The sequence below is a fragment of the Mustela putorius genome, unplaced genomic scaffold (genome assembly GCF_011764305.1).
Source record: "Mustela putorius furo isolate JIRA1106 unplaced genomic scaffold, ASM1176430v1.1 tig00003853_pilon_pilon_pilon, whole genome shotgun sequence".
In the NCBI taxonomy this organism is placed as follows: Eukaryota; Metazoa; Chordata; class Mammalia; order Carnivora; family Mustelidae; genus Mustela; species Mustela putorius.
The window spans coordinates 32,458,459-33,032,042 of NW_025422005.1; the positions used below are offsets into that span (position 1 = coordinate 32,458,459).

Consider the following 573,584-nt stretch of genomic DNA (forward strand, 5'->3'; position numbering starts at 1 on the left):
CGCATTGGGCTCTCTGCTCAGCAGGGAGCCTGCTTTCCTCTATCTCTCTCTCTCTCTCTGCCTGCCTCTCTTGTCTACTTGTGATTTCTCTCTGTCAAATAAATAAATAAAATCTTAAAAAAAAAAAAGTATCGTTGACATACAATGTTTTATTAGTTTCAGGTGTACAATATACTGATTCCACAATTCAATGTTACTCAATGCTCACCACAGTAAATACAGTTACCAGTAATAACATTACTACAATATTACTACCTATATTTCCTATGCTATACTTTTCATTTCTATGACTTATTTATTTTGTAACTGGAATTCTATACCTCTTAATCCCTTTCACTTACTTCACTGATCAACTGATTTTTTTTTTTTTTTAAAGGTTTTATTTATTTATTTGACAGAGAGAAATCACAAGTAGATGGAGAGGCAGGCAGAGAGAGAGAGAGAGAGAAGCAGGCTCCCTGCCGAGCAGAGAGCCCGATGCGGGACTCGATCCCAGGACCCTGAGATCATGACCTGAGCCGAAGGCAGCGGCTTAACCCACTGAGCCACCCAGGCGCCCTGATCAACTGATTTTTGATCAAGGTGCCACATTAGGAAAGACCATCCAAAAAATGATGCTAAAACAATTGGTTATCTATATCAGAAAAACATAAACAGTATCCCTTATCTCACATCATATACAAAAACCTGCAAAGTGAATTACAGAAAGTAAAAGCTAAAACTAGAAGACATCTAGAAGAAGTAAGAGAAAATCTTTGTAACATTTGGTTAAGCAAATATTTCCCAGATAGGACATGAAAAAAAAATTGCAATTCATAAAAGAAAACAATTGGCAAGCTGGACTTTAACAAAATTAAAAACTTCTGCCCTTCAAAGACACCACTAGGAGAATAAAAGGACAAGCGACGGACTGGAAGAAAAGTGGATGCAAAGAGGGTATCTTAAGAAGGACTTGTATCTCAAGTCCTTTGTATTCCCAAAACTTAATTAATAAAAAACCCCCAATTTTTTTAAATGGGCAAAAGATCTGAACAGATACCTCAATAAGAAAATATATGATGCTAAAGAAGCACATGAAAAGATGCTCAAGATCATTAGTGATTTTAAAAAATCACAAATTAAAATTATACGGACGTATCACTACATACCTACCAGAACTAACTGTACCCAGCATTGCCAAAAATATGGAGCAACCAGAACTCTCACATACTGCTAATGGGAACGTAAAATGGTACACCACTTTCAAAAACATTTTGACACTTTTTTTAAAAGTTAAACATAAACCTACCATACGATCCAATCATTTCATTCCCGACTATTGACCCAAAATAAATCATATGTCCACACAAAGACATACATACAAATGTTCATTGCATTTTTACTCGTAAGAGCTAAAACCAAACCAATCCAAAAATGCACCAGCAGGTAAATATTGTTGCACATATATCGAATGGAACAAAAAAGTATTAACTATTGATGCATCAGTGACTCTCAAGGTAATTATGCTAAATGAAAGAAACTGGACAAAGAATACATACTGTACAGTTCCAGTTCTATACAGCTTGAGAAAATGCAAACATACATTCAGAGGCAGAAAAGCAGATCAGTTGATTCCTTGCAGAAAGTAACAAGAGGGAAGAATCACACAGCAACACCAGGAAACTTTTGAGAATGATGGATATATTGTGGTAGTAATTTCATTGAGGTGGGGGGAACTCACCACATCAAACCATGTCAATTACATCTCAATAAAGTTTTTTTTAAGCTGTTTTAAATATGGGGGGGTAATTTGGAGTAGTTAGGGTTTCTCAGCTAAGACATAAAAAGAAAAAAGAAATTGGAACCAAAAATTTCTAAACTTTTTTGCTCTAACAAAAAAACTGGGGGCACCTGGGTAGCTCAGTCATTAAGTGTCTGCCTTTGGCTCCAGTCAGACCCCCAATTCGGATACAGCCCCCGCATCTGGCTCCCTCTCCACTCCCCCTGCTTGTGTTCCCTCTTTCACTGTGTATCTCGCTGTCATATAAATAAATAAAATCTTAAAAAAAAAAGATTTTATTTATTTGACAGAGAGAAAGAGATCACAAGTAGGCAGAGAGGTAGTCAATAAGCACATGAAAAGAAGTACATCACTAGTCAACAGGGAAAGACAAATTAAAATCACAGTGATACCCATTAAAACGTTCAAATCAATCTGAAAACCAGCAATATCTTCCTTTATGAATTTAAACTCCATAGATTTGTCTTGATATTAATAACAAAAATAACTACATTTGTGCTATAAGGAAAAGCATGAATGATTATCCCCATTTTATACGGCTTCCAATCCAGTGTTCCTCTGATTGCATTGCATGGGCTTCTTGGGATTTTATTTTTTAAATCATCTATAGGCCTACTTGTAATAAAGAAGCATTATCTTTTTCTCAGGCTCTACTAATTTGAAGTCTCATTGTCCCATAACCTCCAATTCTACTTTTATACATAGCTAATATATCACCTTCTAAGTTCCAAATATACGTAGGGAGATGGTAGAAAAGAGTGTTAACTGCAAAGAAAGCTGTTCCTATCCTTAAAAATCTCCATTCAGCACAACCTTCAACAGGGACCTGTCCATAAGCATCTACCCTGTAGGCTCTCAAGTAAGCATCAGTAGTATGGGGCAAAATAATCTTTCTGTTGTCCTTTTCTTTTGTTGTTTCTATGAGAATCTTGAATGCTAGTAAGGACATAATGGGTATGTATTATGTATCTGTCAAACTAAAAATGACTGAAACAAGAGTCCAATTCCAAATCCACAATTCCAAAAGGAAGGTGAGAATCAAGTCTCCTATGCACTACCCATATGACTACAAGGAAAGGGTCTGAATCCTAAAAAAAATAAATCCTCTCTTCAAATCCTAATTCTTCTCACCAACACTGGGTACATGCTGCTTTTTATCAGAACTTCTGAATAGTTCACCATGCCCTTTCTCAGAGTTGTCTCCATTCCCAGGGCCTTGAAAGTTTTATCTCTACCAGCAATACAAGTACTACAACAAATTAAAGGATGAGAACCAGTGCTGACACCTGACCTAAGTTGTTCACATTGATTTTCTTCATTAGGAATTCAGAATTAGGACTGACATGGTTTGGGCTGGTCTCCTGAATGAAGAAGCTACGAACCCGAGAGGTACAGGATGGCCATGTGTCAGAAAGGTAAGAAAGGTGGTTTGTAGAAATGAAGAAATAAATTATAATCAGAGAAAATCAAGAGGAGTATACTGTCTAGGTTCCTAAGAACCTATGTTCTATCCCCTCAAGAGATCCAGCCATCTCTCAGTTCTGTGAAATACCCCAGTATTCTCCACAAATAAATTCCTTTTCTGTTTTGATACATCCAGTGCTGGTTTCCTTTACTTGCAGCCAAGTAAAGCTTGACTAAAATAAGTTTACTAAATCAAATCGTAACACTTTTTTATTTTTCAGTATTATTTTATACCTTATACACTGCTGACAGGCACAGATTTTATATTTAACTCCTCTTTTACTTTGCCAATACACCCGGTGATGCTTTCTATTCCCTATTACCTCATATTATTTCCCCCACATAAATGAATTCATGGCAACTCAAATTTCTCTACCATCTCCCCATAAAAAAAGCTGCTTCCTTGCATAGTTAAGATTTTTTCCAATTTTAGAGAACATATTTCAGAAGTAATCACTAGTTTTCTATCCCCTTTTTCCTGTTTCCAGCATTATTTCCCTTTTCTAATTATTTTCTATAGTATCCTCAATTAAGTGGAATATTTTTGACATCCCTCATTTTAAGAAAACACCTCAGGTTATGATGACTACTGACAGTCAAGAAAAACTTCGTGATTAAGAGCATGGGCACTGGAGCAAGGCCTACATATAAACTCCAGCTCTGTCCCTTTATTCACTGTATGTCCTTCAGCTAAGCTTAACTTTTGTACCTATTTCCTCATTTAAGAAATGAAGATAACAATAGTACCAAAGTTATGGAGCTACTGAAGGGATTTAATTAATATACTTTAAAATGTTTAAATAATGCCTGGTCTAGTAGTGAGAACACCATAAATGGTAGATATCAAAGTCAGTATTCAGTCACAAAAGTGATTTTTAATAACATGTCCTTAAGTCAGTGACTAGTCAACATTACTCTTCAATACCTAATATTCTGAAATGGAAGTGCTAGGGCATTTGGTCATCCAAAATCAAAAATTAAATTACATTTAGGGTGCTCTAAGCCAGCACTGCCCAGTACTTTCTGCAACAATGGAAATGTATTCGTGTTATACAGTATGATTGCCATTAGCCATGTGTGGCTACTGAGCACTTAAATTGTGGCTAGTGTGACTAAGAAACTGATCTTTTGTTTTTATTTTTAATTAAGTTACATGAGGCTAATGGCAAATGTATCAGACAATAAAGTTTTACAAGATAAGTCAGAAAAGTTCAAAATATGTTCAGAAAAGTTTCTATAATTGTCAAAATTAAGAGGGTCTCTCATTACTCTTTATTTAATCAGAATATGCCACACCTAGAAATGCAAATTAATAGATTCTATCAATTCCCTCCAAAAGCTTGATAAACATGGTAACAATGATGAACTATGCCATGACAATGCAAAAGCTATTTTGCCACTGTGTGGGAGAAACCTAATAGCATAAAACTATGAATATAATAAACATGTAATATTCAACATCAGCAACATCCTTGGCCTGAAGGCCAGCTGCAAACCTGAACACTACTGGTAGATAATCCAGAATCTAAGAATTCAGAGGAAAGGGAAATAGAAGTGAGAAAACAAATCCCCATGCTCTTGAGCTGAGAGCAAAGGACAAAAATCTGTCCTCTTTTATTTCCTTTTGCTTTCTACCATTGAAAAAGAGAAAAGAGGAAAAAAAATATGTCAGGTGACTTGTGTAAATATTTAATCCCATGAATCCTAACAGACCAATGAGGTAAGCATTAACAATCCTATTGCTGCAAAATTGGAAAAAGTGAGTAACTTTCTAAGATCATATGGGTATGATCTTAGAGATTTAAACCTGTATCTACCTAATTTTAAGATTACATACCAGAGCTGCCTTTACAATACCAAGGCTGTTACTCAAAACAAGGCAGCAAGAGGTCTTAAAATAAATCCACCCTTCTCTGGTCATTCTAAATAGTGGGGTCATCAATATCAAGAAAGGAGAAATGAGGAAACAGATGGACAGGAATTTCATCTGGGACACTAACACATGAGCTTCTCTGGTGCTAAAACATCCCTATGTGTTTCCTAGTATACCCTAAACAGACAGACTAGATCAATAATAAAAGGTATCTTTAAGGGAGAAGCATAACAGGGTCACCAATGTGGCTCGTTCAGTTAAAACGCCAACTTGATTTTGGCTCGGTTATGGTATCAGGGTAGTGGGACAGAGCCCCATGTTGGGCTCAGTGCTCAGTGGCGAATCTGCTTGAGGTTTCCCTCTCCCTCTACCCCTCCCCCAGGTCACAGGCATGGTGGGGGAGGGGGGAGTGGTGTAGGCACACTCTAAAATAAATAAATTTACTAATTTTTAAAGGGAGAAGCATAACAAAAAGGAAAAAGCAAGTGCAAAATGGGGTAAAAATAGAAAAACAACAACAAAAGGAAGAAATATCAGGTAGAAGGTAGTATGTGTCACCAGAAACTACCTATAGTGCTACTGATAACCTCCAGTATCCCAGGATTTATATACATGTGAACTGTAAAATCAATCCTCTTAAAAATATCAGGCAATGTAGAAATGCAGAAAAGGCCTCATCTGAACAAATCTAAAGAAACATCAGATTTTACTTTGCTTTAATTAAACCAAATCGTAACAACAGTCTATTGCTACAACATGTGAAAAAAGTAGGTTATATACACATGTATGTTTACTTGTCAGTAGAGAACAAATGTTCAAAGAAAGTTTCTACTTTTTTTGGTAAGCTTTTGCTCTTTCTGAATCTGTACATGGAAATAAACAAAATAGAGGTAGGTCTCGGGATTAAAATCCATCTTACACAATCTCAGGAACCAAGCAGATTCTGCTAAATTTTTAAGATTTTCTTGTATGCTAGAAACCGTATCACTCATTTACCTGAATTCTCATTATTATTCAAACAGAGGAACTGAAAAAAATTAAAGGATTCACTATTCACTATCTAGATTCTCACCATCCAAACTCAGGATATGAATGCAATAGATTCAGATTGCAAGGAATATCCATGAATCTTGTAACAATTTTTAATATAAATTCACATGATTTACCAAATTGGGATTGTTTTTTCTTATAACAACATGTTAGTATTCTACTAAAACCACATAAACACTGGATGCAAAACAGATCTTAAAAAACATCTTTTTATACCCTACTTAGTAGGTTGTTGGAACAAGTTACTAAGTCATTCATTGCCTCTCAACTCCAAACCCCCACTCCTACTTTCCCAATCTGCCTTAATGATGCTTAAAACTGGGACTCTGCAAACCACATCTGTGCTTTGCCAGGTGGTTTCCTCTAAGACTCTGCCAAGAGGAAACATTTAAAGATGGACTGAAATCCTGAAGAAGGAAAAAGATACTGGTGCCTTCCTGTCTAGTCTTTGGGTGTCATAAGAGCATTACCCCAGCAAAAATTTCTCTCTCTGTCCCCACAACAGGAGATCCTCCTATAGTAGTAAGTGAATCCAGTTTATAGTTTTTTAGACTTGTAGAACTATCTTCATCTACCCCAGGGAAAGACACAAAGACCAGTCAATACCCATTCCTCATGGGTATGAGACTCATGGGTATGAGTCTCAAACCCATGGGACCCCTCTTTTGAGTTCAGACACCAGCACTAGCCATGTAGTGCCTTCTCCTCAAAGTCTGAGTTTTGGTTCTATATGACCCTTCCTCCTAAGTCTCTAGGTTTTCCCTTTGGTCTCTAAGCCCTTGGGGCTGGTTGATGCTTCTTGAAGTGTCTCCCTCCATGATATTTAAGTTTTATTTTTCTCCCTTCTGCTACCTCCTTAACGACTTAGTACGTAATTAATGATTCTGTTAAAATATCTCTGTTCAAACAAGTGGTGTGATTTCTGTCCCCTGACAGGGTCCTGATTAAAAAATTAAAAGTCTCATTATATAGAATATAGTATTGTTACAGTAAGTTCTGTTAAAATTCAATGCCACATATACCAACAAGCACAGGAAAAAAAAGTGTCAATTAAAAGTAACTTGTTTAAAAGAGTATATCTATCACTACAAAATCTTTTGCAATCCTTCTTTTAAAAAATATGGAGTGCCTTTTTCTAACTCACACATAATATCTACTGGCATAGAATTACATGATATAAAGACATTTATACTAACAAGCAAAGAAAAACAAAATTTCAATTAAAAGCAACTTGTTTAGGGGCACCTGGGTGGCTCAGTGGGTTAAGCCGCTGCCATCGGCTCAGGTCATGATCTCAGGGTCCTGGGATCGAGTCCCGCATCGGGCTCTCTGCTCAGCGGGGAGCCTGCTTCCCCCCCCCTCTGCCTGCCTCTCTGCCTACTTGTGATCTCTCTCTGTCAAATTAAAAAAATAAATAAATAAAAGCAACTTGTTTAAAGAGTATATCTTACTATCACTACAAAATCTTTTACAATCTTTTTTTTTTCTTAAGATTTTTTATTTATTTATTTGACAGAGATCACAAGTAGGCAGAGAGGCAGGCAGAGAGAGAGAGAGGAGGAAGCAGGCCCCCCGCCAAGCAGAGAACCCGACGCGGGGCTCGATCCCAGGACCCTGGGATCATGACCTGAGCTGAAGGCAGAGGCTTTAACACACTGAGCCACCCAGGCACCCCTGCAATCATTCTTTTAAAGAAAATATGGGGTGACTTTTTCTTAAGATTTTATTTATTTATTTGACAGAGAAAGATCACAAGTAGGCAGAGGGGTGGGGGAGCAGGCTCCCCACTGAGCAGACAGCCTGATGTGGGGCTCAATCCCAGGACCCTAAGACCATGACCTGAGCCAAAGGCAGAGGCTTAACCCACTGAGGCACCCAGGCACCCCTGGGGTGCCTTTTTCTAATTCTACATAGTATCTACTGGTATAGAATTACATGATATAAAGACATTAACGACAGCTCTCTGTCTTACTAATACATAAAATACAACAAGTGCAATTTTAAAAATAATTCTAACATATTCAGATTAAATATCTAGTATCATCTACAAAAAAACAATACTTGTTTATTAGCCTAAATATTTAAGGGTGGAAGGGGACTTAATCCGATTTACTAACTCTCTTTCCTACCCAAAAAATTTTTAAATGTCACATACTTCCATTTTACCCCCCACCTTCATTTACTCAAAAATGTTCACTCCCTCTTACCTATGCCTACAAATCCCTACCTGCCTACCCATTTCTCATTCCCAGCCACAAATTCAGTTCCCCACCAGTTCATATACTTCATATTTTCAATCTAGCCATTTTGCGGACATACAGATATTGTAACACAAGATATAAAGGCAGTACATACAACAGAGGTATGGCAAACAAGCATTTGTCAGTGGGCTTAAGAGTTCTAGCTCTATTCCTATTTGGACAGTGTTGTTGGGGAGGCCATTTCTGGTTTGGGGAAGACTATGGGAAAGTAGACTAAAATTTATTGTGGTTTCAAGTAATCCAGGTTTCTCCCCCACCACCACCATCAAAAAAATAGCCATTCTTTTCTCCTCTTCCTTATATCAAACTCAATGCTTGCTTCTAGTTAACAAAAAAAAAAAAAAAAAAAAGGCAGTGACAAACAATGGTTTTCTACCCACACATTTAAGAACAGTAACTCTATGCTTTATAAAGATGGACCATACAGAATATTACAGAACTAAAAGATGTATGTAAGAATACTAAATAACCTAACTCAGACACCACAGAGTACTAGTTAAATGCTAACTGTATAGCTTTATGCACAAAAAATTTTGATTCTAGAATAATATGCACAAGAATTATAAGTTACAAATTATCAAAGAAGTTATGGTTATCTCTTTTCTTTCATCATCCCTTCCAATTCTGTAACTTCTACCAAGCACAAAAGCTAGATATACATTATTCCTAACCCCATGTCACGTATAAGCTTAAATCTAAACATACTCAAAGAAGTTTAAAATCTCAATGACTTTAGTATAGCATTATTTCAGCATATCCCACAACTAAAAAATCTTTAAGGAAGTCTAATCAGTAGATGAAAGTCTGCAAAATGTCCCAATGTAACCATATCCAAAGATTTAAATATTTAAAAAAAAAAAAAAGGGTGGGGTAAAATGACTCTTCCCATCATACTGAGCAGTAATCACTATTAAGTCAATTAGCTCCACAGCAGGTTTAGAATTAAAAAAATAATGGTAGTCATTTTTTTTTTTTAAATAGGTTCTTTTCAGGGGCACCTGGGTGGCTCAGTGGGTTAAGCTGCTGCCTTCGGCTCGGGTCATGATCTCGGGGTCCTGGGATCGAGTCCCGCATCGGGCTCTCTGCTCAGTGGGGAGCCTGCTTCCCTCTGTCTCTCTCTGCCTGCCTCTCCATCTACTTGTGATTTCTCTCTGTCAAATAAATAAATAAATAAAATCTTAAAAAAAATAAAAAATAAAAAAATAAATAGGTTCTTTTCAGAGCTATATAGCTGTCCCTTGTTTGGAGTTAGGGACAGAGGATACATGGAGTCTAGCAAAGTAGAAAAGCCATCTCTCCATCTATTTCCCTAATAAGCTGGAGACACATTCTCAGGGAAAGAAGTGCCATAATGACACAAAGTAAAAGCTTTTCTACTGAGGACAAAAGATAACCAGCCTCTGCCTGCTAAAAGTATTTAAAAATGCATATTCATTTTTCTTCTCTGGCATTCTAGACAACCAGAATTGCTTTCAAGCATTACGATTCCTTGACTTCACATTCATGGCTCTAACAACTTTCTATCCCTCCTCGATCTTCTGCCCTCTAAAACTGGGTAATCCCAACTCTCTCTTCATCACTTACTCTGTTCTAGCCATATTGACTTTCTCATTGTTCCTCCAATACATAAGGCAAGTCTCCTGCCTTATCGTTTCCTGGATTCCTTCTGCCTGGAATGTTCATAGTCCACAAACCCAAAATGGAAGAGTCCATTACTCTTTCAGGTTTTCAAATGTCACCATTTCAGTAAAGATTTCCTTGGCTAAAATAACATAAACCCCTGTGTTTCCCATTCCTCTTCTCTATTTTATTCTTCACCTTAGCCTCATCACTGTCACTAACATACTTCTTGTGCTCCCTTTGGCACCATATAGACTAACAGATATTTCTTGTTTAATTGTCCCTTCACCAGAATGCAGCTCCATGATTATAGGATTTTTATCTGTTATGTTCACTGCTACAGTCCTGGCATTTAGAATAGTGCCTAACAACACATTAGGTGCTCAACATGCACCTAGCTGCAGCAGTTACATGTAATCAGTAGATACTGCCATCAACACTTCATGTTCTAGTCTGAAAGATTTCAATTAACAGATTAAATTTAAGTTATTTTCTCAAACCATGCCCTGGAAACTGCAACAATCCCTCACGGGCAATTGTGAGGATAGAACATGAAAGCCTAATAAGCAAGCAGAAAAGTCCTGTGTTTATCTGTTTTAGTCACAGGATTTCATGTAAGATTTAATTTGTAGAGAAGATTTAGCAACTTCAAAAAAATCTAAGACTACTGGGCTGTATACAATTTAGTTCCTACTTTTTAAGCTTTACTTATTTACTGTAAATGAGGATAATCTAGGTATCATGTTTATATCATCATTTAGAAAGAGATAAAAACTAGCACCAAGTCTTATTTAATCTGCTACAAAAGCAGTAAAATTTACTGTGTATTTTCTAATTAAAACAAGTAGAGAGCAGAAAATTTTTAGAAAGAAATGAAGTACAAAAATTTTATTATTCCATATACAAGAACTAAGTGGAAATTAAAATCCAAATCCCATTACCACAAATTTCTCTCTGCAGGCAAAAATATCTCCCAATCCATCAAATCGCACCACCCAACAAAACAAACAGTATTTTATTATGAACCTCACCTTGAATAACTTTTAAAACGTTACACGTCCCAATAAAGAAAAAATAGCACTCACCTTAACGAAGTTACAGATGGACAAGCCTGTCCATACAAACCCATCTGGCCACAAAGAAAATCTGAAAAGTAAAGAAGAGTTAGTTATCAGAAGCTCGAAAGTAAGCTAAACTATAAATAAGATTCATTTCTAATTAAAACACTCTGAAAAGAAATAGAAGGCTAAAAGATTCACCATAATCTGAATCAAAAATGATATCAAACAGTAAGAGGAATTATACTGAAGACAGACATAACAGGAGGCATAGGAGAAATAGGTAACACTATAACTGTAATACCCAAAAGTGCTGAAAACTCATAAAATTTAACAAATTGTTATGCTTGTTATACAGAGAGTGTGTCCCAACTATTTAGCAGAATCCTACTGATCCGGGAGAAGTGCCTAAAGGAGACAAAAGAGTTAGTATGCAGGTTCCCATTCCCACATAATTGTCCCCTACCTCACCTACTCTTCAATCAAAACAGTGCTACCTTTATTGATTTTATATACCAGAATTCACTAAGACTTCATGTGAAGAACAGTTCCATTGTTTAAAAGAAAGTTAAAAATAGCATTCAAACAGAAGGAATTTTGAATAAAAAGCTATAGCTTCAAATTCAACTATGACACTACGAGACCTTGAAGAATTTATGTAACCTCACTGAACCTCAAATTCTTCATCTGTAACTTGGCAATAAATACTGCCTATATAATTTTATTTACTCATTAGGGACAAATTGCAGGTTTGTTACTAGAATTAAATAAATCAATGAACAAGTGTAAAATGGTCTATTAAGCACTAATACCTGGCACAAGGATGATCCACAACTGTCTACACGTAACATGAATGAGAGAAGTTGGAATGGGCATAAGCACATATATATGCATATACTGTGCAAATGATGGAGACTGTACAACTAAAAAAAACATGTTCATACTGAAGGGGATGGATCGGCTACTAGTCCTGTTCCAGCTAACTGCTGCTAAGCAGGATTACAAACCCAATATTCTAAGAATCAATTTTTCAGAAGAAGCAAGATACACAAAATTTTATTTGAAATCTCCTGATTTTTCTTTTCTAAATACTATGTGGACCAAACAAAACATCAGATTCTGTCCTAAGTTTATAAACTTTAATCTAGAAGCTGAATGAATTCTCCTGCACGCACATGAGAGAGACAAGGCACTTCTACTTCTGCTAGAATGACAGAATAGATAGCTTAATCAACATGTCACTGTAAATTACAAACACTGGATAAAATCTTAGTCTTTATAAATTAATCAATAACCCTGAAGAAAAATAACATCTGATCAAGGCCAAAAACTAAATGTAACAGAGAAACTAATAAATAAGTATGCAGGGTACTGAAACCAGCTTTCATTCACCTTCAAGGCATTTTGCCAAACCCTATGAATTTCAGCTTGGGCTCAAAAGACCAATGGGGCTCAAGGTTCAAAAGGCAAAGTCCAGGTGTTACCCAAGAGATAGCAAGGAAAAATGTTTCTTAACCTTGGCCACTGAGTGCCAACAAGGGGATGGGACAATGATTGCAGTAAAACAGTATCCCCCCAATATTCATAACCATAAGCTGACTCTCACCTAGATTACGGTTTTAAAAGATTCATACTTAGAATTCTGTTTACGGTAGTCCTAGAATGGTAGTATTCCCCACCCATCCTTGAGAAAGCAAATCAAGTCCTCTGGGGAATCTGCCTTTGATCTAGGCCTAGAATTATTCTCACTATCTGGTACCAAAATAAGTAACTTCATGGGTGCCTGGGTGACTCAGTCAGTTGCCTTCAGCTCAGGTCAAAATCCCAGGGTCCTGGGACTGAGCCCCATAGTGGGCTCCCTGCTTGTGGGGAGCCTGCTTACTCCTCTCCTTCCTGCTTATGCTCTCTCACGTGAGTGCTTTCTAATAAAAATCTTAAAAAATAAACTTTAAAAATAAAAATAAGTAAATTAATTAACAATCAAAAATCACAAAACCCAGAAGGAAACAAGGCACTCAGAGAAAGATACAGCTGAAACATCAGTTTGCAGAATCAAAACCTCAAAAAGATTTCCAGATATGGTGATTACTTAATTACTAGACACTTTACTGCTTTACTTTATGGGTGATTTAACTACTCCTATTTCAATTACCTGTATGAATCTCAAATTTGTGTCTCTAACAGGAATCAATCTCCAAACATAAATATCTAACATTCCATCTTGGAAAACCCAAATCTATCATTCCAAAACAAAATTCATCATCTTCTTTAATGTATTTACTATCATAAAATGACACAGTCCTCTTATCTAAGAATGGTCTTCTAGCCTAACTCCTTCCTTTGCCCTTGTTAAAATAGAACACTTCTTTCCAATCCTTGATTTCTATGAGGAATGACTTCTCTAAACACTCCTAGGCTCTTAGGCCACTCCTCATCAAAGAGGTAAGTAACTTGGTTACTGGGTAGAGCTAACTCAGGACCTACATCAGGAGTCTACAGGCACTGATCTGGATGCACCTGCTCTGCTGACCCTGACAATCTACATATCAGGAGGGCTGGCCCACGGTCTAGAGTGGAACGGTGGGGATAAGAGAATGTGGAGAGTGAGTTAGCCCATTTGACTTTTAAATCTAAATCACAATCTATATTCTACAATATCAGCTTCAGCAAAAACAAAGAGAACTCCTCCAAAAGCTACCATATTATCCAGCAACTCAATCCTACACACACATGTGTCTGTGTATACATGTGTGTGTATGTGCATACCCAGGAGAATTTAAAACCTATGGTCACAAAAACTTGCACATAAATGTTCATAGCAGTAGGATTTATAAATGGCCAAAAAGTTGAATAAAATCGAATGTTAAACTTATGAATGGAGGGCCTTCTGGGTGGCTCAGTGGGTTAAAGCCTCTCTGCCTTCAGCTCAGGTCATGACCCTGGGGTCCTGAGATGAAGCCCTGAATCGGGCTCTCTGCTCAGTGAGGAGCCTGCTTCCCCCTCCCCCTCTGCCTGCTTCTCTGCCTACTTGTAATCTCTGTCAAATAAATAAATAAAATCTTAAAAAAAAAAACCTTATGAATGAATACACAAAATGTGGCATATATACACACTATCCATAATATACAATATTATTATTCAGCCATAAAAAGGAATGAAGTCCTGTTACATGCTACACCATAGCTGAACCTTGAAAGCCTCATGCTAAGTGAAAGATGTCAGACACAGACAGATATTTGGAAAATTGATTAGTAGTAACCAAAAGATGGGGGGACAGGGAGTGATTTCTATGAGTTTTTTTCTGGAATGATTAAAGTGTTCTGGCACTAGATAGCAGTGACAGTTGTACAAAAACACTAAGGGGCACCTGGGTGGCTCAGTGAACTGAGCATCTGACTCTTGGTTTCAGCTCAGTCATGATCTCCGTGTTGTGGGATCAAGCCCTACATTTGGCTCCACACTCAGCAGAGTGTGCTTGTCCCTCTCCCTCTGCTCTTCCCCCAACTTGTGCTCACTCTGTCTCACAAATAAACAAATAGTTTTTCTTTAAAGATTTTATTCACTTATCTCTTAGAGAAAATCAGTGAACAAGCACAAGCAGGGGGAATGGCAGACAGAGGGAGAAGCAGTCTCCCCGCCAAGCAAGGAACCTTATATGGGACTTGATCCCAGGACCCCAGGATTATGACCTGAGCCAAAGGCCCAACCAACTGAGCCACCCAGGCATCCCTAAATAAAAATCTTAAAAAAAACCTTCAGTATAAAACCAAATTACATGCCTTAAAATGATAAACTTTACAGTATGTGGATCTGTATCTCAATTAAAAAATAATTTTAAAAGTAGTAATATTTTTTCATCTGTTGGTTCTTGTTAAATTCTTCAGTTCAGAACTTAGGTAACGGAAAAGGATCTTATATTTTGAGTCCCCCAGACATCAAAACCCTTAGGACCCCCAACTATTTACCATTTACTACCAACTCTAGCTCCCAGTTATCTTTCTAATCTGCTTTAGCCTCAATGCCTTAGTTTCAGGTTTCTCCATTTTTAATCTTGACTACTGCTCCTAAATGGTGAACCCCAGGCTGGTTAACTGAAAGAACAAACATCTGCCAATCTTCTCCCTACACAACAAATACATGACCAGCAACATGGAAATCTCACAAAAGAAGGCTAAAGTTCACAGTTCAGTCGGGAAAGTCTCAGTGTCCTCTGAATTACAAACTCACACTTCTGAAGCCAACTATAGTTGAATAATTATATTAACTCATTCAATTATATCCATAATTTATACAGTTTGAGTTGGTGCAAAAAGCACCTTGTAGAATTTTCTCCAAATCCTTTAAAATCCAACATATAAGAAAGTTTGTGTAAAATGGCACAACCAGAATATGGGTACTAAAAACCAGTTACTCAATGATGAATATGCTCCAGTAGAAGCAACTGTCTTATACACCATCACCAACATAAGAATATGGAATTCCTTTTAGTAATACAAGCAGTCTTCAAGGGTATATTAAACTGAGTTACAGGGGCACCCGGCCGGCTTAGTCAGGTAAGTATGCGACTCTTGATCTCAGGGTTGTGAGTTCTAAGCCCCATGGGAGGCTCGAAAATTTTTAAAAAAATAAAAGTTATAAACTTATAAACTATTTACATTTAGGAAGCAAATGTTTAACAAACTAAAAGTATAATAATGTATTATTTGGGAGCAGGAGGTGAAATGGGACAAAGTATTTTGAAAAAGCTCCCAAGTAAGATTTTTTTTTTTTTTAAGATTTTACTTATTTATTTGACAGAGATCACAAGTAGGCAGAGAGGCAGGCAGAGAAGAAGGGAAGCAGCTCTCTGTTGAGCAGAGAGCCCAATGCAGGTCTTGATCCCAGGACCCTGGGATCATGACCTGAGCCAAAGGCAGAGGCTTTAACCCATTGAGCCACTCAGGCGCCCAGCTCCCAAGTAATTCTTATTTAATTCTTATTCTCCTCTCTCCAACCAACACAGGAATATGCTGCTTTATAGTTTACAAAGAACTTAGCAACATTCATGACCTTGAGTCAAGACCTAGACTGGAATCCCAATTATGAAATTAGGTATACTGTTAAACTTCTCTAAGGCTTAATTCCCTTCTTTCCACAAAAGAGAAGATCCATGCCTCAGTTTCAGGGACCACAGTTTGAATGAAAACATCTGCATAATATTAGAAAAAGAACTACAAGCTGGTTGAAAATAAAGGCTACAGGACTAGAGGACTAGAGTCAGAAACTATTCCTTTTTTTTTTTTTTTCTTTTTAAACTTCTGAACTTAGACCTGTCTTTCAAAAGACTTGAGAGTATAAAATTCACTCGTATCCATGAAGGAACAACCCCTTTGACTCATCTTACTTAACTGAGCACTATGACTTGTTACACCATTAGTCACAGGTAATTATTAAAGCAGTCAAAGAAATAACCTGTCTTAATCAGCCAGAACAGAAGAAATCTACCATAGGAAGGAGTAAGGGGAAAAGAATCCTGCTGAGTGAGCAGCAATCACCTACTCATCTTACCTCAACTAGCTATACCTAAAGGCAGTGGCACAGCTTGAGCTAAAAGGTGAGATCCGAGAGTCCTATGCTCTCAGAAAGCAATTAAAATCATGTGAGAATGATCAGTTCACCAAGGGAGAATTAATGGAAGATGAGAGGCCAAACTTAAACTTTGGAGGGCTCTAGTAGATAATTAAGAGAAGAGGAACTAGTTTAAAATAAAAAATAACTTAAGAAAATTGTACTGGAGATGGCTACAAATGATTTAATGCACAGAAAGGCAAAATGTCGATTAAAATAGAAACACAGTGAAAAAAGAATACTGTCTTTTATTAGAAGATCATTGACAGTACAGAGGGTGTGTTTTGTGTTCTAGTGAAAGCAAAAAAACAGACTGCAAAGGAATAAGAACCAGGGTAGGGAAATAGAGATTTAGCTACAAATTGTATAAAATGAAAATAAATAGGGCTTGACCAACTGAGCCACCCCAGTGCCCCATGAAAGGCATTTTTCATTATAGGTATTTTTCATTATAAATGTGGTGTCAGGCTGTATAGTGGTCAAGATCATTGTTTCCTGGCCTTTTCCCAGGACACTTCATGATCACTTGTACCACTCTAGAACTTCTGGGCCTTCTAGGGATCTCTAGTTCTCAGGATAGAACCCAAACATACACCAGGTGAAAGAAACATAGGCACCAGAGAGAAAAGTCTGTCTTCACGTTGGTGCTCGTGCAATTTTTAATAAATTATAGATGTTTTCTGTTAAAAAAAAAAAAAAGAAAGAAAGAAAGAAAGGGAAAAAAAGAAAAGAAAAAAAAGAAAAGAAATAGGAAATGCAATAAGGTCAAGCAGAGAGGAACATATTAAGAAATCAAAGAAGGTGAAGAATATGTTGGAATGTTCATCACACTGTATCCCATTACTCTGATTTCTTCTTCACAACTCTTGTCACCAACAATATGACTTCTGTTTTACTGTCTGGTTCTCCTCCACTGGAATACAGATAAATGTCTGTTTCATTCAGTTACACCCCCAAAATCTGACATACGGTTAGCTGTCATGTTTGTCAATATATGAGTAAACCAGGTTCCTTAAGAGCTGAAAAAGAGTACACTTTTTTTTTTTTTTTGGTCAGAAGAGTGAGCACAGGCAGACAGAGTGGCAGGCAGAGGCAGAAGGAGAAGCAGGCTTCCTGCTCAGCAAGGAGCCCGATGTGGGACCCGATCCCCGGATGCCGGAATCATGACCTGAGCCGAAGGCAGCTGCTTAACCAACTGAGCCACCCAGGCATCCCAAGAGTACACTTTAAATAAGAGCAAGATTTGATGGAAAACTCACCAAACCTCTTTTTTTTTTTTTTTTTAGATTATTGATTTATTTGACAGAGATCACAAGTAGGCAGAGAAACAGGCAAAGAGAGAGGAGGAAGCAGGGTCCCTGCCGAGCAGAGAGCATGATGCAGGGCTCGATCCCAGGACCCTGGGATCATGACCTGAGCCAAAGGCAGAGGCTTTAACCCACTGAGCCACCCAGGTGCCCCCTCACCAAACCTTTTAAATACAGTCTTTGCACCCATCAAATACTTCTCCCTACCTCAAGGCAAATAATTTAGGACCAATCTGTAGTTAGAAGAGCAAGTTAAGTATCCAGACTATATGAAGAATTCTTAAAACTCAATAATAAAAAGATAACCCAATTTAAAAGTGGGGAAAGATCTGGAGATACAGCTCATGGGTACAGCATTTGACTGCAAAAACTGGGCAAAGATAAAAGTTACTAAGATCTACGTATGTCCAATAAGCACATGAAAAGATTAGTCATCAGGGAAATGCAAATCAAAACCACAATGAGATACTACTTCATACCCACTAGGATAACTATAATTAAAAAAACAGACAATAACAACTCCTGCAAAGGTATGGAGAAACTGAAACTTATATATTGCTAGTGGAAATGTAACAGTGTAACCACTTCAGAAAGTTAAGCAGTTTACTAAAAAGTTAAACAGAGTTACCATATGACACAGCCATTCTACTCCAAGAGTCTATATAGAAGAAATGAAAACATTCATCCACACAAAAATCTATAAACAAATGTTCACAGCAACATTAAATAACGGAAAAAACGTAAGGAGCACCTGGGTGGCTCAGTGGGTTAAGCCTCTGCCTTCAGCTCAGGTCATGATCTCAGGGGTCCTGGGATCCAGCCACCGCATGGGGCTCTCTCTGCTCAGCAGGGAGCCTGCCCCTTCCTACCGCCCCTGACAGCCTCCCTGCCTACTTGTGATCTCTGTCAAATAAATAAATAAAATCTTAAAAAAAGAAAAAAGTGAAAACGATCCAAATGCCACTAGCTGATGAATAGATAAATAAGTTGTACTATATCCATACAGTGGAATAGTTAATAAAAAAGGGATAATATATGCTACAACATGACCCCTGAAAACATGCTAAGTGAAAGAACCCAGTCACAAGACTACACAATTCCATTTATATCAAATGTCCAAAACAGGCAAATTAAATTAGTAGTCAGACCACAGATTAATAGTTACATTAAATTAGATTAGTTTCTTAGAGTCTGAGGAGTGGGGAAGTAAAGGGGACTGACTGGGTATGGATGGGGTTTCTTTCAGAGAGAGAAAAATGTTCTAAAATTAGACTGCAGTAATGGTTACACAACCCTCTGAATACATTAAAAAACATTAAATTTCACACTTAAAATAGGTGAACTGTACAGCATATGAATTCTATCTCAATAAAGCTTTAAGAAAAAAAAAAGAGCAAGTTTAGAGCTCCATCACACAAATGTTCTTGTTAAGTTCCTGCTTCTTCCCTCAGTAGTGCCACAGGAGCCAGCCCCACCCCCAAACTGGACCAGGAAAGGGAGAGTAAAAGTAATGACTTCACCAGAAAGCAATGTTACTACAGCAGTATCTTCAAATCTATAACCCCCTGAACCATTAGTGGTTCAATAAAGTTTCTTTTCTGTTGAGTTCCACTATTTCCACCACCTATTAATTAAACATATTTAATAACGCTTGTGGGTCATTAAAAAAATTCTATATAAAATTCTACAGAAAAACATTCTACCAGTATCTACAAATCAACTACTTAGGTTATACCTCTCTCCTCCTAAAACAAAACCAAACCCAGGTTATTCTCTAATAACGGAAGATGAAAAATGCATGCCAAGCAATCAGCTTTAGCTTTTTAAGACTGTTTTAACACTGAAGAGTCTAAACTAACTGCCTCCTTCCCCTTCATAGTTTAGGTCGGGTGTCAATCGAACAGGTGGTAAATGTGGAGGGAGAGGAGCTTCTTGGCCAAACATCAGAGAACTATAGATTCTTCCAAACCCCAAACCTTACTTCCTGCAATTTATATAAACAGATCACAGGCCACCCTCTTCAAACCAAATCATAACCTAAGCAAGTAACACAAGATTCTACTTCTAGGTCTGTCATTAACTCACTGGATAATCCTGAAGCTTCAGTCTCCCTACTTTGCTCAATAACTTAACCACAATTTCTGGTACCAAAATCATATGATGTGGTCTAATAAAGAACTTTTTCCCAATTTATAGCTTAGTTTTTATGGAAAATCTGACAAAAATATGTGAAACTAAATCATATTATATGCTTGTCACTTCTACTGAATTTACATGAAATAAGAAAAATTCAAAAGACTGTTCACTACAAAAATGCTGAACTCTTCTATTTTAAACTTTTAAAGGTATTCACTAAACAGAGAGAATAAGCCTTCAGAGGGCTGAAGGGTTTTGAGGCTTTAAATTTAAACTCAGTTATATTTAGAAAGCCAAGATGCCACCTCTCTGGATCCTGTATCTTTATCTTGGTCATTTGATTCATGTGCTTTGCCTGGTGTAATTCAAAGCAAGAGATCCTACAATATCCCTGAAAAGTAAACTGAACACATCAGAATGTACTGATTACCAGAGGAATGTCATGCTGTATTGCAAAAGACGGGAGGCTACAGTATCCCACTGCTAGAGCTGCCCTGTTCCCAAAAATCCTGACTCAAGAGTCTAGGGTGAAACCTACCGAATCTGCTAAATAAAGTATCTCAGGTGACTCTGATACACAATTCAGGAACTACTGGTTTAGGACAAGGATAGCAGAAAGGTTTCATATCATTTACCAACTATGCTCAATAGGTAATAGCTACCTGAAGGGCTACACTGAGGAGATCACGTCTAAAAACAACCAGTAATTAGTAGTTTGCCATGGACAAAGTGATGGGGAAGTGGCCACATGCAAACCACGTTATCTGTCATCTGTGATTCAGACCACTAAATGGGCTTTTTTTTTAAGGAGGCTTCTGAGGTAAGAGGAAAAAAGACTTAGATCTGGATTATTTACTTTTAACTGGCAAAAGCTTTGGCTGATTCTGAGAAGGTTGAAGGCAGCAAGAATAGGCCCACTGACATACGTGCCAATACTCTCCATAAGTACTTATTAAACTTCTTTCTCTCTCAAATAAATAAAATCTTTAAAAAGAAAGACAGACAGACAGAAAGAAACAAAACAAAAGAGCACCTGGGTGGCCCAGTTGGTTAGGCATTCTCCTTCAGCTCAGATAATGATCCCAGGGTTCTGGGATAAGTCCCGGGCTCAAGTCGGCTTTTCCCTCTCCCTCTGCCCTCCCCCATGCTCACGCTCTCTCCCTCTCTCTCTCACTCTCTCTATTCGATAAAAAAAAATCTTTAAAAACAAACAGGGTGCCTGGGTGTTAAGCAACTGCCTTCAGCTCAGGTCATGATTCTGGAGTCCTGGACAGAGTCCCACACATCCAGTTCCCAGCTTCGAGGGGAGTCTGCTTCTCCCTCTGACCTTCTCCCCTCTCATGCTCTCCCTCCCTCCCTTTCTCTTCCTCTCTCTCTCAAATAAATAAATAAAATCTTAAAAACAAACAAAAACCTTCCCAGTATTACACAGAAAAAGACTTCTCTCAAAATGTCAATAAATTGTTTGAAAAATGAAAATTCTGCACAATTGTATAAATTTGGTTTTTAAAAAAAGGGGGGGGGGTGGTGCCTGGGTGGCTCAGTTGTTAAGTGTCTGCCATCTGCTCAGGTCACAGTCCCAGGGTCCTGGAATCGAGCCCCATATCAAGCCCTCTTCTCAGCAAGAAGCCTGCTTCTCCTTCTCCCTCTTCCCCTGCTGTGTTCTCTCCCCCTCTCTCTCTCTCTTTCAAAAAAAATAAATAAATCTTTAAAAGAAAAAAAAGGTTGTGCCTTGAGTTCCACATTAGGTAAAGGTGGGAGGTAGTGGGAAGACTGAGTACCAAGCAAAAACAGTATAATTTAGGTTGATTCAAGAGGGAATCAACTGGGGGTCTCATCAATACATGACTACAATAATGGGTTAAGATTCCCCTGGCAGCATTTTCGGGGGGGGGGGGGCACAATGGGGGAACAATCAAGGCATGACATGGGAAAGCAAAAAAATCTGCTTTGTATTATTTTGTATGCGTCTGTCTCTTAACATTGGACTACTGGCTCTTAGTGGGCCAGGTATGTCAAACTAACAGGGGGGGGGTGGCTCAGTACATTAAGCATCTGCCTTCTACTCAGGTCATGATCCCAGGGTCCTGGGATCAAGTGCTGCATCAGGCTCCCTGCTCAGCAAGGAGTCTGCTGTCCCTCAGCCTCTTCTCCTCCTCCCTGGCTCATTCTCTCTTTCTCTCTCCCTCTCTCTCAAATAAGTAAAAAAATTTTTAAAAAATTTTTTTTAATTTTAAAAATTAAATACTTAAAGAGGGTTGAGGCATATGTGGCAAACAGCTTAATAATGGTCAAATCTGTGATGGGTATATGGGGATTCATTATATGTTATCTGCTTTTACAAATAGCAGTGCACTTGCAGACTTTCCTGTTACTTGGTCAAGTCCAGCACCGTACAATTAATTCTTTTTCTTTTCTTTCTCTGATTTCAGGAAGCTTAAGAATGACTAGTATTTCTGAAGAAAACAGCCTAGACTCAATCAGATGAAAACCAGCATTCATTTGTTAGCTCTACTAATAAGAAATCTCTCTGAATCTATTCAAAGAACTTCTTGTAAATTAATATGAGAACTAAATATGAGCCAAGAGAGTGACTCAGCTGCTAAAAAGAAACAAAATACAATCTTAAACTTCACTAGAAGCATAGTACCCAGATCAAGGAGGGTAACAGCCCCATGCACTCTTTACTAGTTAGTTCACAACTGGAGTATTGAGCTCTGTTTCCAGCATCACATTTTAAAAACACTTACAAGCTAGAATGCTTGCAGGGAGAGATATCAGACTAGTGACAAGTTTAGAAGCCAAATGTCAAGTGCAGAATGTCTGAAAAAAGTAGGTGTGTTTAGTGTGGAGAAGAAAACATTTCCCAGCCTTCCCTGTCACCTCAACCATAGAGACCCCTGGTGTAGTACTTTCCAGAGGATTTCAAGAGTCATTAACAGGCATTCCATTGTCAGATAAATCTGAGATAAACACTTTTCTAACAGACTTATCAAAGGGTTCAATATCCTCAAGTGCTTTACCATTATTCAGGAAAGATATTCAGTATTTCCCAAAAGGAACCATTTATTCATTCATTCAACAAAAATTCACCAAGCCCCAATTATTGGCCAAACATTCCTCCACAAGCTGGGGATACAATGAATATTTTAATATTCTGGAGGGTACTTTGTGAAACAGAGTATCCTCTGTTTCTTGCTACCCCTCTAACTTGCACTGTGCTCCATATGTCTGGGTTTATTATGCTGCAGGCCTAGAAGGTCCACCACTAATCTTAATTCAAACATTATCTCCACAAAGCTTTCCTGATCATAAGCAAAACTTCCTTTTCAACAAGCTGGTGGCTCTTTCTCTGTATCAGCTCTCTGTGAACAGACTACTCCTCTTAATTACCTTCACATCTCTCATGATGCCCAGAACAGTGTCTTGCACACACAGGTGTTCTAGAAGTATTTGCTGAATGAATAATCACTGAAATATTTGAAGGATTATCTTGATAAAGAACACAAACTGGGTCTCTACTGTTCCAAAGAGGATGAAGAAAGAGATGAACTTAAAGGAAATTTTACCTCAATTAGAGCTAATGACAGTCTATCTTATAGGTATCTGTGACTACGGGCGTTCTAAGAGTAGCCAAGTAAGTACGCATCAAGTGCTTTAGTGGGAAATCTCGCTGGCCTGAATGATTAACTCTTAAATTTAGGAACTACTGTACTTCTCACCATATCAGACAAAAGGAAACTTTCAAAACAATGTATTTGTAACAATATTAAAATTCTAGGAGAACCTGGGTGGCTCAGTCAGTAAAGCATCCAACTCTTGGTTTTGGTTCAGGCCATGATTTCACAGTGGTCATTGGACTGAGCCCCAAGTCGGCTCCCCACTCAGTGTGGAGTCTGCTTTAGAATCTTTCTCCCTTCCCTTCTACCCTTCCTGAGCACATGCTCGAGCTCTCCAAAAATCTTTCCAAAAAAGTTCTTAAAATTAAACATGAGGGGTGCCTGGGTGGCTCAGTGGGTTAAAGCCTCTGCCTTCGGCTCAGGTCATAATCCCGGGGTCCTGGGACTGAGCCCCGCATCAAGCTCTCTGCTCAACAGGGAGCCTGCTTCCTCCTCTCTCTCTCTCTGCCTGCCTCTCTGCCTACTTGTGATCTGTCTGTCAGATAAATAAATAAAATCTTTAAAAAATATATTAAACATGAAATATCCTTTCATTTACAACTACAGTAAATATATAATATGCCCGTTAATGTCTTTTAAGTGTTAAATATAGAGGATAAATAAAAAGAAGATGCAATCTCTATCCTGAAAGAGTAAATATAAGGTTGCTCCCAAAGAAAATCTGAATGCTAGGTCATTTACCTCAATAAGAAATGTTCCTTAGATAAAGAAATTCTTTAGATAAATGATTTTGAATATTTTGCAGGCAGAGAATTAACTATGAAGCCATTAGCTTCTCTTAAAGCCATCTACTGACACCACTAAATACATTAAGTTCTTCAAAAAACAAAGCTAGCCACTCTGCCTTTTTAGTTAACCAGAAAACAGAAGAAATTCCAGAATACCTCCACATGCCACAGATTACCTCTGCAGTGTCTCTCCCAAACTAAAAGCTGTAGTCCTCGCTGGCAAGGACCCTTTCACTTGTGTCCCTGGCTTTTAGTACAGTGCCCAGGACACAGCAAATGGTGAATAAATGAGCAAACAAGTGAGAGACATTAATGAGTCCAACGTCCCTGGATGAAAACTACCTTAAAAAACCACGAATAGGGGCACCTGGGTGACTCAGTGGGTTAAAGCCTCTGCCTTCGGCTCAGGTCATGATCCCAGGTCCTGGGATGGAGCCCCACATCAGGCTCTCTGTTCAGCAGGGAACCTGTTTCCCCCTCTCTCTCTGCCTGCCTCTCTGCCTACTAAATAAATAAAATCTTAAAAAAAAAAAAAAAACCACAAATGGTTTTTATTATTTGAAACCTGCCAATGATATGGCAGCATAAAAGTAGATCTTAAGTCTAGTTTTCTTTATAAACTGGTATGCTATTTTTAGGTCACTTATTGATAAATAATTACTAAAGTAAACCTAAGGTCTTGGTTGCTTCTAGGGAACTAAAATTAATTCCTTAATCAGGAGAGCTAAATGACCAAATTCTAATGCAAAGAAAAATCCAAAACACTTATTACACACACAATTTGACCAATAGATTATAATGAAACAATTATCAAACGTATTTGTTACTGTAACTGCCCAGAAAGCAAAATACTTTGATAGCACCAAGGATTTTTTTTTTTTTAAGATTTTATTTACTTATTTATCAGAGAGAGTGAGAGAGTGAGTGAGCACAAGCAGGGAGAAGCAGAGAGGGGGAGAAGCAGGCTCCATGCTGAGCAAGGAGCCCGACGCAGGACTCAATCCCAGAACCCTGAGATCATGACCTAAGCCCAAGGCCCACGCTTAAGCAACTGAGCCATCCAAGCGTCCCAATACCAAGTGTTTAAACTGCTCTTCCAAAGTGTTATGATTCACATTTTTCTAAATTCTCATTCTAAATTTTCATACATGTTTAATTTTCCTGATTATAAAAATGGTATAAGCTCACTGTAGAGAACTCAGAAAACATAAAATGGGTTCAAAGGAGAAAATAAAGACTACCTACTATGATGCTTTCTTTCACAGTTTTTTTTTCTATGCAGTTGTAACTTCTTTATATACATACTATCATTCTTCCTACCCACTGGGCAAGAAACAACAGACTCACACTATGACAGTAACCCTAGCTCCCTCAGTAGATTCGTGTTCCAGGTACATTTTCTTAAGAGTCTACATGTTATAGATGTGTACTTCCATAACATAAGACCGAATCTGCAATTTTCTAATTCTTAAAAGTATCCCTTCTGAGTCTGTCTCCTCCATGCCTCCAGAATTCTACAAAGGCAAAGAAAGCAGACTCAAGTAAAAATACATCCAATGACTGGAAATGAACCCAAATTTAACAAGGCAAGAAGTTGTTCTCAATAGTTTTATGTCCCTTAGTCTGATAGTATCACAAGTTCTGCTCCAAGCAGCCAAGGTCCTTTGGGGTCCATAGCCTTTAATTTCTACCTCAAAAATCCAAAGCATATTCTTCATAAAACCTTAGTCAGTTTCCTATAAAGAGTACAAGACCAGAAACAGAATGCACGATCTTGGTTCCTGTTTTGGTGCTATTGAACAACTTGAGTAATACTAAGTCTTAGCTTGTATCTCATTTTCTCCATTTGTCGGTAGGCATACTACTTGCCGCACCGTGTCTATTACTGGGCTGTTGGGAGGGTCCAACACTGAACAGATCAGAGAAAATGCTTTTCAAAAAGTATTACTCAAATATAAAATGGTTATTTTCCCAAAACACACGTCCTCTATAATAAACAATATAAAACACGACTTCCCCACATAAACAAAATCCCTTTTCCAATGGTGATTACCATGTATACGCTTAGCGCGACAATACCATCAAGACCTCCTTACATAGGGTAGACAGGGAGAGCATGTTATAGATTAGCAGACCCAACCACACTAGCAGAAACTTATGCTATATATTATTCATCTCCTACAATGACAGTTAACCTGCTCCTGACTACAGCATATTTGACTGTTGTGTCTATTTCCCAAAGTTCTACGGCCAAGCCACAGAAATTTTAGTCATTTTTAAACAAATTTAATAAGCACCCATGTACGCACCAACCAAAATCTAGGATCTTAACAGTAACTTATTTTTACCATATTGCACTCCCCTCAGTCCAATCTCTCTGTAAGCAGTATGAAATTATTAGTGAGTTCTTACAGTCTGCCCACCCCCCCCATCCATTTCCCTCACAAATCTGTGTCAACATTCAATAAGGACAGATCTCTACTTTAAGAAAAATTCCAAACCTGGAGTGCCTGGGTGACTCAGTCATTAGGCGTCTGCCCTGAGATCAGGTCATGACCTCAGGGTCCTGGAATCAAGCCCCCCTGCTCAGCTGGCCTGCTTTTCCCTCTCTCGCTCTTGCTTTGTGTCAAACAAAAAATATTTAAAAAAAAAAAATTCCAAGCCCAACTTCTGAGATCTCTAATAAGGTAACATCAGCACTGTATGATTCAGATCAATCTTATTTCCTTGATATCACTATACCACTGGGCAGGACGCTGTCCAGTAGGTAAATTCCTTTACAGCTTTTAGCTCTGTAATCCAGAAGAGTTTAGCTAAAAGTTTACTGGGTAGTCTCCTTCAAATATAGGATCATCCTGAAAAAATGGACCAACTGTTCTGTGACCCTCTCCCATGTGTGACCCAACTCTTCATGATCCTCTCTACATGTGAATGAAAAAACAGCCAAAGCTATGCTGCAGTTTGATGTTTCTGCCCCTCCCCCCAAAACCCACACGCTGAAATCCTAAACCCCAAATGATGGTATTAGGAAGTAGGTCTTTGGGAGATGCTTAGATCATGATGGTAGAGCCTTCATGAATGGGATTAGTCTCCCATAAAAGAGGCTCCAGAAGGCTCCCTTGCACCTTCCACATGCTAAGGTGCCAGCTGTAAGGCCTTCACCAAAAGGCAACAATGCTGGTGCCTTGTTCCTAGACTTTCCAGCCTCCACAATTGTGAGCAATAAATTTTTGTTACTTCTAAGCTACCCATCTGTGGTATTTTGTTATAGCAGCCCAAATGAACTAAGAGAGCCAACATGCAAAGTTATAGAGACTCTCTCTGAAAACTCCCACGCAAGGATTTTCCCCACCCCTAAACTATTAGCATTCAATTCAGAAGAGAGACCTCTAAGATTATGTTCTGAGAACAGTTCCTCTTATTGCATTCCATAAGCATGAGTCCATTACAGACTACTTCACCCACTGATGATGGGAAATAAGTCTGACAGGGCAGTGCCAATGTAGGTCTGATTATACCAAAACAAAATCACTTCAGATTTATGCTAAAATCTTAAAGCAACCAGAGTGGTTTAGTAACTATCAGAATCTATGCTTATTAAATGTGTCAAAGTAAGAGTTCTTATTGAATATGGTCCTAATTAAGTCATATTCTTATTTATCCTATATTTTATCTTGTTACAGGACAAAAGTTTGACACCATATGTAAGTGCCACTTCTTTCCGTTTCAGAATAAAATCCTCAATTCTATAAGAAAGTAGTAACCATTTTGAAAGACATCACATTCTCAAGTTATCAGTTGGTATGTTAAGCAGAATAGAAACTGAAGGTACCTAACTACAAAAGGCTACTTAAAATAAATAGAATACCATTGTTATAAATATAAATACAACATCTGGTTCCATATAACAAAGCTATTTCCATATCCCAACAGATGGTCCACAGTAATAATGCTTTGCTGATCTGGTTATAACAAATTCTATTAAATCCAAAATCCTGTATAGCAGATGCCTTTTCCAATTTCAGTATAAGTCAATCTCTTTAACCAAAACACTGTGCTTTGGTTCTTGTTATTTGTGCACTAAAATCCAATTATGCCAATTAAGATGATCAAATCTTTTGACAGTTATAAAATGCCACTGTGGTGTTTTCGGAGTTTTCAAGTGAAGGAGGACAGTATCTCTACCTAGGACTGAAACACTAACTGTCCATAATGGAAAACAAAAATTCAGTTATAAGAAGGCTGAGGAGAGGTAAAAGTGAGCTTTGGCTATCTCAAGCCAAGGTTCCTGAACAGTGGCAATGTGGAAAGCTAAGTGCATAACAAAGCCAACAGTGAAAAGCACTGAAAACAATGCAATTTCTGAGTTGAAAGGCTATTAGGAAGGACAAACAAAAAGTTTACCTGAAAACAAACAAGACGTATCTCTTACAATGCTGATACCCAGTTCAGTTTTAAAATATGTGGACACAATGTCAACTTTAATTTTGCTATTTGCTTCCCAACACACTCAAAATCCAATCTTCATATCTTTGTCATGCCCTTACTTGAAATATTACCCTCTATTAACTCATAGCCCAGTAAGCAGTACAATGTAGTGATTAACAGCCACTGAGTTCTGAAAATAGACTACAGGCATTCAAATCCTGCCTCTTTCCATCCCTAGCTATAGAACCTCAGACAAGCTACTTAATCTCTCTGTGCCTGTTTCCTCTCCGTGTCTGTAAAATTGATAATAATAAAATCTACCTGTTCGAGTTGTTATGAGGAATATATGAATAATGAATGTTAAATACTCAGAATACTTTTGGACCCATATTAAGGCTTCAGAAAATGCCACTATCATCACTACATAAATACTCATTGATGTTCTGAAGAAAAGGCAGGAATATGAAATCACTTATCTAAATCACAGAGCACAGAAGTAACAGAATCTGGTTAAAAATACACAAACACACACACACACAAAAATACACAAACACACACACATTCATTTTAAGTCCCGAAGATTAGACATTAAAAATTACTGATTCACTAAGTAAGGAGACTTCCCAGCCCCTCCAATTACCCAGAAATTCACATAGGAATCCTTTAACTTAGAACACTAGCAGGAAGTAGTAGAAATAGCAATGAACATGGACAAAGGAGATCCAATAGCTCCATTACTGATTTAGATGTACAATCTTGGGCAAGTCACCTAACCTAAACTTCAAGTTGCTCATTTTAAAAAATGCTTTGCCCACATCACAGGACTGTTATGATACAAAATGAGATGATGTATGAGAAAATTTATGTAAACCATAAATACTACATGAATGTTCAAGGGCCACGTCTTACACATTTTTAATTCCCAAAGCCTAGCAGAATGCATAGCAGAGGTTACAATCTAAAAGAAAAGCCATAGGAGGAGTGAAATTCACAGGGTGAGGACTAAGATGAAGTAAGGGAAAGGCTTTTTACAAGAATAAGAAACCCAAATATCCAACTAATGAATGGGTAAATAAAAGGTAGTATGCTTCAGCAATAAAAAAGGATGAGATACTGATACAAAGCTCAAGATGGATAATTCTTGAAACACTATGCTAAGACACAAAAGACCATATTGTATATGATTCCATTTATATGAAATATCCAGAACAGGGTATATTTTGGGGGGGATGATGAAATGACTAAATGTGATTGTGGTGATGGATGTACAACTTAATTTACTAAAAACTGTTGAACCATATACTTCAAATGAATGAACTATACAGTATGTAAATTATACCTCAAAAAAACTTTGAAAAAAGAGTAAGAGAAAAAGTTTGTGAGAACCATTAAAGTATAAAATTACTGGCTTTAGAATATATTTGTTTCTTTCTTACAGAAAAAAAAGTGAGTTTCCTGATATTTGAGTAGTTCTGACACGTAGACAAAAAAGACTGGTGGAAGAATTAGGAGAAAATACTTAAAATTACCACACCAGGGTTACCTGGGTGGTGCATTCGCTTAAGAGTCTGATTCTTGGTTTCAGCTCAAGTCGTGATCTCAGGTTGGGAGATGGAGGCTTGCATCAGTCTCCCCGCCTAGCAGAGTCTCCTTGAGACTTTCTCTCCCTCTCCATAACCCCTAAAATAAATAAATAAATCATAAAAAAAATTTTTTTTTAACCATCCCAAACCATAATGTCTCTACAGATCTTTCCATGGAGAATAAATGTGATATCTATTCTTATCCTTCCTTTCAAAATTCTAGGTTAAAAATCACTTCCCAATCCTAAATAGTCTTTCCATCATGATGATTATTTCTGAACTCCCAGACTACCTCAGATACTATCAACCCCAGTGCCTCTCCTATCCTTGGCTTCTATAATAGCACTGATACACTTCCTGGTTCTTCTCAGAATGTTTACCTGTTATTCTATAATGTCACCCCAAATTCCAAACCTCAAAGCTCTTTCACCATCATACTACTAACTTCCTATCACTCATCTACTCACCTGTTTTTTACTACCATCTACACAGCCCTGATCAGTGAAAAATCTACATTTTTATCTCTATTAATCCTATAACAATGTACTGATACTTCAATCGTACTCTAGTCAATTTTTCATTGTCTTCACTGAGGCTGGCAAACAGCAGTGTGGCTCAACCAAAATAATTCCTATGCTAGTTCTATGTGGCTTTGCAATGTGGGGTACATTTTTTTCTTCTGAATAGATCTGTTTTTCTAATTGTTTTGCTTACACTAGTCTTCATTTCCAGTCAAGCCAGCAAGGAGAAAAGCCGTCAGAACTGGCAGAAAACTAGCCTACTATAGAAAAACTGATTGAACCCTATCTAATGTTGCCCATAACCAATCTTAGCTCATTTCCCTTCACAGTGATACTTTCCTAATTTCCTCTTATCAGTCATCCTCCCAGGACTCTAGGCTTTTATCTTTTAATGCTTTTTTGTTTTCTTCCCTTTGTCCACAATCATCACTAAGCTCAAATTAATCTTTACTCACACATACATCTTCTTACATATCCTATGCTTCTTCCTCAGGTCAGTTCAATTTAAAGATTAATGCAAAAAGCTCAAAGATGAGACTGCCTGGGTTCAAATCCTCACTCTGCAGCTTACTCTCTGTGGGATTTGGGGCAAGTTACTTAACCTCTCTGTAACTCAGTTTCTTTATGGGAATAGTAAGAACTTGGTGGAGATTTTGAGATAAATACATGTAAAGAGCTTACAACAATGCCTGGCATGCAGGAGACACTCAATAAATATTAGCTATTATTTTATTCCCACAGTCATTACCTTATGCCGGACTTTGATCTTACTCATAAAATTCTCCAAGACCATTCTAGTCGGTCTCTTCACTCCAGAACACTCAGATAATACAAAAACCTTTGTCAGGGACTATATGCATTCTCTTACTCCCAGTCTTTAAAACCCAAAATGGTACCCCATCAAACTAAATAAACCCTACATCCTAGATAGGTCCTCCACCAACACCTACTCACCAATCCTGAATTCATTTATTACTATTCACCAATCTAGATTCTCTGTGCAGGTCAACCTACTTCCTGCATCTTTTTTTTTTAAAGGATTTAATTTACTTGTCAGAGAGAAAGAGAGTACAAGCAGGGGGAACAGCAGGCAGCAAGAGAAGCAGGCTCCCTGCTAAGTAAGGAGCCCCCTGCAGGACTAAATCCCAGGACCCTGGGATCATGACCTGAGCTGAACGCAGACGCTTTACCACCTGAGCCAAGGTATCCCTTGCTATATCTTTTTATACGCTGTCACTTCTTTACCTCTGTAAATACTCCCTCACTCTCCTGGAATACATCTCAGCTCCTCTAAAAATGCCTATCTTTTGCAAATCTCGCTTACACCTTTCAGGTTGGCTGCATTGTCATCCCAACCAGGAGTATGATGTTGCTTGGTAATTTATGAATATGGATGTTATGTGTTGTTTCCCGGAAGAAGTTGAAGCATTTGTAGAGACCACATATTTTATTCCTTGTGTCTCTTCATACAGACTACTTCACACACAGCACAGTATTTTGCAAAAAGTATACAAATGCTGACTGACTTACTGAAAAAATATGTTTCAGAATACATCAGAAAAACAGTCTCTATTTTCCACTGCACCACCCATACTCAGCATGATGAAAACAGATAGAATCTGTACTTCAGTATCTTTATTTTGCATGGGAGAATATATGAACAACCACACCACACAAAAAGTATAAATATATATACACTCAAAGGGAACATACAATGCAAAAGACAAATCATTAAAAAGTGAGCATGCTAGCCAACTTGGAATCTAAAAAGTGACTTCAAAATAGTGAGATTTTATTTCACGCAAACTAATGAACCAAAATAAACATGTCCTGACCCCAGCCAACAAGTACCTCATAAAAGTATGAAAAGTTCCCAGTATCACAAAAACCAGTAACAAGATTCACCTCAACTCCAAGAGACACAAAAGGAAAACAAAAATTCTCAAGTTTACAATTTAAAAACAAACAAACAAAAAAACCTTAAAAAATTCAATCACATCCATATATATGCCACCCAAACAGAAAAATGAAGGGAGTTACTGTTTTCCTTTAAATATTTGTTATGCTCTAGGAGGTATAAGGCTTCTCTCCCTTGCTACTGCAGCCTGCTCCCTGTTAAAGGAGCAAGCAGTCTGTGCTCACACAAGAGCAAAACACAGGAAGCTGGAAACCTTAACCTGGAACAGACATTAAGGAAAGAAACTACCCAAAGCACGTTTCAAAACCAGCTTCGAAAAACGGAGTAGCGCAAAGATACTCAACAGAAAAAGAGGAAAAGTGAAATAAAAGAGCTCCCACAAAATAAGTGACTCAGTGAAACTCTCTAGTACCGCGTTCCAAGTAAAGAGCCATGCATGCAATACTTCCATAACATGCACTCCTTTCACTGGGAGGCAAAATAGAAGAAAAAAAAAAAAAATACAGGTCAGGAAAAGACAAAAAAAGATGCCCACCAGACGCTAACTCCCGGGCCGGCCCAACTCATTTCATTCAGGAATCCCACTAGAAGCAACAGAGACGTGAACCGCACAACACAGAAAAGAAAAACCTCTGCCAGCCAAACACACGAAAAGTAGAACGGAGAAGTGGAACTACACACCTCAGTGCATCGGCAGCTAGAGCACACTCTTTTGGATCAAACAACAGAGAAAAGAACGAGAAGAGCTAAAGGCAGAGGAGGAACGATGTCTATGACACTAAGCCCTGCCATGTCCCCTGCTGGTCTCAATTTCAGAGAGTACAACTCCTGCTTCTCCCCAGCTAACCAACAGTCGGCCTCAGCAAAGCAAACTGCCCCTAACACCTTCCACGCCACGGGAGGAAATCACAGAGGAAAAACCACCGCGTAAACCTCCCTCCTCACCAGCTGCAAAAAATGGAGGGGGGAGGGGGGGAGACACCCTACCACGTGGGCAGGATGCAACACACACAGGACAGCAACACGTCCGCATGGAACGGCTGCCTCTGCCCCAATGCCGGCAGAGGACACAGCGTCAGGGTGGGTGGGAACGGAGGCCCCTCGCGCGGGCCTCATCCCGAAGGGCTCCCCCGAGGCCGGAGGTACTGCCCGCCTCGCCGGCCGAAAAACACCCCAAGCTTGAAGGGAAGAAGCTGCATCGTGCCGAGGTAGGGGGCCAGCCCAGGCCAACGGGCAGGTCACGGAGAGGAGGAGCCCGCCGCTGTCCTCGGACTCGGCGCCCCCGGGAACCCCGTCTGACTCCCCCGGGGCCTGCCTGGGGGAGGGGCGGGAGGCGCGGAGCCGCCGCTTCCCGGCTGAGGGGCAGCAGCAGCTGAGGAAGAAACGCCGCGGGGGAGGGAGGGACCCAGCCCTCGCCGCCCGCCAGGCCCCAGCCGGGACGCGGGCCCCCTGCCCCGCCCGCCGCCCACCCCGCACCGCGGCCACGGCCGAGAAAGGAGAGGGCGTCTCGCGGAGGGCAGCCCCTGCCTCTGTCCCGGGAGATGCCCCAGCCCCGCCTCCTCGCCCGCCCGCCGCCTCGACCCCGCCGCCCCGGCGGCGGACACTCACCTCAGGCTGCGCAGGCCGGGACGGCCCGGCCGAGCCCCCGGCCGCTGCGTGCGTCTCCGCCTCCCGGGAAAGGTCCCAACGGCGCCTGGTGCGAGCGGCCGAGGCCCCGAGCAGCGCCGAAAGCGGCGGCGGCAGCGGGAGCAGCCAACATCCGGGGCCGCGCACCCGGAACTACTTCCCGACCCGCTCCCCTCCCGCCCCCGCCGTCGCCCCCGCCTCCCGCGACGTCGCTGCGCCACCAGCACGGCGTCCCCTCCCCTTCGCGGACAAGTCACAAGTCCGCGGCAACGCGCGCGAGATCCCTCCGCTGGGACAAGTAGTGCCCTGGGACGCCGGGGTAGCTCCCTCAGCGCAACCCGTATTTTGGAGTTACGAGCGATTTGGGGTCCCTGCGCCTCTGAGTGGCGGCTAGGAAGTGGGGACGGCGGGGACAACCCCGTAGTTGACAGCAGGGACCTTTGGCCTTGGACCCTGCCCACGGATTCATCAGGCCCCATGCCCGGGAGGAATGGCGCTTCGTGACCTTCCCCCACCCCCCCGCCCCCTTGGTAGCGGCAGGCACCCCTGCCTCTCCGGGGAAACCAGACTCTTTTTCCAACTTTGCACAGAGCGGGTTCTACAGGCCCCAAATAAGGGCACCTTGGCCCTTCAGGACCTTCCTTTTAGAACTTTACAAGTCCCGGATTCTAGGCCCATCTGCCGAGGCTTGACCCTGTCCTATCCTTAGTTTCCTTCTTAAAACAGAGTAGCTGGGACTCTAAAGGCCCTTCTGATTCTAAAATAGTTGCCCAGGGGGCACCTGGGTGGCTCAGTGGGTTAAATCTCCTGCCTTCGACTCAGGTCATGGGATCAAGCCTGCCGGGCTCTCTGATAAGCAGGAAACCTGCTTCCCTTCCTCTCTCTCTGCCTGCCTCTCTGCCTACTTGTGATCTCTATCAAATAAATAAATAAAATATTTAAAATAGTTGTTCAGGTTATGGTCCTTCCTATCAACAGGTGGAACCTTTTGAAGAGTAGTTCGGAAGATCTGTGAACTTTGGAATTTCCTTCTACGTCAATCTTCACTGATTCTCTAAACTATTAGCACTGCTAATCTGCCCTGTAATTTCATACTTAATTACATTCAGACCTCTAATTTGCTATTGCTTCATTGGGTTAGTCGCATATATATAAGCAAGAACCAACCATACTTTTGAACTCAAAGTAGGTGTTCAATATTTGGATACTCAGATATTTGTTGGATGAATACTAGGTTGATTGGATGAAGAGAAAAGAAGAGGCCTGAACCAGTTGGCCCTGGGAACCTTTTTTGACATAGTCTGGTAAAGATCAGATAAAGATATCAGGTAGTTAAAGAACTGAGTACCCAGTTCCCAGTACAGATTGAACACCTGCCATTTGCTAAGCATTTATTCCTTTTCTGTTTTAAGACTCTAGCAAGAGGGGCACCTAGGTGGCTCAGTGTTTGGTTAAAGCCTCTGCCTTCAGCTCAGGTCATGATCCCGGGGTCCTGATCCCGCATTGGGCTCTCTGCTCAGCGGGGACCCTGCTTCCTTCTCTCTCTCTCTCTCTGCCTGCCTCTCTGCCTACTTGTGATCTCTGTCAAATAAATAAATAAAATCTTTTAAAAACGAAAAAAAAAAAAGACTCTAGCAAGATTCTAGGGGCCCCTGGGTGGCTCAGTGGGTTAAAGCCTCTGCCTTTGGCTCAGGTCATGACCGCGGGTCCTGGGATCAAGTTCTACATCAGGCTCCGTGCTCAGCAGAGTCTGCTTCTCTTTTTCCCTCTGCCTCTCCTCTACTCAGGCACACGCATGCTCTGTCTCTCAAATAAATAAATAAAAATCTTAGAAAAAGCAAGATTCTGAAAATAAAAAGATTAATTTGTCCAACAAATATTTGCCAGTCACTACTAAGGTTGTTAGACACTACTTTAGTGCTTGGGATATATCAGCAAACAGTAGAAAGAAAGGAGAAAACATATCCTTTCCTTTTGGAGTTTTCATCTATTATGAGGGAAAAGGCGATTAACATAGCAAAATTATTGGGGCGCCTGGGTGGCTCAGTGGGTTAAAGCCTCTGCCTTCAGCTCAGGTCATGATCCCAGGGTCCTGGGATAGAGCCCCGCATCGGGATCTCTGCTCAGCGGGGAGCCTGCTTCCTCCTCTCTCTCTGCCTGCCTCTCAGCCTACTTATAATCTCTGCCTGTCAAATAAATGAATAAAATCTTCTAAAAAAAATAACAAAATTATTTAGTGTGTTAAAAGGTATTTGGTGTTATGAGGGAAAATAGAGTAGGGTAAGGCATATGAAGAAAACTGGAAGAGGGTGGAACTTGAGTTTTTTTTTTTTTAACAACAGTTGTTTATTTACCAATAATGGGTTTATTTGTTCAACAAATATCAGCCAAACCATGCATTAGGTGCTGGGGCTTCCATGGAGAACAAGCCAAAGTTCTGAGCTGGTGGACTCCCCAGCTAGCAGAGACCACTTGCCAGGTGCATTCCCGTGTCCCATGCAATGCTTTCACAAGTGTGTGAGAAAGGACTCCTGTCCTCATCTTTGCAGCTAAGGAAACAGTCTCGGGAGAGAACAAACAGCCAGGATTCAAACCTGAGGTCTTCAGAGTCCAACCCCCTTTCTGGCTTCACCTCAGCTGAGATGTTGTATTTTTCTGTTGCGTTATACCTCACCTCTTTCATCATGGAAACTCGTGCATTAATCTAAGTGAATGGCCTTAAGCTGGTATTGGGGCAAAAGGGAGGGAGAAAAGGAAAATATTTAGAGGAGAGGGAGGACTTATCAAAACATCTAGACAGGTGGAACAAAGTAATAGGGGTGGCAAAGAGGATTTAGGGGAAGAAAAATGAAGGTAGACTCAGAATCTTCCAGTTCTGGTTTCAGGGGCTGAGATTTTAAAGTCATCGGAGAGCCCAATCCCTCATGTGACTTTAATGAGAAACTCAAAAGACTGTGAGGGAGGGAGCGGTGCCTTTGTCTGGGAGTGTCCCAGGCAGAAGGGAGAGCTAGTAGAAAGCCCTGGAGGCAAAAGCATTCCTGGAAGTGTTAGACACGGCGAAGAATCCAGGACACATAGAGCAGGGTGAGCAACTGAAACCAGAATGGGCTGATAAGGTCAGAATGGGGTCTTGAAGGCCATTGTAAGCATCTTGACTAAAATAAAACCACCACAGGGCTCTGAACAGAGGAGTGATAGGCAGTTCTTGCATTCAAAAGACCACTCTAGCTACAGTGCTAAGAGTAGAGTGCAGAGACAGCATTGCAAGTCAGAGGCTCCACTGTCCTGGTTCAAGACAAGAACTTGGACCAGGCTGATAGAGTGAGTAGGAAAAATAGGACACAGTCTCTATATTTTAACAATTCACAGTACAATGGGAAACAAATAGATTAGACAATCACAATACACTGATAACAGAAAGAGTATTCTGAAGAAGCAGCTACCATTGCTAGCTTTTCTGAGAGAGGGTAGAAGATGGGTCTTCTACCAATTGCCAAGAGAATTGGAAGTCTCTAGTTCTTTTTTGGGCCATTGGGTGAATCCTTGGTAATACGGCTAAAATTTGTCTTCTTCCCACCCCTTCAGATCTCAAAATCCATCATCATCTGAGTGGGGCTAGAGACAGAAGGGTTGTAAAGAGCAGTCTGGGTCACGCACTTCAGAATATGGGGAAAACTGAGATTATCGCCATTTGTCAGAGGAAGAACCTATGGCCCATAGTCACCAAGTTTTAACCTGAGGCCAGGATCGAGGTCATCAAAGTCCCAGAAAAGAAGACTCTCTGAGTCACTTGATGGGGTCAGCCAGATGATGGGGTAAAGGAATAGAAAGACTTGTACCTGGATAGCTGCCAGAAAGGGGTTGGGGGCTTGGGGATCAGCAGCCCTTGAGAAGGAAAGAAACACAAGTCCCAGAATGTCAAAGATGGAAGAGCTCCCCCCACACCCTGACCCTTCCAGGAAAAGTTGTAATGACCATAGCAGCAGGGTGCTATGGTGGGCTTCTGGGACCTGGTAGGACTGGGGAGGAAAAGCTTAAAGCTCAGACTGGGAAGGCAGACCTGGGTTCAAGCTCGTCTTCCATGGTTTACTTCTGTGTGCCTGTATCAAGCAGTTTAGTTTCACTTAGTCTCTATTTCTTGTCTGTTAAATGGAAACAAGAATCATAGCTAAAAAAAAAAAACAAAACATGCACATGCTGCCATAAATAAAGACCCCCAGGGGTGCCTGGGTGGCGCAGCGGGTTGAGTATCTGACTTGATTTCCTCTCTGATTTCCTCTCTTCTGATTTCCATCTTCCATCTTCCTTTGATCTTAAGGTCATGAGATCAAGCCCGGCATCCAGCTCTGTGCTGAGCGTGGAGTCTGCTTGGGTTTCTCTCTCTCTCTCCCTCTGCCCCTTCTTCCCACCTTCTCAAATAAATAAATCTTTTAAAAATATAGTATTTATGGGCACCTGGGTGGCTCAGTGGGTTGGGCCGCTGCCTTCGGCTTGGGTCGTGATCTCAGGGTCCTGGGATCGAGTCCCGCATCGGGCTCTCTGCTCAGCGGGGAGCCTGCTTCCTCCTCTCTCTCTCTGCCTGCCTCTCTGCCTACTTGTGATCTCTCTCTGTCAAATAAATAAATAAAATCTTTAAAATATATATATGTATTTTTTAAATAATAATTAATTAATTAATAGAAATAAAGGCCCCGAAAGGCATTATTATGGATGAGGTCAGCACAGAAGAGAGGAGTTCACACAGATCACACAGGTGGGGTGGGGACAAGAAGCAGGAGGGCCCTCAAAGAGGAGATCAACTCAGGGGACAGAGCCTTAAGAGAAACAGATTGCTCAGAGCAGTGACATAGAGGTTTTATTGTTTTGTGTTGTTTGTAATCTTTTCCCAGCCTCACGTGGATTATAAATTTCTTGAAAGAAATACAGCCCTGAGCTGGGCTTCCAACTGCCCTACAAAAACCTTGATTCACCTGCCCAGGCTGTTCAACAGCAGAATGTTCAAAGATTCCTGTGACCCCCAGCCACTTAGACAAATGAGGCTTTACCTGATTCTTTTCTCTCTCTTCCTGTATTGTCAGAGGAAAGCAGAAAACGAGGAATAAATTTAAAATGAGCCAAGACCTACAAGAGGAAGATAGAAAAACATGAGAGAGTCCCTCCTATTATTTCCAGCCCTGGAGGATTCTTCTCAATTCCCTGGATATCTTTAGATAATACTTTATATTTCATGTATTGAATGAACAACAACAGCAAAGCCTATTTACAAAGGCCACTGTGAAGCTCTCAGCACCACACACGCTATTTTTTTTTTAAAGGTTTTATTTATTTGACAGACAGAGATCACAAGTAGGCAGAGAGGCAGGCAGAGAGAGGAGGAAACAGGCTCAATGCTGAGAGCCCGATGTGCTCGACCCCAGGACCGTGGGATCATGACCCGAGCTGAAGGCAGAGGCTTTAATCCACCAAGCCACCCAGGCGCCCCCACACACGCTATTTTTAAAGACAGCACCTGGGAGTTGGGTGTTGGTCACTGTGCATACTTAACTAGCATTCACAAATCATTTACTGAGACCCTACTCTATACCTTGCTTTGGACTGAATACTAGAGAGTCAAAAAGGAATAAATAAATTCTCTATTTTCAATGTGCTCCTAGGCTTCTGGAGAAGCAGACATGTAAACAATTTCAATACAATTGGGTCGAGATGTGTACTTGTGCCATGGAAACAGCGAAGAAGCAAGGCTTAACTTAGATTAGATGGGGATGTGGGCACCCCCCCCCCAAAAAAAAACCACTAAGACTAAGTCTGAATTAATGAGTAGGAGCTTGCCGTGTACAGACAGAAGCAAGGCTGGAGTGGAGGAAGAAAATCTGGGGTAGCAGAGGACAGTTTGCATAAAGTCAGAGGTCGGGTGAATACGAGAAAATTTGAGGCCATGGAAATGACAGTCGTGTGGGTGGTCATTAAACATGAGTGAGTGATAGCAATAACTAACTCATAAAACTGTACCATACCACTGTATGTAAACCATCTATCATTTGAATTCCTGTCCTCTAGGAGCTTGGTATTAACTTCAGATTATTCTATCAGTACAGCAGAAGAAAGGAGTAGCTTAGAATCTTTCTCCCCAGCAGAAGGCAGTAGTCAAAACTTATTCCAAGTTCTAACCATGCATCTGCTCAAGTACACTCATACCATCTATCTTCCCCGCACTGTAACCCATGTCCTGAGCTGGTGCCGTATTCCATCTTCCTTTGTAACCACCTTCTCAAACCTTCATTTGCCTCCACTCAGGATCAACCAAGCTAATTAAGAGCCAGAATGAAAGACAGAACGGCATCGAGACAGCTGAACAAATATTAACATATACATAGATTAAATAAAGTATTTACATTATGTGTAAGGAATGGTGTAGAAAAAATTTGGGTGGTGCTAGGAAGAGTGAGTCAGGAGATAGATGTTCAAATGGAGTGGGATTAGAGAAATCTCCTCTCTTCCAGTTAGCTAGCAGTATCTTTTGGAATGATTGAATGAAAAAACCTGGTTAGCAGGAAAAGAAAGCCAAGGTTTGCAGCTCAAAAGAGCCTGAAACTCTGGGTACAAACATGGTAGTTGAGAAACAATTGTTTGAGATGGGATTGGGAGGGAGGCAAACCATAAGAGACTCTTAATCTCACAAAACAAATTGAGGGTTGCGGGGGTAGGGAGAGGGTGGTTGGATTATGGACATTGGGGAGGGTATGTGCTACGGTGAGTGCTGTGAAGTGTGTAAGCCTGATGATTCACAGACCTGTACCCCTAGGGCTAATAATACGTTATATATTAATTAAAAAAAAAAAGAAACAATTGTTTCAAGTTGACCTATTTCATGTGTAATGAGCTGAATAAGAACAATCAAGAAACCCTAGCATGGTGGGAGAGTGGCTAATAATTATTGAGTGTTCCTTGTGTTATTAGGAATATGATGACCCCTGTCATACTTTTTAGTTTAATCCGTAGAGCAAAACGATGAGGTGGTCATCCCCATTTTATTTATTTGTTTTTCTAAAGATTTTATTTTTTTTTGAGTAATGTCTATACCCAGTGTAGGGCTGGAACTCACAAACTCAAGATCAAGAGTCACATGCTCTACCTACTAAGCCAGCCAGATACCAGGTCATGCCCCTTTTAAAGAAGAAGAAATAGAGGCTCCGTAGTGAGAGTGGTAGTCAGGATTTGAACCCAGAACTTCTTGGCTCTAGGCTTATCTTCAAAGACCATCTAAACCATCAGTTCACATAGATATGAGAATTGTAAACTCCTGGGTGCTAGCCACTGCAAGAGTATATTACATCTAAGTATAACCTCAAGAAAGCTTTCAAACCTTGTTAGAGGGGCACCTGGGTGGCTCAGTCAGTTAAACGTCTGCCCTCAGCTCAGGTCATGATTCTGGGGTCCTGGGGTTGAGCAAGCCCCACATCAGTCTCCCTGCTTAGTGGGGTGTCTGCTTCTCCCTCTCCCCCACTCCCTGCTCATGCAGGCTCTCTCTCTCTCAAATACATAAGTAAAATCTTTAAAATTAAAAAATTAAAAATCTTGTTAGAAACAGTTGAGGTTGGGAAGTACACAGAAAGTCCCAAAGAATTCTCTTCATTTTTTTCTATAGACACACAGTGCAAATAGTTTTTGCTGCCTGAGGGGGCAAGGTAGCTGAAAATCTGTTTTGCAACCAAAAAAAAAAAAAAAGAGAGAGAGAGAGAGAGAGAGAGAGAGAGAAATCAAGAGAACAGTTGTAGACCATTTTATTGTTCCCAAACAATTTACTGTGTCTCTCACAGATAGATTCTGGATGGACCGTACTTCCCTCACTCCTTGGGCAGCAGGCTTGATTACGAGACTTGCATTAGCCCATGAAATGTGTGAGTGGATGTACGAGCCACCATCAGATGGAAGATTTAAGAGTCAGCGTGCTTCGCTATGATTTCCTTCCCTGCTGCCCCGATGACCAGCAGCATTCAGGATAAAGGCTAATGGAGAGGTCTAATCCCAGAGTGAAGACAACATGCAGCAAAGCTACAGCTAACCTGGAAAAGACACAAAGCGTAAGGGAGAAAAACAACTTTTGCTCATTGAGTCATTGAAATTTGGGAGTCACTACCATTGTATAACAGAGCCTATCCTGACTCATGTAGACTCCTGCTGAATTTTTTCCCTTTGGTGATCCAAATTTCTGCTGTCATCCCTGGGTATAAAAGACAGTTTGGGAAGGATGAGAAAATACAGCAAAGGGGGCACCTGGGTGTCTCATTTGGTTAAGGGCCTGCCTTCGGCTCTGTCATGATCCCAGGGTCCCGGAATTGGGCTCCGTGTCAGGCTCTCTGGTCAGTGGGGAGACTGCTTCTTTCTCTCCCTTTGCCTCCTGCACTGCCTCCTGTGTTTTCTCTCGGTCTCTCTGTCAAATAAATAAAGAAAAAAAGAAAAGAAAACATAGGAAGTTGAATGATTGATGTAATGTGGTGAAAGGGTTTAAAACAAAAGATTTTTGGAGTGCCTGGGTGGCTCAGTTGGTTAAGTGTCTGACTCTTAGGTGTCTTGGCTCGGGTTATGATCTCGCAGTGGTGTGATCGAGCCCCGCATCAGGCTCTCCACTCAGGGCAGAGTCTCTGTCAGATTCTCTCTCCTTCTCCCCTTTGCCTCCCCAAAATAAATAAATAAAATCTTTAAAATAGAAGAGGGTTTTTTTTTTTTATATTTTTATTTTTTTAGGTAACCTCTACACCCAACATAGGGCTCGAACTCACAAACCCAAGAAAATCAAGAATAGCATACTCCACTGGCTGAGCCAGCCAGGTACCCCATAAAAGAGAAGATTTGAAACTCAGTCTTTTTTTTTTTTAAAGACTTTATTTATTTGACAGACAGAGATCACAAGTAGCAGAGAGGCAGGCAGAGAGAGAGAGAGCAAGGAAGCAGGCTCTCCACCGAGCAGAGAGCGAGACGTAGGACTTGATCCCAAGACCCTGAGATCGTGACCCAAGCTGAAGGCAGAGGCCCAACCCACTGAGCCACCCAGGCGCCCCTTGAAACTCAGTCTTCATCTATGGGCTTAGACAAGACTTAATAAGGATAAGGGGCGCCTGGGTGGCTCAGTGGGTTAAAGCCTCTGCCTTCGGCTCAGGTCATGATCCCAGGGTCCTGGGATCGAGCCCCACATCGGGCTCTCTGCTCAGCGGGGAGCCTGCTTCCTCCTCTCTCTCTCTGCCTGCCTCTCTGCCTACTTGTGATCTCTGTCAAATAAATAAATAAAATCTTAAAAAAAAAAAAAAGACTTTATAAGGATAAGATAGGTTCCAGTGACTATGTCATGTCCCACAGGAAGTTGCAAAGATTAGGATATGGTCTCTGTGCTTGAGATAAGGGCCATCCTCACATTCATTTTTTAATTTATTTTTATTTTTACTTTTTAAAGATTTTATTTTATTTATTTATTTGACAGAGAGAGAGAGAGAGATCACAAGCAGGTGGAGAGGCAGGCAAAGAGGGAGGAGGAAGCAGGATCCCCGCTAAACAGAGAGCCCAGGACCCCGGGATCATGACCTGAGCCGAAGGCAGAGGCTTTAACCCACTGAGTCACCCAGGTGCCCCAATAAATAAAATCCTTTAAAAAAATTCCACATAACAGTGAGATCATATGGTATTTGCCTTTCTCTGATTGACTTATTTCACTTAGCATAATGCCCTCTAGTTCCATCCATGTTGTTGCAAAATGGCAAGAGTTCATTCCTTTTTGATGGCTGAGTAGTATTTCATTATATATATATATAATGAGAATCTAAAAATGAATGGGAATTTTAAAATGAATGAGAATAGCCAAACTATGGAAACAGTCCATATATATATATATATATATATATATATATATATATACACACACCATATCTTCTTTGGACATCTGGACTGGCTATTCTAACCTAGCACTCTAGCAGGTGTGTGACACCAACAAAGCACTCAATATATATATATATATATATATATATATATATAGTTTAATTTTCTATTTTTTTATTAACATATAATGTATTATTAGCCCCAGGGGTACAGGTCTGTGAATCGCCAAGCTTACATACTTCACAGCACTCACCATAGCACATACCTTCCCAATGTCCATAACCCAACCACCCTCTCCCTACACACTCAATATATTTTTATAAAATTTTGTTGAACTAATGCTATGGAATGATCTTGAATTATAATTCGTGTGTCTTAACTTTCCACAAAGGCTCTTCCTATGTTTTGTATTGCCCACTTGGGTTAAGGGATCTTGGAGGAGAAGGCTATGGTAATATATTTTTTTCCAATTTTACTGAGAAATAATTTACATACACCACTGTATAAATTTAAGGTGTATTGCATGATGGCTTGATTTATATATATTGTAAAATTATTACCACAATAAGTTCAGCTAACATTCATCTTCTCATACACATACAATAAAAGGAAAAGAAAAAAGAAAAAATTTCCTTGTGATGAGAACTGTCAGGATTTATTCTTTTAACATCTTTCCTATATATCATACAGCAGTGTTAACTGTACTCATGTTGTATATTATTTATCTTATAATTAGAAGTTTGTACCTTTGGGCCACCTTCCTCCAATTCCCCCTCCCTCCACCCTCTGCCTCTGTTAGCAACAAGTCTGATCTTTCCCTATGAGTTTTGTTTCATTTTTAGATTCCTCATATAAGTGAGATCATACAGTTTTGCCTTTCTCAGTCTGACTTATTTTACTTACCATAATGCCTTCAAGTTCCAGTCATGTTTTTCCAAATGGTAGGATTTCCTTGTGTGTGTGTGTTTTTTAATGGCTGAATAATTTTCCATTGTATGTATAGGCAGTCTTCTTTTTTGTTTTCTTTTCCTTACGTAAGCTCTACTCTCAACATGGGGCTTGAACTCTTGACCCTGAGGGCAAGAGTCACATGCTCTATGGACTGAGCCAGCCAAGCACCCCCTATACCACAACTTCTCTATCCATACATCCATCAGTGGACAGTTAGGTTGTTTCCATGTCTTGGCTATTGTAAATAATGCGGCTATGAACATGGGATTGCAGGTATCTTTTGAATTAGTGTTTTTGTTTTCTTTGGATATATTCCCAGAAGTGTAATTGCTGGATCATATGGTAGTTCTATTTTTAGTTTTTTGAGGATTCTCCATACGGTTTTCCACTGTGGCTGTGCCAATTTCCAATCCCACCAATGGTGTGGAAGGGTTCCCTTTTCTTCATATCCATGCCAGCATTTGTCTCTTGCCTTTTTGATGATGGCCATTCTGACCGGTATGAAGAGATATGTCATTGTGTTTCTAATTTGCATTTCCCAGATGACTAGTGATGTGAAGCATCTTTTCATATACATATTGGCCTTTCATGTCTTCTTTGGAGAAATGGCTACTCAGGTCCTCTGCCGATTTTTTCACTTGGATTGTGGCTTTTGCTACTGACTTGTATGAGTTTTTTGTATATTTTAGATATTATCCCCTTATCAGATAGATGGTTTGCAAATATTATTATTAGCAAATTTTTATATAATACCCCACAATTTATATGCATTTCATTTATTTGAAATGCCACAGAAATAAAAAATGTCTAGAACATTAACATCTGTGGGGCTGGAGCATAGTAGGCACTCAGTAAAGGCATGCAAACCTCCCTGAGTAAATTACAGAGAATAGAAAACCTTGAAGAGCCCAGGGGACTTGGCAATGAGAAATGTAGCTTGAAGTGCACTGTGGATCAATTCTTTAATGGGACCAGACTAAGAGACTATCCAGATGAAGATCAAACTCAGGCAAACAAAGGTGCAGGGCCCTGAGGCATTTTCAAAGAGAACAGAGCAGTAACTGAAAAACTTTTCTTAGAACATCTAGAAGCAAGCATTGAAGAAAGTCCTGAAAGTGAATTAGGACTGCCCAGATCCAAATAGGATATACATCTAATTCTGAAGTATGAAGTATAACAGTGTATGAACATAATTAGAATATTCAAAGGGCTAATGCAAAGCAGAGAAATGAAGAGTTATCCAGGGAACCTACTTGGATTAACCAGAGCAGATTAATCAAATTGAATAACATGCAAAGAGATTCTTTCTTTCTCTCTCTTTCTTTCGTCTTCTCTTTCTTCCTCTCTTCCTTCCTTTCCTCCTTCCTTCCTTTTAGAGAGAGAGAGAAAGCAGGGAGGAGAGGCAGAGGGAGAGGGAGAGAGGGAATCCTAAGCAGGCTCCACACGGGGCTTGATCTCACAACCCTGAGATCATGACCTGAACTGAAATCCAGAGTTGAACACTTAGCCCACTGAGCCACCCAGCTGCCCCAAGATTCTTTATTTTATTTTATTTTTTAAAAAATTTTATTTATTTATTTGACAGAGAGAGGGGTCAGAAGTAGGCAGAGCAGTAGGCAGAGAGAGAGAGGGAAGCAGGCTCTCCGCGGAGCAGAGAGCCCGACGTGGGGCTCCATCCCAGGACCCCGAGATCACGAACTGAGCCGAAGGCAGAGGCTCAACCCACTGAACCACCCAGACGCCCCTCTTTATTTTTCTTTTAACCAGGAGACTACATTGAGGTTTCTTTTGGTAAAAAAATAAAAAATAAAAAAATAACAGAAATCCTTGCAACTGAAATATTTAAATAATGTCTGGGATTTGCTTTTAAATACTCCAGGAAAAAAAAAATGTGTAGGAGATCTATGAAACGAGACTGGCAAAATGTTCATGTCTATAGATGTTCAGAGGAGGGAACAATGGCTCCCTGTCAAGCACAGGGAGTGGAAAAAGGAAGTAATAGTTTACCTTACTAAATCACTATAATGATGCTAAGTTGGAGATCATTGTCCCCACTTTACAGGCAAAGAAAATTGAGGTCACATTCCTCGTGAATGACAATGTAAGAACTTGAGCCTCAGTCTTATGACTTAGAAATATTTCCTTTTGCTAATATTCCACAGTGATTGTCTAAATATGTTTTTGCAGATTCTGACATTTTACTGGAAATGGACAGGAGTTGTTTTTTCTGTATAATGGAAACTTATTTATAATTCTCATATCTTTCACTTTTCATTATAAGTTCTCATCTCCACTTTTTCTTTTTTTTTTTTTAAAGATTTTATTTATTTGTTTGACAGACAGAGATCACAAGTAGGCAGAGAGGCAGGCAGAGAGAGAGGGGGAAGCAGGCTCCCTGCTGAGCAGAGAGCCTGATGCGGGACTCGATTCCAGGATCCTGAGATCACAACCTGAGCCAAAGGCAGAGGCTTTAACCCACTGAGCCACCCAGGCGCCCCTCCACTTTTTTTTTTTCATAAGTAATCTCTATACCCAACATGGGGCTCAAACTAGTGACCTCAAAATCAAAAGTCAGATGCTTTACTGAGCCAGCTGGGCAACCCCCTTATCTCCATGTTTGAGCAGCAATTTTGAATACAACCTGACTCATGAAGTTGCTTGAATCTCATTAAATCTGAATTCATGATCTATCTCTGGTTGACTCCCACTATTCAGCACAGAATGAATATGGAATTTTTTTTAAAAAAAGATTTTATTTACTTGAAGGAAAGAGAGAGAACATGAGTGGTGGGGGGGTTGGGAGGTGCACAGAGGGAGAGAGAGAAGCAGACTCCTGATGTGGTGTGGGGCTCGATCCCAGGACTCCGGGATTAAGACCTGAGAGGAAGGCAGACACTTAACTGATGGAGACACCCAGGTGCCCTGGAATGTTTGTGGGTTTTTTTTGGGGGGGGGGGCAGTGCAGTTTGCAATTCTCAAAGCAAGAGATGCCACAATGCCCATAAGCACATGCATATACACACATAAACACAAAGTTTATGTTTACATACTGAAGTACAGTTTTTACTTTTCAACAACTTAGCAGTTTGTCTGTGGCCTGCTGTGCCCACTTCCTCTACCCAATTGCTTTTTCTGACATGTTAAGTAGAGCCAAGCATAACTCTTCTAGCGGGGTTTGTTCCTGGCTACCCTGAAATACATTCGTCATCCTCCTGCCTGTACATTGCATCTGGATCTGAGCTGTTTCTAAAATGAAATTTACTAGAAAGGCTGCTGTGTTGCCTCTCCACTGGTTCAGTAAACATTTATTAAATGCTGACTCTAGATTGGGTCCTGTGCTCAGGGTTCAGAGTACAAAGATAAAAACAATAGCTAGGGGGCAGTACAACATAATGGTGATTAAGTGACTAGTGGTAGTGATAAGTAAGCAGTAGTGATAAGAGAGTAGGGGCTCCCTTGCCTGGGGTGAAATGCCAGCCCTGCCACTCAGTAAGTAGCTCAGTGACTGTGGTTGGGCAAATTGCTTAAAGGTTCTGTGCCTCAATTCCCTCATCTGTAAATGGGTATAATAATAGTACCGACTGCATAGCTTTGTTGTGAGTTTACCTGAAACAATGCCCTTGTAGAGAGTTTGATGTGGTGCTTAGATCTTAAGAAGTGTTGTAAATGTGAGCTCTTCCTATTCCCCTGTGGGGTTCGTAGAGGAAGGAGAGTGGAAGAAGAAAGTTGATCGGACTGGGGGTGGATTTTTAATTTTAAGTTCTTATTTAAATTCCAATTAGTTAACAAACACTGTAATATTATTTCAGGTGTCCCGTAGAATGAGTTACCACTTCCATACATCACCCAGTGCTCATCTCAAGTGCACTCCTTAATCCCCATAGCTATTTTCCCGCTTCCCCCTGCCCACCTCCCTTCTGGTAAACAGTTTGTTCACCACAGTCAAGAGTCTGTTTCTTGGTTTGCCTCTTTCACTTTTGCTTCCCCTTTGCTTGTTTGTTTCTTAAATTCTACATATGAGTGACGTGGTACTGTGTGTGTCTTTCTCTGACCGACTCATTTCACTTAGCATAATACTCTCCAGCTCCATCCACATTGTTGCAAATGACAAGATATCATTCTTTTTTTTTAAATTAATTTATTTATTTGACAGAGAGAGAGAGAGACAGCGAGAGAGGGAACACAAGCAAGGGGAGTGGGAGATGGAGAAGCAGGCTTCCCGCTGAGCAGGGAGCCTGATACAGGGCTCGATCCCAGGACCCTGGGATTGTGACCTGAGCCGAAGGCAGAGGCTTTAACCCACTGAGCCACCCAGGTGCCCTGATTTTATTCTTTTTGATGGCTGAGTAATAGTCCATTGTATCTATATACCACATCTTCTTTATCCATTTGCCAATCAATGAATATTTGGGTTGTCTCCAGAATTTTGGCTGTTGTAAATAATACTGCTATAAACATCAGGGTGCATATATCCCTTTGATTTAATATTTTTGTATTCTTTGGGTAAATACTCTGTAATGCAATGGCTGGCTCATAGGGTAGCTCTATTTTTAACCTTTTGAGGAAACCCCATACTGTTTTCCAGAGTGGCTGCACCAGTTTACATTCCCATCAGCTGTACAAGAGGGTTCCCCTTTCTCCACATTCTTACCAACACCCGTTGTTTCTTGTGTTGTTAATTTTAGCCATCCTGACAGGTGTGAAGTGATATCTCATTGTAATTTTTATTTTCATTTGCCTGATGAGTGATGTTGAGCATTTTTTCACGAGTCTATAGACTATCTATATGTTGTCTTTGGAAAAATATCTATTCATGTCTTCTGCCCATTTTTTAATTGGATTATTCATTTGGGGGGTTTTGAATTTTATAAGTTCTTTATATATTTTGGATACTAACCCTTGATCAGGTTCATCATTTGCAAATATCTTCTCCCATTCTGTAGGTTGCCTTTTAGTTTTTTGACTGTTTCCTTCACTGTGCAGAAACTTTTTATTTTGATGAAGTCCCAATAGTTTATTTTTTATTTTGTTTCCCATGCCTCAGGAGACATATCTAGCAGGGTGCCTGGTCAGCTCAGTTGGTGGAGTGTGCAACTCTTGATCTCAGGGTTGTGAGTTCAAGCCCCACTTTGGGTGTAGAGATTACTTAAAAATAAAATCTTAAAAAAAAAAAAAGGAGACCTATGTAGAAGGAAGTTGCTACAGCTGATATTAAAGAACTTACTGCCTGTGTTCTCTTCTAGGATTTTTATGGCTTCAGGCCTCACATTTAGGTCTTTAATCCATTTTGAATTTATTTTGGGGTATAGTGTAAGAAACTGATTAAAATGTCTATACTACCCAAAGCAATCTATACATTTAATGCACACCCTATCAAAATACCAAAAGCATTTTTTTACAGAGCTAGAACAAACAATCCTAAAACTTGTGTGGAAGCACAGAAGACCCCAAATAGCCAAACCTTCTAAGCCAAACCTTGGAAAAGAAAAATCTGGAAGCATCACAATTCCGGACTTCAAGTTATATTACAAAGCTGTAATGATCAAAATAGTCTGGAATCAGCACAAAAATAGACAGATCAATGGAACAGAATAGAGAACTCAGAAATGAACCCACAATTATATGGTCAATGAATCTCCGACAAAGCAGGAAAGACTATCCAATGAGAAAAAGAGTAGCTTTTCAACAAATAATGCTGGGAAACTGGACAGCAACATGGTGGTGGATGTTTTAAGAAAAGTATGTAGACACAGAAACATATGAGATCAGCCTTGAAGGAGTAGTTCAAGTTTGTTGGGGCAAGGGAGGCCAGAGGGTGATTTTAAGTGTAAAGGCCAGGCTGTACATATTTGAAGGACCTTCCATCTCGTGAGCTCCATAGGAGTTAGGGGTATGGGTGCTCGATCAGATGAAACCTCTTTGGCTACCGTATCATAGGTCAACTCGTTCCTCTGCCTATTCCTCTTGACTTCACCTCCCCCAAAACTTCTTGCCCACAAACTCCCTATTAGAGTCTGTTTATTCAAAGAATTTAACCCACAACATCATGAATGATACTAATTGTGATTTGAAATAGAAAAAGTATTATCTGTGTGCACAGTGTAGAAACCTCACTATGAAGAGCTGGCTAGGGGAGGTACACGTTAATGTATTAGTTAAACCAACATGATGCAGCGGTCCAACACTAGTAAGGAATATTCCACACTTCTTTACATCGAAGCATCTTTGCTGTGCATACAGTCTTGTATAAATGGATTTGCTGGGTTTTTTTTTTTTTAAGTTTTATTTATTTATTTATTTAGAGAGAGAAGGAGAGAGAGCAAAAGCAGGAGCACACTGAGCACAGAGCCCAACACAGGACTCAGTTTCACCACCCCGAGGCCACAACCTGAGCCAAAACCAAGAGGCAGATGCCCAACCAACTATACCACCCACACGCCCTTGGACTTAACTGTTTTAAATACAATTCCTTAATCTCTTCCAACTATTTTCTGCGGAAAATTTCAAACATATGCAAACGGACAAATAATACACTGATCCCTCCCCATCATCAAGTTTTTTTTTTTTTAAGATTTTATTTATTTACAGACAGAGATCGCAAATAGGCAGAGAGGCAGGCAGAGAGAAAGAGAGGGGGAAGTAGGCTCCCTGCTGGGCAGAGAGCCCTATAGGCTCAATCCCGGGACCCTGAGATCATGACCTGAGCCGAAGGCAGAGGCTTTAACCCACTGAGCCACCCAGGCACCCCCATCATCCAGCTTCGACAGTAATCAAGTTGTAGCCAAACTTGTTTCCTCTGGATAGATCCCTACCCTCACCCTCACTTTGCCCCTTCTGTGTTATTTTAAAGCAAATTCCAGATACCATCCTTCATCAATACACATGTATTTTAAAACTGAATCTCCAAAAGATAAGAACTGTTATTTTAACACATCATACCATTTTCTTACCTAAAAATCAATGGGAATTTCTGAAGTCAGAAAATAAACATATGAAGACATATATTAAGACGGATCTTTGGGGGGCGCCTGCGTGGCTCAGTGGGTTAAGCCACTGCCTTCGACTCAGGTCATGATCTCAGGATCCTGGGATTGAGTCCCGCATCGGGCTCTCTGCTCAGCAGGGAGCCTGCTTCCCTCTCTCTCTCTCTGCCTGCCTCTCCATCTACTTGTGATTTCTCTCTGTCAGATAAATAAATACAATCTTAAAAAAAAAAAAAAAAAGACGGATCTTTGGGATGTCTGGATGCCTCAGTTGGTTAAGTGTCTGCCTTCAGCTTAGATCATGATCCTAAGGTCCTGGGATAGAGCCCCGCATCAGACTTCTTGCTCAGTGGGGAGCCTGCTTTTCCCTCTGCCTGCTGCTCCCCCTGCTTGTGCACACTCTCTGACAAATAAATAAATAAAATCTTAAAAAACAAAGAGAGATCTTTGATCCATCCTGTCCATGTTTAGCTTTCCAATCCCCCTATGAATTTCTTAAAATTATGTTTGTTTGAATCAAGGCTCAAGTAATATCCACATGAAAATTGGACGATCTGTCCCTTAAATCTTTTTAAATTTATAAGTTACTTCTGCTCTCTTTTTTTTCTTGCAATGTGTTTGTTGAAGAAACTACCCTATTTTTCCTATAGTGTCTCTCACCATCTGGATCTTGTTGATTGCCTCCCTGTGGTAGTTTTTTAAGCATGTGCTCTGCCCTCTGTGTTTCCTATAAATCAGGACTTGGGTCTAGAGGCTGAATCAGATATTCATGTGTGACTTTTTTTTTTTTTCCAGAACTACTTCATTGGTAGTAGATTCTCCTACCAAGGAGGCATAAAATAACTGGTTCTCTCTCCTCTCCTTTTTCTAATGAAAACTTAAAAGTGTTTTCTCCCAAGAAATTAAAATCAACGTAACTTGGACTTCAACGTAAGAACTGCGAAGGAGCTTTCCCTTTTCCACCGCCATCTTGGTGTGTGTGGCTGACTGTTCCTTGCCATGTCTTCTCACAAGACTTTCTGAATCAAGTGATTCCTGGCCAAGAAACAAAAGCAGAATCGTCCCATTCATTCCCCGGAGGATTCAGATGAAAAGTGGTAATGCAATCAGGTACAACCCCAGGAGGAGACGCTGGAGAAGAGCCAAGCTGGGTCTCTAAGGCATCAGACGTCATGAGATGACACACCTAACTGGCACGTGTATTTAAGCTGCATGAAGATCTTGTATTCCTATGCTATCACTCTGTAAACATCCCTCCAATAGACATGCTTTGTTTTGTGTTGTTTTTTTTTTTTCTTAAGATTTTTAAAATTTATTTGATGGAGAGAGAGAGATCACAAGTAGGCAGAGGCAGGCAGAGAGAGAAGGGGAAGCAGGCTCCCCACTGAGCAGAGAGCCCGATGTGCGGCTCGATCCTAGGACCCTGAGCTCATGACCCAAGCTGAAGGCAGAGGCTAAACCCACTGAGCCACCCAGGCGCCCCCAATAGACATGTTTTTACCAGGGAAATGATTTTTCTGTTGCGATGCCTCTATACCAGTAGGTTGGTTCAGTAACAAATGTGAGACCTTTAGGCTGGGGGGAAAAACCAAAAAGCTAAAAGAATCGCAGCTGAGGTGTAGTTGGGCCATCACAGGGCAACCGATCTTTAAGGACCCAGAAGACTAAATCTGGTCCTACTGTTATCCTATTGTCTTGTCATCATCATCTCATCATTTATCAGGTATTACTAAGTGCTAAACACAGCATCCAAGACTGGGCTGGGTGTCATGTTATAATAATTAGAACTCTTTATTGAGTCGCTACTGCAGGCCAGCTACTTAGGTTATCTGTAATCATCACAACCACCCTGCAATGCAAGTGTTATTATCCCCATTTGAGAGAAGATAACTAAATTTCAAGAAGATAAAATGACTTTCCTAAGGCTGCACAATTGGCAAATGACAGAAGCAAAGGTGGTATGCAGGTCTGTCTGGCCCAAAGTTCTCCTTTTTTCCACTAACCCCCTCCAGTCCTCGGAAAACACACTGAATTATAAGAATGATCCCTGCCTTCAACAGGATTATATCTATGTAGAAGAAAAAGAGAAATTGCTAAAACGATTAAAGACTATCAGATAAGAAAACACTATATAGAACATGAACAATGAAAATGTGTGCAGTTTGCAAGCAGTGATTGCTATAAATGAACAGGAAGGAGGAGGGGGGCCATCAATGTTGATTGAAGTTCCTAGGGGAGGTTTCATCAAGCAATGCAGGAATTATTGCAAATACAAAAGCTTTACCAATGAGCAAAGGGTCCTTTGCACAAGCATCTTCTCCCTTGGGATCCATGTCACACTGACACAAAGATTTTGTCACCATGGCAACTGGTCATTGGACCAATGAAATAATCAGTTGTCATGGTAACATGATCTCCATCTTACTCCCACCAGGCACCTGTTCCAAATCATCACATCCTCCAACAACCTCATGCCACCTCAGTGCTCCTTTCTTTTTTCCCTAGTCACCTTGTTACCCCAGCCACCTATGTTTGAGCCCCTAAATTTATGGCTAGATATATTCATGAGACCATTAGAGCAAGAGCAGAGGAAAATGCCTTGTAATATGGAGCTTCACTACAGACAGGGGAACCCTCTAAAATGAAAGAGTTGAATGAGCCAGAACAGTGAAGAAAAAGAGCGTGTGACGCTTGCCACCCTTCACCCCCCAACATTTCCCTAAGTAAAATTCCTTCGGATTTTGAAACGTTGCACTTCCTGATTCTCCTCCTACTTCTGTCTATTCATTCACTGGGTCTTTTCCTTCTCCAATCTCCTAAATGCAGATCTCTCTCAAGGCTCCATCCTTTGGGTCTGTTCTTTCTCTAAAGAGCACTGCACTGCCCAATGGAGTAGCCACCAACCATGTGATGGTTATAGAGCCCTTGAAATTAATTATAGATATACTGAAGTGAAATGTGCTCAAAGTATAAACTGCATACCAGATTTTATTGACTTCATACCAAAAAAAGAATATAGAATATCTCATTAATAATTTTTATAGTAACTATATGTTGAAATAATCATTTGGATATGTTGAGTACGACTAAATATGCTATCAAAATTTAATTTTATCTGTTCCTTTTTAATGTATTTAACATGGCTACTGAAAAATTTAAATTGCAAATGTGGCTCACATTCATGGTTTGTGTTATCTTTCTGTTGCGCAACACTGCTCTAAATTTTCTCTTTCCAGCCATCTCACCATCTCACCCATGCTTTAGGTATCAGGTGTCTCCTCCATGAGATGATTCTAGGATCCGAAATCCCAACCTCTTTTCTGAGATCCAAACCCACATTTCCAATGGCCGGAAATTCTGCTGGCCCTTTCACAAATAACCACCAGCTCCTTAGCTCTGCAAGAACAAAGCCAGAATATTTCCTTCAAAACCTGTTCTTTCTCCTAATTAAATTTATTAAAATTTGTGTTGTTTTCTCTCTTTTTTTTTAATATTTTATTTATTTGACAGCTAGAGAGAGAGCACAAGTAAGCAGAGTGGCAGGGAGAGGGGCAGAGAGAGAAGCAGGCTCTCTGCTGAGAGCCTGACGCGGGGCTCGATCCTAGGACCCCGGAATCATGACCTGAGCCGAAGGCAGCCTCTTAACCAACTGAGCCACCCGGGCGCCCCTCTTTTTTTTTTTTTTTTTTTAAGATTTTATTTATTTGTCAGGGATAGAGGGAGAGAGAGCGATAGAGCACAGGCAGACAGAGAGGCAGGCAGAGGCAGAGGGAGAAGCAGGCTCCCTGCCGAGCAAGGAGCCCGATGTGGGATTTGATCCCAGGATGCTGGGATCATGACCTGAGCCTAAGGCAGCCGCTTAACCAACTGAGCCACCCAGGCGTCCCAAATTTGTGTTGTTTTCTTATTGCTGCTGTAACAAATTACCACAAACTTGGTGGCTTAAAATAACACTGATTTACCATCTTGAAGTTCTGTAGGTCTGAAGTCTGAAATGGGACCCACTGGGCTAAAATCAAGTTGTCTGCAGGCTGGATTTTCTTCTGGAGGCTCGAGGAGAGAATCCATTTCCTTACCTTTTCCAGCCTCTGGAGGCTTGCATCCTTCTTGGGCTCATCTTCAAAGCCAACAATGACAGGTCGAGTCTTTCTCAGGCTGTATCCCTTCGGCACTAACTCTCCCACTTCTTCTTTGACTTCGGAGCTCTCTAGTGATTACCCTGGGCCCATCAGGATTATCCAAGATAATCTCCCCATTTAGAGGTGAGGTGATTAGCAAATCTGTTTCCATATTCAATCTTAGTGCGTAACAGGACATATTCACCAGTTCCAGGGATTAAGGTGTGGACTTTTTTCATCTGAAAGGTCTGGGCAGAGAGGAACAATGTGTGTTCAAGGCTAACAAGAAAAGAAATGGTAATCAGGGCAGATAGCTCTCACAGCTTTCAAGGCGACAGACTTTCAAGGGGGCAGACATCAATGGTCATCGATGGTATGGAGACATCAGTGGTATGGACATCAGTGGTCTAACACCTTTCTTAGTTTACTGCAGAGTCTATCTCCTCTAAGGTGCCTTTCCCGATCACTCCTTTTTCCCAGTTCCATCACTCCTCCATGACAGTTTTTGTACATCCTAAACATCTGTCTTACTCTTTCTGTATCATGATTATGTATGTAGGCACTTGGTCTTAATCCCTCTACTACGTTGAAAATATTTTGTGAACAGGAACTATTGGGGTTTTTGTTTTGTTTTTAAGTAAACTCTACATCCAACATGGGGCTTAAACTCACAACCCCAAGATCAAGAACCACACAGTCTACTGACTGAGGAGCCAGGCATCCCAGGAACCCTTCATCTTTGTGTTTCACCTGATGCCTCACGTGGGACTTAGTGTAGTTTCCCAAGGACGATTTCTTGAATTTAGTGGAAACAACTCATGTTGATTTGTAAAGCATGTGCTTTGTCACCAGAACCACTGATGTCCTTAAACTGTGAAACCTTTTTATTTCACTTTTTTTATTTTAAAGGATTTTATTTATTCATTTGAGAGAGAGAGCGCGTGCAAGCAGCGGGAGCGGTAGGCAGAGAGAGAGAGGGAGAAGCAGCCTCCCTGCTGAGCAAGGAGCCTGGTGTCAGGGAGGATCCCAGGACTCTGGGATCATAACCTGAGCCGAAGGCAGACACTTAACTGAGTCACCCAGGCACCCAGTGAACACTTTCTAAATTGACTTCCATTTAAACGATCCTCTCCATTCTGTTTCAAAAGAACTATCTGGGGTCCTTGGTAGCTCAGATGATTAAGCATCTGCCTTTGGCTCAGATCATAATCTCCAGGTCCTGGGATCAAGGTCTATAATGGGCTCCTGGGTCAGCTCAGCGAGGATGATTCTACTTCTCCCTCTCCCCTGTCTCTCCCTCTGCTCATGCTTGCTCTCTCTTTGTCTCCCCATATCTCTCTGTCTCAAACGAATAAATATTAAAACAAAACAAAACAAAACAAACAAAAAAACGAACCATCAGTGCAAGGCACCTGGCTGGCTCAGTTGGTAGAGTACGTGACTCTTGGACTCAGAGTTATAAATTTGAGCCCCATGTTGAGTATAGAGATTACTTATAATCTTTAGGGGACCTGGTTTAAAGCCTCTGCCTTCGGCTCAGATCATGATCTCAGGGTCCTGGGATCGAGCCCCACATCGGGCTCTCTGCTCAGCAGGGAGCCTGCTTCCTCCTCTCTCTCTGCCTGCCTCTCTGCCTACTTGTGATCTCTGTAAAGTAAATAAATAAAATCTTAAAAATAAAACAATCTTTAGGGTGCCTGGGCGGTTCAGTCGTTAAGCGGCTGCCTTGGAATCAGGTCATGATCCCAGGGTCCTGGGATAGAGGCCCACATTGGGCTCCCTGCTCAGAAGGAAGCCTACTTCTCCCTCTTCTGCTCCCCCTGCCTGTGTTCCCTCTCTCTGTGTGTCTCTCTCTGTCAAATACATAAATAAAATTTTTAAAAAATAAAATCTTAAAAAAAAAAAGAACCTTTGCTTACAAGTGTAATCCTTGTAGGTAATGGGCTGCTGTGCACATGAATTTTATGCTTATCTAGGGTCAGCTGTATTTGATTTCATAACCTGTTGATGCCAGATGTACTTAAATTATAAAATATAATTTAACTTAAAGTTATGTATAGCAATGTAATATGGATGTCAAAAGAAAGAGAATTGTTTCTATGAAGATTGAGTTGGTTATCCCAAAAACGGGAGGAAGTACAGCACCCTAAAATCTACTGATACAATGTGAACAAATTAAAGGAGAAAAGCTGACCATTCCAATTAAAAAAAAAAAATCCACAAAATTTAACACTCATTAATGATTTCTAAAAATCTTTAAAGCAGAGACTAGAAAGCCATGGTCCTTATTTACAAATAATGTGATTGATTACATACAAAATCCCAAGATAATCCACAATATAGAATCTATTAAAATAAGGGAGTTTAGCAAATGTGCTGTATTCAGGATCAATAGGGAGGAATTAGTAGTCTTTCGACATCAGTAAATAATCAGAACTTGTAGTAAGAACAAAGATCTTATCTGCAATAAGGACAAAAATAAGATTACCAGTAATTAATCTGACAAAACATATCATTGTGGAGAAAGTTACAAAATTGAAGAACACGTGTACATACACACAGAGAGAGGCATGTCATAAACATGTAAATTCAGATTTAATATAAAACAAGTAAATTCTTCCCAAATTAGTTCATACATCCAATATAATTTTAAATAAAATCCAAATATGACTATTTATGAAACTAAGCAGACTGGTCTTAAAATTCATATAGGAGAGAAAAAGGATAAGACAGTTTTGAAGATGACAGTTTTGAAGACCGTTGCACCAGGTATCAACTTATTTTCATGTTATAGTTAACTGGCTTAAGGATAGACACATTGGTGAATAGAAAAGAGACTCTGGAAAGAGGTCTAGGAATATATGCAGACTTGATATATTCAACAGTGGCATTACAATGGTGGGGGATGGGTGGGTGGAGAATGAGCTATTCAATTATGAGAAAATTGGCTGTAAAGAATTCAGATAATATACCTGGATCCACTTGTTCCTGGAAGCCCCAGAAGCTATTGACATTTCTTCATCTAATACTTCTAGTTGTCTCACTCTCACCATAGAATGACAACTGGTTTTGGTGTGGACTCTTGTTCCCAACACCACAGAAGACACATTGGTTCTGGTACCCAGGTCCCATCTTACCAGACTTACGGCAGATAGGTCTCTTCCATCACTGCCAGGCTCAGATAAAAGCGTCAAGCTCCATACAACAGCGCTGGACACTGGTTTACCCACTGGCTACACAGAGAAAATGTGTAACTCAACTCAGAAGTGAGTTAAATTCCAGTGGAGTAAGCTTCAACCATGAACGGGGAGGAGAAAAGAACAACCAGGCGATAAATTGTTTGCCCTTCTTCCTCTCTCCGATGGACTATTCTAAGGTGCACACACAGAACATGTCAGGAAGATGTCCTAGGGGACCAAGGCTGGATTTCCTGCAGATGCTATGGCCAGCGTGGCAACATATAAACTGATAGTTGGTTTTCTTTCTTCTACTTCCCATTTCCCTTCTTAACTCTTACTGCCATGGGATTGCTCCTGTCAATACTTTAGCAAGAGGGGGTGCCTGAGTTCTATTTTTCAGAGAACCTGGCATAAGACGGTTATATATACAAAAAAAAAAAAAAAGAAAGCTAACTCCCTAGCCACCCCACACCATACAGAATACCATATCAAAGTTGAATAAAGACCTAACATTAGAAATAAAATGCTTTAAAACATTTTGAAAAGAATGTTGAGAGAAACTTTTTCTCAGAAAAAGCAAGTATTTCTTAAAATCTGAGAGGATAAACCATGACAGAAAACACTGATGAATGTGATTACCTACAATTTAGAAACATTTATTCAACAAAAGATGACATGAACAGGGGCACCTGGCTGGCTCAGTGGGGAGGACTATGTGATTCTTGATCTCGGGGTTGTGAGTTCGAGCCCCATTTTGGATGCAGAGATTTATTTAAAAATCTTAAAAAAAAAAAAAAGAAAAAAAGATGACATGGACCAAGATAAATTACAACCTGCAGTCTGAGAAAGGTATTTGCAATTCGTTTAATCGACTAGGCTACATATCTGGAATTTAGCAAAAATTTTTATAAGTCGAAACTAAAAGAGGAGTGCCTGGGTGGCTCAGGTCACTGAGCCCAGCATTGAGCTCCCTACTCAGCGGGGAGTCTGCTTCTCTCTCTCCCACTCCCCCTGCTCATGCTCCCTCTCTCTCTCTCTCTCTCAAAAAATAAATAAATAAAATCTTAAAAAAAAAAAGAACAAAAAATAACAGAGAAATGAGCAAAGGACAGAAACAAGCAATTCCTAGACTTCTGGATGGCCAATAAATATATGAAAAGATAATGAACCTCATTACTGATTGGCCAAATTAAAATCACCTGCAATATCATTCCACACCTATCTATCTGGGAGAAAACTTGGAAGAATGATAGGATGAGTGTTGGGTATGGAGCAATGAAGTCTCACACACTGCTAGAGAGAGCATCAATGGCTACAACCATGTTAGAAAATAATTTGAGGGGCCCCTGGGTGGCTCAGTCCGTAAGCATCTGCCTTCGGCTCAGATCATGATCCCAGGGGCCTGGGATCGAGCCCCACATTGGGCTCCCTGTTCAGGGGCAAGCCTGGCTCTCCCTCTCCCATTCCCCCTGCTTCTGTTCCCTCTCTTGCTGTGTCTCTCTCCATCAAAAAATAAAAAAAATCTTTTTTAAAAAAGAAAAAAGTAAAGAATTTGAGGATATACTTCTAAAGATATGCATGCCCTTTGACTCCCAGATTCCATTTGCATTATATTTTCTAGGCTACAGAAACTCCCACATATATCTACCAGGAGATTTATGAAGGAATGACTGCTACAGTGTTGTTTGTAATGGGAAAAAAAGGGACATAACTCAAATGTTCAACAAGAGAAAAAAACAAGTTTGCTATATTGACAAAATCTTATAAATTGAATGCAGATGTACTCACTACAGCTCTGTATAGCAACAAGGATTAATCGCAAACAAATGATAATGAAAGAAAAAAATCAAGTTGCGGAATCGTGTGTGCTAGGTGACACCATTTACATACAGATTCCAAATACGTCAAACAAAGCCATGTACTTATTGGCACACATATGTAATACGTACAAGAACCCGTATGGAGTGGTGCCTGGGTGGCACAGTCGGTTGAGTGTCCAATTCTTAATTTCAGCTCAGGTGCTGATTTCAGGGTTGTGTCAGGCCTGAATCTGGGTCCACGCTCCGCGGGAAGTCTGCTATGGATTCTCTCTCTCCCTGTCCTTCCACCCCTCCCCCTCTCAAGTAAGTGAACAAACAAACCAACAAAACACATATGAGTAAGGTAAATGCTGAATTCAGGACAGTTGTCCTGGATGGGGAGGGCAGAATAGAAATGAAATCAGTGTGTAGGGCCTGCTGGAGGTTTCAACTCTATCTGTAATGTTTATTCCTTTTTGAAAACTCTGAAGCAACTTTAGCAAAACAGTAGCATTCATACAGCTGAATGTGGGCACAGGTGTTCCTTCTGTTTTTCTCCTTGCATGTTTGCAACATTTCATTGGAGTTTTTTTTTTTTTCCCCCTAAACTAAGTGGAATGCTTTGAAAAGATCCAGTGAAAGCTGAGTCACGGAAAAACAGAAAAACAACAACAAAACTACCATTGAGACAAGCGTGGGCCAAACAATTGTAAAAAGTTGGGTAAATAATTCACAGCACAGTAATTTCAAGTCCTGCACACAGATTTCCTTATTACGTGTGTTGAAGTTCTTGCCCCACTATAAAGAAACCCAAAGTGGGGGAACCTGGCTGGCTTAGTTGGTGTAACATGCAACTCTGGACCTCCGGGTCCTGAGTTCAAGCCCCACCTTGGGCATGGTGCCTATTTAAAAAAAAAAAAAAAAAAAAAAAAGGAAAGAAAGAAACAGAAAAAAAAAAAGAAACCCAGAATGGAAATCATCAAAATGCATGTTGTGGGTGTAGGTTGCTCAAGAAAGATAATGCAGATCTCCAAACAGAGGATTCATTCTCAACCTTGCCTTACGTCAAACATTCATGAGTGAATATATCTAAATATGTTTGAAGTGAAAATGAAATATTTAAAGTAAGTATGGGTCCCATTTTGTGCTTTCTTTCTTTAACAGAATTATTCAATTTCTGGTACTGATCTGTTGGATAAGAAGACTTCCTCAGTAATCATTCCGGGTCTATTAACACATATTAAAGGCCTCCATGCTATGCATGGAATGAGGTACAGGTGACTCCCTGAAGGACTGAGTGAACTGAGGACCTGAGGGTACAAGCATCCTGGGCAGAAGATGAAATGTGAGCAAATTCAGCAAAACATGGCCAGGAAATAGAGCATGGATTTCTTCTCCTGGAAAGTGTTAGAGCAGGAAAGAAGTTGAAATAGGTTATGGTGAGACTAAAGAAAGAGGTACTTGAGTTTGTCTTAATTTCAAATTTAGCATACTGCAGTTTCAAAATTGAATGCATTTTATTCATCGCATATTAAGTTGTCAGCTCAGAGAGTGGTCATCTATAGTTTCTAAGCACTTCCGGAAAAGCCTATGCTGATGTCATTTCTAAAAACAACACAGTGGAGTTGGTGGGAATGCAATCTGATGCAACCACTCTGGAAAACAGCATGGAGGTTCCTCAAAATGTTGAAAATAGTACTACCCTATGACCCAGCAATTGCACTACTGGGTATTTACCCTAAAGATACAAACGTAGTGATCGGGTGCACGTGCACCCGAATGTTTACAGCAGCAACGTCTACAATAGACAAACTATGGAAAGAAACTAGATGTCCATTAATAGATGACTGGATAAAGAAGATGTGGTATATGTACACACACACACACACACACACACACACAGGAATACTATGCAGCCATCAAAACTGAAATATTGCCATTTGTGATGAAGTGGATGGAAATAGAGGGTATCATGCTTAGCGAAATAAGTCAATCAGAGAAGGACAACAATCATATGATCTCCCTGATAGGAGGAAGTGGAGATGCAACATGGGGGGGGGGTTATGGCTGCTAGTACCCATATGTACTGCTAATTGTTAGTATAGGGGGTAGGAGAAGAATAATGAAGAATAAATAAATAAATAATGAAGAAGAATAAATGAAACAAGATGGGATTGGGAGGGAGACAAACCACAAGTGACTCTTAATCACACAAAACAAACTGAGGGTTGCTGGGGGGAGGAGGGTTGGGAGAGGGGGGTGGGGTTGTGGACATTGGGGAGGGTATGTGCTATGGTGAGTGCTGTGAAGTGTGTAAACCTGGTGATTCACAGACCTGTACGCCTGGGGATAAAAATACATTATATGTTTATTAAAAATAAATAAATAAATAAACAAAAAATTTATAAAAATAACTCAGTGGAGAGGCACCTGGGTGGCTCAGTCGTTAAGCGTCTGCCTTAGGCTCAGGTCATCCCAGGGTCCTGGTTTTGAGCCCCACAATGGGTTCCCTGCTCAGCGGGAAGCCTGCTTCTCCCTCTCCCTCTCTCCCTGCTTGTGTCTCTCTTACAGTGTCTGTCTCTGTCAAATAAATACAATTTTATTTTATTTTATTATTTTATTTTTAAAGATTTTATTCATTTATTTGACAGAGAGAGATCACAAGCAGGCAGAGAGAGAGGAGGAAGCAGGCTCCCTGCTGAGCAGAGAGCCCGATGCGGGCCTCGATCCCAGGACCCTGAGATCATGACCTGAGCCGAAGGCAGCGGCTTAACCCACTGAGCCACCCAGGCGCCCAATAAATACAATTTTAAAAATAAATAAATAAAAAATAAAAATAACATAGTGGGATAGGAGTTATCTCTTTCAGCTTCTATAATAATTAATAAATTGCCATATTTATTTTTTAATAAATTTTGACACCAAAAAATGCACCTTTACTTTTTTTTTTTTAATTAATACACTCTTACAGGGTGCCTAGGTAGCTCAGTCAGTTACGTATCTGCTTTCAGCCCAGGTCATGATTCTGGGGTCCTGGAAGCAAGCTCCGTGTGGGGTTCCCTGCTCTCTCTTGCTGTTTCCCTCTCGCTCAAATAAAAAAAGATAAAATCTTAAAAAAAAAATAAAAGTAGTGCACCTTTAAACAAAATAAAGACATTACAAATTAGGCCATGGTTTCTTTTACCACCATCCCAATGCTAGTTCCCTCTGTTCCCTCTCCCCACATACATTTTTTAATTTTTTTAAAGATTATTTATTTGAGAGAGAGAGTGGGGGTGGGGACAGAGGCAGAGAGAACCTCAAGTCGACTCCCCCATCGAGTGTGGAATGTGATGCAGGGCCCCACCTCACAACCCCGAGATCATGGCCTGAGCTGAAAATCAAGAGCCAGTTACCTAACAGACTGAGCCACCCACATATAACCGAAGTAATACGGGTGCCCCTCTCCTTCCTCACACATAATGAAAGTTAAGACCTATGACTATGGCGCGAGATTGTCCACGTTCAAATCTTTTGTTTGGTTGGTTTGGGTTTGGGTATGGGTTTTGATTTTTTTTCTCTTAAAAAAAAAAAAAGAACCACTTTATTGATGTATGATTAACATGTAAAAAGAGATATATATTTAATATATACGATTCAATGAGTTTGGAATTAAATATATGCCTGTGAAATCATTGCCACCGTCAAACTCATAGATGTTTCCATCCTCCCCCAAAGTTTTCTCTTCCTTCCTCTTTATTATTATTTTTGTTTGGTGTTAAGAACATTTGACATAGCATCTACCCTCTTACCAAAAACATTCTTTTTAAAAGATTTTATTTATTTATTTGACACAGAGAGAGAGAGAGAGAGAGACGGCAAGAGAGAGAATACAAGCAGGGGGAGTGGGAGAGGGAGAAGCAGGCTCCCTACCCAGCAGGGAGCCCGATGCAGGGCTCGAACCCAGGACCCTGGGATCATGACCTGATCCAAAGGTAGATGCTTAATGACTGAGCCACCCAGGTGCCCCCTCTTAGCAAAATTTAAGTGCAAAATACAATATGGTGGGGCACCTGGGTGGCTCAGGAGGTTAAGCAACCAATTCTTGGTGTGGTTCTCTGAGGTTCCCAGGACCCCATGATCTCTGGGTCCCCAGGACTGAGTCCCATGTAGGGCTCCACACTCAGGAAGTCTGCTTCTCTCCTTCTCCCTCTCCCTCTGCCCCTCTGCTCTCTCTCTCAAATCAATCAATCAGTCTTTAAAAAATAAAATAAAGGGGCACCTGGGTGGCTCAGTAGGTTAAAGCCTCTGCTTTCAGCTCAGGCCCTAATCTCAGGGTCCTGGGATCAAGCCCTGCATCGGGCTCTCTGCTCCGCAGGAGGCCTGCTTCCTCCTCTCACTCTGCCTGCCTCTCTGCCTACTTGTGATCTCTGTCTGTCAAATAAATTTTTAAAAAAACCTTTTAAAAAAAATATTGCTAGCTATCGGCACTATGCTGTAGAACAGATTTTCAGAACTTACATATCTTGCATAACTGAAACTTTGTGTTCTGTGACCATCACCTTCCAGTTTCCCTCTCCCCCCAGCCCTGCTAATCACCGGACTACTCTCTTCTTCTATAAGTTTGACTACTTTAGATTCTACATATGAGACATTATTTACAAATTCAAATCTTGATTCTGCAACTTACTCATGACTTGAAAAGTCATTTAACCTCTCTCAGCTTCAGTTCACCATCATGAAGAAGACAGTGGTACATATCTTAGAGGGTCATTGTAAGGATTAGATGAGGAAAATCTTTCAAAGGGCTCAGAGCAGTTTTTTGTTGTTGTTTTGTAGAAAGCACTCAATAATATGCAATTATTGGTTATTATTTTCAGTTTGATAGGATCTCAGCCCTTACTCTTATGTTTTAAATATACACGTTGCAGATAACATTGTTTTGTGTGAGGTTGTTTTTACCAAATGATATTATACCAACCCTATTAGTCAGCAACTTTGTTTTGTCACCAAGAATAAATCCTTGAAGTCATTCTCTGCACATAAAAATCAACCTTTTCTTTTAAATTATGCATAGGCAGTCTACTTCCGATAAAACTTAAGACCTTTAAATTTTTTCCCAATTTGTCCTATGATGAGCAATGCTGCAATGAACATTTTTATATGAGCAGCTTGTCCACTTGTTTTTTTTTTTTTTAAGATTTTATTTATTTGAGGGAGAGAAAGATTGCACAAGCAGAAGAGGAGCAGAAGGAAAGGGAGAAGCAGGCTTCCTGCTAAGCAAGGAGTCCCATGTAGGACTTGATTCTATAGACCCTGAGATCATGACCCAAGCCAAAAGCAGAGGATTAACCAACTGAGCCACCCAGATGCCCCTGTTTTGTTTTGTTTTGTTTTGAAGATTTTATTCGTGGCATCTGGGTGGCTCAGTCCTTAAGCATGTGCCTTTAGCTCCGGTCATGATCCCAGGGTCCTGGGATTAAGCCCGGAGTCAGGTTCCTTGCTCAGCCAGAAGCCTGCTTCTCCCTCTCCCACTCCCTCTCCTTGTGTTCCCGCTCTCGCTCTCTCTCTCTGTGTCAAATAAATAACATTTTTAAAAACAAATAAATAAAGTTGTTATTCATTTATTTGAGAAACAGAGAAAGTACAAACCAGAGAGGGGCAGTGGGAGAGACCGGAATGGGGAAGGAGAGAGGGACAAGCAGACTGCGTGATGACCGATGACTGGGGAGCCACAACTGGGGCTCCATTCCAGGACACTGAGATCATGACCTGAGCCAAAGGCAGATGCTTAACCAACTGAGCCACCCAGGTGCCCCCAGTTTGTGCACTTGTAAGTGCTTCACTATGGTAGATGCTGAGAGGGGAAGCTCCCAGGTCATAGTATACACACATTTAAATTTTCAGGGAGGGCTGCCACTTGGCCTCCTAAGTCAGTGGCTGTGCCAATTTACATTCCTATCAGCGGTCTCTATGAGGATTAGGCATTTCTACTTTGTGAATGCTTTTCACATCCTTTCTAATACTTAATATTAACTATCTTAAATTCTGATCTAGTAGGTGAATTTTTTTTTTTTTAAGGATAGGGCCCTAGTGGCAATCTAATTTTAATATCTTATATTTCTTTTTTTTTAAGGTTTTTTATTTATTTCTTTATTTGACAGATGGAGATCACAAGTGGGCAGAGAGGCAGGCGGTGGGGGTTGGGGGGGAAGCAGGCTCCCTGATGAGCAGGGAGCGCAATGTGGGGCTCTATCCCAGGACCCTGGGACAATGACCTGAGCCAAAGGCAGAGTCTTTAACCCACTGAGCCACCCAAGTGCCCCTAATAGGTGAAATTTTAAAAAAAAGATTTTGCTTTTAAATAATCTCTACACCCAACATGGGGCTCAAATTCACAACCCTGAGCTCATGCTCTTTTAATGGAGCCAGCTGGGTGCCCTTGAAATTTATTTTAAATTAAATTTCCCTGAGTCCTGGGAGAATTGGTCAAATGTGTTTTAATATATATATTGGCCATTTGTGTTTTTCCATTTGTAAATTGTTGGTATCCTATTTTCTTGTTTGTTTATTAAGTATAGGAGTTCCTTATACACAATGAGTCTTAATTTCCTAATAAATATACTACAAATATTTTTTCTCAGTGTGCTGCTTTTAGCTTTACTTACGGTATCTATTGTTTTACAGAAGTTTTTAATAGTGATATAGTCAATGTATCACTTCTCCTTGAAGGTTTTTTTTCTTTTCTATTTGAATCTCCCTCACCAAGATTTTCCTTACTCCTAAGGCCAAGACCATTTTTCTATATTTCTAATAATTTCATAGCTTTTTTTATATTTAGGTTTTTAATTAATCAAAAATGTATATTTTTTGTATGCCAGTCTGGCTCAGTCGGTAGGCATGCAACTCTTGATCTCAGGTTTGTGAGTTCAAGCCCCATGTTGGGTATAGAGATTACTTAAAAATAAAATCTTAAAAATTTTTTTGATATTTAAAATAATTTAAATCTAATCTAATTTTAATTTTAATCTAATTTAAAATTAAAAATAAATTTAATTAAAAATAAATAAAATGTACAAGTCAATGGTTTTTAATGTGTTCACAGAGTAGTACAATCATCATACAATTTGGGGAAATTGTCATCATGCCCAGAAGAAACCTCATCCCCTTTTCACTGCAATCCTTCTCCCAGTCCTAGACAACTATTAATCTACCTTCCGTCTCTATAGATTTGCCTATGCTGGACAGTTCATATAACTGGGATCATACATGTGTCCAACATACTTTGTGTCCAACTGCTTTTACTTAGCAGCATGTTTCAAGAGTCATCCAAGTTGTAGAATGTATCAGTATTTCATTCCTTTTTATAACCCCCAAATGCCACATTTTATTTATCTATGCATCAGTTGATGGGCATTTGGGTTTTTTCCATTTTGGGGTTCTTATGAATACTGCCGCAATGAGCATCGCGGTCCCAGACAATCACTAATCTGCTACCCATCACTGCAGGTTAGTATTCCCTTTTCTACACTATCATATCAATAAAATCATATAGTATGTATTCTTTTGTCTCTGGCTTTTCTTGCTGAGCATAATGTTTGTAAGATTCATCTGTGTTATCGTACATATCACGAGTGCATACCTTTTTATGGCTGATAAGCATTCCATTGTGCGGATACACCACCAAATTTTTAAATGTTGATGGGATCCCAATTTACCAATTTTTTAAAATTCTATGCATTTTGGATCTTACTCACAATGTGCCTTTAAAATTGATTCATTGGGGAAGCTTTCCGCGCTGGTCCTGATGAATCTCGGGCATTCGCATGACTCTTAGATAATAAGAAGATCCCATGGTCACAATAAATGACAGTGTTACTTCAGGCATGGGAATGCCCAATTCCAGATAATAATCAAAATGCTAAACTTTATTAAAGGCAAAACTCCTCTCCTCTAACTTGGACTTTCTGCATGAACACTTACGACAGGACCTGAGGGAGGAAAGGAGGGGCACGGTTCTGCTCTCTTTTCCGGTCTAGGTTATCGCCTCCTTTTCCAGGTGGCTCTCTCAGGTTTGGAACAGTCAAGTAAGAACTTTCTCTCAGGTTTGGGAAAGAAACACTTTCATTAAATAGTTTCAAGTTCTTCGGGTCTGGCAAGTAGTCAAACCGGCCCTTTCCTTCTCGGCTATATTTCCAGGTTGTGCAGAGGTCCCCAATAGATACCTTCTGTTGTGCTTGCCACAGTGCAGGCAATACCATTTTTTTCCATTGGCTTCTCCCACCTCAGCTCTTGTGGTGGCACTCTTCATCATGGCTCTGTCTTTTTTTTTTTTTTTTTTTTAAGGATTTTATTTATTTATTTGACAGACAGAGATCACAAGTAGGCAGAGAGGCAGGCAGCGAGAGAGAGGAGGAAGCAGGCTCCCTGCTGAGCAGACGGGGGCTCGATCCCAAGACCCTGAGATCGTGACCCGAGTTGAAGGCAGAGGCTTTAACCCACTGAGCCACCCAGGCGCCCCATCATGGCTTTTTCTGTTGGTGTCCCATGACTCTTCAAAGCCATTCTCTTGGACAAGATTTAACAGGGGTTAAGCCAGCTCTCCTTCCAAAGAAATCTTCCACCCTGACTAACTCTTGGAACGCAGACCTCTTGACATAATCATTTCCTCTCCTCCCGGCTGGTCTGAACAGCCAGCCAGCCCATCTCCGCTCTTCCCATGTTGCAGACACGAGGCAGAAGACACTGACCTACTACCTGGAGGAGTTACAGATCAAGGTCTCCAGGTAGTCCCATTGAAATGGTTCCCTCCTGACTTGAGAAGGGGAAAGGATCTCCTAGCCCTCCCTGCTCCCTGAGAGAGGGAAGGAGAGATACAGCCTAGCTCTCTTCAGGAAAGTCCTCTTCACAAAGTTTTACAGCAACCTTTATACCCTGAGGGTGAGGGAGCTGAAAATGTGCAACTCATTTTTGACCATTTACTTTGAGACTCCTACAAGATGGCCTGCTGACAACTTTGTTATGTAACATCTACTGCCTTAGGGTTTCTGGCTGAAACTTCCAATTTAAAATCCTATTAACACTTGCATTTGTGAGCTAAATGCTACTTGGATGTGATGTATTATTCTTTTTACTGTCCTAATGGATTAAATTTGTCAGTGTTTTATTTAAGATTATGGAATCTCTGTTCATAAATGAAATTGACTATACTTGTGCTTTTTTGGTACCGACCTTGCAAGTATCATGCGGCAGGATAGAAATTTGCATACTGTGACTCAGATGTGAAAAAGAATACAATGTTCATTATTTTCTACAACTAATTCTGTCTTAAACTCAAGCCTCTACTTCTGCTAATAGCATGGGGGAAAAAACCTTTTTAATTATGTTTATGTCTCTATGAGTTCAAATTGAATTTAGTCAATTCAGATTATACTCCCTGCTGGCTGTTCTTCCCCCCTCATGACAGCAGGGGAGGAACCCCACACTATCCTGTGACCTTCCCTGATCCCACTATTCGCCCGCTGAGGAAAAGCTGGTCCTACCTTATCTTTTGCAGAACTGTTCTGATGTCTACTACTGAGATCCAGCATCTCTGTGTTCTGGACTTCTCTGTGCCAGGACTTTCCCCAGGCAGGGAAATAATCTAAATTATTAAGAAGGGAAAAATGCATCAGGAGGTATTTTCTAAACATTCTAACTAGCATCCTTGCATTTAAATCCAAGATATTTATGGTTCTTATGCTTTTGTTGCTAAATCAAGAATCCAGTCACACAGAATAGTTCCCAATTAGACTGGTGGGGAAGCAAGCTGCCGATTTCCTCCAAGTGCTATCCGCAGCTCCTCAGAATCTTCTCATGAAACCTATGCTAATAGCCCTTACTTCTAAAAGCCCTGCCAGGTGCCTTCCTTATATTATTTTTTAAAAAAAGATTTTATTTATTTATTTGGCAGAGAGAGAGAGAGAGAGCACAATTAGGCAGAGCAGCAGGCAGAGGGAGAGAGAAAAGCAGGCTCCGCACTGAGCAGGACGCTCTGTGTGGGGCTCGATCCCAGAACCCTGGGATCATGACCTAAGCGGAAGGCAGCCGCTTAACCGACTGAGCCACGCAGGTGCCCCTTTATATTATTTTTAATTCTTGTTATATAACCCAGTGGAATACATAATGTCATTGGCATTTTTTTTTATTTTTTTTAAAGATTTTATTTATTTATTTGACAGACAGAGATCACAAGTAGGCAGAGAGGCAGGCAGAGAGAGAGAGGAGGAAGCAGGCTCCCCACTGAGCAGAGAGCCCGATGCGGGGCTCGATCCCAGGACCCCGGGATCATGACCTGAGCCAAAGGCAGAGGCTTTAACCCACTGAGCCACCCAGGTGCCCCTGTCATTGGCATTTTATAGAAAAATAAATTGAGGCGTAGAAAGATGGCCTGTATTCCTTAAGACACAGGCTAACTTGCTGTAACAAAGAGACAACAAAATACACAAGCTACAGGCTTATTTCTCTCACACAGAACACAACAGAGACAGGCAGAAAGTCCAGGGGGCTGGGCGTCTCTGCTTCCCTCAGTTATCCAGGGACCCCAGACCTTCTGTCTTGTTCCCTCACCATTGAATCACCCAGGGTTCTGTCCTCACCTATTTGGTAAAAGCTGGCTCGCCACTACACACGCACGCCCCAGCCTGTGGGAAGGAGGAAGAGAGGATGATGGACAGGCAGTTCCTTTAAGGAGAGTCCACACAAAGCCTTCAGTGCGTGTCCTGCTGTCCAGAAAGAGCATAGTCCCACGGCCACAACTGACTGCTGGGGGGGCTGAAAAATATAACCTCTACTCAGTGGCCACATGCCAAGGGGAAACTAGTGGCAGAGAGGTAGGGTGGGGAATCCATCACTAGAAGAAGTTCGGAATCATGGACACTGGGAATGGTTTAGGGCTCTCTACACAGGATCTAAATGATTGTTTCCTTCCAAATTCCGAGCAGCGTGTGCAGAGCGGAAACTACATTTCGCACTTACCCTGCAGATAGGAGCCACCAATGAGATGCACACAGAAGTCACTGTGGGGGGCTTCCAGGAAAGCGTTTGTTGTCCTTCTGCCTTTTGTCCTTCCTGCTGGTTGGAAAGCAGATCCGGTGACTGGAGCTTCGAAAGCCATATTAGACCATGAGTGACCTAGAACGTGCTGAAATTGATGGCGGCATGCCAAAAGGAAGAACCTAGAAATGTAATGATCAGGGAGCCACCATCCCCATCCTGAACCACCTAACTCTGCACTTCCTTATTTTGAGGGAAAAACCAGCCTCTTTCACATTTCAGCGGCTTTATGACCTACAAGCAACCAAATATAATTCTTAACTAACTCAAATGTTTCAGTTAAGGAATGTATTCACAGTCATGCAGCTAGGAAGATGTTGACACTCAGATTTACTGAGCTCTAAAGCCCATTTATTGCCCGTCCTAGATTAAATTAGTCTTTTACAAGACAAAATGGTATGCTTTTGTTAAGATTCTGCAATGCAATGAAGAAATAGTGGTAGGGCCCATCATAATTTAGTGAAAGATATTTATCCTTTACATCTAGAGTCCTTGATGTGATGAGGCATTTGGTTAGCAAAATGATCCTCTGTTCGATGTATGAAACACACAGTTACAGAAGAGCTCCATGAGCTGTCGAACCAGGCATGATCTGTTATTCTTATCTCTGACTTTTTCTATTAATTTTAATTGGCTTCCTGTTCATTCCTTTTGTTGTGAGCTAGCATGTGCTGACAGGCAAGTAGTAGGAGGCACCAGTGTTAAGAAAGATGAATGGGGAACATTTTTGAAATATATAATAATCTATTCATCACTGTAACTTTTGTTCCTATTTGGAAAAAATCCAAATTATTTAACTTTAAGTCTAATACAGTGGGCACACCTTATGGGACACAGAGTTGGAGAGTCTCTGATTGACATAATTGACTGATGGGCCTTATACTGTCAGGATGGAAAAGCACAGAAAAGGAACAAGTTATGAGAGCCATTATGGCCCTGTGAACCTAGATAAAGGCTAGGAAATCAACTACATGGACTATTTAACCCACATGTTCCAAACTGCTCCTAGGAATAATAGCACTAAAATTAGTGAGGAAAATTGTGCTCATTTTTATGGGCAAAATACCAGAAAGTTGACATAAGTTGCTTAAAAGGGTTTATTAGAGAATTTTCTTATTATCTCCTTTTGAGAAAGGGAGAAATGATTGTCTGAGGCTGTCAAAATGTTTAGATTCAGAATGTCCTGTGTAGTATAAAGAAAATAGGTAAGACTGTGATTTGTCAGCAGATGTCACTTTTTCATCGTAGGGGTTTGTGGTAGATGGAATAACGGATGACCGTCCAAAGATGTTCACGTTCTAACCCCTGGAACCTGCGAGTACGTCACCTCACATGGCAGAAGGGGTTTTGTAAGTGTGATTAAATGAAAGGTTTTAAAATAAGCATAGTTTAGTGGGGGCAGGAAAGGAAGAAATGAGACAAGATGGGATTGGGAGGGAGAGAAACCGTAAGAGACTCTTTATTTATTTATTTATTTTTAAGATTTTGTCTATTTATTTGACAGACAGAGATCACAAGTAGGCAGAGAGGCAGGCAGAGAAAGAGGAAGGAAAGCAGGCTCCCTGCTGAGCAGAGAGCCCGACGCAGGGCTCAATCCCAGGACTCTGGGATCACAACCAGAGCAAAAGGCAGAGGCCCAACCCACTGAGCCACCCAGGTGCCCCCGTAAGAGACTCTTAATCTCACACAACAAACTGAGGGTTGTGATGGGGGGGCTTGGGTGATGGACATTGGGGAAGGTATGTGCTATGGTGAGTGCTGTGAAATGTGTAAACCCTGGCGATCCACAGACCTGTACCCCTGGGGCTAATAACGCATTATATGTTAATAAAAAATAAAAATTTTAAAAAATAAAAAAATATTTACTATAAGAATAGTTTAAGGGTTGTAGTGGTTGTTATTATGCCACTGTGGAGGCCATAAGGCAAGGAATGTGGATTGCCCCTAGGAGCTAAAACAGGCCAGGGACTGATTCTCCCTTGAGTTTTCAGAAAAAGTGAAGCCCTGTCAGCACTTGATTTTGGCACCACATGGCCCATTTTTAGACTTAAGACCTCTAGGACTGTAAGATAATGAATTTGCGGTGTGCCTGGCTGGCTCAGTTGGCAAGGCATGTGACTCTTGACCTCAGGGTTGTGAGTTCGAACCCCACACTGGGTGTAGAGATTACTTAAAAAAAAAAAAAAAAATAATAATAATAATAATAATAATAACTTGTGTTATTTCAAGCCACAGAGTTCATGTTAAGTTTATGGTCATTTGTTACAGCAGCAACAGAAAATACTACATGTTACAGCTATATCTGGAAACTAATATAGGTGCCAAACTTTTCTTGGGGTTAAGCATGGTAAAATAGTTGAATCAAGAAGTGGAGTCCATTCATTCTAGTCCCAGCCTCTCTCAGCACTTTCTTTTTATTGTTTTTTAAGATTTTATTTATTTATTTGATACGGATAGAGAGAGTACAAGCAGGGGGAGCAGAAGGCAGAGGGAGAAGGAGAAGCAGACTCCCTGCTGAGTGGGGAGCCTGATGTGGGACTCGATTCCAGGACCCTGAGATCATGACCTGACCCGAAGGCAGCTGCCCAACCAACTGAGCTACCCGGGTGCCCTTTTTTTGTTGTTGGTCTTTTATTTGTTTGTTTGTTTGTTTTAAAGTATAAGTAAAAAGGACTACAAACTTTATTGATAAAGTCAGTAAAGGTAACATATAGTATGTACAGATGGCACACGGTGTCAATTTCATTTGCAGTTATTCCAGTACTCCAAGGCATGTTTACAAGTTACACCTTTGCCACAGCCTTGGCTAAATCTTGAACTAGTGCAGAATTTAGCTGCGGTAGAGTGCCAGTCTTTGTGTGCTTACATGTGGCATACTTGTTCTTGATGGTCATATGCTTTCTAAGCCCACCATTCACCATGACTATCTTCTTAGCCAGGTGTTGTATAACACTTAGAAGGGACTCTTCAGGGTATAATAGATAATGCTGTAGAGTTGGTGTACATTCACTGTTATTGAGAATTTTCAGTGCTAAGCGAAAAGCTCCTGCTGCCATCTGAGAAAGAGGAAACTGCCCCATATCATGGCCCAACACAGTTAGCTCCATCAGGAATTTGGCCAAAGGATGTTGCTCAAAATCAACCTCTCCAAGCTTAGATGCAAGGGTAGGGGGTGGCCCAGACCAAAATTTAAAGATCTTAGAGTTTTCATTTCCATCTGTCTGATTTGGTACTTAGTGTTAAGTGTTGTCAGTCACCAAGGCAAAGTCACCAGTTTGGGGAGGGTACATTTCTTCATACTTGCATGCAATAAACATGGCAGTGACACCAGCCAGCTGCAGCATTTTCTTGGGCACAAGATTATTCTGCATGAACCGATCAATAATGGAAACAGTCATGTACATGGTCTCCTGAAGGAACTTGAATTTCATCTGAACCTGTACTACCCAGTCAATAAGGAAAGCTCTCGTGTTTTCAGTGACTTTGCGACCCGGTAGATATTGTGGTCTGATGGCTTGCTCTTCCTCAGGTTGTCTCAGATGAGCATAAATATCTTTCACATACTCACTACAAAGGTTTGGATCAGCTCCATCTTCGGCACTCACATCATTCACAGCAAGAACTACATCAGAGAACACCTGACACAGGTATTCTTTTTTTTTTTTTTAAGATTTTATTTATTTATTTGACAAAGAGAGAGATCACAAGTAGGCAGAGAGGCAGACAGAGACTTTAACCCACTGAGCCACCAGGTGCCACCAGGTGCCCTGGTATTCTTCTGCAGGGGCACATCCAGATGTTTCCATTGGGCTTGGAGAGGGAGTAGCAATCAAAATAAGTGCAGGCAAAGGTTTTTCTTCTTTAACGGGCTCAGGTTCTGGCATAGGCTCGGGTGCCTTCTCCAGAGATTTAGGTATTTTTTTTAGCAATAACTTTTCCAGGAACCAAAGTTTTTGCTTCCTTTTTCAGAGGCAATTTGGCCTGTGGTTGTTCGCGGACTTTGTTACCAATGTCTCCGAGGGCTGTTTTGGCCTCAGCCCGGGCTTGGAGGCTGCAGTCATGGCCAGAGGCATGCACTTTGGCCCTGCTGTGCTGATCTTCGCCGTATTTTCAACATTAACTTTTGTGTTCCTGGTGACCCGGAGCACCATGGCTGCTTCTTCACCAGGCAGCAGCTCAGTGGGGAGAAGCATGTTATACCCGAGTTTTCACATCCGAGAGACCACCAAGGAGTCAAAACCGATGCAATCAAATGAGACTTTAGTCGACAAACTTAAGCTTGGGCCCAAGTGTACCCGACACAGCAAAGTAGGGACTTGGACCCCGAGCTTAGTTAAGGCAGGGGTATTTATGGGTTCCTGTTACTAAAGCAGGGTGGGGCTACCTGTTACTAAAGCAGGGTGGGAGTCCTTAGAACTAAAGTAAAGTAGGGGAAAGTTCAGCCCTTGGGCACAGGGGTCTGAGATGGTTGCCAGAAGCTAAGATGGCTGTACTTATTATGCTAAGGCTAAACCTGAGGTGGGATGGCCTTAGTTTTTCTCAGCCTCCACATTTCCCCCTCTCAGAGGAACCTAAGGAAGGACCCAATCATGGGTCCAGGCTGGTCTCAGCAACAAGGTCCAGTGGTTGGTATTGCTGTCTGAATACCATGAGCTGAACTGTACTGACTCCGTCTTTGACAAAAGTAAGCAACATTAGTGGGGCAAGTGAGAACGGCGCAGTCTTAGCTTTAGGGGATTATCCTTGTCTGGCTGACTTTTCCATTCTGGGACGAAGTCCTTGAGAACGACGTGTGGGTTAGCTGGCCAGATGTGGGTGTAGTGGACCCAGGGAGTAATCCCGTTGACCTTGAGAGCGGTGGGAATGGTCAGGATTATGATGCAGGGTACCTTCCAGCGTGGTTGAAGTGTCTGGTGTTGGTATCTCCGGACATACACCCAGTCATCTGGCTGATATCAATGGGGGTCCGGGGGTGGCCCAGTCTTGTAGAGGGCCCTCAGCTTAGGCCACACCTGTTCATGGGTTCCTTGTAACGTTTGGAGGGAGAAAAGGAGTTGGTGATCATCAAACTCAGCAAGCACCACAGATTTTAAATTGGGGATAATAGGTGGCGGAATACCGAACATGATCTCATAAGGGGTAAGTCCCATCTTATATGGGGAGATTCGCACCCTATATAGGGCAATCCCCGCCAGTCTCCAAGGCTAATTTAGTCAAGGTCTCTTTTAATGTTCTGTTCATCCTCTCTACCTGTCCTGAGCTTTGGGGCCTATATGCGCAATGTAATTTCCAATCTGTCCCAAGTACTAGTGCCACTCCCTGTGTTACCTTAGAGATGAATCCTGGTCCATTGTCTGATTCGATCTTAACAGGAAACCATACCTCAGTAAGATGTCTTCTGGCAGTTTCTTGGTCACGGTCTATGCAGTTTCATGGTTGGTGGGAAATGCCTCCGTCCATCCTGAAAAAGTATCTACAAATACCAGTAAATACCTGTATCCGTATTTTCCAGGTTTTATCTCGGTGAAGTCTACTTCCCAGTAGGCTCCTGGGCAGTTCCCCCGGAGCCGGGTGCCTGGGTTAGATCCATGGGCAGAGGCATTAGTTAACTGGCATGCATGACAGCTTGCCACAATCTGTTTGATCTTTGATCGGGAATCTTTGATAGTGATCTTTGCATGTCGCACCAAGTCTTCCATTTTTTTTTTGTTCCCATGTGTGTACTCCTGTGCATTTTGGATAGGAGTCACCGTCCCAGTTCCTCTGGTAGGATTATGCTGCTATCTGCAGCTCTCCACCAGACATGTAGGCATTGTGTCCTGGGCAGACACCTAATCCATTGTAAGTCTGCATCAGCGTACTTGGGGCTGTCTGGCAAGCTCCGTGCTCCTGGATCAGGCAGTGTGGTCACTAAGACATGGTCCACTGAAAGAGCTGCCTCTTTTGCCTTTAAGTCAGCCAGCCTGTTTCCCTTGGCCACTGGCGTGTCTGCTTTTTGATGTCCTAGACAATGGATAATGGCCAGTGCCTTAGGCAGCCAGAGGGCCCTTAGGGGCTTGAGGATTTCTGCCTTGTTTTTAATAGTCTTTCTTTCCGCTGTTAAGAGCCCTCTTTCTCTATAAATGGCTCCGTGGATGTGGGCTGTGGCAAAGGCATACCTGCTATCAGTATAGATGTTTATCTTTATCTGCTTGCCTGCTCCCATTGTTAGCGTCTTGATTAGCGCAATCAGTTCTGCACATTGGGCAGAAGTCCCAGCCGCCAACGGTTCCGCCCAGACAGTCTGTCTTTGTGGTCACCTGTGCCCCCGCATACCTGATTCCTTCTAGGACAAAGCTGCTGCCATCTGTATACCAGGTGTCATCTGCATTCAGCAGTGGTTGGTCCTGGAGATCGGCTCTGACTCCATGCACCTGAGCCAGGGTTTCTTGGCAGTCATCTGGCGGGGGTGAGGGGGTGTCCCTGTCAGGATTAGGAAGCGGTGTCCCTGGGTTTAGGGCTGTTGGCGCCTGGAACAAAATTCTGGTAGGGTTCAAAAGCAAGCTCTGGTAATGGGTCAAGCGGGCATTGCTGATCCATTGGTCCAGGGGTTGTTTGAGTACCCCTTCAATGGCAGGTGGGGTAGTGACGTAGAGTTCCTGCCCCATAGTCAGCTTATCTGCATCTTTAATCATGGAGGCCACTGCAGCAGTAATTTTTAAACATGGAGGCCATCCAGCGGCCATGGCACCTAATTTCTTTGACAGTTATGCCACCGGTCTCTTCCAGGGGCCCATGTATTGAATCAGGACTCCCTTTGCCACCCCTTCCTTTTCATCCACGTAAAGATGGAAGGGCTTAGTCAGATCAGGCAGCCCGAGTGCCGGGGCCGAAAGCAAGGCTTGTTTAAGGTCATTGAAGGCTTTGTCCATGGCCTCAGTCCACACAAAGTCCTATTTTTGTTTCATGGCCTCACAGAGGGGCTTAGCTATGTCAGTGAAAACTGGGATCCACAATCCCTAGAACCCAGCCAACCCTAGGAATTCACGTACCTGGTGGACGTTTCGAGGCTGTGGGATTCTCATGACGGTCTCCTTCCGTGCATCCGTTAACCATCTTTGTCCATCTTTTAATTTATACCCCAGGTAACTCACCTCCATTCTGCAGATCTGGGCCTTCTTAGCAGAAGCCCGGTATCCCAGAGTTGCTATCATTTGGAGCAAGTCCTTGGTGCGTTGTAGACATGTTTCCTGGTCCTCTGCTGCCAACAGGATATCATCTACATATTGTAATAGAGTCGAATTAGGGTGTTTGGCACGGAATTCACCTAAGTCTTCATGCAGTGCCTTGTCGAAGATGGTGGGCTAATTCTTGAATCCTTGCAGTAGTCGAGTCCAGGTGAGTTGGCCACTGATGCCCTTCTCTGGGTCACCCATTCAAAAGCGAAGAGGTCTTGGCTCTTTGGGGCCAAGGGCAAGCTGAAAAAAGGCATCCTTTAGGTCTAGCCCTGTATACCAAGTCTTGTCTGGAGGCAAGATGGAGAGGAGGGTGTAGGGGTTTGGGACCGTAGGGTGCATGTCCATCACCCATTGGTTAACTTCCCTCAAGTCCTGGACCAGTCTATAATCATTAGAGTGTGGCTTTCATACCGGCAGCAGGGGAGTGTTCCATGCCAACTGACAAGGCCACAGTTTGTCTGAGTCTAGCAGTCGCCGGATGTGTGGGGTGATCCCTGTCTATGCTATGAAGGCATGGGGTATTGGCAGACTCTGACTGGTTCTGCTCCTGGCTTCAGTTTAATGTATATCGCTGGCTGATGTTGGGCCAATCCCATTCCCCCGGTTTTTGCCCACGCTTGGGGAAACTCCTGCAATCAGGGGTCGATGTTGGTCATTGGTTCCAGGGGCGTTTGGTGAAGATGATATTCGTCCTCCAGGTTCAAGACAAGCACCTGGACCGGGTGTCCCTCTTTATCCAGAAACTTTGACCTTCAGGGTGGAACTAATTTGGGCTCCCATCTTGGTGAATAGGTCCTGGCCTAACAGGGGGTAGGGGCACTCACGAATGACCATAAAGGAGTGTGTTACCCGGCCCACACAGAGATCCACTGTTCTTCGGGTAGTCCATGAATATTGTTTAGTGCCTGTGGCCCCCTGTACTGATGAGGTCTTATTTGCTAACTTCCCTTGAGGTTGTAGCAAGACAGAGTGCTGTGCCCGTGTCTACTAGGAATTTAATTGGTTGCCCCTCCACTTTAAGTGTTACCCTGGGCTCGGGGAGGGGTGCCAAATCCCGACTCCCCTAGTCATCTAACTCTTCGACCTCCAAGATAGTAGTGGAGGCCTTTGGTCTTTTGTTGGGGGATTCCTTTAACCAGGGGCAGACCCTTGCCCAGAGGCCTTCTTTCCTGCAATAAGCACACTGGTTTCTATTCAGTTTGGGGTGTTCTCGGTGGGGGCTGTCCCCCTTTCCTTCTCCTGAAGCCAGCTTCTTGAGACGTCTCTGTTTTTCATGTGGGTCATCCATGGTCATGGCCAGCCAGTAGGATCTTAGTCAGGTTCCGAGTCTGATGGTCACTTATCCTAGCATGTTGCTCCTCCGGTGTCTCTCTGTTATTGTAGACTCTGTGCCATCAATATCAGATCCTGTAGGCTCTTCTCTCCTAGTCTTTCTACCCTCTGTAATTTCCTTTTAATGTCCGGAGCAGCTTGGTTAACAAAAGCCCTAACTATGGCAGCTTTCGTCTCTGGGGCCTTTGGATTCATAGGGGTGTACTGTCTGAACGCCTCTATGATCCTTTATAGGAATGCCGCTGGGCTCTCATCTTTACCCTGTTTTACATCATATACCTTGGCCAGATTGGTAGGCTTACATGCTGCAACCTTGAGACCCGCCATTAGAGTCTGACGGTAGACTTGGAGCCTCTCCTTACCTTCTGCCCAGTTGTAGTCCCAAGTGGGGCGAGACAAGGGGAAAGCTGCATTTATGAGTTCAGAGTTCTGCGTTGGCTGTCTGTCGTCACCCAGGACGGACTTCCGGGCTTCCATCTGGATTTGCTCTTTCCTCAGTGGTAAAGAGAACCTGCAAGAGCTGCTGACCGTCATCCCAGGTGGGCTGATGGGTGAAAAGAACAGTATCCAAAAGACCAATCAGATCTTTTGGGTTATCGGAGAACTTTGCATGTTGAGTTCTCCAATTGTATAAATCACTAGTAGAGAATGGCCCATATAACATTGGTTGTCCCCCTGTTTCATTAGGGGGTCCCATGGCGCAGAGGGGAAGGACAGTGGAATCGGCCGGTCCCAGGTTTGAGGCTGGGGCCGCTCGATGGGTTCATCCACGTGTCCCTGCTGCCAGCCCATGCATGGGGGCCCCTCCATCTGGGGGGGTGGTGGCACTCCCTTGACAGCCCCTGATGCCTCTGCTGGAGGGGCAGATGGGGGGGTGGTGGCGGGGAGACCTGGTAGGGCGGTGGAAAAATCGGGTCCTCCATGGGAGTGTCCTGGAAGATCGGGTAAAGCGGAGTCTTTGGTTCAGACTCCGCTTTCTTATTGGACTTAGGAGTTGGTTTCTGCAGTGCCAGATCTCGGGTGTAGGTCCTGCTTCGGGAGGGAGAAAAGGTTTAAGCCAGGAGGGAGGATTCTCTATCATGTCTCGCCAGACCAGTATATAAGGTATTTGGTCAGGGTGGCCGTGTGGTTTTTCTCTGAAGGTGACGGCCTTAACCTGTAGGATAATAGGCAGTTGAAAGGTTCCCTCCTGGGGCCATTTTACATTAAAAGCTAGCCACTCAGACATGCAGAAAGTCCGAAACTTTCCCTTTCGTCCGTCTGTGCTCAGATTATCCGAGAAGTGGTTAATCATCAGGGACAGAGGGGTAGTCTGTGTCTGTCCCATCATGCCTTCAGTCCACAACAAGGCACACACACTTACAACAATTAACAAGAACACACTCACACAGACAAACGATCCGGCGCGGTCGCAAAGACAAAACTGAAAGGAAGTTAAGGGAGAATCCAACCGCAATGGCAGCCGGCTCTCCTCACAGATGAGGATCTTGTCCTCCAGGCGGGGGTAAGGGACGCCTCTTCCAAAACTTCCCATAAACTTAACAACTGGCACAACAGACAAAATTCCCATACATTTAACAAACAGCGCAACTGACAACAAAAACAAGATGCCTGACCGCCTAGGGGGACTCAAACCCCCTGGCTGCCTTGGGGGACCACGAACCCCCTGGTGACTGCCTAGGGGGACTCTAACCCCCTGAAACGGTGGGGGACTCGAACCCCCTGCGGGGACAAGGGACATCTCCCAAGACCCCTAGTCGAAGGCCCGCCACGCATCCCCTTGAGCCAATGTCAACCCAGATACAAGTTGGAATTCCCATGGGTAAAAATGCAGATTGGAGCTCCCAAAGTATGCGTGCAAATAGATAAAAACGAGTCCACTCACCAGCTGGTGCAAGACTCTCCGGGTTGGGGTCCTGGGAGTCTCCCAGGTCTCGGTGGAACCTCCGAATGTTATACCCGAGTTTTCGCGTCTGAGAGACCACCAAAGAGCCAACACTGATGCAAACACATGAGGGTTTATTCGACAAGCTTAAGCTTGGGCCCAAGTATACCCAACACAGCGGAGTAGGGACTTGGACCCCGAGCTTAGTTAAGGCAGGGGTATTTATGGGTTCCTGTTACTAAAGCAGGGTGGGGGTCTCTAGAACTAAAGCAGGGTAGAGGTCCTTAGAACTAAAGTAAAGTAGGGGAAAGTTCAGCCCTTGGGCACAGGGTTCTGAGATGGCTGCCAGAGCTAAGAAGGCTATACTTATGCTAAGGCTAAACCTGAGGTGGGATGGCCTTAATTTTTCTCGGCCTCCACAAAGCAGAGCACGGGAGTCACCAACGAGCTGGGGACCTCAACCCAGCGCAGCTTGAAGGCTTCCTCAGCACGCCCTGTTGTTTGTTTTTAATTAAAGATCTTATCTATTTATTGGAGAGAGAGAGAGAGCACAGAGGGAGAAACAGACACCCTGATGAGCAGAGAACCTGATTTAGGGCTCCATCCCAGGACCCTGAGATCGCGACCTGAGCCAAAGGCACTTAACCACCTGAGCCACCCAGGTGCGCCATCCGTCACCAGTTTCAAATGAGTTCATCTTAGATACAAACATGCAAATCAGGAATGAACTCTAGCTCCTTGGATGAACCGGTTGATTCTACCTAGCACTGGAATAGGAAATATTCAAGATGAGCCTAAAGCATCTTTAAAAAAAAAAAAAAGATTTATTTATTTTAGAGAGAGGGAGGGAGGAAGAATGCATGCACACAAGCTCTTGAGTAGGGGGAAGGGCAGAGGGAGAGACTCTTCAGGCAGACTCCTGGAAGAGCGCAGAGCCCACACTGAGCTCAGTCTCACAACCCATGAGATCATGACCTCAGCCCAAACCAAGAGTCAGATGCTTAACCAACCGAGCCACCAGGCACCCTGAGCCTGAAGCATCTTGGTGCCAGAAAGTAATGAAGTGCTAACAGACAAAACAAAACAAAAAAACAGTAAGACCATGATGGAGACCCATCAAAGAGACACAGGAACCACCTGAAAGAGCTTCTAAAGGCCAAAGATAGAACAATTTAAGCAACAAAATAAACAAATTAGTGTTGGGTTATAACCCAATGCACAGAATAAATATCCATGAGAATCCAATGTGATTCTCTCCTAAATTCTGAGCATGTGACCAGAAAAAAAAAAAAAAACTGCATTTCCATTTCTTTTTCAGATAGGAATAGCAGTGGAATATAAGAAGTCCCTAAGTGATACCAATGATTATTGAATAAACAGGTTGGGGCACCTGGGTGGCTCAGTGGGTCAAGCCTCTGCCTTCGGCTCAGGTCGATCCCAGGGTCCTGGGATCGAGCCCCGCATCGGGCTCTTTGCTCTGCGGAGAGCCTGCTTCCTCCTCTCTCTCTGCCTGCCTCTCTGCCTACTTGTGATCTGTCAAATAAATAAATAAATAAAATATTTTTTTAAAAAAAGAATTATTTGAATAAACAGGTTAAAGGGGGAGAAGGGACAAATGTCCTGGGCAAAAAAAAAAATCCAGATAATTTATGTAGATGTTCTGTCCTTCAGGAGGTAGAACTAAACTCCCCCTTGAGTGTGCTGCACAGAGTAACAGCCTTCCAAAAAGTACAGTATGGAAAGGGAGGGTAAAGAGTAATTTTACAGTAGAAAACCTGACAAACACTATCTCAGGTGACCAAGGTCAACATCAGTAGTTACAAGTCATATTGATAGTATATTCCCTGGATTTAATGTGATGAAAAATGGCATCTGTTAAAAAGAACGCCACAGGGGCACCTGGGTGGCTCAGTTGGTTAAACGTTGGCCTTCCACTCAGGTCATGATCCCAGGATCTTGGGATCAAGTTCACATCAGGCTCCTTGCTCGGTGGGGATCCTGCTTCTCCCTCTCCTGCTCCCCCTGCTTGTGTTCCCTCTCTAGCTCTCTCTTTCTCTTGAATAAGTAAAATCTTAAAAAAAAAAAAAAAAAAAGGAAAAAAGAAAAAGAAAACCACATACCCCAAATGGTGTTACTTAGGCCAACTCACCAAACCCAGGCTTAATACCTAACCTAACTGCACTTTCAACCACCCCCCAGAAATGTAGTCTTAATAGGCAGTCAAGAATCTTCTGGGGCGCCTGGCTGACTCAGACAGTAGAGCATGAGACTCTTTGATCTTGAGATTGTGAGTGCAGGCCCCACGTTGGGCACAGAGCTTGCTTAAAATTTTTTTCTGATAAGCACCCTGAGATAATCTGTCATAACTCCTGGGCCTCTCCATCCTCCTCCCCCCGAAAGAAAGCTGGAGGTAACATGCAAGATAAGACTACCTACACTACCCTGAAGGAAAGTGACCTAACCCAAAACACTCTTTTCTTTTTTTGCTAATAACTTCCTTGTCCCCACTCTCCTTCCTATAAAAATCTTCTCCAACTCCCTCACTCCTTCCAGCTCCTACTTGCTAGGTGGGATGCTGCCCAACTCCTGAATCAGTTAATAAAGTGAATTAGATCATCAGATTTACCCAGTTGAAGTGTGTGTGTGTGTGTGTGTGTGTGTGTGTGTGTGTGTGTTTTCAACAAACCTTACCTCTGTGATCTTCCTCCCAAAAGGCAATAATCTGGCTGGCTCAGTTAGTAGAGCACGTCACTCTTGATCTTGTGGTTGTAAATTTGAGCCCCATGTTGGGTCCAGAGCTTACTTAAGAATAAAATCTTAAAAAACAAACACCCCCCCCCAAAAAAAACCTGATCAATTGTCCTGAAAACAGTGATGGTCACCAAAACAAGGTAAGTCTGAAAAAGTGTCTCTTTTTTTTTAAAGAGATTGAGCTTGAGGGGTGGGGCGGGGCATTGGGAGAGGGAGAGAGAGATTCTTAAGCAGACTCCATGCCCAGCACGGAGCCCGTCGTGGGACTCAGTCTCACAACCCTGAGATCATGACCTGAGCTGAAATCCAGAGTCACATCGACTGAGCCACCCAGGCATCCTTCTCCTATTCTTATAGACAACTGTGGGGCCTTTGGGACCCAAGCTGTGCTATAGGATCTGTGCAAAGTACAGATCATATCTTATGAACAGGAACAGGACCACAGATCAAGCAAGGCTGGGAGGTAACAAGTAACCTTTGGGCCACATTTGGGTACGTCTAGAATGGCTACAACAACACAATTCTTTATGCTGGTATTAACTACTGGCCTGTTATGTTGTGTACAACCTCAGCCTCCATAGATACATGGAGAACTTGACTGTGTGAGTATGTCTTTTTGGACAGATTTCTCTAGGGAGATAAGAGATAAAAGGCAAAAAAAAAGCAAATCACAGATAATATTTAGATGTATCTTAATCTCACACCTAGACAGAAAGGAACCTTTAGTGAACCTGGGACTAAGTATTTTCCCACTACCATCTGTCAGGCCGCTGTGCTCAGCCATCACACTCCTCCCAGGAAAACAAGGGCAGACTTTGTGGCTGTCTCTCTGGTCTTCAGCAACTTGGGCTTGTTTCCTCCTTGTAGTTGGCCCAGTTCAGTTCATTTACTCTTGGCTTCTGGTGTTTATCTATGAGTTTCTTGAATACCTAGTGACACTTCCAATGATACTATGGAATTATAATATTTTATTTTATTTTTTAAAGATGTTAAGTCAGGGGAGCCTTGGTGGCTCAGATGGTTAAGCATCTGCCTTAGTTCGGGTCATGATCTCCAAGTTCTGGGATCGAGCCCCATACTGGGCTCCCTGCTCAGCAGGAGTCTGCTTCTTCTTTTCCCTCTACCTCTGCTCATGTGCTCTCTCTCTCTCTGTATCTGTTTCCAATGAATAAATAAAATGTAAAAAAAAAAAAAAAGATGTTACATCATCTCTACACCCACTGCAGGGCTTAAACTCACAACATTGAGATCAAGAGCCCCGTACTCCAACGACTGAGCCAGCCAGGCATTCCTAAATATGCTATTATATAGTATTTTAGAGCTGGCCTTAGAGGTTATTAACTAATTAATTACAAAATTTAAAATTAGTTATTTATTTAAAAGAGAGAGCGAGCACAGGAGAGAACACAAGTAGGGGGAGTGGCAGGCAAAGGGAGAAGCAGGCTCTCTGCTGAGCAGGGAACCCAATGCAGGGCTCCATCCCAGGACCCTGGGATCATGACCTGAGCCCAAGGCAGGTGCTTAACCGACTGAGTCACCCAGGTTCCCCATTAATTAATTTTTCTAAAGATTTAGTTATTTATCTTAGAGGAGGATGGGCAGAGGGAGAGAGAGACTATCCTGCAGACTCCCCGCAGAGCCCAGAACCCAACATGGGGCTCCACCTTCATCCTGAGATCACAACCTGAGCCAAATGAAAAGTGGGACTCAGCCGACAGAGCCACCCAGGTGCCCCAGAGGTTATCTAATTTAAATTAAGGGGTCTCGGGGCGCCTGGGTGGCTCAGTGGGTTAAGCCGCTGCCTTCGGCTCAGGTCATGATCTCAGGGTCCTGGGATCGAGTCCCGCATCGGGCTTTCTGCTCAGCAGGGAGCCTGCTTCCCTCTCTCTCTCTGCCTGCCTCTCTGTCTACTGTGATCTCTGTCAAATAAACAAATACAATCTTTAAAAAAAAAAATTAAGGGGTCTTTAATTTAAATTTCTTCATCTTGCACATAAGGCTAGTGAGGGTGCAGTGACTTTTCTGACATCCCATTGCTGGGTACTCAGCAGTACTAGTGAGGTAGGACAAGAACTTGGGTCTCCTAATTTAGTGGGTTTTTTTCCCCTCCTCCTGGTGCTGCCTCCCATATATCCCACCCTTATCTGCTGTGTCTAGTACTCTCTCTTCTACTGAACATGACTAAATCATCTGATGCATTAGCTGGCATCAAGATTTAAAAAATAATACAACCTAAAGGCTGCCACAAGACACGACAAAATAAATACCGCACAGTGCGCTGCCCGCTTCCCAGGCAAGAAGGGACAGAGGCCATGACTCTTCGTTTTCCCAAGTAATGGGTCTGACTCTGGCCACTTTTGCTTTTCCCTGCGGGTTCAGTTCAGGAGGTATAGGACTGTTCTCTGCGGGCAGATCAGTTGGAAAAGGAATTATTCACAGCTGTGCCTCCCGCGCTGCCTGACTGCGAAGGAACCTTCCCGGAAAAGAACTCGAGCCATAGCCACATTTTCTATGTCTGAGGGGCTCGGGGAAAGCAGGCGGGACTCCAGATTCCTAGGAGAGCTTTCTTCACGACAGGAAGGATGTGGGGTCAATAGCCACCTGCAGCATCAGGGCTCCAAGTCTGGTTAGTATGGTAGTTCGGAGACCAACCGGCAGCTATTCCCAACACTTGTCCAATGCAACCAGTCGACATCAGTGTCTTCCATATATTCTGGGGAGCCGGAGAGGGGCATGTTTAAGCTGCATGTCATGTGGAAAGGCCTGCCTCGGTACGTGGGAGAGCCGACTCAATGTGAATGTGTGACTAGATGTGAACATGACTTACTCTGGCGTGGTGGTGGTGGGTATCACCATGAGATGGTTCTCACGGTATTTTCCTTAGGCTTTTCTTTTATTTTCTTTTCTTTGTTTTTTAAGATTTAATTTATTTATTTGACAGAGAGAAAGTGCACAAGCAAGAGGAACAGCAGAGGGAGAGGGAGAAGCAGACTCCCTACTGAGCAAGGAACTTCTTGTGGGGCTCAATCCCAGGACTCTGGGATCATGACCTGAGCCAAAGGCAGATGCTTAATCGACTGAACCACCCAGGCGCCCCTAGATTTTCTTTTCTTTCTTTCTTTTTTTTTTTTTAAAGATTTTATTTATTTATTTATTTATTTATTTGACAGACAGAGATTACAAGTAGGCAGAAAGGCAGGCAGAGAGAGGGGAGGAAGCAGGCTCTCCGTGGAGCAGACAGCCCGATGCGGGGCTCGATCCCAGAACCCTGGGATCATGACCTGAGCTGAAGGCAGAGGCTTTAACCCACTGAGCCACCGAGGCACCCCATAGATTTTATTTTCTATCTGGATAAGAAGTGTGCCTTTCTCAGAAAACATGGAACCCAAAATGCTTTATAATTTCCGCAGCTGATGTCTGTGTGCTTTTGACAACTCTTGTCACGTTCAGTTTTTCATGATTTTTCGCTCTGGCATGTTGGAAGGGTATATGAAGATGTTATGGCTGAATGACAGGGTGGGGTGGGCCTGTGATCCCTGCGGATCCTGTGACCCTCCCACCCCCATTATGTTTAAGAGAGTGGCGTCTCTCTGTTATGCTGACAAATGAGAGAGGGAGCTGTTCCTCTGCCTTTCAGAGGAAACCTTTGGAGCTGTGCTTGTGCTGGCCTAGGGGCAGTCACAGCTCCTGGGGGCAGGGCTCCACACCCTTGCAGAAATAGAAGAAGCACTTCCTCCTGGGGAACATAGGTGGGTGGGTGGGTAGCTCAGCCGGGGAGAACTACATTTTGTGCTAGACTTTGGTACCCATGTGTGCCCTCACCCGGTGCCCTTGTGCACTGAACAACTTAGACAATGGCGCATAACGGCACAGCCCCTTGCACTGGCCCCTGTCAAATCATCTGGGAAACTCATGGGCACATCTCCAAACAGAGTAGTGCGAGGAGGTCCCGGAAAGAAACACAACACAGGCATTGGTCTGAGCAGCAGAGTGTGGCCAACCACGATCCAGCTAAGTGGTATCAGCATAAGGGATAAGCAGTCTGGGGAACCATGGAGTAGGGATCCACACAGCAGGCAAGCAGCGATCAGTGTGGAACATTATGAGTAGAAACGTCGGAAGTATGAAGTGAAGCCTGGATTGTTTGGTGGGAACCCTTGAAATATTTACAGCGGATCCTCAAGTGTTCAGAAGAAGAGTGTGGTGGTATTTCTTGTTTTGTCTACCCTGTGTGAGTCTGGTGAGGCAGCCAAGGACCGCAACCCCACTTCATAGCCAGAGGACCTAGCCAACCAAGGAACCCCATGGCCTTAGCCACGATTAGCCCAGGGGTCAATCAAGTTCTTCTAGAGGATTGTTTTTTAATTAATTTATTAATTTTTAAAAAGATTTTATTCATTTATTTGACAGAGAGAAAGACAGTAAGAAAGGGAATACAAGCAGGGGAAGTGGGAGAGGGAGAAGCAGGCTTCCTGCCAAGCAGGGAACCGAAGGCAGACCCTTAAGACTGAGCTACCCAGGCGCCCTGAGGATTGCTTTTTTATTGAGAGTAGAAGAAAAGTCATCTGGCTTTCCAGATAAAGGGCATTAAGAATGTGAATGGGGGCCATCTTCTCTGCAGTGTAGAGGAATCTCTTGTAGAGATTGGGGGGTCAATGTAAGAAAGAAGCAGGGCGAGAGTGAGAAAAAGGAAGGGAAAGGGATTGCAAGAGTGAGAAAGACCAACCCAGAAAATGTCTTTTTTTTAATCCCCTAGATCTAGGCATGACTGAAATCCACTTCTAGACTTCCAAAGGTTGTAAGCTGCCAGCACATTCCCTTTTTGCTTATGTTAGTTTAAATAGAATTTCTGTCATTTATAAATGAATGACTTCTAACAAATATAGGCAGGGACATTTGGAAGGATTCTGAGCACCAGACCTATGCAGTTGAGACCTATCTCTAACTCTAAAGTGACCTTTTAGGGTTGGGAACCTTTAGTTCATTACAAATCAAACTGCCAATGCATCTTCATCTCGAGAACACTAGGGTTACCTGCCTCTCTGTTCCCTGGACATTACCAAGATCTATGGATGATTCGACCAAATTCCTGACTTTTCATGGTTCAATCCCCTTGCTTCTGACCCATTGTTTTGGTATACAAAAGTGATGGTATACCAAAAAGCTTTGGTATACAAAAAACCCATCCATCTGAACTGGAAATTCTTCCTCACTGAACAGTCACTAAAGTTCTACCAAAAGAGGGACATATTAATTATTAGGATTTTACTGGTAAATTCTTTTGTAAAATAAAACATGTTTGCAAAATGGGTAACCTGCTCAATATACTGGTTTTGCATACTCAGGCATGACAGAACTTTACCAGGATGACCAGTAATGAGGGGAAAGTGGCCAGAGCCCACTAAGAGCAGAACTGGGGAAAACTGATGTAACTGAAGGGTCATTTGTAAATTTCCTGAGATAAAAAATATGCCAGGACTGGTTCCAGCTGGTCATGGTATCAAAGAGGTACATAGCAGGTGAAGCCTAGCAACTGAAGGGTCCAAGATCAATGGCAGGAAATGGCAGTTATACCCTGGTTCTAGGTTGTCAGTCAGCCCTAGAAAGTAACAAGAACAGATCCTGGGCTCCCCAGAAGGAGTGCAGAGAGCTAAAAGAGGATTAGGGTCTTAGGCCAGCAGGGGTTTCAGGCTAGTACTTTGTCCAAATGGGAAGAAGAAATGTCCACTTATCCAGCCTGGCCATTACAGATGAGAACTATAACTCAGTGGGCATGCCTGTGGGGGTCAGGCGATGGTGCAACTTACTTCATCCACTGGCAGGCAAAAGGAATTTAGCTCAGTTTAGGTAGTAACGGTACAAATACGACTGAGACACAGCCTAATTGCTCTCAAATTGCTTATAATCTAGATGGAGAAAGAGCATAAAGAGATGATCTCAATTGTATGCAGATGCTGGAGGACTTTGATGATTGCCAAAGGAGAGAAATGCATCATGTGTTATGGGAGCTCAAAGAAGGGTCACTGACCCTAAACAAAGGTTTAGGAAGACTTCCTGGAGAAGATGTTAGTTGAGCTGATTCTAGCCAGCATGGGAAAGTGAGAACAATTTACCACGATCAGTCATGGAGGTGGGACATGGAGAAGCATATTCAGGGCATTTCAAGAAACTGGGTATTACTTGAGTGGCAAGAGTCTCCTGCGCCATGCTAAGATGTTTTTCCCACAAGAGGGTAGGGAGGTATAGTGGGAGCTATTAACCATGTTCATGTCTATTTCCCCTCTTCCTTCTAGTAATAGAAACCCTTCTCTCCCCACACTGAGTTTTAGCTGAAACATACATCCCCAGTTAGGAAGTACTGTGTCCAGCCTCCCTGGCACCAAGTTCTTGGGATGGAAGTTTGTGTGAATGGAATTTAGGAGTATAACATTCATGTTATAGCATTCAAGGGAAGCAACTCTTTCTCTACTTTCTTTTCCCTCTGTGTCTCCTTCCAGAGGTCTAGAACACAGATGTGGCCAAGAGAGCCAGCCTCAGACATGCCAACAATGACCACGCCCTGGGGTAGGTGGCACACTAAAGATGAAAGGAACCGAGATCCTGGGATGAACCCGTAAAGCAGAGCACCCTCCTCGTCCCAGACATCCCCTTTACTGGACTACTGAAGGAGAGAGAAATACATTTCTTATTGAGTCACCATCTTTGGGGTCTCTTACTACGGCATAGTGTGTACCCTAATGTAAGAGGGAAGGAAACATGGTGTTAGGTTTTCTAATAGAATTTCTGATTCAGTCAGTAACAGCTAAGGAGCTAGGAAAGGCTGAGAAAACCACCGTCTGTCTTTAATGATGAGAGCTGAACAAGGCTGGGGCTGGCGGACAGTGGGATAAGCAATCGTGCAGCCTTGTCGCAAGAGAGAGAGAGGGAAAGCCCCTTGAGAACTATGAACTTCTACCTGGCTCTGAGAGCCGAGTTCGTCCAGGACAGCCAGCAACCGGCAGTCAGCAAACTCCTGAACGTCTTCTTGGTACTCTGCCTTGCAAAGCTGTGTCCGCTGTCATCTTCAAAAGCTGACACCAACAATCTTCGCCGGAAGACTTCATGGACAAACCCCACTTAGTCATTTTGTGTTAATGATGTTTGCAGAAGAAAAATATTATTTATAATTGCCTTCTATTTCCTGAAGAGGATGTGTCCTCTAATTGGAAGAATTTCTGTTTTGCTAAACACGGGTGATTTGTCAGGCACAGGTTTGGAAAGTAGAAACTAGGATAAAAGGCATTTCTCTGTGTAATAAAGGGTTGAGGAATTTGCAGAGGGCTGGGGGGTGGCCGTGGTGAAGAGCAGCAAGGCTGGAGGCTGATGAGGGGGTTTTGGGGGGGGATGGGAAGAGACCCCTGTGGCAGAAGCAGAGAGAAAGATGTATGTCCTAGGGGGTCTTCAGTCCCTGCAGCCTACATGATGTAAATCATGTCTCCCCTTCAGCAAATTCTGTCTTGTTGGTATGAGAGGGCATAAAGGGGTGGGTCTGAGTGAGAGGATGAGGGAAACGCTGACGTCTGGATTACACACAGCAAAGAGAAGAAACTAGAAGACAAAAAGTGAGAGTCAAAGCTGGTGATTAACGGTTCTAGAATTTCAGATAACTTCTGTTAGTCATTAATTCTGTGATTTGCAATTATGTGCCCTGGACTGTCTTAATCTGTGTTACCATTCACCAGTAATGACCGAGTGCTCATTACTGTAACACTTACTCATTGCTAGCACATATTAATTGATTACGAAAATTCAGAAACGAAGAGCTTTCCTCTAGCTGAGGGCAGGGTGAATTGAAGAAAGGCAACATGACAGGAGTTGCATTTGAGCTGAGCCTTGAAGAATGATAAGAATTGGTCATGCAGAGGCTTTTCAGAGGAAGGGAACAGCATGGATAATCTGACCAAAGGCAAAATCACACATTTTTTTTTCAATACATATTTAGCAATGTCCACCGTGTGCCAGGCACTATGCAAGGTCCCAGGGATGTGAAGATGAATTTGGCTACATAGTCTTTTGTTATTATATCCTGCTATTTTTCTGTTCATTCTGTTACCGGTTTTCCACATCTATCATCTCTCTTTGGCCACATTTCTGCCAGGCCAGTTCTTTCAGTGTGTGATGCTTCTTTTGCTCCGTGGTGCATTTTAACCTTCCATTTCTCTAATTTACTGAGGTCAATAGCATTTTGATCTTCTATATACTTGGCACATTCATCTGCTCGGGATCATATGTAATATTTATGAAGACTATCACTTTCTTTCCATTGTCCAGACCCACATCTCAATACCCTTTTGTGCCAATATGTACTGAAGGTTAGAAGTAAGATGAGAAATATAGCCCCAGAATCCCGGGTTATAGACCTAGTACACTTGACCCTTGAACAAAAGACTTGAACGGTATGCATCTATTTATACATGGATTTGTTTCAATAAATATAATATAGTACTATAAATGTATTTTCCTGCCCTTTAATTTTTTTTTTAAAGATTTTATTTATTTATTTGACAGAGAGAAATTACAAGTACACTGAGAGGCAGGCAGAGAGAGAGAGAGAAGGAAGCAGGCTCCCTGCTGAGCAGAGAGCCCAACGCGGGACTCGATCCCAGGACCCTGAGATCACGACCTGAGCCGAAGGCAGCGGCCCAACCCACTGAGCCACCCAGGCGCCCCTGCCCTTTAATTTTTTTAAGTTGCCTTGGACACAGGGTTTGTACTCACGACCCTGAAATCAAGAGTCAGATGCTCAACTGACTGAACCACCCAGGCATCCCTCCTTTTGATTTTCTTTTTTTTTATTTTATTTTTTCCTTTTGATTTTCTTAATAACACTTTCTTTTCTCTGGCTTACTTTATTGTAAGAATATTGCAGAAAATACATAAAATATGCAAAATATCTGTTGTTTACATTATCAGTAAGACTTCTGGCCAATAGAAGGCTATTAGTAACGTTTTTAGGGAGTCAAAAATTATACATGGACTTGTATTTGTGCAAGGGGTTGGCATCTCTAACTCTCATGTTACTCAAAGGCCAATTGTAAGGACACCTGGTTAAGCGACTGCCTTCGGCTCAGGTTATTATCCCAGGGTAGTGGGATCAAGTCCCACACTGGGCTCCTTGCTCAATGAGGAGCCTGCTTCTCCTCTGCCTGCTGCTCCCCCTGCTTGTGTTCTCTCTCTCTCTCTCTGACAAATAAACAAATAAAATCGCAAAACACACACACACAGAGACACACACACACATAGGCCAACTGTACATCTGTAATTGACCACAGTTTTGTCAACTGAAATCGCAATGATGTCTCTTAATGACAGTCACCACTATTTTCAACAGATACCTGAGTACCTACTAGAGGTAGAAACAATGATACATGGCATCATGATGCATTGGCCCCAGTTCTTAAGAAGAGCCTTATAGTCTGGATGAGAAAGCAAATAGATGATGCCTAGTGCACTTTTCCATTCCTCTTCCTAACAAAGTAAGAGAGAACAGAATTGAGAATGTGGAACATAAGAGGGAATTCCCTTCTCTTCTGCCATGTCTTTTTTTTTTTTTTAATTTTAAAAAAGATTTAATTTATTTATTTGATACAGAGAGAGAGAGATCACAAGTAGGCAGAGTGGCAGAGAGAGGGAGAGGGGGAAACAGGCTCCTTGCTGAGCAGAGAGCCCGATGTGGGGCTCAATCCCAGGAGCCTGAGACCATGACCTGAGCAGAAGGCAGAGACCTAACCCACTGAACCACCCAGGTGCCCCATGCCCTGTCTTCTTAATGGTTTCCCTTAGAAGGAAGAACTTGTTAATCGGATTGGTCAGAGCCCAGGATATCAATGAATGCACGTTTTACGTGGCTGGGGTCACTTTGGGTTGAGAGGTCACATGGCCATGTGTTGCCTTGCTCCCCATTTCCTGCTGAATAGGCCCAGCTCAGTCTCCAGCACATACTCAGAAGAGTAAATGTGGTCTGCTTCGCAGATCTGATCATCTCCTCCCCTCTTTCTGCAGGCACGCCCATGCATCCTGGCCCCAAAATGTAGAAGGTGGAAGGGGAACAGGGAATTAGGAAGCAGCCCGAAACCTACGCCATGTCATTCAACCTCGTCTTCTGGCAGAGTTCTATTCTAGAGGTTACTGGGTGCTAGCTCAGGTATGAATAAAATGATCCTTTGGTTTCAATTCCAATTTCTTTCTCATGTATAGTCCCCTTGGAAACCCTAAGGAGAGGAGACAAGATAAGCAGAGCAGGGTTTGACGATTCCTGGTCCTTGAGTATGGCAGACTCTATTTTTGGTTATGGTGGTTCACAAATGTTTGCGGTCCTTCTCTGTGGATGTCAGAGTTGGCCCGGTGAACCTGTTCTGACCAAGAAAATGTATCAGTTCCAGGGTTGCTGTCCTGGATGAACTCGGCTCTCAGAGCCAGGTAGAAGTTCATAGTTCTCAAGGGGCTTTTCCTCTCTCTCTTGCGACAAGGTATGAAGAGCCAGTGTGTCATTCACATGATCACTTTTCTTTCACGAGACCAACATTGTCCTGGATATGGGTCACTTGATAAGCCTGGGTCACAGCACGAAGACAAACTAGAATGTAGTCAAGCTGACTGGCCATAAACATGTAGGGTATTTCAAGAAAAAACAAAACAAAACACGTTCTTGTTATTAGTCACTTTAAGATCATTAGTTACCACAGCCTAACTTACTTGGCATGTTTACCCTATTACCATCTGTATTAAGCACTGTGGTTTGTTCTTCTAACATCTTTTCTCCCTTCATTTCTCCTAGGAAAACTCTCATTTTGCCCAGGTTGTTCACCTAACTCTACATGTGCTTGGGGGAAGGGATTCTAATTCCAAGCCACAGGGGCAAATCATAACTAATTTAAGCCTTTCACGATAGTTTCTTCTTTCTTGATGGCGACTGTGTTTAGACATGGGCATAAGAGACTGTGGGAAGTTGGCTTGAGGTCTTCCGAGACAGGTTTTCCATGGCAATAAAAAGGGGCACATGGGAAGAAACAGTCTCTCTACTTCTGCCAGACATTATGTGGATGGATGTGTTAGGTGGAATTGTGGCAACCATTCTGTAACTATGAGGGACACTAACCTAAGAATATCAGCGTGGAAAGATATAAAGAATCTGGGTCCCCTGATAGTGTTATTTAGCTGTTAAATGAACTAATCCTAAAGCTGACCTTCCTCTAAATTTCTTGCTATGTGAGATCATATATTTTCCTTATTAAGACAATAGAATCTGGAATGGAGGGGAAACTAATGAGTTTAGTATTAGGGACGTTGAGGTGATGGCAGGATAGCATCCTTTCACATTGCTGAAGCTCAAGAGATGTCAAAATTAAACTTGAATTTGGGAGTCATCTATGGGGAAATATTATATAACAACACATCTGGGAAGATAATCCTATACCTGAAACAGTATCTCCGTGCTTGAGGAATTTTGGTAGTATAACAAAACATTATACTTGGACAAGTGTAGCCATCTCCTAATTGGATATGCGCTGTCCCAGGTCCTCACCTGTCACCCATCCTGGGAAAGGAAGACCATAGGGGTGGTAGGAACCTGCTAGCAAGGGAGAGCAAATACACTGAGGAAGTAATGACACCACCTGGGTCCTCAGACCCTGCTCTCCTCAAGCCTGGATATGGACATGCATCTGCCTATGACTTACACGTTCTAATTTTGCATAGATGACTATGAACACGGATTATAAGAAACTTCTAAATTTACTTTTTTTTTTAAAGATTTTATTTATTTATTTGACAGAGAGAGATCACAAGTAGGCACAGAGGCAGGCAGAGAGAGAGAGAGGAGGAAGCAGGCTCCCTGCTGAGCAGAGAGCCTGATGCGGGACTCGATCCCAGGACCCTGAGATCATGACCTGAGCCGAAGGTAGCGGCTCAACCCACTGAGCCACCCAGGCGCCCTACTTTTTTTTTTTTTTTTAAGATTTTATTTATCTGAGAGAGAGTGAGAGAGACCATGAGAGGGGAGAATGTCAGAGGGAGAAGCGGACTTCCTAAGCAGCTGGGATCCCGATGCGGGAGATCCTGGTACTCTGGGATCATGACCTGAGCTGAAGGTAGTTACCAGCCTTGGACCAGCCAAGCCACCCAGGCACCCTAAATTTATTGACTCTTATCTAGCTTTTAGTATACAATTGTTCCAGCAAACTATGGTTCATCCTCTCATAGACATCCTACGTGTAATACTGGGAAAGCCCCATAGGGAGCCCCAGGGTCAACAAAATGAACACCATGAAGTACCAAGGAAATAGTCAATGTAGCAGATGGAGTCTCTAGTGCCCAAGGTGATCCGTGGTTAGGAGATAGTTTTGGGGGCGCCTGGGAGGCTCAGTCAATTGAGTGCAGGGATCTTGATTTTGGTTCAGGTCACAATCTTTGGCTGGTGTTCCCTGCCCCCACCATGAGCTCCACACTCAGGTGGAGTCTGCTTGAGATTCTTTCCCTCTCCCTCTGCCCCTCCCTTCACTCATGCACTGGCGCGCGCTCTCTCTCTAAGATAAATAAATAAAATCTTAAAAAAAAAAAAAAGATTAAAAAAAATCTGATACAGAGAAAGAGACAGCACAGCAGGGGGAGCTGCAGGGGAAGAGGGAGAAGCAAACACCCCGCTGAGCAGGGAGACTGATGTGGGGCTGGTTCCCAGGACCCCAAGATCATGATCTGAGCTGAAAGCAGATAGTTAACTGACCCAGGCACTCAGACACCCTTAAATTAAATAAATAAAATCTTAAAAAAAAAAAAAGAAGATAGATTTGGAAGATACTAATCTATAGGGCACTAGTTTATTGATACTTTAAGAAAATATATGGGGATACTTAAAGAATTAATTTTTGAAATGCCGTTTAGATATAACTTTTCCAAAGGCATATCCAGTGGGTAAACGCACATATCTGCCTAATACTTACAGTGAAACCTATACTTTACCTGAGACATCTTCAAAATGGGTTTTTAAGTTGTCACTGCTGGGCCTGCATTGAAATTACTCTTGCTTCCCTAAGCCCCCCCCCCCCCAAATACATTTTCATGAGCTGGAAGAGCAAATGCAATCTTAAAGATGGCTAACTTCAGTCTTGCAGTTATTTAGAAAGGATCTGGCTTCAAACATTGTTTGCAGGCAGAATTTCTAATTGGCTAGGACCAAGGACGGTATTTAAAGATGACTCAGTGGTACGGCCCGGGGCGGGGGATGATGGGGAAAGACCAGGCAGTGGTCTCTCTAAAAGAAGTCTTAGACCCGTTTTCATCATATTGAGGTTCTGAGGCCCAGAGCCGCCGCAAACTAGGAGGTGCTGTCCAGTGTAAGAATATCTGAGACCCCGAGAAATGCACCTTCAAATGATCCGATTGGAGGCGGCTAAAACCCAACTCCCCTCAACCCCCACCCCCAGCTCCAGGCCAGGATTTCCGCCAAGAATTCCAAAGCCACGGTCCAACTGGGGGCCTAGCCGGGTGACCTTCGCCAGGCTCCAGAATTCCCCTTGGGACGTCCCCGAGGCCCTATTCCGGACTCTGCCGGGGCTCACCGGTGCCCTCGGCCCCGGATGCTCGGGACCGCCTTCGGGACGCATCCCGCAGCGCATCTTTAGTCCGGGAGTCAGGACATCCTTTCCGCCCCGCGGGACACCGCCCCGGCCCCTCCCGCTCCCGCCGCCCCACCCAGGCCGGCAGCGCCACGCCCACCGGGGGGGTCCCGGGCGGGGCCGGGGATGCCCTCCCGCGGCTGCACCACCCCCAGCCGGCGGCCCGAGGGCTTCCCGAGGCCCGGAGCCCCGCCCGCCACCCCTCCCCCGGCCGCCGCAGGCCCCGGGCCCCGCCGCCCCTCCCCGGGCGCCGCCCGCCGAGGCCGCCTCTGCAGCTGGCCGCGCGGCCGGCCCGCGCCCGCCGCCGCGCGCTGATTGGCTGACGGGTGCCGGCGGCGGCGCTGAGTGGCCGGGCAGATTCGCTGGGTCAGGGCTGCAGAGGCGCCTGGCGCACCGGCCGGAGCGGAGCCGCGGCGCGCGCTCGCCCCGGACGCCGGCCGGCCGGCCGCCAGCCAGCCTGAGCGAGCGGCCCGGGACGTCGAGGGGGCCCGCGCGGCGCGCCAGGCGCCGCCGCCCTGGCCGCCATGTGCTCCCAGCTCTGGTTCCTGACGGACCGGCGCATCCGCGAGGACTACCCGCAGGTGCAGATCCTGCGCGCCCTCCGGCAGCGCTGCTCCGAGCAGGACGTGCGCTTCCGGGCGGTGCTCATGGACCAGATCGCCGTCACCGTCGTCGGCGGCCACCTCGGTGAGCGAGGCGGGCCCCGGGAGGGCGGGGAGGCGCGTCGGGGTCCCCGGGAGTCGGCCGGTGGGCGCGCGCACCCGGGCTTCCTCCAGCCAAGTCTCCTTCGGGTCCCCCAGACTAGCAGCCCTCCCCCGCGAGCCCTCCTTGGGTTAGAGAAAGCCCCTAACCTTGAGGGCTGCCTTTGACCACCACCGTCCGCCCTGAGGCCAAGATTTGAGAACGGGATTCCGCGTACTTAGGGGACTTTGTTTTGGGAGGAACTCGAATTCGCCTGAAGCTGCATGGAGGTCCGAGGAAATCAAGCTGCAAACCCCGTATTTGCAAATTCTGCTCGCATTCGTGCCCTGTCAGGATAGCTTTTTAGAAACCCTCACCACATTTACGAATTGCCATTACAGTGAATGTTTTAAAAAGTTTTTCAGGAGTGTGTAAGCATGAGTAATGCACTATAGAATTATCATTCCCAAACTAGGAGCCTACATAGGGGGAGAAATTTACGACTGGAGTCCCTTCTTGAGTGTGTAAGTGGGAGAGTAGACCGTTGATGGGTTTTTAAAAACTTATCCTCCTTCCTAAAAGTGTTGAATTCTGATTCCAGAAAAGCCAAGATTTCAGGCCCAGACCATTCTGGCCTCATATTTCTCCACTGCTGTGTCCAAGAGACATTTTTGGGTAAGACGTGGTTATCATCTCTGACCCTGACCTCAAAAGGTTAACTATGTGTTTTAGATATTCTTAATTATTTTTTAATACAAGCAGTCTCCTCCTGGAACCTTTGGTTTAGGAACCCCCACTAACCTGCAGTTTGAGTGGCTTCAGCCTCTACTCTGGAAGTAACCCAGCTACTTCACTGGCGATCAGATGTGGGACTGGGGGCGGGGGGAATTTGGGCCCAGTTCAGAGTGCGTTTTTAACCATACCTGGTTAAATAAGATTATAATTTGTTACTCTTCTTTAGCAGAGGAAAGGGATTCCTTTCCCTTTCTGAACAGGTGACTTAAAGAAGTTTCGAATATGTCCTGTGTATAAGGTATCTGTTCTAGGTGTTTTATCCATAAATTTATCTAAACCCTTCATAAGTAATATCAGACTGGATAGCCCCCCTGATAAATATACTACAAGCTTTAGGTGTCATACGTTTAGTCTAAAACTGTGTGTCATCTATAAGGGGTACTGTCTGTTGAGTCTTGATTTGCTAAAACTCTTACAGTTAGTTAATGTAGAACTGGATTCCAGAACAAGCAGTTTGCAAATCTGGTTTCTTAGCACAGCTTTGCTGCTAACAAGTATCTTGGCTTTGCCTTGAGGAGGTCACTTAATGTCTTTGAATCTCAGGTTTCTTGTTTATATAAAACTAAGGGTTGAGGTGGTTCTAGCTCTAAAATCGTTCAGTGGAATTATGTTATCTTTTACTGATCTAGATCTAGGATATACATCTTTCTACCCCCAGCGTTAGTTTGTTTCCTCTTCATTTTATTGATTTATTTTGCAGCGTGTAAAGATGCCTTTTTTGAGGTACAGCAGTTGAAGTTCCACATCATATTTCTGTTGTAGACCCATCTGGCATTCTGTGAAGGAGTAGGGAAATTCTCTCTGTTTTGTGTCTAAAACCCCATTTGAGGAGCGCCTGGTTGGCTCAGTTGGTAGAACATGTAGCTCTTGATCTTGGGGGGTTGTGAGTTTGAGTACTATGTTGGGCATGGAGGTTACTTTTTAAAAAATTTTAAAAAACAAACCATTTTAAAGAATTGGTCCTAGAGAAAGAAAATTGTTTTCTTTTTCAGCAGGAAAACCCTTTAAACCTTTTACTTAGTGCCTTAAATTTTACAGGAATTCATGTGTGAATGTATCTCCGTCTCTTTGCAAACCAGAAGTTACTTCTTTCTAAACTACGAGAAAATAGTCGCTGGAGTAACTGCAGGCAGGCATTTTTTGAAGGAGTTTTAATCTTTTGTTAATTCAGAGATACCCAGACACAATTCATGACACGTAAAACAAATCTATCAGATCACTCTTTCTGCCATCCAAAGCAGTGATGAGATTTATTTGTCATGGGGGTGGGTTAATTGAAGCCCAAGGGGTAAGCTCTGTGTAAAGAGCGAGCTCCTTTGCTTGTTGCTGTAATCATGAAGCCCAAGGGGTAAGCTCTGTGCAAAGAGTGAGCTCCTTGCTCAGTGCTGTAATCATGACTCGAACAGGGTCTTTCAGTAATAGGCACTCAGTGAATATTTTTTTGAGTGAATAAAGGTATGCGCTCTATTTCCCAGTATCTTCTATCGTCAGACTACAGAAAAGCCTTGGCAATTTGCTGAGCCAAGTATTCCTCTGGAGTAAACTCTAGAACTTACTGGCTTTGAAATGCAGAAATAGTTACTGATATTAATGACATTTCCCATTTGCAAATTATTGAGGGTGAGAGCTGGGATCATCCATCCTGACCCTTTCGTTTTACTAATGAAGGACCCAACGCTCAAAGATACTCAGTGCCATCCAGCTGGTTAGCAGCTAACTACAGTTCAAGACCCAATCTAATTCCCGTCTCTGGATACAGATTAAGCATGTGCAAGGGCATTTGCAGCCCATGGTACCTTTTTCCGTGCATGTGGAATTGAACTGAGTTACCTGAGGCTAGACAGTGACTTTGCAAAGTGATTTTAAAATTTAGGAAATTAGGGGCGCCTGGGTGGCTCAGTGGGTTAAGCCTCTGCCTTCAGCTCAGGTAATGATCCCAGGGTCCTGGGATGGAGGTTCACATTGGGCTCTCTGCTCAGCAGGGAGCCTGCTTCCCCCGCTCTCTCTCTGTCTGCCTCTCTGCCTACTTGTGATCTCTGTCAAGTAAATAAATAAAATCTTTAAAAAAAAAAATTTAGGAAGTTAAGGCACCCCCTTTACCAAGTCTCCTTCTCGAGATTAGTGCAAGGGGGTCCATGCAGGAGTCCCTTTGGGACAGTCGTAGCAGGATATCAGCCAATTACTTAAATTCTTTCCTAAGCTTCCCTCTGTGGAGGCTAGTAGGACCCCAAATCAGAAACGAAAATTTCAGGTTCTGTCTGGAAATAGGACTCATACAAGAGATGGAAAGTTTGGGATTTAAAGATTGCAGTTATTTAAACAAGGTAATACGAGTAAGCTGAAGATGTTGTGCACATGCAAGGTTTGTGGTGAGTGATGTTGCTGCCCCAGTGTAGGTTTGCATGGGATGAGTGGGAATGGCCGCTGGGAAGAGTTAATGACCTTCGGGCGGCTGAAGCAGTCCTGCAGGGAACGCTTTCCCTTCACCCTTCTGCAGGACGTGGCATAATGAGAGCCATGCCCATCTCCATTCCTTCTTGGAAACCGCAAGTGGTTCATTCGTTCAACGGATATCTCTTAATTACTCTCTACCGTGGGCTAGTGTGGTGGTGCGCATGTCACCCAAATACATAGTCAGAGTCAAAGCAAAATACGCATGGTGTTTATCATGGACCAGGCAGAGGTCGGGGTTCTTTCTACAGATTAACTCTGTAAACATCAGTAAGGTATCTGGCACGTAGTACTGGCCGGAAGGACCAGGACTCAGGAATCGCAGGCTCAGCAAACTTGGTTTCCTCCCTTCCACTCCACCCCGTCCGTGCACTGCCTGCCCTGACTTCACCCGAATCCCCGCGGTGCCCATCCCCGCGGTGCCCATCGGTCCGCTCCCTCTCCCTCACCTGGCACGCTTGCATTCATTCCTCCTTCCGCTCAGCTCACATCTCTCATCTCTCTGAGGTCTTTCTTGAGCTCCCTCCCCTCCCCTCAGGCAATCCCTTTCCCATCTGCTGCCAAGTAACGTTGTTGAAAATAGCATCCATCATATTTTATTGTAATTTATCTATTTACGAAGTTTATAGTCTCTCTCTTTCGCCCTCTCTCCCTCCCTCCCTCAACGCCTGGGAATCCCCCAGATGTGTGCTCCATAACTGGTACCCAGTAGGCCTCCGGTTAATGTTTGGATGGTTGAGTGAAGGGCCTGAGAGGCTAATTTGAAGCATAGGGGACTTTTGCCGTAATTAGGTTCTGTTTGGGAAATCATGTTTGGATGTGTGAATGTTGTTGTGCCGTTCTCTGAGGGCACAGTCACCCGTGCAAATTAAGTTCTTTGACCACCCACGGGCCTTTACAACGACAATTTCTGGTCTCAGGAAACAAGTATAGTCACAAACTCAGGGACAGGCATCAAGACCGGAAAAATGCGTCTGACCTGGAAATGAGGGTGTGTAACAGTTTGTCTCTGAGGAGCAGAATGATTCAGCATTCCTTGCCTTCCTTTCCGAGCTGAAACCTTGGTGGCCATATGGCGATTTCTAGGTCAGGTTCTTTTTTAAGTAAATTTTTATTTACTTATTTAAGATTTATTTATTTATTTTGGGGGGGTGGGCACCTGCGAGTAGGGGGAGGGGCAGAGGGAGAGAGTCCTTTCAAGCAGATACCCTGCTGAGCACGGAGCCCTTCATTGGTGGTTCAGACCCTGGGTGATCATGACCCTAGCTGAAACCAAGAGTCAGACACCCAACCGACTGAACCACCCAGGTGCCCCTAGGTCAGGTTCTTTAAATTAAGGTGTCTGGGATACTTTTCCTTGGTTCCTTGTAGTAATCAGGTGAGTAAGATTGAAATATTTGGGTGGGGGGAATCCTAACTGAATTGGAGGAAAAGGTCATATTGCAGACTTCCAGAAGACAACAGAGGCCTCATGGAGAAGGGAAGGACTCCCGTTGCTATGTAAGCAGGCACTAGCAGACAAGGATACCATGCTAACCTAGGGCACAGAGGTTGATCTTTGACCTCTCTGCCAAAGGCCTGTGCCTGACACCCTGTAATCTGAATAAACCACCATACAGGACTAGTGGATGAGTCAGAGAGCGGATGCAGGCCCCTACCTTGTACTGTTTCTAAGCGGATATGAGTACTGAACGGATAGTCTTTACCCCGAGCGTCCTCGTTTATATCCATGGGCCAATCTCAAGGACTGAATGAAGGTGGATCGGATGTGTAGTTTATGATTCTTTTTTTTTTTTAACTTTTTTTTAAAGATTTTATTTATTTACTTGACAGAGAGAGATCACAAGTAGGCAGAGAGGCAGGCAAAGAGAGGGGAGGGGGAGAAGCAGGCTCCCCGCTGAGCAGAGAGCCCGATTCGGGGCTCGATCCCAGGACCCTGAGATCATGAACTGAGCTGAAGGCAGAGGCTTTAACCCACTGAGCCGCCCAGGCGCCCCTCGTTTATGATTCTTACAGTAGTTTTTAGGGATACCTCATAAACTGTGTCGGAAAGAGTTCTAGAGCCAGTAGACTGGGATCCTGAGTAGATCTCAAAGCCTTACTTACAGATCTGGACCACCTCTTGCCACTACCATCGCACTTCCACCAGATTGGTTAGGCTTGCCTGGTGGGAGAGGTGGAGCCATCATCAGAGATGTCCGTGTCCTGCCCATCCATCTACACCTCCTGCCCATCCATCTACACCTCGTCCTTGGCCCTCCCCTTAGCAGGGAGTCCAGTGACATTCCAGTAGGGCACTGCTAGCTCACCGCACTCCACCCCCTTCTCCAGGGGCTAAGTGTGCCACCTTGCCCACTTCGCTGAGAAACTTCACCTTATTACTTTAACACAAACCTACAGCGTGGTCTGAAGTTTTCCATCTATTTCTATTTGATCCTTCATTATCAAAAAGTAACTCAAGAACCTCCCCACACACACCAAGAGAAAGTGATAAATTTAAGTTACTTTGCATTGAGGAACTAACAAGAATAATGGTTCTTTATTTCTGCAACTCTGTTATTAATGCTCCAATATCTTTTACGTGCCTTGATCTTCACAACCATCCTACTTGTTCCACAGCTGTTGCCTGCCCATCTCTGCCAGGCCCTGTGCTAGGTACTGGAGGTAGAATGAAGAGGACGAACACAACCTCCATCCTCATGGTTAAGATTTCCTTTCCGTCATTCATTTGGTCAGCAAATACCTGCTGATTACCTGCTGTGTGTAATGTATCATTCTAGGTACTAGAAACTGACACCCAGAGAGACCGGGTGCCTCTCCAGGAAATTACAGTCTAGATGGGAGAGAGAGGATATAAACAAGATAAGTCAAATATATAGTATGTTGGTGAAAAGGGCTAAGGAGGAAAAAGCAGGGAAGGGGAATGGAAGGATAGGATGTTTCTGGAGGTAGAGGAGGGGATGCAGTTTTGGATGGGGGGCTGGGGTGATCCTTAGCTAGGAGCTAATGTTCAAGTAAAGACCTGAAGGAGGTGAGGAAGCAAGCCATTTAGGTGCCTGGGATTAGGGGCGCCCGGGTGGCTCAGTAAGTTGTGTCTGCCTTCAGCTCAGGTCAGGATCGTGGGGTCCTGGCATTGGGCCCCACTTCAGGCTCCCTGCTCAGGGGAGAGCCTGCTTCTCCCTCTGCCTCTGTCCCTGCCCCCACTTCTGCTCGCTTCCTCTTCTCTCTGTCTGAAATAAATAAAATCTTTTAAAAAATTGATATCTGGGATTAGAGTAGTCTAGGGAAGAGGGAGCGACAAACCAGCCTGTGGCCAGAGCGGAGTGAACCACCAAGGGCAAGTATTAGGAGAGAAGGTCAGAAAAGTGGAGGATAGGGCGCCTGGGTGGCTCAGTGGGTTAAGCCACTGCCTTCGGCTCAGGTCATGATCTCAGGGTCCTGGGATCGAGTCCCACATCGGGCTCTCTGCTCAGCAGGGAGCCTGCTTCCTCCTCTCTCTCTCTGCCTGCCTCTCTGCCTACTTGTGATCTCTCTCTGTCAAATAAATAAATAAAATCTTTTAAAAAAAAAAAAAAAAGAAAAGTGGAGGATAGGGGGAAAAGTGCCAATGTATAGGGCCTTGTGGGTCATGGAACGATTTTTATTTTTTATTTGTTTAAGTAGGCCCCATGCCTAGTGTGGACCCCAACATGGGGCTTGAACTTACAACCCCAAGATCAATACCTGAGCTGAGGTCAAGAGTTGGACACTTCGCCGACTGAGCCACCAGGTGCCCTGGTCATGGAAGGACTTTGTATTTTACTCTGGATGTGCTGGGAATCTGTTGAAGGGTTTTGAGCAGAGGGGGGACATCATCTCCCTTATGGTCACAGGATCATTTTGATCACAGTGTTGAGAATGGACAGATGGTAGTGAGGGCAGAGGCAGGGAGATCACTGAGGTCATTGCTACAATTCAGGTCTGGAGAGATGATAATTGTTGGATTAGAATGATTTCAGGGGAGGAGGTGCATAGTGGCTGGATTTTGGATAGACTTAGAAGACGAAGTTGTCAGGACTTGCCTGACATCAGATGTTGGATGTTCAGGAGGACTCCAGTGTGTCTGTCCTGAGCAGCTAGAAGAATAATGTGCCATTTACGCATATGGAAAGGGTATAGGAGTAGGTTTAGATAGGTGGTGAGGATCAGGATTGAGTCCGAGATGCCCGTGAGACATCCAAGTGGGAAATGTCATGTAGGCAGTTTCATCTTGCTGGGGATATAGAGCAAGCCCTGGCCTGAAGATATCCAAAGTAAAAGCATCTGCAGACACCTGGCAAGGGAATGCCTCCAGATAGAAGAGAGAAGAGGTCCAGGGACTGAGCAGCCGGCAAAGAATCCTCAGTATATGGGATGAAGAAATCCAGGAGTGAGTGGCATCTTGGAAGCCAAGTGGAGAAAGTAGTCAAAGAGGGAAGACGTGATCAGACGGTGTCAGGTTTTGCTGGTTGATCAAGTCAGATGAGGGGTGAGAATGGACCACTGGATTTAGCAATGTGGCCTTAGCGTCGGGTGTCCCTGAGAAGTCTCATGACGTAATGGAAACCAGGGAATACACACGGTTTTAAAGAGTCTTGTAAAGGGAAGGCGAGAAATGCATTGATAGCCAGCTGGAAGCTGAATTGTGTTTCTCCCCCCAATTTTCTCTCTCACTCTGCCTTCTGAGGTTACAGCAAGAAGGCAGCTGTCTGCAAGCCAGGAGCAGGGCCCTCACCAGAACCCAGTCATGCCAGCATCCTATCAGACTTCCAGTCCCTAGAACCAGGAGAAATAAATGTCTCTCTCTCTCTTTTTTTTTTTTTTTTAAGATTTTATTTATTTATTTGACAGAGAGAGACCACAAGTAGGCAAAGAGGCAGGCAGAGAGAGAGAGAGAGAGATGAGGAAGCAGGCTCCCTGCTGAGCAGAGAGCCTGATGCGGGACTCGATCCCAGGACCCTGAGATCATGACCCGAAGGCAGTGGCTTAACCCACTGAGCCACCCAGGCACCCGAAATAAATGTCTCTTGCTCAAGCCACCCAGTCTGTGGTATTTTGTTACAGCAGCCTGAGATGACTCAAACCTTGCTCAGACGGGAGATGGGTTTGGGAAGTTTTTCTTGAAAACGAGAGAAATAACAGCATGTTGTATGTTGCGTGAGTGATCCAATGGTGACAAATTGATGATGCAGGGGAAAGAGGTGAATCGTCCAAGCACTGTTTGAAGTGAGTGAGAGGGGTTGGGATCTATTGCATATTTTCAAGGAATTAACCTGAGCTAGGAGCAAGGGCACTTCAGCTGTTCTAAGAGAGAAGGTAACCTATAAGGCCCAGGTGCGGGCAGGTAGGCAGATGTGCTTGTGGGAGCTTGTAGAGAAGTTCCTTTCTGATTGCTTCAGTTTCTCTCCTCGCAGTAGGAAGAGGGAGAAGGAGAGGGAGGGAGGAAGTAGCAGGATGAAAAGTGAAATCGTTGTCTTGGGTCAGGGAGAACGAATGGACTGGGGAAATAGGGTGCTTGCCAGGGGGCAGGAAGGATGCCCTTGAGACCAGTCAGCAGGTCTGTGTGTTGTTTTCTCCGTATTCCATTGCGCAGGAGGGCACACGAGGTAGGCTGAGTTGGATCGGTCTAACCAGGGACATGGTTTAGCCAAGCAAGGAACAGGTACAGGATCTGAGGACATACCGTCGGTTTGCAAATACATGCTATGGTGTCCAAATGGGGACTTGAAATAGGTTAAGAGGGGAAGTGAGGGACAGTGCAAAGGCGGGGACCCATGCACAGTAGTTCCTGGAATCAAAGATAGTAAGCCAGAAAGGGAGGAGACAGTGACTAGAATTATGATGAGTGCATGAAGTCTGGAATCACCCAGAGTCGTGGCTGAGGCTGGGTGGTGGATAGCATCCTTGGAGGAAATGAGGTCAGGAAAGGGACCTGGGCATTGGAAGAATTTTGCCCAGAGATATCTCTCTCTATATATACACACACACACACACACACACATATATTTATGATTTTATTTATTTATTTGACAGAGAGAGAGAGACGGCGAGAGAGGGAGCAGAAGCAGGGGGAGTGGGAGAGGGAGAAGCAGGTTTCCTGCTGAGCCCAGAGCCTTATGGGGGGCTCGATCCCAGGACCCTGGGATCATGACCTGAGCCGAAGGCAGAGGCTTAACGACTGAGCCACCCAGACGCCCCTGCCCAGGAATGTTGAAATCACCACCAGCTGTGACAGCATGGGGGGCCCCTGAGTCAGGAGCTAAAGCTCCAGGGATGGAGGTGGGTGGCTGGGGTTCCTGATGACTTGCACAAGGAGAGTGATGACAGCCCGGCCCAGAGTTTTAGGGGAGGGAGAGGAGGATAGCCTGGAAGCCATGGTGAAGAGCAAGGAGCATCTCTCCCACTGGCAGGCTCAGGAATCCCAGCGGCCAGGGAGAGAGAACAACCACAACTGGGAAGGGACACTGGGGAAGCATCGTTACTGGGGAGAGCCGGGGGTCAGCTGCACTCAGGAGAAGAAGGCAAAGGGAACACTCACCAGAAAGGTCAAGGATAGGGGATTTGCTGCCCCTTGCATCCCAGAGGGGAGTGCAAAGGGGAGAAGGAGTGGAAGAAGGGAGCAGAAAAGACAATGTCAGAGCCAGGTGGGGTTTAACATCTAGCGAAATGAGGCTGCCTTGGAGACTGGAGTCTTGGGTGATCGATACACGAAAGGGATAAGGGGTTTGCTGAGCTTTGTCTTCATGGTTGCAAGGAAGCTGGTGTTGGTAGGATGGGGGGGTGGGATGGGGATTGGGCAACAGTTGCCAAGTTCTGGGACTCTTCCATTTGACAGAAGAGGAAACTGATCCCCAGAGAGGCGTGTGTCTTGCCAAGTTGTTAAATGACAATAAGGAATTAAGTCAAGTCTCTGACTTGGAGGCCAGTGCTTTGTCCATTTCCCCATAATTGGCTTTCAGCTCAAGTCAGCCCAACCTCTTGCAGTGCCTTTATAAATACATGCGCCCTGAGATATCCCTCAGCTCAGGGCTTTGAAGATGCCAGGCCTTGACTGTGGATTTCTTTCCGAAAGGTAGATGTTATGCATTTATTTGTTTTACATATTTCTTCTGAGCCCAGAGGAACCATGAGTCAATATCTCCTTTCTGAAACTTTCCGTGGTTCTCTCTCAGAGATTATCCTGAACTGCTCCCTCCTTCTCTGCCATCCCCGTACCCTGATTCAGACGCCTGTCAGACCACTTCTCATAATGTGTTAGAATCAGTCGCCCCCTCTCCCCACCCCCTGCCCAAACCAGACTGCTAACTGCCGAACACCCAGATGCTCTGCACAGGTCAACAGCATTCATCACAGTTGTGTGTGGTCTTTCTTCTTCAATTCCAGGGATCACCCCTCCAGCCCCATGCCCAGCCTTCAAGATGGCGCCTGTTCCTCAGCTGTCGTGGCCCTTCCATGTCACTGTTGCCCTTACCATTTGGCCTCCAGCCCCATGCCCAGCCTTCAAGATGGTGCCTGTTCCTCAGCTGTCGTGGCCCTTCCATGTCACTGTTGCCCTTACCATTTGGTGGCCCTGGGGCCCACATATGCATGGCAAGCGGGAGGGGCCAGGAAATTACTACCACGCCGCTGGAGCAGCTTTCAACCAAAGACAGTGGTGTATAAAAATTACCGGTGGCCGGCTTCCTCTCCCCTTGGGTGGGATGGCTGAGACGTGTGCCCTAAACCATTGCTTGTTGTCGTGAGTAAGCCCCAGTTGCCAAGGGGGTCCCTCACTGGACAACACCTCCTGTCTTGGCCACATCGTCTCTTCCACCCCCCACCTGGGTTTGCTGAAATTACCACTCTAATAATAAACTTCCTGCACTTGTCTCGGGGAGTGCTTCTGGCGTACCCCCTGAACTGACCCTGGACTTGGCCCGGAGTAGGAGCTAGATAAATATTTGCTGAGCAGATGTGTTGAGCGATGGACAGAATGCATCTTTAGGTTGTGTCTGTATGTCCATAAGGAGACAAGTTCCTCGTAGGCACAGATCACCTCGTTCATCCTGGTATCCCTGCTTAATAGTGTGTCTGACTCAGCCCAACAGTTCAATAAAGTTTGAAGTGAATTAAATGACCTGAAAACAGCAGTTGGTGGGGAACAAAAGGGGCCACATAGTGACTGTGGGTTTTAATGAGGTGGAGATAAGATTTCTTTGGGCAGTGAAACAAAGAGCTTTAAAAGGAAGGAGGAGTGGTGATAGCATGTACTCCCTAAAAATAAAAATAACTTCCTTAGGAGAAAGTGGGGGTAGGGTGGAAGGCAACCAGGGGAAACCTGGAGCATCCCTGAGACGCGAGCCGGATCGTGTTTCAAATGGCACATCTTCACAGTGTGACGAGGTAATGCTGAGCTGTCCTTGCCTTATCCACTTACTCTGTTTATACTCTCGCCTCCTTTCTGACAACTTGTAGAGAGTGTCCCTGCCAGCCACTGTCGCACGGTCCTGTGAGAATAGAGGGGTTCTAAATGCTGCCAGGAGTGTGGTTCTTGCTGGCCATCTTGCCATCATGTCCTGTGCTTTTCTTACTTCTGTCTTTCTTTTTTTAAAAAATATTTTATTTATTTATTTGACAGGCAGAGATCACAGGTGGGCAGAGGGGCAAGTAGAGGCAGAGGGGGAAGCAGGCTCCCTGCTGAGCAGAGAGCCCAATGCGGGGCTCGATCCCAGAACCCCGAGATCATGACCTGACCTGAAGGTAGAGGCTTAGTCCACTGAGCCACCCATGCGCCCCTGATTTTCTTATTTCTTCTGCTTGCTCTGTACGTGAAGGTTTTTTCCTAGTGCACTAGAAACTGGTTTGCTTTTGAAGCTTTCTCTTGTGAAGCAGGGGTTGTGTGTGCGTGTGCGTGCATGTGTGCGTGCATGTGTGTGTGTGTGTGTAGGCACAGGGGCCAGGAGGACAGTGACCCCTCATGCCTCAGTTCCTCGTTAGCATGGAGACTTGCAGAGTCAGATCTGTTGCAGGGATCCATATGACAAGAAATCTTTCATTTATTTATTTACCTAATTAAAAAAAAAAAAGATTGAGTGGAGAGAGCAGAGCAGGGAGGACAGAGGACAAGGAAGAGAGAAACTCTAAGCAGACTCGGAGCAGAGTGCAGAGCCTGATGCAGGGCTCAGTCTCCCAACCCTGAGATCACAACCTAAGCCAAAACCAAGAGTTGGGGGCTTCACCAACTGCGTCTCCACAGTGTCCTTAATTTTTTTTTTTAAGTAATCTCTATACCCAATGTGGGGCTTAAACCCACAACTCTGAGATCAAGAGCCACATGCTCTACTGACTGAACCAGTCAGGTGCCCTGAGAAATTTTTCATTTAAACGAGGTAAGAGGTGTGAAAGGTCTCAGTAGAGTACCGAAAACACAACAGGTGCTCCATAAAAATTCTCAACCAGTTTCCGATCTGAGTGTCTGCCCTGTGGACTGTCCGTATATTTTCTGTTTCCTTCTATGGGTATGAAGGATTGAGGATGGTCCTTAAGTTTTAGAGCTCTACTTTCTAAGAGTGATTTGCTTCTTTCTAAAGCTATTTCTTGGTATTACAGAGTACATTTCTTTGCTGTTGTATGTACAATGTGAAAGTCTAGTTTTGTAGAATTAATTTAATTTGATACATGAGGTAGAAAAGAACAGGCCCAGTTCTTTGAGAAAAGTCCCATTTTTCCAGGGCGCTTGGGTGGCTCATTCATTAAGTGTCTGCCTTTGGCCCAGGTCATAGTCCCAGGGTCCTGGGTTCGCGCACTGTGTTGGACTCCCTGCTCAGCAGGAAGCCTGCTTCTCCCTCTCCCATTTCCCCTGCTTGGGTTTCTTCTCTCTCTGTCTCCCTCTGTCAAATAAATAAATAAATAATCTTAAAAAAAAAAAAAAGTCCCATTTTTTTATCTTGTTTTTAATGTAGTACAATATTTCCAAATATAAATAACAGTTCAAAAGAACATGAGAATATAATGAACCATGAAAGTAGATTATTCTTTTTAGAAGTAATACGGAAAAAATATTGTTGTGGCTTCAAATGGTTGATTTCGACTGGATTGGCCATTGGTCCCTGTACTAATTAGTTTATGGTCTGATATTTTTCATTGTCTTACCGACCTGTTTTGGGACAGAGTGATATAGTTAAAAAAAAAAAAAAGTGGTTTGAGGCAAAATAGTATATTTCAAGCCCAGCCTAGGAGTCTGGGAGACCCCAAATAATATTCCAGAAACAGCTCTGCTCCCTTCCTCTTGCCCTGTTCCCCATGACAAGGTGATGCCCACTGGGCACTAGTCACATGAGATCCCTTGTTCTCTGAGGCCATGAGCCTCTCATTGCTGAGCGCTTTCCCTACAAGCAGCCGCAGCCAAGCAGAGCCCTGCCCGCCCGCATGGCCTGCATCAGCTCTTCACTCCCTTGGCTTAAGGCCTGTAGACGGCAGTGAAAATGTTAAGGACTCCGGGAAAGGTGACATATTTAAGCCACATCCTGTATTAAGTTTGTCAGGTCCTTTCCTGAGAGCAGATAGGGATGGGACAAGGGGGAGCCATTACTAAGTGGCTCAAGGTCTCAGAACTTGGCAGCAGGTTTGCCAAGAGCCACCCTCACACCCAAGTTGTCCTTGGCCGTGGCTGTGTGGATCCGCAGTTCGTGTGGGTGCCACGCAAGAGTGGCTACCTCTTGTCCCCTACTTCTCGAAGTGGTGATGTCCCTAGGAGTAGGTGGCAAAGAGAACAGGGATGAACGGGGCAAGCAAAGATACCCACGGCAGGGATGCCGGCACCGTGAACACGGGCAGAGGAGGACTGTGCAGATCTGTTCCTGGGCCTGGCCCGGCCCTCAGCTCAGAGCTGGAAGCCGGCATGGTCAGAGCCCACACCTGTCTGGTTGGTGTAGAGCCTCGTCGGCCCATCTTTAACCCATTCCATTCTTCATTTATTGAAGGCTTCAGTTGGAATGAGCCAGGCCCAAAGATTTACCTTTGGAGGAGAGAGATGAAGTTCTGGTAAGATTTCCTAGGTGTCTGTGAACCTGCTTGGGGCTGAGCTGTCTCCGTCCACCTGTGGCTGGTATTTCCTGAAGCGACTGAATTCTTCTCTTCCCATTTAGAAGTTTAACTGTTCGTCTGTGGCCTCATGTTGGGACTTGAAAGCCACACGTTTCTGCTGCTTCTCATTTCTCTAGGTCACTTTTCTGTTGCAAAGCCATCTTTCTCATCAGGTGGTGCAAGCCTCCCCAAGCTGTTCCCCACCCCCACCCCTCTCCTGTGCTCGGTGGAGTGTGTGTGCCGTGGCGACGCCAGCCCCCGACGTGTGGACGGCTCTGGAGAGTTTCCAGAGCAGATTTGCACATATCCCTGCATCCCTTGATGTCGTCCTGGGCTGTTGCTTCTGCCCTGAGTGTTTACTCACCGTTCTCACCCACTGGAATACTTTTCTTTCATTCTCTGCCTATCAGTTTTGAGGATGCTAATACAGGGTTTGCTTTTTTTTTCCTTTTATATTCTTTTCCCCGTGTGCTGTCAGTGGCAAAGGAACAAAGCCCGTACACGTGATGCTGTTTTCCGATGGCAAAGTGAAGATGACCTCAATGCTCTCCATAAGTCATCCCTGAGAGTTACGTTCCAGTCCCTTGGGCTCACACTGTCCGCAGAAGTTCTGGAAACAGCGTATCTTAATGATAACACCTGCCCCCTTGGGTTGAATTGACCGGAACATCTAGAATGGGAGGAAAGTGTGCAAGTTACATCTGTAGAGTAGTTTTGTGATTTTGGTTTCTTTCTTTGCTTCCTTTTGTTTTGTTTTGCTTCCTGTTTTTGTATGGACATGATTCATCCCCCCAACCCGTGGAGAAATAGTAACTTTTCCTCTGTATCTTTGTGTTCTCAGAATTTGGTTGCATAGCCCATTGCTTATGGAATAGAAGACACTGAGCTTAAAGCCTATCTATAAGATGGTTCTGACACTGTTTAAAAGGTTTTCTTTAGAGCCTTTTAAAGACTTCTTTAAGGTTCCCTGAGTCCAGCCAAATCATCCCCTGAACTCACTTCTCATTGCCCTTCCCATCCCATTTCTGGTCTCCGTGGTTCCAGATCTGTCTCCCTGTGGCTTCTGGACAGTTCAGCAAACATCAGGTACCCGTCGTGCCCACGGCACTGTTCTGGGGGCTGGAGACGCAGAAGCGAACTGACAGAGAAAACCATACTCATGGATAGCTGTGTCTCTTGGGGTCAGAGAAGACAAGCCAAGTAAGTCTTCTGCATGGAAGCCCTACAGACACTTGAAGACTGAACTCCCTGTCCTCCAGGTCTTCACTTAAAGCTCGTGCTCCCAGTTTACCAGTGAAATACAGCTCAGGTCCTTTCGCCACAGGGACCAGTTATCTTTGGATGCATTCTACTTTTGATTGATAGCGAATTGATTTTTAATAGATTGGATTTTTTTTTTTTTTGGAAGATTTTTGTTGTGGTTATAAAGGCAATATGCATTCGGAGATGTTTTGGAAACTACAGATAAGTATAAAACAGGAAATCACCTGTCATTCCCATTACCCTTTGTTAAAATACTGGTCTATTTCCTTTTAGTCTTTTCTAACTTGTATTTGTCATTTTGTGTCCTTTTTTTTTTTTTCTACTTATCATTGGCATTTTTGCACTCATTATATTCATAGAAATCATTCAAGTGGTTACATAATTTTTCAGACCAATTTTTATCTTTTTTTTTTTTTTTTAAAGTAGAACCTCTGTGCCCAGCGTGGGGCCGGTACTCAGGACCCCGAGATCAAGAGTCTCCTGCTCTACTGACTGAGCCAGCCAGGCGCCCCTCCAGACAGACTTTTAAAGGTTAAGTCCTAAAAGACTAGTAAGGAGCCCATAAGTGAACTACTCTGCTTCCTTTTCCTGACATCTCCAGCCTCCTGACCCACTACCCTCTGAGTAATACTTGGGCTCCGTGGAAGAAAGGTGCAGGACTCTATTACCTATTTCCTGTGGCTTCTTCTGACTTGGATTATTGTCAATACGCTGCTTTTCCTTCTTCCCCCTGTTCATTCTTTTGTGTTTCTTCATGATCGTGCTCTGCCCGTCTGTGGGGAGTGTGGCATTGACCGTGGCTTTCTCGTTACAGCAGGATTTCCAGGGCCACCTTCAAGGCTGTCTTCTGCTAGGTTCAGTCTTGAGGAGTCGGCTGGAAGCAGTTCTCCTGGCGGGACTGGCCGGCGGCCAGCACGGAGCTCACTCTTGTCCTTCGATTGCAGGCCTGCAGCTGAACCAGAAGGCGCTCACCACTTTCCCCGATGTGGTGCTCGTGCGGGTGCCCACCCCCTCGGTGCAGTCGGACAGTGACATCACAGTCCTGCGCCACCTGGAGAAGCTGGGCTGCCGCCTGGTCAACCGCCCGCAGAGCATTTTGAACTGCGTCAACAAGTTCTGGACGTTCCAGGAGCTGGCTGGCCACGGGGTTCCCATGCCAGACACCTTCTCGTACGGTGCGTGTCCTTGGGATTGGAGCGGACCTTCCCAAACCATCCTGCCTCTCTGTCTTTTCTCTCCCCGAAAGCCCTCTAGGGTCTTGTTGATTTACAGCGGGTCGGAATTCAGCCTCTCAAGTCCTTAACATGGTTGCTCCCTTTGTCTTTTAACTCACCGAGGCTGTGCGTGTGTGGGGTACGCACCATGTGCCCGGTGCCATGCAAGGTGCTGGGCTAGGGTGGTAAGTGACAGTGTCCTGCCCTGGAGGCGCTCCCCACTCATCAGAGCCTGGGGTTGGTGGTGGTCAGTGAACAAATAGGCAGTGTCAGGACAGTAAGTGCCATGATGCGTTAGTGCAAGGTGGTACGGGATATATGGACCGTGTATATCATATATACCATATATATCGCTTCTCAGCCTTTTGTGTGGGATATATGCAGCTTCGGAGACATTGAGGGAGGCTTATTCAGAGAGAATAGCAAAGCTCAGCTGAAGTTATCCCGGGGAAGCAGCGGGGGTAGGGGGGTAACCCAAGCAGAGAGCGGAATGTAGATCAACCTAGAGTCAAGTAAGAACGTGACTGATGGGTAGTATTTTGAGTAGTTTGTAGATAGATGGGAGATGGAGCCGAGATGTAAGAGGAGCTTATATGGTGTATGAAGTAGATAGGGCAAATCCAGAGACTTCCAGGGTGGTGGCCTGATCAGAGTGCAGGATATCGCTTTGGCTGCCCAACAAGGAAGGAATCAGACAGGGCGGAGTGGAGACAAGGTATGTGGCGGCAGGCTTTTTAAGCTGTCCAAGTGAGCCATGATAGTCGTAACTGGCAGGGGGTTCATAGTCAGGATGAAGATAAGAGATCCAGGAATTACAAAGGAGATCGCAGTAACAGGACGTGAAGACTGGCCAGATCTGAGGGTGTAGAAGGAATCCAGAGTGACTCCAGTTTCTGGTTTGGGCAGCCAGAGGGGACAGCAGTCAGTCACTGAGACCAGAGACACAGAAGAGGAGAAGCAAGTTCGTGGGCAGGGTGTGAGGGGTTATCCGGCAGAGATGATTTCAGTTTGGGGCACGTTCTTTTTGAGGCATCTATAGGATAAGCAAGGAAGACTGTTCCTTAGGCAGCGGATGAGTGGATCTGGAGCTGCTGAGAGAGGGGTGGCCTAGGGAAATGGTTTTGGAAACGTTCATGATGTTAAGTGAAGTCGTCGAGAATAGATGCGATTGCTCAGGAGAATATACAGAATGAAGAGAGGGCTTAACTGGACACCTTTTCATGGCGAGTTTTATGTACATTTTACCACAGTAAAAACGAAAACTCAGTAAGAGGGTTCAAGAGGGAACCCTGGAGAGACTGGGTCAGGGAAGAGGGAGGTATGCAGGAGACCAAGCAGGGGCAGCTGGAGAGGTGAAGAGGGAAAGGAGAGATGACAGATGCCAATGGAAAGAACATTCCGGGGAGGATCGTATAATTCAAAGTGTTGTCTGGTTCTGAAAGGACAAGGAACATAAGCGCTGGGATGTGTGTTGGACTTAGCCACAGGGACTCGGCGAATACAGCTGCAGTTTAGTGATGGGGAGACGGCCCAGACTGTCAAGGGTGAGGGAATGAAAGAGAAGTGAGAAAATGCAAACCTGTTTGAGTAACTTGATGGTAGGGATACAAGCTTGTGATTAAGGGGTGAAGCAGGGGCAAGGAATAGGGATTTTGTTTGTTGAAGATGGGAGAGAACGGGGCATGTTTAAAATGGCGATGGGTGGGGCACCTGGGTGGCTGAGTCGTTCGGTATCTGCCTTCGGCTCGGGTCATGATCTTGCAGTCCTGGGATCGAGCCCCGCATCAGGCTCCCTACTCAACGGGGAGCCTGCTTCTCCCTCTCCCATTCCCCCTGCTTGTGTTCCCTTTCTTGCTGTGTCTCTCTTTGTCAAATAAATAAATAAAATCTTTAAAATAGATAGGTAGATAGATAGATAATCGCTTCTCAGCCTTTTGGCTAAGATCAAGTGTAGATAGATAGGCAATTAAAATGGTGATGGAGGGGCGCTGGATGGCACAGTCGGTTAAGCATCCGACTTTTGGTTTCAGCTCAGGTCATGATCTCAGGGTCATGAGATCAAGCCCCATGTCAGGCTCCATGCTCAGTGCGTAGTTTGGTTGAGCCTCTCTCCCTCTGCCCCTCCTGCTCATGCTCTCTCTCACAAATACATCTTTAAAAATAAATAAAATGGTGATGAAACTGGGAACTGGGAGGTTGAAGACCCATCAGAGAGAGCACACTTAACGATACAAGATCCCCAGGAAGGTGAGAGGAAAAGGGGTTTAGAGCACAGGTGCAGGGACAACCTTGGATAAGAAAGAAGACCCCTCCTTCACTGTTTTATAGGGAAGGGAAAAAGGATAGCTGGAGATCAGGAAGCTGGGAGTGCCCTTTTCCTTTTTAAAGATTTATTTATGGGGTACCTGGGCGGCTCAGGTGGTTAAGCGTCTGTCTTCAGGTCATGATCCCAGGGTCCTGGGATTGAGCCCTGCTTCGGGCTCTCTGCTCGGCGGGAGGCCTGCTTCCTCTCTCATGCCCCCTGCTTGTGTTCCTTCTCTCGATGCCTCACTCTGTCAGATAAATAAATAAAATCTTCAAAATATATGTAACGATTTATTTATTTATTTAAGAGAGAGTAGGGGGAGGGGCAGAGGGAGAGCATCTCCAGCAGCCTCCCTGCTGAGTGTGAGTGCAAGATCTCAGGGCCCATGAGATTCGGGCCTGAGACACTTAGCTGACTGAGCCACCCGGGCGCCCTAGGAGCTCCCTTCTGATCATGTGTACTCTTTGTGCAGATGCCCCTGATGATGGACACAGCCTCATTGTGGTTGTCCGTCATTAACACTGCTGAACCGCAGCCATTTTACTGGGGAAAATTCCTGCCCTGCCTGTAGGGCTGGTAGGAGGCTTACATGAGCTAGAGCGGGTGAGGCCTTTGCCACAGTCACGTACTTGATCAGTGTTGTTTTCTTTATCTCTCTACTCCCACGGATGTTACAGGTGCAAAGTCCATGTCTATCGGATGGCACGGGTCTGAGTTGCTTTAATCAGAGGTACCTGAGGCCCTCAAAGAGTTCGCACAGAGGGGCCGCGCGGGGCGGACATCAGCCTGACCTTCCCTGACTTTCCCCTTCTCTTGGCAGGTGGGCACGAAGACTTTTCAAAGATGATCGATGAAGCTGAGCCCCTGGGCTACCCGGTCGTGGTGAAGAGCACTCGAGGACACCGGGGTCAGTGCCGCGCCTCCCGGCCTCCCTTGGGGCCACTCTGCTGCTGGCTCATCAGGCGCGGCCCAGCGCTGCTTAGAGAAGTGGAGCGCCCCCTCACGGGGCTCGCAGTGTCATCTGTCTCCCGTCCCCTCCTCGCTGCCCCCACGGTCCTTGCTACCTCAGACCCTTCTTGTTCACTCCTTGGACTCCTGACTTGACTCTGAGTGGTCTCCCTAGTCCCGGTGTCAGTGTGTCCTCTTTTCTTAGGGAGTCATTTCTCTGAGACATCTGTTTGCCTCACTCCCTCACTAAAAAGCCCTTCTAAGAGCCTTTTTGCCTCTTGGACAAGGTCTGTGTTCGTTGCCATCGCCCTGAGGCCCGGTAGCTTCATCCTTCCTGTGCAGCCTGCATCAGCCTTTGCCACGTGCCCTCTCCGTCGTCTACTGTCGACTACTTCGCTAGCTAGACCACGTATTGTCTTTAAACCTCTGCCCTCTTCCCTCTGCTGGCAGTGGCGTCTTCCTCTGGCCTCTAGTGAACCTCTGCTCTCACATAAGGGCCTGCTGGCCTCCCCCTCCACTGTTGTTTCTTTCCCCTCCACGTGCCTGGTCCTCTTCTCTCCCCACCAGCTCGGCCTTTGTGTTTCTGTGGTGCTCAGTCCACGGCTCTAGCACGGCACTGCCCGTTACGACAGTTCCAAGTGCATACGCGTCTCCCCCTGGCTGGCAGGGTGCTGCTCAGGGGCGGGAATCCGGTCCGGGGCCTCTTGGTCCCCGGGACCTGCTACAGAACTCGGTGCAGAGCAGGGACTGGTGACGGAGAGGAGCTCGCATGCAGCAGGAAGCTCTCCCGCAGCCTGGGAGCAGGTCCCCCCCGACCGCCTGATGCGACTTCCACGCTCAGGGCATCTGCAGTGAGGGGAGGCCCCCAAAACAGACACGTGATGAGCAGTTCCTGTGCCGTAGGGGATGGGGCAGTGAGATGAACTAGACTCAGTCCCTGCTCTCAGGGAGCTGCAGTGTGCAGGGAGTAGAGACAGTCACATCACAGGGTGATCACCTCCCTGGCAGGCTGGTCCAGCACCTGCTTGCGCTGGACAGAGGCCACGTGGCGGAGAAGGCCTCCCTGGAGGAGGAGGAGACTGAAGTTGGAGAGTGGAATTCAGACTGGAGGAAGTGAGTAAGCGAGTGTATGGAGGCAGGTGTGAGCAAAGTCACCCGTGGGAGCCAAAGGGTCCCGTTGAGGAGAAAGGAATGAGTTTCAGGGGCAAGGGGGGCCCTTAATGCTATTCAGTAGATATGCTATAGTGCTCAAGTTCAATGTCTAGTTTTTTTTTATTGTGCTAAAGTATACATAATTGAGAATTCAACTAATGTTTATTGAGTGCCCACAGAGTGCCAGGCCCTGTTGTAGACCCTGGGGATACAGATAGGAACAAAACAAAAACTGTCCTCAAGGAGCTCCCATTGTAGAAGGGTAAAACAGACAATAAATGGAAATTAAATAAAATACATGGTATTTTCAAATATTAAATATTGAGGTGTGGGGTGCCTGTGTGGCTCAGTCAGTTAAGCATCTGACTCTTGATTTCGGCTCAGGTCATGATCTCAGGGTCATGACATTGAGTCCTGCGTCAGGCTCTGTGCTGAGTGTGGAGCCTGCTTAAGATTCTCTCTTTCCTTCTCTCCCTCTGCCCCTCTCACTCCCACTTGATTGCTCGCTCTCTCTCAAAATATAAAAATAAAAAAAATTTAAAAATTGAGATGTAATTCACATAACAAACAGTTCACCATTTTTAAGTGTACAATTTAGTGGATTTTAGTATATTCACTATTGTGTCCAATCATAGCCATTATCTAATTTCAGAATATTTTCATCCCCCCGAAAAACCCCTGAACCTAATAGGGGCCAGTCGCACTTGCCTCCCCTGGACCCTGGCAACCACTCATCTACTTTGTGTTTCTATGGATTTGCCTATTTTGAACATTTCTTATCAGAGAATCATCCAGTATGTGACCTTTTGTGTCTGGCTCCTTCTGCTTAGCATGATGTTTTCATGGGTCATTCATGTCGTGGTGTAGATCAGTCCTGCATTCCTTCTTATCCCTCCCTAATAACCTGTTGTATGGCTTGCCCACATTTGTTTATCTGCTCGTGAGCTGGTGGACATCTGAGTTTTTTCCATTGTGGCTTTATCAATAATGCTGCTGTAAACATATATTTTCCTTTCTCTTGGGTTATCTATCTAAGCCTGGAATTGTGGGATCCGACGGTAACCTTATGATTAGCCTCAGAGGAACTGCTGCACTGTTTTCTACAATGGTTATGTCATTTTAGGGCCCACCAGCAGTATATGAGGGTTCTGATTTCTCATCATTCTTAGTAATCCTTGTTTTATTCATTTACTCCTTTATTTATGATTGGGGTTTTTTTGGAGTACTAAATAAAACTTTTTTTTTAAAGATTTTATTTATTTATTTGAGACACACAGAGCACAAATAAGGAGGCGGAGCAGAGGGAGAGGGAGAAGCAGGCTCCCTGCTGAGCAAGGAGCCCGGTGTGGGGCTCACTCCCAGGACCCTGAGGTCATGACCTGAGCTAAAGGCAGCCACTTAAGTGACTGAGCCACCCAGGATGCCCCTAAATAAAATTTTTTGACTGTATATATTTGAACATTTATAGCCTGAAAAGTGGGCAGGCCTACCTCTTAGAATATACATATATAAATGTCCTCTTTGCCTTGACAAATTAAGCAAATAGTCACCATACTTCTACCATAAAAGCAAGCCACAAGCCAAAATACATGTTTCCCGAGCATTAGTAACGTAGGGGCCCACTTCATTTATTGATTTTTAAATGAATTTTTAAAATCTTTTTTGAGATCTGATTGATTACAGTATAATGACTGAATGTATACATTGCAGAATGGTCAGCACAGTAAGTCTAGGTAACATCCATCACGTACAGAATCTTTTTCTTATGATAAGAATTTTTAGCAACTTGCGCATTTGTGTTTTGTTTTAATTCTCACCATCCCAGTGAGTGGAAGGAGGCATCTGACTGTGGTTTTGCTTTCTATTTCCCTAATGAGTAGTGATGTCAAGCATCTTTTCATGTGGTTATTAGGCATTTGTAGATCTTTGGACAACTGTGTATTCAGATCCTTTGCCCACTTTTCAGTTGGGTTATTGGCGTTCTGATTGCTGAGGTTTATTTGTTTTTCTGTTTAAAGATTTATTTATTTATTGGGGGGGAGGGGCAGAGGGGAGAGAGAGAGTGGATTCCACGCTGAGTGCAGAGCCCAGCTCAGGGCTCAGTTTTATAACTCTGAGATCAGAGTCTGAGCCAAAGCCTGGAAGAGCTGGATGGTCAACCAACTGCACCACCCAGGGGCCCCTTTTTTATTGCTGAGTTTTGTTTTTTTTTTTAAGATTTTATTTATTTATTTGACAGAGAAAGAAATCACAAGTAGGCAGAGCAGCAGCAGAGAGAGAGGTGGAAGCAGGCTCCCTGCTCAGCAGAGAGCCCAATGCGGGCCTTGATCCCAGGACCCTAGGATCATGACCTGAACCGAAGGCAGAGGCTTAACCCACTGAGCCACCCAGGCACCCCTATTGCTGAGTTTTTTAAGAGTTCATAACATAACGGACATAATTTGAACCGGTTTCTTCCCCACCATGTGTTGTCTTTTTACTTTCTTGATAGTGTCCTTGGATGTGGAGAAGGTTTTGATTTCAATGGAGTTCAGTTCATCTGGATTTTTTCTTTGGTGGCTTGTGCATTTAGTTGTCATTTTGTAGCTACCTAATCCAAGGTCACACAGATTGATACTTAGGTTTCCCTGTGAGCGTTTTATAGTTTTAGCTCCTACTTCGGGTCTTTGATCCCTTTGAAGCTAATTTTGGTATATGGTGTGAGGCGCAGGGGTCCAGCTTCCTTCGTTTACATGTGGATATCCAGTTTTCCCGGTATTATTTGTTAAAGACAATTCTTTCCTTGATGGGATGCTTTTATAACTCTTGACAAAAAGCCCCTGACCTCTGTGTGAGGCTCTCCTCTGGGCTCTCAGTTCTATTCCGTTGATCCATGTGTCTGCCCTCCTATGCCAGGCCACACTATCTTCATGACTGTAACTTTGCAGTATGTTTTGCAGTTGGGAAGTTGGACTCCAGCTTTGTCCTTTTACTCTTTTTTTTCAAGATTGTGTTGGATATTTGGGATCCTTGCCTTTCTGTGTGAATTTGGCAGTATAATGTAAAATCTGCTTGTCAACTTCTGCAAAAAAGGAAGTCAGACTTTTGGTGGGGACTGTGTCAGATCTGTAGATAGTCAGTGTTGCTGTCTTAACAATATTAAGTCCTCTGGTCCCTGAACAAGGGGCTTCTTTCCATTTATTTAGTTCTTTAATTCTCTCAGAAATGTTTTTTGTTTTTTTCTTTTTTTTAAGAAGCATCTTTTTTTTTTTTTAAAGATTTTATTTATTTATTTATTTGACACAGAGAGAGAGAGATCACAAGTAGGCAGAGAAGCAGGCAGAGAGAGAGGGGGAAGCAGGCTCCCCGCTGAGCAGAGAGCCCCATGCAGGACTCCATCCCAGGACCCCGAGATCATGACCTGAGCCAAAGGCAGAGGCTTAACCCACTGAGCCACCCAGGTGCCCCATCTCAGAAATGTTTTATAGTTTTCAGTGATAAGTCTTGTTCTTCTTCGGTTAAAATTTATTCCTAATGTTTTTGTTCCTTTTTGATACGCTGGTAAATGGGATTGTGTTCTTAATTTCGTTTTCAGGTTGTTCATCACTAGTGTAACATGTCGTATCTTAGGGGAAATGGGCGGGGAGTAGACAAACGGTAGCAGTAGTTAGACCCTAGTATATGGAAATAAATCTAAAGAAAGCAGTGGAATGGTACAGCTCTGCCCCTGAGAAAGTTACTAATCTTGTAGACTTTTATTTCCCTCTACTGTAAAACAAAAATAACTATCCTGTCCTAATGGCTTCTTAGGGCTAGTATGAGGTGTAAATGAAATAATGAAAAAACAGGGCGCCTGGGTGGCTAATGTGTTTGGCTCAGGGTGGATGATTAATCTTGGTCCTCTTTCCTACCCTCTCCTCCCTTTTCCTCTGTGCCTGAAAACTATAGCTCCTTTATTAATTTTTTTGAAGATTTTATTTATTTATTTGACACAGAGAGAGAGCGAGCACAAGCAGGGGGAGCAGCAGGCTCCCAGCCTGCGGGAGAGAGGGAAGAAGGCTCCCAGCTGAGCAAGGAGCCTGATGCAGGACTCGATCCCAGGACCCTGGGATTATGACTTAAGCTGAAGGCAGCTGCCTAACCAACTGAGCCACCCAGGCATCCCACTAAAGCTCCTTTAGTAACTGTAGACTAAACCTGCCACCTGTCAGGAACCAAGGAACCAAGTCCCTGTATCAAGCCCCCATCTCTGTGAAAATCCTACCTAATGTCCAGGGAACCCTCAGGGCCCATACTTGAATCCCAGCCATGTGTGGTCAGATGCCAGATCTCCTGGTGCCAAGTGTGCAGTGATGGAGACATGTGTTGGAGGTTACTTCTCAGTCTTCTGTACCACTAGGGGCTGATACCCATCACTCTTGTTATTCAGACTTCAGAAGGGTCCTACTCCTTTTAGTGTAGTGACACAAATCTTAGGAAAACCTTCTCTTTGTTCCATTACAGGAAGGCAGAGACTGGGTGTGCTCATGTCGGATTTGCAGAGCAAACCTCTGAGGAAGTCCTGCTCTGATATGTCAGTTAATATGCAAATGGGAAAGCAGATGTTAAGTAATGACAAAAGCACTGGTGATTCGAGCAGAAAAGAAAGGATTTGGAGTCAAGCAGGAATTCTTTCTCCAGATAGCAATAGAAGTATAGATCATTCCATTTAGAATTCAACAGGTATAGCCAGATAGTTTTCTTATGCTTTAGAGGAGGAGGGGGTCCGTCGGGGCTCCCTCTTTGAACTCCCATAGTGTTGGCATAGATCTCTGTTAATGCTCTATCATGCTGTATTAGAGTTCCCTTTTGTGGATCTCTGTCTGCCTAGCCTTAGAATTCCTCTAAGTGTGTTTAGTTAATTATGTTCTGTAAACATGGATTGACACCTGCTTTGTACTTCGAGCCCAGTGTGAGGTTTGGCGGATTAACAAAGTGGGTTAGAGACGGACTCTGCCTCATCAGCATCCTGGAGTGATAGGAGATGCTTTTGGAACTGAGCTGACTAGATCCTCAGGATTTTATTTTATTTTATTTTATTTGGCCTCGCCTCTGTGTTTCTGGAATAACCTCATTATTCCATCCTGGAAAAAAAGGGTTGTGGTGAGGGGAGAGAGGGACGTGAGTAAAACCAAGAGAACACAAGGTTCGGCGGCCATTTGGTAAGAACCAAGAGTCTGGTCAGAGAAACAGAAGAGGCCGAGGGAAGGCAGGTTCAGAAAGAACCGACAGCTGTGTGGGACAGGGAGACGGGAGGGCAAGGACTCCCCTCGAAGCCTTCTCTGACTACTCCTCTTGCTCTTTATATTTCTTCTTAAAGGAAAAGCTGTTTTTCTTGCCAGAGATAAACATCACCTCTCGGACATCTGCCATCTGATCCGCCATGACGTGCCCTACCTGTTCCAGAAGTATGTGAAGGAGTCACACGGCAAAGACATCCGGGTGGTGGTGGTAGGGGGCCGGGTGATAGGCTCCATGCTTCGCTGCTCCACTGATGGACGGATGCAGAGCAACTGCTCCCTCGGTAAGGGACAAAAGTTCTCGGTCCATTTCCTCACTACGGATTTTTCCTTAGGGTATTTGTACCGGTTCAGTACATGTGGATCGAGCCCTTCTATCTTGTCAAACCCTCTGCGAGGCTCTGGGATCACAGATAAGGATTAGAAACAAGCCCTGTCCTGTCACAGCAAGCAGCCCGGGAAGGGGACAGATGGGTGTAGGTGCTGTGACAGAGGTCAGGCCTAGGTATCAGAGCACTGAGATGGAACCCTCTCTGGTAGGGGTTGGAACTCAGCAGTTGGGTTTCACCCAGGGAGTGACATGAGGATCCATGTTCGAGAAAAACCGACAGGCAGGTAGAGGAGGGACTGAAGGCAGAGACAAGGCGGAGGAGTTTGGAAGATTTTTACAGTTGCTCGGGCAGGAGGTAATGACCGTCTGCGCTGAGGCAGTGGCAGAAGGCAGCGCGCATTCTGCTTTTACATTGTCATCGAGGATTGGCTTTTCCTTATATGTTTGATACAGTGAGAAAGCTACAGTTTATGTTTGGATCAAAAGCATAACCCCATCTCATGAACCTGTTGTTTATCTTGTTTTCTGTCGCGGTGAATGGAGACATTGCAGGAGGGATGTAAATTCTTGTCCCCATCACAGAAAGCTTCCGTCATCCTCACTGAATGAATGTGTCGTGGGTAATACGATAATACGATAAAACACATGCCCAGGGTTAGATCCTAACTGGCCCTGTGGGTGTACCAAGGTAGTGAGTAACAGAGGCTGAGACGCAGTTCGGTCCTTCCTTCACGAATACTGGTCGAGAGCAGTCGCCACCAGTAGACTCCATGAGAGTGCACTTAACAGAGAGAGTCCCTGCCCTGGGACAGCTGTGGCTCCACAGAGGACAAGACCTGAAAGCAGGTCATTGCAAGACACGGTGATGTAGTGTCGTGATGGGGGCAGATGCCATGCTCAGGCTGGCACAGTGCTGAGTACCCAACATCTCCTTTTCGTGTGTGGTACCACCCCATGGAACCTGGTGTTTTATGTTGTCTTTTTTAGTCACCATATAATATGCATTCTTTACAAGGTAGGAACCAGATGGTTTTGCCATTTATCCTTGTTGCTTTTCCTGGTGAGCTAGTCTGAAACTCTTTTATAGCCTTTTCCTTATGCATTTGAACAGGTGGGGAAGGGACCTGTTAAGGTGAAGGCATTAGTTGTTGGACCTTAGACTGTAGGTCTTAAGTCCTTCCAAGGAGACTATTGAACCTGAGGTTAGCTCTGTTGTAGGTGAGGGCAGCCAGACTCTGTCTTTGGCACAGGATTTTGTCTCACAAGCCTTTCCATCCCCTTCTTCCTAAAACATAATGTTAATTTTTTTTCAGATTTTTTTTTTTAGAGGTGCGGGGGAGGGGCTGAGGGAGAGAGAGAGAGAATCCCAGGCAGATTCCATGCTGAGTGTGGAGCCCGACATGGGGCTTAGTCCCATGACCCAGAGATCCTGACCTGAGCTGAATTCAAGAGTCGGATGCTTTACTGACTGAGCCACCCAGGCGCCCCAACATAATGTTAATTTTGCTTTTTCTGTACAAAAGGAATCCACTTTCACATAGAAAATTTGGAGAACATGGCAAAGTCCAGTGAAAAAAATACTTATTAATCCCACCCTTTAAAGACAGGCGTTGTTAACTTTTGTGTATTGTTCTTTCCGGCAAGATCTTTTGCACAGTTGTGGTCATGCTGCGAGTCTTAAATCCTTCCAAGTATTTTTCCATGGGATCACCAGTGCTCTACGAGCATTATTATTCATGATTTTAAAATATGCTGCTTTCCTCTGTTGCAAGAGATTTGTGGTTTTTCATTTACTTACCAACAAATGTTTAGTGAGCGCCTATTATGTCTCAGGATTTTGATTTTCCAGTATTTTAAAAACCCTGCCATCAACATCTTGGTGCATAAAGCTTTTTTCCATTACATAAGATTATTTCCTTAGTGGTAGGTCAGAGGAAATAAACATTTTAAAAACTCTTAGATAAGAAATGGCCCTATTGTTTTCCCAAAGGGCGTCCTGATTTCCAAGCAGATCTTCCGTGAGTAATAAGAATGGCTGTCTCCCTGCCCCCTCTCCGTATGGCCCCATCTCTTCTTTGAAGGGCCATCGTGTCCCTGGTGTTTGACGTCACCACTATGTCGCTGTGCTTTCCCCACAGGCGGTGTGGGTGTCATGTGCCCGCTGACAGAGCAAGGCAAGCAGCTGGCTATTCAGGTGTCCAACATCCTGGGCATGGACTTCTGTGGCATCGATCTCCTCATCATGGACGACGGCTCCTTTGTGGTGTGTGAGGCGAACGCCAACGTCGGCTTCCTAGCCTTCGACCAGGCCTGCAATTTAGATGTGGGTGGCATCATCGCAGACTACACCATGTCCTTGCTGCCCAATAGGCAGACTGGCAAGATGGCCGTCCTCCCGGGACTGTCCAGTCCCAGGGAGAAGAAAGAGCCAGATGGCTGCGCTTCAGCTCAGGGAGTTGCAGAGAGCGTCTACGCCATCAACAATGGGTCTACCTCTAGTGAGAGTGAGCCTGAACTGGGAGAGATCCGGGATTCCTCAGTGAGCACAACCGGGGCCCCGCCCCCCATGCTGCCCGAAGCTGGCTACAACATTAACAACAGGATTGCTTCCGAATTAAAACTTAAGTGAATTCCTGCTTTTTGGCAGCATTTAAACCAAATCCTACTGCTTCCCTATAGTTTTGAGTGAATAAAATCTGGACTAATGTGATTTCATTTGCACAGAAACTAGAAAATCCCATCTGGGCACTCAGCATTCTTTCTAACGATGATTTAAGCAAACGGCTTAGCTTTGTGGTTTTTACAGAGACTAATACAAAAACACTCACCAAGAGCAACATCCCGAGCGGTCGGCTGGAGACCGGGGTCTGCCGCGAGCACTCGGATGCTACGGCTGCCTCTGAAGGCGCTGACTGTGCTGCTGCCTCTGGCTGTTACCAGCAGAGCCCAGGAACTCAGAACGGGTCCCGGAAGCGCTGCACTCAGGAGCCACCACCCGGTGGAGGGGGGCTGCGGAAGAGACGCAACGCGACTGCACTAACGAGCTCTTCACCAAGTGTGTGTGTGTGATGCTTGAAGGATACGCAGTTCAGTCTCTGCTCCCCGTCAAATCACCATCTTGGCCATATTTCTCTGACACTCAGGATATGGTGTTTTAGGGAGCTTCCTCATTAGCATTTTCGATGAAGCACTTTGTAGAAAGTTTGAGAGCGAGCGTTATCTGACATCACCGGTTGGCAGATCTCCTGCTGTGGAACTGGGGCTTTCTACAAATTGCTTTGCCACGCTGAACTTACAGACCCTGCTTCAACTAATGCCAGCCCCAGCAGCCTCTTGCACCTTTGCTGCCTTTGGCCTCAGCTGGAAATGCACTTCAATGAGCTAGTGGCCACACACTTTATTTCTTACGCGTGCACTAGAATCGAATGCCATGAACTTTCTTGTCAGTGGACTCTGTTCATTTGTCATCCAGAAGCCGGTGGGTTTTTAATCACAGAAAGCTACTGGAAGATAATCATTTCCCCTTCTCTCCTAAACTTTGTGTACTGCTTAGCTCTAGAAGGTTTCCTTGAATGCACTGGTGTAGTGGGCCTGTTGGGTGGATAGAGCCATTGGAAATACATTCTAATCGCCTTGACATTCTAGTCCCGGCCAAGTTCCCGAGACCTGTCTTTCCCCACTTTTTCCAAACCGGGGAGACTCGGGAATTACTTACTGCACCTTCAGCAGGCGGGCGGATGGATAATGTAGGCGGGACACCAAGTGCTTTTCATTTTAACTGTTTAAGCAGTAGATAATGATCCTTCCCTTGGGTGACATCGTGGAGATGGGGTTTTCCATTTCTGCCTATGTGAAGTATGAGAATGAGCAAGACTCCCTTTTCAACCAAATACACTAAAATGTAAGCACTCAAGAGTTACCATAATCCTTGTCATTTCCTTAGGAGACTATACTCTTGAGCTGTGATGTTGCATGTGCCCAGGACTGATAGAAGTCCTCTTTGGAATTATCTCTGAGGTCTTGCAAGGCAAGAGGCCTCACAGCCTTATAATCAGACTTCAGTTCTCACACCACCCCTCCCCAGAGGTGGTCCCAAACTCTGTCATCCTTTTTATTTTTCAGACTTACCTTCTAATGCTCTTTGGCTATTAAAAAAAAAAAAAATCTTCCCTCAAAAAATAAGTCTATCCATAAAGGATAACAATGAGAAAGCGTACAAGTGGACAGTTTCCAAAGAAGGCTCTAGACATAGTCACGGACTAAACATCGTCCATCTTCCCCAGGTGACTAGTTTGAAGGCAGCAACACCCATTCGGGTGTATAAATTCCTGTATTTACTCTGCTGTAAGTATAAAATGTGTATAAAGTCAAAACTATTAACATTTTTTTTCACAACACATTTAAATAGAAATTGGCTTTTTAAATACTGTGGCTAAAAGCACATCTCACCAAGTAACACTTAGACAATTGAACAATGTTCAGCTCCATGTCCTGGAGATACCATCCTACACAATTGTAGTTCAGACGCTCCAACATAGGGTGCATGCCACTCAGTTGTAACTCTAGTAACGTGTCTTGTACAGTTGACAAATAATAATACTTCACTTTTATGCAGGTTAAGACATTTACCTTACCTCTACCACTCAGGGTGGGTTTAGAAGGATAGTTCTAGGTCTGTTCTTGTTGGAATTGTCCGAACACTTTCTGTGTAAACATCTGAACCAAGTGATGACCTTCTGGAAGCTGCATTCACTCATTCCCACTGTTCAGTGTAAGCCCAGTCTCCCCACTTGATCTAAAAGAACGCTAGAAGGCCCTGTCCCGAGTGGAGCACCGAGAGGGTGCTTCCGGATTGTCAAAGGGGGCCCATCTTCCAACTGCTAGTGACATCTATATAGTCATTGCCACCATTGCTTGAAATCTAGCCCAGCCCGGAAGCAGAGAGAGCTAGATCACACCTGGATCACAGCTCCCGCTTCCCCACACACCCGTGTCCCCCTGGATTTCCCAGACGGGCCATGGGCCCTATGAGCCTTGGTCATGGGTCTAGGCCACACTCATTCCAGCTGTCTGCAAGTCCTGCTGCTGGAAGGAACATGGGACACAGAGCCAGTTCCTGGTTCTGGCTCTCCCCTTAAAGAGCTGACAACCTTGCACAATCCAGGAGGCTCTGCCTCCCATTTTTCCCCTTCTAATAGGGCAGATGGCTGTTTACCTCTTAAGGGTGCTTTGAGCTTGAAGTGAGTTGATCGATGAGACTGTGCACCATGTGGGAGGTAGTAGAAGAATACCTCCCACATCTGGTTTTGTAAGTTTCTCATCATCCCTCTTCTGAGGGAGTCAAGGGCCATGAGTTCTTGAGTTCTTGGCATCAGCACAGTAAACAGTGGTAGGGGGGCCTGAAAAAAGGATGCAGCTTCTCAGAGAGCTTTACCACCTGGAAGGAGTAAGGCTCTCAGTGTATCCACATAGCCTTCTGGATGTATCTGAACCTGAACCTGAAACTCCTGACTCTCTTATACCAAGTAACAGTCTTCCTTAATGTAATATAAATTGCAGTGTCTGTATACGGTCTTCCCATTATCTGATAGTAGCATCTTGAAACTGGTCAAAACTTGAATGCCAATAGCTCCATCACTCAGAATATATATGATTCTGCACTTGGGAAAAACGTCTTCATGCTATCTGTCTGATTGCTGCGGGGTACGGTTTTTCGAGAATGTGGGTCTGGGGCTGTAGGTCTTTAAAACCTGATAAAACAGTGAAAGTGGATTATAAGCTCTTAACCACCACCATGGCAGACTCTTTGCTCCCAGCTAACAGGAGTCGGTGACAACTGCAGATGGGGCGAGGAGGAAAGGGAAGGAGACAGGTCTTGGGGTAGTTTTGTGACATTTCAGGGGAAGAAATAAGAAATTGGAATCGTTTGAAATTCCGGGGAGAAGGAAGAAAAAATGGCTCTTCTGGGGGTTTAAACGAAAGAATGATGCACACGTCTTCATTAGAGGAAGGGTTCCTTGAAACTATAAAGAAAATGAACGACACGGATTCTCATTAGCTTTGGGGAAGTGGGAGAGACATGCCTTGGCTCATCCTTAAGTCCTGACGAATGCTGGCCCTGATGCAAGTCCAGGGAGATGGAGGTGACTTGCTGGGGGCTCCAGGGTCCCCCAGGTAACAGCTGGTCCTTCTGCAGAAAACCGTGGGCAGGCAGGCCTGGAGCCGCAGTGCCCTCAGGTGGGTCTGAGGAACCACGGCCGAGTGAACCCGAAGCCGGCAGAACAGGACACCTCAGCTGAATGCTTCCCTTTGCCCACGCAACTGAGGCTTCTCTTTGCTGTCAGTCTCTGCAGATGTCTGGGGATGGGCCCTGACAACAGTCATCTTTGTCACCGTCCCTGAAACTCGTGTCCTTCCGTCTGCTGCTACAGGCTAATAGCAAGCCTCGTGCTGTTTATGACTTTCTCTGCGACTTGAGATCAAATCATGACTTTAAAATGCTTTTACCTGGAAGGCAGCCTCCCTACCCGCCCCCCCAAACTCAGGAATATGTTGTTGGAATCGTTCCTGAAAACCATATTATGCTTCCACTCCAAGTCTCAGGCCAGACCCTGCAGCCCTTCCTTCCAAAACACACAGCTGAGTGCAACTTTGGTCCTTCAAGCTTTTCAGCTTCCTTCTGGTGTGGTTCCCGTGCTGACATGTGGCACTCTCCTGAGCCCTGTGCTGGTGTCCCCATCCTGTCTGGTAGTCTCACTGCACCATTTGGTGTTCGCTGTGGCTCCGAGGCAACACTGAGAACGTCACCCAACAAGTCAGAATTTTTTTTTTTTTAAGATTTTATTTATTTGGGATAGATGGAGAGAGCGTGTGGGCAGCGGGGTGGGGCAGAGGGAGAGAGAGAAGCAGACTCCCCACTGAGCAGGGACCCTGGGATCATGACCTGAGCCCAAGGCAGACGCTTAACCGACTGAACCACCCAGGTGCCCCATCAAGCCAGATTCGAGGACACAGGAGTAACAGCACTCTGGACACCAGTTCAGTCCCCATTTTATAGATGGAGGATCTGAATCCTAGAGGCCACGGTCACTTAACTAGTCAGCAGTAGCGCTGGGATGCAGGCAGTCCCGTTTCCCATTCTGGTTTAGCAAACTGCCCGAGGTGGCTGTGTTCTTCCGTGGTGCTTAGCACTTGCCGTCATTCAGGACTCCCCCTCGGCCCTTTCTCCTGCCGAGCCTCTCTGGATCCACATGGTGGTGATGGGCCGGCTCTGTAGGCTTCATCTCTTGGATGGCTTTCAGTGAGAGCCCTGGAGGCGTATATGAGATTCCAGGGTGCAAGCTGGCAGATGGCCGGGCCTTCAGACCCGCCAAGACCGTTTAGCCCCAGCTCACTGGATCCGTGCTCAGTGAGGGGGGATGGCCCCCGCCGAGCTGGCTGAAGGCTCCTGTGGCTGGCGTTTCCTCACTGCGGAATGTCTTGGATGTGTGGAGGCCTCTGTGGCCTTCCGCGGAGGTCAAGGGCTTGAAGGCCCCAAACTTCTCCCACTGGGCACTCCAGCAGGGGGTCCTGATTGAGGCCCATGTTCCAGCGGCCGTGAGCCACAAAGTCCAAAGCGTCTTCCCACTTAGTTCCACAGCACGTTCACCTGCGGCCAGCCACTAGGCCAGATTCTTCCCTCCTGTAGCCCATACGTCAGCCGGGGCCCACGGAGCCCCTGAGATCCTGGTACGTCTGATAACTGGGCCTTTGGATGTCTGTGATCTCCAAGGCGCTGACACTTGGGGAGCCACAGCGGACGCCAGACTTCTGCTACCTCAGTTTAAGCCATGACGGGGTGTCCTCCCCGCAGTCCATCAATGACACGAAGCTCAGTTCTCTCCCATTTCCACACACCGTGAAATTCAAATGCGCCCGTGTGTGGGCACGTGTGTTGCAGTGATGTGGAAGGAGAGAGAAATTACGGAAATGCAGACACGGAACCCCCTTTGTAAAGTGTTCTTTGGATACACCACCAAGGAGCCCATCACCTCACACCCCACCTGTCTCCCTGCTTGGGACAAACCAAATCCACTGGTGTTCTCCTTTGTAGCAGCATGGCCAGTCCTTTCCTAGCTTGAGTCCTGCCAATGCTCTTACCTTCGAGATTTCCTCTTCCCCAATGGGTGGCTTATTAAAAGCATTTTCCTAAACAAAGAGGGCTCCCTTAAGAGGCACTCCAGCATCATCTCTCAGGGTGATACATTTTTGACTAGCACTACGTTACCCAGGCACAGCAGCAACTAGAGTCCCTGCTGCCAGGGTCTTCATGCTCCTTGGCAAACAACACGGGCTAACGTCAATTAATGCCAGTTTGAGTTAGACAGCCCTGGTGCCAATCCTGACTCCATAACCTATAGCTCGTGTGATCTCGGGAGAGGCCCTTGATCTTGCCAAACCTTCCTTTCTCTAGCTATAAATGTGATAACACACATTCGTGAATATGAAGCATTGAGCCACATGCCTAGCTTTTTCCGTAGCTTCTTTCCCGCTGTCAGCAATCACAAGCAGCTCCCGCCCGTGACCATGGCTCCGTGCCAAGGGAGGAGAGCCAGCAGACAGCAGCTTTATGGCTGGTGGGGGAGGAGGGCTGGCTGCTGCTGCTTCTCGCCGTGGTCCCGGCTTCACCATTGGAAGTTTACGTCTGCCCTTGAGATCCGAGGATGCTATAGTGTGAGATCTAGATGGTGCATTTGGCTTAATGTTGTATTTGAAGGAAAGGCTGCCTCGGACAACTGGGAGGCTGGGAAGCTGGCAAACAGCCTGACCTTGGGTGATTTAGCACCTGGTTTCTTGGGCTTTTCCCATACGAGGTTTGCTGGCTTTGATTGGATGGAAGGAGGAGGTGCCAGGGACTTGCATGAAATCTGTCAAACAGAGGCCAGGGCTGTGCAGGGAGCTCCGATGGCCCAACAGCACCATCTGGACTTGGCAGGGCTGAAAGCCCTGAGATCAGGTGGAAGTCGCCAATATTCCCGCTGTCCTGCGGCTGTCCTGCAGGAGGCTGTCCTGCAGGAGGCTCCCGGAATCTCCTGTCTGGAAAGAATGCTCATCTCCTGTAAGGGGAGCTGGGGAAGCAACAGAGATGTCTGTGAAGACAGGATTCGGCAGGTGGCTGGTGTGCTATAGTCTCCCCTGGAAGGGGAGCCCCTGTGCCAGCGGGGTACTGGAGCCCACTCGCACTGGCCCAGGAGAGGGGATAGTGAGTTTAGTGAGCTGGCTCTTAAACACAGCCATCATTAAAAAAAAAAAAAGAAGAAGAAGAAGAAGAAGAAAAGAAAGAAAAAGAAATGATATCAACCTACAATGAAAGCATATTACAAAAAATAAAATACATTAAAAACAGAGGCATTAAATACTCAATGCTCATCACTTCCCAATTATTTTACTCCATTTTTCTATTATCCCTGCTGTCGAGGTTATGCTGTCGTATCCTCGAGGCAGAAACGACCTGCAATGAAGGGATGAAGGGCGTGCTGCTGCGCGTCTCTGCCAAGGCCACCATTCGGTGACATCACATTGGAGGCTTGACATCAGCCCTGGTGGGATATCTACCCCCCAGACATGGACAGATGCCCCATATCAAGTTTCTGCCACCAGCGGGCTGGTTGTGAAACATTTACCAGCACCCAGCTGCTTCCTGGTGGCTGAGAGAGACATGGAACCACACGAGTATTGAAACACCTCATTCTGGGGAGGTTGGCCTGGGTGATGGATTTCTTGAAGCAGGTGTCCTGGTAGAATGTGCAAAACTGACCCAAGAAAAAGGCTTGAAAACGCTACTTCTCTGCCTGTTTCGTCTTGCCTCTGTTTTCCATGTGTGTTTCATTTGCGCCTACACTTCTGGAGTGATTTGCAAGTTCTGTCTCACTATGGACTCAGTTTCCCTCCAGGAAAGTGACTTGTCATTTTCCCTGCGTAACCGGCCAAGTGGAAATGGGTTACAAGGAATATATCTTTTTTTTTTTAAATATTTATTTTTTAAAAGAGAGGAAACACAAGCTGGGGGAGTGGGAGAGGGAGAGGGAGAAGCAGGCTTCCCACAGAGCAGGGAGCCTGATGTGGGGCTCGATTCCAGGACTCTGGGATCATGACCTAAGCTGAAGGCAGACACTTAACGACAGAGCCACCCAGGCAATCCAATAAGGAAAGAAGGAATATATCTTAAATAGGCACTGAGAGAGATCATTTCCAAGTGGTTTCTACAGCAGCAACAGTGTTAACTTTTCCAAGAGAGAAGAAATCATTTATAAATGATTGTTTTGCTGTCTTTGCTTTTTATTAAAATGATTACTGTGGAACAAGATGCTTTGTTTGCCTTTGTTCCCCAAACTCTGTGCCTCTTGGTTATTCTTTTGAAGCAAGAGCCACATGCTGAAGCGACATTTTATTATTTTCATATCATAAAGTGAGGGAAAAGCTTCACAGAAACTCCGTCCTATTCACTCGCACACCAGCTGCACTCTGAAAAACCATAATTTTCCTTTCAAACGCAGAACGGCGTCTGAATTGTAATATTGCCAGCGCTCAACTGTCAAGATGACGGAGGAAAATACGAATGCAGATGGTATGAGCTTGTCCCCGGCCTGCTCCATGCTCTTGCCCGGGCTGACATTTGAATTGAGATTCGAAAAGCAAGTGAGAGCTGGAAGCCATTAGCAATGGCCATGTGGCGCCTTACGGGCCCCAGGGGACAGAAGGAATCTGTGGACCCACCTGAAGAAGGCTCCCGGGTCAGGCTGAGTCACCCCCTGGGACCTGTGTTTGCATGACACTTTGCACGTCTTCCTGGGAACAGTGACAAGACCTTTTAGCAACACACTCTGGTCAGCACCAGGCCTGAGGCCCTTGAACAAAGGCTGTTCCCCAATTTGTGAGGGTCGGGGAATCTAGCCTGAGGGAAGAGATTGGCAGGAATAATGCTTGATGGCTGTAGCGATGATTTGGGGGACACTACAGTCATACCACTCATATGCTCTTTAACCTAAACCCTGGGGAATGTGCCCTATATATCTCCTTTTATTCTTTTTATTTTATTTTATTTTATTATTTTTTAAAGATTTTAATTTATCTCACAGAGAGAGAGAGAGAGAGAGAGAGAGCACAAGCAGGGGGGAGTGGCAGAAGGAGAAGGAGAAGCAGGCTCCCCGCTGAGCAGGGAGCCCCTTGTGGGAATCGATCCCAGGACCCTGGGATCATGACCTGGGCTAAGAGTAGATGCTTAACCGACTGAGCCACCCAGGCGCCCCTATTTTCATTTTAAATGAAAATCAAAGGACACAAAAGTAGAGGAAATAGTTTAGTAAAACACCCAGATTTTAAATTACCAAGATTTTCTATTTTTATTACATCTATTCATTTATTTTCTTTAGGCATTTAAAAAATCCCACACACCACATCTCTTTCTCCTCTGCAGTCTCCAAGAGCATGCTTCTCCTCCTCCCCCTCCTCCTCCTCCCCCTCCTCCTCCTCCCCCTCCTCCTCCTCCTTCTTCTTCTTCTTTTTTTGAGTAGGTTCCACACCTAACATGGAGCCCAATGCAGGGCTCGAACTCACAACCCTGAGCTCAAGATCTGAGCTGAGATCAAGGGTCCCCAGCCTGTCTCTCTTTTTAAAAAGAGGACATTTCCATATGCCTTTACCACATCTAAAAAAAGCTAACACTAATCCCTTGATACCATCTACTTGCCATCGATGTCAAATTCCCCTGGTCGTTTCACAAAGAACCCCCATTCGGCTGCCTGTAGACCATGGTATTGGATGCAGCAGGAGAAACAGGGAAAGGGTGGTGACTGAATAGCCAAACTATGGAAATAAACTAGATGTCCATCAACAGATAATGGATAAAGAAGATGTGGTATATATATATACAATGGAATACTATGCAGCCATTATAAGAAATGAAATCTTGCCATTTGCGACAACATGGATGGAACTAGAGCGTATCATGCTTAGCGAAATAAGTCAATCAGAGAAAGACAACTATCATATGATCTCCCTGATATGATGAAGGGGAGATGCAACATAGGGGGCTTGGGGGATAGGAAAAGAATAAATGAAACAAGATGGGATCAGGAGGGAGACAAACCATAAGAGACTCTTAATGTCACAAAACAAACTGAGGGGGCCAGGGGGAGGGGGGTAGGGAGACGGTGGTGGGGTTATGGACATTGGGGAGGGTATGTGCTAGGGTTAGTGCTGAGAAGAGTGTAAACCTGGCGATTCACAGACCTGTACCCCTGGGGCTAATAATATATTATATGTTAATAAAAAATAAAAAATTTTTTAAAAAGAAAAGAAAAGAAAGAGTGGTGACTGGTTTCTGGCCCTCCTGACTTTGGCTCCGACAGAAACCATGCACACAGTGGAGAAATCACTGGAGCTGGCTCCAGACACCTTCACAAGCCGTTGGATCTTGGGGTTTCCTCTCCTCAAGGACAAGCCCAGGAAGCCCTTCCCCTATTGCTCAGGGTCCTGGGGTCTTCCCCTGAGACTCACCCGGCCCTCGAGCCACTGGAGGCGCCTGGCCATCTTGGGATGGCCCGCTCCACAGCTTCTCCTATGCTGTGTCCTTTCCTCGCAGGGGTTTCCTAAATCAGGGAAGAGCCATCTCCCAAGGGTTCCCTCTTCTACCAGCCTCGGGGAATCCAGCTCTTCAGATCTGCCAAAGAGCCTGGGCCTCTTTGTGTGTTAGAGAATTTTGGCTGCATTCCTCCTGGGATACATGACGGAACATCTGAGCATCAGCACGTCCCGTCTGCTCTGAGGGCACACCCCTGACCAGAGACACGGGCGGCTGATGCCCCCTCCTGCTCGGGGATTTTCTTTGGCTACAAAGAACGTGAAGACAGTTGGTGAAATCTGGAATAAGCTGTGTGTTTTACTATCTGATGGTGTCATATCCAGGTTAATTTCCTGATTTTGATGATTGTATTGATGAGCATGTCCTTGTTTTTAGAAAATGAACATTCAGGTTTGGTGTATCAGGTAAAGGGGTAACAGGGATCAGGTCTGCAACTTACTTTCCAATGGTTTGGAAAACAGTGAATATAGAGAGAGGGAAAATGATAAAGCAAATGAGATAAAATGTTAACATTTGGGGAATCCGGGTAAAAGGTATGAGGGGATTTTTTTTGCATGCACAGTCTGGAGAAATCTGAAATTATGTCAGCCTCCTCTGCTGGGTTTGTTCCATTAATCCTTCGGTTTGGGGGCATTTCCTTGTCTCTCTTCTCTTCCGTAGGTGATTTCTACTTCCCTGGTATTCACTGCCATCTGCGTCATACTCTCAAATTTCTCTCTTGAACCTCAGTTTCTTAATGTTGCACTGCACACCCTTTTCATCTCTCCTGCAATGTCTCACCAGTTCCTCAAACTCGCCTTGCCCCAGTCTGAATGCGCGCTCTTCTCCCTTCACAGACCTTCTCGGATTCCAGGGCTCCTTGCCTGAGGGCGCGATGCCAACGGCTTGCTCAAACCAGTACAAAGTAAACCAAGACTCCGGTATTCACTTTGGGCTGCTATCTTCCGCATTCCCCCATGTACACTTTCGTTTCTTGTAGGGAAACCTGACTCTTGAACTGGGAATAGCCTTTTGTCATTGCCTCGTTCATTAAGATGTTCTAGGGGATCTACAATCCTTACAAAGGTGTGCAAGCAAAGCACAACAATTTTATGATCTATAATCCCAGGTTCATAACCTGGTTTCAGTAGTAACCCTGTCCATATGCTTTTTTTTTTTTAAGGTTTTATTTATTTATTTATTTGACACAAAGAGAAAGATCACAAGTAGGCAGAGAAGCAGGCAGAGAGGAGGGTGAAGCAGGCTCCCTGCTGAGCAGAGAGCCAGACGTGGGGCTTGATCCCAGGACCCTGAGATCATGACCTGAGCCGAAGGCAGAGGTTTAACCCAATGAGTCACCCAGGTACCCATGTCCATATGCTTTTAAAGACTGCTAGTATTTATTTAAACATTTGTTACTTACCGAAACTGTATGTTTGTGTGGGCATATATTAAAATCTATTAAAATATTTATCTCCATCATATTGCCATCAATATTGATGAAAACCAGAAAAGACATAAGTTTTCTATTGGACAAACTGATGACATGGTCTGTCATTCAAGTAATCATTCAAAGTATTTACTTTGTTAAACGTTTATTTTTCATGATCTGTTATTCTTCTTTTTTTTTTTTTTTTATTTTATTTATTTGTCAGAGAGAGAGAGAGAGCAAGAGCAGAGGCAGAGGCAGAGGGAGAAACACTCCCTGCTGAGCAGGGAGCCTAATGCAGGACTCCATCCCAGTAGCCTGGATCATGACCTGAGCCTAAGGCAGCCACTTAACTGAGCCACCCAGGCGCCCCTAGTGCACCATTTTAATTTATTTGTCACTTTGTAACTATTTTGCAGAGTAATTTTCTTGGTGATTGCTTTAGGAACTACAATGGACATTTAAACCACAATCTACCTCACATTAATGCTAACTTAATTCCAGCAGAATGGGAAAACTTTGGTCTAATATACCTGTATCTCCCACACCCTTCTGTGGCAAAGACCTGGATGGCTTCTGGTAAAAATAAACTGTTTGTGGTTTAATTCCAAGTACCATATTAATGAGCTGAGAGCACATTACTCGAAGTCATACAAAGTCATAGGAAGCCAAGTACAAAGGTCATGATAAAGATCACTTTTACTGATTTCTATGCCTAAAGTACTACATTTCCTCACATATTCTGTGTAAGAATAAAAACATGGCTATGTGGGCAGGCCCAGGGGAAAAGGGCAGGGAGGTGGGTGTGAGCAAGTCGTGATACCTCAAAGCAGTTGTGCAAACTGGTATATTTTAGATGTTCAGTAGCCCCTTGAACAGCCCCCTGGTGCTGAGATCATGGGTCACTAAGTAATGGGATGAGCTTCCTCAGCTGAGATAAGACTTAGTAACTCTTCAATGGCGTCCTGTTCGTGGACACTGAGATTCTGTTCTTTGGCCAGACTGAAGGCTCTTGTGGCATATTCTCGTGCCTGGAATAGAATCATGGTTACAAAAAGAAATTGTCAGAGGAAAGCTTTACATGGGGAAGCCCCATCTCTGCTCAACCCAGAAACACAGGAAAGGACCCCCTCCACTTCTCACACCAGCCACTGAGCTCTTGTTGGAAATTTGGGACCACCTCCCAGGTCCTTACAGCTAGCCACATATGTGCCGGCTGGGGCATGGGGGACCAGAAAAACCCACCTGGCTTGACAAACTAAGTAAAAATTAGTACACCTTCTTAGCAAAGTGAGACCTCTGTAGGGTCTTCATTGGGACCCTCTGAAGCAACTCTGGGAGACCATGTGATAAGGGCCATCCTGGGGGCATGTGGTCCAGAGTTTTCACTGGGACGGAGGTCTCACAGGATATCCTGGGACAGCCTCTGGGCTGGCTCTTCTTTCCTCCTTCCTTCACCCTCTCTTCCTTCCTTCCTTCCTTCCAATAAATATTTGTTTATTTGTTTTATTTAAAGATTTTATTCACTTATTTGACAGAAAGAGAGAGCACACAAGCAGGGGAGCAGCACTCCCCACAAGGAGCAGGGAGCCCGATGCAGGACTCGATCTCAGGATCCCAGGGTCATGACTCGAGCTGGAGTCAGACGCTTAACTGACTGGGCCACCCAGGCACCTCCCAATAAATATTTATTACATGGCTACTATGTTCCGGGTACTGTGATCACAGGTCGAAATTCCCGCCCTCGTGGAACTTCCGACACAGTGTGGGAAGAAGCAATAAACAATACAAGCAAGTAAAACACCATCGTATCTTCAATTGGGATACATGTTAAATACAAAAATAAAGTAGAAAAGGGGCTGGGGGGACGCCTGGGTGGCTCAGTTGGTTGGACGACTGCTTTCGGCTCAGGTCATGATCCCGGAGTCCTGGGATCGAGTCCCGCATCGGGCTCCCAGCTCCATGGGGAGTCTGCTTCTCCCTCTGACCTTCTCGCTCATGCTCTCTCTCTCACTGTCTCTCTCTCAAATGAATAAATAAAATCTTTTAAAAAAATAAAAAAAAAAAAGAAAAGGGGCTGGGAAGCACCAGTGGCGTTAGTGGGGTTTTGTAGCTTTCAATGCGGGCCCAGGGAAAGCTTTGAGGAAAAGACAGCTGAGTAAAGACCTAAAGGAAGTGAGGTGTCAACCTTGATGTGTCCCTATTCTCTAAGGACCTCTTGTAGATTGAACATCTTTCACCCATGCCTTGGGGTGGGGACTTCCTTGAGTTCATGTGGAAAAGTGAACCCTGAACTGGAGGAAACAGGTTTTGTCCAGTATAAGCTTTGAAAGTCAATGGAAATGTTTCCCTGTTCCCTAAGCACTCTTACCCCATCCCAGATGGTACCCTGGTCTTCGCTATAACACTCAGTTATAACCCGCAGGCTGTGAACTCCTCTAGGTCTTGGCATACAGTAGGTGCTTAGTAAAGTTTGCTGAAGACAGGGAGAGAGGAGGGGGAGGGGGGAAGGGAATCCTAGATTTTCCATGACACTCACACAGAAAGGCCTCCTCCAGCCAGGCCTCCCTCTCTGTCTCTCTCTTTGCCTGCTTTTCTTTTTCTTTGAAGCGCTATTCACTATCTGAAATTATATTATGCATTGTCCCTTGTTTCTTGTGACTTCCCCTCCTCCAAAAAAAACTGGGCAAACAATTCTGTGTGCCTCAGTTTCCTTATCTGTAAAGTGGGAATAATACAATACCTACTTCAGGAAGTTGGCCTGACAATTACATAAGATAGTGCATGGGAAGTACTTAGGCTAGTGATGGGCATGTCCCTAGGAAAGAAGACAATGCAGTTTCCATGATGCAGGTGGGATTCAACAAATGAGAAACATCTCGAGTATCCAGGCTGCTTTAAAATGACAGCTTACTCAGAGGGCAAAAGCCCATGCAACTGGGCAAAACAGAGCCAAATTCAACTAGAGGAATTTCTACCTCCATTTTCGACAGGATGCTTTTCTGGGAACACTTGCCTTTGAAGAATTCATCATCAGGTAGTAAAGCATGAACAGGGTTTTCAGAACAAAGACCGTTTTTTGGGGGGCTGTGTCAGATGTAGATTCTCGAATGTTCCAGATTGAAGTCAGGATCTGAATGGCTTCTGCTTCCTGGGCTTCATCTGCAATGGAAAAGAAGGAAGTTGGAATGAAGAAGCAGGCCTTGGGGGGCTGTGGAGTCTCCCCTGAAGGGTGAGCATGGAACTGACAAAGCACGGCAGGTTCCTCACCACGTGTGAGTAGGAAGCCCGGCAGTTCCAGCAGCTCTACAAAATCTGCTCACCCCCATAGGTCTCAGGGTAGCTACGGTTTGTCTCTTTTAGAGTCCCAAACTCTTGATTTCTTAGGCCCCCAATGCAGGAAGCTGTCACAGCGGGATTCTTTGGGTCTCACTCAGCCTCAGCTGGAGAGCAAGAGCCCCCAGGACTGGGGCAGCCAATGACTTAATCCTCTCCCAAACCCAAGGGTGCTTGAGCATCTGGGCCTTTCTGCTTCACCCCCCCCCCAAAGTGAGTCCACTTATTCTTCCTCTGAGCATCTTTAGGTCCTACTCTCATGATCCTTTATTGACTTATGAGTTATTTGGGGCAGGTGCTTATAAGCACTCTTTAGATACTATGCTTAGAGAAGAAGACAGAAAGGACATATACCATAATGCTAAGGTTGGCTGGCTGCCTTTGGATGTCTATGATTTCCAAGTTTTCTGCTTTAACACATACAACTTTAAAACATTTATTTATTTATTTGAGAGAGTGAGCATAAGCAATGGCAGGAGAAGCAGGCTGCCCATGAAGCAGGGAGCCCAAGGCAGGGCTTGATCCCAGGACCCTGGGGTCATGACCTGAGCCGAAGGCAGATGCTTAACCGACTGAGCCACCCAGGTGCCTCTAACATAAGCCACTTTTATAATGAGAGAAAACTCAACAAATTTGTTCATTTTTTAAAATCTTAGCTCAAAACCTCTGCTGCAAGAAGTCTTCCCTCTTCAACACCATCCAACTGTACTCATCTCTTCCTTCTGAGACTCAGCTTATAATATAATGTGTATTTGGTAGGAATTTCCTTTTATTTCACCTAGGTTCCATCCCATCAACCATACTGCATGTGTCTTTTGAGCAGATACTAGGTCCTCTGTCCCTTTTTACTAGCTCAGAGGGAATGATGCTGTGCGGCACCCACCCTTTGCTGAGCCTGGGGACAGAGACAGGGATGACACCCAGCTCCGCCACTGAGAAGCTCACTGTCCAGTAAAGGAAGAGGAGAAGGCACCGGAACGAATGAGTAGTGTGACTTCTCCAGAGAGTTTACGCTGGCTTATGTGCCTTGGAGGGATAACACATCAGAAGTAGAGGTGTGGCAGAAATCACGGGGTCTCTGGTGGGTCTTTCTCTCTCCACATCTGTCCCTGATGATCCCCCCCCCCCCCCCCCCCGAAAGGCTGTGTGTGGTGCCAGGGATCTGAATTTTTCCCAACACTGGTGGAATCTCTTTGACTCCTCCCGTCTCCGTGGCCTCATCAGCAAAATACAGAAGATGGCACGGATGTGCTCCACGACAGGGACAGTGGCTCTTCCTCATGGGGACAATGCCTGTGGATTAGGAAGGATGAAGTCACTGCTCTGCTTTCCAGGGAGAGCTGCCACTTACCCAGGCCAGTGTCGGTCTCAAATCGTTTGCCCAGTAAGTCTATCTGCTGGATGCGAACCCGTGAGAGCACCTGGTAGCGATCGTTCAAGTATTTACTCCAGATCTCAGAGACCTGTTGGGAGAGTAGGCCAGATCTGAGCCTAGACTATTTTGCTTGTGGAGATACAGGAAGAAAGGAAAGTGGAATATATCATGTATCAGACTGTGTGATCTTGGGCAAGTCATTTCATCTCTCTGAGCCTCAAGTTTCTCATGAATGGTCTGACACCAGTCGTAACTTAGAAGGCCAAAGTACCAAGGCTCCGTTCCCATATTCCCCAGCTCACCTTGGTGTACAAGGTGTCTGCCAGGTCCAACTTTTTAAGGCCATAGAAGATATTAGCCAGGTGGAAGTAGCCCCCTGAGGTCCTGATGTCCTCTGTTCCAAATGCACAACTGGCAAAATAAATCTATAGAGAAGGAAGAAGGGGCACTTTAGTTCTCCTGGGAAGTCATACATCTGATAAAGAACTTGTACACCTAGACTTTGTAATGAACTTTTACAACAGCCCAATTAAAACTAAAAAAATGGGCAAAGGCTCTGAATTGACATGTCTTCAGAAAGACCAATGGCTAATAACACATGAAGTGAGGCTTAACATTATTAGTCATTAAAGAAATACAAAATAAAATCACAATGAGATACCACTTCACACCTACCATGATGGCTCAAAGAGGCAGAAAACAAGTGTGGGCGAGGACGGGGAGGAAACAGAGCCCTCACACAGCGCTGGGGAGACTAGAAAATGATACAGCCTCTGTGAAAAGCAGTTTGGCAGTTCTCAAAAATCAGAAAGTTAAATGGTGAGTTACCATATGACCCAGCAGTTCCATTCTTAGACTACACCCAAGAGAAATGAAGGCATGTATCCACACAAAGACTCAGATACAAATGTTTAGAGCTGCGGTATTAATAACACCCAAACAGTGGGGACATCCCCAGTGTTCATCAAGTGATAAATGGCTACACAAATTGTGTATTTCCAGATGATAAATACTACGCAGCAATAGAAGGAATGAAGCGTTGATAGGACAACACAGACAAGTCTCAAAGTAATTATGCGAAGTGAGAGAAATCAAATGGAAAGACCACATGTCATTCTGTTTACATTAAATGTCCAGAAAAGGAAAATCTATAGAGACAAAGTGGTTGCCTGGGGTGAAGGGGGGTGGTCAGAATGAGAAATGAACTGCAGAGGGGTTGTGAGGGGCTTCTGGGGTGATGAGAATGAGAATGTTCTAGAACTGGGTTGTGCTGATGGCTGCCCAACTCTGTGAGTCTTCTCCGAATCATTCATTTGTACACTTAGAGTGAGTGAATTTTATGGTATGTATCCATTAGGAAATGATTTTTTTTTTTAAAGGTAGCCTGAAGAATCTGAGCTTGATCCATTTCTTAACTGTGTGGCCTAACCTAAGACAGAATCTGTGTCTCTGCTTAATTTATTATAAGTGAGAGTGCAGAGAAAACACAAATGAAGACGTGTATTAGTCAGTCTTCTAGGTGGAAATAGATGGCACCCTCAAAGTACTTCCAGATGACGGTTTAATGAAAGGATTATTTCAAGAGACATACAGAGGTTAAGGAACCAAAAAGAGCTAGTGAAACACCAGGTCTATCAACAGAAGAGACAATTACTGTCCCGACTCCTGAAAAAGGAAGGGAGAAATTGGGTCACCAGAGCCCACAAAAGCGAGAGCTATGGGAGAAAGCCACCTGCCAGGAGCTGTGGCTATGGAGGAATACTGCCCCTGCCAGAACTGGGATGGAGCAGAAAGGCAGCAGAGAGAGTAGATTCCCAACCTCTATCTCCTCCCAACAAATACTCGCCTGCCATGCCTCTCACTCTCTAAATCCAACAGAAGCCAGAAGGCAATGGGTTCTGGGTTGTGTAGTCCATAGAGGTCAGACTCCCGGGACACAGTAGAGGAGTGAATGGATTTGGGGTAAAGGGATATGGAGACTAACCAGCACAAGAATGTTTCCAGTGGATTTATGGACATTGTGCAGTGGAGGCAACCCGGGGGAGGGCTGCCCAGTGGAGAGGCTAAACAGAGAACCAACTGGTGCTAAGACTGAATTCTGACCCTAACCTCATCCAGATTTCAGGCTCAGGAACTTTTCTCTCTGGTCATATTGTCCACCACTGAAATCCTTATAGAAACCTCCATTAAATTTTGGAGGAATTGCTCCATCATCACCTTCATCATCATCTTATCTAACGTTTGTACATAGTTTTACAGTTTATAAAGAACGTTCATATACAAACAGCTGGTTTAAATTGAACAACCACACTCTGACATAGAAACATTGATATTATGTGTAAAACTGATAGCAAATTTCTGCATATACAGTGCTCTATTATTAGTCTCTTCAATGACCCAATGAGACATACGCTATTGAATGATTTCTGTCTATGCTTGATGAAAGAGGTAAAATAATTTGTCCAACAGTATGTTCAAGAGTAGAAGTAAAGCCCTTCTCTTAACAACTGTGCTCTTCTACGTTTATTGTACTCAGAACAATCAACCTTGGAGAAGTGACGTGATCTGGCCAAGGATGCACAGCCAGGAAGTGGAAAGGTTAGAACTCAGGTTGTTAGAACTGTGCTCTTGGGACTACCTCAGCAGTCAGCTGTCAACAGAAAGTTTTAGAGAAATGCTCAAATAGAAAAACAAACAAACAGGGGCACCTGGGTGGCTTAGTCGGTTAAGCGTCTGCTTAGGCTCAGGTCATGATCCCGGAGTCCCAGGATCGAGCCCCTCCTGGTGCTCCCTGCTCAGCGGGGAGTCTGCTTCCCCTCTCCCTTTGCCCCTCTCCCCAGACTCATGCTCTTTCTCTCTCTCAAATCAATAAATAAAATCTTAAAAAAAAAAAAGATCAAAACTAAGCATAGCTGTTCCCAGAAACATTCAGATGTTATAATTTAGCTTGTTTACATCATTGGCCAGATGATAACGGGCTTCTTCATAGTTTTCTTTAGCTATATAGAGAAGTCCCAGGTTCCGATGCAGTAAAGAGTGGGTGGCAGAACAACATTCAGTTGATTTGAGGACTGTCCACTGGGCTTGGGATAGATACTCCTCAGCTTGGACAATGTGGCCCAGACCTGCTCAAAAGAAGTAAAGAAGGTTACAATTCATATTCCGGCCAGAGGACACAGGATGAAATGTGAGTCAGCACCCATTCACTCCCTTGTTCACTGACTCAAACATTTATTGACACACAAGAACTTGCACGTGAACATTCATGGCAGCCTCGCCATAACAGCCAACAGCCAACAGCCAACAGCCAAAAAATAGAAACAACCTAAATGCTCATCAGCTGATTAGTAGATACACAAAATGTGGTCGATCCATACCCATGGAGTGGAATATTACGAGGCACAGAAAGGAATGAAATACAGACATATGGAACAACAGGGTAAACCTTGAAGACATTTCATAAAAAAGGAAGAAGCCAGACACAAATGGTCACATATTGTACAATTCCATTGATAGGAAATCCGTAGACAGAAAATAGTGGCCCTGGGACTGCGGGGAAGAAGAATGGAGTGTGAATACTAATATAGGTATGGGGGTCCATTCGGGGGTAAATAAATGTTCAGTAATTAGATGTAGTGATGGTTACACAATCTTGTGAATATACTAAAACCACAAGATTGCACTTTTTTTTAAAAAAAGATTTTATTTATTTATTTGACAGACAGAGATCACAAGCAGGCTGAGAGGCAGGCAGAGAGAGAGGAGGAAGCAGGCTCCCCGCTGAGCAGAGAGCCTGATGTGGGGCTCGATCCCAGGACCCTGGGATCATGACCTGAGCTGAAGGTTGAGGCTTTAACCCACTGAACCACCCAGATGCCCCAAGATTATACTTTTTAAAAGAGTGGATTTTATGTATGTGAACTGTATCTCAGTTATAAGTACATGTATCACTTATACTTAATATCTTTTATGTGCCAGGCCTTGTGTTGAGAGATGAGGATTCCAAGATGAATCAAAGGCATTGTCCTTATAGCTGGGTTTAGGGAATGCATGGGTGAAAATATATTTATAACATAGCAGACGTGCAGTAATAGTAGCATCATAAGGTTTCGAGGTGGTAGAGAGTAGGAGGTGTTTAATTCTATGGATGGGCTGGAGAGGGGCAATGGAATGGGGTGAGGTGAGGCCAGTGCTATGGACTGAATGTTGTAGCCCCCAAAACACATAGTTGAAGCCCTGATCCCCAAAGTGATGGTATTTGGATGTGGGGCGTAATTTGGTCATGAGAGTGGATTCATGAGCTGTAGTGATGGTTACACAATGAATGGGATTAGTGCTATAGAAGAAGAGATACAAGAGGGGTGACCCCTTTCTCTGCCATATGAGGATAAGTGCGAAAGCAGCTGTCTCCAAATCCAGAAGGGGGCCCTCACCAGACACCGAATCTGCTGATACCTTGATCTTAGACTTTTAGGCTCCAGAACCGTGAGAAATAACTGTTTCTTGTTTAAGCCCCCAGTCTGTGGTATTCATTATAGCAGCTGAACTGAGACCAGAAAATCTGAGCTGAATTTTGTGGGTTTTTTTTTTTAAGATTTTATTTATTTATTGGACAGAGAGAGATCACAGGAGGCAGAGAGGCAGACAGAGAGAGAGGGTGGGAAGCAGGCTCCCTGCTGAGCAGAGAGCCCAATGCAGGGCTCAATTCCAGGACCCTGGGATCATGACCTGAGCCAAAGGCAGACGCTTAACCCACTGAACCACCCAGGTGCCCCTGAGCTGAGTTTTGAGGATGAATAGAAGTTTTCCCGACAGATAAGGGAGGGCGGGCATGCGGGCAGAGGTAACACAGATGCAGAACCATGGAGATATGCAAGAGTGGGCTGTGTTTAGAGAACCACGATGCTGAAGCACAAAGTGTGAGGGGTCAAGTGGCAGGAAACAAGGCTGAAGAGGTAGTCCGGGGACAAGTGACAGAAGGCTGGAGGGCTTAGTGAGTTGTGCCAAGGAGCGGGATGCATGTGGGTAAGAACTGGAGGATTTTCAGGAAGGGGGAGGGAATTGGATTTCGATTTAGAAGGATCCCCAGGAGCCAGGGTGGAGGAGGGATGAGAGGGGAGGACGTAGAGTGAAAGACTCGCTAGAGGACTTTTGAAAGAGTTCAGGCAAGGACTGGTAAGAGCCTGAACTAAGGCAGTGAGTGAAGCTGGGGCTGATACAGAAGAGACATTTATGGGCTAGAATGGACAACACATGGTTCCCAAGTAAAAGGCACCTTTATTTCTAATATTCAAATACTGTTGACACTTAAACTGTTGTTTGGTTGTAAAGATGCATAACAGTTTCCTGCCTCCCTGCTTGCCTCCTTGGGAGGCTGTAAGAGCTGGACAGGCCGCTACTCCGCCAGCCTTCTGCATCGCAGGAGGTACGCTCTGGGTGGGAGGTATTTCCTGTGGGGGGTGCCAGGAAAGGTCAGGAGAGGAGGACACAAAGCCCTCATAAGTCAGTCTTGGTTCTGCGTGTCCTCCCTCCCAGGCCTGGCTCACATGCAGACATCACTTACCCGAGCTGCAATCACAGGTCACGGAATTAAAGGAGGAGAGCTGAAGAAGCAATCGAAGGGAGGAAAGAAGCAAGTTCCCATGACTGAGGTTCCAACTAAAATGGGAAAATACTAGATTAGAAGCAAGAGGCGGAGGCCGAGGATCCTGGCTCATGCAACCATGACAAGTCACATCTTCCATCTGGATTTTCTATATAATATAAGAGCTTCGGACCGAGCAAATGACTCTCAGCAAAGGTTATTTAGGTGGGGAGAAAACTGTCAGGGGGCGCAGACATGTAGTGGAAACTTCTCACCTTCATCGTGCATTTCCCCTTCAAGAAGGCAATGCCAAAGAAGGAAGGCCCCAAGGCCAAGCTGAACCAGCAACTGCACAAGCATCCCAAAGGAACAGACATACTTGGGAGAAAAAAGACCTTAAGGCCCTAAAGCCAGAGAGTGGGTATAGTGAGGCAGGAGGAATGTGCTGCTCCCAGCAGGCCGGAACTTAGACTGGTCGGTGAGTGGGTAAGTTTAGGTGTGACTTTCCTACACAGCTTGCCTGGACAGGTATAGGGATGGAGTGGAGGGACTAGGTACACAAAGTTGCCAAAGGAAGGGAGACTGTCCTAAAGGGTCCCGTTACTAGCGTTAGCGTATGGAAGAGAAAGAGAAAGGATAGCCAGTTAAGGAGTAAGGGCTCTGCTCTGCAGGGCGAGACAACAGGCCTACCCTGAGCTAGCCCCTGATCTGAGAGACGTGAAGGGGGAAGATTTCAGAAGGCTTGATGAGGAAAGCAAAGGAGCACAGCACAAAGCAGTCAGAGATAATTATCTAATTATCTGTGAGGCTGGGAGGCACCCAGGGGAAGGAGGGGGAATTCGCATTTGCTGAGGGCCCGCTGTTTGCTGGAGGCACACTATGCTAGGCCATTTGCGTCTGTGATCTAAGTCTGCCAACAACCCTGTGAGATAAATATCTGAGGAGGAATGTACAGAGGAGGAAACTTCATTCATTTGTCCAACCACGCAACGCATTCATCTAATTTAGAATCTCTACCACTTCGCTAGATGCATTCTAGTGAGCAAAACAGACTTGATCTCTGACCACAAGGAGCATATAATAAAGGGAAATAAATACAATAATACCGGAACTGGTTGGCTCAGTCAGTTAAGCCTCTGCCTTCAGCTCAGGCTATGATCCCAGGGTCCTGGCATCAAGTCCCACATCGGGCTTCTTGCTCAGTGGGGAGCCTGCTTCTCCCTCTCCCACTGACTGCTGCTCCCCCTGCTTGTGCTCTCTTTCTGTCAAATAAATAAATAAAAGCTTAAAAAAATAAACAAAGAAAAATAAACTGCTAGGAAGGAAAGGAACAGAATACAGTCATCCAAAAAAGCAGGAAGAAACCTACTTTGATTGGATGATTAGAGAACACCTCTCTGAGAAGGTGATATTTAAGTAGATACCTGATGATTGGAAAGAAGCCAGCTATACATAACAGAGGAAAAAGCTTTCCAGGCAGAAGGAAGAGCACTTAGTAAGAAGAGTTTGATAGCTAGTGTCACCCAACCAGTAAAGAAAGGGCTGGAGGGGTCCCTGGGTGGCTCAGTTGGCGAAACATCTGACCTTTGATTTCAGCTCAGGTCATGATCTCAGGATTGGGAGATAGAGCCTTCTGATGGGCTCTGCGCTCAGTAGGAAGTCCACTCGGAGATTATCTCTCTCAGCCTCTCCCCGCACTTGTGGGTGTGCTTTGGTACATGCACTCGTGCTCTCTCTCTAAAGTAAGTCAATAAGTTTAAAAAAAAAAAAAAAAGAGTTGGAATTTGAACCCAGATTCCCTGGTTCCAAAATCCTGACTGGAGTGGGGGAAGATGAGTAAGGCGGCTCTTTTACGTTTGTTTGTTTAAAGATTTTATTTATTTACTTAATTGACACAGAGACGGCGAGAGAGGGAACACAAGCAGGGGGAGTGGGAGAGGGAGAAGCAGGCTTCCCGCTGAGCAGGGAGCCCCGGGTAGGGCTCGATTCCAGGACCCTGAGATCATGACCTGAGCCAAAGGCAGATGTTGAATGACTGAGCCACAAGTAAGGCAGTTCTTTGAAGTGTTACTGAAAATAGCATCTCTAGTTGATTAAAATTCCAAAGTTTTACCAAAAGAGAGAGAGAGAGAAGAGAGAGAAGAGAAGAGAGGAAAGGAAGGGAAAAGAAGGGAAGGGAAAGAGGGGAAAAAAAAAGAAAAGAAGAGAAGAGAAAGGAAAAGAAAAAGAAAAAAAAAGGAAAGAAAAAAGAAAAGAAAAGAAAAGGCTAAATACCTCTTATTTTTTTCCACTCCAGTCTGCAGGAATCTCTTAGATGAGGAAGAGACATGTGCACAACGAATGTGATTTATTTAGACTTTCAAAAAGGTTGGCAAGGTTCTCAATGACTGGGGGAGGTATAATGAGAACTTCATTTAGACGGGGCTTTCCAGCTTGCAAAGCACTCTCATGTTCATTACACACAAACTCATTTAATCCTCAAAACAATTCTGTGAAGGGGACTCAGATTCACCAAATGCTTTCACAGTGCCCACCAGATGTCAGGTTTTATGAGAAGAGTTTCTGAGCACCTCCTCTGTGCTAAGAGCTATTCTGGGTGTGAAGTCACTCTGATGAGTAAGAATAGGGACAGTTCCAGCTCTCCCTGAGCTTATAGTCTAGTGGGAAAGAGAGACTTTAATTAAGTAATCTCATCTGTGGATGTAGAATAATTAGTAGTAGTATTTTGGGTTTTTAAAAAGATTTTATTTAATTTTAGAGAGAGCTCACGTGCAAGATAAGGGAGGGGCAGAGGGCGATGGAGTGGGGAAGAATTTCAAGCTGATTCCCTGCTGAGTGCAGAGCCTGATGTAGGGCTCAGTCTCATGACCTCTAGATCATGACCTGAACCGAAACTAAGAGTTGGATGCCTAACCGACTGAGCCACCCAGGTGCCTCTGGATATAGAATTATTATTGAAATAAGTGCCCACAAGAGAGGAAGAGGTTTTTAAGGGGGGGTACTTAAAAAGAAACCTGGTCCAGTCTGGGGGCTTGAGAGGCTTCCAGACAAGGGGGTGGTAACTCTTGAGCTAAGGTCTGAAGGATGAATAGGAGTTATTTAGGTGGAGGGGGGTGGAGGAGAGGCAGGGAGCGTGGCTCAAGAAGAGCCTTCCAGAACAGGAAGAGAGAAGGCAGTGTAACCAGAAGGGAGAGAAGATGTAAGATGAGGTGACAAGACTCTTGAAGGCCGGACCAAGCTGCACCCCATTGGCTGCTTAGGGAATCTGGTTTTTCTTTGGTAGAGGGATTTGACCCACATTTTGTGTAGAGGCCAGACTGGAAGGAGGCCAAAGAGGTGAAGAGTCCAGTTAACAGGCAATAATCCAGATAAGAATGATAAGACTCAGGCCAGGGTGAACTTTTCCAAAATCCCACAGCTAGTCAGTATCAGAAATACACAGAACCTAGGCTGTATTTCCTTGCCTGGTGCTCTTCCTAGTAGTTTTGGTGGAGGGCAGTCTGAAACAGGGGGCCAGACTGGAGTGGGGTGAGGGGGGCATTCTTGCAGTTATGTGGCCTGGTATGGGGGAGTCAGAGCCCAAGCCAGTGAGGAGGGGATCCATGCAGAAGAGGCAGCCCTGAATGAGGAGTCAGAGCTCATGGAAAGAGAGAAGGGCATCTGCAAGGGGAAAAAGTAGGCTCGGGGATGGGAGATTGGCTCATACAGGGGAACTGATGAAACATATAAATACATTAATGAAAAAGGAAGCCAGCATTCTCACTGTCAGAGAACTACAGCTATAGAATGGGAGGAAATCAGACCGAACCCTGTGGTGGTGTTGGACTGAATTTAGAAGTACTGGTATGTCATATCTCTCTCTGTCTAGAGAGAGATTAAGTGAAGATGAATTTAGATGTAATGTGTGTATACATTATTATATTTATACAAATTCCCTCTGTCCCCCAAGAAGGTACAGGAGCAACCTGACCCCAATAGCAACACATACGTCTAGTGCACAACTCTTGCTTTCTGAATTCCATTTCTCACTAAAAAAAAAAAAAAAAAAAATCAAGGCTCCTTGGAGGTACGTTCCAGAAAGCAGGCAGGTGATGGAAGAACAATGGGGATGTGTCATGGAAACACGGAAGCCAGTCTGAATGGGCTGCTACTTGCCAAATGCAGGAATAGCCTAAGCATTAAATTAAAGTTAGTAACAGTTTATTGATCCATTCACTAGACTAGGGAACCAAGAGTTCATACTGATATAAATGCATACATGAATATACTGAAAGTCTGATGGAATGGTAGACTCACAGTTTCAGAATTCCCCGCCCATAAAATACTTATTAGTTGAAAAAGGAGAAGAGGTAAACAAAGAAGAAGCCTGGCAGATATCACCTTAATAAACTAACTTAACTGGGTGCCATCAGGAATGGGACAAACTGAAAACATGTGCCAGCTTGCAGGATGGGGTGCGAACAACACAGACAGAGCCTGTCTTCTGACACTCTTGCCAAAGGGACATCGCTTGAGTCCAGCCATGAGGAGACTCAGAGAAACCCAGATTGAGGGTCGTTTTATAGAACACTTGGCCTTTAATCTTATAAGTGTCAGAGTCATACAGGTTAAGGAGCGGTTGAGAAACTATTCCAGAATGAAGGAGACGAAAAACACATGGCAGCAAAATGAAAAGCGTGATTTTGAACTGTATCCTTCTGTTCTCAAGGTGTGATTGGGACGACTGGCGACGCGTGAATGGGGTTGGCTTAGTAGATGATGGAAGACGATAGTAGACGATGGTTGTACAGTGGATACATGGAGAATGTCTAGGAAATGCATCAGGCAAGCAACTTACTCTCACGTAGCTCAAGAGGTTCTGTGTACTGCATTTCCAACAGTTTTGCTTTTTAAAAGTTTGCTTTTTAAAAAATAGCGTGGCTATGAAGATGGAAAAAGTGGTTGGAAAGTAACTAAGATGCTGCAGGTCTCAAAAATGTTAATTCCCCTCCAAGATGTTAACTCTCTTCTTGTAGCAACCGCCATGTGGGATGGAGCTCTGCCGAGTCTGTGTTCCCACTCTCATCCACGGCATGAGAAATACAGTTCTTTTCCCCTCTCCCTCCATAGGAGCAGGTTTCTATAATCCCGTTTGAACCATGTGAGCCTGACACAAAGGTAAAGGTAAACAGTCAACACAACTCTCTCTTCTAGGAATTTAACACTGGAAATCAGATACTAATTATTTCTTCTACCTTCCTTGAACCTGGAGAACATGAAAATTCCATGGAAATTCAGCTACATCTGATATTTTAGGGTAGCTGTCTTCTGTGGTGGGCACAGGGCAGAAAAACCTGGTCTGCAGAGAGGGTGAATAAAGCAGATGCAGAGATAGAAGCTGGGACAAGACACAAGGACTGAGAGAGAGAGAGAGACTGTTACACCATTCTGGTTCTAAGACCTCCTGAAGCCTCGATCCCCCTGGAACACTCCAGTGTCGTAATAAATGTCCTCCTTTTCCTTAGGCCAGCTAGAGTGGAGTTCGGTCAGTAGGAACCGAAAGTTGACATCTGCTGCCCCAACTTGTGCCAAACTTTACGGCAACACTGCTCTTTTATAAAAGGCTATCTTGGAGCCACTACCAAGTCTGTACCCTTTGGCCACTGATTGATCCCCATAGAGTACTCCTTAAGGGACCGGGGTCGGGGTGGGGGGTCCCCAGGTCAATTCACTTACCAAGGCTTGCCTCGGCCAACAGCAGGTAAGCAGGGACAAGCTCTACGGAACTCAGGCCATGCACATTCATGCGGAAGCGAAGTGAGTGCAAAGCTGCGGGAACAGCAGCTGCATGTTTTCCTTCAAAGAGGTATTTCTGGGCTACGGTGTAGCAGAATTCAATCAAATGCTTCTGTGGAAGAAAAAACTAGACCATCTGAGACCGTGTAAAGCAAAAAGGCGCTGGCGGGCACAGGTACACTTGGGCTAGGGCCACAATCTCATGAGCTGATTAAGGGCACCTAGTTAACCTGCTTGTACTAAGGTGGACATAAGACCCCAAATAGGTGAAATAAAAAGGGAAACCTGGGTTGTGAGCTCCTCGAGGTCCAGGAATAAATGTCTTTTCACCTTGGCTCATTGATCAGCATAAATGAGAGCTCAGTATAAAGTTATTAAATAAATATTATTCTTGTGTTTGTAATAAAATTGTAGTTTAGCAAAACTATCATATCTCCAGATATTCTAAAACTTTCTGACTTTCTATTTGAGTTATAATTTTGAGAGAAACTTCTTCTCTTTCTTTCTGGAATTATCTTGCTTTCCAAGTATCAGAAAGAATGTCGACTCTGCATTGCTTCAAAGCCTTTCTCAAAAAAAACAAAAAAAAATTTTTTTTAAAGATTTTATTTATTTATTTGACAGAGAGAGATCACAAGAAGGCAAAGAGGCAGGTGTGGGTGGCTGGCAGGGGGCGGGGAAGCAGGCTCCATGCTGAGCAGAGAGCCAGATGTGGAGCTTGATCCTAGGACCCTGAGATCATGACCTGAGTTGAAGGCAGAGAGGCTTTAACCCACTAAGCTACCCAGGCGCCCATAATAGAAGTTTTTAAATCTCCTTTATGAATTCATCAGTGTATTCATACACCATTTTTTTTTTTTTTGCCTCCTACGCTCTTATCAACATACTTGGCATATATGGACGTTATGGCCGAAACTCGTATGTGGAAGCCCTCATACTTCAACCCTTATTACCTGAGAATGTGAATTTGGAGAGAGCCTTACAGAGGTGAGTAAGTTAAAATGAGACCATTAGGGTGGCCCCTGATCCAATTTGGAAGAAATTCAGACACCAGGGATGCACCTGCCCTCAGGAAACCAAACCTGCTGACACCTACCCTTGACCTTGGACTTTGACATTCCTGTCCTTTAAGCCATTGTGTGGAGTAACGCCATTTGTTACAGCAGTCCTCGGAACTTAATACAGTAGGTATTCAGTAACTACGTGGAGAACAACTGACTGAGGACATAAAGGCATAAAACCAAGTCTCTGTCCTCAAAGAGGTTCTGGTTTGGTGATCCCGATGAGGGACACCCTTTGTCTGGGGCAGACCCTGAGCTCAGCCTGTCCCAGCCCTGCAGGACCCACCTGCCGCTGCTGCAGCTGCTGGAGGCCGTGCCGCCGCTCCTCCTCAGAGTTGTAGAAGGGCATGGAAGTGCGCAGCGGAATCAGCAGCTGACATATCTTCTCATGGATGCTGTTCCAGTCAGCTCTTTGATGAACCACACCACTGACAACGAAAACACCGACTTCGTTATCTTTCCCTTTGGCCTGGCCTGAGATTCTAGCAGCCTACTGGCCTTGCCCTAAAAACTAGAAAAGGCAGGCCAACACCTAACAGGCAGGGAACCCAAAGCCCTTTCTGACTCAAATCTCTCCTTTTACATGTGGTTCTGTGGTGGTGTAACGACTAGTGGGGGTGGGAAGCGGCTGTCTCTTCAGGCACAGGTCACAATGAAGTTACAAAGGCACGTGGTGACGCTGTGGGTGATCTCCTCTTCCGCTTCGTTAATAACCTTGTTCTAAGGCCATTTTCAGAATCTCTGGCCATCACAGCTGATGGAAGTGAGGGTCTTTTATTTGGGGAAGGAAGAGCCTCTTGCTGAGGCTCTAGAGATGTTCTCCAGGAACGAGTGCCGCTGTGTGGTGTGGCTCCAGAGAGCACCACTGACACTGTCTCCTCTGCTCCAGGGGGCACCCTCACAGGAACACGCTAGGAATGATCCCCAATCCCAGCGGGGCAGCAGGGCAGCTTTTGCTAGTAACTACTCAACTTTTTGAGAACAAAACAAAAGCTATTCTTTCAAAGATAAGGGAGCAGAGGAGTGGAGAGCTCAAGTCGTTACTGTAAGCCTGTACTCCGGAGCCAGCTAATTTTTAGCTCTCCAGAGGGAAACACGGTGACAGCTTGGTAGGGAGCTTTTCTGAGTTTTACATACAGATTTAGTATTTTTAAGTATGTTATTGGACAGGACCTCAGTCCTACAGAGAATCCACTCCCACTCCTTAAATACCTGCCGCTATGACTGATTCCCACATCTATTACCCGATCCTGACCCTTTCTCCAATTACTTTTTTACACTTTTAAATCAATACCTAACTCAAATACCATAGAAAATTCACCATTTCAAAATATAATTTAAATTTAGTGGTTTTGAATACATTCACAAGGTTGTAAAAGCATCACCCTGTCTAACTCCAGAACAATGTCATCACTCGAAAAAGAAACTCCATTTGCTCTAGCTGGTTCTTTCTTTTCTCCACCCACTGGTGCTCAGAAGCCAGAGATGTACTTTCTCTATGTATTTGCCTGTTCGGGACATTACTATTAATGGAAACAGACAACATGTGACCCTCTGTGTCTGGTTTCTTACCTTAGCATAATGTTCTCAAAGTTCCTCCCATTTCACCGCATATATAAGTATTACATTCTTTTGTACGGCTGAGTAAATATTCCACTGTATGGCTGTACGTTCACCCACTCATCAGTTGGGGGGTATTTGAGTTGTTTCTATTTTTGGCTATTCTGAATAATGCCGCTATGAACATTTGTGTATAAATTTTTGTGTGAACACGCTTTCAGTTCTCTTGAGTATATACCTAAGATTGGAATTGTTGGGTCATATAGTAACTCTATGTTTAACTTTTTGAGGACTGCCAAACTGTTTTCTACAGAGGCTGTACCATTCTACAGCACAGCAGCAATACAAGAGGGGTTCACTTTTTCTGTATCTTTGCCAGCACTTGTTATTCTCGTTTTTCACTACAGCCATTTTAGTGCGTGTGAAGTGGTTTCTCATTGTGGTTTTATTTTGTATTTCCTTAATAACTAATAACTTTCAGCGCCATTTCATGTGCTTATTGGTCATTTGTATATCTTCTTTGAGAACTGTTTATTCAAATCTTCTGTCCATTTTTAAACTGGGTCTTTTATCTTCTTATTGTTGAATTTTAAGAGTCTTTTACATATTCTAGATATAAAATCCTTATCCGGTATATGATTTGTATTTTCTCCCATTCTGTGGGTTGTCTCTTCACTTTCTTGATAATGTTCTCTGATGCACAGAAGTTTTAAATTTTGGTGGAGTCCAACTAATCTATTTTCTTTGGATCCTTGTGATTTTGAGGTCATAGCTAAACTGTTGCCTAATCCCAAATCACACAGATTTCCAACTATGTTCCCTTCTGAAAGTTTTACTTTTAGCTCTTGCATTTAGCCCTTTCTATGGTGAAAGGGAGGAGTCCAAATTCATTCTTTTGCATGTGGCTATGCAGTTATCCCACCATCATCCAGAAGGGACCCTTCTTTTACCAGTTGAATGGTCTTGGTACCCTTGTTGAACATCTAGTCACCATAAATATACAAGCATATTTCTGGACTCTCAGTTCTAGTCCATTCATCTATATGTCTATCCTTATGCCACTACCACAGTCTTCATTAGTGCCTCTTTGCAGTAACACTTGAAATTGAAAAGTATCAGTACTCTAGCTTTGTTCTTTTATTTTTTAAAAAAGATTTTATCTATTTTTTTGACAGAGAGAGATCACAAGTAGGCAGAGAGGCAGGCAGAGTGAAAGGGGGAAGCAGCTCCCTGCTGAGCAGAGATCCCGATGTGGGGCTCAATCCCAGGACCCTGAGACCATGACCAGAGCCGAAGGCAGAGGCTTAACCCACTGGGACACCCAGGGACCCCGCAGCTTTGTTTGTTTTTTTAAGATTTTATTTATTTATTTGACAGAGAGAGAGAGATCACAAGTAGGCATAGAGGCAGACAGAGAAAGAGAGAGAGAGGGAAGCAGGCTCCCTGCTGAGCAGAGAGCCCGATGTGGGACTTGATCCCACGACCCTGAGATCATGACCTGAGCTGAAGGCAATGGCTTAACCCACCACTGAGCCACCCAGGCATCCCAGCTTTGTTCTTTTAAAAGACTTTTTAGCTCTTCTGTGTATTTTGTCTTTTCATTTAAATTTTAGGATCAGTGTGTCCATTTATACAAAAAAGAGTTTTGATAGGAATTGCATTGAATCAATAGATCAATTTGAAATTTGAAGTGTTATTATCTTACTATTAAGTCTTCTAAACTATGAATATAGAATATCTTTCCATTTATGTAGGTCTTTAATCTCTTTCAATTTTTTTTTTTTTTTTTTTTTTTTTTTAGTTTTCAGTGTATAGGTCTTGCCCTTCTTTGGTTAAATTTATTTATTTATTTTTTTTTTGATGCTATTGTAAATGGAATGGCTTTCCTAATTTCATTTTCAGATTGTTCACTGTTAGCATGTATAAATATAACTGAGTTTTGCACATTGATCTTGAATTCTGTAACCTTGCTGAATTCGTTTATTAGCTCTAATAGTTCGTTGTGCTTTTTTCACAGGTTCTTTAAGGATTTCCCTACAGAAGATCATGTCATCAGCAAAATAGAAGTACTTTTACTCCTTCTTTCCCAAGCTGGATGTCTTTTATTTCACTGTCTTGCCTAATTCCCCCAACTAGATTTTTAGAAGTATTGAATAGAAGTGATGAAAGCAAAATTCTTGTCTCATTCCTGATTTTAGGGGGGAAAACTTTGTCTTTGATCATGAATTATGTTAGTTTTGTATTACCCTCTAGGTTATTCATAGATACCTCTTACCAAGTTATGAAAGTTCCTTTCTATCCCTAATTTGTTTTTATCACAAAGGGTACTGGAGTTTATCAAATATTTTTTCTGTATCTATTGAGATTATTATGCGGTTTTTATCTTCTGTTAAGATGAAGTCTTAAATTGGTATTAGTATGTTCAGCCAACCTTGAATTCCTGGGAGAAACGCCACTTGGTCATGAAGTATAATCCTTTTTATATGCTGTTGGATTTGGCTTGCTAGTATCTTGTTGAGGACTTTTTGCATCCATATTCACGAGGGATATTGATCCGTAGTTTTCTTTTCTTGTGATGTTTTTGTCTGGTCTGGTATAACACTGGCCTTACATAAAATGAGTTGGGGATTTTTTCTTCCTCTTCTATTTTTTTGGAAGACTTTTTGAAGGATTGGTAATAAATCTTTTTTTTTTAAGATTTTATTTATTTATTTGACAGATAGAGATCACAAATAGGCAGGCAGAGAGAGAGGGAAGCAGGCTTCCCGCTGAGCAGAGCCCAATGCGGGGCTCCATCCCAGGACCCTGGGATCATGACCTGAGCCGAAGGCAGAGGCTTTAACCCACTGAGCCATCCAGGCACCCCGGTAATAAATCTTTTTAAAGTATTTGATAGAATTCACCACTGAAGTCATTTGGTCCTGGGCTTTTCTCTGTGGGAAGTTCTTGATTGCTAGCTACTCTTTAATATCTGAGATCTACTCAGACACTCTTTTTCTCCTGAGTCAGTTTTGTAGTTTGTGTCATATTAGGAATATATTTCATCTAGGTTTTCTAATTTGTTGGCATACAACTGTACATAGTATTCTCTTATAATCTTTTATTTCTGCAAAGTTGCTAGCAATGTCCCTACTTCCATTTCTGAATAATAGTAATTTGGGTGTTCTGTTCTTGGTCAATCTAGCTAAAGGTTTGTCAATTTTGTTAAGCTTTGGTTTTGTTGATCCTCTATTGCTTTTCTATTCTCTATTGCACTTATCTCTGCTCTAATCTTTTATATTTTCCTCCTTCCACTAGCTTTGTGTTGAGTTTGCTTTTCTTCCACTAGTTTCTTAGTGTGGAAGGCTAGGTTTGAGATCTTCCTTCTTTTATAATGTATGTGTTATAGCTAGAAATTTCCTTCCGAGTGCTGCTTTCACTGCATGCTGTATGTTTTAATATTTGTGTTTTTGTTCTCATTTCATCTCAAAAGCATTTTCAAATTCCCCTTGTAATTTCCTTTTTTGCCTACTGGTTGTTTAAAACAGTTATTTCCAGGTATTCATAAATTCCTCACATTTCCTTGTTATTGATTAATGTCATTCCACTGTGGTTCCAGAACATACTTTGTATAATTTCAATCCTTATAAATTTACTGAGACTTGCTTTATGGTCTAACACATGGTCTATCCTGGAGAATGTTCCATATGTGCTTGAGAAGAATGTATATTCTGCTGTTGGTGGTGGTGTCTTATAGACATCTGTTAGGTTTAGTTGGTTTATAGTGTTGTTGAAGCCTCGTATCGCCTTTCTAATCTGTTCATTATTGACAGTGGAAAACTGGAAAAAGTTGAGGTGTTCAACTATTATTTATTTCTCCCTTCAGTCTGACAGTTATTACTTCATGCATTTTGAGACTCTGTTGCTGGATACATAAATCATGAGTTTTTTGCATTTCTTTTGCCTACTGTATATTTTTACTCAAATGTGCTTAAGTTAACTGTTTGATTCCAATTATACATATTCTAAAACTGGTAACAATAACCAAGCACAGGGTCAGCAAAGTTTTTCTGTTAAGGGCCTAACAGTAAATATTTTAGGCTTTGAGAACTACATGGTATCTGTTGCAAAAATTCAACTCTTTTGTTGTAGCAGAAAAGCAGTCATAGACAACATATACTTTTGTTCAAGCACTCTCTCTCCTTCCTTATTCTGGGACAACAGAAATGGAATAAAGTGTGTGCATGTATATGTGTGTGTATATATAAATATAAATATAATATATATACATATATAAGTAAATATATTTTTATAAATATAATAGCATAATAAATATATTTTATATATATATATTTTAAACAAACAAGCAGGGAAGAGGGTCAGAGAGAGAGGAAGAAGCAGATTCTCTGCTGAGCAGGGAGCCTGACATGGGGCTTGATCCCAGGACCCTGAGATCACGACCTGAGCTGAAGGCAGACACTTAACTGACTGAGCCACCCAGTCGTCACTGAAGTATTTTTTTCATAAACTGCAGCTGCTATCACAGAAATGATAAAACCATTAAATTTTTTTAAATAGAGAATTATTGTAAACAAATCCATAAAAGCACTTAACAGCCAGGATATAGAAATAGTTGAGTTCCATAGGGTATTTATTAAATAAGGGCTTCTTGAGTAATTGTGTGAGCAATGGAAATAGTACTTAACTACCCAGACTTTTGTTCCACTGAGAGCATTTGACGTATCTTGCTTTTCCAAATAAAATGAGCATTATTTATATATGCATGAGCTCTTTCCTTATTCATTTTATTTGTTTCCCTATTTGTTATTTCCTTAGTCATCTGCCCCACCCCTAACACCCAACACAGGGTCATGCATAAAGGAGCTGAAAAATGATGCTTTCAGTCAAGGCTCACGATCAAGTAGCTTGTGAGCCAAATGTGCTTTGTTTGGCTATTATCCTGTTTTTAAAACTGAATTTAGATGTTATTAAGCAGGACATTCATTCTGCAGTTTACCACAGATCCTACTGTCTCCTACTAATGAGTACCACTTCACTGCTGTTTTCTCTTCCTGGCCAGTGAAAGCATTTTAATTTGTGCCCCGTAAGTTCAATAAAAGGAAAACTTTTTTCAAATTACTCTTATCTATATGCTATGATTTGCTCACCTATAGTACAAGCCTCTTTTACCATCTGTAATGTTTCAGTGTGTACTTTAATAAAACCATCCTTTCTTACAAATGTTCAATTCCCTGGCAACATTCTCACAATCCAATACAGAACAATATGTATAAGATTACAGAGTGTATAAAACAGATATACGGACAGGAGAAGAAGATAAGGAAATTGATCAAAATGTCAGGTTATTAATCTCTGGGTTGTGAGATTATGGATTACTTCTCTTCTTTATTTTTTATATTTTCAAGTTTTCTACGGTGAGCATGAGTTACATCTACAACGGGGAAAGAAACTCTTTTGCAGAAAAAGGAAAAAAAAATTTCACAAATTCCAAATGACTGTCTTTCCTGCTCCTTAAATGGGAACAAGAAGAATATTGAGTGCCAACTTGGTCGCAGGCATGATGCTACATGCTTTACATTCAACCACAAAAACCTTGTGGGGGAGGAGTATTAAAGCTCCCATTTCTGAGATATAGAACAATTACCTCAGCTTTATTTTATGGAAAAATCCTGAAATTGCCAGGATACAAGGATAGAGAAATCTGGAGAAAAGAGGCAGGGTGGGGTGGAGGGAGAGGAGAAGGCCTTAAAGAGAATTAAAAGCAGTGAAAGAGAAGAAAGGAAATAATGGTGGATAAGGGCATAGGAAATAATGATTTATTTAAGCATTCATCAAAAATTTAGTTTCAACTATTTTAAGACACTTTGCAAGAGACTGTAGGTTATACACAGATGGGTATGATGCAGATCATAAGACAGCACATGAATGGCCGTCCTTCAATATGCATTCAATGTAATATCCTGCATTAACGGAACACAATAAAATTGACCTAACACACTTGCCGACAACTGAAATGAAAAAGGGAAATAAGAGTCAACCGAGAGTACAGAGCGAGAGGAAGAAGGAATTATTTCTGGGTGTAGGGATGAAGGTGAGGGAAAGAGGTAGAAGGTCATACCAGCCAAAGGACTCCAATCTCTCCATTGAGTGCCAGGGCTGTACATGAAGTTGTTCACTAGCCATCTCTTCCAAGTGACTTGAAGACCCTCAAACTCTGTATCCCCAACCCAATCCATCACCCACCACCATATCTCTCTGTGTTAATAGGTTTACTATCCATTCAGAAGTTTGCTTATTCAACAAATGATCACTGAGTGCCTGGAATGTGGACCAGTAGGTTCAGTAAAAGATAGATATTACACAAGCAATCACAAAATACAGAAGTACAGGAAAAATGAAGAAAAGGTGAGACAGAAAAATAAGCGAAGTGTATTTTCGGAAAGACCTCTCTGAAGAAATAACGTTTTTTTGTTTGTTTTTTTTTTTTAGAAATAACATTTCTGAGAACTGAAGGATGAGAGGGCTCCAGGAATATCTGGGGTTGAAATGGATGTTCCCAGTAGTGAGGACAGCCTAGGCAAAGAAACGGAGGGAGGAAAGGACTTAGGAAATCAGAACTGAAAGAAAACCTCTGTAATTGCATCAAGGAAGAGAGGATGAGTGTGGTAGGAGATGCAGGTAGAGAGCTGACCAGTGCTTTATAGTTTCTCCTACAAACTCTGAATTGTATTCTAAATGCACTGAAGAAACAGCAAAGAAAACACAGATGCCATCCCTCCGTTCATGGGATATACACACCTAGTTGGAATACAAACTATTAAATGACTGATTTCAATCTGTGTCACAAGTTTTAGGATAGGGAATATATAGAGTGCCGTTGAGAGCACTGAGGACACTTAATTCAATCTGAGGAGTATATTCACTCTCCACTGGGACCACTGCAACAAATTCTTGATCATTTTTGCAGCCTTCAGGGTCTACCTGAATTTATCTTCCACACTGCTACCTGTCATCTTTCCTTAACACAAGTGAGAGCCTGTCAAAACCTCCCAGAGGATAAATTCCAAACTTCTTGACCTCATGTCACCATGTGGCCCTAACCTCTGTCTTCTTGGTTTAAACTCTTCTTCCTACCTATCACAATGGTTTTTAAACTTTCTTTTTAGTAAGAAATATTTAATCATTACAAACACCACATAAAACACTAGAAAGTTTCAAGAAACAATTCAAGTAGGATTACTGTGATACTTTCTATTTTATTCTACTTTTTCCCCTAAAATGTTTGTTGATTTATTCTTGACCTGCTCCTGGGTCTAGTCTGCAGTTTGAAAATCAGTGACTGCTTCTTCTTCCACTACTACTTTCTCTACTTCAGCTCTGAACAAACTGTTCTTTCACCGTTTACCGAAGCAGACCTGGAGGCCAGGAGTACCCTGCCCTTCTTTCTTCGTTGTTCATTCACCTAGCAATTTCCTACTGATCTTTCAAGAGTCATCTCAAACATTATTTATTCAGAGAACTTTTCCAGATATCTGCCCCAGTCACCATGCTTCCATCCTCTGAGGTCCCAGGAAACAGCACAACCTGAGTAACAGTACTTGTCACGCAGGGTCTATATAATGACTTCAAAAACAAGATAGTCCGCTCTGGACTAGGTTTCTGGACATCAGCAACTTAGCTGTTTATCTCCGGTCCCACGTAGGGTCTAATTGGAAGCAAAAGTCAGGGGATGTTAGGTTGAATAAATGAAAACTCACCTCCCCACACTCTCAGCACCGTGGCTGCGCACTTCTGGTTATTCCTCAAGCACACCAATCTGCCCTCCAGAGCCTTACTCTACCTCCAGCACTTCCATCCCGAGCTATTCCTACTTTTTATCCTCAAATCAGTATCTACCCTTAGGAAGGCCATCCGTCCAAACTCCCAACACATTTCCTTTGTCTTCACAGCATTTTTGACTCTCTAAAATGATCTTTCCTTTTTGTGAATTTGTTTACTTATCTATCTTCCGCATGGGTATGTTAGATCTTTAAGGGGTACAGATCACCAAGTATTCCTCCAGTAACTTCGGCTGCTAGAACAATGCATAGCGCACAGAAGATGGTCAACAAAACCTTAGGTAGCCAATGGGTCAGTGGGAGAAGAGGCAGACAGAGAAATCTGTCCCGAAACCGCCTTGAGGGCTGCCCGGCAGAGCCGATGCTACAGCTCAAGCACAGCACCCAGGTGCCACATTTCAGGGCCTACCAGTAGTAAGTGACCGTGCAGGCCGTGCACACCCGCTCGGCCGGGGCTTCGCACACCTCGCAGCAGAGCCGGCGCCCCTTGGGCACCGCCAGCGGGTAGATGATGTCCATCTTGCAGCCAGCAGTGTCGGTCTCCAGGACGGTTGCCCGGCGAGGACACGCCGGACGCCGGCGTCACGTGACCGCCATCGGGCTGCCTCGTTCCCAGGATTTCAAGCGCAGGGGGGAGGGGCGTGGCTCCACTGACATCTAGAGTGCATATGTGGGGTTAAACAACAACAACAAACAAACAAACCAAAACATAAAATTCCTCCCCGTAAGTCCCGAGGTTAAATGGCCGGGCAGTCGGACTCCAGTGGAATCTAAGTCCTGAAAGGCCGATACGGCGGCCGGTAAGAGGCAAAAATGGCCAGTTCTCTATCCGAGGAGGAAACGAACAGAAGGGAAGGTGGCCCTCCAGACGCCCGCCTAGCTGACAGCTCTTCAGTCAGCTCAAGGTCACCTCTGGGAGGCCGTGGGGCAGAAACTGCGCACAACCCCACAGCAGAGGAAGCCGGCGCCGGCGCACGGCGTGTAGGGGAAGCCCCGCCCCCTCCCTAGTGCGGCTGCGCGGGGCCCGGGATTCGGGCAGGGCCGCGGCGCCGCGGGCAGCGGAGCGTGCGCGAGTGCGGGCGCGCCCCGGGACTGATGGCGGAAGTGGACCTGGTCGCCGAGTTTCCCAAACCTGCGAATGCTGCGCGCTATGCCGAGGTCATGGGTCGCTTCGTCGCCCGGCTGGGCGCGCAGGGCCGGCGAGTGGTGTTGATCACGTCCGGCGGCACCAAAGTTCCCCTGGAAGCCCGGCCAGTGCGCTTTCTGGACAACTTCAGCAGCGGGCGGCGCGGCGCTATCTCGGCCGAGGCCTTTCTGTCCGCGGGTTACGGGGTCTTGTTTCTCCACCGCGCTCGTTCCGCCTTCCCCTTTGCCCACCGCTTCCCGCCCCAGACCTGGCTGTCGGCGCTGCGGCCCTGCGGCGCAGCCCCTTCGGGCTTGCTGAGCCTGGAGGCCGAGGAGAATGCACTTCCGGGCTTCGCGGCTGCTCTGCGGAGCTACCAAGAGGCTGCAGCGGCCGGCACCTTCCTGGCCGTGGAGTTCACCACTTTGGCGGACTATTTGCATCTGCTGCAGGTTGCGGCCCAGGCGCTCAATCCGCTGGGTGCGTGCGTTTAGTAGGAGTTCAGGGTTTCCTGCAGGCAGAGCCTTTTTCCCCAGACACTTTCCCCCCAGACACCTTTGCCCTCACCTTTTCATTACCCGCAGTCTAACGGCCGGGCAGCCTGAGTTGAAAGGAGCTGATCCCATATCCCACTCCGATTTATTACACCCTGTGCTTCTCTCTGCAGGCTCTTCTGCGATGTTTTACCTGGCTGCGGCCGTGTCAGATTTCTATGTTCCTGTCTCAGAAATGCCTGAACACAAGATCCAGTCATCTAGGGGCCCACTGCAGGTGATGGGCGCTTCTCTTCCAGAGATCCGATCCCCTATAATCAGTCTTGGGTTAATTTCCTCTTGATCTGGAGATGGCCTTTCTGCATTCCATATGTGATAGGCCCTAGGGATACAGATGAATAAGACACCGCCCTCCCTCAAGAACCTCACAATCTAGTGAGGGAGCTGGATACAGACATAATTACAGTACAGAGTGATAAATGCTCTAGTAGAGGTACGTACAAAGTGAAGTCAGAGTATGGGGTGAGTGAATCTTGGGGAAGTCAAGGAAGGCTTCTTGGAGGAGATGACATAAACTGGGTTTTAAAAAGATGTACTGAGAGTATAGCAAACAAAGTAGGGAAGGTCATTCCAGAAATAGTACAAATTGGAATTTGGAAATGAACAGTGTGCTGTGAAATGAAGTTGTTCGATAAGGTTAGAGAGCAGGGAGAGAGGGGCACAAGGTGGGTGGGCAGACCGAGGAGAGCTTATTTCGTAGAAGATTTTGCATTCCTTCTTAAGTAGCTTGGACTTCATCCTGTGGAGCTAAGGAAAACAAGTAGGCGAATGAGATAAACTTTTTGTTTGAAAAGAATATTCTAGCATCAGTATGAAAGGTGAATTAGAGAGTAGTGGTTGCAGGTTAGGTGACGATTGCTGTAGTTTAAGCAAAGGGTATGGAGTGGCTAGTGGTGTGGTTGAGATCTTGAGGTGATCTGGCATACTGGAACCTGAGACAATTCTTAATCATTTATGTTCAAGCAGAATTTAAATAGGAGAAACTACCTGTGAGACACTTGCTGACTTTGTAGGACACTTCATTTGTTCATTTCTGCAACAGATACTTATTCAGTGCCTACTATATGCCAAGTACTGTAGTAGGACCTGGAGATAAAGCAATGTTAAGAAACATACTGTGCCCTTAGTTGCATACATTCTTCAGAGACTGTAAATATGTCAGATGCATATTATGTTAGGTAATGAAAAATAGTAAGCAGAAAAATTAAGTGGGGAATGGGAATATAATCCCTCTCACTGCTTGCTAACTTTCTGAAATCCTGATATTATCAGAGTAATTTCACACTTTGAAAATTTTGGGAGATTTAATTTATCCTGTATTTTTTTAAAAGATTTATTTATTTATTTATTTGACAGAGATATCACAAGTAGGCAGAGAGGCTGGCAGAGAGAGAGGGGGATGCAGGCTCCCCACTGAGATCCCAATGGTGGTGGTGGGGGGGTGGATCCCAGTACCCTGAGATCATGACCGGAGCTGAAGACAGGGTTAACCCACTGAGCCACCCAGGTGCCCCTCTCCTGTGTATTTTAGTTCTTTCTTGAAAGAACACAAACCAACTCAGCATTCTTAGATGGTATCAAGAATGGTATAGTAGGAATTTTGATCAAGTGAAAATAAAATCCGTTCTCTTTCTTCAGTGCTAAGATATGAGTGACAGTTTTTAAATGGAGTCCAGTAGCCATTCTACTGGTACAAGGAATGTTTTAGGTTAAGAGATTTAAAAACCCAGCATTATACTTCTGCCAAAGTTAATTTGCATTATGGATTTGTGTGAATCGATTAGTTTATTTGAGTCTTTGGTTTAAAATAAGGGGAATACTTAAGAAAATATAATGCTATTTTTCAGAGCTCAGTTAATGGTGATGAGGGTAGTAGGGCAAGGTTAATTCATAAGACATGATTTGTCTCAGAATTTGTATGAAGCCTTGGAATTAGGTATTCTTATTATGGAGGATTATCCTTCGCTTACAGAACCAAGGCTTCTAAGCTAAGCATTTAAAATGCTCTGAAAAGTTTGACAATAAAAAATCCCACTTAAATTTGACATCGCTAGAAATCTGAGTCCCTGCTTCCTTAGTTTCCCATGAGACTGACCTACTAGATATTGACCTTTGTTTGCTTATTAAGCTTTTCTTTTTCCAATACAGATAACAATGAAGATGGTGCCAAAAATGCTTTCTCCTTTGGTTAAAGACTGGGCTCCCAAAGCATTTATAATTTCCTTTAAGTTGGAGACTGACCCTTCCATCGTAATTGATCGTGCACGGAATGCTTTGGAAGTTTATCGACATCAAGTGGTGGTGGCCAATAGCCTTGAGTCACGACACTCCTCTGTGGTTATTTTAACGAAAGACTCCGAAACCAAGATATTGCTATCAGAGGAAGAAGTAGAAAAAGGCATAGACATAGAAGAGAAGATAGTGAGTGATCTTCAGTCTCGACACACAGCTTTTATACATGACAACTGAAGTTAAAAGCCTTTGTAGGATCAAAAATTGTTCAGTGGGAAAAAAATTGTTCAGTGAATCAGGGCGTATATTCTAAGTGGTAAAAACAAGTACTTTGCTTTCATGAAGACAAAATATGAAGGGAAAGAAACAGTGAGTGGTATGCAGGTGAAGGTAGTTTGGTATTTGTCTATTAAAGGTCATTTCATACACAATAAGGATGAAAACAAAAACAAAGCAATTATGACCAAACCACCTGACGCACTTACCTGATTATCACCTGGATTTTGAAAATGAACACGAGCTGTTCGTCACCTTTAGAAAAAGAGCTTATTGGGAATTATATTCCCCAGCGTGTACATGTGAGGCCTGAATATCAACCTTCTTCATACTATGAGAAGGATTATGGATGCATGAATGGCCATGCCTTAAAGATCAAATATTTCTTGATGCCTACTATGTGGTAGGCCCTGAGGATTATGAGGATTAAAACGATGAATAAATATGTCTGGGAAATGGGTGTATGAAAAATAAAGTGCAATAAAGCGTGTGCCCAAAAGCCAACATGATGGAAATGATGTTTTTTGGGAATTTATCGAAGGGGAGTACAAGAGAAGGACACTTCCCTTAAGATAGGTTACCTTTAGAATGATGAGCTTCCCATACATTTACTTTTTGCTCCTTTTCTTAGGTTGACTCTCTATTTGAGTTAACAGTTTACCTTTCAAATATTTTATAATTGTGCTTAATGGAAACTTGGCTTCTACCTGGGGCAAGGAAGGGGCCTATTTGTGATTTCTGCCCTGAGGGAAGCTTTACTATATGGTAAGGAGTAGAGGCTTTGGAGCCATCTCAGCCAAGCTGGGCCTTTCGAGCTGTATCACCTATTAGTTTTGTAAGCTCAGACTCATGACTTAATCTCAAGTTATTCATTTATGAAATAGAGATAATAAGCCTCTCTGCTGAATAGTGCCCTTTGTTGTGAGGCTTAAGTAAAACAGTGAAGATACAGCATTAGTCATCTGGTGTCTGGCATGTAAATTTTTTAGCTGCACATAAATTTTTCTCAGCAAGGCAGTATTCTGATGGTGCCTTGCATGATCCCTGAATTCTTGAGTTTTCAAAGCTTCTGTTACTGTCCTGGGCTTTGGGTTGGGAGTGCATGAGAAATGTGGCTCAGAAAAATCCCCTAAATGATCTGTAGGATGGTCCAGAGTGCATGTTGAGAAACTACCATCAATAAATAGGTAGAAGCGGTAAATACACTTCATGTATTTGATTTAAAATGCAATTAGCAATATTTCATGGAGTTGGGAAGAGTAACCCAATGTGATGGCAGTGGTGCGATAAATTGCAGTTGAAAAGATTTGAGCAAAGATGCATTGAAATATGTCACTAAATCAAGAAATGTGCCTTTCAAGCAGAGGGAAAATAACTGCAGCAATCAGCACTGTTCTGGAAGCAGCAGTCCCATGGAACAAAAATTTTAACTTAAGGTCCAATTAGCAAAATCTCAAAGACAACAGGCTCTGTCATCCTGTTTGAATGTCCAATGAGGGTAAATGGAGTGAAAACTAGAAGTGATGTTGGTTTCTACCATCTATTACTTCCCTTGGGAACCATTTCCTATCCTGTATTGTTAGGCTTAAACAAACACCTTTTTCCTACATGGAATTATTTAAAGTGTTTTCCAATTCAGTTTAATTTCCATTTGGAGCACTTAAACAGTATTACACATGTTAAAATTCCAGGAGGTTTTTTGTTTGTTCGTTTTTTTTTTTTTAAGATTTTATTTATTTATTTGACAGAGATCACAAGGAGGCAGAGAAGCAGGCAGAGAGAGAGAGAGGAGGAAGCAGGCTCCCCACTCAGCAGAGAGCCCGATGCGGGGCCTGATCCCAGGACCCTGGGATCATGACCTGAGCCAAAGGCAGAGGCTTTAACCCACCGAGCCACCCAGGCGCCCCTGTTTTTTCGTTTTAAACAGCAAAGAGAGGAGCGTGCAGAGAAAGAAAGAATGAAAGGGAATGCGAATCAATGAGAGCAAATGGGAAAGCACTTGATCTGGATTGGAGGACCAAGAATTGTTTCCCTGAGGAAGTGACACTTGATCCGGTAAGTAGGAGTTAAGTGGACTGGAAGTGGTGAGTATTTTAGATCAGAGAAAACACACTTGTAAGGTGGAAATGGTTGAAGTACTTCCATAAAGTAAGGGGTGAGATCTGTCCAGATAACTGGCAAAGCTTTGGAAAGGGTCCTATGTGGAACTAAAATAAGACTGAAATGCGGGTACCTAGTTAAGATATCAGCAAAGCAAGGACCCCCCAAAATGGGTCAAATCAAGCTTTGGTGAACTAACCAGAATCTTGCCATTAAGAGCATTCAAATGAACATGTTATATACCAAGCCTCTCTTCAGTTGTCAATTTGAAATTTTATTTTGCACAACATAGGTGGAGGACCGGTTCACTTAAACTGAATTTTCAGTGCTTAGGACTTCTAAAGGGCTTCTGTCTTTGGGACAATTCTAGTCAAATCCAATTTCTTCATTTTTATAACAATAAAGTCAGATCCGAAAAATGTGATTTGTCTTAGGCGCCCCAGGTAGTGACAGATCTAGGCTTAAAATTCACAACTCCTAACCCTCTCCCTTTTAAGAATGAAGTTACTTCTAGATAAATAGAACCAAGGTTATTAAGCCGGGTCTCCACTTAAGGCCTGGCGGGAAGCTATTTGAGAGTTGTAAATGCCTGGGACGAAACCTAACTTCAAAGTAGGAAAAGTGCTTCTATGTTGTTACCGTGGTTACTGCAAAGCCAATGGAATGAGGCGTACTTTCGTTTCTGTCTAAAAGCCCCGCCCCACGACCCGACGGCCAATGGTGTGCACTGTCTCCACAGGAAGAGCATCCGCTGAGCCAATGGTGCGCGTCGTTTCTATAGTTCCCGCCGGAAGGACGCCTCGGCGTCTCTGCGGCAAGAGCGGTTGCTATGACGCCCGGGCGTGGGTAAGCACCTGCCGCTGGCCGCTGAGCAGCTGTGGAGCCCAGTGAGCCGGGACCCTCGCGGCACTCTACGAAAGTGTCCTGCCTGGTTTCTGAGATTCCCGCGGTTCTGCCTTAGCCCCGAGGAGGAAGGCGCCTTCTCTGCGCTCTTTTTCTGCATTCCAGGTCTTTCCCGCTTCTCTCGCTAGTGTGACCCGAAACCGGAGAAGAGCCTCTCCTGGCTCTGCCTTTATAGTGGCGGGCCGGAGTGATTCTGCTTGAAGAAGGGACCCAGCCGCCACAGGCCTTTAGAATTAGGCCGTCTGCCCTTTTTAGAGAGGGCTTGCAACCCGTCGGTTAAGTGGGCGCCCCTTTTCTCACCGCCCCGGCGAAGACTCAGCCCTGCACAGACCACGGCGCCTGGTGGGCCTGGCCGGTGCCGAGTCCTCCGAGCTACGGCTTCCCCTGGTCGTAGGCTTGTGAACAAAGAACTGCCGTTTTCCGCTTATTCGCCCTAGGTTCATCATGCAGAACCTTAAATGCCGATGAAGCTCTGGAGAGGCCTTCTGTATCTTCAGCATCGGACGTCATCAAGTCAGTTACCTTCTGCCTTTCGAGCTACGATCTCATCCGCTTCTCTCATCACCCTCAGCACCAGTTTTCTCATCCTGCTCATTCCACAGCCATTTTCACCCTTTCTTGTCCACGCTGCACATCACTGAATGTCCATTCGTCTCCACCACCTCTGCCATCTGTAGACCACCTCCCTCTGATTTCCTACTACAATGCTTTGGGTAGCTAAGTATTCCACATTCTTCAGCTCTGGAATCCTTTGGAAGATTTTCTTTGTTTCTCTGCACTGTGGCCAGCTTCCTGTCTTGGTTAAACTAACTAACATGGAGAAGCGCGCTTTGGTAAATACAAACAGTGAATTCCTACAAGCGTAGTGTGTTTTGAAACTGAGGGGGAAAAATCAAAATGCGTTTTTAGGCCCATTCCACGCTCATATAAAGAAAGATTGTTCCTTGCTCAAGTGAATATTCTGTTAGATTTACATGATGTATTTATGCATGTGAAAAGATCATTCAGAATGATCATGCAACCGGATTTCAACTTTAAGCCCATATGAATGCAGTGCCTTGATACCATCAAATTTTCTGGAGAGGAGATGCTTAAAATAGTTCTTGTGCCTTCTCTTCATGTCAGTTCCTTTTCTTTTCTTTCTTTCTTTTTTTTTTTTAAGATTTATTTATTCATTTTAGAGAGTACACATATGTATGGGGGAGGGGGCAGAGAGAGTGGGAGAAACAGTGACACTCACTGAGTGGGAGGATGGGGATCCCCAGGGACCATGAGATCAAGACCTGAGAGGAAATCAAGAGTTGGCTGCCCAACCCACTGAGCCACCCAGGTGCTCCTTCATGTCAGTTTCTTAATAGGAAAACATTCTTTATGACCTGAGCCAAGAAACAGAAACAATGAGGAGGAATGATTGAAAATAAATATTTTTGGCAACGAAGCAGGCTTAATAGTCCTAAAAAGACTGGAACATAGAACTTTAAAAAAATAGAATGAGATTCATTTAGAGCCAGTGCAGTTTTCTTTTAGTTGAAAAACTTTAATTTGTCTTAGCGTTTGTGTTCCTCATTGAGTCTCACTATTTCTTTTTCTGTATTCAGGTTAAGTGTAAACTTATTTTGAATATATGTACTTTTTGCAGGTACTTTGGGGGCTTCAGCTTTCTCTTCTATAATGGATTGGAGAAGAAAAAAAAAGTTCTAGGGATACCTGGGTGGTACAGTCGGTTGGGCGGGTCTCCCACTCCCTCTGCCCCCTCTCCCATACATATGTGTACTCTTGATTTTGGCTGAGGTCATGATCTCAGGATGGTGAGATCAAGCTCCAAGATCAGTGTGGTATCTGCTTGAGATTCTCTCTCTCCCTCTGCTCCTCCCAAAGCTCACACTCTAAATTAATTAATTAATTAATTAGTTCTTTAAAAAAAAAGAGGAGAAGTTCTGAAACTTTATCCATTTTTCACATTTAATGGATAAATTCTAACTTTTGAAAAGCACAGGGTTAGGTGCTGTATTTTAAGGATCTTACCTTTCCCCTTCCAGTATGTATTTACTGAATAAACATCATTAGGGAGCACTGAAAAGTAACTTTTTAAGAACTTTCCACTCACCCTAGGACAGTGGCTCTAAACCCAGGGGGTGATCTTGTTCCCCATGAGACATTTGGCAAAGGATGGAGATATTTCCGTTTGTCACAGCTGGGGATATGTTAACTGGCATCTACTTGGCAGAGTATATCCTGCTATGCACAGAACATCTCCCAACAATAAGAATGATCCAGCCCAAATGTCAGTGACACTGAGGTTAAGAAACCCTATCCCAACATATCAAGTTCATTTTCTGTTCTGGGTCAGCCCTTGCTAACAAGTGTACATTTTTACATAGCTGTAATGCTAGTGTACATTTTTGCCTTTCTTTTCCTCTTTATTTTGTATCTTAAGCATTTAAACATTGCTACATTGCCTTCAGTTTTTTGAAAAGTATTTTTCTCCTCATTTTACTTGGGAATTGAGAAGGAAAAAACTGTGTATAACATGTATCATATTTAAGATGCCTAGAATTTTAAAATTATATTTGTGTAGAAAGGAGAAAGATGGTTAAGGTGAACAGCCTGTCTGGGTATATCAGTTTTTGTGGCCATGCTATTTACTTTTGTTCTTTAATGTCACTGTAAGACCGTGAGATCCAAAACTTATCTTTTCCTCAGAGCCGGAAGATGTGCTCTAGCACGAGATATGGTCCTGACTCCTTCATTGTACTTTGAGGGCACCTGTAAGGGAAATAAGAACAAGAAACAATGACTCTGCGCCCATCTCCTTACCCTCTTTCCATTTAAAATTCTTTGTCTCTGTCTTAGTTTGTTTTGACAACTTTACCAACTCATTCCTTACATCTGGAAGTTGGGGTGGGGGGGGGGCAAAAACTTTTTAAGATAGTTAATGAACATTTATTCAGTATCTAGTCTGGAGAGAATAGTTTGTTGTGTGCTTTGTTATGTGGGTTATTTTATGCGCAGTTTAGATGTTAGAGCATTTATAATTCAAATAATGGATTTTTAAAAAAGATTTTATTTAAGAGAGAGAGAGAGAGCATGAGTCAGGGGGAGAGGCAGAGGGAGAGGGAGAGGAAGAAGAAGACTCCCTGCTCAGCGGGGAAATCGTCGGAGACTCAAAGATTGCTTCTCTCATGATATTATATTATCTGTGGCAGTTTGCCTCTACCCCATGTATCCAGGATGGGCTGCTCAAGCTTCAGCGATCTTATGTGTATTCCAGCCAGTAGAATGGAAGCAGTAGTGAGGAAGAGTGATCCCATTCTTTTCAGGGCACTTCCTAGAGGTGGCGCACAATTCCATTTACAACCCCATTGGTGAGAACTTAGGCCACAGGGCTGTATCTTCCAGGAAGGCAGGCGGCTGTATGATCATTCAAGAAACCAGTTATCTTATGCTGCGGGAAAAGGGAAGAATAAATATTGGGGGACAACTGGCAGTCTTTTCCACTAGCACTTGTGTTTGTTGTAATTTCAGTGTGTTTCTGTTTCTTCCCATTTTTTTTTTCCCTAGATAGAGCTGGAGCTTAGCAAAGATGGATTATTATTTAACCCTAACAACCCCATGAGGTAGGCATTGTTATTAATCCATTTTATTGGGGGGGGTAGATAAAAGTTTAAAGAAGTTAGGTGACTTGCTTAGTCACAAAGCTATAAAGTGGCAGAGCCAGGGTTTGAACCAAGGTATATCAGACTCCTATATCCGTGCTGTTAATCACCATGATGGTGAGAAAGGCAGAGAGCCAAAGTCTGGATTCTTAGGAATGGCAGCATCTCAAGGGGCTGTGGAAGAAGAGGAGCCCAGGAAGAACGGAGAGAAGAAGGGGCCAAAGAGGTAAGAGTAAAAACAGGAGAAGTGGTAAGTGATATTTTGAGTATAGTGGTAAGAACAGATGTCAAAATGCAGTTGAGGAGGAGAGGGGAAGACAATTTGAAAGGAGGACAGTAGCTTCAGAGAAATGTGGTGGGGTCAAAGGAGGGTAATTTTTGTATCTTTTTTTTTTTTTTTAGATTTTATTTATTTATTTGACAGACGGATCACAAGTAGGCAGAGAGGCAGGCAGAGAGAGGAGGAAGCAGGCTCCCCGCAGAGCAGAGAGCCCGATGCGGGGCTCGATCCCAGGACCCTGCGATCATGACCCGAGCCGAAGGCAGCGTCCTAACTCACTGAGCCACCCAGGCGCCCCTGTATCTTTATTTTTAAGACCAAAAACATCCCTTACTTTTGAGAGAGAAAGGGTGAGAGCCTGTGTGGGGAGGGGCAGAGAGAGAGAGGGAATCTTTTTTTTTTTTTAAGCTTTTATTTATTTATTTGACAGACAGATCACAAGTAGGTAGAGAGGCAGAGAGAGAGGAGGAAGCAGGCCCTCCGCTGAGCAGAGAGCCCAACATAGGGCTTGATCCCAGGACTCTGGGATCATGACCGGAGCCGAAAGTCAGGAGTCTGACACTTAACCGACTGAGCCAAGCTGGCAGCCCAAGGCCAGAAGCATCTTGAGTGAAGGGCAAGAGATCAGTAGTGAGGGAGATGATGAGTATAAAGAAAAGAAAAAACTTCCTTGAAGAACCAGTATGGGATGGGAACTCGAACACAGGTGAAGAGATTTGCTTTGACCAGGAGGATGGAAGTCTCCTCCACTGAGCAGAGAAAGAGAACAAGGTCTCTCAAGATAAAGGCTAATACCTCGGTATAGAAGCTGACAGAGTTTTATGATGACTTTAGTTTCACTAGTGCTGTGGGAGACAAGGTCATCTGCCAAGAGGGGAGAGGCGAGAGTGGTTGGAGATTGATGGGAGAGATGGAAGTTCTGAATAGTTGCCGAGTGAAATGGTAGCAGAATCTGGTAAAGAATGCATGGACTGATCTAGCAAGACAGAAGCTTGGCTCAGGTTGCAGACCATGAATTTGTAGTGCCTCCAGTCCGCTCACTTGTTTTATATTTCTCTATTAGCCCTCAGCAAACTACAATAGATAAAGAACAGTTAAATGGTCAAACTTTTCCAGGGCTGGGGTTTTCAGAGAAGGTGGTTCGAGGGGCAAGATAACTGGTGATATTGATGACAGATTGCAGTGATCAGCTGTTGGCTCCAGGCTTGAGGGGAAAAGCCAAAAGTAACTGGTAGTTTGAGAGATGTAATGGTGGAGGGACTGAGGTCTCACTGTCATTGTAGAATAAGCACAGCTTAAGAGAACAGTCACTTTACCCCCATCAGTATGGCTTTGTTATATATATAAAACAAATATAAAAAGTATTAGCAAAGATATGACAAAGCATTGTGTGGTGGGAACATAAAATGGTGCAGCTGGTTTGGAAAACAGTAGGACAGCTCCTCAAAGATTTGTTAAACAGAGTTATAGGACAGCAACAGACAGCAATCTAGTTTAGGCATATATCCCAAACAACTGAAAGCAGGGGCTTAAACAGATACCTGTAACCCGTGCTCACAACAGTGTTCATTCACACCAGCTGAAAAGTAGAAATAGCTCAACTGTCCATGAACCAGTGAATGAATAAACAAAATGTGATACAAACACACACACACACACACACACACACACACACACACTCACACATGCACCCATCCACACACTGGAATCGTATTCAGCCTTTAAAAGGGAGAAGGAAAATACGAGTGGGGACCAGATGATGGAAGTGAGGAGCACAAGAATAATGTTAGCTGTAAGTCATGAGGCGAACACATGGGGTACTAAGATTCAGACCTGAATCCTTTTTTCTCTCAGTGTGAGGTTCAGATGATAAATAGAATTCTATATCTTGTCCACTTAAACTGCTGATGTGAAAATAACACTGAAAAACTTAGCAAGAAAGGAGAAAAATAATACAAATAATGAAGAAAGCAAAACAGTATAGTTTGTGTGGACTATCTGCAGTACAGTAATAATTATGCAGATCACTACAATTCGGTCAGATTAACTTCATTAAAAGTTGTATCTGGGGGTGCCTGGGTGGTTCAGTTGGTTAAGTGTCTGCCTTCAGCTCAGGTCACAATCCTGGAGTCCTGGGATCGAGCCCCGAGTTGTGCTCCCTGCTCAGTGAGGAGTCTGCTTACTCCCCCACCCCCTGTTCCTCTCCCTGCTTGTGCTCTCTCTCTCAAATAAATAATCAAAATCTTGTAAAAAAAAAAAAAAAAGCTATGTTTGATTATAACCGCAAGTCCTAGTCACAGCTAGAGATTCTAGTAACAGAAACACAAATAAAACTTCAATCAGAAATTTATCTTTCACCTAGCATTAAAGTGTGAGCTCTTTTGTAGCTTAAAGAACTTATTGATGACAGGCTTATATCAAGAAGTTCTGGAAGAGAACTGAATGATTTGAAAGTCACCAGAAATTTTAAGCTATGTTCAGTGAGTACAGTAATCCCTTGATAGTACAGAATCCGTGAGCTCTCTAGTTTCCAGAGGAGTCCTTTTTTCTCTCAAATTCAACTGAGGGGAAAAAAAGCTTCTTTGGAATTTATAACTTTTCAAGGGGCCCTTGGGCAATTTTCTGATTACTAAATTGCAAACTTCAAAACTGGGCACACAGAAAAGCTTGTATTTTTTTAAAAATACACATTTGCATTATATATAATGTCATCATTTCTTATTTTAGAAGATGTTATGAAGCTGTTTGAAATTTTAATTTTCTTTGTGTTATTGGATATTCATGTAAATGTCCATCCTAACCGGATAAGATACCCATTAATTAACAGGAGAGCTAAACTACTTTGTACAGAGTCTAACTGTAGGTATACATGCATGTCAGCTTTCTTGCGTGCTCAGTTGTGTGTGTGTGTGTGTGTGTGTGTGTGTTGTATGCATGTATGTACATACACATACGCTATCTCTTTCACCAACGGAGAAATTCAGATAGAATATGTATTTCACCATCTTGAGAAAGAAGGGGTTGAATCCCTTGTTGCTACAGAAGAACCACTCTATTTTATTTGGTGCTTATTTTAGAACAGTGAAGACAGGCTGAGCACTGCTACCAGAAATTTAGAAGAACTTACAGCGAAGCACATGGAAGAAATGAAAGAAGTAAGAGCTAATAACATAAAGTTTTAAGATACTGTGGTTTTGTTCATTGTCCTTCATTAAACCGACATGTTAAAAACCAACATCTGAATATTACTGTGTAGTTTGCAAAAGCACTTGCATGTACTTTTTTTCCCTAAAATGTTCCAATAGTCTGTATCCATTTCCTGTAGAGATGTACAAGATGTTACCAAGAGATGATGACTGGTTGGACATCCAAAGAGGTCTGCTCAAGGTGGTTTTCATTACCTTTGTAAATTCATCCTGTTTCAATAACCCACCCTTTAGCTGACTCTCTTGCTTGTCGCTTGCAGGCTTAGAAACCTGATTAGTCAGTGGATCTGTTTCTCAAAGGTGACCTTATATTATTAACTACACTCACAGAGATGTTTGTGAAAAAATAGATACCAGCTTACTAGTGGGCAAAAAGAAATGTAATTGCCACAAGAACCAGACATGCATGTCATGTGGCTGATGGATTCTTTCTCTCCAGGTACACTGCATTACAGATGTTTACTTGCGGAACAAGTATTCTAATTTTTTTTAACGTAACAGTATTCATTGTTTTTGCACCACACCAAGTGCTCCATGCAATGCGTGCCCTCCATAATACCCACCACCTGGCTCCCCCAACCTCCCACCCCCTGCCCCTTCAAAACCCTCAGGTTGTTTTTCAGAGTCCATAGTCTCTCATTGTTCACCTCCCCTTCCAATTTCCCTCAACTGCCTTCTCCTCTCCATCTCCCCATGACCTCCATGTCATTTGTTATGCTCCACAAAAAAGGGAAACCATATGATAACTGACTCTTTCTGCTTGACTTATTTCACTCAGCATAATCTCTTCCAGTCCTGTCCATGTTGCTACAAAAGTTGGGTATTCATCCTTTCTGATGGAGGCATAATACTCCATAGTATATATGGACCACATCTTCCTTATCCATTCATCTGTTGAAGGGCATCTTGGTTCTAATTTATATAGCACTGACTGAGATGGCCTGATTTCCACAATAGGTCTCTCTATACCTGCCTTTATTTCTGGACCTTTTATAGATTAGAACGTGGCAGGGTATCTAGCTAGCCCTTAGAGGAGTAGATAATGACATCTTTTGACTTTCTTATCACTCTTTTGGTGTTTCCAATACTGGTTAACCCACTTTTTTTTTAACATGTTCTTTTCTTTAAATGAGTTAAGAAATTCTCTCAAGTTGCTTAGAAATCATTCTGTTGTGTTTCAGCATCTCAGCTCAGATAGGCAACTTACTGATTTTTAAATTTAACTTTTAGAGGACAGCGTGATTTCCAAACTCTTAAAAAAGAATGCAGCTCCTTTAGATCAGAAGCAGGACAACATAATAAACCATGAACTTTAACATTAGGCAAATGGGTGTGAAAAATTGCCTTTAGTACTGTCTTTCTGTGTAGCCTTGGGCAAGTTAGTTAACTTCTTTGAACTTGACATTCCTCATAGGTAAAATGTGGATGATTACCTCTTCAAAGAGATGTGTGAGGTTTACACAGGTTAAGGTCCATAAAACATTTTACGCACACGTGCTTGACTCCTAGCAGGTATTCCATCAATTATAGCTGTTAATTATTAGAAATAGGTACTATTGTTCCTGCCATTTTGAAGAGAAAGAAAGTGAAGATTAGCAGGAAATTATGAATTTGGGTGGCAGTGCATAGTTACCTCTGCTATATACCATTCAGCTCTTTGTTCATTTTATGAGGGGTTGCGCAATAGATTTCAACACAATTCAGCAAAATGCAATTACTTTGTTAGCCTACTTTTTTTTTTTTAATTTATTTATTTGACAGAGAGAGGTCACAAGCAGGCAGAGAGTAGGCAGAGAGAGAGGGGGGAAGCAGGCTCCCTGCTGGGCAGAGAGTCTGATTCGGGGCTCAATCCCAGGACCCTGTGATCATGACTTGAGCAGAAGGCAGAGGCTTAATCCACTGAGCCACCCAGGCACCCCATGTTAGTCTACTTTTAAGCAATTTCGCAGATAGGTAAGAGCTTAGCCTCTGGGTCTGGCCCTGCGGAGTGTGAAGTCTAGCCCCTCTCCTTATTTTCTGCATGACAATGCAAATCTCTTAGCCTCTTAACAGCCTGCTTCTTCCCCTATAAAGTGGGAGGATAACAGTCTCAGAGGATTGTGGTGAAAATGAAATATTTGATGTCCTTAATACAGTGCCTGGGGCATTGAGCTAGCTTTTAATCTATTATTATGAGCCACATAAAAGTGCCTTTTATGAAGTTACCATATTAACCAAAAGCTATTTTTAAAAACACCCTGTATTTTAGTACAATCTTCTATTAACATTTCAGACATCTTAATCATCATTGTTAGCATAGGACGGTAAACAATTATTGTGGAGATTTTTCTCTGTTCGTGGGTATCATGCTATATTGCCTACACAGTAGATAAGGAGACTTGATTTGAAACCTGGCAAGTTAATGGAAAAAAAAAATTAGATATTGTGACTGTCCCAGAAATTTGTAGAGCTGTGTCATCATATCTATGGGTAACAGTGTCTGATAAAATGAAACGGCTGAAAGGAAGTTTAGGGAGGGAGACTCACACTTAAGGAAAGCCAAGATTTCTGTTTATTTCTTATAGACCGGATCGTATGGTGATCTCTCAATGATTCTTTCACTTCATAGATTTGATATGGGTTACTGTGTGAATCATGGACTAAGAGTAAGAAAATGTATTGTTTTCTTGTAGGTGGAAAAGTATGCAAACCATGTCCATAACTTAACAGAGGAAAGAGAAGCATCTTCTCACAGTTGTGAAGAGGAAAACAAAGAGCTTAGAAATGTGGTTAAAGAGCTCCAACCGAGACAGGGTATTTTTCCCTTTTGTTAACAGTGAGAAGCTTATTTTTTTTTTCTACTTATAGAAAGAATATGTGACAATTATAGAAATGTGGGAAATGTATAAAAGTAAAAGGAAGGGGGAAAATTACAATTTTCCACTCCAAGAAAAGTACTTATCCTGTTTGAGTGTATTTTAAACTATCGTTCTGAAATAGTCGGGAATGTTTGTGAGAGAGGACAAGATGGTTATTTCCTCCAATGTCTATTCTAGCACTTAACACACTGTGTCACAGTGACCTGTGTCAGCTCCATTGGGGCAGAGATCATGCCCTGGTCTTAGTGGTTTCTGTGTTTCCCACAGCACCTGCCTTGTAAAGTGCCTAGCATATTAAGGACTCAGGAAATATTTATTAAGTACTACAAAGCTGCAAGTGAGAACATGGATAGGACACCTTTAGAATATTCTAATATTCTGCTAATGGAAGTTTTTCCTTTATTTTGGATATCAGGTAGAAAGGTTAAGTTAAGCATAGGACCTCTATTTCATATGTACTGCACTCTTGTTTCATTGATTTTCCGGTCTTGTTTTCCATTGAATATGTGGAGTTTTCTTCTGCTGGTTTAAAAGATTGCATTCTATTTTTGTCTGTATGGTGGTTGCATTTTTAAGAGCTTTCAAATTTCTTCTGGCTTTCTTAGTTATTCTCAGCAAGAGGGATGTTCAGGGCCCTAATCTGCCATTCTGTGAGAAATGGAAGATACTGTGTGTCCTGCTGCCAGTATAAATTAGTTTATGAAGGATTGGTAAATAGGGGAATTATGCCATTTTATTGTTATTTATTTATTTATTTATTTATTTTTAAAGACCCTTAAAAAACATTTATTTATTTATTTATTTGACACACACACACACACACACACACAATGAGAGAGGGAACACAAGCAAGGGGAATGAAAGAGGGAGAAGCAGGCCTCCTGCAGAGCAGGGAGTGCAACACAAAGCTCCATCCCAGGATCCTGGGATCAGGACCTGGGCCAAAGGCAGATGCTTAAGGACTGAGCCACCTAGGCTCCCCTGAATTATGTCCTTTTGATGCAGAAGTTCATATACAGCGTACCCCAGCATGTTAATGATTTGAGCTAATCAGCAAGGCTTGGAGTTTATACATGAAGTTAATTTGTCCCACGTTCTTCTCTGGGACTCAGTTTGGCCACATGTTTCTCCTGGGAAGTGCTTATTGCAAAGGTAGCCCTAATCTTTGTGCATTTGGCTTTGTTTCCATAACTCCGCAGACTCAGCTCTTTGAGCTCGCCTTTATAGCAAGCCTGAGTTTTTAAAAAAAGACAAAAGTCCTATATTTACTATAGTATTTATTTTTTTAGGAATTTGGTATATCTCTTTAAGTGTACCAGTGTAATTATTAGGATTGCCAGTGTTTTTTATAGCACTCTAGTTACACAATGACAGATTTAGAATTGTCTGTAGCAATCTGGTTTTTCAATAAGCTTTAGTACTTTTAGTGAGCAGTTTGCAAAATACAAGTTTATTTTAGGAGCATAAAACTTAATCACTTGAGAAATGCTTATATAATTAAACAATATTTTTTGAAGGTAGAAATAATACGATTTTATAATGAATTTAATGTTGGGTGGGAGAAAAGGGGAGAAATCATTGGTGATCCAAGACTTTCTGGCCTGAGCAGTTGGAATATTAGAGTTACAGCTACTTAGGTTGGGGAGGTTATGGGAAGACATTTGGGAAAGACAGTAAAGAATTTGCTTTTGGACATGTACCTTTTGATGCACATATTAGACATCCCAGTGGAAATGTCAAGTACACAATGTTGTATGTTTGGAAGGTACTGCATGCTAGAGTAGTGAATCGAATCTGAGAGTCATCAGTAAATAGCCAACACTTAAAGCCTTGGGACGATAGGCGATTACCTGGGGAATGAAAAGAAGACTGGGCCCTGGGCATTTCTATGTTTAGAGAGGTTGGAAAGGTGAGAAATTGGCCAAGAAGTTTGAGAAGGAGTGGCATGCATGACAGGAGGAAAATCAACAGTGTGTGGTGTCCCAGAGAGACATGATGAAAGCATGTTGTCTTTGAGATAAGTGGGAGTGGAAGTGGGAATGGGATCCAGCACACAAGGGGAGAGTGTGGCCTTAGGAGCAAGGATGGGTTGTTAAATCTCACAAGAGGGAAGAGTATGTGGGAATTGGCAGATCTGGTAAGGAGAGTTTGTGGAAGCTGGAGTGCTGCTTTTTTCTCAGTGAAATAAGAAGCAGGGTATTCAGCTGAGAATGAGGGGGAAGGAGGTGCTGGAGACTTGAGGAGAGAGAGGAATCAAATAATAGTAGTCTAGATCACTGGAAAATGAGAGAGAGAATTTCAGGGACTCGTGGGAGGATTGGCGGACAATAAGGACCCACTTAGGTGAGTAGAGACGAATTTAGGTGAAAGCAATCAGCACTGGCTGTGCAGTGTTCTCCAGCTACACTTTGCTTCTGGAGTGAGGGGCAGGAGAGGTGAAGGGTTCGTTTACGGGCTGGAGTTCTGTCAGCCAAGTATAATGGAAGGAAAGAGGGGCAAGGGAATTGTGGGAGGGAGTGATTATGATGGTGAATTGCTTAGATGAATCTAAGAAAGTAAATGGGAACGGGACTGGGATAAGAAACATTGAAAAGTGTTTAAAGTTAGTGGATTGTAGTTGTCAGTATAGTCAAAAACTTGTTGACATCTAGCTACTAGACGAAGCATATGGGAAATGGTGATTGGAGACTGGGATGCTTGAAATTGAGACTGGAGAGTTGCTGCTAACAGCAAGGTCTAGAGAATTACTGTGGAGTAGGGACTGAGATGGGGTGGAGGACTCAGTCTTTGGAAGTTAGTTGGCGAGACTGAGAAGCCAGGGCACTAGAATAATCTACCTGAATTTTGAAATCACCAAGAATTTTGGCAGGACTAGTTAAGTAACCTTCACAAATTGGTTAGCTTGTTGGTGCCTGCATCCTTGTCTCATAAAGGGTAATCATGTTTCCTACCTCAGTGAATTGTTGCACAGATTAGATGACATAAATTTATCTTAGGTGCTTGGTATAATACCTAGCACATAGTAAGCATTCAATAAAACAACAATATTTAAAGTTATATAACATTAAGAATATTTACTGCTTTTGAGAACCCTTTTCCACTACTTTTTTGGTTATTTTTTTTCTGAAAGTTTGCAGATGCCCTGAAGGGATGGGCAGAAGAGTGGTAGTAGCAATATAGCTGATTTTTAAAAAACTAGCTTGCTATTTCATTAAGAACACATTTAATATTTTATAACACCAATTATTTGCCGGCATTTCTTTTAACAGCTTTGTTTCTGTTATTTCTTCCTAACAGAAGTGCGAATAAAAGAGATTGAAGAAATGTTGTATAAAGAGGGCTTATCTGAAATAGCTCTGAGCAGCCCCAGTGAACAGATTATATACTTATTGGTAGAAAGAAGTACACTCTTGAGGAAACTGGAAACTGGGGACCCCAAACCAGAGTCACAAAGATGTATGACCAGTAACCTACAGAAAGGACTTGCCCAGGTATTCTGAAATTAACTAGATAATTGAATAAGAGTCAGGCCATTTTTTTTATTTGTTTGTTTGTTTGTTTCTTTAATCATTCATTCATTAAATTATTAGGAAGCCAGTTTTTTTTTAAAGATTTTATTTATTTATTTGACAGACAGAGATCACAAGTAGGCAGAGAGGCAGGCAGAGAGAGAGGGGGAGGCAGGTTCCCCACTGAGCAGAGAGCTCAATGCAGGGCTCGATCCCAGGACCCTGGGATCATGACCTGAGCTGAAGGCAGAGGCTTAACCCACTGAGCCACCCAAGCGCCCCTAGGAAGCCAGTTTTAATAATGCTTCAGTAAGTTGGTATTTTTTTTTTATAGATTTACTTATTTATTTGAGAGAGAGAGAGAACATGTCCAAGTGAGTGGGGGAGGGGCAGAGAAAGAGGGAGAGAATTCTGAAGCAAACACCCTGCATGCCCTGGAGCCAGATGTGGGGCGCCATCTAAGGGTCTTGACCTGAACCCAAACCAAGAGCTGTCCACTCAACCGGCTTTGCCAAGGCACCCCGAGTATATAGGTTTCATTTTTGGATGGACTTCTCTGCCACTTATTCTTGGTATGAACTTGAGCAAGTTAGTTAACTTTTGTGAGCATTGATTTTCTCATCTATAAAATCTGGGACTGACTCAACTACTCCACAAGGCTATCATGAAAATGAAATAACATATATAAGGCTCTTGAATAGTAACTCACACATTAATTAGCATTATTGTGGGGTTTTTTTTCCTCAGAAAAATATCTGTAGTACAGAAATCTGTAGTAAAAGGTGAAAAATTTATGCTATCTGAAGAGAAACCAGCGTATTAATTAGCATTATTGTTACTGTTTATTGAGAACTTTCCATGTGCCAGGCTCGGTGCCAGCGAATGTAGAAACACAGTCAAGTTAGACATGATTTGGACTTGCAAGCTTACAAGCTAATGGAGGAAAGAAAAAAGCCAGTGGTTATAGTTCAGTGTGTAAAGTCCCATGATAAAGGAAGGCATAGAAGGTTCGAGAAACTCAGAGGAGGGTCTGAGTCAGATGTAATGGGTCAGGGAACTGAAAAGCCTTCCAGAGGAGATGGTGAGTAGTATTTTGAAAACTGAGTATGTGTTAGCTAGATGAAGAAGCTGGGAAAGGCATTCCTGGCAGAGGAAACAGTATATATCACAGACTGGTTCATGTGAGTGAATGCTGAGAAATGTGGCTGGAGATATTTTCAGGCACCACATCATGGTGAGATTCATATGCTAAGCTAAAGTTTGGACTCAGCACCCAGCAATGTTGCTGAACCATACTAGGGGCAGAAACACTTTTTTTTTTTTTTTTAAGATTTTATTTTTCAGTAATCTCTAAACCCAGCATGGAGCTTGAACCTACAACCCCAAGATCAAGAGTTGCTGCCTACAAACCTACTGAGGCAGCCAAGTGCCCTAAGGCATAAAAACATTTGATAGACTTTGTTATAGAAGGTCTGGAGAGTCACACTAAATAATTTTAAGAGGAAAGAGTAACATTCTGGTTCATGTTATTACAAAATCTGGGATTTGGGTTTTTGGTTGTATTGAATCAGTTTAAGAGGAATTTACTATCAGGACTCCTAGGTGGCTAAGTAGGTTGGGTGTCTGCCTTTGGCTCGGGTCATGATCCCAGGGGGCTGGGATTGAGTCTCAAATGGGGCTCTTTGCTCAGTGGGGAGCCTGCTTCTTCCTCTGCCTGCTGTTCCTCTTCTTGTGCTCTCTCTCTCTGACAAATAAATAAATAAAATCTTAAAAAAAAACAAAACAAAACAGAGGAGGGGCACCTGGGTGGTTCAGTGTGTTGGGTCTCTGCCTTTGGCTTGGGTCATGATCTCAGCATCCTGGGATCGAGCCCACATCGGGCTCTTTGCTCAGTGGGGAGCCTGCTTCTCCCTTTCTCTCTGCCTGCCTCTCTGCCTACCTATGATCTCTCTCTTTCTGTCAAATAAACAAATAAAATCTTAAAAAAAAAAAAGAGGAATTTGCTATCTTAAAATATTGATGTGATCTGTGATCATAGAATATCCATATATTTTTTCATGTATATAAATAAAGTTTTATGATTTTTCCCACAAAATCTTACACGTGTTGTTAACATTTATTTCTAGGTATTTCATATTTTTGGATGCTATTAAGCTATCTTTTTTTTTTTTTTAAAGATTTTATTTATTTATTTGACAGAGAGAAATTACAAGTACACTGAGAGGCAGGCAGAGAGAGAGAGAGAAGGAAGCAGGCTCCCTGCCGAGCAGAGAGCCCGATGCGGGACTCGATCCCAGGACCCTGAGATCATGACCTGAGCCGAAGGCAGCGGCTTAACCCACTGAGCCACCCAGGCGCCCTTAAGCTATCTTTTTAAAAAGGAATTAATTTTCTAACTATTTATTGCTGGTATTTAAAAGTATAATTATTTTATATACTGACCAACACTTAACATTGTTGCTAAAACTTCCTATTAATTTTACATATTTATTTATAAAATAAATAAATTATAAACAAGTATTTTAAATTTATTTTTGCTCTTTATTTTTATTTATTTTTTTTTTTTAAGTAGGCTCCACACCGAATGTGGGGCTTAAACTCACAACCCTGAGATCAAGAGTCATGTGTTCTACTGATGAGCCAAACAGGCACCCCTCTTATTTATTCTGAAAAATTTTTTGAATATTTAAAATATTTTCTACCTATACAATGATATTATCTGAGAATAATAATACTTTTGTCTCTTCCTTTTCAGTCCTTATTCCTTTTAATTCTTTTTTTTTAAAAGATTTTATTTATTTGACAGACAGAGCTCACAAGTAGGCAGAGGGAGAGGAGGAAGCAGGCTCCCCAAGGAGCAGAGAGCCTGATGTGGGGCTCAATCCCAGGACCCTGGGACCATGACCCGAGCTAAAGACAGAGGCTTAACCCACTGAGCCACCCAGGCGCCCCCCTTTTAGTTCTTTTTCTTGCCTTATATTGGCTAGGCTCTTTACTGTTATCTTTTTTTTTTTTTTTGAGATTTTATTTATTTTATTTGACAGACAGAGATTACAAGTAGGCAGAGAGGCAGGCAGAGAGAGAGGGGAGGAAGCAGGCTCCCTGCTGAGCAAAGAGCCCGATGCAATGCGGGGCTCGATCCCAGGACTCTGGGATCATGACCTGAGCCGAAGGCAGAGGCTTAACCCACTGAGCCACCCAGGCGCCCCTCTTTACTGTTATCTTGAAGTTAGTATTATTAGTAGTATTATTTAGCTTTATCATTTTGTTATTAATATTGGAGAAAGCATTTAGTGATTTACTATTATGTATGATGTTTGCTGAAGGTTTTGTTTCAAATGGTAGTGTTTATTTATTATCTATTATTTACTCTCTTATTCCTAGTTTGCTAAGAGCATTTATTAGGAACCAGTGGTGAATTTATAAACTATTTTTTGTAGCCATTGATTATGAAATAATTTAGAACTTGAATCTGTTAATGAGAAAATTTCATTCATTTATTTTTCTAATGTCAAACCTGTTGTTGCAATGCTGGGACAAATCCAACTTGTTCATGATATGTTATCCTTTCTAGATATTGTAAGATTATTTTTGATAAAATTTTGTTTATGATTTTTAATCTACATTTATGAATAAGAAGATTGCCCTGTGATTTTTCTTTCCCCTGTTATCTTTGTTGGGCTTCTTTTTTTTTTTTTTTTAAGATTTTATTTATTTATTTGACAGACAGAGATCACAAGTAGGCAGAGAGACAGGCAAAGAGAGGAGGAAACAGGCTCTCTGCAGAGCAGAGAGCCCAATGCAGGGCTCCATCCCAGGACCCTGGGACCATGACCTGAGCCAAAGGCAGAGGCTTTAACCCATTGAGCCACCCAGGCGCCCCTGTTGGGTTTTAATCTCAAGGTTTGGCTAGCCAGTGTTAGCCAGTCATTTTTCATTATTGCCTCTATAATGACACTTTTAGATAATTTTTCCCAATCACTCCCCCATGAAATTTTAATACTACTGTAGAGTTCTGTGTACTGTAGGCATATCATGCTTTGCACATAAAAAGAATAAGATTTTTTTGTCCCCATAGGAACCAATTTTCATTGGTTGTGATATTGGGTGTGATATTATCTCATTGAAAATGCATTGCCTAAGCTCATAACATGGATTGGACTGTGCTTTTTTTTTTCGCTTTTTAAAAAAAATTTAAATGACATTTATGAAGATTGACTGATGTACGTTTCATTTCTCTCATTATTTATTTAGGAGAAATTTGAGCAAATTCACCAGCCTCTGCAAAGAGAACATGAGAAATATCAGGTACCTGTGCGGCAGCCTGGAAAATCTCTGAGTGAGGTAAAGAAAAAAAAAAAAGAATCCTTTGATTAGTAATAGGAGCTAATTACACATTAGCTTTTTTAAAAATATAAACATATAATGTATTATTAGCCCCTGGGTACAGGTTTGTGAATTGCCAGGTTTACACACTTCACAGCACTCACCATAGCACATACCCTCCCCAATGTCCATAACCCCACCCCCCTTCCCCCAACCCCCATCTAACACATTAGCTTTTAACAAGTATTTTGTTTGAATATGTTAAAATATAAATCCATGCTGTGAAGATTATAGAATTGTACATAAATGTATAAATATATCACAAAGATTTGGGAAGAAAAAATAAATAGCTGATTTTAAAAAAAATGTATAAAAATTTAAAATCAGTGTGTGTTACATCCTTTGAAAAATCACTTTGGGATAATCCTTCCCAAATATGTTTGGAGTCCTTTATTTTGGATAGTCCTTTAATATATATAGCATATTATTTTAAGTATAACCAATTCTCCTTATGGAATTAAATTTTTTGCTCTGGGGAAATGTTATTAAGTGCTAAATCCAGCAAATAAAGAATATGCTCGGAATTTAATCACAGGAAGTAACCCAAGATAAATGTATAGGGATAAAACTGTATATCATAGTATTATTTTAGATAGCAAAAATTGGAAACTACCAAATGTTTAAGTGATTATATAAATCATGTGACACCCATTACAGAACATTATATAGCCTTTAAAAATTCTCATTACAAAATCTGTACAATTTTTGTGGGAATGTTTCTCATATAATGTTAAATGAAAAAGAGAAGTACAGAGATTGGGATTATGACTATGTGAAAATGTTACAAATAAAAAATACTGCAAGGATATATACTGATGTGCTAGAAGTGGTTTTGTTATGCAGATGGTATTTTGGTTGTCTTATTATCTTTTAGAAATATTTGTATGATAATTATGTAAATTAATACATATTTGGGGGATCAAAAGCAAGATATAATTGAGACTGAATTTCTTAACTTTTAAAATGCTTTGAAAATAATTGCAGAAAAGGAGCCATAAACATGATTTGAGTGTGTGCATACCTTGACATTAAATGAAATATTCCATGTGAAAACATTTTGTAAACTGTATTTAATGGAACATACACATGAAGAGTTTTTTTCTCTTTTTCACCAGATGATACTCACTTTTATGATAAAATTTCTATTTTTTATAATCACATAACCATAAACTCTTAGATATATTAGGTTGAACTGTAAGAAGTTGTATTTTTATAGGTAAAAAAAATCAAATGTCACCAATATTCATGGTTTCACTTAATAAAAGAAATACAGGGACGCCTGGGTGGCTCAGTTGGCTAAGCAGCTGCCTTCGTCTCAGGTCATGATCCCAGCGTCCTGGGATCGAGTCCCACATCGGGATCCTTGCTCTGCAGGGAGCCTGCTTCACCCTCTGACTCTGCCTTCCACTCTGTCTGCCTGTGCTCGCTCTCGCTCTCTCTCTCTCTGACAAATAAATAAATAAAATCTTAAAAAAATAAAAAATAAAAGAAATACATACAAATGAAATATTGTTTGCTGTTTTTCTTTGTTAGCTTTCAAATGCTTGTGGGAAATAGTGCAGTGTTATAAGAGTACATTTAATTTTTGTTTTATTACTAACAACGCTTTTATTTCAGTCCCGTAATGAAGACCTGGAAAAAGATAAAACGTCACAAAACTGCCTGGAGAGAAATGGAGACGAAGCAGCAAAGAAGTTAGGGATGGCCCAGAAAGAGATCCAAAGGCTCACTGATGAGCTACAGGAGAAGAAGAAAGAACAGGGGAAATTAGGTAAGCTATGGTTGCAGAGGAACTGTTTTGATGATGGTTTAAATGTAATGGACCTTTTCTCAGGGTGGAACATGAGTACACTGAGGGAAAAAAATCTAAAACACATTAAGTTTGATAAACAGCTTCTTTTTGTACAGTGTCCAGAAATTTCTACTGAAGCATAAGCATAATATACCTACCCAAACATGCACAACTCCTGAGTGCACATCATGGGGTGCAAGGCGCTCCCAGCATTCCAGAGCCCCCTTTGTTTCTTCTCGCTAGGTCTACACCCTCTCCCACCCAGAAGGAACCATTATTCTGACTTTTCACACTCTTTTGGAGTTTCGACTGCAGGCAATATGCATTCTTAAATTTAATTTCTTTCTTTCTTTTTTTTTTTTTTTAAAGGTTTTATTTATTTGACAGAGACAGACACAGCGACAGAGGGAACACAAGCAGGGGGAGTGGGAGAGGGAATGGAGGCTTCCTGCTGAGCAGGGAGCCCAATGCGGGGCTCGATCCCAGGACGCTGGGATAATGACCCGAACCAAAGGCAGATGCTTAATGACTGAGCCACCCAGGTGCCCCTAGTTTGCTTCTTTTGTTCAATCTTACGTTGGTGAGACTGGCTCATGCTGTTGCATATAGCAGCACTTTGTTGACTTATGCTGGTTGTATAATAGTCCGCTGAATGAACACACTGCCATTCACTTTATCTGGCCGTTCTACTGATGGACATCAGGGTTGCTTCCAGCTGTGCTCTCTTATGAAAAGTGCTGCTAGGAATATTCTTGGACTTACCAACACATTTCTGATTGTGATAGACTTAATGATCCTAATGATTGGATCAAAGGGTTATGTGCATATTCTACTTTGGTAGATAACTGTTACACTGTCTTCCAAATAGTTGTATCAATTTAAGCTCGCTTCAGTTGTATACTGAATCTCAGTTGTTACTGAGATTTTGGTTGCTCCACATTCTTTGTCAGTATTTGGCATCGTCAGTTTTATTAACTTGGCCTTTTCTGGTAAGTGTGTGGTATTTAGTGATGGCTTTCATTTGCATTTCCCTGATGGCTGATGAACTGAAAACCCTGTCATCATTTCTTGTTACTCTTGTCGTTGCTCATTTGGATACACTATTTTATGAAGTACCTGCTTAAGTCTCCTGTACTTTTTCTATTGGGTTGTATCTTTTATTAATTTGTAAAAATTCTTTATATACTCCTGGAGCACCTGGCTGGCTCAGTCTGTAGAGCATGTGACTCTTGATCTTAGGATCATGAGTTCGAGCCCCACATTGGGCATAGACATTACTTAGTTAAAAACAAAAAACCCAAAAAAACCAAAAAAACAAAACTTTTACAATTCTTTATATATTATGGATAATGAGCCTTCTGTTGGTTATAAATGTTGTGTTGGGGGGGCTTGCCATAAAGAAATGCTAATATTTATCAAGTTGGGTTTATCAGAGTTATTCTGTAGGGCTTCTGGGTTTTCATGTATAAAAGCCTTTTCTATATCACTACAAAGTTTTTGAAAGTGTTCATCTCTATAGTGTTTTATTGTGCTTTTATGGTTTCATTGTTTATATTTAAATCTTTCCTTTATCAATAATTTATTTTAGAATAAAGTTTAAACTTTAAAAATTATCCCCTTTCTATATTTATAATTTACAGTGATTAAGAAATTGCCCAATTTTCAAATGCAGTATATAGGTTACTATATCTTTAAAGTATTAAATGTTAAAACAGTAATGATTCTGCCAAATTGACATAGATTTAAAAACAATATCAGAAGGGTTGAGATTTTGTTAAGAATGTGTTTTAGACAGTGAACACAAATGAAATTTTTGGAATATGGAATTGTTCTATATCTTGATAAGGTTGTCAAAATTCACTGAACTGTACACCTAAAAGGGTGAATTTTACTGTATGTAAGCTATACACCCTATTTTAAAAAAAAGAAAAGAAATTTGGCTATGTGAGTATGATGAGAAGCAGTCTCTGCTCCTTGTAGTACAGAAGGCGAAAGGAAAACCAGGACCCCCAATCCCCTTAGTTACATTTGGACACAACAGACCACCATCACATGGCCCCCTCTTCCATGGTCAGTCTGGTAGCTCCTAAACTACTAACTGAAAACTGTCTCTGCAGTAAGTATACTGGGGCACTGTTGGGAAGCTAAATTAGCAAGTCCTTTAAAAAACACATGTAGGGGCGCCTGGGTGGTTCAGTGGGTTAAGCCGCTGCCTTCAGCTCAGGTCATGATCTCGGGGTCCTGGGATTGAGTTCTTCATTAGGCTCTCTGCTCAGCAGGGAGCCTGCTTCCTCCTCTCTCTCTGCCTGCCTCTCTGCCTACTTGTGATCTCTCTCTGTCAAATAAGTAAATAAAAATCTTTAAAAAAATAAAAAAATAAAAAACACATGTATTATTAAAAAATAAAATAAAATATATTAGTCCGATGTATGCCCTATGTATAACTTCTTGAGTCATCAGTTTATAAGTCAGAATGTATTTCTGGGTAACTGTGTTTACCATTAGCCTACTTCTTTCAATAAACTGACTCTTTTATTAATTAATTAATTAATTTATTTTTAAAGATTTTATTTATTTGAAAGAGAGAGCCGGAGCAAGGGGGAGGGGCAGAGGGAGAAGGCAAAGCAAACTCCCCACTGAGCAGGGAGCCTGATGTGGGGCTGGACCCCGGACCCTGAGATCATGACCTGAGCTAAAGGCAGATGCTTAACTGACTGAGCCACTCATGTGCCCCCCAAATGACTTTTTTTGGATGAAGTTATCCAGTTTATTTTCTAGCTCGCTCTGTATCATATCCAAAAAATTTGGATGAGAATTAAAAATTTTGGATAATAACAAAGATTTTTTTTAAGAATAAAAAAGAATTCATGTCTGCATGCCTGGGTGGCTCAGTTGGTTAAGCAGCTGCCTTCAGCTCAGGTCATGATCCCGGCGTCCTGGGATCGAGTCCCACATCGGGCTCCTTGCTCCGCAGGGAGCCTGCTTCTCCCTCTGACTCTGCCTTCCACTCTGTCTGCCTGTGCTCGCTCTCGCTTGCTCTCTCTCTGACAAATAAATAAATAAAATCTTTAAAAAAAATTCATGTCAAATATTTAGAGTATTCGTCAATAAATTGAAAGAAAAAGATTTTTTTTTAATTTAAAGGAATTATTAACCAATTATGTGTGGCTTTTACTGGACACTGATTCAAACACATTTGTAACATTTGTGAAATAATTGGAAATGTGGATATGTACTGGATATATAAAAAATTGTTAAATTTCCTGAACCACACGTGGCGTTTAGGTTTAAAAAGAGTTCTTTGGGGCGCCTGGGCGGCTCAGTCATTAAGCATCTGCCTTCCGCTCAGGTCATGATCCCAGGGTCCTGGGATAGAGCCCCATGTCTGGCTCCTTGCTCAGCAGGGAGTCTGCTTCTCCCTCTCCCACTCCTCCTGCTTGTGTTCCCTCTCTCACTGTGTCTCTCTCTGTCAAATAAATAAATAAAATCTTTAAAAATAAATAAATAAAAAGAGTTCTTGTCTTGCAATTTAACTATGAAGTAAAATAATGAACAGTATTTAAAAAGAATTCTTATCTTTTAGAGATATATAGTGAAATATTTATAGATGAGTGATATGGCTTCTGGGATTTGCTTTTTAAAGGTCTTTGCATAATACCCACACAAAAATTAACTCAAAATAAACTACAAAGCTAAATATAAGAGTTAAAACTATGAGCCTCTTGGAAGAAAACAGTAAACCTTCATGATCTTGGATTAGGCAATGGTATATTAATTCAGTGCCAAAAGCAAACATGGTAAGAAATCCAAGATCATCTCTAAGAGTCCCATTTGGTGTAGACATAACTTTTCCCAGTTATTCAGTCAAATACAATATAGATGCTCCTGTGAAAAGCCTTTACAGATGTGGTTAAGGTCCCAAATCAGTTGCCTTTAAGAAAGAGAGATTATCCTGGAAGAGACTGACCTGATCAGATGAGCCTTTAAAAGGGGTTAGTTTTTTTCCTGGTGAAAGATATTCAAAGTGTGAGAAGGGTTCAATATGAGGGAAATTCTCTTTTGCTGACTTTGATGATGGAGGAGACCATGTGGCCAAGAATGTTGGTTGCTTCTAAGAGCTCAGAGAGCTTCCTGGCTAACAGTAGCAAGGAGATGGAAACTTCAGTCCTAAAACCGTGGGACCAAATTCAGCCCGTAACCTGAATGAGCTTGGAGATGGATTCTTTCCCGAAGCTTCAGAGAAGAACACACCTACCTCATACCTTGATTTTAGCCTCATAAGACTCTTAGAGAACTCAGCCATACCATTTCTGGATTTCTTTTTTTCTTTTTTTTTTTTTTTTTTAAAGATTTTATTTATTTAACAGACAGAGATCACAGGTAGGCAGAGAGGCAGGCAGAGAGAAAGGAGGAAGCAGGCTCCCTGCGGAGCAGAGAGCCCGATGTGGGGCTCGATCCCAGGACCCTGGGATCACGACCTGAGCCGAAGGCAGAGGCTTTAACCCACTGAGCCACCCAGGTGCCCCCCATTTCTGGATTTCTGATCTACAAAACTGTTGGCTGAAAGATGGATATCGTTTTAAGTCACTAAATTTGTGATGATTTGCTATACAGCATTAAAAAACCATTTAAGTATATAATATTTAAGTATGTAAATGAAACAAGATTGGCTATAGCTTGACAATTGTTAAAAGCTGGATGATAGATATAGGTATTTCCATAACTGTTCATAACTTCTTAATCTACTTTTATATATGTTTGAAAATTTCCATAATAAAAAAGTTCCCTCCAAAATTATTGAGGGTAACCACTAAAGGAATAGACTTACAAAGTAAAACTGTCAAACAATAGAGAGGTCTCAGAAACTTACAGCCAACACAGTTTTAGAAATATTAGTAGTTTAAGAGTCATGATAGAGAGCTATGATTTTCAAATATCTGCATAAACATGGCAGGAGAAGCTAACTTGGCAACATGAGTTAATGTTGTTGGTGGTCTCTGATGTATCAGAATTTGGTATGTGATATATTTGGCTGTATGTTTTATTGTAAAAAGAGGTTTTTGTTTTTTTTTTTTTAAGTGGAAATCTAATCAAATGTTTGCAGAACTTGTCTATTACTTCCTCGGTCATTTAAGCTTCCATAAAAAATTTATTCTGTAAAATAAATTCTGAACTCTCTAAGGCCTTTCTGGTTTGGCCCTTGCCTATCTATCCAGCTTCATATCCCACATTTCCCATAACCCTTGGCACTGTAGGCCCAAGCAATATTAGACTACATGTTCCTAGAGCACTCAGTGTTCTCTCCTACTCTCTCTCCTCCACATACGCTTTCCCTCTTTCTAGAACACCCCTCCACCAGCTATCATTCTACTCCCTCTCCTTCCATAGATGAACACATCACGAAGCCATAGTTTTAGTAAAACAGCACTATTCTCACATCTCTGGCACAGTGTATTCAAACAGACTTGAGTGCAGGTCCCAGCTTTACCATTTACTAGTTTTGTGACACTGAGCAAGTTGCTTACTTTTCTGAGCCTTCCCTTATCTATAAAATGGGGGTGCTAATATTTACTTCGAAGATTTATTATAATATTAATATATCTGAGACTAATAGCAGATGCTGTTGATAACAGTGGCAGGTTTAGTATTGTTATGGTCAGAAATACAATTTTAGCTGAATCTGGTAGATTAGGCTGTGATTTACTCCAAAGAATTGAGTGCCTTGGGAATAATAACGAAACATGCACAATTGTGCCTATGTATTTACTTTGTGATTGGAATAATCTCTTATAAGGTTCATGTTAGTCTTTTATTTCTGGGAGGTTCTTCATCCTGACATAGAAAACCCACCAAATATATCACTGGTAATGACTAGATCCCAGGAGGCAAAGTGATAAAACCTGGATTAAAGAACCCAAATCCAATTGACTCCAGTGTCCCATGCTCTTGCCCTGTACCATTCTGCCATCTTCACATAATTCTTAAATAGTATCAAAAGGTATTTCCTGAAATTTTGTTGTCTTGATATTTCTAGCAACTACTGAGAAAATTCTTTTTTAAAAAAAGATTTATTTTATTTTAAAATAAAATAGAGAGAGCACATGTATGGGGCAGGGGAGGGGCAGAGGGAGAGGAAGAGAGAGAATATCAAGTAGACTCCTTGCTGAATGCAGAGCCCGATGTGGAGCTTGATCTCATGATCCTGAGGTCATGACCTGTGCCAAAATCAAGAGTTGGATGCTGAGCACTACTGGTAAAATTCTAAGTATTACTAATTGTAAAAATTAATTTTAAGTATTTCTGAGTGTTGGGGCACCTGGGTAGCTCAGTGGGTTAAAGCCTCTGCCTTTGGCTCAAGTCATGATCTCAGGGTCCTGGGATCAAGCCCCGCATCGGGCTCTCTGTTCAGCAGGGAGCCTGCTTTCTCCTCTCTCTCTCTCTGCCTGCCTCTCTGCCTACTTGTGATCTCTGTCTGTCAAATAAACAAATAAAATCTAAAAAAAAAAAGTGTTTCTGAGTGCAATTAAAGCTGATAGTACCATGCTTAAAACGTTGAGTTGCTCCTATTGATTATAGTGGTCCAAGCTCTTCAACATGGACTCTAATTAGGGAAACAGTAATATTATGAGATCACATAATCAGGAATAATGATAGGGTGCAGTTGGAGCGCTAAGAAGACGAGTCTGGAAAAGTTTCCTGGAGGTGTCATTTATGTAGAAACTCAAAAGACAATCAGCAGAAAGGGAGTGTTCCCAAAAAAGAGAATAATTTTAAATGTGATCATCACACTAACCATTTGCTCCTCACAGAAATATTTTCTTGTTTCTTTAGATTCTGCACTTCAGAAGGCTCAGCTAGAAATTGAGAAACTGAAAGAAAATTTGACAAAGCTGAAAGAAAAAGGTGAGCTGTGCATGTTTGCAGATATATTTAATATACATTAATAGCATAAATTTATTGTACATGTTTTAACAAAGTATCTTCTCTAATAATAATACAGCCTATTGCCACTGTTATTACTTATTTCTACTACTATAACTACTACTACCACTTACTGCTTACTGAGTAACAGATGCCGTATATATATGAACTCTAACCCTCACAACAATTCCAAGTAGTGAGTATTATTATTTCCATTTCATAGACAAAGAAGCTGAGTTATGGCAAGGTTAAGTGAGTTATCCAATAGCTACATTAAGTATTAATGAATTAAGTAATGTAGAGCTAGTATTTGAACACATAGATATTTGACTCCAAAACCTGTGGTCAATAGTACACATTTTACCACTGAGATCAAGATACCTTATGATGAATTCAACAATACCTCACACATACTTGTTTACCTGGAAACCAACAGGCTTCGAATCCATGATGAATTAGTTAATCTGACCCTAGTTTGACTATGTAAAAACGCTACTAGCTATAAATAATAGAATGAGATTTGAGTGTTACAATGGTAGCAACTACAAAAATAATTAAAAACATGTCACCCATTTTATTTATTTACTTATTTATTATGTTATGTTAGTTACCATACAGTACTTCATTAGTTTTTGATGTAGTGTTCCATGATTCGTTGTTTGAGTATAAAACCCAGTGCTCACCGCAATATGTGCTCTCTTTAATACCCATCACCAGGCTCACCCATCCCCCTCCCTGCTCCCCTTTGAAACCCTCAGTTTGTTTCCTGGCATCCATAACATATTACTCATTTTAAATAATTCTAAAACTAGGTTTACCCAGTGCTTTATAATAAGAAATATATATTTGGTCTTTGTTCCTCTTTTTAAAAATTTTTAATTTTAATTCAATTAATTAACACATAATGTTTTATTGGTTTCAGAGGTATAGGTCTGTGACTCATCAGTCTTATATAATACCTAGTGCTCACTATATCACATGCCCTCCTTAATGTCCATCACCCAGTAATCCCATGCCCCCTCTCCCCTCCCCTCCAACAATCCTCAGTTTGTTTCCTACGATTAAGAGTCTCTTACAGTTTGTCTCCCTCTCTAGTCTCGTGTTGTTTTATTTTTTCCTCTCTTCCCCTATGATTGTCTATTTTGTTTCTTAAATTCCACATACCAGTGAGATCATATGATAATTGTCTTTCACTGATTGGCTTATTTCACTTAGCATAATACCTTCTAGTTCCATCCACATCATTGCAAATGGCAAGATTTTATTTTTTTGATGGCTGGGTAATATTCCAGTGTGTGTGTGAGTGTGTGTGTGTGTGCATGCATGTGTGTGTTTGTACACCACATCTTCTTTATCTATTCATCTGTCATTGTTGGCCCGTTTCTGCCACCAAGCTTCTAAAACCCTTGAAATTTCCTGGGATGGGAATGATAAAAAGTGTCTTTTGTTATGTTAATGGGGACTGTTGGAAAACCTCTAGGTTATCAGAGGCTAGAAGGGGACAGTGGCTAGAGATTGAGTTCAGCCACCAATGGCCAGTGATTTCGTCACTCATGCCTATGAATGAAGCCTTTATAAAAACCCCGAAGTACAGAGTCTGGAGAGCTTCTGGGTTGGTGACCACATGGAGATTTGGGAAGAGTGGTATGCACAGAGAGGATATGGAAACTCCTCACCCTTTTATTTATACCTTGCCCCATGCCTCTCTCCCATCTGGCTATTCTTGAGTTATATCCTTTTATAATAAACTGGCAATCTAGTGAGTAAAATGTTTCTGTAAATTCTGTGAGCCACTCTGACAAATTAATCAAATTAAGGTGGGGGTCATGGCAACCTCTGATTTATAACCAGTCTGTCAGAAGCACAGGTAACAAGATGGGTTTGTCACTGACATTTAAAATGGTAGGCATTCTTGTGGGACAGAGCCCTTACATATGGAATCTGATGCTGTCTCAAGCTAGATAGTGTCAGAATTGAGTTGAATTATAGGATACCCAGCTGGTGTCCAAGAATTGCCTGGATGTGTGGGGAAAAAAAACTCCACACATTGTAATTGGTGATCAGGATTGTTGACCCTTCTTTTCTTAATTTATGAATACTTATAACATGAACACTGCTTTCTTAGCAACTAATAAAACAAGGAAACAAAATCAGTAAGGATAAAGACTTAAGAATAGTACCAACCAACATGACCTAATTGATAATTATAGAAAACACCAAATCACAGGTTCTTTTCAAGTATGCGTGGAGCATTCACAAGGAGAGGCTGTACTGAGCCGTAAAACAACTTTCTGTGGAGGAACTGAAGTCACACAAATTGTGTTCTCTGACCATAATAGAATTAAACAAAGAATCAATAACAGAAGTATGTTTAGACAATCCCCAAATATTTGGAAGCCAAACAAGATATTTCTAAAAATTTTTTAAAGGATTTTATTTTTATTTATTTGTCAGAGAGAGAGAGACAGAGAGCACACACAGGGAGGCAGAGTGGCAGGCAGAGGCAGAGGGAGAAGCAGGCTCCCTGCCGAGCAAGGAGTCCAATGTGGGACTCGATCCCAAGACACTGGGATCATGACCCGAGCCGAAAGCAGCTGCTTAACTGACTGAGCCACCCAGGCATCCCCAAATAAGGTATTTCTAAACTGCCATGCCTTCAGAGAAAAAATTACAAGAGATGTTAGAAAATATTTTCCATGAATTAACTTGAATGAAAATGAAAAAAACATATCAATATTTGGGGGAAGTAACTAAATCTGTTCTTGGATGAGAATTTATACCATTTAATACTTATACCAGAAATTGATAAGGGACTCAAAGTGATCCAACCTTTCACCTTAAAAACCCAGCAAAAATAAGTGAAATGAAAGTGGTATTAAAAATAAGTGTTGAAGTGTAAAAAATTAAAGACAGAACCACAGGAGAGTATACTGTAGAACCAAGAGTGGTTCTTTGGAAGGACCAATAACACTGGTAAACTTCTAATTTGATCATGAAAAAAAAAAAAAAGAGAAGATAACAAATCACCAGTACAAGAAATGACAGAACATTTCTACAGACCAAAAAGATAACAAGGGAATATTTTGAACAACTTTATGCCACTATATTTGATGACCTCTATGACATGAACACATTCATTCAAAGACAAACTACTAAACCTCACTCAAGAAGAAATCTGCCCAAGGAATTGAATTTGTAGTTAAAAATCTTCCCAGGGGGCGCCTGGGTGGCTCAGTGGGTTAAGCCTCTGCCTTCAGCTCAGGTCATGATCCCGGGGTCCTGGGATTGAGCCCTGCATCGGGCTCTCTGCTCCACAGGGAGCCTGCTTCCTCCTCTCTCTCTCTCTGCCTGCCTCTCTGCCTACTTGTGATCTCTGTCTGTCAAATAAATAAATAAAATCTTAAAAAAAAAAAAATCTTCCCATGAAGAAAACTCTAGGCTCAGATGTCTTCACTAGTAAATTCTAAAAAAAGTTTTAAGAATTAATAGTACCGGGCACTTGGGTGGCTCAGTGGATTAAACCTCTGCCTTCAGCTCAGGTCATGATTTCAGGGTCCTGGGATTGAGCCCCATATCAGGCTCTCTGCTCAGCGGGGAGCCTGCTTCCTCCTCTCTCTGCCTACTTGTGATCTCTCTCTCTCTCTCTCTGTTAAATAAATAAATAAAATCTTTAAGAAAAAAAAAAAGAAGTACAAAGAATAAGAAGTAACTTTTGGGGTAACAAAACTAAGTTGTATTTATCCACAATGGATTGGCTAACTAAGTGACTGTTTATCTATTAATAAGAACATAAATCTATGTGCACAGATGTGAATAGATATCTGTGATATATTATCAAGTGAAAAAAAGCAAGTTGTATATGTGGAATAATGCTATTCTGGTTTTTATTTTTTGCATATGTATGTGTGTCTGTGTATGTTCACAGGACTGCTATGAGGTGGTACACATTAATGTATGGCAATAAAGTTGTGAAGACACTGGAATAATTTTGTATCAGTTGTAAATAGCTGCTGGCCTGAGTCTTTCAGCTGTCTGTCAGCTACTCCAGCTGGCCAAGCTCCTCTCTGCCCTTTGTCTTCCCAGCCACTAAACAGATAATACTTAGCAATTCTCTAGAACTCTTCTCTGGAGCTATGTTCTTATACGTGAGGGGCCATGATTTAGGAGTTATTGCATATTTTTAGTATAACCCTTGTCTGAAGAATATGCATATAAAATATTTACTAAATATTAACCATATTATTTTGGGTCAGGGTGGTGAGTAAGGGTTAGATGAGAATATTCACTTTGAATATAACTGTATACTTTTTTCTTTTTAACAAAAAGCCTATATTTATTCATATTGTGATCAGCAAAACAATGTTGCATTTAAAACAAGTCATTATTAGGGTGCCAGGGTGGTAGAGTTGGTTGTGCCCCACTCTTGGTTTCGCCTCAGGCCTGACTGATCGCAGGGTTGTGAGACTGAGCCCTGCGTTAGGCTCCACACTTACTGTAGAGTCCACTTGGGTTTCCTCTCTCCCTCTCTCTCTGCACCCCCCTTACTCTCTCTCTCTCTCTCTAAAATAAATAAATCATTGTTTACAATGAGCCATTCAAATGCATTTTTAAGATTTATGAAAATTGAAATTCTGGTAACATTCAGTGTGGAGAAATGGGCGGTGTCATTACACAAAATGTAACTTTCTACAATCTTTTTAAAGAGTAATTTGGGGGGCACCTTAGTGGCTCAGTCAGTTAAGCATCTGCCTTCGGCTCAGGTTATGATCTCAGGATCCTGGAAGGGTTGAGCCCCACATCGGGTTCCCTGCCCAGTGGGGAATCTGCTTCTCCCTCTCCCTCTGCCTCTCCATATGCTTATGCTCTCTTGGTCTCTTGCTCTCTCTCGAATACATAAAATCTTTTTAAAAAATCATTAAAAAATAAATAAAGAGTAATTTGGCAATATCTATCAAATTTTCTAAATGCACATATCTTACAATCCAGCTGTCCCATTTCTGGGGATTTATTTTTTGGAAATAATGTCATAAATGCCTAAAGATTGATAAACAAGGATAATGATGTTAGAATTGTTTGTAAGAGTAAAGCACTGGCAACACACCTGAATCTTCTTCAGTAGGGGAAAAGTGACACACATTGTGGCACATTGGGACAGTGCTGCACTGTGCAGAACAAAATAAGACTAGATGAAGACTGATATATTAATAAGTGGTATATGAATAAGATGGACTAAAGAGTAGAGAGGAATAAATTATCGATATGACAGATGGCATCCCCAAAATATATATTGAGCAAAAGAAGCCTGACACAAAAAATACATATATTAAGATTCCATTTATAGGAAGAGCAAGGACCAGTAAAACTAATCTAAAATAAGACAAACCATAAGAGACTCTTAATCTCACAAAACAAAATGAGGGTTGCGGGGCGGGTGGGGGGAGGAGGTGAGTAGGAGAGGGTGGTTGGGTTATGGACATTGGGGAGGGTGTGTGTTATGGTAAGTGCTATGAAGTGTGTAAGCCTGGCGATTCACAGACCTGTACCCCTGGGGCTAATAATACATTATTTGTTAATAAAAAAATTTAAAAAATGAATTTAAAAAACTAATTTAAAATAGTTCCAAATGAGAAATGGAAAGTGACTTTATAAGGATTTTCCTGTAAAGACATCTATGACATAGTCACAAGTGGTAAACTTGCAGACAGATTATGTAGCATTGTTTAAATCTTTAAAAACTGTGCAGGCAAAAAACTGTCTCTGTCTCTCTCATTATATATACACATTCACTCACACATACAGGGTAGGATTATGAATGATTTTTTTTTCTTTTTGGTGGGTTTTCTGCACTTTTCAAATTAAAAAATTATATATGGGAGAAAAAATACGAAGGGGACAAAAGAAAAAAAGGAGGAAAGAAAAAGCACAAGGAATAATTGATATAGAACAGGTGATGAAGAAGGAAAACAAAGGAGACTTGAAAGCAGCAGAAGAAAAATAAGAGAAATATGAGCAGAAATAGCTCAAAAGAAACAGCTACAAATTCAGCAAAGTCTCAGGTAGCAAGTTTGCAATATTGAAACTGGTGAGCACTGGAAGGAGCAGGTCTTACCTTGAGGTGCTAAGCTCAGAGAGGACTACCGTTTTATGGGCTGTGGGGCAGACAGAAAGATGGCTTTGGTGCATAAACTTGATTCAGCCAGGAAAATCCGTCCATTCAGTGCTCATGGCTCAGCACTGGTCATCTGTGGGGTGCTACTCTTGCTGAGTAGAAGATATGTGTCTAGGAGTATATATGGTATGTAAGAAAGACAGGAGCATAAGCAAGATGGGAAGATAATTTTCTCATTTGTATAAATCTTAGAACATAGTTTCCACTGCTTTAACTCAAAGAGCCTTTATTGCTGGAAATCCTATTCTCAAAAAATCCAGCTCATTAGTTTGGTGTGAGAAAAAGATTCTGTTTCGATAGGTTGGTAGAATATTCCAGGGCTGGACTTGAGAGTAGCAGCTCTCCCGTGCAGAGTCCCATATGTAGAGACATGGAAAGACTGAAGAGAAGGCAGGAAACAGCACCTCTTTGGTTTTTAAAGTTAGTCCCTCCAATTGAAACTTTGATCCAGTTGAGCCAACTGTGTCCTGTTCTCTGTTTTAGATTCAGTTGACCTACAAAAAGCAAGGGAACATAATGAGAGACTGGACAAGGAAATTCTGGCTTTAAGAAATCGGGTTCGATCACTTGACTCCGAAAAAAAAGTGCTTGGAGAAGTGGTAAGTTGTTTAATGTAATTTGTTTTTAGAATGTATGTATGTATGTATCTATCTATCTATTTATTTATTTATTTAAAAGATTTTATTTATTTATTTGACAGACAGAGATCACAAGTAGGCAGAGAGGCAGGCAGAGAGAGATAGGGAAGCAGGCTCCCTGCCAAGCAGGGAGCCCGATGTGGGGCTCCATCCCAGCACTCTGGGATCATGACCCAAGCCGAAGGCAGAGGCTTTAACCCACTGAGCCACCCAGGCACCCCTAAGATCTTTTCTTTTTTTCTTTTTTTTAGATCTTTTCTTTTTAATATAATTTAAGTTTGAGTTGTTGGTTCACATTTGTGAACCATTTCTTTTTAGTAATTTTTGATTTTTAATACATACTTCCAAGTTCTGGGTATATGTGTCTTCAATTTTAGTTTACATTCATTTTACAACTGTATCTCTAGCATCTCACACAACACCTGTGTATCACACAATAATAAGCGCTCAAGTAATTTTGTTGCAAGAATGACTAAATACCCATTAGATTGGCTCTCATCAAAGCAACAGAAAATAACAAACGTTGATGGTAATCTGGAGAAATTGGAATCTTTGTGCCTTTTTGAGAATAAAAATTGATGCTGCAGTCACTGTAGGAACCAGCATGGCACTTTCCCTAAAAAGTAAATGTGGAATCACCATATGATTAAGCAATTCTGCTTTTGGGTATATACCCAAAGAATTGAAGGTAGAGACTTGAGCAGATATTTGCACACTCGTGTTCATAGCAGTGTTATCCACAATAGCCCAAAGGTTGAAGCCTTTGAGGGATGAATAGATACACAGAATGTGGACTATACAATGGAATTTTATTCGGCCTTAAATAGGAAGGAAATTCTGACCTATGCTGGAACATGGCTGAAACTTGAAGACATTATGCAAATTGAAATGTGACAAAAAAGGACAAATAGTATATGATTCCCCTTTTATGAAGTACCAAGATAGCCAAAATTATAGAGACAGAAAATAGGATGGTGGTTGCCAGGGACTGGGGGGAGGGAAGGGCAGAATAGGGAATCCTTGTTTAATGAGCATAGAGTTTCAGTTTTGCATGATGAAAAGAATTTTGTAGATCCATGATGGTGATGGTACATAATAATTAGAATGTACTTACTAATATTGAACTGTGCACTTGAAAATGGTCAACATGGTAAGTTTTATATTATGCATATTTTATTGTTATTTTTAAAATGCAGTCATAAAAAATGAGTAGACAACAACTGTTCAAGTTGTCTTAGTCTTTTTACATTTACGTATTTAATACCAACATAAACTTAGGTATGTAATACATACACACACATATATGATAAAATTTAAGAAGGGTGTATCCCAAACATTGTTATACTTCTGGAAAGGGAAATGGGATTGTGGGGTAAGGTTATGTTAGGGAAAAATTCACTTTTTACTCTGTATACCTATATGTTGTTTGAAATTTTTTCATGAAGAATGTATTCATGTATTACTTATATCTTTTAAAAACAAAGCAAACTACCTCCCCTACCCCATCCTCTCATATTTAAAATACTTTTTGTATTTAAGGTTGAAAGACTTAAAGGAGAGATTCGTGAATCTCAAGAGAATAAGCAACTTGGAAACCACTCCCCTGGGAAAAGTGTGGATGCTGAACAGAGAGAACAGGTATTTTAAAGTCTATTATTTCTGATTTCAAATTATGAAGTGAGTTGCATTTTTGCAGAGTACACTGAGTGATTATACTAATTATTTGCTTTTCTCCTCTTATTGCTTGTCTTCTTCTATTGCTTGGCCAGTTAGAGTAGAGGAAGAAATTGGGGTACAGAGGATGTGTTTCTGTTCACATCTTCCCTGCTGGGAAAATTTATATGAAGAATATAATGGACTATATTCTTTTTTAAAGAAAAAAAAAGGAATTGTACAAAGATATAACCAATTTGGGCATTTTTAATCATCAAAATGAAATTGGTTTATAGAATCAACCAATGATGATGGAGTGGGTATTTGAAGTCCCACTTAAAGGAACAAACTAGGGTAAAGAACCAGAAAGGCTTAGATGCTGTGCATGGTCTCTGGTCTTTTCAGCATGATCAGCCTCTGCAGTGGTGGGCAAAGCAATCACCATCAAGCTGGAATGCAGTGGGAGCCCGTATGTTTTAGATAGGGCTGTGTCAGACACTCAAGGCAAGGAGCTAGACTGCTTTGTGGGGGGCTTTCCTCTTACTTACCTACGATGAGTGACATTCCTTGTTGCTGAGCTAGTTTTTATTGTAGCTCCTTCGTCCCTATAGCCCAGATCTCTTATGTTAGGTCTGTTATTAAACGAAACGAAACTGAGACAAGTGAAAGTTATTTAAAGCTTTATTCTATGCTAAGCATTAGAAGTAAACAAAATTGAAGTTATGCAAAGCTTTAAACTATGCCAAGCATTAGAAATCAAACTGACCAGCCAGGGCCGCTCCGAGGAGAGTGACCCTTCCCAGCTTTATAGACTAATTTTTATAGAGCAAAAATCTGGCCACATATAGGTAGCCAATGAGATTGTAACATTGTATAGTCATGTTAGGCCACATGCAGGTGGCCAATTGAATTACAATTTACCCTATAGTAGCTGTTTGACCTAACCTATTGTTCTGGTCAGAATTGGTGCTCAAGGTTGGCGCCCAAAAGGCAGGGTTTACATTCTTTGGTGGTTAGGGAAAAAGTATGTGTGTTTCTTACTGATTGGATGTCTCCACCTGGCCTGACTTGTTCTTGTATTCTGGACTCTGCTATCAGGAACTGGCCGACTTGGCCTTGTAATTCTGGGCTCTGTTATTAGGAACTGGCTGACCATATTTTACTGGCTTCCCAGACTTGCTTCTAAGTAAGTTTCTCGGGGTGGGGGGGGCAGGGTCAGTTTAAGTTTTACTGCACAATCAATAAAATGGCTTTAAACCAAGATGGAGTAGCTCTGGCTAAAAAGGCCCTTACGCTTAGGTATCATGGAAACTACAGCTATAGGATTTCTTGGCTCTGACCCAGGGAACTGTTATCTTTCCTTCTCTTCTGAAACCCTCTTACATAGAAGCAGTGCATTTTTATAGGAAGGAAGGGAGAAAGAGCAGAGAAGGTGGAAGAGAGGAGTGGAGGGAAGGAAAGAAGGAATTTCCAGGCAAGACTTCAGTAACTTTTACCAAAACTATTCCCAAAGAGCTCAGTAGTGCTCAGAGTGCCTGGTGGCTGAGTCGGTTGAGTGTCTGACTCTTAATTTTGGCTCAGGTCATAATCTCAGGCTTGTAGGATTGAGCCCTGAGTCAGGTTCCCTGCTCAGTAGAGGTCTTCTTGAGATCCTCTCCCTCTTCCTCTATACCTTCTCCTGCTCACACTCTCCCACTCTCTCTTTAATATAAAAAAAAAAATCTTAAAAAAAAAAAAAAGAACTCAGGGTGCTCTAATTAAAAGCAAGTTGAGGGGCACCTGGTTGGCTTAGTCATTTAAGCATCTGCTTTTGGCTCAGGTCATGATCCCAGGTTCCTGGGATGGAGCCCTGCATCATGCTTCCTGGTCCTAGGGGAGCCTGCTTCTCCGTCTTCCTCTGTCTGCTGTTCCCCTTGCTTGTGCAAACTCTCTCTTTCTTTCTCTCTGTGTTAAATACATAAATAAATAAATTAATCTTTTTTAAAAAGGCAAGTTTATTTTTAGTAACCATTTTGATTAGTTTCTTATTTAGTTTTCTTATTAGTTTCCAGTATTTCTTTATTCAAATATAAAACATTTGAGTATTTATTCAGATTTCCTCCTTTCCTGGATTCTTTTTTTTTTTTTTTTTTTTTACTAAGATGCTCCTAGAGATCCTTCCATATCATACAAAAAAGTCTTCCTCATTCTTTTTTTTTTAAAGATTTTATTTATTTATTTGACAGAGAGAGAGAGAGAGAGAGCGATCATAAGTAGGCAGAGAGACAGGCAGAGAGAGAGGGGGAAGCAGGCTCCCTGCTGAGCAGACAGCCAGATGTGGGGCTCAATCCCAGGACCCTGAGATCATGACCTGAGCCGAAGGCAGAGGCTTAACTCACTGAGCCACCCAGGCACCCCAAAGTCTTCCTCATTCTTTAGAAGCAGTCTTGCTTTCTATTGTGTGGATGTACTATGATTTATTTAACCAGTCTCCTTTTGATGGACACTTGGGTTGTTTCTGGTCTTTTGCACAAATATGTGGGTATTTCTGTAGGATAGAATCACGGAAATGGTATTATGGGATTAGAGTAGATGGATCTACAATTCAGGTAGATACTGTCTGATACTCCTCAGGAAGAATTATGCCATTTTCCTCTCCTTACACAATGCTTGTAAAAATCAGTTTCTTAAAGAATTCACCAGCTGAATATATTGTCTACTAAATGAGAGCTGAGAATGGGTATCTAAGTGTAGTTTTAATGCATCTTTATCTATTTATAGTGAAATTGGGCATTTTCATATGTTTAAAAGTTATTACATTTCTTTTATAAAATTTGCGTCATTGAAATGTTTAATACAATATAAACATACATATTTTAAGAGTTGAGTTCAGTGAATTTTGACAGGTGGGTATACCTATAACTACAGCCTGGAATCAAGTTATAACTATATTCAAGCTCTCAAGTAATCAAGTTATAACTATATATAACTATAATCAAGTTATAACTATAACTGCAATCAAGAAAGAAAGCATATTCATTAATCCATAAATTTCCCTCCCCCTTTGCCATTAACCCCACCTCCCACCAGTCCTTACTCCACCATCTTCTATTATCATAACTTTTCTAGAATTTCAAGTAAGTAGAATAATCTAGTATATACTTTTCTGTGTTTAGCTTCTTTCAGTTATAATGATGCTTTTGATATTTATGTGTTGTTGCCTGTCAGTAGTTCATTTTTTTAATATTGCTTAGTAATATCCCTGTATTTAGATATACCAGAAATTGTTTACCCACCCGCTGGTTGATAAACATTCAAATTGTTTTTAGGTTTTGACTGTTACAAATAAAGCTGCCACTAATATCCTTATACCTGTTTTTTTTAATTCTTGGATAAATACCTAGTAGTGAAATTATCAAGTCATAGAGTAAATGTATGTTTAACCTTATAAAAAAAACCTGCCAAACTGCTTTCTGAAGTGGCAGTACTATCTTACATTCCTACCAACAATAGTATGGAAGTTTCAGTTGCTTCTCATTTTCATCAACATAGTTATTGTCAGTCTTTTGAGTTCTAGATATTCTAGGGGACATGTAGTTGTATCTCACTATGGTTTTATCATTTTGTAAAGTTTTATTTATTTTAGGGAAAGAGAGTGCGAATGGGCAGAGGGGCAAAGGGGCAGGGAAGATCTCCAAAGGGAGAGAGGATCTGAAGAAGACTCTGCATTGAGCATGGAGCCAGACATGGGGCTCAATCTCACGACTCTGAGGTTGTAACCTGAGCCAAAATCAAGAGTCAGACACATAACCAGCTGAGTTACTCAAGCATCCCTCACTGTGGTTCTAATTTGACTTTTGAAAGTATCTAATGACAATGAGTATGCTTTGATGTGCTGATTAGCCATTAGTATACATTTTTTTATGAAACCTCAATCTAAATATTTTGTTTTTGACTGAATTATATGTATATTAAGTTTAGGAATTCTTTATATATGTTGCATACTAGTCCTTCATTAGATATATGTACTTTAAATATTTTCTCTCAGTCTATGACTTGTCTTTTCATTTTTAAAAGTGTTTTATGAATAATAGTTGTTTTAAAAATTTTGATGGAACCCAATTTATCAAAGTTTTCTTTTAAAATTTTATTATAGGACATATAAGCCATCTAAGATATTTTGTCTATACCAAAGACACAAAATATTTGTCCTCTCTTTTCTTCTAAAAGTTTTAGAGTTTCAGCTTCTACATTTAGGTTTATGATCCATTGGAGATAATTTTTGTATATAGTATGAGGTGAGGTTTGAGGTTCATTTATTTCCAAATGTATATCCTGTTATTCTGGAATGATTTATTGGAAAGATAACTATTTAATCACTTTGGCACCTTTATAAAAAATCTGTTATTCAGCTCAATTTCTGGACTCTCTTCTGTTACATTAATCTAAACATTTGTTTGTAGGATAACATCATGCTGTTGTTTTATTGTAAGTCTTGAAATCAGAAAGAAAATCTTTCCAACTTTTTCTTTCAAAGATGTTTGGACTGTTCTAGGTTCTTTGCATTCATATACGTTTTTAAAAAGATTTTATTGATTTATTTGAGCAAGAGAGGCCTGGAGACCCTGGGAGCATAACCTGAGCTGAAGGCAAATGCTTAACTGACTGAGTTACCCAGGTGCCCCTTCCATATTCATTTTAGAATCAGCTTGTCATTTTTGACAAAAATGCCTGCTAGGATTTTGATTGGGATGGCACTGAATCTGCAGATCAACTGAGGCAGAATTTATATTTTAACAATATTGGGTCTGCCAATGTGTCAACATGATCTATATCTTTCTGTTTATTTGAGTCTTTATCTCAGCAATGTTTTATCATTTTCAGCGTGCAGTTCTTACCTATGTGTAATTTCATCTATTCTTTTAAAAAATTGAACTATAACTTACATACCATAAAATTCACCCCTTTAAAGTATATTGTTAAGTGGTTTTTAGTATATTCACAAAGTTACACAATTATCACCACTATCTAATTTCAGAACATTTTCATCTCTCCAAAAGAAACCCCATATCCATTAGTAGTCAATCTCCATTCCCTTAGCCTCCAGACTCTTGGCAACCACTAATTTGCTTTTAGTCTCTAAGAATTTGCCTATCTGGTACATTTCATACACATGGAATCATACAGTATGTGGTCTTCCACATCTGGCTTCTTTCACTTGGATTAATCTTGTCGAGTCTGAAGCATATTGTAGCATCAATAAGTACTTTATCTCTTTTTATGGCTAAATAATACTTCATTGCATGGGTTACAACACATTTTGTTTATCCATTCACCAGTTGATGGACATTTGGTAGTTTCCACTTCATGGCTATTAGGAATAATGTTGTTATGTACATACATGTACAATTTTTTTGTGTGGACATATTTGCATTTCTTTTGGGTATGTACGTAGGAGTAGAATTGGTAAGTCACATGTTAATTTTTTTTCCTTTAAAGATTTTATTTATTTATTTGACAAAGAGAGATCACAGTAGACAGAGAGGCAGGCAGAGAGAGAGAGAGGGAAGCAGGCTCCCCACTGAGCAGAGAGCTCGATGCGGGACTCGATCCCCGGACCCCGAGATCATGACCCGAGCTGAAGGCAGCGGCTCAATCCATTGAGCCACCCAGGTGCCCCAGTCACATGTTAATTTTATGTTTAACCTTTTGAAAATGCCAGGCTGTTTTCCAAAGCAGCTGCCCCATATAACATTCCTATCAGCACTCTATGAGTTCCCCATACCATCAATATTTGTTATATTCTGTCTTTCTTATTATAGCCATCCTAGTGGGTGTGGAGTAGTATCTTAATGTAATTTTGACTTTCCCAAGTGATATTAAGCATCTTTTCTTACACTTACTGGCCATTTGTATATCTTCTTTAGAAAATGTCTTTTTATATCCTTTGCCAATTTTTAATGGCATTATTTGTCTTTTTATTGCAAGGGCTCTTTATATATTCTATTTATTAGTCTCTGTCATAGACTGACTTGTGCCTCCTCTGACATGTGTTGAAATCCTAACCCCCGGTACCTATAAATACAACCGCATCTAGAAACAGGGTCTTTGCAGATGTAGCCAAGTTAGAATGAGGGCATTAGGATAGACCCTACTCCAGTATGACTGGTGTACCTATACGAAGAGGAAATGCTGTGTGAAGACAGAAATGCACAGGAAGTGCCATGTGCTGACAGAGGCAGAGGTTGGAGTGATGGACTGTGCCAAGGATCGACAGCCACCACCAGAAGCTAAAAGAGGCAAGGAAAGATTTTACCCAGTATCTCAAAGGGAACTTGACTCTGCTGAAGCTTGATTTCAGAATTCTGACTCCAGAGCTATGAGGAATATATTTTTCTTTTTTTAAGCCTCCTAATTTGTGGTACTTTGTTATGGCAATCCTAGGAAACTCGTTGACATTTTGGTACCAGAAAGTGAGGTACTTCTATAACAAATACCTAAAACTGGAGAAGTGTCTTTGTAATTGTATTATATGTAGAGGCTGGAATAATTTTGAGGTGCTAGACAGAAAAAGCCTAAATTGCCTTGAAGGGACTGTTGGTATAAATATGAACTTAAAGGTGGTTCTGGTGGGAGCTCAGAAAGAAGTGAGAGCTATAGGGAAAGCTACTGTCATTTCAGAGAACACATATATTGCCAGTATCTTGCTAGAAATATGAACATCAAAGGTGTTTCTGGTGAGGCCTCAGAGAGAAATGAGCAACATATTGTTTGACTCTGGAAAAGAGACGATCCTTGTTATAAAGTAACAGAGAATGTGGTTGAGTTACGTTTTACCATTGAGTGGAAAGTAGAACCTTTAAGTGATGAACTTGGATGTTTATTTGTGGTGATTTCCAAACAAAATGTGTAAGGTATGGTTTAACCTTGATGCTTATGGTAAAATGTGAGAGGAAAGAGGTAAGTTGAATTAATGGTTAATAAAAAGGAACAACACTTGTTGTTCTAAACCCTATAATACATTGTTATTATTTTTCCTTAGCCTATTACCTTTTATTATTTTTAAGATTTTATTTATTTATTTATTTATTTATTTATTTGACAGAGACGCAGCAAGAGAGGGAACACAAGCAGGGGGAGTGGGAAAGGGAGAAGCAAGCCTCCTGCTGAGCAGGGACCCCGATGAGGGGCTCTATCCCAGGACCCTGGGATCATGACCTAAGCCAAAGGCAGACGCTTAACTGACTGAGCCACCCAGACACCCCAGCCTATTACCTTTTAAAGGGAAAACAAGTCTTTCACATTTAACCACATATTGACCATTTCTAGAGCTCATCATTACTTTACATAGACCCAAGTTTCTATCTGGTACAATACTTCTTTAGCCTAAAGAACACAAGTCAACATTTCTTCTAGTATAGATCTACTAGTGATAAACTTTCTGGTTTTGTTTGTCTGCAAAAGTCTTTGTTTTGCCTTTTTTTTTTTTTCCCCAAAAAGCCTTTTACCGCGGTAAAATGCACATAACAGAAAATTTATCATGTTAACTATTTCTTTTTAAGACTTATTTATATATTTTAGAGAGAATGCAAGCAGAGGGAGGGGCATAGGAGAGGAAGAGAAGCAGACTCCGCACTGAGTGCAGAGCTCAAGATGAAGCTCAGTCTCACAACCCTAAGATCATGGCTTAAGCTGAAATCGAGTCAGATGCTCAATCCACTGAGCCACCCAGGTGCCCCTCATTTTAACTGCTTTTAAGTGTGCAGTTCAGTGGTGGTAGCACGTTCATATTGTTGTGTAACCATTACTGATATCCACCTCCAGAACTCCCTTCATCTTGTAAAACTAAAACTCTATATTCATTAAGCAGTAACTCCCCTTCTGCCTTTCTCCCAGGCACTGGCAACCACCATTCTATTTTCTATCTCTATGATTTTGACTACTCCAAGTACCTCATAAAAGGGGAATCATATACTATTTGTCCTTTTCTGATTCACATTTCAAGCAGCTAATGTCTTCAAGTTTCATCCACATTGCAGCATATGTCAGAATTTCCTTCCAATTTAAGGCTGAATAATATTCCATTGTATAGTCCACATTCTGTGTATCTATTCATCCCTCAAGGGATACGTGACTTGCTTCAGCCTTTTGGTTGTGTGTTTACTGCTATGGGCATGAGTATGCAAATATCTGTTCAAGTCCCTGCTTTCAATTCCTTTGGGTATATACCTAGATGTAGAACTGCTGGATCATATGGTAATTCTCTTTCATTTTATTGAAGAACCATTTTACCATTTTGCATAATGACTGCACCATTTTACATTCTCACTGACAGTACACAAGGGTTCCAGTTTCTCCATATCATCATCAACACTTTTTATTTTCTATTTTTGGTGCAAGCTATCCTAATGGATGCAGGGTGGTTTCTCACTGTGGTCCGAGTTGCATTTACATAATAATTAATGATGTTAAGCATCTTTTCATGTGCTCATTGACTTTTCATATGTCATCACTGGAGAAATACCTATTCAAGTCCTTTGACTATTTTTTTTTTAAGAATTTTTTATTTGTTTCTCAGAGAGAGAGAGAGAGAGAGAGAGAGAGCAGGCACAAGCAGGTGGAGCCACAGGCAGAGGGAGAAGCAGGCTCCCTGCTGAGCAAAGAGCCCAGTGTGGGACTCAATCCCAGGACCCTGGGATCACAACCTGAGGGGAAGAGAGATGCTTAACTGACTGAGCCACTGAGGTGTTCCCCTCCTTTGCCTATTTTTAACTCATGTTGTTTTTATGTTGTTGAGTTTTAGGAACTCTTTACTTATTTTTATTATATGAATCCCTTATCAATATATAACTTGAAAATCTTATTCCATTCCATAGGTTTCCTTTTCACTGTATTGATGCACAAAAAATTCTAAATTTCATGAAGTCCAGTTTGTCCATTTCTTGTTTTATTGTCTGTGCTTTTTATATCATACCCAAGAAGTCATTGCCAAATCCAATGTTGTAAAGCTTTTCCCATTTTTTTCTTCTATGAGTTTTACAGTTTTAAGACTTACACTTAAATCTTTGATTCATTTTGAGTTAACCTTTATATTTGCTGTTAAGGTACAACTTCCTTCTTTTACATATGGATATTCAGTTATTCCAGCATCATTTGTTGAAAAGCCTGGCCTTTTCCCATTGAATGGTCTTGGCACACTTGTCAGAAATCTTTTGAGCATATACATGAAGGTTAATTTTTGGTCTCAGTATTCTATTTCATTGTTCTATATGTCTGTGTCTCTGCCTATACCACACTATTTTGACTACTCTGGCTTTGTAGTAAATTTTAAAATCTGGAAATATGAGTCCTGAAGCTTTATTCTTTTCCAAGATGATTTCAGCATACCTTGAGATTCCATATGGATTTTAGGATGGGTTTTTCTATTTCTGCAAAAATTATATTGGGATTTTGATAGGAATTTCATTGAATCTGTAGATCTTTTGGGTAGTATTGACATCTTAACAATGTTAAGTCTTCTGATTCATGAATGTGGAATATGTTTCTGTTTGTTTTCTTTAATTTTTTCAGCAATGTCTTATAGTTTTCATTGTACAAGTCTTTCATCTCCTTGGTTAAGTTGATTCCTAACTATTTTATTCTTTTTGATGCTACTATAAATGGAAGTGTTTTTGCAATTTCCTTTTCAGATTGCCTTGTTGTTAGTGTGTAAAAGTGTGTTGATTTTGTATCTTGTTACTTGGTAAATTCATTTGTTAATGTCTAACTGTTTGTAGAATCTTTAAGGTTTTCTACATAAGATAATATCGTCTGCAAATAGAAATAATTTTACTTCTTCCTTTCTAATTTGAATGTATTTCTTTTCCTTGCTTAATTGCTCTGACTAGAATTTCCAATACTACATTGAATAGAAGTGGTGAAAGATTTGTTCCTGATCTTAAAGGAAAAGCATTTAATCCTTGACCATTGAATATGGTGTTCCCTGTAAGTTTCTTAAAAATTTCTTATTATGTTGAGATAGTTTTCTTCTATTCCTAGTTTATTTCATGTTTTTTTAAATCATGAAAGGGTGTTGGATTCTGTCAAATGCATTTTCTGCATCAATTGAGATGATCATGTCAATGTTCCTTCATACTTTTAATGTGGTATATTACATTGCTTGACTTCTGTATGTTGAACCATACTTAAATTTCAGGACTAGATTTCACTTGGTCATGGTGTATAACCCTTCTTATATGGTGTTAAATTTGATAATATTTTGTTGAGAATTTTTGCTTCAATGCTCATAAAGGATACTAGTCTGTAGTTTTTTCTTCCATTTTGTATCTTTGTCCGACTTTCATGTCAGGGTAAGCTGGCCCCACAGGATGATTTATAAAGTGTTACTTCCCTCTCAAGTTTTGGGAAAAGTTTGAGAAGGATTGGTGTTCATTCTGTTTTGAATGTTTGGTAGAATTTACCAGTGAGGCCATCAGGCCTGGGCTCTTCTTTGTACCTGAGCTTTTTGATTACTGAATCAGTATCCTACTAGTTATAGCATGATTCTTTTTTATTTTTTTAAGGTTTTACTTATTTATTTGCTAGAGAGAAAGATAACAAGCAGGGGGAGCAGCAGGCAGAGGGAGAAGCAGACTTCCCGCTGAGCAAAGAGTCTGATGTGGGACTTGATTTCAGGACCCTGGGATCATGACCTGAGCTGAAGGCAGACAACTAACTGATTGAACCACATATGTATCCGTGGTCTTTTTTTTTTTTTAAGATTTTTAAAAAATTTTTTTAAATTAATTAATTTATTTTCAGAAAAACAGTATTCATTATTTTTCACCACACCCAGTGCCCCATGCAATCCGTGCCCTCTATAATACCCACCACCTGGTACCCCAACCTCCCACACCCTGCCACTTCAAACCCCTCAGATTGTTTTTCTGAGTCCATAGTCTCTCATGATTCACCTCCCCTTCCAATTTACCCCAACTCCCTTCTCCTCCCTAACACCCCTTGTCCTCCATGATATTTGTTATGCTCCACAAATAAGTGAAACCATATGATAATTGACTCTCTCTGCTTGACTTATTTCACTCAGCATAATCTCTTCCAGTCCCATCCATGTTGCTACAAAAGTTGGGTATTTGTCCTTTCTGATGGAGGCATAATATTCCATAGTGTATATGGACCACATCTTCCTTATCCATTCATCCGTTGAAGGGCATCTTGGTTCTTTCCATAGTTTGGCGACCGTGGCCATTGCTGCTATAAACATTGGGGTACAGATTTTTTTTTTTAAGATTTTATTTATTTATTTGATAGAGAGAGAGATAACAAGCAGGCAGAGAGACAAGCAGGGGGGGGGGGAAGCAGGCTCCCCACCGAGCAGAGAGCCCAATGTGAGCCTCTATCCCAGGACCCTGAGATCATGACCTGAGCTGAAGGCAGAGGCTTAACCCACTGAGCCACCCAGGCGCCCCTGTATCCCTGGTCTTTGTTAGTTTTGTGTTTCTAGGAATTTGTCCATTTCATGTAGGTTATCCAGTTTATTGGTGTACAATTGTTCAACGTACTTTCTTCTATGCTTTTTTATCTGTAAAATTCGTAAGAATGCATTCTTAACTTTTATGTTAGTATTTTGAGTCTTCTCTTTTTTTCTTAGTCATTCAAGCTAAAGGTTTGTCAATTTTGATCTTTTCAAAGAACCAACTTCTGGTTTCACTGATTTTCTGTATTGTTTTTCTATATTTTATCTGTGCTCTGACTCTTATTATTTCTTTTTGCTGTGTTTGAACTTAGTTTGTTGTTCTTTTTATACTTCTTTAAATCATAAAATTAGGTTGTTGATTTCAGTTCTTTCTCATTCTTTAATATAAGCATTTATAGCTATAAATGTCCCCCTTAGCACATCTTTCATTATGTCCCCTAAGTTTTGAATGTTGTAGTTTCATAATTTATTTTTATTCATCTCTGGATATTTCCTGATCTCTCTTGTGATTTCTTCTTTATCCATTGGTTGTTTAAGAGTAGTTGTTTAGGGGTGCCTGGGTGCCTCAGTGGGTTAGGGCCTCTGCCTTCAGCTCTGGTTGTGGTCCCGGGGTCCTGGGATTGAGCCCCACATCGGGCTCTCTGCTCGGTGGAGGGCCTGCTTCCCCCTCTCTCTGTCTCTGCCTGCCTCTCTGCCTACTTGTGATCTCTGTCTGTCAAATAAGTAAATAAAATCTTTTAAAAAGAGTAGTTGTTTAATTTCCATATATATCTGTATACATATATATGTATATATGAAATTTCCAGTTTTCCTTCTGTTATTAAATTTCCTTCTGTTATTAAATCTGTCTCCATCCTACTGTAGTTGGAGAAGACATTTTGTATCTATTAAGACTTGGTCTATCGCCTAAAATATGGTCTATCCTGGAGAGTGTCCTGTGTGTACTTGGGAAGAGTATTTTGCTGTCATTGAATAGAGTGTCCTATATATGTCTGTTAGATATTGTTGATTTATTATGTTGTTCAAGTCCTCTATTTCCTTAATTCTCTTATATCTGTTCCATCCATTATTGAAAGTGGGATATCGAAGTTTCCAACTCATTGTAGAAATGTCTACATCTTCTTTTAATTTGGCCAATTTTGCCTTATATATTTTGGTCAGTGATTAAGTACTGTTATATCTTATTGCTGTATTGAAACTTTTATTAATATATAATGCCCTTCTTTGTCTCTTGTAATATTTTTTGATTTAAAATCTATTTTGTCTGATATTAGTTTTACTAGCTTTGCCCTATTTGGCTACTATTTGCATACTTTTGCTTGCCCCTTCTTTGCATCTTTGGATCTGAAGTGAATCTTCTGTGGACAGTATATGGTTGAACCATGTTGTGTTTTTATTGAGAGATTACATTACATTTAAAGTAATTATTAAAGTAGGACTTCTGTCATTTCATCATTTGTTTCTATGTACCATATAGCTTTTTGTTTTCCTCATTTCCTGCTTAAGTGTCTCTCTTGTATATAGTTGATTTTTTTTGTAATAAAACATTTTAATTCCTTTTTATTCCCTTTTGAGTATGTTCTGTAACTATTTTCTTTGCAGTTACCATAGGGATTGCATTTAACATGCTAAAGTTATAATACTTTAATTTGAATTTATGTCAGTTCAACTTTGATAATATGCAAAAACTTTGCTCATTTACAGCTTTGTTCTCAGTAATTGACATCACAAAATTACATCTTTTTTTGAGAATTTTTGAAAGATTTATAAAAAATTTATTTGACAGAGAGACAGAATGTGAGAGAGGGAACACAATAAGGGGGAGTGGGAGAGAGAGAAGGAGGCTTCCCACTGAGCAGGAAGCCCGACACAGAGCTTGATCCCAGAATTTTGGGATCATGACCTGAGCTGAAGGCAGAGGCTTAACAACTGAGCCACCCAGGTGCCCCACAAAATTACATCTTTATATATTGTGTATCCAAAAGCATTAATTAATAATTGCTTTTTAAAATGTTTTAGTCTCTTAAATTACATAGAAGCTTAATTATAGAATTAGAGTGAAAGTTCCAATAATATTAGGTTTTAGGGTAATAATAATTTTTAAAGCAATATACCAATCTCTTAAGTCATGTGGAGAACAAAATTGGAGTTTTAAACCACTGTTACTATAACACTAGCTTTTATCATTGTCCATATATTTACTTTTACTGAGATGTTTCTCTTCATATGGCTTTGAGTTACTGTCTGGTATCTTTTTATTTCAACCTGCAGGACTCCTTTTAGGATTTCTCACAGGGTGGGTCTAGCAGTGACAAACTCCCTCAGGTCTTGTTTATCTATGAATGTCTTACTTTCATTCTCACTCTTGAAAGGACAGTTTTGCTAGTTATAGAATTCTAGGCTGACAGGTTTTTTTTTTTTTTTTTTTCTTTTAGCATTTTTAATATATCAGCCCACTGCCTTCTGGCCTCCAAAGTTACAGATGAGAAATCTGCTGGTACTGTTACTGAGGATCTCCTATAAATGACAAGTCACTTCTCTCTTGCTGCATTCAAGATTATCTCTTTATCTTTTGCTTTCAGTGGCCAGTTTATAATACGTCTCAGTGTGGGTCTCTTTGATTTAATCCTTCTTGTAGTTCAGTGCACTTCTTGGATGTTTATATTCATGTCTTCAACCAAGCTATCATTTTCTTTTGTCTTTGATGGTGACCATGTCTGTGACTCATTCCTTCTTCAGTTACCCATATATCCATTGGGAGGAGGCTGATCTGGGAAAGGACCAAAACAAACCTAGAATTACAAGAGAGTTATTCGGGGTGGTACCTGAGAAGGATCAAGGGAATGGCAGCTGTGGATTAGCAAAGCCTTTAAGCTCATGGTGCAGGTCTGATACCCATTAAAAAGGGAGAAGGAAGGAAGATTGGATAGGAAGAGCCTCAGACTGTGGTGTAACTCTAAGAAGTCTCATTCAGACCAATAGGGCTTTGGCACAGTGATAACCTGTGAAGGAATTCCACATTAACCAGAAATGGATAGGTCTTACTATCCCTACCATGCTTAGTCATTCATTGGAGGTTACCTGGGAAGAGTGTGCCAAGTTCTTCCCTGAAGGGAGAGATACCTACCAGTGGTACACTGCCATGTGGCTCTCTGTGTCACAGAATTTTCGATGGTAGAAAAGATCCTTGGAGAGTGACTGGTTAATCCACCTCCCTCTATGATAGATGTCATCTATGACATTCTGAATAAATGAGTATATGTCATATTTTAAAACATGTTTAGAAAAGATCATACATATCCCTCTCATGTTTAATTTTAAATACCAGAAGTTTTTTCTTTGTGTAATCTCAGTCCTCTAGGCTGCTTTCTTTACTTTGTCATCAAGACTTGAAATATGTGATTTCTAAAATAATACTGAATAGATTTTTATGATCAGAGTTCTCTCTGATCTCTTGATCTTCCATGAAGAAAAAGACTCAAGCTTTCTCCATCAAGTTTAGCACCAAGCAATGGAAATATCACTAGGTATTCACTAAGGGCTCATTCTCAGCTATGGAATTGAGTGAACTGAGTGCTGTAATCAGTAGGTTAGGAGTTTCAGATCTTGATGCAAGGCCATGCTTCCCTCAGCATGGATCTTCAGCTTTTTAGTGAGTGTGTGGGTGCTTCATGCAATCATTCCTGGTCTCTTACTACTTTACTTTCTGTTCCCTACAAAAAGGAAGTTAGAGGATGGAAACTAAGATTTCAGTGCCTACACAGTATTTTAATGACTCTGCTGTGGGTTTGATATAATTCATTTAATGTTAACAGAAAATTCTGGGAGATAGGTATCATTCACCTCCCTGCATAGGTGAGGAAACAAAGATCACAAATTCATAAATGTAAAGATTTCAAATTTATTTCTTTCTTCCTTTTTTTTTTTTAAAGATTTTTATTTATTTGACAGACAGATCACAAGTAATCAGAGAGGCAGGCAGAGAGAGAGAGGAGGAAGCAGGTTCCCTGCCAAGCAGAGAGCCCCATGTGGGTGGGGCTTGATCCCAGGACCCTGAGACCATGACCTGAGCCAAAGGCAGAGGCTTTAACCCACTGAGCTACTCAGGCACCTCTCTTCCTTTCTTTTATACAGAGAGAGATATTGAGGGCGCAAGCAGGGGTAGGGGCAGCAGGCAGAGGGAGAGAGAGACCCAGGCTCCCTGCTGAGCAGAGAACCCTATGTGGGGCTTGATCCTAGGACATTGGGATAAAACCTGAGCCAAAGGCAGATGCTTAACTAACTGAGCCACCCAGGTTCCCTGAAGATTTCAAATTGCAACTGACTACAAAACCCATGTTTTTGCCACTGTGATTTTCAAACTGTTTTAAGGATCCTTGATGTTCCACAGATGCAGAGTTCTAGGTCTTCTGCCTCCACATCAACCAGAGAAGCCTCCATTTCTGGGCTCCCTGTAGACAGTTTTCCCATAAGAATTCTTTTGAAAATAAATTGGAGGGGATGACTGTAAAAAGATAAATAATTTAGAAAACCAATCCCTTAAATTGTGCAGGCTCCTCAAGACAATAACCTGTATTCCTTACCTATTTCTGTATGTAAGATTTACCACTAATTAGATCATTTTAATGCTGCTAACATGCATATTCTCAGGGAAAATGCTTGAAAAGAAGAAATTCTAGGTATCTGATAAGAATGATAATAGCTGGGGTGCCTGGGTGGCACGGTCAGTTCAGCATCTGCCTCCGGCTCTGGTCATGATCCCAGAGTCCTGGGATGGAGTCCCACGTAGGGCTCCCTGCTCAACTCCCTCTGCCTGCCACTCACTCTGCTTATGCTCTCTCTTTCTCTTTCTGTCAAATAAATAAATTAAATTTTAAAAGAAATTATAATAGCCACAATATATTGAGCATCTCTCATATGCCATGACATGTTTACATAATCCCAATAATCCTTGTAACAGCCCTCCTCAAGGTAAGTAGGGCTATTCCCATTTCATGGTTGAGAGAACTTAAAGGGACTTGAACAAAGTGAGAGGCAGAGCTAGGAGTTGTTCTGGGTTTAGTCTGGACTTAGAGCTGATTATGTACATCAGATCAACCCTTTTTTATGTTCAATTAGCTGACATATAGTACATCATTAGTTTTTGATGTACTATTCAATGATTCATTAGTTGCATATAACACCCAGGGCTCATCACAACATATCATGTCAACTCTAATGAGGATTTATGGAGGGTTTATATAGGGGATTAATTATACCTCCTGGGGGTTACAATATACTCCACACTGAGCACATAAATCACGTCCACCTGGAGGTGGTGACTGCGTATGTTCCATCCTGCCCACTGCCTGCACCTGCCACCCCCATGGACTGTGCCTGTGAGAGGGCGTGGGCAGAGTGCAGGCATGTGGTGGGGATGGTAGTAGCACTTGTCAAACTGTGCCTGGGAGGCACAGTTTGCTTCAGAGCATTAGATGGTCCCCACCTTTGGGGCAGTAGAACCCTGAAAGTGGAAAATTCTGAGCTGTTACACCTTTCTCCAGAGTCGTTGGTGGCTACCCCTTGCCAATGGGGCAATTCCCTAGCAAACCTGGTTGCTTCTCTTTGCTTACTGCTGCCTGACAGGTGAGGTAGGCACCCATCAGCTACCCAGAGCTCTCTTTCTCCCACTGCTCATTTCTTACAGTATTTGCTGCCCCTCTGCTGCCTTTTTCTGCTTTAAACTTTGGTCACCATGTAGTACACAAAGGACACACGTTGCCTAAATGCATAACCATCATTAATATGCCACAAATTATGTTAAATTTCATATATATATTCTTTTGAAAAGCTATCTTTTAAATATAACATTAAAATACATGATGTTCTTATACTGAATTACACAAAGGAAAACACGAAGGAAATGATGGGAGTTTTCATTTTTAAGGGTTGAAATGGTTCTCGCACTTGGCACTGAAGCATCTCAGGTGATATAGGGTGGAGCCAAGGAGATTCTGGCTTTGGGTGCTGAATGCATCAGCATTCATCTGTGGACCTGCAGAAACGACTATCAGGACAAACGTCTATCAGGTGAAGGGGAGAAGCTGTCCTGAGGGAAAACTTTACCCTCTCCTATGTCCTTGCCCAGTCCTGCTAGGAAGTCGACCTAATTCTTAACCATGTCTTTTTTCTATACCCCCAGACAGGAGGAGTTGTAAAAGTTACACTGGGGTTTCAGCATCCATTTTTACTGTTGCCTGTCCCATTCTTTCTAACCCATCTCTTCCTATTAAACACGAGAAAGGTAGATTACTGATAATCAATAATAATAAATATTTACTAATATTAATAAATATTAGTTTATTAATAATAAACTAAGAAATTAATTTTTAAAAAACCTGTTGGTTAATTTAATACATATCTGGCAGTAAATATGAATCCAGAAGGACCAGCAAAGCCCCAGAATACTTTTCTCCAAAATTTAATTAGGGTAGAACTCTGGTGGATCAATGCTTTCCTATTCAGCTTAAGTGAATGAGTGTTTTTGTCTCTGAATTAAACTAAAAACTTAATTGAAGATTCTGTTGAAAGAAAAAGTAATATCAGTGTTGGTGTCTTCTATTTCTAAATTACATCTAAATACTCAGAAGCTTCCTTTGCCTATAGTTTTGTTATTGGGCCAAATCTACAATGAAATGTTAACTTTTCAAAAGTGAAAAAAAAGGGGGGGGCACATTAGCAACTTATATCAGGACAATGAAGATCCTGTAGTATATTCTTCTAACACTTGGTTCCTTTGGTTCAGCTGCCAAACAGCAGTGAGGGCTCGAACACTTCATAAAGCCACTCTTCAAAGGATCCAAGACCAAACAGGAGGTGAAACTTGTTGGTACAGAAAGTTTTCAAGTTGTATCTTCAGGGAAGGATGCTTAAAAACTATAGCTTATTTTTCTTTCTTTTTTTTTTTTTTTAGAATAACACATGTATGTATGTATTTTAACTGATGATTTATTTGGCTTAAGACTTCCCTCTTAGAGCCTGAGTTATCAGTAATATAGGAAAACAGCAGAGAACCCTGTATGGAAAGTCAAGAGACAGTGCAAGTACAAGATTTAAATGAGGTAAGACATAAAAAGGTCATTTCCAGTGACAGCTGCTAATTCAGTTGCGGCACACTCCATAAGGTTGCTTAAGGATAGCTGAATATAGGCAAAGGGAGAAAATACACCTGCAGGAATGGTAAACCTACATCTTGTGATTGTAATCACTGTTACAGGTTAGGAAGGAGCCCTGTAAAATATATTTGGGATAGACTAGTGTGTTGAAATTGGAAGCGTATTTAAAGGTACTGCCTTGCAACTGAGTAAACGTGAAAATTCAGAACAACCCAATAACACAAACCACCATTTACAGAGCATCGCTGTAAGTGAGGTGCCCACATGTGCATAGGGATCATTGTCCTCATTTTTCTGATGACAAAACTGAGTCTAAGTTAAGTAACAGACTCAGTTTTCCGCTGTTGGTAAATAGAACAAGACCAGTAAGACTTTTTTTCCCCACAAATCATTCTTGGTTTCCCAAGTGGGAGAGTAGAGACCTATCCATTTCATGCTGCTCCCTAGTGGGGTGGTACAAAGGAGTAGTTAGCTCACCTGACAGGTGTGCTCTGACCAACAAGAAGGGTCCACAGCTTGATGGCAGTAATATGAGAACTGGCTCAGTTCTCAGTCTGTAGCCACCAAATTGCATTTTGGCCTCAACTTAATTTCCTACTAGGTTTTTGTAACAAGAGAAAATATGCTTTGGTAAGTTCAAATAGAGTAGATACTAAAAGTAAGGGCTTATAAGTTAAATTTGGTTTGAATCCCAGTGCTGATCTTGGGAAAAATATCTAATATAGCTGAGCCTCACCTCTGTTCTCTGTTTAAAAAAATATATATATATAATATATATTTATATATTATATATAAATATATATATAATTATATATATAATTATATATTATATATAGAATATAACTTAATTATGTTTATATATTATATAACCTTATGTTTATATAAATATATCATATAACTTAATTATATTTATATATTATTGACTTTACATAAATATTTATATAATATATTATATAGTCTATAACTTAACCATATTTATATATATTTTATATATATATATATATATACATATATATATATTCCAATTTCGTAGGGGTCCTGGAAAACAAAATGAGATAATGCAAGTAAAGCATGTATCATGATGTCTGACACATGGCAAGTACTAACTAGTAATTACTTTCATTATTATTGCAATTATTATTATCAATTAATCTGGAAAGATTTTAACAAGATTTTATATCTGATAGCTGCTTAACAAAATACTTTCAAAATCTCACTTCATTCCTACTCTGATGGTTATAATGTATATAATAGAACAGTATCAGCTCCATCTTACAATTGAGGAAGAGGCTTAGAGAGAAAAATGTCTCTTATGAGCTATGGTACCATGAATTACTTTTCCCAGCTTCATATCTCCCCTAGATGACTTTATAATTGAGTTAGGCAGGAAATTACTATTATCAGAATCTACACATGATTTAATTTAAACATGATCATTGTATATAGAATTAATTATGTAAAATGCTTTTTGCAGAGTTTGAAAATGAGCCAAGAAAAAATTGAAATATTTGAAAGTGAGTTGTCAGAAGAAAGGAGAAGGCAATTGGCATCTGATTTTACTACTATACAGAAGGCTTTGAAAGTTGAAAGTGAGGTATTTTGCCACTCAGGATGTTATTTCCCTCTTTTTGCATTCCTACTTTAGAGATTTCATGTTACCATTTATTTTGGTTTTCAACTAAATCGTAGCTATAGAATACATGTTTCTGTTAGTAATAATGGGGTGAGTGTCCTTTCCACAAGCTGAGTTCCAGCACCAGCCAAAGAGGGGCTTGAAGTAGCAGGTGTTTGATTATTATGGTGGTCATAGAGTCATGGACTTGTCTCTCCTTTTAAGTGCTTGTCCCAGCATCTTGGAAAGGTCTGTCAGGAGACAACTAGCCTATATTTGGAAGAGAGACCTGGATGTGAGTCCATGGAAGTCTAGATCACCAATTTAGAGGATGGTGACACTTAATCAGTTTGCAGGGTGGGTGACAGCCTGTGCAACGCCCCAAATCCCATCCTGATGACCTACAGGAATTTTCAATGCAATGAGGCAGGAAACTGATGCCACTTGCCCTCTTCTGGTGGTTTTGGGTGGCCACTCTCCATTTTCTCTCCTTTTTGCCCCACACCTTCCTCATCAACACTGTCTTCCCTTTCTGATCTCAAGGCTTTGGGAAAATACCAAGTAACTCCTCTCCTAAAGTAAATTTCATATCACCTGTTCCCTTCATAGGGTACCACAGATTCTCAGGTCCCAAAATGTATATTCCATATCATCAGTGTAGAAATTTGATAAGAATCTACATATAAGTGAAATGTTTTCTCTCACAGATATAGAAAAAAAATCAGAGTTGATTAAGTCACTGAATATACTTTATTAAGTAAGGCAGCATACTCTGTAGTTAAGAACACAGAGTTTGAAGTTGGTCAGACAGGTGAATCTTAGCTTTACCACTTCCTAGCTATGTGAACTTAGGCAGGCCACTTACACTCTCTGAGCCTGTATCAGTAACGGGACTGCATGGGGTTGTCACAAAATTAAAGGCATGGTTGTTCTGTAAAAGGTAACTTAAAAAAAAAGATATATTTTAAAACAGGTAATATAACTAATGCAGGAGTGGCTGAAGAATTTACCTCTCTAGAAGCCTTGCTGAAAGTAGGAATGACTCTAGAAACCCCGTCCTTCAACCTGTGAATGATAGAAACTAGGAATGCTCAGTTTAATTAATTGATTTAGGTAAACTTTAATTATTAAGAAAGTAGTTCTGCCAGAAGAATAAGTTGGAATATTTAAAACAACAAAAGAAATTCTAAGATTCCTATTTAGAAGTATTATACCTTTTATGGGAAAGTCTTATTTTATTTTATTAAATATTTTTATTTCTTAATCAGGGATTGCAAAAATCAAAGTCAGAACTTATATACCTTTACAATGAAATTCAAAGTATTCCAGGGGCGTCAGAAAATGGAGACCATTTTTTAGTAAAATATAACCAGCTACAAAGAGAGAACTCTGAATTAGAAACAAAGGTGAGACTGAATTAATTCTTTAAATGTTCAGTGTTTTACTTTATCTTTTATTAGGATAAGATAAAAGGAAATTAATTTTCATGAAAAGATGACTTGGAAATTGGCATATCTTTTACTCACATAATTACATATATATATAATTATATAATTTATAGAATAAATTACCATATTGTGTAGGTTATAAGCCAATCTGCATCTCTGAATAGACTTCAGTCTTCACTCTTAGGATTACGCTGTTAATTCTTTACTTTAGATCAGTTTCCAAACATTTTAATTTTTAGAGTGCATATTATAATGTAAAAGGTTTACTTAAAAATAGATATACCAAATGATCCAGCAATTCCACTATCTGGGTATATACCCAAAAGAATTGAAAGTAGGTCCTTGAAGAGGTAATTTACACACTCATTTTCATAGCAGCACTATTCACAATAGCTGAAATGTGGAAGTAACCCAAGTGTTTATTGATGGATGAATAGAAAAGCAAATTGTGGTATGTAACACACAATGGAAAGTTATTCAGCCTTAAAAGAGGAGGGAGATCCTGAAGGATGCTACAACATGGACGAATCTTGAGGACATCACACTAAATGAAATAAGACCATCACAAAAACACACACACTGTATGATTACAATTATGTGAGATACTTAGAGAAGGCAAAATCATAAAGACAAGAAGTGTAATGGTAGTTTCAGGGGCTGGGGGAGGGGTGAGGGCGAGTTATTGTTTAATAGGTATAGAGTTTGTTTTATAAGATGAACAGTTCTGGGGATGGTTGATGGTGATGGTCACATAACCCTGTGAATGTATTTAATACCACTGAAGGCACACTTCAGTGTGTAAGGTTAAGATGGTAAATTTTATGTTATGTGTACTTTACTACCACCCCCCCGAAATACAAAACAAACAAAAGTTTACTTAAGTGTCTTCAACCTTAAATCTTCAAATCAAAGCATTTTTTTTCCAGTTATACTGAAGGTCAGGTTCATACTTAGAATTAGGAAAATGTTTAAATGTCCTGCCCCCAATACATTCCCCAAGTATAAAAATGGCTACCAGACCACAGTTAGATGGAGAGGTTGCCTGCAGGGTGATTCCTGGAGTCCCACTTATTAACTACTCCTGGCTGTCTTGATTAAAAAGGTAGGGAGGAGTGAAGGCTTGAACACACAACTAAAATATATTGGGTTATATTTTTCATAGCACATGTGAAATGAAGGACTAAGCCCAGGCCTCATTTATCCTCTGTGAAGTTGTTATCCTGAAAGCAGGGTGCAGGCTGCTGCGGGATTGGGACTTGGAGCAAACAGTATATGACCTAGTAATGGAAAGGTCCAGAACACGAGGTTTGCTACCTGGAAAGGGGGATACATGGGGCACAGCCTAAGCTAAGCTTTGTTGGAGGACCTTGTCAGCAAAGGGTTGTCATCATGCTGTACAATTAAAGGATCTTGTCTTATGAACTATCTCTGGACAGTGCAACACAGAAGATGAACTGTGACAACAGGAATATAATGGAAAGACAAGAGATTCAGATCACTATCCTGGTAATCTGGCTCTCCCTTGCTCCCTCTTTTAAAAAGCTTTTTATTCTGAAATAAATTCAGGCTTACAGAAAAGTTATAAAAATCGTACGAAGAATTCCCATGTACCTTCAGTCCTCCAGTATTAGCATGGTGTACCGCATTTGCTTTTTCATTCTCCCTCTATCTTCCCTTCTCCAAAGATACCCTTCTTTAAAACCACACGGATTTATGCATCCTTGTGCCTATGGTAAAAATGGATTCGATTACATAACAACAGCAAAGCATTAAGTTAAATTAGAAGATGACTTCAAATAGGATGTCAATTTATGTTATTTGTCAATAATTATTTAAACATTTAATAGACTCAATGTACTTTGTCATAATTATATATTAGAATATACAAAATAGAATATTTGTCTTCTTACTTTACAGGTCTTGAAGCTTTCACAAGAATTTGAACAATTAAATCATTTTACTGTAGGGAGAAATACTACGCCTGCTAATTTAATTGCAAGTGAAAATATCTGTAAAGATCTTGGGTCTAAACTAACAGTTTTGGAAGTAGAGATTCAAAGCCCAAAGGAAGAGAAAGAGGAATTCTGGTAAATTGAGAAAGTCCCATATCACATTAATTATTTGGGGGGAGAGATACACTTACTTTATTTGGCTTGATTGTTGTAAGAATTTGACATTCACTTCTAAATGGTGTGAGTGGAAAAATTAATTATAAGCAAGCATTTCCCCCAAGGAGTTTGTCTTTTATATGTTACTACATTTTTAAATTTTATCTTGCTTTTTAAAATAAATTTATGCATTTTGAGGAAAATTTGGAAAGCGTGGAAAAATAAAAGGATTGATAATAACTCTTAGTTTCACTAAGGAAATCTGTTAATGTCCTAATTTAACTATACTCTGCCAAGAGATTTTTTGCTGTTTTTATTTAACATCATATCTGATAATCATTTTGATAACCTTCTCTCTTTTTTATTATGTTATGTTAGTCACCATACAGTTCATCACTAGTTTTTAGTGTACTGTTCCATGATTCATTGTTTGCATATAACACCCAGTGCTCCATGCAACCTGTGCCCTCCTTAATACCCGTCCCCAGGCCCACTCATTCCCCCACCTTCTTCCCTTCTAAAACCCAGTTTGTTTCCCAGAGTCCGTATTCTCTCAATTAGTCTCTCATGGTTTGTTCTTGATAAGCTTCCCTCCCTTCCTTCTTCTTTCCCTCCCTCCCTCCCTTCCTTCCTTCCTTCCTTTTTTTGTTACTCTTGCCCTCAAACTCTTGTATTTCTGCTTTTTCACCAGAAGTATCTTTCACAGAAACTTTTGAGCTTTTGGGCTAATGCATTACTCTGCCACAAAAACGAATAGATGCAATCAAATTTTGTCTGGGCAAAAGCCTCATCTAGATCATCAGAAGGAACAATAGATGGCAATTTTGACTTGTACACCATATACTGAAGGATACATCATCAGTGAATTAGGAAAATATAGTCTAGGTGCAGCCTAAGCTCTATCTTTGTAAACGTTTTAATGTAGAAGGAGGGTTTTTTGTTTTTTTGTTTGTTCGTTTTGGACTGCTGAATTTTATGCCTTCCCAAAAGTTGCTTTTAACTTTAGAATGTGCTCTGAGTCCAAGACTCACAATCATAAAACCTAGTTGCAGAAGTGGGAAAAGCATATTGGAGACATGGTGGGGAACAGGCATGATAGTGGTCACAAGAGTGAAGAGCCAAGAAGCTTGGTCACAGTATTTAGGTTTGCTGTAGGGGAAAGCGGAAGTCTTGTTCTTGAGCACTAGAACAGTGTATTACCAGGTTTTAAGGGAGATCGTTCTTGTTCTCTAGAAGAGATAAACTGAAGAAGAAAAACAGACCAATTAATCCAGATATGAGCAAACAGCAATTAATCCAGATATGAGCCACAGGTGAAGAGATAGTGACCTAGATTGAGTAGGTGGCAATGGAGTTGAAGTGACCAATCTTCAAGATATTGACATTAATTATCAAAGCCGACAAAAATCCACCCAGCTGACATAGGATCATTGGTAGGGATATTTGCCACAGGGAGGAAGGCTGCGGCCTTAACTCAGTTGGTGGTGGAGAACCTTGCCATTATAAAGATACTAGACTTCTCTCTAAAGAGCTCCTTGTTGCCACCTGTTTCCTTTACTTGGTCCAAATTACTTCCCATCACTGGGACTGTGAGAAGTCTGTGTATCTGCCCTGTGCTTCCCTCTCTCCCCTTCTTGGAATGTTTCCTTGTTTACTTATCTCCTGTGCCCTACTTCCCAGGCTCCATTTATCTCAGATCCATTACATAATAATATTTGACAGTAAAATTGCACATCTTCCATGTGCCAGATACTGTAGGGAGATACTGAGGATACAAAATAAGACATAGCTCTTACCTTCATGGTCCGTATAGCCTGCAGGGGGAAGATAGACAATTAAACAGAGCAGTATTGGATACGATGGGAGCACAAAGGAGGTGCCCTGTTCAGGCTAAGAAACCAGAAAATATTCTTAAAGGAAGTAACAGACTGAGTCCTGAAGTATAGATAACCCAGGGCCAAGCAAAAAGTGAGGGAGTAATTTTCAGGCAGATATGACATGAGCAAGGAAAGGCATGATTTGTTCGAGGAACTCAGTGACCTCGGTGCTGCTATAGCGCAAGAGTGTGAAGAGAAGAAATGGGGAAGGAGACATTGAGAGTGAGGAAGTAGGCAGGGACCCTGTCACGAGGGAACATGAGTTTGGACAGTAGGAATGGGGAAGTTTGGACAGTAGGAAACTCCCTCAGTATTTAGTAACATGGAAGAGACCGAAACAGATTTGCCTGTTCACTTGGCCTGCTGTGTGGGAAATAGATTGTTCATATAGGACTGAAGGTAGTGAAACTAGTTTGGAAGCTGTTGCTATAATCTGGGTGAGAGAGGATAGTGTTGGTGAGGTTAGAGAAAAGTGGATGGAAGTGGATCAACAAGACTTAGGAACTAAGGAGTATAGGAAGTGAGGAAGAAGGGATGGTAGGCAGGGACTTGGGTGTCAGCAGAGATCAAGGAAGACTTTCAAGTTTCTGGTTTGAAGGTGTCATCCATTGAGTTAGGGAACATAGTTTTGAGGGAGGAGTGAAAGGAGTACAGCTTTTGATATGTTGACTTTGAAGTGTCTTTAGAACAGCCATGCCAAGTGTGAAGCCTGGGCTGGAGGTCAATTTGAAAATCATCAATAAGTAGATGGTAGCAGAAATCCTGTGATGGATGAGATGGTCCTGTAAGTCTCTTGATGAAAGTACCCAAAGGTAGAAATGTAAGGGAAGCCTCTTTATAAGAGACAAAAATAATTATCCCAAAGGTAACTTAGACGAAACAGCCAGAGAAGTAGAAGAAAAGTCAAGGCAGTGTGTGCTACAGAAGCCAGATTAAAGAGTGTTTCTAGAAGAAATAGTAAATAGTGTCATGTATTGCCAAGAAAATAAAGAACAAAAGGTGACTATTGAATTCAGGTTTAAGAATGTGGTTGAAGACTTTATTTAGTAAGAGTTGTTCCAATGAAAGCCAAAAACCAAATGGCTTCCTAGATCGCATCTTATGGGATGGTAAATGGGAGTGAACTGAGGGGTGAGGAGCTCTCTGCAGGGCTCAGAAACTGCCTTTGGAGATGAGGAAAGACTGATGAGTGGGACTGGGAGCCCTCCATCCTTTTCAGCCAGAGAAGACCTACTTTATCTGTTTCATATGTGGAAATCTGTGTAAGATTTTACTTCAAGAAAGGGGCCACAGCTAAAATGTTTGAAAACAACTGCTATTTAGCTGGTCTTCTCCTTTCACGGAAGAGGTCTCTGAGACCAAGAGAACTAAAGTGACTATTTTGGTCACAGTCTCATACTTAGCAAGTTATCATCAAGACTATGGGAGCTCCCAAGTCTCCTAACTCTGAGTCAGAGGTTAGCAGTAAATCTACTCTGGAGAGGACATAGTCACAAATATCTCAAGGGCAAGAAGGTGCTGGGACACTTGGGTTCTAGGTAGTTGCTATGAAAGTGAGCTTTATGATATTAAAAATACCATTAAGTCTTTGTATAGGTATAACATGGGTAGAAGGGATAAGAATAGAGTCCCATCTGTCTTGTTCTGGACTGTTCCCAGTGTCTAGAACAATGCCTGACACATAGTACGTGTTTTGTAGGAGTGAATGAAGTTTTCCTTCTACCCCCACTGTATACTTGCAGTTGAACCCAAATATGGACCTCCGATGTCAGCCCTAAGCTTACAGAGCCCAGCTGATCTCAGCCTGGGTTTGCTTTGTTAGGAAGCGTGGGCCAGAGGAGCTAGTAGCTTCTCTGGACCTTAATGCCTTAATGAGCTATGTATTTTTCTAGCACACTCTCATTCACTATCTCCTTGCATTCTTACTACCTTTATCAAGAATTATTTGATAAATGTTCAAGTTTATTTATGTTTCCAGTTCAACTTGACAGTGAATTTATATCCATTTTTCCTCTTCCTCTAAACTATTTCTTCTCCAGTCCAATTCATTCAGTGAAGAGCCCCCTCCATTCACACAGTTGATCAGACCAAAACCTAAGGAGTCACTGTTGATTCCTTCCCACAACTAAACTGTCACAAATCCTGTCAGTTCCACCATGAAAATAATGAATATTTAATCTGTTTATTTCTACTATATTCACTGCTACTACTCTACTCCATGACACTGGTATCACTCACTTGGACTATCACAATATCTTCTTAACTGACATACCTGCTTCCATAACTCATTACCAGTTCATTCTCTATAGAACAGCCAAAGTCATCTTTTAATAATGCAAGTTGAATGAGATTATTTCTCTCTTACAAACCTTTCAGTGTTTTCCCATTGCACTCAAAATAAAATCTAAACACTTACCATTACCTGTAAGGCCTTCCATGACTTAACGTCTGTCCATCTCCTCAATTTCATCACTGTACCATTCTCTGCCTTGTTATCATGCAGTCTTTCAGAGCCTCTAGCCCTTAAAGCACTTTCCTGCTTTAGGAATTTTGCATTGAAAAGCTGTTCCTGCCCAGAATGCCCCTCCCCCAGGTTTTCATGGGGCTAACTCCTTTGCACCTTCTCAGAGAGGTTATCAGTAAATATCACATATGGGGAAATCCTAGCTCCTGCTCTACCATGTCACCTTATTTGTGACTTATTATTTAATTATCTTGTTTACTTGTTTGTTGTTTGTCTTCATATTCCTCCTATGGGTGTGTGCTCTCTGAGAGCAAGGACCTGGCTCTCTTGATCATCATTAACTTTTTAGCACATAGAACAGTGATTGGCAGGGTGTCTGGGTGGCTCAGTCATTTGAGCATCTGACTCTTGATTTTGATTCCGGTCATGTTCTCAGGGTTGTGGGATTGAGCTCCACATCTGGCTCTCTGCTCGGTGGGGAGTCTACTTGAGATTCTTTCCCTCTGCCCCTCCCCCAGCTCACAGGCTCTCTCTCTTTTTCTCTCCAAAATAAATAAATAAGTCTTGAAAAAAAAAAAAGAACAACGCTTGACATGTAGTTGATATTCAATAAATTTTTGATGAAAAAATGAATAAATGAATCTTTTCTTTTCCTTCCTCTCTGGAAACAGAGTTCTATTGCTACCCATCCCTATTCTGTTCTATTAGGCTTGAATTCATTTTAATCACACATTATACTTGTAGGTTTCCAAAATGTTGTCCCATTTTACTTCATAAGATCCCAGCAATCTTATGAGTAAGGCAACTCAAGAGACTAAGACTCTGAGAAATTGTGCCTTGCCAAAGGTTATGTGAATAGTAGGTAGAAGATCCAGGACCAGGACTCACAGCTTCTACTGCATCACAGTCTCTTTCCTGAATCTCTCTATGTGTTCAAGACTATGTATCTACGTTACTAGAAAAAGAACAGGGTCGGGGTGCTCCCTAGGCACCTCCTACCAGCTGAAACCTGGTGACAGTTGCACACTTATAGCATGACATAAAAAATCACAGAAGGGGTGAGTTTCGGTCAGAAGTGGGCAACAGATCCTTTCAAATAAAGATTAAGAACCAGAGGGGTGGGTGGAGATGGGTGAAACAGGTGATGGGGTTTGAGGAGTGCACTCGTGATGTGATGAGCACTGGGTGTTGTATGGAAGGGCCAAATCACTCTACTGTACACTTGAAACTAATATAGTATATGTTAACTAATGGATTAAAGCAAAAAGTTTAATAAAACATAAAAGAGAGATGTTCCTGGGGCAGGGGGGAAATAGGTCTGTGTTAGAGGAGAAATTTGAGAGCCATGGTGAGTTTTCCAGGCCCTAAAGTACAGGTGTGCAGGACTGAAAGACATGTTCTCAGCAACATGTCATTTCTGGCTGGTGGTCTCCTTTTGCCCATACACCTTTTATGTTATTATCATTATCATTATCGTCATTACTACTACTACTACTACTACATAAAAGTAATATATAGTAGTATGTACTACTTTTTAAAAATCTGTTCAGTTTACCCTTTGTTTCTAAATTGCACATTTTCTCTGTGTCTTTTGAAAGAATAAAGCCTATTCTCTCTGGAGGGCATTTATTTAAAGGATAATTGTCCTCATGTATCAAGAGCACTTTAAATTCCCATATTCCACGATATTACTAATTCTCCTTAATCAACTAACGAATTCATGTGAATGCTGTTAATTTCTTCAGTCATTTAATGAAGATGTAAAATCTCATCAGCCCCAGGATTGTGCCCTAGAGAGCACTTGCTTATCATCCCTCCAAGTCAGAGAAGACTTACTGACTGCCTTGCTCTCAATATAGCTTTACAGGCACATCTCATAGACCCACCTGAGAGGAAGACCATTTAAACTTTATCTTTGAACTATAGAAACAAAATGAAGGCTAATTTTTTTCTGTGTCAACATGGCCGCTATGCAATTATAGAAGGAATTTACATTAGGTCTGGCTAAGTTTACTCTTTATAACGTTATTTACCCTTCTAAATGTAACAAATCAAGCAACCTGCATACGTATGAAGCCTACATGACCAGTTCTTATTTGCCATTTTTTTAAAAGAAAGCTTTTTATTTTTAGCTACTTGTAGATTCACATGCAAACGGTTGTAAGAAATAATGGAGAGGTCCCGTGTACCTTTTATCAGTTTCCCCCATTGGTAACATCTTATAAAATTATAGTATAAAATCATAGCCTGAATATTGACATTGCTATAGTCAAGGTACAGAACATTTCCATCACCACAGAGATCCCTCATGTTGCTCTTTTATAGACCCTCCCTCCCAACACTCCCCCTATCTCACCCACTTCTTAACTCTAGGCCCTATTCTAATTCAAATTAGTCTATTCTCCATTTCTGTAAGTTTTTCATTTCAAGAGTGTTATAGAAATATAACACAATATGTAATCTTTTGGGGCCTGCCTTTTTTTCACTCAACATAATTCTCTGGAGATTCGTCTAGATTTCTGAATCAATTGGGTCCTTTTGACTGTTGTATAGTATTCCATAGTATGGCTGTTCCACTGTTTAACTGTTCATCCATTGAAAAACATCCTGTTCATTTCTAGTTTGGAATGTTTTGAATAAAGCTTCTATAAATATTTGAATTTTTATATGAACATAATTGTTCATTTCTCTGGGATAAAAGTGCAATTTCTGGGTCACATGGTAACTATGTGTTTAGGGTTTTTTTGTTGCTTTCAAGACACTGCTAAACTGATTTCCTCCAGTGGCTGTATCATTTCTACATTCCCACTAGCAATATGGGAGTGATCCAGTTTCTCCACATCTTCTCTAGCATTTGGTATTGTCACTTGTAAATTTGTAATGTCACTTGTCATTCTCATAGGTGTATAGTGGTATCTCATTGTAGCTTTAATCAGCATTTTCCTGAAAGCTAATAATGTTGTGTATCTTTTGATGTGCTTATTTTCATCTGTCTGTCCTCTTTAGTGAAGTCTCCTTTTGTGTCTTTGCCTATTTTCTAACGGGTTTGTTTTCTCACTGTTAAGTTTTGAGAGTTCTTTATGAATTCTAATATTAGTCCTTTGTCAGGTATGTGATTTGCAAATATTTTTTGCCAGTCCATAGCTTGTTGTTCTCCCTCTTACGAGAATTTTCTCAACGTGGAGTTTTTCATTTTGATGACATATCAGTCTTTGCTTTTATGGTTCATATTTTTAGTGTTAGGTCTCAGAACTCTGCTTAACTTTAAATCTTGAAGACACTCCTTGTTTTATGTATACTTTTATAATTTAAATCCATTTTGCATTTGAGTTTTTATTTTGATTATTGTACTTTTCAGTTCTAAAATTTGCATTTTGTTCTTCCTTATATTTTCTATTTCTGTGCCAAGACTTTCTAGTTCTTTTCTGAGACTTTGCGTGGTTTCCTGTGTTTCAACTGTGTTCATAAGTGCTCATCAAAACATTTTTATGATGGCTGATTAAAAATCTTTGTCAGATAATTCTGACATGTTGGTTTTATTATCTATTTTTTACCTTTTCTCATTTTCCTGGGTGTTGGTATGAGGAGTAATTTTAGATTAAAATCTGAGTATTTGGGGTATTATGAGACTCTAGGTCTTATTTAAACCTTCAGTTTAACTGGCTTCTTCTAACTCTGGCAGGGGGAATAGGAGGGTGCTGTCTCATTACTACCCCAGGTTGGGGGTACAAGTTGAGCTTCCCCACTCTAACTCCATGGGCTCCTCATTACTGCTGGTGAGGATGAGAGGCCTCTGCTTATAGTGCTCTGGCTGTGAGAGGGAGGAGTGCCCTGTTATTGCTATCCACTGGGTCTCCATGATACCACACGGAGATGTGTAAGGGTGGTCTTGTTAGTGAAAGTCTTTACTCTCCATTAGGCCTCATCTGACACCAGCCCAGAGGAAAAGGAGCAAGGTGTCTCATCACTGCCAGGTGCAGGTGAAAGTCCAGACTCCCCGTGTCTATTGCTGCCTGGCAGGGATGAAAGTCAACACTCCCTGTTGACTTGTGACACCACCCCAACAGGGGTGCCTCATTATAGCCTGGTAAAGGTGGAAGTATAGGCTCCTGACCTTGGCTGACATGGGTGGGGGGAGCATAGATTTTTCCTGTGGTGTTTGGTTAGAGTAAAGCAGTTAAAACCCAGGAAGCCCCCAGTCATGTTACTCCTCAGGTCCTGAGTACCCTAGTTGGTCTGCCTTCTCTCTAACTTTCAGAGTCTTCTTATGCTGGTTTTATATATAATGCCCAGGTTTTTAGTTGCACTTGGCTGGAGAAACAGGGAAAAGTAGGTTTATTCCATCTTCCTGGAAGCAGAGGTTAGTTTTTCCATTTTAAAAATTATGAAGTAGGGTGCCTGGGCAGCTCAGTGGGTTGAGCCGCTGCCTTTGGCTCAGGTCATGATCTCAGGGTCCTGGGATCGAGTCCCGCATCGGGCTCTCTGCTCAGCAGGGAGCCTGCTTCCTCCTCTCTCTCTGTCTGCCTTCCTCTCTGCCTACTTGTGATCTCTTTCTCTGTCAAATAAATAAATAAATCTTTAAAAAAAAATTATGAAGTATATGTTTGCATTTTCCCCAGTCTTCCAAGTGTATTTGGCTACCGCTGGGAGTAGGAAAAGCAAAAAAGTTCATGGAAGATAGAAAAAAGTCATTGTTATTTTTATCAGAAATTTATTTTTAAAGGATTTTAGTCTTTATTTCATATTGTCTGCGGGGGGGGGGGGTGACCCTGCCTAAGATTCTCTCTCTCTCTCTCCATTTGCCCCTCCCGTTTTTTCCCTCTCACATTCTCTCTCTCTAAACAACAAAAACAAAAACAAAAAACGTGCTGAATTCAAAATAAAATATTTAATTCTTTTTTTGTCCTTGCCAAAAGAATTTAAAAAGGGAAAAAAAACTCCCTAGCCATAATTTTTCCCCTCTTCCTTTCCAGTTTTTTCTATATATACATTTCCCATGGTATTATGTATGTTTATACACATACATATACATTTATATAGTTTATTGTTCTGCCATTTTATTTTAATAAGTATTTTTCATGTTGATGAATATCTTTATACCACTTTCAATTTGATTTATCTTTAATTCTTTTAGCCATTTCTGTGTCTCCATTTAATCACTGTTTTAAATAGCATGCTTATGAGCATTATTATACATTCAGCTCTTTTCATCTTATGAATTATTCCATTGCAGTAAATTCATTGGTATTCAATTATTCAGTCAAAGCTTCTGAACATTTTTATGGCTCTTGATCTGTATTGCCAAACTGCCTTCTTGAAGAATTTGAGCACCAACTATAATTGGTGAAGCAACGCTATCTCAGCTCTGTGGTAGCTAAACAAATTTAAAATGAACAAATAAAAATAAACTCAGCATATTTGTGTCATCCACACTGCCTGACCAGTGGAGGTACATTCCCTCCCCTTGGCTTCTGTGGCTCACAGTCTCTTGGTTTTCCTCCTCCCTCTGGCTTCTCAGCCTCCTCTCCAGGTTCTCCTTCCTCTGCTTGTTCCTTACGAGTCTTCAGACATCTGTCTAGAATGGTCTTCTCACCTTCTCCCTTCTCCTTGGCTCCTGTTACCAGATCCTGAGGTTGCTGCTCACATTCTTCTGCATGTTCACCAGAGTCAACTCCGCAATCCATATCCACATTCCCCCTTATTGGTCTATCACCCACTTGCCTATTTGCCACAGACAGAAACCCAGGTGTCATCCATTATACCTTATTCTTCCTCTCCTGCCACATCAAATTCATGACAAATCTTATCAATATTGTCTTGTAAATATCTCTAGAATCCACTGCTTGTTTCCATCCCCACATCCTGTTCTAGGCATCATTGTTAATCGCATCAATCACTAACCATCTCCGGTTTCCCCACTCCGTGACATCCAGATGGTCTTTCTAAAGAACATTCTCTCTTTCACCTCTAGGCTTTTAGGCATTTTGTTCGTTAAGTCATCCTGGAGCACCAGGATTTATTTTTCTCTGTTCCCATCTATACCAGCACCTTCACCCAACATACCCACACACACATGCTAGTATGCACACACTGGTACCTTTATGTTTGCTTGGTTTGTGCCTAGTCATCCATCAGGTCTCAGATTACTTACTACGAGTGTAATCTACTCCCTTAATATCCTTATTTCTCACCAAATTGTAAGCCCTCTAGGGCAGGGATTGTGTCCTACTGTAGTCCCAGTGCCTGCCAAAGTGCCTGGAGCTCATTGAGTAATTAAAAAATCTTTATAAGCTGTGTCTGCCCAGTGCCATACTTAATGTTGAAAAAGTGAAAAGTTCCCTTAAACTGGTTGATTTGGTATAAACGAAACTCTCTGATGGGTCATCTCCCTGAATGTGAGTAAAAAAATATGACTCATTTGTTTTAAAAATTTCTGTATAAGAGTAAGAGAACTATTCTGCTACAGAATTCAAGTTGAAAGATTTGCTTGCAGTACTTGTTGATTTTTGGAGGGAGGGGTCCATATTCTGCTACTATAATGAGAATTTTGACAGTTTTCTGTTGTTATATTTGTACCAAGTCCTGAACAAGGAGAAAGTAAGCAGAAGGAAATTGCAGAGGAGTCAGTAAAGGAGGGCACTTTGCCAGGAGAGAGGCAGAAGGAGGAGGACTCACAACAGAACCAAAATATGGAGGGTGAAGGACAGCAGTTGATCTTGAAGCCTGAGGAAATCAAGAGGCTTAGAGAAGAGCTGAATCGTATAAATCAAAGCCTCCTGCAATCTCAGAGCTCAGGGGATAGTTCAGATGACAATAGTGCCAAGGTAGGTGCTGTACACACGTACTCTGATTAGGTCCATTTCCTCTGGCCAGCTGTGGATGTAAGTACCATTTTTATATCAACATTCATGAAAGTTGTTAAGCAAGATCATCACCATGTCCTGAGTGGTGATTAAACAGTCAACAGAAACACTTTGTTCTAAAGGGTTCTTAGGCTCCAGTTAGGCTCAGCAGGAAGAAATGCCGATTGGTCCTTAACATCTCCCACAGGGAGGCAGGGTAGCCATATTTTCTATTCATCAGTGCCTGGCTTAGAATTACAAAATAGCTAGTTTGGGTGGGTAAAAGACCACAGACATGGAATTGATTTGAGTTTGGCTTTTGCTACTTACTCAAGATCTGCCTGCTGGAGAAATGCCGGGAGTGACTCCCAACCATGCCTTAGCTCTTATACCTCAATTTTGCAGGTTCCCCCTAGTACAAATTAAGATTTCTGTACACATGCCTTTCTAGGAATTATTTTGAGATCCACAGAGGGAGGCCTTTGTACACATACATAGGCCAACTTCAAAAGACTGATAATACACATTTAAAAATGGCTTCAAATATACACAGGAAAAAAAGGCAGAGTAATAGTAAAGGAAGTCAAAAGTACATTTGAAAAGAAATGCAAATATAGGGTCTGAAAACAAGGCAAGTCACAGTAAAGAAGGAAAATAGATCCCTGAAAGAAGATTCACACACGTTTGAAAGAGAAGGGAGCCATTGCATTTATTGAGAAGACCAAAGGGGGTATGACATCCAATGTTCAAAAAAAGGTTAATTTTAAATCCCCCAGGCAGTCCCTTTATTGGGCAGTGAGCAGCATAGAGGCTTGGGCAGAGGATGGACACTGTGGTCACATAGATTATAAAATCTTGGTTTAAGAGCTTAAAATGATCAATTTACTCTCCAACAATGAGTTGGAGAGTATGACAATTAACACCCGGGTTCATTTATTAATTTTATTTAATGTACCCTTTCTCATTATTTGAAGAATCATCTCTCAATAAACAGGAGGGAGGTGAAAAATGATTAAATATATAAAAACTATGTGGGTCATCTGGGAGAAGAGCCACTTTGTAAAAGGACAAATGGTCCTTAAACCACATAGCCTCTAGGGTTTCACTGAATTCTTGTAGAGTTCAGTAATTTTGCTCCATAGTAATGACTTTGAATGAGTGAAAGAAGGGTAATTTGCTCTTACTCGTTTATCTGAGTATTTATGAACTTCCAGGACCTGTGTTGGGCCCCTGTGTTTTAGCAGGAAACAAGATAGATGTGGGCCTCTTGGGAAAAAATAACATATTTATATTTTGAACTTTACATGTCCCAAAGCAGTATCTCTCTCTCTCTCTCTCTCTCTCTCACACACACACACACACACACACACACACAATTTCACTTCTTTAAGCAGGCAAAGGAGAAAAGACATTTTAGACAAGTTTTGTTTGTTTCCAGGGTTCTGTACAATGATAATTTCAGAAACTTTCTCTGTGTAGAGGGTCCTTTGATGTACTGGTGGCTAGAAATTGTTCTGCCTTTTAGTTCTTGTGTATGTGAAGTTTTGGGTCTTCACCCTTCTTGTCCCATTAGTGTCTAGTGCCTACCTCCTTTTTGCTCTATTGTTTTAATCTAACATACACATTTAAGCAACTGTGGCTTGAGACCAGATGTCAAACTCTAAAGAATGCTTATAGATGGCAAATACATAGAAAAAGAACTGTGAGCTCCTCTTTTATGAGTAAGTAGGTGAGCTCTATTGCTCTTATGTATTTGTGACATCATTTGGGGGGGCTGATCACCTTTGGTGCCTTAATTTCTGCTGTTCAACAGCATTCCAGGTAAGGTTGTAAGAGCTGAATTCAAGATTTTTACTTCCACAATGTTTGTGAAACAAACTGTAATCATCATTAATTAGCTTAATTTTATAGGTTTAAAAATCTAGCTTCATGTTTTTCCATGACATCATTGAATATTTGCTCTGTTCCAGGCACTACACTAAATACCTTGTATATATTAAGCAACACAACAAGGCAGGATGGTGTTGTTGCCACTTTACAAATGAGGAAACTGAGGCTTTAGAGAGGTTAAATAATTTTCCTAAAATGACATGTTGCGGTGGAACCTGGGTCTGTCTACTCTAGAACTTGACCTGTCATTTGCCTCCCCTTGCTGAGAAAGTCAAAGAAAGCATACAGTTCTCCTGTAAAGCTAATTTCCTAAGGAAGGCTGGCAAGCCATCTTCCAAAAGCCCTCCCAAGGTGTCTGTTATTGATTATCTTGATGAATTTATTTGAGGTTTGGCCCTTAGGCTCACAGGCTCTAAAACTTGATGCATTAGTCCCCCTAGAATAGATCTGTATCTTGGGGATGAATTCATATTAAGCCAAACTTTCAAGACTATTGGCTAAAACCAAAATGTCAGTTAGTTATTATCTGTAATAACTAGTTATAAATAGCACTTGAACAGGTTTAAATGAACACATGTTTACCTATAGAGAGCTCAGAAGGAAACTCAAATTTGAAGGTTGTTTGATGAGTAGGGAGTCCAAATAAGTGGACTTGGTTTGATGCTTGACATCTTTGCAAGCCGGATAGCCTGTTCCATCCACACCCACTGAATGAGAGTATCAAAGGCTCATAGGCTTTAATTGTTTCCACAAAAGGAATGATCTTGTCATCGGGACCAGTATATGGATTTGGTTCATATTAAATTTTTATTGTGTGAAGATAATATTTGAAAATATTAAAAGCTAGATCTTAAGCCTATAAAATTAAGATAATTAATGCTGGTTCCAATTTGTTTCATTTTCATTCTTAAGGAATTATGAATTGAGGAGACATTGTGTATGGGTCATCTGGTCTTATGCCTTTAATTTGCAGATGAGTCAGCTGAGACTTGGAGAAGTAATTGGCTTAATAAATCTGTTGATTGGTCAAGAAAGGAAGCTAAGTACTTTACTTTGCAGTTCTACATGGTTCCTAGTAGCCTGAGTGAGTTTAAATGTCTCTGTAATAACCTTCTGCCAGGAAGCCGTTTACATGTGGGGAAAATAGAGACCCTTTACTTTGGCCACTTGACTGGTTGCCTGGTAGCTTCTTTACTAGTTAGTTGCCTTTCATGCAAAATAATTTGCATTTCTGCTCAGGCTAAGTGACTTGACTAGAAAACGTAGGCCAGAAGAACTTTTGTTCTGGCTTTTCTCATCTTCAAAACAGGTTAAAAATTTCTGTACATTGGTATTAAGGGGGTGCTTTTGTTGTATATGTCTGTTTGGGCGTGTTCAGTGGCCATATGGGCTGCTTGTTATCCATTGATTATTAAAAGCTGCTGTCTGATAATTAAATAAGAAGCTACATTGGTGATCAAGGACTTCCAGGTTTCAGGGAATTCTTGTTTTCAGATTGAACCAGAAGGCAGTTAAAGCTGGGTAGCACCCACAGTCCTAGGTCATGTTACTGAGTATTTATTGTATGCCAGGCATCATGCTAAGTGCTGGCATGCATTATCTTACATACCTTTTACTCCATCCAGCAGTTATCATTATTATCCCCATTTTCAGATGAAGGAAATAAAAAGCAGAGAAACTAACTTCTTCAAGATAGATTCAGGACTGGGACGCCTGGGTGGCTCAGTTGGTTGGACGACTGCCTTCAGCTCAGGTCATGATCCCGGAGTCCCGGGATCGAGTCCCACATCGGGCTCCCAGCTCCATGGGGAGTCTGCTTCTCTCTCTGACCTTCTCCTCGCTCATGCTCTCTTTCACTGTCTCTCTCTCAATAGATAAATAAAATCTTAAAAAAAAAAAAAAGATAGATTCAGGACTGAAACTAATTCCAAAGCTAGGGTTCTTAATAATTACATTATAATTCCATTAAAGAATTTTTTCTAGAGATCTTAGACACTTGAAGCTCTAGGATAAGCAAACTGGATTTAGACTGCCTTCTTGACTAAGTCAAGATAGGAGTTAAAGGGCTTTATAGGACTTGGGGAATTCTGTGTTACAATTCTGTTGTAAGCAAGAAAGAGCTGGACTAATGACATGGGATTTCCAGAAAGTCATGGGCAGGAAGGACCCTGGACCAGGACTCAGGAAACTCTGAATATATGTTATCTATTGAATTGGGTAAGGTTGAATTCTTTATCTACATAGTACACCCATGTGAGACTACCTTTTAGAAAACCCCATGATTCCTCCTTTGATCAAGGTGCTTTTATTGCCCTGGAGACCTGCAGGATAGTGTGTGGTTGTATAGTAACTGAAGAAGAATCATGTGAAAGTAACAGGAAAGCAATGAGGAAGACCGGGAATTTAAGATCTTCTGCTAAATGTTCTCTTTCTTTTTGCCAACAGATACCACACACACACACACACACACACACACACAATGCGTACACATTTACACTTTCCTTCTTCACATATTGGCTCTTTGAACTCCCCATTTAAAGCATGTTTTACTCTAAAATGATCCATGTTTCTCTTTCCCTTCATTCATAAGAAAAGAAAGTTAATTGTCTATGCTTAACTGCTTTGCTCAAATAATTTCATGGATATTTTCACTCTAAAATAACGGGAGTTAAATTATGCGAACAAGTACCAAATGGCCATAAGTATAAAAGAGAGTAATTTGCTGGAGGTAAGCCAACTCCCAAGAATATTTACATGTGAAAAGTTCTGACATTTCTGCTTCTGAGAGCTGGAACCCATGTTTTACCAATATTCTTTCAAATTGCCCATGTTTCTCTTTTAAAATGTTTGTTTAGTGTCCATCATCTGGAGAGAAGGTGAAATACCAGCAGCAAGATGGTGTAGACCAGCTTCGTCAGAATTTGCACCGGCTCCAGATTCTGTGTAACTCGGCTGAAAATGAGCTCCGGTATGAGCGAGGAAAGAACCTGGACTTGAAACAGCATAATAGCTTACTTCAGGAAGAAAGCCTTAAGGTGATTCTTGGGGCATACCCTGGATCGGAGGGTCTCAGTTGCTAATTAGCCCTAGAGATAAACGCGTTCTCATTCCCCAGCTGCATAATTGTGGTAGGACCCCCAGATGTGTGGGCGATGTGAGCTCTCTGATAACTCACTCTGACTCTGCCCCACCAAGAAGGCTCACAGTTCAGTTGTTTCCCTGCTGCTGAAGTTGTGTGTATACTGTCAACTTATAAAGGAGACAAACTTTTTAAAGTTACACAATCTTTTGAAATCACTAGCTAAAACTTTTAACACTTAACTAAATTTGAATGACCTGATCCCAAACGCTGAAGGTCCTGCCCTAGTTCTATCTATAGACTTATTTATCCCTAAGAGCTGTATCCATTATTATTGATTGAATCAAATATCAGCTGCACCAAGGTACAATTCATAGGAGGGCAAACTTATTCTATCAGAAAGTTAGGAGGACATCTCCCAAACATGCTTGTTCTAAAATAATCTATGTAGAACTGCCAGCCACAGAGTTCATCTAAATTTTATGAACCACATGAATATTCAAACTGAACCATCATATAAAAATAGTGCTTCCTTTTAATTGAGGTTCAATTCTGTAAGCATGTATTAGGGACCTAGTTTTCTAGAAGTCCCTATCTTAACTTATAAGTTATAACTTATAAGTTCTGGAATTCAGCATTCAACAAATATGTACAAGGCATTGGTCATAATCCAGGCTGGCAATCTTGTTGATACTGAGGGTTTAACCATAGGTAAAACCAATAAAGTGCTTATCCTCTGGTCAGTAGGAGTCCATGGGTCAAACTCTGCCTGCCTCTTGTTTTTGTAAATAAAGCTTAATTGGCACACAGCCTCACCTGTTTGTTTACATATTATGGATGGCTGCTTTTGTACTGTAATAGCAGATCTGAGTAGTTCTGACAGAGACCATGTGGCCCACAAAGGCTAAAACATATACTCTCTGGCCCTTTATAGGAAAATTCGTCATACCTGGTGTAGCGGGAACAAGGTACCTTCTTCAAAAAGTGACCTAAAAAGAGATTAAGAAGGGTTCCTCCTTTTTAGGAGCTCACAACACAGTGGGGGAGATACAGAGGAAAATAAGTAGTCATTTACGTCAAACTTGAAGGGAGGCCCTTCTAGAGAGTCCTAGTATTCCAGGATTATTTGAAGAAACAGCTTCCTTATTCCTCACCCTTCATGATTTTTTGAATACTGACCATATTCCCTCAAGCCTTTGTAGTAGTAAATTAAATTCCAAATCTTGATCATATTTCCTTGTAAGACAGCATTTCACTTTTCCTTTTAAACACATTTCTGAGATAATTTTCACTGTCTAACTCTGAACATATTCAAGCAATACTACATCTTTCTCAAGGTGTAATGACCAGAGCAACACAGATTATGACTTGACAATTTTTGCTAATCTCATGTATGTGTATTGTGGTAGCTCCTAGCAGTTTTTTTTTTTTTTTTAAGATTGTATTTATTTATTTGACAGAGAGAGAGATCACAAGTAGGCAGAGAGGCAGGCAGAGAAAGAGGGGGAAGCAGGCTCCCTGCTGAGCAGAGAGGCCAATGTGGGGCTCCGTCCCAGAACCCTGAGATCATGACTTGAGCCGAAGGCAGAGGGTTAACCCACTGAGCCACCCAGGCGCCCCACTCCTAGCAGTTTTAAAGTGCATTTCCCTGTTTACAAATGAAGTTGAGCAGCTTTCTATATATTTCTTTGACATTTGAGTTGCTATTTTGTGAAGACCTGTTCAAGATTTTGCTTACTTTTCTGGGGGCTTCTGTCATTTTCATTTTCCCATTAATTTATAAGAATTGTTTATATATGAAGCTTTGATCAGGTGTGTATTACAAACAGCTTCTACTCTATGGCTTATATTTTCACTCTCTAAATATATGTTTTGAGGGACGCCTGTGTGGCTCAGTTGGTTGGGCATCTGCCTTTGGCTCAGGTCGTGATTCTACTGGGATCCAGCCCTGCATTGGGCTTCCTGTGCAGTAGGGAATCTGCTTCTCCTTCTCCCTCTGCTCCTTCCTTTTACTCTTGCTTTCTCTCTCTCAAATAAATAAATAAATAAATAACCTTTAGAAAAAGAGAGTTCTCTGTCAACTTCAAAGCCATAAAGATATTCTCCTACATTACTATATTGTTACATGGGTCATAAGAATATTGGCATATGGGGCGCCTGGGTGGCTCAGTGGGTTAAAGCCTCTGCCTTCGGTTCAGGACATGATATCAGGGTCCTGGGATCGAGCACCACATTGGACTCTCTGCTCAGCAGGGAGCCTGCTTCCTCCTCTCTCTCTCCCTGCCTCTCTCTGTCAAATAAATGAATAAATAAAATCTTTAAAAAAAAAAAAAGAATATTGGCATATATGTAGTCTGTTTCCAAGGTCTCTATTCTGTTCCATTGTCCTGTTTTGTCTATTCTTGTGCCAATAACATGCTATCTTAATTATGTTAGCTTTATGTAAATCTTAATATTTGATAGAACACATATTTTCATCTTGTTCTTATTCTAGGATGCCTTGGCATTCTTGGCCTTTTGAAATTCTATAAAAATTTTATCAACAGCTTGTCAAGTTAAATGCACATACCCACATGTACTCACACACACACATACATATATACACAAATGACCTTTTGAGAGTTATACTGAATCTATAGATAAATTTGGGAAGCATTCTTTTTTTAAAAGATTTTATTTATTGCCAGAGAGAGACAGAATGCACAAGTAGGGGGAGCAGCAGGCAGAGCAGGCAGGGGGGAAGCAGGCTCCCTGCTTAAGCAAGGAGCCCAATGTGGGACTCCATCCCAGGACCTGTGATCATAACGTGAGCCAAAAGCAGCCACTTAACCGACTGAGCCACCCAGGCATCCCAAATCTGGGAGGAATTTAAATCGTTGCAGTATCAAATCCTCTGCTAAATGTGTGTGTAGGGATGCCCGTGTGCTCAGTTGATTGGGCCACTGCCTTCGGCTCAGGTCATGGTCAGGTTTCCCTTGCTCTGCGGGGAGCCTGCTTCTCCCTCTCCCTCTGCCTCTCCCCCTGCTTGTGCGCGCGCTCTCTCTCTCTGTCAAATAAATAAATAAAATCTTTTTTTTAAAGTGTGTGTATTATATTTAGGTCTTCTTTAATTTCTCCCAATATCATATTTTTCTTTGTAGAGGTCTTATACATCTTTTGCTAGACATAGTCCTAGGTGCTGATACTTTCCACACTATTGTAATTGGTAACTTTTTAAAAATTTCACTTTCTAACTATTGCTGATACATAAAAATGCAATAATTTTTTTCTAATAAAAACCTTGCCATACTTTTAAATTACTTTTTTAAAAAAGTTTTATTTATTGATTTGACAGAGAGGTAGAGAGAGCACAAATAAGCAGAGCAGCAGCAGAGGGAGAGAGAGAAGCAGGCTCTCTGCAGAGCAGGGAGCTTGATACAGGGCTCGATCCCAGGACCCTGGAATCGTGACCTGAGCCGAAGGCAGATGCTTAATCAACTGAGCCATCCAGGTGCCCCTAAATTACTTCTTATAATTTATGTTTCTATCATTTTGTATTTTATATGTAAACAATCATATCACCTAAGAATAAATATAATTTTCTTTCTTCCCTTCCACATGTTACACCTGTTATTCTTTATTCTTGTTCGAAGCAGTGGGTTGGATAGTGCCAAATAGAGCTGGTGATGGGGTATATTTTCTCCTTCCTTGTCTCAAGGGGAAAGCTCTCATATTTCATTTAGTATGTTTTTAGAGGTTTTTTGTTTTTTCTTTTTTTTAAGTTTTGGAGACCAAGGCTGGTTCTTTTTTTTTTTTTTTTTAAGATTTTATTTATTTATTTGACAGAGAGAGAGAGACAGCAAGAGAGGGAACACAAACAGGGGGAGAAAGAAACGGAGAGGCAGGCTTCCCACTGAGCAGGGAGCCTGATGCAGGGCTCGATCCCAGAACCCTGGGATCATGACCTGAGCCGAAGGCAGACACTTAACAACTGAGCCACCCAGGCACCCCATAGGGTTTTTTAAAATAGATTTTTAAGAATCACATTAGGAAAATTCTCTTCTAGTGTTCATTCAGTATTTTATGATGAGCACATGTTGAATTTCATCAAATTCTTTTTCTGCATATTTTGATTTTTGAATCTGTTGTTATGGTGAATTACATTGACTGATTTTCTAATGTTAACTCAACTTTGCATTCCTGGGATAAACCCAACCTCATCCTAAATCATTATCCTTTTTCTACATTGCTGATTTTAGCTTGCCAATATTTCTTTGGAATTTTTGCATCTTAGTTCACAAATGAGGCTGGCCTGTCTTTTTCCTTTCTTATAATATCCATGTCAGATTTTGGCATCAAGGTTACCCTAGCCCCTTAACGTGAGATGGATAACATACCCTCTTTTTCTATCCTCTGGAAGAGTTCGTAAAAATAAATTAAAATTATTTCTTCTTAAATAATTATAAGAACTCATTTCTGAGTCCTTCTGATTCTAGAGTTTTCTTCTGGGAAAGATTTTCCATTACTGATTCAATTTCTTAATAGTTATAAGAAGTTACGTTTTTTAAGAATTCTTGTATCAACTTTGGTATATTTTATTTTTATAGAAATTTTTCATTTAAATTTTCAAAATTTTTAGTTAAGTTAGTCATCAGTTTTTAAATATATAGATGATCCTTTTTGCTTTCATGTTACTAAATAACCTGTGATTTAAATAAAAGAGGTTGGCGAGGGGAAAAAAGGAGGGAAGAAGCACCTGGTTGGCTCAGTCAGTTAAATCTCCAATTCTTGGGGCGCCTGGGTGGCTCAGTCGTTAAGCATCTGCCTTCGGCTCAGGTCATGATCCCAGGGTCCTGGGATCAAGCCCTGCAATGAGCTCCACATCAAGCCTCCCATTGAGCTCTTCATCGAGCCCCACATGGAGCTCCCCACTAAGTTCCCTGCTCTGCACGGAGCCTGCTTCTCCCTCTCCCACTCCCCCTGCTTGTGTTCCCTCTCTCACTGTGTCTCTCTCTCTGTCAAATAAATAAATTAAATCTTAAAAAAAAAAAAACACACCTCCAACTCTTGATTTTGGCTCAGGATATGATCTCAGGGTTGTGAGATGGAGCCCTGTGTCGGTTCCATGTTGGGCAGCAAGCCTGCTTAAGATTCTCTCCCTTTCACTCTCTTCCCACCCACCCCTAACCTGTGTACTTGCTCTTGAAAGAAAGAGATAAAGAAGGAAGGAAAGAAGGAAGGAAGGAAGGTAAGGAAGGAAGGAAGGAAGGAAGGAAAAGGAAAGGAAAGAAGGAAGAAAGAAGAAGAAAGAGAAAAGAACACTTGGTCTGCAATGTAGAGAACGGATGGAAGTGGCAGGACCACGTTGTTACTGCAGTGACCCAGGCTAGAGATGATGGTGTCATAGACAAGGGTGGTGGACACGGATGGGCAGATGCAAGACATGTTGTTGAAGCAACATGCCAGTGGGTGCCCAATGGGCTCATGATAGGTAAGGAAAACTCAGGATGACTCTCAGACTACTGGCTTGAACAAAACCTTAGATGGTGGCATCATTTACTGAAATCAGGAAGACAGAGAAAAATGATGTTTGATATGGACAGACTCAAGGAGTTTTATTTTAGCAGTTATTGGCATGAAGGTGGTATTTCAAATCATGAACCTAGGGAAAGAATGAGCCACTCTCAAGGCCTACAGTAGTCCAGTGATATTTAGAAGTTGAGTCGCATTATAATAGTCTACACAGGAAGAACCAGGAAGGAACAGCAAAGAGGTAGGAGAACACCAGGAGACTTCAGTATCATAGACTCCAAGATAACCTTCTGAGATGGAGGGAGTGAACGCTACCTAAAAGCTCAGTTGTCCATTGGATTCATTTTGGCAGTGGGGAGATCAGTAGTGGCCCTGGCATAGGGAGTTTCACGGAGTAGTGGGAATGAAAGCCAGCTTGCAGTTGATTGAACAAAATGATGGAAAATGTTCAGATCAGGCATGTATAGAAACTCTCAGGAAAATTCCTCTGTCCAGCTGCCATCTGGCTAGATAGACTTTGGCAAGCCTTACTACACATGACAGCTCTGGAGAGGTAATCATGCGTGTGACATTGGCTATTTGTCAGCTCTTGGGGGACAGCACTATTATGAAAAGTGCTTGTTCTGGCTCACCTTCACCTTTTTGCCACGTTTTTTTCTATCACTCTTGTTCATTCCCCACCTCCAGATCAAAATTGAACTAAAGCAGGCCCAGCAGAAGTTACTAGATAGCACAAAGATGTGCTCTTCACTCACAGCAGAATGGAATCACAGTCAGCAGAAAATCAGGGAACTGGAGCTGGAGGGACTTACACAGGCTCAGAGCATCAAATCCCAGAACAACCTGCAGGAAAAGCTGGCTCAGGAGAAATCAAAAGTTGCTGATGCGGAGGCAAAGGTAATTATCCTCATGCTTAATAAATAACGTGCACTGGATTCCACTACTGAAATCCCATTTCCCCAAAGAGTCTAAGAAGTAGCTGCGATGCAGACTTGATAGAATTCTAGGGTTTTTCTTTGCTCTTCCATGCTCTCCTCTCTCTTGACTTCACCTGCTCCTGCAGTTTCAGTAAAGCTCCTGTTTCTTTAAACTGCATGAACTTTAAAAAAAAAAAAAGGGTAGGTTTAATAAAGCTGTAACATGAACCTAAAGTAACTGATTGAAGCCATATGAGTTTTGCTTTATGCTTTCAACTTTTAAAAAACTGATTCACCTCTCATTTGTCTGTTTATATGATTTTTAATCTTGTAACTTGTGGGGGCAATTTGTGTTGTGAAAAGCATGTTTGGAAATCATGCCCCTGCATTTCATACTGCCTAACACCAGGTGGCAGTGGTATGTAACAGTAGCACATTTTGATTTGTGGGTTTGAGAGTTCAATCTCACATTTAAAAAAAAAAATCATAAAATAAGTAAATCATTTCATCAGACCATATAAATATAAAACCAACATCAAAAACTAGATGATAGCAATCTTAATTATGCTTGGAAGCCTAATTTTGAGCTAATGAAACCAGGAGTGAACACAAGAGTGTTCATACTGTGTAATTTCATTTATATGAGGTTTAAGAATAGAAAAAACTCAGCTGTGATCAGAAGATGGTGGTTGTCTTTATGAGGGCTTCTAATTGGGAGAGGATGAGAGGGAATCTTCTGTGGTGCTGGGAGTATTGTATATCTTTTTTTTTTTTTTAAGATTTATTTATTTATTTGACAGAGAGAGAGATCACAAGTAGGCAGAGAGGCAGACAGAGAAAGGGGGAAGCAAGCTCCCCGCTGAGCAGAGAGCTCAGTGTGGGCTCCTGGGATCGCAAGACCCTGGGATCATGACCTGAGCCGAAGGCAGAGACTTTAACCCATTGAGCCATCCAGGTGCCCCAGAGTATTGTATGTCTTGATGTGAGAGGTGGTTGTTTAAGTAAAACTTCATTTGGTATGCTTCAGATATGCACACTTTATGTATGTTATTACTCCATTTAAAAAGTAGTTGGTAATTACAGATTAGTAAAAAAAAAAAACAAAAAAAACAAAAAACCTAAGTTTAGTAAATATATATATATATATATATATATATATATATATATACAGATTAGTAAAAAAAAAAACCAACAACCAAACAAGAAAACCTGAATTTAGACAGTACTAAATATTGGTAAGGATTTTGTGTGACAAGGACTCATTTATTGACTGCAATTGGGAGAACAAATTAGTACAAACACTCGGGGGTTTTTAAAAGATTTATTTATTTTAGAGAGAGCACACATGAGAGTGGGGGAGAGGGGCAGTGGGGAAAAGGAGAGAGAAAATCCTCAAGCAGACCCCCTGCTGCTGAGCACAGAGCCCCATGTGGGTCTTGACCCCAGGACCCCAAAATCACGAGCTGAGCTGAAATCAAGAGCCTGACACTTAACCAAGCCACCTAGGCACCCCAATATAAACACTTTGGAAAGCAATTTGGCATTTGTATTTATTTTGTTACATTAAAGATATATATACCATACAATCCAACACTTCTGCCACTAGGGAGAAATACTGGAGAAAATGTCATATTGCACATATGTGCCAGGAGATAGGAATATAATCATTTTTGTAGGAACATTGTTCCAAATAGCAGAAAACTGGAAGCAACCCAAATGTCCACTGACATAAGATAGAATAAATAGCTGTATATTTATACAATAGTGTAAAACAGTGAGAATAGATGAGTTATAGGTACATTTGTAGTTCAACATATATTGAATAAAAACCAAATCTCCAAGGGATGCCTGAGTGGCTTCCCTCTCTCTGTACCTGCCTCTCTGCCTACTTGTGATCTCTGTCAAATAAATAAAATCTTAAAAAAAAAAAAAAAAACCAAAAAAAAAAAACAAATCACCAGAAACACAGTACGAGTCCATTGATATAAAGGTCAAAATGGTATACAATAAAATTTATGTTATGTAGCTTATATATTAAAGAAAAACCAAGGAAATGGTTAATACAAAATTCAGATACTGGTTTTCTCGAGTGGGGAGGGAAGGGGGCTAATCAGCAAGGTATCAGATTAGACTTCAAAAGTATTGGAAATGTTATTTTCTCTTTTTTTAAGATTTTATTTATTTGACAGAGAGAGCACAAGTAGACAGAGAGGCAGGCTAAGAGAGAGGGGAAACAGGCCCCCTGCTGAGCAAAGAGCCTGACGCGGGGCTTGATCCCAGGATCCTGAGACCATGACCTGAGCTGAAGGCAGAAGCTCAACCCACTGAGCCATCCAGGCACCCTGAAATGTTATTTTCTTAAACTGGGTGACAGGTTCAAACTTTTGCATATGTCCTTGGCAGAGAAGCCAATAGGGTGATATTGTCATTTGTGGAAATAAGAGTGCATATCTTTAAGGAATCATTTTCCCTAAGCAGAACTAAGTGGGGCAGCTCAAAGGAACTTGAGTTGACCTCATGATGACTGGCTGTCCACTACCACTGCCCCTGAATCATTCTGCATCTTCACCTCTCCTATGGTTCATGGGCTCTGCAAGGACCTGGGACTGATGCACAAAGCCCTGCTTTTAAAAAAAGGAGTGCCATCCACTGGCATTCAGTGAATGTTTGTGGGGAATGTGGTGCCAAACCATTATAACGCATGCATTGTCAGATCAAGAATACATTTGAGGGGCGCCTGGGTGACTCAGTGGGTTAAGCTGCTGCCTTTGGCTCAGGTCATGATCTCAGGGTCCTGGGATTGAGTCCCACATCAGGCTCTCAGCTCAGCAGGGAGCCTGCTTCCCTCTCCCTCTCTGCCTGCCTCTCTGCCTACTTGTGATCTCTGTCAAATAAGTAAATAAAAGCTTTAAAAAAAAAAAAAGAATACATTGGAAAAACAATAACTATTTTGCTAAAAACTATTCATTCAATAAATATTTATTGAGCATCTACTCTGTACCAGTACATAGCATATAAAATTGTGTCACAGTTTTGGGTGACACAGGGTTTATAAAAAATAAATAAACAAAAATAGACTTACCTACCAAAAAAAGTTTTTAATGATACTTTTAATCTAACATGTAAATTCTGAAATAAAATGATACATCTCTCTATCAAATTATAAGTCTTATTTTTAGTTCTACCAGTACATTGAAAAATGTGTTACTGATGCTAGGTGATATCCTAATAAGTACTTGGTTTGTAAGAGGCTTCTGCTTTATTTTAAAATCTTGTTGTGAATCTGGCTACACTGTAAAGAAACTAGACACGCTCACACATTGCTGTTGGAAGTATAAATTAGCCTAATACCTATAGATCCAGGTTGGCATTATCAATTTTTTAAAGATTTTATTTATTTGTGTGTGTGAGAGAGAGAGATCAAAAGTAAGCAGAGAGGCAGGCAGAGAGAGAGGAGGAAGCAGGCTCCCCATCAAGCAGAGAGCCCAATGTGGGGCTCCATCCCATGCCCCTGAGATCATGACCTGAGCCGAAGGCAGAGGCTTAACCCACTGAGCCACCCAGATGCCCCTGCATTATCTATTAAACAAACAAGTAATAGCCTTTGCCATAGCAAATTCTTATCTCATATTTTATTCTAGAACAATTGTTTGTAATAGCAAAAGATTGGAATCAATTTAAATATCCCATCAGTAGGGATCTACTTAAGTAAGTTATAGTATATCCTTATGGTAGAATAGTATGTGGCTATAAAAGAGAAGGCAATTCTACATAAACATGTAATACAGAAAAATCACCAAGTTTATTACTTTAAAAAAGCAAGGTGAAGGGTGCCTGGGTGGCTCAGTTGGTTAGGTCTCTGACTCTTGTTTTGGCTCAGGTCATGGTCTTGGGGTCATGAGATTGAGCCCTGTGGGGGGGCCTCTGCACTGGGGTGGAGCCTGCTTAAGATTTTCCCTCTGCCCCTCTGCTCCCCCAAATTTTTTTAAAAGGCAAGGTGCATAAGTACATATGATATGCCATCATTTGTGTAAAAAATATGTATATGGGAGAGAACTGCATAATAATATTTATGTGGGCATCAATAAATCTCTGGAAAGGTACACAAGAAACTAATACCAGTGATTAATTACCTACATGACTGAGAAAAACTGGCAGGAAGACAGAATAGAGATGAGAAGGAGTTTTCACTACATAACTTCGTTTACACAAACATACACTAAACTATGCCAATGTATCATATAATGTAAAACATAGGTAATTTATTTTAAAGTTAAAATAAACTTGGCCATGTTCTTTACTTTAGACCAGATTTGTTTGTTAGCACGACGTTTGCTGGTTGCTCATGGGGTATTTCCCTAACTGGAAAAAAGGTCAGACTTTTCTTAATGTTTTATTCACAAATATTTCCTTCAAGATCCTGGATCTGCAGCAGAAATTAGAACATGCTCAAAAAGTCTGTCTCTCTGACGCTTGTAGTTTGGGGATGAAGCAACTAGAGCAAAGAATAAAAGCAGCACTGGAAAATGAAGCTAAAACAAAGCAGCAATATCAGGAAGAACAGCACAAGAGGTAAGAGGAACAGAGATGTCCGGGTCGTGGGGGCTAACCACTGAGCTCACCCGCCTGTCAGCCTTCCCGTGCATCTCCTCACTGTTCCCGCTGACATGAATTCCGCGGCGCAGCCTCTTATCACACTGTCTTCTCGTTCCTTTCCTTGTTTGCTTTTCACACCAGAGTGTCAGATTTCTTCAAGGCTGGGATTACTTCTGTTGCTCTGAGACACACAGGGTGCACCAGTCAGTTTTCTTGAATGACTGGATGACCTATGAAATATGCTACTCTGGGATTTGCTTTTCTAGTTCTAGCATGATTGGCGTAAAATGCAAACTAAATGAAATTAACTTTTGTATTTATTAGCTGATTTTCTTCAAAGAATTTCCAAGTACTTTACAGGCATCATTCTTGATGATTATATCAAGAATCTGTAACCTGTTAGGAGCTTTCATTTTTTTTTTTTCTAAAATTATTACTATCACAATTCTTACTTAAATGACCTTCCTGGATGACCTAAACTTCAGTAACCAATGCTTCCTACTTCTATGACACTTCGAGTGATTTGCATATATTTTAAGAAAAATATGGTTTTAGCCACTGAAAAGACATGCGGACATTCACATGTATTATGAAGCTGAGAAATTTACTTTTGGTTTTAGTAAAAAGCGATAGCATAGGGCGCAGCACTCAGTAGGTACTCAGAGATCGTGACTGAATGAATCTTTGAGTAAGTGAGTGAGTGAACATATGAATGAATAATGAGTTCACTCAGTGAGGTACAGTGGAAAAACACTTGCCTCACTGCCGCATCTAACAGGATGGTAGGCCTTCCTCCTGTTATGATACAGCTAGATCCCGAATAAACTATGAGCATACCTTTTAAAGTATTAGCCACGATAAAGCAAGAGAAAGCACTAACAGCAAACATATAATAAGCTCAAACAAAAACGTGAATGTAAATAAACTTCTAAGTCAGGGGGCAAGTAATAACATCAGCCCCAGATTTGAGAAAAAGTTGCTGAGGAAGTTTGCCCCAAAGTGGGAGATGTGAACTAGAGACTCTGGTATTAAGCTGGGAGTCTTGAAGTGTTCCCCAGTAGACAGCCCCATGGTTTCCCCAAATTATCTCTGGGGGAAAACAACTCAGTTTAGGTATCAAGGATTCCCATATTATAAGGTTTTTTATTTTTTTTAAGATTTTATCTATTTATTTGACAGAGAGAGAGAGAGAGTGAGCACAAGTAGTGGGAAGAGCAGACAGAGGGAGAGGGAGAAACAGGCTACCTGCCGAGTAGGGAGCTCAATGTGGGGCTCAATCCCAGAACCCTGGGATCATGACCTGAGCCGAAAGCAGACATTTAATGACTGAGCCACCCAGGCAACCTTGATTTTTAATTCCATGACATTATTTTAAACAGTTGTATAGCATTCTTTACATAGATATACTATAATTTATGTAAAATGCTTCTTAGACATTTTGTTACAAATAATGCTGCATATCCCTACATTTTGTTACAAATAATGCTGAATATCCTTGTGCGTAGACTTTATGGTGAGCGTTATACTAAGGGAGGTTTAGGGTGCTGTGTCATGCATAGCAGAGACACTTAATCTAGTCTAGGAAGCTCAAGAAAACCTTGCTCAAAGAAAGCTATTTAAACTGAATGTGAGGTATTTGGGGTGGATGGCTCAATAGAGAATATTAGGGGAAAGAAGTCCTAGGAGAGGAAGATAAGGAAAAGCTTGGAGTTGTAGGGGAGGAATAAGGGTAGAGGATGACTTATTTCAGGAAGTGAAAAAAGTTCATTTTGCCTGTAACAGAATGTTTGGGGATGAAGTGAGTGGTAAGAAAACTAGGCTGGAAAGCTGAGCTAGCTATCAAGCTCTATTGAAGTGCTTAGACTTTATGATATGATGAGATTGTGATGTAGAAAGAGTACTCTGGTTGCTACGTAAGGAATGGATTGAGAGGTTGAAGCTGTTGGGGAGACAGGGAGTTCCTCAATCTACTGATTTCTTAATTTCTTTTTTTTTAAAGCTGGGTACAGTATACTTTATTGATGGAACAGGACAATGTAGGGCTGCCCAAGCCTCTCCCCTTCTTCAAGGGGTCTGTGATGAAAACTATGGTGGTTAGGAGATTTTCAGTGTGTTGAGAGATGAGTTGGGGCAAGGACTCCCCTGTGGTTGAGGTTCTCTCTCTTCTTGTTCTCGCTGAGGCTGGTGTCAGGGGCTCTTATTCCTTAGAGGCCATGTGGATCATAAGGTCCACCACCCAGTTGCTGTAGCCAAATTCATTGTCGTACCAGGAAATGAGCTACACAATGTGGTCATTGAGAGCAACACAAGCCCCAGGCCTGAAGGTAGAAGAGTGGGTGTCACTGTGAAAATCACAAGAGGCAACCTGGTCTTCAGTGTAGGATGCCCTTGAGGGAGCCCTGCGATACCTGTTCCACCACCTTCTCGATGTCATTGTATTTGGCAGCTTTCTCCAGGCAGGAGGTCAGATCCATGACTAACATGTTGGGGGTGGGTATGCAGAAGGCCATGCCAGTGAGCTTCTCAGTCAGCTCAGGGATGACCTTGCCTATAGTCTTGGTGGTGCCAGTAGAAGCAGATGATGTTCTGAGCAGCCCCTTGGCCATAACACCACAGCTTCCCAGAGGGGCTGTCCGCAGTCTTCTGAATGACAGTGATGGCATAGACTGTGGTCACGAGTCCCTCCACAATGTCAAAATTGTCATGGATGACCTTGACCAGAGGAGCTAATCAGTTGGTGGTACAGGAGGCATTACTGACAGTCTTGAGGGAGTTGTCTTACTTCTCAAGGTTCATGCCCCTCACAGACATGGGGGTATCAACACAAGGGGCAGAGATGATGACTGTCTCAGTTCCCACCTTTCAAGTGAGCCCCAGCCTCCTCCATGGTGGTGAAGACCCCAATGGACTCCACAACATACTCAGCACCAGCATCACCCCATTTGATGTTGGCAGGATCTTGCTCCTGGAAGATGGAGAGGGGCTTTCCATTGATGACAAGTTTCCCATTCTCAGCCTTGCCTATGCCATGGAATCTGCCATTGGTGGAATCATAGTGGAACATGTAGACTGTGTAGTTGAGGTCAGTATCCACTTTGTCAGAGTTAAAAGTAGCCCTGGTGGCCAGGTGCCCAATGTGACCAAATTCGTTTACTCAGACAATTGTGTCTCAGGGACATGGCTGACACTGCCCTGGAAGATGTGGCTGTTGGTCTAATGGAGAGGAGCAGAGAGCATTCTTAATTTCATTCATTGGCATAACTGGTTTATCTCTTCGTCTTTGCTCAAACTATATGTAATGTGGGAGTTAATTTCTAACATATTCATCAATTGCTTTTTAAATTTTGACTTGCTATATTTCAATGACAATTTCCAACTCCTAAATTCCATTGTAGCTAACTCAAGTTTCCTTAGTGCCAGCAATTTAAAAGCCTCCCTTTCAGCTCAAAATCTTATTACTTAGTCTGGCCCCTTGATCAGAAATTCAGAATGGAACCAAAAAAAGAAGTAGACAATAAGAGGCAGGAATTGCTCAGGTCTGTAATGAATGAAATGAAAACAGCGATGAAGAGGGCAGTGCTGGTGCACAAGTGGATGTGAATGGCAGGAGGTAAGCTTATAGAGCCTGCACTTATATCAGGAACCACAACAAGAATTGGAGGTGCTGGAGGTTGAGAGGTATGAGTCCCATGTTTCAAATCTCTTAATCTTTCCCAGGAATCCATTGGTTTTTCAGAAAACTGAAGTTAGAGAAAGTGAGCTCATCTGTCCAATAGCAGTAGTGACCTAGCATGTAGGTACTACTCCATCACGCTTATTGTATTCTTCTAGATAATCTCCTAAATCCAAAGAGTCTTGTTGGAAATCTTCAGAAACTCTTCCACAAACTGTGGTCTGATGAAATTCCCTCTGAAGGAGTTAAGTACTTACGCCCCTTCTGGAAAAGGGGGAACTTCCTCATCAAACACAGGCTCATTTATGATTCAGCCTCTGCAACATTAACACGTGTGCCTTAGTCTCAGTAGTGTGTGTAATGAACAGCACCATATTGAACCAAGATCAAGGGACTCAACTTGTAAAGCAGTGAGGATGAAGGGAAAGAATAGAGAATTCAGGATTAGAGCCCTACATCCATCTTGTTCCAGCAGGTTAAAGCTCTCTGTGCCACAGCTTCCTCTGTGAAATAAAGGAAGTTACTTCCTTTTCAGAGGGTTGTTTTGATGAGTGAGAGCAAGAACTAAGAAGAGCATCTTCCACAAAAGAGGTCCCCTGTGTTGGTCTATGGACACATAGCTTACCTCATTGAACAGTAAAATCCCTTGTGATGATATAATAATTTTAGGTCAAAGAATTTTGTAAATTCAGTGTAATTTGATGTACATTAATTGCCCTCAGGAAACTCCTGGGTCAGAATTTAAAAGAGCTACAAAAGCAAGTGAGAATCTTACAAGATAAAGGGAATCAACTGGAAATAACCAATTCTCAGCAGCAATCCAGAATTCAGCAGCAGGAGGCCCAACTCAAACAACTGGAAGAGGAAAAAAGAAAATCGGAAGAGGTAAGAAAGTAAATGGATACACTTTTCAGTTTTCCTATTCCTGTAGACCCAAGTCACAGCTAATCGTTATTGAGAGCCCAGCATTTTACCCCTTAAATTTATCAGGAAAGCAGAATCTACTCTAGCTATCTCAAGCAGGAAAGGATTGAACACAGGGAATAACATGCTTGCCAACTGTTGGGAGATGCTGGTATGAGGAGAATGTCAGAATGTCAGAACTTTGGGTAACCCCAGAAGCCCAGAAACCCCAGGGAAACCCACTCCTGCAGCCCCCAAGAGAGGGAGTTGTAGAAACACTCCCTGAACCCCTGTAAATGCCTCTTCTGATGTCTGCCTGGTCACCTCCCCACTAGAGCTGGAGGACGACGGCTCTCCCCTCCCACTGCCCTCTAGACTGTGTGCAAGTGCCTCTCCTTTGTTGGAACTCTGCTGTTAAGGAAAGTGTAGTTTTCAGACTTCTAATCTCGCAGCACAGAATAGTCTCATTTAAAAAAAAAAATGTTTTTCAGCATCTCAGAAGCAACCGAGAATTATCAGAAAAGATATCTGGGCTGCAGAAGGAGAAAAAAGCGCTCTGTGAAGAATATGGGCAGTTTCTGAAGCAGCTTGATGTCCATGTGAGGTAAATGAAAACGAGTTCCCTCCGAATGGGGAGTTCATGCTTTTCCCCAAATAGACCCTTTTCATTTGCCTTCCTGCTCTTCTCCCCTTGCATTCTTCGCTCTGTCTGACCACCCTCTCCTTGTTTCAACTCCTCATTTCAACTCATAATTCTTAGACTAGGAATCACCGTCTCCAAGAAGCCTTTCTCGACACCGCCAGCCTGGACTGAGTGAAGTGCTCATTCTTTGTACACTGTAGCCTTTGTACATGCCTCTTTGTATTTATTTCAGAACTTGCTGCATTCTTTTGAAATATTATGTTTCACTACCTGTCCTCCTCACCAGACTGTAGGCTTTTCAAGGGCCTGGACCATGGTCTTATGCATCTTTTTATCCATAGTCTCCAGTATATAGTAGGTGCTCAATAAAAAATGTGTTTCTGAACTTCCGGTTCTTTCTTACATTCCCTGCTCATTATTCTACCAGATTCCTCCCACTCTCCTCCTTTCTGGAATGTAGCATAGTAGTTCAGAGTATGGACTCTGGAGCCATATTGCCTGGGTACAAATCCTAGTTCTACTAGAAACTAGCTGTGTGACCTTGGATACAGTATGTACCCTCTCTGTCCCTGAGGTCTTTCATCTTTAAAATGGACAAAATAACAGTACTTTCTCATAAAGCGGTTATGAGCATTAAATGAATAAATACACATAAAGCGCTTGCTTAGATCAATGTCTAACACACAGCTACTATTATGTCTTTTTTTTTTTTTTAGTTCCTTTTCCATTATCCACCTCTCCGCTCCCAGCTCTGTAGTCTTCTACTCTATCCCTTCAATTAGGCTGAAATTTCTTATTCTTTTGCATTCTTACTCACCTACGATGTTGATAGTATTAAGGATACTGATTTAAAAACCACTGTTTACTGCTCTTTAGAGTATTTTTGCTATTCCTTATCTTGCTTTGATTACCACATTACCGAGAAATGTAGAAACCATGGTCAGGGGAGTATGCTTGGTTCAGTTCATGCCGCTAACAAATCTAAGGCTAGAACTCAGTCCTCTAATAACCTATATAGTGCTCTTTCCACCTCTTATCTTGGTATTAGAGTTGGAAGAATGAAGTGCTAGATCCAGAGCATATAAAATGCCACAATGCCTGCCAGATACACTGATACTGAATCTAATGTGTATATCCATTGCTTGCCCAGAATCCTCCTTGTGTTCACGCCTAGTCTCTGGCAATAAACACAGTTTTGTGATTTTACTATCATAGCTTGGGTACAATTTTACATTCTTTTCCTCTTCGTGTTTTCTCATAAGCATTGTGCTTTGTTGCTACAGTCTTTGAATTTGCTTATTTCTGTAGAACATAATATTTCGTAAAGTTGCTATGCCCTTGCACTAATAGCAGCAGTTAAACGGGTGCTGATAGCTAAAGAAGACTAACAGAACCCAGGTACTAACAGTACCTTCCAAAGGTACAGCTCATTGCAGGAGAAAGATGCAGTAGCACAACAGAATTAGGGTCAGGATGTGCATTGCCTCCCACAGCAGGCTCACGGCAGACAGTTCCAAGAGGTCCCGCAGGGGCCCCCAGATGCACTCCCTATGTTAGGGACATGCTGGGATCCACTGCCTCTCTGGGGGTCAGGAATTATGAATGTGCGCACCTCACACCTCACAACCAGGGATCCCCAATGGAGTCCCAGCTGAGATTTTTTTTTTTCCTGCTGGTCATGGGAGCACATTTCTGCTAGGTAACCAGCCTCAACAGCACAGCCTTCTGGAGGTCTGTTGAGACCAAGTACGCATCCTCAGTCTCACTGTTATCAGGAAAGTGCTGACAAGCTGGGGCAAACTGCCGTCAGACTCCTCAGTCCTGTGATTACAAACCAACGTGGTTTTAATCAGCATGTCTCATTGCTTGACCAGTGGTCAGTGCAAGCAAAAACTTAGCAAAACAGCTCAGGTCAGTTCTAGGCCTGCTGGAATCAACCCTCACAACACAGTCCTAATTGAGTTAAGAGTTATTCACTGGTCCTATGAATGATATTTTCATTCATAAAAAAAGTATTTTGGTTTGTGTATGCATATATAAGTACATATACACTTTTTGTATACATATCTATATGTACACTTTTTGATATGTTTGTGTATACATACATATGTGTGTATATATATATATATAACACACACTTTTTGTTTTAAACATTATTTTTATAGAATGAATTCCCAGAAGTGGAATTACTGGTCAAAAACCTGGAACACTGGATCTTAAAATGTATTGACAAACATTTGGAAACATCCCGCCAAAATTTTCTGCCATTATCATATAAGAGTAGCAATTACACCATCCTCATTAACATTGGGTGCTGCTATTATAGGGAGGGCTCTGATGATATTTTCCCCAATATTCTTTGTTTTAATTGAGGTATAATTGGCATATAATAAAGGCACAGATTCGGGGCACCTGGGTGGCTCAGTGGGTTAAGCCTCTGCCTTCAGCTCGGGTCATGGTCTCAGGGTCCTGGGATAGAGCGCCGCATTGGGCTCTCTGCTCAGTAGGGATCCTGCTTCCCCATCTCTCTCTGCCTGTCTCTCTGCCTACTTGTGATATCTCTCTCTCTGTTAAATAAATAAATGAAATCTTAAAAAAAAAATAAAGGCAGAGATTCAAATGTATACACCTGCATACCCACTACCCCATTCAAGATCCAGAACATTTCCATTATCCCTTAAGGTTCTATTTGGACTTTTTGGTGTTAATCTGCATCTCCTGAGGCCCCTGCCTCCTCCCAGACATCCACTCTTCTGAGCTCTGTCTCTTCTAGCACTTCATTTAAATGCATTCTTACCACATGTAATTTTTTGTGTCTGACTTCTTTTGCTCAACCTATTCTGTGATTTTTAATGCTCACTTCTGGTCATAAATATTTGTCATTTTATTTTAAATTTCTTTGATGGTTAGTGAGACTGAATATTTTCCCATGCTATTTGCCCATTGCCTTTAAGATAGCAGGTCCTAACCCTAGTTGCATGTGCCTGGGCACCAACATAGGTCAGTTAGATCAGAATCTGTGGGGATAGGGCTTAAGGATCAGCATTTTGACAAAAGCTTCCCCATGTGATTCTGATGTGCCATCCAACGTTAAAAACACAGCTTTAGGAAAGAAAATGGAAGGAATTGTCAAAACTCTAGGTTCATTTTTGTTTTCATTCTCTTGATCCCAGCCCTGACCTTTATAGGCAATGCTTTTTTTTTCCATGTTTTCCCAACCACTACTCCAGAGGAACAAATTCCTTGCCCTTTTGAAAGAAAAATAATAGAAAACTCTATCTGGTTTTGCTTAAACATAAGCAAGAAATTGTCCCTAAATTTTAGAACATGAGTATTGTGCTACCTCATAGATCTAGTAGTTAATAAAGCCAAAAATAAACTTAGAAAACCCACATGTTCTTCAGGCAAGTTGGCCAACTGAGCTTCTGCCCAAACCAAGAAGTGTGCCAACTAGCCAGCCAGCAATGGCGAGAGAAGGCTCCCAGCTCTCACCAGCTGTACTGCATTGACATACTCTTCCAGCCATGCATTACACTACAGACAGAAGCCTGAGTATCCAGCAATAGGAGCTAGTTAGGTCAAGCGTATTATACTCACCTGATAGAAGTCCTGTCAACTGAAAAAGATGGGGGCCCTGAAGACTAGACAGTGGCATGGGGAAATGCTTACAATATAATAAATGGAGAGAGTGTAAGATGAAAATTTTAATGCAGGCAGAGTCTAAACAAAACACACTTATAAAAAAACTAGAAAGAAATACACTATTTTTTAAAAGATTTTATTTATTTATTTGACAGAGATCACAAGTAGGCAGAGAGGCAGGCAGAGAAAGGGGGGAAGCAGGCACCCCACTGAGCAGAGAGCCCGATACGGGGCTCGATCCTAGGACCCTGAGATCATGACCTGAGCCAAAGGCAGAGGCTTAACCCACTGAGCCACCCAGGCGCCCCTACAACACTATTTTAATACTGATCATACTGGGAGTTGGGTTTTCTTCCCAAATTTTCTATAGCATATCCTCTTAGTTTTAAAAATAAATTAATTTCAGGGCACCGGGGTGGCATAGTTAAGCATCTGACTCTTGTTTTCAGCTCAGGTGGTGATCTCAGGGTAATGACCTCAAGCCCCATGTGGGGCTCCATGCTCAGCGGGGTGTCTGCTTAAGACTCTCTTTCCCTCTCTTCTTGCCCCTTCCCCCTCAAATAAATAAATCTTTTTTAAAGATTAGTTTCTTAATAGGCCAAATGGCAGAATGAAAAAGAAGGCAGCTAAGATTTGGGTTTTAATATCCTCGGGCAAGATAAATAAATCTGTAAATCCCAGATATACACGTAAAATAAATCCCAGAAATACACGCTGTGTTTCAAGTGATGTCAAAATATCAGAGTAACTGTGAACAGCTGAGAAACCTGGAGGATTACAAGGAGGTTGTTTGTACACTGCTAGATGTTACACCTCTGAAGCTAGGGACCAGGGCTGCTGAAACCCAGTGATATCTTCTGCCAGGCTCTTTCTAGTAAAAAGGGAAATAAGAACATTGATGAGATGTAGACATCTCCCTGTCGAGAACCCAAGTCACAGAGCGGTAATCGTGAACACAGTTCTGCAAAAGTATGTACCTCCTCTTATGTAGTGGTTACTACAAGGGTCACAGAACTGAGCAGGCCTGGGGCAGTTTTATGAACGCAAGTATCTAGACCAACTCTATTAATTAGGATGTAGGCTGAGTTGCTGGAGCAGAGACCCTGAATAACAACGTCTTTTGAGAGGAAAAGGTTTCTCTCCTACATAACAGCACAGACATAAGCAGTCCAGGATGGATTTGGTGCATCAGTATAATAGGAGTCTAGACTCCTTTATCTCATTGCTCCAGCATCTTTAACATGTTGCCTTTATCCACATTCAAGCCAACCAAAAGGAAGAGGGGAAAGCAAGGATGTTCCATTTGCCTTTAGGACACACTGCTTCAACTCATGTCCTGTTGGCCAGAACTTACTCACATTTCCATTTCGTCTACCTGGAAAGAAAGTCAGGAAGAGTAGTTCATTTTTTTTTTAAATTTATTTGACAGAGATCACAAGTAGGCAGAGAGAGAGAGAGAGAGGAGAAGCAGGCTCCCCACTGAGTAGAGAGCCCTATGCGGGGCTTGATCCCAGCTCTCTGGAATCATTACCTGAGCCAAAGGCAGAGTCTTTAACCCACTGAGCCACCCAGGTGCCCCAAGAGTAGGTCATTTTTATGGGCAACCAAATGCCCAGCTGAAAATTGGGGGGTCTATAATGGTAGAAGGAGAACATGGACTGGGGAAAGCCCCAGCAACCAGTCACTGCCAAATACACTGACATTCTGTATCGAGCCTGGTATGTATGTCTCTGGCCTCCAGGAATCTGAACTTCTGAGCGGGGTGTCTGGCTAACAGCTAAGTTAATCTTCTAAGGGAAAGCATGCAAAATGATTTTTTCCTGTACAATCAGCTAGTAGGAAAGAGAGGGACACTATTTTGAAAGTTGGAAGAGTCTTGCAAAAACAGTTTTAGGGGTAAGACATAATTTGCAAGACCAGAAGATGCTCTTGGAGTAGCTCTTCCATCACAGTTTGACTAGAATTAGCATCTAGATAAGTCTGCTTTGCTCCTTCCCTCCCATCTGGTTCCTACCTAATTCTTACATAAAACAAAATATTGAGCCCATACAAATATCATCAATTAATTAATGACAAAGAAACCAAGAATATACAGTGGGGAAGGGACAGATTCTCCAATAAATAGTGTTGGGGAAACAGGATGGCTACATGCAAAAGAATGAAACTGGACCACTGTCTTATACCATACACAAAAATTTACTCAAGATGGATTAAAGACTTGAATACAGGACCTGAAATGTAGGCCTACCTACATTGAACATCATATTCAATGGTGAAAGGCTACAAGCCTTTCCTATAAGATTAGGAGGTATAAACTTTCAGATATAAAGTTAATAAATCATGGGGATGTTATGTACAGCATGGTGACTATAGTTAGTGATGCTGTATTGCATCTTTGAAAGTTGCTAAGAGAGTAAGTCTTAAAACTTCTCATCAGAAGAAAAAATTCTTTGTATGGTGACAAATGTTAATTAGGCTGTGGTGATCATTTTGCAATATATACAAATATCAAATCATCATGTTAATACCTAAAACTAATATAATGTTATATGTCAATTATACCTCAGTTTCTTTTTAAAGATTTTATTTTTTATTTATTTAATTTAGTATTTACTTATTTATTTATCTCCTTTTTTTTTTTAAGATTTTATTTATTTGACAGACAGAGATCACAAGTAGGCAGAGATGCAGGCAGGGGGAGGGTGGTGGAGCAGGCTGCCCGCCAAGCAGAGAGCCCAATTTGGGCTCCATCCCAGGACCCTGAGATCATGACCTGAGCCCAAGGCAGAGGCTTTACCCACTGAGCCACCCAGGCACCCCTTATTTATTTATCTCTTAGAGAGACTAGTGAAAGAGAGAGAGTGAGCCCGACCAGGAGGGGCAGAGGGAGAGGGACAGAGAGAATCTTGAGCAGACTCTGTACTGAGCAGTGCCCAATGTGGGGATTGATCTCACAACCCCAACATCATGACCTGAGCCAAAACCAAGAGTCAGACGCCCAACCAACAGAGCCACCCAGGCATCCCAATTTTTTAAAATAAGAAAATTTAATTTAATTTTCAAAAGTTAAAGAATTGATATGTTACTGTGAGAAATCAGCAGCATCTGGTTGGCTTGGCTTTGCTGTTATTCTAGCATTGCTGTATAGTGAGAGATCACAGGCTCTGGGGTCGATTCTCTCTGTAGGAGTAATTCCTTCTGTGTCAGGAAGCCCCAAGAGCACCCTCAGGTTTGGTGATTCATCAGGACTCACAGAACTCAGAAAAGCTGTTATACTCATGGTTATGGTTTGTATTACAGTGAAAGGATACAGATTAAAATCAGCAGAGGAAGAAGGCACATAGGATAGAGTCCAGGAGAGACCAGACACAAGCAACCTTCCCGATGTCCTCTCCCAGTAGAGTAGAATGGGCAGTACATAATTCTCTCAGCAATGGCATATGACAACATATATGAAGTATTCCCAACCATGAAAACTCACCTGGGCCCTAACATCCAGAGATTTTATCAGGGGTCAGTCACAGAGACGTGGAGTGCCCCAGTGATTAACCTTAACTACTCAATCTCTAGTCCCCCAAATGCCCAAGGTCAGATTGACACAACATAGTCCAGGGGTCTAGATGAACAAAAATGCACTCACCATGAATCATACTGTTAGCATGAAATATTGGTGTGGCCCAAGGCCACAGGTGAACAAAGTTGTTATTACCAAGCAGCATATTCCAAGGGCTTAGAGATTGTCTCCCAGGAGCCAGTCAAGGAATGTGAAGGGTTTGGATATCTCCGTCCCACCAAATTTACATTCCTGCACAGCCTGTCCTGATTCATAGAGTATGGAGATTGGCTACACAAATTTGTTTTAAAATCAAAGGAGGTGTCTTGTGAAAAGCCTGGAGTACAGGTTTTTAGTTAGTTCCCTTCACTTAAGTTAGGGCTTCCCCCAGTTTAAGTGTCAGAGGTAAGATCGGGTAAGATCAGATCGTCGACATGTGTAAACTGCCTGTCACCACAGGCCTGACTGACTATGCCCTCAAGTGCCTACAGTAACAAAGAATAGCTTTCTCATTCCTTAAACACTTTTATTTTCTCATTCCTTAAACGCTTTTGTTTTCTCATTCCTTAAACCTTTTTTTTTTTTTTTTTCAATTAGAATGGCATTACCTAAATGTCTAGCCATTCAGGGAGAGTCAGGGACTATAGAGACCATTAGAATCGTTTTTTAAAGATTTTATTTATTTATTTGAGAGAGAAGCACAAGTGGGGTGGGGGGAGGAGCAGAGGGAGAGGAAGAAGCAGACTCCTGCTGCTGAGTAGGTAGCCTGACATGGGGCTCAATCCCAGCACCCTGGGACCATGACCTGAGTGAAGGCAGACGTTTAACTGACTGAACCATCTAGGCTCCCTTCATTAGAATACTTTTTGCTTTCCCTCAAAAAGTTAAAACTACCCTATGACCCAACAATTTCACCATTAGGGACTTACCCCAAAGATACAAATGTAGTGATCCAAAGGGGCACCTGCACCCCAATAGTTATAGCAGCAATGTCCACAATAACCAAACTATGGAAAGAATGTAGAGGTCCATCAACAGATGAATGGATAAAGAAGATGTGACACACACACACACACACACACACACATATATATATACACACACATACATATACATACAATGGACTATTACTCAGCCATCAGAAAGAATGAAATCTTGCCATTCGCAATGATGTGGATGGATCTAGAGGGTATTATGCTGAGCAAAATAATTCAATCAGAGAAAAACAATTATCATATGATCTCACATGTAGAATTTAAGGAAAAAAAAACAGGATCATAGAGAAGAGAGGAAAAAATAAAACAAAATGAAATGAGAGAGGGAGACAAACCATAAGAGATTCCTAATTATAGGAAACAAACTGAGGGTTGCTGGAGGGCAGGGGTGTGAGGGGATGGGGTAACTGGGTGATGGACATTAAGGAGGCACGTGATGTAATGAGTGCTGGGTGTTACATACAACTGATGAATCGCTGACCTCTACCTCTGAAACTAAATACATTATATATGAATTAATTGAAATTACAAAAAGAAAGAAGAAAAAAAAAGAAAAATTAAGGAAAAATCAGGTTTCTATTGTTTTCTTTTTTTATACAAATGTCTCCCAGGATGTTTTTCACATTAAACTAAGTTATATACCAAAAAAGAAAGAAAGATTTTTCTTTAGAGTAGTTTTATTGTTTTAAAAATAACAGGATGTAATTGACTACAAAACAAAACAAGAAAACCCACCTGACATATATTTAGACTGAAATTTTTTTCTCATAGAACAAGAAATCTGGAGGAAGGTGATTGCTGAGGTAGATTCCGTGGCTCAGCAGTGTTGTTAGGCACCGGGCTCTTCCCTTTGTTCTGCTCTGCCACGCTTGGTGGGTCGGTCCCTTAGTCTTTAGACTTCTCATATCATGGTTACAAGGCAGTGACCGCAGTTGCCAGTGGCACAGCCCCAGCATAGAGCAGCCAGGGCAGAGAGGGATGGTTTCTCAAGTTCCTAGAAGTACGCAGCAGGTGTACCTGTCTCACAAGCCCATCCCCCAGCCACCCCCCTACCACACACCCCTGCACCCTACCCACTTTTCTTGATATCAAGGGCTCCCTGAGTTAGCAGGAAAGAAGAAAGAATATATACCTGCACCTTATAGCCCACCACAAGTAGTCTGTTTATAATGAAGTGGAAGTGATGAGTGGCTCCCTCCCCAATATGCCCAGAGCTTTCTCTCAAGCTTGAGCCTGCACTGGAATCCCTGGAGAACTGCTCCACTCCCAGAGTTTATGATTCTGTAGTTCTGGGGCAGAGCCTGAGACTTTGCATTCCCAGCAAGTTCCCAGGTGAGGCTGATGTTGCCGATCAGAACACAGTTTGAGAATCCCTGCTGTAGGCTTAGAGAAAAACCTGTGTAGGAACGTTAGCTGCCACAAGGGTTCTCAGCGGGCAGCGGTTTGCCTCCCAGGACAAGGGGACATTTTACAATGTCTGGAGATATTTTGGGTTGTCACACTGTAGAAGGTACTACTGGCATCTAGTGGGTCGAGGCCAAGGATGATGCTAGGCATTCTGCAATGCATGGTTCCGACTTCCACAACAAAGAATTATCTGGCACCAAATGTCAATAGGACAGAGGTCAAGAAATCCTAGTTTAAAGTGATTTTGTGTTATCAGACCTAATAGGTTCAAAGTAAAATTTCTCCGCAATTTTTCATTTGCAGAAGTGCTTTCTGAGTTAAAATATTCTTATTTGGAAAGCATAGTCATCTTCAAAGAGATTTGCCTAGTGGTGGTATTGAGACTTTAATCTGTTTTCTTGTTTACTCAGATTAGCTCTAACAGCAGCTTGAAACGGTAATGCAGATTTTTGTTCTTTTTAAATAAACGCTTTATTGATATAATTGACATACCATACAACTCACCCACTTAAAGTGTACAATTCAGTGGCTTTTAGTGTACCTCCATCACCACAATCAATTTTAAAACATTTCATTACCCCCCAAAGAAACCCTTTACTTATCATCTGCCATCCCCCATCTCCTTCCCCACCGCCAGCCCTAAGCAACCAGGAATCCTCAATATTTGCCTCTTCTGGACATTACATAAAAGTGGAACCATAGAACACGTGGTCCTTTCTGAGTGACTTCTTTCACTTAGCATAATCCTTTCATATTTCCTCTATGTCATAGCATGGATCAGCACTTCATTCCTTTTCGTGGCACAATCATGTTCCACTGTACATGTTCCATGTTTTGCTTATCCTTTCATCAGTTGTTGGTCTTTGGGTTGTTTCCACCTTTTGGCTATTGTGAATAGTGCTACTATGAATATTCACATGCAAGCTTTTGTGTGGACAAATGTTTTCACTTCTCTAGAGTAGATGCTTAGGAGTGGAGCTGCCGGGTCCTACAGTCAGGCTTTTTCCAAAGAGGCTGCACTGTTTGACCAGAAGTGTTTGAGAGTTCCAATTTCTCTACATCTTTGCTAGCACTTGTTATTGTCTTCTTTTTTATTTTAGCCAGTCTGGTGGGTGGGAAGTAGTCTCTCACTGTAGCTTTGATTTATGTTTCCTTATCAGCTAATGATGTTGAACATCATTCACGTGCTTATTGGCAATAAGTCTGATTTATGTCAGAATCTGAGTTAGAGTCTTGAACAGAGACCTGCCTAGAATTGGCCTCCAATGTCCAGACTCGGAGCAAGGACCAGGAGTGGACTCAGTTATCAGAGACTGAAGTGGGTTATATCACTGTCCAAGGGTATAGACAAGAATTCGAAACTTAAATTAATGACTGAACTCCATGGAACAGGATTCAGAATTACAGGGATCAAAAGTCAAGTTGCGGGTGACTAAAGCTGGTGCTGTTTAGGGGGTTACCCTTAGTCCATTCCCCCACATGGGGGCCAGAAGTCCTGCAGATGGAAGGCAGGAAAGTACCTGCCTCTGGTGAAAGCAAGAGGAGAAAACCCAAGAAAGTGCACAGTGAGAAAGCAACATAAATGTCCACTGTGCTCAGCTGAACCTCTATTTAAATTTACTTTTATAGAACCTATAATGAGAAACATCACCATCACAAAGCCAAGCTTCGCAGAGTCAAGGACTGTTTAAGTCACAAAATAGAACTACGAGATAAGAGAATTGAACAACTGGAAAATGAAATCAGAGGTCTGCAGCAGCAAATGGAAAAGGTGAGCAGAAAGGTGAAGAGCTCCCCAGTGTGCTGTGGCTCCGCTCATTCAAGAAAACCCACTCATGCTTTGACTCTCTTGTGGCCTCTTCATACCCTAGGTTCTCGTTTCCTTCCTTTGTACCTTCTTTTGATGTGAATAATTCTGCCAAAAAGTATGTAAGACTCATGGTGCTGGTAAACTGAATCAGACACTGAAAATATCCTGCACTTCCAACTCTGGTCAGTGTCTTGTCTTCAAATGACAATGTCTGCTCTTAAATATCCATCAGCAGAGACTTCCAGACTGCCCTCCACAGCGCATTCCTACTTCACAGTGCCCTCATTTTGCCTCAAACTTCCATCAGTTTTGGGGACGCCTGGGTGGCTCAGTGGGTTAAGCCTCTGCCTTCGACTCAGGTCATGATCTCAGGGTTCTGGAATCGAGCCCCGCATCGAGCCCCACATTGAGCCCCTCATCGGGCTCTCTGCTCAGCAGGGAGCCTGCTTCCTCCTCTCTCTCTCTGCCTGCCTCTCTGCCTACTTGTGATCTCTATCTGTCAAATACATAAACAAAATCTTAAAAAAAAAAAAAAAAACTTCCATCAGTTTTAAATGGCAGGGAAAACTGGTGACCCCTATTTATCAGTCCCTGTGTAGTATCTGCAGGCTTTTTTTCTAAATATCTATGTCTTCATCTTTGTCCCGTTGCCCCTGTGACTTACTGGTAGGCAGGAGGAAAGTGAGACCAATGGCATGGAATCAACTGCAGAACGGTCTTGAGATCATTAAACTACATTAATTCAACTGACCAGGCCAGTAATGCTTTCCCTTCTCGAGATGCCTAGCCCATCAGAATTTTGAAAACTCTGTGCTCACTCCTAAAATACTCATTTTTGTGTATGTGCCAAGGATCCCCAAAGAATTCATGTAATTTCAGTCATTTCATGGGCTATTATGGGATGGTTCAGAATTCTAGACTACACACGATGAAACATTTTTGGATTATAACAGATGGGTCACCAATGTTTAAAAAAAAATTCCTCCTGATACTCCACACTGTAGTGAGAGAGGAAAATAGTTGGATTTTGCAGTATTTTTCTCTTTGGACACTAAACTGTCAAACTTTTAAAGACTCCGATCTAAGTTAGACTCACAACTAGGAAAAGCACATGAAAAGTACTACAGAAGTAAGGAGCAATCCTGGTTCATGGGCCCACTGGAAATAGCAGTCTACTTCTGCATTACCACTCTCTTGATAGCCTGCTTTCCACTCTTAGACTTATATGACAGAAACAGCCCCCTACTTCTTTCTTCCTGACTGTACTGGGTTGAATTGTGTCCACCACAAATTCGTGTCTATCCAGAACCTCAGAATGTGATCTAATTTGGAAATAAGGTCTTCACAGGTGTAATTAGTTAAAATGAGGTCATGGTGGATTAGGGTTGGCCCTAAATCCAATATGACTGGTGTGTTTATAAGAAGAACAGGCACGCGTAGACACATGCAGGGGCAGGAGGTCATGTGACAATGCAGGCAGCTCTCAGAGGGATACAGCTATGTCAGGGAGCACCAGGGATTCTTTGTAAACTCCAGAAGCTAAGAGAGAGGCATGGAGCCCCCAGAAGGAACTAACCTAGCCAAGACTCCCAATTTCAGACTTGTAGCCTCCACAAATGTGATAAAACCAATTCCTGTTGTTTTAAGCCATCCAGTGTGTTGTAATTTGTTCCAACAGTATTGGGAAACTGATACATCTACCCAGAGAACCACAGATCTCCAGGAGAGATGGCAAATAAGCAGAGGCTAAGGAAGAGCAGTTGGTCCCTTTGCTCACTGCCATTGAAGGCTGCTGGGGGCTTTGGCCATAGGCAGATACAAAATCTAGACCTGCCACTTCATAGTACTGTGGCCTGGCACAAATCTCTGGGTATCATTTTCCTTGTCCATGAAATGGCGGAACTAATCCCCACCTCACAAGGCTTTTGTGCAGTTAAAATAGGAAATGCCCAAAATGGCACCTAACACAGACAACTTTCCAGAGATGTTCTTTTCTTCTCTTTTGGTATAAGCTCTCTTAGAAACATGCTGATTGGTAGATGTACAGTTCACAAGAGAAATTGTTAATAGAATAGGAAATACTTAACCTAGAGAAGACTGGTATGAGATCTTTTAATGCCACAGTGCTACAAACCTAAAGGTCCTGATTTTACTTATTTTAGGGCCTGTGGATCAGAGCCACGAGCTTAAAAAAGCTGGGCTCACCTTCCAAGCACCAAGTCTCTAGAAAGTAATGCCACTTTTTTGGGATTTCATTCCTTCAGCCTTCTCTTTATACAGTGAGCCATTTGAGTCTCCTGACTGTTGTAAACATCCAAACCAGATTTCTCCAAATATTTTATCCTTTTATTAAAGCAGGCGTTCTGATTTTCTCGTTCAAAAAAAAAAAATAGGGCACTTCCAAGGGTAGAATGTCAGTAGTCTGCCCCATCCGGTTTCCTTTCTAATCCAGTTGTAACCACAGAGTAGTGTTGGTGGGATTACTGCTTCTTTTCTCAATTCTTACCAGAAATGTATTTAAATAAGAGCAGACAAGACTGCTATTAGACATGAAAAGGTCCTGGCTGTGGAACTTAAAAATCTGGAGTGGTTTGTTTCAGAACATAATGTAATATCCTCTCTTACCGTTCTTGAATAATAGATGGCATCTTTTCTGGATGATCTATATTAGTGCCTTATTTAAAAGAAAGAAATGAATTTGCCCCTCTTAACTCTATGATTCACCAGCTGTCAGCAGCTCATTATCCTTCTCCCATCCCCACTCACTCCCACCTTTGCCAGGTGGGGTGTCAACACAGAAGCGTGAAGGCACTTACCATTGACAGGGCATCAGTGAAGTGAGAAGGGCAATTCTACACTTTCGAGCTTCTAAACTCCTCACCCACTGTGATATTTATTAATAGCTACTGACTCTTTCAATACAAGAACATTAGTATTTTTTCACAAGATACACCCCTTTGTCATTTTAGCTATAACTTTGCTAGCTATTGCTTTCTGGGGAAATTGTTGGTAGAAAATGAGACATGGTGTCAATTAGAAGTCTTTTCAGCATGAGCACTGTAAGGATATTCTCTGTAGCCACCTTACCTGCTCCATGTGCCAAGGCTACTGAGATCCTGATGCTGGTTGCCAAGTGTGGGGGCTAAATTCGCATCTCCTCCGTTTGCCTTAAAAAGACTATTGCCACAATGCAGATGGAGATGTATTATATGGGAAAATGTCAAACTGAAGCTTTGGGGGATCCAGTTGCATTTGGTAGTGATTTGATACCTACAATGTTAGAATACACATGAAAGCCTTGGGACCTTCTTGGAAGTTGAGTGCTCAGATATTTTTAAATGTTAACCCAGGAGAATGATTAATTGTTCAAAAAGAATACAGGATCTAATATAACCAAAATAAACAGAAGAACTGTCCAGCTGACAATGTCAGCAAACAGGTAAAAACAGACGAGGGGACAAGAGAGGAAAAGTAAAGAAGGGAAATTTGGGGTCAACTTCATAATTCTTCCTCCTGCTGTGATAATGAAGGGCTTTATTTTCTCTAGAAAAAGGCATTCCAGGATGAGGTCATTGCTCAAAATAATATACTGCTCCTAGAGAAAAGGAAACTTCTGGAACAAGTCACAGAGCAAAAAGAATTGATCTACAACAATAAATTGTTAATATCTTCAGTCCAGAACAGGTAGGTGTGGTCCTGCCTGAGGAGCCAATGAACTCTGCAAGGATGTTTCTCCCTCAATGAAGAGATTGTTCCAGAGACTATCCTTTGAGTTTGCAGCCTGTCTTGTAATTGTTGCTCTGCTGCCTGCTGTTTTCAGCAGTTCATGGAAATGTTATGAAATTAAAGAGAAAAAGATCATGAAGGAGATGGGTCAGCTACTCAGATGGGCTCTTGCACGTGGGCATTGCCTGACTGAGGACCTAGCTGTGCTTGTCCTGGCCTGTTGCTTCGTGTGTTGACACTCATTTTTGTCATCTGATACCTGTGGAATGAAGGTAGATCAAGAGAGGAACAGTCATACTAGTGCCTTAAATTCATGAAACCCTTAGGATACCAATTGTATTCATTTATAATGAGAAATAGTCCCAGCAGAGAAGAATTCACACATCAGCCAGCCCAAGCGCTCTCTCCTCTACTAGGAAACTTCAGTTACAATGAAAAACTTCCTTGGAGCACAGAATTAGGGCAAAGAGAATGGTTTGATCTTAATACATAGAGTCACCAGTAATAACTATAATGATTAATATTTTTTGAGCACTTATGATGTACAAGGCATTGTTCTAAGCTCCCTCTCTCTCACCAGTCCTCACACAAATCCCACAAGGGAGGCTCTGGGACTAGCCTTATTTTATGGGTGAGAAAGCCAAGGTCCAGGGACACTTGGGAACTCAGACAGCCTGGTCAGGGACAGAGCAGTGTAGGACCCTCAGTAGCTTGGCTGTAGAGACCATAGCACCGCAGTCTGTGGGGAGATATGCCCATTAGAACTCTCCTTTCTGCTGTTGTGGGCACACACTTCTCAGGGCAGGCCTGGAGAGTCTCTGACAATCTCTTACTCTCTGTGTCTCCCTTTTTGTATACTCTGTATAAGCCATTGCCCTTCTCAAACTATGTCATTGATTCTGACATTCCCAACACAACTGACTGATTACCCGTGCCTTAACATTAATGATGTTCCCATCTTGCCCTCCTAAAGACACACTCTGGCCATCTGGATTGGACTTGTATGTTTTCCTTGGAATAAGTTTCTTCTACAGGATGCTTCTTTCTTTCACAGATGAGTAAATTGAGGCTCAGATTTGGTAATTTGCCAAAGGTCACACAGCTAGTACGTGACAGAACCCAAACTCAAACACAAATCTCTGATTAACACTATTGTACCACCTTGTGTCCCAGATAAACCATGGCTCAGGGGCGCCTGGGTGGCTCACTGGGCTAAAGCCTCTGCCTTCGGCTCAGGTCATGATCCCAGGGTCCTGGGATCGAGATCCCGAATCAGGCTCTCTGCTTGGCAGGGAACCTGCTTCCTCCTCTCTCTCTGCCTGCCTCTCTGCCTACTTGTGATCTCTCTCAAATAAATAAAATCTTTAAAAAGAAAAAAAAAAAAAAACATGGCCCAGGAGAGTGAGTCTTATAGAGTGGGTAGGAACTCAGGCTTAGACATCTAAAAGAGCCAGATTGGCATCTCAGCTCTATGACTTTCTGGGTTTTGGTCCTTAAAACAAGTTGCTTTTCTCTGGGCTTCAGTTTCCTCATCTGTAAAATAGGCTTTATAACAATATCCATTTCATGGAGTTGTTGCAAGATCAGATGACACAATGCATGAGCAGGTTTAAGTGTTTACTCTGTGGGTAAGGCACGGTGCTGAAGTACATGGTCGGTATTTGGTAAATGGTTGCTGCTGCTATGGCTACTGCCACTTCTACTACTGCCACTGCTGCTATTTCTACTGCTGTTGCTGCTGCTACTGCCACTACTACTGCTATTACTACTGTTGTTGCTGCTACTACTATTACTACCACTCTTGCTGCTACTACTGCCACTGCTACTATTACTACTGCTGTTGCTGCTACTACTGCTGTTGCTACTAGTATTACTACCACTGTTGCTGCTACTACTGCCGCTGCTACTACTATTTCTACTGCTGTTGCTGCTACTACCGCTGCTGCTACTACTATTACTACTGCTGTTGCTGCTACTACTGCTACTACTATTACTACTGCTGTTGCTACTACTATTGCTGCTGCTACTACTGCCACTGCTATGACTATTACTACTACTGTTGCTGCTACTACCGCTGCTGCTATGACTATTACTGTGGTTATTACTACTATTGCTACTGCTACTGTTACTGCTACTACACCTACTACTATTATTACTGCTGCTGTGACTGCTGTGACTGCTGCTATTACTACTGCTCCTAATATTACTGTTACTACAGCTGCTGCTAATACTGCTACTATTACCATTACTACAGCTGCTACTATTACTACTGTTATGACTACTGCTGCTAGTACCACTACTACTGCTGCTACTACTACTGCTGCTGCTGCTAACACTGCTGCTATCACTATTACTATTGCAGCTGCTGTTACTACTGCTGCTGCTGCTACTATTAGTGCTGCTGCTACTGCTGCTATTACTACTGCTATTTCTGCTGTTGCTACTGCTGGTACTGGTGCTACTATCACTATTACTGTTGCTATGGTTACGACTACTACTGCAACTACTATTACAAAAGTATGGGATGGCTATATGAGATCAGAACCATACACAGGCTGTGTAGCTACAAAATTTGAAGGGATGCAGACTCTATTATTTCAGTCCCACCCCTAAATGGGATCATATCCTTCATCAAGTTTCTCAAGACTAGAATTGTGCCTTTCCTTTCATACTCTTGCATATGGTATGTCTCTGTTCTCAATATGTTTTTAGTGACTGTGTACAGGCCAAAGCTTATTCATTTCTACTTGGTCTTGGAAAGTGGTGAGAATTGTTCTGCCAAAGTTGGTTCCATAATCTAGGCAGTGGGCTAAGACCCAGAGCTAGTGGTAAGTGGGACATAGTTTTGAGTTTTTAGTAATGATACAGAGATTTTTACTATTCTTCTGATCTATCCCATTTTAGAGTACTTCCTCTGGATAAAGAAAATAAGCAATTGCAGGAAACCAGTATCGCTTACACAGCAGGTTGTTATCTTAGAGCATATCACAAGGAGCATCCAGGCTTACAGAGGAGAGATAAGATGCATGCTTCTGTCTGTCGTGTCCTTCATATAAAGCTTAGTTGCTAAGCTTATTGTGTTCTGTCTCCATCTTCATGTAGCTGTAGGCTGCACTTGGCCTCATGGTGGCCTGTGGCAAAGAAGTTCATTGGCTACACCAGAACAGTAGACCCTGAGTCTCCTCTTGGCCAGCTTTGGTCTTCATTGGGTCAGCTTGGGGCCTGGACTCATGACCCTGAGATCAATAGCTGAGCCAAGATTAAGAGTAGGATGCCCAACCAGCTGAGTTACCCAGGTATTCCTGGGTCAGCTTTTAGTAAACACTCTCCTCCTATGTGATCCCAAAGAGATTGTGCGTGTCTCATATCTTCTTCAACAGTGTATCACCATTGTCTTTTTGCTTCTCTATCTCATCAAATCAGCAGTGAGATCCTGGAGGGCAAGGATTATATCTCATATGTCATTTTAGCTATAGACAGGTGCTCTATAAATATTTGAGAATGAATGACTACTAAATATTTTCACATGTATGCCTCATTCTCAACCCTGTTTGCCATGGATTATTCTAGCTCTGTCTCAGAAATGAGCAAATCTGAGGCCCTGAGAGGTAAATGAAGATAGTCTGGTTTGGCAAGTAGTCAAACCTAAGGTCAGAGTCAGAGAAAAGCAATGATGTTACAAAGATCCAAGCAGACAAGTAGTCAAGTCCAGATAGATGCAGCCAATAGTATAGCCTCAGAGAAGGTCCAGAGTCTGGCTGGTAAATGTGTCAGGGAGAGGGACTTCAATGAGCAGAGTTGCATTCTGAATCTAAGATAGAGGCTGCTTGCTTTCTCCCCTAGTTTGTATCACCTGCTAGATGTTTACTTCCAGGATACTTCATGTAGATCCTGCCTGTTGGGTACTATTGCTGTGAACATAGGACCCACATCTGGCTTGCTTTCAGAAAGGTGATTATTTCTGGGGTGGCTGGGTGGCTCAATCGGTTGGGTGTCCAACTCTTGATTCTGCTCAGGTCATAGTCTTGGGGTCCTGGGATCAAGTCCCATGTTGGGCTCTGCACTCAGCACAGAATCTTGGGATTCTTTCTTGCCCTCTCTCTCTTCCCCTCCCCCAACCGGTGCACACACTTCTCTCAGGTCAATAAATAAAATCTTAAAAAAAAAAAGAAAGGTGATTATTTCCAAACTATATGAGTTGTTTCATAGATTTTATCCAAATTAGAACTGCCAGATTACGCAGCTTAATTTCTAGTAGTTTATTTTTTTGCTTGCGCTACAGCTGTTCTCACCTATGCTAAGTCCTAGGGATATGAAGATAGACTGTGTTTCTGGAAATCTTTAGTAGAGAAGGACAGAGACATACATGAATAAGCACTACAGTATTATAGTTGCTGAGTCTTTTATTTTTTTTAAGATTTTATTTATATATTTGACAGAGATCACAAGTAGGCCAAGAGCCTGGCAGATAGAGAGGAGGAAGCAGGCTCTCTGCTGAGCAGAGAGTCAATGTGGGACTCAATTCCAGGACCCTGGAATCACAACCCAAGCCAAAGGCAGAAGCCTTAACCCACTGAGCCACCCAGGCACCCCAATAGTTGATGAGTCTTAATGGTGTGTATACTAGACCTGATAGCTTTGAGATCCACAACATTACCCTCAAAGAAGATAAAAATGTGATAGGGGTAAAGACTATAGTATGTCAAGCTCCACATTTCATATGTGAAAAAAGTACCAACTTGTAACGTCTTCATACGTGTTAACTCCAAAATTGTTTTTAAACTTAGAATCTTAAGGATCTTCCAATTCAATCCCCTCATTTTATACAGGAGGGAGATAAAACTCAAGAGAGGCTAAATGGTATGCCTGAGTCACACTGCTAACATTTTCCACATCTCCTGATTCTCGGTGATTGAGTATCATACTACAAATGGATCACTATATAGATCCCTGAGATCAGACATATCCTAGATCTTCTCCTTCCTTGCAACACCTCAGAGGCTAAAATGGTAGGAGCTTGACATTTGTTGAGTGCTTGCTATGTGCCTGGTACTGTGCTAAGCATTTTATGTACATTATCTCATTTAATCTACAATCTATTCTGCCCATTTTCACAGCTGACGAAACTGAGCTTTAGAGATGTAAAATGACATCATTGGCCAAGGCACATCACCAATAAGTAGAAGAACAGGGACTGAAGCCAACTCTTCTGTGGTACCTTATTCTTAGCCACTATCTCGTAATACCCCAACTCTACTGTTTCCCTTTCAGGATATGGGGGTAACCAGGGACATGGTCTTGTAAGAGACCATATTGTGTCCTGTGTTGTAATCCCATCTTTCCTCTCTATTGGATTATAAAATCTCTAAGAGCAGGAACTATGTCCATCATGTTACCCTCTGCATCCCAAGCACTTAGTACCTGGGTTAGAGCAACAACTTAATTCATCTCCTTTCAGTCGTTCCTCCTAATCTGTCCTGCCCATGCCTCCAGACTAATCTTCATGAAGCACTGCCTGTCTTCATAGTACTTCATCCCATAGAGTTTCAGAGACTTGTTTTGTCTATCCGATAAAGTTCATTCAACAAATATTTTTTAGGCATATGCAGAGTGCCAGGCCTCATGCTGCCCCTCCTTTGTGGTTTGGATATGGTGATATACAAGATAGAGTGTCTGCCCTCAGAGAACTCAGCCTTGATGAAAGTGACCATCATATAACCAGCAACTGCCATACACTGTATGAGTTCTACCATAATGGTAAAGCCCAGAAGGCTGTGAAAACAGGAAGAGTGGCATCTAAACCTATCTGGGGTGGTTAGGGAAGGATTTCAGAGCTATACTTCCAGAGTTAGAAGAACTGAAGCCACATAGGAACTTCCTATAGTCCAAATAACTTTCTGACATCAAACAAGCTTGATCAAAGGAAACCAATCTGTTTACTGTTTCCCCCCAAACTCTGGTTTCCTCCCACTAGATCATGTATTTCCCTTACTTGGAAAGACACATCCCATCTTCCTTCCTTCTTTCATCTTCCTGGCTTTTGTTTTTTGAAATACTATTGTTCTGCTAGCCTATAGCTAGAAGGGTCTTTACAAAATATAATCTGAACATATGACCCAAAGCCATACAAGGACTTACCGCAGTCCTCCTCAGGCTCTTCTTGGAAATCCCTCTCCCTCCACTGCCTTCTCCCATGACTTCCTTGCCCCAGATTTTCTCTTGGCTACTGTCCCTCGTAATTTAACCTAAATACCTTCTCTTCCATAACGCTTTTTCTGAATCCTCCCATCTCCAAATATAGCTTTGTGTCCTTGATAGGACTTCTCACTGCTCCTTATGTCCCAAATACCGGCTCAGCATTTTACTAGTTGTGTGGAAGGAGGAAACCTCATTTACCTTATAGTTCCTTCATCTGGGAAAATGAAGTTATAATATTCAAAGGTGGCCTTTCCTCACCAAAATCTGTATATGAATATTTATAGCAACATTATTGATAATAGCTAAGAGGTGTAAACAGCCTAAATGTCTATCAGCTGAGGAATGGGTAGACAAAATGTGATATATCCATTCATACAGTGGAATATCACTTAGCCACAAAAAAGGAATGAAGTATTGATCCATGTTATAAGACAGATGAACTTTAAGGATATTATGTGAAATGAGAAAAATCCAGTCACCATATATTATATGATTCCATTTATATAAAATGTTCAGAGTAGACAAATATATAGACATAGAAGTAGATGAGTACTTGCCTAGGGCTGAGGCATTGAAAGATGGGAGGTGTAGTTAAAGGGTATTAGGTTTATACCGGGGGTGATGAAGATATTCTAAAATTTATTGTAATGGTTGTACAACCCTGTGAATATACAAAAAACCATTGAATTGTGTACTTTATTTTTATTTATTTATTTGAGAGAGAGAGAAAAAAAGTGCAACTGGGAGGAGGAGCAGAGGTAGAGAGAAGCAGACTCCAAGCTGAGTGAGGAGCCTGACACAGGACTTGATCCCATGACCTGAGATCACGACCTGAGACAAAACCAAGAGTCAGATGCTTATCCAACTGAGCCACCCAGGCACCCCAAATTATGTACTTTAAATGATTGAGTTGTAGAGTGTGTGAATTATATCTCCATAAAGCTATTACAAGAGTGGGTGAATGAATGAATGATAAAAATTTCAGAGATGGCTACTGGGGTTAAAGTAGAATAATTAAAATAATGCATATAAAGTACCTGGTATATTGCTTGGCAAATTAATGGCATTCAATAAATGCAGCTTCTTTCTCTCAGTGAATACATTTGTTTCCATATTGAACACTTACTGAGTTCCTCCCATATGTTAGGTATGTTTATGTTAATTAATTTTTGCAATAACCCTGAAAAATTAGTGATTAATTGTTATTCTCACACTTTAAATGTAGGAAACAAAACTCAGAGAGGTGACGGGACATATCAAGAGTCTAACTAGTCTAACTAGTAGAGCCAGAATTCAAATTCTCTGAATGGTAGTTTTTTCTTCCTTATAGAATCTCCTCATTTATTTCAGGATAACTAAGAATTTCTCACAGAAATTGGGTTGGTGTGTATCAAAGTTTAAACAGAGGTCCAAGTTTAGGGGAATTGGTAAACCCCATAATTGTATGTAATATTTGATCTGTGTTGGTAAATTTCTATAAGAAAGGTATTTGGTTTTTAAAGTCACAGATTTAAAAAAAAACAAAACTTTTTTTTTCATGATTTAAAGGGACAGAAAATGTTTACCAGATTATTAAGTAAAAACTTACCTAATAGAACAGAATGATTATATCAGTTAATATGAGGTAATACATGTAGGACAATAGATAAAATAAGAAGGCTTACAATGAAAGTGCTAATATAAAAGTATAAGATTTATATTTTTATAATTACTAGATATTCTATAGGTATTTAGGGATTACATTTTTTCAGTTTTATTGAGATGTAATTGACATATAACATTCATTGTATAAGTTAAAAAGTATAAAAAAGTAAAACTATTTTTTTTCCTGGCAATGAGAACTTTTTAAGATCTAGTGTCTTAGCAACTTTCAAATATACAGTACATTGTTGTTAACTGTAGTCTTCATGGTATACATTACATCTCCAGAATGTATCTTACAACTGGAAATTTGTACCTTTTGACCACCTTCACCTAATTCCTCCATCCACGACCCCCCCACCTCTAGCAACCACAAATATGATCTCTGCTTCTATAGTTCGTTTTTTTTTTTTTTGAGATTGTACATATATGTAAGATTATGATGCTATGAATATGGGGTGGGGCACAGATATCTTCAGGCAGTGATTTCATTTTTTCCAGATACCCAGAAGTGGAATTGTTGGATCATATGGTATTTCTGTTTTTAATTTTTTGAGGAAACCCCATACTGTTTTCCAAAGTGGCTAAACCAAAGTACGTGCCCATCAACAGTTCAACAAGGGTTTCCTTTTCTCCACATCCTTGCCAGCATTTGTTATCTCTCTCTCTTTTTTTTTTTAATGATAGTCATTCTAGCAAGTAGGAGGGGAGGGGGTTAAATTTTTAACCAAAAATATCTATAAAGTACATGTTTTAGGATCATATTGCCAATGGTTTATAATTATAATTTTAAATATTCATCCTTTATTTTCTTTCAGAACACAATTTCTGACATCCCTGAATTTGAATTGTTGAATAAAATCTTGCCCTTACAAGACTTCAGGTTAGTAAAGTCAGGACAGTCATCTGCAAGACTGAGAGTCATGACCGCCTAGCTCATCCTGAGTTGCTGGCTTAACAGAGCATAGCATTGGGGAGTAATGTTTCTATATTTAGTATTTGAATTTTTTTTCTGGTCCCTTCTCTTTTTCCACCTCCTCACCCCCACACCTTACAGGATCTCGAATCCATACATGTAAGTGTAAGGTAAATGTTATTTGGTTTCCTTTGTGTTTGAGAGTTGTAAAAAACTGAAATCCTATGGCTGCCTTGTTCCCTGTAACCCCAAAGTGCTACCAAGTGATTCTGTTTTCACAAAATCCTCATATATGGCCATTCTTAGTTTTTCAGGAACAGGTTTGGTAGAGTCGGGCAGAAGTCTTCAAGAGATTACAAAAACATACATCAGAAGCAGCAATGATAAATCCCAATTTCCATGAGTCTCTTTCGTGTTCACGGAATTCTGAAGCTGGATACATGAACTTGGCTTTTATGAAAGAGACATAGCACATCCAAGAACAAGACCCAAAATCAGAGCCATAAAATCACTGGTGGCCAAAACTAGACTGGTAAAGCTGCTAACTTAAAGCATGAGGGTGGAACATGACACGTAAAAGAGTTACCAAGGATCCCCACTGGACATCAACAAAGAGTCCTTGTCCTCAGAATTGCTGATAAATTTATTAAACTAGTTGTAAAAATGGATTTCTCAAGTTTGCTTGATATCCTCAAATATCCTTATATTGATCTGAAATAGTGACTTAAGCTCAATGGTTTAATTAGGGGTCTGTTCAGTAGAGCACCTATATAGCTAACTCAGCACTTTCCCCCATTATCATGGATATTATTTATTTTTTAAAAGTAAAAACAATGTAATCGTATTAAATCAAATACTTTAAAAAGAAAGAGAAATCTCCTATAATCCTGCATTCTCAAGACAACTATTTTTATTTTATTCCTTTTTGGTTCTTATTCAAGTGCATATTTTTTTTAAATTTAGAAACAAATTTTATCAAATGCATATATATATATTTTTAAGATTTTTATTTATTCTTCAGAGAGAGAGGGAGAGAGAGCGAGCACAGGCAGACAGAATGGCAGGCAGAGGCTGAGGGAGAAGCAGGCTCCCTGCTGAGCAAGGAGCCCGATGTGGGACTTGATCCCAGGACACTGGGATCATGACCTGAGCTGAAGGCAGCTGCTTAACCAACTGAGCCACCCAGGCGTCCCGCAAATGCATATATTTTTAAGTGATTGTTATGTTGTATGTTCATTTTCACAGTCTGATTTTTAGTTTAACATACCATAAAACACTTTTCAATATTTTAATAGTCTTCATAATTATTCCTTCAGTAGCCACATCATGTTTATAAATTCTCTCATTGTTTGCATTCAAGTTGTTTCTACTTTTTCACTATTTGAGATTAAGCTGTAGTGAAAGTCTTTGTGAATGTAGCTCTTCTTTTTCTCTTGAGTTATTCTGAAACAATTGGCATAATTGGGTCAGAGGATACAAATGTTATATAGTTTGGTATTTCACTTGTGTTGCTTTAAAAAAAAAGTCAACATGATGTTTCTATAGTCAACCTCTTTATTTTTTTCTTTTCTTTTCTTTTTCTTTATTAAGTAGGCTCCGCGCCCAGCATGGAGCCCAGTGTGGGGCTTTCACGACCCTGTAATCAAGACCTGAGCTGAGACTGAGTGGGATGCTTAACCAACTGAGCCACCCAGGTGCCCCTATAGTCAGCATCTTTAAACTTCTTGATCCATAAAATGGGAACAGTAGTCGTTCCTGTCCCATATAGTTGTGAGGACCAAATGAAATGAAATGTATATTTAGAACTTAGTAGCTACTTAAGAAATGCTAGGTGGTATCATTTGTTTTCACTGGCACTTTGTACTGGTTTTTCCACAACCTCATAAACATTGGATATTTAATCAATTCAAAAAATTTATTTTAAAATAGCTGCTATAAGCTATACTAAAGGGTGATTCCTTCTGTTCTTTCTTCCCATCCTTTTTCTCTTCCTCTTTCTTCTTCCTCTTCAACTGGAGATAGAGGAGACCAAGAGGAAAGGAAAAGTAACCAAAAATTAAAGACACTGTGAGTTGAGATATTGAATTTTTATATGTAACTCTTACTTCCTCAGATGACTGACCCAGAAGGGATGATCAATGGATAGAGGACATAATAACTATGATACAGATACATGCTCTGACTCCAAACCTTGCCCAAGGTCACCTTCTTTCACTCAATTCATTGAATCTATTTATTGAATCCCTACTATGGGCTTCAATAGTAGGCAGTAGAGCTACACCTGTGAAGAGAGTTTCTGCTTTTCTGGAGGTAATATGCTATTAGGTCGGAAGATAGATATGTGTGTGCAACAGAGACACACTGGGGGGGGGGGTGACAGACCATATAATTTTGGATGGTGAGTGGCAGGAGGAAAATAAACCAGTGATGCATCTGGAGGAGTGACTATGGGCTGCTTTAGGTTAAGTGACCGCTGAGCTGAGCCCTGAGCTACAAGGAGCACTCCCTACCTTCATTAGGATCTAGAAGAGTGTTAAAGACTGTTAACAGCTGGTACCAAGACTCTAAAGAGAGTATCAATCTCCATGACCTCAAGGGACAGAAAAACCAGAGAATCATAATTGAGGGTGATACAGGATGAGACCAGATATGTGTGGCCAGATAATGTAATGTAGGCCTTTATATGTAAGGACTTGGATTTTATTCTAAATATGGGAAGCCAGGGATGATTTATAAGCAGATTTATTTAAAAAGCTCTAGCCGCTCTACAGGAATGAATTGTAGGTGGCAAGAGTGGAAGCTTGTGGCAGAACTAGAACTAAAATTCTGGTGTACTGACTTAACCGAAGGGCTACATATACCAGGCTATTCCAAGTGCCTTCGTGGGGCTCACAGACTAATGGGCAGGGATCAGACCGGTCGCACGTAGGATGGCTCAGAGGTCCTGGTCCCACGTACTGCCACAACGCCCGGTTTCGGTTTCCGCACGGGAGGTACAGAGCTCTTGGCAGCCGGGGCGGGGCGGGGACTTCCGGGGGGCGGGGCCTGGCCTTCGTTGCGTCTTGCGCCTGCGCCGGCGCATAAACCCGCGAAGCGGGGGATTAGGTTCGCCGGAACCCACGCCTCGGTCTTCTGCTTCCGGGTCGCAGCCATGGCGGTGGCAAATTCAAGCCCTGTTAATCCCGTGGTGTTCTTTGATGTCAGCATTGGCGGCCAGGTGAGGTCCATGCAGCCACGGCGCCGAAGGGACACTTCACGGAACCAGCCGGGAAGATCTCACCCACCCAGGGATAGCGGACTGGAGAATCCAGGAAACGAAACTGGTCCAGAACCTACCGACCTGCGGGGCAGGGGCACGGGCACGGGAAGGGGAGAAGTCTTGCCCATCCTAGCGCCGCGCAGCGGGAGGGACTGGACGGCGCGGAAGGAGAGGCTGTGGAGGTGGAGGTGGTAGAGACCGAGTGGCATGGGGGCGAAGAGGGGTCAGCCGCTCCAGTTCCTGTTCGCCGAGGCCTTCATGGTCTTGGACCAGGCATTCTGACCGTCTCCCGCCGCTTGCAGGAAGTTGGCCGCATGAAGATCGAGCTGTTTGCGGACGTTGTGCCTAAGACGGCCGAGAATTTTAGGTAAGGAGATGTTCCAGCTCTGCTAGGTTAACCGAACCAGAAGCTGGAACCGGTAGGCATTATCCTCTGCCTGCCTCTGTCTGTCCACTCGCTTCCCTTAAGATCGGAGTCTTCTCTGTAGCGCTCTGAATAGTCACCGTTTTTACTCTTCCCATATCAATTTTGTTGTTAATTTGTATGCTTAGGTGTCTGGACGTCGGCTGGCCCGTTGGTGGGCTTTCTGGCGCTAATGTCTGTGCTCCCCCCATCCCCACCCGAATAGGAATGCCCTCAGCTGTGATGCCATGGTAACTGATTCGTTCACTCTTTTCCCTTTAAGGCAGTTCTGCACTGGAGAATTCAGGTCAGTGTCAGACATAGTCGATTTCTCTGCTTGCTCCTCAAGGATGTCCTGGGGCTGCGGTGGGGTTTTGGGGAACCATCAGCAGGCCTTGAATGATTGCTGGTGACAGTAATAGAAGGTAATACCCCAATATCTTCAGTTCATTTGCCTTCTTTATTTCTCTTCTCCCGACCATCTTTAGGAAAGTTCCTTGGCTCTAGTGGGTGGTAAACTGGACAGGCCTCTGGTTACCTATCATCATTCCAAGTTTCTTTCTTTTTGGTTATAGAAAAGATGGGGTTCCGATAGGCTACAAAGGGAGCACCTTCCACAGGTAAGGCCTTGGCAAGCCATCCTGCAGGCTTTTAAAATTACTTCCTTTGGGGATTCATCTCTTTAGTGGGAAGTAAAACCATAGGACAGTTCCTAGATCTTGAGAAGGAATGTTTTTGTGAACTCAACAATCGATTTGAAGGCTTATTAAAAGCCAGAGTGATAAACATTTTATTTTTAAATCAATGTTAATCTAAAGTATAATGACTAAAGCAATGTTTTTCTAAATGACAGAACCTTCTCTCAGGATCCTTTATACTTTGTTTCAGGGTCATAAAGGATTTCATGATTCAGGGTGGGGATTTTGTTAATGTAAGTACTATTTCTTTACTATCAAAGCCCTTTAGGAATATTGTTTTTTGTTATTGCTGCTACTGCTACTTCTACTACAGGACTCGGTCCTAAGACTCGCAACAGTAGCGAAGTTTTCTGAAGGAGTAAGGGGGGGTGGATAGGAATGTCCTTTAGAGTTACTTGCTACTACTCTTTATACCACTAGATGAATACATTAGCACTTCGAGTCACTGACTTCCAAATTTCAGCCTTTTAGAGCCAGAAACTGAACTTTCCCAGCATACCTATAGATGATCCTTGAGAGATACAAACTAGTTAGTCACATGACACTTGGGTAGAAATCAGATGAAAAAAAAATTTTTTTTTTCTAAATGGCAGTAGTCCTTTTTCATGGAGCTCAGTGCTTATGCTCTAATTCCCTTCTACCTCTGGTATCAAGGTGCCTGAAAAGTTGCATTTTTTTAAAGATTTTATTAATTTATTTGACAGAGATCATAAGTAGACGGAGAGGCAGGCAGAGAGAGAGGAAGGGAAGCAGGCTCCCTGCTGAGCAGAGATCCTGATGCAGGGCTTGATCCCAGGACCCCAAGACCATGACCTGAGCCGAAGGCAGAGGCTTTAACCCACTGAACCACCCAGGCGCCCCAGGAAAGTTGCATTTTTCACCAGAAATCAATTAGTGGGCAAAGAATCAGACAACAGAGGCAGATGGTTCTGGAGGGATATTTCCTCTATTTACTAACAGAGCCCAGTAGAATAATTCTTCACTGTCAAGTATAAATTTCTTGTGACTAGACTGTATGTATCTTTCATATTAAGTCTCTTCTCCTTCTCTGACCTTGGAGGGTGCTGAATAAACCTTATCTCTTCTTAGACCTACTTTTTTCCTTAGCCAACCACTTGCATGCACGTGCATGGTGGTCTTCCTTATTAGTATCATTTGGTTAAGACAAATTGCTATTTTCTTGAATCTGGGAGATGTTCTTTCTCCTTCATGTGTATATTTATTCAGCTTAACTCTTAGGAGTTTTTAAAGGCCTATTTCCTGTCTGGGTAAAGTTACAAAGTGGCAGATTTTAGGTCAAACCAGGCTTTTAGATACAGTTTGTCTCATGTGTGTTACATTGTAAAACTGGGCCATTACACCAGGATCCTGGTATCATGACCTGACCTGAGGGCAGATGCTTAACCAACTGAGCCACCCAGGTGCTCCTATTCAATTAATTTTAAGTCACTTTCTTTTTTTTTTTTTTTTTTTTTTAATTTTATTTATTTCTTTGACAGAGACAGATCACAAGTAGGCAGAGAGGCAGGCAGAGAGAGGAGGAAGCAGGCTCCCTGCTGAGCAGAGAGCCCGACGCAGGACTCGATCCCAGGACCCTGAGATCATGACCTGAGCCGAAGGCAGAGGCTTTAACCCACTGAGCCACCCAGGCGCCCCTTAAGTCACTTTCTGTTGTTTGCTCCGAAAATTAATTTTGTCATTTTCCCTACTCTGGTTTCTGGAGAGCAATAAATAATGTAATTATAGCTAAGGATGCAAGAAGTGATCTGTCCCCCAGGTTTATTGGGAAATTGGAAGTGAACTTGTTTTTCTCTTCTTCTGTATGTACATAGGTATTTGTGTGGAGTTAAAGATATAATAGTTCAGGGCGCCTGGGTGGCTCAGTGGGTTAAAGCCTCTGCCTTCGGCTCAGGTCATGATCCCAGGGTCCTGGGATTGAGCCCCGCATCAGGCTCTCTGCTCAGCCTGCTTCCTCCCCTCTCTCTCTCTCTCTCTGCCTGCCTCTCTGCCTACTTGTGATCTCTATCAGTCAAATAAGTAAATGAATAAAATCTTTAAAATATATATATATATATATTTATATAAAATAGCTCACATTTACTATAGTGCTGTATCAATTGCAAGGTCTTTTCTGATTGGGTCTTCCTGGCAGCAGTGTAAAGAGTAGGTGATTTCATCTTCACTTGTTAGCTGAGAGAAGGGAGGCTCAGCAGAGCAAAGTGACTTTTCCAGCTCATAAAGGATTGATCTGGAACTCACATCCAGATCTTTCCACTACACAGAGCTTGGTTTTATTAATTTGAAATCAAATAGAAGTTTGATTTTGACAGTTTTTTTCCTTGTCTGGCTTATGTTCATTGTCTTTGGCAATCTTTGTCCCAATAAGGGCCCCTTGATTCTGTCCTATATCAGTGCTTTTCCTTTCTGCCATGCACCCAATATTCTTTCTCTTTACTAACTGGCTGGAAGAGATTGGTCTTTTGTCACCCTCTCAGGTATTCTGTTTAAGGTACTACAGATATGGCTGTAGCCAAGTTGCTTTATCACCCTGACTTAAGTTGGCTCACCTGGAAAACGAGGACAATAATAGTGCTTATTCCATGTGGTTACTGGAAGAGCGAAGAGATAATGCTAATAAAGCTAGTTTAAGCAGAAATTGGGGATTTATGATAAGGTGTTTCATGAAACCCAAAGGAAGAAACGAACTAGGAACTAGTAGGCCACATAGAACCAAGGCAGTCTTTTCTATTTCTCTAGTGCTCTCTATACAAGTATGTTGCCTTCTCTTTCTCTTCTCAGACCAGAGGATGGTCACTGGCAGCTTCCAGGCTCACATGATAACTTCAACCTCAAAGAGAGGCTCAGTCCTTCTTCACAATTCCCAAAGAAGGAACTCCATTAGTTGGGCATCCTCTCTTGGACCAATCAGCCTTGGTCAAGAGGGTGGTATCTGCACAGATGAGGCTTCCAAAAGCCTATCCACTTGCATAGCTTGGAGCGGAGATAGTGGTCAGTTAATAGGATAATTCTATATGCCAACGGGCATGAGAGTCTTTGGCAAGGATTATGTATGTGATCATTGTACTGTCATTCCCTACTCTGCCTGTGTCTTAACTGAGCTTTCTAGAGGCCCAGCTGTCACCTATTTTACCGAACCTGTGTGTTGCCCTGGCCAGTGTGTGGGCTGCAGGTTGCCTAGGATGGTGCTGGCTTTGATTATAAGATAGGGTCCAAGAGGTGTGTCTCACAAAGTGACCTTCAAGCGTAAAAGCGCACCTTAAAAAGTTGGCTTTGGTGCAGCAGCATCCCTCCTCTGGGTTCCAGGATGGGGGAGGAGGGGCAACACTCAAAACTTGTTAACACTTCCTTTTTTTTCTGCTCAGGGAGATGGTACTGGAGTTGCCAGTATTTACCGGGGGCCATTTGCAGATGAAAATTTTAAACTCAGACACTCGGCTCCAGGCCTGCTTTCCATGGTAAGTAAGATCCAGTCAAGATTTTGGGTTACATTCCTATTCCCCAGGTTCTGGGCCCCTCTTGAGGCCCAGTGCTATCTCTTAGGATGAAAGCAAATTCTTTACTTCTCTTACTTGTCCCAGGACTCACTCTGCCATGTATACCTCCTTCTTCAGTTGGCTTTGATTTTGTTGAGCTGGGCCCCTAGCAGTCTGGGGAGCCAGAGTTGAACTCTGATGTGTGTTTTCTTACCTCTGTTTGAGCGGGGGAACGTGCTCAGCATCCAGCCCTGTTGCTCAGAGTGTGGCCAGTTGTACTTTCAGCGCTCCACCCATCAGGATTCCCCCCGCACCTATCCACGCATGCTGCTGCCTGGCTTGTCCCCCTCCGGGCTCACTGACCGCTCCTGCTCCTTTTGGACCTGCTCTCCTTCCTACTTAGACCCGCTTCCATACCTCACTCCTTTCTTAGCCCTCGCCTGCCCCACTTAACCCTCTCATCTGCCCCACTCATGCTCACTCCCCCATCTTCCCCTTACTCATCATGCCCTCCTTTTCTTACTCACCCCATCCTGCCTCCCTCTCACTCTCCAGTCTCCTCCCTACCTCCCCACATTACCCATTTCCCTGGCAGTACCCCCATTCTCCCTCCCCAGACCCTATATTTACAGGCACACACTCTGCCCTGCTTGACTGCCCTTCCACTTATCTACGCAGGCATTCATCAAGTGAAGGTTTGCCAACACCCGCTCTGTTTCAGGCCTCAGGGTAGGGCACAGGGGTATAGACCTGATCCCTGCCCTTGTGACACTTAACATCTAGTGGAGGAATCACACATGCAAACTGACCCAACGTAGGGAAGTCACACCACCATCTATAGAGGTGAGGGCCCCTCAGCGTATGTAAAAGTCCATGGGCTGCCCCATGGAATGAAAGGCGCCATTCCGAGGGGTCAGGCACGGCTTCACGGAGGAGGGTGGCATGGTCAGAGAACAGAAGGTGAGGAAAGATGAGGACATAGGATGTGAGTGGGGAAGGGAAGGGCCAGTAGAGACACTAGAGAGAAGAGTGGGTCTAGCTCCTCAAGGGCTTCAAATGCTAAAATCAGAGGTTATGGTGAAGTACAGGTTATGGTGAGCCGGATGCTTTTTTGAGCAGGGTTGATCAACTTTGTGATTTAGAGAGAAGCCCCCAGCTGCGGTGTGAGTGGCAGATGGGAATAGAGAGGTGGAGGTAAGAGAAGCCAGTCAGGAGGCTGCCATGAGGACGGAGTGAGACCTGCCTGGCAAACAGTGTGTAAGCCCCCTTTTCGGAGAGCCAGGCTGGGCAAACGCAGGAGTAAATGCTGAAGGTGGGCTCAGGTGGGCTTGGATCTTCGCCAAGCTAGATCTAGAGGGCTAGATCTTTCCAGGGGCATGCCATTTATGGAGGAGTCAGGAAAATGGAATGAAACGTTGGTCTCTGCTCCTCGGGCTAACGCTGGTGAAGCTGTGCTGTCACAGATTATGTGGCACAATTATTTTTGTTCCATCCTCCCCTATATCCTAAGTTCCTCAAGGGCAGGGACTGGGCCACAGGGGTCTCCAAGCCCTACTACCTGATAACAGACAGGCACGGAGCAGATACCGATGAATGGCGGAAAGAGCCAGCATCATTGCTAACCTCTACTGGCCAATTGCTCAACAAACACCATAGGAGGGTTAATTCCTTTTAATCTTCTCAACATCCCTTTGAGATAGGTACAAATGAGAACACTGAGGCCTAGGGAGGTGATGTGACCAAACCGAGGTCACATGATAATGAGGCCATCGTCTGGCTCCAGCGCTTACTCTTGAAAGCTGTGAGCTGTACTGCCTCAAGAGAATGAGCAAACCAAGGGGCTGAGAGGGCAGAGAGTGCCCCTTGAGCCATAAAAATGTATATGACTGTTCTGCCTGCCTGCTTGCTAATTAGTGTCCCTGCACCAGCCTCAAGGGAGATTGAATGATTGCTTGATTGACTGGTCAAAAGAAGGAATCAAAAAATTGGGAGCCCCAGGATGTCTGTGCCTCATTCCACAGCATGTGCCTCCTCTGACTGGCTTAGGCATTCCCTTGCTTTCGGGTAGGAATTGTTCATAAGTACATGCGCAAAACCCACGAGTAAGTAGCCTCATCTTACGAGGGGCATTTCTAAGTATAACACAAAATCCCTGGTGAGGCAGTGAGTGCGTTCCCCTGGACAGTGCTATGAATGTATTTCATGCACACATTTGTTCCTGCACAGCCCAACACAGAACCAACCGATTTAAATCCACGTAGCATCCGATTACCGCTATCGACCTGTCTCATAATTTCCAGTCCTGCCTCAGTCATGGTTATCGTATGAGACCTGTGCTTTTAATAGTACTCTCAGTTTCCCATGGTCGACTCCATTTTTTTTTTTCCAAAACAAGCGAAGTATGCAATAAAACATCCACAGAGACAGACACTGTCACAAGGCAGTGGTACTGAAAGGTGACTTGTACTTGCTGATATACAAAAGCCTGAATTTAGCGTATTAAAGCCAGTTCCAGGGTCTCAGCATAAAAAAATACAAAAGTACACTTCATAAGAAAGTCAAATCTCTCCTTACAAAGCAGTACAGCTAACTGCTTTCAAGAGTAAGTTCTGGGGTGCCTGTGTGGCTCAGTGGGTTAAGCCTCTGCCTTCGACTCAGGTCATGATCTCAGGGTTCTGGGATCGAGCCCTGCATCTGGCTCTCTGTGCAGCAGGGAGCCTGCTCCCCACACCTCCGCTGCCTGCCTCTCTGCCTACTTGTGATCTCTGTCTGTCAAATAAACAAATAAAATCTTTAAAAAAAAAAAAAAGAGTAAGCTCTGAAGCCAGACGATGACCTCATGACCATGTGACCTCAGTTTGGTCACATCACCTTTCTAGGCCTCAGTGTTCTCATTTATACCTATCTCAAAGGGATGTTGAGAGGATTAAAAGGAATGACCCTCCTATGGTGTTTGTTGAGCAACTGGCCAGGAGAGGTTAGCTATCATGCTGATGATCTTTTCGTCATTCATCGGTATCTGCTCTGTGCCTTTCCGTGCATCATAACCGTAGCCTGTTCTTTTGTAATGCATTGTGAAATGTAATGATGTAGAAACAATTTCAAGGGTGGAGAGGGGATAGGGCTAGAGACTTTCAGATTCTCAATTTTAAAAAAATACTTCTTCCTGTAAAATTCAATAATACAGGTTTTGGGGTGTAGCTGTAAAAAGCAAGCATCATTGATTAAATAGCATCTTTTTCTAGCATGGCACTAGCATAGCAACTTTTCACACCTCCTTATAGTCTTTTATTACCATTGTTATGGTGCAGTACAAAGCTATTCAGTCAAAAGAGCTTATGGCACAGGCAACAGCCTTTTTCTCCATCGTACCTAACTTGTAACTGTAATCCAGGTATAACCAGTGTCGGATTAAATACAGCAGATCAGTCCCTGCGAACAATTGTTCCCATTTTAAAAATTCAGGCTGCAGGAGAACTGTACATTTATTCAAGGATCTAGCTCCTTGAGGGCAGTGATTATGTATCCTGTTTCTCTCAATATCTTTGAATCCTAGCTTAGGACCTGGCTTATAGTAGTTAGTTAGTAAGGTTTGCTGAAAGAAAGAAAGGAATCAGGGCTACAGGCTCTTTGGGGAATCCTTTTTTTTTTTTTCTTTACAATTTTATTTATTTGTCAGAGATAGAGAAAGAGAGCAGAAGCATGGGGAGCAGCAGATAGAGGGAGAGGGAGGAGCAGGCTCTCCACTGAACAGGGAGCCTGATGTGGGGCTCGATCCTGGGACCTTGGGATCATGACCTGAGCTAAAGGCAGACGCTTAACTGACTGAGCCACCCAGATGCCCCTCTTTTGAGAATCTTGCCCTTTGACTAGCATGGCCAGGAAAACTCACTGAAGGTATACTTGGTTTCTGACAGGCAAACAGTGGTCCCAGTACAAATGGCTGCCAGTTCTTCATCACCTGCTCTAAATGTGATTGGCTGGATGGGAAACACGTAGTGTTTGGTGAGTCCTCTTCCTGTCTCAGAGTCCGGGCCCCGTTCACACAGAGTGGGACTTCTAAAGGAGCCAGTCCTCAGACTCTAGCCCCAAGAGTGCTTAACTGATGTAACTGCTCTGGGAAAGTGGAAGTGGTGGGAGGTGGGGAGAACTTGTGGTTAGAATGCTAGATAGAAGGATGGAGGGACTATCTGATGTAGTGTGTAACCACTGGGGTGATCTATATGTCTGGGAGGGAAACCCAGATGGTGTCACTTAAGGAATGCCACACAGAGGGAGCACGATACAGTAGGGCTTTGCAATCGCCCAAACCTAGTCCGCTACTCCTTCTTATCTCTGATCTTGGGCAAATCATTTCACTTCCATCAAATCTCAATTTTCTGATGGTAGTATGAGATTCCAGTGAGATGCTGGCTAAGAGTGGACATTGGAAGCTGGAAAGTGCTATGCAAATGAGAATAATAAAGTCTAGTTCATACTCTTCCTACAGGAAAAATCATTGATGGACTTCTAGTGATGCGAAAGATCGAGGTGAGTCCTGTTTTGATTTCCTCTATCTTGGCCGTTCTAGTCTAGTAACATGAGAGTGTTAGGCCCTGTCTTTACTGCCTCCAGTTACTTGGGCTCCCTCAGAAAGAATGAGGAATCCAAGCCACCCCCCCCCATTTTTCTGGCCTGAAGTTTGCCCCTCTGGTGCTCACTGAGGTTTGGCTTCTGGTGGCCCCTTCACCTACTTGATAAAATCTTACTCAGCAGTGAAGCCAAGGTCCTTCATGACCTGGGCCCTGCTATGTCTCCACAGCTCCTTCTGCCACTGCTGCGTCCGTATTCCAGTCTCATCAGGCTACTAGCTCTCCTGGGAATATGCCATACACATTCCTGCCTCTGAGCGTTTTCCCGTGCTGTTTTCTCTACTGGAATGCTCTTCTACTTTTCCTTCCAGTGGGATCCCATTCATTCTCCAAGGCCCAGCTCAAGTGTCCCCTGTTTAAGCAGTGGTTGCTTCCTCTGCTCTGTTGTGTCAACTCTGTCTTATAATTTACTGCATTGTTTCATATCATAGGTTTGATTTTTTTAAATGTTGGACATTTTCTCTTTGATCTGGATTATCTTTACCCTTCAGCTAGGACATGGACTGTTAACATTTCAGTCCCTGAGTCCTCAGTCCTTAGCACGGGAGCTGGCAGGCATCCCTTTGTGTTTGGTAAGTGTGTGTGTTTGAGTCGATGAATCTCCACTGTGCTTTCTCTCCTAGAATGTTCCCACAGGCCCCAACAATAAGCCCAAGCTGCCTGTGGTGATCTCACAGTGTGGGGAGATGTAGTCCAGAGCAAGACTGATCAGGTACGTGTGCCTTTCTCCTGGTTAGGAGTCCCCAGCATGGTCTAGTGGAAGGACCTATAGAATTGAAAACATGGGATTGAGCCCCATTTCCTGTCTGTGTGACCTTGGGGAAATCACTTCCCTTTTCTGAGCCCGTTTCCTTATCTGTCAAATGGGGACAATAGCTTTCTTAGGCTCCTTGTAAGGATCAGAAAAAGGTTTATTAGGGCATTTAACTTTTCTACCACTTTGTGGTCTACAAAGTATCACCCTGAAAGCCAGTGAGCGGTCTCATAGCACTGTCAGACTCTAGTTCTTCCTGTGCCCCTGCTGGCAGGACCTGGCTCCACCCCTGGGCGACTCCAGGCTGGGAGCAGGCTGGGCGGCTGGGAGACACAGCCATCGTGCCTCTTTCATTGGAACTGATGCTCGGTTTGCCTGGGGGGCTCGGTCAGTTAAGCTTCTGCCTTCGGCTCAGGTCATGATCCCAGGGTTCTGGGATTGAGCCCCGAGTTGGGCTCCCTGCTAAGTGGAAAGTCTGCTTCTTCCTTTCACTCTCCCTCTGTGCTTGCTCTCTCTCTCAAATAAATAAGTAAAATTAAAAAAAAAAAAAAAAGGAAGTGATGCTCATTTCCAGGGCCTGACTTTGTATCTGCCAGACTCATAAGTGAAAGCAACCTGTTTCCCAGCCTGCACCAGCTCATTTCCTCCCCATACTTGCCACTGCCTGCTCTGTGCTGGGTGACAACGAGTTGAAAAATGCCTCTGTCTTTCAGGAGCCTAAAGGGAATAAGACAGAATCTCAGAGGTGATCACTAATAATATAACTGAGGTTGCTAAATGTTACCAGAGTTCAAGGGAGAAATTGATCACTTCAGCTAGGTGTGGGGTGGTGGTGCCTTTTGCCTTGCTTTTCTCTCTCCCTCCCTTCCTTTCTTCTTTCTTTCTAATTCTCAAACCTGCAGAAGACTTGGAAGAAAAGTATACTGAACACCCATGTCCCTTTTGCCCAGGTTTACCAATGGTTAATATTCTTGTGTTACCATTTCACTTTGACATTGGTTTTTTCTCTCCCTTCTTCCCTCTCCTCTCTCCTGCTCCCCTTCTTTCCCTCCTTTTTACCTTCATTCCTTCCATCGTTTTATTTCTTTCCCATTTGAAAGTTGAAGACTCCTTGACACTTTACCCCTAAATACTTGAGCAGACAACTCCTAAAAATAGCATTCTACATGACCACAGTAATATTATTTAATATACATGTTCCAACTTCCCCAGCTGTCCACATAGTAACTTTAATAGCTCTAAAAAAAGAAAAATTCAATGAAGGTTCACATATTTTATTTGGTTGTTTTTAATCTTAAAAATAACATAATATAATCTCAAGAAAACAGTTCCAAGTCCTTGTCATTGCCTGTCCTCCCCATCCAATCCCACTTCTGTCCCAGGAGGTAACTGTTTTCAGTCTGATGTATGACCATCAGGGCCTTCCCTATGCCTATCTTATTTGGGGAGGTTTTGTTTTTCCTAAATGTCATCATACTATTTTGTTCATTTGTTTTCCATTTGGCAGATGTCTTGAAGACTTCCTAAAACTACTTCATATGAAAACAAACTAACAATATGCTGTGTTTGTAGCATATAGCTTATTTTATCCTTCTCTGACGATTTGAACAGTTAAATGTTGTGACTGTTTTGTCCAGAACAGTTTTAAGCAAAAACTGACGTTGTGTTGCTTATCTTAACTTTGGTGATATCCTTTGTTAAACAGAAACTGTAAATTTTGATGAGGTCAAAATTATCAGTCTTTTCTCTTACGGCTTTTATGGTTTTATCTTGTTTTAGGAAGGTCCTTAGTATCTCAGCTCATAACGTCTTTTGTATTTTTTTAATATTTCTATGGTTTTACTTATATACTTTAAAATTACCTAGAATCTATTTTTCTTTTCTCTGCCTTTTTTTCTTTTTTTACTTTCTTTTTTAAAAAATATTTTATTGATTTGTTGGACACAGAGAGATACAGTGAGAGAGGGAACACAAGCAGAGGGAGTGGGAGAGGGAGAAGCAGGCTTCCCGCCAAGCAGGGAACCATGTGCAGGGCTGAATCCCAGGACCCTGGGATCATGACCTGAGCTGGAGGCAGACACTTAACGACTGAGCCAGCCAGGCACCCCTCTCTGCCTTTTTTTCTGAATGGAGATCTAGTCCAATGCCAGACCATTTTAATAACTGTATATACCTCTATCTGTGACTTACTCTGTGTTCATAGCATCTGGCACTTACAGGCATTCATCAAAAATTTATTACATGAGTTAATAGAGAGAGAGAATGTCAGGCATTTTAGGCAGAGAACTGGTATGAGCAAATGCAGAGGCAGGCATGCACAAGTGTGTGCTAGAAGCTGCACGTGGTCCTCTCTCTTCTCCAGCCAAATACTCCCTCCCTTCTGAGGCACAGGTGACACCCTGAGCTTTCTTTCCTGCCTAGGAGATCCCTAGGGCTCAGCCTGTTCTCCTCCTTCAGTAGTAGCTAGCATTTCCCTCCTTCTCCTTGCTGAACCTGAGTTGAGCTACTAGGTCCTTTTCCTTCTAAGGATTGACCACTGATCACTACCAGAGGACAGAGATAAAAAAAAGAACAGTGTTTAAGAAAATTTTTGATTGGGGCTTTTCTGTATTTTTCTGAGTCCCTTCTAGAAAGTTAATGGAAATCCTTGACGAGGGCTTGATTCCTGAGGGTGGTGATCGCAACCATCCCTTCCTCATCTCTTATTAGCAAAGGGCAAAGTAAACCTTTGCCCCCGAGGAAGCCTCTCTTCTCAGCCTACAACCCAAGCAGAACAAATTCCACAAGGGCCATTTGGCGTTCCAGAAGCTTCTTAGACCAGAACTGTCCAATAGAAATTCCTTCCTGTGATGGTGGAAATATTCGATATCTGTGTGTCCATCATGCAGCTCCAGCCACATGAGACAGTTGAGCACTTGAAATATGTGGCTGACGTGACTGAAGGACTGAATTTTTTATTTAATTTTAATTAAATGTAAGTGTGGTACTTCCAATTCAGTTTCCTACCCGTGACTTGCTCAGAACTGAATCTTTTATAGCTAATACTTAGAGGCAGTATTATTATGGCAGTTGTTTATTGCATACTTCTTGTGCTCAAATATTGAGTTAAGAACTTGAATTATCTCATTTAACTTTCCCAAAAAGCTTTATCATAAGTTTTAAGGTGTTAGGGAATCTAGGTGGCAGTCTGACATAAAGTGTCCCCACTTTGGGTGTCTCAGTAATGTGATTTGGGAGAAAGGAAGGAAAAGTGGAGATTAATTCCCTGGAGAGCAGAGTATCATCCCATAATTTTTCTTGCCATATGGAAGTGTTTCAGATCCCTCGGGTTGTCTGGGGCAATATAATGGCTAACAGCTAATATAAATGCTGGTTTTAGACCCTGTTGGGCAGTATTCTCAAACGTTAATGCACGTATGAATCGCCAGGAGATCTTATTAAAATGCTGATTCTCACTCAGTGGGTCTGGATGGGGCCAGAGATCTTGCATTTCTAACCAGCACTCAGCAGATGCTAATGCAAGGCTGTAGTGGGATAACAGAGCCTGCTTTTTAATGGAAAAGCCACCATATTCCAATCAGAAAAGACCCAGAAGGTGATCCTCTCTTGGTGGCACTGGTCCTGCAGGAATCTGCTGCATTCAAATCAAGATATCACCTAATCATGCACGGGAGGCCTTGTGTCTAGGCACTGGAAATAAAAGACAACGGGAAGGAGATAGAAGACCGCTCAGTGACATGATCAGCTCTACCTCCCCAGGAAGCACTTCTAAAGCTTTTTCTGGTTTTGCCTTAGGCCCTGACTTTGGTTTTAGCGAACAGGAAGTTTTCTGTTCAACTCTCAATATAGAGACCATGGTTTTATCTCAGTGGGTCCTGTGAAAGCTTTTTATGATGCATTTGGTTAGGAATCCAGAAGTGAACCTTGGCCCTCAGGATTCTCCTGCTGTAATCTGGATCAGGTTCTTTGCTACTTACAACCACTTGGGGGCTGGTGGAGCTTCTGTTTGGAAAGCTTCAGAGTCCCTTGGAAAAGGGAGTGGCTGTGAGCTCTGGCAGCCCAGCTAGTCTGAATTGCTGCTCTACCAGTTAACCCCAAGCCTGGTACCTGTAGCAAGCAGTAGGTTGCTTTCTTCTGTCATTGTTTCCCAAATTTCCCTAAAGAAGCCAATCACTTGGGAGCACTTGTTAAAGCAACTAATTCCCAGATCCCTTCCCTGGAAAGTTTGAGTGAGTTTGAGGTAGGATCCAGGATAGCTATGTCTATAACAAGTATCTCAGATGCTTCTTACCAGAGAAACAGGGTTTGCACTGCTGTAGGCAGTACTGTGATGAGTATCCTTCAACATTGCATCTTAGAAAAAATATGTAATTAATGCGACACACCATTTTATAGTGAGGCATTATTAAAGGTCATATGGTGATTAGGTTAAAAATTGTGCCTGTGGATGGTGGCTAAAACCGTGGTGAAGGTGCTGTGGGAATGACTGAGCTTTAGGAAGCACTGTTTCCCATTATGGGATTACCCATAGACACAATATCTTCCTATAGAGGAAGATGATGGGACATGTTGATGGCACAAGGACCAATCATTCCTTCCACAACTATGCACTGTTGGAATAAGATGGGTCCTGTGCAGCATAGGCAGCTGCAAATTTAAAAAGCCCAGTTCCTGCCTTAAGGAACTCAGTCTCTGGGGAGACTGGCCATGGCAGCACAGTAAAGCCTTGGACTGGAGGCTTCAGAGCAGAGTGAGGAAAGCTGGAGCACCTGGAGCAGTCTGAGTGGACTACAGAAGAGAGGATGCTGTGGCTGAGTTGAACGAAGAGAACTTCTCAGGTGGCTAAAATGGAAGGGCATTCCAGGCAGAGGGAACAACATGAGCAAAAGCAGGAAACTGCAGGAAGTGTAAGGGAAACCACTTAATTCCATATTAGCAAAGGGTAAGAGGTAAGGCTAGAGGAGGCCAGGGCCAGCTGGGAGAACCAGGGCAGGCTGAGATACTCATGTGTTATCCTGAGAGTGGGCTTCAGGCAGTGGGCACATTTTTTCCCCCCTGGGGTGAGAGTTCATCGGACTCCAGAGATTGTCAAAAGGGAGCCCAGTCCAGCCCTCCAAAAAGAGCCAGGCCAGCAGGAGCCACTGGAGGATTTTGAGCAGGAGAACACTGTGATTGAATTTTCTTATTCCATAGGGGACTCTGGCAGCAATGTGGAGGAGAAGCTGAGGTCAGTGAGGTGTCCACTGCAGCAGGCCAGGCAAGAGACAAGTTTCCACGTGAAAATACAGGTGTAGGGAGCGCTAGAGACTTGGCAGCAAATATTTGCATGCCTGCTGGCTGTGTGATACTGTTGTTCCCTGCCCTGAAAGAGAGACCGCCCTGCCAGCTAAAAAGGGAGGGGAGGGGAGAATGGCTTCATTCCAGTCCCATCCAGTACAAAGGCAGAGCACCCAGCATCTTAATCAGGTCACACACGTTGAGGTATGCCAGTTGGTGAAATACCACATAGCCTTAAAAAAAAAAAAAAAGGTAGATCTGTATGTATCAGCAGATTTTTAGAGTATGTTAAGTGACAAAGTCAATATTTAGTACATTTGAATAACTATTTCAGAAGTTACTACAGTGAAGTACAGCCAACTGTTAGTAATGGTTACTTGTGTAGTACAGAGAGAGGTTTTTGTCCCCCCATTTCTATTGTCCCATATGTGCTTGAATTTTCCATATTGAGCATGTATCTCATGATAGAAATATGTACTGTATCTACATAGTTTAACTGATTCTAGTTGCACCCAGCTGCTCCCAGGCATGTGGCTGACATCAGTCTGAATCGCTCCCTGGTCCCTCCATCTCCTCCTAGTTCTAGGTCTGGGACAGTCAACGGTGCTTTGCTGGGTGCTCTCCCAGTACTTGGTTCATTTCTGTATACAGCAGTTAACATAGCATATCACAGATGTGTTGGCCTGGTTTTCTCTAGACAGAACACCTTGAGGCAGGGACCATGCTGACTAACACAGTGCCTGGTCTAGGAGAGAGCTTGGGTCCTGGGGCACCATGGAACTTATAAAGTGCATTTATGCAGTTTTTTATATTCTGCTTGGGGTTCCAGGATTAAACTTCTAAGCCTGAGCCTGCAGTATGACAACAGGACTCTTTGTTCCCTGGAGGGAAAGGGGCGTGGCCATGTGTAGGGGGAGGGAGACGGAGTAGTTTCTGAGTGTACTCATTCCGTTCATTAAGTAACACTAACTACCAAGGCCATAAACAGAGGGTGTGGACTTTACTTTCTCTATAGCACTGGAACCAAAACCTGTAAGGAGGAAGGATTGCTCTTTGTTCTAGAGCTCCACAGAGAGCCATCGAAGTCTGGCAAAAAGCACACAGACTTTGGAGCCAAGTAGACCAGGAAGCCATTAAACCCCTTGGGACCCTAGTTTCCTCTTTTGCTTGATTACAGATAATATATACACAGAATTTGTGAATGGTAAATAAATGAGATGATATGTGCGGCCATAAATGTTAGTTTCTTTCTTTTTGTTCTTGTGTAGTATACTTCGCAACTTTATGCTGGGGAACCAAAGGTCTGACGGAGGGCAAGAGTCAGACCAGTTCTGCTCTTCCGGGAAAAGCAGGTTAGGAGTGTAGAGAAGAGCTAGGAGTATTGTCTCTCATGGAATGTCCCCTTCCAGTGCCTCTGAGCTACTTATCTCTTCCATCCCTAACAGACCTTCACCTCTCTGCCATTGTGGGCCTTCCTTGCTCTGGGTGACGCTCTTGAGTAAGATAATCCGGATTGGCCCCTGTGTTTGCTTCCCTGCCTGCTGCAGCCCTTTTTGATCAAGAGACCTTGGAAGTGTCACAGATTCAGAACCCAAGATTTTCTGTTTAAGTTTTCAATTGTAAATAAAGTTTTGTTTTGTTTTGGTATATGTGTTGTTTTTAAATAGTTGTAATGATAGCCTGTCTCCTCACGCCTTAGCTTCAGCCAGAAGGACTGGGTCTCACCAGAGGCTAGCATGGACCAGAGCCAAATCATCACTGTGGTTAGGTGATGCCTCAGATTTGCAAGTAATTGTAGTAGTCCCCTCTTGGGCTCCAGCTGACTGGGCAAAGAAGGCAAAGCCCCAGGGCTATAAGCACAATTTATTCCAAGGATGTCCCCAGTAGGTTCAATGTGGTTGGTTCTAGAGCCTTTGAGGAAAGAGTCACTAACTTGGGATATTTTGGGATCAGAGACCATTTGGTAGAATGTGTCTCAATCACAGTGAAGTGAGAATAATTTACTCAAAAATCTTGGTTTCAATCTGGGGTCGTTTTTTAAACAGTAGAGGTTTTGAGAAGTTCTCATCCCCTTTCAGAGCCTCAGTCTTCTCATCTGTAAAGTGGGAATAATAATGCCTATCTACTTCATAGCATTGTTGAAAAGGTCAAATAAGCAAATGGATATGACGGTAACTGGTAAACAGTAATATGCCTTGGAAAATGCTTATCTTGAAAGGACATAGCCCAATATTGAAAGATCCCACTGAGCATTATGTTCAAGAGGTAAAGAGAGTTCCATGGTGTTCCTTTCATGAGGCCATTCTATGCCATTCCTACTTTTTTTCTCTTGGCTCCTGGGCAGGGATGACTTATAACTCCATGCAGTGGCAGAGGTAGCACAGAGCTGAATTCTGTGACAGAAGAGAACCTGGTTAAAAGTGCCATTTCAGGAGCGCCTGTGTGGTTCAGTGGGTTAAGCCTCTGCCTTCGGCTCAGGTCACTATCTCGGGGTCCTGGGATCGAGCCCCGTGTTGGGCTCTCTGCCTACTTGTGATCTCTCTCTCTGTGTCAAATAAATAAATAAAATCTTTTCAAAAAGTGCCATTTCAGTGTTTTGAGGTACAAGGAGCTGCTGAAATATATAAGGGTTCTACACAATATAGATATCTGCAACTCTCTCTAGCTAAGTAAACAGGGTTGAGGGACAAAGTGAAGAAAAAACTGACCTCGTGGAGGGGAGATCTTTAACTAGACAAGGTGGAACTATAGAGAGAGAGTAGGGAGGATGAGCAGCTCAGATCCTGGACTGACATTCTTATGATGGGCCATTCAGTTGAATTCAGTTACACTTGGCACCTGCATTCTCGGCCAGTCTCTGTCCTGGGCACAGGAGCTGCAAGATGAGTAGGATTGGGTTTGTGACGGGAGATGGGTGCATTTCAGTTCAGCATGGTATTAGAATGTGAGCGCTTATGATGGCAGAAAATTCGGTTGTGTTGTTTTGTTTTCTGTTTTGCTTTGTTGCTATGTCCCCCAGCACCTAGAAGAGGTAAGTATCTAGTACCTAGTACATGTTCAAGAAATAATTGTTGCATGAATGGTATGTATAATGAATGGTATGCTGGGGTGGGGGGAAGGGTAGCATGAAAGGAAGAGGTAATATTTGAGTTAAGTATTGACAGATTGGGGGCTTTCTAGGAAAAGGAACTCTGCTCTTGGGCCAGAGTCTGTTAGAGATGGATGACAAGGTGAACATTAGTTTGCAAAGGAGATGCATGGAATGAACCTTGCCTTTCAAATCACTTAAGGGTAGCCCTGGAGTTGTCTAAACTGTGCTCACCACACTGGGCAGGGTGGCAGGGGCTAGCAAAATGAGGGGAGAGCTGCCACCTTGGCACAGGGGTTGAATTTTGACAACTACTTATCTAGTGCTTCCGTGCCATCTCTGCAGCAGTATGGAGGCGGCTACAAGGAAACTAGTTTCTTAAATAACTCATCTTTATGCTCAGTGAGCATGAAGAGAGAGCTTAATGAAATAATCGGGTAAGTAAGTAATGATACTTTAAAGTAACATTTTAAAGATTTTTATTTATTTTATTTGACAGCTCACAAGTAGGCAGAGAGGCAGTTGGGGGCGGGGGGCCGGGGCTGGAGGCAAGCTCCCTGCCGAGCAGAGAGTGGGGCTCAAACCTAGGATCCTGAGATCATGACCTGAGCAGAAGGCAGAGGCTTAACCCTCTGAACAACCTCTTAAGGGGCTCCTTAAGTAACATTTTAAAGACAAATGTTACAGAATTGTTATTTCTGTTTGGGAAGCCATCCCCTCAAAGCAGTTACATAGGGAAGATTGCTTATTTACTCACAGAGACGCTGCTCCCACTGTTCTACATTTCTTTGTAACTCCACCTTGGGAAAAATGCCTCAAACCCATAGGGCACACTTTTAAATGTCTCCAGTGTTGGCAGACCTGCCTTTTGAGGAAACATTTTCTTTTCAACAGTCAAAAGTTACCTGGAGCTGGAACACATGAATAGCAGTTCTAGAATCCGCCTATTCTGTCCATACACATTATTGCTGCAAGCCTTTTTCACTGGGTGTTACTGACGCAGTTGCCCAGACCACCTCTCTGGTGCCAGTACCTTCTCCTGTCCATTCTCTATACCATGTTATTCACAAAACAAAATTATTAACGTACCATGTGTCGGGTGCCAGTCCAGATGCTTCAGGAACTCAGTCTGAGGAGAGGACGATTTAAGTAATGGAACACACTGTGTTAGGATAGGAGGGTCTCCTAACACAGTAACATCTGAGGCAAGACCCAAAGGATGAAAAGTTAAGCAGGAAAAAGAGAAGGGAGAACGGGAGAGTTATATGTAGAGGGAATAGTATGTGATAGCTCAAAGGAAGCAATGACTAAAAGATCACCTGTAAGGTTGATCGAGGAATGTGAAACAAGTGTCAGAGGTTAAGTTTGGAGAAGTCCTACACGGTCCTGTAAACCACAATAAGGAATTTGGACAAACCTAAGGGTTGTAGTATTAAGACTGTCATGATCAGAGAGACGTTTTCAGAACACTCTGGATGTTGTGGTGGAGAACATTAAAGAAAGAGAGAGTGACTAGGAGGCCACAGCAGTGCTCTAAAGTGAAGGGTCAGCAAAATATGGTTGGCAGGTCAGATCACACACCCTGTATTTCAGTGGCTCATAAGCTAGGAATAGAATGTTTTTCTATATGTTTAAATAGTTGAAATAAAAGAGTATTTTGTGATATGTAAAAGTATGAAATTCTAATTTTAGTGTCCACAAATAAAGTTTGTTTGGAACACGGGTGCACTTGTTTATTGATTGTCTGGCTGCCTTCAGTCTCTGAGATTGAGCAGTTGAGACACAATCATTTGGCCTGCAAAGCTTAAAATATTTGCTATCTGGCCCTTAGAGAAAAAGTTTGCCTACTCCTGCTGTAAGGAATAGATGATTGCTTATACCAGTGTCATGGCAGTAGGAATGACAGAAGTTGGTTTGGTATTTAGAGATTTTTAGGACTGATTCAGGGGAGCCTTTAGGAGGTGGAATGGACAGCGTAGATGATACTGCACTGGCCTACTGTCTCCCAACTTCGATTTTGTCCCTCTACAACCCCTTCTCCACTCTAGCCATTATTAAAAAAAAAAAAAAAAAATCTTGCCACTCCCTACTTCCAGTTCGAAAATTACCCTTCTCACGGTTGCCCTTAGGATAATTTCAAATAAAATGTTCCTAATATGAACCTGCCTACCTCTATAACCGGAGATCTTCATTCTAGTCTTAACTACTTTACTTCTATTAGCGCTCTGTCTTCTTGCCTTTAGGCTTTTGCATAAACCTAGTGCCTGGAGTCAGCAGCACTCCACCTTCTTCCCACCTCCACTCCCCAAATGCTTTGTGCTTTTGCAAAGCTGGAGTGTTTGGAGTTTGGGGTATTTAAATTTCTGCCTTCATCCCTAGACTGAATTTAGGCAGAAACTGAGTCTCGAACTAGTGCATCCCAGTCGACAGCAGACACTTACTGAAGAACGAATGAAAGTGAAGGACTTGGGGTACATCAGGTGGCAGCCTCAGTTATAAATCGTTTGTGAGATCAGGATTGTAACCCCTATTTCACATGGCTGTTGTACGGATAAAGCGCAAGGAAAATGCCCAGCTTGCTCAATAAACGTGAACTGAAATTAAATCTGATTTGTGGCCAGAGAAAGACGTGGATACTTAACAAGACGGTTCTATGCCTGGTAAGAAGGTTCAGAAAGCAGGTCCCGGTGGCGTACACCACCGCCCTCCCCTAAATATGCTGATCAGGGGCGGTCTGACGGACGGCGTGGTCCCTCCAAGGTGACTGCTCCGCCGCCAAAACGGACGCTCTTTGAATGCATACGTTTAAGTCAGTTCTAGACACCCTCGCTGTACGGAGAGTACATGACCATTGTAGAAAATACGGTTCTATCTGCAGTGACGGTCTGAGGTCACAAGGACCACGTTTAAAGCAGAGGGAGAGAGGAAGGCCTTCCCTCGACACGAGGCTAGGTGTCGTCCGGTTCCCTTCCAAGCCCCGGGGTCAGACCAGGTAATCCGGTCAGGCGTTTGACGGTCCCCTTCCTTCGGCCAGGATCTAACCCTGGACTGGGGGCCCTCCCGCCCGCGTTGCAGCCTCGTGAAAGTCACGTTCACTCTGCCCGTCCTCTCGGGTACTCTATGGTTCTCGTGGTGACTCTACTCTAATTCTAGTTCCGGTCTCTATGGCGGCGGCGGAGGCAGGAACGGTTGTAGGTCGGCCGAATTAGCCGCCTAAGAGCCAATGAGAGTGGAGGAGTGATAAAGTATTAGCCAATAGGGTCCAAGAGTTGGGGTCAGGTGGCGAGATTGACAGCAGTGCTGGCCAGTGAACGATGCTTGGGGCGGGTCAATCGCAGGGCTTATCCCGCCCGTCCCGCCATTCTCGCTAGTTCGATCGGTAGCGGGAGCGGAGAGCGGACCCCAGAGAGCCCTGAGCAGCCCCACCGCCGCCGCCGGCCTAGTTACCATCACACCCCGGGAGGAGCCGTAGCTGCCGCAGCCGGCCCCAGTCACCATCACCGCAACCATGAGCAGCGAGGCCGAGACCCAGCAGCCGCCCGCCGCCCCCCCCGCCGCCCCCGCCCTCAGCGCTGCCGACACCAAGCCCGGCACCACGGGCAGCGGCGCAGGGAGCGGCGGCCCGGGCGGCCTCACATCGGCGGCGCCTGCCGGCGGGGACAAGAAGGTCATCGGTGAGGGCTGGACGGGGACGGGGGTGGGGCCGTAGGGAAGTCCGGCGGCGGAACCGTTACCCGAAGCGTGGCGAGCCGGCGGGCGCGCGGCCGGCGGGGACCGACTCGGCGGCGCGCGGCCGCCCCTCCCCCAACCCCCCCCACCGCCACTCGCGCCCTCGCGGACGCCGGCCCGCCCCGGTCCGCGTGCCCGGCTGGCGCGCGCGCGCGTCGCCTCCCGCGCCCCCTGCGGACCCCGCGCGGTCGCGCGCCCCTCCCCCCGGGCGGCCGCGCGCCGCCGACCGCGTGTACGGCGGGGTCGCTCCCCTCCCCGGCGGCCGCGTGCGCTCGGGCCCGCACGCCGTTGTTCCGTCCTCTCAGCCCGCTCCCTTCCGCGTGTACCCTGAGGGCGCGGCGCGCCGCCTACGCAGGCCCGAGTGGGCCGGGCGCTTCCCCTTCCCTCACGTGCTCTCCGCCCCGCAGCCGCGCCCGCCCGCCGGCTCCGCGCCCCGGGCCTGCCCGCGGGCCTCCCGCCGCTCCGAGCCCACCCACGTGTGCTGTGGGGCCAGCGCGCGGCCTCGGAGGAGAAAGACTGTCAGGTGGTCGCGGGCCTCGGCGGAGCGCGTGCGGGGCCGGGTGCCCAAGCGTGGCGGGTCTAAGAAAGGACGTCTGGTAATCGTGGGGTTTTTGTGTTTTTGTGTTTTTTTTCCCTCCAGCAACGAAGGTTTTGGGAACAGTAAAATGGTTCAATGTAAGAAACGGATATGGTTTCATCAACAGGTGAGATGACCGCCATCGTAGTCTCCGTCCTACCTTTTGCATGCTGTGCTCCGTGGTTAGGCTGTGTGTGGACGAGGAAGGGTGTAAGCATGTGTAGCTTGTTACTTCTTGGCAGTGAGTCTGTTTTCCTCGAAGATTGAAGAGATTAGGAATTTAGACATGGTCTTTGTTTTACAGCTAAATATTAATTTAAAATCCGTTTCAGAGGCTTCTTAGGTGAGGAGCAATTTAAAAGGCAAGTGCAGTGAGTGAGCCAACTCTTAACAGAGCAAATTGAGGAAACTGAGGTCTAGTGTAATTCTCTTAACTATGTTTATTCTTGTCAACCCTTTTATAACTTTATGAAATTGATAGTAAAGAACGTGATGTGAGCACTGATTGGTAGATATAGGTTATTTCTAATGCCTTAACCTTTGGAGGTAACAAGATTTGACAGTGCAAGATTTGTCATCTTGACTGTTAAGTTTATATGGTCTTTGTTTAATGTTTTCAGTGTGTGTTGTCTTGAATGCTTTGGATAAATTTCACTTTAGGACTACAGTAGTTTCTGTTATGTTCCTGTAGTAGCATCTGAAAAAAACAGCCTCTTTTCCTTTCTCAGTTTTTATTTCTCATACTCTTGGGGCTCCATCTTTAGGATTAATCTTCAGACTCGTTTGTAGCAATAGTGACGGTAATGTGCAGTTTTACATACTGTACTCTTCATGGTCTCCCTTGTGAGCCGGGCATCATTTTCAAGATGGCTGCCAAGCAAGGCTACTAGTGCAGTTGCATATGGATGTAGAGCATCGTGTGTGCTCATAGCATATTAGCCTTACAGGTAGGATAGTGTCATCTCAGCATTTTATTACATCCTTAATCTAGAAGGCATTAAACAACCAGGTGTTTTAAAGAAGATCTAAGAGTAAGAAATAATACTGCATGCGTGTGAAATGGACGCTACTGCAAGAAACCCAAGTGGGCAAGATCAAGCTTAAAGATAGACCTAATTGGCTGGTGAAAAACCTTTCATTACTCAACCCTAAAGTATTGTCGAAATGTTCAAAGCAGAAGAGATTTTAAGCGTTTGATGGCATGTTTTCCAAAGTTGCAGTTGTGAGGAAACAGTTATGTTTCTTCCAAAATCTTTGGGAATTTCTACTCTTAACACTGCTTTTGTGACAGGCCAAGGCTACATTTTTCATCAGTTTTTTAGTAATGGGTTACTAGTGATGAAGGAAGGGAATGCATGGCTCCTTATATTTGACTACTACTTAGTTGATCTCTCAATGTTAGGATTTCAGTTTGTATTTCCCCTCTTACTCTGACTCTTCTTACCGTGCTAACCCTTAAACCAATAGTTTCCAAATTAAAGTGGGCTTATTGTTCGTGGAGTTTGTTAAAAAATACAAATTCCTCAGTTCTTTCTTTCCAGCCTGGATTCTTTGGGTCTGGGGTACATTTTTAACAAGAATTCCAGGTGATTATGTTTGGTGGGCCATCCTTGAAACACTGCCATAAACCCTTTACCTAATGTAATGCTCATGTACACATTAGAAGGGACTGTAATTTGCAGCCTTTTCCGTGGTTAGATTGTAGTTTGTGTGTGCTTTAGATGTTGTACCATGTGCCTTATGTTTTCCTGCATTTTTTTGTTAAAGAGACAGAGGTTATGATTTCTGAAATGAACAGTTGATAATCCAATATAAAACATGTACTCTAAATTATTTTATGAGATGCCACTCCTTGAATATCTCCTTTCCAACTTGGAATCAATCCTGTTGGTGGTCCTTCAGGGCACATTAAATATAGATAGACTTTTGATCATCCTTTGGACTGTCCTAACCTCAGCTATTTTGTCAAGTTAACTGGTTTAAATGTGCTTTGTGTTTCTAAATTGGTTATTGTAGTGATTCTAAGACTTTAGAGTCACTGTAAAATGTGACAGCAATTAAGTCTAGTAGAGGTTTGCCTTGATTAAGGGAAAATACAGGTCTTAAAAAACTATAGTTTGGTACCAGTTTCCAGGTTGGTTAGGTATGTAGGGACTTGACTTGGCTCTTGGTCGGGTTTTGGGAGGAAGCAGAAACATGCTGTAAGAATTCTGAAAAATTTATGGTTAGTCCTTAAGTATGCTGTGTCTTGGAAACAGTGGTTGGATTACGTGATTAGAGGCATTTATTAACCTCCTGTCCCCATTTCATATTATGAAAAGCTTCACTCAAAACTGTTGAAGGTGGGACGCCTGGGTGGCTCAGTTGGTTAAGCAGCTGCCTTCGGCTCAGGTCATGATCCCAGCGTCCTGGGATCGAGTCCCACATCGGGCTCCTTGCTCAGCAGGGAGCCTGCTTCTCCCTCTGCCTGCCATTCTGTCTGCCTGTGCTTGCTCTCTCCCCCTCTCTCTCTCTGATAAATAAATAAAATTAAAAAAAAAAAAAAAACTGTTGAAGGTGTCATTAGATAGATGCTGCAGGGGTCAGTGGTTTCAGGGTTTGGTTCTCTGCTTTTTAAATCTGGAAACCCAATTTTGTCTTTTGCTTCCTGTTGTTGAGGATTAATCCATGCTCATGAAATTTGAAAAGTTGACATGAATCAGTAACAGTTTTAAAAGTTTTTCATTGGGATGTGCGTCTTTCATAGTGACCACAATAGGAATACTTCTCTGTTCTCCAAAGTACTTAAAAATGCTTAATCAATCATTCCAGAGTTTGGGGGTGGGCAAGGAATTCGGAACAGAGAGAATCCAGTAGGTAAGAGGACATAAATTGGTGGCCTACTAGCTGAATCTACCTTAAGATGTTCTGTTTGGATAACACAGTCTCTGGGAAAGAACTGGAATGAGTTGGTGATACTTAAAATTGGGGAGATAATCTCCAAAATAATCAGATTACTATCTTTCTAAGATCTGAGTTTTAGCTTTGGGACCTGAAGTCCCATGTAAATAAGATGGGCTGGCCATGAGTATTATTGACACCTTTAAATGGGGTGTACATTCTCTTTACCACAATATGTCAGGTTTGGTTTTCTCCTGTATTGACTTCCCTTCCTGCCTGGCCTCTGTACATTTGAGTTTATTATTCTAGGAAAAGGTATAATAAACTAAGCCAAGGAAGGGTTTAGCTATCTTCAGGAAAAATACTTAAGTCATGGCTGTTAGGTTTAGTCTCTCTTTTGGGGATTCCCTGTGTATACGACTGATGAAGGTGACTTCCTTCACACAGTGGTGACACACAGAAAAGTGGCTACTGTTTTTCAAGCACTTACACCAGACATTACTATAAATGCTTTACATGAACTAAGCCATTTAATCTCAAAATACTTGAGGAGTCAGTATTCTGAGGCACAGAGAAGTTGAGTAACTTGCCTGTGAAGCATGGAAAGTAGTAGGGCTAGGATTTGAACTCTCATTTTCTGCCTTTGGAGTTTGTTCACTAACAGCTATTAACACTGTTCCTGAAAATTGGCCCTGGTTCTCTTCAATTTGGCTGGTGTCCGCAGTTACAGATTATTTCTTAGGTTGGCTATTCTTAGCCATCAAAAGATTATGCCTAAATGAGACCTAGCAGTCACTGGAGCTCCTCTGTGTGCTGGCTTAGTTTCCCAGATTTGAAAAAATTTGCTTTTTTGCACTGCCTGTTATGTGCAGTTAGGTAGTGCTGTAACAGAGTTTAGTGCGGATTGGCTTTACAATTAAAAAGGATTTCCTTAATATAGCTAATACTAGGATGCAGTGGAGGAATTAAAGGAGAGAGCCTTTGACCCTTGTATTACTTGTGAATCTTTAAGGGTTGTTTAAATAAGACTATATGACTGACATGGCCTAAAATATTTACTCCCTGGTTCTTTGTTCTAAAAACTTGTAGACCTGTGGGAGAGTGATTACCAAGTCTCCTGGACTGTTAAAATCAGACTGAATTTGATGACAAATGGTAAGGGTATATCTATATCATAGAAGGTGTGGGTAATTTGTAACATAATTGACTACATGCTGTGGCACTAGGGAAGACTTGGTGGGTGCTGTTAAGGAAGGATGGGTGGGTGGAAGCATAAAAAAAATGATACTTAAGTAGTCCCCAAATCATGGTGTATCGTTTTGGGTAGGGGGTGTTTTTGTTTTAATCTCAGAGCTGAGGCTCTTCAGAAGGTGACTTCTATATAAGGCACTTCAGGATTGATTTGTGTGCTGGTTGTGTTAACTACTGATTTTAAGCTGGCCAGAAGTCATCCTTATTCACCAAGTTACTGATAGATAAAAGCTTTTCCATCTTGAAATCTAGAGTAGAGAATGAGCTTACTTCTGTTTACCAAGTATTGGGACTGTTGTTGCTGGATTTTCCACCCTTCAGTCTTAGCCCTTGGAAACATTTACAATCCAGCTCACTGAGGCAAAATGATACAAAATAGTGGGCCTGCTGGCCCATAAGAAGTGTTTAATAGAAAACCAATAAAAAGAGAGGTAGGATTTATTATCTTATGGCCATCTGCAGAAGTTGGAAATTGGTGTCCAGATGCTTTGGGTTACGGAGCATATATGGATGCTAAATCCTAGAGGTTTTTATGACTTAGAGTTAATAATTTGTGCACTTGGGCAATTTAAGCTGTTGAAAGGGCTTGGTGTGGTATTCTGCAACAAGATAATAGGATAAAAGTATTTAGTTATGGGTAGATGAGCTTATATGTTAGGTTTCATTTAACACAATGCTGTGGTTTCACAAAAGATTTCCTAAAATTCTAGGACATTTTGAGACCCTTTTTAATCTGTATAAATTTAGTAGTGTAACAGTTTAGTGCTGGCTGCATGTTTTTACCTTCATTGTGCTACATTGGGAGCTTTTAAGAGACTTCTATTTGTAAATCCCAGCAGAATTTCTTTTTTCTTTAGCATTTTCCAAACTTAAAATAGTAACCCCTTTTTTTCTTCAGCCTCTCGCTATCTGTGATTCCCTTTTCCTTGAAGTCCATACTGTGGCCTCATTTGCTGAATAAGGACAATATTACTAGTCAGGTGAGAAAACCTGAGAGGAAGAGTGTTTATGAAAAATTTTCAGTGCAAATAATGCACTTAACAACAAGAAGAGGAGTAGTAGAATCCAGCAAAAAGCGTACACCTGAGTGCAGGAGGACTGTGCTGTATGGAGTAACACTTTTGGGATATTGTCGGCCTGTGCTGTCCAGTACAGTAACCATTAGACTTGTAGGAAAATGTGGTTCTTGCATCTGAGAAACAGAATTTTTTTTTTAAACTTGAATTTTAAACTGATACCCAATTTAGTGTTTGTTTTGAGCCACTTTCTTATGAACAGCTTGCGTTTGTGAACCTACTTTTCAGAGGTGTAAAATATAGAGCAGATTATGAAGGCCCAGTATGAAAAAAGAAATGTAAAATACTTCAGTTTTTTATATTGATTTTTATATATGTTTAAGTGGTAAAACTAATTTTACCTGCTTTTACTTTTTTTATTGTGGCTACTGGAAAATAAACATAGATACAGATTTCTGCATGCTGTCCCAAAGTACTGCATTCCTGTGAGTCCTTTCATGAAAGTGAAGTGGCATCAAGTGAACTTTCAGATAACAGGGCAAACCTGTATTGAGCTTGCATTTTTTATTTCTTTCGGACAGCAGTACTAGGCACTGGGCTGCCAGTAAAATAATGTCTCAACTGGCAGCAGTACGGATGGGCTTGGGTTTGATTATAGTATGGTCTTTAGGTAAGTGTTATTTTACCCCATTGTCTGAACAAGGCAACTTGCCCCAAATCAGAGAGCCAGGATTCGAACCTTGGCTCCAGTGTTTATAGTAAGGAAAGCTGGACCACACTGCTCTATATGTACACTGCCTGCTCTTCTTCCCTTTTCCTCCTCTCTGATCAGTAAGACTTAACATACTATGATATGGAAAACAGTATTGGGTAATTCAGCTGCTGCGTTGGATCAAAGGTGGTGGCCTTCTAGGTTGAAATACTTGAAGATAGGCCATGTGTTAACTTTTATTACTGGTGCTTAGCACAGTGCCTAGTTAGTTAGCTGCTTTTTTTCTGCCTTTTTTTTTTTTTTTTTTAAGATTTTATTTATTTATTTATTTGACAGAGATCACAAGTAGGCAGAGAGGCAGGCAGAGAGAGTGAGAGGGAAGCAGGCTCCCTGCTGAGCAGAGATCCCGATGAGGTCATGATCCCAGGACCCTGAGATCATGACCTGAGCCAAAGGCAGCGGCTTAACCCACTGAGCCATTCAGGTGCCCCAGTTAGTTAGCTGCTTTTTAAGATTTATTTGTTTTTGGAGGGGAGGGGGACAGGGAGAAGGGAGAGAGAATCCTAAGCAGACTTCTTGCTAAGCACAGAGCCCAACAGGGGACTGCATCTCATGACCCTGAGATCACAACCTAAGCCAGAACCAGGAATTGGACACATAACCAACCGACTGTGCCACCCCAGACACCCCTAGTGAGCTAGCTGATTACTGTACTGGTCTGCCCTGTCCATAATTTTCCACCCTCAGCAAAGTAAGGTAAAGTTAGAAGGATGTCTCTTGGTTCTCAGCATATACCACAGAAGATAGGAATGCCTGCCTGCCTTTTAAAGATTTTATTTATTTATTTGACAGAGATCACAAGTAGGCAGAGAGAAAGAGGAGGAAACAGGCTCCCCACTGAGCAGAGAGCCTGATGTGGGGCTCAATCCCAGGACCCTGAGATCATGACCTGAGCCAAAGGCCGAGGCTTAACCCACTTAGCCACCCAGGCGTCTCTCTTCTTATTACATTAATAATGGCTGGTGTTGGTTGTATTTAAAGGTTTTTTTGTTTGTTTGTTTTGTTTTTTCTTTTAAAGATTTTGTTTGAGAGACTACACAGAGGGAAGGGAGAAGCAGACTCCCCAGTGGGCAGAAAGCCCCACATGGGACTCAATCTTAGGACCCTGGGATAATGACCTAAGGTGAAGACAGATATTTAACCAACTTAGCCACTCTATGCCCTGGTCAGCTTATTTTAATTACTGCTTTTTCCTCTTCTGTGAGATTTCTAGTAGCCGCGAGCATGTATCTTGCTCCAGTATCACTACAGTACACCACAAACTACCACTCAGCGACTGTTTTTATATGGCTTATGAGCCCAAAGTGGTGGTTACATTTGGGGGAGGAGATACATAGCAGAACCTTGGTCTAACGGAATAGCAGGTGAGAATGTAGAGGTGCTTGTTATTTATTGTTATCCTCTAAAAAATAGACCATCATGCTGTAAGCTGCCTATGGAGCTAAAAATGTAAAGATTTCCAAACTGGTCCTTTTTGAGTTCTTAACATAGTAAAGATCAGGGTCCGTAGAGTCAAATTTTACCACTGAGCAGATGAACTCACACTTCATTTTCCTAATTTGTAGAATGGGTTAATGATAGTGTCTACCTCAGGAATGTGAGAATTGAATGGTATGTATAGTTAAGACATTTGGAACAATACCTGGAACTTAAGTCCTCAGGAAGGTAAGCTGTTGTATCTAATTTTTCCCATTTTGCAGATGAGATAGCTGTCCAAGGTTGCACAGCTATTAAGAGTGGAATGAGTACTAAAAATTGGGTTTTCTTTTGGTAGTTACCTTGAATTTCTGCATAGTCACTAAAGTTGTAACTAGATAGATCTAATGCATCCGAACTATAGTGTTCTATCTAGGCTAAAACTGCATTTTTCTGAATTGTCAAATTTTCTTCTAAAATCCGTGTATGCTTTGGCCATATATATAGGGTTTATTGTCAGCAGAGTGAGTGAGTGCTGTTGTCTGGCACATAAGAGTGAACCTTTTCTTGGTTTCTACATGTCTTTATACCTGCAAAACAACTTCCTTCAGCTGTCTTTCAGAGGATGCATTGTGTGTCTTGCCTACCTTGTACTGTTTTATTTGTTTTTTTGCTTTTTTTAAGATTTTATTTATTTATTTGACAGAGATCACAAGTAGGCAGAGAGGCAGGTAGAGAGAGAGAGGAGGAAGTAGGCTCCCTGCTGAGCAGAGAGCCTGATGCCGGGCTCCATCCCAGGACCCTGAGATCATGACTTGAGCGGAAGGCAGAGGCTTAACCCACTGAGCCACCCAGGCACTCCCTTGTACTGTTCTTAAGAAGATTGTTCTAGGGGGGCGTGGGTGACTCAGTTGGGCATCTTCCTTGGGCTCAGGTTGTGATCCCAGGGTCCTGGGTTGGAGCCCCACATCAGGCTTCCTGCTTGGCAAGGAGCCTGCTTCTACCTCTCCACCTATTTGTGTTCTCGCACTCTCTCAAATAAATAATAATCTTAAAAAGAAAAAAAGACTGCTCTAATTACTAGATGAGTTGTTCATAAATTTTCTAATTCCTTTTATTACCACCTTGAAGTAAAATCTGTAGATAACTACTTGCCTTTTAAGGTTTTATTTATTTGACAGAGTCAGATCAGAAGCAGGGGAAAGTGGCAGGCAGACGGAAAGGGAGAAGTAGGCTTTCCACTGATGGGGGAGCCTGATGTGGAACTCCATCCCAGGACCCCAGGATCATGACCTTAGCTGAAAGCAGATGCACATCTGACTGAGCCATCCAGGCGCCCATTTTTTAATTGTATAGCGTATTCTAAATGTACATAGCTATTTGCAACTATATCAGAATACATGAATAGTGCTACCACAGAGACCAACTGTTAAATTATGTGTTGGCTACCCAGATAAAAAGTGGCATTATCATTAAATGAAAATTTCTATGGAAGTTGCATTTTTAGTAAATTTAATGTATATTAAAACTGTAAAATACTAGATTCAAAACCCAAGTTATAATAAATGTACTTACATGAAAGTCCACTAGGATACCAAGTAATTCTTTACCTCGTCCTCCAGCAAGCCTGATACCCTTCACCCCAGTTATGGCAAATTGTGCCCGTCTTTGGAACAATTAAATGGCCGATGGTGGTCAACACTGCCCCTGTTGAAAGTTCCTGTTCTAGACTTAGCCTACTTTTCCTACTCACCAGACTCACCTACTTTCCTATCTCCTACTCACCAACCAGGAGAAGATTGCACTTCTCCTTAGGGCCCCAGGGTTTGGAATTCAGTCCCAGTGTTGGAGATGAGAACTTAATAGTGATGGCTATGGAACTTTGTGGGATGCCTGTAGACCTATTTGACAAGCATTGTGGCAACCATTTATTCCGTGGGTTTTCTAGTATTTAACTAGCTTGTAAAGGTCAGTTTTTAATTAGTTGCCTTGAGTAGCTTAAAATTCTGTTCCATAAGTGAAATGTCCTCCTGTTACGATAGTCCAAGCTGTGTGGGTTCTTTGGTGCATTTCTTCCTCCACAGTTCAACAAGGAGCCAACAGTCAGTAAGCCAGTCAGTCTAGTTCATTGCAACCTTTGCTCCTTTTGTCATTAAAGAACTCTTATTGAGCCCATTCTCTTTCTGACCTACTGGACAAAATGAAGAGGGTTTGGGAGGTCAGTAAAGGTCTGAAAAATGGTTTCTCCTGTGGTTTTTGCTTATATAATATAATCTTAATCCTAGTGTCCCAGCTAAAATAAGTTCGTTCTCCCATTTCCCCCTCACTTCCTAAATCCATGTATCCATATGGTTTTCCCCATTTTTACCACAAGAGAGAGATCCTCAAATACATTCTCTCACACATAAGCCCCATAATTTAGGCTTCCATCAGACCTTGTCTGGGCTTCTAGGCTATTCTTTAGAACTAATTGGGCTCCTTTTGTATATGAAATTTCCCTAGTAGCCACTAAATTTTAACATCTGATGATGCTATGCCATATTCATCTACTCAGAGGCCTTTGGTGCCTCCCCTACCTACATATTGTTTAGCCCCTATTCTTTACCCTCCCCCACCCACAGCCATATTCCTCATGCTCCAGCCAGTTTGGACTCCGCTTGCATTGAATTTGTTAGTTGCTGCTTTACCCAGATCCTTGACTTCTTTTCTGTCTACCTCTGGAACGTCTTTCTCATTTTCCAGTAAACTTCTTTAAGACTTAAGGCACATGTTCCCTCCTTTAACACTACTTTTAAAGTCCTAAAGGAGATATTTCAACCATATTTCTTTAGCAGTTTGACCAGATATTTAATGATTGCTGTGAAATGGTGTCTGATACGAAGTGAAGGGGTTGTGTGTGCTTGTAGGAAGTTGTCTCATTCGTCCTCGCCACCTTAGTTCTCCAGTACAGTGCTTGTTGCCACAGGAATGGAGTTAAGAGTGGTGTATGCTAGAAAGTTGTTAATATTTGGTAGGATAATAAGGAGTGATAGTTGCTAGTCGCTTAAACCCTCTTAATAGCCTTAATGGCTTAGTAGGTCACACTTAGACTTTTTTTAATCCTTCTGCAGATAGTGAGGTCACAACTGTTGGCAACTGCTTAGTCTCAAAAAAAAAAAAAAAGAAACAAACAAAAATTAGGTTTCTGCTTTAAATTTTTTGGGGGTTTGTTGGCAGGCAGAAAGTCTCTGGGAAAAGAGGGGGGAATGCACAAAGAACCGTGGTTATTCTTAACCTTTGGCAACATGAAATGTATTTCATTTATGACTTGTTTAACTTGGTTCTGTCTTGCAGGAATGACACCAAGGAAGATGTATTTGTACACCAGGTGAGTGCTCGTGTGAATGTTTCCAGTCCTAGTTTTAAGAGTTGTGAGAAGAGAGAAAGGGGTGGATATTCTCTCAACTACTGTTCCTTGCAAAAAGGTTATTATATCCAACCACCAAACAATTTAGCTCCCACAGGAAGAGTGGGAGCATGCTTAGATGTATACGTTGAAACATTATATTGGCTGTTTACTTAATTAAAATAGGTGTTTCAGATGGGTATTTTGTTAATAGCTGTAGCTTTTTTAAATGAGGAAAGGTGCTCAACTCAGACTAAATTTTTGAAACCCAATTTCAAAGGAAGAAAAAAATCTCTCCATTAACCTAAACTTGAACTGATTTTGCTATAAATACACAGAAACTTTGGTGGGGTTGTTTTCAAACACTGTCACGTTTTAACCTCTGTCATAAGGACAAATCACAGTGATCATGGGGAAAATAGGACTAAACTGCAAAACCTGTCAATTTGGAATGAACACTATAACACCAACAAAGTTAGCCTAGGTCCTTCTGTTTATTCTAAAGCACTTTGGATGGCAATTGTCTTTGAGAATTTTGGTTGGCTTGGAAAATTGTGACAAAGTTGGTAATTATGTATTAAAATTATTTACATTGGCTTTGGTGTTTTAAGAGAAAAAACTAATGGGATTAGGTGCCATATGCTGAACTTTCACAAGTACATTTAAGAAAAATATTTTGGAAAGTGATCATTAAGCATTACTTTTATTAAAGTAAGCCACTGCCAAGTAAACACTAATATCTCAAACTTCAGTATCTCATGGGCTCCTCACAGGTGTACACCGGTAGGAAGAACACAGCTGTGTATGTGTGCACTGCAGTTTTTTCGCCAAGACTGTTGAAATATTGTTACTGTGTATTGAAAATCAATCCTAAGAACTTTTTAACCACTTTTTTTACTTTCTATTCAGACACCAAAAGATACAGTTTTCACACTCACACTGTTTCTCAGGCAGGTGTGAGCTTGGATTGGCAGCATGTTTTTTTTAGGAAGGGCTATCTGAAGTTGGTGCTTTGTTGCTTTCTGAGGTACAGCATTCAGTGGCAATCAAGGGAGCCAGATCAATTTCTAGTATGTCCAAAACCTTATCGAAAATCTCAGGGTCAACTATGTAGTTTTGGAAACATTTTAATTGTAAACATATGGGCACCTGGCTGGCTCAGTAGGAAGAGTGTGAGACCCCTGATCTCGGGGTCATGGATTTAAGCCCCATATTGGGTATATAGATTACTTTTTTTTTTAAATGAACTTTAAAAAAAAAAAAAGGACTGCTTGGTGTTACTTTTAAAACAAATGATTTATAAAATTGAATGCCAACTCCTTTGTGTTCCTTACTTCTGCATATTCAAAGGAATATGCACATTTAGGAACAAGAGACAGCAAGGCTGGTCAGTCTTGTTACTTGTCAGCAGCACAAAAGGGTTTGGGGAGATTGGGGGTGTTCTGGAGTTGCTGACCAAAGTAAGCTTTGCAATTGTAATTATCCATACTTCTGCTATCCCCTATGACTGCAGGTAATTGAGAGTTGGCTATATATGGAAGGTATGAAAACTTCGTGACAGTTTAGATGACAGATGAGATCAATTATTTGGCTGAACGCATGTCACCCACTTGGTACTGACCCACAGGTGTCACCAATATGCTTTCCTCTTTATTTTGGAAGTGGTTCAACGTTTAGTTGTTTCTTGGGACTTTGGATGCTCAGGTCTTAGTGTATCAAGGAGACTGCAGTTCTGGGCAACTTAGCTTAATTGGCTTCAGCTTTGTTGGTTGTCCTGCCTCCTATGGAATGGAAATGCATGAGTGATCCTGTAATGAATACCGCTGTGATGTAGTAGAACGAACATGGGATTTGGAGTCCCAAGACCTGGATTTAGAAAAGTCCATACTGTGCCACTTAAGCTGTGTGACCTTGGGCAAGTCACCTAACCTTTAAAAGCCTGTTTATTTGTAAAAACGGAGTAATAATACCTCACATTTGTCAAAATGAGATTGATTAGGTAATGCATGAAGGAACTTTACTGTATTAAACTCAAATGTGAGGGGTTATTCTTCCCTTTTTACTTAGTTGTAGCAGTCTAGAGAACAAGTAACAATGTGAGATTTATTGTATGCTGAGGAGGTAATAACTGACTATATATCCCATGTGGTCAGATAATGTAAAGAGTGGCGCATGGTCAATACATGTGAATTGCATTTCCATTGAAGTATTATCACAGACCAGTTGGAAGGGATTTTGGTTGACATTTGTAATTGAGTTTGATATGGTTAACACAGGGACAAAGTTGGTTTGGTCAACTTTGAAGCATGCAAAACTAAACTCGCCTGTCATCTAAACTGGCCCTGTGTGGGGCTAGCTTCTACTATTAAGTGCAGTCTTTGGGGGATAGATGGATATCCTCATTTTGTATAAAGCTACATATGATGCTTTTGCAAAAGGCATTTAAAAAAAAATACATATTGTTGTGTCTTGAGTGTTAAATTACTTGTTTTAGTTTGGAAATAGTGGTAAAATGCTGGGGCCTTGTAAGATTAGAGCATTTTGGTTGAGGTTGGGGGTAGCATTGGTCCCTGTTTTCCTAAATTTATTGACGGTTTGGTCTTATTTAAAGCTAATTTTAAGTGTATATCCAAGCTAAAATAATATTGACTCTGGTACATTTTTGAATGAAAAAGCACATTATTCTCCCCTGTTAATCTATTTTTGGAATGTGATATTACTAGACTGCCATAAAGAAGAATAACCCCAGGAAGTACCTTCGCAGTGTAGGAGATGGAGAGACTGTGGAGTTTGATGTTGTTGAAGGAGAAAAGGTGAGGATGCTTTTTGTGTAAAGGTTTGACTTCAGTATGGAAATATTTTGGAGATCTCATCCGTTAGGATGGTGGCTCTAATGTGGATGGCTGGGTCAGGTGACCACATGAACACAGGTGCATCAAGCCTAATGTGCTGCAGTTAGAGGGCAATCTCTTCAGAACAGTGAGGAGCTGATGTTTAATCATTTCTATGCACCCCCGGCCACATAGACCCTTTTTTATTTGTTTTGTGTAAATTTTGGTAAGTGTACTTAATTCTGTTGTCACTGTCAATATATGATGGCTTTTGTAGGGTGCGGAGGCAGCAAATGTGACAGGCCCTGGTGGAGTTCCAGTGCAAGGCAGTAAATATGCAGCAGACCGTAACCATTATAGACGCTATCCACGTCGCAGGGGTCCTCCACGCAATTACCAGCAAAATTACCAGAATAGTGAGAGTGGGGAAAAGAACGAGGGATCGGAAAGTGCTCCCGAAGGCCAGGCCCAACAGCGCCGGCCCTACCGCAGGCGACGGTTCCCACCTTACTACATGAGGAGACCCTATGGGCGTCGACCACAGTATTCCAACCCTCCTGTGCAGGGAGAAGTGATGGAAGTAAGTGTTCAGTTTTCACCAAAAAGTAAAAGAAACAGCATGTGATAACTTTACACAAGACTGCATTTTAAGCATTTTCTGGGTGTCTCCCTTATGTTGGAGTAATTAATCTTAATGGGAAGCATTTTTTAAATTTCTAGTAGATTAATTTATAATTATAATTACTAGATGATTGATTTATTTATTTTAAACTCCTGTATGCAGACTTTGGATTTGTCTGATTGGGTTTTTACTCTGTTACTGTTTCAGTCAGCTTGATTGTCTTTTCAGGGTGCTGACAACCAGGGTGCAGGAGAACAAGGTAGACCAGTGAGACAGAATATGTATCGGGGTTATAGACCACGATTCCGCAGGTATGGTTTGTATTAAATTTCTCAAGCATATGTTAGGACTCAGCAGCATCCACCTTCTCCTGCAGTCTTTTGGAGTCATCTTATTTGTTAACACTTAACATTTTCTTTTGTCAGATGCCAAAGAGGTGAACCCGAAGTCAGTTATCTTTGAGAATGTGTTCTTTACTCGCACTGGTTAAAAACAGCTTGTGTAGATGAGGTCTACTTTATATTCAGTTGTGGGTTCCCTCCCCCCCCCTGAAATGAGGTTATGGAATTTCAGTTTTTCTGTCCTTGAACAGGTAAGAGAATAGTTCAACCTGTGTTGTATGTTTAAGACCTACTTCATGGGGAGGGAGAAAGGTAAAGGTAAGCATTGCCTTTAAAGCATTAGTAGTATGTGAACTACACCTTAATCACGAATGAAGACTCCACAGTGTTACCTCTGAGATGGCATACTTTTCCATTAATCACTTATCAGTTTAGGTTTTTTGTGACCCTGAAGTTGCAAAATGAAATCACTCCAATAAAGTACATAGTAACTGGAGAAGAGTTCCATGAGCCAGATGTGTTTAGTGTATAAACACATGATATATTTGAGGCAATCGGTGTACCCAGTCTGTCCCAGTGGGTGGATAGAATGGTGTTAACAGCTGTTTCTTTTAAGGGTCTTTTGTTAAAGCATTGAGTCTCCACATGTGATCCTTAAAACTAATGGGTTGGATAGTTAAGGCAATACAGTAATAATTCTTAACTGATCACTTATGTAACAGCTTTAACTGTACATACCCAAATAAGTTTGAAGAAATTCCTTACTGTAAAATTATTCATAATACAATATAGATTGTATACATTGTGACTCTGTAGGAGAGGTTTCCAGACAGGGGGACACACCCACATACACAGACCCATACCCAGGTTTAAAATACTTCAAGGAAGGTGGAGCACTGACGCTTTAGGAACTAGGAACCCAGCTGAGGTTGCACTACATATCAGTATATGTGCATTGAGAGTTTTGCAGTAGCTAGTGTCCATAATTTATTCTTTTCTTATTTCTAGAGATGTGTGTTGTGTCCTGAGTTTTTATTTCATGAAAATGGCCTGGAGTTCTAGCTCTGCTTCATTAAAATCTCCACCAGGAGATTGTGTTAGCCTTGTGCTTGATGTTGGAGAGCAGTGGGTTTTCCCTGTTGAGTGGGGAAGATTATTTTGATGCTGACTGATAAGCTTTGTTGATCCTGAACTGAACTATTATTCAAACTAGTTTTAAACCTAGACAGAGATACCTTGTTAAAACATTGCAAATAATATAACAGTATCGTTTTTTACAGTGTTCATTGTTTTTAGAATTGGTCTAAAGTGGGCTCTCATGGCAGTCTATACATTACATCCATGGGTACCAATGGCAGAAAGTTTGCCTTTTTGTTACACTATAAAGCTGCTTAAATTTTTTGCCTAGCTTCATTGATGTCTTCTTTAAAAGGTAGCATGTGAGTTTTTGTTGTTGAGTGCTTCAGTTTTGTTGTTTGCCTTTTAAATTAGACATACTGGTCTCATTTGAATGGATAGACAAGTTGGTAGTGTTGATTACAAAGTATAAGGAAGGAGTGGTGTTAAGAAAGTATTTTTGTTTGAGAAATTGGGCATATTCTTAGCCTGGGAAATGGCAGCAGAAGATGGTTTGTAGAAAGCAGCTGCTTAGAATTGCCTGTAGATAGGATAGGATTTTGTCCATAAGTGAGTGGTGGACCCTTTGCTAAGACCTGGGTGTTTTGTGTGTAAGGAGCCAAAGCAAGTGGGCACTGGAGTGCTAGTGGAGTCAGAGACAGAGGTAAGAGGTATGGTGAGTTTTGGACAAAGAATGTGAAGTTATCTCTAGAAGAGAAACGAGGGAAAATCAAATAATAGAGTAATGGTTACAGGGTCCACCCAGCATGCTTGTATTTTGCAGCCATTTTTGAGCAGCAGGCTCAGATTGAGCAGAGTTGAATTAGTCCAGCATTTATTGATCCAAATGTAGATCCTAATTGGTCATAATTAATGGTGGGCTTTATAATTGGGTAGGAAGGGAGAAAAATATTAAGGAAGAATGGGAGATAGAGTAAGTGATAGGAATGCTGGATTATAAATCCTAATGGAAATAAATAATGGGAGAACAAGAAGGAATTAAACTTAGGAGAACAGGAAAAGGAGTGTTTGGAGAGTGAAGTCCTTAAAATTGGGAGAACCCAGATAGGAAACAGCTGGATAGGAGGTAGAGTTTAAATGCCCAGGTTATTTGGGGTTGTCAGAATAACTAAAACAGGAAAAGCATAGTAAATGGAACATAGCCTAACATAAGATTTGAAAAGCTCAGAGTTTTGGAAAGAAATGGGGAAAATTGACTTAGAAGCTAAAGTGATTGGATAAAGCAGCTGCATGTGAAGGCTTCAGGGGAGAGCTGGCAGTTTTGCCAAAGACTGTCTATGAGGTTCCAAAACTAGGGAAAAGGGTCTCAGGAAAAGGGGAGAGGAATTAGTTGGAGCCCATGGTGACCAGTAGGTATAAAACACACACTTACAGGGGCGCCTGAGTGGCTCAGTTGTTAAGCCTCTGCCTTCAGCTCAGGTCATGATCTCAGGGTCCTGGGATCAAGTCCCTCGTTGGGCTCTCTGCTCCTCTCTCTCTCTCTCTCTCTCTGCCTAGTTGTGATCTCTGTCAAATAAATAAATAAAATCTTCTTTTTAAAAAAAAAAAAAACCCCGCTACAATCTTGATGTTTCTGGGGTGCTGTGATTATGGATGGAGGAAAGGCCAAGAAAACCGCTTTCTGACATTTATAGTCACCAGCAAAAGCAATTCTAATCTTTTCCTTGGTGTTAGAAATCTTGATACGATACTTTTTTGGTCCTGATATCTTTAATTTCAGGCTATTAAATATAATATTGCTAGAATGTAAATTTGAACTTTTTTCTAAGTGTACACCTCTGGGTTTTAATATTCACAGTTATGCAACAATTACCACACTTTTTCTAATTACAGACTTTTTCACTCCTTCCCCCCCCACCCCCAGCCAGAAAAATACCCTTGTGTCCATTAACAGTCTCTCATTTCCCTATACCCCAAGCCCCTGGCTGCTACCAGTCTACGTTTTCATGGATAAGTCAGGGTCCACCACATGGATGTGCTGTTTTGTTGAAGATCTTCATTAGTCAGCTAATGGGCACTTGGGAATGCTTGTATATTTTTGTTACTGGTAATCACGAAATGGATACTTTATGGGTATATAGACCTGTGAGTGTAATTGCTGGGTCATATAGTGAGTGACTCTTAACATTTTGAGGAATTGCCAGGCTGTTTTCCAAAAGCTGCTGTACTGTGATTATATTCCCACCAGCAACATATATGAGGCCTCCAATTTCTCCACATCCTTACTGGCGCTGGTGCCTTTCTGATCTTTTGATTGTGGCCATCTTGGGAGGGTGTTAAGTGGCCTCTTTGTTTTGAATTGCATTTCCTTAATGACTGATGGTTGCTGTATGTTTTGATGTATATAGAGCATCTTTTCTTTTTGATATCCTGCTTTTTTTAGCAAGTGCTCATCTATCTGTAAAGGATTATTAGTAGCACTTGGTTCCAAACCTGGCTATCATGGAGCCCCTTTAAAATGACATCATAGTGTCTGGTGTTATACCACTTCCAGTCATTTCATGATGAATTTTGTAATAGGTTATATACTGTAAGTTTGCTAGTCCGTTAAAACCGGTTTTAAATACACATCCTCTAATTTACACTTCAAATCCTTGCACAGACATCCCATCCAGTTTGTAAAATGGGAAGCAAGTTTGTGCTTTTTGGTTTTTTGGTAAACAGGCCAGATGTGATATTTAGTTGACTTGACCCAGTGAGAACACCGGTGGGTGGGTTAAAGAATGAAGGTTTTATCATTGCAACTTTGCACAATGTTCATTCCAGGGGTCCTCCTCGCCAAAGACAACCTAGAGAAGATGGCAACGAGGAAGATAAGGAAAATCAAGGAGATGAGACCCAGGGTCAGCAGCCACCTCAACGTCGGTACCGCCGCAACTTCAATTACCGACGCAGACGCCCAGAAAACCCTAAACCACAAGATGGCAAAGAGACAAAAGCAGCCGATCCACCAGCTGAGAATTCGTCCGCTCCCGAGGCTGAGCAGGGCGGGGCTGAGTAAATGCCGGCTTACCATCTCTACCATCATCCGGGTAAGTAGGCATAGGAGGCCTTTTGGCCTCTGAGCAGTCATGGGTGGTGGTCATTCATGCAAGAGAAAAATCCCGGTTCATCAGGTAAGATGAGCCAGTGTTCTTTAGGATGTCTTTCAGCCATAGTCCTTTTCAAATTACCTAAGTATCCAGTTTGGGTAATGGCAAGTATCAGAGCCATACTTGGCCTATCTAAATCTTGAGTATTAGAGCCTTTATCAACTGTTCTGAATGGAATCTGTGATTCAGTAGTAAGCTGAGTTACGTCTTGCTATATAACTACCCTAAGAAGTATGATGATTATGCTGTGTTTATTTTTAAAAAGAGGTGGGATAGCTTACTAGAATAACCTGCGTGGTGATGAGCAGTATAGTCTCTTTGGGGAAAGTGGCAGGTTTGACATATCAGGTCTAAAGTTAAGGGATTACTTTACATTCAGTTTTTTACTTGTTTCTGAGAAGCATGTAATTGTCTCTGTTTGGCTCTGGAATTGTCATTTCTAGCCAGTGATACTTTTGTTTTTTTCCCTTCTATTATATTCTGGGTGACAAAAGATCATGCAGAACTGACAGTAGCCTTTCTTGTCACAGAGCATTGTTCACCCCTGTTGGATCAGTGTCTTGGGATAAAGAAATAGATTTGTGAATGCCTTCCCTACTTAGCTAATGTAATCTGGAGCAATTTCGTGTATACTAAAAGAACATTGTAGTCAATTGTGCAAGATAATCTTGAATTTAATTTTTTGTTTTGTTTTTGTTTTACAGTTTAGTCATCCAACACGAAGAAATGAAGATGAAATTCCAGCAATAAGAAATGAACAAAAGATTGGAGCTGAAGACCTTAAGTGCTTGCTTTTTGCCCATTGACCAGATAAATAGAACTATCTGCATTATCTATGCAGCATGGGGTTTTTATTATTTTTACCTAAAGACGTCTCTTTTTGGTAATGACAAACGTGTTTTTTAAGAAAAAAAAAAAAAAAGCCTGGTTTTTCTCAATACACCTTTAAAGGTTTTTAAATTGTTTCATATCTGGTCAAGTTGAGATTTTTAAGAACCTCATTTTTAATTTGTAATAAAAGTTTACAACTTGATTTTTTCAAAAAAGTCAACAAACGGCAAGCACCCGTTAATAAAGGTCTTAAATAATTGTCTTTGTGTATATTTTTGTCTTGTCTTAATTTTAGTTTGTTAAGTCCTTAGTTGGCCATAGGACCCTTAGCTTAAACCTAGCTGCAAATAGATGGTACTCACCGGATTAGTTGGAAATTTCCTTAAAATGTGTAATTTTTCAAGTGACATACCTGTTGGCTCGTACTAAACATCAGAAAACATTTACTAGGATGATTTGGCCATTTTCTTTTTTGTAAGTTGTTTTTGCTGAGGGACAGTGGCAAAGGGGAGAGAGCATACATGCTCCAACTGGATTCTGCAAATCACTTATTTCCTTCCTTATGGAAGAGTTACTTCAGCCTGTGGCAGAGCCTGGCTGTACTCTGTAAACAGGCTCACTCCTGTGTGTGGCTGATCCGAGATGGTAACAACAAATGTAATGCCTGTAGGAAGATTTACTAAAGAGTATGGAGGTTGGTGAAAATAATTCTGTGGTCTCAACTCCCTTCTAACCTAAACCTGTTCTGATTATTCTTGTACAGTGTCTCGCTAGATGTTCATTTGGGATCATCCTGACCAGTGTTTTGGGCCCAGAGAGAAAAGGATTTAGAGTGTCACTTCCAGGAGTCCTGCAGTTATGTGTAAGTCCAGGTGGTGGTGCCCCTTTCCAGAACTTGCTCACATTTCAGAACCAAGGTTGTATTGCCCTGGTACCTTTAATTCTAGGGGACTGTTAAATAAGGTGGGAACATACTATTTAAGTAGGCTAGTGTCTTTCAAACTCCTCCTAAACTTGGAGCCTTTTTTTAAGATGCTCCATGCTGACAAGAGTACAATGGAACAAATTTGGATACTGTTGATGGTATGTAAAGTATACTTTTTTATAATTGCATCCCTAGGATATGTATGTATCATGGAAATGACTAAAACAATATTGGTTAGGGGCACCTGGGTGGCTCAGTGGGTTAAAGACTCTGCCTTCAGCTCAGGTCATAACCCCACAGTCCTAGGATCGAGCCCCACATTGGGCTCTCTGCTTAGCAGGAAGCCTGCTTCCTTCTCTCTCTCTCTCTCTCTCTCTCTCTCTCTGCCTGCCTCTCTGCCTGCTTGTGATCTCTATCTGTCAGATGGATAAATAAAATCTTTAAAACAAAAAAAATACTGGTTAAATATCCAATAACAGGTATTCACCACTTTTCAAAATTCTGCATTATACCTTAGCACTTTTCTTTTAAGGGAAGATTTAAATTATTGTTTTTGCTAACCAAAAAATCTGACAATTTCTTTTATGAAAATAGCATTTGTTGTTGGTTTGGCTGCAGTTTTTAATGTATTTGACAGAGATCACAGGCAGGCAGAGAGAGGAGGAAGCAGGCTCCCCGCTGAGAGGGAGCCCGATGCAGACTCGATTCCAGGACCATGACCTGCGCCGAAGGCAGAGGCTTTAACCCACTGAGCCACCCAGGCACCCCAGCATCTGTGCTCTTTAAATTCAAGTTAACATATAGTATGGTATTGGTTTCAGGAGTAGAATCCAGTGATTCATTACATTCATTACCTGAATGACATTCTAAATGCCACTCTAAATGGCATTACATAAAATACCCAGTGCTCATCCCAACAAGTTCCCCTATTTTATTTTATTTTTTTTTTATTTATTATTTTTTTAATTTATTTGACAGATCACAAGTAGGCAGAGAGGCAGGCAGAGAGAGAGAAGCAGGCTCCCCACTGAGCAGAGAGCCCAATGTGGGGTTTGATCTCAGAATCCTGGTCCTCAGCTGAAGGCAGAGGCTTTAACCCACTGAGCTATCTAGGCACCTGACAAGTTCCCCTCCTTAATGTCTATCACCCATTTAGTCCACCTCCCTCCAGTAATCCTCCATTCTCTATATTTAAGAATCTCTTCATGGTGGTTTGCCTCCCTCTGTTTATCTATTCTTTCCCTTCCCCTACATTCATGTGTTTTGCAGGAAATCGTATATTTGTCTTTTCTCTGATGTCTTTTTTACTTAGTGTAGTACACTATTTCCATCCACGTTGCAAATAGCAAGGTTTCTTTCTTTTTAATGGCCAAGTAATACTCCCAATTTATATGTGTGTGTGTGTGTGTGTGTGTATATACATACCACATCTTTATCCATTCATCTGGACATTTGGGCTTTTTTCTTGAGATTTTATTTATTTGACAGAGATCACAAGTAGGCTGGGTTTTGTGGGGGAGCAGGCTCCCTGCTGAGCAGAGAGCCTAATGCAGGGCTCGATCCCAGGACCCTGAGATCATGACCTGAGCCAAAGGCAGAGGCTTAACCCACTGAGCCACCCAGGTACACCTGGACATTTGGGATCTTTGCATAATTTGTTGATAGTGCTTGTATAAACACTAGGGTGCATGTGCCCCCTCCAAATCAGCATTTTTTAATCCTTTCAGTAAGTAAAAAATACAGAACATCTCATGAATTTGTATGTCATCCTTGGGCAGGGGCCCCGCTGATATTCTCTTACTCCAATTTTAGTAAAATACATCCCAAAGTATTAGCAAAATCTAAGAGAGAATTTGTTTTTGAGAACACAGGTTTTTCCATATAAGTTAGTGGTAATTGATTCTTCACTTGACACTATTTAGCTTACAGAGGGTTCCATAGGAATGGAGTGCTTCCAGACAGCAGGAGAGACCTGTAATGTCAAAATGTGATTTTGAAAACCACAGCAAGGAAGAAAGTTTCTTGTGATAACAGTCTTGATGCTAGTGTTGCAAACAAAACTACCTATGTACTTTTTCATGTGTCTTGTGTTGGCCAGCAGTTGATGGATGTCTTCACCATGTATAAGGATTAGGTAGCCTAAGTCTCTTAGCCAACCCAGAGAATGCATTCTCTCTACAGCCAGGGTGCAGATGAGAACCTGGCCTGGCAGTCACATGGTGCAAGCATGAGACCTGGGAGAAGTTAGCACTTGGCCATATGGGAGAGTGGATGCATTGTTTTGCCAAAGCAGCAGCAATGGTTTCCTCATCTGATAACTGCCTTAGTATTTGACACTTAGCTTTGAGCCCGGTGCTCTAGCCTTAACAATTACATACATCTCATCCCTTTGTAAGAATATGTGGCTGCAGCAGAGTAAGTGTAGGAAGAGTGGTAAGAAATGAAGTATCCTAGGTCAGGCCTGTGGTATGCTCTGTTTTAATCAAAATGAGGAATGAGGTGACGATGCTTGTCATGGTTTCTGTTAAAAATATTGTACTTAAAGGGCCTAGGTAGTACATGGAGATGGAAACGTGTGAAGATTGGAAAGGAAACCGTGACAGGCAGCACGGATGATACTGGTAACAAAAAACTTGCTGTCGGTTTAAGAATGGAGAATGTGTTAGTAAATGGCTAAAACTTACTTGTATATAATTTAAAAAGTTTTGCTTCATAGTAGTATCAGGGAAATGTATTTAGAACCATACATGAAACTCTTGATCTCAGGGCTGTGACTTTGAGTCCCAGGCTAGGTGTAGAGATTACTTAATAAAGTTGTTTTTTTGTTTTGTTTTGTTTTTAAGCTTTGAGAGAGAGCATGAGCAGTGGGGAGGGAGAGGGACAAGCAGACTTCCCACAGAGCCTAACATGGGACTTAATCTCAAGACCCTGAGAGCAGACACTTAACCTACTGAGCCACCCAGGGGCCCCATTTAATGGTAAAAATCTTTATACCATGTTCAAAATCTGAGCAGAAGCAAAACTCTTGATATTCAAAGAAAATGGGGGTTTCCATGTTAATGGATATTGAGGCTTATCAATTTGTCTTCAAATTAAGTTCAATAAAAATTTGAGAAGTTTTGGGTTTTGTTTTTTTGTCTTGTTTTTAATGGGTCTTAGAAAAGGGAGGAAAGATGTTAGAAGTTTGATGAAAGAAAAATGTAGGAGCGTCCACCTGGCCCAGTTGGTGGAGTGTGCGACTCGATCTCAGGTTGTGAGTTTGAGCCCCATGTTGAGTATAGAGATTACTTAAGACTCCGAAAGAAGAAAATGTAAAATAGTTATCTTGGAGAATGGGAAAGAAAATATTCCAGGGAAATAGAATTGCCAGGAAGTAGAGAATTTGGCAGCTGAATTCAATAGGAGAAAAGTGCAAAGGTATTAGAAGTGGGAGCAAAATTACAGTTGACAGTAATGTTCCCAGCATCCACTGCCCCTGTCCCTACCTAGGGATGGATCCTGATTAGCCGTAACTAGTAAGAGCATAACATTGTCTGCTGAGTGGAGTTGGTATGTTCCACCTTGACTTGGAGTAGAAGTATTTATTTAAGAGGAAGACATGCTCAACCTTGAGATGTGCAGTGACTGGTAATGGCAAAGTTTTTAGGTGATGGTCCTGTGAGTCAAGGTGGGAGGAGGAAGAAAACATTACTAGAAGTGAAAATGTCAAAAATCAACCAGTGCTGTTCAGTGGATTTCTGTGGGTTTTGAAATTGCTGCAAGTGATGGTAAGCGTAAAGTAATGGGCATGAGAAGTTGGTGCTGGTGATTCTGGAGTTAAAAATCTTAAATGCTGCTGGTAAAGGAAACAGTCAACAAAACCAAAAGATGACCGAATGGGAGAAGATAATTTGCAAATGACATCAGATAAAGGACTAGTATCCAAAATCTGTAAAGGACTTAGCAAACTCAGCACCCAAAGAACAAATAATCCAATCAAGAAATGGGCAGAGGACGTGAACAGACATTTCTGCAAAGAAGACATCCAGATGGCCAACAGACACATGAAAGAGTGCTCAACATCACTCAGCCTCAGGGAAATACAAATCAAAACCACAATGAGATACCACCTCACACCAGCCTGAATGGCTAAAATTAACAAGTCAGGAAATGATAGATGTTGGCAAGGATGCAGAGAAAGGGGAACCCTCCTACACTGTTGGTGGGAATGCAAGCTGGTGCAGCCACTCTAGAAAACAGTATGGAGTTACCTAAAAAAGTTGCAAATAGAGCTACCTTATGACCCAGCAATTGCACTACTGGGTACTTACCCATCTAAAGATACAAATGTAGTGATCTGAAGGGGCAAATACATCTGAATGTTTATAGCAACAATGTTCACAATAGCCAAACTATGGAAAGAATATAAATGTCTATCAACAGATGAATGGATAAAGAAGTGTGTGTGTGTGTACACGTGCACACGCACACACACACCAAAAAATGGAATACTATGCAGCCATCAAAAGAAGTGAAATCTTGCCATTTGCAATGGTGTGCATGGAACTAGAGAGTATTATGCTGAGAGAATTAAGTAAGTCAGAGAAAGACAATTACATGATCTCTCTGATACGAGGAATTTTAGAGGCAAAGTGGGGGGTAGAGGGTAGAGAAGGAAAAAATGAAATGATGGGATCAGGGAGACAAGCCATAAGAGACTCGTAATCTCACAAAACAAACAGGGCTTCAGGGGTGGGGTAGGGAGAGGGTGGTTGTGTTATGGACATTGGGGAGGATGTGTGCTATGGTGACTGCTGTGAAGTGTGTAAGCCTGATGATTCACAGACCTGTAACCCTGGGGCTAGTAATACGCTATATGTTAGTAAAAAGAAAAAGAAATGCTGCTGGTTAATGGATTTGGTCTAAAAGCATGGGCTTCAAAGAAGGCTGAGCTTTTGAGGTCCTACAAAGGAAGACCATGGTTTAGGAGTGGCAGTGGCGTGACCTAGAGGAATCTTAGCCTGCCACCAGGAACCCTGCTGCTTCAGGTTTAGGGGAAGGAAAAAAGGCCCTGGAAGGGCTCCCAGAGCAGTCTGTCCTGGGGGTAAGTCTGCCTAGAGTTGGAGCAAGAAAGTCAATGCAAATGTTGAAGAAGTGGCCCCAGAGGATGCTGGGGACCGATCCAGATGGCACAGTGGAAGGTTCAGGGAGGAAGCAAACATGGGTCAGATTTGGAGCTGGAGGGAGCTTAACTGCTGCCCAGGGTGGGGGGAGCTTGAACATCTGGCAGAGACAGTTCATCCGGAAAGTGTCACACAGGACAGGCTTAGTACTGAGCTGCTGTCAGTGGAAGGGTTATGTTGACTTGTGCCTCTGGAAAGAGCAGTCAAATTAGGAACTCTGGTGCTGAGTGGTGAGTGGTAGAGGGGGCCTTTGTTCATGGACCTTCAACCCGGCTGCTGGTTTGTAAAGGCTACAAATAATACAAGTGAGTGGACTGTTCACTCACACCACAGTCACATCTGGAGTGATGGTTTAGCGCCTCTCCTAGGGCAGTGAGCTCTCCAGCCCTCCTGTGTTTTCATTCCTCTGGGCCAAGAAGCTGATAGGGGGCCTGGATTATCTTTAAGTAAAATGATTTTCATTTCAGAAATAATACTCTAGAGGGGAAAAATAAAGTTTGACCAGAAAAGTGATCAGTGTGGACATTGTTGCAGAGACCAAGTCAAACCTGTATGAAACCTGTATCCTACATCTGGCAGTGGGAAAGTTCAAATTGGAGAAGTTTTCAGGAAGGGAGCTGATAGATCTAGGTGACTCACTGAGTGTGGGGATGAGAAGGAGGAGAAAGTCCAGCATGACTGCAGAACACCAATGCTGATGGTGCCATCTGCTGGGGTAGAGGATGCACAAAGGGGAGGGGCCTTTGGAGTTCTAAATACATGGTGTTTGAGGGGAGTCTGGGAAGCAGATTTGGAACTAAAAGAATGAGCTGTAGGCTGAGGAGAATGCTTGACACTCAGGTGGCTTTTGAAAGCATCCATTTCCTGGATGAAACCCCATCACTCAAGGAGCATCTGTGATGCCTGAGGGTAGAGGCCCAAACTTTGGGAACAAGACCAAGGATGTAAAAGTGATGGCCAGAAAGAGATGTGAGAAGTCAGAAAGGGAGGACATCACAGAATCCTAGAGCACAAAATAGCAAATGATTCGTTTGGCATCAGAACCAAGAGGTCCAAGGAGGTGAAGGTGGAAAAGTGTCCACTGGGCTTGGCCAGGAGGCTAGGGAGAGCTGCGGTGGAAACGGAGGGGTGGGCCCCAGGCTGCCGCAGCAGCAGTTGAAGGGCTTACGCCCTCACAGCGTTCCATCCCAGTAACAGGCGGCCCAGCCCTCTAGGGCCCTGCCAAAACCCTCAGTGTCCATCCTGACTTTATCTTTTCTTCCTCACACTCCACATCCAATGAGTCTGCCAATTTTGTTTGTGGTCAGAACCTGACCACTTCTCAGCACCTCCCCCAACATGGGTCTAGGCCTCCGCATCTGGATTATCAGTCTCCCAGATGAACCCCCTGCTACCTTCCTTTGTAACCTCCACCTCTCCGTGGTCAGTTTTCAATATAAGGGCTGGGGTCACTTGAGCAGAAGCCTCCAGAGGCTTCCAGTCTCACTGGGGCAGAAGCCAGCATCCTTCGGGAAGCTTCACTGAGAACCCCCATCTGTCTCCCGTTTGCTCTGCGCTACCCCTGGTTTACTCCAACCTCATAAGCTGCCTTTTGATGGGAAGACAGTTTCCCCTGTTAACCAAATGGCTTTCTCTTTCAGTTCTTTCAGGGCTTTAACTAGAAAGGCCTTCCCTGACCACGGTCAAAATAGCAGCCCCTCCTGGTGGCCAGATCTCCCAACCTCCTGTGTCACAAAAATAAATTCTGTATGATTCCACTAATGTGAGGTACTGAGATTAGTCTAACCAGGCACAGAGAAGAGACTGGCAGAAGTGGGGAGTTACAGAGATAAAGAGTTTCAGTTTTGTAAGGAGAGAATTCTGGAGATGACTGACACTGAACGGTTGCATAGCAATATTAATGTACTTAATGTCACGGAACTGTGTGCTTTAAAGTGGTTAAGGTGGTAAATTTTATATGTATTTTATCACATTAAAAAAATTGGGGGGACGCCTGGGTGGCTCAGTTGGTTGGGTGTCTGCCTTCAGCTCAGGTCATGATCCCGGTGTCCTTGGATTGAGTCCCACATTGGGCTCCTTGCTCAGTGGGGAGCCTGCTTCTCCCTCTGCCTCTGCCTGCCACTCTGTCTGCCTGTGCTCTCTCTCTCTGACAAATAAATAAATAACACTTAAAAAAAAAAAAAAATTGGAGGGGGCGCCTGGGTGGCTCTGTGGGTTAGGCCTCTGCCTTCGGCTCAGGTCATGATTTCAGGGTCCTGGGATCGAACTCTGCGTCGGGCTCTCTGCTTCCCCCTCTCTCTCTGCCTGCCTCTCTGCCTGTGATCTCTCTCTCTTTCTCTATCAAATAAATACAATCTTTTTTAAAAGTTGGGGGAAAAAATGATGGGAAGGACGTTGAATAAAGATGTAAGAAAGAAAGAGAACATTGAAAATAAAACATTTTAGGGTCTTGCAGTGATTGTCAGTTTTATAGAAGGTGAAGTTAGATGGCCTGTCCAAAGAAGAAAAACTAGTGGAAACAACTGATATTTAAAGGCCATTTCATGAGGCTTTGTCATCTGTATATCGTCTTTTCCATTTTTGTAAAAACGTCAAGTAACAAGGTTCATGTGCTCATTAGATAATTTTTGGAAAGCATATTTAAATTAAAAACTTCAGGGCACCTGGGTGGCTCAGTTAGTTAAACATCTGCCTTCAGATTGGGTTGAAATCTCAGGGTCCTGGGATGGAGCCCCGAGTTAGGCTCCCTGCCCAACGGACAGCCTGCTTCTCCCTCTTCCTCTGCTGCTTCCCATGCTTGCGCTTTCTCTCAAATAATAAAAATAAAATCTTTTTCAAAAATTAACTAATGAAAAACTTTCAGGGGCTCCTGTCTGGCTTGTGTCTGGCAAGGTCATGTGACTCTTGATCTTGGGGTTGTGAGTCTGAGCCCCACACTGGGTGTAGAGATTACTCAAATAAAAAAGATAAATATTTGAAAATGTTGAAACTTTTAAAAAATGCGGTGATATAATTTTACACCAATTCTGGTAAATATTTTAACATCTAATAATTCTTTTGTTAATTTGAATTGGTCCTGAGCAGTCACTTATACAGAAGAAGAAATAAAAATGTTCTACTTTAAATCAGAAGGTTTAAACATTCTCTCAAATTATATGATAACCTTTGGAAAGATGACTCTTGATTTCCACTTGGGGGTAATATTGGTCCAACTCTTCTACTGAAAACAGCTAAGAACATTAGACAAAATATTTTCTAGGATCTTTCTAAAATTAACAAAACACTGAGGGGTCCCAGGCTGGGTCCAGGAAGAGGAGAATAATGTAGAAAATTGAGTCTGATGCTCAAGGGTTACTTCTCCCCTGGATATGTTTGCAAATCTGGAAGAGGTGAGTAAGTACTTGCCTCTGACACGATGTGCTGAGCGCTGATGTGAAAGTGTTTGTCGACCTGGAAGAAGCAGTTGTACAGGGCTGGAGGGAAAAACTTGTAAAGTCCAGCCCCAGCAATTGTGGGTGCCCTTGTAAACTCTGTTAGGCTTGGGGACCCGGAATGGTTGTGCCGTGGTAACTAACACCCAACCCTCACACAGATTGCAGCCTGACTTGGAGTCACATGGGGAGCCAGAAACCTCAAGTCCTGAACTTAGATAAAGGTGATTGAGAATAGCTAGGGACCCCAGGCACAGGCTAAAGCAAGTAACCCTTGGCCTTACATGATTATGACGCATATTTTACGGAAGCCATATCAGACACATATTCAGAGATAACTAGACTTACAAGGAGACAAGGAACCACGAGGAACAAGGTTGAAACAGATAAAAAGGACCCACAGAAACCCCAGATATCAAAGATAATAGACACAGAATGTGAAGCAATTATGTTTGCAGTTACATTTATGCAATTTATACATTTATGCTAATTATCCTGAATTTTCAAGAACTTGAAAATTCTAGGTGTTAAGAGCTGAATTGTGTCACTCTCCCACCCGAATTCATATTTTGAACTCCAACCTCCACTCCCTCAGAATGCGACTATTTGTACATAGGGTATTTAAAGAGGTGATTAAGATGACATGAGGTCACTGTAGGAGGTCTTATTCCAATATGACTGGTGTCCTTATAAAAAGAGAAAGTTAGGACATGGACAGACACACAGCTGAGGGACCTCACCACAAGAAGACAGACAGCCTCCTATAAACTCAGAAGAGAAGCCTCAGAATAAAACTAACTCTGCTGACACCCAGATCTTGGACTTGTAGCCTTTAGGGATGTGAGGAAGTAAATTTCTGTTGTTTCAGCAACCCAGTCTGTGGTACTTTGTTGTGGCAGTCCTAGCAAACTAATAGAGAAGGGAACCAGAAACTGTAATGAACCCAGCAGATTTTTTTAAATCAACCTGGTGGGAATCTGAGAACAGAAAAATAGAATACCTCAAAGAAATCAATGGGTGTATTTGGAAGCTGATTAAACATAACCGAAGATAAAATTAGTTAACTGGGAGGTAGAGGAAGGAAACTACTTATTATGAAGTACCAAGAATTTAAAAATTGGAAAACAAAAGAAAAGCTAAGAGACTATTGTAAGAAAATCAAGCAGACTATAATTGGAGGCACAGAAGAAGGAAAAGAGGATTGGAGAGAGAATGTCTGAGACTTAACCCAGAACTGATTAGAAGGAAGAAGACACCAAAAGAAAGAGTCAAGAAGCTGAAAAACATACATAAAAAATTCACATTTAAACACATCGATAATGGTACCACAATTTTTAGAAGACAAGAGAGGAGTTGGGGGAAAGGATTACTTTGAAAGGAATGACATTAAAGCTGACATTTGATTTCACAGCAGGAAAAATGGTCATGGGCACCTGGGTATCTCACTCATTAGTGTCTGCCTTTGGCTCAGGTCATGATCCCAGGGTCCTCGGATCGAGTCCCACATCGGGCTCTCTGCTCGGCTTCTCCTGCTTCTCCTGCTGACTTCTCTCCTCTCATGCTCTCTCTCTCTCTCAAATAAATAAATAAAATCTTATAAAATAAAATACAAGGACACTGTCCTACAAGACTACACGGAAACTATCAAATTCAGGGAATTAACTTTGAAACAGTACTACCCATAGAAACCACAGACTATTGAGTTGTCACCAGATGTCACAAGAACGTCTTTTACAGGTCCAGGATCCAATCCAGGATCACTCGTGTCATTTAGCTCTAATCTCTTCAGTCTTGTCAGTCTTTTCTTGCCTTTCATAACATGGACAGTTTTGAAGAGTGCAGGCAGTTACTTTGTAGAATAATCTCCATTTGGACTTTTTTGTCTCGTCATAAGTCATTCAGTTTGTACACGTTTAGCAGGAGTGTCACAGAAATGATGCTGTGTTCCTCTCAGTGTATTATGTCAAGGGACACAATTTTGACTTGCCCCATTGCTGGTGGTGTTAACTCTTGTCACTTGATTAAGATATGTCTGTGGTGTTTCACTACAGTCAAGTTAAATATTTTATACTTACTAGCTAATAAATTATATTAGTTGCCATTTTACTGTAGAACTTTTTTTCTCCCCCATTTATTTAATTATTTGTATCAGTATGAACTAACAGATTCTTATTTTATTCATTGAGTTAGAATCCATGGCTATTTATTTTGATATCAAATTGTCCCAGTAAAGTGAGTAGGAATCTCTTTAATCTGGTTTCTGTATCCTTTAACTGTGTCTCCATTATTCCTTGACCACTTTCTTATTTTCTGGAACATCAAGATGCTCCTGGCTTATTATTTCCCTTTTCAGCCTTCAGATCAGCCATTTCTCCATGGAGCCCTGGTACCTGTTAATGGAGAATGGTATTCAGAAATCAAGGTAGGGTCTCGCCACTGGGTTATCATTGCTTCTAGGCTTTTCTAAGAGGCAGAACTCCTAGATGTATGGACGTGTGTATATCACACACCTATGTATACACATACACAACTAGAGCTATTTCAATATTCATTTAAATATATTAAAAGCCAGGTGTTCATCCACATACATCCAATTCCAATCCAATATCCCAGGATTTATTTGAATCTTCCCTGTTTCATCCTTTTTTTTTTTTTTTAGATTTATTTATTTATTTATTTGACAGACAGAGATCACAAGTAGGCTGAGAGGCAGGCAGAGAGAGAGGAGGAGGAAGCAGGCTCCCCGCTGAGCAGAGAGCCTGATGCGGGGCTTGATCCCAGGACCCTGGGATCATGACCTGAGCCGAAGGCAGAGGCTTTAACCCACTGAGCCACCCAGGCACCCCCGTTTCATCTTTGTAAATTTATCCTCTGGCAGTGGAAACTTTATCTTCAATATTTTACTTATTTGTTCAATCCCCTTATATGTAACTCAGCTTCGACCTGGGCAGCCACAGGCCACTCAGTTTTGTGGTCACCGTATGGTCTTTATAGACAAAAGGGAGTGCTTCTCGGGTGTTAATTTGGTGATTTCAGAGCGTTGTATCAGCCTTTTCCTTTGATGCCTGTAAAGAATTCTTCACCCAGTCTCTGACATTTTTAGTTGTTTTGAACAAGAGCATTGTCAAGAAAATGCCTGTAATGTACTCATAAATTGAGCCAAATATTATTTTTCTGTGCCCAGCAGGAGAGATAGTCAGGAAGCACTACTTTGGGCATGATCTTTCTTCATTTCCAGTTTTGCCCGGATCCCATGTAGCCATGGCTTCCTGTAATCTTGCCAACTCTAGACGAAATCATACATTGAACTGCCCTCCTTACATCCGGTATTCAAATGATGGAGGAAGACAATGCACCACGCAGCTCTTCCTGCCCGAGCCTAGATCAGCATTTCCCAAACTCGTGTGTGTACACCAATCAGCCGGAGAGCTCCTTAAAATGTCGAGCCTGTGTTACCCGGTGTGGTGGGGGAGGCTGACAGGCTATGTTTCTACCAAGTTTCCAAGTAGCAGGACTCTCTAGATCACTCATGCCCTCTGTCCCAGACAGTGGTCAGTGAGGGGTGGTTACATGGCACGGCCAGCAAAACTTACAGGCATTTTTAACTTTTTTTTTTTTTCATTTGCAAATCTACACACAAACGCAGAGAACAGAGGGAACCCCTACATATGGCTGGCATTTACCAAACTTCCCCTGCCCCTGACCATTTCGTTCTTAGAACATTTTATTTATTTTTAAAGATTTTATTTACTTATCTGACAGAGAGATCACAAGTAGGCAGAGAGGCAGACAAAGGGAGAGGGGGATGCAGGCTCCCCGCTGAGCAGAGAGTTCGATGCCGGGCTCGGTTCCAGGACCCTGAGATCATGACCTGAGCCTAAGGCAGAGGCTTAACCCACTGAGCCACCCAGCACCCCTCTTAGAGCATTTTAAAGCAAATCTAGCCTTCTATCATTTCAGTGTGCTCCTCTAACAGGGATTAGAAAAACAAACAAACAAAAAACAAGCAAACCACAGCGTCTTTATCACACAGAATTCATAATACATACAACACAAAAACGCAACTTCTGGACACCATGTACTACTCAGTGCAATCCATATTCTCAGAGGCAGGGACTGGAGGGGTCCCCGGTCCCTGCCTCCCCAGCCCCAAGCTCACTCCTCTGAGGAGCACCTCCTGTTGCTGAGCTCCTGTATGCACAGCTACTTCTACGCTACGCTTCTCCTCCCTGGCTGAGAACGCAGGTATTTTCCTTCCCAAACTGTGTTTTATGGTCGGCCAGTTTCATTCTTGGGAGAACTCTGTTAATAAACATCAGCAAAAGCTTGAGGATTGTGCCCTTTGACCCCCTTCCTGGGTCCCTGCCCAGTCCTCTAGCCCCCGAGGCTGGGACAGTAAGCGGCGGGCCACAGTCCCGAGGCCTGGGAAGTTGGCCCCGCCTCACGTTGGCAGCCCAGGTGACCTTGATGTAGGTATTTGAAAACGGCTGCTTCAAGAGAGGCCTGGGGGATCAGGCTTCCCAAACTCTTCCAGCCTTGAACTCCTCCAATTTTCCCCTGGACATCTTCCCACGGCCAGCCTCCTGCTATGCTGTTAGTGTGTGGGGCTGTATGTAGGCAGTGATCTCACTCTGCCCCTCTCTGGGCCCTGGTTAGAGGCAGAAAGGGCATCCCTCCACAAAGGACCAGAAGGAAGCTTGTTCCTGCAGCCGTCAGACCCACCCACGGGCACAGAGCTCGTCTCTCTTGCAGTCTGTCCCCGAAACCCATGGGGGACAGCCAGCACATTCTATCCCCAAGTGTTCCCACATCCCAAGCCTCTGGTGGACCCTGAACGTCCAGAAAATACACATTGTCCTGGCCAACTGCTTTGTGGTCAGATTGCAAGGTTGGCCAAATCCCCAGCTGGGGACAGGAGGGAGGTCCTGGGGGACCAGCAGAGGTCCAGGCTCTGGGCCCCACATCCCCCCCTCCCCACCAGCCTGCTCAGCTGGTGCCTCACCCAGATTCTCAATTTCCCGGTTGCAAATTTGGTGGGGCTCTTCTGGCTCTATGTGACAGAAGTCAACCTCAAAATTGTTTTGGCAAAAAGGTGCCTATGTACTGGGAGAAAGTGGGAACCTCATGGAGCAGCCTGGTCTCAGGAAAGGCAGAGGGTGACGGGCCTCCCCTGCTCTTTCCACGGCTCACCTCTTCAGGAAGTTACCTTCCTCCCTCCCAGACCCCTGCAGAGTGGCAAGAAATGCGGCCCAACAGCCCCCAGCTGCAGGCCTCACAGAGGTGCCCACACACCGCAGTCCTTCAGGAAGGGCCTGAGCCGGGGCGGGGTCGGCCCCAGGCCCGTTCCGTCCTGTGGAGCCTGGGCCCCAGCTCCCCGGGTGATCTGAAAGCTCACCTAGGGGCAAGAACTGCTGCATCACAGCTTCTGTCCCCCACAGAGACTCCTCTGTAGTCCTCACTCAGAGCTCCAGGGGTAGGGCTCCGGGAAACCCATGCGGGGTCCCACCCCCGGAGCCAGCGGCTGGCCCGGCCACAGGACACGGACACCCCTGAGGCGCCCCGTGGCTGCGCAGCAGCTGCCAGGCCAGGGCCGGAGCCCATAATCCCACAGTGGCTCCGCAGCTCGCTCCCCTCCACCCAACCCCGACCTCCCAGGGAGCTTGTGGGACAGTCATCCTATCTGACTGCACCTCCTTCCAGCCATGCTGAGGGGGCAGGGAAGGCCCAGCTGCCTCCTTGGGCTTCAGTGAGCTGGTGAGAGCCGGGGTCCCAAGACAGGTGTTGGAGGAAGCCAGCCGGCCAGAGCCGGCTGAGGAGGGCCTGAGGAAGGTGGGGACAGTTACTGTAGGCTCCTTCCAGATGGGAGACACAGGGCAGTCAGGGGCCAGAGACCCATGGGGCGGGCGAGCATGAGGAGAGGTGCTGATCTAGGTTAATTTTCCTTCCATCTCTCTGAGGATGTCTTCTTCTTCTAGACTAAGGTGGTATCTGTACTCCAAGACCGAAAGCCCCTCCAGTTTGGACCTCAGTCTTCTGCCTAGGGCGGGGCTCTGGCCACAGCCTGAGGCCACCCCTCTCTACTCAAGATCCAGGGAGGGAGGGAGGGAGAGCTCGCAGACTGGAGAGGAGGCAGGGTGGATGTGGAAGAAGGGGCAGCATTAGGGGGCTTGCAACCTTGTCCGGGACAGTCTTCGTGGCTGGAAGGTCCTAAGGTCCTTCTCCATGTAGTGAGCTCCTCCAGGGTCCCCTCACCCCAGCTCTGAGGTAAGAGTCAGGCTAGGGAAGTTTCTGGAACCCTGATTGACCCTGGATGTGGGTGTGACTCACTCTGCAGGTCTGTCTTCCCATCTTGACTCCTGAAGACCCCAGGGACCAGCTCTGACCTCTCCGAGCCAGGACCCACCGTAGTCACACCAGGGACACATCAAATGACACCACACTCGGGGCTGATGTTCACTTCTCTTTCCAAAAAATACCGAACACACGGTCTAGGTGTTGGCAGGGGGACAGAGTCAGGTGGGAACCCGGACATTACACACCCAGGGGGCCCTTGGCGGAGGCAGACAACTTAACAACTGGTCTGAAAGTCAAAAGAGAGGAGAGCTGGTTAGTGGGGTGAGCAGTGGGGTGGGGCGGGGGCTGCGGGGTGCAGGCCCAGACGCAGGGACTGACCAGCGCAGTTGGCCCCGGGTGCCCACAGTGGCCCTTCTTGGGGCCCGTTCCTGGCGGGGGGCAGGCTGGCCTAGTCGTGCGGGGTGGCATCCACAAAAAGCCTGAGACCTGAACTCAGGAACGGTGGGGCCAAGCCTCTCTGTACCCCCAAACCTGTTTCCTGGTGTGTGAGGGGGATGTTCATCCCCGCACACTGGCCCCTGCCTGGGCTTGCTGTGAGGAGCCTGTTGGCCTGCTGAGGGGAAAGGCTCTGGCCATCCCAGGGCATGAGACACCAACGGCCATCTTTGTGGCTGTGTCCCCAGGGCCCAGCACAGAGCAGACACCTGTGTCGCCCTGCAGGAAGTAAATAAGCCACCGGAGGAAAGCGACGGCACCTGGACAGGAAACGGGCTGGTGCCCATGAGCTGTGCAGATGGGTCCATGCCCGAACCGGGACACGCGTGTGCACCTGCAGGCTGGGGCCTGCCTCCGGCCTCCCTCTGAGTGTCTGGGTCTAGTCTCAGAGCGCAGGGTGGGTGCTTGTGTGGGGACAAGCTGCTCAGAGTCCTCTCGGGGCGTGCTGTGCCCCTACTGGCCCTGCCTGGGGTGCCGCAGGGGCCGGCAGAGACGGGGCTCAGACGTACTCTCGGGCTGCAGCGGAGGGGCCGGGCCGGTAAGGCTGAGGGCTGCTGCTGGACCTCTCAGGCTCCGGGCACGTGCAGCACAGGAAGGAGCCCCCCAGCATGGCCAGGCCAGCAGACGCCCAGCCCACGAACAGGGCTGAGCCAAACTCGTACCTGCAAGGGGGAGGGGGGACAGCATCAGAGGTGGCTGCGAGCCTGCCCCGTCACAGCGATCCCCACGTGGGGGCAGGGGTCGTGTAGGGGAGGGGGAGCTGAGATTGGGGGCCTCCCAAGCCTCCTCAGTCTCTCCGGAGAAGTTCTGGGGCGTGCCCATCGCTCCTCCTGACCTCCAGCCAGCCCATCACCACCACCCAGGGGGACCCAGGCCCAGGGTGGGTCTGCTCCTGCTGCAGATTTGGGCCCCTCCCTCCCCCTTCACTCCCCCCCCCCCCAGCCAGAGGTGGTGGTCCAGGAGGGCTGCAGAATCCCGTGGAGAGGAGCAGGGCAATCCCTGCCATCTTCCTCTCAGTGCCCCTCCAGCCCACAGAACGCCCAGCCCAGGCTTCTCGCTGTCTTCTGGGGGCACACCGGGCCCTTCCCCTGGCACTAGGGCTCCCCTCCTTGTGCTGCAGCGAGCGGGCTCAGCCTCTACTCCCACAAGGCTTTGCCACGCGCCCCCCACCCCGGCCTGGTACCCTCCCACCCCCGCCCCCAGCTCCCTGCCTCCATGCTTTGCTGGAGGCGCCCCCTCCTGGAGAGTCCCCTTTCTGCGCCTCCTATGCTCCTCTGACTTCAGGGCCCACTTCAGTGGCCCCCTCTCCAGGGGCTCTCCCTGACCCCTCCGGCTGTGCCTCCTGCTGACGCCTCCTGGGTGGCCTTCAGCTCCTGGCTTCAGCCTGGCTCCCTTGGGAGTGCCTGGAGGGTGGACAGCACCAGATTTCCACTTCCCCAGGACCCAGCACAGGGCCTGCATACCAGGTGTCTTGGGGGAGTGCTGGAGGGGTAGGGAGGGGTGCCAGCGAGGAGTCTGTTTCTGAGTTGAGCTGCCTCTTGGTTGGAGATCTTTGTGGCTACAGCTGCCCACCTCAGGGAGCGATCACCATGCCTGTGGTCTCCTTTTCTTCCCCTGCCACACTTCTGCCTTCTCCAGGCAGCCCTCCTGATTGCAGTAGCTTGGGTCTTTTCTCATTCTCCCTCAGGCCCAGGGCCCCAGGTCTGTTGGGATGTCTGGGGTTGAGACCGTCCCAGTCTCTGCTCTGGCATAGCTGAGAGGTGGGGTGGAGCCTGGTGGGTCCAGGCTCTTCACCGAGCCCCCTATTCCGCCCTCCTGCCCTTGGCCTTCCTAGTCCTGGCCATTCTAGCTCCTAAATGTCCCGGAGCCTACTCTGCACTGCTAGCCTTGGGGCCCCAAGCCCTGCTCCAGACCTTTTGCCCTTCCTGGTCATATTCTCGCCCCACCGTGCTGCGTGCCAGAGCCCAGATTGTTGGCTGCCGTCCACCCAGGATGGGGAACCAAATCTTCCTCTAGTTGTAAGGCCCCCCACATCTGCCCTGACCACTTGTCCAATCACCATCTCCCAGCCCAGGACACCTGCCGCCTTGGGTAGGAGTCACAGCAAGGGGTGCACTGAGTGCTGTCCGGGGCCTGGCCTTGTGCTGAGTCCTCCCTGCAACATCTTCCTGAGCCCTTGGGTCCCAGCTCCGTTGGACAGGGACTCGCCCTTCACACAACCATCATGCACAGAGCTGGGATTTCAATGCAGATCCAGGTTGCTGAGCTCCTGCGGTGTTCCCCACAGGACTCTCACCCCCTCAGAGGATTCAGCCACACCCTGCCTGGCGCCCCACTCCAGAGACCTTCTCACCACCCACCCCGCCCCCATTTCTCCCACCCATGTGTCCTGCTAAACAAAGGCAGCGGAGTGGGAGACGAGCTCCTTTCCTGGTCCAGGCCACACCCCAGCACTCACCTGGCATTGACTGGTGTGCTGGGGTTGAAGAACTCCTGGGTCACTAGGGTAGCATACCACGAGACGGCTGTCAAGGTGCAGAGGCCTAAGGATGGAGGAGGGAGCACTCAGCTCTGCTCTGGCCTCTGGCCGGCCACCCAGAGTGGGGCCACCTGCCATGACTGAGATGGCGGACAGGGAGCCAGGGACACTGACCTGCCAGGAGGAAGAGGACACCCCCAGAGATGGCGATGCGGCCCTTGGCGATGGGGTTGCTGTCTCCAACCCGAGTGCACTTCATGCCGACCACACTGAGGACCATGGCCACAAAGCCCAGAAGCACGGCCACCACCATCAGGGCCCGCGCTGACTGGATGTGACCTGGGCAGAGCAGAGCAGGGGGACTGAGCAGGCACCAGGAGAAGCGTGTGGGTGTGAGCAGCCTGGCAGGGAAAGGGCTGGGGCAGGGGCCAGAAGCGCCTCCCAGGACCACCTGCGGCAGGTGTGAGGGGCCCCTGCGGACAGGCTGTGCGACTGAGCTTCCCCCTCTACACCCTCCACCCCTGCCTCCCCGCCACTCACTCCCCCTGCAGGTTCCTTCAGGGGTTGTGTGCCCTGCCAGGGTACTTGGAGGACTTCTCTCCTCTGCTGCTCCCTGGCTGTGAGACTCCCTTTGGGGCCTGGCCTCCCAAGCAATGGGGCCTTGCAGATTCAGCAGGAGGGAGTGAGGGCGTCTAAGGCCCATCTCAGCCCCAAGCTGGCTCTCGGAAAGGGACATTTTCCCCATCAGCCATTCTGGCTCCTGGTCACCTTCCCCTCTGCCCTCTGAGTCACCCACGGCAGCTGGACACCTGTGCGCAGTTCAGTCCTGGGCCGCAGGCCACTCCGGGGAGCTAGGTCCCTGAAGGAGACCAGGTGACCTGCCTGGATGGGTGTCTTGTGATAGCTGCCAGGCTCAGGCCTGCGCCGCCCTGGGCAGAGGGTGGGTGGGTCAGCCCAGAGCCGGGGCTAGAGCTGCAGTGGGGCCTGTTTGCAAGCCAACTTGTCAAGTTCAAATGCACACCCCAGGAGAAGGACCTATGTACCCAAGAACCTGTGGGCATAGGCACGCATGTGTGTGCGTGTGTGTTGCACACCCAAATGGAAGCATGCTTGTTCAGACGGCAAGCCTGGCGTGAAGGTGTGTGTCACAGTGTGTCTGCAGACAGAGCATGGGCGGGGGTGGAGGGGAGCCCGAGTGCCAGGCACTCCGCCACTCATCTATCTCGTCTAACCCTCTGCAGTCCTGTGACGTCTTAGTGCTCCCCTCTACAGATGAGGACATTAGAACACAGAGAGGCTTGGTGACTCCTTGAAGGTGACAGTGGCAGAGCTGGGATCTGGGCCCAGGGTGGCTGGAGCCTGGAGTACCTGCCCTCCACGGAGCACCAGGCGGGCCCGGGTTTTCAAAAGCACATGGGGGCCGGGGGTGGAGAATGGAGCCCCATACAGGCGGCAGCCTGCGCGCGAGCTTGCTCTGGACCTCCCCTTCCCCGGCACCCCACCTTCCCAACCCAGCTGGAGGGAGGCCTACCTTCCAGGGCGAGCAGGGAGTCATAGAGCTTGCACTGCACCTGCCCCGTGCTCTGGGAGGCGCAGGACATCCAGAGCCCTTCGTAGAGGCCCACGGCCGTGATGATGGCGTCACCCGCGTAGGAGGACTGCTTCCACTGCGGTAGGGCGGTGCTGGCGATGATGCCCACCCAGCCACCCAGGGCCAGGAAGTAGCCCAGGAGCTGGAGGCCTGAGTTGGCCATGGCCCAGGGGAGGGGGCTGGAGGTTCCAGGGCTCAGGGCTGAGCCAGGGTCCCTAGGGGGACAGGGGTCATGGCCAGGTGAAAGGAGCTGCTGGGTGGAGGGCGGGGGAGCAGTGAGTGGCCAGAGGCTGAGAAGGAGAGGTGTTAGTCCAGCAGGAGCAGCGGAGCCAAAGGCAGCGGCTCTGGGCTCTAGAATGCAGGGGGAGGCCCAGGGGCTGGAAAGGCCAGGGGCCCGCCCACAGCAGCTGCCTAAGTCAGGACAGGGTCCCCAGCTGAGCTCCTGCCAGCCCCCTGGGGGCGGGAGGTGGAGCCATGGTCCAGGTGGGTGCCCTTGCCCCACCTCCCAGGGATAGAGAGGGGAGGGGTTGGGAGGGGTGACCCTGCTTGCCCTCAGGGCCTTCCTGCTAGGGAACCCCCTTTAGGAACCACGAAAGTTCTAGTTCCTGCCCAAGCGCCAGCCCCAAGATGATGGATTTTGCTACTGCATGGCTGAACTGACCCTTGGGGTTTTCAGTCCTCTGACTGTAGGACAGAAATAGAATTCTACTTTGCAGGGGGTAAGACTAGAGTTAGACATCAGGCAGAACTTTTTGGAGAGGACTCTGAGGCCAGACAGGGATGGATGTTAGGGAGGAGGGGTCCCAGGTTCTGGGGGACCATATGTATCAAAAGCAGGGGAGGCCAGGCCAGGGAATATGCACTTATGGGGTCTGTTTGAGATCTGAGTGGGGCAGAAGAGGGACCCCATCAAGGCTGGGTCAGACCTGGTGGCCAGCCAGCAAGGGTCCTGGCCAGGGAGGTGGGAGATAGCGCTGACCATCTGGCATCAGCCTGAGGGAAGGCAGACTGTTCAACCCCACTAATCCTTTTGCTGGCTGGTTTAGTAGCTCCTGCTGGGGCTAGAGGAAACGGGCCCTGGCCCCCCAGCTCCAGAACAGCCTGACGGGGAGCCAGGAGCTGTGGCCTCTGCACATTCCTGGGGTTCAGGCTGCCCCTCCCAGTGGCTTCCCCCTTCTCTCTCCCATCCCAGCTCAACCCTCTGGAGCGGGGGAATATTTAACTCTCCTCTAGCTCATTAGCAATCCCCTCACGTTCAGTTTGGCCCCTGGGCTCCAGCGGGCGTGGGTGCAAGGGGAATGTCACAATCCTGCTCTGACTCCCGCCAGCCCCAGGCTGCCCCCTCTGTCCCCAGCAGCCCACCTGCCTTTCCCGGACCGCACTGGGGAAAGCAGGGTCTGGCTGCCGACCCCCCAACCTCCCCCATAGTCTTCTTCCCCCGCAGGAGGGGGGCGGGGTGGGGGTGCTCTGCAGGGACTCGTCCCCAGCCTGCTCCCTCACATTCTTCACATGGCTATGCAAACGAGAGGGTGCCAGGCACCGCGCAGACAATGGCTGCCCTGTGCACCCGCCCAGGGCGTGGGCCCCTGGTATGGCCTGCAGCTCCAGCAGCTGGGGGGCAGGAGTGGGCACTGTGTGGCCTGTAGTGCCACACATGGGGCCAACACTGGGTCCCGTCTGTGCTGAGAAGGCCAGAGCCATGTGGACCCACGGACGCACAGACCGGCTTCCCGGGATGGACCAAGGGTCCCCGAATTCAAAGGGGACCTAGAAGAGTGGAGAAGTCAGTCCTGAGTTGGGATCCCTCTTCTACCACAGGCAGTTTGGAGACCGTGGGATTAGGGGAAACAGGACATGGCCAGGGCCCAGAGCAGGACACCTGGGGACACAGTGAGCACAGTTTCTGCGCATGAGCTGTGTGGTCCTCAAGGCAGCCGCTGGCACTGGGCAGGCCAAGAGGTGACCTGTGTGGGCCCAGGATGCAGCAGATCAGTGTGCTAGTGCCACATGCTGCTTTCTTAGGAGGACTCTGATGAATGAGGGGGCTGAGAGCCAAAGAAGGGAAGTGAGCCACTTAACGTCACACAGTTGCCCCCAGGAGCGAAGTCTAGGGATGCTGAGGCCGTAGAGATGTCGGGATGCCTGCATGCCCCTCTGTCCAGTGCCTCCCTCCCTTGCTCTGGGGCCCCAGAGCCACTCTGTGGTCCAGAATGAGGCTCACATCTCCTCTGAAGCTCTTCTGGGTAACCCTCCTCTTTGCTATTGGAGGTTTCCAGTCTGTTCTGTCAGAATATCCTCTCCTACCCTGAGGGCCTTCCCTCACCAAGGTTCCAAATCCTTCCAGATCCACAGATCTCAGTCCTGGGGGAAGTTCCCTACCCCCGCCCCCATGGTCCCCTGCAGTCCAGTGACTCCCAGGCATGCGGGGACAGCGGGATGGCTCAGGGTCCTGGCCCAGCCTCTGTTTGAAGTTAACTAGAAGCCGCCCTGGGTGCCACGCTTCCTAACAAGTGGCTTCATGTATGTGACAAGAAGCTTAGCTCTACCTCTGCCCCCAAAAACCTTTGTGACATTGGGCAAGTCCCTTAGCCTCTCTGAGATAAAATAGGGATGTCGGGATGGCACTGGCCCTGTCTGGGTCATGAGGGAGTTACAGGGATCAAATAATGGGCAAAAGTGCTTTTGGAAAACGTCCTGTGCCTGGAGAAATGAGGCTGGCTAATGAAAGCTCTTCCCAAAAGCCTCCCTCCTGAATGAGACCCAGTGCTCTCTCATCCTGGGTGTGAGCGCCGCCTGTGGCTGGAGACCCACGGCCCCCTCCTGCCCGGTGGTGCCTGGCAGAAAGCCAGGCTCTGCTGCTGCGTGTTGATCATTGACTGGTTTGGGGATTCTGTGTTTCTGCCTCCCTTCCAGCGACACACTGAAGCGGTTTCCTTGGCCCCTCCCTCTGCCCATTGGGAGGGTCTGATTCAGATGGTTTTCATCCAGCACGCTCGGCAGGCACCCCCTGAAATGCTGGGGGCTCAGGGGGTCGTGCTGCTCTTACTCCCCTTGCAACTCAGACTCACTCCCCCGTGGAATGGAGGGGACTTGCCTCAGGCCACCAGCGGTGTCCCTGCAGGGCCAAGTGCCCGGAGATGTAATGCTCTGCACCTCCCTCTACTCATAGCATTTGGTGTGGTGTTTGCTTCCTTCCCCGGGACTGCAAGCACCTCCAGACCCCAGCCTCATTTGGGGGATCCCACACGTGTCACCCAGGGTGGGAGTGGGGCAGGGTCTGTGTAACCTGTGTGGCTGCTGGGGTGCTCCCTTCTCCCCAAACAACCCCGGGCACAGGCTGTCTTTGGCACCCCTGCGGAGAGCCCTGCTATCTGCCTGGACCTGTAGCCCACCCCCCTTACACACACGTATCCCCAGTCCTGTAGGCACTGAGAACTTTTGGCCTTTCATGAGTTAAGCGGAGACAGTGGGCTGGCTCTGTGTGGTTAGCATACATTGAAATAGTAAAGGTCATCTGCCTTGATGTGGAAACTTCTGTTGGACCAGAATCAGGCTGATGGTTTTCTGTTCTGTGGCGTATCTCCCATGTTACTGCGGTGGACACGCACTCCGACCTCACATGACTCCAAGGGCAGAAGTGAGCTTCGCCCAGCTCAGCCCAGGGGCAAAGCTTACACTCTTCCCATCAGTGCATCCTCTCTCCCTATGGTGCGTGCATCACCAAGTAGGACATGACCGCAGGTGACTAGCGGAGGAGTGACTGTGCCTATGGGATCCTGCCCTTGAACGTGCTCACCCGTGCTGCTGTCTCCCAGCTTCAGAACGGCTGCTCCTCCACTTCGCATGTCCCTCCAGCTTGTCCTTCCGTCCCCACGTAGGGCTGAGCTCCCGAGATGAGCCGTCTACCCCTCCATCACCACTTCACTCTCCTCCAGCCACCTTCCGTCCTTGCAGCCCTCCAGAGCATCTCTTGCCAAAGCTCTCACGGATCTCCGTGTCACCAGGTCCCAAGCAGCTCCTCAGTTGTCCTTGGTTCAGGCTCAGCAGCACTGACCTCTTGCTCCCCAGTGCTCCATGAGCTGCTGCCATCAGCCGCCAAGACTCTGGGTCCCTGCTTGCAGCCGGCCCCTGTCCTCCATTGGGCCCCCCAGTCCCCAGCCTCCTTGCCTCCAGCAGACTCGGTCTTCTGCCTCTTCCTGTCCACACAGACCCCAGTCTCCTAGCTCTGAACACCATCCACGGCCAGTGACGACTCCCAGAACGATGGCTCCCCTCCTCTTCCCCCCGAACTCCCGATCCACACATCAGACTGTCCGTGTAGCTGACATTTCTGCTTGGAGGCCTAACGGGCTCCTGGGACTCAAGCACGACACGCGTGACACTGGAGTCCCAGCGTCCATGCCCGGTGCCATCCCCCCACGGCCCCTCTGCCAGAGGACAGGTGACTCCATTCTCCCCACTGCTGAGGCCGGAAGCCTTCCTGATGCTCCTTTCTCTCACACCACCTGACCCATCAGCAACTCCTGTGGGCTCTACCTCAGAAATGGATTCCACCACTGCTCCTGCTGGCACCCTGTTCCACGCTGCCTTCCCCGCCCACTGGGGACTGCAGCCGTCTCTCACCTCTCCTCAGCTGGTCCTTGCCCTAAAGGCCCTTCTCTGAGGCTGTCACTCCTCTGCTCCTGGCACGGGGACACAGAGCCCACGTGCCCACGGTGACCGATGAGGCCCCCGAGACCCCACCCACCCTGGCTGTCCCCCTTCTTGGCCACTCTGTGCCCCATCGGCCTTCCTGCTGCTGGGCCCCCCTCGGGGCTTGGCTTCCTTCTCCACCTCTAAGGGTTACACACACGTGCGAGCATGCACACACACACGCACACACACTTGTGTTACTTGTTTTCCACACTGAAACAGCCCCTGTGGGGCAGGGATTTGCTCTGTCTGCTCCCATGCTCCCAGCCCTGGGCCCTGAGCTGGTGCTCTGTCAACCGCCACTGGCCAGCTGAACAGAGGAGGGACCGGAGTGCAGCTCCCAAACTCAGCACCATACAGCATCTCGAGCCCAGGAAGGGGAGACGGGCTTGTGGCCAGAGGGGCAGAACCTTCATTTGTGATCTGTCTCCCAGAGATGTGTGTTATCTTGGGGCCCAGGGCCTCCAAGGCTGGACAGCGGAGTGGGACCGACACGGGGGGCGAAATGCCAGAGCACTGCTGACCGGCCGGGGCTTCCAGCGAGGGATTAGTCATAATCCCCGCCCTCCATCCAGAGCATTCCTGTCACCTCCAACCCTGAATCCACCCAGAAGGGGCGCCAAGTGAGCACTGGGGTCCCCGTTCTACAGACAAGTCTGAGGCACCTGGGGTTCCGTGCGGGCCCCAAGGCTGTGCAGGCTGCGGTGAGAGTGGGCCAGCAGGTGGCCATACTCCTACTCTCTGAACCAACTCCTGAGTAAAAAACCACAAATCATTTATTCTTTGGTTGTCTACACAGACACTTAAATACTGTAGTGCTGTCACTCGGCTGCCCGTCCAGGCCCCTAGGGGCGGCTCTGGCCTGCGTCCTGAGCCCTCAGCCGGGTCCAGAGGCGAGAGGGCCGTCCCGCCATGTCCACTCCGGGAGCGGTAGCACCGTGCAGACGGCCGCGAGCAGGGTCCTGCTGGCTGGGCGCCAGACACGCAGCCCCGGGGGGCCAGCCGGTGGAGGACACAGTTCCTCAAGGTGGGTCCGCTCACCCATCCACAGCGAGCTGGATGCCGTCAGAGCTCATCTTTGTGTCCCACCTCACTGCTGGACAGAGGGGTCTCTGGCTTGGGGGGCCCCTCCTGGGCCTCCTGAGGCTGCTCCTGGGAGAGGTCCATCTCCTCCGGGCTGAAGAGCATCTTCACCAGGTCATCCGCCTGCACCCGGTCCTGCAAGGACAAACCCCTGCCTGTTCAGAGAGGCCTCCGGACCAGGTGCTCAGCTCTGCTCAGGTGCTGCTTCCTGGAGAGCAACAAGTTCTTCCTCCATGGCCTCTGAGCTCCTCTGCTTCCCGGCAGGTCCTCAGACAGCTGAGGTGCTGCCCAACCAGGCGGCCCAGTGCCGGCACCATTCCCCATCTTGGCACCGCACTCCAGAGCCCCATTTACAAGTACAGGAGAAGGGCCAGAGAGGACAAGTATATGGGGCCAGGGGGAGTCTCTGTGGACACCAGGCCCGATGTTCCTCTGGTGTCTAAGCCGCTGGCAGTGAGACGGGGGGAGGGGAAAGCAGAAGCGGGGGCCCTTCGAGAGGCAGATCCCAGTGCCACTGAGGGCTCTCACCCGCTCACTGTGCCGCGCGTCCAATGTGAACCACAGGGCGATGGCACAGCGCTGACCTCTGGTGACAGCCTTCACCCCGTGCGGGTTCTCCGTGCCTGAAGAGAATCCCACGGCCCTCCCGCACTGGGGTTGCACCTCTGCCTGAAGGAGACACAAAGCAGGGGGGACACAGAAGACTGTAAGCTGCCTTCAGAGGAGACACGGGATCATTAGGGTCTGAAGAGAAAAGGCAGCCAGTCAGAGGAGTGAGCGACATAGCTCAGAGCCCCCCGGATTTGAGGAGGCGAGGCCTGGCCACTCTGCCCACAGCGCTGTGAGGGTTTGTCTCCCAGGGACAGGCACGAGGGCACACTCACCGTCACTGTCTTGGCATCTAGTTCAGTGAAGTAGAATGCTCCTCCGTCGAAGTCCCCATTTAGATAAAGAATGGCACTGGGAACGACAGACAAGGTCTTGCCATGGGCCTCCCCCAGTCCCGCTCCCCGACAGTCCACGGCTCCCGTGCCCACGTCTCCAGGCGCTCTCCTCCAGCAGCTGGACAGGGCCTGCCACGGGAAGGGTCTTCCCACCACACCACCCTCACTCCAGAGAATCCACTGTCCTCCTCACACTGCACTGGAATGACTCCCTTTCTGTCCAACCTTCTAGTCGGAGGGCGTGGGGATGGGGACTGGATTCTGGGGACAGCTGGTCCCACACCTGTGTGTGTGTGTTGGGGACAGGGCAAGGCGCAGGGGACTGGGAGCCTCAGAGAAACGGCTGGCACCTGTAGTCCCGGAAGGTGTAGGCGGGAGGCTCCTTGATGCACACGAGGGCCTCGGCATTCAGGATGCAGTTGTCCACGTGGACTGGGTGGCTACTGTCCTTCCTCTCAGCCTGTGCCTCTGGGGCCGAGGTAATGCACGTTAGCGTGGGAACACCTCAGGAGATACCGTAGCTCTCCTATTGGCACAGGGCGGCGGGGGGAGGACAGGGGGGCGGGGTGCTTCCCAAAATGCGCCTGGGTCTGTGGGAATGGCCAGTGAACTACTGGGTCTCTGGCTAAGCCATCAGCCCACAGGTCAGGATGAATCTGCAGGCTTCCCAGGAAGGTTCTGGGTGGGGCAAGCAGGGTTGTGAGGCTCTAAGCGAGGGCGGGTTCTGGTCTGAGCGGCACAACCTCGGCCTTCTGGCTCGAATTTATAAACCAGGAATCCCCAGGGAGGTGAAGCTGAGCGGTCAGGAGGGTGGCCAGAAGCAGGGCCCGGCGAGACTCGCTATGCAGCGGGAGACGAGGTGGGGAGGGCATGAAGGGGAACGGACGGGAGCAAAGGTAAGCAGTTCGCTTCCGCAGGGCTCCGCGGGGGAAGCCACGCAGGAGGAAGGCTGTGGAAGGGCACAGTGTGTACTGCGTGACGCCAGGCAAGCCTCTCATGACATGGAACCATCGCCCCCCCCGAGCGGGCCGCGGCACCGTCAGGTCCCGGTAGAGCCCTCCTATCTGTCCCCACCTGTGCGGCCAGGGGCCAGGCCCGTCCTTCCACCTCCTCCATCTCCCTCACCTGCTCCCTCCTCTCTACGCCCACTGCCACTGGCCAGGTCCGGGCCTCTGACCTTGCCCAGCCAGCTCACCGCTGACCAGCTTCCCTCCCTTGGGCTTGAGGTACACCCTCCAAACCTCTCGCCACAAAGCGGCAGAACTAACCTTGGGAACACAGAGGTCTCACGGAGTCCTTCGTGTTTGAGGACCCTTCCTGGCTTCCCACTGCCCGGCCCCCACCTGGAGAGGCTGGGGCAGGTGCAGGGGTGTGTCTGACACATTCCTTTGGGTGTGTCCAGATTTTGAGAGAACTCCAAACCTTCTGGGGACAGTCAAACCCTCTCATTTCTGCCACCTAGTGGTCCATCAGTGCCAGGGGCCCATGAAGGCTTAGGCATGACAGATCCAGCTGTGGGCCACCTGTGACCCCTGGGGCACTGGCCACACCTCACCCTCCTCAGGACAGCTGACAAGGAAGGACCTCGACTCAGCTCTGACTTGTGAAAGTCCATCTCTCACAGGTTTGGTATTGACCATGACTGGTCCAGATACTTGGATGCCCAAGAGCATCACTGAGACCCAGTAGCCTACAGGATGAAAACACATTTCGGAATGTAGCTCTCCACAGCTTAGCTTCTGATGCCCCCAACTTCAACCCCATACCCCCAAAACGGCCACTTTCTTAGTCCCCACCACCAGGCTGCCCAGTGCCTGCCCTTCTTTGTATGTGCTGTTCTCTCTGGCTCGAATGTTCTCTCATCACCTGGACACTCCACCAGTCCTACTTATCCTGCACAATGGTCACCACCTCCTCCAGGAAGTCCTCCTGCACATTCTGTGTTGGTTCCTCAGCTAAGATGAAAAGGACCATATCCTGTGCCTTTCCATGTCCTCAGCACCCGTGCCAGGGATGGACAAAAGGCCCACCTTCGATGGCGGTGCGGCACACCAGGTGGGAGTAGGAGAAGTAGAGGGGGGTGTCCAGGCGGAAGTAGGACTCCATGACGCGCCGCACCTTCTCGGTCACATTGTAGTACAGGTGGGCGCTCTGCAGCGGAACTTTCCCTTCCTGGCCCAGCTGCCGAGGAGACCAGTGGTCAGCCGCCCTGAACGCCCTGGCTGCGGGCCAACAGAACCCGCTGAGGCATCACCCCCCACCCCCCTGCCTCTGCTCCCATGCACAATAGCCCTCCCGTGTTCCACCTGCCCCTCCTCCATGCTTCTCTTTGTGGGCAGAAAGCACTCTGGACATCAGTTTTGTCTCGCCTGCCTCACTTTGATCACACTTGCTTCACCAGCCAGGATGCAAAAGTCAACCTCCCTCAACTTAATTCATCCCCCTCCGTGGCTGCTGGAATGCGGCTAGCAGACACCTTCACCTTTCCGACCCCCGAATGCCCCCCAAAGCCTGAGCCTCACTCTAGAGTGCCGAGAATTGATTCTACCTTAAGGGCTTTGAAGACCGTGACACCATAGAACTTCTCACTGGGCGTGTGTGGGGAGGTCTGACCCCGGTAGCCATCTCCCGAGGTCGCTGCAGCCTGCAAGGTCCAAAACACAGGGGGGCTTAGACGGGGCAGCTGAGGACCCGCAGAGGTGGTCGCCGATGAGAGAGGTGGTTGCCGATGTGCCACGAGGGGCAGGCGAGCTCGGCGCCCAGAGGCACTAGGTGAAGGGGAGGCTGGGCCCTGGGGAGAAGAGGCCTCCCTTACATTGGTCAGTCTCTGCAGCTCCCGGCACTCGTCTGCGGAGATTACACCGTCCATCACCACCCTCTGAGAGCCATTCAGGACTTTGGAGTTCATGGTGAGACTGATGCCTTCGTAGAGCAGAGGGCCACCTGCAAAGCAACGAACGACAAGACTGGGCTGAATCCAGCGACGGCTCTTTCCAGACACTCTCCATTGAATGGGAATAGAAATTCCCGTTGTTTCCAAGTCACCAGAGAAACTTCCTGTTCGGTCACCTCCAAAGGTGGCGTGGCCTATAGGACAGCACCTGGAGCTGACAAGGTGGGAGAGCCACGCCCTAGTCCTAGCTCCCTTCCAGAACAGCTATTGGTTCTTGGGCCTCCGCCAACTGCTGAGGAAACATCACCAACAAATTCTTTAAAACCTTGAGCTCTAGAATCAGAAAGGAAGGACTCCTGAATCCTCCATCTATTAGCTGTGTGACCGCAGCAAGTTACTTAACCTCCCTGAGCTTTCCTCTCATCTGTAAGACAGCAGCCACCTCCCGAGATGGGTGCTTGTTTGACGTAAAGAGCAACGACAACGCAAGTTAAAAGCTCAGCACAGTACTGGGCACACAGGAAAGGCTCAGAATCTTAGCTGCCATCACACCAGCCGCCAGCAGCCCTCATTTCAAACGAGGACTTCCAGCTGCCCAGCCCACCTCCCCCAGAGAAGAGAAACAACAGTGAAAGCTGCCTGAAAACCAAGGAATGCGGGACAAATTCTTTTCAAGCGCTCATCTTATTAAATTAACCATCGTTCATGTAAGTAATGGTGGAATGAAGGCCAACTTTCTCTCCTGTTTCTCATGGTGTCCCTCTGTGCTGGACCTGCTGGAGGAGACTCAGCTCAGCTCCGTCTACTTCCTGAGGCCATGGTGGGCGCCAGGCCCAGCCCGAGAGAGGTGAGGGTCTCACACCTGAAGACGGCACCTCTCCCAGCAAGGACGCAAGCACAGAGAGAGCTACCATGGACGTTCCAGAGAAAGAGGGAGAGGATCCCCCGGCCCGGGAAATGAAGCAAGGCTTGGTGCGCAGAGGCAATGGGAGGGTACAGGGAGGAAGGACAGGCATGAGCTTGGCCTGGGGACAGATGGGCCCAAAGAGCAGGAGCATCTCAGGGCAGATGAACAGAAGGTAGAAGCAGGTGGTTGGAGGAGCAGGAAGGGCGGGTAGGGGCCGGGCCTCCGGGAAGGGGAAGGGGAAGCACAGATCAAGGAGGGACAGGAGGGCAGACAGCAGGTGCAGTGGTGGAGAGGAGAGGCTTAGGGAGAGAGGTGAGAAAAGCAGTCTCAGTGCAGCTTGGAGTGGGCAGACTGGGGCAGAGATCTCCGATTTGGAGGCTTGGGAGTAGGACGCCTGATGGATGTGGAGAGACGGATGAGGTTTGTGCTAGAACTATAGCGAGCTAAACTAGTGTTGCTGTGACCCAGGAGTCCTACATCTTCACTGGAGGCCAATCTCAGTGCCTTCTCCAGGTGGAAGCCCGGGGAGTCAGGAAGGGCTCCAGGAGAGGCCAAGCCTGCTCCGGGGGCCGGACAGCTAGGACGGGGACGCCTGCCTTGCAGAGGCCGGAGCTCTGTCCTCTCACCTTCCCGCGTCAGCCGGCTCACATCCAGCGACTCCTTGGTCTTCTCCTCCACCAGGGTCTCAATCTCCTTCATCAGGTTTCCGATCTCCTGGGAGATGCGGACGGCCGTTTCCCGCTCGGACCTGCGCGCACAGCTGCTCTGAAGACTGTGTTCTGGGGCTACCCCGGCTCCCTCCCCAGCTTCCCAGCCTGGAGTGCCCCCCACAATCCCCCCGCTTCCAGGGGTGCACATCTGCCTGGGCTCAGGAGGCCTCAGGTGCTCCATCAGGCCGCTCCGGCCACGCAGCCTCTTCAAGGTCCTCACTTTTGTTTCTCCTGCAATCTTTTAGGAATCACCTCTTCTGGGGTCCACGAATCCTAAAAGCAGATCAAGAGGAAAATCAATGCTGTAGGGTGACCTGCTTCATCTTCTGGGTCTCTGTGCAGAGGCCCGGGCCTCCAGGAGAATCCGCCTTATCAGCTGCCTCCTCGCAGGACAGAAAGTGAGTCTCCAAACCAGAGTCACCTCTGGCTGCCCAGAACGCCCCTCCGTCTTCCTCTGCCTCTCGTCCACGGGTTTCACAGATCCCATGTCTGGCTCAAGCCCCCAAACAGAGCTACAAGGCTCGCCCCGGCCCCCCACTCCCGCAGCCGGGCTCACCGGATCCACGAAGGGAATTCCAAAGACATCGTACGCGTAGAAGAGCAGCTCTTTCTCGAGCAGGCTGCGCTGGCGGTACTCCCGGGCACTCTGAGAAAACCAAGCAGAAGGGATGCCCTGGAATTCAGCCCTGTTAACTCTGGGTTGGGGGAGCCCCACATTCTAGGCTGTTGCTCCCACTGTGACCTGAGCTTCCTCTCCCACCACCACTGCTATGTCTGTTCTCCAGTGTGGGACAGCAGCCTCACCTCTGCGCTAAGGGTAGCTCTGGCCTGGCACAGCAACACGTCTGAGGGTGACCTAACCTCCCATCGTGTCCCCCCATGAATCTCCTAGACAGGAGAGCTGAGGCTCTCAGGAGACGTGGAAATAGTCCTCAAAGAAGGAGCGTTCTTTCTTGACTTCCGTAGGGGTTCAGGGTGGAGGCAGGAGACCTAGGGGTTGGGTGACCCATGTGTTATTCACTGATCCTTCTCAGCCACCTCTGACGTTGACACTGTGCTCCTTGTCTTACAGATGGAGACACTGGGGGGCAAGGCGCATAGTTGATGCTACAGGAAAGAAGCAAAGCCTGGGTGCTTTTTCATTAGGCTCCCTGCCTCCCCTGAGACCCTGAACAGACTGGATGGGCCCCTCCCGGAGTTGGGCTAAGTACCTTTTGGGGGCCACAGCTCTCCCTAGGTGCCCTGCTAGTCTCCAAGCAGCAGGAGGAGGAAAGAAAAGGAAAAGAAGACATCATCAGTTGAAATACAAGATGAAGGCAGTAAGGAAAATGTTAGCAAAACCTCAATGAGTCCTACATTATCTAGCATATTTACCCAACAGGGAGATAAAAATTTTCTCCTAAGGCGTGTAAGTGATTCACCGAGTGCTAGACACCACGCTTGGGGTGTTCTCTCGTTAAACCCTCTCCCACAGCCCTGAGGCAGCTGCGAAGCAAATCCCATGCCCACGTTTATTTGCTCGGCACTGATTCATGGAGTAGGAGCTACGAGCTGGGAACTGCGCCAACCCCGAGACAATGCGGGACCCGGGGAGGGATCCGGGTCGCTACTCTCAGCCACAGGCCACCGTGCAAGCTAGCCCAACTCCTGGAGCCTGGATGTTCTCATCTCTAAAATGGGAGAATAGCGTCCCCTACCACGGCCCCCAGGGGGAGAAAACAAGATAATGGGGGTTGAACCACACAACCTGTAGACCGGGACAGGGCTCAACAAATACTAGTTACTTTCTTTCGCGAAGGACGGTTCCAGTTAAAAGGGGTTTATTTTCCCTCTCTGCCCCAATTCACTACTATGACCATAAAGTGAGGGGTAGCGAGGGAGGCTCTTAACTCAGCAAGCCAGAGAGACATGGAGAAGTGCCTTCTCAAAGGCAGACTGTCCCCATCTAGTGGCCAAAGAGGACAACTACAAGGTAATGTCCTCACAGGCGAGGAGAGGGCTGGATCATTTCTAGTGGAGACTCTGGGTTCCAGAGCTGGGAAGGTGGAACCTGGGTCTTTCCCTTCGGGGCAGGTTGTGATGAGAATCAATGAAATAAAATAGAAGCTATGGAGGAATTTTGCAGACGAGATGCCCCACACATGTGAAAGGTGGCTATCCTCAATAGCAAACTCAGAAAACAAGCACACCGGGAAGCGGACTACTGCCCCATCCGCTACTTCCTTCTCTCGGTGAACAGAGGAGAGCTTAGCCCCCCGGGCTGGAGTACAGGCAGCGCAGACCTGTGATGAAAGCATCCTGTGTCCCCTGTGCGGTCCCAAGCTGGGTGGGCAACACCATGTCTGCGTCTCCCAAGCAGGAGACTCGTGTGTCATTAGACATGAGGAGGGAGGTGTGAACCCCCCACCATTCTGCCAAGGCCATCTCCTACCCCACCTAGTCAGTTCCCCCCTCCAGCCAGTGTCCCCACCTCCGCCACCCAGCAGCTAACCTCAGCACCGCCACAGCAGCCCTGCATCGGTCTCCCCACGTCTAGCGCCTTCCCATTCTGAGCCTTACACAGCTGGCTCAGCCACTGCTTAAAACCCTTTGAGTGCCCACCACTGCCTGCCTTATGGGACAGAGACCAAAGTCCTTGCAGGGCACTCAAGACCCTTCCAAATCTGACCCTCGTGGGTCTCATCTCCTGTAACTCCTCATATCAGCTTGCAGGTATACGGGGCAATTTCCCAGGCTGTCTGCACATGCTGTCCTCCATCTCAGAGGCCCTCCATTGCCTCATTCACCACATGAAGGCTTTTAAAACCAAACGCCAACAGCACTTCCCCTTGCAAAGCCTCCCATGGCCTGCCAGTCAGTCGATTTCTTCCTTCCTCCACTCCAGCTGGCCTCCATGGCCACTCTTGGATTCACTACAGTACTCTCCAAGGTCTGGATCACGCCCCCTTCTGTATCATTAGTCCCTGAGGTGCGCTTTAGATGGCACTCAAAAAGACACAAAGGTCATGCCCGTATAGCTAAAAGAGATCCACAAAGTATCGACAGACATAAATAGAAACAGTTTGGTCTCCCTCCTAACCCTGACTTGTAGGCCCCAGCCTCAGGGGTAAGATGAGGCACAGTTTCTTAGCAATCTGTCCACAGAGTTGACGACGCAAAAGGTACATATGTATTTTAAAAAAACAGGAGTAGGACAGAATAGAATTATAGTTCTAGATCTTTTTTTTCTTTACCTAGGGTAGTAACACAGAGACCATCTCACATGGGTGCGTAGTAATCGACTCACGCGATTGTCTTGTACACCACGGAATGGATCTACTGCGATTCATTTCGCTGGTTTCCAAACGGGTGGCATTTAGCTTGCTTTGGTTGGTTGCTGTCAGGAGAAAGGTTCTGACACGTGTCCCAGGACACCTGCCTTCCCATCCTTGTGTGACACCGCTTACCACGGCGGCTAGCCGGAGGCAGAACGGGCGGCTATGGTGCCTGGGTGGCTCAGTGGGTTAAGCCTCTGCCTTTGGCTCAGGTCATGATCTCAGGGTCCTGGGATTGAGTTCTGCATTAGGCTCTCTGCTCAACAGGGAGCCTGCTTCCCCCACCCCCCGCCATCTCTGCCTGCCTCTCTGCCTACTTGTGATCCTTATCAAATAAATTAAAAAAAAAAAAAAAAAAAAGAACGGTCCATCTCACAGTCCCACCAGCAGTGTGGGAGTGTGTCTGCTCCTGCACCCATATTTGTCCCAAATACTTGTCGCATAAACGAATGGGCTGCCTCTAATTATCTCCAGTTACCATATTTTTCCTCCGTCAAAATGAAAACCGTGTCTAAAGCTACATTTTTACACAGAATGTGGGTAGGGTGTGAGAGCGGCTGACGGACCCGGGTGACTGAGGCTCACCTTCCTCTCATTCATAGTCTCCTGTTCTGATGCCAGGGATCACTGCGGCCACGATAGGCCACCCCCCATTCCAGGAGGTGGTTGAGATCAGAGGCAAGGAAACCTGTCGCTGGCTACTTCTGTACCATCAGCAAGATGTCCGGACTGCTGCCTGTCCATACAACTCTCAGGACACACTTGGACCATGCCTGCTGGCTTACAAAGTGCATTTCTACTCAGTATGTCATTTAACCCTGATGCTCATCTTGTGTTGAAGAAAGAGTAAGAACCATATTCCCATTCTACAGAGGGAGAAACTGAGACTCAGAGGCATAGTACAGGGTAGCTGAGATCCCCGGCAACCACATGTGGAAGATCACACAACCTCGTATGCATAGGTGCCATGGTTTGAGCCCACACCCGTGACTTCAAATCCAACTCACTGTTCTAGGTTCAAGAAGGAGAGGGTCTAGTGTCTGCATAAGACGTACATACAAATATCGTGGTTCGTAGCATCACATTTCAATAAGTTGAAAAACAGAACTTTTAATGTTTTTAATTACAAAAAATAATTTGTAAGGGTGCCTGGGTGGCTCAGTGGGTTAAGCCTCTGCCTTCGGCTCAGGTCATGATCTCAGGATCCTGGGATTGAGCCCCGCATAGCTCTCTGCTCAGCAGGGAGCCTGCTTCACCCCCCACTCCGCCTGCCTCTATGCCTAGTTGTGATCTCTCTCTCTGTCAAAAAAGTAACTAAAATCTTTAAAAAAAAGATTTGTAATTCCGCTGAAGGGAATTTAGAAAACATAAATGAGCAAAATACAAAAATTACCCATATTCCACCACCTAGAAATAACCACTGTTAACACGTGAGTGCATTGCACTTCGTCACTGGGTCTGCTTGAGAACTGAACTGGGAGTGATGCTGAGGGAAGGAGAGCTCAGAGGAGGGACAGGGAGGAAACAGGCGCAAGGAAACAGGTGAGTGAAAAAGAATTTAGCTGGAAGTAAAAAATGATAGCTCTTGGCCAAATGGTATCAAATCTCAAAGCAGAGGTGCTGCACAAGGGGGGAAAGGAGTGCCGGCACCGCAGTTCTGTTTCTCCTTGAAGACTTAAGACAGCAGACTTCTGGACCCCAGTGGTGGGAGGAAGGCTGCTCCCGGGTTCCTAAGTGACAAGTGTGTCAGTGCACTTCGGCCTGGCCCCGCCCCCTGCCTAAGCACTGCCAACCCATCCCCCCACCTCCCTCTGTCTGGTCTGGGCTCAGCTGGCAGCTGCCCTAGCACTAGTCTCTCACCTCACGGGGGCCAATGGATCTGGCTGCTTCTTCTCCAAGCATGGCTGTATAGTAGGCCAGATTCTGGTTCATCACCTCGTCATTGGGGAAGAAGAGGAGATAGGTCTTGGCACATTCAATAGCCTGCGTATAATTTCCAACTGCAAAGCCAAAAAGACATGGCTGAGAAGAGAGCGTCCAATCCTGGGTGCCAGGAACCACTGTCTCGAGTCTCAGCACAGCCCAAGACAGTGATGACATGGGTGTCATTGTGGTCCTGTTACCTACCATAGCTGCCTGATCTGAGGGAGAAGTTCTAGAAGAGTGAGAAGGATAGGAATTACATGAACACAGAAGGCAGAACTGATGTAAGGAACGCAGGGTCCTCTGGCCTGCCTACTACTGGACGCCCATATCTTTACAATTTCACAATTTACAATTAAACACTGGCCTCCTAGTAGACCCATTTCAGGAAGGGCCCCATCTCCCTACCTTGTTTTCCCCACAGACTTTCAGGAGATGGGGACACTACAACAGCAAGTGGCCTCTTCCACCGAGCGAGCAAAGCTCACTCGCATGCGTTGTCTCAACTCAACAATAAACACCTCACACTCTTGAATATGCAGTGATGCTTAGTGCACAGTCAGAACTCGGTAAGCTCCTGCTGACTTGTTGCTGGTTTGGGTTCTGGCAGCACCCCCACCCAGAGCATCAGCGCTATCCTGGGACGAAGGGCTGGAAAACGTCCCAGGAGCTGGTTTCAACAGTAGTACACCCTTGCCTTTGGTCTAACTGAACTCAGATGAAGAGTCAGATTATCAGTGTTCTAGAAGGGACGGGAGAGAGGTCCTAGGTCTCCGTCTCCCAGCTCTCTGGGTGGCTGGCATCGGCTGCTGGGGCCAGTGGCTTGTCACAAAGCAGGCAGGGGTTACCTGGCACCATGCCTCCCAGAGTTCTAGGTCACAGTGAGAAGCCAAACACGCTGATATGCACAGCACCCATCAGCCCTGCCTCCCTTACTTTTGGCCTCCTGCTGGGAAGCGGCAGAGAAGGAAGAAAGTAGGCCTTACTGTTATAGTAGGCGAATTGCAGATAATTATAATGTGATGGAAGGAAGTCTTCAAAGGGCTTCTCTCGGCTTGGGTGGGAAGCCAGCTCCGTGACGCAGTTCTGCTTACAGCTAAGGACCTGGATGTAATGATCTGAAAGGAAGCAAAGACAGGGAATAACCATCAGGTCGATCTTCAGCATGCAAATTCTGGGAGAGGGGAGCAAATTCAAGTGCAAGGAATTTTCAGTCGGATTCCCAGATGTACTAAATTTAGGTTTGAGGTGGTACTGTCTGCATGTGGCCCCGGGAGCCCAGGCTAGCAGTGGAGGGCAGGTGTAGACAGGTGTGGGGGGGTGCAGGGGTGCAGGGGCCAGGAGCGGGACAGGCACGCGGGGCTGGCTCGCAGACATGCACCTGCTATGGCCTGGAAGAGGTCTGCGTTGTACTCCAGGTAGTTGTAGCCGTCATAGTCGTAGGGCCCCTCGCACAGGGCCCGGCACTCCGCGTCGGCCACCAAGTACTCTCGCAGCGCTGCCTCCAGATGGGCCACGGCTTCATGCGGCTGCTCCTCTGAGTAGAGCCGCACTCCCAGCCGGAACTCGTGCTACTGGGAGGAAGGTGGACTCAACTGCCCGCCCGCATACAACCTGGGCCCTCGCTTCCCCACACCCTGACAGCCTGCATTTGCGTCCTCATGGCCTGTCTCTCTGTCTCCGGTGAGGGTTAGGGATGGAAAAGGGTGGCCACTGCCTAGTGAAGGCCTTCTGTAAGTGGTCTCCACAGGTTTCTCTGGAAACTCAAAAGCATTAAACTCAATCTAGATAAAAGATACACGGGAGTCCATTATAATTTTCTTGCACTTCTGTAGGGATAAGAGTGTTCAAAATAAAAGTTTAATTAAAAAGAACTCTTAGAGGGGCGCCTGGGTGGCTCAGTGGGTTGGGCCTCTGCCTTTGGATCGGGTCATGATCCCAGTGTCCTGGGATCGAGCCCCACAGGGGGCTCTCTGCTCAGCGGGGAGCCTGCTTCCTTCCTCCTTTCTCTCTCTGCCTGCCTCTCTGACTACTTGTGATCTACCTGTCAAATAAGTAATAAAAATCTTAAAAAAAAAAAAAAACCTCTTAGATGCTAGAATGAGGATTGCTGATGGGAGCAATCCTTCCAGCATAAGGGGGAATTAGGACTGCCACTGATTACAGGATGGGTTTTGCTATCTGTAGGACACAGCCTCCATCCTTGTGAACATAACCATTTCCGTTTGTCACAGAATCACTTAAAAATGCTGTGTGTGATTGTGTGATGTACTAGATGTACACAATCCACTTTTTAAAAAAAGATTTTATTTATTTGACAGATAGAGACCTCAAGTAGGCAGAGAGGCAGGCAGAGAGAGAGAGAGAGAGAGAGAAGCAGGCTCCCCTGCTGAGCAGAGAGCCTGACTCGGGGCTTGATCACAGGACCCTGAGATCATGACCCGAGCCGAGGGCAGAGGCTTCAACCCACTGAGCCACCCACGCACCCCGACTTTTTTTTCTTTTTTTTAAATAGTCTCCACAGCCAGCATGGAGCCCAACAGGGGCCTGAACTCAGGACTCTGAGATCAAGACCAGAGTTGAGATCAAGAGTCTGGTGCTTAATGGACTAAACCACCCAGGTGTCCCTATACAATTTACTTTTAAAAGTCATTTTGAGGGACACTTGGGTGGCTCAGCTGATTAAGCGGCTGCCTTCAGCTCAGGTCATGGTCCCAGAGTCCTGGGATCGAGACCCGCGTAGGGATCCCTGCTCATCAGGGAGTCTGCCTCTCCCTCTTCCTTTGCCTGCTGCTTCCTCTACTTTGTGCTCTCTGTCAAATAAATAAATAAAAATCTTAAAGAAAAGTCATTTAGATATTATTTGTTTCTGATATCTCTACTTCTAAACTATTAAAACTTATGAGAACAAAAGCTCCTTATAAAATGCCATATCATCACAGACAAAAATCTCTCTTGGAACACAGACTTCTGCTAAACAGAGTAAGAACACTGAGGAATGCTGCACCACTTATAGTAGTGAAAGCAAAAACCTTAACAGTACATTAATACAATTATGCATAAAAGGGACTATCATGCAGCCATTAAAAATTGTATATTCGGGGCACCTGGGTGGCTCAGTTGTTAAGCATCCGCTTCAGCTCAGGTCATGATCCCAGCGTCCTGGGATCCAGCCCCACATTGGGCTCCCTGCTCTGCGGGAAGCCTGCTTCTCCCTCTCCTACTCCCTCTGCTTGTGTTCCCTCTCTCACTGTCTCTCTCTGTGAAATCAATAAAATCTTTTAAAAATTGTATTTTCAAAGAAAATCTGAAGATATGAGAGAAGACTCATGATATAGTGTTAGTTCAGAGGATGATGAAAAATACATACACAATATGACACCATGTTAGTGTCAATGTAACACCAAAATTAAGATCTAGAAGAGTTTTTAAAATAGGCCAAAATAGGGATACCTGTGTGGCTCAGTTGGTTAAGCATCTACCTTCAGCTCAGGTCATGATCCCAGGGTCCTAGGATTGAGTTCTGTATTGGGCTCTTTGCTCAGTAGGGAGCCTGCTTCTCCCTCTGTCTACCCTTCTTCCCCTCTCTCTCTCTCTGACAAATAAATAAATAAAATCTTTTTTAAAAGGCCAAAATATGAATTACTGGTTTTCTTAAGGCAGCAGTATTATAATCACTTTCTGTTTTATACTTATCTGCATTTTTCTATAGTGTTGTACAATGAATGTCTACTACTTCTATAATCAGAAAACAAGCCTAGGGCGCCTGGGTGGCTCAGTGGGTTGGGCCTCTGCCTTCGGCTCAGATCATGATCTCAGGGTCCTAGAATCGAGTCCCGTGTTGGGCTCCCTGCTCAGCCGGGAGCCTGCTTCCCCATATCTCTCTGCCTGCCTCTCTGCCTACTTGTGATCTCTCTCTGTGTGTCAAATAAATAAAATCTTAAAGAAAAAGAAAACAAGCCTAGGAAATATCAATTGAATAAAAAGAGAATGGGGGAACAAAGTTTTTTTCACCATATGGGGTTTGGACTCAAGATCCTTGAAGTCGGCTTCCTTCACTCCAGACATGGTTTGGTAATAGTCTAGGTTCTGCCTCATCTCCATGTGTTCAGGATTGCCCACGAAGAAGGTGTGTGCTGCTGCTACGGCTTTCTCCAACTTGTTGATCTAAGAATAAGACACAAGACCATAAGCCTCACTTCCAAACCCTGAAGGTTTGTGTCCAAATGCGCAGTCCACAGTAAACAGGAAATCCTAGCCTTCCTGAGCCTTCCACTCCCTAGTTTGCTCCAGACCTTGCCAGCCCCAGAAAACACACCTATTGAAGGAACTCCATACCAGAAATCAGGAGCACAGGGCCCTGAGCAGAATTTCAGCCATTTCCCAAATCAAGCTTAGCAATTCCCCAAATCATAGGAGGTAAACTTTCAACAGTATAAACATTCTATTTTTAAAAAAAGGTCATATTCTTGGGGGGAATGCTATGGAAGACTGACTGCCCAAATAAATATTCTCAAGATTCAGAAGTGGCAACTGAGCCACTGAAAAAAGTCTTGAAGGCTTTAAGAATTTAGAAATAGGGAGGAAAGAGCAGTTAATGGTTAGACTGTGCCTAAGGATTTCCCTAGAAGATACTTTTTTTTTTTTTGCATAAAATATGATCAAATGTTTTTGACACATTCAAGGAAAAGATGGATGGGTGATGGAAAAATCCTAAGGTTTTATACAAAATCAGGATATGGCATCTTCTGACTCAAAGCTCAGGGGCTCATGAGGTTAAAACAAGTGGTTATATTTGCAATGGCGTGGATGGAACCAGAGGGTATTATGCTAAGCAAAATAAGTCAATCAGAGAAAGACAATTATCATATGATCTCGCCAATATGAGGAATTGGAGAAATAAGACAGAGGATCCCAGGGGAAGGGAGGGAAAAATGAAACAAGATGAAACCAGAGAGGGAGACAAATCATAAGAGACTCTTAATCTCAGGAAACATAGAGGGCTGCTGGAGGAGAGGGGGCTGGGAGAGATGGGGTGGCTGGGTGATGACCACTGGGGAGGGTATGTGCTACGGTGAGTGCTATGAATTGTGTAAGACTGATGACTGACAGACCTGGAACCCTGTACCCCTGGAACAAATAATACATTATATGTTAATTAAAAAGGAAAAAAACCCCACAAGTGGTTATGAAATCTGAGGAGAAAAAAGCATCCCACACACCACAATGACCTCAGCAATGGACTCCAGCCTATCAGTGTTACACGGGTTCTTTAGGTAGAAGCCAAAATAAATCACTGATGATCTAATGATTAACACGGGCTTAAGTGTCAGACAGACCTGTGACAAAGCTAGGTTTAATTAGTCACTTGCTGGGGCTTTAGATACTTAAAGCTTACTCTCTAAACTGAGTCCCTAATCTGCCATCTGGAGCTAAAGCACTCACTGTCTCACAAGCTTGTTGGTAATGTTAAAACGATGCATTAGACATGCAGCTTCTGACACCTGGTCCTGGGCGCCTACAAGTGCACAAAGAATCTTCGCTGGTATTACTAATACGCTAAGAATTTTTTCCTTTTCCTTTTTCCATCAGTACTAGTAAATGCATGCTAAACAAGGAGTCAGCCCTGGCTTTGACCCTAGAATAGGTAGGTGACCCCACATCAATAATCCCCATCTCTGTCCCTGTTTTGTTAACTGTACAATTAGAAATCCTCACAAGTCTGTCCCTTTCATGGATTTATTCTCCTGCCCTTATCTTTGTGCATTGTTCATGCATTTCCCTGGTGTCTCTCACCTTCTCTCTGCACCCCAGTCCTTCTTTAGTCCCTAAGCACCGAGGCACCAAATTTCCTTCTCTCAAACGGACAACCAGCTCATCTCTTAATGGTTAGCCCTGCCACCACTTTCTCCTTCTCCCAAGGCTTATTGCACATTCCAGAACTCGCATTCTAAAAGCTGAGTCTGACGCAGGCTCCTGAAGCCTGCAGAACTCTCTTAGCAGTCTGGCCTCACTTTACCTGGAATGGCCATCCTTCCTCTCCTCTAGTGATATTTGGGATCGACTTCAATTGTCACCTCTTCTTTTAGTCTCCCTTGTTTCTCTGAGACGAAGCTAGATTCTCCCTCCTTTGCGCTCCCACAGCCTATGCACACACACTTTTAATAGCCTTTTCTGCAGTGATTCTTACTAGGGAAGTGATATAAGACAAAACAATATAAAGTCAAGTGTTTCAATGACCTGTACCAGAATTGGAAAGTAGCAGGTATTCAGGAAACGTTAGTCAAAGAATCTGAGAGCGTGCTGTTAAGTGACAAGACCAAAGATGTGACCCACGTGTTTTGGTCTCAAATACGGTACTTTTCCCAGTAACAAGGAGGAATGTATGCAAACTGTGTAAGCAAAATGCTTGTGCAGAGGCGGAAGTGTGTGGTCCCCACGGTTCCTTAAGTCTCTCTTTAGATGGAACTGAAGGTCTGTTAAACTATGGATGTAACAATATGCAACATAGCTCCTTCTTCCTACCCTCTCCCCCAGTAAAATGGGGCTAATAATAGCACTTACCTTACAGGACATTGACAGGATCTGGGCAAATAAATCAATAAACACAAAGTACTAAAAACAGTGCCTGTTAGTATGTGCTGGTTATCATCACCATCACCGTCATCATCATCACCATGCATGCCAGGGGCACTCCAAATCTATGCAGGCACTTGGACTTAAGCCACTCTGGAATTCCTAAAAATACTCATTTTCTTTGAAAACCTGGCAATAGCTGGAGGGTCCCGCTACAGGGAGTGGCTAGACAGCCCCTACTGGCGACGTGGCAACCTCACGTCCTGAAAGAGCTGCTGGACTCGGGCAGCAGGAAAAGCATCACTGAACAGTCAACCGGAAGGAAGATATTGTAGAAAGATCCTAGCTTCTCACTCGGGCACTTACAATGAAATCTGGATGAGAGACCCAAGCTGCCGCTTTAGTTACCTCTAGGAGGCCTCCCGGGAACACAAGGACAAGTTTTCCTAGGTCCATGCCTTAACCCCAAGCTGGACCTTTGGGGTTATCATCTGCCTATGCGAACCGGGCGAAGCAGGTTTCCCAGCAGGGTCCCTGTTTTCCCCGGGTCCGAGGAGAGGTCTCCGGCCAGGAGGCTACCTTCCCTCTCCGCGGGCACTTCCCCGGCCCCCCAAGTTCGCCCGGGTCATCTGCAACCGCGCCCAGAAGGATCCCCGCCGCCCAGGCCCCCGCAGGTCTGCACCTTGAAGTAGGCGACCTGCAGGTAGTTGTAGGGGCTCCGCTTGCGGAACTCCAGCTCCAGCTCCTCGCTGAGCGAGTGGGAGGCCGGCGGCCCGAGGCAGCGGCGCAGGCAGGCGGCGCGGCGCAGCAGGCCCCCAAAGAACCGCAGGTCCTGCAGGGCGTTGGCTCCCGAAGACTGCGCCGGGCTCGGGGACAAGCCGGGGTCCAGCTCCCACGGGAGGTCGGCGGCACATCGGGTGCGGCAGCGCAGGCGGAGGGCGCGCAGGGCGGCCCGCGAGCGCAGCGCCCGCTCCATGCTCAGTACCACTCCCGCCCAGTCCCCGCGCGCGTAGGCCGCGGTCCCCTCCGCGAAGAGCAGGTCAGGCGCCGCCATGTCCCATCCTGCCTCGGACTCGACCTCGGCCCGGGAGGAAGCGGCGGCGACGGCCAGCAGTGTGGTCAGCAGCCTCAAAGCGCGTGCAGCCATTGCCTCCTAAGACCTAACGGGACAGCCAGCCACCCGCCACGGAGGCCGGAGTCCCACCCCCGAGGAGTCCCGCCCCTGAGTGGAGCCCCGTCCCGCCCCTGAGTGGAGCCCCGTCCCGCCCTTGCCAGGCAGCGCATGCCCAGGAAGCTTGCACCGCCTTTTCGGCCTACCACAAGCCTGGACCCCGCCCCTCAGCGGAGCTCTGGGCCTTGGCCGGGGCCCCGCCCCCAGGCTCTGGTGGTGCTCCTCGGCCGTGATGTCCTATGGCCGGTGAACACGGAAGCTCCGCCCACGGGCCTTTATGCGCATGCTCTTCCGCCTCCTGACGGGAGGGTGGTAGGAAGCTTCAGGTGTTGTCATGGAGGACGCCAAGAGGCTGGGGCAGGCGGAGGAGGTCCCCGAAAACCAAAGCGTTCAGCCGGCGACAGGTCGGGGAGGTAGGCAGGACGGGAGTCCGGCCGGGGAAAGAAGCCCTCACGGAGCAGCTAGTCTCCCGGGTTGCGCGGGAGGCCGAGGGCGGGCGCTCACGGGCTGTGTTCCTGGGTAGGTGTCGCAGGAACCCTGGTGGAGCGCACCGCGACCCCCGGCGGCCTGGCCCTGGTGAGCCCCTACCACACCCACCGGGTCGGGGACCCCTTAGACCTCGTGGCGCTCGCAGAGCAGGTGCAGAAGGTGAGGAAGTGCGGCTGGGGAAGTAAATTACCGTCTTGGTTCACGTTTGGCCCTGCGTCTTAGGACTGGGACCTCAACAGCCACCTGGCGTGGGGTAGCATTTGTTTTGTCTGCATTGTACAACACGGGAAAACCGATTGCCCTTGACTCGAACTCTGAACTTCTGAGACCAAAGTCTCCTTCAGCTGCCGCATGAGTGCCCGTATTCTTTGGCGGGAAGTTTTGCACGCACTTCCAAAATTCAGTATTTCTTTTTTTTTTTTTTTTTTTTAAAAGATTTTATTTATTTATTTGTCAGAGACAGAGAGAGAGAGAGCGAGTGAGCACAGGCAGACAGAGAGGCAGGCAGAGGCAGAGGGAGAAGCAGGCTCCCTGCCGAGTAAGGAGCCCGATGCGGGACTCGATCCCAGGACCCTGGGATCGTGACCTGAGCCAAAGGCAGCTGCTTAACCAACTGAGCCACGCAGGCGTCCCCAAAATTCAGTATTTCATTTGGGCCCTAGGACAGCCCTGGAAGGTAAGAAGTACCTAGGTTCTTCTTCCCATTTTATGGGTGAAGAGAAGTTTCCGTGGAAGTTTCGGGATCACTCTAACGCAGATTCTGCAGGGATGTATAGTCCACTTACTTTAAACTGCCTCTCGTATAATCTTTATCTGTGACCTGAATGCTTTTAGAACGTAACATCTTCTGGAAGGACAAGGACTCTTAAGTTTTGTCCTGTGCTGTCATTCACTGGACAACATTCCCAAGCCCAGTGCTTAGATATGCATTGCCAAAAGCAAAAAAAAAAAAAAAAAAGAGAGAGGAAATGTGAAATAACAGAAAAAGCATTGGAAGTTTGGACACATGAGTGTTAATCCCACTTTAGAGGGTTTTTTGTTTGTTTGTTTCATTTGTTAAGTAGGCTCCACACCCAGTGTGGAGTCCCATGCAGCTTGAACTCACCCAGTTGAGATCAAGACCTGAGCTGACATCAGAAATCTTTCTCCTAACCAGCTGAGCCACCAGGCACTGCCCCACCTTTTGGTATTTTTCTTTTTAATAATTTTCTATTTTTTATAAACATATATTTTTATCCCCAGGGGTACAGGTCTGTGAATTGCCAGGTTTACAGGCTTCACAGCACTCCAAAGCACATACCCTCCCCAATGTCCATAACCCCACCCCCCTTCTCCCAACCCCCTCCCCCCCAGCAACCCTCAGTTTGTTTTGTGAGATTAAGAGTCATTTATGGTTTGTCTCCCTCCCAATCCCATCTTGTCTCATTTATTCTTCTCCTACCCACTTAAGCCCCCATGTTGCATCACCACTTCCTCATATCAGAGAGATCATATGATAGTTGTCTTTCTCTGCTTGACTTATTTCGCTAAGCATGATATGCTCTAGTTCCATCCACGTTGTCTCAAATGGCAAGATTTCATTTCTTTTGATGGCTGCATAGTATTCCATTGTGTATATATACCACATCTTCTTGATCCATTCATCTTTTGATGGACATCTAGGTTCTTTCCATAGTTTGGCTATTGTGGACATTGCTGCTATAAACATTCGGGTGCACGTGCCCCTTCGGATCACTACGTTTGTATCTTTAGGGTAAATACCCAGTAGTGCAATTGCTGGGTCATAGGGCAGTTCTATTTTCAACATTTTGAGGAACCTCCATGCTGTTTTCGAGAGTGGTTGCACCAGCTTGCATTCCCACCAACAGTGTAGGAGGGTTCCCCTTTCTCCGCATCCTCGCCAGCATCTGTCATTTCCTGACTTGTTGATTTTAGCCATTCTGACTGGTGTGAGGTGATATCTCATTGTGGTTTTGATTTGTATTTCCCTGATGCCGAGTGATATGGAGCACTTTTTCATGTGTCTGTTGGCCATCTGGATGTCTTCTTTGCAGAAATGTCTGTTCATGTCCTCTGCCCATTTCTTGATTGGATTATTTGTTCTTTGGGTGTTGAGTTTGCTAAGTCTCTTATAGATTTTGGACACTAGTCCTTTATCTGATATGTTGTTTGCAAATATCTTCTCCCATACTGTCAGTTGTCTTTTGGTTTCCCCGCCTTTTGGTATTAACTTGCATGTGACTTGAAGCAAATTGCTTTTCTCGGGCTTCACCTTCTTTTTAAAGATTTATTTATCAGAGAGGGAGAGAATCTTCAAGCAGACTCCCTGCTGAGGGCATTGTGGGTCCCGGGACCCTGAGATCATGACGTGAGCCAAAATCAAGCATCTCATGCTAACCCACCCATGCACCCCTTGACTTCAGTTTCTATATCTGTAAAATGCAGGGTTTCAACTAGGAGAGCTTCTGGAGCCAAAACTGTGAAAAGCAAATTCCATGTACTTTCTACAACTTTTAGTTGTAGAACCCTCTTTAGAATGTAGATACATAGGCCTGCTGCTTTAATGCTTCTGATATCCCTTCATCCTTGTATGCACTCTTGCATTGGCCTTGGTTATATTCAGAGGTCTTTATTTTGCTTAAAAATATTTAATTACTAATGTGCTCAAATTCCATCACATATACATCTCTGTATTTCAGGGTGGTTTTTTTTTTTTTCTTTTAAGATTGATTGATTGATTTTAGAGAGGCAGAGCTCCCGAGAGAGCACACCTACACAAGTGGGAAGGGCAGAGGGAGAAGGAGGGAAAGACTCTCAATCAAACTCCATCCATGCTGAGTCTGGAGCCCGGTGCAGAGCTCGATCTCATGACCCTGAGATCACAACATCAGCTGAAACCAAGTCACCCCGCCTCCCCTCTGGGTGTTTTGTTTTGTTTTTAATTAAGACATATTCAAATGCTTAGGAAGGTGCCTTTGATTCAAGCAAGTTAGGGAGCAAAGTATAACTTTTATGGATTAGGAGAATTTCATGTGTCTCTTTAATTAGATCACTTATTGGGAGGGAGGCAACCAGGCCCAAAGCTTAGGCAAACATTTTCATAAGTTACCGAGTGACCATCGTGTTTATTAGAGTAGCCCGAAGCAGAGATGGAACACTGTTTTTGCCCTACAGCATATAATCTACAGATTATACAGAGGCTGCATTATTCTGCTGCTTGTTTTTTTCCAATGTTATCGATATTGAGCCTCTGAATTAAAAACACTAGAGACAAACAGGTTGAATCAAGCATATTTACTGACTGTGTCTTGAAATGTACTTTCTAGCAGGGCTGACAGCTGATAACGCCATTTTGGTATTAATGTGTGTTCAGAAAACACACGGGCCAGTATTAAGGCATGAAATTTGGAATCGACTGATTTGTGTTCAGATCTTCAACTGCCATTTATTAGCTGTGAACTCTTGGACAGGTTGCTTTCACCTGAGTATCAGTTCCTAAAATGAGACTGAAATAATCTCCAACTTCATAAGATGTTAAAAAAAACTAAATGAGATAATTTTTCTGAAGAGCCTCACAATGATTGGGACCAGAGTTTGTGTTTAGTAATTATGAGTACTTTTCTCTTCATTTCTGTTTGAATTAGGCTCTTTTGTTTACAAGGAAGAGATTTGCTGCTAACCCCCTTAAGAAGAAGAAGACGAATAATGAGGCCACTCCACTCCTAACCTAGAACTCTTAGCTCTAGAAATCACCTACTTTCTCAGCTTGACCATAGGTGCCTCATTCTCCTTGGAACAAAATGCAGCACTTTCACCATGGGCCTTAAGGCCTTGTGTGTTCTCCCCCCCCCCCCCCCCGCCTTTAAAGATTTTATTTATTTGACAGAGAGAGATTACAAGCAGGCAGAGAGAGAGAGGAGGAAGCAGACTCCCCGCTGAGCAGAGAGCCCAATGCGGGGCTCAATACCAGGACCTTGAGGTCATGACCTGAGCCAAAGGCAGAGGCTTTAACCCACTGAGCCACCCAGGCGCCTCCCTTGCCCCCCCCCCTTTGACAACCCCCTCACTAACTACTCTTCAAACACATCTTCAGTTTTTGCCTGGTTGGCCTTTTCCTTTTGTTCAGACCTAAGTCACATGTCACATCCTTGGTGAGGCCTTGTCTGTAGAATGGCTCTACCCCACCCCATCCAAATGAAGTATTATTAAATTGAATTTGCCTCTAGGCTACACATATTCCAATCCCTACAATCCTCTTCACTCCCTGTTACTACACCAGTTACTTCACTCATTACCTTGATCTCCTTCTACCACATAATTAAGAGTTATTTCCTTCATAATAGTGCATCATTATTCTGAGTCCATATAATATTAGCTCTAATTGTCTTTCTTGTTGGTGTCTGTATTACTCACCAGAGCTGTGGTGTTCATTATGTAGCTTTTACCCACATATGGTGAGTACTTGGAATGTGTGGTTAGTGCAGTTGAGAAACTGAATTTTAAATTTTATGTAATTTTAACTAATTTGCATTTTAAAATCTGATAATTGATTCTGTTATTGGACACTCTTAAGTATATTTGGAACAAGCTGAGTATGTGAATTGACTCTTTTAACTATAATTTTATACAGATTGAGGATTTCTGATCAAAATTTGGCATCCTAGTTGATAGTATGGGGGTATAAAAATCATACTTAGTATGAATAATAAAATATCTCATTAAAATTGTTTTATACTGATTAAATGTTGGAATGATAAAGTGGTTTGATATATTGGGTTAAGTATATTATTAGAATGAATTTTACTTATTTTTACTTTTAACACAACTGCTAGAAAATAAAAAATTCCATGTTACTTGATTCATATTCTAAAGGCTAGTGTTTTTGGCTATAATCTTGTCAGAGGTGGGCCCTCTTTCTCTGATTTGCCCGTGCACTCAGGGCCTGGCATGGGGTCTGACACACAGTGGTTGCTCAATCTGTATTTGTGGAACAGATAAATGATTGACCCTGTTTATTAACAGGTTTGCTTGTGTTTTTGCATGATAAGTCAGGTACTGCCTTATACCTGACTTTTACCTTGAGCGTCCTTAACTAACCAGCAAATTCTCTTGATAGTTTTTCGTTCTAGTTCAACCTCCTAATTTCTTCTCCTTAACTTAACTTAATTGTATACCACTGGACATTAATCAGCTTTTTTGAAAGTAAACTGGAATTCTGACAGATTTCTGATGCCTGAGTGATGACCCTTCCCAGTACATAAATTGGTCACACCTGTCTCTCTGGCTTTGAAAATTATTTATTTTAAGCAATTTTCAGTTGCCTTCAGTTGCGTTTCCTAGCACATGACAGGCAGTCGCCTGTGTACATTATAACTTTGTTTCAGGTCTACATACTAGTGCTATCTTTAAAAATACATTTGAAGTAACAATTAGGAATACAAATAAGTTAAAATTTAATAGTTTAATTTAATTTAATAGTTTAATAAGTTAAAATATAGATAGGTTTGATGTAAATAATTTAGCCGAGGTAATGGTCAGATTAATAGGTAGTTTCTGTATATAAATTACTACATAAGAGGTGATAAGAGCCCTATCACAAGTATCTTTGGATTTTTATTGTAAGACCTGTCCCTGCTTTCAGAAACATTTAAGCATGAGAAAATAGAGGGAGGCCTGAGGAATGAGTGGGTTTAATCAGGCAAAGAGTAAGGAGGAGAACATGTTGCATGTATTCAGTGTATGTGGTAGCACATGGGAGTAGGGCATGGAGGAGGACTGAAGTGCAGTGGTGTCTAGAATATAGAGTGAAGAAGGGAGAAAGCTATGGGACATAGAAGAGAAGGAGGACCTTTCTGTGGTGTGGGGCCATGTCAAGGGAGACTTCTCATAAGCAGTGCTGACGAAGGCAAGGAGTGGGCACTCGTGGAGTTATGGGGAGGACAGGAAGAATATTAGGCATAAGCAAAGATGTTGAGGTGACTCCTCACTCTGGGCTCTAAATAAGAACATTGTAGAAGTCTTATCCTTTTTCCACCTACCCTTTGCTTTTGTCTCACCTTTAGGCTGATGAATTCATCCGAGCAAATGCCACCAACAAACTGACAGTCATAGCTGAACAAATCCAACATTTACAAGAACAAGCCAGGAAGGTAAATAACGGCTTTTAGGCAGGCATTCATTTTCTTCATTTAATTCACAATATTGACTGATCTCTCTTATAATCATTTAACTTATTTAAGTCTTCAGTACCTTCTAGAAATAGAGAAGTGTTGAGTGAACTAGAACAGGCTCAAGAGGTTATGTACAAGATAAGCTTTCTCACTGGGAGACAGTTTCAGTGAGGCGAAGCATTTTGAGGGGGAAGATAGGTTCTCAGGTATAAAAGAAATGTACTTACCACAGAAAAACAGGAAAGAAATTGAAAAGCTATTCACAGCCTGTCGTGTTCGACATTTTAAAATATAATTCTTTTAAAGGCATTTTTACAGTTTAGTAGCAGTCTTAACTTTTGTGTCTTCAGAACCATCTGAATCCTAGTAGTGAGTAATTGCTATGGGGAGCAATTCCTAAGCATTGAGGAATTTCCCGATTTTGACTGGGATAATCAAGTGTGAGTGCCTGTTACACCTAATACTTAACTTTATACATCTCTGCGGTTCTTAGATACTGGAAGACGCTCACAGAGACGCTGACTTACATCATGTAGCTTGCAATATAGTAAAAAAACCTGGCAACATTTACTACCTTTATAAACGGGACAGTGGTCAGCAGTATTTTTCTATTATTTCTCCAAAGGTAAGAACATTTATTTTTTTACTGGTACAAATGGCTGTTGTTAGCTTTTGTTTATCACAATATTAATATGTCATTATGAGAAACTTGTCAACAAGTACCCAGTGACATTTTTTATATTTCAAAGATTTTTTTTAGATAGTAAGACAATATTTAAGATAACTAATAAAATAAGTTGGGTTTGAATACTATTGAATTTTTTACTGAAGAATCCAGCTATTATTTTTTTCAAATGAATATGATACATCAAATTAAGGGCAGAGGATGTTTCTTTTCTTACTGTCTGTGAAAAAAATTTACCCCCCTTCTTGTTTTTTGTGTTTTGTGTATTTTTTTTTTACAGTGAGCATTTTGAAACAACTAATAATAACATTCTTTTAAATTTCAATGAAATAAAGTACATTTTTACTTGACAATGTATATACTCTCAACTTTGGAAAATACCAGGCAGTGTTTCTGTTTGTAAAAAAATAACAGCTTCATCTTGCTAACTGGTGATATCTATGTTTGGGGGAAAAAAAAAAGCTTCATCTTGCTAACTGATGATGGGGATATATTGAGAATTATCCAAAAGAATCATGTGCATATGGGTCTACATATTTATAAAATAATCTCAAAACTTTTCAGTTGTGATATTGAAAGTTATATAAAAGTCTCGTGTTTTTCTACCATGTTTATAACTGGATGGCATATACTTTTGAAACAAAATATATCCAGGCCAACCAGTAATGACCATTAATTTACTAATAAGCAGAAATAAAGTGAATTATTCAAGGTTTTTTTTTTTAAGATTTTATTTATTTATTTGACAGAAAAATCACAAGTAGGCAGAGAGGCAGGCAGAGAGAGAGGGGAAGCAGGCTCCCTGCTGAGCAGAGAGCCTGATGTGGGGCTCGATCCCAGGACCCTGGGATCATGACCTGAGCCGAAAGCAGAGGCTTAACCCACTGAGCCACCCAGGTGCCCCTATTCAAGGGTTTTTTAAAAAAGTTTATTTTTGCACAAAAATCTACTGTGGTCTTTGAGAAAAATGTAGGCATAGGGTTAATAAATGTTTTCTAGAAAATTAGAGGTGTTGTGAGCCCAGGCATGACTCTTAGAAAAAATATACATGAAAAATACACTTAAATTATTTTACAGTCATTATCTCTGTTAAGACAGGGATCTCATGTGTGATGCAATGAGGATGATTCTGACTGGTCTGAATGGAAAAACCAAAAAAGAAATTTGTGACATAAAATGAGGAAACGAACCTAATTTCTTTACCTCCTACCCTGATGAGAACTGACTCCTTTGCCTTCTCTAGGAATGGGGGACGGGTTGTCCACATGACTTCCTTGGTGCCTACAAGCTACAGCATGACTTGTCCTGGACTCCGTATGAGGACATTGAGAAACACGATGCCAAAATCAACACAGTGAACAAGTTGCTAAGCCAGTCAGCAGCTCTGCCTCCAAGCACTGAACCCACCTTCGGGACTGACTGAGAGTGGACACTCATAAACAGCTCTCACAGCAAGGTCCTGTCACCTCCTTGTTGCCCTCACTCTCCGCCTTGATGGGAGGTGGCATGCGAATTAAGGTGTTGTGGGTGAATCATGAACTTGTTGAGTAGAGACCCTGTGTGGGGCACCTGGGGGGCTCAGTTGGTTAAGTAGTTAAGTGTCTGCCTTCTGCTCAGGTCATGATCCTGGGGTCCTGGGATCAAGCAGGGAGTCTGCTTCTCGCTCTGCCTCTCTCCCATCTCATGTGTGCACTCACTGAGTCTTGCACACGCACTCTTTCTCTCACCTCTCCTCTCTCAAATAAAATTAAAAAAAGAAAAGAGACCCTGTGTGAATATAAATGCTATCACTATTACTTTTAGTTAGGATGGTAATGAATCCTGTCAGTCTCTTTGGATCCTCTCTGGGTCACAGGTACCCAGCAAGTCACTTTCAGAGTATTGGCCAATGTCCTTTCCTTCTCCTTTATCTCCAGCTGTTCTCCCACAAGTCAGAGTATTAGAAAAAGAAGAGTCCTTTTCTCACATAAAGTTTGGTGAGACATTTTCCAGAGAAGACTTTTTTTTGGTCTTTTTGTACCTGAAGTGTTTGAATTTGGGTTGAGGTTGAACACGGGGAAAAAAAAGAGGCAAACCATGAGAGAGACTCTTAAATGTAAAGAACAAACTGAGCTAAGTAAAATCTTAAAAAAAAAAAAAAAGGTAGGGGCTCGTCTGGGTGTTCAGTTGGTTAAGCAGCTGCCTTCAGCTCGGGTCATGATCCCAGCGTCCTGGGATCAAACCCCGCATCAGGCTCTCTGCTCAGCAGGGGGCCTCATATACCCTCCCCTCTGCCCTCTGCTCTGCCTACAGAGAGATAGAGATATCTCTCTGTCAAAGAAATAAATAAAATCTTAAAAAAAAAAAAAAAAGAAGAAACTAAGGGTTGTTGGAGGGAGGTAGGAGGATCGGGCTAGATGGGTGTTGGGGATTGAGCAGTGCATCTGTTGTGATGAGTCCTGGGTGTTGCACGTAAGTGATAAATCACTAAATTCTACTACTGAAACCAATATTGCATATATGTTAACTAACTAGAATTTAATAAGAAACTTGAAAATTAAAAAAAAAAAGTTGGGGTCAAGGCTAGTTAGCCGTTAGTGCAGCTCTGGCACAGGACGGGGCTAGAACCTGACAGGGTCACCCAGGTGACCCATCACTCATTTCACAGGGGAACGCTTTGACAAGTCAGCTGTAAAAGCCTCTGTTGGATATGGCCTTGGGGACACGTGTGCACGCGTGCGCGCGTGCACACACACAGACATATTAGTGGTACAGTAGTTGATTCTGACTGCAGAAGGTTCCCGAGGTTTTCACAAGCTCCTGACCTGCATGCTAATAACACATTTGGAGCTGGTGCTTATTAGTCATCTGTTGCTGCACACATGACCAAAAACATGGTAGTTCAAACCAGCACACGTTTATGGTCCCCTAGTTTCTCTGGGTCAGGAGTTAATGCACACTTCCCTGGGCCCTCTGCTTCAAGGTTTTCACAGACCGCAATCCCATGGTTGGCCAGGGCTGGGTTCTCATCTGAAGGCTGGAGAAGGGCCTGTCTCCCAGCTCACTTAGGCTGTTGGCAGAATTTCAGTTCCTCAAGGGTGTTGGACTGAGTTTGTTGACTCTTATTAACCCCAAACTGACTTCAGTTCCTTGGCACATGGGTCTCCCTGACATGGCAACTTGATGAAAACCAGCAAGGACGAGTCTGCCAGCAGGATGAAAGTGCCAGTATTGTGTAGTCTTCCTCTCGGGAGTGACAGCTCATCCTTTGGCTGTGTTCTGTCTGTAAGAAGCAAGTCAGAGGCAGGCCCACGCTCGAAGGAGGGAATTACACAAAGGCAGGAATGCCGGAAGGCAGAAATCATTGGAATCCCTGCCACAGTGCTCAGTTGAGAGGGAGAAAAGAAGGTCCTGGGAAAAAGAGGCAGTATCACCAGTGGCTAAGCATGGTAGTGTTCAAGTCACAGATCTGGACCTGGACTCAGGTCTGACAAAATCACCTTCCCAGCTGGTATCCCCACTTCCTCATGGATCCCTTCTCCAATCCATTCTGCACACAGTCATCAGCTTGGGCTTTTTAAAACACAAATCCTCCTCACTGGACATTTCATAACCACTGGAGCAGAAAAAAAAAAAAAGTCCTGCCATTCAGTAAGGTGCGCTTCCCGCACTGACCACCAGGTAGTGCCATTGCTCTTTGCTCTTCCGCCAATTAACCAAGCTTGGGGAAAGTCATGGCAAAGTGAAGTGTTTTGGAGGTAGCATCTCAGAGTGAGGAACTAGCACCACTGGCTATAGACAGTAACCATTTTCCATTCACCCAGCCATTTACCCATTCAACCATCTTATTTTTATTTTTTTAAGATTTTATGTATTTATTTGACAGCACAAGCAGAGGGAGAGGAGAAGCCGACTCCCCACCGAACAGAGAGCCCAATATGGGGCTCAGTCCCAGGACCTGGGACCATGACCTGAGCCAAAGCAGACTCTCAACCAATTGAGCCACCCAGGCACCGCCCCCCCACCCCGCCCCATTCAACCATTTTATAAGTATTAAGTGCCTTCTAGGATCCAGGTTTTGGAGAAAACACAGCTGAGTAAAACAGGCACCTGTGTCCAAGGAGCTCTCAGCCTAGTGGGGGAGAAACCGAGTCAACAATTACAATGTGGAATAAAAAGGGCTATGACAGTGGTATGCATGGGATATGCAGCACCACATCAGGGTACCTAACCCAGCTTGGAGAATCTGGGAAGACTTCTTGGAAGAGCAGACGCCCATGTAGGTATTGAAAAACAAGAGGGGCGCCTGAGTGGCTCAGTGGGTTAAAGCCTCTGCCTTCGGCTCAGGTCATGGTCCCAGGGTCCTGGGATGGAGCCCCACAATGGGCTCTCTGCTCAGCAGGGAGCCTGCTTCCTCCTCCCTCTCTGCCTGCCTCTCTGCCTAATTGTGATCTCTGTCTGTCAAATAAAGAAAAAATCTTAAAAAGGAAAAAAAAAAAAAAAAACAAGAGTTAGAGCTTGTTTGGAGACCCTGACTGTCCTCTGCAGGACAGTTGTCTTTGGAGTTTGGAGTAGGGTTCATTTATTTGTGAATGAAGAAAGGGATCTCCATTTAACAAGCCGTGTTAACCAAACCAGTCCCGGCAGGCAGGAGGGTTGGAGTGAGGTAAGCCCTGGCTAGAAAACTTACTTCTAATAGCTAGGAGATAAGTAGTTGAAGAATGGTAGGAAAAGGGATTCCAGACTATGGAATATATGACATCTGGGGAGCTGCAGCCAATTTAAAGTGAAGAATGCAGGCCAGGGGCCACAAGAGAAGGTTTAATTGAAAGATTTGGGGTAGGGAGTTGGTAATATTGGCCTTTTGACATCAGAGGATGAGGGTAGGGAAGATGAGTAGGAGCTTCCAATCCTAGTCTAGGCAAGCAATGGTGAAGGTCTGAGCGAAGGGAGCAGTGATGGAATGAGACATACAGTTTCATCAACTGTAAGATGTACTGTTCTTCTCCCACGTTTTAAGATCTCTGGAACTTGGATGCTTCTAAAAGTCAGTGGCATGTCACAGTTTCAGTGGCAGCATTTTTTTCTTTCTTAGAACTGCAGAACATAATGGTGTGTCTCACGTGTCTTAGAAGGGTTGGCGTCTTGGATTTGATGGAAGTATGGCATTTTTTTTTTAAAGATTTTATGTATTTATTTAACAGAGAGATCACAAGTAGGCAGAGAGACAGGCAGAGAGAGGGGGAAGCAGGCTCCCTGCTGAATAGAGAGCCTAATGCTGGGCACGATCCCAGGACCCAGAAATCATGACCTGAGCTGAAGGCAGAGGCCCAACCCACTGAGCCACCCAGGCACCCCAAAGTATGGCATTTTGAAGCCACAATAGACTGCATCTTGTTAACTAATAAGATGGCAGGGGATGACTGACAAGAAGGACTCTCAGATAATGCTTGAATTTCTAGCTTGAATGCTGATCTGGATGGTGGGGTTCCACTCAACAAAATAGGGAAGGGGGAGACATCCCTGATATTTCCCAGAATGATGAGTGATCTGTATTTGCTTTATTAGCTCACCATGCTGGCCCTGTCCAGGCTCACTGGGTGTGAGTAGCAGCTGACTATACCTCCCTTTCTCCATCCTAGCTGTCTGGAAGGAGGGTTTGCTATGTCCTTACCTTCTCAAGTTACCTGTCAGTCCACAGGCATTGAGAGTATTGGTGTTGTAGATACCAAGATGATAAATACAGCTTAGTGAGCTTTTATTCTGCCAAGCATATCATTATCAGATTTAATTTTCGTATAACAACTGTCTATGAGGTATATAGTATCCTTGTTTTAAGACTTTATTTATTAGAGCATGAGAGAGAGCAAGAGAGCAAGCACAAGTGGGGCTATAAGGGTAGAGGGAGAAGAAGAAGTGGACTCCCCACAGAGCAGGGAGCCCAACATGGGGCTTGATACAGGACCCTGGGATTATGACCTGATCCACAGGCGTATGCTTAACTGACTGAGCCACCCAGGCACCAATAGTATCTCTGGTTTTTTCTTTTGTTTTGTTTTTTAATATTTATTTATTTATTTGACAGAGATTACAAGCAGGCAGAGAGGCAGGCAGAGAGAGAGAGAGGAAGGGAAGCAGGCTCCTTGCTGAGCAAAGAGCCTGATGTGGGGCCCCGTCCCTGGTCCCTGGGACCACGACCTGAGCCGAAGGCAGAGGCTTTAACCCACTGAGCCACCAAGCACCCTAGTATCTCTGTTTTAAAAAGCGGGAACATCTGCCCAAAGATTAAGCAACAGGCCCATGGTTATATAGATCGAACAGTCCTGTTTGATTCAAGTCTGCCTATAACCAGTCCTAGGGGATCCCAACATAGTCGTATAAGGAAGTTAAAACACGAAAGTGACAGTAAGCTGTGCTTATGGGATGCTATTGGAGGCATTCCCTTGGGTGTGTAGTGATGAGCATGGAGGGGCTGTAGATCAAGGCCCAGACAAGTTAAGTAACTTAACCAAGGTGATGCAACTCCTAAGCCGGGGAGCCCATGTTTCTGGCACTAAAGCCTGTGCAAAACCCTCATGCACAAGATGGCGTTCAGCCCTTAAGGAGCTGGAGCTTGGGAGGAAGGAGCTACAAGTGCCTGGAGTAGTTATTTCTAAAGAAGTTTCTGATTCAGTGGACCACCCTCTACTTGAAAGCTCGTTTCTTCATTCTTATCCGGGGTATTAGGATCTCCCGCCTTTTTTCCCACTTTGCTGACTGCGCCTTTTCTGTCTCCTGACACCAAGCTTTTGGATTGCTCTGGGGCCTGTTCCTTAACCCTCTTTTCTTCTCCCTGTTAGAGGATCTAATCCGTCCCCAGGGATCACATGCCACCCCCATCCTGCTGACTCATTAGCCTGCCTCCAGCCCCGGTCTCTCCCCAGCTTCACGCAGCCTTGTCTATCAACGGCCTCACTTGACGTCATTACAACCCTAACGTGTCCAAACCCAAAGTCTTGAATTCTGCCCCAGACGTGTTTCATCACGAGCCCCTCTCCCACCATCAACACCTTGCTCCCTCTGTTTTTTGAGGCCAGAAGTTTAAGTTATCCTTGATTCTGCTTGTTCTTCCCACAGCAGTCAGCAGGTCTTCTCAGCCATCTTCAAAATATTATCACAAATCTGACAGCTTCAGCCCCTGCCCCTGGGGCCAGCCCACCGGTAACTCTGGCCTGGACTAGCGCAGCGGCCTCCCAGCTCTGCTCCCTGCCCTCTTTCTCCCCCTGCTTCAGTCTAGCTCCACAGAGACTGGGGACATCGTCCTTTACAAAGAGAATTTGGGGCATATCCCCACTCTTTAAAAATGACCCAACGATTTCTCAGAACACTTGAACAGAATCCAAGCCTCTTGCCAAGGTTCTGTGGGAGCCTTCTCCGTACCCGCCCTGTTCCCGATGACCTTGTCCTTTCAACAAATCAAGCTCATTTCTGCTTCTGAGGCTTTGCATTCCTGCCTACAAAGTTGACCCCAAGATCTTTGCATAGTTTGCGGCTTCTCGTCATTTTGGTCATTGCTTGCATATCACTTCACTGATCACCTTCTCAGAAATACCAACTCCTCCCACGTCCGAGTGACTGCTCAGCCTGCTTTGTTTTCCATCGCCCTTTTCATGAGCAGACATACTGCTTGCCTTTCCTCCACACTCAAGCTTACGTTCTGTAAGGACAGAAGCAGTGTCTGTCTTATCCACTGCTCTGTCACCTGAAATAGTGCCTGGGACATAAAAAATACTCTAATAATGTATGAGTGCACGGACACCTATGTCTGTGTACTTATATCCTGCAAGGGATCTAAGTCAGTGTCATAAATAGAAATTAATAGAAATATCATGGAAGTCACAAACAATTTTAAATTTTTAGTAGCTACATTAAAAAATACAAGCAGGTGGGGCACCTGGGTGGGTCAGTCATTAAGCATCTGTCCTTGGCTCATGTCATGATCCCAGGGTCCTGGGATTGAGCCCCACATCAGGTTCCTTGATCAGAGGGGCGCCTGCTTCTCCCTCTCCCACTCCCTTGCTTGTGTTCCCTCTCTCGCTGTGTCTCGTTCTGTCAAGTAAATAAATAAAATCTTATATATATATATATATAAACAGGTGAACTTAATAATATATTTGAAGTCCACCTGATATATCCTAAATGTTAACATTTCAACAAATACTAAAAAATTATATTTATATATAATTATATATATATATATATATATATATATATATATATATATTTAAACTAAGTATTCAAACTCTGGTGTTTTTTTACACCTACAGCACATCTCAATTCGGACTAGCCTTATTTCAGGAGCCAAGAGCCATGTGTGGTGGCAACCACATTAGTACAAGTGTAAACAGTCCTAACTTTACCGTTCTTATCCTCTACTTCCTTGTGAGATCCAGAACAGAAGGAAGCTAGAAACTTCTGACAGCTGCGGACACGTGTCTTTTGTAACCGCCCTTGCTTCCTCTCCCTCTTCAGAAGGAAGCTTTGGTGATGTCCAGGCTAATAGAGGCATGATTGGGTCCTTAGAATAGTAATAATGAAGACGGAGCTTCTACTCTGTCCTGAGCACTTCGCTTAGTTCACCCAACAATCCTGTATTACAGATGAGGAAATAAGTTCAGGGAAGCAAAGTAACGTGTTCAGATTTACACATCTGGTGGTGTTAGAGCGGTCATATGAACTTGATTAATTGTTAAAGGCAGCATTAGAATGCGTATGCTGTAATTTTTAGTCTGCCATAATGGTCCATGTGGCGTGGACAAATTAAGGTAAGCACAGAGGGTAGAAAGAAGCTGACCTCTTGTTTCTGATGCCTCCATCCTCGTTTTCTCTTTTATTTTCTCGGACACCTTAGGTCTGACTTTAGTGTTGAATTGTGTTCAGGTCTTAGCTCCATCATTTATGAAAATCAACAAATCCTCTGTTTCCTCTTCTGGAGAACAGGAATGCTAAAACTAATGCCGAGAGCATTTGAGAACGGCCAGGAAGATGATAAAGATGTCTGTAGAGCATTGAGCACAACGCAGGTGGCTAGTCGCCACTCAGGGCATGCTCTTTCCCCTCCAGGTTGCTAGAAGAAGCAAAGTGTCATTTCACCACCCAATTCCATCTCTTCTCTTGCATATTCTCCTGTGGGGTCCTGGAAGCCATTGCGGCGCTAACCCGGCGTTAGGGCAGGTGGGAGGATGTGGGGCAGGTGTCAGAAGTTGTGTCTGGGAACCTACCCAAGCTTCTTCCTGTAGCACATTATTCATCCAGCTGCCAAACCGAGACCCCTCAGAGAGGCTTTTACCTTCTCCCTCTTATTTCTCTCCCACACCCTTGGGATGCTTTCACAATCACTCCTAGTCCAGCTACTTCCTCCTGTTCCCTTCTGTTGCGGTCCCACAGTATGTGGTCCCACAGTATGTCCTTGCTCTGGGCTGTCTCAACTCTCCTCTGGGCTGTCTCAACTCTCCTGTAGTTTTTTGTTGTTGTTGTTGTTGTTTTAAAGATTATTTATTTATTTATTTGACAGAAAGAGATCACAAGCAGCAGAGAGGCAGGCAGAGAGAGGGAAGGAGGCAGGCTCCCCGCTGAGCAGAGAGCCCCATGCGGGGCTCGATCCCAGGACTCTGGGATCATGACCCGAGCCAAAGGCAGAGGCTTTAACCCACTGAGCCACCCAGGTGCCCCAACTCTCTTGTAGTTTTACAGAGCCTTCATCCACAGTAGCTGCTAGAGTCATCTTTCTGAATGATCCTGACCATGTCACTTCCCTACTTTCAACTATTTTCAGGACTAAGTGTAAATTACTCGGCTTATCATTCATCCACCCGACAAATACTGGAGTGGGAAGGGGGACTTACCATATGCCTAAGCAGTTCTTACAGGTGCAAAGAGCCATGAACCAGACAACCAAAGCCCTGCCCTGGAGGCCCTTCACAGTCTGGACCCCAGCCAGATGCCCACCTTCGCCAAAGCCCTTCCAGCCCGCCTGCCACACGCCCTGCCTGCACTCTGGGCTTTCACCTCCCAAGCCTCCCCTTGCTGGCCACCATAGAGAGACCAGTCCTCTCCTCTGATCCCTCCATTCCCTAAGGCGCCCACAGGGTGGCCTAGGCTCCTCTGCTAATTGAAGCCCCTCTTTCTGCCAACTAGAGCCCCCTGCCCCTCCCCTGCCTCTCGGGGATTGTGAGCTAAGAGCCAGGGTAAGAGGCTTGGGACCTGTGCGGCTCCTCCAGGCCCCGGCTGGCCTGCTCCACCGCACAGGAAGCGGGTTAAGAGTGCTGCCCTCACCCCCCTCCAGGGATGTCTGGTCCCCAGGTAGGCATCGGAGGCAGCGCACGTCCCTTCCCTGCGACCAGGTCCCCGGAGGAGGGCTGGTGTGTGTGTGTGGCACCGTCCTGGAGGCCAGCCTGGCTCCCTCTCTTCCATCTTCTGGTGTGGGGTGGCGTTAGGGCTGGCGCCGTAGCCCGTTGGGGCCGGGACCCTCCTGCGGAACGGCAGGCGGGGAGAGGGTTGTGGCTATCGGTGGCGAGAGGCAGCCTGCGGGGCGGGGCGTGCGCGCATCTCTAACTGGAGGGGCTGCGCCCTGTGTCCCCGCCGAGCGCATGCGCACTCCAGTTTGCGCCCCGCGTTCAGGCACGGGAGCTGCACGGCCTCGGGGGCATATGCCTCTCCCTTCTCCGCTGCCCACAGTTTTCGCGGCCTGCCATTCCTGCTGGCTTTTCTGCCCTCGCTGCCCTCGGGACTGGCTTCCTTTTCTTCCCGTTCTCCTCTCCACTCCCAGCCATATCTGACCCAGACACCTCCTGGCCAGACATCACCGCGACGATACAGGGTCACAAGGGCATATCCCCAACGGCGGCCTCCCTGCCCACCGCACCTCCAGTCACCACCCCCCACGCCCCCGAATCCAGCCTCCTCATTGTGCTTTGGCACCTTTCTTCGCTTTGCCAGGAGGGAGCCCCCCTTCGTCCTTGGATGTTTCCCCTGCTTCCACAGCAGACATAGGCTGGTCTTCCCTGGCGCACCGCAGCAAGGGGACATCCCCTGTCCCACAGGAGCCTTGCCACGCTGCCTTGACTTCCCTACACGGATCTGCCTCCCTTACCAGACTCCTTGCCTCTTGAGGATGCAGCCGAGCTCTGTTCTCTCTGTCCCCAGACACAGTCCTGGCTCGGAGCAGGCATCAACACATGTATTTAAAAATGAGTAAATGGAAGATTGTAAGCGTTGGGTAGATGCTGGGTGTGCTGAGGATCTGGATGGTTGAGAGTTCATCTGAGAAGGCTTCTTGGAGGATAGACTGAACAGACTCTGGCAGGGGAGAGATGTGACCTGGTGCAGCCAGAGGATGTTGGGGGAGCACTAGAGGAACATCCTCTACTAACTTAACAATCATCGAACAACTTCTATTGTCAGGCCTCATGCTGGGCACAGGGGACTTCAGCCTGCGCTCCAGTTGCTTCCCCTGTAGTAGAGGAGGAAGACAGGATAGGCTGCGCCAATGCAGAGTGCCTGGGGTTACACGGTGAGCACACAGAGACGCCGCAGAGTAGAGGGGCTCCTGGCTCCGGGGAGGGGAGGGGCTCAGGCTTCCCTGAGAGCAGAGGGAGAGCAAGGGACAATCGAGAGAGGAGGCTGACAATGGAGCCAACCTTATCATAAGGGCTTATACATCAAAGGAAAGAGATGGACTCCCTCCTGGGCGCCTGGGGAGCCACAGACAGCTTGCACAAAGTCGGGGGAGTGACATGATCTAGTCCTGCCGGCCACACTCCAGCAATGCCTCTGCTAGGACCCTCTCATCCGAGAAGACTTCTCTAAGCTCCCTGTCAGGCTGGACCCCTCCTCTGTGCTCCCCTGGCAGCTTGTCCACTTCCCCTTCTCTGTGCAGGTGTTGAATACCTCTGTCTTCCGTAGCTCCTTGGGACTTGAGACCAGGTCTTAATCTCCTCCATGTCCCAAGCACCAGGCACTGAATCTTTCTCATGACCAAATGTTTGCTGAATGAATGGATTGCTCCTTTTTCCTCTGGCTTTCTAGAGCCCTTACTCTGAGGTCCACATTCTTTCATACCCAGAACCTGTGCAGTATGCTGAAAATGGCATTTAATTGGAAAGGAGGAGGCCAGATTCAAATCCTGGCTCCATCATTCACTGGGACAAGTCATGTGACTGTCTTGAAAACAGTTTCCTCACCTGTAAGACAAACAGTCTGGGAGTCCCCACATGCATGCATGAGTCTTGTTTCTCTGGGTAGACTGAGCATGCCATGAACATTTTCCCCAGGACCTAGCTTGGTCTGAGCTTACAGGGAATATGATGCTCTGTTCTATTGGTTGGTAGACAGCAGAGTGCAGAGTAGGAGGGAAAGAACAATTAAGGTGACATTGTAAATCCTGTTTTGCCACGGCTGGTGTGACTTTGAGCAAGGTTCTTCTCCTCTCCTCTGAGTCTTCTTTGCCTTATCCTGTGAGTAGGGATAGTAACCCTCATCTGGTCGACCTCACGAAGCCAATGGAAGCCATGAATGTGAAAGTGCTTCCTTTGGATGAAAGGGATAATATAGTAGATAATTGACCATTAATTTTGAAAAGTAACCAAAGTAGTGCAGTTGAGGTGTGTCTGGTAATTGGCAGAAGTGCCCCAGGTATGTGCTGACTGCCTCTGAGGGGCAGAGAGGCTGGCTTGCTGCTCTCCAGGCAGGAGTGGGCTGGGCAGGGCGCTGAGGTGTTTTGTCTTGTGGGGGTCAGCCCTGAGGCCCAGGAGAGCCTGGGAAGAGGCGTTTTCTGGGGAGGGAGTTCACAGCCAGCCCTTGGCTCCTTCCCCTCCCTCCCCTCCCTGATTTCTCAGGCAGCATTCTTCCTGTCTTACCTTTGGAGGGGCCCTGACGTGAAAGGGTCTCAGGAGTCCTGAGGTCCTTGGTAAATGGCCTGGGGGAGCAGTGAGCCCCACCAGACTGCCCTGATAAACTCCCAGTTCTAAACTCCCCAAACCCAGCACCTCCCAGCCTCTAACATCTCGGTGACTGGGTTTATGGGAAAGGACTACTCTGTCTTAACTCTTGCCCAGACCAGAAGGGCCCACGGCTAGACATGGGCTGAGTGGAGGCAGAGGATCAATTTCCTCCCCTCTCAAATGACTGACGATTAAATGAGGAAAAGGTCCTGAAAACACCTTGGAACTTGTATATTTTCCTCGGGGGGCAGGATTACCGTTTGTGGGTAGCGTGCTGGCAGCAACCAGCAGGGCCCCTCTGTTCCAGAGAGCCCTGAGGCTCTTTCTCCCAAAGAGACTTCGGGTCACAAGGAGTCTGTGTGTACGGAGTGCATGTTTGGTCTTAGAGGAAAAGTGGAGCCAGCCAGGCTGTGAGAATCGGCAGGCCCAGCTGATTCCCCACCGCCCTGAGGGGCTGGGAGGTGTGAGAAGCCCTGGGCCAGGCTGCTCCCACAGGGGGAGGCTGATGCTGTCCTCCAGGGCTGGCCAACCCAGCTCCTCCTTGGTCTCCTACCCCACAAAGCTCCTCCTGCTCAGAGCTGTGCCCTGAGCCGAGGAAGCACCAGACTGAGAACCCAGTGGCAGGATTACCTTCTACGCACCTAGCACATGACTTTGAGCCAATGTCTCAGTTCTCTGAACCTCAGTTTTCTCATCCATAAAATCATGACAACACCATCTTCTGAGGTCGTCAGGATCAGGAGAGAGAACACAGTGGAAGGGGCCTGTGCACTATCCACTGTGCTGTCCACGTTGTGTGGTGTCCACGTTCTATGCTGTCCACGTTCATTTCTTGTTTCTCACCTCTTCCTCTGCGGGAGCTGGGCCTGCTTGTTCTGGTTGAGGCCTGTCAGAACAGGACCTTGGGGCACCCCAATAGCAGCTCTGTCTGAGGGAGCGAGCACAGCTGGCGGGACAAAGGAGTCTGACTCCATAGCTATCTCTTCTGGGCTTTCTACCCCTCAGGGACCCTCTTCCCCTGGGCTACTCCTGGAGGGTGAGAGGGTTACCTTTCCCCAGTGTTCTTTTTTATTCAAAAAGAATAGAATAGAATTCACCACGTGGGCTGGAGGGAGGTCTGCACTATAGGCAAGGGGTACAGACAGAGGGCATGGAAACTGGTCTGCGGGCTCACTTGCTTGGCCGTTGCCCTTTCCCGAGACACTCGTCCTCAGCAGCTTTGTCTTTACCTCCTGGTCTCCGCCATCTGCCTCCTGTCTCTCTCACTACGGTCAGTGAAACAGTGTTGGGAGGGTGCGGTTCAGGGACGAGGTCCGGTGAACAGGAACTGCCTGGTCCCTGGGAGCCTCTTTTGGGACTCTTTGACCTTGGGAACCTTTTACCCCTCTCCCCTGAGCCCCAGATCCGTGCACCAGTTTCTTCCTGACCAACGACCAGAGCTGTCTCCAGATGAATGAATTTTCCTGGAAGGATGTCACCAACGCCTTGTCCCTGGCCAACCTGATCCTGGGGCTCTTCTCCATCTTCTGCAGCTTCTGCAAGTAGGTCTGGGGCCCAGCGAGCTCCTAGTCAAGAGCTAGAGCCAAGGGCATGAGGGAAGGAGTGGGGAGCCTAGGGAGCCAGGCACTGAGGCACAGAATCAACCAGGGGCAGGAGAAAGTGGAGTGGGCTGGGAGTCATGGGGTCAAGATCCTAGCCTCAGTTCTACCGCCATCCTGATATGCGACTTTGGCTAGGTCACATCCGGAGCCTTGATTTCCCCATTGCTAAAACAAGGAGCGTGCACTGTGATCTCTGTAATGCTTTTGGGCTATGGCAGTCTAGAATGGTTTTTGCGAGAAAAATCAGAGGTTCTGTTCTGGTGGCCCTTACATAATTCTCGGGTAGTCAAGCTACCATTTGAAATTTTTGATTCTTAAATTTGAACCTATGATGTGGGGAATATTTACAATTAGCACTATTGTGGAAAATATGAGACATGTATATGGGCCTCTACAAAGCAAAGCAAATTATATTTTATAGGGAAATTCTGTTTCTGTAAATTGAATCATATTTCAATGACTTGGCAAATCAGTTCTTTAAAGAGAAATCTTTTATAATGCAGATATCTGCCTCCTAACTATTTGCTTCTCTGTAACCATCAGCGCATGAATTCTCTGGATCCATTTCTCATCCATAAAATAGGATGATCTTACCTGATGATGTTTGAGTTCCCTTCCAGTTTGAAAATGTTATGATTCTCTAAGTCTGGATTTGTGGAGTCTTATAAAGTAGATCATATCTGCAAGAGAAAATTTCTATCTTCTTCTAGTCTAATCTTTTGGGAGTATATTTTTTTAAAGATTTTATTTATTTATTTGCTAGAGAGAGCACAAGTAGGGGGAGCCACAGGTAGAGGGAGAAGCAGGCTGAGCAAGGAGCCCGATGCGGGACTCAATCCCAGGATCCCGGGATCACGACTTGAACCAAAGGCAGACATTTAAATGACTGAACCAGGGAGTGTAGTTTTTATGGCAGGTTGGTAAACCCAGCTTCCTATAGACACATAGGTATGGATCTAAAGGAAGGTAGTCCTGAGGTTGTTTAGAGACTGCTGAAGTCTGGGGTCAGGCTCTCTGCTTCTGCTTGACAATCTGAGCACTGCAATCAGGGTGTAGACTCAGGAATGGCAGTCTAGGTCAGCCTTGCCTGAGACTGCGGTGGCTGCTTTCAGAGAGGTCTGGGAGCATGTGCTGGACTGCAGCATGGAATCCTTGAATGTAGGATCTGCAAGAGATCTTGGAAATCGTTTAGAGCATCAAAATATGTGAGCTGAAAATGGATAGAACCGCAAGGAGAACTTGACAAATCCATTATCATCGTTAGGTATTTCAACACCCCTCTATGAGAAATTGACAGATCTGGTTGGCAGAAAATCAGGAAGGAGATAGTTGAGCTGAACTGCACCATCAATCAACTGGATCTAATTGATGTTTATAGAATATTTTATCCAGGAACAGCAGAATACACATTCTTCTCTTCACACATTCAGGCTATAAGACTGAGTTTAAATTTAAAAGAATAGAAATCATACAAAGTGCCCTTAGACCACATAGAATTAAAGTAGAAATCAGTAACAGAAAGATAACTAGAAAATCCCCAAATATGTGGAGGTTAAAGAACACAATTTTAAATAATACATGGATTAAAGAAGAAATGTGTTTTGAACCAAAAGAAAATGAAAGGGCAACTTATCAAACTTTGTGAGATGCAGAAAAAGCATTAGTTAGAGGGAAATGTATAGTATCAAATGCATATACTGGAAAAGAAAACTGCTCTGTGAAAGACAATGTCAGGAGAATTGAAAGACAACCTGCAAGTTGGGAGAAATTATTTTCAAAAGGTACATCTGATAAAGGACTATAATCTAAAATAGACAAAACTTAAAAACTCATCAGTAAAAAAATAAACAATTAAAAAATGGACCAATGACCTTAACCGACACCTCACCAAAGAAGATCTACAGATGGCAAGTAAGCATGCAAAAAGATGCTCTCCACCATATGTTATCAGGGAGATGCAAATTAAAATAGCGATGGGATACCACTATACACTCATCAGCCAATTCAATTGTCCAGAACACTGATAACACCAAAGGCTGGCGAGGATGTGGAGCGACAATGGGAGTACGACATGGTGCAGCCACTTTGGAAGACAATTTGGCAGTTTATTACAAAGCTAAACATACTCTTATCATATGATCCAGCAATCACACTGTTTGGTATTTATCCAAATGAGTTAAGAGCTATGTCCACATGAAAATCTGCAGTTGAATGTTTATGATGTTTTATGTATAATTGCCAAAACTTTCGGGCAACCATGATCTCTTCTAGTAAGTGAACAGATGAATAAACTGGTATTTCCAAAAAGTGTTACTTAGTGCTAAAAAAAAAAAATGAACTATCAAGCCATGGGAAGACATGGAAGAATCTTTAGCACATATTACTAAGTGAAAGAAGCTAATCTGAAAATGCTACTTACTGTATGATTACAATAATATGATATGATACTTGGAAAGGCAAAACTCTGAAGATAATTAAAAGATTGGTAGTTGACAGGGGTGAATGGGGAAAATGAACAGGTAGAGCCTAGAGGATTTTTAGGACAGTGGAAATGCTCAGTGTGATACTATAATGATGGATACGTGTCATTACACATTAGTCCAAAACTATAGAATGTACAACACCAAGAGTGAACCCTAAGGTAATCTGCGGACTTTGGGTGATTATGATGTGTCAGTGGAGGTTCATCCTTGGTATGTACCAAGAATCTAAATGTACCATCTGGTGAGTGGTATTGCTAATGTGAGAGGCTATTCATGTGTGGGAGCATGAGGTATATGGGAAATTTCTGTAGCTTCCTTTCAATTTTGTTCTAAACCTAAAAACTTCTCTTAAAAAAAAAAAAGTCTAGAAGAACTGAAAAAATGGAGATGGAAAGTCAATAATGTAAGGTTTCCAACTCAGCAAACTAGAGGGGAGAATGCAAATTAAATCCAAAGTAAGCAGAAGAGAAGAAACAATAAAAACAAGAGCAGCCATCAATGAAATTGAAAAAAAAATCCATAGAGATAATCAGTGAAACCAAAAGCTGATTCTTTGGAAAGATCAATAAAATTGACAAGCCTCTAAGCAGGCTAACCAGGAAAAATAAAGAAAAGAAGAGAAGACACAAAATACCAATATCAGAAATGAAAGAGGAGTCATCACTACTGATCCCACAGCCATTAAAATTATAATAGTGGAATCATGAGCAACTCTATAAATTTGATAACCTAAATGAAACGGACCAATTCCTTAAGTCATAAGTTACCAAAACTTGCACTAGGAGAAATAGATCATCTAAATAGGCATATATTTATTAATCTATATCTATTAAGTCATTTGGCACAAACCCCTCACTTTACAGATGGAGGAAGAGAGACCTAGAGATGTAGGGAATGATTTATCTGAGAATCCACAGTGAGATGGTTGCAAAGGCTGGGATAAAACATAGGACCCCTGGACCTTTGCCTGGGACTTAGAGCTGGAAGGGACCTTAATGATTATCTAGGGGGCTCCAAGCACCCCTTTCAGATGGTGGCTTGAGAGTATGGCAGAGGAGAGGGGGAACATGCAGGGCAGGGATGTGTGCCTGTGTACAAGTGTAAGGAGTGTGTTGGTGTACTGGGGGGCAGGGAGGGGCTGGCCAGTGGAGATCATGAAAGAGCCGTCCTATTTGGACCTGCTGCCATACACTCTAGGAGATGTCACTGTGCCTCCTGGATGCTTCTGATCAGTTTCCTGTTAGACATGGCAGTCGGGGCGATAACCAGACACCTCAGCCTCTGCTCCAAGTCAGGTGAGTCCAGGCTTCAGACCCCTGATCCCTGACCCCAGGAGCCCCCACCTCAGGTCACCCCTTCCCCATCTCACATCCAGCCAGCCTCCATCATTCACCAGTCATGTTCCCAGCCCTCCAAGGATGCCAGAAGCAGCCCTAGAGCCGTCCGGGAGCCCCACAGTCTAGAGCTAACCCCCTGCTGGCTCACTTGTTAGCTTCAGCCATCCTTGCCCTGGCCTTGCCGTTTCCTTCTCTGCCCTGCCCCCAGTTGGGACAGAGCCAGGGATCGGGTGGCTGCAGTGGTGGTCAGGAGTGGGGAAATGAACAATCCCCCCAGCAGAGCAACTGGTTCCAAATACAAGAAAATGTTTTCGTGGAAGATTTTGCTCGCAAAATGGTTCCATAGCTTGTCAGTTTGCATCCTGTTATAGTCCAGTGCTGGATGCTGAAGGGTGGGAAAGTAAGACCTGAGAGGGGAAGAGTTGTCCAAGGCCACATGGTCAGCATGAGGCAGAGCCAGGGGGAGCCCACCAGAGTGGACTAAGGTGCGAGACAAATGAGTATAAGTTCTAACCTTGGCCTTCTGGAGCAGGAGTGGAGCTGAATGACTTGGCGGTCTACACCACCTTCGGCCTGGCCTCAGCCATGCTCCTCGGCGTGGACGGGCCTCTCAGCGGGTTCCTGGGCATCATCTATGTGTTAGCTGCTACCTTCCGCCTGTGTTTCTATTCAACTGGTGAGTGAACCCCAGCTTTTAGCTGAGCGTCGGGAACCAGAAGTCTGGGGGTGGGGTGCGTAACTGACTCCTCCCCCTGCTTTGTGGAGTCCCTCTTCCTTCCTTTGCCTGTGCCCCAGGCCCACTGAAGGCTTCAGCCTGCCATGGCAGAGCCCTGGTGGGGGGCAAAGGCCTGTGGTTCTCCAACCAGCTGTACCTTTTTCTCACTGTGTGCCCTTTGGGTGGTGCACAGAGATTCCCAGAATCCGGAACTAGAGGTCGTCCTCCAGTTTTCCACAACAGATGGGGAAAATGGAGCTCTACCACAGGCAGTTGCCTTGCCCAAGGTCACAATGCAAGGGAGGGTAGGTGCAGACCAGACAATTTCAGGAGACCCTTCTACGGAGCCATGGGGGATCCAGGACAGAGCCCGCCCCTCATCTCTGTGAATAACTAAATGCTTAACAGCCTCCCCCTGCCCTGCAAGGAAGAGGATTTGGGGCGTGGGGCAGGGAGGACCTAACGAGAGGGGCTGGCTTCGGTTTTGATTGCTTTAGAGCAGCGGGAAGCCACCCATGTCCCCTTCTTCTTTCTCCAGCAGGCGCTCAGCTCACCTACAAGGGTCTCCCCTGCCGCTATGCTTCCTGTGTCTTGGCCTCCACCTCCCTTCTGACCAAAGGCAATACGTTCATTCTCTCTTGCATGGCCTCACTTATGATTCTATTCATGATGGACCAGAGCTACTATCCACATGATGAAATCCTGGAGTCGGAGAACTGGAAAAAAATGGTGTATCTGGGAGGTGAGTGAGGAGGACTGCTCTCACATGTCACCACTGGCTGTTTATTGACCCTGCTGCTCCGAGCTCCCGGACCCTGCTCTCTCTTCCTCCAACAGGTTTATCGTCATCCTGAGTGCATTTACCGGTTTACTATTTGTACACACTACAACTGCCCCCGGATCGAGAACTCTCTCTTGTTCAGGCTCCCAGCACCCAGGATTGGGCCAACTATGGGGTAGATGCTCACAGAGCATTTGCTGAACGTTATCAAGTTCAGTCGGGAGCACCTGCCTTACCAGGTGCTGAGAACCAAATCTGTAAACTAGACAAACCCTTCCCTCCTCTAGCTTTACAATCTGATCAGGGAGACAGACCCCAACCACATAATGGCAGAAATAACTAGAAACATATAGTTTTGACGTGTTGTGGAAGCACCGGGCCCTCTGACAGGGTGTTGGAGAGGGACCTAGTTAGATGGAAACGACCTGAAGAGGGAAAGGATGCTTCAGGAGCTGACATTTAAATGGAAACCTCCTTTAAATGGGTGGAAGTGGTGAAAAGGTACAAACTTCCAGTTATAAGTTAGTCCTGGGGACATAAGGGATAGCAAGGTGACCACAGTTAATGACACCATATTGTATAGTTGAAAGTAGCTAAGAGAGGAGAGCTTAAAAGTTCTCCTCACAAGAAAGGAAAATGTGTAACTCTGTGTGGTAGACTTTCTGAACTGATCGTGTCACACACAGATACCAAATCCTCATGTTGTATGCCTTGGACTAATATGGTGTCATATGTCCATGACATCTCAATGGAACTGGGGGGAAAAAAAGAAAAGAAGTGAAACCTGCAAGAAGACTGGCTAGGTGGGTGAGGGGGTAGTTCAGAAGAGAAAAAGGTATTTTGTGAAGGCCCTAGGCTAGAAGGTGCTGGAATCATTCTTGCTGCCGTGTGGCTGGGACATGCTGAGAGGCGCTAGGAGCAGAAGCTGAGGCCACGAGGTGAGCAGGTTTTGGGAACTGATCCTAACAGCAAATGGGAAGTCTCTGAAGGGATTTATGAGTGGCAGTTTTAAGGGGCCACTTTGACTAGCTGGCAGGAGACTGAGAACTGAAGGAGGAAAACGCACCTGCTGTTGCCTGAGAGGTGGCGGCAACAGAGCAATGAAGGGATTTGAGATCCACGTTGGGAACAGAGCCCTGAGGTCCCAGCCACACGGGGGCCCTGGCAGATGTCTCCCTAGAGTTCTCCCCAATTTAGGGCTTCCTTCAAGGACCTTCAAGGAATGCCAGTGTTTCTTCTTTGTAGATGTGCTTGTGGGAATAAGACAAACATCCAGGGGATGCCCAGTTTCTTCCTTTATTCCCTGGGGGTTCAGTCTGGTTCATAGGGTCCTAGGTTCCATCCTGACCCTCCCCTTCAGGTTCACATCCTTTCTCTGTAGCATCAGCGCTGATGGCCCTGCCCACGTTCTAGGCTCTGGGCCCCCCTGTGGCCCAGCTAGTAGAGGCAGAACAGGATGGAGAAACATCTGGGTCTGCAATTAAACAAGCCTGAGTTCAAGTTCCAACACCAGAACATTTTTAAAAGATTATTTACTTATTTATTTGAGAGAGAGAGAGTAAGCACAGGTGTCGGGGGAGGGGTGTGCAGAGGGAGCAGCAGAGGGAGAGGGAGAAGCAGACTCCCCATTGAGCAGGGAGCCTGATTCCAGGCTAGATCCCAGGACCCTGAGATCATGACCTGAACTGAAGTCAGATGCTTAACTGACTGAGCCATCCAGGCATCCCCACCAGCCCATATTAATTGCATGAACTTGGGCTAATTACCTCTTTGTCTTGAGCTCACTTTTCTTCATATATAAAATGAAGCCATTAATCCCTACCTCAGGATTCTTGAGATCAAAGGAGAAAATTTATACCCATCCTCTGGCACAGATGTGTCCTGTAGACGCTTCTAGCCCCTTCTTCTCTCCACCTGCCCTCCTATCACGTAGCAACAGTGTTTCCCACAATGTTCTTTGCTCCTGTAGATACCACTGGATCCCCTCTCCTCAAAATAAACCATACACTTAGCCTCAGCCTTCCTTGGATTGTCTTGACTGTGTGAGTAAAGGAGGAAACTGTGCCTCACAGATTTTGACACTGTGTAATACCAGAGCTCTACCAGATAGATTTCAAAATGGCCACTTTGATATTCCTCTTACTTGGAGTGCAGACAGTCACCTTTTTATTGATTGATTGATTGATTAAATTTTTGAGAGAGAGAGAGCGAGTGAGCATGGGAGAGTGGCATAGGGAGGGAGAGAGAGTCTTAGCCAGGCTCCATGTAGAGCCCAGTGCAAGGCTTGGTCTCGCAACTCTGAGATCATGACTTGAGCCAAAATCACCAGTTGCACCCTTAACTGACTGAGCCACCCAGATGCTCCTATTTTATTCTTTTAAAGATTTTTATTTTTAAGTAATCTCTTCATCCACTGTGGGGCTCAAACTCATAACCCCAAGTTCAACTTGCATGTTCCACCCACTGAGCCAACAGGGTGCCCCACCAATCTCCTTTCTAGATTGAGGTTCCATCTCCTCCACAGAGCTTCTGAGAAGTTGGCCTGTGACTGCTGAGGCCTTATGTCACATATTTTCCAGGACAACTAAAATATTGTCTCATTGCCTCAACAGATCAATGACTATTCTTAAATATTAAATATCCCAAAGTTCTGATCCGTATCTGTTATGGCTTCTCGCCCTTAGAAGTGGTCTTCTGTCCAATCAGATGTTCTGATTTCTCTTGAGGAAAGCGTGGTGGTGATCCCCATGGACATACCCCATACTCTCCCACCCTCTTTTTGAGCTCTCTGAGGCTGAGTGTCTACTTTGTACAAAGTAGACATGGGTTTGAATCAAGACCTTCTGAAGGTCACATTCCCTCAGTCTCCTCATCTGAAAAACAGACTTATTCCGAATCACAGGATTATTTTGAAATGTAAGTGGAACAATCTTTGTCACATACCTAGCAGAATGTCTAGTGCCGAGAAGATATCCCACAAGTGTTGGTGCCCTTTTGCCTTTCAGTGGTGAATATGAGATTCAAATATCTTGGGGGTCCCCCAAGACCACCCCCAGATTCATTGAATCTCTAAGGACTCATAGGATGCATATAGTTGTACTCATGGCTAAGATTTGTCACAGCAAGAGGACACAAAATAAGAGTAGCTAAGGGAAGGTGAGGGTGCCTGGGTGGCTCAGTGGGTTAACCCTCTGCCTTCAGCTCAGGTCATGATCTCAGGGTCTTGGGGTCAAGTCCCACATCGGGCTCTCTGCTCAGCAGGGAGCTTGCTTCCTCCTCTCTCTCTCTCTGCCTGCCTCTCTGCCTACTTGAGATCTCTCTCTGTCAAATAAATAAAATCTTAAAAAAAAAAAAAGGGAAGGTGAAAGGGGCAAAATCTGGAGGGAACAATGTACAAGCCCCCCAGTACCCTCCCTGTGGAGCTAGTTACCCAGCATAAAAAAACACTCATGAACTCTTGTCTACCTGGAAGCTCTGTGGAGACTCAGTACCCAAGGTTTTCATGGGGGCTGGCCACATTGGCACTCTTGGCCTAGCAGTACCAAAATTCTGATTTGCACTGAAGGAAATCCATCTCAGGACCGTCTAAGCACAGTGAGCCACTCTTGCCCACTAGGGAAAGTTCTATATTGGTATAGAGAACTGTTTACTAACCGTGTTCCTAGACTCCAGCCAAGGACTAACTGGGTAAAAGCAGAAGCAGGCCATTCTAGGGAGAGCTGTCTTCGGTCTGCTGCACTCTTCTGCCTGGGGGTAACATCATATTGGCCATTGTCACGTGCTAAACTTGACACAATTGTATATATATTTCTAACAAGGGGACTGGGCGACTCAAATGTATTCTCTGCTAAGACTGATTTCTGATGTGAATTTGACGAAATGGAACCTGAGCTTGCGATCGGTTGTAGTCATCTCATTACAAACACACAATACCTCTCAAAGGCAGGGCTCGTGTCTCATTGGTTTTTGTCTCTTCAACCCACGAGTACAGACCAACGGGTGAGAGGATGGGGAGGGGGAGAGAAGAGGTTGGAAAATACATGAAAGAGAGCTTCATAAAAACGGAGCGTTTGCCTTTTCTTCTTCCAGGTATCATCATGCTGCTTTTGTCTCCGTTCTCCCTCACTGCCTTTTACTGCCTGCTGTGGTCACTCTCCTACATCTTCTTTCCAGATGCTCTGTGGGGCAAAGCAGCATGTCTCAGGCTACAGTGCCGAGAAAACTGAACAGCTTTACCCACTGCCGCTGGCCTCTGTGGTCTTTGTGCCGGCACATCGGGCCAAGCCTTGCCGTAGCCTCACTAAACCTTTTCCTGTCTCCACGTCTCCTGTGTGCTGGATAACATGTGGCCTTGAACCAGGGCAACCCAACATCGGGCCAGCGGCCTTCACTTTCTCCTCTTGCTCAGGGTTCTGAATCCCTTGGGGACAACAGTGGTTTATGTCCTAAAGAATAGGTTTTCCAAGCTGAAGTTGGGCCTGGCTGACTTCCAGCCCTGTTACCAGATGGGGGTCCTGGTGCACGCAGGTCAGTCCCTTGGAAAGGAGGGAAAACCTTTGGTCTCCACCTTGGTCTGGTTGTTAAGGCTCCAGGGACAGGACAGGGCTTACTAAAGTGGTTCTTAAACTTGCCGGCTCCGGCTCCGTAGAGCTCGTCACGGGACAATGGCGTTGCCCAGTGTCAATGTGCATAAGCTTTTGTGACTTAAAATTCTGTATTTGAGGAGTCACAACTTTTGCCTTTTGCTTCAGTGAAGAGATTAGACACCCTGGCAGCTTGAGGGCACCACCTGGCTTCCTTCCTTCTGGTTTTTTTCCTAAATCGTAAAACATTAAACTCCTGATGTTCAAATGCCACTTTGTATTCTAAAATCCAAATTGAATAAAAATAAAGAGTATTGTATGGAAACTTGCAGTTGCCCCTCACAGAGAATTTAGGCTGGCTGAAGGCAGTGACACCCCCCCAACCCAGCATGGCCTCTGGACCTCCCACCTCCAGGCCATGTACCCAGAGATTGTTGGTTAGTTCAGCCCTTTCCTCAGCTCTGGAGCCGGAGCACTTTTTACCTAAGTTGAAGTTTGCATTAAGTCTAAAATTAGATTTTTATAAAAATAACAATCCAGTGAATCAGGAGGCTATAGCCTGGCTTTCCAGGAATGGGTAGCGCCGTCCTGGTCCCGGTCCCCAGGGCTCTCTGTCCATGTCTCTGTTATATCATTCATGTTTGTTAGGTGTCCCAATAATTGGTCCATGATTAAAGGAGCGAGACTGATACAAAGCGAAGGTCAAGCAAAGCTTTATTTCGCACCAAGCATCAAGAATCAAACCGAACATTCGAGGCCGCGCCTCTTACAGAGACAGTGACCTCTCTCTGCTTCACAGACTAGCTTTTAAGGACAAAGGCCATGTGGTTGGGCCTGGCCACACACAGGTGGCCAATGAAATTGTAACACAGAGAGAAAGCTGCACAGTCATGTTAGGTCACACTTAAGTGACCAATTGAATTACAATTTACCCTAGTAGTTATTTGAACCAGCCTATCATCTTGGTCAGAACTGAGGCCCAAAAGGTGCCCAAAGGGCGAGGCCCATACTCCTTGGTAACTAGGGAGACAGTATGCGCCCTCCCATTGATCAGATGTCTTCACCTGGCCTGACCCACCCTTGTATTTGGGCTTTGTTACCTGGGACTGGTTTCCGGGACTTGTTTTTAAGTAAGTCCCCTGGGGGAAGGGGGGCAGGGACAGTTTAAGTTGTAAACAACAAAGTTACTGTTTAACCGGATGGAAGCGCTCTGGCTAAATAGGTCCTTACAATGTTTTGTGTGTGTGTGTGTGTGTGTGTGTGTGTGTGTTTTAAATTTAAAGATTTTATTTATTTATTTGACAGAGAAAGAGATCACAAGTAGGCAGAGGCAGGCAGAGGTAAAGGAGGAAGCAGGCTCCCCAAGGAGTAGAGAGCCTCATGCAGGGCTCGATCCCAGGACCCTGGGATCATGACCTGAGCCAAAGGCAGAGGCTTAACCCACTGAGCCACCCAGATGCCCCATCATTTATGTTTTTATGGGTGGATGACTATGTCTGCATCCCATCAGATTTCAGGCTCCTTCAGTTTATGTTTTTTAAAATGTCTGCTGTTTACCACAGTCCCTGGTACTCAAAAATGTTTGTTTTATAGGCAAATAGATTTCCTTGTGCGTTCAAGTGGGTTAGGTGCAAGATTACTATAATGTGGTAAGAATCTTACAAATATATACCCAAATACACATACAGATACATGATGTCCTTTGGTATCATCCCCATATTTCAGAGATTCCACACTTCATCAAAATATTTAGGAAATGCAGCTGGAGAACTGTGTTCACATAAGCTCTTGGAGGCCAGCTCCTAGCGTCATGCCTAGACATAGCAGGTGCTCAAGAAATACTGTCTTCTGGGGCACCTGGGTGGCTCAGTGGGTTAAAGCCTCTGCCTTCAGCTCAGGGCATGATCTCAGGGATCGAGCCCCACATCGGGCTCTCTGCTCAGTAGGGAGCCTGCTTCCCTCTCTCTCTCTGTCTGCCTCTCTGCCTACTTGTGATCTCTCTCTTTGTGTCAAATAAATAAATAAAATCTTAAAAAAAAAAAGAAAAAGAAAAAAGAAATACTGTCTTCTGAACCAACCAAACCTAGTCTACTAGGCTACTGAAGATTAGGCAACAACGGCCTCTTTTGAGCTGCATTAGTTATCAGATTTGGCGTCAAAGGATTCTGGCTACTTCTAAAACTTGAAACTACATTCGAAGAAGAAGATGCAATTCCGAAAGAGGATTTCCTTGTTGCTTTTGAGCCACAGCGACAGAGTGAAAAGAAATATGTAGACCTCCTAAGGGGATTGCTTTGAAAAGGGAAATACCCATTTGGATACTTGTTTGCACTTTGTTTGTAACAATTCATACTTCATTGCCTCAAACAGTTTAGGTTAGTGATGCAAGGATAGTAAAGTGTAAGACTATGTGCTTCCTCCCAACTACATGGAAGGAAGGCAGCCCTTCTACGTGGTTTCGGGGACTGAGGATGCATTAGCTGTGCAGGGCTTTACTTCTCCAGTTAGCAATAAAACTTAAAAAACAGAACAGGTAAAACAGGACATGTAATAAAATAAAACAATATAAAATATAAGCTATTCTAATGTAGAATAGCTCTCAGGAACAAGTGGGAAGTCTGGGACTTTAAAAATATACTTCTCAGATGAATGCATGAAGTCAGAGGGGTTCTTTCTTAATTCAAGGCAGTTCTGCTACTTCTCAGCTTGAGATGGAGTATAGATTTCCCTTCCAGCACCCTCTTAATGAACCTGTGCCCAGTGAACAGGGACAAGTGACTGAGGAGTCTGCTTTTTTTTTTTTTTTTTTTTTTTTAGCTCTGTGAACGTGAGTGAAAGGTTTAATCTCTCTAAACCCATTTCCTTAACTGTAAAATGAATTATTTACTTCCTCTCTGGGTTGCTTTGTGAATTAAATATGATGACACATAAATAACTAGAATAGGGAATGACTGTAAAAGGTATTAAATAAAAGATTGCTTTTCTCCTTCTAAACTTCTAAACTTCTAAATTTCCTCCCTTCCCATTATATACCCTTCCATTTAAAATAATAGTAATAATAATAGTTATCAGGGTGCTTAGGTGGATCAATGGGTTAAGCCTCTGACTTTGGCTCAAGTCTTGATCCCAGGGTCCTAGGATCAAGCCCCGCATAGGGCACTCTGCTCAGTGGGGAGCCTGCTTCCCCCTACCCCGCTCTGCCTGCCTCTCTGCCTACTTGTGATCTCTCTCTCTGTCAAATAAATAAATAAAATCTTTTAAAAATAATAGTTATCATTTATTTAGTCTTTTCTATGTGTAGGAAGTGTTTCTTGCACTCTATTCTTTCACTCAATCCCTCACACAACCCAATGATATGGTGACTACAGGCTTAAGGTTGGCAGTTGACAAAGTGTGGTCTATGACCCCTGGAGTTCCTAAGAACTTTTCAGGGTTAAAACTATTTTCTTAATAATCTTAAAATAAGGGGGCACCCGGATGGCTCAGTCAGTTAAGTGTCCGACCTTGATTTCAGCTCTGGTCATGACCTCGGTGTCCTTGGATTGGGCCACTTCAGGCTCCCTGCTCAGTGGGGAGTCTGCTTGAGGTTCTTACTCTCCTTTTCCCTCTGCTCCTCCCCCTGTTCATGCGTGCACACGTTCTCCCTCTTTCATAAAAATAAATAAATCTTAAAAAGAAAATTCTAAAACAGGGACTGAAAATCACTGCTGTCATTCTCCTAATGGTGCAAAGCAATGGTGGATAAAACTCCTGGCACTGAGTGAATCCAGGCAGGGGCACTAAATGGCCTGGGTATTCAAATGTACTTTTCACTATCATATGTTCACAGTAAACAAAACAAAACAAAAAATGTTTCATTTATGACTGTCCTTGACAAAGTAGTAAAAATTATTCAGTTTATTAGACCTTAAGGATACATCTTTTCAATATTCTGTGCAACAGCGGAAATCATATATGAAGAACTTCTGCCTACTGGAGTTAAGATAGTTGTCTCAAGGAAAAGTACTGTTTTGAGTTTGAGCTGAATTAGCTGTTTTTCTTATGAAATACCAAAGAATAAATGAAAAACTTGAGCTGTTCAGACTTGGTTTTCTCAAAATATGAGCTGAGGCTGTCACTCATCAAAAAAGTTTTTGTTACCAAGAATAAAATTTGAGCTTCCCAGTGAATTTGGGAAAACTTATATCTACTACCTTGAACTTGACAGCTTTGCAATACTCAAAGACTTTTCTGATAAGATCACGGGAGATATTAATGAAAAATTTATTTTTTATAATGTATAATAAAATGTGTAAACATTTAGAAGATCTGTATAACTCAGTGAAGCATGATGTTGTAAGATCATGCATAGATAAATGATCCATTCAAAGGGCAAGAGGAAAGATCAGTGGATTTTAATGTAATAGAGTACAGAAAATTCATTAATGTGGTATCAGATTTCAAGTTGCAACTAACCTTTAAAATCTACTACCTGCTAAATTTTGGTATAGTGTCAAAGAACATCATCTAAAATAATCATTAAAATACCCTCCTCTTTTTCAACCACATATCAATGTGAGGCCAGATTTTCTTCATATAGTTTAAAATAATATGAGAACACAGGGGCACCTAGGTGGCTCAGTGGGTTAAGCCTCTGCCTTCAGCTCAGGTCATGGTCTCAGGGTCCTGGGATCAAGCCCCACATCGGGCTCCCTGCTTAGTGGGAAGATTGCTTCCCCCTCTCTCTCTGCCTGCCTAATCTGCACACCTGTGATCTCTTTGTCAAATAAATTTTAAAAACAAAATAAAATACTATGAGAATACAGAATGCATAAATATTAAAACTAGCTACTTTCCTTTAAGATAGATGTTAGATTTGCAAAAATGTAAAACAGTGCTACTCTCACCAATGATTCTTCATTTTGTTACTTTTTTCTTTAAATATTTATTTTAGAGGGGGGAGCAGAGGGAGAGGGAGAGAGAGAATCTTAAGCAGGCTCTATACTCAGAGCAGAAGCCTATGTGGGGTTAACCTCAGGACCCTGAGATCATGACCTAAGCTGAAATTAAGAGTCAGATGCTTATCTGACTAAGCTACCAGGTGCCCCTAATTATTTTTAAAAAAAACTTTCCAAGATAGCAGAGGAGTAGGAGAACTTAGTTTTGTCTGGTTCCAGGAATTCAGCTAGATAGCTATTAAATCATTCTGAATATCTGTGAACTCAACCAGAGATATAAGAAAAGAATTGCTGCAATTCTACAAATAGAAAAGTGACCACTTTCTGCAAGAATGACAAGACAGAAAAACTCACCTCAAAAAAGAGAACAAAAGGCAGTATTGACTGCCAGGAATCTAATCAGTATGGATATGAGTAAGACATTGGAACTAGAGTTCAGAATAACAATTACAAAGATACTAGCTGGGCTTGAAAAAAGCATAGAAGAGACTAGAGAATCCCTTTCTGGAGAAATAAAAGAACTAAAATCTAATCAAGTCAAAATCAAAAGGCTTTTAATGAGTCATAATAAAAACGTGGAGGCTCTAATTGCTAGGATAAATAAGGCAGAAGAGAGAATTAGTGATATAGAAGTCAAAATGATGGAGAACAAAGAAGGTGAGAAAAAGAGAGATAAACAACTATTGGATCATGAGGAGAGAATTTGAAAGAGGAGTGATACCATAAAGCAAAACTATATTAGAATAATTGGAATACTAGAAGAAGAGGAAAGAGAGTGGCAAAAGGAGTGAATTACAGCAGAGAACTTCCTAATCTGAGGAAGGAAACAGGCATTCAAGTCCAGAAGGGACAGAACCCCCCCCCCAAGTCAATAAAAATAGGTCAACACCTTGATATATAATAGAAAGCTTGCAAATCTCAAAGACAAAGAGAAAATCCTGAAAGCAGCTAGTGACAAGAGGTATGTAACTTACAAGGGTAGAAACATTAGACTGGCAGATCTAGCTAGAGACCTGGCAAGCCAGAAAGGACTAGCATGATATATTCCGGGTGATAAATGAAAAAAAAAAAAATGTGGCCAAGAATACTTTATCTAGCCAGGCTGTCAGTAAAAATAGAAGGAGAGATAAAAAGCTTCCAGGACAAACAGAAACGAAAAGAATTTGTGAACACTAAACTAGCTGTGCAAGAAACATTAAAGGGGATCCTTTAAGCAAAGAGAGAGCCCAAAAGTAACAAAGACCAGAAAGGGAACAGAGACAATATATAGAACCAATGATTTTATAGGTAATACAATAACTTCATATCTTTCAATACTTACTCTGAATGAAAATGGACTAAATGCCCCAAGCAAAAGACACAGAATATCAGACTGGATAAAAATAAGACCCATGGGGACACCTGGGTGGCTCAGTGGGTTGGGTGTCTGCCTTCGGCTCAGGTCATGATCTCAGGGTCCTGGGATCGAGCCCTGCATCGGGCTCTCTGCTCAGCGGGGAGCCTGCTTCCCCCTCTCTGTCTGCCTGTGTCTCTGCCTACTTGTGATCTCTCTCTCTCAAATAAATAATAAATTAAAAAAAAATCTTAAAAAAAAAAAAAGACCCATGGCTACATTGTCTGGAAGAGACTCATTTAATTTAATTTTACTTTTAAAAGATCTTATTTATTTATTTGACAGAGAGAGAACATAATCAGGGAGAGAGGTAGGGAGAGGAAGAAGCAGTATCCTGCAGAGCAGGGAGCCTGATGTGGGCTCAGTCCCAGGACCCTGAGATCATGAATTGAGCCGAATGCAGACACTTAACTGCCTGAGCCACCCAGGTGTCCCAAGAGACTCATGTTAGACTCAAAGACACCTCCATATTTAAAGTGAGGAGGTGGAAAACCATTTATCATGCTAATGGACATCAAAAAGCAGTTAGGGTTGCAATCCTTATATCAGAAAAGATTTTAAACCCAAGACTGTAATAAGAGATGAGGAAGGATACTATATCATAATTAAAGGGTCTATCCAAGAAGATCTAACAATTATAAATATTTATAACCCTAACATGGGAGCAGCTAGTTATATAGACTGACTAATAACAAAATTAAAGAAACACATCAATAATAATACAATAATTGTAGGGTATTTTAACACCTACCTCACTGCAATGGACAGATCATCTAAGCAGAAGATCAACAAGAAAACAAGGGCTTTGACACACTGGACCAGATGGACTTCACAGATAAATTCAGAGCATTTCATCCTAAAGCACAGAATACTCATTCTTCTCTAGTGCACATGGAACATTCTCCAGAATAAGTCACATATGGGTCACAAATCAGGTCTCAACTGGTACCAAAAGCTTGGGATCATTCCCTGCATATTTTCAAACCACACGCTTTGAAACTTGAACCCAGTCACAAGAGGAAATTTGGAAAGAATTCAAATACATGGAGGTTAAAGAGCATTATACTATAAAGAATGAAAGGCCTACCAGGAAATGAAAGAAAAATTTAAAAAATTCATGGAAACAGGGGAGCCTGGGTGGCTCAGTGGGTTAAAGCCTCTGCCTTTGGCTCAGGTCATGATCCCAGGGTCCTGGGATCAAGCCCTGAATCGGGATCTCTGCTCAGCAGGGAGCCCACTTCCTCCTCTCTCTCTTTCTGCCTCTCTGCCTACTTGTGATCTCTGTCAAATAAATAAATAAAATCTTTAAAAAAATTAATGGAAACAAATGAAAATGAAAACACAACAGTTCAAAACTTTTGGGATGCAGCAAAGGCAGTCCAAATAGGGAAGTATATAGCAATATAAGCCTTTCTCAAGAAACAAGAAAGATCAGGGGCACCTGGGTGGCTTAATGGGTTAAGCCTCTGCCTTCAGTGCAGGTCATGATCTTGGGGTCCTGGAATCAAGCCCCGCATCAGACTCTCTGCTTAGCGGGGAGCCTGTTCCCCGCCCCCTTCTGCCTGCCCTTCTACCTACTTGTGATCGCTGTCAAAAAATAAATAAAATCTAAAAAAAAAAAAAAAAAAAAAAAGAAACAACAAAAATCTCAAATACACAACCTAACCTTATACCTCAAGGAGTCGCAAAAACATTTTTTTTTTTTTTTAACCTCTGAGAAACTGATCACAAAGGGATTCCAGGCAGGGAAGCAGAGAGACATGCTCCTAGTTTTCCCCAATGATGCTTGCAAGAGCCTTAGCATTCAATGCTATTCCAGTTGTGGACACAAAGGCCCCTGTAGCCCTTCCCTGAGGCAGATGAAACTTCTTTGCCTTTAAATTGTGAGTAAAAAGATGACCCAGTGCTGACTTGTTCAGGCATCCCTCACATCCCAAACTCTTTTTTTTTTTTTTTTTTGCCACAACCCATAGTAATAATGAACTTTTACCTCCAATGTAGTAGACACTTTCATACATGAGCCTGAAACAAAAGCTTCATGAACTATCTTTACCACATACAATAATTTTTAATCTGTTGTTTCATTAAAAAGAAAAGCTGGTCACAATTTATTAAACTGATTTCACAACCTGCAGTTTAAAAGACTGCAATCCTAGAGGATGTCTCTAGGTTGGAATAGTTCCAGGGCTGAAACACATTATACAGGCAGTTCTCAACTAAGAGTCAGAATCTTTCCAACTGATGCTCCTGTATTACTTGGTTGTTTGAAATTTGGAACATCTCCCCTGAGACAAGGTGGCTGGGAAGGGAAGAAACATTTACTGAGGATCTGTTACATACATTATCTCATTTATTATTCCAAATGTTCCTGACAGGAAGAAAATGTTCCATGACATGGATGGGAAGAGTGAGGCTCAGAGGCTAATAACTTATCTAATGGAGTAGAATTGCTACTTGACCCCCGGTCATTTGAATCCAAAACCTGTGCTCTTTGTAGTATTTTTATGGGTTTACAATAGCTCACTTCAAATCCCAACTCCTCCAAAAAAAAAAAAAACCAAATAATCCCCATTCAGTCCAAATTCAGCAGAACACCATAGACCCTAATTACTTTATGGGGATAATCTTTGTAAAGATTATCCTTAGTTATAATTTAGGCTCTCAAGAACACATTCTCTTCACTGGTAGCAAGTTCCTCATACCCCATTAGTGGTCCAGTTTCCTCCTAAAACAAGCCATAGCAATGGGAACAGAATTCTGAGTGACTTCTGAGGTAGCAGGGAGACAAAGAGGAGAGGGGGATGGCTTGAGGTGTTCCCAGCACCAGCAGGGAAAATATGGGCACTTCTGGGGTAGAGAGTAAAGGAGGTAGCGATGTCTGGCTCCTTTGCCCTGAGAGGTCTACCTCATTTCCATACATATTCTGCTTTCTGACACCCTTCTCCCTACTCAGGAATATCTGGAAATGAAATAACCTGAAAGAACAAGCTCTGCTTTTGCTCAGCATTAAAATAACTCTTGGCATTGTGAAAGCTCAAGTTGGAACCACCATTCCTGACACAAGTGTCTCAGGCAGAAAGTTTATACTTTGATACTTAAAGATGGCAGGTGGGTGGATGGGGAGGTGAATGGTTCTTGAGGAACCAGCCTGGATATTCCCATCATAAAACCTCTTCTAGGCTTGATAAAGTAGTTCCTGGAGTGAAAAGTGAAAAGCACCTGCACGAGTCTCGCCGCTGGTACCAGGCCACTACGAACTGTCCACCACAAGGTGAGAGGAATCCTAGCTGCGGCTCATCGGGGAATCGAGGCTCACATATTTATATCCATGTGGCTAAAAACTTAGGAGCTGCTGGGTTTGCCGAGCTTTGGCCCCAGGAAGAATGAGAACTGGAAACACTCACATTCTTTCTCTTACCTCCTCCCTTTCATTCCCTACTGAAGGAGAAAGGGTTCCCTCCGCTCACCTCAACTTGTCTTAACTATTAAATTCTTTCTGGTGCCGTTTTCTGTGGCTAGGCACCCCAAGCTAAAGTAGGAGCAAACAGACATTTTATTAGTATTTTATTTATATTTTTGGAGAAGATCTACAGTTTCATGAGAAATGCTGATTTTTCTCAAGCAATAGAAAAAAGTTAAAAAAAAAAAAAGAATCTGCTGTCTTAGAAGAACAAAACAAGTCTCTTCAGCAAGCACTGGGCCAATTCAGACTGAAGGAACCAGTGAAGCAGAAGTGACATACGGGAAGTTCAGATTTATCCCAGTTCCAGAATAATGCAAACATTTTCTTGTCTGGTTCTGTAAGGTTCCAAGCGGACCATCTCAGGGAAACGGGAACCATGTGGAAAAAGCCAGCCTCGGGGCGGGGGTTCATCTGGTTCTGTGCGCGGGGGCGGCTCACTCTCCAGGAGGCTGCATCTGTTTACAGAACTCATCGAACTGCTGCTGCTCCAGTTCTGTCATGACTCTGTTGAGGGCATAGATCTGAAGCGGAGAAAAAGATCAGTTAGTGGGAGCGGCAGCTGCTCCACCTGTCCTCAGACGCCACAGGCTGTGGCGTTTGGAAATACCAGAAATGCAGCAGTGATGCAGGCGAGGGAGAAGGGCAGATGCTAATTCTATCTGGAGGATCAGTAGAGATGCGGTGGCTTGATCTGGCTTTTAAAGGGTCAGGAGGATTTGAACACATAAGAGACTGCGGATGGGACATGGGAGGTGACAGCCGGCGGGGTAGTATGATGAGACAAAATGGAAAAGTACAGGATTAGTTCTGGAAACTTCAATGATGCCTATATGAAGGATATTAAAGAGTTCAGGGAGCTGGAGAAAGTGATAAGTGTGTTAGGAGCCTTAAATGCCATTCCATGACCTCTGGACTATGGCCAGACTCCGGAGAGCCAGCGACATTAGTGCGCTAGGGACAACCTGATGGATCTGTGCTTGGGGAGAGATAACTGGAGACCATGTGAGAGATAAAGTGGAAGAAAAGATTGTAGGCCACCTACAGGCATCATTACAACAGTCCAGGGAGGAGGCAGCAAGAATATGACGCAGGGTAGGCAGCGGGGATGGAATGAAAACTGCAAGAGACATTCTCAGGTAAAAGGTATCTACCTCATTCCTCACCTTTCTGTATCCTTGTGATATCAATCTGCCTATTAACGAGCAGAAACAGCAGAAAACTCCAATTTGTAGAAGGGAAAAATGAAGGAATGTGTTTCTGTGTAGATGATATAACTTGATTCGTTTAAGAAAAGACAAGGGGGGAAAAAAGAACCAGAGAAGTGAGACAAATAGAAAACACAAAATAAAGAGCAGAAAAGGCAACTGAATGTGTGAGGATCACCAACCCTGCGAGATGGTTCTTTGAAAATACTAAAAAGAAAATCCTGCAAATCTCTGACATGATTCATCAAGACAAAAAGGCTGACATAAACAAACATTATTATAATCAAAAAGGAAGAATAATTACTGATATAATGAGGATTAAATAAAAATATTATGAACTTTGTGTCAATAAGTTTGAAAACCAAAATGAAAGGAATTGCTAGAAAGAGTAAAATGATCAAAACTGACTAAATAGAAAGTTTGAATGATCCTATAATCCCCGCCCCCATTTTTTTTTTCTTACTGTGGTAAGATCCTATAATCTTTAAGGAAAAGGTGGATTCCACAGTGATGGAAACAGTTCCAAAAATGACACAAATGATTCTCAAAAAGCTAACACTGATGGTTAAAATGGTTAACTTTTCTGTTATGTACATGTTACCATAATGAAAACACATAAACAAATAGATCTGAATAGTTTAAAAAAAGAAAAGAAGTTGAGTGAAGACAGCCAGTCATGGAATATGGTAACATATATGAAATTCAGAAACATGCCTGACTAGACAGCATATTGTTAGGCTGCAAAATATTATTTGGGGGTACACAGAGAAATACTAAATTAGTGCAGAACAGCAAGGGTATAATCAGCATAAAATCAAGGGACAAGGACACTGCTGGTGGGAAAGGTTGGGGACAGGACCACAGTGGGGCCCAAGGAGCTTCCAAGTTACTGGTCACATTTTATTTTAGTTGGGTGGTACACAGGGTGTTGGTTTGGTTCATCTTCCTTAAGCTGTAAACATCATATATATGTGAATATACTTCTAATATATATGCGTCATCCATTCATGCTTTACTAAGCATTTTAATCTGCATGTGACTGAACTGGGGACTGAGAGGGAAATTAAGTAGCTTCTTGGAGACCTCAAGATCCAGAAGGCAGGCTGGTGGAAGGGAAAACAGAATAAGCAGAGAAAGAAGAGACTTAAAATGGGTCAGCAGATCTGAGCCAAGGAATGAAAGACTTTTGGGAAGGAAAGGGTGTTCAACTGTGTCAAATGGAGGCCACGTGCGCCCTCTGTTCCATTTACTCCTCAAGATGCTCCCACTTATCTAACTTTCTGGATTGCAGCAACTATGTAGAACTGAATGGAAACCGTGTGTCTTCCTCCCCACAAGGGTCTTGTCACATTCCTATCTTAGGAGATCACATTCCAGGCAGCACAGATAAAGCCAACAGCAACAGCCCAAGGTCACTTGTGTTTTGCTCGCAGTCTGCCCCTCCATCCCTGAGGGGCTAGGCGTTCTGTGCTTCCAAGTGAGGATAATATCTTCTACGTCACAGAGTCACCTATTTTATATTTATATCTCCCTGCCTTATGCCAGGCACGACTTAGAAAGGTTGGGATGGGAGTAGTAACAATCAGCTTTGGTGTGAGGACACCTGTGGTCAAGCACATGCAAGCGGGCCCCGTGCCAGGCAGTATTACATGGCAATATTCCAATATTGGATTCCAGTATTCCATGTTGGCACGTCACCATCAACACGATCAGTCCTTACACCCAGAGTCCGCACAATCAAAGCAGGCCACCTGCTGGGAAGCCCGTGGTTCCTGCTGAGGACTGCTGCCATTTGCTGAGTGCTTTATGCACAGCATCTCTGTTCCTCCTAACAGTCTTTGAGGTAGATATCATCGCCCTTATTTTGCAAGGGGGAACTGAGGCACTGAGGTGCAGAGAGATGAAGCATCCTGTCCGAGGTCCCATGGGAAGAACTGGGGCTCATGACAAGCTGGAATTTGGAGTCAGACTAAGACATCTAACCTGTGGAACCTCATCAGAAGGATGCCATAAGGACACGGAGAATGTCCTCCGTATTTATCCCTACAGTGTGCGCAAAGGATGGTTTCTTCAGGCTGTTTCTTACAACAACCCTCCAACTGCTCCCCAAAGTGCAATTATCGGGGGGCCTGGATCCAGGTGGCGAGGGAAAGGTGAAGGGAAGGGGAGAATGATTTATTAGGATCCATGTCCACAGTTCTCAGATGGTCTGTCTTAATCCAAAGGTGGATTTCAGTTTATGGATTAACTTTGAACACACTATTCAGTTTACTTACTATACTGACTGTCTGCCTTTCGCACTGAACGCAAGTGCCACAAAGGCGGGGATTCTTCTCTGCCTTGTCCACTTGTGTATCTCAGGCTGGGCAATAGTGCTGGGTGCACAGTGGCTCAGTTTTATAGGTGGATCAAATCAACATAAATTTAAAGTCGGTCACTATCAAGGTGGAGAAGAAGTGAGGAATAAGAACCCTCTTACACTGCTGATGAGACTGCACACTTGTACAATCTGTTTGACAGCAATCTGGCAATGTCTAGTAAAACTGAAATACACATGGTAAATCTCCTTCTAGTCATGTATGCTCCACGGAAATGCTAGCACAGTGCCAAAGGAGACATCGAAGTTTTTCCCTACAGCGATGTTTGTAGTAGAAAAAAAACTGTAAATAATTTAAATGTTCATCACTGGAGGAAGGGGTAAATATACTAAAGTAGATTCATAAAATGGATGACTATATCTCTCTCTCTTTCCCCCTCTATGTTCATTTGTTTTCTTTTGTATTTTTTCTTAAAAATTTTATTTTTTTGACAGAGAGACACAGCGAGAGAGGAAACACAAGCAGGGGGAGTGGGAGAGAGAGAAGGTGGCTCCTCACCAAGCAGAGAGCCCGATGTGGGGCTGGGTCCCAGGACTCTGGGATCATGACCTGAGCCAAAGGCAGATGCTTACGGCCTGAGCCACCCAGGCGCCTCTTATTTGTTTAGTTTCTTAAACCAAGAAACAGACTCTCGAATACAGAGAACAAACTAATGGTTACCAGAAGGTGGGAGGGATGGGTGTGATGGGTGATGAGCACTGGGTGCCATATGGGAAGTGCCGAGTCACTGTCTTGTACACCTGAAACTAATATTACACTGTACGTTAGCTAACTGGAATTTAAATGAAAACCTAAACAATAAAAATAAAACTGGGGCACCTGAGAGCTCAGTAAGTTAAATGTCTGACTTCAGTTCGAGTCATGATCTTGGGGTCCTGGGATGGAAGCCTGCGTGGGGCTCCCTACTCGACGGGGGGAGTCTGCTTCTCCCTCTGCCCCTCCCCTGCTTGTGCTCTCTCAAATAAATAAAATCTTTAAAAATAAATAAATAAAAATAAAACAGATTACTATACACAGTGATGACTAATAAACTAGATTATATTAATATGAATAGTTCTAAAAAACATGTAAGCAAAATGTAAAATAAAACAGAATTAATGTAAAAATTTTAAAACACAAAAGAATATTATATGTTACTCAAGGATATCTAATAATATATCTGAGTGTAAAAGCATAAAAAATTATAGTGGATGTCCACAGAGAGGGAAAAAGGGTAAAAGACAGGAAATGGACAAAGAGGACTTTAAATTCATATGTAATTTTTATTTATCTAAAAGGCTCCAGGTGAATATAACAAAATAGTAACCACTACCAATCTGACATGCTGAGTACCCCAGTGTCTGTTCTAATATTTTGTTTTTCAATTTCTCAAAAAGGAAACAAAACAAATAAAATGCCTAGAAAGAGGGAAAAATTTGCAGCAAGCTTTCTTCTGATAATAAATACTAAAAAAAAATACACATCTGGATGTGGTGCCACACGGGTAGCGTGGGCAGTTTAGCTTTTCATTCTGAAGTTGATCCCAATTGTTGACTGCACAAAGAAACAGGTTTTGTGGGTGTAGAGCTTGGGCCTCTACTGCTGGTTATGAGCAGCTACTCTCCAGGCCAATGCCTGAACATCTGCGCTAGGGGGTGTCCAACACTTTGGTTGTCTCACTCTGACCCCTCCCTTCCATGTCCCTTCTCTTTTTCCTTTCTTTCTTCCACAAAAGCTCTGCACCAGGAGTCATCTGGAGAGGGTCAGGGTTCAGACACTAACCTGGCATGGGACTCTGGGCTGTCACTTCATCATCCTGAACCTCACTGATCTCCTGGGAGAAGAGCTGTTATGCCGGGAGGCAGGTAGCACTCCCCCCCACAGCTCTCCCCTCTACTCCTCTAACTCCAGCATCATCTCCAGCAGTCTACAGGTGTACAGGCCTCCTCCTTAATCTCACCTCTGCTCTTTGTCTTTGCTTCAGCTCCTGCTGGGCTGATTTCTGCTTGGCCTTCTCAACTCTGCTCACAGGTTCTTTAACTTTGGATTTTTCTTTCCGTGTAGGCTGATCCATGACTTGACTTCTGAACACTTGTTAGCTCTGACCTGGATGGTGCAGAAGAGACTGACTGATTAACAAAAGAAAGAAAGGAAGAAAGAAAGCAAAGCAAAGAAAAAGAATTTCCAGTCCCTCCCTTCACTAATCCCAGAGTTCAGCCCCCCTCCCTTGACAGGTGAGGCAGAGTGGCCCCATGGAAAGGGCGCTGGATTCGGTGGACTAGGACTGAACCCACCGCCATGACCTTGCTGGGTGTCCCTGGGCAAATTGTTTAAATACCTATTTTTCTAAAAAGAAATGAATAAAACTAACAGAAGGAAGGCAGTGCAGCAAACTTTCTCCCGATACTAAATACTAAGATACTTAAATACTAAACTAGAATCCCCTCTCCACCTTGAGCCTTAGTTTCGTGTCTGCAAAATGGGACAACAGCCCATTCCCTGGCGTGAGGACCAAGCGAGAGGACCTGGCTGTTCTGTGAGGACCCGGCGGGGCGAGCCAGTCCCAGCCCCGGAGCGGGGCAGCGGGGAGGCCCGGGCCTCGCGCCGTCTCCGGCCTCAGGGCCAGGCCCTCCCACCTCCCGGCGGCCGGAGAGTTACCGCCCCGCTCCGCCGCGGGGCCCCAGCCTGCCCCCGCCCGGGCCCGCCCTCCGCCACAGCCCGCCCCGGGCCCAAGCCCGGCCCCAGGGGACGTTCCCCCGCCCGTCGCTGCCCTCTCCGGGTGCAAGATGGCGGCGGGCGGCGGGCGACGGTCGGGAGTCGGCGCCGGCCCTCCCCGTCTCGGTACTCCGGGGTTCCGCCGCGTCGCCGGCAAGGCCCCACGTGGGACACCCCGGCCTTCCCCTACCTTCGGGTCTGGAGTAGCGAGCCCACCGCGCCTCGGATTGGGCGGGGCCGGGGCTGTGACCCGGGGGCGGGGCCGGGAGGCGGGGCAGCGGCGGGAAACAGGCGCGCTCTGAGGCCCCGCCCCCCTGGGGGGGCTGCGCGTGCGCAGAAAACATATCTGGACGTCTGTCTTTCCCGATCCTGGGCCCTGGGACTTGGGGGGGGGTTTAACAGGGCATATCTCGGGAATATTTTCTGGGGCAGCTGCTAGGCTTTGAAGGGTGAGATGGGAAACCTGGGATGAGAATTATAACATTCTGGGCCTCAGTTTCTTAATTCGAAAAGTAGGGATGGTGATTTGCGCCTTCTTGATCTACGAGCTTGTTAGGAGCACCAAGTGAAGTCCTGCCGGCCACGGGACTTTGAAGAAGGATGTCAGGACAAATGTAAATAACCAGTATAAGTATAGAGAAACGTTCAAACTAACAGATAATAATACATCATTTTACAGTTACAGTTGTTTTACAATTAGAATTTTACAATTATTTTTAAATTTTCAAATTAAAATAGTTGGCTATCGTTTTTCATTGATTAGAACAGGATTGAAAAAAATGGTAGGTAAATGCTTTGACAACAGAAATCTTGTTCAGTCTAAGAATGATGATATAATAATAATAACAGGGACCTCTGGGTGGCTCAGTGGGTTAAGCCTCTGCCTTCGGCTCAGGTCATGATCTTGGGGTCCTGGCATCGAGCCCCCTACCCCTTTCTCTGCCTCCCTCTCTGCCTGCTTGTGATCTCTGTCTGTCAAATAAATAAAATCTTTAAAAAATAATAACAATAGCTGCCTCTTTTCAGAGCCTATGACATTGCAAGCACAGTTCTTAGAGCTTGACATTTATTAACTCACTTATTCCTTTTGATAAATGCATGTGTAATAACATGTTATTATCCCTATCTTACAGATAAAGGAACAGAGGCACGGAGAAGTTAAATGACTTGTTCATGGTTACACAGCTAGTAAGTATCAGGGCAAGTACTTCTGCCAGGTCTCAGGCTAGGACAATGGCCTATCCAGGAGAGGACATGTCCTCCAGATCCCCTACTTCTGCTCCTCTAAGAATCAGGCAAGAATTGAAACAATTGATGGATGCTAAGCAGGAAGTTGTTCAATGGATACAGAGTTTCTGTTTTGTAAGATGAAAAAGTCCTAAAGATCTTTTGCACAAGAACATGCATACATTTAATACCACTGTACTGTACACTTAAATAAGGAGGGAAATTTTATATTACTGGTTTTTTAAACCACAAAAATTGAAAAAGCACAACATTTATTCAGCAATTCCACTTCTAAGTTATCCTAAGTATCAGAGATAGCATTAGTCTTTTTTTTTTTTTAAGATTTTATTCATTTATTTGACAGAGAAAGAAAGATCACAAGTAGGCAGACAGAGAATGGAAAGCAGACTTCCCGCCGAGCAGATAGCCGGATGTGAAGCTCGATCCCAGGACCCTGAGACCATGAACTGAGCCGAAGGCAGCGGCTTAACCCACTGAGCTACCCAGGCGCCCCAGAGATAGCACTATTTTTAAGTGTAAAAAAAACTGCAAACAACCAAAATAATTGTAACAGGGGTTGATTAAATAAACAATAGGATAGCTAACATAGGATTCTATGCAGCCATTAAAATGACATAGAAGAATATTTATTGACATAATAAAACATTTTTATTAAATGAAAAAGTTACAAAGAGGAACATACAACATAATCACAGTATTTGTCTCAAAAAAAAGTATTCTATACATAAAGAAAAGAGGCTGTATGAAAACATAAATCCAGATTATTTTGAGAGCAGAGGGTATTTTCTTTTCTTTCTTTTTTTTTTTTTTTTTTTGAGAGAGAGAGGGAGATTGAGGAGCAGGGACAGACACAGAGGAAGAGGGAGAGAAAGAGAATCTTTTTTTTTTTTTTTTAAAGATTTTATTTATTTATTTGACAGACAGAGATCACAAGGAGGCAGAGAAAGAGGGGAAAGAGGGGAAAGCTCCCAGGCTCCTTGCTGAGCAGAGAGCCCAATGCAGGGCTCGATCCCAGGACCCTGAAATCATGGCTTGAGCCAAAGGCAGAGGCTTAATCCACTGAGCCACCCAGGGAGCCCTGAAAGACAGAATCTTAAGCAGGCCATACCCAAGGTGGAGCCCAAAGAAGGGCTCCATCTCACAACCCTGAGATCATGACCTGAGCCAAAACTGAGAGTCAAATGCCTTAACTGACTGAGTTATCCAGGCACCCTAAGAGCAGAGGGGATTTTTATCTTCTTTGTGCCTTTCTGTATGTTACAAAATTTCTCCAAAGAATACTTACACTTTAGCAAGATTTATACTTTCTTTTAATTGAGGAACGTCTAACAAATATTATTTTAAGCTTCTATATTAATGTTGATTGGATTATTGTTAATACTAAAAATGGTCAGATTAGAATATACTATATTACAGCTGGAAACAGGGCAGGAACCTTGGAAGGCTTTAGAAAGCCAACTAAAACACACTGGATATAGGGTATGAAGGAGTGGAAAAGCCAAAGGAGAATATTTGGAAAAATAGTGGAGACACTTTTAGGAATGAAGGTATGCTGTGTTGGCTTGGGAAAGGATTGAGGTAGAGGGTGCGTGTGCCCGTAAGAGAGAGTTAGTTTACACTTAGAGGTGGCAAGAAGTTGTCTAACTCCAGAAAGGTACAGGTGTGGAGACTCTGGTTTGGGATTCTTCATCAGGAAAGTGCGGTTGGAGTCTGGAGGGAGTGAAAGTCCCCCTCCTTGTTCTTCCTCTATGAGTTTATGGTATCTATCTATCTATCTATCAATCTATCTCTGTATCTATCTTTCTGTCTTTTTGTGACCATCAACAGACTTGGCCAGTGTGCACAATTCCCTACTTAGCTAAGCCAGAGTTTCCATTAGTATGACTATGGAATATTTTTACACTTGAGCTGTATACCAGACTAAGATTACTTTCACTTTATTGAACAACTTTTCCCTCCTAGAGTCCAAAATTCCTTTTTTCCCCATTCACTTAATTAATCATCTATTGTTAATTCTTCTGTTAATTTTGCCCCCAAATTTTCCATCTGGACTGTAAAACACCTCTTGATCTGGTCACGTGAACCTGGTGATCTTTCAGGGTCTTTTTTTTTTTTTTTTTTCTCGGAGACCTCCTTCCTTGGGTCCACCCTCCTCTCTCCTTCCTGGCCTCACTGTCCCAACTGTTGTCCTAGGATTTCCCCTAACCACATTCTGGGGATTCCCATCTTACTCTCTGGTGCCAAATCCCCTGATCTTCCATTTGTGATTTATTCTCTCATTTTAGAAGAGCGCATTCTCCAGTAACCTCCCCAGAAGGAGTTCATGGGAGGTAAATTTTTGAAACTTTGCTTGTCTAAAAATGGCTTTATTTTACTTTCACACTTGGCAGTTTGACAGGATAATTCCAGATTGGAAATCATACTCAGAATTTTAAAGGCATCGATCCATTGTTCTTTAGCTTCTCACGTGGCTAGACTCTGAAGAGGTCTGATTTAATCTGATTTCCATCACGTCCTCTATAATTTTTGTTTGTGAGTTTGTTTTCTGGAATTTTTTAGGATATATGTTTTTCCTTCATCTTTGGTGCTCTGAACCTTCATAATGATATGTCAAGGTAAGTTTTTTGTTCATTGTGCGAGGCACTCAGGAAATGTGTAGGCTTTGGGGAGATGTTCTCTATGATAGATTTCCTTGTTTTAAAAATCTTTTCTTTCTCATTTTCCATCTCTTGGTTTTGCTTATTCTACTTTTTAAGAGATTTTCCTGAACTTTATCCCCTAGCTCTTCTCTTGAATGTTTTAGTTTCTGCTCTAAAGTTTTAATTTCCAAGAGTTTTTCCTGGTTCCCTGGCTTTCCTTTAGGTAAACCTCTTGCTCTGTGTTATGGATTCAGGATCTTCTCTTATTTCATATTTCTGAGGACATCAATTGTAATTTTCTGCCATTTTCTTTTACTTCCTAGATTGTCTTTGTTGTTTATTTTGGTCTCTGGCTTTGGCTTTGAAGTTGGAGGCTTTCCTCAAGTAATGATAATAACTACCATATATTGGGTGTCAAGCACTGTTCTGAACATTTTATATGTTTTAACTAATTTAATCCTTACTCCATCCCAATGAGGTAGTTAACTATTCTTACTGGTAAGGAAACTGAGACACAGGAAGTTAGACTCTCACCCAGGTCACAGAGCTTAGAAATGAACCTGAATCTAATCAAATCTCTAGGTTTCCAATTCACAGGAAATATGAGGGATAGAGAAATAAATTAAATGATACCACTTGAAAGCAATCAGCCAAATCCAGAATGTAGGACATTGTACAAGGCAAATTTCTAAGTTTTTTTCTAATCTTTTAAAAAAAATTTTATTCATTTATTTGACAGAGAGAGAGACCACAAGGAGGCAGAGAGGCAGGCAGAGAGAGAGGGAGAAGCAGGGTCCCCGCCGAGCAGAGAGCCTGATGCGGGGCTCGATCCCAGGACCCTGAGACCATGACCTGAGCTAAAGGCTGTGGTTTAACCCACTGAGCCACCCAGGCACCCCGGCAAATTTCTAAGTTTTACCAACAATCAAGAGTATAAAGAAAAAATTTAAAAGAAGAGCAAAGGGGGCACCTGGATGGCTTAATTGGTTAAGCCGCTGCCTTCAGGTCAGGTCATGATCCCAGAGTCATGGGATCGAGTCCCACATCAGGCTCCTTGCTTAGTGGTGAACCTACTTCTCCCTCTCCCTTTTTGATGCACTCTCTCTCTCTCTCTCTCTCAAATAAATAAATAAAATCTTAAAATTAAAAGAAGACAGAGGGATCATGATAGAATAAAGACCCTTTAGGAACTTAACCAGAAAACGTAGTATGTGTATCTTGCTTAGATCCAGATTTGAACAGACCACGTGTAAAAAGACATGTTTGATGTCATTGAAAATGTGTGAACGTAGACTGCATATCAAATAATATCAAGGGATTATCACCAATTTTGGTAGGTGTAGTGATAGCATGATGTATGTAGTTGTGTGTGTATTTGTGTGTACCTTAAAAATTATTGAGGACCTTAAAGAGCTTCAGCTTATATGGGTTATATTTTCTGCAATTTTCCATAGTAGAAATTAAAGTAAGAAATTTTCATATAATTATTATTTCACTTAAAGACAATAATAGGGAGGTGGGGGTGGGGTAACTGGGTGATGGGCATTAAGGAGGCATGTGATATAATGAGCGCTGGGTGTTACATAAAACTGGTGAGTCAGTTGACCTCTACCTCTGAAACTAATAATATATTCTATGTTAATTAATTGAATTTAAATTTAAAAATTTAAAGAAGACAATAATAACATACACGTTAACATAAACACTTATGTTAACATAGACATGTTAACATAAACATGACATAAACAACATGTTATATGAGAAACAGCTATGTTCTGAAACAAAACAATTAGTGAGAGGAGTGGCAATGTTTTACATATCTCTACATCTCTTAAGCGTCTGGCTGCTTAGAAGTCCGCTGGATTCTCATATTGGCTCTTGCATTTGGTCTGTGGCAGTAGGCTGTGTGGTTGAAGTGGATGTAACTGGAAAAGAGGCATTTCAATCACCTCTTCAGATAATTGTGGATATTCTTTGATAATATAGCCAAACTTGGCAAGTGGTAGTCTCTGAAAGGTTACTGCAGCATAGGATCTAAAATCATACCAGTAAATTTTCTTGTCATTTTCCCCTCTTAGTTTGATTGAGATATAATTGACAGATAGGTATACAACTTTTGAACTTGATACGCTTACACTGGGAAATGATTACCACCATAAAATTAGCTGATACTTCTCCATCCTGTCACAAAATTACCTTTGTTGTGGTGGGAATATTTAAGATGTACTTTCTTAGCAACTTTCCAATGTGTATTATACATTTGAAATACACCAGCGAACTTCTCATACTCTGCCACAGTTAAACCCACTGGTGTATCTTGCATATTGAATAGATCTTTTTTCTTTCTTTCTTTTTTTTTTAAAGATTTTATCCATTTACTTGACAGACAGAGATCACAAGTAGGCAGAGAGGCAGGCAGAGAGAGAGAGAGGAGGAAGCAGTCTCCCTGCAGAGCAGAGAGCCCAATGTGGGGCTCGATCCCAGGACCCTGGGATCATGACCTGAGCCGAAGGCAGAGGCCCTAACCCACTGAGCCACCCAGGCACCCCTTGAATAGATCTTTTATCTTTGCATGATTTTGTCAAGATATGCATTAACCATTTGGAAGTTACTGGTTCACGGACTTATGTAGGTGTTTCAAATGTTGACACATTTCATTATACAACAGCAAAAAAATCATTAATCCTTAATGTCACTACCAAGCTCATGAGAACGATCTGTTTTTATTGGGATCTCTCAAGCCCACAGGAGCAGAGGAAATGTCAACACAATGAACAAATAAATAACAGCTTAGTATCATTATGAACATAAGAATACCAGGGGACCTCATGAAAGGGTCTCAGGAGCTCCTGGAGTTCATGGACCCCACAGACTCCCATCTGGCTGTTTTAAAGAAACTCTTGCACACGTGAACCAGGAAAGAATGTTCCTAGCAAAAAATGAAACAAGATCGGATCGGGAGGGAGACAAACCATCAGAGACTCTTAATCTCACAGAACAAACTAAGGGTTGTTGGGGGGTTGGTGGGGAGGGATGGGGTGGCCAGGTGATGGACATTAAGGAGGGTATGTACTATGGTGAGTGCTGTGAAGTGTGTAAGCCTCATGATTCACAGACCTGTACCCCGGGGGCAAATAATACATTATATGTTAATAAAAAAAAATTGTTCCTAGCCTCACTGTTTGTAGAAGCCAAAGCCCAGACACAAACTGCATTTTTATCAATGAGGAAATGGACGAAATGTTGGCATATTCCTACAGTGTCTACCACACAGTGGGGAATGAATGTACCAGAGCTCTGTGAATCCATCTGGATGAATTTTGGTATCTTAATCTGTACTCCACCAAAAAGGAGAGTATGAATTGAGTCCTTCTGTGCAAGAGTTTATTTAGGAGGTGATCCCAGGAATCAGGGTGTGCCTGGTGGGTTCAGTCATTAAGTGACCCAGGTCATGATCCCAGAGTCCTGGGATCGAGCCCTGCATTGGGCTCCCTGTTCAGCGGGGAGCCTGCTTCTCCCATTCCCACTCCCCCTGCTTGTGTTCCCTCTCTTGCTGTCTCTCTCTGTGTTGAATAAATAAATAAAATCTTTAAAAAAAAAAAAAGGAGGTGATCCCAGGAATCAGAAATGGTAAGTGAGAAGAAAAGGAAGAAAAAGTGCTAAAATGTGCATTATTGAACTACTGATATCTGTGGGTTACTGAGCTCATTCCCTCTGGGAACTCTCCGAGGTGTTGTGTAGAATACAGCTCAGAACTGTCCCTCCGGAGGTATGAGGCTGGAGCATTTTCTGCTGATGCCTGTCACTGCCCAGTTTATCCCCTGGGGTATTAAGGTTCCTGAACTCCTGGGCTGCATACAGGTTGAACAGCCTTCCCAGCCTTTGTAGAGGCCAGATTCAGATAAGCAAAGAGACACTGTGGCCTTTGAGGTGGCTTGCTGGCAGCCCACCTACAAGTTTCAGCTACCTCCTCCTGCCACAATGGGGCAAGAGTAGGGGACGGGGCTGAGGGCATATAGTGTGGGCCAGCACAGGTGTCTGCTAGACTCCGAAACTAAGGTTGAGTGAAAAAAGGAAAATCACAGGGAATTAAGTACAATGTGCTCCATCTGTATAAAGTTAAAAAAATACATAATGCATTGTTAAGGATACAATTATGGATATTATGAATGTAGAGTTATGGATATTATGAAAGCAAGCCGGGCAGGAAAGGGTTTATCACATGTTGGGAGACAGTAAGCAAGTCTATTTGTCAGAAAGCACACGTCGGGGTGCAGCTGGAGATAAAGGTAGTGGGTTAAAGAAGGCAGCTAATTGGCAGGTGTCTTTGAAACCAATCTTCAATTTTACTCTAATATGGGAAGTAAAGGGGAGCAAGCTTGTCCGAAGGAGTATGATAGGATCAAAACATATTGCAGGGAATCATTACGCAGTTAGCTTGGGAGGGAAAGGGGGCTGAGGGGCAAAGTTCCCTTATACTGGGTGGCACTGGGAATGTTCCCTCGCTTTTAGCCTCCTCTTTGCTCTGTTCCTTTATCAGGAGCAGACAGGCAGGGTGTGGCTTGTTGGTGTATAGGAGGCAGCTAGGGGAGCCCCTGGCTTTGGGCTTCGAATAAAAAGGTGAAATCTTCCCAGGCTCACCTCCATGGCCTTCCTGATGTCCCTGTCCGGTGCCTCATCTCCCTGAATGGCCAGAGGAAGCGTTCCCAGCTTGGAGACTCCAGCTCTGCTGGTGAGGCACAGAGGGTCCTCCATTCCAAAGGTGGTGAGTCCATCTCCCTTTCTCTTGTCTTTGGCTGTCTGAGGATTCTCCAATTCGTTGGAGAAACTCTCCGCCTTGTCGGCACTCACACTTTAGAGGATGAAATGGGGGAAGGGAAAACGGGCACAAAAAGATGAGTGACCAGGGGGCTGGACAAGGGGGTTTTGACGAAAGACTCTCATTGAAGTAGTATTGTTATCAGTCTTAACTATGAAAACTATCATTTATTTAACCCTTATTATTAGCTGGGTCCTGGACTGTGTGCATTTACACTGATCATCTGCAGATTTTCAGCGTCTAGTCTTAGTCTGTTTGAAGTTGTCAAGGGAGCTTCCATTGTGTGTTTTTTTTCTGACTTAAGAGTTTTGAAATTAAACTTTTTCTATTAGCAATAATCGCGCCTCGGATAAACCTCATTGGCTACGATACTGCCACTGCGCAAAGCTTGAAATTAAACTTTTTAAAACCCAAATGTAAATGAGTGCCTGGGGACAAAATGTTTCCAACACGTGTAGCAGAAAAAAATTGTTACCATATGAAGAATTTTGTAAGCCATTAAAGAGGCAAATGCCCACATAAAAAAATGGACAAAGTGTTTAGACAGGTAATTGACAAAGTCCAAATAACAATTAAGTAATCAAGAAATATAAATCAAAATAAAACATCGTTAATTATTTTAAAAGAGACATATTTTGTTACTTATTAAAATGACAATGATTTTTTTAAAAACATAAAACCCTGTGATGGCAAGATTGTGGGAAACAAGCAATTTCCTAACTTTGATCTGACCTTTCTTTTATTTTCTTTTTTTTAAATTTTTAATTTCTTTTCAGCGTAACGGTATTCATTGTTTTTTCACCACACCCAGTGCTCCATGCAATCCGTGCCCTCTCTAATACCCACCACCTGGCTCCCCCAACCTCCCACCCCCTGCCCCTTCAAAACCCTCAGATTGTTTTTCAGAGTCTATAGTCTCTCGTGGTTCACCTCCCCTTCCAATTTCCCTCAACTCCCTTCTCCTCTCCATCTCCCCTTGTCCTCCATGCTATTTGTTATGCTCCACAAATAAGTGAAACCATATGATAATTGACTCTCTCTGCTTGACTTATTTCACTCAGCATAATCTCTTCCAGTCCCCTCCATGTTGCTACAAAAGTTGGGTATTGACCTGACCTTTCTAGAAGGCAATTTGGTAGTGCACATTAAGAGTCTGTTTTGAAGATGGGAAACTCAAAGCCCAAGAGTTTAAGTGACCTGCTTAAAGTTACAGAGTCAACAGTGAGGAACTAAACCAAGATTAGGGCTAAGACTTCTAACTCTAGTCCTCAATGCATTATCAATTGTAACAATGCTTGTAATAACAACGTGCTGGAAAACCTAAATATCCTACAAATACAGAATCATTTTTTAAATTCTCTGATATCCATGATGGAATACTTAAAATCATTAAAAGAATATTTGATGGTATGGGAAAATGTACATAATGTAGTACTTGGGAAAACTGGCAAATATCAACAGTGTGGCCCAATTAAAAAAAATAATACACAGGCATGGAAAAAATATTTGAAGAAACATATCTCTGAGTGGAGGGATTACAAATGATTTTTAAAATTTTAACCATTTTGGGGGGTAATTTCCAGATTTTCTACAATAAGGATGGAAAAAGCAATACATTTTATTTAATAAAAACCTCTTTTAAAAAGATTTTATTTATTTATTTGAGTGAGAGAGTGGGAGAGAGGGTGGGAGAGCACAAGCAGGGGGAGTGGCAGAGGGAGAGAGAGAGAGAAAGAGAGAGAGGCAGACTCCCCGCTGAGCAGGGATCCCTGAGTGGGGCTCGATCCCAATACCCTGGGATCATGACCTGAGCTGAAGGCAGACACCTAACAGCCTGAGCCACCCAGCTGCCCCTAAAAAATTTTTTAAATGGCTGAAATACTATGGGGCTATCCTGAAGGTGAATTGGAGCTGACTGACTGGTGGGTGCCTGTCAGGGAAGGAAAAACCTATCTCAGAGGGCATGTGAGTGGCTCACAAAGTCTGAGGGAATTTGAGGCCACAACTGGGGACATAGTGAGAAAAGAGAGATTTTAGTTCCTTGAAGTTGGATGAATACAAAGAAAAAATTAGAATTCTGATATAGCAATGAAAAAATACATATTTACATATAGCAGTGTACTTGGGGGACATGCTGTACTATGGGGGTCTTATATGAGAGGTGGCATCTTGACAGCCAATGATGAGGACTCCCACACACTATCTGTTCACCCTTTTCTGTTTCCAGTCATTTTCTTCTATCCTGTCTCCCCACTACCATCTTTTAGTTTCCTCCCCTGTTCTTAGGTTTCTTCTCCCCATCGGACTTGGAAATGTGCATTGAATATCATGGCTCTCCTTCACCACTACTCTGCCCTCTGAAGGTTCTCAACATTAGACTCTCACTAATCCTCCTCTAACTTAATAATTTTGTAAACTTGAGCATCACGTTTCCTAATTAAGTTATTTCTAGCAAAGAACTGAAAATTTTTCCTTTTCATGAAGCAGAATTATAGTATATTAGAACTGGAAAGGAATTTAGTGCTTCATCTAATCAAAACTCTTTAATTACATGAATTTACCTTTTGCTGAACTTAGTTTTGTGATACATATTTTTATTGTTATAGTGTGCTTTATTAATAAGTCAGGAAATAGAGATGAGAAAAAATTGTTTGTATTTCCAACGTCTTAATTATTAACCATCCCTATTTTATAGGACTTACTCTCAACTCCTTTCTTAAACGCTCTTTAGTCTAGTTATAATCATTGTAAATATGTTATTTCATATTTTGATTTTTTTTAAGATTTTTTATTTTATTTATTTGACAGACAGAGATCACAAGTAGACAGAGAGGCAGGCAGAGAGAGAGAGAGGGGAAAGCAGGCCCCCTGCAGAGCAGAGAGCCCAACGCGGGGCTCGATCCCAGGACCCTGGGATCATGACCCGAGCTGAAGGCAGAGGCTTTAACCCACTGAGCCACCCAGGCGCCCCCATATTTTGATTTTAATACATCATTATTAGTTTTTGCTGGAAACATAGACTTGATGAACCATAATTTATTTAGTCATCTTCCTTATTGATGTGTTTGTAGATAGTCCAGTTCTTCACTATTATAATAATACTACATTTTTTCTTTCAGATTCTTTTCTTAGAGTAGAGTTCCAGAATATTTCCTACTGGATTGAAAGGCAAATACATTTGTTTATCTTTTGGTACTTTCCAATTTGCAATGAACTCAACAAATATAAGTGAATCTCCCATTTTAAAGATGGGAAACCCAAGGCCTAAGACTCAGTGATTTGCTCAAAGTTACAAAGTCACATAGTAAGTTAGGGACTAAGACAGGACTAAAACCAAGCCATCTGACCCTAGCCTTCCATTCACCAAGGATACTAGCTTTTCCTTTACTATTGGTTTTATTTACCATTGGATTCTTCGGAATTTTTAGATGACATGCCATCTGACTTTTTTCAGATGACATTATGAGTGAAATTCACATCTTTTTTTTTTTAAGATTTTATTTATTTATTTGACAGACAGATCACAAGTAGGCAGAGAGGCAGGTGGGCAGGGGGTGGGGGAGCAGGCTCTCCACTGGGCAGAGAGCCTAATGCGGGGCTTGATCCCAGGACCCTGAGTTCATGACCTGAGCCAAAGGCAGAGGCTTTAACACACTGAGCCACCCAGGTGCCCCATGAAATTCATGTCTTTAATTAAAAAACTAAGATCTGGGGCACCTGGGTGCTTCAGTTGGTTAAGTAACTGCCTTCGGCTCAGGTCATGGTTCCAGAGTCCTGAGATCAAGTCCCGCATTGGGCTCCCAACTCCATGGGGAGTCTGCTTCACCTTTTGACCTTCTCTGCTTTCATGCTCACTCCCTCTCTCTCAAATAAATAAAATCTAAAAAAAAAAAGAAAAAAGAAAAAAAAAAAGCTAAGATCTAACATCACACTACTCACACTCTACCCAACAACAGAATATACCTTAAGAAACACACACACATGAAATATTTACCAAAATAGACCATATGCTAGCACATGAAACAAGTCAGTAAGTTTAAAAGGATTCAAATCATACAGTATATGTTTTTTTGCCTACAATGGAATTAAATTAGAAATTAATAAACAGAGGGGTACCTGGGTGGCTCAGTTGGCTTAGCACCCAACTCTTGGTTTCAACTCAGGTCATGATCTCATGGGTTGTGGGATCGAGTCCCAGGTCTGGCTTGATCAAGTGGGGAGTCTGCTTGAAGATTCTCTCTCTCTGTCCCTCCCTACCCCCATGCTTGTGCACATGCTCTTTCTCTCTAAAATAAATAATCCTTAAGAAAAAGAAATTAAGGGGTGCCTGGGTGGTTCAGTGGTTTAAAGCCTCTGCCTTCAGCTCAGGTCATAATCCCAGCATCCTGGGATCGAGCCCAGCATTGGGCTCTCTGCTCGGCAGGGATCCTGCTTCCTCCTCTCTCTCTGCCTTCCTCGCTGCCTACTTGCGATCTCTCTCTGTCAAATAAATAAATTAAAAAAAAAAATAAAAAGAAATTAATAACAGAAAGGCATCTTGAAAGTTCCCAAATATTTAGAAACTAGATAACACACTTCTGAATAACCCACAGGTCAAAGAAGAAATCAAAAGGGAAATTAGAAAATATTTTGAACATAATGAAAATAAAACCACCACATATTAAAATTTGTAGGATGTCACTAAAGCAATAGCTACGGAGAAATTTATAGTACTACATGGATATATTAGAAAAGATTTCAAATCAATGACCTAAACAACAAGAAAAAGACAAATTCAAAGGAAGCAGAAGAAGGGAAGTAATAACAATCCAAGCAGAAACTGATACAGTAGAAACCAGGAAAACATTAGAGAAAAGCAATGAAACCAAGAGCTGGTGGTTCTTTGAGAAGATCAATAAAAATGATAAAGCTCTAGCCAGACTGATTAAGGAAAAAGAGACACAAATTACCAATGTCAGGAATGAGAGTGGTGACATTACTACATTAATTAATTAATTAAGCAAATTCTTGAAAGACCCGAACTACCAAACTCACTCAAGAAGAAGTGGATAATCTGAATGAGCCTATGTTTATTAAAGAAATTGAATGTGTAGTTACAAACCTTCTCATAAAGAAAACTCTAGGTCAAGATGGCTTCACTGGTGATTTCCATCAAACATTTGAGGAAGATATACTATCAGTGCTGCATAAACTCTTTTAGAAAATTGAAGAGGAGAGAATACTTCTCATCTCATTCTATGTTAACAGCATTACTCTTAATTACCAAAATCAGAAAAAGATAGTACAAGAGAAATACTGACTCTATCTTTCTTGGACATAGAGGCAAAAATTCTTAGCATTTTAAAAAATTTTAGCCAAAGATATAGAAAAAAGGCTACTACTTCATGATTGACTGGGGTTGATCCCCAGAAGGCAGGGTTGGTTAATATTTAAAAAATCAACCAATGTGGGCACCTGGGTGGCTCTGCCTTTGGCTCAGGTCATGATCTCAGGGTCCTGGTATCAAGTCCCGCATCCGGCTCTCTGCTTGGCAGGGAGCCTGCTTCCTCCTCTCTCTCTCTCTCTCTGCCTGCCTCTCTGCCTACTTGTGATCTCTCTCTGCCAAATAAATAAAATCTTTAAAAAAAATAAAAATAAAAATCAACCAATGTAATTTACTATATTAACAAACTAAAAATTAAAAAATTATCTTATCATTTCAATAGATACAAAAATATAATTTGACAAAACTTAACATCCATTCCTGATAAAAATTCTCAGTAAACTTGGAATAGAAAGGAATTTGCTTGACTTGATAAATGACATCCATGAAAAGCTTATATTACACTCAATGGTGAGGAAGGAATGTTTTCTGCTAGGATCAGGAACAAGGCAAGGAACCAATGCAATAAGGCAAGATAAGGAAATAAAAGACCTCCAGATTACAGATGAAGAAGTAAGACTTTCTTTATTCACAGGTGATGTGACCACCTATGTAGAAAATCCTATGGAAGCTACAGAAAAACTAGAACTGACAACTGAATCTAACAATATCATGGATATAAGACCAACATACAAAAATCAACTGTGTTTTTATATGCTAGTAATGAAAAATCAGAAATTATAATTAATAACAATACCGTCAAATATTAAATATTTGGGAATGAAGCTGACAAAACATAGGTAAGATTTATACACTGAGAACCATAAAATTCTCAGTGAGAACTTTCACTGAGAGAAATGAAAGAAGACGTGAATAAGTGGGGAGATAAACCATATTCATTGGCCAAAACACTCGATGTGGTTAAGTTGTGAATGGTCCTTGAATTGTGTATGGATATTGAACTTTAGAAGGTGAAATCATATTTTATATTTATTAGGGGGACTTTCTTCATAAAGGACTTCCATGATGATCACTCAAAAAAGTGAGGAAGTCATTTGCCCATTTTGTATCTCATGCTACAGGTGTATGTCTTCATTCATTCTTTCATCTATTATCCCTGTTCGACATTCTACTGCTAGTTTCCTTGCATAATACCCTGGTGTCTGCATGATTGCCTTTCCTATTCCAAGTGTAAAATGAGGAATATAATACCCACTTCTCAGGGTTATTATCAATACCAAAGACAACATATGCAGAATACCTATAGGTACAGTAAATGGGAGCTACTGTTAATAGAGAACAATATTAGCAATCCAAAAATATATTTAGGATTTGGGGTTAATTCAATCCTACATTAATAGAATGTTGATTATTATAATATTGATATATGTTAACTGAGAACATGATGGAAGGAGGGGCCATCCTGGCCAACCAGATCAGAAGGATAGATCCTGGAGATCAGTATGGTGACCCGGTGGTTATTACATATGAATCTATGAAATAGGGGCACCTGAGTGACTCAGTGGGTTAAGCCTCTGCCTTCATCTCAGGTCATGATCTCAGGGTCCTAGATTGAGCGCTCTCTGCTCGGCACCTGCTTCCTCCTCTCTCTATGCCTGCCTCTCTGCCTACTTGTGATCTCTCTCTCTGTGTCAAATAAATAAATAAAATATATTTTTTTAAAAAAGAATATGTGAAATAAAAGACCTAGCAGCCCTTGTTAATTTTCCATTCCAAGCTCTGAGAAGAGGGTCCGCTGAGCAGCTATGGCTGCAACTTTTGGCTCTGGACCCTGACCAGGGCGGGGGGTGGGTGTGGGGGATGGGGGTTAGTGGTGGGATGGGGGGCACTTCCAGGTGTGCTTCTTTGCCTCCTGCACTGTGTGTGCCTTTGCTCAAAATTTACTCTGTTTCTCCTCCTTCTCCTTCCTTCCTCATCATCTTCCTCCTCCTTCTTTTAATATTCACTGTATTTGTTTTCTTCATCAAAGTTATATGTATTCAAGGTAGAAAACTGGGAAAATATAGAGGAATATAAGGTCACCTAATCCTCACTGCTACGCCCAGAAGTAGTCATTTTTTTTTTAAGTATCTATGTTCTTGCCTTTTTTTCCTGAGCACCTTCTCCCTAAATGGTATGATACTATGTATATTGTACTTAAAGTTATTAGTTTGGATTATAGTAAAAATTTCCCAGTGCTATTAAAGATTGTTCTTTGACATGATTATGAAATGCTGTGTAGTATTTCATTCCAAGAGTGTATCATACATAGTTCACTATCTTCATTTTAATGGACTTTTGGATTTCTCTCCGTTTTTCCTTTTGAAAAATAACTTTGTGGGATGCATGGGTGGCTCAGTCATTAGGTGTCTGCCTTCAGCTCAGGTCATGATCTCAGGGTCCTGGGATCAAGCTCTTCATAGGGCTCCTTGCTCAGCAGGAAGCCTTTTTCTCCCTCTCCCACTCCCCCTGCTTGTGTTCCTTCTCTTGCTGTCAAATAAATAAATAAAATCTTTAATAAAAAATTACTTTGTGGGGCGCCTGGGTGGCTCAGTGGGTTAAAACCTCTGCTTTCGGCTCGGGTCATGATCCCAGGGTCCTGGGATCAAGTCCCACATCAGGCTCTCTGCTCAGCAGGGAGCCTGCTTCCCTCCCTCTCTCTCTGCCTGCCTCTCTGCCTACTTGTGATCTCTGTCAAATAAATAAATAAAATCTTTAAAAAAAAAGATTTCATTTATTTATTTGAGAGAGGGATAGAGATAGCAGCAGAGAGCACAAGTAGGGGAGGAGAGAGAGAAGCAGGCTCCCCACTGAGCAGAGAGCCTGATGTGGGACTTGATCCCAGGATCCTGAGATCATGACCTGAGCCAAAGGCTGACGCTTAACTGACTGAGCCACCCAGATGCTCCATCTTGGATGATAACTGATAAGGCAGAGAGCCTTTCTCCTTTACCTAACTTCTCGTGTTCAATTTCTGAGTAGCTGGTAACCTGTGGGGAAAATGGGTGGGATGGGGGGGGGGGTTCTTGACTGTAACACAGTCCTAACCACACACTGTGTCCTGCTGCTGTGTTGCCAATTGTAACCCTAGGGGATTAGAGATGGATGTTATGTGCATCATGATTGAAAAACAAAAACAACCCTAAAGCAGTGTGCTGTTTGCCACAAGAGAAACAATTGGAAATTTGTTCAAACTTAAGTCCATCTTCAGTTTCCCAAACTCCCTTTGACAGTTCCACCTCCTCCAAGTCCTGGTTTGCCCAATTCCAAAACCTTCAGGGGCCTGGTCTGATAACTTCTATAAAAACCCTTCTCTTTGAAGAGGATTTGAAATATTGGGGAGAATTCAAGAGACAATATCTCTGCTGGGATTTTTTGTTTATTTGTTTTTTAGACAGAGAGAGACAGCTCGACTGGGGCTGGGGAGACAGACAGAGGGAGAGGGAGAATCTCCCAAGCAGGCTCCATGCCCAAGTGGGGCTCAGTGAGGGGGTTCAACTTCATAACCCTGAGATCATGACCTGAGCTGAAACCAAGAGTCTGGTTAATGTTTAACTGATTGAGCCACCCAGTTGCCCCACTTCTCCAGAGTTTTTAGAATTAAACTTTATCCCCAGTTGTGGCATGAAAGTTTTGTTTCCTACTAGAGGAATTTCTGGCAGTAGCAAGTACTTTTTCTTTTATTTCTTTTTTAAAAATCAACATATAATGTATTATTTGCCCCAGGGGTAAAGGTCTATGAAACATCAGGCTTACACATTTCACAGCACTCACCATAGCACATACCTTCCCCAATGTCCATAATCCAACCACCCTCTCCCTATCCCCCCCCACCCCCCAGCAACTCTCAGTTTGTTTCCTGAGATTAAGAGTCTCTTATGGTTTGTGTCCCTCCCAATTCCATCTTGTTTCATTTTTTTCCTTCCCTACCCCCCACACCTCCCTGCCTTGCCTCTCAGATTCCTCATATCAGAAAGATCATATGATAATTATCTTTCTCTGATTGACTTATTTTGCTCAGTATAATACCCTCTAGTTCCATTCACATCATTGCAAATGGCAAGATTTCATTTCTTTTGATGGTTGCATAGTATTCCATTGTATATATACACCACATCTTCTTTATCCATTATCTGTTGATGGACATCTAGGTTCTTTCTATAGTTTGGCTTTGTGGACACTACTGCTATAAACATTTGGGCACACGTGCCCCTTCAGATCACTATGTTTGTATCTTTTTTTTTTTTTAAGATTTTATTTATTTATTTATTTGACAGACAGAGATCACAATTAGGCAGAGAGGCAGGCAGAGGGTGGGAGAGTGGGACTACATTTGTATCTTTAGGGTAAATATCCAGTAGTGTGATTGCTGGGTCATAGGGTAGCTCTATTTTCAACTTTTTGAGGAACCTCATGCTGTTTTCCAGAGTGGCTGCACCAGCTCGCATTCGCACCAACAGTGTAGGAGGGTTCCCCTTTCTCCACATCCTCACCAGCATCTGTCATTTCCTGACTTACTAATTTAGCCATTCTGACTGGTGTGAGGTGGTATCTCATTATGGTTTTGATTTGTATTTCCCTGATGCCGAGTGATGTGGAGCAACTTTTTCATGTGTCTGTTGACCATCTGGATGTCTTCTTTGCAAAAATATCAGTTCATTCTGCCCATTTCTTAATTTAATTATTTGTTCTTTGGGTGCTGAGTTTGGTAAGTTCTTTATAGATTTTGGATACTAGCCCTTTATCTGATATGTCTTTTGCAAATATCTTCTCCCATTCTGTCAGTTGTCTTTTGGTTTTGTTGACTGTTTCCTTTGCTATGCAAAAGTTTTTGATCTTGTTGAAGTCCCAATAGTTCATTTTTGCCCTAGCTTCCCCTTGCCTTTGGTGATGTTTCCAGGAAGAAGTTCCTGCCGCTGAGGTCAAAGAGGTTGCTGATTGTGTTCTCCTCAAGGATTTTGATGGATTCCTTTCTCACATTGATGTCTTTCATCCATTTTGAGTCTATTTTTGTGTGTGGTGTAAGGAAATGGTCCAGTTTCATTCTTCTGCCTGTGGCTGTCCAATTTTCCCAATACCATTTGTTGAAGAGGTTGTCTTTTTTCCATTGGACATTCTTTTCTGCTTTGTCGAAGATTAGTTGGCCATAGAGTTGAGGCTCCATTTCTGGGCTCTCTATTCTGTTCCATTGATCTATGTGTCTGTTTTTGTACCAGTACCATACTGTCTTGATGATTACAGCTTTGTAAGAGAGCTTGAAATCTAGAATTGTGATACCACCAACTTTGGCTTTCTTTTTCAACATTCCTCTGGCTATTTGAGGTCTTTTCTGGTTCCATACAAATTTTAGGATTATTTGTTCCATTTCTTTGAAAAAAATTGATGGTATTTTCATAGGGATTGCATTAATTGTGTAAATTGCTTTAGGTAGCATAGATATTTTCACAATATTTGTTCTTCCAATCCATGAACATGGAACATTTTCCCATTTCTTTTGTCTTCCTCAGTTTCTTTCATGAGCACTTTATAGTTTTCCAAGTACCGACTTTTTGGCTCTTTGGTTAGGTTTATTCCTAGGTATCTCATGGTTTTGGGTGCAATTGTAAATGGGACAGACTCCTTAATATCTCTTTCTTCAGTCTTGTTGTTGGTGTATAGACATGCAACTGATTTCTGTGCATTGGTTTTATATCCTGATACTTTACTGAATACCTATATGAGTTCTAGCAGTTTTGTAGTGGAGTCTTTTGGCTTTTCCACATAAAGTATCATTTCATCTGAAAAGAGTGAGAGTTTGACTTGGAAGAGAGTTTTCTAGTAGGGAATCCTCGGGGGTGTGCTTGTGGTTCATGCACTCATTGCTTCAGTAATAACGACTACAGCATATTTACTGAGCACTTGTTCTGCGAGGCCTTTGTGGCAAGATCTTTCCATGCATTGCCTCCTTGAACCCGGGAAGAAGTTTCCACCTTTATAGATTAAGCACTGGAGGCCCACAGATATTAAGAATGTTCCCAGGGCCATGGAGCTAGCACATGAATGGAGCCAAGACTTGAATCCACTGTCGGTAACCACAGGCTAACCACAGGCCCATTCCAAGTCTGTCTTGGAACACTAAGTGCTAGAAGAAGCCAGTATCCTGATGTGCACCTGTTTAGTCCCCGGTGTAAGTTCTTGTTCTTCCAGACTCCTCCCTCAGCCTTCCAAATCACACTCAGTGCCTCACCCTCCGTATCACCATGGTCCTCACTCATGGCATTCATAGACACCCATGACCCCAGCCTCCACATTGAGCACTTCCGTCCTTCAACCCTCACAATAATCCTGCCAGAAGGCACAGTTACTATACCCATTTTAAAGACAGAGAAACAGAGTCTCAGTTACAAGGTTACCCAGAGAAGTTAAATTACAAGTTGACAGGGAGATAAGTAGCAGAGCTGGGATTCCAGTTCTAGGCTGTGTGATTCCAGAGCGTTGGCCGAGCAGCCCTCACCGGCACCCCACCTCCTTACACTGTACCGGCACCCACATCAAGCTCACCAGCTCTCTCTGGTGTCTCCCTGCGTCTGTCCTCCTAGTTCCCACGGAGATGGCAAATTCCTCTGGCTCCTGGCTCTCCAGCTGCCTCGTGGCACTTATGTTCCTCCGGCTGCCCCTGCCGTTGTCAGGTAGGAGTTGGTGAGCCTCTTTCCCTGCCTGGGACCTCTACCCAACGAGTCCCAAGAACAAGGGGCCTTATTTCTTCCCGCGTTCTATTCCACCCACCCCTCCCCGCCCAGTCCTTTCCAATGCCTTTCCCTGGCCTTGCTCTTCGCCAAGACATCCCTTTCACCCGATGCCGCGCGGCTGTTCTCTGGTCCCGCCTACACGCCCTTGTCTGTTTTCTGTCCGCACTACGCAGGGGACGCCGACGACTACCACCTGGCCCCACTAGGGGGCACAGCCGAACTGCCCTGCCCCATCCCCCTGTGGCCGGTCACCGTGCCCACCGCGGTGACGTGGCTGCGGTCCCCAAGCCCGGACCGCTCCCAGGTCGTGCACGTGTTCCGCGACGGGAGAGACCGGGAGGAAGGCGTGATGCCAGAATACAAGGGGCGGACGGCGCTGCGGAGGGACCCGGGAGAGGGGAGCGTGTCCCTGGAGATCCGCCACGTCCGGCTGGAGGACCGAGGGCTGTACCAATGCGAGGTCCAGATCGGAAACCTGACTCGGGATGGCATCGTGACCCTGCAGGTGGCAGGTTAGTCATTTTCAAAGGGGGGGACAGAGGTACCCCCAAGACCTGAATCGTGGGATGCAGTTACCCCAGGGGTGCATTTGCGAAGTGTGAGGATGAAGCCAGAGACTCTCTCACCCGGTTGGGAGGAGCATGGGGCTGCGGAGAGGGCGGCCCCCGCAAGTGGCCAGGGCAGCCCCGCCTCCCCCGGGGAGGCTGCGGGAAGGGAGCCAGGGCTCCGGCGGGGACCGCGCCCCCACCATCAGGCATCTGTGTTCCCCGTCTCCCTCCAGTTCTAGGCTCCGACCCTTATATCCACGTGAAGGGCTACGACGCTGGATGGATCCAGCTGGTGTGCAGGTCTGCGGGATGGTTTCCACAGCCCTTGGCCCAGTGGAAAGACCCTCAAGGCAGAGTGCTTCAACCCTTGTCGGATGTCCATGTCCTGGAAGCTGGGCTCTTCCGGATCGCGGTGTCTAGCAGAGTCAGGGACAGCACGCTGGGGAACGTGTCCTGCACCGTCCACAATTTGGCCCTCGGCCAAGAGAAGACCACAGCCATGCTCATAGCAGGTAAAAGCCAGGACAGGAAACGGGCTCGAAGCCCCTGCGGAAAACTCCTACCTGAGTGGAAACTTTATAAAGAATTTTCAAACTTTTTAAATTCTATGAGGAACACATGTTTGTGGTAGAAAAGTTGAAAAAGTGATGAACATTATAAAGAAACCGGAAATGGCCTGTTTTGTCCTAAATTAGAACTGCTTTTAACCTCTGGGGGCATTTCTTTAAAGACATTCTTGTATGTCTCCAACTCTTGAGTGTGTGTGTTTTCATATATGTATTCTGCTGGGTCTATTTTCCTTTAGTTACAACGTCCTGAGCATTTTCTGCCCATGTCCTTAAGTAGTTCTCTGCAGTATGATTTTTAAGAGCTACACAGTACTTCGTTGTGTGGTTATAGCATAATAAAATTAATCAGAGCCCTATTTCTGGACATCTGGGTGGTCTCCAGTTTTTCCTCCTATTATAACCAATTATTCAGTGAACATCTTTGCACATATTTTGGGATGTGATTCTGATTATTTTCTTAGAATGCATTTCTGGAAGTAAAATTAAGGGATCCAAAGGGTGTGAATCTTTTAAAGACCCTTTAAACATGGAGCCTTGTGGTAAAGCAGAGTGGTTTTGGAACCAGGAAAGACAGACTGTGGCCTGGGGTCCCAGATCAGAAGGGGTCAGGACTTCTTTTTTCCTCTCTCTGTCCCCCTCTCATCCCTTACTACTGCCACTGCCTCTCATGAAGTGCTAAGTGCTCTACTCTCCTGACCTCTTTAAGTCTCCCTACAACCCAATGGGACAGAAATTACATCATCTCTATTTCCTAGATGGTCAGCTAGGCTTGGGGAGGCTCAGTCTCTTGCCCAGGGTCACACACTGCTGAGTGAGTTCTCGCATCCAGCTGAGACTCTTCCCATGAGTCACAGAGCTTCTTCTGCTCTTTATCTCTTCTTTCCTCTCTCCTTTCTTCTTGTCCAGGCTTTAGGTCTCCTGCTATAGCACCACAGAAATGGTTCTGCCCCTGCTGGTAGGGCTCCGGGCCAAGATGTCACTCACTGACTGTTGTTTCACAGCAAAGTGAGGACTTGATGGGGAGACAGGTGGGTGCTCATGAGAAAGATGATCCCTGAGGAAGCCCCTCCTATCCTTCAAAGTCACCGGATAATGGCTCCATCCAGGATAGGACAAGGTTGTGGTTGAAAAGTGGAGTTTAACCTGTTGTCTTCAGGCAGGACCATCAGAACTACCCCTAAGAAATGAACATCTCACTTTGAAATCATCCCTGGTCACTCCCCCCACAGTCTTGGCTAGAAGTCTCTCTTTAACCAAGAAGTTGGGATGTGCTTGAGCCATCTGCCATCTGAAGCAAGGTCTGTGGCATGGGAGAAGCTGTTGGATGTCTCTTTGAGGGTGGCCATTGGTGGTTTCTGTTTTAGCCCCTTCTCCAGGGAGGATCTCCTCCTCTACAGTGGCTCTTGCTGTCATCCTGCCTGTCCTGGGAATTCTCATCATCGTGGGCATTTACCTCATCTGGAAGCAAAGAAGATCAAAAGGTAACTAAGTGGTAAAGGCGCCCCGGCTGGCAAGAAGTGGAATGGGCTTCTCTAGGAAATGTCCAGGAAGAAGTAGACGTGGACGTGAATTACCTGTAGGTTGGGGACCCTGCAAAATGGCAGAGAGAGAACTGGTAGAGCCTTGCCTGGGGACTCCCAATGCAGAGAAGGTCAGAGAAACTGCAGAAAAATCCTGGATAGAGCTGTGAATCATTATCTTTTGATAAATTAGGAAAGAACTGATCTTGCCAGCCTGCTAGTTAATTAAGAAACACAATTCTAGCCATGAGATAAAACCCCACAAATAAGGTTGAATTTCACAGGATCGCGGGGTTGCACATGACCCTGAGAGTCAGAGAATCCAATATTTTTTCCCCGATCTGATGGTTTGAAGACCTGCTAATCCTTTCAAATAGTCACACGCCCAGAGTGACAAGGAGCAAAGTCCTCCTAGGCAGCTTGGGCCATCTTTGGACAACCCTGCCTATTAGAAAAAGCCCTTCCTTAAACTGAGCTGATACCTCTCTCTTTCTGTCTTCTAGAGAAGCTTCTCTATGAACAGGTGATGGAGGTAGGTAAGTGTCCTGAGTTGGGTGGAGATGTTACTGTGTTTTAATCATTTTGTTAGTTTTAGATTAGCTGAAAATCCCAGTATCTGCTGTCCTTACAGGCAGGGGTGATGGGACATCTTTACCTTCCTTTCCAGTTTTCACAGACACTTAACTTGTCAGAGCTTGCCTTCTAGTACATTTGGTGATTTTTGTATGTGAACTCACTGCTTGATCTGTGGGGGTCATGTAGGTCTAACATGGGGGGAGCTTTTATTCATTCAACAAACAAATTAGTGATTGTCTACTAAGTGCCCTGGAATATACTAGACACTGGGGTCACAATGGCAAGTAAAAGCAGATATAGTCTGTGCCTTCTTGGAGCTTTCAGTCCAGTCAGGGAAGCAGATGTGAGTGAAGAAATTACATAAATAAATGTGCACACATGCCATGAGAGGAAGTTCTAAGGGCCGTAAAGACTAGATCCAGGAGGAACCAACCAACCAAACTTGAGGGACAGGAGCGGAGTCCCCAGAGGATGTTTGATCTGGAAGACAGGCAGGCTTGGAGGAAGAGGGAACGGAAAACCTTCCGCAGCAGAAAGAACAACATGCAAAAGACACACAGTGCAGAAGTGAGGGGAAAGGTGACAGGAGATGAGGCTGTGGACTTAGCAGGGGTCAGGCCAGGGGAGGCTTTGTAGATCATGTCAAGGGCTTTCGTTTTTCTTTTTGGAGCAGTGGTGAAGCAGTGAACAGGGAGGGCAGTCCTGACCAGAATTGTGCTTCGAGAAGCTCTCTGGCTGCAGTGTTAAGAAGGGACCAGAGGAAGCTAGACAGGATGAAGGGGGCTGGTGGGGGGCACCATTTCTGTCATCCAGATGAGAGATGGTGAGGGCCTGGGTCAGGGAGGTAGAGATAGGGAGCCTCAAAGGCAGGTGAACTCATTAGGAGTTGGGGACCGTCAAAGTAATGGCACAGAATCTCATTTACTTTTCTTCCTCTAGAAAATCTTCTCTCAGACCACGCAAAAGAAAAAGGTAATTATATGTACAGAATAAAGAGTAGGGGACAAATAACAAAGAACACATTCTTCCCACTTCTACATGAATGTTGACAGTCTGTCATACACACATTACACACACACACACACACACACACACACCTTCCATTAATATTATTGGAATTTACTTTCCCATATCAAGGGGCTATAGAGCAACCATGGTGAGGGGATGCCCTTGATCAACATTCACAGGTCTGAACTGTCCTGAGCTCCCTTCATCAGCCTTTTCACCAATCACCTAAAAAGAAGGTCTACTTATTATTTGAAAAGGTATTATGATGGTCATATGGGGTGTATGAGCATCGCAGAACTCCATACAGCTTTTGCATTGAGAGAGGCAGTGTGATATAAGGGGAGGATCCCCGGCTCTACAGAAAAGGGCTGGTTCAGTGACTCTCGGCTCAGATCACCAGTGTGCCCCTTACTGGCCTTGGACAAGGTACTTCACTGCTCTGAGCTTTGGTTTCCCCATCTGTAAAATGGAGACTGTGAGTCTCCTCACCTGATTGTTTTCAGGATTAAAATAAACAACTTAAAAAGTTCTTATTACAAAGCCTGGTACCCCTTTCCCTTTCCACCTGTCATCTTCGTTAATTGAGTGTTTGCCCTGGACCACTGAGAGTAGAAGTCAGACACATCCAGCGTACAAAAAAAAACCAGGGGGCTCTGCCCTTGGAAGGTCTTGCTGGGAAGACAAGTCCCTGGCTTGAAATGGCTCTGTCTGCCCTGATTTCTGCATCCCATCTCCTTCAAGGCGGTGAAAGTGTGGGCGCACCCACCTCAGGGATGCTATGGCCATTCTGTCCAGGGGCGGAGGGCACAGTGTGGTAGAGTGGGGCTGTCTCCGACTGGGAGTCTCACAATATCGCTATTAGCAACAGTAGGCTTCTAAAGGACAACAAGACACACGTACGTGAGCACACAGTTACAAACACACAGAACTCTCAATGGGGACCACAGAAAAAGAGCTGGACAAAAAGGGAGGGTCAAGAAAGGCAAACCCAAAGTTCCGGGCAGTCCAGATCCTCAGGAAGTTTCAGGGCCCACAGGCTGGTTCATCACCCCTTCCACTGGTCAGGTGGGAGGGGGGGAATGGAGTGATGAGCCTTCCTGTGTCCCATCTATTCACGCATGCCTTTTTCTGTTTTTTAGGAAGGCTCCATAAAGCCCTCAGTAAGTTCCACCCCTCATCCATGGCACAAACCTCCTTCTGCTGATGTCTTTGCTTTAGGATGAGTGTCTCCGTTTCACTTCTTGGGGCAGAAGATGGGGGCAAGGGTACTTGAGGTCATGGGGCTTGGAGATGTATTGGTTCTCAAAGTCCTCTCTTCTCAAATATTTCCTGTTCCTCTTTCCCACAGAACTGTTATCTTGTCTCTACGTGGGAAAGATTTTACTGGGAAGCGCTCACCTCCCATGGGTGAAGCTACCTGGGAGACCTTTTTTATTCCCTAGGTGTGACATTCCCTTCAGGATCCTCATTACAGTGAGTGTGTGGAGCAGCGTTTCTCCACCACTTCACGCATGAGAACCTCTTTATAACCACAAAAACCTTCAGACATGTGATGACATGTCTCTTTTATTTTACATTGAGAAAATATACCCAAGGAAATCAAATGGACATTGGGTGATGGTTTTAAATGAACTTGGACTTTATTCTTCTCCCACAACATCCTACAAATGTTTATGTTGTGGTGACCTAGAAGCAGAAGATGTGTTGTTGACTTGGTCTGCCAGAAAGTTCTGGCAGTCACAGAAACTGGCTGACTCTCCTCTGCCTTGTCCCCGGGGAGCCCTGGCCCATGGCTGGGAGCCACGGCTGTGGCAAGCCCCACTATGGGAAAGCTCAGCGTATTGCTACTGAGGGTCTGATGTGGGAATATGGTTGGTATGGGACTGCAGCACTCTGGAAGTCCTTGTTCTGATTGATCCAACTGTTTTTATTCTTCAGAGAAACTCCGGAGTGAACTGAGTAAGTGTCCCGTGTTTTTCTAACTCTCGTACCACCTAGTCTCCTGTTGAGTCTGTATTTCCAGCAATAGCTCATCTCCTTTTTTCTTCTCTTATAGAGTTGAAAAGAGCTGCGGCGAACTCAGGTAAGGTACACCTTCCCCTGCACTTGGCCCCCATGCCCCAAGAGTTCTCCGTTTTCCTAACTTTTAATTCAAGCATCTCCTTTCTGTCTTTCAGGCTGGAGGCGGGCGAGGCTGCACTTTGGTAAGTTATACCAGTCAGGGCATCCACGTGTCAGAGCCCATAGCTCTGGTCCTGTGGAATGCAGACTGTCATTTAAAGCTTTTTAAAATAAAATCTGTTTAACTGCTTATCAAATTAAAAAAAAAATCCTTGTGATTTGGGGGGTCACGTTTAGATTTGGAAAGTCTTCCCTCATTTAAAACACTATATATCTATATCTATATCTATATCTATATCTATATCTATATCTATATCTATATCTCGTGATCTTCTTATGGGTTCTCTATGATTTTTGAGATTTATCATAAGTGTGTTGGTTATTTGGATGTCATCTTTGTGACTGGTCTGTTCCTGTCCTGTCCAGACTACTTTTTGATTTGTAAGGGTTCTTTCTATATAAAGTATACTAGTTCTTTGTCATATTTTTCACAATTTATTTTTCCAAGTTTTTCATTTTCATTTTACTTTCCTTGTGGTTTTTTTGTTGTTGTTGTTTTATGATTGTTTTGTTTTTATGTAGTCAAATTTATTTGTCTTTTCCTGTGTTGTCTCTTCCATGCTTTCAAATTTGGGAAGTCCTTCCTATCCCACAGTTGGACCAACAGCCAGTGCTCCTATTTCTGTCTACACACCTGCCATGTCCTTCTTCCAAGATCAGTTTTCTTGGGGGGTGGTGACTGAATTTCTCCAAGAAGACAGTGGGTGAGGCTCATGCTCCCACAGCACACACTATGAAAAGGTTTCATAGTTTTATTTTAGAAGATTTTCACATCTCTTTTCATTTTATTCCTAAATAGTTGGCAATTTTTTTGCTGCTATTTTTTTTAAAGATTTTATTTATTTATCTGACAGAGAAAGAGACAGTGAGAGAGGGAACACAAGCAGGGGGAGAGGGAGAGGGAGAAGCAGGCTCCCTGCCAAGCAGGGAGCCCAATGCAGGGTCCCAATCCCAGGACCCTGGGATCATGACCTGAGCCAAAAGCAGTGCCTAACGACTGAGCCACCAGGTGCCCCTTTTTTGCTGCTATTTTAATGAGACCTGTTACTTTCACCTACTGGCAGTCCTTATCATCCAGCTACTCATCCCCCTTCTGTTCACATGGCTTCTTTCAGGCAGGTACAATAGAATTGAGGAGTTGGCACTTGAGAAAATACCAGATTACCTTGGTTGGCATTCAAGGAGCTCATAAACCCGTACCCGTCTGACACTCATGGTCTGGCTCACTCCTACCACCTTGACTGAGTACAGACTTCATGGCTTCTCTCTTCAAGAAGAGCCTGTTTTCTATGCTTGGCAAAAGGGGGAGACTCACTGTGACCCTCATGATCCACAATTTTAAAGAAGAATCCTTCTATCTATATTATCCCTTAAAAATGATAATTATAAGCAATGATTTTAACTACAAAATGAACATCACACACTCACTGTGTGAACTAGGCACCATCTCATGTATTAGCAAAATTTATACAAATGGGAGCCCCTACTTCCATTTTATAGAAGAAGGAACTGAAGTTGGGAGATAAGTAACAAGCCCAAGGTCACATAACCAGCAAGTGGCAGAGCTGGGACTCACACATCCTAGCTGGCTAGGGGGTCTAACATCAAAGCCTATGTTTATTATCATACATTGCATTCCTTGGGACCATCCAAGATGAAGGCAGTGTTTCCTAGGGATTAAGGCAGCTTCACAGAGAGATGAAATACTTTTTCTTCTTTCAACTTAATACACTCTCAGCAGATCTAGGAGACTGGAAGACAGTTTTCTTTGGCTCCCATACATATAGGGGAAGGGGAAACATGAACTCAAATAGACCAATGACAGTGATCACAGACCTAGAGATTATCTTTCCCTCCAAAGCTACCCAAAGATCCCTTAAGACCTTGCCTTCCCCAGCCTCACCTGTCACTGACTCTCTGCAGTGGCAGTGACCCTGGACCCAGACACAGCACATCCCAAACTCATCCTGTCTGAGGACCGGCGACGTGTGAAGCTTGGAGACAGAAGGCAGCCTGTGCCCGACAGCCCCCAGCGATTTGACTTCGTCGTCAGTGTCCTGGGCGCTGAGTACTTCACGGCAGGCTGTCACTACTGGGAGGTAGACGTGGGAGACAAAACTAAATGGGCCCTGGGGGTATGTAGTGAGTCTGTGAGCAGGAAGGGGAAGATCACTGCCACGCCTGCCAATGGACACTGGCTTGTCCGCCAGAGTAGTGAGAAGGAGTACGAAGCTCTCACATCCCCACAGACTACGCTGCGCCTCAAGGAGCCCCCGAGGTGTGTGGGAATTTTCCTGGACTATGAGGCAGGCATCATTTCCTTCTACAATGTGACCAGCAGATCCCACATCTTTACTTTCACCCACACCTTCTCTGGCCCCCTTCGCCCTTTCTTTGAGCCCTGCCTTCATGACGGTGGGAAAAACACAGCACCTCTAATCATCTGCTCAGAACTCCAGAAATCAGAACCACCAACCGTCTGCAAGCCAGAAGAAAAAGGTCATGCGAATGGAGATGTGACCATGAACGTGAACCCTTCCTTATTCCCCCTTCAGGCACCGGAGATTTTCCCACCCAGGGATATGATCCTGCCCTGGCCCTCTGACCTTGCCCCAGCCCTTCAAGGTCTCAAGGTTCCTTCTTTTTAGGGCTGTACCTCATTACCTACTCCCCCGAGGGTCCAGCGTCCTGCCCTGGATTTCCGTCTGCTGGCCCAACACCTGATTCTGAAACATCCCATCTCCTTTCCCCAGATCTAGACCTTGTGATTTCGAATCCCATCACCTTCCACCCAGCGCTCAGTTCTAAACTCTGTCATCCTTCCGGGACTTAAAGCTCCCATTGCTCTGGAAGAATTCTTGAAAACCAACCATCAGATTAGGTTTAGTGGATGATGGGATGGTGAATGTGTGTCCCCAAGATACAGGGGTTCTCTCCTCGAGGAGCTAGTTAAAGGAACTTCACCCTGCCTCATCCTGCACTTGACCTTTTTTTAGTCATGAGGTTATGGTGCCCGGTCCCTGACTTCTCTCTTATTCCCTCCAGAATGGCTTTTTTCCTTCTCTCAGTGCAGGCCTCTAGCTCCTTTGGGTCACATGCTCTTCCTTCTTCTTCTGGAATATGGGATGGGGAAGTTGGAAGAGTAAAACATGCCCTCCCTTTCTGTTTCCTTGATGCTTGTTTACAGTATAGTTTCCTGCCATCCAGAGCCAATGTACACGTTTTCAAAGCTAACTTACCTATTGATGCTAAGCAGGTACAGGGATTTTAAGTGTGGTAGCCATAATCCCGAAAAGCCTCAAGAGCACGGACAGGGAGCTGGGATGCAGAGCTTCAAACACAGCAGCCCAGCTGGGCTGGGCTTGGAAAGACAGGCATGGATGAGTCTGTCAGTTACCCTGGTCCTTTCGAATCTCCTCTTGGGATTTAGAGAGGTCCAGCCAGAAAAGTGGCAGTTCTGACCACCAGTGTGTAGAGGCTATTTTTCCCCATAAGCCCATTATCTTAGAAGACTTGACTATTTGTGTAGCAAACAGCCTCTTAGGTGAGAGTACTGATTTCAAGTAGGAAGTTGGTAGCTCATGCGTGAGGTTAAAACATTGAACCTCCTTTTTTAATGTGGCTTGCAGAACGAACCTTCCTCACTTTCAAGTCATTCCACATACGTGATCTGGCCTCTTTGTAGAGATACTGGCTGATACCAGTTCGCAGATGAGTACACAGTTCTACCCAATGGAAACTGGATCTTTCTGTTGGAAGTTCTCTCTGTTAGCGCTTGTCATAGTCAGGGTCCTCCAGGGCAATATATATTTGTTATATTTATATGTATAGAGATTTGCTGTAAGGAATTGGCTCACATCATTATGGAGGCTGGCATGTCCCAAGATCTGCAGGGTTAGTCAGCAAGCTGGAGACATAGGGGAGCTAATGGCGTAGTTCCTTTGATGGCTGACAGGCTTAAGACCCAGGAAGAATCAGTATTTCCATTTGAATCTGAAGGTAGGGGGGGGAAAAAAGTCAAAGTCCCAGGCTAAAGACCCTTAGGCAAGAAGAATTCTCTCATACTAGGGGTTGGGTTGCTTTCTGGTTCTATTTAAGCCTTCAGTTGATTGGATGGGGCCCATCCACATCCGGGAGAGAAATCTGCTTTATTCATTCTACCAATTTAAATGTTAATTTCATTGGAAAACACCCTTCACAGAAACAGTCAGAATAATGTTTGACCAAATGTCTGGGCACCCTGTAACCTGGTCAAGTTGATATATACATTTAATTATCACAATGCATGGGTGAAATTTATTATTTGCTTTTGTACAGTTCTTAAATAAAAGTTTGATATTTGCTGTTTGGCATGATGTTATTTTCATCACGAATGAGATGTTGTGGGGAAGGGCTTTGCACTGGTAACAGGAAAACATCTTACGGAATTGGTATTTGAACAGCCTTGAATCCACCCAAGCACGCTTTAACCATAGTTAGAAACGAAGCCACAGTTTTATTTCTGATCCGCCTTCTCAGCATTTTAATCAATTTATAAGCAATAGTGTATGTGGGGGATTTATGTTTCGCTCATTCATACTCAGTTTTAAATATACTTTCCTGAATATCTTAATCCTAAAACTAATTCCCATTGTTCACACTGGCTGCACCCAAGAGAAATTTACCAGCGGGAAAGAGAACTGATATTTGTGGAAGCAGAAGCCTTAACTCATTTAATCTTTAAAAGAATTCTGCCCGGGATTTTATGGGGGCGAGGGATGGTGCTCCAAATGGCTAGGCGGTAGAACTGGGATTATAAATCTAGTTTATCTAGTTCTGAAGACACCATTCTTTGCTCTTTGCACTGAAATACCGTTGCAGATATGAGAATATTCTATTAAACTTCTTTTCTCCTTCTCCTTCCTCTTCCCCTTCTTCCCTTTCTCCTTCTCCTTCTTTTTTAACTAAAACCTGGGGGGGGGGGGCGGGAATCATCCTGGAAATACCTTGGAAATCTTATTGTGCCGGCTTTATGAATGGTAGTCAGGTTTACCGAGGTAGGACCCAGAAAAATCCCTGTGCAGGAGCATTGGGGGACCCAGAGACAGCTCCTCACACAGGGAACGTTTAGTTCTCTGACAAACGTTTTGGGTTAGTTGATATTTACTCCCCCCTCTAGCTCTACAATCCTTTGACTTAAAAATACAAACCTCGAGGAAAGCGCGGATGCCCACCGGGATGTCTACCGGACAGTCAAGTGCCACCCACTCACAGTAAAGAAGAAACTGAGTTCATGATCCCTTGGTGGTTATGCAGGTTAGCTCTACGCATTACTACTGGCCAGACCCGTGGCCTCACACTTTGGGCTTTTAACGCGTGAACGTGGAAAGATATCCGAAGACCTAGGGAGAGAACTCAGTCCCAACTGCTCAGGTCTCAACTTCGCAAATTCCTTCTCCGAGTCTGCGCTCTTCCTCGGGACTACAACTCCCAGCAGGCCTTGCCCGAGGCCAAAACTTATTGGCGGGACCGCCTGGGTTTCTCGCGTTGTGGCAGCCAGTATAGCCAATGGAGAGAAAGGGTCCTCCTCAAGAACCAATCCTGGAGAGTTAGGGCGGGTCCTCTCTGGGTTCCGGCTCCGGCTCCTCCCCCGGCCCTCTGAGGCGGCGCTGTCCCTGACCGAGCGGCGGGAGCGAGGTGGGTCCGGTTTGGGCCCGAGGTCGTGGGGGGGGCGGGGGGGGGCGGGTACGGCTTCGCGGGGAACTGTGAGCATGGCCGCCTCCCTTCCTCCAGGGAGTTAGAGGCTGTGGCTTTGCTCCCTGGACCCGGTGGGGAGCAAATGGGACCCGGTGGTCCCCTCGCCCCGACCCCTGGCCCCCGCCCCTGGCTCGCGCGGCTAGGCAGCTGCCCCAGCCCTCCCCACAAGCCCTCCTGTTGGCTTTTCAGTCCAGCCCTCTGGCACAGACCATACTTTGGGGGCCAGTCCCTACCCCTCTTATACTCCTCCCCTACCCCTCCAAAGCCATCCGGCCACTCAGAACCCAGACCTATGCCCTAGGATGTGCGTATTCTCGACTCCGCGATCGGCTTCTCCCCGCCACTCCCAACCCAGCCTACTGGGCTCCGGTTTCCTGACACCTCTGATTGCAGCCTGTGCCTCCTCTCTCCCCTGCCCATCTCCTCCGGACCCTCTGGCCCCTTTGGCCCCCTCTATCTGACCCGTTATGCAGCTATCCAGTACAGTTCTCTATTCTTAAACACCTTGTTCTTGATCTTTCTAAGCTCCCCTCTCCGCATCATCCCCCACCCCCTGCCCCTTGACTTGACCCTAAAGAGCCGGGACTTCGGCCCTTCGGACCACTTTCCACCTTGGCGCCTTCACTCTAAACCCAGTCCCTTGACCTTCAGCATCTGTGATCACCAGCCCTGTCTTCTTGACTCTCACTTCTTAGCCCTGGCCGCTTCTCCACTGCCCCAGTCCTTTCTACCTTCGGTTCTCCCTGTAGGTCTGAGCCTCGTAGGAAGGCAAGCCCTATGGGCCCTTCTCTCACCAAATCTTTGAAATGTACGTCTCTACCTTACCTGCCGCTGTATACTCAGTGGGTAGATAGGGGGCTCCTCAGCTCTGCAAGTTCCAATTTTGCTCACCCGTCTTGCAAGTCCTAACTCAGATACCACCTTTTCCATGCAGCTGCTCATCCCCGATCTCTTCAGGGAGACACGCCCGTGTCTTTTTCGGAACTCCCTTGGCACTGTTCTTTTTCCTTACCTCTCCGCCCCATTTCCCTTCCCCGCTCCCTCCCTGTCTTCCTCCCTGCTTCTCTCCATTACTAGTGGCATGTCTTAAAGTACTGGCTTTGGAGTGATGGACATAGGTCCCTGTTCAGCCAAGCACTTGCTGTGTGCCCTGGGGCAAGTTAAAATTTCTCTGAGCCTCCATTTCCTCATCTCTAAAACAGACTGTGAAAATGAAATGACCTGATTTGCATATTGCCTTCAGTCCAGGGCCTAGCACTTAGTATGAGCTTCCAGAATGTTTATTATTACTGGTTCCCATATAATGCCGGATGCTGTGTGAAGCATTGAGGAGTCAGTACAAAGGTGACCAAGGCACAGTTCCTGACGCCCCCAGAACTGAACCTTCTACACTGTATGCCACTTTCTGGAGGTCTTGGCCTATTTCCCTGCACTGTGCCATAAACTGAGGATAGTATCATAATCCTAAATCTTGTTGCTCTTATATTGATCCAGCATTCAGTCCTGAGTAGAGTCAGAGGCTGGTACATTACACGTTCTTAGAATAGCAGGATTGGATGTGAGTGGGGGCCAGGTAGCCCCCCTGTGGTACCGGGGCCCCAGGTAGGGTGGGCAGGACTGGGGACTGAATTCAGATCATATCCATTGATTCATACATCAGAAGACATGAAGCAGTGCCTTGTGCTGGAGAGAGTTTGCCAAAATGACCCAGTCTCTGTCCTTAAACTGCTTATAAACTGCTAGTGGAAACAGATTATGTTAAAAGATCATTGCAAATCAGTGTAAAAGCAAGTACGTATGAGAGTGGGAAGATTCCTGAGAACAATGGGTGAGACAGACACAGGTAAGCATGAAATGGGTTCTGGAGCCAGGCCTGGCCTTCACTCAGCTCGTTCAGTGAATATTTATTAAAGATCTACTATATATGACTGTCACTACCTGAGGAATTTGGGTTACATTAGAAAACAAAGGCCCTGTCCCTCAGGGGACATATGTTTTAGCAGGGGGAGGGCAGACACTAAATAAGAGACAGAAGAAATAAATAGAATGTTAGTAGGTGAGAAGTGCTGTGGGGCAGGGGGACTGGGAGTGTGGAAAAGGGGTTGTGATTTTTAAAAGGATTGTCAGGAAACAGTATCAAAGAATAAATTGTTTCTGGTGTTTACTTGCATTTTTGAACATGAAGCAAGCCTCCTTCTCTATTAGGGATTGGTAAACTGGTTCATCTCCTTTTGTCTTAAATAAAGTTTTATTGAAACACAGCCACACTCCTTCCTTTAAGGAATTGTCTGTGGCTGCTTTTATGATACAAGAGTAGAGTTGAGTGGTTGCAACAGAGATACTGTGGTCCCAAATGTTTACTAAATATTTACTGTCTGGCCCTTTTCAGAAAAATCTGCTGACCTCCACTCAGATTTGAGGCTCTGTCTGTATTTCTCCTTTTAGATTATATAGAGCCTCATACCATTTATTTTCTTTACTGTTTCTTAATTTAAAATTTTTTTTTTCTTTCCCAACAAGATCACATAAGGAATCTTTTTCATTCCTGTGATCTGTGCAGGGCTAGGACATAGCGTCCTCCACAATGGTCCTAGTAGCTGTCACTGGCTGTGTCGCTCATACCCGCCCCGCAGCTCCCGAGAGCACTGGAGGTGTTTCCTCTGCCCACGGCCCTGCAGTGTAGGCGGGTATCATTGTGTTAGTGTGTTAGTGATGTGGGAGTCGAGGCTCAGAGGGCTTGAATCATTTTGCACAGTTCCATAGTGTGTGTCACCGTCTGGATCTAGCCCTAAATGTAGTCTGTGGCCCTTCCATGACTACTGCTGGGTGTTCAGAAAAACTTGCTGACCTGAAGGAATTCTGTCTGTCATTCTTCTCCCCTTACTGTCCTGTCATAGCCCCTTGTCCCTTGCTCGTGTCACCTTACAGTATCTGCACTGGCCCACTGGGCCTTCCAAAGTGTCGTTGTGGCCTCAGGGCCCAGAGGAAACCCCACGCTGGGCGGTGCTTCGTCCCCTCCTGGCCTGAGAAGGGCTGTGTCTGTGATGTGTGTGGCCATATGTGGCTACAGGTGTGTATGAGTGTTGTGTGTGTGTATGTGTCTGTGTGGTTTGTGTGTACGGTATGAGAACTATGGTTGAGTGTGACTGGTATGTGAGGATGGCCGTGTTTTGGGGGTGTATGTGTGTGAGAGAGAGATGCGGTGTGTATATGGCTGTGTATGGTGTTGGAGAGCGGAAGTGGGCACTGACCAATCGGAGCAGACATAGCCTGGGCCCTGCAGTAGGTCTTGGAGGGCTCTGATGTTAACCCTTAGTTGCTAGCTAGGCTGCGGTCCAGGGAGGGGAAGGGTGGCAGAACAGGTAAGAGAATTCATGGTTGGGCCTCTGAACAGCTGGGAGAGCCTCAGGAATGAGAGGTTCTGTTCATTTTGAAAGCAGGCAAGTGGATACTTTTAAGGAAGTTTTTTTGTTTGTTTGTTTGGTTTTTTTAATTAAACATAAAAGGAGGTTCAGTTAGCTTAGAGTTAGGCAGAGAAATGGAATCATCTGCAGCTGGAAGCTCCTTTACCCACACGGGAATTAGAGTCTAGACTGCCATTGTTTCGTGGTCTTAGGAAAAGTGACATTATTCCCACTGACAAGTATCTGTGGGGAGTGGACAAAAGTGGTGCTTTTGCTTTACTCTGATGGGTGGCTGTTGTATCTGTGGAAGTTTGTCACTTGAGAGTTATTAAGGAAAGGCATGCTCTCCAAGTATTCCCGAGAATTGAGGTTATTTCTGATGGACAGTTCCATGGGGAAGGGTACACCCCTTCAGCCAGAACAAAGGTTCCCTGCAGTCGAGCCTGAGCCCAGGAATAAAGGTGTTGGCCATCTGTGTTCATTCTCAGGGTTCAGAAATGGGCAGTGAGAAGGAGCAGCATCCAGAACAGCACCTGCCTGAGGAAGGGGACTGGGGTGAGCCCTGGAGAGTGGATGACTCGGAGGGTTTTCAGATCCCAGATGGGGAGAAAGAGCACAGGCAGGAGAGCCCGTCAGAGTGTCCACCAGAGGTCCATCCTAAAAAGCCATGGCAGAAAGTCACTGTCCCCACCAGAGAACCCGGGGGCCCCACGGCTCACCCGAGGCCCGAGACCGACGAGAAGCCCTTCACATGCACCCAGTGCGGGAAAACCTTCAATAACACCTCCAACCTGAGAACGCACCAGCGCATCCACACTGGTGAGAAGCCTTACAAGTGCTCCGAATGCGGCAAGAGCTTCTCGAGGAGCTCCAACCGCATCCGCCACGAGCGGATCCACCTGGAAGAGAAGCACTACAAATGTCCCAAGTGCCAGGAGAGCTTCCGGCGGCGCTCGGACCTCACCACGCACCAGCAAGACCACCTGGGCAAGCGGCCGTACCGCTGCGACATCTGCGGCAAGAGCTTCAGCCAGAGCGCCACGCTGGCTGTGCACCACCGGACCCACCTGGAGCCCGCGCCCTACATCTGCTGCGAGTGTGGCAAGAGCTTCAGCAACAGCTCCAGCTTCGGCGTGCACCACCGCACGCACACCGGCGAGCGGCCCTATGAGTGCACCGAGTGCGGGCGGACCTTCAGCGACATCTCCAACTTTGGGGCCCACCAGAGGACCCACAGAGGGGAGAAACCCTACTGGTGCACGCTGTGTGGGAAACACTTCTCCCGGAGCTCGAACCTCATCCGTCATCAGAAAACGCACACAGGCGAGCAGGCCGCCAGAGACGCCAGCTGAAGGGTGAAAAGGGAGAGAGGCGGAGAGACGCCAGCCTAGTGTAGGAAGATCTCCAGGATCTGCGACTGCCCCCTCGACCTCAAGCCCCTCATCCCACTTTGGAGAATGGTTTCCTGTTGCCTCTGAAGCCAGGAACTGCGGGAGGTCCTGAGAAGGGACTCGAGTAAGAAGAAGCTTTGCCACTTTCCAGTCCAGTTTCTTGCCTTGGAAAGTTTGGAGGATCCGGTCTTGGCTTCATCTCCTTGGGATGAAAGAGAAGTAGGGTAGGCTTAGTACAGGCTTGTGTCATTAGGGCAACCATCCCCTGGCCTTTGAGGACGTACCTGTGAGGGGGCATCACCGCCTGAAGGTGCTCCAGATTGTATAGGAACCACACAGGGCCTGTTATGGTGGCTGTCAGACCCATCTGCTGTGCCTCGCCTGTGCTGGGAGGAGCAGCCTTCCCGATGGAAGGGGCCTCCGTGGCCTTCCCGATCGAAGGGGCCTCCTCGGCCTGGAGAAGAGGTCTGGTCCTGCCTTAGGAATCAAAAGGAAGCCCTCAGGGAGCCACGATCCAGGGACCTTCCCAGTCCCCCATGTCTGTGACTCATTCCCCCACCCTAACCCACATCTGTTCCCAGAGTGATTAGCAGTAAAACCCTTCAATGAAAAGGACCTGTGTACTTATTTGGGGCATCAAGGAAGTGGGAGCTGGGGAGCTGGTCTCGCTGCAGCCTCTCTGGAAGGGGGCTGGATGCCCAGAGAATGGGTGGCTGCTCTGAGAAGCAGAGGAAAACGGGCGGAGTCTATGGGGCCTCTGAGGAGGAAGGCAGGAGGGAAGGAAGGAACATGGAGCAGCCACATCTGCTGTGGCTTCTGTGGGTCACATTGACGTCTTTGTCTCTGTCCTGGCACGGCAGCCCTCAGAGGAGTCACACAGTGGGGGTTTGGTGGAACGGGAGTTCACACTTGGGCCTCCCTTGATTCCAAGCTGATGCTCTCTTTCCACTGCTTGCGCCTAGTGGCTTCGGAAGGAGGAGCCCCTTAGGGGCTGCCTCAGGCCCAAGTGAGTCCCTGGAAGTGGGGGCTAGGATGGCCTCTTGATGTGGCCCTGGACCGTTTGCTCTGTGGAAGTCAGTGCCAAGTCAGAGAACCATACCTCCTTCAGATTCTAGATTGGCACTTCCCTGTGCTTAGGAAAAGGGATAGTGTCCGGGAGTAAGGGGTGAGGGCTGGGATAAACCCATCACGGGAATCCTTGCCTTTAGTGGCAACAGTTTAGTTCCCAAGGCTGAGACAGCTTGGCGGGGGTCCTCCCAGCTTCCTGCCCTCCTGGTTTAGGCCTGGCTCCACCTGGCTGATTTCGGTGTTCTCTGCATGGCGGTTTAATGTTCACCCAGACTTCCTCCAACCAACACAGAAGACCCCTCTCTACATCTCTTGCCGACCTGGTCCTGCTCTTCCAGAGGGAGGGGCCTTCTTCCTTGTAGCTAATTGCCAGCATGAGATTCGGATACCACCCATAGCCTGACGTATCCCATGGGATCCTGCCACCCACCCAGGAAGGGATGTGCTAGGAGATTTATACTCATCATGTTGAATTCTCACGTAACGCTGGAAAGTAGGAATCACCCACGTATGACAGGTGGAGAAGGAGGCTGACAGAAAGTGACTCACCCGAGATTACTTGGCAAGTAAATGGCAGGGTCAGGAATGGAACCTTTTTCTGCCTAAATCCAGAGCCTGCATTCCAGCTCTAAAAGACTTCCCCAACAATTCCCTGACATAGGTAGGACACTACAGTTTACAAAGCACTTAAAAAAAAAAAAAAAAAAAAAGCTTTTATTTTAATGACCTGGTGCTCATCCTGACAAGTGCACTCCTTAATTCCCTTAACCTGTTCCCCCCCGCCCCCCCCCACACTTCCCCTCTGGTAACCAGTTCTCCATAGTTGAGTGTTAATTGCTTTGTCTCTTTCTTTTCTTTCCGCTTTGCTCATTTGTGTTTTTCTTTCCAACATACGAGTGAAATCGTTGTACAGTATTTGTCTTTCTTCAGCTGACTTACTTAGCAAAATATCTCTAGCTCCATCCGTGTTGTGGTGTATGGCAAGAGTTCATTCTTTTTTACCACTGAATAATACTCCGTTGTTTATATATACATCTTTATCGATTCATCTGATGTCCATCACCTGATGGACACGTGGGCTGTTTCCATAATTTGGCTGTTGTAAATAATGCTGCTCTAAACAGGGGTGCATGTGTCCCTTGGAATTACTGTTTTGTATTCTATAAACCACTTTCATCGTATATACATTTTCCTGCTCTTTGGAATCTGCACACAAGATTTTTTTTTTAAGATTTTGTTTATTTATTTGACAGAGATCACAAGTAGTCAGAGAGGCAGGCAGAGAGAGAGGAAGGGAAGCAGGCTCCCTGCTCCTGCTCTGATGTGGGGCTTGATCCCAGAACCCTGGGATCATGACCTGAGCCAAAGGCAGAGGCTTTAACCCACTGAGCCACCCAGGCGCCCCTAGATATTTTAAACATGTCACCCACACTTGCATGTATGAAATGAAACACTCTCTAATAGTTAAAGTTGCCATCAAACACCACTGAGCACCAGTTCGTATGCATCTGTTTTCTCTGATAATAGATATAATAACTATCCTGTAAGGTGGTAGTATTCCCATTTTTGAGATAACACAAATCTGAGAGGTTAAATGACCCGACCTAGTGCTTAACCTGTGATTCAAATCAGATCAGGTGTGTGGGATATCAAGGCTATGGTCTCCATTATACCCACTACCAAGTTAGGTCTACTGGTCCCCTGTCTGCAGAGCTTGATACCATCCTTCCAGACCTAGAGCCTTAGTGACAATTGCTGTGACTTTCTGGGAGTCTCTGCTGCCAGTATGACCCAGGACCAATGTACTGGGCAGTTGCTTTGATCTTGGGACATGACTTGCTGGCCAATATCATTTGCCCCTTTTTGACCAAGTTCATAGGCTAGGGTTTCTGGGTTGGTCCAGGCCTTTGAGTCCTGACTGGTCCACTTAACTCACTCTCTTACTTCCTTTTTTGTTAACTTCCCTAATTTCCTCTTTTCATTCTCTTCATCTTCTGCTTGCAGGAGACTGGCACATAGACCCAGAGTTACAGTGCAGGATGATAGGTGTCACTGTGGTTGTACCTAGGGTGCTCTAAGAGCCCAGGGGAGGGCCTTAAACTGGCTTGCACTGGACATTGGGGTCCAAAATTGAAAAAGACAGTCCTTCCTGCAGGGAAGTCAGAAGACAAACTCCTCAGAACAGGGTGTTGGGAGAACACAGGTGGGAATGGCTAACACTTTGGAGGGAAGGAAAAGGTGAGGTGATGATTGAGCTCATCTTGCGTGAGTAGGTGTTTAGTAGGCAAAGAAGAAGGTTATTTCAGATGGAAGGGAAAGCTCCTCCGTGTTTTAAGCAACAGCGAAACGTCTGACGTAATCAGAGTGTCCTGTGAAGAAGAGATGAAGCTACTAGGTAGTCAGGGACCAGATGGTAAAGGGCATTGGATGCCAGACAAAGAATTGCTGACCATAGACAACAGAATTTTCAAACCAGGGAATGGCATGATCATTCAGGCTAGTGTGGATGGTGAGCCAAAGGGGGTTAGGTAAGTTGGAAATATGCCAAGCACTGGTTGAGCCCTCCTGACCCAGAGAGAGCTCTATATGTTCACCTCAGAGCCTTGCCAGTTCCAAAGAATGGGCAAATCCAAACCCTCCACACAATTTCTGCAGATTCCTGAGATTCATGCTCTCATGGCCTCCTCTTGCCTGAGGTTCCCAGGACTGTACAAGCCTGTTTTGTCCCTGTCAGCCCTGTCACAGAACTAGGCACTTTCATTGGCTTCCCCAAGAAATCCTGCCACACCAAGCATTCTGTAAGTTTAGAGTCTCTTTGAGAGACTGGAAGTCTTGGGGAGGGCTCCCATCATGGCATGCCCCTAGCTTCCTCTTTTCCCCCACCCACCATTGCTGTCCTTATCCTTTCCCAACTGCCCTGGAAACTGCAGATTCCTGTAGCCTATTATAAAGATTTTATTTACTTATTTTTCTGAGAGAGAGAGAGAGCAGAGAAAGGAGCAGAGGAGGAGGGAGAGGGATGAAGGGAAAGAATCTCAAGCGGACTCCACACTTTAGACCAACAAGGAGCTCGATCTCAGGATGCTGAGATCATGACTGGAGTTGAAACCAAGAGTTGGGCACCTCACCAACTGAGCCACCCAGGTGCCCCATCTTTTACTCTATTATAAAAAACTGTCTGGCTTTCCTCATTCCTCGACACCATTTTGCATACACAAACCCATCAAGGAGCACCCCAGAACAAAGGCCTCACCATTTAACAACATACACCTACTCATAAAGCAGTTGCCAAAATAAATCAATAAATACCTTGGAGATCACAACGTATATAAGCATATTAAAGGTTTAAGACTCCAGTCTAAGCAAAAGTGATTGTTTCCCCTTCCTTCTGAGACTCCACTAAGATAACAAAAGGAATAGAAACAACAGCAGAGAGAATCGCAGGGAAGAGGGGTGGTGGGTGCAGAGACTTAAACAATTTCTAAAAGTAGATGACACACATTAATGACTCAGCAGAGTAGAGGAAGCCACAGCCCAGAATTCACTCCCAGAATGGAAGTGAGAGCCAGTCTTCCTTGCAAAACCACAGAGAGGCTCTGAGTTCATGGTTGGCAGGTACTGCTGATAGACATGAAAAGTGGGTCTAAAAACTATTAGAGTTTGTAGAAGGTCTGTCTGTGCAGCTGCGCCAGTCACCTCCCTCTTACCTCCAGAGTGGAGAGTAACTGATGCTTACCTCCAGACAAAAATAAGACACATAGCAGGACCCAAGAAGGCTCATCCTATAGAAATTTAATAAATCTCGAGAAATCTGGTGTTTCAGATAGCATTGATATCCCAGAATAAAACTTGTGTTATTGTGACATTTACAAACCCTCTTCCCACCTCATCCTCTAAAAATGACCCATCCACTCACACTACAGAAGAGCCTTCCAGATGACACCCTCCCTCCCTAGCTTTCCTGTTCAAGAGGGTGACCTGTCGGAGAAACATACAGCAACAGAAGAAATACACAGCAACAGAGGGAACCAACTCAATTACTGATACTAATCAACTTGGTCTGTTATTCCATAAACAGTCAATGAGGAACATCAGAGTTAAGAAGGCAGCTGGAAGCATGAAAGATAGACAAGGTAAATAGAATAAGTGACCCCAGACAACAGAAAGTCATAGTGGAGCAGTAGAATCTTTAAAAATTCTAATTGCATCCTCACAAAGATCTGGGGAGGTACTACTTTCATAAAACAAGAAAGGTTGCTAGCAGAAAGGAACAATTGGAAAATAGAAAATAGTTTTTGGAAATTAAACATATGACAGCTAAAATAAGATACTCAAGAGACCACCTGGAAGAGAAGATCAATAAAAGTCCCTACAATGTAAAGCAAAAATACAGATAAGGAAAGAAGAAATAAGGCACACAGAAGATGGACCCTTGAGGTTCTTATGATGAAGACTGTCTTGATAGTCCTCCAAAATCTGTTCTTTTATTTTCTTGGATCACTGAACTAACCAATATTTCCCAGCCTCCTTTGCAGTTATATTCATATAACTTAAGTTCTTGTGATTGGAAGATGAGCAGAAATAATATGTGACATTTCTGGTCTTAGACCTCAGGAAAGCAGACATGTCTTCACCTAATTTTCTTCCATCCTTTCACTAGGTGTAACCTGCAAGAACCCAGCTCTGATAGTTGCAGACTATATAGTGCCCTAGTGTCAGTTTGCCAGATAAAACACAGAACACCCAATTAAGTGTGAATTTCAGGTAAGCAGTGAATAATTCATACTATCATGATGTCCTGGATGTTTTATCCTAGTGAGTGGCAGAGAACAGTGGGATAAAGGGAAGTGGGTTCTCGAACTTCGCACGGAGCAGTGCTGTCCAACTCCCCTGCCTGGATGCTTCACAGCTATTAATGAGAGAGAAACAGATTTTTTTTATACTCCAAGCTTTGTTGGGTCTCTTTTTTACAGCCACGTAACATTTCACCCTAATACTTAGGTGAGTTAGAGGTGAGTTTCTGCCATAACAAGACTGTGGCACATTTTACTACATATGGAGTCTTACATTGCCATTGGTCATTCTCCCCACCCCCAAAGTTCAACATCTCCAATATTGGATTCTGTCTAGTAATTGATGCTAGTTTAGATTCCATGAAATATCACGTTATAAGAGAAAAATGAGCCAGTGCTATCACCAAGATGGACTAGGAAGTCCCAGCCTTCACTTCTCAGCAGAGACAGCGACTTAACAACAAAATATGGACCAAAATACCTTTGTGAGAACTCCAGAAACCTATAGCTGGCACAGCTCAGCGCAGGAAGTGCTTCCCAGGGTTGGGGATGGGAGTGGTAAGAAAGGCAGGGAGGAAGACTAGAACATGTGTCCAACTTTCTGAATTATCAGAGGGCTGCCCGAGGAACTGGTTTTTATCTTACCTGATTTGGGGTTTTTATCTTACCTGATTTTGGTTCCCCATCAGGGGAAACAAAATACTTTTGATGCCGCTGAGTACAAAGTACTTTGGATGTCACTGAGCACAACGTATACTTTTGGATGTCCCTGGGTGAGGTGGCTTCGTGCGGTTAGCACTAGAGAAACTGCAGTACCACAGATAGGCACCAGAGGGAGCAAAAGATATATGAGCGCCTGAAAAAAAGAAACCAGCAAACTTGTGTACTTGGGAAATTAGAACATAAGCTTAGAGAAACTGCGTCTACCAAAAAGGTTTTCAGAAGTCCCAGAATCTCTAGCCAGTCTGATTATTAAAGGTTTTCCCCTACCTGGACCCAGACTCTACAAAAATCAGGAAAATAATACATGAGCAAAATGAGAATATCAAGAAAGAGCTAGAAACTATAAAAAAGAGCCAGAGGCGCCTAGGGGGCTCAATTGGTTAAGTGTATGACTTGACTTTGGCTCAGGTCATGATCTTGGAGTTGTGAGATCAAGCCCCGTGTCGGCTCTGTGATGAGTGTGAAACCTGCTTGGGATTTTCTCTCTCCCTCTCCCCTTCCTCTCCTCCACTGTTTGTGTTTGAGCTCTCTCTCTCTCTCTCTCTCTCTCTCAAATTAATTAATTAATTAAGGCAGCGGGGAGGGGAAGAGCCAGATAGAAATTCCAGAGCTGAAGAATGCAACAGCTGAGCTGAAAAATTCATTAGAGAGTTCTGACAACATACTTAATCAGAAAGAAAGAATCAATAAACTCAAAGACTGGTTATTTGAGTCAGAGGAACAAAAACAAATAAGATGAAGAGAAGTGAAGAAAGCCTAAGGGATTTCTAGAATACCACGAAGCCAACCAATGTATGCATTATTGAAGTCCCAGGATCAAGAGAGAAAGGGGTAGAGCACTTAAAGGAGGGATGATCCAGGACACACAATTTCAAGACACTCCATAGACTCTAAGTATGAAGAATCAAAGAAGCTCACAGCAAGACAAATTATAATCAAACTGTCAAAAAGCCAAAGACAAGAGAGTTTTGAGAAGTAGCAAGAGAAAAACAAATCACTATGGACAATGCAGCTCCCATGGGATTATTGCTATAGTCTCAGCAGAAGCTTTTCAGGCCAGAAGTGGGCAAGATAACATATTCAAGGTGCTGAGAGAAAAAATCTGCCAGCCAAGAATATGATACCTGGAAAAACCATCCTTCCGCAATGGAGAAACAAATGCTTTCCAGATGAACAAAAGCTGAAGGATTGTATCCACTAGACCTGCCTTCCAGTAATGCTAAAGGGACTTCACAAGCTGAAACAAAAGGATGCTAGACAGAAGTATGAAAGCATATAAAACTATACAGCTTCTTAGTAAATGTAAAAAAAAAATAAATAGAGAGTACTTTAATACTGTAAGAGTATTAAAAAAAAAACCACCTTTAATTCCAGTATAGAATTTAAAAAGCGAAAGCATAAAAACAACTATGATAATAAAACTATGTTCGTGGATACAATAAATTATATAAAGGTGTAATTTGTGACATCATTAACAATGCTGGGAGTGGAGAGATGCAAAAGAGTTGGGTTTTAGGGGCGCCTGGGTGGCTCAGTGGGTTAAAGAGTTGGGTTTTACATGTAGTTAAAGTTTTTATCAGCTTAAAACAGATTGTTATAAGCATAACATGTTTTGTGTAAGCCCTATGGTAACCACACACATACAAATACCTATAGAAGATACACAAAAGAAAATGAGGGAGGAATCAAAGCATGCGAGTATATAAAAGTCAGCAACATACAAGGAGGCAGAAGGAGAGGAAACCAGGGACAAAATAGCTACAAGACAGAAAGCAATGAACAAAATGCCAATTAACTAATTAGTAATTAGTTAACAAACTCCTCAATCAAAAGACATAGAGTGGCTGAATGGATTAAAAAAAAAAACTATACCCAAGTATATACTGTCTACAGGAGATCCACTTTATATATAAAGATACACATAGGGTGAAAACAAAAAGAAGGAAAAATCATGCAATTAGTAACCAAAAGAAAGCAGAAATGGCCGTAATTATATTAGATAAAACAGACTTTAACTAAAAAAACTGTCACAAGAGACAGAGAAGGATATTTTATAAAAATAAAAGGGCCAGTTCACCAGAGAGAATATGATAATTACAAATATATACTGACTGAACATTATAGCACCCAGACATATGAAATAAACATTATCAGAACTGAAGAGAACAGTAAACTGTAACACAGTAATAGTAGGATATATCAACACCACACTTTCAATAATGGATAGAACAACCAGACAGAAGATCAATAAGGAAATAAAGGGCCTGAGTAAGCCAAAGGGACCTAACATTTATACAGAACATTTCACCCAACACAAGCAAAATACACATTATTCTCAAGTGTACATGGAACACTCCCCAGGAAAGATCACATGTTAGGCTACAAAACACGTTTCAACCAAATTTAAGAAGATGGAAATTATACCAAGTATCTTTTCTGACTACAATGGAGTAAAACTAGAAACCAGTAATGGAAGGAAAGTTGGAAAGTTTACAAATATGTGGAAATGAGACAACATACTCTTGAACAACCAAGAGGTCGAAGACGACAAGGGAAATCAGAAAATATCTTGATACAAATGAAAATAAAAATACAACAAAGCAAAATTTGTGAGATGCAGAAAAGCATTATTAAGAGGGGAGTTGATAACAGAACATGCCTACATTGAAAAAGAAGGCTCTCGGGACGCCTGGGTGGCTCAGTTGGTTGGACGACTGCCTTCGGCTCAGGTCATGATCCCGGAGTCCCGGGATCGAGTCCCGCATCAGGCTCCCAGCTCCATGGGGAGTCTGCTTCGCTCTCTGACCTTCTCCTTGCTCATGCTCTCTCTCACTGTTTCTCTCTCAAATAAATAAAATCTTCAAAAAAAAAAAAAAGAAAAGAAAAGAAAAAGAAGGCTCTCAAACCAAGAACGTGACTTTATGCTTCAAGGAACTAGAAGAAGAACATGTTATCAGAAGGAAGAAAATGTTAAAAATTATCCAAAGTTATCAGAAGGAACTTATCAAAAGGAAGTAATCAGAAGGATGAAAATGCTAAAAATAAAGGCAGAAAAAAATGAAAGAGATTAGAAAAACAATAGAAAATCAACAACGTACTGAGTTGGTTTTTAAGATCAATAAAATCGACAAATCCTTAGCTATACTAAGTAGGAAAAAAAAGGAAAGGCTCAAGCTTAACAAAAATCAGAAATGATAGAGGAGACTTTGCAACTTATGTCATAGAAGTAAAAAGGATCATGAGACTACTATGAACAATTACATGCCAACAAACTGGATAACCTAGAAGAAATAAATTCCTAGAAAAATACAGCCTGCACAGATGGGATCATGAAAAAATAGAAAATCTGAACAAATAACTTCTAAGGAGATTGAATCAGTCATCAAAATGCTCCCAACAAAGAGAGTCCAAAACCAGATGGCTTCAAGTGAGATTGCTACCAAATATCTAAAGAATTAAGACCAATACTTCCTGAATTCTTCCACAAAATTGAAGAGGAAAGAACACGTCCAGACTCATTTTCAGAGGTCATCATTACCCTGATACCAAAGCTAGACAGACACTACCAGAAAATGACAGACTGATAGCCCTGATGAATATGAAGCAAAAAAATCCCCACTAAATTATGAGCAAAATGAACTGAGTAGCATATCAGAACTACTGTATATCATGACCAAGATACATGATGTTTCCACATATGAAAACCAATAAATGTAATATACCATTATCAGGTGAAGGACAAAAATCACATGATCATCTCAACTGATGCATAAAAAGCATCTGACAAAACTCAACACCCTATCTTGATAAAAACAACAAACTATGTACAGAAGGGATGTACCTCAAGAAATTAAAAGCCATACATGAAGAGTTCACAGGGAACATTCTACTGAATGGTGAAAGACTGAAGGTTTTTCCTCTAAGGTTAGGAACAAGGCAAGGATGCCCATTCTCTGCACTTTTATTCAAAACAGTACTTGAAATCTACCCAAAGATATTAGATAGATAAACAGATGAAGAAATAAAAGGCATCCAAACTGATATGGAAGAAGTAAAATTATCTCTTTTCATAGATGACCTGATCTTATATGTAGAAAACCCTGAAGACTCCATAAAGCAAAACAAAACAAAAAACCTATTAGATAACTATTAGAACTAAAAAAACCTATTAGAACTAATAAATGAATTCAGTTAAGTTGCAGAATAGGAAATTGGCATACAAAAACTAATTCCATTTCTTTCTTTTTAAAAGATTTTATTTACTTATGATAGAGTGTGAGACATGAGAGAGGGGTGAGGGGCAGATGGAGAGGCAGACTCCCCACTGAGCAGGGAGCCTGATGCAGGGCTTGATCCTGGGACTCCAGGATCCAAGAATTAAATAGGGGCACTTGGGTGGCTCAGTCAGTTAAGCGTGTGCCTTCAGCTCAGGTCATGATCCAGGGGTTCTGGGATTGAGTGCCGTATCGGGCTGCCTGCTCAATGGGAAGCCTGCTTCTCCCTCTCCCACTCCCCCTGCTTATGTTCCTTCTTTCACTATCACTCTCTCTGCCCAATAAATACATAAAATCTTAAAAAAAAAAAGGGATTAAATACTGGGGTTCCTGGGTGATATGGTCAGTTAGGCATGCAACTCTCAATTCCAACTAATGTCTTGATCTCAGAGTTGTGAGTTCAAATCCCACATTGGGTTCCATACTAGGTGTGGAGCTTACTTAAAAAAAAAAAGGAAGAATGAAATACTTAGAAATAACCTTGAGAAAGAAGGTGGAAGACTTACACATTGAAAACAACAAAACATTGCTGAAAGAAATTAAAGTAGATGCAAATAAGATATTTCATCTTCATGGACTGGAAGATAATACTGTTTAGATGTCCATAGTACCCAAAGCAATTGACAGATTCAATGCTACCCCACTGAAATCCTGGCACTTTTTACAGAAATAAAAAAAGCAATCCTAAAATTGATATGGAACCACAAAAGACTCAAATGACCGAAGTAATCTTGAGAAAGATTGGCAGAGATTTAAAAAACTGGAACATTACACTTTCTGATTTCAAAATATATTACAAAGTACAATAATCAAAACATAGTGGTATTGGTGTAAAGGTAGACATGTAGAACAGTGGAACAGAATAGAACCCAGATATAAACCCATGCACATATAGGCAGCTGATGGTCAACAGAGAGCCAAGAATTCACAATGGGGAAGGATAGTTTTCTAACAAATGGTGTTGGGAAAACTCAATATCTACATGTAAAGAATGAAATTAGATCCTTATACCATACATAAAATTCAACTCAAAATGGATTTAAGACTTAAATGTAAGACCCAAAATCATAAAACTCCTTGAATAAAACATGGGGGAAGTCTTCTTGATATTGGTCTTGGTAATTTCTTGGATACAACACCAAAAGCTCAAATAGACAAGTGAGTCAACATCAAACTAAAAAATTACTGAACAGCAAAGGACATTATCAATAAAACGAAAGATAACCTGCAGAATGGGAGAAAATATTGCAAACTCTATATCTGATAAGAGCATCTAATATATAAGGAACTCCTACAACTCAATTGCAAAAATAAATAAATAAATAACAAATAACCTGATTAAAAACCAGGTAAGGAATACACATTTCTCCCAAAAAGGCATACAAATGGCCAAGAGGTATAAAAAAAGGTGTCCACCATCCCTAATCATCAGGGAAATGTTAATCCAGATGGTCACTATCAAAATCCAAATGGTCACTATCAAAAAAGAAAACAAGTGTTGGTGGAGTTGTGGAGAAACTGGAACCCTTATACACTGTTGGTGGAAATATAAAATGGTGCAGCTACTATGGAAAATAGTATGGAGATGCTGCAAAAAATTAAAAAGTGAACTACCATATAAACCAGCAAACCCATTTCTGGGTATGTATCTAAAAGAATTGAAAGAAGGGTCTCAAAGAGAAATCCATACTCCCACATTCATTGCAGCATTATTCACAATAGCCAAGATGTGGAAACACCTAAATGTGCATGAGTGTAGAACAAACAAGGAAAATATGGCTTATACATACAATGGAATATGAATCAGCCTTTAAAAATAAGGAAATCCTGCCGTGTCCAACAATATGGATGAAACTTGAGGACATTATGCTAAGTGAAATAAGTCCATCACAGAAGAATAAATGCTACGGGATTCCACTTATCTTAAATAGTCAAACTCATAGAAGCAGGGAGTAGAATGTTGGTGGCCAGATGCAGGAGAAATGGGGAGCTATTGTTCAATGAATATAAAGTTCGAGTCAAAAAAAAAAAAAGTTTCATTCATGCAAGAGAGACGAATTCAAGAGACAAGATAGCACCTATAGTAATTATAATACAACATAGTGCCTACAGTAACAATACTGTTTGTTCTTAAACATTGTTAAGAGAGTATATCTCATGGTAAGTGTTCCAACCACAATAAAAAAAAAATAGTAAAATATATGGACACAGAAAAGTTGAAAATAAAAGGATTTTAAAAGATAGTGTAGGCAATTACTAACCAAAAGAAAGCCAATGTATAGCTTTCTTAAATGAAAAAGTATAGACTATAAGGGAAAAATAATTTCTATGGTTAAAGTGGGCCACATAATGATGAGTTATAATTTATCAGAAATATATAATAATCCTGAAGCTATGAGCACCCAGTAAAACCTCAACAGTCAGGAATGACCTTGCTACTTCTAAGGGAAAGCTTTAAGAATCCATGTGTGTTCTACGTGCTCTCCTTTCCCCCTGCCATGGCAATCAGGACTGTTCCAGATACTGCCTTCTCCATCAACCTGGGTCCCAGCATGGGGATGATGATAATGACAATACTCCTAGCCAAGTCATGATGGACATGGAATATGAACAAGAAATAAATGTTTGGGGCGTCTGGTTGGCTCAGTGGGTTAAGCCTCTGCCTTCAGCTCAGGTTTTGATCTCAGGGTCCTGGGATTGAGCCACGCATGGGCTCTCTGCTCAGTGGGGAGCCTGCTTCCCCTCTCTCTCTCTGCCTGCTTCTCTGCCTACTTGTGATCTCTCTCTCTCTCTCTGTCAAATAAATAAATAAATAAAATCTTTAAAAAAAAGAAATAAATGTTTATTGAGTTCTTTGCTTTTGACAGTCTTATTGAACTATAATTGACACATGATGAACTGAACACATGTAAAGCATATGATTTGATAAATTTTGACATAGGTATACACCTATAAAGTCATCAGCACAATCAAGATAATGAGCATATGAGTTATGGTTCAAGATGGTGACCTAGCAAGACCTTGGACTCACCTCCTCCACAAACACACCAAATCTGCACCTATTTATAGAGCGATACTTCCCAAGGAGAACTGAAGTCTGACCAAGCAGTGGTGTCTACACAGCAAGGGGTAAAAAGACCAGACTAGGAATGCCAAGAGAGCAACTATTAGAATATAGAAGATCCAGCCCTAGAACCATATCAGATGGTGAGAAAACTGCTGAAACTCTCTCCAGGTTGGGAGGGCGAGCTGGGAAGTGCCACACTTTAGACCCCCCTTCCACCCTGAGTTGGGAACAGGGTCTGGGCACCATTGCTGGTCTGCTGCCTCAGTGAGCAGGGGCCCCTAGCCCATACCATCCCTGGACCCCTGGGACACAGAAAAAAAGCCATGGTTTAAAACTGCACTAGAATATAAAAGATCCAGGCCTAGAGCGCTACCAGACAGCAGGGGAGCTGCTGGAACTCTTTCTGGGTCAGAGGAGCTGGCAAGTGCTATGGTTTACCCTCCCCCCAACTATCGCCCTCGCCCCCCAAGGACGACAAGACGCCCTGGTTGGGATGCATCTTCTCTCTCTTTATTTCCGCAAGTCTACACACTTATATATGCTTACATGACCAATCAGCGAGCAGGGTACAGGAGGGAGCGAATCAGGCTGTGCACCTAAAGGAACAACTTCGCTAGCAACCAATGCTGTTTACCTCCTCTTTGGGCGTTCTGCTTAGTCTCAGGAGGCAATCCTAACCTGGCAACTAGCCAGGCGCCATCTTTTAATGGCAGAGGTCGCCCTGGCCAGGGGCCTGCCTCCGACACCCAACCCCCGCCACCTTGATGGTATGGATGGGAGCAGGGTCCTGGCGCCTTAGCCCTAGCCTACACCAGCCCCAGATGTCTAACCAAGATGACACGTGCACTGGGATACCCCTGGTCAGCCCTCACTTCAGCCCCAGCTGTCTTGCCAAGGTGACAAAGCACCCTGGAACTCCAGGCCTGTACCACCTTAGCTCCAGGTGACAGAGAGAAGCTATATAAATAGGTACTAGTGACTGAGATGTCTTATGGGTATGGGTGCTCGGTGGCCCTGGTTCATTACAGAAGGACCTCCGTGAAATACACTCTTCTATGGTGATAGTTTCCTAAAACAATTATGGGAGGGGCGCCTGGGTGACTCAGCAGGTTAAGCCTCTGCCTTCAGCTCAGGTCATGATCCCAGTGTCCTGGGATGAAGCCCCACATCGGGTTCTCTGCTCTGCAGGGAGCCTGCTTCCTCCTTTGCCTGCCTCTCTGCCTACGTGTGATCTCTGTCTGTCAAATAAATAAATAAATAAAATCTTAAAAAAAAATCAATTATGGGAAATAAACTAGATAGCCTAACATAACATAAATCATGTATTTAAATTGGACCAATTCCTAAAAGATAAAAATTGGTATTGTTAGGAGTGTAGTATCTTTTTAAAGCCCAACTATCAGGGCGCTTGGGTGACTCAGTTGATAGAGTGGCTGCCTTTGGTTCTGGTCGTGATCCCAGCGTCCTGGGATCAAGCCCCACATTGGGCTCCCTGCTCAGTGGGGAGCCTGCTTTTACCTCGCCCTCTGCCTGCTTCTCTGCCTTATTGTGCTCTCTCTTCTCACTCTCTATGTCAAGTAAATAAATAAAGCCCAGCTATATTTTGGACAGGTCCCATGCAACATGGGACTTGATCCCAGCACTCTCTTTTTAAAAAGATTTTATTTATTTATTTGAGAGAGAGAGAGAGACAGCAGGACCGGGAGGGGCATAGGGAGAGGGAAAGAGAGAATCTCAAGCAGATGCCAGGCTGAGTCCAATGCAGGGATCAATCCCAGGACACTGAGATCCTGACCCAACCTGAAATCAAGAGTTGGTTGCTTAACTGACTGTGCTATGCAGGTGCCTCATAAATAAAGTCTTAAAAAAAAAAAAAAAAGAAAGAAACCCACACCAGTTTATAAAAATGTATTGTTGTGGTTTTAATTTTCACTTCCCCAATGACATGTTGAAAACCTTCTTATGTGCTTACTTGACATCTATATATCATCTATGGTGAATTGTCTGTTCAAATATTTCCCAATTTTTTTTAAAGATTTTATTTATTTATTTGACACAGAGAGATCACAAGTAGGCAGAGAGACAGGCAGAGAGAGAGGAGGAAGCAGGCTCCCCGCTGAGCAGAGAGCCCGATGCGGGACTCGATCCCAGGACCCTGAGATCATGACCTGAGCCGAAGGCAGCGGCTTAACCCACTGAGCCACCCAAGCGCCCTATTTCCCAATTTTAAAAAAAGATTTTACTTACTTATCTGAGTGAGTGAGTGAGAAAGACAGAAGGTGAGCGTGGGCAGGGGGGGCGGGGGTGGAGTAGAGGGAGAGGCAGCAGCAGACTCCCCCACTGAGCAGGGAGCCCGATGCGGGGCTCGATTCCAGGACCCTGGGATCATGACCTGAGCCAAAGGCAGATGCTTAACCCACTGAGCCACCCAGGTGCCCTGAAATATTTCCCAATTATTTATTGGTTTTTTTTTTTTTCAACTAAAAACTTGTGACCTTTGAAAGATATTGTTAAGAGAATGAAAAGACAAGCAGGGGGTGGGATTATAGAAAGAAGCACAAGGAGATCTTTGTAGTGGAAGAATAGTTCTGTGTCTCGATTGTGGTGGTGGTTACACAAATAGGCACATGTGATAAAATAACACAGGTCTATACACATACATCATACTAATGTCATATTCCTGGTTTTGATAGTGTATACTAATTATGTAAGATATAATGGTGAGATAGTAGAAACATATGTATTAGTCCCAGCCCCCAGTTCCTGGCAGTAAAACTCCTATCATTCCCTAAGTGATAAAGCACTAGGAACCTCTTTTGTTCTCCTATTTGTTCTTTGGCCCTGATTTCTGACATGGAGTTCCTAAGACTTTGGGAATTTCTTTTGTTCTAGGTGACTCTTCATGGGTCCTTGGATGGGGGCTGTTCACCAGAAAGACCAAGCTATGATTAGAAGCTTGGAATATTCAGCCCTCCCCCCTCATTTTCTAGAGAGGGGAGAGGGGCTGGAAATGGAGTTAATAACTTAGCATGTCCATGTGAGGAAGCCTGTATAAGAATCCCTAGAGTATGGGATTCAGGGGGCTTCCAGGTGGGTGAACAGATCCATATACCAGGGGAGTGATGGACCCCAACTCCACAAGGACAGAAGATCCTGTGCTCAGGATCTCTGGCTCTCCCAGCCCTCATTCTGTGTATCTTTTCTAGCTGTTCATCTGTATCCTTTATCAGATTCTTTAATAAACTGGTAAACATAAGTGTTTTCCTGAGTTCTGCTCTGGTAAATATTTGGATCTGAGGGAGAGGAGGTCATGAGAACTTCTGATTTATAGCCAAGTTGGACGGAAATTGTGGGTAACATGGAGAGCTATTACTTGCAACTGGTATGTAAAATAGGGAACAGGGGTGCCTGAGTGGCTCAGTGGGTTAACCCTCGGCCTTTGGCTCAGGTCATGATCTCAGGGTCCTGGGATCGAGCCCCACATCGAGCTCTCTGCTCAACAGGAAGCCTGCTTCCTCCTCTCTCTCTGTCTGCCTCTCTGCCTACTGTGATCTCTCTCTCTCTCTCTCTCCATCAAATGAATAAATAAAATCTTAAAAAAAAATAGGAGACAGTGTTGTGGGGCCAAGCCCCTAACATATGGGATCTGGAGCTACCTATAGGAAGATAGTGTCAGAATTGAAGTGAATTGTAGATCACCTATCTGGTGTCACAGAGAATTGTTTGTTGTGGGGAAAGCCCCACACACATCCAGTGTCAGAAGTATTGTGGGTATGGTAGTGGTGTGAGCTTAATGGGGAAACACAGGTTTCCAACTCAGTAACTAACCATGGAGGGAAACTAGGTGAAAGGGACATATATGGTCTATCTGTCCTATCTATGAAAATACCTGTGAACCTACAATCATTTCAAAACAAAAAACTAAAAAGAAAAAGACAAACACTGACTTCTAAAATAAACAGTGTTTGAACAATTGATTAGATATTAGGGAGAAAACAAAATTGGATTTCTATCTCACAATATATATACAGTAAATTCCTAGAGTTTTAAAGACATTAATATAGAAAATTATTAAAGAAAACAATATAAGATGGGGCCACTGGGTGGCTTAGTGGGTTGAGCCTCTGCCTTCAACTCGGGTCATGGTCTTAGGGTCCTGGGATTGAGTCACGCGTCGGGCTCTCTGCTCCTCAGGGAGCCTGGTTCTTCCTCTCTCTCTGCCTGCCTCTGCCTACTTGTGATCTCTCTGTCAAATAAATAGATAAAATCTTAAAAAAAAAACCCAAACAATATAGGATGCTTCTTCATGACTGCAAGATAGGAAAATATTTCTTAATCTGCTCAAGAAAGAAAAGGAAAAATTAACAAATTGGACTATATGAACATTAAACATTTCTAGTCACATAAAGAGAGTGAAAAGCTACAAACTGAAAATGATTGCAACACACAAAAGTAAGTATAATTTAATATCTAGATATATCACGTCTACATGATAAGAAGTAAGAAAAGACAACTCAACAAAATGGACAAAGAAATGAAGAGTGTTGGGGCGCCTGGGTGGCTCAGTGGGTTAAGCCGCTGCCTTCGGCTTGGGTCATGATCTCAGGGTCCTGGGATCGAGTCCCACATAGGGCTCTCTGCTCCGCGGGGAGCCTGCTTCCTCCTCTTTCTCTCTGTCTGCCTCTCTGCCTACTTGTGATCTGTCTCTGTCAAATAAATTTAAAAAATCTTAAAAAAAAAAAAAGAAATGAGTGTTTTCACTCAAGAAAAAGCATAAGTCATCCATAAACATTTCAGTTTCATTAGAAATCAGGGATAATGTAAGTTGAAACCACAATGAACTCCAATTTCACAGCCACCAAATGTAAATGTTGGATAATACCTAATGTTATAGCTAGAATGTACAGAGCAATGCGAGCTTTCATATGTTACTGACAGCAGTATAAATTGGAAAAGTCCTCCAGGAAAATAGTATCGCACTACCTTAAAAAGTTGAACATGCATGTGCCCTACGAGCTAGCAGTTCTACTAGGTATATATCCTAGAGAAACTTGCATGCGCACACCCAGAGACATGTAGAAGAACGTTTAGAGTGGCACTGTCCATAATAAAAAAACAAACAAGAATAACAAAAGTGACTCATTTTATGGTTTCAAGATTTACCTATGTAATTACATGAAGCTGTATTCTTTGATTTTTACTGCTCTAGTGAGTGAATACCGCTGTATTAGGGAAATGCCACGACTCACCTTATCTCTTATATAAAAGCACTAAAGCCAGACCGCTTCTACTAAATGCTCAAGGGTACAGATAATTCTTATGCACATTATTCCAAACGGGAGAAATTTTATCCAACTCGTTTTTAAGATGTTAATGTAGTATTGATACCAAGACCATTTAAGGACTGTAGAATGGACAATCTCATTTATGAACATGGAAGCACAAATTCTAATCCAACAGTAAAATAAGGTATAGCAGCCAGAGTACAGCTTATTCCGGGAATGTAAGGGTTTTTTGGAAATTAGAAACCGTCTCTGCTTTTGGCTTCCTATCCCAGTCCCACTACTTCTTCCGAGCAGGCAAGGAGCACCACCGCGGCAGTCAGCCGGTACCATTACTGTGACGAGGCCCCATTATACGGAGGACCCGGGAGTGAACATCTGGGCTCATTCATATGAAAACACTAATGATTTCCACACACAGATAAAACAGGTAAGCAACTGCATGATTCACTAACTTAAACTGACCAGACCGAAGTCACCAGGAGAAATGGCTGTTTTATGGATCTGGAACCCTGAAGCTCTCTTGAGTAAAAAGGCTCAAGATAATATTTTCTTTCATGACATGACAAGCCTCTGCAAAAATCCCTTGTGCTTCCCCAGATCTCCCTAAGCAGAGCTAATTGCTAATTTTTAATTTCCGTTTATTTCATTTGTACGTGGTAGTATTACTTCGGAGGATCACCCTTTTACAGTCATCAGTGTAATGGATGGATTCAGGTGAGGGTTACCCATGGATGTTAAAGGCACTGGATGAACGATGTTTGCAGGACAGGGTATTTATGCAGTTCCCAAGTATCACTCTGCAGGTTACTCGACTAATTACAAAGAGGAACTCTTAAAATGGAGATCTGATGGATATCACCTGAACCAAGTGACCGAACTCACCATCGCCTGTAAGAGAAAAACTATGATGTGATGTACTGGGAAGCAAACATCACGTACATAGTATTTTTGCCAAGAACGATGAGCCTGAATCTAATTGTGTGGGCAAATGACCAAATCAAGATTGTGGGACATTCCAAACGATAACTTCCCTGGACTTTTCAGAAAATATTATTGGCATGAAGGACTTTGTATATATAATGCACACGTGCCCACCGTGTGTGTGTGTGTGTGTGTGTATGTGTGTGTGTGTGTGTGTGTGTGATTAAAATAAAGATTAAAGGATACTAAAAAAGGCTTGGGGCACCTGAGTGGCTCAGTGGGTTAAGCCTCTGCCTTCAGCTCCGGTCATGTTCTCAGGGTTCTGGGATCGAGTCCCGCATCGGGCTCTCTGCTCAGCAGGGAGCCTGCTTCTTCCTCTCTCTCTCCCTCTGCCTGCCTCTCTGCCCACTTGTAATCTCTCTCTGTCAAATAGATAAAATCTTTAAAAATAAATAAATAAATAAGTCTTGACAACCAAAGGCAATATGGGATCCTTCAATGGAACCTTGATCAAATGAGGAAAAAAGTTACCAAGAAAGCAAGGAGGACAACTGAAGACATTTTAATATTGTATATTAGATATCATCATATTAATGTTATTTCTTAGATGTGATAATGGTATCAGAGACATGTAGGAGAATGCTCATGTTCTTAAAGAGTCACATGTAGGGGCACCTGGGTGGCTCAGTCAGCGAAGCATCTGGCTCTTGATCTCAGTTCAGGTCTTGATCTCAGGGTCATGAGTTCAAGCCCCATGTTGGACTCCATGCTGGGCAAGGAGCCTACTTTAAAAAAAAAAAAAAAGAGTTACATACTGAAATATTCTGGTATGAAATCTCATGATGTCTGGAACTTTCAAATGGTTCAGCAAAAAAGACAAAAATATATACATGGGTACTTAGATAAATAAAATGTGACCAAATGGTAATAATTGGTGAATCTAGGCATTGGATAAACTATTAATTTGTTATACTATAATTTTACCTTTTGGGGGGATTATTTTTCAAAATAAAAATTGGGGAGAAAAGCAAAACCAAAAAAAACTAAAAAATGTATCTAACGCAATTGGACAGAGGCAAGGGCAGCATGGGATAGAAGAAATCCAGTGCAGCCATTACTATAGCTTTAATCCCAATTGGTTCATCACCCACTGTGTTCTTGAAAGCTTCACTTTTGTGGTCATAAAAATGGAAACATTCCATAATCTGTGCTTGTTTCTCTTCTCTCTCTTCATAAGGTCTGACTAATCAGAATAGTTTCTCCTGAATTTACTGACTTAGTTTTATTTTCTCTAGTTAACCTTGGTTTCTCTCTCCTCCTGTACAGTACATTTTTGTAGGAGTGCTGACGACACTGACTCCATCCTTGGCCCTCCATCTTGCTCATGTCCATTTGATGACCTCCCTAGAGCCTACATGTTCCAGGCCCCCGTGGAGGTTCATGTATGCCCTGATATTCCCGACAGTGATCGACCATAAGGCACTGTGTTAGATAACTTATAGTAGAAAGGACTGGTGCACAGAAGGCCCCACTTGAGATAACCAGTAGAGATCTTCAGGCACGCAGGTGGGGCCACTTTAGATAGCATTACCCTTTAACCTCACCACAATGCCTCTCATGCTGTAAAAGCTGTAGCTTAAGATCAAGAGTGGGCAAAAAAGAGCTGTGCAGTGTTTGTTTGTCTGTTTGCCTAATCCTCTTGTCAGTAAGTCACCCTGGCTAGAACCGTATAAACGGTAGGGAGTGGTTTGCATTGTTTTTGGGTTTCAAAGGGCCTTCTCGGTTTAGAGAATACTTTCCTAACCCTCCTCCACCTTGTAACAATTTCCCGTCTCAATTTCCCCCCCTTTGATCAATGCTATCCTTTCAAAAATGGAAACCACCTTGATAGATTAAAGGAGGTGTAAAACCATATGATCATCTCCCTTGATGCAAGGAAAACATGCAATAAAATTCAGTGCCCCTGGGGTGCCTGGGTGGCTCAGTTGGTTAAGCACCTGACTTGGGCTCAGGTCATGACCTCAAAGTCCTGAGATTGAGCCCCATTTAAGGCCCCCACTCAGCCAGGGGTCTGCTTCTCTCTCTCCCTCTACTCCTCCCCCTGCTTGTGCTCTCTTTCGTCTCAAATAAATAAATAAATAATATTTTTAATAAATAAACCCAGTGCCCCTTAAAAAATAAGAGAAGTTCCTTAAAATGAAAAAGAGCATCTATGGCAATATCTCTATCAGAACTTATACTTTAAAGTATGACTAAGGGGCACCTGGTCGGCTTGGATGGTTAGGCGTCTGCCTTTGGCTTGGGTCCCAGGATCGAGCCTTACATGGGGCTCCCTGCTCAGCAGAGAGTCTGCTTCTTCTTCCCCCCTGCTACTCCCCCTGCTTGTGCTTACTCTCTCTGTGCCAAATAAATAAAATTTTAAAAAATTATGAGTAAGCTTCTAAACCTTTGAAGCATTTCTTTAAACACTGGTTAACTAAGCAGGCCAATAAGATGGGGTACTTCTATCACCATTAATGCTCGGCATGATACTGGAGGTGCTGACCAATACAGTAAGACCAGAGAATGAAGGCAGAAGTATGAGGATTGGAAAGGAAGAGATTTATATGCAGGTTATATCACCATTTGCATAAAAAATGAGAAGAGCTAACGTTTACTGAGCACTTAATATGTGTAGGTTCTGTTCAGTAAGCATTACATGTATAATACACGCAATCCTACTTTTTAAAAAACTCTAGGAGATACAATTGTATAGGTACAATTATTATCCCCATCTTACAGCTGATGACACTAGGGCAGAGGAGGTAAGAAATTCACTAAAGACTAACTAATCCTAGGGCCCTAAGTTATAACCACATTTTATATTATAACTTCATTGCCACCAATACAACTTGAAGTGGACAAAGAGAGGAATGAGAAGATCCAGTGCATTAAAAGTAACATGTCTTTAGAGCTAGAGAAGAGGGTGTAACAGTGGTTACAACAACAGTGGTTCTCAACCTTGGTTGTATGTTAGAATCTTTGAAGGAGCTTTGAAAAACCCTAATGCCCAGGCTGCGCCCAGACTAATAACATCAGAACCGTGGAAGAAGGGTGGAAAGGCCTCAGCTTCTAAAGAACAACAGAATTAAAATATCTTTTTTAAAAAAACATTTTATTTATTTATTTGACAGAGAGACATAGTGAGAGAGAGAACAGAAGCACAGGGAATGGAAGAGGGAGAAGCAGGCTCCCCACCGAGCAGGAAGCCCAACACACGGCTGGCTCCATCCCAGGACCGAAAGGCAGACCCTTAATGACTGAGCCACCCAGGCATCCCCAGAATTAAAATATCTTAAGAGCACTCAAGAATTCACTCAAATTGAGACAGAAGTTTCCTTTCTTGCAACCTGCATGAGGTTGCAAATTTCGATCAGATGAATTACGGAAGGATGTAATTTGAACCCAGGAGAAGGGTATGGACGAAAGTCCCCTGTGATGGCAACTATAAGAAGGGGTCACTGTATCCACATGTGGCTCAGGTTGAATCATCTTGGAAGCCTGCAAAGCTCAGGTCCTGCTTCCCAGTGTTGAATCTCTGACTGATAATGACCTTACTGTGTTAATAAATTGTCAACCCAATAGCCTCTGCTTAAAATGTCAACCTCAGCCTTCCTAAGAAGGTAACTGTATCAGAGCCATGAACTGCTGAGCTGGTCACCTCAAGGTCACCCTCCCAGATGGTAACTCTATAATGGTTGTGAATTGTTGACCCAGTAATCTGAACTTCCTAGAGATGTTAGACCTTCTTTCTCAGTGATCAAGTGGCTTTAAAATTAGAAAAGGCTTAAAATTAAAAATAGAGATAAGTGATAAACCAAACCTATCATATTTATAATTTTGTGTTTAAAATATGTGTGTGTCATAATTTTGAAATAATATGGCATATTGCATGATCTGGTAGATTAGTCTATGGGTGTACGATAATTTAAGTTTGGAAATAGAATAGTACTGGAATATCTGAAAACCAGATCTACTAGATTTATGTTACATATACATATATATAACAAATTTTTGACAAGTACTTGGGAAGGACTTGCTCGCTAGGGATGGAAACTAGATTGATCAGGCATATGAAGGGTATAAAATGAAAATAGAATACATGGAATTTACAAATACAGTTTAAAATGTTTGATGGGGGGGATGCATCACCTGGTGGGCTCAGTTGAAAGAGCATGTGACTCTTGATCTCAGGGCTGTGGATTTCAGCCCTATGTTGACAGTAGAGATTACTTAAAAATAAAGTCTTAAAAAATGCTTAATGGAATTACATATTATAAATTTAAAAATGGGATTAATTGTTTAAGAGTTTAGATCGTGGGCTGTCTGGGTGGCTCAGTTGGTTGAGCACCTGCCTTTGGCTCACATCATGATCCCAGGGTCCTGGGATCAATCCCTGCATCAGGCTCAAGGCTCTGCAGGAAGCCTGCTTCTCCCTCTCTCTCTGCCTGCTGCTCTCCTGCTTGTGCTCTCGCTCTCTGTCCAATAAATAAATAAAATCTTTTTTAAAAAGTCTTTAAAAAAAAAGAGTTTAGATTGTTCTGCCTGTTACTTGACAATATTAAAATATCTCTTTAAAACTAATTAATACATACTTTTAAAGATTTTATTTATTTATTTGAGAGAGAGAAAGAGAGCAGGGGGAATGGCAGAGGGAGAGGCAGAGGCAGAGACTCTCAATCATGACCCTGAGATCATGACCTGAGCCAAAACCAATAGTTGGATGCATAACTGACTGAACCACCCAGGTGCCCCAACCATATATATATATATATATATATATATATATATGACCACCCAGATGCCCCAACCTAATCTATATACATACATATATGTATGTATATAGATATAATATATATGTATATGTATATAATATATATGTATATAGATATAATATATATAATATATTAAAGATTTGTTTATTTATTAGAGAGTGTGTGGGAGGGGTGTAAGGGAGAAGGAGACAGAATCTCAAGCAGACTCTGCTCCACAGGCATGGAGTCCAATGCAGGTCCAGATCCCATGGTCCTGAGATCACAACCTAAACCAAAACCAAGAGTCCGATGTTCAACCAACTGCACCACCTAGGTGCCCCAACTTAATTAATATTTTTATATAGATCCAATAAATTTTTAAATAGAGTAGTATAGTTGCAAATTAAACTTTTAAGCTTAAATAAAACCAAGTTTTCAGTTTATAGATGAATAAATGTAATATTAATTTAAAACCCAAGATGCTTAGAGTCTTTTCTGTACACAAAATCTGTCCTCGGACCTGAAAAAAAAATCACACTGATGCTATTATTATATGAAGAACTGAAGCTCAGAAAGTTTCAGACAGGGGCGCCTGGGTGGCTCAGTGGGTTAAGCCGCTGCCTTCGGCTCAGGTCATGATCTCAGGGTCCTGGGATCGAGTCCCGCATCGGGCTCTCTGCTCAGCGGAGAGCCTGCTTCCCTCTCTCTCTCTCTGCCTGCCTCTCCATCTACATGTGATTTCTCTCTGTCAAATAAATAAATAAAATCTTTAAAAAAAAAAAAAAAAAAGAAAGTTTCAGACAGCAGCAATTAACACCTTGCCTGCCTGGCTCTAAAGCTTGCGCTCTTAACCAGTGTACATATGGCTTCCCTGTGACCACACCCCTAAAAATTCAGGTGACTTTGGAACTTGAGCCTCTGGGCTCAAGTACAGCTAAAAAAATGTGGCTGCCTCTCTCCCAAATGTTCCCCCCAAAGAATCATTGCATCTCATTAACTCTAACTAGCTTAAGGGTCTAATCTGGAACCAATCACTGTGTCTGGGGAAATGTGATGCTTTAATTGGCTGTGCCTGGCATTGACTCCATGTTTGAGGAAGAGTCAACTCAACCACAAACACTTGGGCCTAGAGTAGAGATTGTGCAGTGTATGTGGGACATCATCAACTGGACCAACATAGGCATCGTGGGCATCCCAGAAAGGAAAGAGAAAAAAAAAAGGGACGGAGAAAATATCTGAAGAAATAATGGCTGAAAACTTCCCAAATTTGATGAAAGATATGAATATAAACATCTAAGACGCTCCAGAACTCCAAGTAAAATGAACTCAAAGAGACCACATTGAGAGACATTAGGATCAAACTTTCAAAAGACCAAGACAAAGAGAGAATCTTAGAAGCAGCAAGAGAGAAACAAATCATCAAATACAAGGGATCCTCAATAAGATCATAAGCAGTTTCTCATCAGAAACTTCGGAGGCCAGAAGACAGTAGCCTAACACATTCAGTGTTCCAAAAAAACCAACCAACCAACCAACCAAAAACCTGTCAACCAGGATCTGTATGTGGCAAAAATGTCTTTCAAAAGGGAAGGAAAATTAAGACATTCCCTGATAAACAAAAGCTGAAGGAATTTGAGGCCACTAGATCTGAATTGCAAGAAACTCTCAAAGATGTCCTGCAAGATGGAATTAAAGGATACCAGAGAGTAACTTGAAGCCATATACAGAAATAGAAATCTCAATAAAAGTAAATACCTGGTAATTATAACAATTAGTATTACTGTTAACAGTGGTTTGTAACTACACTTGGTGTTTCCTACATAATTTGCATTAAGGAGAGCATTTGATGAAATGACCGTGTTATATGTAACTGATGAATCACTAAATTCTACCCCTAAAATAATATAGTATATATTAACTAAACTGAATTTAAATAAAACATTTTTATAAACATAAAATATACATGTGCCTAGAAGTGTATTCATGAGGCCAAAGAAACAAGTAAAAATTTAAAAAATAGGAGTGCCTGGGTGGCTAAGTCATAAAAGGTCTGCCTTCAGCTCAAGTCATGATCCAAGAATCCTGGGACTGAGCCCCATATTGGGATCCTTGCTCAGTGGAGAGCCTGCTTCTCCCTCTCCAGGTCCCCCGTGCTTGTGTTCCCTCTCTCTCTCTGTCATAAATAAATAAAATCTTTTTTTAAAAAATAAAGAATATAATACATTTAAAGAAAAAAACCCTAATTATTGGTTTAAAAGATGGTGTTACTGTAACTTTGATTTATAACTCAAAATTTTGTTTCTGACATAATTTAAAAGACTAAAGAATTTAGAAGAATTTTAAAAGTTTATGTTTGGGGGCACACAATGTATAAAGATATAATTTTGTGGCATTAGCAACCAAAAGGGGTGAGGATAGAAGTGAAAATGGACAGAGTTTTTATATCTTATTAAACTGCTATAAGTTCAAATTAGAGTGTTAAAACTTTAGGATATTCAATGCAATCCCCATGGTAGCCACAAAGAAAACAGTTACAGAATATAAACAAAAGGAAAAGAGAAAGGAATTTAAACATTTAAAAAGTCAACTAAACACAAAAGAAAACAGTAATGCAGAAAACAAGAGACAACGCTATTGGGCATATAGAAAACAAGTAGCAAAATGGCTGAAGTAAATCCCTCCTAATTGGTAATTACTTTACAAGTAAATGGATTAAATTCTCCAATCAAAAGACAGACTGGCAGAATGGATAAAAACACTTGACTCAACTAAGATGCTGTCTACCAAAGACTCACTTTCGATCCAAAGACACAAGCAGCAAGCAGATTGAAAGTGAAAAGACAGAAAAAGATATTCCACACAAACAGTAGCCAAAGGGTAGTAGTGATAGCTCTCCTAATATCGGACAAAATAGACTTGAAAGCAAAAACGTTTACAGATTACTAGGGGTATTAGCAGGAGGTAAGGATATGAGAAAAAGCAAGTCAGTGACTACAGAGGATAGGTACTCTTAAATGATAGGGTAGGTATTCCTTCCACAGTGTGTAGTCACCAAGGCTATCCAGCAGGGAGGACTGCTAACCCCAGATCTGAGACGAGAACTAAAACAGGAAGAGTATGGAGGAAGTGGACTTGGTTGTGGAGGTGTTTCGGTTTACACTCAAGAGAACAAGAAATATTTTCCCATAAAGGACATGACTTGAAATATCCCTTCTAGAGCTTGCCTTGGAAGATACATCTCCGAGTTAGACATGATTTTTGAAAGAATAAAATGAAAGGCTAAAGTTTGCCTAAGCTCCAGCACCTATTGCCCAAAGAATGAAAGGACAACCTTATAGATTTTTGACCCAGTTGCTTTTGATCTAAGTGGTTTTTAAGAAATCCAGCACAAGGTGGCTATATAGTAATATAATAATTATTATTATAGTAACCATTTAATGAGCACTTGATGTGAGCCTGGTACCTACCATAAGCCTCCAATACTCATAATGACTCTGTAGTGATATATGTTATTATCTTCTTTTCATAAATTAAAAAAACGCAGTCTAAGGGAGGTCACAGAATCCTATGTAGCATTATTTAAAGTTCTGTGCTTCCTATGTCAAAGTCAGTCACGTTCTCAGCCACCACACTTCACATACATAAGCAGTCGAACTAGGCAGAAAGCATAGCACTGCCCATCCCCACCCCCCAGGATGATGGCCTGACAAGAAAGGAACTGCTTGACTTTTTTAGGTCTCAATTTGTTCAGCAATAAATGGAAATAAAAACTGCCTCTTTATTGAGCAGAGTGATGGGAGATAAGGCCAGTTTTTCCTCTTGATTGGATTTCAGAGGAGGTAGCTCAACCATGACGGAAGTGGGAGGCTGATTAAGAGAGTGTAGATCTGTTGGCAGCCCAGCTGCAGCTGCCTCATCTAAGCAATTGGCATAATCATAATAGTATCTACCTGGTGGGGTGTTTCTAAAGATCTGACGTATTAATAGATGTCATAGATTTAGAACAGTGTTTTGACAGGGGCGCCTGGGTGGCTCCAATGGTTATGCATCTGCTTTTGACTCAGGTCATGGTCTCTTGGTCCTGGGATGGAGTCCTGCATTGGGATCCCTGCTCACTGGAAAGCCTGCTTCTCCATCTCCTTCTGCTGTTCCCCATGCTAGTGTTCTCTCTCAAATAAACAAATAAGATCTTAAAAAAAAAGAACAGTGCTTGATAAATAGTACTCATTATCTAAACACCAGCTGCTATTGGTATTAAAGATAGAAACTAGGCTACCATGGATCACTGTGGCCATACACATATGTAACTGCCAAGCAGAGAAAGGAGAGAAGCCCATACTCACCTTGGCTTCCTCTCCGTTGGAATTTAGTTGGGAGGATTAGCTAGCTATAATCTAGGCGAACAGAAAGGAGAACTCAAAGATATGATATGGATGAAGAAAGAAAGTGTTGGGAAATGATAATAGTTCCTATTTTTTATCATTTCTCTGATCAAACTCTACATGAAGAGTATATCACTTGGTCTTAGCTAATCCTTGCAGATCTCTGGGGTAAGTATATATATTTTAAACATCTTTATATATTTATTTGTCTGAGAGAGAGAGAGAGAGAAAGAGAGAGAGCAATCAAGCAAGCATAAAGAGGGGAGCAGCAGAGGGAGAAGAAGCAGACTCCCCACTGAGCAAGGAACCCAATGCAGGACTTGATCCCAGATCTCTGGGACCATGACCTCAGCCAAAGGCAGGCACTTAACTGACTGAGCTACCCAGACATCCCTGGGGTAAGTATTCTTACCTGTGTTCCTTGTCTTAGCTTCTACTCTCACCTTTGTAAAAAGACAATCAAAACTGATGGGGGTTTGTGTCTGGGCGATATGGCCCCCAGCCTGTACTTCCATCCCTTATCCTCATGCTCCTTAAGGATCTGCCACTGAGAACCAGATGTCAAGGTCAAATGTTAACAAGGCTGGGGCAAGGGGACTGAGACACACTGTAAATTACATCACAATCTGCATAAAGTGGTGTGGAAATAAATTATAAGCCTTGAACACTTTCATATACCTTGTTTAAAATTAGATTTTAAACCTTGGGCCCAAGTATCAGTGATACTTCATGAGAAACTTTGAGTGCAGCCTGTCACCACAAGCGCTTTTGAAATACAAAACACTAAAAAATCTTCTGTCCTCTGCTTAGAAAGAAAGGAAAATGGTGAGCGAATATTTACCTGCCAGTGTTTACAAAGTTTAAGTTAAATCTATCTTTATCCTTCATACTTCTTTCTGTCATAGAGAGCAACTGAATTCTGAAGACCCCTTATGAGGAAAGGCAGTGAAATTCTTTTAATAGAAGTTCATTTCATAACTACCTTTCATGGGTTGTTGTAACCTCACAACTGTATTTTTATTACAGAAAACTATATATGTTGAAATGAGGAGAGCTGTGTTGGTCCCCTCAAAGTTGTAAAATACGCCACAGGAGGTTGGATCTGCTCACCAACCCGTGAAAACTAACCTGCTGACCATAACTGTGGATTACAATTGGCACAAAATATCAAAACAGGGAAGTCTCATCTTACATTTAGAAACAAAAGTTCTGGGGCACCTGGGTGGCTCAGTGGGTTAAGCCTCTGCCTTCGGCTTGGGTCATGATCTCAGAGTCCTGGGATCGAGTCCCTCGTTGGGCTCTCTGCTCAGCGGGGAGCCTGCTTCCCCCTCTCTCTCTCTGCCTGCCTCTCTGCATACTTGTGATCTGTGTCTATCAAATAAATAAATAAAAACCTTTTTTAAAAAAAACTTCTCATGTGATCTAAAGGCTTGACACAATCTAGCTGTCTGTCACCTCTTTGACCACGTCTACTTGTCACCCTAGTCCAGTGGCCTTGACCTCCTTGCTGGAGGCCAAACACGGTCCACCCCTGCACCTCAGAAATTGCTGTACCTTGACTTAGAAGGTTTTTCCCCCCAGGCATGTATATGATTTTCTCTCCATCCCTCATCTGTGTTTAAATATCACTCCCTTGGGAGACACGCAAATTATCTCATCTAAAACTTACCTATCTACACCTGCTCTCACAATCCATCATCCTCTCTCTTTAGACTGCCTTTTCCCCCCATAACACAAATCACCATCTGATACCTTATTATGCATTTGTTGATGGCTTATTGGGTTCTCCCCTCAGAATGTAAGCTCCATGAAGGTCTATAATAACTCCCAGCCCTGGAATAATGCCGGACTCCCAGTAATTCATCAGTAAATGAATGAGGCAAAACAAAAGATCTGAGTTCCAAGACAGGAAACAGCTTGCACTGGGAATCTATCAACAGGTGGTTTAGGAGATATCCAATGTCAGAGCCAGAGATGACCGTGAGAATGGAAGAAATCACTGGGAAACCACAGAAGTCTCGATGGTGAGCACTAGACTTTCCCAATAGGGTCGAAGGGGGAATGCGGACTAACTCCAGCTGATGCTGGCTTTACCCATATGTTATCTTCTTTCATCTTATTATCACCACAGATGAGGAAATTGAAGATCAGAAAGGTGATTTCTTCAAGGTTATTCTGCTAAATAGCACGTTCTTTCCAAGATGCCTCATTGCTTAGGAGAAAGCTTGGCAAAAAGGGTGTGCCCAGTTAAGTAACAGTTGAAGGAATGAATGGACACGTTGTAGAGAAAGTGACAGTTAATTTACTCTACTTGAGATCAAATGGCCTTTCAAAGAGAGCAAAGGCAGACCAGGAAAAAGCAGTTTGAACAAAAAGTTTTGGGTTAGTTAGGTGAGGAGCTGTTCAGGAAACACTGAACACATCACTGTGGCTGGATCCTTTAGTGCTGAAGGAGCATAGTGGACGTCAAGGTTTCCAAGGACCAGAATGTGAAAAATCTTGCTTGCTAGGTTAAGGAATCTGGGCTTTATCGTGAGATAGTGGGGAGTATTAAGCCATAGAATAATGTGGTCATACACTGCTTTAGGAAGGTCATTCTGGGATGCCAGGGATAGGGTCACCAAGTAGATTTAACAGTCCTAGTAAAGGGTTATCTCAAGGGCTCTGAACCCCCTGGGAGGCTGAGGTTATCACCTGCCCAAAGAGTTCACACAACAGCCACTAGCCGGCAGCAATGTCCCAAGGAACAGCTTCCCCAGGGTTGTGATGGGATGTATCACCTGGTGGAAAACAAAACTTATAGGTGGCAGGGTGATCTGAGTGGAGGGAACCCAAAGGCCCATAGGAGAAGGACTATGTGGAGGTCACTGCCTAGAGGATGGTTAGGTGAGGTGGGGGCAGTGGTGAGCAATGAGGCTGCATCTGAGCTCTAGGCACTGATCCTGAATGGCCTTGAATTTCTGGACCAAGGAAGTTGGGCATTATCCCAAGGGAAATGGGGACCCAGGGAAAGTATTAAGTAGGAGAGAGACACATGACCAGATGTGCATTTTAGAAAGATTTGCGGTGTGGGCGGGGGGGCGCCTGGGTGGCTCAGTCAGTAGAGCATGAAACTCTTGATCTTAGGGTTGTGAATTACTTAAAAATAAAATAAATAAAATCTTAAAAAAAAAAAAAGATTTGCAGTGTGGGGAATAAGAGGAGACAGAAAGCAGAGAGAACAGTGAGATGAGATGAGATGGGATGAGATGCTGCAGTGATCCTGGGAGAGAGATGATGAGTAGCCAACAGCAGGGCCAGCAACTGCAATAGACGGGATGGGTCAGATCTGTGGGTGATTTAGGAAATAAACATCCTAGGATGAGAAAGGGGGCTTTCAAAATGTTGTTTTCACAGAAGAGAATTAATATTCTTTCCCTATTATTAAATACACATGCTTAATTGTTGGATTTTCTGGCCTAAAACTGCACTGGAACAACTCAGATTGTAGAACGTCACTGAGTCTAAATTCTAGTTCATTCGCTCAACAGCGCTGAGTTGAGTCTGCGGTGGCATCCTGGGGACAACGGAATGACTTGGCAGGGGCCTCCCCAGTCTGGTGGAAGGCCAGCCACCTCCTGTGTCAGCGATGGAGGAAACAGCACGCCGCGGGGCACAGCGCGGTAACCCGATGCAGGTTTTCAGGGAGAGGAGGCTTTTGAACCCAGGCTAACAGATGGAGGCTCTCACAAGCTGTCAGCGAACTGAGCTAAGTCCTGGAAAAGAAGGTGGCCGAGCGCAGCCTCGTTGTCTATTTACCCCCTTGCGTCGGAGACCGCACACGTCACCTTGTGCGCGCTAGGAATCCCAGCCGGGCTACACTCGCGGGTGGCCAGCGCTCCAGCCGCGCACACCCACATCTCCCCGCACGCAGACCTCGGAGGGGCTCCCGCACCGGGGCCCTGGCAGCTAGGCTGTGATTGGTGGCGGCCTGGGCCCCCGCCCCTCGCCAGCCAACAGTGCGGCCGATTGGTGGAGACGGCGCGGAGCCCCGCCCTTCCTGCGAGGCGACGAAAGGAGCGACCTCCGAACGGGTCCTGGCGTACTGGGGCTGGGGTCCGGGTGGATGGCGGATACCCCCGGTGCGCGGCCGGGAGAACAGGCGTCGAGGGGACGGAAGCCGTGCCTCCCGGGGCATTGTGGGCCACGGCTGGGGCGGGTCCGGGCTCCCGGCGCCTGCGCGCACCGCGCACTTTGGGAAATGGCCGGCGCCCGGCACGTAGGGGCGATCCCTGTAACGCCAGGGGACAGGCGGTGGGTTCTCGGGCATTTTCACACCCGGGTCTGGACCCCTAAGGGCGAGGCGGGTTTGGGATGCTGTTGGCTCTGCCCCGCTTCGGTGCTTCGGACTGGTGGCGCCACCGACTTGTCATCTTTCGTGCGCTCCTCCCTCCCCACCCATCCCCTGACGGTTTCCTTGCACCCAGCGGGAACAGCCTCCAGGGGTGTCGCCGTGAGGAGCTCACCCCTGCATCCTGGGCCCCTCTTCGCACTGCTCCTCTAGGCTCTCTCGAAGCTTATAAAGGTAACTGCTTTCAACGGAACGTCTTTGGAGGCTCAAAAAGCTTCCTCTGTCAAACTTAACACCTGGCCCCAACCCTTCAAGGTTAACCCTTTTCTGAACCACAGTCCTCTGTGACTTGGGGATGGATAATGCCTCAGATTCTTTGTACCTAATGATGGCCACGGGCACTTACATTTACTAAGTACCTGTTTTCCCCTCGTCATTCCGTCCTACAATCATTCTCCACCCGAGGGAATTTGGAATTTTACATAATTCTGCGTGCTATGAAGACTTCTACAGGCAAATTCCAGCCCCCACCCGCGCGTCCCGTGTTCTCAGTTGAAGCTCTAGGGACTAATTTCCTTGGTGCTTTGTTTCACAACTCTTCTCCACGTGTCCGCTGTGTGCCAAGCCCACCTTTAATGCCAAACACCCCGATGAACCAAATTGACTTCCACGAAATTGATACCAAAGGGAGAAATCAGGAGTTGTAGGTTAAGAGGAGGAAGAGTAGATAGGAAAGGGAGAGATGAAGTTCTTGAAATTTCTGGGTAGGAATGGGGGGTCAGAAGTCTTGAGAGAGGCCACAGTAGCTCTAAGCTATCGGATCAGAGGGGGCATTTCCAAATGAAATGAAGGCAGCCTGACAGTGCTCACTGGGCCCATTGGTGGTGGTGGTAGGACGCGGACGACTCAAGTTTGGGTAAAGAGTTGTGTAATTGTTAGAAGTAGGAGTTCTAGAATGATTTGCTGTGAGGTTTCAGGCCTCTCTGGGCCTGTCAAATGCAGATGTAGTACCTACCTCACATTTAAGATAATGCCTATCAAGGTTAGCACATCATTTTCTAAAAACCAGCTCTCATGTGAAGAAAAAGAGAAATGCCTCGAATGCCAGCTTACTTAGATTTTCTCTGGGTGATAAGGCATCTCCCAACCAAGTACTAATCAGGCCCAACCCTGCTTGGCTTCTATCAGTGAGGTCAGGTGCATTCAGGGAGGAATGGCCCTAGACAGACAAAGCAGGTGTTGATTAGAAGTGCTTGGAAGGGACTGGATCTTGAGTCAGAAGTCCAAAAGGTCATGGTCACTATGGCAGTTGCTTCTCTCCCATTCCATCCAAATCTTCCTACCCTTAACACACAAGCATTTCAAAACCATGTTTCTAAAAACCAGCCATTTATATCTGTTTAGGTAAGTTACAGAAGGAGTAAGGTGGTGTATTTACAAAATGGTTTGTCCAGATATACTATAACTTAGTGTCTGTATTTAATATTGACAACCAAAAAATATATATAAATATCTTCCATCTATACACAGCAGGGCAGGAGTGTCTGTGGTCTTCTTGCGCAGTGGGTTCTCAGCCTCCCAGGGCCCTCCTCTCGTGATGATCGTCTGGCCCTCAGTGCAAAGGAGACTAGAAGCTGGTATAGCCCAGTTGGCCCTTCCTCTCTCCTCCCTGCACTCCAGTGCTCTCAACTGGTCTCAGGCAAGGCAAAATTACTTTAAGTGGTTGGGTAGGAAGGGCGAACCCTAATGGAGCCTGACACTTAGGGCAGCGAGATCCAGGCCTCAGAAGAAAGTGGCCACAGCTACCGCTTGGGATAGAAGCCTCATAGTTCATAGTTCAATTAGTGTGTCCTTGGTCATAGGTCCAGCCCTACAGATTAGCGTGGTGAAGAAGGCAAGTGTCTAGGCAGGGCTTGGTCCCCACCTTCAGGTACTGAGCCATTCAGGGTGAAGTCTGGGGTGTAGATAGAGGAGACTCTGGCTGATAAAAAAATAGTAACAAAATCAGTAATAAAAAAATTATAAAACTTGTTGCTTGTCTGAATAGATCTGAGCAATAGTCTTGTTTTTGTTAAAATCCTGGAGCCATTAACATCCTGAATACGCTTCTGGACATCTTTGTTGGCTGAAGGAAGGAGCCCCAGGCCCAGCTCTGCTGAAATCTGTCAGTTTGGAAATCTTATCCAGCTGCCTGTGCTCCGAGAGATCCTTGGAGCTGCTGGGAGCAGGCCAGGCTGGTAGTGTGGGGTGCCTCACACTTGGGAATCAGCCCCCAGGGGGTGGAAGAGCTCCTCGGGCGTCTTGTCACTTTGGCTGGCTCCCCCCTGCCGGAAACCAGAAGCAATCTCGTCAAAGGTCCGGCCTTTCGTCTCAGGAACTTTGAAGTAGGTGAAGATGAAGAAGAGAACCAGGAGCACAGTGAAGATGATGAAGACATACGGCCCACACAGTTGCTGAAAAACACACAGATACACTCGTTTGGAGTACTGACCCTTCCTCCTGGCTGTAGGGCCTTGACCTGTAAGACTTGGGGCCTTTGATCTGAAGAAGGGACAACTGAAAAAGCCCCCAACCCAGAGTGCTGAGATGATTAAATGACCTGCCTGCACCTGGCACATAATGGGCTCCAGGGAGCAGGGTCCTCCCCCCACCCCCCCAGGGCAGAGCAGAATGGAGACAATTCAAAGCTAAGTAAGAACCCTGGAATGGAGGTCAGGGTTTTTAGCTGTGTGATCTGGGCTTCAGAGACTTGACTTCCTCCTCAGCAGGATTCGGATGTAAGAGCTGGGAGAGCACTTGGCACAGCAGCGCGAGGGGGGCCTGCGTGCAGGAGAGGAATGGTGGGCATGGAGACCGGGGCGGTTCTCACCTCGACATACTGAAAGCACATGCCCACAATGAAATTTGAGGTCCAGTTGGAGAAGCCAGCAACAGCAATGGCAGCTGGGCGAGGACCCTGGCTGAAGAGTTCAGCCACAATGAACCACGGGATGGGACCAGGGCCCACTTCAAAGAAGGCCACAAAGCCAAAGATGGCCACGATGCTGAGATAGGACATCCAGGGCAGCTGTTCCTGTTGAGGACGAGAGAGGGGTGGAAAGCTGGATTAGGCGGGGACTGGACGCTCCAAGAAAACACACTGCTGACGTAGCCCAGGGCAGGGCTAAGAGAGCTCTCGCCTGGGAGGCAGGTGGCTTGGGGCTGACCCTGGATTGGCTACATTAGGCTTGGGGCTGATCCTGGATCAGCTACATAACGTAGACTCTCCACTGGGTCTCACTTTCCTCATTTGAACAAAATGACTTAAGTCCTGTAAGGGCGGGTGTGCAGTGGAGTGTACCCTTCGGGAACAGTAACGTGGGGTGTACATGGGAGGGGCTAAGAAGAGGATCCTGCGGTCCCCTAGCTCTGGACGCAGAGCAGTCTGTCGGAAGCTGAATGATGGGGAAGAACATTCCTGGGGTAAATGTTAAGGACTATAGGGTGCTCAGCTCAGGACCAGCAGAACAGGCCCCAAGCAGGTGGCCAGATATCATCATTGTCTTCCGGGAGGCCACCGTGGAAAAGCCATAGGCTTTGGTTCTGATCCCAGATCTGTTACGAATCCCCTGCAGCGTGCCAGACCTCTCAGCCATCACCAGACTCTGGATCCAGACTTGATTAAGCTGTCAAATGAGCAAACTGCTGCTTCCTTGCCCTGGAGGCGGACAAATGAGGGTTTGTGCAGGGAAGGTGGCTTGCACACCGTTACCATTGTAGCCAGCACACCTGAGATGAGCTCCTAGCTTTGTCCTTTATCTGCTGCTGCCTTCCTCACCTCACTGGACTACGTTTACCACACCTGGGAACTGGGAATACTAACTGCACCACACGGGGCAGTGGCCGAGAATGGAGAGAAAGCATGCTTCCACGTGGTGGTGGTTGCGGGGGCTCCTATTTTCTGGGGCTCTTCTACAGATGAACTAAGGCCATGGAGGGAGACTTTGAAAGGTTCAGTACTGGCAGAGCAATTCCTGGGGAGAGGATGCTTAGGTTATAGGGCCAGAGGTGCTGTGGCAAGAATGCACCAAACCTGGAGAAGCCAGGGCACGACCAGTCGTAAGTGGGTGGAAGGAGACAGCTCTGGGGGGCCAGGAGGTCAGACCTGAGCCCAAGTGGGGTTGGGAAGAAACGGGCAGAACTAGGGAGAGGGCAGCTCCCACCGGGGCTCTGGATGCCCCTGGCCAGGCTGGGGCTGCCATCCTCCTCCTGGGACCCGAAGCTCCTGGTGCTATCCCCCCAACTCGTGCCACCCCACCGCCATAGCGTGGCCACTCACCAGCAACGCCAGCGCGATGGTCATGAGCACGGCACAGCCCGCCATGCCGGCCAGGCCGATGAGGTGCAGGGTCCGCCGGCCAGCTCGCTCCACCACGAACAGCTGCGGGCAGACACAGGGTCAGCGCCACCCGCTCCTGCTGCCTCTCTGACCCACAACCTCATCCAGAGGCTCGTCCCCAATGCTGGGAAAGCCACACGGCACCGCCTCCCCCCTGGGGCTCAGCTTGGGGACTACACAGGACTTGAGGGGCGGAGAGCCGGATCCAGACGGCAGGATGGGGTGACGGCTGGCCCCAGAGGGCGCAGAGCATTCTGGCTGGGACTCTGGGCAGCCACTGCACTTCTTAGCATCAGTGTCATGGGCTGTTAGACTTGAGTAATGAACTGGACAGGCTTGTGAGGATGAGCCGACACGCACTTACGAGAACCTGACACACGCTCGGCTCATAGTAAACGCTGCTATTCAGCAGCGAGGCCCTAAGGCCAGCTTGAGCCAGACCCCAACAGCTGAGTGGGGGTGGGCCCTGATGCTGACTCACCGACACGACAGTGAAGGCTGTGTTGACGATGCCGGAGCCGATGGTGGCATACACAGGCTGCTGCACCCCCGCCTTCTCGAAGATGCTCGTGGAGTAATAGAACACCTAGGGGACGGACAAATGCTTGGGGTTTGGCCGAGTGCCACAGCCATTCTCCTGCTGCTGTCCCTGTGGGTACGGGACCCAGGGCAAGGACAGGATGAAGGGGACCCGGCACCAGGGCCCTGAGAGGTTTTGGCTCTGCAGGAAAGCCGTTGCTGCGGCAGGGGTGTTTGTTTTCAGTGGGGGATCTGGTCCCAGCACACACTTGACCGCAGGGTTTGGCTGCGGCCCATGGGCAAGGGTGGCTGAGGGGGCACTCACAGCATTGATGCCCGACAGCTGCTGGGACAGCTGCAGCACCACGGCGATGAGGATGGGCTGGCGGTAGGCGGGCGAGCGGAACAGCTCCAGGATGGTGACCTTCTTCTCCCGCATCATCTGCCGACTCTCCTCCTTCATCTCCTGCAGGTCGCGGGTCACATCAGCCGTCCCGCGCAGCTTCTTCAGCACTGCGGGGGGAGGGACCGGAGGGAAGGTGGGGGTGGCTCAGAGGAGGAAGGCGGCCAGGGCCGGGGGGTGGGGAGGAGGGCAGGGCCCTGCCCGTACCACTCTTGGCCCGGTTCTCCTCGTTGCGGTTGATGAGCAGGAAGCGGGGGCTCTCGGGGCAGAAGGGAAGCAGGACGCACTGCACCAGGGCTGGGATGAAGATGACGCTCAGCAGCAGGGGCCACAGGTCCTCGTTGCCCATGATGGAGTCCAGGCCGAACACCTGGCGGAGGCCGGGATGGAGGAAGCCGCCCTGGCCACCCCCGCCCTAGCCACCCCCACTGCCAGCCCCGCACCAGCCCGTGGCCTCCGCCCACTTTGTAGAGGGGCTGCCGGTCAGGCGAGGCGAGGCTCTTCGGAACCTCAGTTCCCGCAGTCGTCACACAGGGAAAAGTAGGACCGACCTCACAGCAGAAGTGGGGGGACACATGTGGCAAGGGGGAGTCACAGGGCAGGGGGGCTTTGGGGATGGGGAAGGGAAAGCCTTCTGGAGAGAAGGTGGTGTCTACGTAAAGGCATCAAGGCCCGGGGGCATGGGAGAGCCCGGCATGTGGAGATACAGGAGAAGGACAGGACACAGGGCTGAGGTACAGGAGAAGGACAGGACACAGGGCTGAGGTACAGGAGAAGGACAGGACACAAGGCTGAGATACAGGAGAAGGACAGGACACAGGGCTGAGATACAGGAGAAGGACAGGACACAGGGCTGAGGTACAGGAGAAGGACAGGACACAGGGCTGAGATACAGGAGAAGGACAGGACACAGGGCTGAGGTACAGGAGAAGGACAGGACACAGGGCTGAGATACAGGAGAAGGACAGGACACAGGGCTGAGATACAGGAGAAGGACAGGACACAGGGCTGAGGAGGCTGGGACGAGAAGGGCCCAGTCATCTGGACGCGGCTCTCGTGCCTGGGAGGCCCTGGGGAGGTTGGGAGTGGGGGAGTGGTCGCTGGGATCTAAGCCTACTAGGATGTGTGCCACGAGGCCATCCTTCGCTGCAGGGCTGCGGAAGGCTGGCTGAGAACAGTCATCGGGGAGACATCTGGACACACACACGAGAGCCACAGAAGCTGTGGGGCGCGGGGGGCTCGGGCAGTGTGAGCAGACAGACCCTGCCCCGGCTTACCTGGGCAATCAGGATGCCGACGACGATGCCCAGCTGGTGCAGGGTGCCCAGGGCCCCGCGGAGGGCCGTAGGGGACACCTCCCCCACGTACATGGGCACGAAGCCTGTGGTCAGGCCACAGTACACACCAATGATGAAGCGGCCCAGGATGAGCATCTCAAAGGACTTGCTCAGTTTCGAGAAGCCCATGAGCACAGAGGACACAAAGGCCAGCAGGTTCATCATCAGCATGGAGTTCCGCCTAGGGGTGGGGTCACCGGTCAGGTGCGTGCCTACATCTCCCCAGAGTCCCAGGGGCTAGGTCACAGACAACACCCTGAACAGGCAGGGAAGTCTCCCCTCCCCCCATCTGGGACCCCCTGGCCACAGCCAGAACCCGTTCTGCTCACCTGCCAAAGCGGTTAACAAAAAGGCCCACAGAGAAGGAGCCAATCATGCCTCCTACAGAGAAAATGGCCACAGAGAGGGACCACAGGGTGGTGAGTGTGGTCGACGAGATGCTCTCCCCATAGCGGTGGAACCATGTCTGGTTGTAGAACTCCTCGATCACCTGCGGGAGGAGAAGCAGCCTGCTGGGGAGGGGAGGCAGCGGCCCTTTTTCCCTTCCGTGGTCCCCTCCATGGGGGCCACTGACCACAGCGTGCCGGAGAGGGCCCAACACCTGGCTGGGCCCCAAGGTCACTGCATATCCTTAAGCCAAGTCCCTCCCTTTGGTGGGCCTCGGTTTCCCCAGGTGAGGAACAAGGGGCTGGGCTCCATCTCCAAGAGGGGAGCCAGCTTTTATGCTTTCCCCAGATGCAGTTTCCAGTACCCTCAGGGGTCACAAGGTTAACAGAACTTGCTAGCGGGAGGGGGATACAGCAAATGACCCACAGTCAGGGCAGGGAGAGTTTCAGGGAGAAAGTGTCTCCTCCGACTTGCCCCCCTCTTCTCTTCATGGCACATAAGGCTCTCCTGGCCTCTGTGCCTTCTCCCCAACCCCATGGCTGGGGAGGAAACACAGCTGGACAGATGGCTCCTGGTTCCAGACGCTCTGGGATAAAGGGAAGGGCAGCTCACTGACTCACTGACTTTACCCTCAGCACCGGCATACAAGACGCGCACCTGAACCTCACACAACTGCCTTCTGACCCCTCGGCCCAGCTATGTGGGAGTTCCACCCCGAAGGATGACCCATGACCTCTTCCCCTGTGCCAGGTGCCAAGCTGGGACGTTTGGGGAAGGCTAAGGACAAGGAAGCAGTTCCAGGAACTGGAAACACCTGTCCTAGAGGCCTGCCCCCCCCACAGCCCTGCCCCCACCCAAAGGAGGGCCTGGCCTGATCCACCGGTTCTCCCTGGACACATTCACCCTACTCTCAGGCAACGCGGCCACACACCCAGTGCCACGGGACCGGTCTGACCCATCCAGCCACATGCGTAGCTGGGCATGGACCCAACATACCCAGAAACAGCCTTCTGTGCACTCGCCCCATCTCGCACACACACGGGTGTTCACAGTCTGAATATTCCTGGGTTCAGCCAGTCACAAACCTGCATGTCTCTCTCCGCTTCCACCACCTGCTGCTCAAACTCGGCTCCTTGCCCACCGAGCCCGTGCCCAGCCTGTCCAGGCAGCCCTCCCTGCAGCACGCGGCGAATCCCTTGGCACGCAGCAGTGTGCTGCCTCTCGCACCACCTCCGCGCCACTGCTCTCGGACCTCCCTAACCCTCCCAAGCCCCAGGGGTCTAGCAGAAGAGGAAATGGTAGGCAGCTACAACTGCCCAGGTTGGGGGTAGAGGGGGACCGAGGCCTTTGGTCCCAGGACAGATCATCAAGTATGCTGGGCCTGGCCCCATGGCTGCAATGGGTGCTTGGCCTCTCCATTTCCTGCCCTGCTGCCATGATCTGTCCCAGGTCTCTAGAGATGGCTGACAGGAGGCCGGGGTCCAGGGGGTTAGGAAGGATTGACATGGGCCTGGGGAATGGAGGGAGGCAGCCCCCATCTGTCCCAGGGAAGCCAGAGAGCACAGGGGTTACGAACCTGGACAACAACGGAGTTCAGGTCCCAAATCTACCCCTTTATCACAACCGCGACTTTGGACAAATTATTTCATCTCCAATGGCAACATTAGCAATATCTACTTCAGAGTGCTGCAGGGAACCAATGAGACAGAGTGCCTGCGTGGTGCCTGGGGACTGAGTCAAGGGACCTCCATCTCATTCCGGGACCGGCCCGAGGGCAGTGCAGACCGCTGACAAGGTCCAGCCAACCCTGCATCCCAGAATTCAAAGTCAAGGCTCTGGGTCAGACACCAGTCCGGCCTCCCCACCTCGCACCATCTCTACCTCGGCTCTAGGAATCATTTCCACACTCTCCACGGTTATTCCATCTGGAAGGACCATCCTGCCTTAACCATGCTGAGAACTTGTGAGGTCCAGCTCACAGGGTCCCAGGAGTCTGTCCTCTCTGAGGACAGGGACCCCAGGGATTCACACTGGGGCCTATCCCAGGGCTGGGGCCTATCCCAGGACTGGTGTCAGGGACACCTGGTGAGGGAATAGGAGGCTGAAACCAAGAGAGGGTCTCAGGCTCTCCTCCTGGGAGATTCTTCTCCTGGGGGGAGGGGAGCAGAAAGAAGGCAGATTTTAACAAAACAAAACAAAGTGCTTCTGTTCTTCAAGGGCTAACACCAACCCCCATGGAGGACTGGTTGGGAGAAGTAATGCTCCATTTATCAGACTCTGCAGAGAACAGGCCGTCCTAGAAAAGGGGACTGTCCAGATAAATGACACTCAGGCCACCGAGAACCCATCATCGGGGTGGAAATCTCTCTCCCTGTCAGTCTCACTCTGCTGCCCCTGGGGCTCTCTCCAGGGGCAGGGAGACCACCCCTCTGCCCCAGATAACCTTTAATGTTTGCATTTTGGAGTTCACAGGGTCTTCCTCTGTCCCCCGTGGTTCAGATGTTGTCTCAAGAGAACGCTCCACATATATCATTCTGATTTTTGCCAAGAAGCCAGCTAGCGGAATTACCCGAATTGCGTGCAGAGTCCACAAGTGCTGAGTAAGGGCTTACTCCCTAAATGAGCCTGAAGATGTGAGGCTGAGCTCTTTCAGCAGCTCAGGTCTTTAACCCTGTTCTTGGGGGGTGGCTGGCGATGCTGAGGTGGCCAATAAGAGGACCACATTTCCAGAGGTTCCCCACACCCAGTAAAGTGTGCTGCTTGTGGTGGCAAGTCAGAGGGGCCCAATCTTGTCCAGAGCTAGCTCAATGGCTCGTGAGCTCCCCGGCTACTCAGACCACTCAATGGGGATGGCTGAGGGTGAGCCACCAGCCCCCTCCACCTTCTCCCTCCCCGAAGCCCCAGCCCCAGGCTCATCCTTTCCACTCCCCAGTGGTACTTCCTGGCCAAGTTGAGGCTGCACAGTGGGTTCCTGCCTCTTGATCTGGCACTTGAGATTTCTGGGAAGAAGGTATGTCTGGTTTTCCATTTCTGCTGCTAGTGTGGGGACTCCGTGTCCTGTCCCCCCCCCCTGGGGGGGGGCGGTCCATGGCCCACGTGGGCCTGAGCTGGCCTTGGGCCCAGGAAAATTAGAAGAATGCTACACAGGGAGAAGCTCTGGGATTACCCCCCACCTAGTCTGTGCCCTCAGCGTCCATCCTACCAGTGGATGCCCCCAAGGGCAGCCTACAGTCCCCCAAAAGGACCCCACAGACCCAGGCTCCACAACAGGGTCACCAGCAGCCTCCAAAAGCCCAGCTCATATGTGAGGTGAGGCCAGGCTCGTGCTTCTCTGAAAGCTTCCACCTTACACACTCCTCACAAGCCTTGACCCTGCTGCCACCCTGCAGGCAGTCAGTCACTAGGTCCCACCAAACCTCCCTCCTGATCTGGCCCATTCTCTACCCGTGCAGCACCTGCCCTAGGTCTCGCTGGATTCCGCTCCTGACCCCTCCCATCCACTGAAGCGGTTCTGCTTCCCATGATTAATTACTCCCCATCATGCCATCAAAGCCCTGCACGTCCAACGCTCCAGGCTTAGCCATCCATCCGCAGCTCTGCTCCCTTCCCAACCCCTCCCACACGAGGGTCTGTGAGTGCTTGAACGCTGGGAGAAGAACGGGGACTACCATGGCATCAGGCTCTCAGGAGTTTAGGGCTATGAAGGATCTCTGACCCTAGAAGGCAGATGCCCATGGGGGACACCGCAGGGGTCAGTGGGGCAAAGCGGGCCTGCTCTGGACAGCTGAGATCCCGGACTAGACAGTTCCCAGTAAAAAGCTCTTCCTCAGCCTGCCATTTTCCTGGGGGTGGCGGGGTAGGCTTGCGTCACAGATCTGACTCCTTGGGAATCCCTCCCTCTCCTCCTCCCCGGGCGCAGGCAACTGTGGGAGAAGGACCACATGTGTGCCTGTCTGCGGAGGAAGTTCGGACTTCCTCTGTGTCTGGGTAGTGTCGGTAGTCAGGCCCTGGGCATGAGGCAGCGTCTGCTGCCCAGCATACAGAATAAGCAGTTACTCGAGCCACCTAAAGACAAAGGATTATCCCAAGGAATTTAGTGCCAGAAAGGACCTGAAGGAACTAGGGACCTGCCTCTAAAGTCTTACCTCGGACCCTGCCTGGCTGCCCCAGGTACAGAAACCCAGCAGACCTACAGAGCCCCAGGACACAGGTCTTCAGCTCTCAGAAGAAGAGCTTCCTAGGCTTCAGAGGATGGGACTGCTCGGGTCACAGGTAGTGAGTTCCCTGTCAGCAGGAAGCATACAAGTCAAAGTTTAGCGCAGAGATTGCTAAGCATTTTACGTAAAAGGCTAGACAGCAAATATTAAAAATGGGCACAGCCGATTTTTCTCCACCACCCGCAACCCTCTAAAAATGTAAAAACAATTCTTAGTGCAAGGGCCTTAAAAAAAGTCGCTAGCTGGATTTGGCCTCCCTGCCAACCCTTGATCTAGAATTCTCAACTACTGCCAAGAGAAGGGGACTGCTTTGGAACCTCTGGCTGGTCTCAACATCCTTCTCTGTAGATTCCTCTGCCCCAGGGTCTTCTAGATCATCCTGGGAGGGAGAGTCAGAGCTCCCTCTCCAGCCTCTCTTCTTTGTCCTAGATGTTCCGGGGGGTGGGGGGGGAGATGTAAAGGGGTTGAAGAGCTACCTAAGCTCTGAGCTCCAGTTAGACAGAAGGGCCAGCTTGTCCAGTTCAGTCCCTCAGCCTGCCCTTGACCCCGACTTCCTAGTCCCTGCTTTCCCCTCCCCTAAAGCTTATGTCCCCAGAGCAACACTCGGCCACACCCCAGGGTCAGTGGGGAGTTCCAGCAGATGCTACTGGTGGGGCTGGACAGATAGCCCCACCTGCTTGGTCCCCTGGGGCACCTCCCAGCGCCTGCAGAGGGGACTAGAAGCCAGATGGACCTAGAAGCTGGGTCACAACCCCCCAGTAGAGGCTCCGACCACCCACGCTGCTTCTCTGAAAGAGCCCTGAGATGGCTTCTCTCTGAAACCCAGGCCTGGCCTTTGCTCTAGCTTCCTCACAGGTCCCTGGCCTCCAGGGCCTCCCCTGCCGGCAGAGGGATCTTCAGGTCCCCATAGCAGGCCCCGCTCACAGCCTTGCCTGGCTCCCCACTGCCCTCCCCCTCGCTACCCCCCCCAGACCACCCTGGCACCCCGCATCTCTGCAGTTTCCCATGCGCTGTTCCTGTCTTCTCCCCGATGGGCCCTTCATCACCCTTCAGAGTATACACAAACACTCCGAGAGCCATCCCCAACACCCTCCCCTCCATCGCAGTGGTTCTCAAACAGGGGCAACTTGACTCTGCAGAGGACATCTGGCTATGTGTGAAGGCACTGTTGGTTGTCACACTGGTGGGAACGCTGCTCAACAAAATGACACCACTTAGGCGAGCACCCCCCACCCCCACCAACGCCAAAGATCTGGCCCTGACGTTCATTTTGAGAAGAGCCCTGCTCTCCGGGCCACGCACCTTCTCCCTCTGCCTTCTCTGCTCCCACAGGGCTTGCGCACACTTCCATGGCTGCCCTGAAACAGCTCGTCATCAGGAGACATGTATCCCCTTCTAGACTCAGTTTCAACATGGGGTAGGGAGAGGATTCATCTGCGTCACTAGGTCCCAGCAACAGGGCTAGAAGCAGAAAGAGTAGTCACTAACTAATAAATGAGCCACCTCTCTGAAGGGCTGAAGTGATGAAGCAGCTCAGACAGGCAGTAATGGTGTAAGGGATTGTGCAACTGTGTGTGGGAAACCGTTGAGAGGTCTGTACATGACTGAGCTTGACTTGGCCTGGAAGTCAGAGCAAGAGGGACCAGCTGTCAGCTGTAGGTGTGTGAGAGGGTGTATGGCTGCCCATCCGACTGTAGTATGGAACTGCCACTCCTACTGTGGTGGGCAAGGATGCAGACTGGAGCCAGATTCCCCGGGGTTCAAATCCCAGTTCTGCCGCTTACTAGCTGTGTGTCCTTTATTTAATTGCTTAAAATCTCTGTGCCCCCACTTTCTTGTAATACAGGGATTCTAGGGCCTACCTAATAAGGTTATTATAAAAGAAACTGAAGGATGATTTTTGAAGCACTGAGAGTAAGATTTGGCACACAGTAAGCTGTAAGGGTTTGTGTTAGTGGAGATGGGTGAAGGGGAGAGGGGAAGACCCTGAACTCTCTGGATCTTGATGGAAGTTAAGGAGAGGCTGCCTGGGGCTGAGAGCCTGAAGCCTGGAGCCCAGGGCAGCCCCAGTGGGCAGAGGGCTGTGATGGGAGCCCTCTTCAAGTTGGGTCATCTTGGGCTGACCTTGTCTGCTCTCCAGGCCAAGTTCCTCCTTTGTCAAACAAGGGATGATGAGCCAGTGGACCATTAAGCCCCTTCCAGCCACAACTCTGGTTTCTGAGGCTGCCTTATTCCAAGACACGTCCAACAATGTCCCTTGGCCAGGAATGCATGGATTCTAAATGGCCTCTAGTCACCCCTTGTTGGCAACTCGGCCATTTGGGGAAGGGAGAGGCAGCTCTCTCCACCCAGGACGGTGGTCAGGATGCCCTGTTCACTTATTTTGCTCTCTGTGGTCGGGCTTCCCTCCTCCCTCCTCCCCAGGAGACAGGAGGCCTGGCAGGGGCACCATCGGGATGTGGTCATCACTCCCTGGTGACGCCTGGAGGCCACCCGTAGCTCAGCCTCTCACTTTCCAAGTGACCTCACCAGTCCAAAGCTTCCTCCTCTAGGAGGAGGAGATAACCCAGCCCCACCCACCTTGCGGGGCAGCTGTGAGGAGATAATTTACCGGGAGGTGGTTTGTAAACATTTAAGATAATGTTATGATTAATTAACCACTTCCAGGAGGAAGCCCTGTGGGGCCTGTTTTATAAGCTCCAGCTTCAAGCGTCCTCACCATTAGTGGGGTACAGTCTCCTTCAGAGAGCAGGCCGAGGGAACCAGCCCAGGGCTGCATCCTAGGAAGCCGGGCAGTCGGGGTGTGGGCAGTTCCACTTCAGGGCAACACTTCTTGCCAGCCCATCTCCGCACTGCCTGGGCCACCTCACCTGTCCCTCCTTCCGCAAGGGGCCAACTCCCCTTCAGGGTCTGCCTAGCTGCCAACTCCTCCTTGAAAGGCCGCCCCCATCAATCCCACGCCAGCATTAGCCTGCCTTCCTCCGGGCTCCATCCAGAGCCACCCCGAAGCCCTCCATGAATTAGGAACCCCCCCTCCAATTAATTATGCTCTAGCTCTTCCCACGTCTCCCCCAGCCCTTCGGGAGTCTTAAGTTAGGGCTGGACTGGGTGGGGCCCAGCTTAGACCATGTGTCACAGCTCTACCCTCCCAGACTGTCTGGGACAGTGCCTTGCGCAGGAGTGAAAGTTTCGGAAGGACTGAGTCACAGGTCGGCTCCCAGCACAAAGGGGCAGCTTCAAGGCCAGCCATTATCTCTTAACTCTCTTGGCCATCCTATCCCCCCTTCACCATTTAGGTGAATCACAGCAAGTCCACTCCTGGTTGGAAGGGCTGGGTCAGGCTGACGAGAAGTACGTGCAAAGTGCAGGTGTAAACACAGGGGCACAGATGGCCACCCCCAGAAAGCCCGCTCCACTGCAGGGTGTGGGCAATGAGCACTGGCCCCTCGGGTCCTCACTGCGGACCTCGTGGCAGCGAGCTCCTCTGGACAGGGGCCCACAGATGCCACCATCAAGGACATCTCCGGTTCGGCTGGACCCTCCATGCCGCCCACCAGCCCTCCCCAGCTGTTCTGGCCTTCTGCCGGTCTCTGGTTTTAGGCAGGAGGACGCAAGAATGGGAGAACTGCTCCGTGGATCTGTCCCCATCTGCAAGTTCAGAAGTTTCTCAGTCGCTCCTGGTGGCCAAATGCAACCCTGGTGCCTCTGCCCCACCCCCACCCCCGCCCCTGCCTCCGGAGACCCCTCCCCCAAACTCGCCCTCACCCCCTCCGCTGATGCCCTAAGGCACATTTTAAAAATGGAATCTTCCCAAATAAAATAAAATGAAGTCTTCCCAAGTGAAAAGGCATCTCAGGTGGGCCACCCCTCCAATCACCAACCTCTTTTCTCCCTTCTCCACTGAATCTCTTGGAAGGACCCTCCCTACTCTTTCCCATCCCCCTCCACCCCCACCAGCGGGATGGAGGTTTCTACCCACGCAGTCCCACCCAGTCAACCTTTGGTCACCACACTGGCAACATCCGGTCTTGGGTGTTGGGCAATAAGGGGCCAGCTGGTCCAGCTCACCTTCTGGGGCTCCAGACAGCACTCCTTCACCCTACTCCCCAACTCCTCTTTTTTTTTTTTTTTTTAAAGATTTTATTTATTTATTTGACAGAGAGAGATCACAAATAGGCAGAGAGACAGACAGAGAGAGAGATGAGGAGAAGCAGGCTCCCTGCTGAGCAGAGAGCCCCATGCGGGACTCGATCCCAGGCCCCTGGGATCATGACCTGAGCCGAAGGCAGAGGCCCAACCCACTGAGCCACCCAGGCGGCCCCCAACTCCTCTTTTTATCCCAGTCTCTCTAGGGCATCCCCCTCTCCTGCTGTCTGAATACCGGTGACCAGCTCCTAGTTTTTCTCCAGCGGATTACCCGCGTGAGGAACAGACCCCCACGTCCAAATGTTTCCTGTGCATCTCCAGCTGTGTCTCACCGTACCTCAGTTCTGGCATGTCCCTCTCGTACCTCTCGGTCCCTCCCATACCGGGCTCCCCCACCAGAAACCCAGAAGCCACTTTCAAACCCTACTCTTGTCCTCACACTGAACTGATGACCAAATCCTGCCCACTCTTCCTGTTCGGTGTTTGTTTTCCTATCCCCACTTACTCGGAACCGCTGTCTCGCAATTTCCCTATCTCTCATTTCCCATTCTCAGACCCTCCCACTGCCCAGATGCCCTGACTCCTCACCCTCAAATGCAAATCTGATTCTATTTGTCCTCTTCAATGAGGCCCTATTGTTCTCACTCTAGTCCATACTCCTAGCTTGGCCCACGCCTTGGTGCCCACGGGCCTGTCCTGCTGGCGCCGGGCCATGCCACACCAGTGCGTGACTCTGTGGGTGAAATCGACCCACGAAGCCCTTTGTAAGTCAGGCCTGGGCTTCCCGTGGTGGCCTCCCCAGACTTCTTTCTCCTCCCTTTCACCCTAACCTGGACTGTCTGTCTCCTCTGCCTACCCAGCCCTGTTGCACTTCTGGAAAACGCTGCTATCCTGATCTCAGAGTCCTCATCCTGTCATTAACTCACTAGGTGTTCACAGTCCAGACTGTCACTTAACCCAGGAGCTCCCAACTCTGGCCACACGTGAGCATCGCTGGAGTGCGTTAAACATAAAATGGCCAAACAGCACCCCGGACTGAACACATCAGGATAGGAAGTGTCCAGGGGGCTCCTAAGGGGCAATCAGGAGCCCCCAAGGGGCAATCAACTGCAGAACTCAGCCATCCTCTTAAGACTGTGCAGAATTTCCATCTGTGTGGTTCCCAGATGGAGCCAGCTCCAACAAGAGCTGTTCAGAACACTTAGCTAAAGCAGGACCTGGGGCTGTTCCAAGCATGGGCGCCATTTCAGACAAGTCTGGAAAAGTCCTGTTACCTCTGCTGCAGCTGAGCATGACTCAGCAGGCCAGGCCTTCCTGGTAACCCGCTCCCGGGCATCAGGCGTGGCCCCCCAGAGCCACCCTCTGCCTACTGGGAGGAAGACCAGCTCTGACTCCCGACAGTGCCCAGTGCCCCTGAACTGGCTGCTGGTCCTTGGGAGCTGGCCACACTCACTTTCCAGCCTCACCCTCTGGAGGGCAGAATATGGCCCTGGCAGAACTGTCCACTCTCATTTCGTCCTCCCTAGGAAGGTACAGAGTTTTCAACTGATGAGGAAGCTGGTCAGGGAGACAGCCTGAGATTATGGAAACCGTCTGGCTTCTGAATCTACCATTCACTAGCTATGTGTGGAGCCTGCTGGTTATTTCATCTGCCCAGGGCCTCAGTCTTTGTGTCTCTAAAATGGAACTTAACCTCATTAACATGTGCAAAAAGGCTGGTATAGAGAAGGGACGCCTTCCAGTGGTTTCCTTTCTGCCCCTTGACCCCTCTCCTCTTCTCTCCTCCCTAAAGCAAGTGTGCTGAGCTAGAGATGGTCGAGGGGTTCCTTCCCGGGCCTGATATCCAAGGAACAAGTGAGGACAGATCTGGGATGTGCTGCAGGGAGAAGCAAGAAGCACAGACCCCTCCTCCCTATGGTTCCCTAGGGCAAGACATCATTTTTACGTGGACAGGGGGCATCCAGGGGAAGAAGGCTATTTCCAAGTGGAATAGGCGGACTTTACAAGGGAGGGTGCGGTTTGTGGACAGGTATGACCACAGGCTTGGGGACCACCCGGTCAGGAAGGTTCCAAGGCAGACTGGGCTTGGACACCAGCTCCACCCCTGCCTCGCTGGGTGATGCAGGGCAGGTTTCTTTCTCTGGCCACTCCCCCCACCTGCAGGACGGGAGCAGTGATTGTCGCCTGCCTGCTGGCCCACCGGCCCGCCTGCCTGCCTGGGCAAACTGAGCAGCAAGGGAGATAAGCACCACCAAGCCCTCTGGAACCCCAGAGTGTCACATAAATGCAGCATCATTGTATCACATGTTGCTCTGATGATTACGAGTGTCTGTGCTGGCTGGTCAAGATGACAAGCCCCCACGATTTTTGCAGCTCCAGGATTCCAAGGCCAAAATCAAGAATTTTTGACCTGTTCAGGGCCAGACAATTGGCTGGTGGGATCAGATGGTGAACTGATGTAAATGACTGGCACCTGAGAGGCAGGGGGAGCCTGTGGGGTGTGCGGTGCCCAGCAGAGCAGGCTGGCGTTGATAAGCCTGGGAAGGCATAGCACTCACCTTCTGCGGGGCATTGATGACTCCAGTGTTGTAGCCAAACTGTAGGGAGCCGAGCACTGCCCCTCCCACGGCCAACATGAGACGGCCCGTCAGCTTCTGCAGAGAAAAGAAGACCCACTCTGTTACAGGCATGTCTGGGCCCAGGTTACTCCAGGGCACAGGCGGGCAGGTTCCCGTGTTCAGATATCTAGCTTGGCTCCTGGCACCACACCAGTCCTTCTCCCAGGAAACTCAGCCACTTCCTGACCTCGGATGCCTGAACCAGCCCCGCAAACTTCTAGACACTAGGCTGGCCAGACTCTTTCCTTGGGGGAGAGGGGAAGTCGGGTCTTCTCCCTCTGTAGCCAGGTCTTGGCTCTCTGGAGTCTCATTCCTCTGGTGGAACCATGACCTGCCCAGGTCCAGGGGGCTCCAGACTCTGTTTGGGAGGCCCAGTAATCAACTCCCCTATGCAAGGGGGGGGGCAGATTACATGGGAGGAACAGCATACAGTGTAAGCACCCTGACTTTGGGCCAGAAAGTGCTGGCTTCTGGTTCCAGCTGACCGGAGTCCCAGCAGGCTGCCACCCTTCCCTAGTCCCGTCCGGACCCCCATTTGCTTGTGTACAAGGCAGGGGGAATCATGCTTGGCAGCATTGGAGATGTGGTCTTGCCCTCCCTTTCCCTCCATTCACAGAGCAGGAAACTGAGTCCTGAGAGGCAGAGACAGATTACGCAGGGGTCTGCGGAGAGTCAGGCTGGAGCTCAGGGCTCCTGACTCCCCACCTCGTGCCTCTCATGGCAACCATCCGCAGAGCATGGGCTTCCCAGGGTTATGTGGACACAGATGACGTAACAGGCAGGAACGTGCTTTGGAAAAGTACATGACACCAGGCAAGTAAGAGTGTCGGGCCAAGGTGTTTCAAGGGGCAAAGGGTTGGGGGGAAGAAAAGCATGGAGGGTCTCTGTCCCCCCCGCAGCCTGGGGCATGAAGGCCCCAGACAGGAGAACCCTGGGTGAACAAGGTGCCATACCCTTGGGACTCGATTTCCCAACAGAACCCAGAAACAGCCCCGTCTTCAAGATCCTCACAGACAGCACTGGGTTTATGGCTGCTCAGACCGGTTCCTCTAGCATGGTCTTTTCACCCTCTAGAAGCTGTCAGGCCAACAAGCGCAAAAGCCAAGGTTCCCACATCAGAGGTGGAGAGAGGGAGACTTCGTTAGTTAGCCTGAGCGCTCAGGCGGAGTCCGTTCTTCAGCAGGTGAGTGCTGGGACTGTCCTGGACATTCATCCTGGGCCAGGGCTCTCCTCACAGGGGACTGCAGGCCTTCCAAAGTCTCCCTTCCCTTAGCTCCCCAGGGAGCCTCCAGACCCAGGGCTGTGGGCCCTGTGTGTGTGGGGAGCATCTGACCGATGTGCTCTGTGGGCCCCAGCCAAGCTAACTCATCATCGGGTGGCCGCTGGGATAAAGGCAGAGGCAGTCACAAGGCACTGAGCGTGGACCGAGGAGGGCTGGAGAGCCGCTGTTGAAGGCCTCCATGTGAGGGCTCCCTGCCTGTGGTGAGTCACGTGTGAACTTGGGGTTTTCCACACAGAGTACAGTATTAGTGGTGTGCCAGAGAGAGATTTCTCTAATTCACGTTAGAATAAATGTAAATATGATTTAATAAAATATGGCACAGCTGTATCATAGAATACAGTGGGGAAAAAAAGAAAGTTCTCTAGGGGCACCTGGGTGGCTCAGATGGTTGGGTGTCTGCCTCCAGCTTAGGTCATGATCTCCAGGTCCTAGGATCGAGCCCCACGTCAGGCTTCCAGCTCATCAAGGACTCTGCCTCTCCCTGCCATCTCTCAGATAAATTTAAAAAACAAAAACAAGGGGCACCTGGGTGGCTCAGTGGGTTAAAGCCTCTGCCTTCAGCTCAGGTCATGATCCCAGGGTCCTGGGATCAAGCCCCACGTCGGGCTCTCTGCTCCGCAGGGAACCTGCTTTCTCCCCTCTCTCTGCCTGCCTCTCTGCCTACTTGTGATTTCTCTCTCTGTGACAAATAAATATTAAAAAACAAAAACAAAAACAAAAAAAACCTTAAAAGAAAAAAAACAAACCCAGAAAGCTCTTTACTTATTGATTTGGGACACTTCCCAAGCTATATTAAGGGAAAAGCTAGCTTCCTAGCAATGTGTGTTGCATGCTGTGTGTGGTATGAAAAGAAAAAGAAATGGCTGAGGACGGGAGGGGAGGCAGAACACACCCCATCTATCTACCTACTTAAAACAACACATAAGAAAGGTAACGCTGTACCCTGGGATCTGGATGGCAGAGGCTAGGTGGTGTAAAGGTTTCACTTTACACCTTTTTGCATGCTTTTTAACTTTGAACCATGTGACTGTATCACCTACTCGGAAGAATTTACTTATAAACCCCTTGGTTTCCTATTACTTCGAACAAAGCATTTAAATAAAAATGAACAGCACACAGATGACGTCGTGAACCGCAATACAGATGACCTGTGATCAGGAAATGAACAGCACAGCAGAGCTGTGAGCGCTAAGTTGTCTTATCACAAACCCCGTTTTCAATCTGGCTCGATGTCCTAGGGGTGTGTGCGACTCTGAAGTTACTCTTGTGGCCCCCCCACCCCGTTGAGCAGCTGTGGCCTCTGACAATGGGGGCTACTAGGAGCCAAGGACAGACATCTGGGCTAGAACTGCCATGGGCAGGTCAAGGTCAAATTCTGCTTTAAAGAAAACCTGCCTGCCTACCCACTCCTGGTTATAACCACAGCCACCCCAGCAGGCTGCTGCACTAGGACTCAGGCATGCTCAGTGACCCATGCTCCAGGCCCTGGATGACACAGACCCCAGTCCCAGCATCAAGGTATTTTGTCTGGGACAATCGAAGACAGGTTTGTAGGTGGTGACATTGAAGTTGGCCATGAAGGACATACTGAGTCTGCCAAGTGGGGAAGCAGTGGCAAGACTGCATTCCAGGTAGCCAGAACAGTCTGTGCAGGGGGAAGAAGAGGGGCCTGATTCTGCCGGATTAAACAGGCAGTGCTCAGTGTGGCCGGATGCTAGGCGCAGCAGAGGAGATGTTGCGTCCCTTTCCCGCAGGGAGGCACACCCCCACCACACCCAGGGGGATCTGGGATCAGGGCTGTACTGAGATCAGGAGACCCAGGCAGGAAAGCAGAGAAGGGCTTCTCTTCACTTCGGAGTTGGGACACATGGAGACCTCTGGGCTCAGGTTCCTCACGGAGGAGAATGGGGGATCCAAGTTCCTTCCCTAAAGACTTGCTGTCAAGTTCAGTATCCGTGGCCATTAGGGAACCTGGCAGGGTTCACCTGACAAGCATGTGCTGCACCCGGGAAGCATGGGAAGCCACTCTCCATTGGGCCACCACAGCACCACCTGCCCCCACCTGCTCTGTGGCTCATCTAGGTGCCACAATGAAATCCATTCATTCCACACCTTTAATTTAGGGGTCAGGCTGACGAACTACTTGGTGGCGACTGGAGAAGGGGAACAAATCCACAGCTGTGGCTTTCTTGTGAAGCCTTCTTTTTTTTTCTTTTTAATTTATTTTTATTTATTTTATTTATTTATTTATTTATTTATTTGACAGAGAGAGAGATCACAAGTAGGCAGAGAGGCAGGCAGAAAGAGAGAGAGAGAGAGAGAGGAGGAAGCAGGCTCCCTGCTGAGCAGAGAGCCTGATGCGGGGCTCCATCCCAGGACCCTGAGATCATGACCTGAGCTGAAGGCAGCGGCTTAACCCACTGAGCCACCCAGGCGCCCCTTGTGAAGCCTTCTTTAAGAGTTGGAAGCGTAATGTGGAATCTGGAATCTAGAATCTGTGACCCCCAGGAGCCCACCCTGGTCACCCATCTGGGACTACCCTGCGGCTGAGGCTACCTTCTAGAAGAACCTGCCCTCTCACAGGGTGTTGCCCTAGTTGCGTCCCCTGCAATTCACCCACCAGTCTGGGAACTCCCTCCAAGAATGGGGCCTGAGTCTTACCCAGCTCTGCAGCCAGAGCGCGCCCACGGTTGGGCACAGTACAGATCATTCATTCGTAACCACTTCCGAATTTTCCTTTCAGGGTATTTATTTGGCCAGAAAAGTGCTCATCCTTACAGATTTTACCTCGGCCATTTATCAAACCCCAGGTGGGCACTGGAACATCAGCTCTGAGAGGCATGAACAGGCTAACAGTAACTCCCACGGCCTGGGACTTGAGAGGAAAGACCTCAAGTTCAAATTTGGGCTCTCCTAGGAGTGCCACAGGCCTCTCAGTTCAGCACATGCCCAGGCTCAGGGACCAGCAAAGAGGAGGACCTCACACCCCCACCCCCATCAGCCCTATCCCAATGTAAGGGTCCTGATGCAGGGTCAGCCTGGGGACTTCTCCTCCCACACACTGGGATGCCAGATGGCACACTGGCCATGCCGTGTAACTTGCTAAGCACTGTGGCCTTTTGACCCTTGCCCAGGTGCCTTCCTCAGCACCGTGCTCCAGCCCTGGGCTTGGCCGGCAGCAGGCCCTTAGTCAATATTGGCAGAGGGAGGGCTTTCCCTGCAGGAGCAGGGTCCCGTGCTGGCTGGATCCAGACGCTGCTCCCATCCCATCCTCCTCCCACAGCTTCTCGAGCGGTTTCCTGACAGGCGCGGAAGCACAGGACATAGTCTTTCCAGCAGCTGGGTCCCCAAGTTCTAAGGAGGACAGGAGGGGGTGAGGCAGGGGAGTATGAAATCCATAACAGCTCCCCTTTTTTATTTATAAAAATAATAAATTTTTATTTATTATTTATTTTTATTTTTATTTTATTTTATATTTCCCCCCAAGATTGCATTTGAACAAAATTCTGGGCATTAAAATAGAAAGAGGCCCCCCTAACTGCAGAATTGCTATTCACAGTCTCCTGTGACAGATGGGGAGCCTAAGGTCAGAGGACAGACTCCCAGGATCCTCAGCAAACAAAAGCCAGGGCTGGGCCTTGAGTTCTTTGGATTCCTTGACTAGAAATTTACCCTCTGGCCCCTTCTATCCTGCCAACTCTTTTCAAAAAGAAGAGGGATGGGTCCCCCTTCCAAAGCCTAACCTGCTGGTGACCTCAGGCAACTCCTCTGGAGGCCATCCCCTCGGGCTTTCCAGTGAGGTCAGGACTTCTACATGCATGGCTGGGCCTCCCCTGCACCCCGCAGTGGCCCTGGGGGCAGAAGGCACTCCTTTAGTCTTGCAAGCAGAGAGGAGAGGAGGGAGCTGCTGCCTTTATCAGCACCCACCGCCCCAGCAAGGCACCCGGCCCCATGCCAGCAGCTGCTAGTGCACCCCAATTCAGCCACCGTGGACACGCTATGGGAGAGAGGCTGCCCCACCTCACAGATGAGAAAAGGGGGTGTTGTGAGAGGGGAAAGCAGATAACCAGAAGGTCCCCGGCCTCTGTGATGCCTCCAGCAGGAGGTCTCTGAGGCCAAATCCCATGCCCTTCCTGCTCATGTCCTCCCCCTTGCTTCCGGGCACCGGCCCTGAAGGAAACAAGGTTCCTACCTGGTACTTTCTATGTAGGTCAACTTCTATTCTAGCGACTTTTGGGGCCTTGCCCAGTCTGTGCCAGGACAGCCCAGGCCAAAGCTCAGAAACCTCTGGCCACTTGACTGGATCTTGCTCTAAGCCAAGGTTGGCAAACTAGGGTCTGTTGGCCAAACCCAGCCTGCCAGCTAAGAACGGAGCTTCCATTTGTAAGTGGCTGGAAAAGAAAAAAAAAAAATGACTAATATTTTGTGACACATAAAAATGATATCAAACTCCAATTTCAGTAACCACAAATAAACATATTACTGGAACACAGTCACACTCATTCATTTATAGATTGTTTACAGCTGCTTCTGCATGACAATGACACAAGGGCATCACAGAGCAGAAAAAGTTTGTCAGCTCCTGCTGGAAGCCCTAGGTCCTTGGAACTGCTCTGTGTTGGGGAGCCTGGGTGGCTCAGTCAGTTAAGCGTCTGCCTTCAGCTCAGGCCACGGTCATGATCTTGGGGTCCCTGGGGTCTACTCCCCCCATCAGGGTCCCTGCTCCCAGGGTGAGGGGCAGGGAGCCTGCTTTCTCCCTCTCCCTCTGCTTGTGTTCTCTCTCACATACATAAAACCTTTAAAAAAAGAGAGAGAGAGATAGAGAGAGAAAGAGAAAGAGAACTGCTCTGTGCAAACCTAGACCATGTGCACAGGATTTTCAAAGCCTTCCAGGTAAAACCAAATCATCCTCTCTAAACAACCCAAAGGTATCTGTCCTAAAACAAAACCTACGTCGCTCCCGGGGCTGTGTACCAGCCATCTGGAAAAGCCGATACCCATCCAAAGGGTGAGATGGGCACCAATTCAACCCTGATGAAATTCACTGGGTCAGACCTTGAGAATATGCAGAGGTCCCTGTCCGTGGACAAGTTTAAGTCCCAGCTCCCCCTACTAGGTTGACCCGAGAAAGCCCACTCCCTCCAGACCAGACCTCTTTTTCTCCAGAAGAGAGCTTTCCTAATAAGCCGTTACTCCGGAATTCTTGTTCCCAAAGCTATTCTAGCCAATGTGCATTCAGCACTAAACCAAACCAACCCCCTGCCTCCTTGAAACTTGGTATTTCAGTTAGGGGTGGGAGGGCAGAAAATAAAACCTCAACTACATCAGGTGGCACATGATATGAAGAAGGAAAGTGATGCGGGTGCCAAAGCTTCGTAATGGTGGGACACGCCTATAATGGAATATTATGCAGCTGCTGGAAAGAACGCAACACATCTGTATGTCCTTGATAGGAAGTGCGTGCCAGGACCGACTGTTAAGGAAAAAAGCAAGCGGAAAAACAAGGTGTCAGATGTACATTTTGTGGAAGGAAGCGGGAGAAAATGAACTTGTAGAGATGATACTTGCATGTATGGGCAGAGCAAAAACATCTGTAGATACTGACGTCTCAGGGATGGTGGGCAAACAGAAGGGGCTATGCAGGGCACACAGAACTATGTAGAAAGTGTGATCCACTTACAGGCATGCAAACACACATGCCCAAAAAGTCGTCTGTGAGGAGAAACACCAAACAAACCATTACAACCAGGAGAAGATGTTTACTCTTTTTCCTTGTATGCTTCTCTATCATTGACTCCCATCATTTCTGTATTTTTTTCCTAAGATTTTGTTAACTTATTTGACAGAGAGAGAGAGAAAAAAACACAAGCTGGGGAAATGGCAGAGGGAGAAGCAGACTCTCCATCAGATGTGGGGCTGGATCCCAGAGCCCTGGGATCATGACCTGTGCCCGAAGGCAGATGCTTAACTGACTGAGCCACCCAGACGCCTCTCTGTTTCTGTCATTTTCAAAGAATCTATGACCTGACCCAGAGAAGTAGATATTATCCCCACAGCAGTTGAGGAAACAGGTTCCAACAGAAGGTGTGGCTTCCCTGAGGTCAAATGGCAGAGCTGTTTCAGTCCGCTCCCTTTCCTCCCTTTCCTGCCGGCTAGCACATACCAGTGGGAGGCCAGCTCTGGGACAGGCAGTCTGGGGACACGTCCTGTCCAGCAGAGGCCTCAGTGGCCGAAGGTTCCGTAAGCTGGATCTGGCAAGAGGTCTCTCCCCTTCCAGGGTGCCGAGGCCCTGAAGAAGCCAAAGCCAGCAAGGGGTGGGTGCCGAGGTCTTAGAGAGGGTGAACCGAGCCCTGATCGTGCCCTGAGTTCAAGGCCTGGGCGCCTGGCTCAGTTCCTATAAAACCCCACGGTTTATGCTTTAGTTACTGCCTCCCTAGCCTGGTGGCTGGACGGCAGAGCCTCCGGCTCCGCTCTGCCCCTCCCATGGAGGGAGGTAACAATCAGAGGTTTGTTTTGGTGACCAGGCCTGGGCCTGCCAGCCTGATCACAGCCTCTCTGTGAGGCCACGAGGCCAACCAGGAGCCTTCTCAGCCTCCACCATCCGGGGGAGGCCAGTTACCGAACTGAGTGGCTTTGTCACCTGTGCGCCCAGGAGTAAGGCGGGGGAAGGGTGAGGCTGCAGGTCCCAAGCCAATGTTGCACACTTCCCCCTTTGTTCTAGGCCTCCCCAGCTCTGCCAGCCCCGGGGGAGGGGGAACTGGATGCCTTGTACCCTCAGAGCCAGGGAGGCACTCTAGGCCCTGACACCCCGTGACCAGGAGGCACTGGGTAGAGCTGAGCTCCCTGAAGTCACAAGCTGATTATGGGGGATTTGGGACTGACCCAGTACTGTGGCAAGCAGGGCTGGGTCCCCAACAGGCTCAGCGTGGGACAAGGATCCCAATGGAGATGTTTACACTGTCTGTGCACCCAAAATGGCCATGCAAAGGGTCTTCCCACCTAAACAGCCACCACCTTGAGTTGGGGAACAGGGCCAGTCTCATCATACCGGCTATGGGGTAGCAGGTTTCCAGCTCCATGGCTCTGAAGAGAGTCACTTGCCCAAGGTCATACTTTCCTGAGGACATGTTTTGCTTGCATTCACAGAAGGATTTCGGTTGTCGAGTTATGTCTAATCCCACTTTTTGACTCTGACTGCACCAGAAGGAGCTTGGAGGTCCTGGAGGATAGAATTCCTATTGCTCTGGGGTGATTGGAGGGGCGCACACTGGGCAGGGCCAGGGAAAAAAATCCTTTTTTTTTTTCTTTAACTACTCAGGAATATCTCCAATTCTTTGTGACAGCCTTTTCTTAGACAAATGTCTTTCCTTCATGGGCCCCAGTTTCCCCCATCTGTCAAATGGAGGGCTGGGCCATGCACTGGAAAGTTCCTTCTGGCTCTTTCCCTGATGCTCTTAGGCCATCCCAGAGAGCCTGGAAGCATGTTCTGCAGTAGGAGGTTCGGTGTGTGACCTTGGGAAAGTCATTTTTCATTGGGCAGTGATGTCACTGCGGCCCGTATCTCCCTCAGAGGGGAGGGCAGGGCAGCGACATTAGCTGACCCAGCTCTGGGCCCCACACTCCCACCCAGGTGCCAGTCCCCCAAACTGGCTTCCCAACAAACCCCTGCTACAGAAGAACTGGCCGGTGGGATCTTTAATGATTGACTCAACCGACCGACACTCATTGCCCGGGAATCCCGGCAAAAGCTCCCACTGTCAGAATGTCAAACTTCTGGATGGAGGCCACAACCCAGGTACAGTCACCTGAGACCCAGGTAAGTGCAATGGATCTCAGGAGTCCAGGGAAGCAAGGAACATTTATGGAACCTCTATGGGGAAAGAAACGTTCTTTCTAAAATCTTAGACTCTAATAATGAAAATGACATCACCCTGCCGACGAGGCAACTGAACTAAACTGGAATTCAAAACCACATACACAGGACTTTAAAATTAAAAAAGTCTATGCTCTTCATACCACTGAGGGGCTGAGGAGCCCTGCAGATCTCTGATTTCTCCTTTATCTGGAAGACAGAGAAGGCAGAGGCCCAGGAGAGGCCCCAGGCGCCACAAGGGACTAGCCAGGAATTCTTCGTAATGGGTGAGAGGTCCTAGCGCGGGGCTCAGGGATCACCTAGCCAACTGCCCAGGAGGGGGCATGAGTGAACCTCTGGCTGAGAGGGGAGGCATTCAACCTGTCTCCCACTTCCTACTCAGTTAAACTCAGCACAATGCATAGAGAGGACACCAATGTGCAAAGGACACGACAGAATACAGCAAAATCGTTTGGGTCTATTCTCAGTGCCTAAGAGATGAAGGGGAACACAGCAGAAAAAAACATCAGGGGCACCTGGCTGGCTCAGTTGGTAGAACGTACAACTCTTGATCTTGGTGTTGTGAGTCGGACCCCGTGAAGGATGTAGAGATTCCTTTTTTTTTTTTTTTAAAGGAGAGAAAGAATTTCAGAGTCAGACACACCTGACTGAAAGACCTCAGGCAATGGACAAACCCTCTCCAGGCCTTAGTCTAACATCATGCACAAAAGGGCTGTGCTTACTGATCAAATCAGCAGTCTCCAAAAAGTAAGGCTTTATTCTAGAATGTATACTAATGACCCAGAGAGGGTTTCGCAAAAATGAAACAAATTTTTAACCGTTAACTATTATCTGTGTCTTTTTAAATTTCTACATTAGCAGGCATAAAATCTACTAGCATAAGACTGTATACACATGAATTTGTAAATATAGATAAACCACTGAGAAGGAGGTGCTCCAAAGTAATTTACTGATGGGCAGACAGTCCTAAGTCTGGAAGGTATTGCATGAAAACACCCACTGGCTACAGCATTTAGAACCAGCTCCTACGTATAAGGACAGCCTTTGAGTTTAGGCAAAATCTCCCGTTGGCCCAAAATTCAAGAAAGGGTGTGGTGAAAGAGGTCAGCGGAGACTGAAAGCCCTTTTGGATTGGCCTGGGTTCAAATCCAGCTCCACCACTGACTAGCTGTGTGATTTTGCAAAAGTTACCGCTCGTCTCTGAGCTCCAGACCTACGAGGGTCAGTAACACAGTGGCATTTCCCAACAGGACAGTTCTTACTTTTGAAGAAGTAAAAAGGAAAAAGAAAAAGGGGGGGAAAAAGGTGATTCTCTTTTACAGACAGAGAAACTGAGGCCCAGAGAGGTGAAGTGGGCTGTCAGAGCATCGAGATAAAACAGCAAAGGTCTCAAGGCCTTCCCACTCGCCAAAATCACTTGATTTATTTTTGTTTTGTCATATCCACATGCCAGGACAGCGACTGATGGCTGACGGCTGACTGCTGGGTTTGCGGCTCAGGGTCTCACCTAAAGCCCAAGGGCAAGCGTGGGTGATACAAGTTCCGTGGATTCAACAGGTATGTAAGGACCGAGGACAGCCAGGCGTCGGGCAGGCGCCACTATGGCCAGACAAGACCCCGTTCAGTCCCACTGGACATCTCCACGGCCCAAAGGAAGGGCAGTGCAGACGGAGTTCAGTCCTATCCCCTCATTCCACGTTTTAAAAAGGAGGGGGGGGAACCCTTGTGCCTCCCCTGCCAAAGAGCTGGGAAAATTCGGGGAGGGAGCGCTTCAAAGAAAAAAGTCACTTTAAAATATTCGTCGCGAGGGGAAAGGGAGGGTAAGAAAGAAACAATGCCCTGCACACAGGAGGGGATCGACAAATATTTGTTGAAAAGGAACCGTTCTGGAAGTCACAAAGATCCCCTGCAGGACGAGTCTCTCTACGAGACGAAGAAAGAGATCCCTATCTGGGCAGTTGTTTGTCCCCAGGGGAAGAGGCCACATCTAGAGCACGGAGTGTCCCCCGGACCCGGACCCCGGCGTGCGCTCCCCTCCAGATCTGCTCTGGCTTGGGGCTCCTTCCCGGCCCGGCCCACCCCCCACCGGCCCCGGGCTCGCGGCGGCGGCCCCCCGGGAGCTCCCTCGGCCCAGCCCCGCCCCAGCAGGGAACGTGCCATCTCGGAGCACCTCTCCCCGGTACTTGGCAAAGCTTTGGGGCCTGCACTACGAGGCAAGAAGGGCCTCAGAGGCCGGCTTTCCGTCTCCGCCCCGGAGCCGGGCATCCTGGAGTTGGAGCCCCCGCCTGAAACAAGTGCCCTCCGCCTCGGAGCCTCGGAGCCCTGCCGCGGGAGACCGCGGGAGGCCGCGTCTAGCGCCAAACAGCAGGCCGCGCGCGTAGTGCTGCCCCCGGGAGAAGCGCGCAGCGGCTCGGAGCCCGCCGAGTGGGGGCGGGTCCCGCCGCCTCCGCGCGCCGCCGCCTCCGCTCGCCGAGACCGGGGCCGGGCCGGGGGCTCGGCCCGCTCAGCCAATGGGCGCCGCGCTCGAGCCCCCTCCCCCGCCCCGGGAGGAGTCGGCGCGGGGCCTCCGCCGGGGAGAGCGTGAGCGACGTGCAGCGCCTGGGCCCTGGGTGCCCCAGCCCCGCCGGGCCGCGTGGACGGCGCGGCGCCCCCGGAAGGAAGCCAGATACCGGTGCGGGCGCCAACTACGCACGCGGCGCCCTTGCGCCCGCCACATCCCGAGCCCATCCGCACCCGCGCCCCCAGCCTTGCCAGAGCGCGGCGCTACAGGCCGGCGCCGAGGGAGGCTCAGAGAGGCGCGGCGCCCGCCCCGGGCGCACAGCGCGGCGGGGCGGCGAGGGAGCTCGAGCCGGCGGAGGGTCGGAGGAGTCCGCGCCTTTGTTCCGGGCGGGGAGGGCCGGCGGGCGCGCGACTCACCTTGCTGCTGGGCTCCATGGCCGCGCTGCGCCGGAGGCTCTGGCAGCGCCGGGTGCGCGGGCGGGGACGGGCGGACGGGCGGCGCGGCGCGCTCCGGCTCGGGCTCCTGCTCCGCTTCGGAGACTCCGACTGCGACTCTGACTTCGGTCCTTTGGCCTCCTGCTCCCTGGCGAGCTCGCTCCCAAGCCTCGCGGCCCACGAGCTCCGCGCTAGCCCGGGCTACCTCTAGCTTCTCGCCTTGAGCCCGCGGCGGTAGAGTTTATAGGACCCCAGCCATTGGCTGGCGCTGCGGTGTGTGTCGGGGGGGTCGTGTGGGCAGAGCTTGAGGGCGGGGCCTGGGGCACGTCCGGGGCGGGGCTCGGCGGGGAGGGGGTTCGGGGGAGGGGGGCTGGAGGGCACCCTGCCGGCTCTGCGCTCAGGCTGAGGGGTCTCTCTCTCCCCGCTGCCTGTGCCCCGAGTCCGGGGAAGCGCGCTCGCTGTGTGACGCTAAGCCAGTGTGCACACCTCTCTGAGCCTCAGCGACCTCTAGCAAAATGGTGGAGCTGTACAGCGAATTGGGACCGGCGTAGGATAGCGCTTTAGAGCGAGGACTCTGGAGTCCTCACTGCGCCACTGGATAACTTCGGCAAACTAAAGATAATAATAGTACCATCTCATAGGTTTGTTATGAAGAGTAAGTTAGTGAAAATTTATGAAGTGTTTAGAACAGCGTCTGCTTCGTGGGAAGTGGTACTGGAGTATTTGTGACTACAGTGACTACAAACTACAGGAGGTCTCCTTGGGAGATTTTCTCCTAACCCACCTCCACCCCCGACATTCCTGCTTGCAAGCCAAGCCTTGCTTTTAGCACAGTCTGGGCCCGCTGCCGGAAAATCCATACCCACCTCTTCTCTGGGCTTTCCTATCACCTTTGTGAACTTTCCTCTACTCCTGACCGTACATGTGAACCTGTGGCGACAGGTGAGTGTGAAAAATATGAACGGCAAGAACACAGGAGTCCTTGGGTTTGGAGCCAGCTCTGTTGTATACCAGTCCGAGCACGAGTCTAGGCGACGCGCTGGCCTCTGAGCCTCCGCCTTACTACGGGTAAAGCGGAATGAATACCACCTCCAGGCTCATGTGCTGTCGTGAGAGATATAATTTCCAGATAAGTCCATGAAGTACTCAGCACCTACTGACACACAGCGAGTCCTTTTTTAGGGGGCAGTGGTATCATTTCAGCCTTATTTCCTCTTCTAAACCGGTGTCTTTCTTAAGACAGTGAAGGGAAAGACACCCCCCCCCCCCCACCAGTGCACAGTCCTGAGGTGAGGCCAAGTGTCCCTTTCCCTGTGGAAAGGGACAAGGGGCAAGGAGGGGTTACTTTGGCTGGAAAGGAGGAGCCTGAGCTGACCACGTGATGCCTGGACTCCTCTGTCCGGGCTGTGTGTCCAGTGCTGCTAAGGGGGCACCCTAGCTGGGCATGGAGCAGTCCACGGAACGAGAAGCAGGCCCCTCCCCAGAATATCTCTGCCTGCAGCTTCTGTTCCTATGGTCTCCCTGCGGCTCAGCCTGCAAAGCCTGGGGCTTCCTCCTGTGCCCCACATACCAGAGGCCACCAATTCCTGCTGCTTTCACTCTCTCTACCACCTACCTCATCCTCCCTCCCTTCCTCCCTGCTGTTTGCTGTGCCTCCACTCCTCTGGTCTCACCTCCTCTAGTCCTGATGGACACCCTTGGGCTCCTACGGCTGATGCTGCCCCAGAGGCTGTAGGCCCTCGCTTAGTTTACAAGCTCTGGGCCTCACCTCTGCCACCCGCAGTTTCTTCATCTCTTGCCTTTGCTCGGGTTGTTACCTCTGCCTAACTCCCTCCAGTCCCGCCTCAGTGCTTCTGATGGCACAGAGTACCTCTGCAGTGGGGCTTCCAGAAAGTGTCCCAGAGTCTCCCAAGACAGAAACTTCCCCTTCGGTGTTTTCTTCATGCGCTGCTGGTCCTGTCTGTCTGCCCCCAGATGGAGGATGGCATCTGTGGTGGAGACACATGCGGAAAGCGTGAAGGCAGGCAGTAATGAACGATCAGATGAGTAGCCTACATGCCTGTTTCCTGCCAAAGCATGCAGTCTTTCCTTAAGTACCTTTTTGGTTTGGTCACTTTCCGGCTCAAGGTCTCCATAGCTCTGTTTCCAAGCACACCCAGTCTGTTGTGTGTGTCTTTTCCCAGCTGTGGGTATGTCTCACTCTGCCCCTGGGTCACACTCACCACCAGGCTCCCTTTCCTTCTCCAGGCCAGCCCCGGGTGGGTTGCTTCCCTAGGATCAGGGGCATGTGAGACTGTTGCTAGCCTTATGGAGCCCCCAAACTGAAAAGGACACAGGAGGGGAAATGGACAGCAGTAATACAGGGATAAGAATGTGTACTGGAGGAGAACTCGTACCACAGGGGAAGGACAGGGGATAGAGAGAGCTTTAGGGAAGGGAGGGGGCATGCTGAGCAGGGTTTAGAAGGCTAAATATGAGTTCACCAGGTTGATTGTAAGGAAGGCCATTCTTGGCAGAGGGAAGAACATGCATAGAGACAGCAGGCAGAGAGAAATTGCTGAAAGGAAGACAGACTCTAGACCACACCCAGAGACTAAGGGCAGTCTCCCGGATTCAGACTCAGGAGTCCCAGCTCTGCAACTGGCCTACCAATCATCACTGAGCAAATCCCTTCTCTCTGAACTTCAAGATTCATATCTATAAAATGGGTATAACAGTTCCCTCCTGGATCAGCCTGAGAAAAAATGGATATGTATAAAAGTTTATCGAAATAAACAGTCCTGGGGCACCTGGGTGGCTCAGTGGGTTAAAGCCTCTGCCTTAGGCTCAGGTCATGATCCCAGAGTCCTGGAGTCCCCCCCCCCCCCCCCCCCCCCCCCCCCCCCCGCATTGGGTTCTCTGCTCAGCAGGGAGCCTGCTTCCTCCTCTCTCTGCCTACTTGTGATCTCTGTCTGTCAAATAAATAAATAAATAAATAAATAATATCTTTAAAAAAAAAAAAAAGAAAGAAAGAAAGAAACCGTCCTAATTCATGATGTCGAATCAAATCCCCCTCCTCTGGTCAGGGTAGCACCAGAAGACAAAGCAAGAGCAGCCAGAAAAAGAGCTTTCCTTTTGCCCTACCTCACCATACCTGCCCAGACAGACCCCCATTCTCTGCTTGAAATTCCATTTCTAGGTGTTCTCTCTCTGTAAAAGTTTTATGAGCCCCTAGACGCTACAGTTTCGAGGTAAACTCATGAGAAGCTATTAACACTGGATCAGAGGTTAGACTCTCAGGGGGGCTAGTTTATTTTTGGGGTGGCTGAGTCCTGGAAAACAGAATTTAACTCCAACCGCAGAGGGAACGCCCGAGAAAGTCTAAATGGCATCTGAGCCTGAAAGGTTGGGAGGCAGGAGAGGAGAGACCAGGAGCTAAGAATGCCTAGAGCGGGCCAGGAAGGTGCAGCCTGAGCCCCAAAGCCCCTGTGTCCACTGTGTAGGGAGTTAGGGAAAGAGGATATGAAGTTAGGAGGGATTTGGGCCGAAAAAGCTGAAGATCAGGGGTTATAAAGGCCCTCAATTGCCAGGTTCTAGGATGTGAGACTTTATTCAGTGAGCAGTGGGGAGCCACCGAGGGTTTCTGAGCAGGGGTACGACATGAAGAAATCTCAGCCTCCCCTCAAGCCTCCCCTACCCTGAGGCTTTTAAGAAGGCTGGGAGGAGGCTGTGGAGTCCTAGAGCTGGGCTTGGAGGATCCGAGGGTCCCCCCCTCACTCCCCCCAACCCCTAACTGTGCTCACACTGGCCGCTTTGTTCCCCAGAGGCTGCCTTCAGCCCTGGAAGGAACTCGGACTTTTTCTGGGTTTGATTCCAAGCAGTTCCAGCCCTAGCCAGGGGAGGAAGGGCTCTCGGGGACTGGAGGGGCGGTGCCAGGTGGCCCAGTGACGGCGCTGGGGTGCGTGCCTGAGAGCACGCACGTGGGCTCCGGGGCGCTGTGCTGGGCGGTCCTAGCTGCTCCACGAGTCTGGTGTGAGTAAGGCACCCGGGAAGAGGGTTTTTTGTTTCCTTTTTTTCTTTTTTGCCTTTAAAGGCAAGCATCCCGGAGGAAAAAAAAAAAGCAAAACCCTTGCTGAGTCAGCCCTCGCTGCGGATGCGAGAGGGGCTGGCCTGGGTTGGGACGGGGTTGGGACAGGGATGGGGGGATGCGGGGGAGGGGGGGGGGTGTTGGCGCGGTCCGCTAATCCTCGGGATGTTTTGCAACTCAAATCCTCCCAGGCTGCAGGTAAACGCGGGGCTGGACTCTAGGAAGGCCTGATGGACCAACCAGGACAGTTTTGGGTGTTTAATATTTTCATTCTGATTTGCACACCTGTTCAAAGCAGCTGCTCTCAAAGAACTTTTCAGTTGCCTTCTTTACCCTTGCTGTGCCCTTCCCCAGGCCTCTGCACAGCTTCTCATCAAGGCTGCCGCCTGCTCGCTGATGCTTGGGGTGGGGTGGGGGGGGTTGTTGGGGTGTGGGCAGGGGGAACATATCGCTCCAGCATCCTCTCCTGAGGGCTAGGCTTATCTGGACAGCTCGCTCCAGGACAGCCCTTGGAATGTCCCACAGGTACCTGGCACTCACGTTGTTTAAATCTAGACTCCTCTTTCCCTCCCTCCCAGTGCCCATTCTAGAGATGGCTCCTCTGTCCACCAAACTGGGCAAGCCAGAGATGGAGCATCTTCCTTGCCTCCTCTCTCTCCCTCATCCCCAATAGCCTGTCAGTCCTGTGACCTCTATCCTTACAAAATATCACTGGAATTCACGCTCTCCTCCGCATCCCCACAGGCCCAGAGCCAGCAGGGTCTAGAACTCCTGTGTATCCATGCTCCCACCTGCCGCCACACTGGTCTCTAAAACATTCAGCCACCACCTCCTTCCCTTGTTTAAACATTTTTCCTGGGCATGCTTCAACATGGTTATGTCTCACAGATGTAATGTGGAGTGAAAGAAGCCACATGCAAAAGAGCGTGATTTCATGCGTCCAAAGTTCAAAAACAGGCAAAACTTACCTCTGGGATTAGAAGTCTGGACAATAGTTACCCTTGCAGGGGAGGCAGTGACTGTGAGGGGAGTTGATATCAGGGCTGGGACAAAGGTAAGCCAGGGTCAACTTTACCGATGTTCTCCTTTTGCCCTGAGCTTTCCATATGACTCAACACGACACTATTACTAATCCTGTCTTATTTAAAATTTTGATATTTTGTCATCATGGATTTTTTGGCATGAATTTTGATTTTTAAAAGCTATCACATTGGGGTGCCTGGGTGGCTCAGTCATTGGGCGGTTGCCTTCAGCTCAGGTCATGATCCCAGGGTCTTGGGATCGAGCCCCGCATTGGGCTCTTTGCTCTGCGGGGATCCTGCTTCTCCTTCTCCCACTCCCCTTGCTTATGTTCCCTCTCTCGCTGTGTATCTCTCTGTCAAATAAATAAATAAATAAATAAAAATCCTTAAAACGACAAAAAAAAGCTATCACATTGAAGCATTGTTTATCGTGATGACTGTGCTTTCAACACCTCCTTAAATTTTACTGTGGAGGTGGGTGCCTCACTTACCATATCCTAGTCCTGACACTGCTGGTAACATTTTGTAATCACGGTGTTGGTTACACAGGTGTGTTCAGCTTGTGACAATTCATCAAGCTGTACACCTCAACTTTTTACACTTTTCTGTATGCATATTATGTATGCCTCCATTAACTTTTTTTTTTTTTTTAACTTAAAAAACCAGATCTTTCCATGGTTCCAAGGGAATGTCTGCCATCTACTTCCTCTAGCATCTGCAACACCAAAACAGTACCTGGCATAAACCAGGACTCAGTACATATTTGTTGAATGAATGGATACAGTATCATCCCAGTTAATGCCCACAAGAACTTGATGAGATGAATGTTTTTCTCTCCTATTTTCTTTTTTTGGATTTTATTTATTTATTTATTTCAGAGAGAGAGCGGGCATGAGGGCAGAGGCAGAGGGAGAGTGAGAATTAGACTCCCTGCTGAGCAAGGAGCCCAATGTGGGGCTCTATCCTGGGACCTGAGATTATGACCTGAGCTGCTTAACGCACTGAGCCACCCAGGCGCCCCCTCTCCCTTTTTCTCAAAGAGTCGACAGAGATTTGAGGAAGTGAAGTCATTTGGCCAAGATCGAGTAGGTAGTGAGAGAGTGAACAGGTAGTGAGTGTCAATTCAAGCACCTCTGATGAAAAAAATTAAAAACTAAAACTCTAAGAAGCACCGCTTTACCTGGCCGAGCACCAGCACGGGCACTGGACCTGGGTCTGGCTCCGATCACTTAGATTACAATTTATTTGAGCCTTATCTTTCCCCAGGTAATGACCTCTTCCAGGCAGGGGCTCAAGCACTCCCGCCCTCCCTCTGTCCCGTTAGTTACTTAGCACAAGGAAGAGGCTCTGTTTAATAAAGAAACAGAGCAAAGGACGAATGAATGAGAGGTCTGACAGTGATATGGGGTGAGAAGAACACAGGCCTTGGAGACAGATCTGCTAGCTCTGTGTCTTTGGGCATATTACTTGGGCTTTCTGAGTCTCCATTTCCCCAACCGCAAAATGATGAGAGACTCAGTACTTACTTCAAAGATTTATTGAGAACAGGAAGTGAGAACATGGTTGTCGGGTGACTGGCATGTAATATATACTTGAAAATGGTAAGTATGATAAATATTGCCTGTGTTTTCCATTCGCAAAGCCTGGTTTACTTCAGGGTGGCAGGAATCGACCTGTTTCAGTTTCCATGTACTGTTTTCTGGAGGACTCTGGAATTGGAAGGAGGAGACCCGATGCAGCCCTCCCAGGGCTTTCTTCCTCAAGCCTACAGGGAGACAGAGTGTGGGGTTTAGTCAGAAGTTGGCCTCATGGCCCAGCTCCATCCTGCTGGTGATGCCGTCTCTGACAAGTTGCTCTCTCTCTCTGAGCCTTGGTTTTCTCTCTGTAAAATGGAGCTCAGAACAGTCTTGACACTGTGGGGCTCTGGAGAGGGTTCAGTGGCTTGACCCTGGGCCTGGTGCCCAGTAGACTCTCCATTAAGGCTGACACTGAGGAATTAATCTGGCACTTTCAGATAGGATCAGCTAGGAGACCGGTGGGTCTCAGCCACCCTGAGAAGTCTAAGGACTGATGGGAAAAAAACAAATAAATAGCTTGGCTGGGCTCTGTTTTGTTCTTAGAACCTTATTTCTCCTGAGAAATGAAATAACACTGTCCTTTATGCTGATACAACTTTTTGAGTGTGCAAAATACCTTCTCACAGGGGCGCCTGGGTGGCTCAGTGGGTTAAAGCCTCTGCCTTTGGCTCAGGTCTTGATCCCAGGGTCCTGGGATTGAGCCCCACATCAGGCTCTTTGCTCAGCAGGGAGCCTGCTTTCCCTATCTCTGCCTGCTTCTCTGCCTACTTGTGATCTCTCTCTCTCTCTGTCAAATAAATAAAATCTTAAAAAAAAAAAATACCTTCTCACATATCATTCCCTTACTCCTCACACCTTGTCCTGAGGGTAAGACTATATTCACATTTCCATGGGGCGGTTGAGGAAACTGAGGCACACAGAAGTTAAAGGCACTTGCTGGAGGTCACACCAAAGGAGGAATTTGGTAGCAAATTAAAGGTATGAAACGTGGACCCCTTAACTGCTGATACCACTGTGCAGCTGCTTGGTTCCAGAAGCAGCAAGCAGCCCGCATGACCCAGCAGGTATCACACGGTGCTCACCCCCTCCCCCAGCCCCCACCTGGATGCCACCTGGCAGTCACACGCGCATTCATCACGGAATGCCAGCTGACTCACAGCAGTTATACCAGAGCAGGCTCACACTTCAGAAGAGGGAGAGTGAAAACCAGTTGGGAGCCCGGAGAAGCCCTCCCTTCCTCCTCCAGGCTTGAGATTAATATCCCAAATCCATGGCAGTTCAGCTCTGAAGAAAGGAAAAGTCTTGTGGGCTGGCTGGAGACGGAGATCTCTGTGCTCAGAGAGGGGTGGCGGTTCTGCTGCTCGCTGGGCTCCGCTGCAGATCTGCTGGGTGGCTTCAGGCAAGTCCCTTTCTAAGTCCTTCTAAGCCTCGGTCTCAGCCTTGGTCTCTTCCATTTTGTAACAAAGGGGCTTTAACAGGTGTCTTGCAAGGCTCTTGTGGCTCTGTTTGAGAGGCCTCGTCATTAGAAGAAGTCACGTGTATAGACAGTTTGCTGTGTGCCGGGCACATGACTAAGGGGTTGGCATGGACTTCTCTTCTTTCATTCTTCTAACCAATCCCAGATATACGGGTGCTACTCCGTTTTACAAGGAGGGCAACTGAGGCACTGTTCCAGAGCAAGCTGCCTCAGGTCAAGCAAGTGAGCAAGTGGCAGATCTGAGAACTGAACCCAATCTGTCCCTAGAGCTCTCACAAACTGCTCTACACCTACTCCATTGATCTTGCTAGACCTCATTTTTCTCATTTAAAAAAGTGGTAAAATATACAGAACATAAAATTTACCCTGCCAACCATGTGTAAGCATACGGTTCCATGCCATTACATCCTTTCGTGCTGTTGGGCAACCATCACCGCCCTCCATCTCTGGAATTGCTCATCTTCCCCAAGGGAAACACCTTACCCATTGAACCCCCCAGCCTGAGGCCACCACCTTTTTCCTTCCAGTCTCTATGAATTTGACTGCTCTAGGGACCTCATAGAAACTTTCTCATCTTTAACCATGCTAATAAAAGTCAAGGGTTGTTTGCTCCTTCTCTCCACAGGGCGGTTGGCTCAGACCTGGATTGAAATTCCAGCTCATCCATTCAACAGCTGTGTGACCTCGGGCAGGTTGCTTCATCTCTCCGCATCTCCCATTTCCACATCCCTCAAATTGGCCTAAGAGCCCTGCCTCGGGGCTGTTGGGAGGATCACAGGAGACAATGGATGAAGGCGTTTGGAAAATCCCAATGCCACTTCTGGAGCTTGTATCCTCCCTGGAGCCCTGGGACCAGGACTGGCTTAGATGTATAGGTTAAGAGATGGAAAGATACTCAGATTGTACATTTCAGCCTACTAAGAGATGAGAGGGCTGAGGCCCAGAGAGGTGGAAATGACTTGTCCAAAGTCACACATGGACATCTATGCATCCGTATACATCTGTGCCCTGGACGCAGTGCCCTGCATGAGGCAGGTGGCCAACAGATATTTGCTGCTGAGGTTGGAAGGTGGAGGCCATGGCATAGAGAGAGGACCTTGACTGCTGGGCTATGGGGCCCTCCCCTCAGGCAGCTCGTATTCCATCCTGCATACCTGGTTTGGCTTTGTTTGTTTAAAGATGTTATTTATTTAAGAGAGAGAGCGAGAGAGTGCAAAGCAGAGGGAAGGGCAAAGGGAGAAGGAGAAGCAAGGCTTCATCTCAGGATCCTGAGATCATGACCTGAGCCAAAGGCAGATGCTTAACTGATTGAGCCCTCTGGGAGCCCCCTGTGTACCCGGTTTTTTACGGTGGCTAGTAGAGCCTCTGCTTATGGAAGGTGCAATATTCCTCTGTCTTGGGTTGTTCTTTTTACTGGCTCCCAGAGGCCTGGCCTTGTGGTGGAGAGTCCGTTCTTTCTCAAACCCATAGAGTAGTAATTGTGACAAATTTTTGGTTGCAAGCATAAAGGCATTTGAGCCAACTTCAGCCACCAACACTCAGTGAGGTGGTGGCCACCAGGATGGTCTGTGTGGTTTATCTTGGGGAGTGTCCCAAATCAATATGTAAAGAGCTTTCTGTTTTGTTTTGTTTTCTTAAGATTTAAAAAAAAAAAAATCATTTGAGAGAGATACAGAGACAGAGAGAGCATTAGCAAGGCGGAGAGGCAGAGGGAAAGGGAGATACAGACTCCCCACCGAGCTGGGAGACTGACCTGGGGCTCGATCCCAGGACCCTGAGATCATGACCTGAGCCAAAGGCAGATACTTAACTGACTGAGCCACCCTGGTGCCCCAACAACAATTTTCAAAGTAAAGATACATATGTAATATAATCGAATCTCTAGACATACGTGCTAAATGTTAATTGAAATTATGGGTAGTAGAGTTCGGGGTCATGGGTTTTTTTTCCCTCTTTTGTAATATTTGCATCTTTCTGATTCTTTTTCTAAAGAATCAGTTTCAGTTGAGTGATGATAAAACAACTGTTACGGGACTGCAGTGTGTGCTAAGGCATTTATTTGCTTGTTCAATAAGTAGTACGCATCTAGGACGTGATGGTGTTTGGGAAAGCTGCACAATGTGTGGCCAGGAGTAGAGGCTCAATCATCAGGGGACGGCTGAGGCTCTGCCTTCAGGGTGGGGGGCACACAGGGCACTAGGCGCTCAGACACAGGTGCTTCCGCTCTAATGGTCTATATGCACGCTGAAAATCTAGGAAATGAAAACACGGGGTGTTTCAGCTCTCCATTGCCATGGAATGGAATAACGACTCCAAACCTAGTCAGTGACTTTGAACAGCAATGAGGTATTATTTCTCACGATTTTGTGGATTCGGCACTTCTGCTCCCTGTGGTGAAGCTGTGACATTCAGCCAGATGCTTGGCGGGGGCCATCCTCAGCACAAGGTGTCACATGCTCCTCTGTCTCCAGCAGCAGAGTCCAGGCTTCCTTACAGCACTGGAGCTGGGGCCAATAAGCAGGGTGCCAAGAGGACAAACCCCAGTGTGGAAAGAACATATCAAGCCTGCTGGTATCCATGCAAATCATGCTGACTACAACTTGCTTTATCTAGAAGTGGCCCTAATAAAATCAGCAGACACAAAGCCAGTGTGATGCAATGTGGTTCTGTTCACTGACTGAGGCTTAAGAAGGAACAGTGTTAATAGCTGAGCTCCTGACGGTAGAGATGAGGTCACTGTGTCCTCACGGTGCAGTCGGTTGGGGCAAGGGCTCTGCTTTCTGGCCCAGTGTCTGTGGGTCTTCCAGTCGTCACAGGGCGCACGGCCTCACCTGTCACACTTGCCACGCCCCTGCCACAGCCATCTTGGGTCTGTCCTTTCCCCTCTGACCCACTCTGGAGGGCCCCGATGATTAGGTCTGGACCTGGCCCACTCTGACAAACGAGAGTTATAAGAAGCCTGTAAAGCGGGACCCCGTGTCCTTGACCTTGAACAGCCAGAGCCATCCCTCATGACCTCATGACCTCTAAACTTGTGAACTGGGAGACACCCTCCTGTGTGGTAGCAGGGGTCGTGAGCTAGAGTTAGCCTGCTCCCTTCTGGTTGTGGAGCAGGCAGTGGAAGCTTTCTAAACCTCAGTTTCTTCATCTAGAACAAGGGGGTTATAGAGCTTTAAGGATTATGTACCTTCTCTATGCCTGATACCTGTAACTCTCACGGGATCCTCAAAGGTTGGGACTAACGTTCCCACTTTACAGATGAGGCAAAGTGAGGCCCAGAGGAGGGAAGTAACTTGCCCAAGATCACGCAGCTCATAAGTAGCAGAACTGGAAACATGAGCTCAGGCCAGCCTGGAACCAAAGCCCAAGGAATCTCCTTTTACAGGCTCTGTAAAGAATTGGGTGAGAAAAGCACATGCGAAAGAGCTCTGGCACGTCGTGAAGGTCATCTGCTAGCCCAGTACAACTTTGAAGCCCTGCAGACATCCGGCTGGACTGGTAGAGCATTCTCAGTGCATGGGATGGCTGGGCTGGGGACCCACCTTAGAAAGCCAAGTTTACCGCTGCATGTACGTTACCACTTTTTTTGTCTACAAAGGTGACTGACTTCCTAGCTGTGATTCTGCTTTGGTCTGTTCGCCCCTCAGAAGGAGGCAGGGCTCTTAGGAATTACTACTGTTTATGTCTGGCAGTATTGCCCTGGTCTAGGTGCCCTTTATATGTACCCTGTGCCTTTTTGCAGTCCATTCCCACAGTGCTTGTGTGCAAAGGTCCTCATGGGATCCCATTTGCTGAATGGGGTGCTGGGGCACAGGGAAGGTAGGTAACCTGCCAGGGCGGCAGTGTAGGGTTGCAGGTTGACTGGGGATCTGGCCCTCCTAACCAGGCCCAGGAGTGAGGTACTCAGGGCTGGCCCACCAGCACTGACAAGCCCCTTGTCCTGTGATCACCAGAGCCTCTTCTCAGCCCTGGAAGACAACCAGACCAAGACCACTGTATGGAGAAACTGAGGTCGAGGGAGAGGAGGAGGAGGCTTGCTTCCTCCACTGTCCCAGACTGCTCGACCCAGAATGCTGCACGGGAATGTCATGGAGGAGAAGTTGCCAGCAATGTCAGACTTCAGCCTGCCAGCTGATGTGGCCTTAGCAAGGGTTGGGCGTTCCTTCCATGGAACTCAGAACTTGAGGTGGGGCAGGATAAACAGGAGTGAGCCGAGAGGGCAGGCCAGGTCCTTGGGGGATGGGGGGAGGGTCCCGGGGTGAGGAAGAGAGCCTGTAATGGGGCTTGGCTTGCAATTACTTACCAAAAAGGGGCCATGTGGGAGCGTGGAGTTCGGGAATCAGGGGCTCCTAGGTGCAAAGAATGTCTGGGCTGCTTACGAGAATGGTGAGTTTGGGCAAATACTTCCCTGAGCCTTAAGTGTAAACGGGCCGATGTGTGGTGGGTTAGACTGTGGTATGTGGAGCACTGCCTGGGTTAGATCCCAGCTCTACCACATCCAGTGTGGCCCAGGGCAAGGGTGCTTGGCTCTCTGGGCTTTGGTGTCCTCATCTGTATTATGGGCCTGGTAATAACAGTACTTACCTCACCAGGCTCTTGTGAGGATTTAAGGGCCTAGCAGCACGTGCTGAGGGCTTCCAGCAGGCTTTTTGCATAATTGGACTTTGCTACCGCCACTGTCATTGTCATCCTTTACCTCAGAGGGTGTCTGGGAGGATTTAACAAGAGTGCTGGTGCAAACATTATCAGATAATGACTAAGCAGGGTGACAGGTGCTATGGTCTAGGTAGTGGCAGGGACTGTGAAATTCACAGGAAGGAGATTGAAGTTTTGCCTGGCTGGATAGAAGAAGGGTGTGAAAGGCTTCCTGGGGAAGGCAGTGGCATTTTCTGGGCTTCAGAGAATGTATGGAAGTTCTCCAGGTAGCGGAGGGGGGCAGGTAAGACAGATGAGTTTGAGTGAAGGCTCAGGTGGCGAGAGAGCCTGAACAGGACTGGGGACCATGGCGCCGTTTCACTGGGCTACGTGTTTGGGGTGAAGGGCAAGGTATGAGGGTACACGTGGGCACTGGGTCCCAATGGCAAAGGGCTCCGAATGCCTTACTTGGGGGTTTAAACTTGATCCGGTAGGTGGGGGAACTCCTATGCCTGTCTACATGGCAGAATCACTCAGGATACTTTAAAAAACACAGAATTTGTGGTCCCATCCAGCAATATTCTGAGCAGTGGATCTCAGGTGGAACCCAGGAATCATTGTGGTTCAACCTCTCCTGAAACACAGCCCTGAAGTTCTGATGCCTAGCCAGGTATGTGGACCTCTGCGTGGGGAAGGGGTGTCTCCAAGCAGGGATAGGCCTCATTGAGATTTCAATCCCAGAACTCTTAAGATTGGAGCAGAGAGCTTGAGAAGGTGGGGAGGTAGCATAAGAGACCCCCGACTCAGACCCCCAGCCTCTTACCCCTTTCCAAGGGAGTCCCACACTCTCCTGGCCACATTTGCCACCAGGGATGGACAATAGAGATGCTACTCCCCTACAGCCTTCTGGTCCCAGGCAAGACAATTTTCCATCCAACCATCCATCCATCCATCCATCCATTCATCAGACAGAGTTTTGAGCTCCCTCACCATGTGCCAGGCATGGTATCGGGTCCTGAAGTTACAGTGGTGAAGACCGAATGAGGCAGATACTTCATACCCCGCAAAAAACTTTCCATCAGTCCTGCTTCCCTTTCCTGGCTGAGCATGGAGTGAGTGCTTTGTCATCAGGAATGTAGCTAAGTACAAGAGAACTAGGACAGGAAACCCACCTGGGGTGTGGGTGGGGCTGGGGGGTGTGCTCAGACAGAGACAGCAGCATGGCCCAGTGGCCCAGCCTCCAGACCCCATGGCTTTCTGGTTCCCCCTGTCCACAGGCCCAACCTCCTCTCCCATATGGCTCAGGCCTTGCTTGCTCAGCTCTCAGGCCTTCCCCACGGGACCCCTGCCAGGAGGGTCCTGGAGCCCAGAGGAGGGGTGAACGGTGCTGTCCCCTCCTCACCTCCCAGCTTGCAAAGAAGCCAACAGCCTTAGGTAAGGCCTGAGCAACTCTTCTCAAGGGCGAGGTCAAGGAGCATTTCCTCATAGGGGTAGCAGAAATAACAAACATGAGGAAATGACAGGGATTCTGGGGGATTTCAGAGCACACAGCCCGGTTGCAGGATGGACCCATGCAGAGAGATAGGGTTGGAACATCATCGTTGTGGAGACTTCCTCCCCTCCCCCTTGGAGCCGTCTCTTCGTGTCTTCCTTTTGTTCTTTTGGTTCACCTCCATCCTTTGCCTGCTCCAACCCACCTACACCATCACCACCGTGGGTGCTGCCAGGTCACTGTCCCACTCACTCACTCTGCCATTCATTCATTTCTTCCCTCGTTCATTCGACATATAGGAACCACGTGCTGGCTACTAAAGATGGAGCTATAGGCATGTGGAACCCCCAGCTGGGTGGGCCAACAAACACAATGGAACAACTCTAACACATTGTGGCTGTTGCCATCAGGAAGGGGTTTTGTTTGTTTGTTTTAAGTAATCTTTGTCTCCAAGGTTGGGGCTTGAACTCACAAACCTGAGATCAGGAGTCGCATGCTCTTACTGAGCCAGCCAGGCACCCTGTCACTGTGAAGTTTTGCACAGGGTGCCAGAAACCGAGGAAGGAACCAAGGGAGGGCTGATTCTTAATGAAGGAATAGGGACTTAAAAACAGTGTACCAAGCAGTGGGAACAGCAGGTATAAAGGTGGTGAAAGATGGTTTGCAATGGTTAGAACCCAGGGAAGGTTCAAGGGATGGAGGGAGTGGAGGCCGGAAAGGTCAGAGACGCAGTCCATGGAGGGCCTTGAATGCTAGGCTAAGGAACTAGAGCTTTCCACTATAGGCAATGGGAAGCAGAGGAGGGGCCTCGTCAGATTTGCATCTTAGGGGTGCCTGGGTGGCTCAGTGGGTTAAAGCCTCTGCCTTTGGCTCAGGTCCTGGGATGGAGCCCCTCATTGGGCTCTCTGCGCAGTGGGGAGCCTGCTTCCTCCTCTCTCTGCCTGCCTCTCTGCCTACTTGTGATCTCTCTCTGTCAAATAAGTAAATAATCTTTAAAAAGAAAAGATTTGCATCTTAGAATGATGATGTGTGGAAGATGGATTGAGGGAATGGGCTGGAGAAAGGGAGGCCAGGCAGAGCAGCCAGAAGAGGACCAGATATATAGCTCAAGTGGGAGAAACCAAGACTGAACCAGGGTGGGGACAGATGGGTGGCTCAATAAGAAAGGAGGGGGGCATAAGAAAGGAGGGGAGTGTGGGACAGACAGGCTGCAGAGCCGGCCCCGCGCACGGCAGCTGGGTGTGTCCAGAGCTTGAGGTTGAAGACAGGCTGAGCTCCTGGAACCTCTGGGCTCTGGGCTTCCATAGTCTCAAGGTCGACAGATGCAACCCGGTTTGTGTCTAGAGACTTGGCGGGTCTGCAGCAGGACTCCAGTGGGCGTGGCAAGGTCCAGCCCTGGGACAGCGTTCGCATGAGCCAGGCAGGGTGTCACACGGGGCCCTGATTCTGAAGGGAGAGGCTACATGGCAAAGAGCAGAGGACTCCGGGCTCTTGAAACTTTCTGTCACGAACCACCTCAATTTTATGGCTACCTGGCAAGATGGGTTATAGGCACACCTGGGGCTATTTTCTTGCTCATGCTTGGCCCCCCCCCTTCAGATGAGGTGCCCCTCGGACTCCTCCTCATCTTAACTCTAATTACCACCTGCTGCTGAGCTGGGGACCCGAAGTCCGCAGTGGGTTTGTCCTGCCCGTGGCTCCGAGGTCCTGTGAGGTTGAACTCTGGAATGGCTCCACCTGCAAAGGGGCACACCTGGAATGGCACATACTGCCAGGAAGTTTCTTGTAAAGATAATATATATATATATATATATATATATATATATATATATATATATATATATATATATATATATATTTATTTATTTATTTATTTATTTTTACTTTACAATCCAGCAATCGTACTGGTAGCTATTTACAGAAGATGTACGAAAGCATATGTCCACCCAAAGACTAAAAGCCCATAACAACTCTGGGTCATGGCCAAAGACTGGCACCAGCCCACTTGTTCACCGACAGGGGACTGGAGAAAGTAATTGTGAGATAGCCATATAATGGGGTACAACTCAGCAATAAAAAAGCACGAACTAGCTATTAGTACAACACCAACATGGAAGATCTCAAAACAAGTCGAATGGAAGAAGCCAGAAAAGAGAGAGAGCGAGTATATAATGTCTATGATTCCATTTACATGAAATTCTAGGAAATGCAAGCTAATCTGTGTTGGCAGAAAGCAGACCCATGGTTATCTGGAGGGAGTAGGGTGGAGGGATGAGAGGGGGGATTCCAAGGGGAATAGGACCATTTGGGGGTGGTAGATAGGGGACTTATCTTGGTGGTGGTGATGGTTGCAAGGGTGGATACATCCTCAAAACTTGTCCGATTGTATAATTGAAACATGTGTTGTTTATTGCATGTCAATTTTACCTCAATAAAGCCACTTTGCAAATCTGATGCCAGTTATGTGCAGTCACAGCTAGTCCTAGCTTTACAAGGCATCCCTCCCCTGTCCTCCTCCTAACCGCGAGGGTATACCGAGAGAGGTTAGTGGGTACCAACTACTGTGTGCTCTACATGGGATAGACAGAGTGTTCATTCAACCCTCACGACCGCTTGTGAGGTGTCACTGTCGCTATTGCCTCTGTCCTACATCTGGGGAAACCGAAGCTTGCAGAGACTAAACCATTTCTCTTAGGGAAAGGTCATCTGCACCCCAGCCCCAGCATTCATCCCTTACCTAACCCAAACTCTGTTCTGATGTGTTCTTTTTTTTTTCTTTTTTTACATTTTTTAAAAGATTTTTTTATTATTCACTTGAGAGAGAGCGAGCAAGAGCACAAGCATGAGCAGGGCAAGAGGCAGAGGGAGAGGCAGAGGAAGAAGGAGAAGCAGACTCCCTGCTGAGCAGGGAGCCAGATGCTGGGCTGAATCCCTGGACCCTGGAATCATGACTTGAGCCAAAGGCAGACGCTTAACTGACTGAGCCACCCAGGCGCCCCTGTTGTGCTGTATTCTTATGATTAGGCAAACACTGTGATGATATATGTGGAAAACTGAAGCCGTTAAATTGCTTTCCAACAATCCCTGTATGTCATTAAATAGCCTAGCACACCTGGTGATATTTATTTTTCCATATTTTTATCCATATAAAGACAGTATTTTTACTACCGTAACTCAGTAACGTACATAAAAATTTGTTCCCTCTCCCCCAACCCTACATGTTTAAGAGGTCTTACACTCTTCTACATGAAGAACAGCTTTTAGGTAGGTGGCTTTTTTGTTTTCAGGCAAAGTCCTGAAAAGCAGAACACAGGGCGCAAAGTGTTATGCTTTTTCCTCCCTATCGTGTTTTAAAAGAAACACAACTCAGCCTTTTCACTGCTCAGTCTACACTGGAGCCTTTTGGGAGCTCTAATCCAGACCCTGACATCCTTGTGACAGTTGTTATTTTTGACTGCCAAACACCCATTCCCCTGATGACTGCAGAAAGCAGCTCACTCCCCAGCACCAAGAATAGGTTCTGATTGGTTTTAGCCAGTCCATATAGCCACAGTCAAGGTTCGAGCTGGGCCCCAAACCAAATCCAAGCCAGTGGAAAGCAAGGAGACTTCTTCTGGCATTCTTGAGAAGAAGTGGCTTTTCTTCTCCATGGTGCAACCAGGGAGACTCCCCTTTATGGGACAGCACAGGGGAGCACAAGGAGGCTTTTAGCAGAACAAAGGTAGGTGGTGAGTGGTGGGAAGCCTTCAAATGACACTGTAGAGGTCAGGACAGAGAGAGAGAGAAAGAGCAACCCCTTCTCTGTCCTTCATGATGTTATCTGAGCCACCTGAAGCCAACTAACAGCTTCCTTCCATTTCAATCAGTTTTCATTCATTCATTGATTTGAATACTTATACTCACCACTCCCTATGTGGTAGACACACTTGGGAGGAGCAGTGTGAATTAGGCTTTCCATGCCCATAATCCTAAATTTAATCAACCTAATCCTTAGCTATAAACTACGACTCTGATCCTTTTCTGGTAAAGAGCTTTCAGGGGCAAGAAACAAAGGATGAAGGGACATTAGTATGAGAATATGTATGGTGCAACTAGCACTAAGTGAAATGCCAAGGACATTCTTACAAAGACCCTACAGCCCGGAGCCTTGGGGAGGCCCACATATGGGAAGGCCCCTAATGATGAGGGTGGTCCCTATCTAATCAGCGGAACTTCATGTCAGGGGGGTCTGAAGGTCAGTAATCTCGACTAACAAAGAGGTCCTGAAATGATTTGTTCACTGGACAAACTGTGATTCTTTTATAGATCTTTAATAACAATCTCCACTGGACAAATCCTGTAACTCATATATATTATACCGGACAAAAGAGTAAACTCATTCAAACGTATGGTATTAGAACTTCTTTCGAATTTAAAAGTTTTGCTAAGGAAAGTGCTAAGTGCCTTTCCCCTTCCTGGCTAAACTTCCCTAGGTCTCATTTTTCCTACTCCGGAGCTGTGGGGCCCCTCCCCCACTGCTAACCACAAGACCAATCTGGGAGGTGGCCTTATGTATAAAAAGAAGCCAGTATTTTTTTTTTTTTAATAGGTTTTATTTAGGCATCATTTACACACAATGAAATTCTCCAGTTTCAAGTGTAAAATATGAATCTTGACAAATGTATACAGTTGTGTAATTCCTATATATAGAGATAAACATATATCTATTCCTTGATATACGGAGATATAGTGCATTTCTATCACCCCCAAATTTCCCTGTGCCCCTTTGAAGTCAGTCCTCTCCCCCAACTCCTAGCCTCTGGCAACTACTGATCTGCTTTCTGTCACTGTAATTTTGAATTTCCTGGAGTTTCTTATAAACGGAATCATATAATATGAATTGTTTTATGTCTGGGTTCTTTCATCCAGCATAATGATTTTTAAATTTATCCATTTTCTTATATATATATATCACAACTGTAGTGGCTTGTTTCTCTTTATTGATGAGTAAATTCTGTTATGTGTATAGACACAACTGTTAACCCACTTACCAGTTAATTGGCATTTGGGTTCTTTTCTGCTTTTGGCCATTGAGAATCAAGTTGCTACGAACATTCATTTATTAACTCTTTTGGTAAATATCTCTCGGTAAACATCCCTTGGGTAAATACCGAAGAAAGGAATGGCATGGATGTAATGTAAGTGTATATTTATCTTTACAAGACATTGCCGAACTGTTTTCCAAAGTTGCACCATTTCACATTCCCACCAGCCGAGTAGGGGAGTTCTAGCTGTCCACATTCTTGCCATTTTTTATTTTTAGTCATTCTTATGGATGTGTAGTGGCATTTCATTGTGATTTAAGTTTATGTTTCTTAAATGACTAATGATGTTGAGTTTCTTTTTGTGTGCGTATTGGCCATTTGTGTATCTTCTTTGATGAAGTGTCTGATCAACTCTTTTTCCCTTAAAATAAGTGGTCACCAAGGCACCTGGGTGGCTCAGTGGGTTAAAACCTTTGCCTTCAGCTCAGGTCATGATCCCAGGGTCCTGGGATTGAGCCCTGCATCGGGCTCTCTGCTCAGCAGGGAGCCTGCTTCCCCCTCTCTCTCTGCCTACTTGTGATCTCTGTCTGTCAAGTAAATAAATAAAGATCTTTAAAAAAAAAAAAAACAAAAAAAAACTGGTTGCCTTCCTACTTTGAGTTGTCAGAACTCTATAAATTCTGGCTGGAAGTCCTTTATCTGATACATGTTTTGCAAATGCTTTCACCTATCTGCAGGTGGGGCTTGAACTCACAATCGTGAGATCAAGACCTGAGCCGAGAGTGGGGACCCTGGGTGGCTCAGTTGGTTAAGTGTCTTCGGCTCAGGTCATGATCCCAGGGTCCTGGGTCATGATCTCAAGGTTCTGGGATCGAGTCCTTCAGCGGGCCTCCTTGCTCAACCGCGAGTTGGCTTCTCTCTACCCCTCCTCCCTGCTCATGATCTCTCTCTCTCTCACACATGATATAAACTCTTAAAACAAAACAAAACAAAAAAACCTGAGCTGAGATGAAGAGTTGGACACCTAACCTAAGCCACCCAGGTTCCCCTTTAATGATGATTCTGCTCTTTTAAAGAGCATAAGTTTTTCATTTTTAAAATCTAATTTATCAGGGTTGTTTTTTTTTTTTTTCCTTTTATGGTTTCTGACTTTTGTGTCCTATCTAAGAAATCTTTGCTTAGGGGCACCTGGGTGGCTCAGTGGGTTAAAGCCTCTGCCTTCGGCTCAGGTCATGATCCCAGGATCCTGGGATAGAGCCCCACATCGGGCTCTCTGCTCAGCAGGGAACCTGCTTCCCTTCCTCTCTCTCTGCCTGTCTCTCTGGCTACTTGTGATCTCTGTCTGTCAAATAAATAAATAAAATCTTTAAAAAAAAAATAAAAAGAAATCTTTGCTTAGCTCAGGATTGGTCTTTCTTTCTTTCTTTTGTTTTAATTTGACAGAGAAAGACACAGTGAGAGAAGCAACATAAGCAGGGGGAGTGGGAGAGGGAGAAGCAGGCTCCCCGCTGAGCAGGGAGCTGGATGCGGGTCTTGATCCCAGTACTATTGTTATTTGGGGCCAGAAAATTTTTTGTATTAATTTTTCTGTCCTGTGTATTGCAGAATATTGAGCAGATTCCTGCCCTTTACCCACTAATTCAAAAGCATCAGCCTCTCCAGTTGTGACAACCAAAAATGTCTCCAGACATTGCCAAACATTTCCTGGAGAAAACTGTCCCAGGTTAAGAAACACTGAGACCACTAAGATGCTGAACCAAACGAGCCACTCAGGTGCCCAGCTTGTTAATGTCTACAGAGACATCCTGCTAGTTTTGACTGAGATTGTACTGAATCTATAGATCAGTCCAAGATCGATTTAGTATCAAGTCTTTTCATGCACAAACACACTTTATCTTTGCATTTAAAAATTTTAATCAGCAGTGTTTTGTTGTTTCAGCATACTGGCTGTGGTGGTTTTAAAAAATACATTCATGGAGGCGCCTGGGTAGCTCAGTTGTTAAGCATCTGCCTTCAGCTCGGGTCATGATCTCAGGGTCCTAGGATCAAGCCCTGCATTGCATCGGGCTCCCTGCTGGACGGGAGGCCTGCTTCTCGCTCTCCCCCTCCCCCTGCCTGGGTTCCCTCTCTTGCTGTGTTTCTCTCTGTCAAATAAATAAACAGAATCTTAACTAACTAACTAAATAAACATTCAGAAATTATTTAATACACCTCCTTTCCAAAGGTGGAAACTAATTCGCCTCCCCTCGAGTGTGAGCTGGGCTTAGTGACTGGACTTGTTCTAATGAGAGAATAAGGCAGAAGTCACAGTGTGGGACAGTGGAGATCAGGTCATTAAAAAAAAAATAGTGTGGCTTTCCTGTAGGGCTGTTCTTTCTTAGATCATTCACTCTGGGAGAAGCCAGCTTATGTTGTAAGCAGTCCTATGGAGGGTTCCACCTGATGACAGCCACAGCAAGCTTCAGATGAAGCAGCTTTGTCCAACATCTGGGGTACAGCCTACGAGAGACTCAGAGCCAGAGCCAGAGCCATCCAGCTAAAGTGCTCCTGATTTCCTAATCTGTGGAAACTGAAATGGAAACTGAAATAAAACAACAAATGTCTGTTGTTTTAAACCACTAAGTTTGGGATCATTTGTTACACAGCAGTAGATAACTAATACACACATCTTGCATCTATTCTGTTAAATGTAATACTATTCGATTTTCTGATGCAATTTTATTTTTTTATTTCTATTTATTTTTTTAAAAGATTTTATTTGGACTAATCTCTACACCCAATGTGGGGCTGGAAGCCCAAGAGAGCAAGAGTTGCACATTCCACTGTCTGGGCAAGCTGGGCTCCCCTTGAAGCAACTTCAATAGATGTTTCTAAAATTTCAGTTTTTAGTTGTTTATTGCTACTATATAAAAATCTGATGGAGGAAGCCTGGGTGGCTCAGTTGGCTAAGTGTCTGCCTTTGGCTCAGGTCATGATCTCAGGGTCCTGGGATGGAGCCCTGCATCAGGCTCTCTGCCCAGTGGCAGGTCTGCTTCTCCCTCACCCTCTGTGATCTCTCTGGCTCTCACTCTCTCTCAAATAAAGAAATGAAATCTCTCTCTCTTTTTAAAAAGATTTTATTTATTTATTTGACAGAAAGAGAGAGCAAGAGAGCTAGCAGGAGCAGGGGGAGTGGCCAGCAGAGGGAGAAGCAGGCTCCCCCTGAGGAGAGAGTGCAACAAGGCGCTCAATCCCAGGACCCCGGGATCATGACCTGAGTGGAAGGCAGATGCTTCACCAACTGAGCCCCCCGGGTGCCCCAATAAATAAAATAAAAAGAAAGAAAGAAAGAAATCTGACTGAATTTAGAATGTTGGCTTTGTATCCTGTGACCTTGCTAAACTCCGTTTTAGTGATGTGTTCAGAAACGAGGAGGCTGTCCTCAGTGTCTGGTTGGCGGGCATGTTCCTCCTTCTTTCTAGCAGTGCATTTTTAATAAACCACGTTCTTACTAATTCTGAGTCTGTGGTCTCTCTTAATACTTTAGGACCACCAGCAGTGGGAGTGCGTGGACTTTAACTTTCACATCTCAACACTAACTCAACAACCCAACTAGCACCCAGCTTTGCTTCACTTTATTCTGCCCACTAATTCACTTCCTTTCTTCTTCTTCTTCTTCTTTTTTTTTTTAAGATTTTATTTATTTATTTGACAGAAAGAGAGAAATCCCAAGTAGGCAGAGAGGTAGGCAGAGAGGCAGGCAGAGAGAGAGGGGGAAGCAGGCTCCCTGCTGAGCAGAGGGGCCGATGTGGGGCTCGATCCCAGGACCCTGAGATCATGACCTGAGCTGAAGGGAGAGGCTTAACCCACTGAGCCACCCATGTCCCCCTAACTCACTTCCTTTTAATACTTTATTTCAGCCACTGGCTTGAACAGGTTTAGCTCTGTGGACTTAGCCCAACCGTGACTCCTTTGTTTCCATTTTCCTACCATGTTTTCCAGTGTTTCCTCCTTCAAGTTCCCAAGTGTGGCAGTCTACTTTTGCCTATCTCATCTTATCCCCCCATGTCACTGGTTGCCAGGAAGCCTTCTGGTCACGCCCCCCTTCTTCCTTCCGGTTGGTTCTGTCTACGGGGTCAAAGTCCCTGGGTCTATGCGTATCTGTAAGATTGGGGACAGAGTGATCTACCTTGAAGGTGAGTGTGGCTGGGTTGGTCCCGCCTCTCCTACAGATCTCCAACCCGAAGCCCTGCCTCCTGGTAAACCTTGAGTCACTGTGTGACCTCAGAATGGCTCATCATCCAGTCCATGAGAGAAACCTAAGCCTCATTTATAGAACTCAACATTTTTATGCTCAGCATTCATTACCTTCATCCTCTTTCCCAAACGCTCCCACTCCTTTCCTTGCTCATTCACAATCAGAACCAAAAGGCTCAGGAAAAGCACGTGTTCCAATCCACAAATATGGCAGGTGAGCAAACTGTGGTCCAAGTTCATACAGAAGCAAAATTGCAGTATGGGCCTCCTGATTTTCCCAAGTTCTTTTTTTGCCCAATGAACCAGTACTTGACCCCTGCACACATGCCCACTTCCCACTCCCACTGGAGTCTGATGGGGCCAGAAACTGGTGGTACAGTCTATCAGAGGCAGATAGGGCCAAGGAGCAGGTGGCAGTTAAAACGCAGTGGACACTGTGGGTGGCAGCTGTCCCACCCCACCCAGAATCAGACTTTAGGGCCTGAGATTCTAGGTCCAGGTTTGGCTAAGAGATGAGAAGTTCCAGAGGCAGGGGACTGGCTAAGTTGGAGCCAGAACCACGAGACCTATGTTGGTTTCCTGCTGCTGCTATAATGAATGACCACAAACTAGGGAGCTTGAAACAATAAAAATGCAGTCATTCATGGTTCTGGAGGCCAGAAATCTGAAAGCAAGGGATCAGCAGGGCTCCACTCCCTTCTGAGACTCTGTTCCTTACCTCTTCCAGCTTCTGGTGTCTGCAGACTGTTCCTTGGCTTGGTGGCCCAGCACTCCAGTCTCTGCACCCGTCTTCACACCTCCTTCTCCTGGGTCTGTATGTCTTCTCCTCTCTCTGTTCCTCTGCCTCTCTCTTATAAAGACACTTTGTGATGTGATGGCATTTAGGGCCCCCTGGACAATTCAAGAGAAGTTTCTCTTCTTCTCATGATCCTTAGCTTACAGGTATCTGGGTGGCTCAGTTGGTTAAGTATTCAATCCCCCCCCCTTTTTTTAAGGTTTTATTTTATTTATTTGAGAGAGGACACAAGCAGGGGAAGCAGCAGAGGGAGAGGAAGAAGCAGGCCCCCTGCTGAGCAAGGAGCCCAACATGGGGCTCCATTCCAGAACCCCTGGGATCATGAGCTGAGCCAAAGGTGGATGCTTAACCCACTGAGCCACCCAGGCTCCCCCGTACTTATGTCTTTATGGAATTTTCTCAACTATAGATTAATACTCTATGGGACAGGTGAGGATATGGAGGCTTAACAGATGAAGTGACTTGTCCTATTAACTCATCCAGCTGATGAGTGTCAGAGTGGAGATTCCAGGCCAGGCTGGTCTGCCCCTGAAGCCCACGCTGCTTTCACCTGCCCAGGCTCAGCCGGAAGTCACAAGTAGGACTTCCAGTTCTGTCCAGCACACACCACAGCACGGAGTCTGTACCCCTGGCACCACCAGCTGATGAGGTTTTGGAATACAGGTGAGGTTCGGTGGAGTCTGGTGCCAATGACCAAGAAAGGATTCTTGAGATGTCTCTGGTGCAAAACGGTGGTTTATGAAAGCACGGGGAGAGGACCCCTGGGCAGACATAGCTGCTGCACCCGGGTTGAGAGGAGTGACTGATTATATACTATGGGGTTGGGGGAGGTAAGGAAAAGGGAGGTTTCAAAAGGATTTTCATATGTTAATGGAGACTCACCGGAGAACGGAGGCCTTGCCATTGTCAAGTTAGGGTTGTTTTTCCCCTTGGCAAGGCATTAACATGAAGATAGTTGGGAGCTTCCTGGAGCAACATTACACTCTGCCACTTCACTGTCAATGGGTTATACGGAATTTTAATTTTATCTACATTTCCTTCTGGAAGCTAGTTATTGCAAGAAATGCTTTGTTCTAGGACCTTTGTAAACTGAGGGAGACTCAGGTCTTGCAGGATTGTGATCTCTACAAGTTAACTATTTGTTTTTTCCTTTAGGGCAGCCAGGAATGCCTGAGGAATGTCACATATATCCCATGGGGGGTGGGGGTTGTGGGGTGTCAGCTCCTGCTTTGTCCTCCGCTTGCCTTCTGTTCCCTCATCACCAACTCCGAGTTCCCAGTCCCTATAACATGGCGCCCCCACCGCCAGCCCTTGAGAGCCTGGATCTGCTCCTCGATCTCGGGCGTCTTGAAGTCGGCAGTCACTGAAGGTGGACGACAGTGCTGGACTTCCCCATGTCTGCACTGGCTGGAGCCCTGTGGGAATGGGAGGGGGGAGAGTCTGTTGAGAAGAACCTGTTCGGAGAGGCTTTCGCTCCCCCTTACCCCAAGCTGGGGACTAGGAGACTTTCAGTTGAAGTCCAAGCACGACAACCTCCAGAGAGGATCCCTGGCAGTCTCACATTCTGGACCTCAGTTTTTCCATCTGTCAAATGGGGGATTTGGTTCATTTGTAAAATATATTTTGGTCCTGAAGCTCTGTGACTTCAAACACTATCACACGACCAAAGCTATCTGGCTAACAGGGCTTTCACTCATCACTACCATTCAGGGAACACTTACTTCCCCTGCCAGGTGCTTGCCCATGTGTTGGGCAACGCTGGGTAACAGAGGACACGGAGAGGTGGGGGACACCGGATTCTTGCCCTCGGAGGACTGCTAGTGAGGGTATGAAGGCAGATAGACAGGGAGGAGCGGGTAGGAAGGTGTTCAGAGTGAACTCAGAGCCTTGGGTGCGGAGGGGGAGGGGCAGAGCTTCAGGTGACCCCACGTTCAGGAACGCAATGAAGGCATTTTTGTCTCCTCCATTTTACAGTTAAGGAAACTAAACCTCAGAGAGAGAGAGAGAGAAATGACTGCTAAGGCCACGCAGCTGGTAAGTGGTCTTCATTTCAGGTCCTTGTCTTCTGGCACAGTTTGTCCTATGCTGTTGGGGACAAGGAAATGAGGACAGGAAGGAAGGTGACCCAGGCACTGCAGAGGCCTGTGAACAGTTCTCTGTCTGGGGCAATGGACCCTCAACATACCCCCAGCTCTGGATATTCCGAGAACACAGCTTGCCCTCCTGTGGACATCAGGCCTTGGATGCAGGAGTGGAGGGGCTGAATCCAAGTGTTTTCCCCAGCCCCTGGGGAGCTGTAGCACACACCAGGATCAGAGCAATGACAAACCACAAAAAGTCTCAACCTGCTGAGGGTTTTCAACCCAGATAAATTCAATACCTCGGACATTCATTCAATCATCCACTTACTCGTTCTTTCAGTCCTCTGTGTATGTAGCCCTGTGTCTGTCTGGGGAGGTTTCCCTCCCTCTTTGGACACTAATTCCCAGGACCCTGCGCCTGGGCTGCTGTCCTGGATCTGCACTTAAGTCTGCAACCGGCTCAGCACCTGGGGCTGACAGGGTGGGGGGGCCTGGTCTCCTTGTCTTTCTGGTTGACCTAAGGGAGATCAACCAGGCTAGCTGACCTCTCTGAACCTTCTCTTTGCTGCTCCCAGAGCACCTTCTCCAAGGAACAGGGGCTCTATGCCAGGTTGCCAGGGGGAGGTATTTGTGAACACAAGGGCCCCACTCTCTAGGTCTGCAGATCAGGTCCAAAGCAGAAGGGAGGAAGTGGAGGGGCCAGATCCCAGGGCTCAGCCCTGTTCCCCACTGTACTGATAAGGCAGAAGCAAGCAACAACTGTGCCTCCCCCAGATGGAAGGGGCCCTGCAGCAAATCTACTCTGGGTGGTCCTCTGGCTTTTCCTTTAGCTGCTTTGATGGGGGATGGTCCGTGGGTCGGGCGGGGGGAGAGCAGCTGCTCTGGGTCCAGAACACATTCCCTCAAACTGCTTTTGATCTCGGGTGAGCCAGGCCCCATTCCTTTCCTCCATCTGCCCCTGGATTGCCCTGCACCGAGGACAAAGTGAAGGGGGAGTGGAGGCCGGGGGCAGGGAATTGGAGGGCTAATGCAAAGGATCCTTCTGGAATTCATCCTCTAACCCTTCAGGACAGCCAGATCTCTTGCTGGGGCCCACCACCCGACGTGTGCGTGTATGAGATCAGGGGTGGGCACGGGTCTGTGGGACCACACACACGTGCACGCGGGATTGTGAGCGAACACCGGGGCGTCCTGGGGGCACGAGGACACGGCTAGCTTCAGAAGGCGTCCGTTTCCCCACTAACCTCCACCGGCGCCACCCTCCCCCTCCCTTTGATGAGGACAAGACAGGACCATCTTGCGTAAAGAGCTGCTCGGAGACCGGTCCATCTAGGTTGGCTCCTAGATAAGACATTCCGGAGCGCAGACTTGTGTACCTGGATGTTCTTGTACATCGAATTCCGCTTAGAGGTCTGGGGCGGAGTCCTCGTCCTCACGCTGCGGGTGGGGGTGCGGTCGGGGCAAGCGTGAGTACTGGGGAGCCCTGCCGGCGCCTCTTTGTACACCCCGGGACTGAGCATTTCACCACCCGCTCGCCCCCGGCCCGGCAGCCGGCCGCGTCCCTGCGGGCAGTCCCCCCCTCTCTCTGTCCGGGTCCAGACCTCCCGACCACAGCTCCGGGACCCCTCCGCCTTCCTCCAGGTGCACGAGGCAGCCCCGCCCCTTTCGGTCCGCAGGGCCCCCGAGGCGCGGGCGGCCGGGCAGGTAGCGGGCAGGCGCCGCGCCGCCCCGCCCTCTTGTCACCTGTCTGGGCGCGCCGAGCGGATGAGCGCTACGTGCGCGGGCGGCTGGCTGGGGCAGGGCGGGGGGCGCGGGGCCGTCCTGCGCGCCGGGGTGCGGGACTGACCCAGGCGGCCCCTCCCCCATACGCCCCCCAAGCTGCGACGGCCGCCGAGACTCCCCGAGACCGCGATCGCCACCAGCCCCTCGCCACCTGACCACCTTGCACCTCAAGGAACAGCTCGGAGGCTGCTTCTGGGAATTGGCCTCTGACACCCGGTTTAGCCCTCCAGTTCTGATCACTCGGGTCGAGGCTTGCATCCCCTCCACCTACAGGGCGAGGCCCAGCACACAGCCCGACCCAGGCCCCACTGCCACACTGGTGTCCTGAGTGCAGGAGTGAAGGAGTGAAGTCTGAGAGCGGCAGAAAGGAGAGCCGGGGCGGGGGCGGGGGGGGGGCGGCGCTTAGGGACTCCTTGGGTGTCCTGAGAACCTTCATTTACAGGACCTCCTCAACCAGAAACTTGGTTCCCCAGCCTTGGCTCAAGCTGTCCCTTCAGCCTGAGACGCTGCCAAGACCTATCCTTCCTGGGGAAGCCAGGCCTGCTCCTTGGGGCTTTGTGATCTGTGCACCTGACCTCCATCCCACATGCTTACACATAATGTTACAGTTCCCCTCTTCATGGCCCTGCCAGATAGTGAGGTGACCCAGGCTGGGTTTGAGCTCTGGGATAGAAAGACCTCAATCATAAAAAAAAAAAAATGAGCTACTTCTTCCACCTCACACTGTGGCCTCACTCTCCCAGGCCTTCCTCTGGGGACAGCCCTTTCTCTGAACTGCTCCCCATCTCCCCAAGTCCTTCCCCTTTCAGGCCAGAACAGGGTAGGGCCGGGATTCTGGCTCTAGGGCTAGGTCAGTCTGGGTCCTCTGTCCCTTTGGGCCTCCTTGAGGAATTTCAGGGGTGAGTGTGCAGGGTGTGGAGAGAGGTGAGGTGGGAGCCGGAGGAATGTGGGACTCCCGGAGGGAAGGCTAGCGAAAGGTGGAGAGGGCGGTGCGAACGCGCTACCCTGGGAAAAGGCCCTGGGAAGCAGGGGCTATTTTGAATGACAAAGGTTCCCTGGGGAGCAGAGGAAGGCTCGGGAGGGTGGGAATGTGGGAGGAGGTGGGTCAGAAGGGCGGGGAGGAAGCTGCCCAAGGGCTCGCATCTGCAGCGGCCCTTTCAAGTCCCGCTAAACCCATAACAATGAGAGGAACTGACCTGTGGACACCAGGGGCAGAGGATGATTAACGTAATTCACCGAGGAAATACAAAAACCTTATGAAAATGTCAGAAATCCCGAAGTACAAATGAAAAGGAGATTCCGGTTTTTCTTATCTATAGAATTGGTCAAGATAAAAATAATGAAAACACCAGCTGTTGGTAAGATGTGGGGGAAGACAGAGGCCTGTTTTTCTCTGCTGAGGAGGTAAATTGTACGTTTCTGTACGACCGTTTGACAGTATGTGTGAAAGCCTTTTAAAGAGTATACTTTGATGTAGCAATTCTGCTTCCAGGATGCGCCCTAAAAATCAAGGGTAATTTATCCCAGCCTTATTTATAACTGGGGTATACTGAAAGTTTCCCAGATTCTCAATGACTGAGACCTGGGTATAGGCTACGCCACATTTGTAGAAGGAAGGCTGCAGGGAAATTAAATCTCACACTCTCAAAGAATATTAAAGAGATGAGGAAACACTCAAGATATGCTAGTAAGTGAAAAGGGGAAGTTATGAAACAGCATGACTCCAATTTTATACAATGTCTATATAAATACGCATTATGGCTGCCCATGGGTAGTGGGGAGCTGGGTACTCTACCAGGTTCTAACCGCATACGGAAAAAGACTATGAGGAAATTAACCCGGATCATAAAGGATTTCGAATGCCAGTTTGTGTTTTGCTTTCCCCAACAGAGGTGAGAAGGCAGCAAAGACCTTTAAACAGGTGAGCAACAGGTGTGCCAAAAACATCATCTCTACCGTTTAGGAAGCCCGGGGTGTAGCCATTTGGACGATGGACTGGAGAAGCCAAGAGGCAGGGAGACCTGTTGCAGGGTTTGGGTAAGACTGGGCTGGCAAGGCCTGGGGATGGAGAGAATGGGACGGGGCGGGCAGCCTTAGGAGATCCGTAGGAGGTAGAATACGCAGCGCTTGGTGATAGAGACAGCACGTTGGGAGAGACAGAGGCCGGTTTGTGGCCGGTAGTGCCAACCAACAGAAGAAGAGGAGCCAGCTAGCAAATAAGCTAAATCTGGTTTGGGGTCTGTCAAGGGTCAGAGGAAGAAGAGGTGCTCTGGAAAGGGTCTTGAGAAAGATCCAAGAGGTAGAAAACCCAGGCTGACCCATCTGAAAGAAGCCCAGGGTCGAGAGTGCAGAAGGAAATGGGAGCAACAGTACAATGAGAGTGCCCACCTCTGCACGGGGCCTCCGTGGTGTCTCTGCCTGCGCCCAGCTAGAGCATCCCCCAGACCCACCCTGGGCTTCCTGCTTCCTCTGCTGGAGGCTCTGTGGATTCTTTGGTCACCCCAACGCCTGAGGGCCATCATCATTCTGCTTGCCCTCCAGCCATGTTTGGAACCTCAGATGAGAGACTGGAGACAGTGCTTCATACTGTCCAACGTATGATCTCTGACTCAGCCTTTCTAAGTCTCAGGCTCTTCCGTGGTTAGTTGATTGCGTTTTCTCTTGTCTTTGGTGGCTGCTTGGCTCACCTTTTGCTCCTCCGATGATGTCTCTGTTCTGACTTGTTCCATGGCGGGCCCATCCCGGGATTTGTTGTCAGCCATTTGGCCCTGAGTTAAGGAGGGCGACTCTGCTCTGGGGCCCGTTCCTTCCCTCACTCCTCCACGCATCTTGAAGGTCTTCCTTCTTCTCTACCATCTTTTTCCCCAAGAGACCCAGGTTTTGACTGTAATTTCAAGGAAGAACAGAAATTCCTCGTCTATCTACTTCTCCTCCAGCTCCCTCTCCATTTGCTCTCCCTCCTGACCAAGTCTTCCCAGAAATTATCTACATTTCTTCATCTCCTCTTTGTCCTCTTCCCCCCCCCCCCCCCAATCTTCTCTCTCTCTCTCTTTTTTTGTTCTCCCTCTTTGTCTCTTAATTCTTTCCAGTTAGGCTTCTGCTCCTACCTGTCCACTGAAACTTTTTGTAACGATCCCTGTAGTGGGTGAAATGCTGTCCCCCATAAAATATGGCCAGATCCTAACCCCTGGAACCCATGAAGGTGAACTTATTTGGAACAGGGGCCTTGCAGATATAATTAAGTTAAGGATCTCAAGATGAGATTAGCTGGATTTAGGGGGGTGGCAGGTATGTTTACAGGAGAAGGGGAGATCTGGGACTGACGCACAAAGATGGCTACATGACGCAGAGGCAGAGGTCATTAGTTACACAGCCACGGACAAGAAACACCAGGGATTGTCAGCATCCACCTGAAGCAAGGAGAGAGGCATGAAATCAAGTCTCCCTCAGAGCTTCCGAAGGATCCAACCTGCCGAGGTCTCCATTTCAGACTTCTGGGCTCCCAGAACTGAGGACAATACACTTCTGCTGATTGAAGCCCATGATTTATTATTGCCCTGATTTACTATGGCTGTCCGAGAAGCTAACTCAGTAATTATACCAGTGGCTGACATTTACGGGTGTCTACCCGGTGCTTGGCCCGGTTCTGAAGGCTTTACACGTATTATTTCATTGAATTTCCACCACCAACCCAAGGAAAAGGGCACACAGTAATAAAGCAATGTGGACAGATGCAGTTCTGGAGAGTCTGCTGTGTCTTTGGCATTTAAAAATTGAACCTCCGTCTGAGTGGAGGTTCATCTCCACTTCATCTTATTTTTCCCTTTAATAGATGAGGAACCTGCAGACCCAAACTTATATAACTGCCCAAGGTTACACAATGAGTATGTGATGCCAGGATTCCAACCCCCATACCTCGTGTGGGTGCCCTGAACCACTTTGTGTTTCTTCTCAGGCTCCTGGCAAAGAGGGAACCCAGGAGGCTGATGGGCGGACCGACCCAGGGCTGGATTTTGTACAATTGCAGGGCTTGAAGGGACCAAGGGGCTGGTGAGTTTGGGGAAAAGACCAGGAGGCTGTGTGAGTAGGTCCGGCTGAAGGAGGAGAAGATGGAGGTCTGGATAACCTATGAAGACATACACCCTTGGAGTGACAGAGAAAGAGAAGTGTCTGTGGGCACCCTGAGGACCCTGGCCTTTAAGATCCCAGAACTGCGCATTTCTGAGCCATGGTAAGGTGTAGTTGTGGCCATGGGAGTAAGTGATCAAACCCCAGTGGGGCGGCAGGTGTGGTGGGGGGTGGGCAGGGAGGTTGTCAGTTGACTCCACTGGGTCAAGAAACCCAGAAGACAAAGATCATACCAATACTGATAGACTCCTCTGGGAGTTCAAAGGGTTGAGCCATCTCTCTTTGTTCTTATCATGAAACAAATGGAACCTGAGCTAGTTCTTGAAGAACAGATAGGAGATGACGAACATGAAAGCCAGAAGGGCTTCCAGGTAACAGGCACGGCAAGAACAGAGACACGGAAGGCCAAGGCATGGGGCATCCAGTTTATAGTTGAAGTTGGCTGCAGTTAAGGATGCATGAAAGGGTATATGATAGGACTTGAACTTTGAAAGTGTCCTAATTTGGGGATCCTGCAAAGCAGATGCTGAATCAAAGATTCAGGGGTGCAGGGTCTGTATTTAAGAGGATGTCCCCAGGAAGCATGGTGAAGGAGTGGGGAAGAGAGAGAGGAGGGAGGAAAGCCAATAAAAGCGAGCAAGTTGCCTCTTGGGTAACTGGGGCTTAGTCCCACTGGAGGCCTCTGAGTAACTGTGTAGAACACACCGCAGAAGTGTCCCACGGGAGGACAAGGAAGCTAGAACATTTGTCCACCCAATCCATCAGTCCTCCAATCCTGCTGCTACAGAAGACCCTTGGGCAAAGAACTAGTCACTCTTCGTCATCAGGCCACAGTGAGTTAAATACCAACATTCTGAGCAAGCATTTAGAAAGATTTTGTAGCAATTTGACATTTAAGTGCGAAATAACAAAAAGATGGGTCTGAGACATGTTGTCAATAATTCGAGAAACATTGCTGTATTCGGTTATTTCTTGAATAAAGGCATGAGCCAAGGAAACCATGGTGGCACTAGTGGGTCCTCTCCAGGGAGGCCCACATGGGCAGAATGTCCATCCCACCCCTCGGATGGTGATTTTGTCACTTTGCCAGCCAAGAGAAGCCTTCCTAGGAACCCCACCCTTAGCACAAGCCACTGCAGGCAATGTGTCTCTCCTGCCTACCAGAAGGTCAGGCAGTGAGGATCAGGCCCAAGCAGCTCCAGCGCCCAAGGGCTCTTGGTTCTACTCCATCTGGAAACTGGCTGATTCTTCCCAGAGCCTGTGGACGCCTCACACTTTCAGCCGGGGCCACGCCTGCCCCCACTTCCACACTTTGCCCCGGAGGGAGGGTGATGGTGACAGGAGCTGTCCTTGAAAAGCCACCCTAAGACCAGACAGTTTATTTTGAAGTGGAAGTGGAAGGCCGGCTGCCATCTTGACGACGGATCCTTGAACTGGCTCTGGGATGTGGCATGACTCCTAACCTTGCTTCCCCGCGTTGTCTGGAAACACTCCGAACTAGGGTCTTGGGTCAACAGAGCAATTCCAGGCACGAGTATTCCTCAAAGCCAAGATGACTCAAGTTGTCAAGTGTGGGCCAAAGAAGAGGCCCAGAAACCAGCTCAGTCCTTTCATGAGGTTTAAAGATCCCCCACCCTGGCTAAGCTTTCATTTACCTGTTCTATCGTGCCTAGTATGGTAAAGACGGACCTGATGCCCTAGGTTAGAAGCTCAGTTCTGCTATTTTGCTGAGTAACTGGGGGGGGGTGTTCACAAAACCTTCCTGTATCTCAATGACCACATTTGGAAAAGGATGGAACACCCACCTCATAGGTAAATTCTGAGGGTGAACTGAGATAAGGTTCTAGAGCATCTAGGAGGCAGGGGCCCTCAGACTATGGGAGTAGATACCAGAATGTCTCCTTCCCTTTCCTGGCAGCTGGAGAAACAGATAAGGACTCTGGCTTGGAGTCAGAAGGACAGGTTCTTGCTCAGGCTCAGTCATCTCCAACATGTGACCATGGGTAAGTTTCTTAGCATCTCTGAGCTTTGATGACCTCATGTATAAAGAGCAAAAGACCTACTCGCAAAGGTGTCATGAGGATTACATGCATGGACGAGCATGGCACAGACTAGATGTTCCCTATATGCCCATTAATTGAACCCTTACTGTTACTAGTAATCTTGGAGACTAGGCCCACTAGGTCTGGCATTAAGGACACAAGGCCCAGCAAAGACCCACTCTCTTGCCTAGAAATTCAGAGAAGGAAGTGATATTGTAAGGGAAACAGATAAGGGTACAGATAATCAAGTCACAACCATGGCACTACTACAAAGAGAGCTATAGAGTGCTAAGTGAAGATGTGACAAGATAATCTGACCAATTTAGGGAAGTCAGGAGGGCTTCCCAGAGGAACTGATACTTGGGCCAAGGTCTGCAGCATGAACGGGAAGAACGTTCCAGATAAAAAACAACATGTGCAAAGCCCTGTGAAAGTAAGTAAAAGTAATTAGTAAGTAAAAGGGACTCAAAAGAGGCCAGTGTGGTGAGGGCTCAGGAACAGAGGGCACACAAGGTGCAGTGGGACTGGAGAGGAGAGAGGAAGCCCAACCTCACGGGCCTTGAAGTAGAAAGAAAAAATCCAAGACAAAGAAAGGGTAAGAAGAAATACAAGGTTTCTAGGAAAAGAGTGAAGGGAGAGCACTAAAATCCAGGTGGAAACATCAACCTTTGATGAGAAAGTCAGCTTCCATGTTGAAATAGAAGGAAAAGAGAAGAGGATGGCTGTAGAAGTGTGTGTGTGTGTGTGTGTGTGTGTGTGTGTGTGTGTGTCTATGGGAGAATATAAGAGATGGAGTTTTCTTTGCCAAGTTGAAGGTAAGATCACCACTGAGAATGAGAGCAATGGAAGCTGGTTTGAGGAGTGTGGTAAAGGTGTGACAAGGCCATTGGAGAATGGTTGATTAGTGGGCAGTGCCCAAGGCCCCTTTGAGCTGAGCCCTTTGAGCTGAGGGTTCCAGAGTTCTGGGAAAGCCCTCTGGTCTGCGATATGGAGCTCTCCGCTTTAATTGACTGCCCAGTACAGGAAGCCACAGGAAGCAGATGCGGAGAGGTTTGTTCAACCAGTCCATTGAAAGATCAGGGAGCAAGAGAATTCATGGCATTGGCAAGACTGTCATTGAAATGTTGGACCTTGATTCTGAGCTGTAATAAAGGAGGACATGGCCCACACCTGGTAGAATGGCCATCATCCAAAAGACAAGATAGAACAAGTGTTGGTGAGGATGTGGAGAGAAGAGAACACTTGTCCACCATTAGTAGGAATGTAAATTGGTGTAAGCACTATGGAAAACAGTATGGAGATTCCTCAGAAAATGGAAAATAGAATTACCCCATGACTCAGCAATCCCACTCTGGGTATATATCCAAAAGAAATGAAAAGAAGATCTTGGAAAAGATATGTGCACTCCCATGTTCACTACAGCATTATTCACAACAGCCAAGATACAGAAACGACCTAAGGGTCCATCTACTGATGAATGGGTGAAGAGTTGGTGTGTATGCGATACAATATTATCCAGCCGTGAAAAAGAACGAAGTCCTGTCATTTGTGACAGCCCAGATGAACTGTCAGGGCATTATGCTAAGTGAGATAAGTCAGAGAAAGACAAATACAGATGGTATCACTCATACGTGGGATCTTAAAACAAAAGAGTTAAACTCACAGAAACTGACAGAAGAGAAGGGTGGCTGGGGGCTGGGGGTTAGGGGAAAGGCATGAGGAGGAAAAGGTGATGCACTATAAGAACATAGAGGGCCAGTGCCTGGAGAAACCAGTGTGATGGACAGTTGCAGGGGACCCAGGCAGTGCATGTGGTGACACATGGAGATTGTGGTCCATTGGCGGATGTTCAAGTTGTGATTTTAGAGCTGGAGCCGTGACGGCTGTCGGCAGGATCCAAGGCGAGGCTGTGGGAGGTGGTGCGTGGTGGAGTGGGAGAATGGGTGACTGTATTTGTGGGGTCACCTGAGCTACCTTCTCCAGTATGCCCAGTAGCCTGTCTTTTCTTTCATCCACTTTGCCCCAAATCTCTCTACTTCTTCAGGCTTCCTTCATGTTTCAGCTCAGCATATCCTTCCATCAGGAAGTCTTTCCCTGCTCTTACTCCAGGAGGGGTCCCTGTGAGAATGAAACATCCTGGGGGGAAAGAGAGACCCCCTGCCCTCATCACCTCAGTTGTGTTCCTGAATGTTCCCCACGCAGGTTGAAATCCCATGGCAGGCACTTGTTATAACTCTTTTGAGTCATCAGAAATGATGGTTCTCGGGCACCTGGGTGGCTCAGTCGGTTAAACATCTGGCTCTTGATTTTGGCTCAGGTCATGATCTCAGGGTCCCAAGATCGAGTCCCACATGAGGCTCTGTGCTCAGCAGGGAGTCTGCTTAAGCTTCTGTCTAGCCTTCTCCCTCTGCCCCTTCCTTGCCCCTTTCTAGAAAGGAAGGAAGGAAGGAATAAATAAATAAATAAATAAATAAATAAATAAATGACAGTTCCCATCCACTGAGTATTTTTCACATGTCAGGCTCTGCGGTGAGCTTTAACACACATTTCCCCAATCATCTCCGTTTCGCAATAGCTTTCTGAGTAGGTGGGAGGATCACACCCTCTTTTTCAGATGAAGAAGACTCTAAGAGGGCAGGGCGCTTGCCCAGGGTGTATAAGAAAGGAGTGGTTTGGCTCATCTTTGCACCTCTCCTCCCAGAGCAGAGGGGAGCCATGGGTGAGCCACACAGGAGTTCTGTCTGATGCCTAACCACCCCCCCACTCAAGGTCAGCAGCGGACCCTCCACAAAGGGTCCACATGGGCCACAGCTTCCCCAGAAGCACGGAATCAGATACAGAAGGGCTCTCCAGGGGAAGCCCAATCCCGCTGCCCTGTCTATGCCGAGACCCCTGTTAGGAACTGAATGTTTGTCCCCCCTGCCCAAATTCATATGTTAAAGCCCTAACCCCACAATGTGATGGTATTTGGAGATGGGATCTTTGGGCCATCATTAGGTTTAGATGCAGTCACAAGGACAGGGCCCTCCTGATGGGGACAGGGCCCTTATAAGAAGAGACACCTGGGGCACCCGGGTGGCTCAGTGGGTTAAGCCTCTGCCTTCGGCTCAGGTCATGATCACAGAGTCCTGGGCTCAAGCCCACATCAGGCTCTCTGCTCAGCAGGGAGTCTGCTTCCCCTCTCTTCCTGCTTGCCTCTCTGCCTGCTTATGATCTCTCTCTCTGTGTCAAATAAATAAACAAAATCTTAAAAAAAAAAAAAAAGGAGCGACACCAGAGTCATCCCCCTCCCTCCCCGCCATGCAGGCACCAAGGAAAGGCCATGTGAGGACACCGGGAGAAGGTGACTATCTGCAAGTCAGGCACAGCTCACCGGAAAGCAAATTGGCTGACACCTTGATCTTGGACTCCCCAGCCTCCAGAATTCTGATAAATAAAGCCACTCAGTCTGTGATGTTTTGTTTTGGCAGACCTAGCTGACAAACACAGCCCCTTTTCCACATGCTCTCAAAGAGCTCACCCTCTTCTCCCCTCAGAACAGGGAGCACACTGCTTCCCTGAGGCAGCCGTCCCCCCTCCAAACGACAATCCCAGTTTTGTCCTCTGGACCCACACGCAACAAGAACGTCCTCTCTTCCCCGACACCCCCTTCAGATACTTGCCGGTAGAGACCATGATCACTCCACCCACTTTAGGTTCCACAGGGACAGAGGCCATGCCCGTCCTGTTTATTTCCATGTCCCCAACACCTTCCACAACGCTTGCCCCAGAGGAGGAGTCTTGTCCATATTTGTTAGTTGAATGAACGGAACTAGTTCTCTTCAGGGTAAGTAGTTCTAGCTCCTTTAACTGTACCTCCAAGTACCTGGGTTCAAGTCTTTACTTTGGTCTCTTTCTTTCTTTCTTTCTTTCTTTCTTTTTTTTAAAGATTTTATTTATTTATTTGACAGAGAGAGATCACAAGTAGGCAGAGAGGCAGGCAGAGAGAGAGGAGGAAGCAGGCTCCCTGCTGAGCAGAGAGCCCGATGCGGGGCTCTATCCCAGGACCCTGGGATCATGACGCGAGCCGAAGGCAGAGGCTTAACCCACTGAGCCACCTAGGCGCCCACTTTGGTCTCTTTCTTTACCATGTTTCTATGCTGATTTTCCAGAAACTGAATTTTTGTTCCTGTAAAAGAACGAGGTGTTGGTCCTCACCGCTTGATAAATTGCCGAACATTCCTCCTCCACCTTCCCTTCTCTGGTACTCTTCTCCCTTCATCTTTCTGTTACCCAGACTCCCTGCGAGAGGGACTTTGTAAAAATCAAACAAAGGGGGAAGAAAAGCTGACTCTCATGAACGTTCATGAAGGCCACCACAAAGGTGCTCCCTGCTGTGCAGAGGAGTCTTGCCAAGGATCGGAGAGACAGGGTGGTGGCGGCATGAGGGTACAGAGCTCTGGAACCCAGTAGGACTGAGGGCAAATCTCAGTTCCACCCATTCCAGAGCTGTGTGACCTGGGGCAGGTGGCAAACCTCTCTGAGCCTTGGATTCCTTGTCAGTAAATAACACCTACTGCCTGCCCCCATCTCAGGGGAGAGTCAGTGAGACCATTGATACCTGCGACAGTGCCCTTAGCAGGATGCCCAGCATATGGTGCTCCAGAAGGAGCATAATAGTGAAGGAGATGGAGGCAGTCAGTGGGTCCTCAGTGGAAGAGTCACAGCGTCTCTGTGGGAAGGAGTTGGGTTCAAATCCCAGCTCACTGCCCGGCTAGCTGGGTCACCGTGGACTGGCAGTTTTCCTTCTCCAAGTCCCAATGTGCTCATCTGCAAAAATGGAGATGCAGGGTGGTTGGGACTGCTCACTGAATGGGTGGCACTTAAGTGCCTAGCATGGCGACACCCAGCATCTCGACACCTAGCATGGCGAAAAATCCTCAGATATTTGCTCTCGGCCATTTCATGTGTGCTGTGAGCGCCTGGGTCTCCCTCTCAGCAAAGTCACTCAAAAAGAAAGGCTGCTTCCCATGCATAGACACACATGGCTACAACTCCACCGAGTAAAAAGTGCAGGTACACAGGGCTGCCGGAAGGAAGGCGTCCCTGGTAAAGCGGGAAGCCAGGCCCCAGGTGTGCCGACATCCCGTTTCCAGGTGCACCCCACCAACTTCACACCTACTGAACTTGCTGCTGAGCAAAACTGAGAGTGGTGTCTACTACCTGCACATAGTCAACACTTGACTGTTTCTTGAGTGAATAAATGAACGTTATGGAATGAAACCCAGTTTTTGTTTTTTGTTTTTGACCGGTAGGCCTAAGTCCCTATTCATCCAGCAAAAGAAATACATGTTGATTCTAGAAAAAAATAATTAGAAAATACAGTCGATCAAAGAACAAAAATAAAGGGTGCCTGGCTGGCTTAGTCAGCGGAACACGTGACTCTTGATCTTGGGATGATGAATTCAAGCCCCATGTTGGGGTGTAGAGATTGCTTTTATTTTTATTTTTTTATTTTTTATTTATTTTTTTTTCCTTATTTTTTATTTATTTATTTTTTTTAAAGATTTTGTTTATTTATTTATTTGACAGACAGAGATCACAAGTAGGCAGAGAGGCAGGCAGAGAGAGGGGAGGAAGCAGGCTCCCTGCCGAGCAGAGAGCCCGATGTGGGGCTCGATCCCAGGACTCTGGGATCATGACCCGAGCCGAAGGCAGAGGCTTTAACCCACTGAGCCACCCAGGCGCCCCTAGAGATTGCTTTTAAAAAAAGAATCCCATGCAATCCTCCGGCTTAGCCATAACCACTGTCTTAACAATTTGCCCTTAGATCCTCCCAGGCACACCTCTAAGCAAACCCATTGAAGTATCAGTCAAGGCATATGGTTTGGGAACTGATTTTATTTTTCCTTTTCTTTCTTTTTTAAAAAACTTAATTTAATTTATTTATTTGACAGAGAGAGACACAGCTAGAGAGGGAACACAAGCAGAGGGAATGGGAGAAGGAGAAGCAGGCTTCCTGCTAGGCAGGGAGCCTCATGTGGGGCTCGATCCCAGGACCCTGGGATCAGGACCCGAGTCAAAGTAAGACGCTTAACCCACTGAACCACCCAGGTGCCCCTATTTTTCCTTTTCACTTAATAATACTGTGGATATCTCTCCATGTCATTGAAAATTTTTCTTTTCTTTTTTTAAAGATTTACTTATTTGTCAGAGAGAGAGCCCAAGCAGGGAGAGTGGCAGGCAGAGGGAGAAGCAGGCTTCCGGCTAAGCAGGGAGCCTGATGCGGGACTGGATCACAGAAACCCATGATCATGATCCAAGCTGAAGGCAAACGTTTAGCCGACTAAGCCACTCAGGCGCCCCTCCATGTCACTGAACATTTTTCTAAGACATTTTTAGACTTTACTATTCACTATTTTACATTTTACTATTAAGCAATACAATAGATTTACTATTTCCTTATTTATATGTATTTATAATGCCATTGAATGAATGTTCCTTAAGCAAGCCTTTTATCATTTAAAAGGCAAATATTAAAAAAAAAAAATCCCTCTCGTGTCTCCAAAAAAACCATGTCTACAACTCTGTCCCCCAGTATTTTTTTTTTTTAAGATTTTATTTATTTATTTGACAGACAGAGATCACAAGTAGGCAGAGAGGCAGGCAGAGAGAGAAGAAGGGAAGCAGGCTCCCGGCTCAGCAGAGAACCCGATGCGGGGCTGCCTCCCAGGACCCTGGGATCATGACCTGAGCCGAAGGCAGAGGCCTTAACCCACTGAGCCACCCAGGCACCCCTGTCCCTCAGTATTTGGTCTGTCCTTCCTAAGGCTGGATGGGTAGTGACCATTCATGGATGTCCACATCTTACTTAGACACAAGCCCCACTGATCTGTCCTGCAGGAGCTGAGCGGTGGGCAGTGTGTGTGCTGGAGAAAAGCAGGGTTCCCGTGTCCCATGCCTGTGGCTGAATGCCAGTTCTGCCACTCCTTAGTCTCCCCATCTGCAGGATGGAGATAAGAATACCTTCTTACGGCGTTGCTGAGAAGATGACCTGACTTCATATATGAAAAGTGCAGAGCATACAGATTGCCCGACCCGTGGTGAATAGTCAACAGATGACAGCTATTATTGTTAATATAAACAGATCTGACTTGCCCCGATCTATAGATGAGGCATCACAGAGCAAACAGCTGAAGGGACTTGCTCACTAAAACAACTGTAAGAAAATCTATACTCCGGCTAGAAAGGGGAGCTAGAATTCAAGAAGCTTCTATAATATAACACTTAGGACAGGATGCTTTTGCACAGTTTTTATGGTGTCACCTAGTACCATTTAGGGTCTAACAAATACAGGACATAGAACATCCTAAATCAGATTGTTGTGTGGATATGGTTACCCCCGTTTAGCAGAAGAAAAATGGTGAGGAATTTGCCCAGACTCATGATTAGCAAATAGTAGGGCTGGGACTAGAACCCTTAAGTGCGGGGCTTGCCTCTCCCGCAAGCCAGTCTCAGAAGTTAAGTGGCTTGCTCACAGTGTCACCACAGTTTCTATTCTGTCATACTCCCTCCCCAAACAGTCTTGTGGAATTTTCCAGGAATCTGGGGCTGGAGGTGACCTCTGTGGCATTAGATGCTTGAGGAAAATGACCAGGATAGCAACATCCTGACCGTCAAAAGATCACAACCTGGTGCCCAGAAGGCCAAGTAGGTGAAATGCGAGAATCCCAGGCTAGAGATCAGAAGTCTCTCTCTGCAACCCCCTCCTTCCCTGCCTGCCCTTTCCTTCTCCCGTAAAACCCTGGCAGGAAGGAATTGTTGCCCTTGGCCTCAGGAAGCAGCTCACACAAAGAGACAGTGCCACACCTTACCCCGGCCCCTCTTCTCCCCCTCTCCTCCGAACAGTGAAAGTAGGAGTAAGAATAAAAATCATGACAATACTTATGGAGTGATGATGATTATTACAGAACTTCTCATACCCTTGTTCAGCCTGGCCCACCCAGGCGTTCCTGGTCTCCCCTTATGGGGGGTCCTGCCTCTCTCACAAATACAACAGGTGCTGTGGGTCCCCTGAGTTAATCTTCACAATCACTGCTAAGGTCGGTGGCTGTCGTCATTCCTGTTTGACACAACAGGAAACTGAGGCTCAGAATGCGCAAGTGCTTTGCTTAAAGTTTTGCAGTGAAGGGGCCTTGACTGGACCCTGAGTCTATCTGACGGGAGAGCCCTTGAACATAATTGGTATCCCGGGCTGCAGAGTAAATGTTGGTACCAGGCGCACTGCGACCAAGGGACCTGGGATGCCACAGCTTCGTGAGTGTCCTTGGAGGAAAACAGAGTAGGAAAGTAGCACCTGAGATGTGGTTCTGGGTCATGGCTTCTCCTTGGTGTTCTATGTGCCCATGACTTGTCCTCTCTGTGCCTTGAGAGACCTCAGTACCACAGGCGAGTGGCTAAGAGGCCAATGGCACCACTGGGCCATGAGAGGACAGCAGGAAGAAAACAGCAGGAGCAGGGGAGAACCTCTGAGCACCTGCCCTGGCCCTACCGTGAGTCTGTGGCTTCCATTCCCTGTTAAGAGGATTTATCTAAACTTAAGTTTACCTGTACCCAAAGTTAAGTTGCAATGAAAACAACACTGGGAGCATGGAAGTATATATGAAATATTGTTTTTAAAAAAGGCATCGGACTTTGGGTCAGAAGGTCCGAGTTTTGGTCTAGACTCATTACTAAGGATGTGGAGAAGAAGCCCAGTGTCCCCAGCCCTGTCTTCTCTTTGGGCTTGTCCTGGCAATCTGCAAGACAAGGGCATCTTCCCTATAGCCTCTGATTCACTTGCCCTGGCACACCCCCATGGGGGTCTTCTCCAGTTCTTGTCCTGATGCCCCCCCGGCTCACCTTGCTGTCTGAGCCGGTGGAGGGGCCTGGGGTGCCGGGGACACAGGGATGGGGGCTCAGGTGGGCAGAGGTCGGCAAGGGGGCACAATGCCCTGAGGACAGACCGCTCCTGGCGTGGCCCTTGTGTCCCCCCCTGCGTGGTGTGGGGGGCCTGGCCGGAGATCAGAGGTCCACCCGCGTCAGCCCCGGCTGGCCCTCGCGTCAGGAGGCGCCTTCTCAGTGCAGAACAATGCGGGCTCTTTGAAGGGTTGGGCAGCAGGGGATGGGTGTTTCTCCAAACACAGGGCCTCCTTTGCAAAACAGGCTTTGATTCCCAGGCCCGGAGGCCCCAGGTGCCTGTTGGGCGGTAGGCGGGGGCTGGGGGCTTTGTTTGGCAGGAAGAGGGGACTTGGAGACTCAGGAACAAAGCCTGGGACACAGCTGGCTAGGGCTAAGGGTTGGCCTGGGCAGGCAGGTCAGGCTGGGATGCCAGTGGGGCAGCGGTCTGTAGGTCTCGGGCCAGCCCCCTTCAGCCTGGCCACCTCTCATGGTGGGTCCTGGCTCTCTCATGTCTGTGGAAGGGGCCGTTGAACTCCAGGCTATCATGGTTTTCTGCTGGTTCCCCAAATTCCTGTTCGGACATGTAGGGGGCAAACCTGGAGTCTAGGACGCAGAATCCAAGAGGTAGGTGAGGAGGGAGCATTAAGCAGAGCCCACTGACCGGCACTCAAACACCTACGTCACCAAAAAGGAAGATAGTTTCCTCCTTCTGCTGAACACCATGCTGGGCGCCTGACAGGCACGTGTCTCTGATTTAAGCCTCAAGTTTTCTTGCTTGACAACGACCTACAAGACCCCACAGGATCTCTCTGGACTCATCTCTTGTCACTTTCCCACTCGCTTGATCCACTCGAGCTACTCTGCCTGCTCTCAGTTCCAGGACACACCAGGCACAGTCTTATCTCCATACCGTCTGTTCCCGCTACCCAGAATGCTCTGGCATGACAGACATGTCACTCCCTCTGGGGGTGGCTCAGATCCTCCAATCGCAGTGAGGGCCAATCTTGACTACTCTCCAAAGGGTATGCTTTCCAGCCTGCTCTTCGTTTTCTTTATTTGAAGTAAGCTCTAGACCCAGTGTGGGGGCTTGAACTCATGACTC

At 44.6% G+C, this 573,584-nt stretch overlaps 15 protein-coding genes, 1 long non-coding RNA gene and 5 pseudogenes across 43 annotated transcripts in view; 9 read left to right on the top strand and 12 right to left on the bottom strand.

Moving 5' to 3' along the window:
* The window catches only part of FOXJ3 (forkhead box J3), a 154,898-nt gene extending 120,147 nt beyond the window's left edge, over positions 1-34,751 (bottom strand). For 2 of the 3 annotated variants that reach the window (XM_045064328.1, XM_045064325.1), the window contains exons 1-2: positions 34,623-34,751; positions 11,134-11,194 (exon numbers count right to left, since the gene is read on the bottom strand). In XM_045064328.1, the coding sequence (XP_044920263.1) occupies positions 11,134-11,177 (44 nt within the window). In that variant the 5' untranslated portion in view covers positions 11,178-11,194; positions 34,623-34,751. The remainder of the gene's footprint in view (positions 1-11,133; positions 11,195-34,622) is intronic. The other variant, XM_045064326.1, reaches the window with a different exon arrangement.
* Positions 34,752-75,393: 40,642 nt separating this feature from the next.
* Positions 75,394-76,761, bottom strand: LOC101686404 (annotated as a pseudogene).
* A 543-nt stretch (positions 76,762-77,304) lies between these two features.
* Positions 77,305-92,002, bottom strand: LOC106007364 (annotated as a pseudogene).
* Positions 92,003-99,795: 7,793 nt separating this feature from the next.
* RIMKLA (ribosomal modification protein rimK like family member A) lies at positions 99,796-132,598 on the top strand. 3 transcript variants are annotated; one of them, XM_045064330.1, is made up of 6 exons: positions 99,796-100,134; positions 116,143-116,250; positions 116,664-116,894; positions 120,059-120,145; positions 126,677-126,880; positions 129,066-132,598. In XM_045064330.1, exons 1-6 carry the CDS (start codon positions 99,972-99,974, stop codon positions 129,554-129,556), a joined length of 1,284 nt encoding a protein of 427 aa, XP_044920265.1. In that variant the 5' UTR covers positions 99,796-99,971; the 3' UTR covers positions 129,557-132,598. The 3 variants fall into 3 exon arrangements, with proteins under 3 accessions (XP_044920265.1, XP_044920266.1, XP_004741600.2); XM_045064331.1 differs by having other exon boundaries at positions 116,146-116,250; XM_004741543.2 differs by lacking the exon at positions 116,143-116,250 and having other exon boundaries at positions 99,805-100,134.
* Positions 132,599-141,638: 9,040 nt separating this feature from the next.
* ZMYND12 (zinc finger MYND-type containing 12) lies at positions 141,639-168,478 on the bottom strand. 2 transcript variants are annotated; one of them, XM_013045114.2, is made up of 8 exons: positions 167,952-168,478; positions 158,375-158,516; positions 156,968-157,139; positions 148,624-148,793; positions 145,971-146,093; positions 145,645-145,756; positions 143,974-144,119; positions 141,639-141,988 (listed from the first exon to the last, which is right to left on the bottom strand). In XM_013045114.2, the coding sequence occupies exons 2-8, from the start codon at positions 158,435-158,437 to the stop codon at positions 141,863-141,865; spliced, it is 912 nt and encodes a 303-aa protein (XP_012900568.1). In that variant the 5' UTR covers positions 158,438-158,516; positions 167,952-168,478; the 3' UTR covers positions 141,639-141,862. The 2 variants fall into 2 exon arrangements, with proteins under 2 accessions (XP_012900568.1, XP_004740691.1); XM_004740634.3 differs by having other exon boundaries at positions 167,896-168,478.
* Positions 168,479-168,492: 14 nt separating this feature from the next.
* Positions 168,493-172,175, top strand: PPCS (phosphopantothenoylcysteine synthetase). Of its 4 annotated transcripts, none has more exons than XM_004740632.3 (3): positions 168,493-169,089; positions 169,277-169,380; positions 171,312-172,175. In XM_004740632.3, the coding sequence occupies exons 1-3, from the start codon at positions 168,582-168,584 to the stop codon at positions 171,630-171,632; spliced, it is 933 nt and encodes a 310-aa protein (XP_004740689.1). In that variant the 5' UTR covers positions 168,493-168,581; the 3' UTR covers positions 171,633-172,175. The 4 variants fall into 4 exon arrangements, with proteins under 4 accessions (XP_004740689.1, XP_004740690.1, XP_044920267.1 ...); XM_004740633.3 differs by having other exon boundaries at positions 168,527-169,061; XM_045064332.1 differs by lacking the exon at positions 169,277-169,380 and having other exon boundaries at positions 168,811-169,089.
* Positions 172,176-174,575: 2,400 nt separating this feature from the next.
* CCDC30 (coiled-coil domain containing 30) lies at positions 174,576-290,467 on the top strand. 3 transcript variants are annotated; one of them, XM_045064333.1, is made up of 19 exons: positions 174,576-175,187; positions 178,236-178,291; positions 181,688-181,765; positions 184,489-184,609; positions 187,972-188,165; positions 192,438-192,527; positions 194,187-194,340; positions 201,193-201,264; positions 207,935-208,050; positions 209,629-209,727; positions 249,445-249,624; positions 255,867-256,076; positions 260,514-260,668; positions 265,088-265,250; positions 265,760-265,872; positions 277,138-277,279; positions 280,866-281,002; positions 289,702-289,766; positions 290,106-290,467. In XM_045064333.1, exons 3-18 carry the CDS (start codon positions 181,748-181,750, stop codon positions 289,736-289,738), a joined length of 2,001 nt encoding a protein of 666 aa, XP_044920268.1. In that variant the 5' UTR covers positions 174,576-175,187; positions 178,236-178,291; positions 181,688-181,747; the 3' UTR covers positions 289,739-289,766; positions 290,106-290,467. The 3 variants fall into 3 exon arrangements, with proteins under 3 accessions (XP_044920268.1, XP_004740688.2, XP_044920269.1); XM_004740631.3 differs by lacking the exon at positions 280,866-281,002; XM_045064334.1 differs by lacking the exons at positions 174,576-175,187; positions 178,236-178,291; positions 181,688-181,765; ... (5 more) ...; positions 207,935-208,050; positions 209,629-209,727 and adding exons at positions 226,582-226,819; positions 228,147-228,294; positions 229,823-229,942; ... (1 more) ...; positions 233,326-233,495; positions 244,438-244,681.
* On the bottom strand, positions 223,171-235,603 carry LOC106003654. The gene is made up of 3 exons (XR_001176263.2): positions 235,313-235,603; positions 233,020-233,135; positions 223,171-223,964 (listed from the first exon to the last, which is right to left on the bottom strand). It is a non-coding gene; the product is annotated as an uncharacterized LOC106003654 (long non-coding RNA).
* On the bottom strand, positions 262,890-263,951 carry LOC106007353 (annotated as a pseudogene).
* A 972-nt stretch (positions 290,468-291,439) lies between the features above and the next one.
* On the top strand, positions 291,440-309,962 carry PPIH (peptidylprolyl isomerase H). 4 transcript variants are annotated; one of them, XR_006601731.1, is made up of 11 exons: positions 291,440-293,016; positions 293,361-293,425; positions 293,688-293,768; positions 294,037-294,081; positions 294,350-294,392; positions 297,543-297,635; positions 301,571-301,658; positions 302,143-302,183; positions 302,908-302,996; positions 309,584-309,667; positions 309,761-309,962. XR_006601731.1 is itself a non-coding variant. In XM_013045090.2 (10 exons), the coding sequence occupies exons 1-9, from the start codon at positions 292,951-292,953 to the stop codon at positions 302,974-302,976; spliced, it is 591 nt and encodes a 196-aa protein (XP_012900544.1). In that variant the 5' UTR covers positions 291,440-292,950; the 3' UTR covers positions 302,977-302,996; positions 304,546-304,756. The 4 variants fall into 4 exon arrangements, 3 of the variants coding, with proteins under 3 accessions (XP_012900544.1, XP_004740685.1, XP_004740686.1); XM_013045090.2 differs by lacking the exons at positions 309,584-309,667; positions 309,761-309,962 and adding an exon at positions 304,546-304,756; XM_004740628.3 differs by lacking the exon at positions 309,584-309,667 and having other exon boundaries at positions 291,445-293,016.
* A 4,797-nt stretch (positions 309,963-314,759) lies between these two features.
* On the top strand, positions 314,760-335,541 carry YBX1 (Y-box binding protein 1). 2 transcript variants are annotated; one of them, XM_045064335.1, is made up of 8 exons: positions 314,760-315,077; positions 315,773-315,836; positions 326,378-326,411; positions 329,153-329,242; positions 329,538-329,840; positions 330,111-330,193; positions 334,127-334,392; positions 335,157-335,541. In XM_045064335.1, exons 1-7 carry the CDS (start codon positions 314,912-314,914, stop codon positions 334,359-334,361), a joined length of 975 nt encoding a protein of 324 aa, XP_044920270.1. In that variant the 5' UTR covers positions 314,760-314,911; the 3' UTR covers positions 334,362-334,392; positions 335,157-335,541. The 2 variants fall into 2 exon arrangements, with proteins under 2 accessions (XP_044920270.1, XP_044920271.1); XM_045064336.1 differs by lacking the exon at positions 329,153-329,242.
* A 2,400-nt stretch (positions 335,542-337,941) lies between these two features.
* Positions 337,942-338,039, bottom strand: LOC123387411 (annotated as a pseudogene).
* A 13,182-nt stretch (positions 338,040-351,221) lies between these two features.
* Positions 351,222-356,118, bottom strand: CLDN19 (claudin 19). Its single transcript, XM_004740627.3, has 5 exons — positions 355,601-356,118; positions 354,244-354,408; positions 354,049-354,133; positions 352,100-352,252; positions 351,222-351,381 (listed from the first exon to the last, which is right to left on the bottom strand). The coding sequence occupies exons 1-5, from the start codon at positions 355,821-355,823 to the stop codon at positions 351,333-351,335; spliced, it is 675 nt and encodes a 224-aa protein (XP_004740684.1). The 5' UTR covers positions 355,824-356,118; the 3' UTR covers positions 351,222-351,332.
* Positions 356,119-361,110: 4,992 nt separating this feature from the next.
* On the bottom strand, positions 361,111-379,931 carry P3H1 (prolyl 3-hydroxylase 1). Its single transcript, XM_004740624.3, has 15 exons — positions 379,385-379,931; positions 376,141-376,293; positions 373,508-373,697; positions 373,113-373,244; positions 372,064-372,203; positions 367,446-367,535; positions 367,110-367,162; positions 366,806-366,927; positions 365,195-365,322; positions 364,928-365,023; positions 364,410-364,560; positions 362,730-362,847; positions 362,320-362,395; positions 361,964-362,104; positions 361,111-361,570 (listed from the first exon to the last, which is right to left on the bottom strand). Exons 1-15 carry the CDS (start codon positions 379,847-379,849, stop codon positions 361,418-361,420), a joined length of 2,208 nt encoding a protein of 735 aa, XP_004740681.1. The 5' UTR covers positions 379,850-379,931; the 3' UTR covers positions 361,111-361,417.
* A 207-nt stretch (positions 379,932-380,138) lies between these two features.
* Positions 380,139-388,982, top strand: CUNH1orf50 (chromosome unknown C1orf50 homolog). 4 transcript variants are annotated; one of them, XM_004740626.3, is made up of 5 exons: positions 380,139-380,277; positions 380,397-380,521; positions 386,425-386,511; positions 387,026-387,157; positions 388,461-388,982. In XM_004740626.3, the coding sequence occupies exons 1-5, from the start codon at positions 380,208-380,210 to the stop codon at positions 388,638-388,640; spliced, it is 594 nt and encodes a 197-aa protein (XP_004740683.1). In that variant the 5' UTR covers positions 380,139-380,207; the 3' UTR covers positions 388,641-388,982. The 4 variants fall into 4 exon arrangements, with proteins under 4 accessions (XP_004740683.1, XP_044920274.1, XP_004740682.1 ...); XM_045064339.1 differs by having other exon boundaries at positions 380,406-380,521; XM_004740625.3 differs by having other exon boundaries at positions 380,140-380,286.
* Positions 388,983-396,813: 7,831 nt separating this feature from the next.
* On the top strand, positions 396,814-412,001 carry TMEM269 (transmembrane protein 269). 5 transcript variants are annotated; one of them, XM_045064340.1, is made up of 7 exons: positions 396,814-397,537; positions 398,639-398,747; positions 401,579-401,717; positions 405,458-405,555; positions 406,130-406,273; positions 406,854-407,054; positions 411,183-412,001. In XM_045064340.1, exons 1-7 carry the CDS (start codon positions 397,523-397,525, stop codon positions 411,317-411,319), a joined length of 843 nt encoding a protein of 280 aa, XP_044920275.1. In that variant the 5' UTR covers positions 396,814-397,522; the 3' UTR covers positions 411,320-412,001. The 5 variants fall into 5 exon arrangements, with proteins under 5 accessions (XP_044920275.1, XP_004740677.1, XP_044920277.1 ...); XM_004740620.3 differs by having other exon boundaries at positions 396,815-397,537; positions 406,851-407,054; XM_045064342.1 differs by lacking the exon at positions 398,639-398,747 and having other exon boundaries at positions 396,817-397,537; positions 401,573-401,717; positions 406,851-407,054.
* A 9,552-nt stretch (positions 412,002-421,553) lies between these two features.
* Positions 421,554-428,050, bottom strand: LOC101680819 (small vasohibin binding protein). 4 transcript variants are annotated; one of them, XM_004740615.3, is made up of 3 exons: positions 427,937-428,050; positions 426,992-427,137; positions 421,554-421,990 (listed from the first exon to the last, which is right to left on the bottom strand). In XM_004740615.3, exons 2-3 carry the CDS (start codon positions 427,103-427,105, stop codon positions 421,904-421,906), a joined length of 201 nt encoding a protein of 66 aa, XP_004740672.1. In that variant the 5' UTR covers positions 427,106-427,137; positions 427,937-428,050; the 3' UTR covers positions 421,554-421,903. The 4 variants fall into 4 exon arrangements, with proteins under 4 accessions (XP_004740672.1, XP_004740675.1, XP_004740674.1 ...); XM_004740618.3 differs by lacking the exon at positions 427,937-428,050 and adding an exon at positions 427,802-427,909; XM_004740617.3 differs by lacking the exon at positions 427,937-428,050 and adding an exon at positions 427,557-427,697.
* Positions 427,800-459,287, top strand: LOC101681655 (erythroblast membrane associated protein (Scianna blood group)). Of its 3 annotated transcripts, none has more exons than XM_013044969.2 (14): positions 427,800-427,872; positions 428,880-428,934; positions 436,269-436,398; positions 448,393-448,482; positions 448,716-449,054; positions 449,324-449,602; positions 451,024-451,140; positions 451,683-451,715; positions 452,695-452,727; positions 453,903-453,923; positions 454,702-454,722; positions 454,820-454,846; positions 454,941-454,967; positions 456,868-459,287. In XM_013044969.2, the coding sequence occupies exons 2-14, from the start codon at positions 428,920-428,922 to the stop codon at positions 457,590-457,592; spliced, it is 1,857 nt and encodes a 618-aa protein (XP_012900423.1). In that variant the 5' UTR covers positions 427,800-427,872; positions 428,880-428,919; the 3' UTR covers positions 457,593-459,287. The 3 variants fall into 3 exon arrangements, with proteins under 3 accessions (XP_012900423.1, XP_044920279.1, XP_044920280.1); XM_045064344.1 differs by lacking the exon at positions 427,800-427,872 and adding an exon at positions 428,023-428,360; XM_045064345.1 differs by lacking the exons at positions 427,800-427,872; positions 428,880-428,934 and adding an exon at positions 431,547-431,609.
* Positions 436,692-436,841, bottom strand: LOC123387481 (annotated as a pseudogene).
* Positions 459,288-460,557: 1,270 nt separating the features above from the next.
* Positions 460,558-466,087, top strand: ZNF691 (zinc finger protein 691). The gene is made up of 2 exons (XM_004740614.2): positions 460,558-460,620; positions 464,573-466,087. Exon 2 carries the CDS (start codon positions 464,582-464,584, stop codon positions 465,434-465,436), a length of 855 nt encoding a protein of 284 aa, XP_004740671.1. The 5' UTR covers positions 460,558-460,620; positions 464,573-464,581; the 3' UTR covers positions 465,437-466,087.
* A 34,396-nt stretch (positions 466,088-500,483) lies between these two features.
* On the bottom strand, positions 500,484-529,468 carry SLC2A1 (solute carrier family 2 member 1). 2 transcript variants are annotated; one of them, XM_045064347.1, is made up of 10 exons: positions 529,188-529,468; positions 517,057-517,152; positions 506,078-506,238; positions 505,689-505,929; positions 504,619-504,781; positions 504,334-504,521; positions 503,971-504,075; positions 503,430-503,531; positions 501,981-502,184; positions 500,484-501,564 (listed from the first exon to the last, which is right to left on the bottom strand). In XM_045064347.1, exons 1-10 carry the CDS (start codon positions 529,203-529,205, stop codon positions 501,364-501,366), a joined length of 1,479 nt encoding a protein of 492 aa, XP_044920282.1. In that variant the 5' UTR covers positions 529,206-529,468; the 3' UTR covers positions 500,484-501,363. The 2 variants fall into 2 exon arrangements, with proteins under 2 accessions (XP_044920282.1, XP_004740670.1); XM_004740613.3 differs by lacking the exons at positions 517,057-517,152; positions 529,188-529,468 and adding an exon at positions 510,281-510,478.
* Between the last annotated feature and the right edge of the window lie 44,116 nt (positions 529,469-573,584).

Coding starts and splice junctions, on each gene's coding strand:
- RIMKLA (XM_045064330.1), top strand. CDS start 99,972: ATGTGCTCCCAGCTCTGGTTCCTGACGGACCGGCGCATCCGCGAGGAC. Junction 116,251..116,663: donor CTCCAGACAGACTTTTAAAG/GTTAAGTCCTAA, acceptor CTTCGATTGCAG/GCCTGCAGCTGAACCAGAAG. Junction 120,146..126,676: donor GAGCACTCGAGGACACCGGG/GTCAGTGCCGCG, acceptor TTCTTCTTAAAG/GAAAAGCTGTTTTTCTTGCC.
- ZMYND12 (XM_004740634.3), bottom strand. CDS start 168,005: ATGGACATCATCTACCCGCTGGCGGTGCCCAAGGGGCGCCGGCTCTGC. Junction 158,517..167,895: donor TGCACGGTCACTTACTACTG/GTAGGCCCTGAA, acceptor TTTCGTTGTCAG/TGGTGTGGTTCATCAAAGAG. Junction 144,120..145,644: donor TGAGACCGACACTGGCCTGG/GTAAGTGGCAGC, acceptor TTTCCATTGCAG/ATGAAGCCCAGGAAGCAGAA.
- PPCS (XM_004740632.3), top strand. CDS start 168,582: ATGGCGGAAGTGGACCTGGTCGCCGAGTTTCCCAAACCTGCGAATGCT. Junction 169,090..169,276: donor CCAGGCGCTCAATCCGCTGG/GTGCGTGCGTTT, acceptor TTCTCTCTGCAG/GCTCTTCTGCGATGTTTTAC. Junction 169,381..171,311: donor CATCTAGGGGCCCACTGCAG/GTGATGGGCGCT, acceptor TTTCCAATACAG/ATAACAATGAAGATGGTGCC.
- CCDC30 (XM_045064333.1), top strand. Junction 265,251..265,759: donor AAAAAAGAAAATCGGAAGAG/GTAAGAAAGTAA, acceptor AATGTTTTTCAG/CATCTCAGAAGCAACCGAGA. Junction 265,873..277,137: donor CAGCTTGATGTCCATGTGAG/GTAAATGAAAAC, acceptor TTACTTTTATAG/AACCTATAATGAGAAACATC.
- PPIH (XM_013045090.2), top strand. CDS start 292,951: ATGGCGGTGGCAAATTCAAGCCCTGTTAATCCCGTGGTGTTCTTTGAT. Junction 294,082..294,349: donor AAAGGGAGCACCTTCCACAG/GTAAGGCCTTGG, acceptor ACTTTGTTTCAG/GGTCATAAAGGATTTCATGA. Junction 302,184..302,907: donor TAGTGATGCGAAAGATCGAG/GTGAGTCCTGTT, acceptor TTTCTCTCCTAG/AATGTTCCCACAGGCCCCAA.
- YBX1 (XM_045064335.1), top strand. CDS start 314,912: ATGAGCAGCGAGGCCGAGACCCAGCAGCCGCCCGCCGCCCCCCCCGCC. Junction 315,078..315,772: donor CGGGGACAAGAAGGTCATCG/GTGAGGGCTGGA, acceptor TTTTCCCTCCAG/CAACGAAGGTTTTGGGAACA. Junction 329,243..329,537: donor ATGTTGTTGAAGGAGAAAAG/GTGAGGATGCTT, acceptor TGGCTTTTGTAG/GGTGCGGAGGCAGCAAATGT.
- CLDN19 (XM_004740627.3), bottom strand. CDS start 355,823: ATGGCCAACTCAGGCCTCCAGCTCCTGGGCTACTTCCTGGCCCTGGGT. Junction 354,134..354,243: donor TGTCCTCTTCCTCCTGGCAG/GTCAGTGTCCCT, acceptor CTCCATCCTTAG/GCCTCTGCACCTTGACAGCC. Junction 351,382..352,099: donor CCCTCCGCTGCAGCCCGAGA/GTACGTCTGAGC, acceptor TTTGACTTTCAG/ACCAGTTGTTAAGTTGTCTG.
- P3H1 (XM_004740624.3), bottom strand. CDS start 379,849: ATGGCTGCACGCGCTTTGAGGCTGCTGACCACACTGCTGGCCGTCGCC. Junction 373,698..376,140: donor TTGAGTCCAAACCCCATATG/GTGAAAAAAACT, acceptor TCCTCCCAGTAG/CACGAGTTCCGGCTGGGAGT. Junction 365,323..366,805: donor GAGCCGGCTGACGCGGGAAG/GTGAGAGGACAG, acceptor GTTGCTTTGCAG/GTGGCCCTCTGCTCTACGAA.
- CUNH1orf50 (XM_004740625.3), top strand. CDS start 380,208: ATGGAGGACGCCAAGAGGCTGGGGCAGGCGGAGGAGGTCCCCGAAAAC. Junction 380,522..386,424: donor TCGCAGAGCAGGTGCAGAAG/GTGAGGAAGTGC, acceptor TCTCACCTTTAG/GCTGATGAATTCATCCGAGC. Junction 386,512..387,025: donor TACAAGAACAAGCCAGGAAG/GTAAATAACGGC, acceptor TGCGGTTCTTAG/ATACTGGAAGACGCTCACAG.
- TMEM269 (XM_004740620.3), top strand. Junction 398,748..401,578: donor AGAGTGCCTGGGGTTACACG/GTGAGCACACAG, acceptor CCTGAGCCCCAG/ATCCGTGCACCAGTTTCTTC. Junction 407,055..411,182: donor AAAAATGGTGTATCTGGGAG/GTGAGTGAGGAG, acceptor TTCTTCTTCCAG/GTATCATCATGCTGCTTTTG.
- LOC101680819 (XM_004740615.3), bottom strand. CDS start 427,105: ATGGATCAGCCTACACGGAAAGAAAAATCCAAAGTTAAAGAACCTGTG. Junction 421,991..426,991: donor AGCAAAGACAAAGAGCAGAG/GTGAGATTAAGG, acceptor TCTCCGCTTCAG/ATCTATGCCCTCAACAGAGT.
- LOC101681655 (XM_013044969.2), top strand. Junction 436,399..448,392: donor GGTCCTCCATTCCAAAGGTG/GTGAGTCCATCT, acceptor CTGTCCTCCTAG/TTCCCACGGAGATGGCAAAT. Junction 451,716..452,694: donor TGAACAGGTGATGGAGGTAG/GTAAGTGTCCTG, acceptor TTCTTCCTCTAG/AAAATCTTCTCTCAGACCAC.
- ZNF691 (XM_004740614.2), top strand. CDS start 464,582: ATGGGCAGTGAGAAGGAGCAGCATCCAGAACAGCACCTGCCTGAGGAA.
- SLC2A1 (XM_045064347.1), bottom strand. Junction 505,930..506,077: donor TTTGTTAACCGCTTTGGCAG/GTGAGCAGAACG, acceptor CCCCACCCCTAG/GCGGAACTCCATGCTGATGA. Junction 503,532..503,970: donor CAGCCTTCACTGTCGTGTCG/GTGAGTCAGCAT, acceptor GTCTGCCCGCAG/CTGTTCGTGGTGGAGCGAGC.